The sequence below is a fragment of the Myodes glareolus genome, chromosome 15 (genome assembly GCF_982192425.1).
Source record: "Myodes glareolus chromosome 15, mMyoGla1.1, whole genome shotgun sequence".
NCBI lineage: Eukaryota > Metazoa > Chordata > Mammalia > Rodentia > Cricetidae > Myodes > Myodes glareolus.
The window spans coordinates 67,913,112-68,489,827 of NC_142040.1; the positions used below are offsets into that span (position 1 = coordinate 67,913,112).

Genomic DNA, 576,716 nt, shown 5'->3' on the forward strand with positions numbered 1-576,716 from the left:
AATGAGGCACTTCCTATAAACTACCTCACCAGCACTCTCTTAAACGTTCGAGGTCATCAAAAATCAAAAAAGACTGATCAGCAGTCGTAGCTGTGAGAATCCTAAGGCAGAATTAGAACTCAGTGTCGTGTCACTGTTTGCTACTGTTGCTGATTTGTTCTGTGACAAGTTTTCACTCTGTCACCCAAGCTAGCCTTGAACTCTCCGTTCTCCTGCCTCAGCCTCCCAGGTGCTAGAGCGTAACCAAGTGTTAGAGCGTAATCACTAAGAATACTGTTGTGTGCCACCATATTCGGCTCAGTGTGGTGATCTTGGTGAGTTGTGAGAAATTTCTACAGTTAACACTGAGGAAATCTGAAAAACATGTTAGTCAATAACAGCAAACCCACAAGAGGAGGTTCTGGGTCTGGGGTGCACGCGAACTCTCTCCACACCTTTTCAGTAAATGTCAACCTCGTTTACCATTTAAAAAAGTATGTTTAAAACTTATTTTAAATCAGATGATCAATCTCTTACAGAACAAGCCAGCAGGTCCACACCGCATGGACCTTTAGTTCAAGTGTGTTGGCATCGTTTCTCTAGGTTTTCTCTTGGTTAATTCCCATCTGTAACGTCTTTCCCTCCCTTACGTAGCTAAGCTCCCAGAGGCTTTCAGAGTGAAAAACAGAGAGATTGGACCTGGTCCCTGGATATCACGAACCATTCTGGACACCCTGCCCAGATTTTGAGCATTGCGTTCCTGAGGCCCATCCTTATTGGTACACCTCACCCATCCATGGGAACCCAGATCAGTTGGCAGCCATGAGGAAAATCTCAGCTGCTCACTGGGGTGCTCAGTCTCAGCCCAACCCTAGAAAAAGACAGCTTCAGTCTTCTCTTAGACCCTCAAGACTTCCTGAGCACAGGCTTGCTTGGGTACCCACTTCAAGATTTAATGCTACCCTTCTCTACTCCCCAAACCCAATGAAAGAATTTTTTTATTATTTTTTTTTGGGGGGGAGAGGGGGATAGAGATGGGTAACATTAAATTTTCTTCTTGAATTACTGTCCCATCATTTTTCCTTCCGTATCTGTTGGCTTTGGTGTAACCTTTCTATTCTTCAAGAGACTTGGCTTTTAGTACCCAACAAACTTTTCTTTCCACGTCTCTCTGCCAAGGATTCCAAGAGTGTCTCTCTTAAAACTCAGAGCCAAGTGCCAATATTTGTCTCTGCAGTCTCTTCTGACAAAATAAAAGAGTGGAGAAAAGTTTAAGATTCAAGAAAAGGAAAACTGTTTGGATGAGAGGGACAGATTTGATGGCCTCATGCAGCCTCAGGCAGATTGGCAGCATGTCAGTGGCGGGCCTCGGAAGTGACACCTGGAAAGGGTGACTTGTGCTGGAAAGATCCTGAGTGGAGCGAACTCAGGGTCCTGGGAGATGGCCTTAAGGGGAATGTGGCTGAGCGGTAACTGCTGCTCAGGGCATTGGGGGTTGGAATGGACAGGAAACGGCTGGCATGCATTTGGCAAGGCAAGATCTATACGCTAGGGAGCGAAATTCTGGCCAATTCTTCTGTCTCAGGTACTCAGTCCAAGAACAGAGTGAGAGAACATTTTGGTAGAGTATGGGACATGCAGGCTCCCCCTGACATCTGAGCGTGTGCAGGGAGTTCTAAACAGGGTTTCACAACAGCTGCTGTTGATCCTACTCAACCTCCAAAATCCGGCTCCAATTTCATCCTCTCTCCTGAAGCTCCTACATAACTCAAGTTGATCTCTCCTTTCCCTGAATTGCACATCAGTTATTTGAGCATTTAATCATGTGCCACATTCTATTATTTACGAGTTTTGTGTTCAGTGTCTTGCCTAGGAGATGGAGCAGTCCTTCGTGATTAGCACGCAGGTGCCAGTGTGTGCTTCTTGTGTACCTGTAGCTATGTGAGGCTCAAAGGACACGCAACAAAATGCAAAACACCTTCTGGGGTACCCAGTGCCAATTGTCTACTCAATGCCACTCTCCTTGGTAGACATGAAGCCCCGCTAAACACGTGCAGTTCCCAACTCTGGTGTTGGTGTACCGTGGTACTGACCCCCATGAGCTACAGACAAAAGAGCAGATTTAGCATCCATTTGCTCCTTGTCTTCCGTAGTCAGCTTTGGAAACACCAGCGTACCGGTGAAGGTAAAGCAGCCACAGTGTGACTGTTAGACAGACTGTGTGGTAAAAGTGGATGAGCGGGCCCCCTCTGGACTGCTTGTAACATAAGAAAATAAAGACCCTGGGGCCTGAGAGATGGCTCAGTAGTTACAAGCACTGTCTGCTCTATCAGAAGTCCTGGGTTCAATGTCCAGCACACACATAGCAGCTCACACCCAGCAGTGACACCGGTTCCAGTGCTTCTGACACCCTCACACAGACATACATGCAGGCTAAACACAATGAACATAGGTGGATAGATAGATAGATAGATAGATAGATAGATAGATAGATAGATAGATAGATAAAATAAAAATATTAAAAAGAAAAATCAAATGAAAACTCTGACCTGGTTGAGTGGCTTATATGTCAGGTGTTGAAGTATATGCCTTCTGTTACCTAGTAGACCAGCCATAGTTCATGTGTGCATACACATGTATGTTAGGGCATGTACACATGTGTAGGAAGTCCAGAAGTTAATGTTGGTTCTATCTATCTATCTATCTATCTATCTATCTATCTATCTATCTATCTACCATTCTCTACTTCATTTTGGTACACAGTCTCTCACTGAACCTGGAGATCATTACTGCTCATGTCCAGTTCCCCAGTGCTGGGATTAGAGGTATTAACCACCATGTGGGTGGCTTTTTATTCAGGTGCTGAAGGTCTGAACTCAGGTCCTCAAGCGTATGCAGAAGTGTTACTGACTAAGCCGTCTCCTATAAACCCCAGACACAGTCCTTTATTGATGCTTCTCAGGTTTTTTTTTTCAGCAAAGGAACCCCTAAAATAAAGGTGAGTAAAGAAGCAGGAGATAGTTACTGTATTGAGATTCTGGGAGGGAACCCCAAGGAGCCACCACATGACAAATATGACTTTGACATTGGTGGAGATTTTCTTTAAAATAAATCTGAATTCTTTTCATTCATCCATATTTATTTTGGTATAAAAGTTATGTCTTAAATTGTTTCCTAGTTGATAAGGGTAGAGCTGTATATCTCCCACTCCCAAAAAAGATATACTGAACACATAACCCACAATACCTTAAAAGTAACTTTCTCTGGGAATAAGGACATGGCAGACATAATTGTCCAAGACTTGGGTCAAGCTGATGCATTTTATAAAATGGTCTGGTGAGGAGAAAAATGGAGAATGTCTTGCATGAGTTGCATTGATGCATCTCAGCCAAAGGCTATTGGCAAATCTCCAAATCAATGAAGAAGCTAGGAAGGGTTTTCCTAGTGGATTCAGACGGATCATGACTCTTCGCTGAATGTGATCCAGACTTGTGGACTAAAGAAGGTTGAGGTCTCTGGAAGCCTGGGGTGATAAATGTCTATTGTTTAAGTTTTCTGGTTGTTAGTTCTTAACAGTCATGTCAGGCCCAGAAAACCAGTGCATAAGCTAGTACACATGTCTAGTATTTGGGGGGCAGTGATTCTGTAATTCTAGGAATAGAGTTATCTGTGGATAATATTTGTTGGATGCCTTAAAAGCAAGAATCCAGAGGAACATAGGGATTAGATGTGTGAAAACTTATTAGGAAAGTGTGTACATGGTGGCGTCACCTTTGGTCACAGTTTGGAACCTGTATTATTCTGCTCTCCGCTACTATAACCAAATACCTATGGTTGGCTTCTTTGTAAGTAAAAGAGGTTTGCTTTGCTCAGTTTTGAAGGCCTAAAATCTGGATTGAGCAGTTCCTATACTGTGGCCTCTGGTGAGGCACCCTGGTGGCTGTCATATCAAAGTAGATGACATCATGACTTCCTCTCATATATGACCCTGTATGAGATGAAGTCAGAGAGACAGAGAGACTGGGAGGTGACTACTTCATTCTCTTATGCTAACCCTCTTTGAAGATCTAACCAGGGTCCCATGAGAACTACACTAATTTACACATCCAAACTCTATCCAAACTGTAGAACCATGGCTGCAAATCTTAACTCTGAGGTACAGACACCAGGGGTCTCTAGATTTGCCTGGCTCATCAAGAGTGTGAGCCTAGAAAGTGAGTTACAGGATTAGGTCACTTTCTAGTGACCGACAGTTTTGCCCTGTGATGTGCAGGCCTGTGTAGATTGGTGGCTCTCCAGTTGGTGCTGAACCAGATTAAGAGACATATGGGAGAAGAAGGCCCCACCCCCAGGGCCACGGCCTCTCCATCTGCTAGGGTCATGTCAAGTCAGCTCGGCAATACTTCCAGATGGACCTGGGTTCTTAGACGTCTCTGATTGGGAGTAACCGTAAAACTACAAAGCTGGAAAGTCCCAAACTAGCGCCCAGCCTGCACTGACCTGCACCTCTTTCATAAGTTTGGAGCCCCAGGAATTGCTGGATCGGCACTCAAGATTGGTTGATAAGCACTTTGCATACGAGTTTTCTTCCCAGTATTTGAAATGACTTCCAATATACAAATCCAGCAGACAAGTCTAGAAGAGGGAGTTATGAGGAATGACACTGAGGAGGGGAGGTAGATAGGGGAAAATAGAAGGTAGATGATGAGATTGATGGCGAGGTATACAGAAAGATGGATGGACGTGTAGTGTGGTTAATCTCAATTATCAGCTTGACGAGATCTGGAGTCATCTGGGACATAAGCGTCTGGACACAGCCATGGGAAGTTTGAGCACATTTATCCATTACTCTATTGCTGGGCTGTGGTTGCAATGGAACCCACTGCCTACCGTCCCTTTTGCTCTGACTTTCTTACCTTGATGGACTATAACTTCCAATTGTGACCCAAAACAATCCCTAATGTATGTGAAGTTGCTTTTGTCAGTGCGTTTTGTGACAACTACAGGCAAAATCACTAAGACAGCAATGCGCATTTGCGTATGTGTAGGCCCCCATATCTGTGCCTTCCTGCATTCGGACTTGTCACGTATGGAGGACTTGGTCTAGTAGCAGAGAAAAAACCAGCAATACCAGAACCAAAGATGAAAATAGATTTGGTTCTGAAATGAGCTCAGCCTAAGAGGTGGCTCAGTTTTGTTATTGCTATTATATAAATGAGACAGGTATTAGAAGTGGCATTATTTGTATTTGCCACCTCGTCTTGGAACCGATCAATGTTTCAGCTGCTAAGAACTGCTGACTTCCACTTCCCTGCCAGTAATTTAGAGAATTCCAAATTGATACCGTTTTTCCATCTACACTTGCAGAATCTGAAATTCTACGCAGCAAAATCCATTTATTCCTGACCAATGTTTGGTCTTCAAGATTTCTCAGAGGGGGCTAAACACTCCCAGGAGTTCTTAGACCTTAAGCCTTTATCACTCTATCCCTCCTAGATAAGATTGGTGGGATAGCAGAACATCACCTCAGAGTACGGAGGGATCAAGGACGAGAAAGGGCAACAAAAATCTCCAGAAAAGCTTTTTTTTTTCTTTTTATTCTTTTCTTTTTCTTTCTTTTTTTTTTTTTTTTTGTGCTGGGCAGATCTTGCTACTTCTGTCCAGAGTAGAAGAAATGAGAAATGTCCATTCAGGGTCACCTGTAAGGCTGATGCTGAGCTGTCTATGTTTGGCCACTGACTACCGACTGTATCAGCACAGTACCTGAAAATGCATGGGGAAAGAGTATGTAAAGACTGTGTGTCCAGTTGGGGCCACTGCAGAAGACTTGACCTGATCCCACAGCAAACAATCTCTCAGTCCCGACTTCATAGTCTGCCAGAGTGAACGAAATAAGCCAAACCCTTTGCCTCACAGACTCCCTTCCCATTGGAGGTTGTGTGTGGCAGATAATAAACAATTTAACTTAATTTAATAAACAATTAAACCTCATTATGAAAGAGTGGTCCATGCTGCAAAGGGAAAAGATGGAAGTTCAGGAGGTAGGGCAGCGAGCAACATCCAGTGTAGTACTACAACACAGGGGATGAGGGAGTAAGAAAGTGAAACGGCATAGGTCTGGGGGAAGAGGATCAAAGGAGAAGGGCAAAGATCACAAAGGAGAACTGGCACAGTAGGTGAGAAACGGGGACTGTCATCAGTGGGACACAGAAATCCTAAAGTTTCAGGTTCCCTGGTGTTTGCTAACAGCTGCCTTTCCTGGGAGTGAGATGACAGACGTGGATTCTTGTAGGAGGACACTCGGTGATTTTAGACTAAAGGAGAATTACATGGACTCAACAGAGCATCAGGCCGGGCGGTGGTGGTGCACGACTTTAATTCCAGCACTCAGGAGGCAGGTAGATTTTTGTGAGTTCGAGGCCAGCCTGGTCTACAGAGCTAGTTCCAGGACAACCAGGGCTACACATGGAAACCTTGTCTTGAAAGACCAAAATAATATAGTTCTGTAGACCAGGCTGGCCTTGAACTCACAGAGATCTGCCTGCCTTTGCCTCCCGAGTGCTGGGGTTAAAGGCATGCACCATCACTGCCCGGCCCAAATTTAAAATTTTTAATGAACTTCAGGAAAGGTAAGCAGTCTGAAGTCCATCTGGTTCCTAAAGTTCTGGGTAGAGAATTATGTACCTAAAGGCTGTATTCAAACTAAGTGTGCTGCCACATGCCCACATCTGCAGCACAAAGGAAGCTCTGGGAGTAGGATCATGAGTTCAAAACCAGCCTGAGCAATGAGAGCCTGTTTCAATGAGAGAAAGAACAAGATCTGGGAGACTTATACAAGTGGTCAGTAGGTACATGAAAGGATGCTGAAGATAACAGCCACAGGGAAGCCAAACCACAGTGATCTACCGTTCTATACTCACTAGTGTAGTAAAAATAAAAAGACAGTAATAAGTGACAAGGACACAGAGGAAGCAGAACCCGTGTTTGTTACCGGTAGAAATGGAAAACGGCGCAGCCACTTCAGAAAGCATTTTGAAAGCTCATCCAACGGTTAAACATAGAGTTGCCATGTGAGCTGGCAGTGATGGATATGCACTCAGAAGAAAGGAAACGTATGTCCACACAAAAGCCTGTATGAGATATCCATGGCCATGTGATTCACAAGAGCCTGTATGCAGATATCCACAGCCGTGCACTTCACGGTGGCCAAAAAGTGGAAAGGCTCCCAGTGCCATCAGATGAGTGCCTAAAGAGCTGTCATTCCATATGAAGGGAGATTATCCACCCATTAAAAGGAAGTGCCAACACTTTCTGCACAGGGGCAAGCCAAGACGACATTCTATTAAGAAAGAAACCCGAAGCAAAGGACAAAGACCGCATGATTCCATTTACAGGAAATGTCTAGAAAAGGTGAACCAGGGACAGCCTGGTCAGAAATGAGCAGTGCTGTAGTGCTTGTATCTGCCATACAAGATTCCTCCCAATAGACAGCACACACCAAGTGCCACGAGATTCAGGGGTGCGAACATGAGCTTCACCATCCTCGAGTGCAGTCCTCATAGGGCCAGCTGGCATCTGCGATGGCAGGTGTTGTCTTTGACTGGCTGTGATATATGCCGCTATCCTCCACCAGCCAGCCTGGGACTAGAGATCTTTCGCCCATTTTCCTACAGGAGATGCATGTGCCAAGTGTTTCCCTCAAGCTCTGTAGTTTTATGTAGAGAATGCAGCTGGTGATGACAGTCTGTCTTCAATCAAGTCCCGAAGAAGAAGTTGAAAAATAACAAGAGAAGCATCAGAAAACCAGAGCAATATAAAATTCCCAGAGACTGTGGAGCGTGAGGTCGGTAACGTGACTTCTAAAACCGCTCATGGTACAATTACTGGAGACAGTCGTTTGGAAGTAATCACCAACCTTGCGAAAGAGAGAGTCGGGAGAGTCAATGTCCAACCTTCCCTGATCCTGCTGTGCATTGTCTACACCCACCCAGGAGCCAATAGGAAAAGGAGACTGTGGATGTTCCTATAGGCCAGTTCCACGAGAACAGAACAGAGCAGAAAACAGAAAGCAGATCTGCTGGGTCAAAGCAGAACATGAAGTTTTGCCATGTACTACAACAGCATTTGGAAGTCATGAGTTGGTCAAGGGCAAGCAACAGCTCTATAAGCTACTGTATACTGTACAGGAAATGCTAAGTGAACAAACCCAGTTGGAAAGATAAGTCCAGTCACTGAATAAGACAGTTATGATTGCAAAAGGAGGAATGTATGTTCAAGTGAGCAGAGAGAGCCAAGGGATTCAGAGAACAGAGAAACACTATCTGCAGTGGGTGATGAGGGAAGAATTCCTAGGTCAGAATTTCATTTGCTGCTGGTCAAAAGCTAAGGCTCAAAATACAAAGGGTAGATACAAATATGATCTTTTAGACAAAGGAGATGGGTTCTGTGCTCAGAATAAATGGAAACTGGCCATATGTGCATTGACATCCGGTGCTATCCTTTTCTGGCTGGCCTGGACCTTACTATATAGACTTGGATGGCCTTAACCTCACAGAGATTCACCTGCCTCTGCCTCCTGGGTGCTGGAATAATGGCATCTTTTGAATTTGACAATTTAAGTCATATCATTTCATTGCCTCTTGAGAGTCTGGAAGGGACTTGGAAAATGATAGGACTGTCCATAAGGTTGGAGAGGTTTTAAATATCAGTGATTACCAAAAGACCAGCTATTGGGCAGCACCATGAAGGGGACATGGTATCTTAGTTAAAGTCTCTATTGCTGTGAAGAGTCACCATGATCACAGCAACTCTTATAAAGTAAAATTTTTAATTGAGGTGGCATCTTACAGCTTCAGAGTTCATTATCATCATGATGAGGAGCAGGGCAGCAGGCAGGCAGACACGGTGCTGGAGCAGGGGCTGCTACATGTTGATATGTAGGCAACAGGAAGAAGACTGTCTCACTGGACATGGCTTGAGTGTATATAAGATCTCAAAGCCTGCCTCCATAGTAACATACTCCCTCCAGTAAGGCCACGCCTCCTAATAGTGCCACTCCTTGTGAGATTATGGGGGGCCAATGACATTCAAACGACCACACATGGTTAGTTCAAAATCTTTTTGTTTGTCTTTTGTTTCTGTTTTTTGAGACAAGAGTTTCTCTGTATAGCCCTGGCTGTCCTGGAACTTGCTCTGTAGACCAGACTGGCCTCAAGCTGAGAGATCCACCTGCTTCTGCCTCCTGAGTGCTGAGATTAATGGTGTGCAGCATCATGCCCAGCAAAACCTTTCAAAAATCTTGAAGAGTAGGTGGGATTGAGAAGAACTGAGAGTAGATGAAGCAAGAAACTTCCGTTGCAAAGGCAGAGACAGATAAGCCAGGGAAGAAATGCATACAGGACTGTCCAGGACTGTGTCAGACAATGCTGAGAAGGACAAACTGGGGCAAAGTCGCAGCAGGTCTTCACTGCCAGGTCAGCAACTCCAGAGAATCATCCTGGAAGAAGACCCTCTGCCTGAAAGTCGAGCTATGTATCAACATATCGGAAATGTTGAGTAGGACATTAAGCTAGCCGATGTGTGCAGGGTCAACTGAAGAAGGAACTGATGATCCAGGATAGAATGAGAGAGCTGTCTTGGCCTTCTAGATCAGAACTTTCAAGTGTTGCCCAGACTAGACTGGAAGAAAGTCAGTTTATTGGTTCTTGAGTATATTAGTGCAGTCCAATGGGGACAGAGACAGGCCCAGAACAAATTTTCTCCACCCTTGACATGTCCAGGGTGCTGAATAAATAATGCTGCTTTTTGTATGTGCCACAATATGACATAGTTGTGAAACACTTATGAATGAATGATTAGGCCAATAACAGTAGCTACATGAGGACAGAATTGGCGCATACACAGTGAGAAATAAAAGCCAGCACTTGACTGCTCCAACAGGAGACAATACCCATCCATATGGCCACCTAATGACTAGAAAAGAAAGATTTGAAACTCAGAGATACCAGGGTGAGTAATGGGGTGTCAGCCAGAAACCTACTTTTAAAAAGGAGAAATCATTGAAGACAATGGTGCGAGCCAACTTTCAGAGTTCAGGAAGAGCTCATAACATATGGCCCAGGACCCTGGGAGTGAGTCAGATGTAGTTTTGGAGACATGCGAATGGCATCTTCAGATTGCAATACATTTCACACATATATTGCAGTCTATATACATAGGAGATGTCACCTCTGCCTCCTTTGCCTCCTTTTGTTCCGAGACACAGATTCTTCCCTAAGAAGAGACTCAGGCAGGTCCCTCCCACGTGCAGAATAAAGCTCCACTCATTCTCCAATCAGCTCTTCTTAACTGTGCAGACACAAGAAAAGCAACCACCATCTGAAATACATCCTGGTGATTTTGGCCCATGTGATAAGATTGACATTTGAAGCCATTAAGACCGTTTCTCATTCTAATTCATTCACTCTGTTCATCCTAAACCTCGCATTGGCAGCATCTTCGTGAGCACTATTGTTTTGCCTTTCTTTCTCGCTCCCTTTCACAGGTGTTACGGAATTGGTACCCCTTGTATTTCTTCTTTTCAGGAAGGGTAGAAACGCTAAGGCTACAGTGCTAGTAACATGAGTCTGTGTTAAACTACAGAGAAGCCTCAATCTGGAATACTAAAAACTACCCTAGACAGAACATGTCCAAATCATGTTGCCCTGGAAGCCTACAGAAATAATGTAGATTTTTATATTATGCACAGGCTGCATTTGAAGATACTGGCCTTATGTTACTTAATTTCCCTATAATAAATAAAAGCCCATGTGTTCACTGTTTTAGACTTTGGTAGTAGGAAAGTTTATCTCTGCTGACAGATGGCTCTGCTTCCTCTCCTGAGCTAATGCAAACTGTGTAGCTCACGGTGTTTCTTTTTATACCTTGGAAGTCAACATGCTCAGAATTAAGTGGTGTGCTTATTTGCATCGGTTTTACAATAAATTCCCCTTTGTGTTGCGGCTTTCATTCTTTTAAATTTGTTCTTTTAAGTTTTTACTTCTCTCTTTACTCTGGGTTTGTTTGAGTTTTTTCCTGGAAAATGCTGGGGGGTAGAGGATGGAATGGGATGGATGGATGGATGCATGAATAAATGGATGACTTGTGATAGATGGACTGTATGACAGATCATACATACATATATGATAGATGGATGGGTGGATGGGTGGGTAGATCATGTGATGGATGTGGATGGATGGGTAGATCATGTGATGGATGTGGATTGATGGATGGATGGATGGGTAGATCATGTGATGGATGTGGATGGATGGATGGATGATTATGTGATATATGGATGGATGAATGATTGTATTATGATGGATGGATGATTGTGTTATGATGGTTAGATGGATGGATGGATGATTGTGTTATAATGGATGGATGGAAGGATGATTGTGTTATGATGGATAGATAGATGGATGGATGATTGTGTTATGTGGATAGATGGATGGAAGGATGATTGTGTTATGATGGGTAGATGGATGGATAGATGAGTGAGTGGATGGATGGATGGATGGGTGGATGAATCATGTGATGGTTAATCTTCATTGTCAGTTTGACTGGATTTAGAATCATCTTGCTGACACACCACTAAGTGTGTCTATGAGATTATTTCCAGAGAAGTTTCACTGAAAAGAAAAGACCTACTCTGAGTGTAAGCAGCACTATCCCACAGGGCAGCCCCACTCCGTGGGCTTAGGTCCCATATTGTATAAAAAGGAAGGAAAAAAGAAAAGAATGTATGAACGTATGAACACCGACATTCACCTCTCCTTGCTGTACAAACAGCCAGATCACATTCCGGCTGGCATGTCCTCCTTGTTGTGACAGGCTCTTTCCCCCAAAACTGTGAACCAAAATGGACCTTCCTTAAGTTGCTTTTGTCTGATATTTATCATGACAATAATAAAAGTAACAAATCCAGACAGCTCTGTGAATGGGTATAAACACGTTAGCCTCAATTGTTAGCAAAATTCATCTTATTTCTGATATTCCTTTATGTTATAATGCCAACTTAGCTAATATATTTGTATAGATATAGGAAGTTTAGTGGGGCCATGGTGCCACACATCTTTAATGCCAGCACTCAGGAGATAAAGGCAGTAGGACCTCTATGACTTAGTGGCCAACCTGGTCTACACAGCAAGTTCCACACTAGCCAAGGCTTACCGTTAGTTTTCTTATTTTTCAAATGAGAATAACTTCATTTCCAATGTCATACAGTTGTTTTGAGGCTTAATTTGATAACACATGTGATTGTTGAATATGGTCTACCTAGAACAGGAAAAGTTCAATGAATGCTGGCTCTTACAATCACTCAATGGTGTAACCCTTCTTTCATCTACTCTAATAGTTTCTTCTTTGGGTACTCATCGCTTTATGTAGGGGCCTTTGACTCTGCCTTAGAATAAAGAATTTTAGACTTGAAAGCATTAGCTAATTAGCTAGAGTGATTCTGATAATCAGGGAGTGGGGGTAATGGTCTGTTAGTAGAGACTTCTTCAAGCACCTCTGGAACTAGAATTTACCATAAAGGAGATGAGCTGCCACCAGGACTCAAACTAGGCAAAGAGTTGAGACTAGAGACGAGAAATGAGCTTCATGAGGTCCAATATCCTGGATGCAAAGACTAAGATGACCATAAGCGAAAACAGAAGTTGCTGGTCACTAAGTCCGCTACATATTAGAAGTCAAATACATGTCACTGTGAAATCCTTTTGTGCAGGAGGAGCCAGAACCCTCATTCTTCTGTAGCCCACAGCTGTCATAAGCCTTCCACCAGCTTGAACTAGTAACTGAGACTAGCTTCTAGAGGGAGCAGAGGAGCCGGTGCGTGTGCCAGGCAGAAAAAGGCCTGCTGATTAGCAGGAGGGGCACACACCTGGGAGCCCCCTGGAATTTCTCCAAATACTTTGGGGCCAAGGGCTAATTTGCAAGGATTTAGAATTCTGCATTGTAGTTGGCTAGCCAGTAAACATTGAATATTCATGCTCACGTCCTGTTATTTGTCTCTGTGGGAGCCTGGGGATGGAGAAACCTGAGAAAGGTTCACAGGTAAGTAGAGTGCAGGCTTCTGTCTGGCAGGCAAGGGCTGTCCCTCTGGCACCTAATCACAGTTGAAGTCCCTCTACCTTTCTCTGCTAGTCTGAAGGGCTCCGACCCTTAAGAATGACCTTCAGAGTCCTGAGTGTAAAACCTTAAGGATCTGTACTGGCTGGTTTTGTGTCAATTTGACACAAACTAAAGTCATCAGAGAGGAAGGAGCCTCAAATTGAGGAAGTGCATCCATGGGAACCAGCTGTAAGACATTTACCCTATTCATAATCAATGGGGGAGGGCCTAGTCCACAGTGGGTGGTGCCATCCCTGGACCGATGATCCTGGATTCCATAAGAAGAAAGCAGTCTCAGCAAGTTGTGAGATGCAAGCCAGTAACCAGCACCCCTCCTTGGCCTCTGCATCAGCTACTGCTTCCAAGTTCCTGCTCTGTTAGAGTTCCTGTCTTGACTTCCTGTAGTGATGAACAGTAATAAGGAAGTGTAAGCTGAATAAACCCTTTCCTCCCTATCTTGCCTTGTGGTCATGGTGTTTTGTCACAACAGTAGAAACCGTAGGACGAGATCCGTTTGCTAATGTCCCAAACCTCAGACTCTCCTGGGGAGTTCATTGTAGATTGACTGATGGAAGACATGTGGGTTGAGAGTGAATTCAGAGCCACATGCTAGCTGGACATCACAATTTCGAGTGCAGCGTGGTCCTCACAGTCTTTTGCATTTGAACACTTGGTTTTGAATCGGTGGCACTATTTATGAAAGGGGGAGTTTGGAGAACTTTGTTAGTTACTTTTCTATTTCCACGACAAAATGCCGTGTCCAAGGCAACTTAGAGAAGAAAGTGTTTAAGGAAGTGGGAGCTTGTAGTTTCAGAGGGCTAATTCCTGTTCATCCCTGCAGGGAATGTGGAGGCAAGAAGACAGGCATGGTTTCAGAGCAGTAGCTGAGAGCTAATGGTTCAGGCAGAGAAAGACAATTCACTGGGAATGGTGCGGGTTTTTGAAACCTTAAAGTCTACGCTTAAAGACATACACCTCAAGAAGGCCACACTCCAAATCCTTCCCAAATACTTTTGTTTGTTTGTTTTGTTTTGTTTTGTTTTTTGAGACAGTTTTTCTGTGTACTAACTCTGGATGTCCTAGAACTCACTTTGTAGACCTGGCTGACCTTGAACTCACAGAGATCTGCCTGTCTCTGCCTCCCAGTTGCTGGGATTAAAGGCATGCACCACCATCACCTGGCTCCTTTCCAAATATTTCTACCAAATGGGTAACAAGCTCTCAAATATAAGTGCCTGTGGGGATATTCGCATTCAAACCACCACAAGAACCTCTAGGGGGTAGTTAGTGTCGGTCCTGGGGAGGAGGTAGGTCCTGGGCCAGGTCCTTAGAGGACATCATATTCCTGTCTTATTCCTGTCTTCTTCTGTCATGCTTACACTTTCTGAATAACTGACATGTGAATATGTCACTGTTGCAAAGCTCGTACTCCTAAGGATGGAGACGCTCAAATCACCATGCCTTCTCCACCGTCACAGGCTGTGACCTCAAAAACTGAGAACTAAAATAAACTTCTCTTCCTTTAAGTCATTCCGGTCAGCAATTTGGTCACCGTGACAAGGAAAGCAACCATTGATTTGTATCCTCAACCTGAGACCCCTATTTTATTTAAATCCACATCATGGAAGCAGCTCCAAGCAGAATGGCAAAGCATTTTCTTGAAGTTTGACAGTCCCACCCTTGGTGTCACATCGGGAACACCCTGACCCCTGAAGGCCTCATGCATAAGATCTCAGCCTCATGCATTCAGGACTGGTTCAGCCAGATGACAGCCGTTGTGCCACAGTCTCCCTTCAGACCTGTGTCTGCCCCAGGGCCTCTGCTCATGCTGTCTGGGATATAGTGCCCCTTCTTTTCCAGGGCCAGGCTGAGTTTTCTTCCATTCTTTTCAGAGTCCTTTTCCCCCATGACTGCTCGAGGCATTTAAGTGACTCTTTCCCGCTAATGCCCAGGGATCTGGTCTGGCTCAGTCATGCTCTGTACCTGACACAGTGACTGCTAAGATGCCCTGTAGACTTAGTCAGTACTCAATACCTGGCCTGTTGAGACCCTGAATGACAGATTCTAACTTTCATCTTTCATTTTGGGCCGGAATGTTAGTCAGGTTGTTGCCTCTCATGAGGTAATTTTTAAATCCTTTTTTCAGTTCTTCTTCTTCTTCCAGTCTGGCAGCAGAAGGTTTGAAAGTGCTTGCCCATAAATGAAAGCCCTGAGGTGGGCCTTCAAAACCCGTTCTAGGGTGACGTCACACACCAGTGTGGCTGAGAATCCCTTTCCTCATGTTTCCCATTGCAAAGAAAGAACAAAGTCACAGACTTCCAAACCAAGACGACTTAGGGGCCAATTTTAGCCTGGATGAACCACTCTGCTTCTCTAAGTACCCCACTTTTTCTTGTGTCTGATTACGACCTGCAAACCAGCAGTCGAAAATATAGGATGTGGGAAAACAGGAGGAAGAAGGTGAAACTAGGACCTTTCCGTCTTTGAAGGAAACGGCGTTTGGTTGTTTATTCTCTTTGTTAAATGTCAAGACTCATCAGGCATTAATAGAACTGTCAATAGATATTATTGGTCAGCCCTATGTCCTATGCACTGTGTTGCTAATGAGGTAGAATGTGATTCCCATTTTCACACTGTTTGCTCCTTTTAACATGTGTGCTTTAAAAAAAAAATGACCATAGGGCCAGTAAGGAATTACTTTATTTAGGTGAGAGTTTCATTCTTTGTTGGTATGTTAGTCAACTTTCTATTACTGTGACAAAAATGCCCAAGACAATGTAAAAAAGTTTATTTTGGGGCTGGAGAGATGGCTTACTGGTAAAAAGCAATGACTGTCCTTCCAGAGGTCCTGAGTTCAGTTCCCAGCAACCACATGGTGGCTCACAACCATCTAGAATGAGATCTGGTGCCCTCTTCTGGAGTGCAAGTATGCATGCAGATAGAACATTGTATACATAATAAATAAATGAATAAAATTTAATTGAAGAAATACAGCATCTTTATTATTTTTTTAAAGTCTATTTTGTCTTCAGAGTCTGGACATTTCACTGTGTGGTCATCTGGCCTTGTTGCTCTTGGCCTGTCTCAGCACAGCAGTTCCTGGAAGGGTGTATGGCAGAGAGACGTGATTGCATGGCATCATGGGAGAAAGGGGGACAGGAAAAGATTGCAAGCTCAGTAGCCCCTTCAAGAGCACGCCCCAGTGACCTAAGATTTCCTTCTAAGCTCCACCAGTTAGAGGTTCCACCATCTCCTAAAGTACCACTGGGGACCAGTCTGTCAACATGAACTTTTGACAGGCATGCTGACGCTCACAGATGTCAGTTTTCTCCTCTCCATGGGCTCACAGAGCAGTTTCCAGACCTCCAGCAGTTAGTAGGGCTATGGCATCATCCCTTCTGTACACTGGGATCCATATACCCTCTGTTCTCTTTTTCCTGGCCTTATCAGCCTAGCCGACTACATGTCTTCGAAGGAGCAGTGCTAATCAACTTGCAATGGAGAGTGACATGCGCAAGATATACTTTTCCCAAGTCCCTGCAATGTCAGGCTCTATTCATCGGCACAGACCTTTGACTAGTATATATTCTTTCTCCAGTAGGGAGTTTTCTCTTTCCGTTGTTTCTTTAGCTGGTCTGCATTCTTTCAAGTTCCCAGCATCTTCTTTTTTTTCTCTGTGTCCTGAAACTGTTACAGTGAACACCCTTGAAAAGAAACATTTATGTCTTGGATACTAAGTGCTGATTTTATTTCCTGAATTTTAAAACCATAATATTTTTATTAATTCGTGGCGAATTTTGAGAATTTCATGCTATGTATTTTGTTATTCACCCTCACGCTCCCTCCTAACTCTTCCCCTTCTCCTTTACCTTCCTACCCTCCCCAACTTTGTGTTCTCTCCCTCCTTCCCTCCCTCCCTCCTTCCCTCCCTCCCTCCTTTATACTTTCTCCCTCCCTCCCTCCTTCCCTCCTTCCCTCCCTCCCTCCTTCCCTCCCTCCCTCCTTTATACTTTCTCCCTCCCTCCTTCCCTCCCTCCCTCCCTCCTTCATACTTTCTCCCTCCCTCCCTCCTTCCCTCCCTCCCTCCCTCCTTCATACTTTCTCCCTCCCTCCCTCCTTCCCTCCCTCCCTCCCTCCTTCTCCCCTCCCTCCTTCCCTCCCTCCCTCCTTCCCTCCCTCCCTCCTTCCCTCCCTCCCTCCCTCCTTCTCCCCTCCCTCCTTCCCTCCCTCCCTCCTTCCCTCCCTCCCTCCTTTCCTCCCTCCCTCCTTTGCTCGCTCCCTCCCCCATGCTGTCCATATATATGGAGCCAGCCATCCCCTGGAACATGGTCAGCCTACCAGGGGCCATACTCTAAATGAAAATTGACTCTTCCTCCCCCAGAAGCCACCAGTTGTCAATAGCCCCTCAGTCAGGTGTAGGGACTAATGGAGGCGCTATTAAATTTCCATCATCTGACCCAGGTAAAATTCCCAAACCTAACTCCACAGAACACATTTTCGGGCTCTATTTCTGTATTTTTAGTGTACAGAACCTAGGACGTTCATTGGGACATTTCAGCTCCACAGACCTAGATTATTTTAGCAAATGCTAATGAAGCTAAATTCAACTCTACAGACCCTTGCTCTACATTCTGGAGTAGCTGTCATAACAAAACTCTTTGGAAGTGTTGAACAGCCTGGTTGTCCCCCATCCTCTCCCACTGATCTCTCTCAGCTTGCTGTATCTGGTTGACATCAACACCGGCATCAACCAACGGGCCCTCTCTGGTCCTTGCCGTCTGTGTATGGATGGGAGGGTTTGAGATGGTTGTGCCTCAGTCTTGATGTTTGTATCCATGTGGACTGGTATATCTAACTGATGATCTCAGAAGGGAAGACTGTTGGCTTATCCATCCCTCTTTAATGTCTGGTAACTGCCGTCATGACTAGTATCTGTCATTCTCTCTTGTACTTCCTTCATGTCACTGTGAGAAGGCCTGTGCTCAGCCACCACTATCTGTACCAGAAATCCGTGTTTCAGGCCACTGAATTTTCTACTGCCACACACCTAAGCCTCACCTTCCACTGCTGTTCTTGTCAGGTATGAAGGCAGTAGTCAGGTCTCTGCACACTGATTCTCTTAGTATCTCTAGTCACAACAGAATACAATGAAGGAGAATAGGAAACATTTATTAAGACCCTTCATAAATCAAACCCAAGGATGCTTTACCAGCTTCCCGTCATTTCTACACTCTTGGCTTGTGTTACCACGAATGCTCTTGGGTTTCCTCCCAATTCTCCCATGTCTTTCATCTCTCCTCACCCTACAACCATTAATTGTCAGTGATCTTGATAATTTCAGTAATTCTGAACCTTCATCTGTTCTCACTGTTTACAGAAATCTAGAGGAGATGTCTTTTTCCAAAAGGATGCTGGTGTGTTCCAGCTTTCATCTGGATGCAGGAACTGCTCCCTATCTTCCAATTCACATCACAGTTTGTGTAATGAACAGGGGACCACAGCATATCCAAAAGCTGCCATCTTTTTGTACTCCTTTCCTTGAAATGGCCGTCATATCTGTGAATGCCATGACCAATCACCAGGCTGCCATCCTGGCTCCTCCCACTATCTGCCTCTCTTACATCCAGTGATGCTTTCAATTCACTTGATTTTTAACACCAGATAATCTTTTAGATCTGTTTCCATGTTTTCTACCCTCACACATCACCATCACCTCTGACCTGAGTTACTTCAACACTCAAACTTGTTATTTACCACATTGCTACTCTTTCAGTCTTTTTTCAACACATCTGTTGGTGCCAGTGCTTAGAAGATGCGTTCATGCTTACGATCCCTCATGGCTGCCTACTGGGAAACTTGCTCTTCATCCTGTCAGACAACGTCCAGCCCACATTTTCCCTTCACCCTCACCTTTATCAATCTCTGCCATCCTGCCAAGCTACTTCTATTCTGACCCATGACAGATCCCATTGCTGCAGTCCATTGTCCCGTACCCTTAAATCCCGGTGGCACCCACTCTGGAGGAGTTTCCCTTAGGCCCTCAGCTGTGTTTGGCAAGTCTCTTGATTGTTGTCATGGAACCCTATGTTTGCTTCTGTCTTCTTCCTGTTTCAATGTACAATAATGTCCTTTCTCTTGCGTGTCTTTCCTAACAGGGCTGTGTGTTTATGGTAGACCCTGTGTTGCACAAACCAGACCTCCCTTCCGTGGAAGACTTATTGCTTGAGCTGCTGGAAGCATGGTGGGCAGGTAGCCTTCAGCTGTCACCCTCCTGAGGAATTGCTTCCTCCTGCCTAAGGTCTCACCCACTCCCAATGAAGCCCTTATATAGAAAGCCTTGGAGTATGATCGCTGTGCTTTCTTAGCCAGACCTGACGGGCTATTTCAACTCTTGGAGATTGCTCAGGATAGTGATAGGCATGACTTGGACAATTGGAGACTACGATGGTCTCTCATGTCCTAAAGAGACTAAACCATTTGCTCATGTTAACTTGGTTGAGCTATAAGGCATAAAGATAAAAATGAAGAAACTGGTTGCATTGAAATAGCCATCATAGGACATTTGCGTTATAGAAAATAATAAATTTGTCCCAAGTAACACCCTGTGAGATAATAGAAACTGGTTTTCCCATGTTGAGGATATCTAGTTTCAGGACAAGCCAGGAAAGACTTTCTTACTCAAAAGAGTGCATGTAGTATGTGTTTGTGACTGGCCCGGGGTTAACTTAAACGCACAGCTGCCTGTGAGAAGAACCACTTTGTGTGTGAGAGCACGTGTAGGTAACGACGCTTAGGGCACCAGAATTTAATGAAATGGCAGATGCTGAAATATTAAGAATATTAATTTGATTTGAATTCAAGTTTTTATTTTTTAAAAAGTAACAAGTCTTTTCTAAGTGGAAAACAATAAAGAGTGACTCTGAAAACTGAAAGCTAGGGAAGGCCGAGAGCAGGAAGGGAGCTACCATAGCTGGGTTCAGCTCTGTCATGAAAGCTACAGCGGAGGGGTTTGCCGTCAAGGCAATGGGGCAATACATTTGATTACTGGTAAGATTTAAAACACATGGTAGAAGTGTAAGACTAGCATGAAAAAATAATTATAATTTATAGGATTGTTTAAGGCTGATTTAGCCCTTAGAGACTGCCGAGGTTTGAATGAAAATGCACCCCCTCCCCATAGGCTTATAGGAAGTGATGCTATTAGGAGGTATGGCCTTGTTCGGTGGTTGTGGCCTTGTTTGAGGAAGTGTGTCCCTGGAAGTAGACTTTGAGGTTTCAAATAATCAAGTCAAATAAGTCAAATCCAGTGTCACTCTCTCTTCCTGCTGCCTGCAGATCTAGTTGCAGAATTCTCAGCTACTTCTCCAGCACCATGTCTGCCTGCTTGCTTCCGTCTTGCTTCTCACTATGAGGACAATGGGCTAAACTTCTTAATTGTAAGCCAGCCCTGATTAAATGCTTTCCTGTATTAGAGTGCCATGGTCATGTTGTCTCTTCACAGCAATAACACACTAAGACAGAGATTTTTGTCTCTTGGCAGTATCGTTGCAGGCACAGGGAGGCTTAACCACTTCTAGTGAATGGATACCACCCTTATCACTGAGCTGTGCGCCCACGCGTGCGCGCGCGCGCACACACACACACACACACACACACACACACACACACACACACACATACACACTTACTGCTTTTCCCATACTGTCTTTGAGCATGGCTAAGAGAATTTATACAAATAGGAAATAGTCAAACAGAGGAAATGTCCCCCTAAGGCCTCCACTATACACTGTGGTTTCCAGAGTGTCTGAAAGTCTTGGGTATCTTGCTTCCACCTCAGTTAATGTTTAACTTACTATTTACATGGTATTTGGATGTTCCCTGCCTGAGACGTTTGGTTTACCCAGTCAAAGCATAATGCAGTTATTCACATTTTGCTTATATTAAGGACCAAGGAAGTACTAAATGTCGTGTTTGGTTTTGCCATTAATCATTCATGTAAATGTAGGGTTGAGATTCAGAAGTTACTGTGTGGTATCCAAGAGGGATGAATTCCTGAATCTCTGAGACCACTGGAAGGTGCTTCAGCATTTCCCCGTGCTGTTGTCTAGGGCATCCTTAGCTGAGGGATGCAGGAGGAGGAGGAAGAGAAGGAAGAAGAGGAAGAAGAGGAGGAGGAAAAAGAGACTCAAGTATGGTGACTAAGTGAACTCTCTAGTACCTCAAAAGCTTACAGATGTCCATCCTTGTCTTCCAGTGTTGGGAGGGGAGTGGGGGAAAGAAGAGCTCAGACCAGATTGTTTGGGACAGTGGTCCTTTGCTAGCCAGAAGTAACGTACGTCATCATTCTAAAACCAGGTGCTACACCATAAGGGCCTACCTTCTAGATGCCAGCTATATATGAGCATGCCTTCTTAGTCTCTGCCATGTTAAATGCCCATTATGGCTTTGTTATTTTGTCCTTTCTAGGAGCCTACCTTTGATGTCTTCTCTTCATGGCTACTACCAGGCTAGAGCCATGGAGCTTCAGGTCACCTGCTTTCCCTATAGGGGGTCTTAGTTTACAGAAGGGGCTGTGTTGTCAGAAGGCCATCAGTGTGTTTCCTCAGTTAGAGTTCCTTAGCGGGCAGTGGGATATATCAGTTCTCGGGTTTTAGCCATGCTCTGACCAGAAAGGGTTGTGTCTTTCTGTCTGCCTCTTGGTGACATCCTAGTTTCTCCTGTGATTCTGGAAGGTAGCTTGAAGGAATAGCTACTCCCTCAACCCTGAGTGAAAATAAAAATCACTGAGCTGAGTCAAGGAAAAGTGTCCCCAGTCTTGAAGGATCCTCACTGGACCCTCCTCCATGCCAGCATCCAGGTAACCCTGTGTGCCAGGGGCCCCTTCATGGGTAGCACCACTATTGTGTTCTGATATGTTGCAGAAACATCAGGGTGAGTTGTGGACAGTGGCTGGGAGAGTTTCTCTTTTTAACCAGCCTTTCCCTGCAGGGAAATCTTGTTCTCATCATCCACACTGCTGTGTTGCAAGGATGCCAAGTATGTGCCAAAGAAAATGATACTGTATCCAGCCACGAAAGTGCACAGTTCCTGTATTTTAAAAAGGTCTTCTTTTTCTAGCCTTATAAGGAGGAAGATGAAAGATTCTGTTGGGTCATCCCGCCAGGGGTGCCTGCAGGTGGCCCCTGGAAAGTTCCTGCTGCAACTTAACTATGGTTTCCAGGGGTTTCTAGGCCTGTGACTGTGGAACACACAGGAAGTGCCAAAGTTAGGCAGGCAGAAACTGCCGAAAGCTAGTGGACCATTGTTGGTGCCTATGGCCTTGTCTCCTGGGGACTACGGTCTCTCTAGGGAGCCCAGGCTCTTGGCAGCAGCTCAACTGGAGCCTCATCAGCCACTGGCTGCCATGCTGGGGACACAGGCCTTTCTGTGTCCCTTCCCACCCCACAGGGCCAAGATACTGACCTCCAAGTCATGGACTCAGCAGCAGCTTTCAGCTTGGGCCCTTTGTCTCGGAACAATAGATAACCAAGGCTTTCAAAGGCTCTGGTCTCCACGCCTTTCACGGGGCGATTTCCTTCTCTGTGGGTTTTCCCAGCTGTCTTTGTCTTACTTCGTGTCTAACGGGCCTCTCTGTCTTTGGAGGGGCTTCCGGAAGAGCCAGTGACAAGGAGCCCTTCCTGGAAAACCATGGTGACAGACCTTCAGGGTCAGCTGAGGTTGCTATAGAGGTGACACTGGCAAGTGGCTGGCCACCATGGTCCTTGGGCCACTCTCCTCAGAACACTGCTGAACACATTTAATGGGGATCTAGTTGGGAGGTGGCTCGTTAATAGTGCCAGGTGGAGATAAATATCAAAGTCTAAAAACTCTTTTGGGGGGAATCCTGGTAAATATATTAGAACTTGAACTTGGAAATCTGAAACTGTCAGCAAAGGGTGCTGGTTTTCTTGAGGCAATGGACAAGTCTGTGGGTCCAGGTTGGAATCATCCTTTACCGGAACCCCCAGGAGCTAGCATCCCACCACCCTAACATAGTTGGTACTCCTCTTCCACACGTGTTTATGCTTTATTCAGTTCAATAACTAACAGCGAAAAGACCGCCAGAAGCTTAAGAGTGAATAATGAGGAATGAGTTAGGGAAGACTAGACCTTCAGTAGGATGCCCATAGTCCGACATGTGGGAAGCCAAGGTAGGAGAATCACTTGAGGCCAGGCTGAGTACATAGTAAGGCACTGTCAAAGAAAAATATATATAATACAGGTGTTAAAATGCTGGTCACGGAGGCTGTGGTACTGTGCTTATGGAAAGTATAAAGATAGAAAGGAATTATGAGTATATTTAAATGATTTCAAATTTAGGGGGAAAGTCAGACATAAAGAAAACACTAGAAAAAAATTTCAAGTGTTATCAGTTATTGTGAAATTATAGGTTATTAAGTGATTATCTTACCATTTGAATGCTGTGCTTGCCAAGTCATTTTATTTGTCTTTGTGTGTGTGTGTGTGTGTGTGTGTGTGTGTGTGCACTGGCTTGTATATGCACAGGTAGAGGCAGAGGTTGATGTCCAGTGTCTTCTTCAATTGCAGTTTTACCTCATTTATTGAGACACAGTCTCTTCCCCAGGCCTGGGAGTTCGCTGCTTCTGCTACACTGACTGGCAAGTGAGCCCCTAAGATTCATTCCCCCTGAGCCCTGGTTCCCCACTGCTGGGGTTGCAGCCTTGTGCTACCATGCCCCACTTTCTATGGATGCTAGGAATCTGGACTCTGGTCCTCATGCATGCAGGGCAAACACTTTCATCACTAGATGTCCATCCCCCCCTCCCTCTATCTCTGTCATTTTAATGTATATGTCCTACTGTAATTATTAGACGAAAAGATTAGTCTATTTGACTTAAAGGAAAACTAGTCTCATTAATTTATAATTGCAATATTCTTAGGGACTGTTGTGGAATTAATTATGTCTTCTCCGACTTTTGGCTATCTCCAAAAAAGATTCTTCATGTAAAAAATGGAATGACTTATTCCCTGCTATTTGTTTCTATGAGAGCATAGATTTTTCTAATTTGTTTGTCAATATATTCCAATCCCTAGCATCATGTTTGGCACACAGTAGGGCTCAGTAAATATTTGTTAAGCCGGTGGAAAGGAGAACCCGAAGGAACTAGACTATAAAACAAGGCAGAAAGTCAAAAGAGGGAAAAGGCCAGACCCAGGGAAAGCCTCTGAAAATGCCGTGCAGGCGATGGCCATCAGGCACGGGGCAGGTCTCACCAACCTTGCTTTGAGTAATTCCCATCCTGTGGGACCATCAGCTCTAGCACTTTTGCTCCTTAAGGCTCACACCTGCCACTCTATTTGGAGGACTTTTCTCAAGCCCCTGGAGCTGACACGCGCGGCAAGGACAAGAGATGAGTCAGTGCCAAGGATTTCTGAGCCCAAGACAGCTTGAGGTGAAGCTGCCCTCCCTGGGACTGCATCTGAAACCATGCCTTTGCTTGTCTCAAACTCCGCTCCCCAGACACACGACCTCTGTCGAGAGACAGAAGCAGGAAGCCCTAAAGATCTTAATGGGCTTCATATGTGATCATAGAATCAGGTAACTTTTAATTAGATACTATTGAATAATTGTTCAACAAGCCCACATCAGAGTTTGTTTTCATAGATGGAGGAGAGATGCAGGAAGCAGAAACAAAGACAAAAAGAACCCTATCCAGCAGCTGTGTCATTTCGTAGACCGCTGGGGCCTCCCTGACCAGGAACGCAGAGGGAGGTACCCACGCCTGGCACTGAGAAGTCTGTTTAATGCCCGTGTCTTCTGGGAATAGCACTATCCGCCACGCAGGATACCTCTGTGCATGCCCACTTTTAAAAAGTTGTATTTCTGGCACACGCCTTTAATCCCAGCGCTCGGGAGGCAGAGGCAGAGGCAGGTGAATCCCTGTGAGTTTGAGGCCTGGTCTACAGAGTGAGTTCCAGGACAGCCAGGGCTACACAGAGAAGGTTTTGAAGAAAAAAAAAAAACAAAACAAACAAGCCAGTTATATTCAAAACTAGCTTACACATTAATGTGTTTCCATAAGCCCCTTTCATGCACCCTTAGTTTTGTTGAACTGACCTCTTCTCCACTCCCCACTCCCCGACAGAACCCTGTCTTTCACATCCCTGCTTAATCCCCCAAGGCCCAGTCTTCCTTCTTCCATCTCACGTACATCCTACTATCATCTCAAATAATAGTTTTTAAATTGGGTTTCAAGACAGTAGGTTTCCATCAGGTTTTGTCATGTACTCTTTCATTTGGTTAACCCTCCCCCAACCTTCTGATGGCCCATATTCTTCCCTGCTTAAGCCTTTTGCGTCCAGTATTTCTCCTCCCTACTTTCATTTTACCTAGGCTCCATCGCTCCCCTTTCTACAAACCCTGCCTAGTGGCTTCTTTACAGTTTCCTGATTATTACGTGTGCTCCAAGTTAAGCATGTAAAATCAAGATCTGAAGCTAGGAGAGGCATATGTGAGAGAACATGCTTCACATTTGTCTTTCTGGGTCTGAGTCACCTCACTCAGCATAAGTTTTCCAGGTCTATCCATTTACCAGTAAATATCATGATCTAATTTGTCTTTATTGCTGAATAAAATTCAATTGTGCATTTATGCAACATTTTCATTATTTATTGATGGATATTTAGGTTGATTACATTTCCTAGTAACTGTGAATAGAGGAGCAATAAACGTCAAATGTGCAAGAATCTCTGTAGTTGGACATAAAGTCTCTCTTTCTATATATGTATGTATATATATATATATGTATTTATAAATGTGTGTGTGTGTGTGTGAGTGTATGGCCAGGAGACACCCCAATTTTTTTGGTTGCAAAAAAACTTCGAATTGAGTAGGTTAGCTTCCTCCCTCCTGGCTAGCTTTCCTTGCACGAGAAGGTACTATGCATCGGGACCTGCCAGGCCAGCTATTGCAATAGTGGCATAATCATTATTGGGTAACCAACCAGTTCTGATTGAATCTGAGGACTTCTCTAGAGGAAAGAATTTGTGCCTAGTACTGCAAACCTGGTCAAAAGCTCATAGTTCCGGAAGACGTAGGCTCTAAGGGAGAACCAACTATAGTTATTTTACTAAAGAGTCACATTCTCAAACTGCCCTCTAAATATGTTTGTGTTGGTGTTTGGGATGTTCTAAACATCAGTCAGAGAAGTTTCTTTTTTGCAGTGGTTAACACAGATTTAAACATGGTCAGAATTCTGAGAAGTTACTGTGTGTGCTTGGTTTTAAATAGAATGTCTTGATCAATGCCTCCAGCCCATCCTCACCCAAGGTTCAAGAAACACTGCTGAAAAGGAGGTGACAAACAAGAACTAGAGGATGCGGAAGAGTACTCTGCAAGGCTTTGAATGAGGTGGACTTTGAATGAAGTGGACTCAGGAACTCACAGCAGCTATGGTCACCTGTGCACAATGAAGTTCACAAATTCCTAGCTGAGAGGTTGCCGACAGCCTGAGGGTTGCTGGGGAGTGAGAGTCAGTTTTCTCCGAGTGTGTGGACAGCTGGTTGTTGATGCCCATGCTCCTGTTGATGGTCCACGCCCATGCGTATACAGGTCATAATAACTGGACACAGTAGAATGTATATAACAGGAGGATGGAAGGGGGACATGTTGGGTGCTGAGGAAGGAAAATGGTGGTGTATATGATCATAATACATTGTATATACATATATGAAATTCTCAAAGAGTAATTTTTTTTTAAAACAGAAGAACAAAAAGTGTCTGGATCTGAAGAAGTGCATTCTCTCCACCTTGACTGAAGGTCAGAGAGCTTAAGCCTGCTCTTGCTCTTTCAAAGTTATTGACAAGAAGTCTGACTTAAGGAGTAGCTACAAACAAGATAGCCTGACCTACAGTGTGGTTACTTGGTATTTTGGATATTAAGATGGCCCATAGAGGTGGATCTGCTTCACCTTGACCAGCAGTCAGAGAATTCAAGCCTATTCCTGCTCCTTCAAGGATATGACAGGAGGTTTGATCCAAAGAGTGGCTGCCTACAGAATGCATGTAATGTGGTCATTGCAAGTTCTACCTAAACAACCGAATACTTAACTAAAAGATATAGTTGCTTGATATTTCAAGTATTTTTTTAAAAAATATTTATTAATTTATTATGTATACAATATCCTGTCTGTGTGTATGTCTGCAGGCCAGAAGAGGGCACCAGACCTCATTACAGATGGTTGTGAGACACCATGTGGTTGCCGGGAATTGAACTCAGGACCTTTGGAAGAGCAAGCAATGCTCTTAACCACTGAGCCATCTCTCCAGCCCCCTATTTCAAGTATTGAAGCAAGTAACTGTTCTGGTTGTCCTTTGTGTCATGTTCAAACAGTCTTTTCCCTTCTTCCCCACTTTTGGATTGGGGTGTATAAGAGTATGAAAAATAAACCCAGGCATACTCAGTATTCACTGGATTGCCCTCCTGGTTATATCCTCTGCTTTTGTATTTCTTTCATATCTCTGTTCCTCCTCCTTAATTTTTCTAATCCACACGGCCCTACCCTGGAACATGCGAGCCCCATCGAGGCTAGACCCTGACGGATGTTGCCCCAACGTGTGGCTATGACAGATGGTATCCAGCATGGGACCAGTGGTACAGGTGGAAAAAGTGATGAACCCTGCGTGTGAATATCACACCTCAGGTGTAGAGGTAAAAAAATGAGTGCTCAGGGGGGTTGGAGAGATGACTCAGTGGTTAAGAGCATGGTCTGCTCTTCCAAAGGTCCTGAGTTCAATTCCCAGTAACCACATGGTGGCTCACAACCATCTGTAATGAGGTCTGGTGCCCTCTTCTGGCCTTCAGAATAAATAAATAAATATTAAAAAATAATCAATATTAAAAATAAATAAATAAATATTTTAAAAAATGAGTGCTCAGATAAATAGTAAATAAAAATAGAAAAGTGTGGGGAAAATAATTGGGAGTAAATAAATCTGTAAATAAAAAATGTATATCATTAGATATAGGACAAGTAAAGGATAGGGGAGCTCAGGTGCAGCAGCAGTAGCAAAGGCAGAGATTTTTAGATGACTGATCCTTCCGAAAGTATTTTTTTTGCAAGGTGGGAAAGGTGGACAGAACAAGAGGAGAATGAGTGAGTGCTGAGCTCAGTTACTCTGTGTCTTTGTTTCCTTGTTGTTTGTAAGGACTAAAGCCGAATGGACTCCATTACCATGCCAGCTGAAACTGGCCTGCTTGGGAAATTTTGCTGTTATCTCTCTAATCCTGATTTCTCAAAAGGTCAGCTAAACCGCTTAGTTTCAGTTCAGCGACCTGGAACTTAGGCCTGGGTGACCTCATTTTTACTTTTAGTCTGGTCTCTTGGGCCCAGTGCGGGAGCTCAGTGCAGAGCAATGACTGCCTGTGTTTTTTATTTCGTAGACTGAAGACTTAGCCGCAGAAAGAAAACTGGGTATTTTTCTAGCTGTGCATTGGTGGTGAATTAACCAAGTCCTCTCAGAGATCCCTGAAATGAGGGCCATTGTTAGCCCCGTTGTTGACAGGGGACACAATGACACAGAGCGAGTGATCTTCCTTTGTGCCTCTGAACACTTATCCCTCTTTGAAATGAATGCTTCCGTCTTCCATAGTAATTTCAATTTTACATGTTAGTTTGACTCCATTAAGGGCTGCTACTTAGTTGACTGATAAAATATATATGTGTGTGTGTGGGGGGGTGTGTTTTCAAGGGGCTAGCATTTGAGTTAGTAGGCTAATAAAGAATCTTGTCCTCACAAAAATAGATGGCATAATTTGATTCATTGAAGTCCCAGATTGGGCAGAAAGGGCCATTAGTTTTATTTTTTTCTAGTTTATTTATTTAATTTTTTTCTCTTTTCTATTCTTTTGGGGTTGGGGCATTGATGCCCTTCTGTTTTCAGGCCTTGAAGCTTGAGGGTTTTTGGTCTTTAGTCTTATACTGCATCTTACAACTGGCCTTCCTACCTTACCATCTTGGCTATGACAACTCATGGGGCTTCTTCCATGTTTCCAGGGATGTGAACAAGTTAACTCTCCTTATAGAGCTCTACTTATCCTTTCTATTTCTCTGAAGAACCCTAACTGGTGCGTCCACAGGAGGATTTCTCTTGCTCGATTTCTCCTTCTGTGGAAGACTGGCCAGTAAAAATGTAGGGACCAGGAGCCCAAGGGTAATCAGTGAAGAGCATATGTGAATCACCACGACTTCGGGTAGATGGAGCAAAATCAGATTCAGGATCAGCTCAAATATCCCCATGTGGAAGTGACCAGAAAAAGCAACATTTCAGAGGCGGTTCAGTCTGGACTGCCTAGGCATGTTGTGCAGAAAGATGGGGACACTGGATCTGATCCTCAGCATGGCAAAGAGGAGGAAGAAAAAGGAAGAGGAGGAAGAGAAAACATGGACTTTTTTTTGTAAAATCTACATTCAAGTAGGTGCAAAACAGCCTTGGTTAGATTCAAGGGCCATCTTTTTGGCTATTTGAAGAGACAAAATAAAAATATAACATGATAAAAAATGACATGTGAGGTATTTTTTTTTGTAGGATAATTTAACCCATAGAGAAGAGATAAACATAAATACTTTTGTCTTAGTTAAGGTTTCCATTGTTGTGAAGAGATACCATGATGACAGAACTCTTAGAAAGGAAAATATTTATCTGAGGTGGCTTACACTTCAGTAGTTTAGTCCCTTATCATCATAGCAGAACATGGTGGCATACAGACAGACATGGTGCTGGAGAAGGAGCTGGGAGTCCTTCCTACGTCTTGTTCCATAGGCAACAGGAAGTGAACTGAGTGTCACCTTGAATGTAGTTTAAGCAAAAGAAACCTCAGCATCCACTCCAAGAGCGTCACACTTCTTCCAACAAGGCCATGCCTAATAATAGTGCCACTTCCTATGAGCCTATGGGGGCCGATTTACATTCAAGCCATCACAATGTTCAAAGACACTTTTGGCTTGTCACATGGACTATGTTAGTCAGAATATGTCAAATTGAGGGCCGTGAAGGAAGAAAGTCTCTGAGGAAGTGCGGCTTTCTAAGAAGCACAGACCATTGGAGGGAATGATAGCAATGAGGGCGATAGCTTTCCCGGGTACTCAATCCAATTGTATGTCTCACCATGGAACGTCTGTCAGGTGGGAGGCATTGCATTGTGTCCAGGTATGCAAAGGTATGGGGAGGGAGAGGAAAAAGGTCAAGCAGGACTCAAAAAAAAAAAAAAAAGCCCAGAGAGTTTAAAAGGAGCCAGCCCATGTTGCAGATGCTCAAAGAGAGACTTGAATGTGCAGGAGAAATCTCCCTAGGATAGGAGAGCAGACACGGAGAAGGAACAGGCAGGCCAGAAGAAGGAAATAACAAGACCAGGAGCTGTCAGAATGCGTGTTTGGAAAGTGAGGTCTCCTTATTTATGAATTTTCATTTAGTGAAGTGTTTGGACCGATGTGTTTGTAGGTTCTGATGTGGCCTTATTTGAGGTGTTGTAAGCAACTTCTCACACGTCCCAGACCCTATGAGTTGTTTTATCATTGGGCTAAAATGCCTGTTTGAATGAGATAGCTTTGGAAAGTTACAAAAGGGTTTGAACTAAGCCAAGTGCGGAGGGTCACACCTGTAATTCAGCACTCGGGAGGTAGAGGCAGGGGAATCTGTTTGTTTGAGATGAGCCTGGTCTATAAGCTGAACTCCAGGACGGTTAGGGCTATATAGAAAAACCATGTCTCAAAGAAACAAAAACAAAAGAAATTAAATAAAAGTGTATAAACTAATAGTAACAGTAACACCTAAAATGTAACCTGGGCAACAGATAACAAAATAAATCGAACATCATTCTGTGACCAATTAAATTCCCAAAGGTATGAAAATGGAAACTAAGAGCAGCCAGATAGCTGTAGATTAGTGCCAAGGCAGAGTGTGATGGATCATAGTTTCCAAAGATGGCTGTAATGACATCAAGCATTCCACATTCTTTGCAGCAATGTGGTCTTTCCACATTGGGTGGGCCAATGGGATTCAATGAAAAGAGCCTTGTGATAGCTCTAAGGTCAAGCCTTCACTCATCTGGCAGCTCCATCTCCTGCCTTGTACTTTCTGCTGAGATGGCTCTCTGGGTACCAAGACACAAAGCATGAGAAATCCAAGCCTCAGGGGAGAGGCTCATAGATCATCAGCCCAGCTGTCCTCACATGTCCCCTGGGCATGATATGACCCTTGTCATCTTGGACTCGGCAGCTGTGATTATCCTGGTGAGACCTACACAATAACAGGATGTTAATACTCTTATGGATGACAAGGAGGAGCTTGTGTTATTCTGACATGCCCCTCCCTGATTATTTACAGGTAGTTAGCTATGACAAAGATACACACATACATCACACACACACACACCCAGAAAGAGAGAGAGAGAGAGAGAGAGAGAGAGAGAGAGAGAGAGAGAGAGAGAGAGAGAGAGATTCTTCAGGGGTGTAGCCACTGGTAAGTTTTCCATGCTCCTATAAGTAATTCTAATTCTAATTAAACTCATTAGTTCACCAAAACAGACTTAGGCAGAATAATTTCTTCTTTGGTCTCCCTTAGTTGCCCTCTTTGGGGAGAATAGAACTTGCTCATCTCTTTATGAAAAGCTCACACAACACCAGTATAGGAAAGCCTGTGGGTGACTAACGTTCTTGGTGATGTGAAGTCAGGCTGTAACACACTGAGTTTGTCTGAACGAAAAGTATTGTGTTGAGTTGAGCCTAGCTGAAGAATGAGGGCTAAAGATAGCGACGTAAGGTATAGAGCTGTTTTTGGTGGTGGTATATCTGTAGTTTCCTTCTTCCCAGTGGGGACTAGGGACACTAGAAGTAAATATTAGAGTATGAAAGGAGAAAGCTGGACACGGGAGACAAAGAGAAGTCCTAGAGCAAGTGACTGGGTCTGGGGCTACTCCAGGGCAAATGTCCGTGGTGCAGGGGTAGATGAGAGCATCTGGATTCTGGCTATTACTGGAGTCTCAGTTTTCTCATTTGTAAATGGTGTGGAAATGAATCTTTGCAGAGTGGCTTTGAAGACTGACAGGGTTACAAGTAAAAACTTCACCATTATAGTAAAAATGGAATTTGAGACTCAGCTAAGAAAGGGTTTGATCTTTTTTTTTCTGTTTCTTTCTTTTGGATCCTGGGCAGAGAGCCAAGGTATACCTTTTCCTGATATTCTGGGTTTCCATCTTCTTTTTTTATTTAAAACATTAATTTTTATTTTATTTTATTTTATTTACTTATGTATCTTAAGGTTTCTCCTGTGAAGACTCGCCATGACCATGGCAACTCTTGTAAAGGAAAACATTTAATTGGGGCTGGCTTACAGTTTCAGAGTTCAGTCCATTATTATCATGGCAGGAAGCATGGCAGAGAACAGGCAGACACGGGGCTGGAGATGGAGCTGAATGTTCTACGTCTTGATTCACAGGCAACAGAAAGTAAACTGTCCCACACTAGGCTTAGCTTGAACATATACGAGATCTCAAAGCCTGCCCCCACAGTGACACACTTCCTCCAACAAGGTCACACCTACTCCAAAAAGGCAGAACCTCTTTTTTTTTTAAGATTTATTTATTTATTATGCACATAACATTCTGACTCCATGTATGCCCGCACACCAGAAGAGGGTGCCAGATCTCATTACAGATGGTAGTGAGCCACCATGTGGTTGCTGGGAATTGAACTCAGGACCTCTGAAGAGCAGCCAGTGCTCTTAACCACTGAGCCATCTCTCCAGCCCCCTTTTAAAATATTTTTATTTTTATTTTTTTAAAGATTTATTTATTATGTATACAGTGTTCATCCTCCATGTATGCCTGCAGGCCAGAAGAGGGCACCAGATCTCATTACAGATGGTTGTGAGCCACCATGTGGGTTGCTGGGAATTGAACTCAGGACCTCTGGAAGAGCAGTCAGTGCTCTTAACCTCTGAGCCATCTCTCCAACTCCAATGCAGAACCTCTTAATAGTCCCATTTTCTATAGGCTAAGCATTCAAATACATTAATCTATGGCAGCCATTCCTATTCAAACATCACAATATGCATACCTAGTACCTGTGGGGGTCAGAGATGTGCCAGTGCCACCACTGGGTCCACTAGAACTGGAGTTACAGATGATTGTTAGGTGCCATAAGGGTGCTAGGAATTACTCCTGGGTCTTCTGCAAGAACAACCAGTGCTCTTAACCCCTGAATTGTCTCTCCAGCCCTCTCACTCTCTCTTTAGCTCCCATTCCTGCCGTGTGGATGCCTGTCCACTTTGTGACTGACCTTCATGCCAGCTCAACTCAAACAGCACAGTCTTTTTCTTTTTCTTTTTCTTCTCTATTTTTCTCTTCTGGGCAACTGCTGAGATATGTAGCTTGCCTGCCCTGGGGTTTTTCATTTAACCTCCAATAAACTTGTCCTCAAGCTTCCTGTTCTCTTGGTATCACCTGGAGACTCAGCTAGGACTCCCCAGTCCCTAATGCCATCAGGATTTCTATGGATGGCTGTGAGTTTTTGAAATCCTGCACCCCATGCAGACTTATAATGAGTGTTTCTGCTTGGACTAGTCTCTCATGGTGTCTAAATTTCTTTTCTATTGCTGATGGACACCATGACCAAGACATTCTATAGAATAAAGAATTTATTTGGGGCTTAGAGTTTCAGAAGGCAACAGGAATGACTATCAAGGCAGAGAGCAGGGCAACAGGCAGGCAGACACGGCACTGGAGCAGTAGCCGAGAGCTTGAGACACAACCACAAGGCACAAAGCACTGATTGGGAATGACAGGGGTCTTTGAAACCTCCGAGCCTGCCCCCCAGTGACATACCTCCTTCAAAAAGCTCATACTTTCTAATCCTTCCCAAACAGTTCCATCAACTGGGGGACCAAATATTCAACTATCTGAGCCCATGGTGGGGTGGGGAGGTGTAATGTATCATTCTGATTCTGGTATAGGACAATTCTGAGTTCTGTCAATTATGTTTTAAATAACCACTGATTGGCCAGTGGCCAGGCAGGAAGTATAGACAGGACAACCAGACAGGAAGTAGAGGTGGGACAAGGAGAACAGGAGAATTCTGGGAAGGGGGAAACTCTCTCCCCAGTCCTGTCTCAATCACCTAAGAAGCAAGATGTGACCTGCCCTGCTGAAAAAGGTACTTAGCCATGTGGCTAACATAGATAAGAATAATGGGCTATATAAATTATAAGAGCAGATATGAAGCCTGAGCTAATGGGCCAATCAATCAGTTTATAACTTATGGAGACCTCTGTGTGATTTTCTTTGGGCCTTACCGGGTGTGGGAAGTAGGCAGGACAGAAACCCCAACAAGCAGGCCTTCATGTTACATGATTCAAACCATTACACATGGCAACCCCAAAAGCAATTTGTCAGCTGTCATTCTAAGCATCCTTCTTAGACTCATGAGCCATCTGTTGATGTCCACACTCTTTCTTCCAGTCACTCAATAACTACTTCATGCTAGTCACATGCCAGACTGTATTGTACGTGCTGGGCTTTGGGGAACAGTTCAAATGCACAAGTATCCTGTCTCCTGGGAGCTTCTCATCAAGCTCCAGTGTATATTCTAGTGTATATTGTGGCATGGCTTGTTTTGAATTAGTGGGGCAGTATCCTGGTGCAGTTAACTGGGAAGATTTGTGAGCCCAGGAATTAAATATAACCTGGTTTTACATTCTGTCTTACCAACCATGTGATACTGAGCAAGTTGCTCAAGCTTTCTGTGCCTTAATTTTTTTTTTAAATCAAAATAACACTAAGACTACTACCTGTACTTCAGGGACTCCTTACGAGTCAATATATGTAGAAGGGTTGACACAGAGGACCAGTGCACAAGAATTTGTTATAAAAGGTGGTGATAGTCTTTATTTTAACCATTATCATGTTTTTATTTTTTTTAACAGGAAATGAGTTTCCTAGCTGTCTTTATGTTTTATGAACAGTAGCAAGATCTCCACTTCATCCAACAAAGAAAGAGTCAAGAGCTAGTTCCTCATAATCATCTGAGCAAGGGTTGCCTGTGGGCTACTGCGTATGCTTAGTGTCTTTGAGAGTTATGAAGTGTGGAGACACTGAGGGTCCTATCCTAAGGAATCAAGGAATGCAGTACTGGCTGTGCTCCCTCAAGAGCTGAAGGCAAATTTTTGTTTTAAATACAGAGTGAGAGTGGAAGTGAGAGAGAGAGAGAGATAGATGATAGACAGTCAGGCAGATAGACAGATAGACGGACCTAACCTCTAATGACCATTGAGTTTGCTGTGTCAGTGAATTAATAGTTAAAACCCAAGCAAGAATCTTTCTGTTACGGAAAACAAATTCCAAGTTGGATAGTAGTTCAGGTGGGCACACAACACAGACATCAGGGTGGAGGTACTTTTTGATCTTTAACGTCCTCTAGGCATGGCTTCCTTCCTCAAGTTCTACCTGGAGATATAAGAAGGCTCTATGGGAAGCTCCATTGTGTCTATGTTTCAGAGAGGAGAAAGGAGATGGGCGATGAGCAGAACAAAAGAGCCCTCCCATCCCTATCCCACCCCCCACAGCTAAGAACCCTATCCAGAAACTTCCCAGGGCCCTATCCAACTTAGGTCTGCATCTCATTGTCTGCTCTGCAGTTGGAATAAGGGGCTCACCAGTTCAGAGTTCTCTCCGGAAGAACTGGACAGAAGTCTTATGAGATTGATGCTTCGGGGCTGCAGCCAAGCCCTACATTGGCTGATGCTTTGCCCCACACTTTTCTGTGAAATCAAAACCCATCCTACTTAACAAGAAGTATCGGAAGTATTAATTACCATGGCACTCAGAGTCCTGAAAGTAGAGTTTTTTTCTCCTCCTTTCATATGAAAAATCATAAATATTTAAACCGTCTTTGTCTGGTGTGCCTTGCTTCCTGATCCCTCCATCCTCCTACCCTCATTCCAAACCTTAATTCTTAGATTAATTTTTAATACTGACAGTTAAGGAAAGTACAGTTGTGTTTTGTGAAGTTGCACTCTCTCTTCCGTGAGTTGTCCCATCTGCCTCATCCTTGGGATCTCATATGATAGTGAGTCTTTTTAGATGAACCCAGGACTTAGGATAAGTCCTATTCTTGACTAAATCAGTCACTTAGTTAATATCTAATTTGAATTTATACAAACTTGTTCCCAAGAGGAGTCCTAAAGATAATTTTTAAAATTTGGCACAATTACAAATAAATAGGTTAGGTTGGTTAGGGCTAAAAACTAAACTTGCTAGGCAGATTTTTAAATTATCCCTTCTTTTCAGTGATATGGAGGAGAATAATCACAGTAGAATATATTTTGGGGATAATACTGGGTTGAAATATAATGATTATTTGTCAGATATGTTGAGAAACACTGTCAGGAGAGCCTTGAAGATTGAGTACCACTGTGATCTAGTATGACCATTTTGTTTGTTTATTTGTTAGATAGCTGATGTTTTAAGAATGCAGGGAATGTAATGTGAGTTGTCCACTTATATCGGAGATTCAAGGAAAGCATAATTGCCAAATACAATAAAACTCCTGGGCTATTTCCTCAACTGTCCAAACAAATACCATTAAGGAAATGAATAGAATCTATACTAACTGGTACAATGCCCACTGTGGATAGATTTTGCTTTTTCCTCGATAAGTTTGATTAAAAGTTCTTTTTAAAAATACTTAGTGAGCTAGGCATTACAAGTTCAAGGCTGGCCTAGACTACATAGTAAGTTTAAAGCCATTCGGGCTACATAGAAAGTCTGTATTCTAAAACAATCAGTATGTCCCTATGAGGCAATTCTAAGACTCCAAAGTCTAATTATATCTCTAGAGATTTAAGAAGACCCAATATCGCATTGTTTTCTTGGTGTGTTTGTAAGGGACCAATGTACAAATGCAATCTGGTTAGGACACCATTCCAAGCAACAAATGGCTTGTAGAGAAAGAGCCTCATGTACAAAACAGGTTTCACTCACTAGGTCCTGGTCTCTAACATATCATTCATGGTTCTAGCTTCTGACTTTATCGCCCCAGATCTTTTTCCCATCTGTGCAAAAGACAGGTCCCTTCCCACTGCATTAGGACTTTGAAGACTGGACTCCATGAAGTTCCCATGAGCTGTCTTTTCCTTCCTGGCGATGTCTTTCCTGATGACTTCACTTCTGGTGTGGTCAGGTGGGATCCTACAGTATCTGAAGCCTGGATAGAGTGATAGAGACAACTACTGCATAGTGAACAACTGCACAAAACACAGCTATAAAATCTAAGCAGAGAAAAGAAGTTGATGGAGTAAAAAAAATAACAGAGGCAGCATGAATTTTATTTTTCTTTGAAGCTAACTTCTGCTTATGAGAAGTAAGACGTTCAATTTCCCATTGTTATTTGCAAGTCACCAACAGAGAGTTAATTCTCAACCTATGAGTGTTCCTTGGGTTTGGTTTTTCGTTATTTTGTTTTTAATGAGGAGGCATAGTACGTTCCTTCCAGATTAAAATTAAGTGTCTTTGTGATTCGGACTGATATCGCTGCACTCTGGCTAAAAACGCAACCACTAGTATCCCAACTTATGGGTGCTTAGAGGAGGGGGTAGCTGAAGTCTTGTGTATTTCTACACTCTGTGAGAGGGTCTGTAAATATGATTGCTTTAAGTCTCCCCAGCTAGAGAGAGGAGCTTCCCTTTCAGTGGGAGATTATGGGCACACCTCCCTCTACTGGGCACGATCTACAAATGTAGTTTGTAGTTGGTTGTGTTTCTACTGGTGATAGTTTTCTGTAATGATCTCCATTTATTTCAAAAAGAAGTTTCCTTGTTGAGGGGTGATGGCTACATTTACCTGCGGGAAAAAGGACAAGTGTATTTAGAGCACAATATTGAAAAGGAGCTGGGATACTGGGCATCCCTGACTTGTTCCTGGTTTCAGTGGGATTGCTTTCTGTTATTTAGAATGCTGCTGGCTACGCGTTTCTCACAAACAGCCTCCCTTGTGTTGAGTCTACAGCCTCTCTCACATATAGCCTTTATTGTCTTGTGTAGGTAGCTCTACATTCTCTAGAACTTTTTATCATGAAGATATGTTGAATCTTGTCAAAGTCTCTTTTTATATCTACTGAGATGATCAGGTGATTTTTGTCTTACCTATTTATGTGGTTTATTTTTATTGGCCTGCATATGCTGAGCTACCCCTTCACTTCAGGAATAAAGCCAACTTGGTCATGGTGGACAATCTTTTTGATATATGTCTGTATTCTATTTGCAAGTATTTTATTGAACATTTTTTTAAAAATATTTATTTATTTATTATGTATACAATATTCTGTTTGTGTGTATGCCTGCAGGCCAGAAGAGGGCACCAGACCTCATTACAGATGGTTGTGAGCCACCATGTGGTTGCTGGGAATTGAACTCAGGATCTTTGGAAGAGCAGGCAATGCTCTTAACCTCTGAGCCATCTCTCCAGCCCCCCTTTTTTTTTTTTGAACATTTTTGAGTCAGTGTATCAGGCATCTTTTGTAGCAGACATAGTCTGTTTATCTACGTTTGTTCCATACATATTGCATGGATATATTTATTTATTTATATAAGTTGACACATAGTAAGACTGTATATATTCAATATATGATATGACATATACAAAAAATATTGGTAGTTTCTGAGTAGCTTCTCTCTCTAATACATCATTACTGTCCAATTCACCTGCCTTTCTCTTACTAGCTTCTCTTATACTTGGCACTAGTTCGCTTTAGGAAACAATGTCTCTGGCTTTCCAGTTTTTAGTTTATACAATATAGCACTTTCTTTTGTGGTGTGTCTACTAGAGAAGACAGCTCAGATATGGGCTTAAGCCAACAGAAAGTCTTTATTAGCTGGCCAGTTACTATCCTGGGTATTCAGGATCCCACTGTAGCCCTGAGCCTTTTCAGGGTGAACTTTTAAGCATAAAAACAATGTCCTTTCTTGATTTCTTCTTTGACCCATTCATTATTTTGTAATAAATTGTTTAAGCCCCATGAATTTGTGCAATTACTAGAGATTTGCTTGCTTTCACTGTTAAGTTTCTTTGCACTGTGGTCAGATAGGATGAAAGAAATGATTCCAATCTTTTTGAATTTGTAAAACTTTGTGTTGTGTCCCAGGATGTGGTCTGTTTTAGAAACACCTCCATGTGCTACTGAATAAAATGTGGACTCTTCGGTATTAGGCTGAAACATTCTGTAGATATCTGTTAAGTCCTTTAGATGTATGATGTCAGTTAATTCTGATGGTCTCTGCTTAATTTTTTGTCCAGACGGCCCATCTGTTGGAAAAAGTGGGCTATTAGACTCACCTATGATTAATGGATTGATGTTAATCTGTGTCTTCAAGTTCAGTAGTAGATTTTTTGATGCTACTGGGCACTGTGCAGTTTATAGATGTTTAGGATAGTAACGTCTCCTTAGTTGGCTTGCCCCTTGATTAGAATGAAAAGTCCTTCTAGGTCTCTTCTGATTAGTTTTAGCAGGCCAGGAATGTTCTGTGCTGTGGCTGGCAGTTCTGTCTATCCTGGAGGTTAGGTGTGTCAGAAGAGCTCTGTTTCCTGGTCCTTGTTATCTCTTCTTCCAATAAGCATCTCCGTCTGGGGGCTAGAATGAGGAGGACCTCATCCAAACTGAAGGGTGCCAGGACACCTTCTAACTGGGTCAACCAGACTGACCAGCTTGCCCCTTCCCCAGGCCTCAACTCACCCCAATTTCTACCCCAAGCTATCAGCTGATGGTCCTCCATTTTCTGGGACCCGAGACTGTTGTCTGGAAGCTCCGCCTTCCTCTCTCTCCTCGGTTCCCAATAATAAAACTTCTTTCTAAAGTGCAGCCTCTGTGGTCCGTGAATTTCAATCTTCGAATTCATGAGACAAGATTTGGAGCCACTGACTCAAGGGAAGTTTTGCCTGACTGGGAGCTTCTGGCACCCTAAATCATGAGGAAAAGCCCACCCGAGGGTGCGAGACCGGCTCTGTTGAACACAAAGACTTGCTCCTGCCCACTTCAATACTTCTATTTCCTGTACGTTTTATTTTTACTTGTATTTTTATGTTGTGTTCATTTTCCCCCACTTTTTTTTCTCCTCCAGAATGCCTACTTTCTAGAGATTTATCTTTGAGCTTACTGATTTTTTTTCTTTTTTTGCTAACCGATGAACGTTGAGTCTCTGTTACAGGTTTGGACTTTTTCTTCTTGTGGGTTCAGGTTGTTACCTGGGTTTATTGTGTTTAGACTTTGCATACGTTTCCTCTTTATCTTTAAATTAAAAAAATGTATTTGAGAATTTGCCTCCATTATGTATGTGCACTTTGTGTACCTGGTCTCCAATGAGGCCAGAAGAAGTCATTGGAACAGGACTTGGGTGGTCGTGAACCACTATGTGGTGCTGGGAACAGAATCCTGGTGCTGTGCAAGAGCATCAAGCGCTTTTGCCTGCTGAGCCAGCTGTCCAGCCCATGTCTCCTTTCTTACCCTCCCTTGGCTGGTATTTTCTGTGTTGTGTTATATGGTCTTTCTAACCTCCTTCCATATTTAAGAATAGTTTCTTTTAAATCTCGGAACATATTTGTGATGTCTTTAAAATCATTGTCCCTCGTTTGTGACAACTGCTTCCTGTCACAGGTAGTTTCTACTGCTTGCTGTTTTACTTTGCACAGTACTATCTTTATTATTATTTATTTATTTTGAAAAATACAGGGATAAGGCTAAGAGAAAGCGCGAGGAGAGGGCAGGAAGCAATATTGCAGTTCATTTGTATGAGGAGTTGATTTTGTGGTTTGTGCTTCTGACTCTACAATCAAAAACTAAAACAAAATAAGCCCTTAAGTCATACTTTCTAGTTTCTTTGTGCATCATTTTATATCTTGCAGCAATTTTGGAGGTTGATTATTCTGACCTTGGGGCTTACAGTTAGTTCCTTGTTTATTTCTTTTGCATCTTGGCTGAATAGTTTTAACAAGTTCTCCTTTCTTGCAATGAAATGCCTCTGGTATAAACAGCTACCTAACTTTGGGTAACTTTGGGTGTGTGCACAGCCACCTTGTTATAACAGGTGTTAGTTCTGATCATCTACCAAAGTTACTTCCCTCTGCTAACGTTGTACCCAGCTGTTAGACTTGACTAATTGGCAGCTGCTCTAATTTTCTGACTATGACTTGAGGCATACATTGCTCTGTTCTGATCCAATTATGTGTATGCCTTCTTTGAACAATACTTCAAAAAACTATATTTTTTTGTGTATGTGTATGTACCTGTGTGAGTTCATATGCACCAATGTATGCAGAAACCCCGCAGAGGGCAGAAGAGATATCAAAACCCCTGAACCTGGAGCGACAGGTGATTGTGCTCTACCATGTGGGTGAGAGGAACAAGACCTGGGTCCTCTGTGGGAGCAGCCAACACTCTTATATGCATTGAACCATCTCAACAGACCTTTCAGAGGGTCTTTCTTTCATATATATATTTGTAATGTGTATGAGTTTATTTGCATTTGTGTATGTATGTGCACTAACTGTGCTCCTGGTGCCCTCAGAGGCCAGAGGGGGACTTTAGATCCACTGGAACTAGAGTTACAGACAATTATGGACTGCTATGTGGGAACCGGTAATCCCAACTGGATCCTCTGCAAGAGCAACAAGTGCTACGCCACCTCTCAAGCTCCAAGGAGAACTTTTTAAGGCCAACTTTTGGAATTTGTTCCTGACCCCAACAGTACTTTTATTAGCTGTAATCTCCCCCAGTTATCTCTAGAAAGCTGAGTATTTTGTGGCTTAGCTTTTCTGTCTCATGAAAATACAAGTCAGGTCTTAACTGCCTACCACCAAGATCTCCACCGTTTGAGAGAGCACTCCTTTATCCCATACTCTGTTTAAATTAAAGCCAGTTCTCTTGGAGAACTACCCGAGATTTCTGAATCCTTGTCTACCTGTCCTCCTTGGGAAATCTTGGAGCCACTGTTCTGGATGTGTTTTACCCTGAGTGACAGCAGGTTCTGACTGGGGCACTAGCTTTTATTGATGTGGGCCTCTGGCCAGTGAGTTGCGAACAGAACTTCTCCATTTTCAGTGTGTGCTTAGGAGAGAGCTTCTGCCCTCTGAGTGGAGCCCCAGAAGGAGTCCCTGACTTCTTGGCATGCTCACTTGGAGTTCATCCTTGACAACACAGACCTGGGATGAGAATTTTGGCAGTATCGGTCTTCCAGGGAGAAACTGGAGCCATTGCCTGGGATCTGAAGTGACAGCAAGCTCCATTTTCTTGGCCATGCCCATCTGAAAAAGAACCCCCTCCATGCTGAGCTGGAAAGAAGGAACAGATGGTGGAGTAGGGACCACACATCCTTGCTATGTGCACCAGGATTTATTTGATACATTGGGTATGTGATTATTCATTTGTGTAGGACACTGTCCTGAAATAACAATAAGAAATATTAATATTAATTATTATTGGTGCTGAGGATCAAACTCATGACCTCCCAGGGATTAGGCAAGTATCCAGCTTTTAAACAGCCCCTCAAAACCATTCCTAAGATTTGAAATTAATTTTTAAAAATGAGTTTTTCCAGCTGTGACTGCACTGCTAAGTGACTACATTGAACTTTTATTATTATTCTGGAAGTGCATTACCCAGCATCTTCAGCCACAGATATAAACACTAAGCAACGATAGTTAAACCTACCTCTGTGGTGTTCATTCTTTTGCATAAACTCTGAAGTGGCCTTACTGCTTTGCAGTTAAATTTTGCATTGATTTAGGTCAAATTGTTGGGACTGAGACAGTTGCATATATGTAGAATTACATAACAATTATGAAACAAGTATAAATCCCACACCTACAGGCTCAAGCAGATTTCATAGCATTAATAATTGTAGATAGTTTTACATTTTAGTTCCTAAGATGATAAACAACTTAAAGAGGAAAAATGGTCATTTTCATATTTTCTTTCAGGATTATTAGACCTGTATATCTGGCATGATTTTTTTTTTTTTGTTTGAGACAGGGTCTTTCTACATAGACTTGACTGCTCTGGAACTCACTATGTGTAGACCAAGCTGAACTTGAACTTGAGATTTTCTAGTCTCTACCTCCGAAGTGCTGGGATTAAAGGCATGCTCCACCACTCCTGGCTTTTTTTAAAAAAAAGGGGGGGTGTGCTATAGAAAATCCTTCAGTAAGTAGCCTTTAAGTTACCAGATCATTTGAGCGTGGCCTCTTATCCTATAAATGCCGATGTAAAACTCACACTACCTCTCTCTTCGTGCTGCTGGATTCAATTCCTGTTTCCCCGTTCCTGCAGAGGACGGTGATCTGTAAGTCTACTCCTAAATAAATAACCCTTTATTATACTCAATTCTGAGCTAGTGTGGGATTTCTTTTTAGCATTCTTCTTCAGGGGTGCATCATCTATTTTTAATCAGTTCTAAAATAATTTGTCGAGTTTTCTTAGATAATGAATGCTAAGGTATTGCTCACATTTACATAAAGATTTAGACATTAATACAGAACTGGCTTCTGATGTTGCATTGGAAAAGAAGTTTAGCAAAGTAATACAATAAAATATTAGCACAATGAGGAACAGAGCTGATGGAGTCATCTGTGTGAAGTGAGTTTACAGTCTTAGAAGTTGTAGGGCGAGGATGGAAAGGCGGAATTTCATGCTTTGTGAATTCTCCAGTCTTGGTTCCACCTGATGTCTGTCTGATATTTCACGACACCCGTGTTCCTTCTTTTGAGCACACAGCGCTGCCCTCTTCTACCTCCATGAGCAGTACCAGGTCGGTCTCCTGAAAAAGTCTTCCAAGCAGGGTCCTTAATAAAGAGACCGAATTCACACCACACACACCCAAAGCGGGGAGAAAGAGAGAGACAATCTAAGAGAAAAATGGGCCTTTGGTTACTATAAACAGCCTAACTAATAGATAGGGTATAAACAATTAGGCTTACTGATAAATCTCATATTATGAGAGGCCTGGGTTCAAGTGGTTCCAGAGAAGATTAATGAACAACGGTGGGCAGCCATTCTGTCCTCAGGGTACATGATGCACGTTCTCCCAAGCACCACTTCTACACAAAATGAAATTTAAATAAAAGAGAATAGAGGAGGTTTTCTTTTTAATCCAAGACTTTTTTATAACCCATTAAGATTCCTTTTTCCCTCCCTCCTTCTCTCTCTCCCTCCCTCCCTCCTTCTCTCTCCCACCCTCCCTTCCTTCCTTCTCTTCCCCCTCTTTCTCTCTCTCCCTCCCTCCCTTCCCTTCAAATCCCACCTCCTCCTTTCTGTGTCTCTCTATCTCTCCCTGTTGTCCTCTGATGCTCTATGATTACTTTCTGTTAAATAGTTGCTAACTCAGTCTCCTGACCCAAGGTTAATTTTATTTAATTAATGCAAATGCAAACTTGGGACTCACAGTGTGATCGAATGTCCCCCAACATTTTATATGCTACTTAAAGTACGCAGTTGGTTTTAGTCTATTCATATCCATTCAATCTTTACCACAACAATTTAAAAATATTCCATCATGCTACAAAAGACCTGGTCCCTGCTTAGGGATAATATTGCTCACAGAGGACTGGATGTCTCCTACATCATTAAGAAAGTGCCTCAAAGACATTAACACAGGCCAATGTAATGGTAATTTTTTCTTTCCTAGTTCCACCCCTTGCCAACTTCATCTAGCTACTAATCTACCTCCTGCGTCTGTGGATTTCTTGGTTCTAGACATATCACATAAACAGAATCACACGATTGTGATCATTTGGGACAGTAACTTAGCAGAGTGGTATTAAAGTTTATTCATACTATAGTGTACCTCACTACTACATTTATTTAACAATTTCTGAGTAATATTCCACTAAGAATAACCTCATTCTGTTGATCTATTTCTCAACAGATTTGGGTGGTTTCCACATTATGAATGACCATTCTGAATACTTCTGCTCCCAATGTTTGCGTGCAAACCCTGTGAGTGTTTTCAGTCTCCTAGGTTACATATCTAGCAATGGAAGTACAGAGTCTTAGCTTTGTGTTTGGTATTTTTAGGGACTATTTGACTGTTTTCCTCAGTCCTGAAGCATTTTGCATTCCAATGATAACAAATTGTGTGATTCTGGCTTTGTATATGTCCAGAAAAAGAAATCCACAGACACAGAAAAGTGGATTAGTAGTTATATGAAGTTGGTAGGGAATAGGAAATAGGAAAGAGGGTGCCTACTTCTCTTTCTAATCACATTCATTTGTTATTGCCTATCTTTTTTGTCTTGAGCCATCCCAGTGAGTCAGAAATAAAGACTCATTGTTGTTTTGACTTGTATTCTCCTGATAACTAATACTTTGGATTTTTTTGCATATTCATTAGTGATTTGCATATTCATTCAGAGAAATATCAATCTAAGACCTTTGTCTAATAAATGTGTTTTTATTTCTTTACATTATTAATTTCTAATGTTTTCAATATACTCCAGTGAGAAGGTCCTTGTCATATATATGGTTTGCAAATATTTATTCCATTCTTTACATTGCTTGTTTGTTTTCAGACAGTTTCCACTAAGTCACAAAACTTTTAAAGTTTGATGTCATCAATTTATTAAAGTGTTTTTTTTAAAAAATTGTATCTTTGCTTGTATCCAAGAAATCATTGTCTCATGCAGTTTTTCACTATGTATTCTTTTTAAAGAGTCAGAATTTTGCTTGTTTTGTGTTTAGAAATGTTTGATTTTGAATTATTTTTGTTTATTTATTTTTTGGTGTGAGATAAGAACTCATTTTTTTTAATTTTCTTTTTCTTTTTAGATGTGTGTATTCTTTTGATCCAGAAGCATTTGTGAAGAAAATGATTTTTTCTCTCCCACTGAGCATTCTTGGAGTCTTATGAAATCTGTGAAGCCCCTGTAAAGGGAGTTTTTGTACTTTGACCTGTTTGATAGACCCATATGCTGTGTTAGCGCTTGTTCTCCACAGTCCTTCCTGGGTCCTCCAGCTTCCTTCTTTCCCAGATTGTTTAGCTGCTGTGGGCTTCTGTGTCTCCATTTAAATTTTAGGAACTGTTTGGGAATTTCTGCAAACAATTCCAGCATTTTCATATGGAGCCCATTGAATTTGAGGATCAATTTTTGTTTTATTTATTTATTTATTTTGGAAGCACTACTATCCTAATGGTATTTGTTAGGATACTATTAGGATACCTGATTAGGATACCTCTCTATAATTTATGTCAATAGTGTGTGTCAAAATTTTGAACTTTTTTTTTTTTGCTAAAGTAATTTCTGAGGGTTTACTTCTATGGTTTCCAATTTTTTTCTTTATTTTAGATTCTTATTTATTCATATAGATATTAACTTGATTTTTTACATATTGATCTTCTATCTGACACATTGATGAACTCATTTAGTAATTCTAGTAGATTTTTGAAAAGTATTATTTTTTATGTGTGTTAGTATTTGGTCTGCATGCATGCCTGTGCACCATATGAACACCAGAAGAAGGCATCAAAACCCCTGGAACTGATGTTATGGATGGTTGTGAGCCACTATGTGAGGTGTTGAGAATTGAACCCAGAACTTCTGGAAGAGTTGCCAGTGTTCTGAATCTCTTAACCTGTCTGTCTATCTATCTATCTATCTATCTATCTATCTATCTATCTATCTATCTATCTATCTATCTATCTACCTACCTACCTACCTACCTACCTACCTACCTACCTATCTATCTATCTATCTATCTATCTATCTATCTATCTATCTTTGTCCTTCCGTCTGTCCATCCATCTATTCATTCATTTATATATCTCTTTTATTTTGAGACAGGGTATCATCATGTAACTCTATAGCTCCAATTGGCCTAGAATTTACTGTGTTGACCAAGATGGCCTTGAGTTCAGAAATCTACCTGCTTCTGTTCCTCAAGTGCTGGGATTAAAGGCTTAAGTCACCATGCTTGGCTGTAGTAGATGTTTAACAGACTCTTTTCAATTTGTATTGTTTTATGTTTTGAGGCAAGGTCTTGTATAGCATAGGCTGATATCAAACTTGCATCATAACCCAAGATGACCTTGAACTCTAGATCATTCTGCCTCATTCTGTTATCAGAATGTAACACCATGAATATAACACCATGCCTACTTGTAGTTCCTAAGCATAAAATCATGTCACTTGCAAATGGAGAGATCATTTTACTCACATCTTTCTAGTCTGAAAGCTTTCTGTTTGTATTTTTTCTTGCTTAAGCACACTGGCTACAATTGACAATATAATATTGAATAGATGTGGTGAAAACAAACATCCTGTCTCCCTTCTGGAGTTAAGGAGAAAGGTTTTGGATTGTCTCCATAAAGTATGTTGCTAACTGTATATGATTTTTTCATACTGACACTCTCAACTTCACATTGAAAGGTTCCTTTCTTTCCTAATTCATTGCCAAAATATTGTTTAAAAACCTGTCGTAGAATTAATATATATTGTGTTTATGTATAAATTATATATAGTGTTTATCTATAAATTGCATATAGTGTTTATTTATAAATTATATATATTGTGTTTTTGTATAAATTATATATAGTGTTTATCTATAAATTGCAAATAGTGTTTATCTATAAATTATATATATTGTGTTTATGTATAAATTATATATAGTGTTTATCTATAAATTGTATATAGTGTTTATCTATAAATTATATATATTGTGTTTATATATAAATTTGTGTTTACACACTCACACACACACAATTGTTTTCCCTACTCTCCTCCACCTTCCTCAATTTTAATTCAATTTAAAAAAATTTACTTTTAGATTTTTAGTGATGTGTATGTGTATATGGCTTATATGAACAAGAGTGTGGGTACCTGTGTAGACAAGAAGGAGCTGGGGTTACATGTGAATGTGAATTGCCCAATGTAGGCCTTAGGAACTGAATTCAAGTCCTCTGCAAGAATAGTATGTGTTCTTCATTGCTGGAGCCTCTCTCCGGCCCCTATTTTTCTATTCAATTTTCAACTTAGAAAATACTTACTGAGACTAAACTCAATAATAAAGCAATTATAATAAATTACTTGAGGCTAACCATTCTGTAGAGTACACTTTTCCCACCCTCTGAAGACGCTGAATCTTTTGCTTCTCTCAGTCTGACTTGCAATAATTTTGCTTGGTATAGATCTAAATTAATGTATTACTGACCAGGAGAGTTGCATTCCAAATCTTTAATTGATGTATGGAAGATGTTTTCTATTTAAGGAACTTGAGGAATTGGCGATGATTATTTAGGCTGCCAGCAACTCAGGTTATAGGGATAAATTGCTATACAGTATGATATCATATTTATAAAAGGTAATATAGAATATAAAAGTAAGAATAATGCTTTCAACATTGACTAATTGATTAGTTTCCAGCTTCTTTTTGGAGTGTTTAGGTTAAGTGCTCTGCCATGAGCTACATTCCTAGTTCTACCAATTACAATTACTTTTGTGTATTGGGGCTATGCAGTGATTTGAAACAGAATCTCCTTGTGTAACCCAGTCTAGCCTCAACCTACAATCTCCCTGATTCAATCTCCTGAGTTCTGGGATCACAGGTGTATGTCACTATATAAAACTGTCAGCTGCTCTTTGAAGCCAATCTCCTAAATGTCGAATTTAGATAATTTTATCTTGGCATCTAAATACCCAGTATCATGAATGAGTCTGCATATCATCCTAACACATCAGAGAGATGTTTTACTACATCCAATTTTCTTTCAAAAAGGAGATAATGTCACTTAAAGGAAGTGTTATGGATTGGGATGGTGGGAAATGGAGAGCAGGACAGGCGAGCGATCCCAGTTCCAACGATGTTGTTTACCCTGAAGTCTTAAACTTTCTGTTCAAAGACCCCCTTCTAGATTTCCCATTTTTCTTGATGGAAGACTGACCCCCCTCATGAAACTCATGATGTTATCATTGATGAACCAGAAAATGTGAAAGGAGCTAGGATACCCTCTTCAGGTTGCTCAGGAGAGGTAAAGTGTTTTGAGTTTCCTTGGTCTGTGACGACTGTTTTCTCAACTTCCATGTTTTTTCCAACCTCTCCAAGGGCATGCGGTGCAAAGATGAGGAAGTCACAGATCTGCACAGCCACTTTCTGCCATTGCTATCTCTTTCAATTCCAAGCACCAAGTGGGCTCTTCGAGTACAGTATTTAAATTCATTTGTGCCTCTACAGTAGAGCATCACTGCCTGAGTAACATACAAATACAAATTTACTGCAGGAAGCTCTGGAGGCTGCGAAGCCTCAGGTGGAGGCATCAACAGTTTCACTATTTGGTACAACGGTCCTCTTTGCAATATGGCACCTTGTAATTTGCCTGAATTCTTACATGGCAGAAGGCAGAATGGTAACAGTCAAGAGGGGACCAAACTGACCCTTTTATAATGGAGTTATTCCCACCAATTGTAGCGGAACCCTCATGGCCTAATTGTCTTTTGAATGCAATACTTCTGAATTCTGTTACAATTGCAATTGAACTTCAACATGCATTTTGGAGATGACAAATGTTGAAATCATAGCATAAGGATAAAAGACTTCAAAGTCACTGTCAGCCAGAGCCAGCGCATGTCCAACGTTCAGTGAGGAAAACTCTAAAATCACAGTTAGATGCGTTTTCATGAGCAAATACACCGTGGAACAAGACTTCTTAGTTCAAATCCCAAGTCACTGTGTGGCATAGAATAAGAAATTAGAGAGTAACACCTACCCCGTCCATGTGGGTAGATGGTCCCGACACTTTACATTAGCAGAGTGCATTGTCTTTTCACTTTCAAACCCTAATTCAGAAAGGGGAAAAAACTTCAAAAGTGTTAGCGACAGCCAACTAACCTATATGCACCAGTAGTACTAGACCGATGTAATAAGCAACATCTATTGAAGTTCTAAAGTATCTGTCTACAAACTCATGTCAGATATATTCATTTTCAAGTCTATATGATTCAGCATAACCAAACTTCTATTATGGAGAATTTTTGTTTGTTTGGTTGGTTGGTTTGTGAGACAGGGTTTCCCTTTGTAGCCCTGACTGTTCTGGAACTCACTTTGTAGACCAGGCTGGCCTCAAACTCACAGAGATACACCTGCCTCTGTTTCCCAAGTGCTGGGATTAAAGACATGTGCCACTGTTGTCCTATAGGCAGAGGCTGCTCATTCGTTTTGTGGTCGCCCTGACCCAAAATTATTACACAGAAACTATATTAATTACAATACTGCTTGTGCAATTAGCTCAGGATTCATATTAACTAACTTTTACATCTTAAATTAATCCATTTCTATTAATCCGTGAATCACCATGAGGCTGTGACCTACCAGTAAGGTTCTGGCCTGTGGCTGGTGTCTCTCCTCCGTTAGCTACATGACATCTCCCTGACTTCTTTTCTCCTTTATCTCTGCTTGGAATTCCCGCCTTGCTCTATTCTGCCCTGCCATAGGCCCAAAGAAGCTTCTTTATTAACCAATGGTAATAATACTCACAGCTTACAGAGGGGAATCCCACATCACCTCCCCTTTTCTGTCTAAATAAAAAGGAGGATATTAACTTTACCATAGTAAAATGACATACAACAAAAACAGGCATCAAGCAAGAATTATAGTTGTAATATTTATAAATACTTTATTATCACAACTAAGGAACACTATAATTATAACTACCTATTTTTCAACTCCATCAAAGACCCCAGAAGGATATAATATTACCTAAGTAAACAGGAAGTGCATTGTAAACAAGTTCCAAAACTCTAGAATTGACAGTGACATCTCGCTGCCTAGATAGTCACCTAAAGTTCTTCTGTAACATTGGGACATCCATCTTCAGCCTAGAGACCCATAATATCTGGCAGACTTTCCCATGAAGCAGGAAATTTGAAGATCTGTATGCCTTGTAATGGCAAAGCTCATCATACGCTTTCTTCTGTGTCCTGCAAAATGTCTGGCAGTTCTTTTATGAAGCAACCTAAGAATCGTCTCACCTGTAGGCAAGCTTAGCAGTCAGGCCCAAAAATATTTAAAAATATTTTGTTTCTGAAAATTATGTGTATATGTGTTTCTCTCTCTCTCTCTCTCTCTCTCTCTCTCTCTCTCTCTCTCTCTCTCTCTCTGTGTGTACTTATGTGTGCGTATGTGCAGGCACACATCATCAGGGTGCTCAGAAGAAGATGTCTGATGTGTATGTTGAGAACTGAGCTTGAGTCCTCTTTAAGAGCTGTTTACTTCTGTTCGACAGAGCCATCTCTCCTGCCCCCTACTTCACACTTTCTTAGTTACTCATGTCACCAGGTATCTCCACAAAAAGTTTAATTCATAATACCAATTGTCTTGCAGTTGTTAATCTGAATTATAGCTAGCATAATGGATTCTCTCTCATAGATGTGGGTTTTGGCCCCTTTGATGTCACACATGTATCTGGTGCCTGAAAAGGTCAGAAGAGAGCATTAGATCCCATGGGACTAGAATTACAGATGGTTGTGAGCTCCCTTGTGGGTGCTGGAAAAAGAATCCACCTTCTCTGCAAGAAAATGCTCTTAACTGCTAATTCAACTCTCTAGCTCTGTTGATTTTGATTTGTTTGTTTGGCTGTTCTTGTTTGTTTGTTTGTTTGTTTTGAGATGGGGTTTCTCTGTGTAGCCCTAGCTGTCTTGGGAATTTACTACATCGACTAGGCTAGCTTGAAGTCATAGCGTTCCGCCTGCCTCTGTTTCCTGAGCACTGATTAAAGGCGTGTGTCATCACTGCCTGGCCTATTGATGGGTTTTTATTCTAATAGTTCTTGCACAGCTGTGGCTCATTTGTGAATTCCCTGAGTTTTTAATGAGACATTCACCTTGCCTCTAGGGGAGTCTGCAGGGGTGCACATTTGATGCTTCACCACTTCTGATACTATTAGAGTTTAGGTGTAAGAATGTCCCTCACAGGCTGGGGTTTGATTATTTGATCCTCTGCTTGTGACAGTGTTCTGAAAGATTATAGAACCTTTGGGAGATGGCTGGAGGAAGTGGATCTTTTGGGGGTGGGAGCTTTGAGGCTTACAGCCTGGCCCTACTTCCTGGCCAGTCTATTTTCTTATCCACACAGATGTGAGCAAGCAGCATTATATTCACACCACAGTCAGGTGCCTGTCCTGCTGCCAGTCCTTCCCTGGCCTGATGGCTGCCATCAAGCAATGGGGCCAGTGAAATCTTTCCTCTTTTCAGTGTTTCTTCTCCAGTGTTTGACCACAACAATGAGGCAATTAGCTAATACAGACACAGTTTACATCCCATTTAAGGCTTCAACATTTGTTAAACATCATTCTTCTACAATGATTATGAAATCAAGTACTGATTTTCTTTGTTATAAAAATGATCTTGGGGGGGATGGAAAGATGGCTCAGAGGTTAAGAGCATTGCCTGCTCTTTCAAAGGTCCTGAGTTCAATTCCCAGCAACCACATGGTGGCTCACAACCATCTGTAATGGGGTCTGGTGCCCTCTTCTGGCCTGCAGGCATACACACAGACAGAATATTGTATACATAATAAATAAATAAATATAAAAAATGATCTTGGGTCTTACAATTGCTTATCAGAGGCCTTATAATAGGACCTAAACTTTGCCACACAGTCAAAGTTATTGCCATTATTCTTTATTGTTGCTTAAACAAAACAAAACAAAACTGCATGTGTCTCTTTTTCAACTAATCTTAATTTTGAGATTATAGCATAATTATAACATTTCTCTTTTCTTTTTCCTTCCTCCAAACTCTCCCATATACCACTCCTTCCTTTTTTTCAAATTCATAGCTTCTTTTTTCTCTAATTGCTATTGCGTGTGTGTGTGTGTGTGTGTGTGTGTGTGTGTGTGTGTGTGTATGTATGTACAACCTCTTCAGGCCATGTTATTTGTATACGTGTTTTGGGGGTGACAACTTGTCACTGATCATCCCTTTGGTGCGCTCTTCTCTAGGGAAGACCACCTCTCCTGCTCCCAGCTTTCCTAATTTGTCTATAGTGTAGAACTGAGACCTCATGGGCTTTTCTCTGTCCACGCTTGCATGTCCATTGGTGTCATCCTGGTTCAGCTCACATTTGGGCAGTCATACTGGTGAGACTTTATCACTTCTGACATTCCCAGGAGACTTAGTCTTACAGCAAACTCCCTGATTCTCTGGTTCTTAGAATCTTTCTGCCCCCTCTTCTGTAGTGTCCCCTGAGCCTTTGGACATGCTTCTCACTTGCACATAATGCAGACACACTAGAATGTAAAGGTCTGGGGCATCTTCCTTTGGAGAGATCAGTTGCTTTTAATCCCTGAAGCACAGAGTCCCTTTTTTCCAATTAAGATGGCAGAAGACTATTTTTCATGACAGTATAAAAGGAGACTCTGCCATTTACCTTGTAAAAATTAATTATATCTCTCTAGTCATTTACCAGAAGCTGTGTTATTATGAAATTAGCTCAAGTATATGCTTCATGGATTTTTTTATAAGTCGGTGGAAGAACTTTTATGTTCTATTCTTCAGGAAGAGTGTTTGTTTTCTCATCATTTACTTCACACTTCTTTTGCCTTCTCTCTTTAATGTGAATATGGAACAGAAAAAGAACATTTTCTGCTTTGTAAACATTATCACAAGAGCTATTTTAAACTTCAGTGTCAGTAAATGATCTCCTACTCATATGCAGAGGAAAAAACCCCACCCAGTCTTTAGGCACTAAGACTGTGTTTCAGGAAGATCATCATTATATATGTTTGCTAGTTATTTCAAAGGAACCAAAAATCCAGGCAGGATATAGTGGCACACTTCTTTAATGCCAGCATTTCAGAGGCTGGCAGACCACTGAGACGTAGAGGCTAGCCTGGCCTACGTAGAAAGTTCTAGGTCATCCAATCAGGGTTGCATAGTGAGACCCTGTCTTAAAAACAAACAATAACAAATAACAAAGAACCAACCAACCAAAACAAAAAAGCATATAAATTCTTCTAGTCTAAATTTTTATATATTATGTATACAAGAAATAATATGTTTTTTATTGGGTATTGATTTTGTATTTCTGTTTTTCAATCTCTCTTTTTCTTCTCCCCTCTCCCTGCTACTTCTTTTCTTCCACCATCTTTTAGTTTTGAGATACCTCATCAAAAAAGAATTAACAGTGTATGTATGTGTGTGTTTCTCGTTCTTTCCTTCTGTGTGTACGTGTCTGTGTCTGTTTAGTGTGCATTTGTGTCTGATTGTTTGTATGAACGCAGTCTTCATGTTCTGTAAATGGAAGTTTTTGTCCCACCTGGTTCTGCAACCATTCAGTTCCAAAGAAACACACAGAGGCTTATATTAATTATAAATTATTTGGCCTATTAGCTCAGGCTTAATAATAACTGCTCTTACAACTTAAATTAACCCATAATTCTTGTCTATGTTAGCCATGTGTCTTGGTATCTTTTATCAGTGATGCATTCTCATCTTGCTTCCTCTGCATCTGGCTGGTAACTGCAGACTGAGCCTTTCTCTTCCCAAAATTCTAGTCTGGTCACCCTACCTATACTTCCTGCCTGGATACTGATCAATCAGCATTTTATAATCCAATACAAGTGGCAAATCTTTACAGGGCATAAGGGTATTATCTGATAGCAATGTTCAGTCCCTGTGTTGGGGGATAGATGATCTTAGGTCCTTGCCTTCAAGCTTTTTTGAGGATGAATCTCTTGCTGTTCACTGCTGCCTAAAGAGGGCTAGCTAGCATACAAACTTCAGGGCCTTCTCTTGTCTTTGTCTTATATCTTGCCTTTGGAGTTATTGGAATACAGATGCACATTATCACACTCAGTTTCCATATGTTGTGGGGGTCTGAATGCTGGTTTATCTACTGAGTCATCTTCCCTGTCCATCTCTGTTCATTTCTTTGACTAGATTTTGCTTATCTCAAAGTACACCAGGCACTATTGCATAACCAAAAGGAGAGTGACAAAGCCCAGGATTAACCACTATGCTAGAATTGAGATGCCAAGATGCTTTTTGTAATAGGATTTACTTTTCATGGAAAAAGAGCTAAATAAAAGCTAAAAGAATTCCTTATTATTTTAGGAGAAATACTAATCTTTGAGGTTATAGCAAAAATATCAGATTATTTTTAGTAATTGGGGGAAGTTAACTTACTCTTAGGTTTAGATTGGAAACTTGCTTTAGATCTAAAATTTAAGAACTGATGTATTTTTTGAGTGCAGAGAGTCAAATAAAAAAAGAAATCTATTCTCTTGTGTCTTAGGACAAATGAGTAAAAGCCCATGCTTGAAAATTCACTCCTACTTAAACAAATTGATTTTTTTTCCCATTTGACATTAGATACTAGTGGTCATTCAAGCCCTGCCTTTACTTATAACACTCACAATCCATGTATATTGAATATTTCTTATGATTATTGAAGTTGACAATTTTAGTGCCACTTGGCTAAGCTAGTAATCAGAACAAGTTAATTAAATATGCCATGATTACCAATTACTGAAAAATGAGAATAAAAATGGAGTTGCCTTTTATGCCCTAATCACATTTATTTTTTGATTAAGAAAATATACACGGAGTACCCAGGGTCACGAGCCGTCATGGTGAGTCACAAGGCTGGACTGATGTGGAAATGTTCTTTGCTGCAGAAATGATATGAGGAGCCACAAAAACACATCTGGTTGAATTTCCTGCCTCACATCATTACCTGCAGGATTTCAGAAATGTCAGTGTTATCCATTATCTATTTTCTCTGTAATATTATTTAACACGTCATTGCAAAACCCACATCTAATAAGATGAGTCCATGGATTGGTTCGGCGTCGGTTGGCCTAGACTCTATGGGTGCATGCGGACAGGGCAGCCCTGTCACTTAATGTTTTAGCCAGCCCTTCTAAAATTACCTTTTTTGTGGTGTGGTGAAGATGAACAGTAAATTGTAGTGCAAGTCCGTGGTACAGTGGTGACACTCAGCCAGAGATCCTGAAATGATAATTATCATCCCCGTTCATCAAAAATGATATTGTAGACCTGTGGCCCTACATGTGGATGAGGGAATGCTAAGGGGCCTCTTAATAAGTTGCAAAAACCACACAGAAAACTTTTGAATTCCCTTTGCCCAGATTCATCTATTGTTTATGTTTATGCATATTGCTTTGACTGAACCATTTAAGTTTATTGAAAATATCATGCTCTTTACCCATGAATGCTGTGGGGGTATATTGCCCCCAACAGGGATCGTCTGTTACATAACCACAGTATGGATACCAACTCCAGGGACTTAAACATTGAGATGATATGATTATTTATAATATGATACCATAATTATCATGTTATTATGTTATGATATTATCAATTATTGAGTTCCTGTTTAGACCTCTTTACCTGTCTAATAATTGCATGGTGATTCCTGTCTGCTTCCTCTTTCAGTCGTGAGCTTGGTCTAAACTCCAACCTTGTGTTTAGCTGATGGAGTTCTTGCCTCAGCTTTCAATGAGAATAATTTTTCAGTTTTCATTACCCATCATATCATTAACTTTGAGAGATTACAAGCCAGGTGTGCTGGTGCGTTCCTGTAACCCCTACAATCAGGAGGTTGAAGCAGAAAAAGCCTGAGTTTTTACTTAAACTGACTTTAAAAGCCAGTTATTTGGTAGACGCTCCTCTATGTTGATTTAGTGTGACATTTACAAATGTACGTACACAAGCTATCCATTTGGGGCAGAATACTGCACGGAAAATATATGTCCTTCCCAGGATGACACTGGGTACGTTATGTCTGCCTCTCCCACTATTGGTGGTGGTGACATTGATCATGAGTAAGGTAGTGTCTGTGAGGTTTCTTTAAAACTTTGTAGGTTTTTGTTGATTGTGGTTTTGTGTGAGAGTGTGGGGTGTGTGTGCTGGAGCGGGGAGCTGAATATATACCATAGAGTGCCGGTGGAGCTCAGAGGGCAACTTTGTAGTCAGTTATCTCCTCTACCTTATGTGAGTTTGGGAGATTGTAGTCAGGTCGCTGGACTTGCAAGGTAAGTACTTTTGCCTGCTGAGTCATCTCACCAGTCCAAGACCTCCTGACGAAAAATCACTTCTCCATATACTTTGAAAGTAATCTGCTAGAAATTACTGTTTTTAATATACTCACCCTACTTTACGCTGTCATTGATACTTGCCTGTATCTATGGCAGTTCGTCCTCCATATCTGTGGATGTCACATCCTAGATTTGCTTAGCCACAGAGAGAAATTCCTCTCTTGAGGCTGTACATGTTTCCTCGGTGTCATCTCCAAATACTCTAGGGCAGCTGTTATGTAGCTTTATGAGGTGAAGGATCCAATACAGTGATCACGTAGCATTATGTGGTGTCACACATTGTAAGGCACCTAGAAAGGGTTTAATGTGCAAAAATGGGCGCAGGTCTATACAAACCCTACACAATTACAAATATGGGACTTGACACCTGAGGATTTTATTTCCCACTGTGAGCTTGGAATCAGTCCTGAAGGGATAACCAAAGACAACTGTATTATTAGGTTGATTATAAAATGGTAATTTTATGCTTCTGTTGTTTTTCTGTATGTAATGGATAGCATCCTACTGTCAGTGCGTACCTCCTGTTCTCCATTCATTTATTCAAAAGGTATGGACATTCAATTTTTCTTCTCACTCAGTGGATTATAGGATATAACACATTATTAATAGTGCAGTTTGGTGCTCAGTTTGTCCCATATTAGGGAAAGTCAGGAAACTCTGGAAGCTAGCTCCTGGGTCCTTGAATCTTATTTTTACTTTCTATAGCTTTTGGCATATCAAGTTGTCCCAGGCTCTTGCTGTACTTTCTTCCTCTGCTCCTGAAATTCGCTATTTCTCCAAGGGGCCTTAGTTAATATGTTCTTTTTCCTTCAGGCTGAATCATATTAATTTCGATGAAAATGTTGCCCACAAGCTCAATAACTCAGGTTTAATAACATTATTATGAGCACTCCGAGGGACACTCTGCTCAAACACGTTTTACTGACTCTTGTATAAAAATTCCAACTTGATGATATTGTAAATGATCATGCTTTGGAAAACTGGCTAGCACACAAAACCCACATTTTTTAGCAACTGATAACATCAAGCCATTAAAACAACATAAAGCCTGGGACTTGTAGATTTTACTCTAAACAAGACAGGAACATCCTATCACATGACAGGGTTACCCTTGGAAGATTTTTGCCCCAGAGAAAAAGCGTGCAGAAACAAAGCTCAGCAAGGGGAAACAACCCCTGTGTTGATGGCACTTCGAGTTGATAGAGGATAGGGGTTCAAACCCGCTTTTCTCTTTCAGAGGGTGTCGTCTAGCTGAATGTAGGCTGGAAACTTCAGTGACTCTAAAAATGTTATAATTCACATTTTAACAGCGTCAGTCATGGTCATTTGCGATGCCTTAAATCTGTTGCTAACATAAAAAGCCCTTTTCTCTTGAATCTGTGTAGGAAGTGGGCTGGTCATTAATAGATCAGTTTATTTATTTATTTTTTTAACTTCTTGCTCACTTTATATACTAGCATTCTTGTTTACAAAATTCTCCCTCCTTATCCTTAGTTTCTTATTCCGGAAGTGCTGGCTTCTCTAATAAGAAGCAGTTTTTCGGGCTGGAGAGATGGCTCAGAGGTTAAGAGCATTGCCTGCTCTTCCAAAAGTCCTGAGTTCACTTCCCAGCAGCCACATGGTGGCTCACAACCATCTGTAATGGGGTCTGGCACCCTCTTCTAGCCATGTATGGAGGCAGAATGTTGTATACATAATAAATAAATAAAATTAAAAAAAAGGAAGAAGCAGTTTTTCTGGGTGTCTATAAGGACCACCTATTTCTGGTAGCAATCCATATATCACCTTGTGACTTCAGAGGGCCCCAGAAAGAAGTGATAACCTGGAGCAGAGACAGCAGAAACATCACACTGGGGGTCTACTTGCCATGTAAGTTCAGTCTGGGCAGGAAAAGGCAGAGAGGGAAACAGGCCGAATCCCACTATTCCTTCCCAAGCTCATAAAGTTCCTAAAATACAACCGTGTAGTCCCTATCTCTTTCTTGGTGACTAGACTCTTAGGTTTTTATTTCCTTGGGAGGTAGAGGCTCGTGCAGCCAAGGTTGTTGAACAGGATGATCCTGAACTCTTTGACTTTCTGGCTCTGCCTCCCAGGTTCTGGGTTTATAGGCTCTTACCACCGTGCTGGATTTATGCAGTCCTGGAGACGGACTTCCTTCAAGGCAGGCAAGCCCTCGACCATCTGCAGCACTTTAAGTCACAGTCATATGAGACATCTCTCTCTGATATTTCTTGGGACAACACTCTAATTCCTACATTTTTACAATTGCCGTGACAAGAGTCATCCAGTGCCTGTTAATTCTGTGACATTCACCCCGTTTTCCGGAGGGACAATTTGGGTTCACAGGTATCACAGTTGACCTTTAGACCACTCTCCAGTCACTGCTTGAAGAAAGTGCTGGATAAACACACGCTCTCTTGCAATTTGATTGGCTCCTTAATCCCCAACATGCGGTGATGCCATGTGTTCTATAATTTAAAAATAATTTGTTTTTTAAATTTATTTATTTTACACCTTATTCACAGCTCCTCCTCCCTCCTCTCCTCCAGTCCCTACCCACATTTCCCTCTGTCTCCACCCCACCCCCAATCCACTCCTTGCTGTTTCTGTTCAGGAAAGGGCAGGTCTCCCTTGAGTATTGATGTTGGAAATCAGCTCGTATATTGCTTTTATTATGTGTAGGTATGTTTCTTATATCCCTGATCTCTCCAAAACTTTTATCATGAAAGGGTGTTGGATTTTGTCAAAGGCTTTTTCAGCATCTAATGAGATAATCATGTGGTTTTTTCTTTTGGTTTGTTTATATGGGATTACACTGACAGATTTTCATATGCTGAACCATCCTTGCATCTCTGGGATGAAGCCTACTTGGTCATGCCGGATGATCATTTTGATGTACTCTTGGATTAGGTTTGCTAGTATTTTAGCAAGCATTTTTACATCAATGTTCACGAATGAAATTGATCTGTAATTCTCTTTCTTTGTTGAGTCTTTGTGTAGTTTGGGGACCAGGGTGACTGTGGCCTCGTAGAAGGAATTTAGCAATGCTCCTTCACTTCTATTTTGTAGAATAATTTGAAGAGTTACTGGTGTTAGTTCTTTGGAAGTCTGGTAAAATTCTGGGTTAAAACCATCCGGCCCTGGGGTGTTTTGGATTTTAATGATTGATTCTATTTCCTTAGGGGTTATCGGTTTGTTTAAATTGTTTGTTTGATATTGATTTAACATTGGAAGTATTATCTACCAAGAAATTTGTTCATTTCTTTTAGATTTCTCAATTTTGTGGAGTATGGTTTTTGAAGTATGACTTAATGATTCTCTTTCTTTCCTTAGAGTCTGTTGTTGTGTCCCCCTTTTCGTTTCTGATTCTATTGATTTGGTTATTCTCTCTCTATTTTTTAGTTAGTTTGGATAAAGGTTTATCTATTTCGCTGAGTTTTCTCAAACAACCAACTCTTTTTTTTAAATTGATTCTTTATATTGCCCTTTTTGTTTCTATTTTATTGATTTCAGCCCTCAGTTTGATTATTTCCTGCCGTCTACTCCTCTTAGGTGCTTCTGATTCTTTTTGTTCTAGAGCTTTCAGGTGTGCTGTTAAGTCGCTAGTATTAGAACTCTCAAAACTCTTCATGAAGACACTTAGTGCTATGAACTTTTTTTCTTAGCACCACTTTCATTGTGTACCATATTTTTTTTGCATCCATTTTCATTGACTTCTAGGAAGGTTTTAATTTTTTTATTTCTTCCTTGACTCAGTGATAACTCACCACAGAGTTTTTCAGTTTCCATGAATTTGCAGTTTCTTGTTTGTAGTTTGTTGTTTCTGTTGTTGTTGAAATTTAGCTTTAATCCGTGGTCGTCTGATAAGATACAGGGGCTTATTTGATTTTTTTTTTTTGTATTTGTTGAGACTTTCTTTGTGGCCAACTATATGGTCAATTTTAGAGAAGGTTCCAGAGAATTGCTGAGGAGAAGGTATATTCTTTTGTGTTTAGGTGAAATATTCTATAGATATCTGTTAGATCCATTTGAGTTATAACATTTGTTAGTTCCTTTATTTCTCTGTTTAGTTTCTGTCTGGATGGCCAGCCCATTGGTGACAGCAGGGTGTTAAAGTCTCCCATTATTATTGTGTGGGGTTCTACATGTGATTTAAACTTTAGTGATGTTTCTTTTACAAATGTGGGTGCTTTTACATTTGGGGCATAGATGTTCAGAATTGAGACACCATCTTGAAGGATTTTTCCTTTGATGAATATGAAATGTCCTTCATCTCTTTTGATTAATTTTAGTTAGAAGTCTATTTTGTTAGATATTAGGATAGCTATATCATTTTGCTTCTTAGGTTCATTTGATTGGAAAATATTTTTTCTGACCCTTTACTCTAAGGAAATATCTGTCTTTGATGTTGAGGTATGTTTCTTGTATGTAGCAAAATGATGGAGCCTGTTTTTATATCCAATCTGTTAGCCTGTGTCTTTTTATTAGTTGAATTGAGTCCATTGATGTTGAGGGATAGTAATGATCAATGATTGTTAATTCCTGTTATTTTGTTGTTGTTGGTACTGTGTGTGTGTGTGTGTGTGTGTGTGTGTGTATGTGAGTGTGTGTGTGAGTGTTTCCTTTCTTTGGATTTTGATGGTGTGAGATTATCTACTGCCCTTGTTTTTGTGGGGGTATTTAACTTCCCAGGGTTAGAATTTTCCTTTTAATACCTTCTGAGGGGTTGGATTTGTGGATAGATTATGGTTAGTTTTGACTTTGTCATGAAATATCTTGTTTTCTTCACCTATGATGATTGTCAGTTTTGCTGAGTATAGCAGTCTGGGCAGGCATCTGTGGTCTCTTAGAGTCTGTAAGATATCAGTCCAGGCCGTTCTGGATTTTAGGTTCTTAATTGAGATGCTGGGTGTGATTCTAATAGGTCTGCCTTTAGACGTTACTTGGCCTATTTCCCTTGCTACTTTTAATCTTTTTTCTATATGCTTGGTGTTTTGATTATTATGTGGCAAGGCAATTTTCTTTTCTGATTCAATCTATTTGCCATTTTGTACCTTTTAGGTGCCTTTTGTACCTTTATAGGCATACTCTCATTTTGGTTGGGAAAATTATCTTCTACGATTTTGTTAAAAATATCTTCTGTGTTTTTGAGCTGGGTTTCTTCTCCTTCTTCTTTTCCTATTAGTCTTATGTTTGATCTTTTCATGGTGTCCCAGATTTCCTAGATGTTTTATGTTAGGAATTTTTAGATTTAACATTTTCTTTGACTGGTGAATCTATTTCTGCTATCATGTCTTCATTGCTTGAGATTCCCTCTTCCATCTCTTGTACGCTGGTGGTGATGCTTGCAACCATATTTTATATTTTCTTAACCAGATTAGCCATTGCCAGGATTCCCTCTGTGTTTTCTTTACTACTTCTATTTCAATTATCAGGTCTTGAACAGTTTTCCTTATCTGTTTGTTTGTTTTTTCCTTTGGCTTTTAAAAAGGGATTTATTGGTTTCCTCCAATTTTTTGTCTTTTCCTCAATTTCTTTAAGGGGTTTCTTCATATCCCCTTTATAGACTGTTATCATCTTCATAAAGTCATATTGTCATTTTCTTGGGCTTCAGACCTATTGGATTGTTCAGGTCTTGCTGTTGTAGGGTACCTGGGCTCTGGTGATGTCATATTGCCTTTTCTCCTACTGACTGTGTTTTTTTATCCTGCCATTTAGGTATTTGGATTTGGGATGATTTTAGGTCTAGGAGTTGATTCCTGCTTTTGTCTTTTTTGGATGGGTAGTTTGTTCCTTGGTTCCTCTTTCCTCTAGCGTCTTCTGTACTAAATGACCTAGAGTTCTAGTGTCTAGCGTGTCTTCAGGACCAGTATAGTGTCTTCTCTACGATTTTGGAGCTAGGGTTCCCTAGATCTGACCTGGCCTCTGATAAAGTACAAGTCTTCTTCTGAAGTTGCAGACTATCATATGGAGCCAGGAGTGGTGGGGTGGGGAGGCAGCGTGTGCAGTCTGGGATTATTGGATAGACTTAAAGGGATTTTATGGGCAGTAGGTGGTGTCTTACCTGGAGTTCCTAGGACTAGTCTGGCCTCCCATTAGCCTTTCTGGATTGAAGGCCCTAATATGGAACCCAGGGGGAAGGGATCCAAAATAGTTTTTTAATAAACAGGCAACACACGAGCTTAGATTCTCATTACTCATGGGTAATTGTTCTGCTTTGAGAATAGGGATTAGACATTGAAGCTCATCCTAGCCAGGGAGGGTGGAGGATCCTTAGGGTGCAGCCTGAAGACATCCATTAGCAATTGCCAGTTACTGGAGGCCAGGAAGATTCCACAGAGCCTCACAGATTTCACCTTTCTGAATTAAATGTCTCATTTATGGTTTCAGAACAAAGTGCATTTGTTTGTAGCTGTTTGATTAGTTTTGTGAAGCATGTAAGCCCCAAACCATAAGCACTATATACATAAATGAAAGATTAAAATAACCCTCTGAGCTTTTCTTGCAAAGAAAAAAAATGGATTCACATAAACCGAAAGTCCAAGCCTTTGCTCTCTCACCCCATTCTCCCTTTTCTGTGGGCTGGCTCTGGCTCCAGCGATCTCTGTCCTGTTTGGAATTCTCTGCTATGCTAGCTGCACTCATTTCTTAACCTCTTCGTGTCTTCATTGCCTTATTTTTACAAATGAGCATTTCATGGTCCATGTCCCCCCACGACAGTGTTGTGAGGCTTAAATTGGTCAGCGCCAGCACCAATACTTGAACCGCTGCTGAGACCCTTAGTTTTTGAACAAAGTCCTAATCAGGAACACGGGACCTTTGGTGTGTATGTTGGTTATTCTCTTAATGCTCAAAAGAGATGAAAAACCTGCTGATGTTGTGAATGGGGAGGAGGCTAAAGAGCCCCTTTGAGGGTTGGAAATGTTTGTGTTGTGAAGATAAAAGATAATGGAACTGAATTTCCATCCTGGGGTCTCTGAGTTCCTAGTGGCTGCGAAGCTCTGGCAGCTGCCCACGGGTAGGCAGACCAGCTTCCTTCTCAGAGCACTCGGCAGGGAGAAAGGAAAAGTTATGGGGGGATATTAGGAACAGGGGACTCATGAGGAAGACAGTCACAAGATATGGCAATGCAGAGGAAGGAGGACCAAGGCACCAAAGGGCAGGTGCTTAGTGGAAATGGCAGGATGTTGTGTGTTAAGGTTGGGAGTCCAAGCTCGTAAAGCTGGACTCAGAAGCCTTGGAGTACATTAGGCAGATGCCAGGGTGTTACTCTGTGAGGGCTGGAAAAGCTCTTTAATGGTCTCTGAACATTCATTGACTTTCTGCAGGCGTGATATGGGGTCTCGGGTTTTCCAAATGTGGGCTCATTTGACTGTGTCGCAAAGGTTTGCGAAAGTCAGGAGCAAAAAGAAATCCCTAGGATCAAAAAGATTTCTGTATCCCACAGGGCCAGGGGCAGTTTCCTGGTATCTATTGTGTATCTCCCTGGGGCTAGATAATCTGCAGTGTATAGTCTGCCTAAGGATGCCACTCTTGGGATATTGGGGGTTCCAGATGTTTGAAGAGCCCTGAAAGCAGGCGTGGTGTTTGGGAGCTAGGAAAAGGCAGTGCTGTGGCTGTGTTTGTTCATTTATTGTGCTACTCTTTCCCTTTCCATACTTGCTTGCCTCCCTCTGGTGCGTCAGTGTGTTTTGTTGAGGTTATTTGGTTTTCCTGACCCAGACTCAACATCTCTTATACTATGTAAGTAATTAAAATCAAATATTGACTCCCTCCTGTAAGGAAGAAACAAAACAAAACAAAACAAAACAAAAACCTACGTGTGTTTTTCACTGAACAAATGGCGTCCGCATTTACCTTGTCACTGCCTTCATTTCAGACCAGCTCTTTCCGCTTCACCTTGGGTAAGAGGAAGAAAATGAACACTCTGAATTCTAGGGTGGTTTTGTAGAAAGATTCCTAATTCCACAACGCTTAATTGTTGAAAGGCCGTGGCATATGAATGATCTCATGTCACTGATACAAAATGAAAATCTCCGTCAGAAATTGCTTTTCCTAATTCTGTTTGATTTTTTCCAAGCACAGATGCCCTATTCAACACACATATGAAGTCACTCACCTGGGTATTTAAACTTGGGATTGCGTTTCCAACAGGCCTGAGCTAGGAAAAGGGTTTGGAAGAATTAGCATTTTCCCTGCAGCAGTTTTAATAACCCTGGAGAAGGGCTTGTAAGCCCTCTGTCTATCACAGAGCTGCATGGCATTAGTGGCATGCGAAGGAATGATATGATTATGTACATTTCTATTCTGCCTGCAAGTATTTAAAAATGGTAAAAGACACAAAATGCCCAGCATGTTTTGAGAAGCTTTGCAAGGGTCTTTTTGTTAAGTTTCTCTTCTGGTTGATGCTATTTGTCTGTAGCTGCAATGAAGCAGTTCCTGTCTCCCTTCCATAACCCACCTTCCACATTTCCAAATACCTTAGAAAATAAAGTAGAATATGTGAAGTACAGAAAGGGAAGTTCCTCCAACCATATTCCCACCCTGCAATTCCCTTGCCTTAGTCAGGGTTTCTATTGCTGTGAAGAGATATCATGACCACAGAAATTCTTTGTCTTCTTCTTTTTTTTCGAGACAGGGTTTCTCTGTAGCTTTGGTGCCCATCCTGGAACTCTTGTAGACCAGGCTGGCCTTGAACTCACAGAGATCCGCCTCCCTCTGCCTCCTGAGTGCTGGGATTAAAGGCATGCGCCACCACTGCCCGGCCCACCATGGCAATTCTTCTAAAGGAAAACATTTAATTGGGGTGTCTTGCTTCCAGTTCAGAGGTTCAGTCCTTTATTATCATCGTGGAACATGCAGTGTACAGGCAGACATGGTGCTGGAGAAGTAGCTGAGCGTCCTACATCTTGCAGGCAACAGGAAGTGGTCTATGTACTGGGTGGTATCTTGAGCATATATGAGACCTCAAAGATTGCCTCTACAGTGACACACTTCCTCCAACAAAGTCACACCTCCTAAGAGCGCCATCGCCTTTGGGGGCCATTTTCCTTCAAAGTACCACACCCCTTTTTTGAGACAGGGTCTCATAGTCCAGGCTGACCTTGAATTCCTGATCCTCCTGACTGCCTCTGTCTGCTGCAATTACAAATGTACAACACCACACCCAGCTTCCTTTTCCCAGCTTTCTTCAATTTCATCCGTCGTCCATTTGGATTTCATGATGATTTCTGTGATTTGCATCATCCAAGGCTGTGGTGGTTCTCAGAATCACAGTTGCCCAAAGCACTTTTCCCTAGGGACTCCTTTCTTCTCATTCTAGGATCACAGGTGTGGGGGCCCATGGTGTTTTAGTTAGGGATTCTATTTCTGTGATAAAAAAAAAAAAACAACACAAACATCACGACCAAAAGCTGCTTGAGAAAGAAAGGGTTTATTTTACCACACAGCTTATAGTCTCCCATCCAGGGAAGTTAGGGTAGGCATTCAAGCAGGAACCCGGAGGAAGGAACTGAAGTTGAGGCCCTGGAAGAAGGCTGCTTCCTGGATTGCTCCTTGTGCTCAGGCTTCTTGCTTTCACAACCCAGGACCACTTGCCCAGGGGTGGCACCACAGCAGTGATCTCTGCCCTTCCACATTCATCATCAAATGCCCCAAAGACTTGCATATAAGCCAATATTATGGAGGGATTTTTCTCAACTGAGAGTCTTCTCAAATGACTCAAGCTTGTGTGATATGTACCAAAACCAGAAAAACAAAACACCCCAAAAACCCAGCCAACATATGTGTGGTTATGGGATCATATTCCTAATAGGAAATCAGATCTTCATTAAACCGGGGTGTGTGTGGGGGGGGACTGCCACTGAGCCATGTTACCCTGCTGTTGAGCACGGATCCATCACAGGACAAGCATGTGATTCCTTCAGGCACCATGAACCCAATATTCAGCTGTTAAGTGGGACATGGGACAATCAGGAGAACACCTATATTTTCCAGTGTCTCGTTTACTTCTTTTGAATTGTTTTCAAAAAGTCTAATTATGTGCCTTTTACATGCTTTGTCCTTATCACCTGTGATGGTTCGAATGACATGTCTCCTGTAGGTTCGTGTATTTCACTGCTTGGCCCCTAATTAGTGGAACCATTTGGGAAGGATCATCAGATATGAATTGGTTGGAGGAGGTATGTTACTGGGGGTGAATTTGAGGTTGCAAAAGCCCATGCCAGGCCAAGTTTCTCTCTGTCTCTGTCTCTCTGTCTGTCTGCAGGGTGCTTGTGTATCAGTGTTTCAACTATTGCTTCAGCATTGTGCCTGCCTGCCTTTCCCCATGTTCCTCACCATAATGATTATGGACTCACACTCTGAAACTGTAAGCAAACTTCAAATTAAATGCTTTCTCTTACAGGTTGCCTTGATCATGAGGGTCTTTTCACAGCAATAGAACAGTAACTAAATCAGCACCTATCTATACACTTGACAAATGTGCAAAGAACATGTGCCAGGCATGTTCTAAATACGACAGCAGGAAGCAAGCTGTAAACTAAAGGTTTGGGGGGGATATATTAGATGAGACTAAATGACTAATTAAGGTTCACGATTGTGGAAATTTGTGATGTTGCAGGCCCAGAATTGGATGGTTCTGGGATATCTTTAGCTACTTAATAGCCACTTTGTATGGCTGTAAACCCAGGGTTTTTTGTTTTGTTTTGTTTTGTTTTGTTTTTATTCCACCTGGTCCTGTAACTAGTTTTAAAATAACCACTCAGGGGCTTAATATTATTTATAAAAGTTTGATTGATGGCTCAGGCTTATTACTAGCTAGCTCTTACATTTAAATCAGCCCATTTCTATTCATCTAAGCATTATCATATGGTCATGGCATTACCAATCTACTGGCATGTTGTTCCTTGGGTGGCTGGATGGTGTCTCCCAGACTCCCAGATAATAGTCAAGGTTCAGGAGATATCACTTGATCAAGTTGGTCCATCTTAACCTGGAATGAATTCATAGCCTCTTGTTTCTTGTGGAAACAAAGCAAAACCTCTTCTTCAAAGCAATTAATCTTTTAAGTTCTATTTTATAAATGTATTTTTTGACTTCTGCCCTAAAGTTAAGGAATTTTTTATTATATTTAGTTTGGTGTGTTTTATAAGTCTCCCCTTCAATCCCATGCCTCCCAGCAGCTGCCTCTTGCCCATCATCTATTAAAAAATTCATAACCAACAAATAACTTATAAGATCCAGACTCACTGTGTATTTCCCATCTTATGTGACTTTTTTCTTTTATATCATTTTTACTGTATCTTTAAAGACTTTCTTTTATTTTTTAAAACTATTTCTATAACTGCCTTTACCCATTTTCTCCCAGACTTTGCCTTTCTCCTGTATCTCTGCTTTATCCTGCCTTGCCATAGGCCAAAGCAGCTTTATTTATCAACCAATGAGAGCAACACATATTCACAGCATACAGAAAGACATTCCACAGCATGTGACTATCTAATTGATCATCTCTTCATCTGATACAACATCATTTTACTAGCAGGTAGAAGTTTTAATTGTATTCTTGGCAAAGAACTAATTTGTACAGTCCAAAAAATAAGGAACATCTGAGACCCATATAGTAGTTTTTTTTTTTTTTTTGCTTTGCTGCAATTGTTCAATCTATTCCTGCCAAGGTATGAGTTAAATATCTTGAGTGACTTTATTTGTTCTATAACTAATACTGTTGTAATTTCTAAAACACTGCGAAGAGAAGCCACACTGTACAACAGGACTCACATGGGAGGCTTATGAAGAGGAGAGAGAAGGGGCAGAGAGGGAACAGAGACTGGTCCCTGGGGAGAAGAGTAATGAAAGAGAAAGAAAGAGAAATAGAGGGACAGAGAAAGGAACAGACAGACAGAAAGATAAAGAAAGAAAGAGATGGGAGGTGGGCAAGGCCCACTTTTTAGATGGGAACGTAGCAAATGTGCACCGGGGTTGCTCTTAGTGGCTGCAGCTGAGGACATATCCTGTCAGAACCCAAGGGCAGGCCAGTGCAGATGCCTGAGTACTAGCAAATACAACCTCATGTAACCACTCTGTGACAAGGCATGGAGTTGGAGAATTCCTGCTCTCAGGCCGTATTCCTAGTACTACTTTCAAAACATACTGGAGCTGCCTTGCAACAAGCAAAGCATCTCCCAAGGGTTTCTCTAGCATGCTTAGTATAGAAAAGGTGATAACGAGAGTTGGAAGCTAAGAGTCCAGCATCCTTACCTCTTGAATGTGATAACAGCCCTGCTCTATCCCTTGTGGGTCTGAGCTCCTGAGATCTGCAGGGGTCTCCTGCTCATGAACACATCATGTATGACTCCTTCTCATCCTCATACCATTCTCCTTCTCTGGGTTCAGTATTTTTTTGTGGGGGGGTGTCATCTGGAGAGCAAACTATTTGTCCTTTAATTCTTTAATTATCTTTTTGGTTTTGAGATGGGATCTTACCCTGTAGTTCAGGCTTACCTAGAACTCACTGTGTAGCTCAGGCTGGACCAAAACTCACAGTAATTTTCCAAGTTCAGCTTCCCAAGTGCTGTGCCAGAGACCTGCTTTGGCAGGGGTTCAGAGGTCCCGAAGATGATGTGTGGGGTTGGTAGGGCTCAGGGGCTGAGGGGTGGGAAGCTGGACATGATCTGAAGGTGAATAGGGATGACTGCCAGCAGGTTTACCGAAAAAAAGGTACACCTTTTGGGGGGGGAGATAAAAAAAAAACAAAATAAAACCAAAGAGTACACCTTTTATACTTTATAGTTACACATAAAATTAAATGGTAGAAAGAAGGGATGTGAGCTGAGGTGTGCCTTGAGATTAGGGGTTGAGGAAGTGAGCATTGAACTTGACAGTAGTTTCCAATCAGATGTGGAAGCACCACAAGTTTCTCTTGCCAGAGATAAGAATTTCTCTCCTTTTTAAGAAAGGAGAAACTTTCTTCAAGCCCTTGAGGAAATGGGAACTTGTCTAAATGCCTGGCCTTTAAAAAAAAGGCTTTTTTGGGAGATCAGACATTCCGTGATAGAATATAGCAGTTTCTTGTACGACTTAGCTTATCCAAATAGCTAAAGCTTAAAGGGAGCAAAGACAAAGCTAGACAAATGCTACTATGAGCCGGAGAAGACCTTAGGAATTTATAAATCTTGATTATCAAATATCAAGCGTATGTTACTTATCTGAGTTTTCTAGCAACTTGGTTACTTTGCAAGCTTTCTACTTGCATGGGAGTGGGCAGAGTTATCATGTTGTATGGTTACACAATGGTGGGGATTTTTTCCCAAAGAATTATTTTGTTTAGAGAGACTGACATTGTACATATTTCCATCCTTCACTAAAACCTGCACAAAATTTTCCTAAAAGGCAAAGACATAATGGTGAGAACTTCATTAAGAATGAAGTAAGAGGGTGCTGGGCAAGGACGATCCACAGCTGAAAGGCTGGGACTTTGTCAAGCAGCCACCATCACCAAGCAGTCCACGCTAAGGCTGGGATTTAAAGAAGCCTTGAGCCACCAGACCGGCCCCTTGCCCTTGACGTCTTAGCTGCTGGGAATTCCTATGGTCAGCCCGTACGAAAACTTAAGGACTGTTATAAAGAAGAGCACAGAGGTCTCGAGTTTACAAAACATGGTCTGTTGTAAGCCACACATGGGGTCGACATCTGTTGGGGTCCAGCCTCAGTGAAATCCACATGTTCCAGGGTAGGAGCATGAGAATTATAATTATTAAGCAAAGGAACAGAGATATGAGAAAAGTAAAAGGCAGAAACACAGAACAGCGCCAGGAGGGAAATTCAGTGAGTACTGAATTGGCCTGCATTTATTTTCCACATGCTTATATAGTTCACTTCAAAAGAAAAGCAGGGTTGGGGGGGGGGAGAGGCAACAGACTTCATTAGCATGATATAAGGAATAGACCAAGTATCTTGTAGGCAGTCACTCCCTGGAATCTCCTGCAACCTCCTAGAAGAAGCAGGAATTGACTTGAATTCTCTGACCTTCGATCAAGGTGGAGAGGATCCACCTCTATACTCAAAATACTAATTAACTGTACTATAGGTCAGGATCTCTTGTTTGTAGCCACACCTGTTGTCAACTACTTTGAGAGAGTAAGAATAAGTTCAAACGCTCTACCTTTAGTCGAGGTGGAACAAAGACTCACATCTGTGAGCCCCCACAATGGGTCTTGCAGCCCTGGTATTGCTGAGGACCCTTTTATAGACTACAAGTCAAATTGATTTTTTTCATAATATCTCCAAGTTTGTTTATATATATATATATATATATATATGTGTGTGTGTGTGTGTGTGTGTGTGTGTGTGTGTGTGTGTGTATGGTATGTTTTATACACTATGTAATATATATCATATATAAATATATTTGTCATAACCTTTCAATGACAAAATTCAAAACAAGGGTAAATGTAAACAATGGAAATTTTTCAGGAAAAAAGCCTGTGATTTTTGTTATTCTTTTTATTAGTAAATCACTGTATTACTACCTGCCTTTGTGGGGTAAGGGATACCAGTTTTACTTAAGAATATTCTTGATAGAACTAATAAAGTATTATTTTTATTAATATCAATTATGGGTGTACTCTTTAAATCCTGCACAATGGAATGGGAAATAGGTACCCCACTACACAGCAAACTTCAATACTCACCCCAGGGAAAGCATTTGAGTGATTGATTTGGGAGCTGAGCCAGCCCCTTCATGGACTCTTTGCTGAGAGAATTATTGGCAAATGATGAAATCAAGATTATTCAGGTCTGCAAGACATTTTCTTAAAAACAAGCAAGGTGAGCGTACCTCACTAAGAAGAAATGGCAAATAATTATTGTCAATAATAAAATCTGAATTTCTAAATGGAGGCTAAAACTTCGGAAATCTTGGATGCAGTTAGTTTGAGAGTTTTCTAACACATTCTTCTGGTGAGGTGGGTGCTGTTATTAACAAATGTGGTCTTTTGATAGCATCTAAGTGCTAACTCAGTGTACTGATATTTTGCCACTGAGGATGACAGTATGAAATCATGAAGGCATGGGCTGATTAAGGAACGAGGCAATCTGTGCCTTCAGTTTTTTTTTTTAAGATTTATTTATTAATTATGTATACAGCATCTGCCTGCATATACCCTTGAAGGCCAGAAGAGGGCATCAGAACTTATTACAGATGGTTGTGAGCCACCATGTGGTTGCTGGGAATTGAACTCAGGACCTCTGGAAGAACAGTCAGTGCTCTTAATCTCTGAGCCATCTCTTAGCCCATGCCTTCAGGTTTTAAGTCAACTTGATACAAGCTAGAGTTGTCTGGGAAGAGAGAATCTCAACTGAAAAAAAATTGCTCATCAGATTGGCCTGTGGGCCTGTGGGCCCAGCCCTTTGTGGATGGTGTTATCCTTGGGCAGGTTGTCCTGATGTGTTTAAGAAAGCAGACTGAGCAAGTCCTAGGGAACAAGCAGTAAGCAGGGTTTCTTCGTGGTCTCTATATTAATTCCTGCCTCCAGGTTCCTGACTTGACTTCCTGCTGGGACCTTATCCCCCATCTCGCCATGAACTGTTAACTGCAAGTATAAGATGAAACAAACCCTCTCCTCCTCAAGGTGCTTTTGGCTATGTTTTTTTTCTTTTACATAAATTGGAACCTCACTAAGACACTAAGACTGCAAAGGTAACTGATATAATGTTAGATTCCACATTGTAATTAACCTACAAGAAATGACTATAGACTCCGGGCTGGATGGATAGCTCAGTGGATAAAAATGATGGGCATACAAGCATGAGAACCTGAGATTAAATTCCCAGTACTCTAGTAAGATGGGTGTGACCACATGCATGTATCTTAGTGTTGTTGTGAACGGAGGTAGGAGAATCAGTGGGGCTTGCTGGCCCCAGTTCAGTGAGAAGTTCTCAAAGGGATAAAGTGGGGAGGGGCCGAGCAGCATGCCTGATGTTCAGTCTGGCTTTCATATATGTGCATATACCATGTACACACACCTGTGCACACACACACATGCACAGACACACAGATAGAACAGGATACCTGATATTCAGTCTGGCTTCTATATATAAATGTGTATATATATATTGCATGTGCGCGCGCGCACACACACACACACACACACACACACACATGCACATATGCACAGATAGAACAGGATACCTGATGTTTATCCTGGCTTTCATATATACATGTGTGCATACACTGTGTACATACACATTCACATTCACACACACATGCACACAGATAGAGCAGAATGCCTGTTCAGTCTGGCTTTCATATATAAATGAAAGCCATACACATTGCGCGCGCACACACACACACACACACACACACACACACACACACACACACACACTAACACAGTGAGATCTGGTATAAGAGAATATAACAATTATAATAATTACCTACGTTTCGATTTATTGACAAAACTTACAGCAGAGTAAATGAAGTAGAATTCCATTATCGTCTGTTAACTTTGACACTAGAGATTTGCAAAATTGTAAAACAAGGCTGCCTTTTCACTAAAAATTGTTTTAAAAATTGGTTTCATAAATGTTTTGGATCAGTAATATACTGTTTTAATCATCTTAATATAAAAGCTTTGCTGTTTAAAAAAACTTATTTGCTTTATTATTGTTATTTTCAAAGGATAACATAATTAAAAACAAAATATTTTCAGTTTAATTTCTTAATAAGCTAAATGTTAAGACACAGCACACTTACACAAAACCTTCGAGGCTTCCAGCTCTTGTCTGGGTATCAAGGACTCCCCCACCTTCCTTTCTCTCTTTGCCTCCATTCAGCTCTCTAGAGATGGGAGCTATCATGCATCCTAAGCACACTCGGAGCTACTGAATTACACCCCAGATCCATATCAACAAATTACGAGATTAAAATTTCTGCGAACTGCTGATGTTAAAACCTTGAAGGTTGTGAGCCTTAGGTATCCTTGCCAAGTCGTGGAGAGCCACTGAGGACCCAGTCCCAAGTCAGGGCAGGTCTTAAAGAATCATTAACCTCAAATGTGTGTTTGTGTGTGTGATTAAAATATGTCAAAAACTTCCGCAACTATGAAAAGCGAATGCACCCTAATGGGGCATTTCCAATCTGTTCCAATGGTCTCTGCTAGAGAGAAACAGCTACCCGACTATTCTCTCCAGCAGGTGCACACGAGGGTCAAGTTCCGTGATAAGTGAGGTTGCCTTTAATTAACTGCTTTCAAGTCGGTCGAGGCATAACAAAGCGTTCAGTTAGTCACGAGCCGCTTAACAAATACCCACAACATGCATTTCTGGATCCGAGCTGATGGAGGGCACCGCGAAAGATGAAAGCCTTTACCCTCGAGAGCGGAAGAGGGGAGGTTGGAGCGCTTGCTGCAGGTGAGTGACTGCCATCCGACCTTTCCATCTGACTTGCCTTGGACCTCACGCTGTGACACTGCGCTCTACAGTAATTTTCCTGACCTGACTATGCTCCGGGTCATAGTAGAAACAATATTTGAATAGGGGAAGTAGAGGGGGCGGGGAGGGAGATGGGGAGACAATACCGGACAGAATTCTAGCAAAAACATTTTCAAAGTATTGGGTATTGTCCGAATTCTAGAACTACGGGGAGTATCTTGAGCTCTAAGGGACTCTGGTGAGTTTAGAAAACTGTTTAGTGACTAGGTGTGGTGACGCCCACCCTTAGTTCTAGCATGCGGGAGGCAGAGGCAGAGGCAGGTGGATGGATCTCTGTGAGTTCGAGACTAGCCTGGTATACAAAGCGAGTCACAGAATAGGACTGTTACAAAGAGAAACCCTATTTAATGGGCTGAGCTTGGAGCAGAGTTTTTATTTATTTATTTATTTATTTATTTTATCACTGTAAGCCAGTGATTGTGGCCACAAACTCACAGGGGTCAGATATCATATATCCTACATATCAAGTATTAACCCCTACAGTTCATAAGAGTAGTAAAATTATAGTTATGAAGTAGTAATGAAAGAATTTTATGGTTGGGGGTCACCACCACATGAGGAACCCTATTAAAGGGTTACAGCATTAGGAAGGTTGAGAATCACTGCTCTAAGCAGAGGACAACTGAGTAAATTCTTCCATACATGGTGGGGGGTGGGATAGAATTGTACTGTGGACAAAGTCATGCTGGACTGAAAGATAATTTTCTGGATTCCAGCAAGATGGAAGTACAAACTACATGTCCACCACATACATATATGTGTTTGTCACAACAATTAAAGACAAAGAGGTTGTGAATTTGAAATAGACCACAGAAGGTCATATAGGAGGCTTTGGAAGGAGAAGAAGGAAATGGGGTAAATTATGTAATTATATTATAATCTCAAAATATAAAATAAGTAATAAAAAAGAGAAGAGTAGGTATACCAGCATGAAAGCATCCATTTGAGGGCTGAGCCCTTAGCCATACAGACAAGCCTTTGTACAAACCTCCAGACCTTTGTACAACCTGTGCTACCTGGGAGGACCCTCAACTTGTCTCCTTTCAGGGGCTTGTGGTTTCTCTTGAAGATTTATTATCTGGGCATTGTGCTCCAAAAATCCTCTCAGCAGGTGCTGGAGAGATGGCCCAGCAGTTAAAAGCACTGGCTGTTCTTGCAGATGACCTGGCTTCGATCCCATCATCCACAAGGCAGTTTACAACTGTCTATAGTTCTTACTCCGGTTCCAGGGGATCTGATATCTTCTCACCAATGCACATAAAATAAAGAGTTAAATAATTGTTAAAAATAAATAAAAAATATTATCAGTTATGAACAGCAGGATGGTTGGCTTAAACTTCCATTGTGGAATGGGAAGGAAACGTGAGTGAATGTTCCCTAGAAAGGAATCTGGAAACAGGGAAGGAAGGAGGGAAAACCTTCCACCTTGGAAGAAGACAGTGTCCTACAGGAGTTTATTTTAGGATTTTTTTTTTCCTTCAAGGACAGAACTCCATTATTAATCAATGGGAAGTCACTGTGTCCAGCAAGAATCTGGAGTAGCCTTGACTAGCCTCAGAGGTCCTTTCTCTCATCCATGAGTGACCTTGTCTTGTAGGACTTACACCAGAGAGAAAACACAAAACCTTTGCCGTATTTTTCCAAAATTAATCTTTTTTCCTGTGATGCCCTTGTACAGGCCCAATGTCCTCAAGACATTTCTGGTTGGCGTTTACTCCTTCGTCTCCTGCTCTGGCTTTTGTGACACCTGCAGCATGGGTGGCTTCATGGCACATGGCAGACTATTTAGAAGATGCAGGATGCATTCATTTGGCTCAGCTCCTTGACATCCTGATGTCTAGGATTGGAGGTCAGGAAGAGACACTTGTCCTTTCCCTGTCTTAGCCTCCCCAGATGTCACCACAGTCAGCTTCATCTCCCCTCCCAGCAGAACAGCATCACTATAGATCCTTATCACCGACTCTGTAGGACTCCTACAGCATCAGAAGAGGGTTTGTGTTCTGTGTTCTTCCTCCCTAATGATGTTTCTCAGGTCAGACCTTCACTTTCCATCCGTTGGTGACTTTCTGTTGACTGAAGAGTTGAAACTACTGATCACAAAGAACACTGTCATGAGATGCTTACTGCTGTTCACATGGCCATTGACATTCCCCTTCCTCTGGTGAGGCCGGAACCAGAGGCCAGGTTTTGGCTACTGGGGAAAGAGTAATAGAATTTGTCACTGGGGCTGACTTTCAAGCATATCAGAATGTCCCATGGTAGACTTCAACTCTCTCCTCTCCTTCCTTGGTGAATTTGCCAACCACGTGTGAATTATCCTTTGAACTGTGTGCCTCTAAAAACTGTGCTGAAATTCTGAATGTTTCTATCTGTGACTATGGCCTTGATTTGAAATAGGATTGCTGTAGATGTAATCCAACTAAGGTAAGAGCTTAAAGATAGGCCTACATCTAAGACTAAGACATAGGCAGACTGGGAGAAGAAGGCAGACACACAGATTGGAGGATTGCTGCCCCATTCTAAGAAAGAGGTGGGCCACCAGGTTCTGGAAGACCTTAGGGAGGGTCAGTTTCCAGAAGCCACAGGAATTGTAAGATGCTGCTGCACTGAGTGCTTTGTGAGTGGGAAGCAGAGCTTTGCTGTTGAGGTGAGAATTTACAAAAGTCTTTATTATGGGGATTCAATGGGAATACAGACTCACGAATACAGAATAAGGTGGAAGCCACCATGGGTCTATGTGCCATGTCCCAGCATTCTGCCCAGGGGAGACATGAACAACTGCAAGCTTGCTTCTACTCTGAGCTCCCCAAAAACAGGGTGAGAAAGACCCCTCCTCTTCCTTATAAGAGATCATGTCTGCACAGAGAAGCCACACCCAAAGTCTGGTACCCCAAAACTCTCGGCAGAAAAAAGTCCCATAACACTTCTCCCTTTTGTCTAAACAAGAAAGTTCTAAACCTAATATAAAACTATATGTAATAATAACAAATATCAATTATTGTTCAAGATAAAGAAAGAGTAATGACATATACAAAAATAGTACTAAAATCATTAAGAACAATGTCAAGCAAGAAGCACCTGTGCTTGAGACTTGCCTTTATTTATACTTGTAAACTTAGTCCAGTGCTTGCAGCAGTTGCAAGGCATGCATCCAGGGATATGCCACTATTTCTTTGCTCACCCTTTCTCCTAGAAATGAATATGTCACACCGCTTCTGCTTTCACAGAATTTCGTGTTTTTTCGCCTGAGTCCACTGTGTAGATGTTGTAAAGCTTCTCTAAGCCATGCATCTAAGTACAGCATGGTGGGGGTGATGAACAGGGATGTGTTTGCTTTGGTTTTGGGTTTGAGACACGGTCTCATGTAGCCCAGCCTGACCTTAGACTTGCTATGTAGCTAAGGGTGATCCTGAACTCCTGATTCTCCTGCTTCTATCTCTCAACTGCTGGGCTTACAGGTATGTGCCGCCATGCCTGGCTCTGAATAGGTGTATCTTACTCAGGGTTACTACTGCTGTGAGGGGACACCGTGAACAAAAGCAATTTGGGGAGCAAAAGGTTCTTTTGGCTTACGTCTACATCGTAGTCAATCATAGAAGGAAGTCAGGGCAGGAACGCAAGCAGAGCAGGAATCTGGAAGAAGGAGTTGACATCAGCAGAGGCCATGGAGGGATGCTTCTTACTGGCTTGTTCTTCATGGCTTTCTCAGTCTACTTTCTTACAGAAGCTAGGACCACCCGCCCAGGAGCACCCACACTGAGCTGGGCCCTCTTCCATCAATCACTATAGGATTGCCTACAGCCCCATCTTATGGAGGCATTTTCTCAGCTGAGGTTCCCTCCTCTTGGATGACTCTGGCTTGTGTCAAGTTCACATAAACGAGCACAGGTACATTTTCAGTTACTGGACAGGGCCCTCGAGTTTACAGCCTTTGACCAGAGGTACCTGCTACTGTCAAGACTCCTGCTATAGCTTCTCCCTTCCCAGGGGACTTTATTCTAGATTGAGGACACTTGGGCACAAATGTCTGGCCCTCTCATTTCAGTTACAGGGTGTGCCCTGAGCTATTTACTTTTACTGAGACCTCCTGGTCTGCGTCCCTCTGGCCTTTCTTTCTCTTCTTTCTATTTCCCCTTTTACGTTTTTTTCTTTCTTTAGCCATCTGTTTTTCTGATTCACTGTGTGTTTCCCCTTCCCAACACCACGGTGTTTTCCTCCGCATTGTTCATTCTGATACCTGGTCCCCGGTCAGAAGGGTATCCTTTTCCAAACATTTGTAGCCCCTTTCCTGCATCCTCACAGTAGAGCAGGAAAACCCGAGAGGTAGCAAGACTGAGAGGATCCAGTGGCCCACGGTTCCCACTGGAGTAATCCTTTCCATGAGACACAGGGGAAATAATTCACTATAAACGTACACATTTTTCAGGTTACTTCTGACCTTTACTTAATAGCTCTGATGAAAAGAAGTGGGCACGGGCGGGAAGTGGCAGGGATGGACCGGAAGTGAGTTATGTTGTCTCTGCTTTTATCTTCCACTGACCACCTGGAGAGGCTTCCACCTGCTCTCAATCAGACTTGTCGTGCCTGAACCCCACTCTGCCCCCTGGTGTCTGGGAATCCCACTTCCTCATGCCATGGTCCACATCCTCTGGGGCCTCCAGGTCATTGAACACTCATCCTCCTTCCTCATAGTTTTCCCATATTGTTCAGGGCGTCAGTCAGGTGGTTGGTCTTTGGCAAGCCCCAGAGACATGAGGAGTGTTAGGAAACACCTTTGCCCCACAGGGTCTGTTCTAGCCCACCTGGCTTTCATGATCCACATGCAGGAAATCCATTAAAGTTATTCTTTGAAAAATGAGACAGCTGCAAGGCATGCAGACTCCCGTGTACACTGGCACTGCCTTAGCATCAGTGATGATTATGCTGTGGCGTCATTGGTCAGAAATCTATCTCCCTAACACAGTATAGCCACTATGGAAGAGATGTGCATGGCTTCCAGGAAAACATTAGCGAGAAAAGACAAGATGATTATTGCTTCAAGATAATTCTTACTTTGCTTAATAATTTGTAATGGATCCATTACTGCTCAGTTACAAAGCCCTTCTTAATCCTATATATCTTTGTGCAGCCTGCTTCCTAGGTAGTTGTTGTGGGAAGAGACGTGAACTGGTGGCACTCTAGGACAATGTCCATAAGGGTTGGACATGCAAGGTAATGGTTTAAAAGGCAACCAAGGATCTGTACCAAATCATGAGACTTCAAGCACCCACACAGTAGCCACAGGGTTTGTTAGCTGGCTCAGGGCTCTTAGGAAGCACAGGAAGAGGGCTTCAGTAGTCGGGTAACTGCAACCTTTGATTGTTTTAACAGATGGGAGATCGGAAGCCCCCAAGGTTAGTGATTTAACTAAGCCTACATATCAGCAGTGTTGAGATTAGACAGCAGTCTTTCAACTGGAGAGAAGTCCCCTGTGTAGCCCGGATGTCCTTGGTTTACAGGATAATGGCATGGTCACTAGACAAATATCATCTGGGAGGAGTAACATATGAAACTTCACCATCTACTCCTGGACAGCAAGGTTAGTGTGCGGTAGAGAAGGAAGTTAGCACCACTCCCCGGAGGGATTTGCTTGGTCTAGGGTAGCTGCATCCAGGAGAAAATTCCTCACGTGGAATTTTAATTTCCTAGCAGTGTTGTCTTAGTTACTTTTCTATTGTCACAAAAAGACAACATGACCAAGGGAACTTATAGAAGAAAGACTTTGTTGGGGTTCACAGTTCCAGAGGGTTAGAACCCATGACCATCATGGCAAGAAATATGGTGGCAGGCAAGCAAGCATGGTACTGGAGCAGTAGCCGAGAGCTTACATCTTGAGATGCAGCCGAGAGAGAGAGAGAGAGAGAGAGAGAGAGAGAGAGAGAGAGAGAGAAAATAAATACTTATGAAAATATATTTAAATTTTAATAGTATATTAATTATTATCTGACTCCTTTTATTGTATTTACTTCTTTTGCATATATATATATATATATATATATATATATATACACACACACAGACATATGTGGAGAGAACAGAACAATTTGTGGGAGTCAGTTCTCTTCTTCCACCATGTGGGACTTAGGGATCAGATTCAGGTCGCCAGCCTTGGAAGAAAAAACCTGAACTTGGTGAGCAATCTTGCAGGCCCATATATTAATTATTTTTAATAAGTATAATTTTAATCCAATAGGTTCAAGATATAATTTCAATGTAGCAGTTATTATTTTTTATGCAAGGTATTGAACTCATAGTTTTGCACACACAAAAAAGGTGTTTTACCACTAAACTACATGAAGCCTCTGATGTGGGATGCCCCTCTGTATGCTGTGAATGTGTTTTATTATCATTGGTTAATAAGGAAGCTGTTTTGGCCATCGGCAAGGCAAAATAGAGCTAAACTGAATGCTGGGAAAAAGTTGGCGGAGTCTGAAAGATGCCATGTAGTCACCGAGGGAGACAGATACCCAGGAACTTAACTGGTAAACCACAAGCCTTGTACACATATAAAATAATAGAAATAGGTTAATTCAAGATGTAAGAGCACTCTAGAAATACCCTAGAGTCATTGGCCGAGCAGTGTTGTAATTAATATAGTTTCTGTGTGATTATTTCAGGTCTGGGAGGTTGGGAAACGAACAAATAGTCTCTGCCTACAAGCCTCAATATAAAAGTTATTGATGATCCATTTTACATTATATGCTGAAATGGAACTTTTGCAATCTGGAAGATGATCTTATGCTTTCAACACCTCTCGATCTGGAGTGGCTCCTTAGCCCTGTGGTTGTTGGGTTCCAGGCTGCACAGTGTAGCTCCAAAGTGCTCTCTCCTGAGCTGCTGTGTACATTATTTGACCTCTGCATTCCTGTGGTAGAGGACCTCAATTGGGAGGCCCAGAGAAATCTTGATCCCTCATGACTGAAATATAATTCTATAGATTATTAAGCAAATCAAATACTGAAAGAGGGTGATCTGAATAACTATATAGACAACAGGCATTCATCAGCCCTTGACTGGCAGACAAAGACAAGAAGTCACTTCAGTTATAGATTTTTTATCAGGCTGGACCAGGACCCTGAGGTCACAGTCTCTGCAGGAGTCACTGAGTGGCCAAGGTGGCCATTGGACATGGAGACAGATGGAAGAGACCGGGAAAAAGCTCAGGTGTAGAGACCCTGCAGTTCAGTGCAGGCTGAAAGAAAATTCTGGTCAGCTGTGCAAATGGGAAAAGAGAAAATTAGCTTAAACTGCAGAATTCGAGATTTATATGAGACCTGGGGAGAGTTCCCTGGCACAGAGAAGACGTCTCAGGAGCGAGCATGCGGGTGCTTCTGGGGCATTAAAAGCAGCAAGGATTTATTCCATCCCAGGCAGAGAACCTCCTGCCGGGAGAGGAAAATGAATTAACAGCTGCCTAAGCCCCTCTAGCTCCAGAACCCAATAAAAGATAAAACCACTGGTTGTAAAATATTCCAAAGTTGACAAAATCGTTTAGCTAAAAAAATTCTCCCAAATCTCGGTGTCATCAAAACACTAACCTGAATTGGGGGAACCACAAACTCAAATATTTAGTGACTGTAACATAGAAAGAAATGATCTCATATCTTGCTCACCGGGAATTTAAGAAAAATTATAAGGGAAGGAATCTTTTGCAGAAGTTCTTCCTCACACATTTTACTTTAAAAAGACTAGTTTTCCTTGAGCATGTATCTGAAGATATTGATATTTCGTGCATTATGTGAAAACAGACGTATTCAGCTGGACTTTATGTTTTAAGATAACAGTGCTACAAAACATCCATGTCACACATTTTCATACTCAGCAGTCATTTGTTACCTGCTTCTCCCTTTTAATTTGGCTAAATTTAAAATTTCCTTTTTTTATTGATTTTTATTGAGCTCTCCATTTTTCTCTGCTCCCCCCTTTGCCTCTCCCTTCCCCTTCAACCCTCTTCCAAGGTCTCCATGCTCCCAATTTACTCAGGAGATCTTGTCTTTTTCTAGTTCCTGTGTAGATTAGATCCATGTATGTCTCTCTTAGGGTCCTCATTGCTTAGGTTCTCTGGGATTGTGATTTGTGGGCTGGTTTTCTTTGCTTTATGTTTAAAAAACCACCTATGAGTGAGTCCATGTGATAATTGTATTTCTGGGTCTTGGTTACCTCACTCAAAATGATGTTTTCTAGCTCCATCCATTAGCCTGCAAAATTCAAGATTTCGTTATTTATTTATTTATTTATTTATTTATTTATTTATTTATTTGCTGTGTAGTATTCCATTGTGTAAATGTACCACATTTTCCTTATCTATTCTTTGATCAAGGGACATTTAGGTTGTTTCCAGGTTCTGGCTATGACAAACAATGCTGCTATGAGCATAGTGTTTCACTAATGTTCCTTAAACCAAACTGGGTAAGATCATTTCAACCAGTCAACAGCTGCGGGGTGAAAGATATGACCTGGTTGACCAGCGTGGGAACCCCAAACTAACCTGAGTCAGTCTCACAGTGTGACATGGAGCATGCTGCTTGCCCTCTTGCAGTCCCAGATAGCAGCATAAAGGCAGTAAAGGCATTAGCAGTGTCTCTCCTGCACGCGGATGGAATCAACCTTGTTTAGTAACAAAAACATCTGCTTTGGTGCCCGTGGGGAAAACTGGAGGCAGAATGGCTCTGGGGTGAAATAAATTGACAGCTATGGAGGGCCAGTTGCTCTCGGTATTCCTACATGGCCGTCTCATTATTTGCTGATTGGATGGGAACAAGGAGGCTGTAGCAGTTTCAGCTGGCCCGTCAAGACCTGGAGCCAACACAAAGGACAGAGCCCCTTTCTTTCCATAACCTTTATCATGTTGTTTCTTCCTGGCTAGGCGGGTCACATGTCATTACTAATCTTATCACCAGCCCGAAGAGTGGGTTACTATGATGAGCCCAGAGAAATCATTGGCATTAGGCGGATGATGTGGCAGCTTCAGTGTTTACCTGAGTAGGAGCCCTGTGGTGTTTGAGAAGATCATTGCTGTGTGAATACTTGGCTTGTGGTCACAATATAAGCACACAGATTGTCAGCACTCTGATGCTGACAATGAAGTTGTCATTTGATAAGACAATATACATTGAGTGTTTCATCTTTGCCCACCCAAAAGAGTATAAGGTTCTTGATTGTCCTTCATGGAAAATCTTTGTGAACTGTACTTGTGAAGGTACAGTCAGAGGGCAGCTAACAGGATTCTCTATCACCTGTCCCATCAGGGAGAAGAGATAACACCGTGCCTTGCTCTTGGTATATGGTAAATTCAGATTCCCATCAGCATATTCTATTTGGTAGCAATCAGATGAAGACCAGGGAGCCAGTTGGTTAGTCATGGCTGAGAGGTGAGCTCATCTGGCAGGCATGTTGAAATGCAGAGCCTAGTGTTTCCCTTTGAGTGCCTGTCCCCTGCCCCAGTACCTGTTCCCCAGGACCTGTGTCCCCAATACCTGTGTCTTCCCTGAGTACCTGTGCCCCCCACCACAGTACCTGCGTAACAGGTGAGCTTGCTAAACCCCTCTGAGTCATGTTGAAGGGTTTCACAAAATAAAACTGAAAAGTAGGCACCACAGTTTTTATCAGAAAAGCAGATGTTCAACAAAATGGTTGGCTTGTGGGCTGTAGAGGAGGTGTATTCAAGGCATTTAGTAATAATGGCATCCTATCCCAGATAATGTTGAGTCTCAACAAAGTCAATACACTTTAGTCAATGGACGTCGAACAAAAATGGACTGAAAATGAAAATATCTTTCGTTGATGTTAATGCAGTATTAGTGGGGTAAGGAGGGAGACAAGGCTGGAGTTGATGTCAGTTCATAACTCATGGGGTCCATCATACATGATGAAGGGTCATCTGTTAGTTTGGAACTTGCAAACAGTGTGTGAGTGTGTCCGTGTGTGCCCTTGGGTGTGTGTGTCCACAAGGTATGTTTTCATACTCAAGATGGGTACCTTTGAATTTTATTTTTAGGTCAGCCTTGTAGAGATAGAATTTACGGGTAATAAACTTTTGGGAATCTATTGTGAAGAGTTTTGATCAACGTATACGCATGCATAACTAGCACCATAATCAAAATTTAGAAGAATTCGATCATCTAGAAAACTCCTTGATGGCCCATCCCAAGCCAATCACTAGTCTTTTAGTCACTGGAAATTAATTCTAGTCTCATGGTTTCCAAATTTCACCATGGCCTTCTGGCACACACTAGCAATGTCTCAGTGTATCAAGGCCATTTCATTTCATGTAGTTAGTGATCTGTCTGCGTGTTTGTGTGTGTATCCTCAAGATAGACCCCGGGGGGGGGTTCCTTAGGTTGTCCTTGAATTGAGGACAACCTCAGGGCCTTAGGGTCTGCAGGGTCCTCCTCATAGTATTAAGGTTACTTAAGATTATGGGATGTGCTACCCTATCCAGTTGGATGCTTTAAATGATTAAGGGAAACCTTGAGACAGCTGTAGACATTATAGGGTCACTATGGCAAATTCTTTCGGACCTACTGATGCTGTAAGAAGAGCTGCAGGGTATGGCTTTTGGCTTAGGGTCAATATGCAAAGGTTACAGAGCTATTAATAATGTTATTACATTTGCATATTTTTTTTATATTGCCAAGAAGTATTTTAGTGCAGGGATTAGCACAACTTCATTAAGGAAAGCGATGGTAAGCATTCCCATTCGGGTCCTCTGAATAACGTGCTTTCCCTTTGCTTGGGTAGATATCTAGCCGCAGAATTCCTGGGTCAGATGCTAAGTGTATGTTTCACTTTTTAAGAACCTGCCAAACGGTTTTCCAAAGCAAATTCCCACCCCCAGTTGCTCTACTTCCCCGCCAGCCCTCCAGTGCCAGCCTCTTTAATTTTAGACTCTAGTGGGTGTATGCTGCAAGCTCACTGCGTCTTTCCCATTTGCATTTTCCTGATGACTAATGATGTTGAGAAGCTTTTCATGTGCGTGGTGTCCATTTGCATACCCCTTTTAGTAAAGTCTGTTGAAATCTTGTGCCCATTTAAAATCAGAGTGGTTTGTCTTCTTATAATTGAACTATAAACATTTTATATGTTCTTAATACAAGCCCACGGAGAGAAATGTATGTGTGTAAATTTCTACTCTCAGGTGGCTTGCTTTTTCATTGTCTCAACAGTATTTTTTCAAAAGGAGGAACCTTCAGCTTCGATGAGTTCATTTTTTTTTTCAATTAATTTCTTTGATGGTTAGTGGTTGTGTGTGTGTGTGTGTGTGTGTGTGTATGTGTGTGTGTTCCCTAAGAGTTTTGCTTCAAGCCCACAATGATCTTTCTCTCTCTCTCTCTCTCTCTCTCTCTCTCTCTCTCTCTCTCATGCTTAATTTTTACTTTTAAGTTTATAATGCATTTGTGTTGTGAGGTAAGAGTGCAGGCCTTTTTTCTTTATGATGCTCGCTCAGTTGGTCCAGCAGCTGCTGCTGAAGGGCCTACCTTCTTTCTCTCAGAGTTCTTGCTACCTTTCTTGAGTGTTGATTGCTTGTGTGTGTGTGGTTCTATTGCTGGGCTCCTTTATCTTCATTTACCTCGACTGTCCATTGTCACTTCCATCCCTTGATGACTGGAGCTTTCTATTAAGTGTTGAAATCCAGGTTATATAGATCCTTCAACTATGTTCTTTCTTTTTCAGATTTATTTTGGGTGAAATGTAAGTCCTTTGTCACAGGTATGTACCTTTTAAAGCAGTCACAAATCTCTGGGACACTATCTCTAAAACTGACTTTCCCCCTAGTGTAGGAATGAAAGCACAAAACAAAGTCAACTGCATCTCCCAGCCCCTAGTCGCTGCCAGGACTCAGGCGTGTGGCAGAGCTCGCTAATCAGATGCACGCACTTGAAACTTGGTTCTGTGTACAGGCAGTTGAAGAGCCGGAGAGAGTCACTTCTATGTTCTTCAGGGCAGACATGACAGAGCCAGCGCTTCATTGGAGCCTCACTGTTACTTTCTCCAGGGAGTTGTTTCTGAAGCCTGGATCCCACTGTGCTCTCCTGAGTCCTGTAGACCCTTCACTCCCCATTACAAACTCCCTCCTTACAAAGAAGTTACAACAGATTCTACTGTTCTAGTTCAAAACCCAGAGCAAAGTGCTAGAAGCAATATAGTTACCTTGGTGGTAGCCCGACACCTTCCTCTCTCTCTATGGTAGCCAACCACTTACCAAGCCTGACTTTTAAATCTGTCTGCCCACTCTCTTGCCTCATTGTGAGTTTGGCAATAGCTTCTAGTAGCTCAAATCAAATGTGATGTATCTGTCTACCAGAATATTAAATTTGCTACAAAAGGAATGCCATTCAAATACAGGCTGGAACCTGAAACCCACACTAAATAAAAGAAGCACCATTAAGACCGTTTGTGAAGTATCCAGAGCAGGCAAGTCCATTGAGACAGAAAACAGGTCACTGATTGCTAGCTAGGGGCTGAGGGTGGAGCACTGACTGCTAGTGTGAATTCTTCTGAACATGCTCTGGACTTAGATGATGGTCATTCAATGTTATGAATGTATTAATGAGTTGAATCACTATAAAATTATAAATTATATACTATCTATATTTTATTGTAATAGAAAAATCTACACCAAATCAAGAATGTGATAAGAAACTAATTTTTCTAAAATATTACTCTCTAGGCACTCCATAGGCCTCCTCATGGCTCATCTTATGCTTCTTAAAAAAAAAAAAAGGAGAAATATTTCGGTGCTAAGGTCTGAATGTGAAATGTCCCCCACAGCTTCTGCTCACTGCTTGGCCGCACACCACCTCACCCTTCTTTGTGAGGTGTGATTGTTAATCTCTGGTGTCTGCTCTCCTAGGGGACTCACTGAGCATGCCCGTGAGAGTGTTTTCCAGGGAGGTTTAAACAAGAAAGGAAGACCTGACTTGTACGTGGGTAGCACCACCCTGTGAGCTGGGGTGCTACTAGACCAAGTGAAAGATGGAAAAACAGAGAGCGAGCTGAGCATTAGCAACCCTCTGTCTCTACTTCCTGGCTGTAGATGCAGGGTGCCCTGTGGTTCCAGGTTTTCCCTGCCATGCCTTCCTCCTGTGATGGACTGCATCCCTTCTCAAACTGTGAGCCAGAGGACACTTCTTCTCCAGTTGAGTTCGTCAGATATTCTCATAGAAATGTGAAAAGTAATCAATTTATGGACTAATGGGCCATCCCAAACTTTATGTGGCTCATATGTGAAACTTTCTCTCCGAACCACTAGGGTTGAGTTTTGCAAGGCTCTTTGCTTTCTTGTCTTCTTTTGGCCAAAGTCCTATGGGCTGCTTCCTGACTCTGCATGGACTTCCATAACGGTCTATATTTTTTTTCCCAACCTGGATTGTTTCCTTGGCAACTAAGTTAATAGGCACTCACACGTTCAACTCAACTTCTTATTAATGCTTGCTCCATTTTGAATGGTTGTCTCATTTGAAAAGAAACTGCAGAAGCTGCACTTCTTCTACTGCTAATTTTTTCTGAAGCTGGGTTTCTGCCAGGCTTTTTAAAGGGTCCATTCAGATTTTCCCATGGATGCTTGAAAACACAATTGGCAACGATAGACTGTACGTGACGTACGTGACAGTCACATCCCCAGGTCTTTGCACAAAACCTTGGAATCTTTATGACAACCTGTAACACACCCAGTGTCCCATGAATCTTACAGATGAGTACGATGAGGAATACAGAGGTCAAATTCTATGTTGAACTTCAACAATGCACACTACCGTGGTAGACTATGCTGTAGAACCATCTTCTAAAAACAGAATGGAGTATCTACCTGTCTTTCCATAGAATGCTGCCCAGGGGAAGGAAATCTTTATCCAAAGGGATTGATAACAGAGTCCTGGTCCTGGGAATGGTTGGTGGGACAGTTTGGGGGGGAAGGGAAACTCTCATGAGAACTCCCTAGAGCCTCTCATGTGGTGTTCATATACCCAAAAGTACAATGTTTTTGCTTTGACTGACTGTGTGGCACAGGACAGCCCACTTAAGAAACACAGATTCTTGGATCAGACTATTTCTGCCTCCAAAATGTAGTCAACAGGACAATGACCTTGGAAATTTAAAACTGAGGTGAGCCAGCTAAGAGGAAGTTATTCCTCTGAGAAAATGAGTGACTAGAAAAGACTTTGAATTTGCCTGTGATCACTCAACCATAGCTCTCTAGATGTTGGAGGCCACATTGTTCTTTACTGAGGATGGTTTGTTCTGTGCACTCCAGCATGTTCAACAGCGCGCCTGGCTTCCACCAGCTAGAATCAGTAGCATTCGTCCAGTTGTAAGAAGTAAAATAGTTGCCTAATGAGGTCAAACGCGTCCTGGGTAACCAAACCACCCCTGGCGGAGAACCAGTAGGTTGGGCATTGTTCTGTGACTCTATCCTATGCTGTCAAGACAGCCAGATTCATATAATATTTCTTCCAAAGTAGATCAAGGATCTCGATTTATTTTGTAATTCATACAGAATTTCATATGTGATTGTAGTGCGTTTTGGTTAAATCTCCCCCTCACTGCCTGGAGGACTGAGAATTTGTTATCATTACTCAGATGTACAGAAGGACAATCTGACTTCCCTAATTAGTCACAGGAGTCTTTCCTTAGTGGAAACAATCCCTGTTACCAACATGCTCCGTTTTCACCCAGAAAAGCAATCTCGTCCCTCAAGGTGATGCTGTGTTTCCTGGGGATGGCAAAAGACTCTTCTCAGTTAGTGCTCAGTCCATCTCAATCTGTGGTTTCCGCCTTCCTAGGCAGTCCTTGAGAAATCTTTCTTTTCCAAGAGAAGGCCGCCTAGGTGCAGGTGGTGGGAGTAGGAACCAAGCCTTCCCAGGAGGAGGCCGACAGCTACCCACACCCAGCACCTGGAATCATCAAGCTCCCCTTGTTCTCCTCTGACCTCAGATGATAGACATGGGCTTTGAAAGTACCTGAGCCTGGAATTGAACTCCATAGTGGACTCATCTTTTTTTTTTTTTTCAGTTGTAGCATATTTTTATTGTTTGGTTAGAGTAGGTAAAGAATCTCAAAGTTGCATTGTTATTGTCCATTGTAAAGTAACTAGCCTTTTCAGTGTTCAGTTCTGATAGGAAAAGTTAAAGTTTTCTTGTGGTTAATTGTTTTCATATAGATAGCCTTTGATGAATCCAGAATTGTGATAAAGAAGTCTAGAAAATCTTGGCTCTTTTAGTAATTTTGTGGTTCTTTCGATGAACACTTCCACTTTACCAACAGAAGGATATAAAGAAAATGCTTGACTAATTTATTTCCATGCCTAATTCCTTTTTTTCCTGATTTTTTATTACTTTATAAATAATACCAATCAAGATTTCCACTTCCTCCTCTCCTTTCACTTCCCTTTTACTCCCCACTCCTCCTTCCCCCTCCCCCTCCACTCCTAAGAGAGGGCAGGTTACCCTGCCCTGTGGGAAGTCAAAGGCCCTACCCCTCCATCCAGGCTTAGGAAGGTGTGGATCCAAATAGACTAGGATCCCCAAAAGCCAGTACATGCAGTAGAGACAAATCGCAGTGCCATTATCATTGGCTTCTCAGTCAGCCCCCATTGTAAGCCACATTCAGAGAGTCCAGTTTGATCCCATGCTCCTTCAGTCCCAGTCCAGCTGGATTTGGTAAGCTCCCATTAGTTCAGGCTCACTGTCTCAGTGGGTGGACACACCCCTCATGGTCCTGACTTCCTTGCTCATCTTCTCCCTCCTTCTGTTCTTTGACTGGACCTTGGGAGCTCAGTCCAGTGCTCCCTTGTGGGTCTCTGTCTATATCTCCATCTGTTGCCAGACGAAGGTTCTATGGTGGTATTCAAGATAGTCTTTAGTCTGACTATGGGACAAGGCCAGTTCAGGCACCCTCTCCACTGCCCAGGGTCCTAGTTGGGGACATCCCTGTGGCAAGAGTAAAAAATTCTTACTGCAAACTCCTTCAGCTCTGTCTGTGGACTGGTGGTCCTGGTGGTATCTATCTCTCCGTGGATTCCTTGCCTGGGGTCGTAAGTCACCCTGGAGCCTGTGATTATGTCTCTCTTTTCGTTTATCTAATCACTTTTCCTTGAATCAAGTAAGATGTTTAATTTCTCATCTAAGATTTGTAACTAATATTTATAAATATTTTACTTTCAAGGAAAGTTGTTTGGAATTCAAAGCAAATTATTATATATTTGGTTTTCTGAAATCCAATATTTTGTATTCATAGCCAATTGTATCTACTATGTCATAAGATGCTTATATAATACTCTTGAAATTTATTATTTTATGTTGTTTCCATTCTTTTCTTCTGAAGAGCAATATCTTAATTTTGGCAGAGAAAATAGCAGTCCAAGAAGAATCTCTTTGGAGAAGAGAGAGTCAATTTGTTATATTAATTGCTTTTTTGGCTCTGAGTTACTGGGGTCATAAAAATCATCCAAAATTTATACCTTAAGCTGCAGTGAGGACAAGCCCAATTAAAATTCATTATAGAAGCTCTTACTACTCTTTCATAAGTCCAAATTATGCAGTAAGTTTTTTTTAAATTTTTCTGAGACAATGGCTGCATTTTTTTTCCTGGACTATTCCAGAGTTGTGTAAAATTTTCTATCTGGGACAGACCCAAGCCTTGCTGTCTTCTTCACGTGTAGATAATAAGGAAAATCCTTTGGCTCCCAAGCCTTGCTGACTCTTACGAGTTTCCCTCCTCTTTCCAAAAGGGATTGCTTCTATCTGGAGATAGCAAATACACAGCACATTCGTTCCTGGGTACTGCTCATATTCATCCTTGCCTTATCTGTACTAGATTGCTGTCATTACACCTTCTTATCAAATCACTTGTTGGCTGATGAGCCAAACATGCTTCCAAGTACACAGTCTCATTCTTCATTTGGGAGTATTTATTGAGCACCCATGTGCCAGGCCTTGTTTATGGGGAGTCAACATGGAATCAAATTGAAAAGTCTCTACTTATACCACAGGTCAGAGATCAATGTGAACAGCAAATACTTATTAAAGTAGAATGCATTGAATTATGTCTCCACAAAGTATGTCTACGTCCTGTATGTCCTGACATCTGCCTGTGAATGTGACTTTATTTGAAAACAACTTTTATGGATTTAATTAAAGATCTCTACAAGAGACCATCCTGGGTTTAGGGCTGCCCCTAAGACCTAGTGATCTGTGTCCTTAGAGGGAACAGGAGAGAGAGATTTGAGACATAGTGACAGACAGAGGAAAGCCACATGAAGATGAGGCAGAGATGGGACAGGTCAAGTCACAGGTGTGACTTGCCACAGGTCAAGTCATAGCTACCTGGATGAACCAAAACCTGGAGGACCTGGGAAGCCTGCTCTCTGAGAACCTTTAGAGGGCACACAGTCTTGAAGACATATTCTTCTTAGACTTCCAGCCTCCAATAATGGATTTCTGTGTTTAAGCAGTCTTGAGATGATTTGGTCAGAATGCCCTGAGCAATAAATGCACACAGTAAGTCAGGATGTAGGAAGAAAAGGGAAGCAAAGGCACAGAAGAGGATGGAGTGGCTGGAAGATGAAGAAGGTACCACTCCATGCATTTGGATAGGAGCACACTAAGCTCATACTGTGCCTGTGATTCTCTGAGCCCAGCTTTGGGCCTCCTAGCCTCTTTGTCTTCATGTTGCCTTGGCTCGTCTCAAATCTTTATCTGTAATCTTGCCTTGCATTCTTCCAAAGACAGCAGCTCTGTGGGGACTTTGCTTGTTCTTCAGAGTAAATACGTGACTTGCTCGTGGATGGAACAGGAGTCAGGAGCTCCAAAGGGAAAAGGCAACAGGAACAGCAAATGCCCCTTACTCAGCAGAAAGTTGTTGGTCAACACCTGCTGAAGGTTACCACACCATGGGGTGAGGTTAGCTCTGCAGGCTTTCCAGTTTCTCAAGAGAAGCCAGAAATATGGTAGCCAAAATCTTCAATTTAAAAAAAAAATACTTTTTTTTGGGACAAAAACTTAAGAGAGTTCAAGGGTAGCCTAGGCTACATAGCAAGCATTGTTTAAAAAAAATAATCAAGATGAAGTTATATGATATTAACAGCTTTGAAGTGAGCCGGCATTGGTGGAATTTCTATGACTGTAGCATAGTCATCGCGCTGCAGGGCCGTATCTGCTGCGCAGCACAACAGCTTCACTGTCCAGGAAAACACTGCATCCCTATCAGTAAATCTCCCCCTTTTCTCCTATCCCCAGACCCAGCAGTTACAAGTCTTCCTTTGTATGACTACTAGATATTTCATATTTAAAAAAAACATACCATTAAGTATATCAACCTAAATACCCATGGAAAATGATCTCTCAAAAGAATAGATTTTTTTTTTTCAGGAATGGGCATTGCAAAGGAAACAGAGGGGCCGCTGTGAACCTCATTCCTACTCAAGGAGGTTGAGAAAGGTAGGTGACTTGAGAGCAAGATGACAAGGATTACGTATTTCAAAATAGCGACCCTTGACCCTCAAATCAATTTCAAGTCTGCAGCTGTTCAAGGTGGAATAGGCATTTTGGCAGACGTCATTGCAAAAACATTTTCTATGTGAGGTTGTGGTTCTGGTGGCCTTTCTTCTTGCCTTCCCTTTTTCATGGTGCTGGGGATTGAATTCAGAGCCTCCTAAATGTGAGGTAAGCTCTCTACCTTTGGCCATACTCCGGCTCTGTGTGAAACACTTCTTGTTATCAGGCATACGTGTTCAATCGCTTGCTTCTTAGCCTCCCAGTTCTATTAATTTCATCTATGATCCGCCTTCGTTCTAAGAGCGTTCACACGTTAACATTAGACAACAACAGATGCAAGGCAAATGAGCTGGCTTTTGGACTTGCAACTTTCTGACCTGGGCCACGGTAAGAAGAGCCTCTCAGAGCAGACTGATAGGTGCCTGTCTCTGGCCTATCAGGTTTCAGAAGGCAACAGTTGGGGTCAGCCCTGGACGCTGTGTTCTGGGTGACTCTAATGACTGTCCTGGGCATCCAATCTTCTCCTTAAGAAGAAAGAGTGGCAGCCTTTTTTGCTGAGAGTAAGAGTTCTCTTAGAAACAAGGAAGAATGCTGCTAGTATACAGGCACACCTTGGCCCTGCCCCTTGGGAACTTGGCACCCCTCTGCATGGCCGCATGGTACTCTAAGCAGGTGCAAAGGACCCTTTAAGAGAAGCTCCGCCCACTCCCAATCGCCAGCTCCCCTCCGAGGCACCCTCATTTCGGCCTCCCTCTTCTCCCTCCTTCCGTCTGTCAGTCAGTCTGTCTGTCTGTCTCTGTGTCTCTCCCTTCCCTCCCAATACCCTCTTCCCAAATAAACTCACACTCAGGCTCTCCGTGCATGGCATACTTTGTCACCCGCTGCGGTTTGCGCCCGTCCCTCTCTTACAAATGCTTCTCTTCCCCGTGGTCAGTCTCTCTCGCACTTCACCTAGTGGTGATATCCAGGTGGGAAGCAAGGGCGGAGTGATGGCCCCAGCCTGGGACTCTGCTCCCGTAGCCAGGAGCCCTACGCTTTCAGAATTTCTTTTTATTAACCTGGGATTCTGGTCTGTTGCTTTCCCTCAGGGAAGGTGAGGTCACAGTCTTCTCATTTTAAACGGAGGAAAACATGAGGTGTTGATGGTCTAGGGCTGTGTTTATTCTCTCCAAAAGCCGTCCAGTCTGCCAGTGAATGGTTATTGAGCACCTGCCAGGTATCTGGAGGGATAATGACATATCACCTGTCAGTTATAGGTTTACTAGTGAAGCAAGGGTGGCAGATTAAAATTTAAAGAAAAAAATCAGTGTTACCTAGCTAGTGTCAGCAGTAACAAACAACAGGGACAAAGAAAGGGAAATAGTAGATTAAAAAACAAAACAGAAACCAAATGAGGGGGAAGTTTCATGTACCATTTTATCACCCTCTCCCTAAGTCTCTGCATGTGGTCCTGCAATTCGTGTCCTCTGCACAAAAGGTGAGGAGTGGATCCCCCCACCCATCTGTCCTTTCACAAGCCATACCCTGGCTCTGGGCAGCTGCTTTCCCCAGGGAAAGGATTTCCTTAGCTCTATTGCCTCCGAGGGCCACCTTTTAAAAACTTCACACAAAAGCACTCTGTGAGCCAGATTCCTGGCTCTGTCCTCAGTGTGTTGGGTCCAACTCTGAAATGTCTTTGTTGATTCTTTTGGACATTGTTATATATAGAAGAGGGATTTAGTAATATTGTTCAAGATTCCTCTCTGACTGCTTTGTTAAAAAATGTGATTCCCTGGCCTTTGGCTCAAACGATGTAGGTGTGGTGCTGCCCAGAGGCAGGGGGAAGGATACAATGACTCATTTAGGTTCTTTTCCAAGGTCTAGTTCAATGAATTAGATTTTCTTTAGAGCCCTGAGTCATTTTCCCTGCGCAGTGACTTGCATGGCAGCCTGGTGAGGTAGCCAAGAGTCCAGGGAGCCAACTGCAGGGTTTCATGAGGAACTCGACAGGAATGTGGATTTTCAAAGAGCCGAGGAAACCCAGACCTGTGGCTAACCTACTCATTTGGGAATACGGTTCCCCAAACAAGGAAAAACATCTTCCAACAGCCCCGTGTTTTCACCTTCTCACATTTCACTGTTTAAGAAAAGAGTCTTACATCATCAGCATGATTTGCCTTGTCAGAAATACTGCGGGTGCCTCTGCAGACAGCTGCAGCGTTTGGGTAGCTGGTCCACTGAGGTTACAGGGATCTCCTCTCCATCCCTCCTTAGCTACTTTGCATTCCTGGCCTGCACTGTTAGACGGAGCTATAGAAAATGCCATTTTGTCTTAGGCTCACCAGAAGGTGAGCTGGAATGACATGAACCTCCTGGGAAATGAACCTGCGTGTCTGGTTGCTCTTAGATGCATGGAAGGACAGCGCAGGAAATGGACATTATCTTGTTTCCTTTCAAAGTTGGCTTGAATAGTGAAAGGCTCTGTGTGTCAAAAATGGAAATGGGAAAATTATCAACGGGATGTCTGTCCAAGGGTTTTCTGGCTGGGTTCTCACAGGCAGCTCCTTTCTGTCAGGGCTTAGAAATGGCAAAGGGGAAATTATTTTATGGCTGACATTCCAGATAGGTCCACAGATAGGCTATTTGCTTGAAATTCAAAATTGTTGTCATTGTCTCTGTGTGGGGGTTGCCATATGAAAGAGAAGGGAGCTGTGCTGTTAATTCCTCCAGTTGATTAGATTGGCCCTTGGCTATTTGTTTGGCACTCCTAAGTGCGCGCCTGCAGAAAGTGGACTTGTGGCATGTGGTCTATAGCTGGCTATCTAGTTTTCAAATTCCAGGCTTACAGCAGCAGCCATTTTTATGCCTCATGATTTTGTGGGTGAGGAATTCAGGTCAGGCTCAGCTGCTCAGTGCTTCTATGCCGTGCAGGGTTGACTGAGGTCACGTGTGGTATTTGGTTGGCAGATGGGCTGCTTTGGTCTGAAGGGTCGGAGGCAGCTTCACTCAAAATTCTAGTACCTCATCTGGTAGTTGACTGAGTGCCCAAACTGGACTAGCATGGAAGGGGTGAGAGGGGGAGAGAGAGAAAGGGAAGAGAGGAGTCAAGGGTCTGGGCTATAATGGGTAACCTGCTTTTGGAAGACACTCTAGAGCCCTGCTTGTCCCTTCCTTCCTTTCTTGTCTCATATTTTCAAACTTAGCACCTCTTAACTTCCAGAGGCCTCTATACTCTCTTTCTTGACGAATGTGCATCATTAGGAATAAACCAAGTCTTGGGAGAAGCGTCAGTTCTTGGACCAAAAGAGCTCATTCTAAAGTCATCATTTTACAACTGCTGAGAATTTGACCAAATTAACTTAATTTTTCTGATCAACCCCTTCATGTTGGTCTAGGTCACAAAAGGGAACAAGAAAATCAAAATTGCTAGGGTGTGAAGAAAGGCAAGTTTAGGAATGTAAGCTTTTTCAAGGTCAGGAACAAACAGCAGACACCAACCACAGTTTACATATGTGTAATTCACTATTATAATGAAAAAACTCAACCCAGCGAATCCACCACATTTAATGATATACATAATCCTCACTTGCACCACATGGTAATTAGGCATTAAAGTAAGACTTCACATAAATAACTGTAATTAGTAGCACTTGGGTGTTACCCCAGGAAAATTTTAATTTATTATAGTTTTGTTATCTTTGTAGTATCTATCCATAATTAACAGCAATGTTAACGATTACCTTAACCAGCAGTGTGGGTTACCCTTGTTAGCAACCCATCCCACTTTTGTTCTGATATTCATTCATTCATTCATTCATTCATACATTCATTCATACATTCATTTGATAATTACTGGGTACTGACTATATACCAAGCTGTGAACTGTTGATTCAAAATGTCATGGTGAGACAGAGAAGACAGACAGCTTTATTTCAGCTTCAGCCCCAGCAGGCAGACACTTCAGGCAGTATAAGAGTATACAAAGGAGGTTATACTATTTTAAGGGTTCAATTAGGGGAACTATAAGTGTAGCTGACTCTTTGCCTCTGTGAGTTCCGCATTCTGTGTTTTCAGAGTCTACCGACAACAGATGAAGAACATTAGAAAAAGTTGTGTCTACATAGAGGCTAGGCCTATTTGTAACTCGTTCTTACCCTCTAACCAGCATAGTATTGCATGGCTACTTATATAGTATTTAGTTTTACTTAGGTACCCTGAGAAATCTAGAGACGATTTTAAGTACACAGAAGGATGTGTCTACGTTGTTTACAAATGGTACATGGTTTGACATAAGGGGTTTTGGTACCTTCATGGGATCTTAAAATTAACCCCTTGTGAATACTGAGGGGTAGCTAGAGTTCAGCTCGGATGAGGTGTGGAGTGAGGGGCAGAACAGGTGTAGAGAGCAAGTGGGTTATGTTTGGGAGTCAGGAGGACGGAGCCAAGGCCAGCTTAGGAAGAGCTTCATGGTACAGAAAATGGAGACATACAAGAAAGGGGACCTGGCAAGGTGCTGCAGGTGGAAGGGAAGGAGGAGGCCAATAATTCTGAACTGCAGCACTTAGTAGAATAGATATCTTCCTTGAGACTCGAGGGGGAGGTTTGAGGGGAGGACATCTAGTGTGAAGACTCCAAGTTTGAGCTGTGAATAAGATCTCCCAGAGGACCCACCCGGCAGGCTCTTGTAGGCTGCCCGATATGGTAGGCCACCAGTCTCGGGTTGCTATTTAAACTTAAGTTAATTAAAAGGATATAAAACCTGAAATGCAATTCTTCTTCACATTAGTTCCACTCGGTGGTCATGTGGGCCCCGAGGCTGTCAGACTGGATGGTAGTGATGCAGAATGTTCCCTTCAGAGCGGCTGAAACAAACAACAATGAACTTCAGTTTCTCAGAACGATAGAAACCCATTTCCTCAGCGTTTGAGTACCTGGTAGTCTGGTGCCATTGAGTCAGCAGGGCTCTGCTCCCTCTGGAGATGCTTGTGCATTCTCTTCCATGATTTCCGCTTAGCTTCTGAGGTGGCCAGCAGTCTCTGATGTTCCTTAGCTGTTCACATAGCGATCTAATCTCTGCCCCTCATTACCCGAGTGGGTCACAGGCTGCCAGATATGTCTGTACTTACAAGTACAGCAGCCCCTGGACATACAAGCCTTCTCAGATTCACAATGACAAACTGATCATATCCAAATATTCCAAATAAGATCCCATTCACAGGTGTGGGAGGTAATGACTCCCACAAGTCTCCTGGGGAGCTCAATTCAGTTTGTAATAACCTCAAACCTGTATTAAATACACTGGTGTAAAGTCTGTCGGAGAGAAGGAAACAGAAAGCATAGAAAAGGATGAGACTACTTAAGAGCAGGCATGGGGGGAGAAAAAAAGGCCCAGAGCAGTGATTCTCAACTTTCCTAATGCTGTGACCCTTTAATACAGTTCCTCATGTGTGCTGTGGTGACCCCTAATAATAAAATTATTTTGTTGTTGCTTTACAACTGTAATTTTGCTACTGTTATGGATGGCAATTCTGATAAGCAGGATATCTGACATGTGATCCCAGTGGAGGGAATATTCCACCCTAAATGGGCTGCCACCCAGAGGTTGAGAACCACCGGCCTAGAGGGTTGTAGGAATACCAGGTATGGGCACCGGAAGAGAAGCCCATACAGGGACTGGGTAAAGGGAAGGTGAGGAAAACACAGGAAAACTGGTGTATGGAGTCAATGAAACTCTCAATGAACAAACAATGAAACTTCTCAGCGTGACCAGTGTGGCCAGCAGGTTTGGAGAAACACAGAGGCCAAGTAGGAAAAAGGCCCGAAAGGAATCAGCCACAAGAAGGCTGTAGGCGAAGCCTTTTCAGTGAAGTGGCACAAACCAAACAGGGTGGGGTGGCAGGGGTCTATGATGCCAGTCACCTGGGAGGCTACAGGGGGATACTCACTCAAGCTCAGGAGACTTTGAGATGCCCTTGGGCAGCACAGGGAAAATAAATAAATAAAAATAAACAATTGAATATGAAGGGTTATAGTAAGGAGTTGCGGGCAGGCCTGCTTTTCATCCTGCCCAGCTCCCGCACGGCTAGCTTAGCCCCAGAAATAATAACACATAAGTTGTATTCATATAAATACTGCCTGACCCATTATCTCTAGAGAGTTAGTTACTGACTAACTCTCATATCTTGATATTAACCCATTTCTAATAATCTGTGTAGCACCACGAGGTGGTGGCTTACTGGAAAAGATTCAGCATGTCTGACCTGATGGCTGGCTCCATGGCTTCTGGCTCATAGCCCTCTTCCCAGCATTCTATTCTGTTTACTCCACCTACCTAATTTTCTGTCCTATCAAAGGGCCAAGGCAGTCTCTTTATTGACCAATGAAAATAACACAATAGACAGATAACCCTCCTCCATCAAAGGGTCCACATCAGAGGGGGTGATGACCGAATGATGGATGGGAAGTTCGAGGCAACACTGAAAGAAATGAAAAGGATGACACAGATGCAGTGCATGGGTGGTGTGGCTCAGTCCCTAGATGTTCACGCGTTTTGAAGGAGACGTGGATGTGGGGGAGGCTCTGGGGCGAAAGGCTAGACACCCCATGATGCTTTATGGAAGAGCTTTTCCTGCTTGGATCTCCCTGGTTAAGTCCTAGTCCTGGGCCCCTGGCTGTTCTGGAAACCGGTGGCACTCTCTCTCTCTCTCTTCCACAGGGTGAGGTGGAGCTGTGACCTTCAGTTACCATCGTAGGCCAGCTTCTTATCTTGTCTCTCCTGTCCTACGCAGTTCTCTTGGCTTCTACATCCTTTCCATTCTCCCCAGACTCTCCCGTGAGTGGCTATAACTGCCACCCGCTGCATCCCTGGGACCACATCTCTCCATCACAGCTTCCGGATGACCAGTCCCTGCTGATTTCCTCTGGCTTTGTGCATTCCAGATGTGTGAGTCCTGACTCACACTTCCTCTGAGGGCTAATGACTCACCATTCCCCTGATGCTCTAACCTCTGACTGCCTGGGGTGCCGCCTCAGTTGTCACTGATTTCAGGACAGTGTTTCCACTCTTAGGTTCCATTTCTTGTACCCTTCTGCCATTTTCTTCACAGCCTCTCCTTGCATGCACAATTAAATATCTACTTTAAGTTCACATGTTGTTTTGTGGTCTCACCAACTAGACCTCAAATTCCAGGAAGGTAGGCACTGTCTTCTGCTTACCGTGCAATCCCCAGTGCTTGGACATAACTGTTAGTTCAGAGCCAGTAGCTTTGGATGTGTCTTTCCTGCCTCAAACTTTCATTATGAAATATTTAAAGCCTACAATACAGATGACAGCAATGGTGTCCTTTTAACTGTCTTATGAGATAGGTATTCTTAGTCTATTTTAGTAATAATGAAATAGAAGTATGTATGTGTGCATGCATGTTCAACCATTTGCATGTGCACTCATGCTGGGCACATGTGTAGGGACAGAGGTTGTTGTTAGGTGTCTTCTTTCTGTTGTTCTTCATCGTAACACACTGCGCCTGTCATTGAATTTGGAGTTCACTGTTTCTACAGTCCCCAGACTCTCTCTCCTTACCAAGCACTGAAGTTACATGTACAAGCCATCGCACCGGCTTTTACGGAAGTGCTGGGAATCTGAACCTGTGTCCTTATGTGTGTGCAGAAAACCTTTTTTTTAAAGATTTATTTATTATGTGTATAGTATTCTCAGTATCCTGTCTGCATGCGGGCCTGAAGAGGGCACCAGATCTCATTACAGATGGTTGTGAGCCACCATGTGGTTGCTGGGAATTGAACTCAGGACCTTTGGAAGAGCAGGTAGTGCTCTTAACCGCTGAGCCATCTCTCCAGCCCTGCAGAAAACTTTTTATACAGTGAGCCATCTCTCTAGCCCCAAAGAGAGTTCGTGCTTTAGTAAGGCTGACCAGGTGACAGACATGGTGCCAGGATTTGAACAGGAGGGGTTATTCTTAGGGACCTTCAAGTCAGAGCGGAAGAAAGGACCCTGATGGTGGTTGCAGCCTGTGGTGTGTCCCTTACTCCAGAGACGCCATCCATCGCTGTGAAGCGACAGGAGGGTAGGGTGGAGGTGGGGAGGTTTACCACAGCTGCAGAGGGATGGAAAGGAAATCGTGTGCTGATTAGGAGGATGATTGTCAAGAAGCATTCAGAACCCAGCTGTGGGATGGAGAGCAGGAATTTATTGTGGAATCATTCAGCTTAGTTCAAATTTTCTGGTCATCAGCACTTAGGCAGTTACAAAGCGGTATCACTTGTCTTGGCCCCAACTCTTCTCTCTCCCTATGCATTGTGGGTATTAGATATTAGTGCCCTATTAGCCTCACACGCCCATGTTCTCCTTCCCTCTTCCTTCTGTCTGCTCAGATGACATTTAGCTCTCTGCTCTCATCCCAAAGCCTGAAGATGCAGGGAAGAAATCTGAGCTCTTAGGTTGTGAACTCAGTGCTTAAGACTTCATCACTTGTGGAACTGGGGCTAGTGTGGCGGCTCTTTTATTTTTTTCGTGTGTGTGTATCTCTGTGTGTGTATGTGTGTGTGTGTGTGTGTGTGTGTGTGTATGTGTGTGTGTACATGTGGGCATGTGCATGGTGTACCTGTAGAAGTCAGAGGACAATTTGGGGGAGTTGGTTCTCTACTCCCACCTTGCTAGGGCAGTGTCTCTCTTGTTTCCGCCACTCGGCGTACGTGAGGCTGCCTGACTCATTAGCTTTTGGTTGGTTCCCTTGTCTCTCCTTCCCATCTTGCTGTTGGAGCGCTGAGATTACAGATGCAGTCTGCCACGTTCAGAATTTTGTAAGTTCCAGGGATCAAATGCAGGTTTGTCAGGCTAGTGTGGGAAGTGCTTTTACCCACTGAGTCATCTTGCCAAGCCAATGTGGTGGCTCAGCATTCTCTACAATGGCTTGTGGGAGAAGCAGAGGGAGGAAGAAGTAGGAGGACACAGCACCCAATTGTCCCTTTTGCCCTCACCCAGGAAAGTGTCACAGAGTCACCACGCAGGGCCTGCTCTATGCCAATGTTCCTGCCAGGGACAAATAATATTCCATTGCACAGCTGGGCCACGTTCTGTTTGCTCATTCACTAAGTGGGTTGGTGATATGCTACATCTACACAGTGGAGTATTATTTAACAGTTTCGTTCTCCCTACCTTTGAATGGTATGAGTAATGCTGCTAGGAACATAAGAGTCTAAGTTCTTATGAAAACATGTTTTAGTTTATCAAGAACAGAGGACCTGGGTCGTGACTTGATTACTCTACCGTTAGCATCTTGAGGAGCTGTTCGACTGCCTGCCAAAGTGAAGGCTCTGATTTTAAATTCCAGCTCTGTGAGTTCTGTGGGCCATACACACAAATTCACCCAATTCAGAGTGGCGTGTGGGAGCTCCAGTTCCCTGTTGGCCAATCAGTTACAGGTGAAGCAACTTGAACTGGTGCCTGGCATCTGGAGTCACAGTGGGGAGGGGGAGGTCTTTGGACCAAGCTGCAGCCTCTGGGTCCTGACAATGGCTTTCTGTAGATCGGTGGTAACTGCTTTCATGTAGACAGGTGAGAGCTGGATTGAAGCAGAGGAAGCCCACTGCTGCCAGCTGCATAACTGTCTGCTAGTTTGCTGATGGGGGTTTTCCCATGTTCAGAGGTCACAGGAGCTTTCTGTATTGATTGTTGTTGTGTGATAGGAAAATTAGAAATCAAGGCATTTCTCATTCCTTCTGATATTTGAAAGAAGATGTTGTGTTTAATAAAAGAAATAGAATTTGTGTCGGGTTTTCTGTCTCTATTTTCAGACCCCATTCTCTTCCTTTCCCTCTTCTTTCCTGCACAGTTCTAGAGAGAATTCAGTGTACAATGTGAAAAAAGAAAACACCACGTTCCTGTGATTTCAACATCTTGTTGAGACAGGGATGTAGCCCAATAAAGTGATGTGGGATTTCCCTCTGTATGTTGTGATTACCATTAATGAATAAAGAAAACTGGCTTGGCCTGTTGATAGGGCAGAACTTAGGTAGGCAAGGAAAACTAAACTTAATGCTGGGCGAAAGAAGGGCGTATTTAGAGAGGAGTCATGTAGCCTGGCTGGAACCAGATGGAACGTTACCTGGTAAGCCACAGCCTTGTGGTGATACACAGATTACTAGAAATGGGTTAAATTAAAATGTAAGAGCTAGCCAATAAGAAGCTAGAGCTAGTGGCTGGAGAGATGACTCAGTGATGAAGAGTACTGCTTGCTCTTCTCAAGGTCCTGAGTTTAATTCCTGACAACCACATACATAATGGCTCACAACCATCTGTAATGAGATCTGCTGTCCTCTTCTGGCCGGCAGGCATACATGCAGGCAGAATGCTGTACACAGAATAAATTAAGTTTTTTTTTTTTAGAAGAAGCTAGAGCTAATGGACCAAGCAGTAATTTAAATAATATGGTTTCTGTGTGATTATTTCATGGCTAAACAGCCAGAACTAAGTAGCTGCCTCCTTACTACAATAAAGCCTTAGGAGGTAAGGGTATTAGGAGTCATGAACAGCGGAGAATAGAGGACCCAAAAATTGTAGAAGGATAATGGGTCAGAAAAGCATTGAGTACCTGCAGAGACAGAGAGTGAAATAAATGCTTCTTATTATTCTTCAAAACGGGTATTTTTAGTACTTAGTATTCAGATATGGGGAACTAAAATCTACATACCTGAGTCACGGGGGAAAAAAAAAACAACCTCAGTGGTATACTATTCTAGTAAAGGAACTTGAAGTAGCAGGAGACCCCATGACCTATGTGGTAATTCCTTGCAAATTGAATAGTCCCCTCAGATGGGATGAGCAGGCTCATGAGACTTTAGTATCTAGAAAAATGAAAACTGTAAAGAATTTGGGAGGCACTCCCCAGCTTTAGGAAAGGATAAATGACAACGGGGAGGAGACGGCCCACCCAGCTGCAGGGAAGACGGTCGAGCATGCGTGGAGCTGCCGCACAGAGCACTCTCAGACTGCAGTTTTATTACTCACTGCCTGGGCTGCTTTTTGGTGAAACACCAGCTTTTTTGAGTCATTCCTGCTCCTATAAGAAATCCCTTCACCTATACACCCACTTCTAGCTCCTATAAAAACTCATTGCTGCGCCAAGTCGGATTATGGCGCAGTTCTTGCTTTGGTTAGTTTTGAGTTTCCCTCCTGTAGCGAGAGGATCCGTGTGGGGCCACAGCCGTGAACTTACGAACTGGAAACTTTGTTGCCTCTTCACACTCTTACTCATTCTCTCTATAGCGAAGACCTCAGTTTAAAGATCATTTCTGGAAGATGCAGAGTAGGAAATTCAAATTCCTAGGTTCTGAATACCATGTATCCATCCCCAGATCCATGTTCACATGTCTTAGCTTGGGGTTACATAGAGGTGTTCACAGCTAACTCACCATTCGCAAATATCCTTGTCTTGTACCTTTGCTTGCTGCTTGTGTCTAGCGCCCACGGAATCCTACTGTTTTAGGAGTTGTTCTGTAGCGTACTCATTGACTGACTGTTAGGCCATTGAAGAATAAAGTCCCTGTTTCCTTTTTTTTTTGCTTTGGAGACCCTGGCCTACTGAACTGGATCAAGGTTGAAAGGCTGAGCTATACCAAAAGGAACCAGTGTGCAGAAGCTGTTCCTATTCTCCAGTGAGTGTAGGCAGTAAAAGTTCCCCATTTGAAAGGCATCCCTTAGGAATCCGGAAAGAGAAGGAAGGACCAGTCAGGCTTTCTTCTCATATTCAGATGCACACAAACCATACCCCTAACCCACATGCAGTTCCTATTTTCTCCCCTGTAAATATCGAAGGACCAGGGACAGAAGTTCCCGAGATAGCAAGCCGAACCTTAACAGAACAGGGCTTGGGCCAAGCAAGGTGAGGCACAAAGTTGAGAGGAGCAGTCCAGTGTCTAGAACAAGAGAGTGCTGGCTGACTAGGTCTCAAACAGAGCTTCTGGTCTGCCATTCTTGTAATTTTCCTTCTCGTGACTTCAAGGTCTGGGAGAGAGCAAGATGTACAAGTGAGCTCATTCTATGAGCAGGGAGTGTGTGATGGTTAATATAAAATTCCAAATGGCAGCATCTGGAATTGCCTGCACCTCTGGGTGTGCCTGCAAGGGGCTTATACTGATTGCACTGAGGTGGGAAACCTCCACAATGCAGGTGGCGCTATTCGCTGGATGGGGTCCTGAACCTTAGCCATGGAGAAAAAGAACTGTGTAGTAGCTTACGCAGCCAGCTGCTCCAAGCTCCTGATGGCCTGGCTTCCCACTGTGAAGGACCCTTGAGCTGCAGGCCAAAAGAAATCTATTCCTCCTTAGGCTGCTTTTCTCAGTTTTGTTTTTGTTTGTGTGTGTGTGTGTGTGTGTGTGTGTGTGTGTGTGTGTGTGTTTATCACAGCAACAGGAAATATAAAACTAGGATTGTAATGGACTAGTTGTCAAAAAAGAGATACTGTCTTCTTCCTCTGCACTACCTGCAGGGTGACTGGATCATGGTTGCCCTCTGGCCTTTTGTGAAGCCCAAGATCGTCAAAAAGAGGACCAAGAAGTTCATCCAGCACCAGTCAGACCAATATGTCAAAATTAGCAAAACTGGTGGAAACCCACAACAGGTAGGGAGAAGATTCAAGGGCCAGATCCTAATTCCCAACATTGGTTACGGGAGCAACAAGAAAACCAAGCACATCTGCCTAGCGGCTTTTGGAACTTCCTGGTCCACAGCGTCTAGGAGCTGGAGGTGCTGCTGACGTTCAACACATCTTATTGTGCTGAGATTGCTCACAACATTCTCTCCAAGGACCAAAAGGCCATCGTAGAAAGAGCAGCACATCCGGCCATCAGGGTCACCGGTCCCAGTGTTAGGCTACGCAGCAAAGAAGATGAGTAGATGCTTGTGTGCATGTTTTATTTGTGTTTAAATAAAACCACAGAAACTGCTAAAAAAAAAGGTACAGTATCCATCTCTGAAATATCTGGAAATATGTATTGCCATATTATAAGGAAAGATGGCAAGTGAATAAGCCAGTAACTCCTAGAGGCTGGTTATGGCTTCAACAAATTGACTGAACACCATGCTGCCAGATTTGAATGTGGAGGGTGTCAGAAATATTCTCTAACGTGAATGGGGCAAGACTACTGAATTTCTTATACTTTAGACTCTTAAACTTGTCAGAAAAAGAAAAAAAAAGGATGAAAGAATGCAGAGAAGATGTGTCCTTCACAACCTCGATGGATGCATTGTTGAGCGGCAATGCCATCTGCCATTAACTCTTGGGGTTGCAGAGTAAGCAAAGCGACAATACGATGAGTGTTATCCAACGGCTCTTTGATTTTATAATTGGGCTCAGCATTCTGATATGATCTTTCATCCATCACAATTCTCTACTCGATCAACCATCTGTGCTTCTCGGAGTTTTAGACCACATCTTGTTAAAATATGCACACTCAACGCAGCGTGAACGTATAACCTCTTTGTTGTGTCTCCCATTGCGGCGTAGCTCTAAGCACATGGAAACGGTCGCGCAGTAGATTGAGAACCTGGCACCTTCTGATACCTTCTGCCCGTGTAATCTTGAAAGTATAGAAAGCCACAGTGTAGGGAACGCATGCCATGTTATTTTAGTGACATTGTTATTGATAGACACGGAGTCGTGTTTCTTTAAAGCTCTTTAAAGACCTAGTTAATAAATCCCACAGGTGAAAAGAGAACTAATGTCATCGTGTTCATCAACTGAACCAGGTCTGCAACATTCCCAGGATTTTACTCTTACTATTGACTATTTCTACAACAAACTATTTGCAGCCACCTTTTCAATGACTTGGAGGGAGAGAAATGAACATTACAGTAATGGGAAAGAAGATGGTGTGCTCGTTTGTTGGCAGTGAGCTCTCCCAAACAGTGATGTCACTCATAAGTGATTTACTCACGACATGCCAGAGAACAAAGGGGAAATTAGTAAGAGTACCTGCCATGAGAGAGAAGCATTCCCTTATCTTCCCTTTTCCAGATGTGACGAAGGACAGGCGTGATCACTGTGAAACAGGGACTGAGATGAACGCCATCACCAAGGGTCCGCTAACCTCTTTCTTTCTATCTTTCTTTCTTTCTTTCTTTCTTTCTTTCTTTCTTTCTTTCTTTCTTTCTTTCTTTCTTTTATATTTATTTATTATGTATACAATATTCTGTCTGTGTGTCTGCCTGCAGGCCAGAAGAGGGCACCAGATCTCATTACAGATGGTTGTGAGCCACCATGTGGTTGCTGGGAATTGAACTCAGGACCTTTGGAAGAGCAGTCAGTGCTCTTAACCTCTGAGTCATCTCTCCAGTCCCCTAACCTGTTTCTTTCTTCAGCTGCTCATACTGACTGTGTATCCAACGTGATGAAATCTACTAGAAGAAACAACAGGGTCTTAGCTGCTGGATATTAAGGGAAGTGAGGGTTCTTAGCTGTGAGGAGCTCTCTTTGCTCTTGTAAATTTCAGGAAAGAGGCAAGAGGGAGTCAGATAATGAAATCAGATTTTAAAATAAAACATATATAAATGCACACATCAACATATATATACACATATACTCATACATGTATATATGCATTTATCACTAATCCAGGGGAAGAAGCTTCAGTTGGTTAAGAAAAGAGATGCAATATTCATTACTTTTAAATAAATAGCACTCTGCCAGGATAGCAAAGCTCTGCTTAGCAGGAGCCCATCGGGATCCCCACTTGATAAATACATAAGAATGCTTTCCAATTAACTTATCAATGATTTATGAATACATAGTTCTCTAGAGGGCTTACAAATATTTGGAAGACATAATTACTTACAGAAGGATTCAACAAGCTAAATTTTCTCTGTTCAACTAAATGTTGTAGACACCATTTGTTTGCTTAGCAAATCCCTTCTTTCCCAATGAGGGAAGCATACACTCTAGCCTGGTGCCTGCTGGCGGTTTCACAAACCCTGACTTCTTGTGACATTGCAATTATGGGACTTGGGGCAGCTTGAGCTGATCTTTTGAGAACAGGGACTTTGCAGAGGCACCCCGGGAGGAAAGGGCTTCTCAGTGACCTTTTCCTGACTGTTCTCATCCTGGCAAACAAGACCAAGAGGATGAATTGTATTTGTTTGTCTCATTAGGAACAACGGCAAGCGTGGTAAGATGGCACTAATGTAAGTTTTCCCACACCATGGTGTGTATGTAGGGGTCAGAGGAGGACATTCAGTAGACTGTTCTCTCTTTCCACAGTGGATTCTGGGTTCGAACCCAGGTCAACAGCCTTGACAGCTGGCGCTTTTACCCACTGAACTATCTCACAGGCCCAAGATCAATTTAAGTTTTAAAAATTGGATTAAAATAAAATATCATGTTAAGTCTTTATGTATTGTATAAGTTTCCCTCAATTTCTCACTTGGTTTACTAAGTTACTTAAATTTATTTATTTTTTTCTGCTCAGATTGTCCTTGAACCTCTTAATCTGAAGTCTTGGGGATAGAGACAAGGCAGCAGTCTGATTTTCTGTCAAGAGCTATGGATTGACGAGGGAATCAGTTTGAGAGAAATTTTAGGGGTAGATATGTTTGGGCGTAAGCAGAAGAGACATGTTCTGTGACCGAAAATCGCTACCTTGTTCTCAGAGAGCAGCAGGATTTACAAGAGCTCTTCCTTCCAGAGTCAAATGGAATACATCCTATGTGAACAGGATGAAGAGGGATTTCAATGTTCCTTTAAAAAAAAAAAGTAAAGGGGCTGGAGAGACGGCTCAGTGGTTAAGAGCATTGCCTGCTCTTCCAAAGGTCCTGAGTTCAATTCCCAGCAACCACATGGTGGCTCACAACCATCTGTAATGAGGTCAGATGCCCTCTTCTGGCCTACAGGCATACACACAGACAGAATATTGTACACATATTAAATAAATAAATATTTTAAAAAAAGAAAAGAAAGAAAAGGAAAAAGAAAGCTAAGGACAGTGCAGACTCATCAAGGGTCCTGAAGAAATGTGGAGTGGGAAGTTGGTCTTAATTCATTGTGAAGCAAGGCCTCTGTGACAGGCCTCTCGTACCTGGCATGTCGGTGGCCTTTTGTCCCAGGAACCCAGGAAATGTTGCACAGAGGCCTCTCGATGCCACGGTGTTGCTTGGTTTCTTCATTCGTTTTCATTTCCCGCCTCTTCCTGCGAAGGGCACCCAGAAGACAGGGGTTGGATCTCATTCATTTTTGTCTCATGTGCAGTGCCTGGTGCTAGCTGATGGATGAATGGATGAATGAAGACCTTGCAGCACGAAGCAGAGGTTGGAAGGCAGAGGGAGAGTTTCTGCATCCCCACAGCGACCCCTTTGGCTTACAATAAACACCTGCTTTGGTCGATAGTATTGGCAGCTGGACATAATCTAGAATTATTTGGAAGATGGGTCTCTAGGAATATTTACTAGGAATTATCTTGATAGGCTAACCAACATGGAAAGACCTGTCTACTGTGGATGGTACAATCCCTGCCTGGGATCCTGGACTTGTAAAAATGAAGAAAGGTAATTAAACAACATGCATGTGTTCGTTACCCATTTCCTCTGACTGGGGGAGACAATGTGGCCAGTCCCTTCAAGTTCCTGGTGGCTAAACTTTCTTGCCATAATGTTATACTTTGAACTGTGCACTAAAATAAAGCCCACCAGCTTTTGACAGGGTGTTTTTTTTAATTAATTAATTAATTTGTTTGTTTGTTTATAAAAATTTCCACTTCCTCCCCTCCTCCCCATACCCTCCCATTCTTCCCACTCCCTCCCCCCTTCTCCCTCTCCTCCCTCTCCAGTCCAAAGAGCAGTCAGGGTTTCCTGCCCTGTGGGAAGTTCAAGTTCCTCCCCCCTCCCTCCAGGTCTAGGAAGGTGAGCATCCAAACAGACTAGGATCCCAAACAGCCAGTACATGAAGACGAAACAAGACCCAGTGCCATTGTAAATGGCTTCTCAGTCAGCCCCCATGTCAGCCACATTCAGGGAATCCGGTTTGATCACATGTTCGTTCAGTCCCAGTCCAGCTGGCCTTGGTGAGCTCTCATTCGATCAGTTCCCTTGTATCAGTGGGTGAACACACCCCTCGCGGTTCTGATTTCCTTTTTCATGTTCTCCCTCCTTTGGACCTTGGGGTGCTCAGTCCAGTGCTCCAATGTGGTTCTCTGTCTCTATCGTCAGTCATTGTCGGATGAAGGTTCCCTCTGGTCCTGCCTATCTTGCTCACGTTTTCCCTCCAGAAACAGAAAATAAACAGACACCTGCTATTGAGACACCCGCCATTGAATGGACTGTTTGTTACTCAAGCTCACCTTCGAAGTTCTAGCCCTCATTGTGATCGTATTTGGAGACAGAAGGGCTAAGAGTAAGCAAGATCATAAATATAGAACTGTAATTTGCCAGGACTGGGGGGTGGTGGCTTTGAAAAAAAATGAGGAGAAATGTATAGTGTGTATGCACACACACTGGGGAAAACCATGTGGAGCTGTACCATGAGATCATTTATGAACCAGAAAGATGGCCCTCTTAAGAACTGACTATAGTGACACCCTATGAGAAAATAGATATCATTGCTTAAGCCGCCAGTCTGTGGTGTTCTGTAATGCCAGCCTGGAGAGGCCAGGATGAAGCCCCCAGTCTATGGTGTTCTGAAATGTCAGCCTGGGTGTGCCAAGATGAAGCTGGTGTTCTGAAATGTCAGCCTGGGTGTACCAGGACATCACTCTTCTGGGCACTTGTCTCTTCCATGCTTTTTTTTTTTCTGACTATTCTTCATGCAGAGTTGGGACTATCCTCCTTGCTGGCTTTATGGGTCACGGCTAATGGAACCAAGCTGTATACTAGACCCAAGATGATTCCTTTAGGCGTTAGGGTTACCTTTGACAGTCCATCTGTTTTGGCTGCTCAAACTAAGGTTTTTGTCAACCTGGACGTCATAGAGCACCCCTTTGCCTTGTATGTGGGGAAGGGAAGGGCTCCAGAGAGCTACGCAAACGATCAGGCACTCAAAGCAGGGCACATCTGGGCAGCAGAGAGGTGCCAGAGGGTGCTTCTGCCTTGCCACTAGGACATCCTGACTACCCTCTTCTGAGGCACCCCTGTTTCTCACTGTACCTGCTTTCCCGTAAAGTCACACGGAGCGAGCTTTGCGTTTTTTTCAAAAACCATCTTGACAACAATGAGGCTGTTTAAAGTTCGCGTCCCCTCTCCGGCTTGAGTGTTTAGCAATGAGGATATAGACCACCGAAGCATGCACACTGCGGATAAAGTCTCCTCTTTATTGGCAGGAGATATTTTTCCAAGTGCCCAATCCTAGTAATGTACTGCCATATTCTCTTCCTGACATTCCTCTCCCAGTCTAATCCTACGATAGACTATATTTCTACAGTGTTTCTGTCAAGTGGTGGTAGACAGTGTACAGATTTTCAAAAATTTGAAATGGCAACTGAGAAAGAAAACTGTCCCAAACAAGGTCTGGTAACACCTTTTTAAAACTCAGCACATATATTCATTGTATATGATGCTGCTGTATGTGAAAGTACATCTCATACAAGCATACACTGTACATTGAGTACATTCCCCATCCCCTCCCCCTTCCTTCTTTCCTGCCTCTCTCGTTGCTTCCCTTTGTTACCCTATACAAGTTTGCTTTTAATTCCTATCGTATGAATACACAGTTTTATGTGTCTCCACAAAGTCAAGGAGCTACATGTGAGAGAAAGCATAGTTGTTTTCCTGGATCTGACTTGATATGGGTCATCTCCATGGTAGCTCAGGGTGACCTTGAACTCACAAAGATCCTTCTGCCTCTGTCTCCTGAGTCTTGGGATTAAATGTGAATCTATCTGCACTCTGATCTTCAGGCAAGCTTTATTTGTTAGATCACAAGCAAAACATCACTATATAAGGGTTCCATTCTTTCTGCATCCTTGCCAGCATTTGCTCTCTTGTAGACCAGGCTGGCCTCGAACTCAAAGATCTACCTGCCTCTGCCTCCAGAGTTTTGGGATTAAAGGCATGAGCCACCACTGCCTGGGCATTTATTTTCTTAATGACTGTCATTCTGATTGGGGTGAGATGAAATCTCAACGTAGTTTTAATTTGCAACTCTGATGACTAGAGATGTTGACCTTTTCCACATGCTTATTGACCTTCCATGGATCATTCGTTTGAGAACAGTCTGTTCATTTCATAGCCATTCATTGCAGTGGAATAATACTTCTGTTCATCGTGAAGATGTGTTGTTCTCATTGTTAATAAAAAGCTGTTTGACCAATGACTAGGCAGGATTTTCGAGGTAGAGGGAATGTTGGAAACAAAGGCAGAGTCTGAGGTGTCTTGAGGAAATGCATGAGGTGCAGAACCTACAGGATGGGAAGTATGTACATGAGGTAAGTGAGCCTCAGGGCAGCACATAAATTAGTAGAAACGGGGTAATTTAAGTTATAAGAGTTATGTAAAAAGAAACTGAATCTATCAGCTGAGCATTTCGAATTAATTAGTTAATGTTAAGTCTCTGTGTGGTTATTCTGGGAACTGACTGGCAGGACAGACAAGTTTGCCTACAGTTAGTTCATTATTTATTTGCTTGGCTTTGACTTTGCATACTCCAGCTATTTACCATCAGTCAGATGGTAAGTGTAGACAGCGAGGACTTCCCAGCATTCTGCCAGCTGTCTCTTCACGTGGTTATTTTGTTTGCTGGGCAGAAGCTTTCCTAACTTTGTGAGGTCCAGTTTGTTGACGGTTAGCATTATTCCTGAGCATTACAGCCCTAATTGAAAAGTTCTAACATGTGCCTATATCATAAGTATTTGTTCTGCTTTTATCTTTAATGTTTTATAAATTTTAGATCTTCCATTACAATATTTGATCAATTATGCATAGTTGGTGTTGGGGATCTAGTTTTACCCTTTTACGTGTGGACACACAAGTTTTCCATACCATTTGATGTAAAGGCTGTCTTCTTTCCCAATGTATATATCTGGCATTTTAGTGAACCATCTTCAGTCATGCTGCGCTGTTTCATTCTACTGGCCTGTGTGTGTGCTGCTGTGGTGGCTGGCACAGAAGTCCCCTTCTGAAAGAATGTGTAACTCCTGTTTGGATTCTGGTACCCTTGAAGAAGGTTAGGAAAGTTTTCTGGAAAGTTGTGAGTGCCTGACTTACTACCTGACTTCAGTCTCTGGACATGATTTTATATTGCATCATAATAATGCATAGATTTTTAAAGCATACTTTTTAAAACATGAAACAACACATGAATGACTTTAACAGTTTATGAAGATCCGGGTATGGTAAGGATTACAGGGATTTCCAAAGTATTTTCATCAGTGGCATAATGTTAGCACCAAGCTGGTTGATGTTTTCCACAACCGTGAAACGTGTTCCCTATTACCTCTTGCTTCAGGCAGAAATCATTTTTCTTATTACTGGACAGAAGACGTACTGCGGTACGATGTGCGCCCGGTTCGTGTTCACTGACCACAAGATGAAGTCCCAGAAGAACCAACCTTTCTGTTCCGCCAACCTTTTCTGCTCAACTCTAGTGTTCAGAAATCATGAGTATGCTTTCTGATTTCCAAAATTTGGAACTTTTAAAATAAACTGTCAATTTTTGCTTTTCTAAAAATATCTCCAACAGAAGGAACATCTTTGAATTGGCTGCCTTTTTCTCCTACGGAGAATTCAGAATAAAACCTTGACACAGACTTTTCTCAATTTGATTGAGAGATTGATTTAATATTCCAATTCTAAAAATTATTCACAAGGTCGTCCAAGCAGAAGGTGCATAGGTTGACTTTTATTTTATTTTATTTTATTTTATTTTTGATAATCTGAGACTATACCTTGAAGGCACCAACTAAAACATTCAATATAAGGATAATTTGTGTAACCAGGAACTTGTGCATTTATTCCCTATTGGAAGAAAAATCAACCTGGGGCTTAAAGGAGATGACTTAGCAGATGAGCAGAGGAATGAGACCCCGAGTTGGGATTCCCAGCACTCATGTAAAAGATCTGGGTGCAATGGTGTGTGTGTGTGTGTGTGTGTGTGTGTGTGTGTGTATGTGTGTGTTTAGAGACAAGGATTCTCTGTGTAACAGCCTTGACTGTCCTGGAACTAGCTCTGTAGACCAGGCTGGCCTGAAGCTCACAGAGATGCATTTACTTCTGCCTCCCAAGTGCTGGGATCAAAGATGTGTGCCGCTACTGCCTGACCAGTGGTGTGTGTTTGTAATTTAAGAACTGAGGGAGATTATTTCTGCAACTCAGTGACCAGTTAGCCCTCCTGAATCAGTGAACTCCAGGTTCAATGAGAGACACCTCCTCAACAAACAAGGTGGGGAACAGCAGAAGACCCTGACATCCACCTCTGACCTCCATATGCACATGTGTGTACACACAAACGTACACACACACACACACACACACACATACGCATACCACAGGCACACAAATTAAAAACAATTCACTAAGAATTTTCTAGGTATTAAAATAATGAATTTTTATATTTCTATTTAGATGAAAAATATCATTTTCTAAGACAGTACATATTCTTGGCAAACTCAACTTTATCATTTCTATTAAAATATTACAACTTTAGATAAATCTCACCATATATATATGTGTGTGTATACACACATACACACACACACATACACACATTCCCTGACACACACTCTCCAAATTATTTGTTAACAGTTTCCATTAGACATTTTAATCTTGACACAGCCTTTGTGGATAATACATTCTCTGTCTTTAGTCATAGTATCTCTGGAAAGCTGTGGTCCTATCCATACACAGCAAGGTGGCAAAGCCCCCTGAGTCTCCTCAGAGGTTTCCCGTTCATTAAACCCTTATGTGGCAAGTAACACTTTCTTTAGGGAGACAAAGCAGTCACCTAGTATGTTTAGCTTGCTATGACATAAGATTTTAATTTTGGTGTAAAACCCATGGTTTAATTATAAAAATATTTTTGGTGGGTTTTTAAGAGATGGCTCATCTTGCATGGGAGCAGAGATTGAATCCAGGCATCCACATCTGGTGGCTTACGACCACCTCTTACTCCAGCTCCAGGAGAGCTGATGTTTCTTGCCCCACAGGGATCTCTGTCAGAATGTGTTGCCTATTGTATTGTATCTTTGGTGACTAGCTTCTTTAAACCAACAAACAAAAACAACCTTTCTCTTGTTTTCTGGGATTATAATTATATGATTTCTCCCTTTCCTTTCCTCCCTCCAGAACCTTCCCACACACCCTTCCTTCTGTCTTTTAAATTCATGGCTTCTTTTCTTCATTAATTGTTATTGTTACATGACTATATGTAAATACATATATATTCCTAAGTATAACCTGTGCAGTCTGTGTACTGTTATTTGTATGTATGTTTTTAGGGCTGATCATTCGGTATTGGATAACCAATGGGTGTGCCCTTCCCCGATTATATAGTAGATTAATTTCTTCAGTGCAAAACTGTTGGGCTTAATGAGGCAGCTGGTTCAGCTACTCAAGCTTTACCTCCAGTGATGGGATCAATTTAGTTGATGCAAGGCTTATTCAGGGAAGTGGTAGGATGGAGAGAGATGCTGGGAATACAGAAATTCCTTAGCTTCTGTCTTCCCCTATCTTGGCTACAAGCCATACCATCATCGAGTGTTGTGGAATATTAGGTAAAGGTGTGCTACATTTGTTTATGCTGTGGACTGTCTCTTTAATAAGGCAAAGATGTGCTGCCTTATTTTATGTTGCATTTGTTTAACTCTGTGAAGCTGTGTTACTTTGCCTGTCTAAAACACCTGATTGATCTAATAGAGAGCTGAACAGCTAGGCAGGAGAAAGGATAGGCAGGGCTGGCAGGCAGAGAGAATAAACAGGAGGAAAAATCTGGGAAGAGGTGATCAAGGAGCAAACAAAGAGACGAGGAGGATTCCAGGGGCTAGCTACCCCGCTACACAGTAAGCCGTGGAGTACGAAGTAAAGAAAGGTTATAGAAAGGTAAAAGTCAAAGACAAAAGATCGATGGGATAATTTAAGAAAAGCTGGTGCTGGATGATGGTGCCATATGCCTTTCAACTCCAGCACTCTGGGAGGCAGAAGCAGAGGCGGGCAGATCTTTGTGAGTTCAAGCCAGCCTGGTCTACAGAGCGACTTCCAGGACAGACAGGGCTACACAGAGAACCCTATCTCAAAAATCCCCCAAAAAGAAAAAGAAAAAAGAAAAGCTGGCTAGAAACAAGCCAAGCTAAGTCCTGTCATTCATAAGAAAGAATATGGCTTCATGTGATTATCTGGGAGCTGGGTGATGGGTTCCCCTAAGAGTAAAGAGTTACAAAAAAAGAATACCCTCCCCCAAATATCCGGCTACAATCTAGGAACTACACTACCTATTTTAAGAAAGCAGCCCACTCCTTTTATTAAAGGATTTTGAATTTAACCTCAATCTATTCCCCCACCCCATGGACCTTTTAACAACAGATTCCTGCTTGGTGGTTTTGTTACCCAGCATAAATTAGTTTACAGAAAAAAGCTCTTAAATTTAAGAAGACTAACTTCACGAATACTGTGTCATAGGTGTTAATTACACAGAGTTGCAACATTTCAGATCCGAGAAGAGCTGATCTAGACAATGACTTCATTCTTATAAAAAAGTAGGCATTTTATGGAAATGAAAACAAAAGACAGACTCACTAAAAATCACATAGGTGTTGACTGGAACAGTGCTAGACACTAGGTCTTTTTGTATTATCTTTTAGAATATTATGATACGTAAAAATTATATATTTTTACTGTGAATCTGATTTTTCAGAATTTGCATACTATGCCTGGAGTTCCATGAAATTCCTTGATTTGGTACATCACTACAGTCTATCGTAGTAATGTTTTTCTGTTTTACAGAAGAGTAGGAGGGTAATGGAAAGAAAAGAGAAAATAGGTAGGTAGAAAGACAGACAAATTGACACTACCCAAAAGAATCTTATTAGCCGTGTCACCTCCATGATTTTGGGGGAAGCTTTCATGAACTATGGGCTGACAAGCATCAGCAAACAAGGGGGGGAAACAGCTTACCAGTCACCAAATTTACATGCTAAAACTTTGAAATGGCAGAAGTCATTGTCTGCTGTAGGACTCACTTCATTTCAGCTCCTTTCCTCTAGGCCTGCTTCTACAGAGAGACAGACTCTGTAAATACTTTCCAGCCTCCCTTACAGCTAGGACACAGCTTTTAAGAGGGTGGTACCCAGGAAAGTGAATAGTTCAATATTAATGGTGGACAGGCATGATTAATGAAGGTTGGGAGCTTAGACCATGACCGAGGAGGTTTGCATTAGCTTGGGGATCTTAACCAATATTGTTGCACCACAAGCAAATTATTGTTTTTTTTGAAAGAAGTTGGAACTTGAAAAACGACGTCTACTATAGAATTTTACCTAAGGTGAGGCAAATCAGATAACTGTAGGACTGTAGTAGCCCAATGTAGACCCACTTTCAGGATTCATTCAGAGTTGTGCTGATGCACCAGTATCCTGCACACACTCCTTTACGTCCATGCTCAGTTTCCCAGTATCTTCTCTCTCAGTATTGACTAGAGGGCAGGCATTAGTCACGCTCAGTAGTGGTGGAGCATACCTTTAATCTCAGCATTCTGGAGGCAGAGGCAGGTGGGTCTCTGAGTTCAAGGACAGCCTGGCCTGTAAAGGGGATCCCAGGATAGCCGGGGCAACTCAGAGAAATAATCAAACAAAGATAGCTGGGTTTAAATATTTCTAAGGCAATTGTAGGATATTATCTTTGATGATATTGTAATGAGGGAGACTGAACAATGAAGTATAGAGCCTTGTTGACAGACTCAACTCCCTTTAGCCCCATGTCAACATCCTCTTTACCTGAATGTGAAAGGAATTACATGGCAAAGATGTCCTTTTTGGGCACAAATTGTCTACAAATTCAGAGCTGGAATGACATTAAATTTTTTTTTTTTTTACATTTTATATGTACACACACACACACACAACAGCGACCTCACCTTCTTTGTTTCTGAAGATTGCATAAGGTCTTTTTCTTTCTGGTGAGAACCAAGTTAATCAGATCTTATGAACAAATGCATTTGTTTGCTCATAAAGACTTGGGTTGGTCTTCATAGATTTGTTAGCTTTAGGAGATCTATCCTGTCCAGGATAGTATCAACCACATACTTGATATTCCTAGAACATGAAATGTGGTCCTGGAACAGGTATCCTGTAAGCATCAAACACAGAGTTCTGGGCTTAGTGGAACAGAGAGAGTGCATTGTTTTTTAATAAGTTGTTTACATTGAACTAACATACTTGGTTAAATGAAATATACTAGTAACTTTATGTACTTTTTACTTCCAGAAGTAGTGCTTTTATAAAACACAAGAACATACGTGTCGCATGTTTTCTTCCTATTGGACAGTACTGACCCACATGAGCACTGGCACATTTGAAATGCTTCTGTTTAAAATTTTTTGGACAGTTCCTTGGGATTCTCCCATGCTCTGCATGTAGTTCTGGCTAAGGGGAATCAGCAGTTACGGTTAGCTTTGTCCCCTGCAGATTAAAACTCAAGTTTACACAACGCCGTTGGGGTCTCAGGCAAGTCTTGGGATGAAACTAACTTGGCTGTGGGAAACTATGGATTCGTGTTTCAATTTATCAAACTTTAATATGAATACTTTTTCTCCTGAAGTTAGAAACCCTTAAAATTTTTCTCATTCAAACAAATTGCAAATACGTGGATTCGCTTATAGACGACACTGAGAAAGACGTTAATGTGAGACCTACAAGAAACCTGGTGACTGTCAAGAAATAGCCCTGAATTTTTCTTCTGCTTCCCAGTGGGTAGCTTGGGTTGCCCCTAGTTTGTCCGGATCAGGAATGTGCTCTGTAGTTGGAGGCCAGAGGCCAGAGGAGGGAGCTGGTCCAGGAGGAGCATTGCTTGTCGTCATGGCAACCCGGGAGCAGCAAACAGCCCTGCATATCCGACAACACTCAGCCGAGGAGGCTACTGAGGAAGGCTGTGTGGCTGGGGACCGCAGCGGCAGGGTCCCAGCACCAGGCCGTGGCCACTGCACAGAGTTCCAGGAGCGCCGCGTCATGGAGAAGCTGGTACTGTGCGCGTTCCACATGGGTGATCCCCGCACCCAGACGACTCAGGGCTCCCAGCTCCACGGGTGGCGGCAGAGGCGAGGGGGTCTGGCATGCTTTTGTTCTGGGGTTAAACTTCGGAAGTTTGGGACTTTGAAAGCACTTTCATGAGCTTTTTGTGAAAAGAGTTGTTGGGGATTTTTGCAGGTTTCCCCAGGCAGCCCAGAGCAGTAGTGCCGATTGGGACACTAAATGCAAACGTGGGTCAAGGGTCACCTCCTCCAAACCCAGTATCTTCAACTTTATCCCACTTACTCTCACTGATAAGCAGACGCTGGTGGTCAGCGACTTAGACTCAAATCACCAGGTTGTCCCATAGTGAGCATCACAGATATCCAGGTGTGGTAAAGGTCACTTTTGTGTCGTTTGTTGGCTGTTACCAGCTCTCACTAGTCCTTTGTGTTTGGGCAAAAGCAAATGTTTAGTTCCCTTGGAGAGAGGGAGAGAGAAGGGTAGGGCGAGGTAGAGATAGGGTTAGTTTGGTTTAGGGATAAAAGCCCCATTCGGTGGTGGTTTCCTATCCTTGGTATAGCAGGTGAGATGCAGAGAGCAAGAGATGAAAGCAAACTTTCTTTTCATTTAGTTTTACTCCCTTTAAATTGTAGGTTGTTTATTTGTGTTTCTTTGGGGCTGAGGAGCCAACTCAGGGCTCTGTGAATGGAGGAGCTAAGAACTCTAGCAGAGACCCGCCCCCGAGCCCTAGTCTTTAGTTTCAGGGACTGTTCCAGAGTAAGAAAAGAATCCAGATAAACTGTATTTGTCTTCAAGGAAGACTGTATATGTGTGTATTTATATTACATATGTTTCATTTAACCATACCACATTTTGCTGCATTACTATAAAAATCAATAAACCAAAAAATCAATAAAATATGCAAATTGTATTGTTTAAGAAATGTGAATACATACTTACTGAATGAAGACAGAGAATATATCTACGGCTCATCCACTTTGGCACTTTCTTCTCTGTAAAATCTTGAGTTATTTTAGTTGGCAAAATTGTTCACATTTATCAGGTGAACATGCAAGGTAAGTAGTGTACCACTGAGCTATAGACACAGACTAATGGTAAGTATTGAAATCGGAACAGTAAGTGAAGTTAATTCAGGGATACTTTATGCCAATGAGCATCTTTTTTGTTTAAGAGAAAGCAAAATCTGTTCCTATCCGGTTCCCTGAACACACTACCTTGTTACAAACTCTGGCCACTATCTTGCAGAATAAATGCTCAATCCTAATACTTTCCAATTGTAACTTTGTATCCTTCCCTCTATATACTCTATATACAGTTTCTCTCCATATTGGGGGCAGCTCCCATCCTCCAGGTGATTCCACTAGATCAACATTCTGAGATTCTGCTGGTGAGATCATGTAGAATTTCTCTGTAAACATTTACCCTGTTTAACAGCTGCTGCTTTGTGCCATGAGCATCTCGCTGTGGGAGACACGTTAATATTCTTGTTTTCTGTAAAATTTGTATGCCATAAATACCTGGTGTTTCTGTTTCATCAAAAGTGATACTTGGTTCATCTTACTCTTCTCAATGACCCTTCCATTTTCATTGTCTGACAAAGGAAACGGACAGGTGCTGTGAGCACTGGGAAAACCAATGACTTGAACTTAACTCCACGTGGCCTGAGATCACACATGCTTCCCAGGTTTTATTTTGTAAGGCTGTGTCGCACACCTGCTAGCTACATACTGTGGTCTTGAGCGTTGTTAACTGTGTTCGCTTTAAAATCTCACCGCCATTTTCTTGGCCTCTAATTTTATCTGGGTGTGGTTCTATTAAAGTTGAAGGACTTAAAATGATCAGGTCTAGTGTTTTAGTTTTGGGTAGTGCTGGGTGATCTAATCTAGGGACTTGCACATTCCAGGGCTCTTATTACTGAGCTACATCCTTACCCTTGGGCACTCTTGTTTCTAATTTTGTTCTTGTCCTTTAGAGGTAGTGTCCTAGGTGGTATCTCAGGCTCACTTCTGACTCTCTTCCTTCCTGCCTCAGTCTCCAGACAAGCACCTCCATGCACAGCAAACGTTTAACTTCAACAGCACACCCAAATGTTAACTTGATATATGACTTTTTATCTATCACATTTGCAAAATTTTCAGCCCCCAGATGTTGTTGAAAATCATGTTAACAGGCTGGTAAGAAGGCTCTAAGGTCTGCGGGTGAAGGCACTTACTGTCATGACTGAGGATCTCAGTTCAGTCTTCAGGACACACATGGTAGTAGAGGACCAATTTCTACAAATTCTTCTCTTACCCCCACATGTACACTGTGGTGTGCATGCATAAAATCAATCAATCAGTCAATCTATTAATCAATCAGTCAATCAATGTAATAGCATTGAAAAATATCTTTATAAATTAATGAGGGGAAAATGGGATACCAAGGGAATACATTTCTATGAATATGTGTAGAGTGCAAAATTAAAAACACACAACAAAGTATTGATGCTGTCTCTGACTAATGACATTAAGTAGTATTTTTTCTTTATTTAAAAATTTCCTGTAATTGCCAGACAAAGTGGTTCATGCCTTTAATTCCAACAATCAGGAGGCAGAGGCAGGTGAATCTCTGAGTTTGAGGTCAGCCTGGTCTATAGAGTGAGTTCTAGGACAGCCAGGGCTTTGTAGAAAGAGCCTGTCTGTTTTCTTTTCTGTAATAAATTCATTTATATACAATTTTGTACCTGGAGAACTGGCAGAGAATAATGGTCTTAGCCCGACCGTGCAGAAACACATCTCTAATCGCAAAGGTTTTAAGTTGTCTGCCAGCCTGGGCTATACCAGGAATCTTTGTCTCAGGAAACAGAAACTAGCAAGAAATACAATATCCCTTCTAGAAATTTACATGCCACGCTGAGATAAACCAAGTGTCCTTTGGCAAATACTTTGTCTGTGTGCATGGGTCACACTTTGTAAATATTCTCTGCAGCTCCTGCCATCGCCCCACCTACGCAAGCAGCTCCTGGTTTACCTAAATGGCCAGCAGAGGGTGGGAAATGTTTCCGGGTCGGTGTGAAGAACACTAAGAGTGACGGGAAAACTGGGCTAGGTCTTGTTGTCTACACAGCACCATTCTCTCAATACTCCTTCATGTTGTCACGCTCCTAAGCCACGGCTGACAGGGATAAGATTTTGGAGAATGCTCCTGGAGAAATATCATTAATACTGCAAAGGTTTCTGAGGTTACAGACCCTGAAGCAAAATATAATGTATACGGTGTCATGTTGCTGAAAACTGATTCCGTAGGACCTTACCTTCCCCAGGGAGGACAGGGCTCCTTGCCCCACTCATGTCTGGGTAACGAAATTCATGAAGTCAGTCTTAGTATCAGAGAAAAAATCCCGCGAACATGGCTATTTCGAGGAACTGCATCTTCCTGGCTGCTGGAAAGACTCCAGGAGGAAGCTCACCTGTTACAGTCTCCCGTTCTGTCGCGCTTAGCTGTGTCCTGGCTCAGGGCCACAGCGGGTGTTTATTTATACCCCTATGCTGTTTGCATTTGGTTTTGTGTCTGTGGCCTTCAACAAACAGGCAAAAAAAAAAAAGAGAGGAACAGCTCTAGGTTACTGTGTTTAGGAATAAAAACCCGTGGCAGAACTCATGCGTCAATCATCTGCCGAGGATATTTTTATCTCGCCGCCGATCATTTCTCCTCCAGGGAAACCAGCCTGCAGCTCTCCCGCAGCTGCTTTTGTCAGCTGCAGTCAGGCCAGGTCGGCCCTGGCGCTTCCCACCTGTGCTCTGAAGGACACGGAGTTGGCTGAATGCATGCTTTTCTTTTGCTTTCCCTTCTCTCTGGAGAAAATATTCAGAAAATGCAGCTCGAAAGGGGAAGGTATTAACTACACTTGAGCAAACACTTGTCGAGTCCCTACTGTGTTTGAGCACAACAGGCTCTTTCTGGGAAACAGTGCTTCTCGCTTTCCTGCTATTTTTCTCCCTCCCTTTTGTTATTAATTTCTTCATTCCCTTCTCCCTTTCTCTTTCTCCTCTCCTCTCCTCTCCTCTCCTCTCCTCTGATCTCCCCTCCCCTCCCCTCCTTTCCTCCCTTCCTATTTTCCTTCCTTCCTTCCTTCCTTCCTTCCTTCCTTCCTTCCTTCCTTCCTTTCTTCCTTCCTTCCTTCCTTCCTCCTTTCTCTTCTCTGTTCTCTTTTCCTTTATATTTTGCTTCTGTTATCTCATTTTTCTCCTTGCCCCTTCTCTATCCTCCTTCCCTCATTTCTTTGTCTGTCTTTCCCTCTTTCCCTTCATATACGTTACCATGCATGCCCCCCCCCCCAGGTTTATTTTGCATGCCTGTGTATTGGCCAGCGTCTGTCTCTTTCTTCCTGTGTCTGAAAGTTTACTTTGCATGGTTTGAATATTGGCCCTAATATCCCCACCTCCCTATGTATGTGTGTGTATCTCTGACTATGCAAATTTACTTTGCATTTGTATATATTGGCCAGAGGGTATCTTTCTGTGTATGTGTGCACATTTATTTTGCGTGTGCATGTATTTAATATGGGGCATCTTTCTTCTATCAGGGTCCACCTTGTATTTTGTGACTGGGTTTCTCAGTGAGCCTGTGGCTTAGTGATGGCTCAGCTAGGCAAGCTGGTCTGAGAGCCTCTAGGGTCTTCCTGTCTCTCCCGGCTACTGTGGGCGTTGGGCTTATAGGTGTGAGCCACTGCTCACATGAAAGTTTTATGTACACACATGGGTACTGGGGATCTGAACCCAGATCCCCAACCTGTGCAGCCAGCACTTTCCCCAATGCATCACGTCTGTAGTCCATACATTTCTTAAAAACCCTTTTCTTAAATTCCCCTTTATGACTCTGCGGCATCTCAGATACTCACTATGTAATTTATGATGCTTTCCTTTATTTTTTCTTGAACAAATAAGAAACAGTCGTCGCCCTTGCTGCTGTTAATGCCTGACTCGCAGTGAGCTGGACCATCTCCAGGATATGGGATGTGGAGCGGTGTGGTACTTGTCCATCCCTGTGAGGCATCTGTCCAGAGCTGCTACTCAGTGGCTTCCTAGTGAAAGCTTGCTCCTACTGCAGACAGGAACAGCATTATAATCAAATTTCCACAGACCAGCGTTGCTCCCCTGAGAGCAGATATGCAGAACTGGCTGTTTTGAAGCAGCTTCCAGGTCAGGTCAGCAGGGTAAGACTGTGGGACAGGGGCCAAGATGGCATCTACCACAAGATATGGTCCTGGACTTTGGGACACTGAAACAAAATTTAACCATCTTCCTCTTGGAAAGCTGTGGGCCGAGTGGGTGTGCAGGGGGCTTTCTTGGATCGCCAGTCCCCAAATCTTCACCATGCATTCCAAGGCGACTCAGTTCTGTCCTCATCCCTCACAGACTGAAGTCTAACTTCCCAATCTCCTCAGTACCTGACATGTGACTATGTTTGGACAGCCTGTCTTTCTGAAAGAGATCACATGAGGCCCTAAGCGGGGACTCTGATCCCATCTGACTCGTTTTCTCTTTAAAAAGATATGATTAGAACACGGATGAACCTAGAAGGAAAGCTTGATCATGTGAAGTCCTAGTGTGAAAACAGCCACCTGCAAGTCAAGGGGAGGGGCCTCACAGAAAGCACCGCGAAGACACCATGATCTTGGGCTTCAGTCTTTAGAACCGTGGGAAGATTAGCTTATGATACAGCTCCAGGCATCTCTTTGAGGAGGAAAAGGCATGGAAAATGCCCCATGGATAAGCTTAGCTGAAGCCAAACTGCTGCTATTTGGGAATCTAGAGCCCCTGGGCAAGGTGCCGTCATTTTGCTTGGATCTCAGAATAGCTCTGTGGCTCATCACTCTTTCCCTCTTCTGCCCTCTGGCCTCTCTGTATTTGGCAATAAAGGCCTTTAATTAGCTTGCTCACAGCTCACCACAGAAAGGTGGACATCACTGGGTGTTCCACAGTATCCTTGGTTCTACCTCTTTCACTTAAGGGTGGCTGGATGAGAAGAGCTGGCCCAGACCTTGACTTGATAGTCCTGTTTCATGGTAGCAGATATTCAAACAGATGATAAGGCAGAAACATTAGAGGTATTTCTGAGCAGGGATCGCAGCTCCGAGGTAGAGGCTTGCTTAACATGCGTAAGACCCTGGGCTCCGTTCCATCTCCCACTGCCCCCAAGAAAAAAAAAGTATTTACTTTCAAATAAAAGAAACCCAGGCTCTGGAAGTCGGAAAATGTTCCAGTTACCATTGCTACACAGCAGATCAAATGCAAACTTACTGACTTGAAAACAGAACTTGTCTTTGGCTTACCTTTATTGCGTGCCAGCCGTGTGGTCCTGGCTTGGTGAGGGAGTCTACCAGGTAGCTCCTGAAGGCTGGAGTATCTGGGGCTAGCCTTTCAGCTGGCTCTTTCCATTGTTTATATATCTGTATGGAATGTCTCTGCAGGGGGTGCTTTGGACTCCCCACAGCAGGGAGGCTGCAGGCAGGGACAGTGCACAATGGGCCTGAAAACTGCAAGAGGTGATTGGACCTGGCCAAGAAAGTTACTTCTGTTCTACCCTATGGATCAAAGCAGGGCCAGTCTCCCCGCCTTAGCTACTGTTCTATTGCTGTGAAGGGGTACCATGACTAAGGCAACGTATAACAGAGAGCATTTAATTGGGGCCTTGCTTACAGTTTCAGGGGATTAGTGCATAATGGCTATGGTGGGAAGCAGACAAGCAGGTTCTGGAGCAGTAGCTGAGAGATTTACATGCAGATCTACAGAGAGCAGGTGGGGAGGGGGGAGGGCAGAGCCTGAGGAGGGCTTTTGAAACCTCTAAGTCCACCAGACAACACAGCTCCTCCAACAAGGTCACACCTCCTAATCCTTGTCAAACAGTTTATCAATGGGGATTAAGCATGCAAACAAAATGTCATTCCCTCTCATCTCAGTCAGGGTTTCTAATACTCTGTTGTAATTGCACCATGATCAAAAGGCAAGTTGGGAAGAAACTTACGCTTCCATATCTTTTTTATCACTGAAGGAAGTCAGGACAAGGACTCAACCAGGGCTGGAACTTAGATGCAGGAACTGAGGCAGAGGCCATGGAGGGGAGCTGCTTACTGAATTGCTACCCCTGGTTTGCCCAGCCTGCTTTCTTACAGAACCCAGAACCACCAGCCCAGGGATGGCTCCACCCACCATGAACTGGGCCCTCCTGCAATTATTACTAACTGAGAAAATGCCTTATAATTGGATCTCATGGAGGCATTTCCTTAATTGAGGCTTCTTCTGTTATGCCCAGTCTGTGGGGACCCCAAAAGACCACCAGGGAGATTGACTCAATGAAATGTAAAAGCAAGGTTTATTTTGTGCGCAATACAAGCCAGCAGGAACCTCCTCACAGCAACGGGCACAGCAGTGGCAAGAGGAGGTACCTCACCCTTCTAGAAGTTTCTGATTTTTTAAAGACAAAAAATCAGAAAAGTTACAATAGCAGGGTGTGTGCTGGTAGGTGATCCGATCTAAATGATTGGAACACTAGGAATTTCCTTTGGATGGTCTGTTCCTGGGTGGTACCTGGGTAGTCTCAGTTTGTGATCTTTATTGGAAAGAGGTATTACCTCAGGGTAAGCTACTGAGACTCAGGCCTCTATTGAGCTTGTCTTGGTTGAATCCTACACTTCCTCTCTGATGACTCTAGCTTGTGTCAAGTTAACACACAAAAATCAGCCAATACACTCTCAATGGGAGGCATATGTGGGATAAGGTTAGTTTGCGGGTCTTTGTAGCCCCAAAGTCACAAATAAGCATGAGAACAGGGAGGAACAGGGAGGATGTCTTGGTCTTTGTGACCAGGGCTAATGGTCAACTCTTGGATGAGCTTTAGCTTGCTACCAGGCCTTGCTGTTGATGGAGCACCATTCTGTTGACTGAGGTTTCTGTCCTGCCCGGTTCCCTCAGTTGTTAAGTCCCAAAGAAATCACACAGAGGTCTACATTAATTATAAATGGATTAGCCTATTAGCTCAGGCTTCTTATTAACTCTTTCTTACATCTTATATTAGCCCATTATTCTTGTCTGTGTTAGCCACTTAGTTTGGTATCTTTTTTGGCAAGGCAGTCACATCTTGCTTGTTCTGTGTCTGGCTTCCTCTGTGTGATGACTGCAGACTGAAACTTTCTTCTTCCCATAATTCTCATTGCCCAGCCTCTACTTCTTGCCTATTCACCATTGTCCCACCTATACTTCCTGCCTGGCTACTGGCCAATCAGCATTTTATTAAAAATAATATAAATGACAGGGTACAGACCATTGTCCCACAGCACCTTACCCCCTAAAGTGTTGCACCCACCAAAGGGGCCACTCTACCATCAGAATCGATGGGTGATGACCATGATGATGATTTTCTTTTGACCAAATTATGAAATTTCTTTTGACCAAATTATGAAATTCCTACCACTGACCCCACTTTTTTTTTTTTTTTGTGAAGGAAATTTATTATCATGTGGGAACACGTCTTTAGAATTTGATGATATTTTCTTCAGATGTATAACCTGTGGATTTAAAGAGCCAGTTTGGAGAAGTAGACCAGGTTGATGAACATGCTGCTGTAGGACAAAGAAGAGAGCAGTGGGAGGCATGTGCTCCTGTGTTGGATTGCTCTGAGCAAGGCTGTGGGAATGCTAGTCAGGAAAACACACCACTGTGTCTGCAAGCATCCAGGTGCTGTACCAGCTGCGACTTTTGTTATTAAAATAATCTTGTTTATCAAAGCAGATCTATCTATCTATCTATCTATCTATCTATCTATCTATCTATCTATCTATCTATCTAGGCTAGAGAGAAGGCTCAATAGCCAAGAGGACTTGATGATCTTACATGACCATCGTTCAGTTTTCACCACCCACACAGGACAGCTCACAACCACCTGGAACTCTCAGCCTTGAGAGAGCTGACATATTATTCAGATATCCACAGGCATGTGTACACAGATATACATCCTCATAGAGAAACACACGTTAATGAAAAAAAAGTCCAAGCCAGACATCTGTGGCTTAGTTTTAATTACTATCACATGTGTGTACCCTCTTTCTCTTGAGATAGGACTTCATCATATAGCCCAGGCTAGTCTTGAACTTATTGTGTAGCTGAGGATGTCCTTGAAGTTCTGATCCTCTTGCCTCTACTTTCCAAGTGTCGGGATTTCAGGTGTTCTGTCTTGTGTGTGCTCTTACACATGTTCACATGTGCCCTCTTTATTTTTTATGGATTTTTTTTGACATGGTCTCATTATGTAGCTCAGCCTAGCCTTATCTTGGTGACCCTTCTGCTTCTGTCACCTGAGTACTAGAAATTTACATTTGTGCCATCATGCCTGATATATGTTTTGTGTATGTTTTTTGTTTTGTTGTTGTTGTTTTTTCTGGCTTTTCAAGACAGGGTTTCTCTGTTTAAAACTCTTGGCTGTCCTGAAACTCGCTTTGTAGACCAGACTGGCCTCAAACTCACTGAGGTTCACCTGCCTCTGCCTCCTAAATGCTGGGCTTAAAGGTGTACATTACCACTACCCAGCTGTTTTGTGTTTTAAAACAGTTTTATTCTAGACACAACTCACTAATCATTGTCCTTTGATTCAGTGGTGTTTTCCTTTTGTGAAAGTGTAAATTTATTGGTCAGTTCTATTTCTAGGAGGTTCATGCATTTTGAAGGAGTGCATTAAGAAATGAATAGTTGAATAGATTAAGCAAATAATAAAAGGACTTTTTAGAAACCTAAGGATAATTTAATTGGCATTTAAGAGAAAAACATAGAGTGGTAGTCGGTAAATAGTAGCAGCAGCTAGAAGAGGAGGGAGAGAAAAAAATCCTTCAGAGTTGGAGGTCAGGGAAGTCGGCAGGATCAGCTATGCCAATCTGTGAAAAACTGCCTTTAGGGAGTGTCATGGAAGAGCATGAGAATGCGAGAGTGGATGTGCAAACTTAAGGTTTTGACCAGTCTATGAAACAGGGAGCTAGACAGGGGAAAGAAAGCACTGCTGTGTGAGTTAAAGTGAGCAGGCTCAGCCACGAGTGTTTAGAAGCAACTGCATGGTGAAAGGCTTCTGCTATCCACATATACATTTTTCATTTTGGGGATAATTATTCCTCCCATTTTTATAGGAATAAGTTGTTGTTTTTTTTTTAAAGTAAATTTGAAGTCTTCTGTTCAACGTCCTAAATTTTAACTGTAATGAACAGAACGTATTCACCATAGACAAATGGATGCTCAAATCACTAAATGTCAAATATTTGCTAATATAGGCTTGTCTATAAGAATAATATCTCAATAATAAGTGTGGCTTACAGAATACTAATCGTTAAACTCATAGTTTTTGGCCCAGATAAACCAAATAAGTTTGTTTGATCTTTTCACTTCCTCAAAGTTACAAAATCCAGTGAAATTGATCAAATTAATCAAATTGTTTTCCGTCTTTCAATATTGTCAACTTTAAAGTATGCTCTATATTTAATTTTTAACTTTATAAACTTTATAAACAATACATGAAACAGGAACATGCTAACCCCTGGTGATGTTTTAAAGTCTGCATAGGTCAGAAGATAAATTTGCACACTCCTTAACAATGAGCATCTGAAATCTCCTTTCTCAAATGATTTCTTTTCTAGCTGGATTTTTTTTTCAGCTCTGCATTGATAGACAAAGAAACTAAAACTCACCTCAGGATGTAGGTGTGGCAGTGGGTTCTTTGCTGGCTTGTTGTTGGCTTTGATGTTGGCTTTGATGTTGCCAGATGTCTTTGAAGGTTGAGGTGGGTGAAGGGGAGGCAACATCTGCTTTACAGTGCACTTAGTTATCTGTTGTTTCTGATTTGACCATGCCAATGCCACCCCTTTGACACAGCATCTTAAAAAGTTAACTAATCCAGGAAGGTATTGCTATTAGTTTTCTAGAGCTACAGTGCCCCCAAACTGGGTACCTTCAATCAACAGAAATATGCTCTCCAGTAATTTTGAGAAGTCTGAAATGAAGGCATTGACAAGAGCCAGTCTTTTTCTAGAGCTCATTTCTGTGTCTTTCCCTGCTGTGCAATAATGGTCTTGTACCCTGTAAAGATTTGTCACTCATATTGGTGTAATAAAACACCGATTGGCTGGTAGCCAGGCAGGAAGTATAGATGGAGCCACCAGACTAGGAGAATTCTTGGAAGAGGAAAGGCAGAGAGATGCAGTGACCATCCAGATGCAGAGGAAGCAAGGTGAGAATACTGCACTGAGAAAAGATACCAAGCCATGTGGCTAACCATAGATAAGAATTATGGGCTAATTAAAGTTGTAAGAGTTAGTTAATAATAAAACTGAGCTAATAGGCCAAACACTGATGTAACTGATAAAGTTTTTGTGTGATTATTTGGATCTGGGTGGCTAGGAAATGAAAAGACAGTCTCCTTTTACATTTCCCTTGGCTTCTGATGGCACCACATAAAGCTCATTGCACACCATTGTTCCTGCTCTGGTGGCTGCAGATGTTTCTAGACTGGTATCTGCATCATTCCAGTCAAGTGACTGTCTTCTCTCTGCCTCTCTTCACTTTCATCCCTCTGTTCTTGTCTGTTGAGGTATTTCTGTTTTATGACATTAATAATACCGGATTTGAGCTTACCCTGATAATTTTATTATAATGTAGCTAAGTCTTCAAGATGTGTTTTCTGAATAAGATCATAACCTGAAGTCCCGTGCTTTAGGAATTCAATGTATTTTTTGAGATAATAAATTCAGCCCAGAAGAATAATACAGTTCATGAACTTCTTAGCTAAAATTTCCTCCTTTGTCTTTTTTGCTTTAAAATATATTAAGAATTATTTTTAAAATTAAAAACCACAACCTCAAAGCTGGAAGGGTGATATATACCTTCAATTCTAGTACTCAAGAGGCCAGCCCTACCCACAATAATGGGCATGGTGGCACATACCTTCAATCCACCAGGAGAGGTCATCTCTAGCCACAAGCTTCCTTACTACAAACAACCTTCATAGCAGTTACTTTTTAAACTATCTTCTCATAACCTTGCTACAAACCTTCAGTTTTTTATGTATAAAATGGAAATGGTATTGTTTTTATAAGATAAGTGAACTGAATGACAGTGAACATAAAATGGGCAGTTCTTAATCAACATTATTTTCTTTCTCAGTTTCAGAATGGGTAGGTTCTGAATTGGGTTCACAGTGAAGCTTTGGGTTCAGAAAGAGTCCAGGCAGTGTGTTCAGGGAGAGCTCAGGCAGTGCATTCCATGGGTACATGATTTCATAGAATTGGTCAAAGAAGGGTGCTATGGATTGACTGTTGATGTCCTTTCAAAATTCATGTTGAATATAATGCCCAATGCTCTGGTATTAGGTGGAACCTTTGAGAAATGGCCAGGTCATAATGATGAGATTAGTGTTCTTATAAAAGGCTCAAGGGAGTCTATTAATCTCTTCTGCTATTTCACCATCAAAGGATGTTAAACAGTTGCCGTATATGGAGCATAGTGAGTGCTTACTAGAATTGGAATCTACCTGGAGCTTGGATTTTACAACCACTAGAACTCCGAAGTACATTTATCCCTCCCTCCGTCCCTCCTTCCCTCCCTCCTTTCATTTCATTTCTTTCTTTCTTTCTTACTTTTTTATTTTTGTATTTTGAGACAGGGTTTCTCTGTGTAGCACTGACTATCCTGAACTCACTCTGCACTCTGCAGACCAGGCTGACCTCAAACTCAGTGATTCACCCGCCTCTGCCTCGCAAGTGCTGGAATTAAAAGCATGCACCATCACAACCCAACTCTTTTGTAACATTTCTAACACTGCCCGATATAAGATATTTTCTTACATTTTCTTAGGGCAGCCTCAAAGGATTAAGGCCAATCATACTGTCTCTTTCCATGTTGTCCACTCTTGGAGTGGTGGAGTGGCAGTGGTTGCAGATCTTTCAGATACAGCCAGAGGAAAAAGATTTCATTTTTGGGGTTGTGATATATATTTAGATCACCAGCATAAATTTATTTCCAGATGTGTTTCTGTCAGCACTCCTCAATTATGCTGTACTCATGCATCCAGAGACTTGATCTGAAGGTTCATGGCCAAGGTCATATTCCTGTGATGTACTTTTGTGCACAGCATCTAAGTATTTATTCTGTGGAAGACAGATTATCTTAGGGCTACTATTGTTGTGATGAAACACCATGGCCAAAGCAGTTTGGGGGAGGAAAAGGTTTATCTGGCTTACACTTCCATATCACTGTTTATCATTGGAGGAAGTCAGGAAAGGAAGTCAAACAGAGCAGGAACCTGAAGACAGGAGCTGATGCAGAGGCTATGGAGGGGTGCTGCTTACTGATTTGCTTCTTGTGGCTCTCTCAGTCTGCTTTCTTACAGAACCCAAGGGTACCAGCTCACGGATGGCTCCATCCACAATGGGATAGACCCTCCCCAGTCAATCACTAAGAAAATGCTCTACAGGCTTGCCTGCAGCCTGACCTTAAGGAAGGATTTTCTCAATTGAGGGTTCTCACCTCTCAGATGACTTTAGCTTGTGCCAAGCTGACCTCTAACTATTCAACACACATGACATGAGAAGTCCTTCTGTATTTGTATTGCTTTTATTGGCTAATGAATAAAGCGGTTTTGGCCGATGACTTAGCAGAGTAAAGCCAGGAAGGAAATCTGAACAGAGACATATATATATAGAGAGAGAGTAGGCAGAGTACGCCATGTAGCTACCAAAGGAGAAAGCTGCCAGCCAACTGCTGAGGAAACAAAACATGTAGAAAATGAGGTAACTACAAGGCCTCATGGTGATACACAGGTTAATAGAAATGGGTTAATTTAAGATGTAAGAGCTAGCTAGGAATATGCTTGAGCCATTGGCTGAACAATGTTGTAATTAATATAGTTTCTGTGTGATTACTTGGATCTGGGCAGCCGGGAAACATAAAAGCAGTCTCTGTTTACACATACAGATCAACTATTTTTATTATATAATTATCTTTTTGTTTGTTTATTTGTTTCTTATTGTTTTTGAGACAGGGTTTCTCTATGTAATGGTCTTGGCTGTCCAAGAGCTCACTCTGTAGATCAGGCTGGCCTCTAACTCAGAGATCCACCAATCTTTGTCTCCCTAGTGCTGGAATTAAAGAGATGTGCCACTACCACCTAGAATAATTATCTTTTTAGAATTTCATCTATGTATGTACAGAAATACAATCATATTCATTCTCCATTTGCCCTTACAATTTCTTCTATATTTCTTCAACATGTACCCCTCACATATCATGTCTTCTTCCTTTTTAGGTTTGTTATTATTTTTAATTTTGTGTGTATGTGTGTGTGTGTATTCTGGGAACCACAATGTCTGCAAGACATGTGTGTACGCTTAACTACTGAGCCATCCCTCTAACCCTTCCCTTCCTTTTTTTTATAACTCACTGAATCCAGTTAGGGCTGGCCATATGTGCAGGAGTGTGGGTCCATCCACTAGAGCCTGGAAAACCTACCAGTAGCTACACTTTCAAAGAAGAATGTTTCTCCCTTCTCTAGCAGCCAATAGCTCCACAGTGAAGGATGGGGCCTGGAGGCCACCTCCTTCTTTGCTAGAATTTTGATCATATGTAGGTCTTGTGCTGATAATCACCAAAGCTGTGAGTTCATGAGTATGATAGCCATTTAGAGAGACTGGTTTTTATACAGTTTATGGGCAACACTTTCAGACATTATATTTGACCAGACAAGAGAAAAGATTGGAATCTCATTGATCAAAATTGAATTTTTTCTTCTTTTAAGACTATTTCTATTTTTTTATTTTTAATAACCTGATGCATGTTCCTTTGTGTTGGTATGTGCATGAGTGTGCGGCCACATGTGGAGGCTAGAAGAAAGTGTTGGATCCCTTATAGTTCGAGTTACCAAGAATGATCCTCTGCAATAGCAGTATGTGTTCTTAAGTCCTGAGCCATCTCTGAGCTCTAAGACTTTTCCTGACAGTGTGACTACACTGTTGTAAACACGCTGCTCTGGGTTGAATGTGGTTTGAATGAGTTCCCAGAAGTTCATGTACAGGAAACCTGGTCTCCAGTGGGCCAGGTGAAGGTGGCGGAACCCTTGAGAGGTGAGGTCTAGAGAAAGGTAAACACGAGGGACTGAGTTCAGTCCCCAGCACCCTTGTAAAAATCAGGCATGGGGACACTCAGCTGTTGTCTCCGTGCTGAGGAGGCTGAGCTGAGGGGTTTCTTGGCCAGGCAGCCTAGCCCAGTCAATGAACCACTGATTCAGTGGGAAGCTCCACCTCAAAAAAAAAAAAATAAGTAGACTAATTGAACAAGACAGGCAACACAACCTCTGCTGTCTACACGCATGCATTAGCATGCACACACACATGCCCGCATGTGCACACACCTGCACAAACACAAAAAATAAAGAAACATTTTGAAAAGGTTTACCCTTCTCATTGGGAAGACCAGCACACCAAGTGGGACTGAAAATCCCAAGCAAGTTGAAACTAACTTAGCACGAAAGGCCTGTGATTATCATGGCAGAAAGCACAGGAGAATCAGTGTGCGGTGAAGCCTCAAACTGGCCTCCACCAGTGGCGCTGGGTCTCCTGTGCTTTCCTGATCACTGTCCTCCAGCCTGCAATGGACTACGGTTCCCAGCAGTCCATATGTGATGGACAGTTGCTGCTGAAGGTGAATGACGACAGAGAATCCAAGCAGCTGTTCTCAATGACCCTAAGCAAGCAGCCAGACAGCCGTGTGATGGAAGAAAATTGACAGGCAAATGCAGTAATGGCAGCAGACAGATGATTAAGCGAGCAGTTATTTGAATGTTCTCTCCAAATAAGAAGGAAGAGATGGACGGGCTCTCAGACTGGGGTCTGCCATAGTCAACCTAGTGCAGTTTCCTAGCCCATTTAAGCTTCTGCATGGGGAAAAGTGTCCACCTGTGATATGACTCCTTGGCAGGTAGTGAGATTCCATTGCTTTCCCTGTTACATCAGGCTGTGGTCTTGTGTAGCTGCTGTGCCAGGGGTTAGCCATCATGTTGTATTTGAGATGTGCAGTCACTCGTTTAAAACAGGGCCCTTTCATTCCGTGTGTGTTCCTCATAACGTGAGTATTTCACCAAGGTCCCAATGTAAGTCTACATCTCTGTAGCCTGCTGTTTGCTTCGTTTGGAACTTGTCTAGAAATGTCACTGTAACTGATGATTCAGGCGGCAGTGTCTATTTTGGAAGAAAGTTATCTTTGGGTGTGGAGGGAATCTTGGACGTGTCACTAGCCATAACGGACAGGAGTTGAAGGGGTAAGCATGCTGAGAGATGGAACATGGCTCCCTGAAGCTCTTTGGAGCTGGGCAGTGGTGGCTGAATGGTAAGTCACCAGAGAAGAGCTGTGGGCCCAGGACAGGAAAGGCAATTTGGGCTTAGTGTATGGATGACCTCTCCAGGGCAGAGGTGAGAAGATAGCCCAAGAGTGGGGAATAGGACATTGGACATTGTCTTCCCCCTTTGGACTGCCAAGGAAGTTCCTTCCTTACAAGGCCCTTTGCCATCTTGTGGGATTGAGCACGGGATTGTGTTGTAAACCCGGCACCCCCGATGAAGTCTGTGAGAGTTGGAGGCGATTTTGAGTCCTTCAGTCTCTGGGGTCAGCTCTTGTTTTGGGAAGGGATTAGTGTAGCTCTCAAGTAGTCCAGTGGGAGAGTCTGAGGGCTGTATTGCAGGCACATCATTCTGTGGAGCCTGACTGCACAGAGCAAGGCTGATCCCAGAGTCAATGAGGAGGAAATCTGTTCTCATAGCTATTTTTTCTACCTCACATAGGCTGTTTACTGAAGAGGGTCTACAGGATTCACTTTGTGTCCTCCCAGTGCTAAGCATTCTGGGTAAATAAAATTCCTTGTGGCACAACCCTTTCAGGACTCTAAATGCTATGCAATCTATATGGTTATATTTACAATCGATAACACAGGGACCACAGTATTTGATTTTCCTTTTGCTCAGAGACTTGATTTCAGAGCCTTTGTATATACAATTTTGCCCAGGCTTAAGTAGACCCAGATAGTTAAAAACGAAAAGCTACCCAGACAAATCATTTATCTTGAAAATACATTCCACCTGCTTAAAGAGAAAATTTAGAGCATAATAAAGACACAGGGTATTTAACTCCTTTCCTGGCGTGTGCTGGTATCTGCCTCATGATCACACTTGTTCATTAACTTCAGGATGGTTTTGGAAGCTCATTTTGTCCTAACTGGAATTGGTGCATTTCTTGGGTTAAGCTGAGCATGCGCACACCGGGCTCACCCAAGAAGAAGGGGTACTACAGGCTCTGTGGAGGACATTCACCATTCTCTGTGTCTGTGACATTCTGTTGCCTGGCTATTAAATTGCAACTAATAGCAGCAGAAATGCTTTGAAGGTGCTAATGAGTAACAGAAATAGACTTCCAGTTCTCAAAAAAAGGAGCTTTGGTGTTTCTGGGGCTAATTAAAGTGCCCGGAGGGTATGTGGGTCACAGCTACCCATCTCTGTATGCCACTGGTTTGGAATGGAGGAGGCTGCTTAAGCTTCACTGTGGGGCTTTTAATTATGTCTTGGTAACTATGCAGCAGATACACACCTTGTGAGCTAATGTTTTCAATCTTATTATGAAGATTTTAAAAAGGTTAATAAGATATTTTTACTCTTCTTGACCTCCTTTTAGCCTTAGAAAATGACAGCGCTGCTGAGGGTGGAAACCAGTTTCTTCTCAGGTCTTCATGACATCTGTCACAGCTGCATAGCTTCGTGACAAGGGAATCCCCAGGATGGAAATGTGTTCCATAGTGGGCTTGCCTTCTTTCGGTATTTTTTGCATGTATGTATATGTTCATGTTCATGTGGGTGCACATGCATATGCTTGTGTGTGCATGCCTGTGTGAGTGAACATGCATTTGCATGCTGATATCCATATGAGTAAAGGTGCATGTGTGTAGGGGATGCGAGCAGGGAGGATGGGAGAGTGCTCCCTGAACTCCGTTTTCCTATTGGTAAACGCTTTAGTCCATCATGCAGGCAAAGCACATACATAAAATAATAAAAAAATAAGTAAAGACACTATTTCATTTAGGCACACATCCTGATGCTGACAGAGCAGTATAGATTCCCTAATCCCTAGTGGCCTACCACACTTTGCTTAAAAGAAACGGTTCCCTGAATGATGTTCTAGATCATTCCCAGTCAGGCTCAGTGTTTAGGTGCTACACAACCTAGCAAATATTTCAGTTTCAGGAAGTTATTGATCTGACATGGGTCTCACGGGGCTAAGACTGGGCCTGCAAGAGATGCACAGCTCCCCCTGGAGGATTGGGGGAGGATCCATTCCCCTGGCTTTTCCCAAGGTCTAGAGGCCACTGTGTGCCCCAACTCCCATCATCTTCACTTAAGCTTCTCAGGGCATCTTTCACTGACCCTCATCCCGCCTTTCACTTTCTAGTACACGGACCTCATGAATGCCCTGAGCTCATCTGGATAGTCCAGAGCGTTCTTTTCATGTTGACGCCAGTTGATTGCTAACTTCATTTCTACCTGCAGCCTAAGTTCCTCCTCTCTGTGTGAGGGAATGTATCTGCAGATTCTGCATCTAAGCCAACGCACTCTCTGAAGACTGCTCTCCCATGACGGGGATGGTCTGTTACCAGCCCCCTGCTTCTGAAAATTTCCTCAGGGACTGAGAAAGATGTAGGCTTACAGGATTTCAGATTTTGCACCTCCTGCAAAACCTTAGCTGATGGCCTTGGAAGGAATTTTTGGGTGCTTGCCCCCCCCCCCAATAATACAGGAGATGAGCCAGTGGAAGCCTGGAAATTGATTACTCCCATAGCCCACAGCTATCAATGAGCGGTTCAGGACCCCTGGGCAGCCTCACATCCTTCCAAACAGTCCATGAGGTCTGAGCTGTGTTCATACGCACATTGGACATCCCACCAGGACCTCCCCTACTGCTCTGATGGCTGATGGAGGAGTGTGGTTGTGTAATTTTAGCTTCTGGATAGTAAATATCAGTACTATAAATCCACATACATAAAATGTATGTCAGAGTCTGTGGCAAATTTTAGGAGTGAAAAGTATTCTAAGTCCTAAAATATTGAGACCGTTGTCCCAGTGTTGAAAGCCCTCAGCCTGCACATTTGGTTGGGAGCAGGTCTGGGGCATTGCCTAGAGGAAAGGTCTCACCCATAAGCTTAGTTAAAGAACCTCTACTTTGGGAGGTGCTCTTAAACCTGACTTCATCAGGAATCATGGGCTGAACCCTTACGTCCACTCAGATGGTGTCCTCACACCCCAGTCTGTCATGGTGACCCCCCCAACCATACAATTATTCTGTTACTACTTCATAACTGTAATTTTGTTCCGGTTATGGGTTGTAATGAAAATATCTGATCCCCAAAGGGGTCGTGACCCACAGGTTGAGAACCCCTGGTGTAAAGGCTTTCGTGTACAATGGTTAGTTAGGATCAATAAAACATTCCTGACTCACAGTTGTTCTGAAATCTAGTTTTTATTGGGATATGAGGTTGCTCTGAATGTAGAGCTTAGTGGAAACTGTAACAGACAGAGGTGCTCTGAAATGTTGGATCATCTGGGACATCCTTTCCCATCGGAGATTTTTCATGGGTTCCTCCTTGATCAAACCTTATTTTTCTTAACCCGTAATGAATCCACATCCTCTCGTCAGTCAGTCTCGTTCTGGGATTCCTAGAGGCAGGATCATCATTTTGGACAGAGGTAGAGGTAAGGGCCAGTGACTGCTTGGTTTGCTTTTCTGATTTTCAGGTTGAGCCCCAATTTCTGTTTTTGGGTTTTTATAAATTGTGCTACACCAGTCCTGTTAGAGCTTTTCTTGAACATTATTTTTAATCATTCCTTGAGAATACCATGCAATGCACTTTGATCGTATTCACCCCAGCTCCTCCCCTTACTTCTCTCAGGTTCCCCTCTGCTTCCTACTCCAACAACTTCATGTCGTCTATTAAAAATTTATTCATTAATGCATATGCTTCACCATGTGGGGAAGTCTTTTAGAATGTGGTCCACCTGCCAGGAACCAAGGCCCTGAAGAAATTGACTCCCTCTCTCCTAGAAGCTATCAACTATCCATGATGTAGGTGGGCCTTCTGTCTATGTGTTATTTTCATTGGTTAATAAAGAGACTGCCTTGGCCCTTTGATAGGACATAAAATTAGGTAGGTGGAGAAAGCAGAACAGAATGCTGGGAGGAAGACAATGAGGCAGATGCCATGGAGCCAGCCACCAGGTCAGACATGCTGAATCTTTCCCGGTAAGCCACCACCTCGTGGTGCTACACAGATTATTAGAAATGGGTTAATCAAGATGTGAGAGTTAGCCAGTAACTAACTCTCTGGAGATAATGGGCCAGGCAGTGTTTAAATGAATACAATTTGTGTGTTGTTATTTCCAGGGCTAAGCTAGCCGTGTGGGAGCTGGGAGGGACGAAAAGCAGGCCTGCCCGCAGCTCCTTACTACATATCCATATCTCCTTCCCTACCCCCTGCTAGAGTTTGCATGAACATGAATTGGAAACCAGGAAAACTCAAGGTTTTGGGTTCTTTGTGTTCTTAGGCTTTTCACCATCCACTCCAGATACACACACATACAGACACACACACACACACACACACACACACACACACACACACCAGTTAGGCCTGTGCATAGATACTTAATCCACAGGAAATGGAGGTTGTGGAAGCATTCCAAATTCACTGAGAAATGTAAAGGAAAGCAACTTAGAGTGAATGGTGGACTCCCTCGAGGCTGTGCCAGCCAAGGGCTCTTGCAGCGGTCATGTGGCTCCAGGGGGAGTGGTCTGCTACCTTCTTGTCCAGTGCAAAAACACAATCGCCACCCTCCTCTAAGAAAAATGCACATGTCTGGATGCTTTCTGGTTATTCGAAGAAAGACTGCACGAGAAATTAAGACAATGGACCTTGGAGGGAGGGGCTAACAAATCTCCCCTAGCAAAAGTAAAATCAGATCAATTTAGGAAAAATTGACATGTTTATTGTTACATAGTAAGATACAGATATTGTTCCAGGAGACCTCGGAACCAGTGGTGGGAAGCTTACCCATGGCAGTCACCCAGTTTGTAGAGCACAGAGGGGTTCTACATCCTGTTCTTTTTAGGATGAGTTATTGTCCTCTATAGTTTTTCTGTGGCGGGAGGAGGGGCCAAGAACTGCTTACACCAGTGTTTCTATAACTGATGGGTTTGAGTCACTGAGTCATGATGACAAGAATATGAAGTTCATGTATCAGTTATGTTTAGGGTTACGTTATCTTCAGGAATGTGAGGTAAATTTTGTCTACATGTCTATAGGAAACTGTCTTAGGAATTTCCAAACCATAGCATCTGGTTTTATTTTTCTTCTTTTTATTTTTTAAAATCAGCATAAACATACTGGTTAACCTATTACTATTGCTTGGCTAAATGGATATCGTATCAGACTGCCCTCTCAATGTATATTTCTATATACATAGATTAGTGCAGCTCTTCCTCTCTCAGGTGTCATCAGAGAAGTTTCTTTGAGTAGTGGGGGGTGGTTAGCACAGAAACTCAGAATGAACCCACAACAGCAGGTAAGTGTCTTTAGAGTGCTCAGCCACAAATGTGACATCAGTACCACGTCTCCTTCTCCAGATCAGGGACCACTGACAAAGAGAGGTGGGAAGAGAGTAGGAGCCAGAGGTCAGGGAGGACCAGATTAAAACAGTGCCTTTTGGACATGACAGGACTCATGAACTCCCAGATTCATGAACTCACAAGTCAGACAGCAGTCCAGCATGGAGCAGGGAAGGACTGCTTAGCTCTCACTCCTATTTTTGCAATTCTTTACTATTGTTGGCTTCTGGGAGAGAAGGGGTAAGTTTTCTTAAAGGTGTGGTCTCTGGTAAGTTGACCATCTTCCAATGCATGACCCTACCCCCATGAGTATATAGGACAAAGTCCTAGAAAAGGATAGAGAAAAACAAGAAAATTTAGGTCTGATAATCTTATAAAGAAAAAGTAAGCTTAATCCACGGGGGAGTTGGAAGCTTCCTCCCTATTGACCAGCCTTCTTAGTTCTGGGAGGTGGTACATAGGCAGCTGGGGGAGAAATTTCAGCAGTGGTCTTTCTCAGTTTTGGAGCTTGTATGCTGCATTATCTGCTGGGCAAGAGGTGCTTATTGGCACAATAGTGGCATGGCCGTTATGGGAATAACCAACTGATTCCTGGTTGGTTCTGAGAAAGGAAGGAGTTCATACTTCGTACTATAGGTCTGGTCCAAGACCCATGACTAGGTACTACCTGTTAACCTACTACTATTGTTTGGTTAAATAATAGATACATTGTCAAACTGCATCCCTAAATATTTGTGTGTATGTCCATAGACTAGGGCTGCCCTCAGACTTGATCAAAAAAGCTTCTCATTGCAGCAAGCAAGGATTTTTTCAAAGCTTACTGAGTGATGAAGATGCTGAGAACATGGCTGTTGAGTGTTCAGCTTTAAACAGGACAATGCTATGATCTCTTCAGAGGCTCAATGGACATTACAGAAGAAGGGCGGAGAGAATATAAAACACAGATGATGAGAGGAGGATTGTGAAATGCTGTCATGACAGTCATGAATTCACAGCTGCTGTGGTTGCCTGTATAGGGCCTGCACAAGACAGCCTATTGACATTCAAAATTAATGTAGACAAATATAACACGAGAAGCTAAAAAAAAATCTAAAAAAAAACTTAACAAGAACTATAAATGTGCCATCAAAACCAAAAGAAGTGAAATGAAGTAACTGCCTCCTGGGTCCTCTCAACTGGAATCTGTCAGGTAAAGGAGTGTGTGTCCAGTTGAAATGGCAGACTCTTGTCTTTTCTGTCACTAAGACTACTACTAACCGGACCTGTCAAGGGTCAAGTGTCTATTTCTTTTAGAAGTGTTCTTCCTTTATCCAGAAACCTCATCTGGTGTCTTCTCACAGCAAAAGAATAGTGCCACACAAAAGCAAACCAAACTAAAAGCCCCACAAAAACCAAACAATAACGGAGGTCTCCATGTTGAGACTAGGTTGTGTGCAACCTAGCTGTCAATAAAGTTAATAGATGTGCCCTTGAGCATGGAAGGACAAAAAAGTACCTGAGCCTTCAACCTTAGTTTGGCTGTCCACTTCAGCTGCGCGATCTACAGCCAGATGCTGTAACATGATGGGCCGGGCCTGCTTGTTGGGGGTTTTTCTGTCCTGCCCGCTCCCCCAGATGTTTAGTCCCAGAGAAAATCACACACAGAACTCCGTAAGTTATAAAGTTGATTGGCCCATTAGGTCAGGCTACTTATTAGCTAACTCTTATATCTTGATTAACCCATTTTTCTGATCTATTTTAGCCATGTGGCTCAGTACCTTTTTCAGTGGGGCAGCTCACATCCTGCTGCTTCGGTGATCTGCGCAGGAGTGAGAGGAATCAACTTCCTCCTCCCCAGAATTTTCCTGCTCTCCTTGCATCATTTCCACTTCCTGTCTGGGTTTCCCACCTACACCTCCTGCCTGGCCAATCAGCGTTTATTTAAAACATGATTGACAGAATACAGACAATTCTCCCGCACCAAGATGCTTTTTCAAGTTGTGGGTTTTCTTGTATGTAAGATGGTGTCCAGTTGCAAAGCAAGGTAGTGGTGAGACTCCGATGAGATGAAACAGGAATTATTCTAGGCTTGGTCCAGGGTTACTGGCCTTCCCTTTCTGTCTCCTCTTTCTGTGCTTCTTCTTACCCACCATGCCCTGGGAGACTTTGTGTTTCTCCTGAGCTAATGGGATAAGTGTTCTCCAGATCAGTGCCTCCCAGCACAGCATTTCCTAGGAAGGAATCAGAGTGCAGCAGACTGCATTTTATACTGTCCACAAATTAATCGGATTAAATGCAAACCCTCCAAACAACGGTGTTACCAGTTGAGGCCTTTGGATAGTGATGTCATGAGAACTCAGTGCTCACGAATGGGATTGCATCCTTAGAAAAGAGACCCTAGAGAATTCCTTTCTCTCTTCTGCCACAGTAGCATCATCTACAGGCAAAGAAATGGCCTCTAATGAGACAGTTGGTAACCACCTTGAGCTTGGCTTTCCAGCCTCCAAAAGTATCCGAGATGCTTCTTTTGTTTATAAGACACCTGCTCTTTGGCGAGAAGTTATAGCATCTTATGCGACCAAGAACAGGGCTAGAGAGGTGACAGACACTGGAAATAGATGGGGTGGGGGTAGGCAATGGGCATCTTTCACCCTTCGTAAGGGGCAGCTTACGTGGTGTCAGAGGCAAGCCTCAGGTTGGGCTTCCCTTGCTCCAGTGAACAGAGATGGAGAAGCAGCAGCTTATAAGATGGTTCTAGAAATATTGCCATTTTCCTTTCATTTATGCATCAAAGTCTCTGAACCACCCTGTCCACATGCTAATGTGGGTGACACTAAATTGAAATGTCCAAAATAAGCACCGAAGCTGTGCGTCCGAGGCACAGAATAGCTTGGAGAGCAGCCCCACCTTGTGGAGATATCTGAAATATTTAACGACATCCTTCTCAGACTTACAGTGCTTTGCTAAAAAACATTTGAAACTTAATATTATAACTCTTTCTTGGAAAAATCTTATCTATAAGTTTTATATGATTAGATGTATAAATGTTATCTATGTTATATATGAAACTATGCATTTATACAGAACAGTATAATTTATATGAAATTTGTGAGCATTATTTTTTCATAGACGAAGAGATGAAGCTATGTCATCAGGTGATGAGAAATGTTAGTAATCTCATTAACACCTTAAAGGAAAATATCCACAAACCCAATTTCTTGCACAAAGAATTATTTTAAACTCCAGTACATTCCTGTGGATCAGTGTTAAGAAAACTGAGGATAAGGAATGCTTGTGATTGTTTGGGCTTGACTAAAGATTCCTATTGTGCTGGACAAATGATAGGGCCAGACACCAGGCAGGGCTCATGAGAAGGCTTTGTTTTAGTAATGGAGTAAGTTGTTTGAAGATCTGCTCATTAAGATCTGGATTGATGGGAAGATTTTTTTTTGATTTTTAATTGCTTCTTCATAATCCCAAACCCTAAAACCCCACAAATCTTTCTTATATTGCTAACATTTGAAGCATGAAAGACTTTGTGATTCTTATTCTTCTGCTTCATTTTACTCATTCTCCCCTCCTTCTCCCTCTTTTTTCTCCTCCCCTTCCTCTCCCTTCCTTCCCCTCCTCCTTCTTCTTTTCTTTCTCCCCTCTTCCTTTTTTCTTCTCCTTTCTCTTATCTTTTTCATCCTCTTTCATGCAAGCTCCAAGGTTTTACTAGCCTTCTGCTCCCAGCTCCGGGGTTACATATCTGTAATACCATGCCTGACTTTTAGGTGGGCTCTGGGCATCCACACTCAGGCCATCGTGTTTGTGTGGCAGGCACATCATGAACTGAGCTGTCTTCAGCCGCAAGAAGCTTTACTATTTTCTAAGCTATCAGAACATGATTTGTCCTTGTTCCTCGGAGCAATGGAAATGAAATTATAGATCTGTTCATTACTTTGATTTGATGATGGTTTTGTTAGTGTGAATTCAAAATAATTAAATTGTTGAATTAAATATGTGTAATTTGAAAATACCATTTAGACTTCAATGAATGTATTAATAATATGGAAAAATCTAAAATAAAAAGCTATTATCTGCATGTATGAGAACCTAATTTGAACTTAAAGAATAAACATATTGGCTAGGTGGTGGTGGCACATGCCTTTAATCCTAGCACTTGGGAGGCAAAGGCAGGCAGATCTCTGTGAGTTTGATGCCAGCCTGGTCTACAAGAGCTAGTTCCAGGAAGGCTCCAAAGCCACAGAGAAACCCTATCTCAAAAAAACAAAAAACAAAAAAAGAATAAACATAGATAAAAGGATACAGATAACTAAAAGTTCAAGTCTACTCAGGGGAGCAACCAAAGTTCTGAGTTGTATTAAAAAGGAATTTGCATTTGGACGTTAAGAGCGAGAGTCCTGTTTCTGAATTTCAGATGCTGTTAGCTGCTCAGATTGACCAGGGCCATCCCACTAGATCTGTGCCACCCGACATCTCCTGACCCTGGGTATTCCCTGGCCTTCCTTCTCACAGCCATCTCAATCAGGAGTCTTTAAAGGTTCTAAGATGTTCAGGCTCACAGCTTCCTGATCTCTAAGGATATGGTAGTATCTTACAGGAAATATTCAGCAAATGCTGGCCATTTGATTAGGCTGTGCCCAAAGTTCAAAGTCCATGCCTAGTGTCTGATATGATGGAGATGCCAGATGTGTCAAAGGAAGAAAAGGGTTCCTTAAGAAATGAGCAGATGTCCAGTAAATTTCCCCCTAGGGATATTATCCTTACAGAGGAAAATGTCACATAGCAAGTACTGATTTTCACAGTGACTGTGTACCACCCCTAAACACTGACCATTAATTTAACGGGAAATTGTAATCACAGCCTAGCCTTCACACCGTCATAGATATAAGTTATTTTTCAGTTACATGTAGAGACAGCTCAATTGCCTATCCTATCTACTGTAGGAACTGCCCCGTAGCTGTGCTTGATCGAGAGAGAAACCATTAGAAAGAGAAGCAGGCATAAAGCTGCTTCATGATTAACTTCCACCTTCGAAGAATATTGTACAAGATGGGGACCCATATGACTTGTGCCGTGAAATGCACTAACATTTTCTGTGTTGTAATGATTGGGCTTGTTAACCAAAGTGTAAGAACACTTTGGAGAATACAAAGTTTAGCATTTTTTAATTAAGACATTTTGTTGGCATATCCTTTTCCTATTTTTCAGTTGCTGTTGCCTGTATTTTAAATCTTAACACAACCTTTAAGTGTATAGTCATCTATACTCGTGGTTGATTATACTTGGTCTTAGTTTGGGATTCTAATGCTGTAATAAAAAGACTATGCTCAAACTTGGGCAGGAAAAGGTTTATTTTACCTCACAGCACTCAGGTCAGACTCTCCACGGAGGGAAGTCAAGTCAGGAATCTGGAGGCAAGAATGGAAGCAGAGGTCATGAAGGATCATTGCTTGTTCCTCTTCCCTTGCTCAGCCTGCTCTCTTATACACCCCAGGACCCCCTGCCTAGGGATGACACCACTCGCAGTGGGCTGGGCCCGCCTATAATAACCACTGATTATGAAAATATCCCACAGGCTGTCTACAGGCCAATCTTATGGAAACATCTTTCTCCGCTGTAGTTTTCTCTTCTTAGGTACCACAGGGGCCATATTGATGTGGGCAGCCTGCACTGCCAGCTGAGGCCATGTGGATGTCTGTGGTCCAGGGCAGCCTCCCAGGGTCTTGTTTGGGCTCATGATCCCATTGCAGCAGGGCCAATATTCATGGTCTGTGCTGTCACCAGAAACCGAGTAGAGGTCCATGATCCATTCGCCCATCGACTGTGAAGAGCAAGGAAGCTACTTTTGCTTTGACATCAATGACTGCAGATGTACAGTTTAGAGGGAGAGACTTGGAAGACCCCTGGGACAAACCCTACCTCAACCCTCAGCCTCCCTCCCGAACCAAATAACAGCTTAGACAGGAAACCCCTAAAGAGAACTCTCAAAAAGTGTGATGGAGATGCCAAAGAGTAGCTCTGCACAGATGATGGCTTCTGGCGGAGGTGTGGGTGGGGAAGAACTCAGTTGTATTAAAGGGTCAGGCCACTAAGAATTTTACTATGCTCCAGGAAGTATATAGATAACACAAAGTGACTTTCAAGAAATATTTTTCTTTAAAATGTTTTTATTTTTTACTTCTTTTGGGAGCGGAGGTCACAAGGGGATGGACATGGAAAGACTAGGAAAGTGCCCTGATTGGGAAGCATGATAAGAAACTCCCAGCAAACCAATAACAATGTTATGTGGCTAAAAATTAAAAGGCTGTCTTGTTCCAAAATTTTGTAGGGTCAGGGAGTGCATGATGCCTTTCTTTATTACTTGCAAGGGTCACAAGTGACGTTTCTGTAACAGAAGTTTGGCTAACAAGAGAAAGAATAGTGAATTTATTTAGTACAAATTTGATTTAGCGAAAGTTTTAACCTTCAGAAGCAGTGACACAAAGTTTTCTGTTTTGGAAACCTGTTCCTGTTTGGAAGACTGCAGAGACAACTCAGTCAGCCAAGTGTTTTGTCACCAGGAGAACCTGAGTTCAAACCCCAGCATCCTTGTGAAGAAGAGCTGGCCCTGGCAGTGTGTGTTTGTGATGCCACTGCTGGTGCGGTGGAGACAGAGACAGCCTGATGGGAGAGCTACAGGTTCAGCCAGAGACCCTGACACAAAAGAGGTGGATGGTGTTTCATAGGAACATCCCTAAAACCGTCCTCTGGCCTTCAAGTGTGTGTGCCTGCTCGTGCATGCTCACCTGCACACATATGCACCCATACATACATGCACATGCATCCGCACATGCCCAAAACAAGTTTCTGCTTTTGTGCTTAGGATTGACTTAAAAAGGGTGAGGGGAGGAAGGAACTATGATTGTGTTGTAGATCTTTTACTCTTTTGGCTTTTGGGGGGTCCGTCACCGAGCTCCCAAATAAATCACACAGAGAGGCTTATTCTTAGTTATGAATGCCCAGATTTAGCTTGGCTTGTTTCTTGCCAGCTTTTCTTAAATTATCCCAACTATCTTTTGCCTCTAGGAGTTTATCTTTCTCTGCTTCTGGATACCTTTCTTTGCTTCTTTCCCCGTGGCTTGCTGTGTAGCTGGATGGCTACCCCTGATGGCCTCCTCTCCTTGTCCTCTCGTTGCTCCTCTTTCTTCCTTATTTTTTTCTCCTCTTTATTCTCTCTGCCTGCCAGCCCCGCCTATCCTTGCTCCTACCTCACTATTGGCTGTTCATCTCTTTATTAGACCATCAGGTGTTTTAGACAGGCATGATAACACAGTTTCACAGAGTTAAACAAATGCAGCATAAACAAAAGTCACATACTTGAAAATAATATTCCCAACACGATTGGACAAAAATGGTATGAACTAGTACAGTAGCCTGCGGGAGTTCCAGTCCTGTCTGGTGAAATGTCCCCTCCTCCTGGGTCTGTGGCAAAGCCCCTTGGAATGAGGATCTCATGACATATTAGACAAGAGCAAGCCAGAGACTCCTTTATGGTTGGTGACTAGGTAGGAAGACAGGGAAAGGTTAGAGTAATAATTCTACTTTTTATGGCTGGCTTTGGGGGAAAAATTATCCCACATTTTATGACTTGCTCTTCTCTAAAGAAGAAGAATTCTACTTTGAATGGTTTGCTCCAGGGAGATAGAGGGGCAAGAGACAGGCAGGCGGAGGAGGGCAGAGAGACCTTGACCCTGAAACTGCTTCCGAGGCTGCCCAAAGCCCCTAGTTCAGCGTTCTCAGTGTGACTTAGTGTCTCATTTGGGGCACATCATTTCCTGAGCCGCAGTCCGCTTAGGAGCATCATCTTTAGCTCTGCTTTCTGGGACAGTAATATTGAAGCAGCGACCCCCTTCCTGAGTGTGTGCTGCATTTTTACATTAAAAAACCAAATCAATAGAGAGAAAATTATCAGCAGAAAAAATGGGAAGAGGCACAGACAGGCAATTCACAACAGCACAAAGAAAACAAACTGCGAAACACACATGCCCAATAAATATTTTTTAAATGCTAACTTTGCTGTTGTCAGGGGTTTATAGGTTGAATTTGTAAGGAGATATGGTGACACACTGCCTCTCATCCGTCATCTGGCAAAGATGAACTAAAATCTTTCTAAAATTATTCTCATGGGAGCTAGTGCATAATTTTTAATAAATAATTTTTCTAGTAACTTACTGAAATAAATAAGCAGAGACCTATGCAAGTATTTTTACACCAGGATATTTATTATAGTGTTATTTACAATGGTGAAAAAATGAGAACCAATCTGAAGACAAAAGAAATAGTACTGGCTAAATAAATTAAGGCTATAGCCAGTGCAGCCTATAGTCATTAATTCACAATTTGTTAAATATTTAGGGACAAAAAGTTCTCATACTTCTTCAGGAAAAATAAAGAAGGTGTGTGTGCATGTGTGTGTGTGTGTGTGTAGGGGTGCGTGTGTGTAGGTGTGTTCTTATAAACATAATTCAATTTTATTCAGTTAGTTATTCATATGCTTATTTTTTTCTGGGGATTAGAACCAGGGACTGGTGCATATTCAGCCTGTGACCCTTTGAGCCACACCCTCAGGTCTGTCTTTCCCTCTCTTCTAAGGACGTTAGAGTCAGTGCATTTCATATAGATTGAAAGAAAATGCCTTCATTAATGCTCACATTGTGCTGAAAACTTATTGAGCTAATGACTTTTCTAACAAGTTCAATACTATTCTTGTAGTTAAATAAAAACCCTGGTGTTTCAAAAGCAGTACTAAAATTGTTGAAAGCAGTAAAAAAAAAATCACAAAAAGAGAACACTTTATTTTACATAAAAGAAAATAGCCAATTCAAAGATAAACACTGAGATTGCTATGAATATATTTAACCTATTGATGTTTTTTTAAATTATTGCTTTTATTTTATGTGTATGATATTTTATGCATGTCTGTGCATGGTACTGGTGCAGAAGAGGGTGTTGAATCCGCAGGGACTGTGGTGTGAATCTCTATGTAGGCATTGGGAATTGGACCTGGGTCCTCTGGAAGAGCAGCCGGCGGTCTTAACCGCTGAGCCATTTCTTGAGTCCTGTTTCTTAAAGATTGATAGCAACTTTGGGCCTCTTTAACGGCCTTTTCTACAATGAAGTGTATTTTACTATTTTTAATTATTGTTTATCTTAGCCCATTTCATAACATGGGCAAAAGTTCTAAACTGGGAATTTTTGAAAGGAGAGGTTGGAACACAGGCAAAGATTTGTTCTGAGATAGGGTCTTCCCACCGAGGGTGGGCTGCAGGTCTCAGGCTTGAGATCCTCCTGCTTCACATTTTGGACTACGGAGGTTAACAGGCTTGCCTTAACATGCCAGGCATAAGGATGTGTTTCCAGGCTTAGAGTTGTCAAGCAGGAGACTTTGGCATCTCTTTTATTCCACTACCTGCTGCTGCCATCTCTTCTGTAGACGAGAAAGTTGGTTTAAACCTCTGCTCCTGAGAGGGGCCCAGGTCTGTTTCCTGCCCACGTGTTTACAGTGTTGTCCTTCCAGCCGCTGGAGGGCAGCTCAGCTCCACGAGCGGCCCGCTGTGTTAGCGTCCCTTCCCCAGACTGTGCTGTGTTGAATGTATTTTGCTTGGAAGGAATGAAGAAAAGAATACATGTTGTATCTCCGGATTAATCTCATTTTATTAACCTCCGAACATCAGACTTTATAGGGCATGAGATTGAAAGGCTGTAACTCTTGTAAGTGGAATTCTAAAGATTTCTTCTTAAAAGGAGAAAGCCTGACAAACCTGCCTGCTGATGGCAGGTACAGTGCTCTTTTCGTGTGTTTATTGATCCATTATTAATAACAGCACTTTCCCAATATGACATTCCTGTACCCCAAACATCATGCGACAAATCTCTGCAAAGCAATTCTGAAACATAGGCTGGTCGCTCCAAGCAAGGGGGAGTCGATGCTCACTGCATTGGCATTCACTTTTATGTGCACCTCAATTGATAAGACGCCGGCTTTCATCTCTAATCCATTTGATAAGAAGAAAGAGTAACAACTCTTGTCTTTCAAGGCAAGAAAAAAAATTACGGGAGTCAATCTTGGTGGTGATCTCGTGCTATGGGAAGAGAGTAAGGAGGGAGAATCAGGAGTTTACAGCCTCTGTTTGGTAATCAGGGCCACAGTAGGAAAGAAGGGGCTGGGGTTGGCCTTTTCCACCCTCGTCATTTTCGTCTACTCGGCACCCGCACGTCTCTGCCAATCTTTATTTTATCCCAACATGTCAGAAAGGAAAAACAAGAAGAATGAGAACTGCAGTGACATGAGAGATACTGTCACAGCAATTGAAAAAATAGAGATTATTCTCCACCAAAAGGAAATATCATTTTGATTTATTATACACAGTGAAGACAGTTTAAAACATTATCATTCAGTGTCTATTTAATGAACATTTAGAAGGTGCCAGTTGCTGTGTTAATGACAGTTTCTAAAGCCACTGTTTTTTTTTTTTTTAGTAAATTTTATTAAATTATAAAAGTTTCCATTTCCGCCCCCCCTCCCAACACCCTCCCACTCCCCCCACTCCCCCCCTCCCTCCCCTCCGTCCCCCAGGGCAGTCAGGGTTTCCTGCCCTGTGGGAAGCTCCAGCTCCCTCCCCCTCCCTCCAAGTCCAGGAAGGCGAGCGTCCAAACAGACTGGATCCCCAAAATCCAGCATATGCAGAGGAAACAGGTCCCAGTGTCATAGTCAATGGCTTTTCAGAAAGACCCCGGGCCAGCCACAGTCAGAGAATCCGGCCAAATTCCGAGAATCTGGCTAGATCACGTCCTCGTTCAGTCCCAGTCCGACTGGCCCTGGTAAATTCTCATCAGATCCGTTCCCTTGTATCAGTGGGTGATAGCATCCCTCGCAGTACTGATTTCGTCTTTCATGTTCCTCCTCCTTCCACTCCCCCTCCGGACCTCGGGGGGCTCAATCCGTTGCTCCAATGTGGGCCTCCGACTGCATAGCCGTCCTTCTCCAGACAAAGGATCTATGGTGATAAGCAAAATATACATCAGTATGGTCATGGGCCACGGCCGATTCAGGCACCCTCTCCTCTGTCCAGAGAGCAATCTGGGGGATTTCTCCTTGGACCTGGGATCCCATATATAATCAAGTCTCCTGTAAACCCTAAAATGGCTCCCTTAGTTGAAATATATTGTTCCCTGATCCCATATTCATCCTACCTCCCTCCCCCCCATCCCCGGTCACCAAGCTTTCCCCGTTCCTCCCCTACTCCCTTCTCTCTAGCCCTCTCCCCCTCCATCGACCCTCCCACCCCCCCATGCACCCGAGGTTACCTGGGACTCTTGTCTATTTCCTACCTCCTGGTGGATAGCTAAATAATCTTCATCAGGTTCATCTTCTTATTTAGCTTCTCTAGGATCACGAATAATAGGCTCAAAGACCTTTAATTATGGTTAGAATCCACTTATGAGTGAATACATACCGTGTTCCTCTTTTTGGGTCTGGCTTACCTCACTCAGTAAAGCGTTTTCTATTTCCATCCATTTGCATGCAAAATTCAAGATGTCATTGTTTTTAACCGCCGAGTAAAACTCTAATGTATATATGTTCCACACCTTTTTTAACCATTCTTCTATTGAGGGGCACCTAGGTTGTTTCCATGTTCTGGCTATTACAAATAGTGCAGCTATGAACATAGTTGAACAAATGCTTTTGTAGTATGTTAGGGAATCTTTAGGGTATATTCCCAAGAGTGGTATTGCTGGGTCCTGAGGGAGGTTGACTCCCAGTTTCCTGAGAAACCGCCACACTGATTTCCACAGTGGCTGCACGAGTTTGCATTCCCACCAACAATGGATGAGTGTTCCCCTCACCCCACATCCTCTCCAGCATAGGCTATCGTTGGTGTTTTTGACTTTAGCTATTCTGACAGGTGTAAGATGGTATCTCAAAGTGGTTTTGATTTGCATTTCCCTGATCGCTAAGGAGGTTGAGCATGACCTTAAGTGTCTTCTGGCCATTCGAAGTTCATCTGTTGTGAATTCTCTGTTAAGTTCAGTACCCCATTTTTTAATTGGGTTAATTAGAGTTTTAGTGCCTAGTTTCTTGAGTTCTTTGTATATTTTGGAGATCAGACCTTTGTCTGATGAGGGGTTGGTGAAGATCTTCTCCCAGTCAGAAGGCAGCCTTTTTGTCCTACTGACAGTGTCCTTTGCTTTACAGAAGCTTCCCAGTTTCAGTAGATCCCATTTATTCATTGTTTCTCTTATTGTCTGTGCTGCTGGGGTCCTACTTAGGAAGAGGCCTCCTGTGCCTAAATCTTGTAGACTACTTCCCACTTTCTCTTCTATCAGGTTCAAAGTGGACGGATTAATGTTGATGTCTTTAATCCATTTGGACTTGATTTTTGTGCATGGTGATAGATATGGATCTACTTTCATTTTTTTACAGGTTGACATCCAATTATGCCAGCACCATTTGTTGAAGATGCTTTCCTTCTTCCATTGTATACCTTTAGCTCCCTTGTCGAAAATTAGGTGTTCATAAGTTTGTGGGTTAATATCTGGGTCTTCTATTCGATTCCATATGTCGACTTCTCTGTTCTTATGCCAATACCAAGCTGTTTTCAATACTGTAGCTCTATAATAGAGTTTGAAGTCAGGGATGGTAATGCCTCCAGAAGTTCTTTTATTGTATAAGATTGTTTTGGCTATCCTGGGTTTTTTGTTTTGCCATATAAACTTGATTATTGTTCTCTCAAGGTCTGTGAAGAAGTTTGATGGGATTTTGATGGGGATTGCATTGAATCTATAGATTGCTTTTGGTAGAATTGCCATTTTTACTATGTTGATTCTCCCAATCCAAGAGCAGGGGAGGTCTTTCCATTTTCTGGTATCCTCCTCAATTTCTTTCTTCAACGACTTAAAGTTTTTGTCAAATAGGTCTTTCACTTCCTTGGTTAGAGTAACCCCAAGATATTTTATGCTATTTGTGGCTATCATGAAAGGTGATGCTTCTCTGATTTCCCTCTCTGCTTCTTTATCCTTTGTGTATAGGAAGGCCACTGATTTTTTGGAGTTGATCTTGTATCCTGCCACGTTACTAAAGGTGTTTATCAGCTGTAGGAGTTCTTTGGTAGAGTTTTTGGGGTCGCTTATGTACACTATCATATCGTCAGCAAATAACGAAAGTTTAACTTCATCCTTTCCAATTCGAATCCCCGTGATCTCCTTATGTTGTCTTATTGCTATTGCTAGAACTTCAAGCACTATATTGAAGAGGTATGGAGAGAGTGGACAGCCTTGTCGCGTTCCTGATTTTAGTGGAAAGGCTTTGAGTTTCTCTCCATTCAGTTTGATGTTAGCTGTCGGCTTGGTGTATATTGCTTTTATTATATTTAGGTATGATCCTTGTATCCCCAGTCTCTCCAACACCTTTATCATAAATGGGTGTTGAATTTTGTCAAATGCTTTTTCAGCATCTAGTGAGATGATCATATGGTTTTTTTCTTTCAGTTTATTTATATGATGGATTACATTGATAGATTTGCGTATGTTGAACCAGCCCTGCATCTCTGGAATGAAGCCGACTTGATCATAATGGATAATTTTTCTAATGTGCTCTTGGATTCGGTTTGCCAGTATTTTATTGAGAATTTTCGCGTCGATGTTCATGAGTGAGATTGGCCTGTAATTCTCTTTCTTGGTTGTGTCTTTGTGTGGTTTTGGTATTAGGGTAACTGTAGCTTCATAAAAGGAGTTAGGCAGTGACTCTTCTGTTTCTATATTGTGGAATACGTTAAGGAGTATAGGTATTAGCTCTTCCTGGAAGTTCTGGTAGAATTCTGCATTGAAACCATCTGGTCCTGGGCTTTTTTTGGTAGGGAGATTTTTGATAACAGCTTCTAACTCTTCGCGACTAACAGGTCTATTTAGATTGTTCACATGTTCTTGGTTCAACTTTGGTATATGGTATTTATCTAAAAAAATGTCCATTTCTTTTACATTTTCCAACTTTGTGGCATATAAACTTTCATAGTAAGATCTAATGATTCTCTGAATTTCCTCTGTGTCTGTGGTTATGTCCCCCTTTTCATTTCTGATCTTATTAATTTGCATGTTCTCTCTCTGCCGTTTGATTAACTTGGATAGGGGTTTGTCAATCTTGTTGATTTTCTCCAAGAACCAGCTTTTTGATTCATTGATTCTTTGGATTGTTTTCTCTGTTTCTATTTTGTTGATTTCAGCCCTCATTTTGATTATTTCCAGTCTTCTAGACCTCCTGGGTGAATCAGCTTCTTTTTTTTCTAGATCTTTCAAGTGTGCTGTTAAGTCTCCAATGTGTGCTTTCTCCGCTTTCTTTAATTGGGCACTTAGTGCTATGAACTTTCCTCTTAGCACTGCTTTCATAGTGTCCCATAGGTTTGAGTATGTTGTGTCTTTGTTTTCATTAAATTCAAGGAAGAGATTAATTTCTTTCTTTATTTCTTCCTTGACCCAGGGGTGATTTAGTAGTTGACTGTTCAGTTTCCATGAGTTTGTTGGCTTCCTGGGGGGAGCATTGTTGTTGAATTCTAATTTTAGTCCATGGTGATCTGACAAGACACAGGTAGTTACTAATATTTTTTTGTATCTGTGGAAGTTTGCTTTGTTACCGAGTATGTGGTCAATTTTCGAGAAGGTTCCATGAGCTGCAGAGAAAAAGGTATATTCTTTTTTATTTGGGTGGAGTGTTCTATAGATGTCTGTTAAGTCCATTTGATTCAATACCTCCAATAGGTCTCTCAATTCTCTGTTTGGTTTCTGTCTGATTGACCTGTCCATTGGTGAGAGAGGAGTGTTGAAGTCTCCTACTATTAGTGTGTGTGGTTTGATGACCGCCTTGAGTTCTAGAAGAGTTTCTTTTACATATGTGGGTGCCTTTATATTAGGAGCATAGATATTCAGGATTGAGACTTCCTCCTGATGAATTGTTCCGGTTATGAGTATGAAATGTCCATCTCCATTTCTTCTGATTGATTTTAGTTTGAAGTCGATTTTGTTAGATATTAGAATGGCCACGCCCGCTTGTTTCTTAGGTCCATTTGCTTGGAAAACCTTTTCCCAACCCTTTACTCTGAGTAAGTGTCTGTCTTTGTGGTTGAGGTGTGTTTCTTGTAAACAGCAGAATGTTGGATCCTGTTTTCGTATCCAATCTCTAAGTCTGTGCCTCTTTATAGGTGAATTGAGTCCATTGATATTAAGTGATATTAATGACCAGTGGTTGTTGACTCCGGTCATTTTTTTTTTTTTAGGTAGTAGAGTGTATGTGTTTTTCTTCTTTGATTTGTGCTTGTGAATGGTCGCTAGATGTTCGAGTTATTGTAGATCGTGTTGGGAATGTTGGATTCCTTCGGTAGTGATTTTCCTTCTAATATTCTCTGTAAGGCTGGATTAGTAGCTACGTATTGTTTAAATTTGTTTTTATCCTGGAATATTTTGTTTTCTCCGTTGATAGTGAACAATAGCTTGGCTGGGTATAGTAGTCTGGGTTTGCATCCATGGTCTCTTAGTTTCTGCAGTACCTCTATCCAGGATCTTCTGGCTTTCATGGTTTCCATAGAGAAATCCGGTGTAAGCCTGATAGGTTTACCTTTATAAGTTACTTGACCTTTTTCCTTTGCAGCTCTTAAAATTTTTTCTTTAATATTTATGTTTTGTGTTTTGATTATTATATGACGCGGGGATGTTTTTTTCTGATCCAATCTATTCGGTGTTCTGTATGCTTCTTGAACCTTCATAGGAATATCGTTCTTTAGGTTGGGAAAGTTTTCTTCTATAATTTTGTTGAATATATTTTCTGGGCCTTTGATCTGCAGTTCTTCTCCTTCTTCAATCCCTATTATTCTTAGATTTGGTTTTTTTATTGTGTCCCAGATTTCCTGAATGTTTTGTGAAGAGAATTTGTTGGATTTGCCGTTTTCTCTGATCAGAGCATTTATTTTCTCTATGGTATCTTCAGAATCTGAGATTCGTTCTTCTATCTCTTGTATTCTATTGGTTATGCTTGATTCTGTAGTCTCCGATCGTTTACCTAGGTTTTCCATATCCAGCCGGTTCTCGTTTTGTGTTTTCTTCATTGCCTCCATTTCAGTTTTCAATTCTTGGACTGTTTCCTTTACTTGTTTGATTGTTTTTTCTTGGTTTCTCAGGGTATCACTCACGGATTTACTTATTTCTTCAAACTTTTTGTTATATTTCTCATCCATTTCTATACTCATTTCTTCAAACCTTTTGTTATACTTCTCGACCAGTTCCTTAAGGGAGTTATTCATATCCTGTTTAAGGGACTCTATTGCTTTCATAATGGCACTTTTTTCCACTTCATCTGGGTTAGAGTGTTCAAATCCTTCTGTTGTAGGGTCATTGGGATCTGATATTTTCATGTTGTTTTTCAGATTGTTGGAGGAGGTCTTGCCTTGGCGTCTGCCCATCTCTTCGATCAAATGCTCTCTATTGGAACTTCTGGTATCGGGTCAGGTTCCCTTGTTGGGCAGGGAGTTCACTGATAGAATGCCTACCTTTCCCCAAGCAGGGTATTGAACCACAGGCACTGTCTCTTTCCGGGATGCCCCTATAGAGCAGGCCCAGTGTGCAAGGCAGCTGAGCTGGGGAAATTTTTTGGGCTCAGTGGGAGGGGAGAAATATAGAAATTTGTACCTGGATGGAAGCTGGGATGGCAGGTGGGAGAGCCTAGCAGGGTGGAAACAGCACTGCAGGCTGACCTGGGAGTCTATGGGGTCGGGGAGAGTCCTAGCTCCCCCTCGCCAGGCCCCTGTCGTGGGCCCGAATCAATTCACCACTCCGAAGGCCCTCTGGATGGAAGCTGGGATGGCTGGCGGGGAAGCTAGCAGGGTGGAGCCAGCAGAGCAGGCTGACCTGGGAGTCTATGGGGTCGGGGAGAGTCCTAGCTTCCCCTCGCAGGGCCCCTGTTGCGGCCCGAATCAACTCACCACTCCGAAGGCCCTCTGGATGGAAGCTGGGATGGCTGGCGGGGAAGCTAGCAGGGTGGAGCCAGCAGAGCAAGCTGACCTGGGAGTCTATGGGGTCGGGGAGAGTCCTAGCTCCCCCTCGCTGGGCCCGCGGGGACCCGAATCAACTCACCACTCCGAAGGCCCTCTGGATAGAAGCTGGGATGGCTGGCGGGGAAGCTAGCAGGGTGGAGCCAGCAGAGCAGGCTGACCTGGGAGTCTATGGGGTCGGGGAGAGTCCTAGCTCCCCCTCGCCGGGCCCGCGGGGGCCCGAATCAACTCACCACTCCGAAGGCCCTCTGGATGGAAGCTGGGATGGCTGGCGGGGAAGCTAGCAGGGTGGAGCCAGCAGAGCAGGCTGACCTGGGAGTCTATGGGGTCGGGGAGAGTCCTAGCTTCCCCTCGCCGGGCCCCTGTCGCGGGCCCGATTCAACTCACCACTCCGAAGGCCCTCTGGATGGAAGCTGGGATGGCTGGCGGGGAAGCTAGCAGGGTGGAGCCAGCAGAGCAGGCTCACCTGGGAGTCTATGGGGTCGGGGAGAGTCCTAGCTTCCCCTCGCCGGGCCCCTGTCGCGGGCCCGATTCAACTCACCACTCCGAAGGCCCTCTGGATCAAAGCCACTGTTTTTTAAAAAAGCCATTATGTTTTATTTCTAAAATATTATTATTGGGCCGGGGATATGCCTCTGTTGGTAGCGCTGGCCTACAGTGTATGAAGTCCCGGGTTTGATTCCCAGCATTGCTTACACCAGGCATGGCTGTGCATGTCAGTAATCCTAGCACTCAGGAGGTAGAGGCAGGGGGATCAGAGGGTCAAGATCATCTTTAGTTACATAGCAAGTTTGATGTTAGTCTGGCCTCCAGGCAATAGTGTCTCAAAAACCACTATAAAAACCATTAGATTCAGGATCAGACTCAAGGGATGGCAGATGCAATTTCAGATGAAAGCCATGAGATTCAGAGATATCCCATAAAAGAAGGGATATAGAACAAGTTCTTTGGATGAGGCAGTGACCCCTACAAAAGGAAGGAGTGTCTATAGACAAATGCAGACAGTTCATCTGGGAGCTCATCTGGACACCTGTATGCATTTATACTTCTGCATACATGCCAATATACATGTGAATGACTGTGGTGTGGGCTGGGGTAGTGTGTGGAAAAGGGCAGGGGACAGTGCCACCATTTTCTCCTCATTCTTGTACCAGGGCCTCCAGTTCCTTGAGCTGTTTTAATACAAAAGCTAGAATTTTGAATTGCTTTTTAATCAGGTCCAATCTATACAAAGGTTGAATGCAGCTAATTAGGAAAAACAGAACTCTAAACAGATTGCTGGTTGATTCCAAACACTTCCTACAAGGGCAAGCTTTTGTGATTTAAAGGTGTTCTCTATTTCATTAATTCTCTTAGGAAAAAAAAAGACAAAAACGCTGTTTTCAAATGTGAATAACAGGGTGGAGAAAAATTGCCTTCGACGGTACCTCTTTCTGTGTAATGGCCTCACGGTTTCCCTAGGAGCTGGTGACGTTCAGGTTTGTGTGCTTTCTGGATAAGAGACCAACGAATTGGCCCTCTTCTGTTGTCCATCACCCCATGAAGAAGCCCTTCCAGTGTGCTCTGTAATGTTTCCTTGTTATGGAGTGGACTGAAGTGGTGTCTGAAGTCACCTTCATGTGTGTTGTGTGATCTCAGTCTGGGGCCAGGACGGCAAGACGGGGTGATGGTGGAGGGGCTGGAACGAGAGGTGGGATTTCCGTTGTGGTTTCTTGTTGGCTCTTTCTAAAAGGAGGGAAAAGGAAGCCAGAAGAGGAGGAGAGATGCAGGACATAGAAGATGGAAAGGGGCTGTTGCAGGAAGCGGCAATAAAATGGAAGCCGTGGTGGTTTCACGAGGAGCTTTCTACTAGAATTTTCCAAAGTGACGGATTCTAACGCTAGCCTGTGTTTCAGGGAAGAGGAAGGAAGGAAGTGGGAAATCTAAGAGGAACCGTTTCCTCCCAGGCCTTTCCAGTTCAGATTCAGAACTCCCTTCATTTTCTCCTGTACCGAAAGAACTTCTTACAGATTTCATCTCATTTTTAATTTTCCCCTTAAATTCTCACGTCTGCTCCTGCTCATCTAAATGATTAACTTAGGTTCAAAACTGAATTCTAGGAGAGGTCATTATATTCGAAACTAAAAGTCTTCAGGCATTCTAAGGATTGGATTTTACATATTTTGCTTCACAAGGTTCATGTACTGTCGTCGATTTTTCTCTCTCTCTGTCTCTCTCTCTCTCTCTGTCTCTCTCCTCTCTCTCTCTCTCTCTCCTGAACCCAGGGGACATCTTCTTTGCTGCTATAAGCTTTTTCAGGCAGGAAGTTAACCTACATTTGAATAATGTCCTCAATGTGTTAGAAAAGCTCAACAAATATACTTATGCTGATTGCTTTTGGGAGATTAATGAGCTTCACTAAGTACTCTTCTGTTAAAGTCATACCTAAAGATTTTGTGAATGAGAACTGTTCCCCACAGGTTCAGGTATTTGGACAGTTGATCCACAGTTGGTGATGCAGTCTGGGGAGATTTAGTTGGCTCAGCTTTGGTGGAGGAAGTCCATCGTTAAAGCAGGCTTTGAGAATATAACCCTCACACCATTTTCAGCTTGCTTGCTCTGTGCTGTGTTTGTGATTGAGATGCGATCTCTCCACTTCTTGCACGAGTCACCATGCTTGATGCTGGCTGCCAAGCCACACCAGATCCCTATCCTCCTGGAACCAGGTACCCAATCAACCTCTAGTCCATAAACTGGCTTCATCATAGTAAATAGCAAAAGAAATAGAAAACTATGACAATGCCTAAAACATGGAATTAGCTCCATGATTACCTAAAAAAGAATACCACAAAGTTCGATCTTGACAGTTGTAGTTAAAATCTTTGCCATGTTCCCATCTTTCTCGTTGTCCTTGGTTCTGAAGGGATTCTGGATGCTCAAGCATGCCTGGCGTGGCTCTGACAGGCTTTGCCCTTCTCCCCGTTTTCTCTGCATTGCTAGAACCCATTAGATTGCTTTTTTTGGTTTGTTTTTTGTTTTTTGAAACAGGGTTTCTCTGTCGTTTTGAAGCCTATCCTGGAACTAGTTCTTGTAGACCAGGCTGGCCTCAAACTCACAGAGATCCGCCTGCCTCTGCCTCCTGAATGCTGGGATTAAAGGTGTGCGCCACCACCAGCCTAGATTACATTTCTAAAGTGTAGCACAATTAATAAAAACCCAGAGACAGAAATTGGGGTTCAGTCTTAAGGTCAGAAAAGCAAAACAGTCAGTCACCACTTTTACCTTTGTCTTAGTCTGAAAATTGTGATCCTGCCTCCAGGAATCCTCAGAATGAGACTGTGTGTGAGAGCTGTCTCCTCCTGTTTTACATTACTCTCTAATGCTGGGATTAAAGGCATGCACCACTACCACCCGGTTTCTATGGCAAAGCAGTGTGGCCACTCCGATTAAGACGTGTATCATCAATGCCTGGTCTGTAAGGCTGATTGGTGTGGCTGTTTTGCTCTCTGAGCTTTATTTATTTATTAAAATACAAATAAACTATCACCACACTAAAGCTAGACAGCAAGGTAGATTCCATTATTTGGCCACTTCTTCCTGAGGCAAGCTACCAAGGTCCAGGTATCAAACTAAAGTATTCCAGTCATCAAAAGCCCCTTTGGCTCATCTAACTGACATGCCCCAATAAAATTAAGCGTCTCATCCTAACATGGGGTTTCCCCTTGCACTTTTATAAATTGGAATTTTCCTATGTGCTATGTCTGTCTCCTGCCTCCTCTCTATTCAGAGGCAGTCCTTTGTCAACCCCCCTTTCACCATGGTGACAAATATCCTGTCTCCTTTCCCTTATTTCCTTCCCTTTCTCTCTCATTAACAATTCCTGTCTTTGACTCTCTCTCTCTCCCTAGCCTTTGTCCTTCTTGGGCAAATAAATCTCCTTTGTGCTGAGAATTTACTCTTGGGGGGATTTGAGCCGCAACTTTTCCTTCCAGGTTCCTTTCTATAAATTAAAACTTACTTTTCCTATTAAATTTATTCTTGAACATTTTCTCACATGTACACAACGTCTGCGCTTACCCTGCACTTCCCTATGACACCAGTCACAGTTTCCTTGAACCCCTCTCATGTTCGTCTATATTCATTTTGCTTTGTGATTCACTGAGATCAGCCAGGGCCATCTGTGTGATTCTGGGTTTGAAAATATCTGTTGAAGCCTGGTAGGCTCAGTAGTGGGTACACAATGACAGACACTAATTCCACGTCTTCGAGAATCTATCAATAGCCAATAGTTCAGATGAAAAGAAGAGGTCCCTGGGAGCTTCTCCCATACTTTTGATGTTATACACTGTTTTAAGATTAAAACAACCCAACAGGCTGTTCTGAACAGTTTTATACCAAGTACTCTATCAGTTTTAAGAGCTACATTTGAAAGAATCCTTGAATTGTCTGCTAGTTTTGTTTTCACATGTAGGCACATTCAAGGCCCAGCTTGGAACCTTTTTCAGTCAATGGAGGTTAATTCGTACAACTAATTGCGTCATTTTATTTGGATGTTTGAGTATATCCGGGGGCTAAGTTGTTATATTAGCCTCAGTATTTGTAGTGGAAAACCTACAAATATAAAAAAAAAATCAGGATGTAGACAATTCTTTAAGACATGAGAACTAGATATTCCACAGTAGGATGCCTGTGTGCATATTGACTTTAATTAGATAGATATCCTTCCACCTCTACTTTGTCAGGAAGGCATGGTGCTGATTTTGGTAAGGAATCAGCGTAGACGCTCATTCTCCAAGCAGCCAGCCCCTGAAGGCACATTTGATCTGCATAGAGTTCTCAATAATTTAGTTTACTAGCAGTAATATGAGTCTATTCTTTGTGTGTGGTGAATGGGATGTATGCTTGATTTCTGAATTAATATTGCAACGTTGCTGCTGTTGGGAGGAAGGACAGAGACTGAGTTTTGTCTTGTGGCATCTATAGGTAGCAACGACATCTCCTATAAACTATGTCGTGGTGTTGAAGAAAGGTAAAGCAGAGATAAGACAGCAGTAAAGAGCTAATTGTGTCTTCCATGACAGTATCACTATGCTTTGTCCATACTGGAGTAACTGCTATCATTTGTAACCGTAGGCCGTTGGAGTTTGAAGATAGTTAGCTCCAGGGTGAAGTATCAATGAGTTTCTCTTTATTCATTTAATGAGCATGGTGAAGACCCAGACACACAGATATGACTGTGGGATGATCCCCACCCTTTGAGTTTACAGGGGGATTGGTGGAAATTTGGGTTTCTGTAAGCAGAGCTTCCGGGAATCCTCTGGATCTTGGATCTGCTCCAGCTCTTCTGTTTCTGAAATGAAAAGATCATTATTTCCACAGCTTGAAAGATCTTCCTTTGATGTCTCCTGCACCTATTTTTAAGCTTTTCAAAGACAGAAAAACTTTCATTGCAAAAATTACTGCTTGGTTTAAGATCAGTGGATTTGCTGCCCTTGAACGCAGTCCTACTAATCAAAGACTTTCTGTTTCTCAGATCAATACATCCCTTTTAATTGCTAACCCCTTTGTCATGTGTATGCTTTCTAATCTTCAGTATTTATTGCAATATCTGACTTATTTAGTTATGAGAAAAATCTGAGTACAATGGGGTTGGCAAAGTCGAGCTATGACTAGTTGTGAGTGTCCTCAAAGTATTTCCTGATAATCAATGTATTTCTGGTGGGGTGAGGCTCAAAGCTGGCTAATACTTTGCTGCTTTAAGAAGGCATCGCTTGAGTTACCCACCTATCAGTTCCCTACACTAACATTTTTTTTTACACAAAATGACTCTTGATTTCCTTTTTTCGCATGTAGAATAGGAACACAAATTTGAGGTTACGATTTTCTGATAATGTAAGAGAAAGGCAGAGATTTAAATATGAAGTGAGAATTATGACTGTTTGGTGAACCTAACACTACACTTTTCTTTTTTTGCTTGATGAAAACAAATGACTATGACAAGGGGAAAGATAGCCTGAAAGCGGTCCCTCAAGAGAGTTCAAGCCATTGGTTTCTATTCCCAGAGATCTCACCTGGGGTGCCTGCAGCGTCATGGTGAGTGCAGAAAGGGCTTATCAAGAGCAGGTGTGTGCAGTCCAATAATTCTTTTGGTACTTGCCACTCTTCCTTTCTATCTTCTACACCAGCGGACAAATTTTGGTATGGCCGTACGTTAGCTTGGATAAATATTTTCCTGAAGTCCCATATGTCACGGGTGTGACCCATGGTGGCACTATCAGGAGACAGTGGAAGCTATAGGAGCTGGGTCCTCATGGAAAGTTTTAAGGTTAAGCGTGAGCTCTTGAAGGGGTTGTGGGACCTCAGATCTTTCATCATTTTCTGTTGTTTCCTTTATATTGAGGTGAAAAGCTTGTTTGGCTACTTGCAATCTGTTCCATCTACCATTGGTCTAAAGCAGTGGATCTTCTTGATCTTGGATCAGAGTCTCCAAAACCGTGAGACTCACCATGGACACAAACCTCTGAGCATGCTTATGAGTTAGTTTTTAGAATGATTAATTAAAGTGGCAGACATCATCCTAAATATGGGCAGCACCACTCTATTGGTCGGGATTCCAGATGACACGAGAAGGAGGAAGTGATCCGAGAGGCAACATTCATCTCGCTTTGCCTCCCGACTGCAGGGGCAATGTGGCCAGCTGCCTCTTGCCCCTGCTACTGTGCCTTGAGTCACGATGGTCCACAGCTTCTAGATTTGAGCTGCAACCAACCCGTTCATCTTCAAGTTGCCTCTGTCAGATAGTTTGCCACATCAACTGAAAAAGTAAGCAATACAGGACTTCAGGGTTAGCTCAACCTCACTTCAGGTGGTTCAAGCTCCAGGGCTTTCTGTGCTAAGGTCCTGGAGGATGCACATAGCATTCAATTAAGATAATGTTGCAACTACTTTACTCAAAAACCACACTTGTATCTTAGGTCACTTGCTTAGACTGGATTTTTATTTTCCATGAGCCGGCTGGTCCCCAAGAGATCATTACATCGTTACATGTTTGAAATGGGGCCAATGTGACAGGTGGTTGGTTAATCACCATAAAACCAACCACTTTATATGATCCAGGATCAGAACATATGGCTTCCCTTGCCAAGACAACAGGGTTTCTACAGAGATGCATGGCAGACTCATCCTGGAAGACAGGAAGAGAAGAGAAGATGGTGCTCTTGAGAGCATGTTTCCTTGAGTTTATCTGACTCAGAACAAGTCCGTTCAATCATCACACTTTTGACATGGAATACATTGTTCTAAATCATTCTTGGAGTACATACTTAGCATGGAACAACTACCTCTCTACCTCCATCATATCCTTGCATAATGGGGTCCTTTCTTGAGTCTTTGCTTCATTCTGGATGCACCCGCTTTCTATGTACTCTGAGATCCCTCTTCTCACTACATCTCCATCCTTTACATTTTGAAAAAAGAGATTTTAGAAAAACTACATCATCTTTTTTTTTTTCCAAAATCATTGCCACACAAATTCAATTCATGTAACTGCTGTCAAATCAAACTCCATTTAAAACACTGAGAAACTGGCCATGGTCGCACGTGCTTTTAATCCCAGCACTTAGAGGCAGAGGCAGAGGCAGAGGCAGAGGCAGAGGCAGAGGCAGAGGCAGAGGCAGAGGCAGAGGCAGAGGCAGAGGCAGAGGCAGAGGCAGAGGCAGAGGCAGAAAGATCTCTGTGAATTCGAGGACAACCTGGTTTCAGAGCAAGTTCCAGGACAGACAGAACTGTACAGAGAAACCCTGTCTTGAAAAAAAAAACCAACCGCCCCCAAAAAAACCCAAAAAATATTTAAAATCAAGAGGTCAGCTCAGAAATCATATACATGTAAGTAACATTACGCAGACTGAGCAGATTGTATTTATATATTGAAGAAGAGCTGTTTATATTATAAATTTATAACCATTAATATATAATGTTATTATATGTTATTATATATATGTACCCACACACACACACACACACACACACACACACACACGCACTTAAAGGCCAGGAGTCTATGAATTTGAGTTCAGGCTAAATAGGAAGAATTGGATGGAAGAAAAGGAAGGGGGAAATAGTATGATTAAATTTGAATTTCAAAAACTACAGAAAATATTTGAAAAGAAAAGATACTTCACATTTCAGGTGTCACAGATGACGGTTGCCCTTTCACATTTTCACGGGAAGCCAGGTAGGACAGTAGCTACTGCTTCATCACCATCATCTACTCTCCAAATAGGCTTTCCGCATTGCTTTCCCTGCTGTTAGAGATGTTCAGATTCTCAACTTACCCAAGCCAGACAAGACAGAACTATCTTGGAACACTCTGCCTCTTTTTATCAGTTTACATCAATGTATTTGTTTACATGTTTTTTGTGTGGTGTGTATGCACATAAGGTTTGCTCTGTCCATTCCGTCTTATTCCTGCCTCAACAATGGTTTCTAGGAATAGTGTTGAATGGAGGAAGGGGAACCTACTTTTAGAACTTCGTTTGCTTATTCAGTTTTGCTTAACCTTGGTTGCCACTACGTCTCTTTTATCATATAATCTGTTTTTTCCATACCCCCGGATAGTGTTTTCAATCTCTCTCCACTGCGTTCTTTCTGCCCACAGCTTCTAATGTAGTCCCTCTGAGCGAGCAAGGCTTCCATCAATTTATTCTTCACTGACTTCCTAAAGCCCACGAAGGCCTCTTCTCTAGGTCGACATCCACATTCAACCACCACAGGCTTTTAAGAGATCAACCAAGTGTTCTTCCCCTCAGTTGTCACAGCCTCTCTTGAGTTTTCAACCTCTTGCTTTGTGTTTGATATTTTCCACACATTATCATGCCCTGTCTTTTAAAAAAGCTTACCGTGCTTCAAGGCTTGCCCGAAGTTCTGCCTTCTTTAGAAAGTTTCTTTGATCCCCAGAGCTCATAAAACTGTCTTTCACCTGACCTAAGCCACCATCAGAGACAGACCATCGTGTTATTCACCACTGCTGACAACTGTCGATTAAACCACAGCACAGTGTACTGCTTTCTTAGGATTGCATTTTACTCTAATTGAAGAAGTTCTTTTAGACTTAAACATAGATATAAAAAATCATATACTACATTGTGGGATCCATGCAAAGATAAATACATTAAATCTGTCAAGAAATTGATGAAACCTGTTTACACTTAGAGTCTGACACGTTGGGGATTTTCTTCCAAAGCCAATGACAACACTGTCTATGTCACTGCACCGGTGCTTTCCTGGCCTCCCCAGGAGGTGTCAGTGAAGATTTGATAGCAGCCAGGGCATATGCTCCTTCCTTAAACGAACTCTCAGTGGCTCGTGACTTGTCATAGAAGGTGCTGTAGTGGCCCTGATATTTGGGGTGACAGGTGGGTCTGTACAAGCGCTGGCAATGACACTTATGCCACGATCATGGCCTGCCAACAGCAAGTACAAGAGGACACTGCATATAGGAAGCAGGGCTGGCGTGGCAGCCATGCCGTATAGGAAGCAGAGGCAGAGCCTTGCCCAGCATGTGGGGGGCACTGGGTCTATCTCAGGGAAAAAAAACCATTCAATTTCTATGTTGTACAAAGGGAAAATAATATGTTAGTCAGAATGAATTTGCGATTTTATATAATGTTCCTTGTATCATTGTTTATAGGACCATTCTGCTGGTCCTCTGTAGAGCATTCTTAAGGATGGAAGTTCATGGGAAATAGATGAACAGAAACAAGTGAAACTTGAATTTCTCCTTTCTTGGGACATAGTCAGCAGAAGCTTCCAAACAACTCTAGGGTAGAATTTGGGGGCTAAGGTCATCCCTTGGGAATTTGTGCCCTGCATTGTTATTGCTGCTAATTATAGAATTATGGTTCAGAACTCTTTTGTCAATTAAAAATGAAAAGAAAAGATACTTCATGTTTCAGGTGTCACATCTGCTTATTGTTCCTTTCACATTTTCAACTTGGGGAAGCCAGGTAGGACAGTAGCTATGGTTTCATCACCACCATCTACTCTCCAAACAGGTTTGGATATATGAGGTGATTTGTTTGATTTATCAATGTCTATAATATATGCATTCTTAATGTTTGTTAGACATGTAGTTTTAGTTCTATTTTAAAACCTAGCAATAGTGGTGGGGATATGGCTCAGTAGATGAAGCAGTCACCACACTGTGTAAGGGCTGGTATTCGGCTCCCCAGAACCCACCTAAAAACCAGGCAGGGGTAGTAGTCACATAAGATCTCATTACTCGAGAGGCAGAAATGGGGGAATCTCTGGTCCAAGTTAGCAAGCTAGATTAGCCAGAAATAGTGAATTCTGAGTTCAGGAAGAGATCTTGTCCAATAAACAAAGTGGAGAGTGATTGAGGAAGACACCTGACATCAACTTCAGGCCTCCACATGTACGAACACACATGTGCAATGCATGCCCACACACATGTGGATATACATAACCACATGCCTACACAGCACACATAGTCACAGATACACAGAGAGACACAGAACCTCTTGACAAACCAAAGCTCTGACACTGGATAGCTAGAATAAGATAGGTGTTGCACAGATGGGGTGAGAACAGAGTTAGAGTCACACCCATGTCTGCTGGACCCTGGTATTGCCATTTTGACACCTAGGGTAGGTGGTACGTACAGGGCTCCTAGGTTCAAAGTGCATGACTGTAAACAAAAGATGAGTTTTCATTCAAATGTAAGCATAAAAAGGTAAAGTTTTAAAACACAACTTCAAGTACAGCTCATACGCTTTCCTCAATTTGTAATTATATTTTATTCATGATTATACGCTTGCGTTATTCGGTATCAGCCTCCCTTGAAGGCAGAAGTTGCCACTTTTCATCGATGAGATATAGGTTTTTGTGTTTTAAGAGCTGTAATCAGGATGCATGTTTAAATGGAGGTTGTAAAATTCAACAGCACTTTTTTTTTCCTGAGTGTAGAATAGTTATGCACCCTACAATTAATTTTTTACTTTTCCGTGTGTCTATGTGTGTCTGTCTGTGTGAGTGTGCGCCACATGTGTATGGCTACCACAGAGACCAGGAAGGGTGTCTGGTTCCTTAGAGTTCTGGGTGGTCTGAGGTACCTGTTGTGGGTGTTGGGAACTGGACCCCGGTCCTCTGGAAGAACAGCGATGCTCTTAAGTGCTGAGGCATACCTCCAGTTCCACAAATAATGTTTTTAATGATTAAGTAAACGTGTATTTTCATTAGCTGTTTTACCTGTAGTATATAATCCAATGTCTATGTCTTAGTGAGGGCTTCTGTTGCTGTGAAAAGATACCATGACCACGGCTACTCTTCTAAGGAAAAACATTTAATGGGGTGTCTTATCATTTCAGAGGTTTGGTCCATTATCATCATGGTGGGATGTGGTAGTGTGCAGACAGATGTGGTACTGGAGAAGGAGCTGAGAAGTCTGCAATCTTTGAACTGTAGGCAGCAGGAAGTGAACTGAGATACTGGGTATGGCTTGAGCAAATGTGAGATCTCAAAGTCTGCCTCTGCAGTGATACACTTCCTCCAACAAGGCCACACCCACTCCATGAAAGCCACACCTACAAACACAGCCACTCCACTTGGGGGTCACTTTCTTTCAAGCCACCACGTCTGACCCCATGAGAAGCACACGCAAACATCTGTGGATGAGAGAGTGAATAGAGGGGAAATGTTACAGTCTGGCTGAAGGTACTTGGATTTCCTGATGAAATCCACTGCCTGTGTATGGCCCAATGCCCATTTCTGCCTTTCCGTCATTCCTGGTGTAGGATTTGTGCATGACTAACCCCTTTCAGCCGACAAGGTGCATTTTCATGTATTGCCTGGCAGACTATGTTGGTGGAGGAACCTATTGGCAAATGTTTGATAACTCTTTTCCAACTACCAGAAATAGAATTTTTTTCCAGGCCTTGAGAGTAGATATGTTAGCTGTACATTTCCTGTTTGTTCTGCTTAAGGGCAGCTCTCAGGAGTCTCTTTCAGGTTCAGGGACCCTCAAGAAGATCCCTTAAGGCACCACAGCCTTTCTCTACTTAGCTCAGAGAGGTGGAAATTGAGCTGCAGAGGCAGAAGACTCCAAGGTTTGCCGGGAAACCTCAGGAGAGTTGTGGGCATGCATGCCAAATACAAAATAAATGCCATTAGTCACGTGTGGCAATTTTCCTAGGAAGTAATGGCCCCCAGAAGATCACATTGTAAATGGCTGTTGCTGAAATGAGGGTGGCACCTCATACACCATGGAAGGAGCGCCGATTTAACATAACTGGTGAGAGATGAGCATTACTTAATGGAGCCTTGTATCTCTCCTGAGGGTCATAATTTGACAGGGGTCTGGGGACTGATCTGAGCTGCTAAGCAGGGAGGATCACACTCTCCTGCCTTGTGCCTGGGTGCCCTCATTCACAATTATAACAGGAAATAGCTACTTATCAACACACAGAGGTTGATGAAAAACATCTTGGGGCTGGTATAACTCAGGCATACGTAGTGTGTGCTTAGCTTGCACGAGTGCCTGTTTGAAGTCTCCAACACTGACAAATGTATTCACAAATAATGTTGGCTCGGATGATGACACCCCCTAACATACAGCTTCACGGTTTAAAGTGAGGGCACATGAACAGCAGAACATTCAGCGAGGCCTCTCTCCCGGCTCCTTTATCTGTCTTTCAGTTCACCCACTCCAGGAGACAGTATTTGCTGCAACTGTCTCCCCAGGATCCCAGCAGAAAGAAGAGACTGATGCATTTGGCAGGAGGGAGTGATGGCGGCTACACCTGGAACCCACACGAGCATCACCCCAAGGCATTGTCTGTTCTTTGAGACCATTCATCTCCTCCAAACACAATTTTCTCCTCTGCTAAAATTGCCCAATCCTTCCCTCTCCCCTAAGAAGAACAGATGTAAGCTTCTACATCTCACCGAACTGCTGGGCACCTGTGTCGTTCCCAGTGTGTGCGCTCTGCGTGCCTTCTCCCTTGTCAATTTGTCTGCTGCCATCATCAGACTCAAACATTGAACTTAGTGGGAAAATAGAAAGTCCTTTTGTGCATATACTTAACAGCTTTACGTGCTTTTAAAATTTGTTTAACACATAATATTCAGTTTCAAATGTTGTGTTTATAGTAATTAATAACATAAATGGAGGCTGTACCCTAGCTTTGGCTGTTGGCTGGACGAATCTCCTCTATTGATACCAAGCTAGCACCCTACTATCAATTCTGTCTCCACTGAGGCTAATGGCAGGATAGTCCTTAATTTCCTGCTGATCTTTGAATGGCCTGATAAGATTCTAGTTCTGGACTTTAAATCCCAAGGACAATATTCTAGATTCAATGACATTGACCCCAAATATTCTTCCTTTTATGCATCTTGATGAGAGGAATCACAGGTGAGAGATTTCTCAAGCACCTGGCTATGCTTTCCCACCTTGTTTGCACAGGGAGAAAGATCTAGATGTTTAGTCTCTTAGAGTGCATTACTTTGCTTTCCGTGCATGGGCAGCCCTGTGAACAGGAGTAATTTATGGACGCCATTTTCCATTTGCATTTGAAATAGGCTGCTTGTTCTTTACGGGAAAGAAAACGGCTCCTTTGGGTCACAATTAGCCTATCAAGCAATTAGTCACAATTAGTTACAATGCTGGCAGTTAATTGTGCACACAAAGTTGTTTAGACAAAGTAAGACTGAATTTCTTAACTTGAGCAATATATCCAGAGCAGTGACTTGTCCGCCTTCTGTTTTGGTCTGGTTTAAGGTTTCTCATTGTTCAAAGAAATAATTGAAGCTTCTTTATTGACTCGAAGCTTATTGTTGGGCAGGGTATAGAATGGAACATTAGGAGTTGTGGTTGCAACCAAGCAGTTAAAACGCTCCCTCTGGTTGCTAAACATGATTAAGAGGCGTGCTTAAACTCCACAGCACGGAAACAGCATTGCCCTAACAACATGAGACCTCGGAAACAAGGAAAGCCCGAGGGCACAGCACAAAGGGACAGGCTTCTCTCCTCGCCTGCGTGACTGTGGAGAGTCAGTCACAGGCCTGAGACAGGACAGTGACACTGGGACCCTCACTCAGTCTTTCCTTCTAAAATTCCACTGGAGGGTGAATATATCTCTTCAGAGTTAGAAGACCATTCCGGAAGAGCTGTCTCTGGGCCACAGCCTAGAGCAGACGGATCACTGGGATGTTTCGGATCGGCAGGAGGCAGCTCTGGAAGCAGAGCGCCAGCCGCGTTCTAACGGTAAGAACTGGCGGCTGGGACCTGAACACCTCTACTCCCAGATCTAAGGAGATCTGAAAGGATTGCAAAGGTGTACACAGGTGCACCTACGCAAAACTTGTTTGCTCACTAACTTTTTGGCACAGTACATGTATTGATAGAAGACGTACACTTGTGACTTACTACACATTTTGCCCCAGTGTAACTGTGTAGAAATTTATGTGTAATCTTTAGGGAAGAAGCTTCTCTGGGGTCAAAAATGCATTTAAGCCAGTAGTTTGGGCACTGTATATTCCTTAAACATGGAAACTTTTGCTGGTTATTAGATATGGTTAAGGAAGATTCTAGATACAATACTTTTAGGATCTTTGCCATCCCACCTCAAGTCTAATGTCTTTGGAAATGAAGTCATAGACACGGAGACGAAGGAGCAAGAATCAGTTTCCTCACACAGCGCCCTCCTCAGTGGCTGCGTATCAGCTGCTCATGGAACTTTGGACTTTCTACTACTAGGAATTGTAGACCTAATCCTCCAACAATACTCCGTTGCTTCTTGCCTGACTTAGTCAAATTTCTTCATGTCCAGGTACTCAGGGAAGGAGATCTCTCTTCAAGTAGTCATGGACAGACCTGGCCCAGAGTAATAGAAAGATGAACATGTTACCATTCCTGTCTTGAAACAGCTAGGCAGACTATAGAACTGTAACCAAGCCAGGTCTTGCAACGGATGCTCCACATCTGGCCAGAGGCCTGTTTGTTTTGTCAGTGGTTGCTTAAGCTGGATTGACCTTGTAAGCATTTATAGTGTGCCTGCCATGGATCAGCATTCATTACTGGCCCTAGTGGGCCTGCCATGGGTCAGCATTCATTACAGGCCCTGTAGAAGAGCAGTGAGTAGGGGGCAGATACTCAAATGGGGAGAGAAAACAGTAAACCACAAAGATGAAGCCAACAGTTGCAGAGATGAACTTACTTAGAACTCAGGAACGACCCTGATGAAGCCATCTGGCCTGTTGTGTGGCTATGGAAGGGTAGGGATGACAATCCTGTGTCTTCTGATCCCTTCAGCACTTGCCCCCATCTCTGAGATTTCGACACAGATCTTTCTTTTATCCTATCTGCTGAGCCATCTCACCAACTTTATGATTTACTTTTTATATGAGTCTGGGTCTCTAGCCCAGGCTGGTCTTGAACTCCCTATATAGCCAAGAGCATGACCTTGAACTTCTGATGTTTAGCCTCCAACTTCTGAGTGCCACCATATGCAGTTTATTATGCTGGAGACTGAATCCGGGGTTGTGTGTATCCTGGGTACAACTAAGCTATATCTCCAACTACAAACTTTAATTTTTAATTGGCAAAACACTATAAACATGGGGGAATGTAAGATGTTTGGATACGTGCATACACTTTAGAATGAGGCAATTCAGCATGTCCATCACTGGCATCCCATTTCTTTAGAGGTCTCTGTTTTCCAAATAACCTTCTGTTACTATAGAGCTTGGGACACAATACCTATAATGCTTATGAGGTATTGGAGTGAGCTGGTCTTCTTTCGTTACTTGTTTCTCTCTACCACATCTAAGACACTGTAATACAATGTAAACTTTAGCTATAATTAATGAACTAAATTCTCCTTCAACATGTGCTACCTCTTCAGAGTAAATCTTTTGGGGAAGTTTCATTTATGTTTCTTGAATGCTAGGTATGGTCACCCTATTGAGGCTTGGTAGGAGAAGAGTTATCTTAATAATACTGTGGTATATTATATAAATATATATTGTATATTTGCTGACTGATATGATAACTATTGAGTAATAACTTTTTGAGCTGAAATACTCTTGGAAAAAGCATCACATGTAGCATAACAACTACAGATGGGCTTATTTAACCTTGGTTTAGAACTTCACTATGCTGGAGCTGGATTATAATTAGGTTACAATAATGTGTTTATTGATTTTTGTCCACATATCCATTCTAGCAGCAATAAGATGTAATGGAAATTCTATGGACATGGAAAAGACAGACCATCTCTTCCTTATCTTTTTCTTTCTTTCTTTCTTCCTTCCTTCCTTCCTTCCTTCCTTCCTTCCTTCCTTCCTTCCTTTCTTTCTTTCTTCCTTTCTTTTTTTTGAGACAGGATTTCTCTGTGTAATCTTGGCTGTCCTGGAACTCACTCTGTAGACCAGGCTGGCCTCAAACTCAGAGATCTTCTTACCCCTGCCTCTCAAGTGCTGGGATTAAAGCTGTGCTGATTAAAGGCCACCACCACCCAGCAGGGCACCAGGTCTCCTGGAAATGGAGTGACAGATGGTTGTATTTGTGTGGGTGCTGGGAATTGAACCCATGACCTCTGCAAAAACACAGTGCACTTAACCACTAAGCTGTCTCTTTAGCCCCTCATTTCCTGTATAATAAATGCAAATGCTTTTCAATAAGGAATACTTGAAATAACTCTGTATATATTCATTCATTCACGTATATTAGTGAAACCTTGGTCCAGATGTATCTGCCTTCTTTCTTTTCTTTTTCTCATAGACTGGAAAAAATGGTTATTATCTATTGACAACGGGCATGAATTACAGACCTGATAACTCATTTTTTTTCTCTAAAATGAAGACAAAGCACCTAATTTTGTAGGTTGATCTTGTTAACTTCAAAGAAAAGGTAGAACTAGAAAGACGTATGACAGTCATCTTGTCTGTTGAATTTGTCTGTCTGTGAGGGAGGAAGATTTTAGAATGGAGATGTTGTCTCCCAACTGCCGAGAGACATATTATTAGTTTTCCATGTATTCACGTTTAGATAATGTTGTTGCAGGTAGGATTTCAGATTGCTCTCAATGATTTTTTACAGGGTGATGTGTGTGTGTGTGTGTGTGTGTGTGTGTGTGTGTGTGTGTGTGTGTGATTGAGGTTGAGGAGGAGTGCAGCACTCCCCTGGGTAGGCACAATGTCTCCCACTGAGATCCTTAGCAGGAGGCCCAGCTGTGTTTTCAGTGGGGAATACAGTGGAGGCCAAGACATAAAGAACCTAAGCTGCCTGATACCTGGCAAAGCTGAAAGGCTGTCAGCATTTCTCCTCCCTGCGCTATGGCCAAGCAAGCGTCCTTTGTTCCTCAAGCCTAGACTTGTTTGGCTTGGTGAGCACATTTCACATCAGCAGGTCAAAATGTTTTCATTGGCACCAAGGAGAGAAAATGACTTGAGGCTTTATCAGGGAAGTGGGCAAGAGGTGGATATTGCTTGCTAATGGGCAAGTGAGTATCTTCAGGTCTGAGCTAGTTAGTCCCAAAGATGCTCGCGTTTTAACGATGTAAGAGAACCTGTCAAACTCCATTGACTGCACAGCTGCCGCTGTGCCCACCCTATGCCACACGCTGTGCTCCAGGATACAGTAGGGAAGGGTTCCTCAGACCTCGTAGAAATTAAAGCTGAATTTATTTGATGATCCTTTTTCCCCCCATAATTCTAGGAAGCAGAAAAAGAGAGGCTAAGAATTAGAAGAACCCCACAATTTTTGCTTTGGATCTTCTATCATAAACTTGTATTCAAAGCAATGCCAATCAATCACCGTCCCCTCAGAGAATAACTCGCAAACAATAGATTGGGGAGTTTGGGAATTAGCTGTACTTGAGCTCCAAGCTTCGACAGGCAAGTCAGGCTTCCTTGTGGGGGGCGGTGCTGACATCAGGGGTTCCAGGATGCTGGAGGACAGCTGGCTTTAAGCATAGTGATTTATCTTATGAATGAGAGAAGTTTGGAAAGCTTACCCTGGTGTCACATAGAACGTGAGTGCTGACACATATATTTTAAGTACTTGGATCAGAGCCACCTGTATTAATAACTCCAGTTGACAGAAGAAAGTCTGGGAGAGAAGACTTCTATAAGAGATGTATTTCTGATTTTAGAGTAAAACCACTGTTGGATTGCGGGAAGGTAAAATATATGGTGATGTGAAAGCTCACTAAATCTTTTATGTCCAGAGATTTGGTGTGCAGAAAACCGATTGTGAGCGTTGAGAGGAGGGATGGAGAGATGACTCAGTGGTTAAAGTGTGTATTGTTCTTCTAAAGGACTCAAGTTGTGTTCTCTAGCCCCCATGCCATTAAAATCTATAACTCTGGCTTCCTGTTTGGCTGCATAGGTATGGTGGCCCGTGCTGCGTTAATCTCCATAATTGGGGATGCAGAGGCAGGCAGATCTCTGATCTACATAGTAAGCTCGAAGTCAGCCAGAGCTATGTAGTGAGGGTCTCCCCCCCACACTTATAAAAAAGTTGAGTTGGGAGGATGGAATGTTGGGGTGGGGAGAGGGTCTTGGTGATGGTAATATCGCTATAGCTGGCTTAAAGTTGGTTTGGGGAAAGTCACTTGAACTGAATAGTAAAGAGACATCACATTTGCTGTAAGGGCTACTGTTGTACAGATACCATCATGTTCATTCAGAGATAATTTACATTACAATAGCAATGACACAGGCTTTCTGGGGAAAGTGAATGAGACCATTAACTCTGTTAAGATTGAAGCTCTCTTAGCTTCCAGCATCCCTGTGAGCCAGAGATTACCTCATCAGTTTGTTCCCTTTGGGTGTCCTAGGATTCATCCTGTGATCTCATCTAGGCTCCTTTGCCACCTTTAGAAGGCAAAAGCTTTGAAACTTATACAAAGCCTATGGGTGGATGTGAAGTGTGACTGTCTCTTAGAGAAGGCCACCTCTATTTCTTTGGGGTATGCTTTTCTGAACATTTCCCTCTTAACAGTGTGTGTGTGTGTGTGTGTGTGTGTGTATCATAATATCGAATTTTAGCATATTTCTTTCAAAAAAGAGAGAATCTTTTCCTTGCCTGAAAAGAATGCTAGAAAAGGGAATTGGCAAATGAGGAGAATTAAAGGCCCTTGAAGCTCACCGGGAAGAGTTGAAATTCCACAGCGCACTCTTGGTCACAGACTGACAGGGCTCCTTCTCTGTTTAAGGGCTGTTTCTGAGATGGGGAGTGTAGTAGTGCTGGAGACAAAAGGGATTCAGCAGACACCTGCTGTGAGCGGGATTAGCCTGAGGGGAAGTTTTTTCTCTTCAAGAGACCACTTGGCTGGAGAGTTCTTCCTTCAGGAAGGAGTAGCCCTGCCTCCTTGGTAGTTGGATCCCTTCACTTTGGAGAAATAGAAGAAAAGCAGAGTGAGTAAAGGGAGTTTGGTTTTTTTCCCCCCTAATTGGTTATTCTAGTCAATTAGAGAGCAGAATAGGATGGGTCGGGAAGCATCCTGCAGAGCTGGAGAAGTAGGAAATGGAAAAAGAGGGAGGCTGAGACAAGTAAGAGATCTACTAGATCTACTTCCCTCAGTGTCTGTAATTCAGCGCATTTAAATAGGAAGTTGGTTCAGATAGGCTAGTTATTCATACATAACATCATCTCAAGGGCTAATTCTCACGTGGGTCTCATCAGCACCAGTCAATCTCAAGTCTACTGACTGAATCCTGGTCCCCAATCACGGACCCACATTGATCTGAGAGTAATTGGTTCAATCCCTTACTTGGAAATGACTTGTGAAGCAAATCACCCAGTTCATTTATCCATCGATTACACATCACGGAGCAGAAAGGTGTGGCACCTTTCCTTCTACAGGCCAGTGTCACAGACAATAACACAAGACAGATTAACAAGACGAAAGTGAAGCAGAGTTATTTAATCAAAGTTTTGCATGATGCAGAAGACTCCAGAAATAAAGAATCAAGGACACAGGGAAGCTTATCTCTTTTTGTAGACAGTCAGGTGGAAAATATGATCAACTGGGCAAAGGGAGTGTGAGCGCATGAGTAGGGAAGCTCAGCACGGCTTGTCTGCTCAGCTCCCTTTCGGCTTTTCTGTATATCTTTTCTTCCGCCCTGGCCATGGGATATGGGTTGGGACCCCTTGAGATTAAGGTTCTCCAAGGAAGAAGACAGAGGGGAGAGAGACCTTTCTAGTTTTTATAACTTACTCTGAATATCTCTACTGATGATGCTCCACAGAGAAAACTGATTTTCCTTTCCCCAGCAGGTATCAATTGCAAATAGGCTCTGGATTAGGGTGGGACTTTGTGTCCACTTCCTCTTTTCAGAAGGCACCTCACTTTTGTGACCTCATGTTGTGGTGCTCCCAGTCATAGAACTATGTTGTTGCTACTTCAGAACTGTAATTTTGCTACTGTTATGAATGATAATATAGATATCTGATACACAGGATATTTTATATGCTACCTCCAAAGGACCCACAGGAGGAGAATCGGTGCTCTGGTTTATCATTTTTGGGAGCCCCTGCAATGTAACCTGATTCTCTTTGTACAAGCCAGCACCCTTCTAGGTACTGAGGACATCCCAAAAGCCAAAACAAAACCACCCTTTGCTACAGTGTTGGTGCCCTTGCAGTCACGTCAGTGTTCGACTGGGATTTGTTTTGCCTCACTGCTCAGCAGATAGATAAGAGGGATCAGGTTTGTTTGTGGCAGGGAGATAAGCTAAACCTGGTGAGTCATTTGGGTACACCTAGAATGAGAAAAGAAATACACATGCTGTCAATACCCAGACACTTCATTTGGATAGGCGCTTCTCATAAATTCCCATGGGCAGAAGGTCATGAATTGTCATCAAGCTGGGGAAACTGGAACAAAGCCACGCTAAGTGGCCTGACCAGGCCCATGTCCTTGGCTCTGTTAGCTCCACGTCTTCATCAAGTGATGAACTATCCACAGGCTTGAGATTGATATGAGTAGCTAAGTCAAAATTAATCGTCAGGGTATTTACTTTGGTCTTTTAAGAAAAGGATCTTGATAACAATCCACAGATTCCATATTGTTTGCAGTTTTCTCAGGTGGGGACTTTAATCTCTAGTATATACTACCTAAGTTGCATAGCAACTGTACCGCTATACCTGTACAGGGTCATAAAAGAACAAAACAACTATACCAAACAAGTAGGAATGTATTCATTTAAAAATATAGAACTGAATTTCATTAAAGTAGAATTGTCAGATTTAGACAAGCAACAGTCTAATCATCTCATATAGAAAAGTATTTTAACAAAGATAGCTACTAATCTGTTTATCATTTATTTGTCTATCATCTATCTATCTATCTATCTATCTATCTATCTATCTATCTATCTATCTATATATCTATCTATCTCTTTTTATTGAATTGATTGTTTTGAACAATCACTTTCTCATGTAAAAATATTGGCTGATCATGGTGTATAAAATACAATATAGATAAAGGGTATCTTTCCACTGGGATCATCAGTTAGCAAGAGAAACATCTGGGAGGCAAGAAAGCATGGAGCTTAGTCTCTTCTATGTACAAGCAGAGAACTCAGATCCCCGAATTTTTAGGGGTGAGGATGAGGGAGCTATCAGTTACTGTGAGACTCAGTAGTAGAATAATAGAGCTGGATACATGGCAGGAAAACTGGGAGACAGTACAAAGATGACAGTAAATAACTCAGAATCTAAGTACTAGTTTTTGCCCACAGCTCCCGATGTGACCTGCATGACCTGCACACAGTCCTTCTAGAACACCCTAGAATAATCCTTAACTGCTAATTTAAATAAAAGGTCTATAGAATGGATCCAACTGTCTTAGTTTCCCTTGGACACACTATGAATCATCTAGTCCTGTTGGCTCTACCTCCCCACTCCCAGCCTGGCACTATGTGTGAGAAGAATTGTAAATGGTCTAAGTCTCAACTTTCTGGTGTGGAGTTAGCCGTGCCTGGTTTGAAAGGTTTGTTTCCTATCACCCATAGCAAGCAATGCGAAGCAGAAGTCTAGGTAGCAATGCAAGCAGGGTGAGTTAAAAATGTGCCCTTCAGGAGAGCTCTGGAAAAGAGCCCTGCTCAGTTACGAAGGGGCTCTCAGCTTCGTCCTTCCATCCTTCTCCCACTTCTGTTGGGTGTTAGTGGGGTCGGTGTGGTGGGTCTGGGTCAGAGGCAAACCTGACGAAAGGTAATGAAATGGGGGAGAAGGCTTAAACATTGATGCAACTGAACAATCACTAATGAAAATTCTGTTTCACCTAAGTGTTGTTTGGAGTAAAATTCTTGGTCATGCCATTTTAACCCATGGGCTGACTGACTTGGGGATCTTCATCGTATAAGGGCTTTTGTCCCCATCCCTTTTGTCTCCCTGCTAGAAGTAACAGAAGATTGAGCACATGCAACTCATTCTGTTTGTATGTGCAAAGGCAGACACGGACTGTTCTGCATACCTCAAGGCAAAGCAATTAGGACTTAAAACAACCCAATGGGCAGATTGGCTTCAATAAAAACACATAGGGCTTTGCGAAAGTGCACAGCATTAGGAACGTCATGGGATCTATATTCTAAAATCTCAGCACTACGGTTTGTATTTAGTCTGAGGCCACTGAGAAATATTCTACATGAGAGAGGAGGAATGGCTCTTCACTGTTATAATCATCCAGTCCTGGGATCTTGGAGCTGAGGGAATTGCAGACCAGAAAAGCTAAATGGCAGATTGGAGGGGTTGCATTTGGTGGAAGAGGAAGGCCTAGAACCCATGACCCAGTCTGACTTGAGTTTTTCTATGTGCAGAGAGTTGCCTTGCCAGAGAAGTATCACCCATTTAGGGTAGGCAAGTGCATTACCTGCCCTCTCTTTTAAAGGCATCCGCAATAAAGCTCAACACAAACGTCTTAACCCCATTTGATTTTTCTTGGATATTAAGTGTGTTTCTTTTTCTCCTCTCCATCCCTTACTTTGGTGCTTGTTATTCAGTGTTCAACAAGTGTAATGGGATGCTTAAGAAACAAAACAAAACCTTCTCACTTGCTCAGCAGCAAGGCAGTAACATGCATGAGGCGGTGGAGGTTTATGCTCAGCAGTGAGAGAAAAAGATTCATCGCACAGTGTGTCTGTTTCTCTTCTGAGACAAAATACCCAATAGGCAATTTAAGGAAGGAGGGGTGGATTTTGTCTCACAGTTTTGGGGTACCACCCATCATGGAAGAGAAGGAAAGGGGTGGCGGCGAAAGCGTGAAGCAGATGGCCACTTTGTGTCTGTACTTAGGAAGCAGAGAGAAAAGACTGTTGAGGCTTATGTTTATTTGTTTTCTTTTTTCTTTATTTATTTTATATGTTTTATTCAATTGAGGACTCCAGCCAGTGGGATTATGCTGCCTATAGTTGGTGTGTGTCTCCCATCTCAGCTAACCTAATCTAAATCCCTCACAGATATATTTGAAGGTGTGTTTCCAGAATGAGAGCAACTCTCATAAAAGTGACTATCAAGATTAACTACTGCACATGATTATTTCCTGCCGTTTGATTTGGAGACAGGGTCTCACTATGTAGTGCCCTCAACTACCTTTCTATTGCTGATAAGACAGCATAACCAAGGCAACTTACGGAAGAAAGACCTTATCGGAGGCTCACAGTTTCAGAGGGTGGGTCCACAACCATCACAATAGGGAGCCTGGCAGCAGGCAGGCAGGGACGCAGGCAGGCAGGGACGCAGGCAGGCAGGCAGGCAGGCAGGCAGGCACACAGGCAGGCAGGGATGCAGGCAGGCAGGCATGCAGGCAGGCAGGCACACAGGCAGGCAGGGACGCAGGCAGGCAGGCAGGCAGGCAGGCAGGCAGGCAGGCAGGCAGGCAGGCAGGCAGGCAGGGATGCAGGCAGGGATGCAGGCAGTCAGGCAGGGATGCAGGGATGTAGGCAGGCAGGCAGGCAGGCACGCAGGCAGGCAGGCAGGCAGGCATGCAGGCAGGCAGGCAGGCAGGCAGGCATGCAGGCACATAGGCAGGCAGGGATGCAGGCAGGCAGGCAGGCAGGCAGACACAGTGCTAGAGCAGTAGCTGAGAGCTCATATTTCACCCACAAGCATGAGGCAGAGAGCTGATTGGGAATGATGTAGGCTTTGGAAATCTCAAAGCCCAACTGTGTAGTGGCACACCTCCTCTAACAAGGTCACACTTCCCAACCCCTTCCAAACAATTCCATCCACTGGAGACTTAACATTCAAACTTACGGACCTATGGTGGCCATTCTCACTCAACAACATCCTAATGGTTACCTGGACTTGATCTTAACATGAAGCTCAGGATGGCCTCAAACCCATGATCCTCTCTTTTCTGCCTTCTAAGTGCTGGGACTATAGAGGTGTATTACATCCTGTTCACTTCTTGCTTTCTTAATCACATTCTGACTTCACCCCCTCAAATGTTCAGCAGGAAGCACCAAGTCTAGACTGCTGGTCATCTTCTGGCTGTTGTCCCTGAACAGTCAGAATGGAGCAGATTAACTTCACAGCCCGACAGTATACTGATTGGATCCTAAGAATTTGCCTAATATTATTGACTATATCATGTTAGTAAAAACAAAACAGAACAAAAATGCTCTCATTGCACCAGGTTATACCTAATGTAAGGAAGTGAAAATCGAGATTGCCAAACTTTCTTCTCCATGATGCCAGGGTTGACTTCATACTGCTTGTTTTTAGGAAATGAACATACTTAAAAATAACCTGTGAAAACTTTTACTTTAAAAATATGCTGATCACTTTCTTTTGTATATACAAAACTGCTTTGAGAGTTTTTCCTTCTGTGATAGCTAGGTAAAAATAGAACAATTAGTGTTCTGTTTTAGAGACCAAGCTTTCTTTTCTCCATATTTTTCCCACTCTGGAATCTTGTAAAATCAGGTCATGGAGTAATGTGTTGCCATGGTGGAATCTTATTTCAGATCTTGCCTTCTTTGCAAGCCTTCAGTGGTACTGAATCTTGAGTTCTCTGCCTCAGTTCCTTTTATTTCTCATTTGGCTCCTGTGTATCTGCTGATGTTTTGTTTCTGGTTGACCCCCAAGCTCCCAAGATGCCAAAAACATTTACTACAAACGCTGAGAGATCACTTTGAGAAAAGTATTTTGCTCCTCCCTGCCAGGAAGGTTGAAAATAGTGACATCTTTCTGGTTGCAGTGACATTTGAAAATAACTTACATGGGCTTCTATTTGACACTTATAGAATGTATACTTTATATCAAGACCTTTTTTTTTTTTTAGAGAAACAGTAAGAAAACCAGTAGAATGTTTATTTTATTCATTTATTATTGTTGTTATTCTTATTTTTAAACCACAATATATACTCCTTTCCTCAAGTTGTCTCTATCCATTCCTGCAGGATAAGAGAAGCGAGTGCCAACTACACAGGATTGGCAACGACCAACCAGCCTCCCTCTTTTCTGTTCTCTCTGTTGTTCCTCTTTCCTTTGTTCCTCTTCCTTCTCTCTCTCTGGTCTATGTAGTCTAGGATAAGCTCAATCTTGGTGGTTTTCCTGCCTAATTCTCTAGAGTGCTGGGTATACATCCTACTTTCCTCATTATTTTTCAGCTTTCTGAAATCCTCAGCACTTTCATTTTTACTTTCTTGTCAATCTTTTGTATCATAAAAAGTTCTTTCTTAATTCTAAATTCTTCTCAACTAATGCAATGCCCTTTTTCAACTACTGTAAAGTTTCTGGAAAGAAAAGTCTGTGTTTAGCTTGTTCCTTGACCACCCTGAACCACCCTTTTCTCAAGCATGTATTCACTTGCTTTTTGTTTATACAGTGAATTTTTTAAACAGTGTCATAGTGTGGGAAGTCCTTCTGTATATGTGTTGTTTTTATTGGTTAATAAATAAAACTGCCTTCAGCCAATGGCTTAAAAGAATATAGCTAGGCTGGAAGAGATATATAGAGAGAGTAGGCAGAATCAGGGAGAAGTCATGGAGCTGCCAAAGAAGAAAGATGTGAGCTGCCAGCTAGAACCTTGCAGGTAGGCCAGGAGCCTCATGGTAAAATATAAAATAATAGTGGTGGGTTAATTTAAGATGTAAGAGCTAGCCAGAAATACACTTACGCTATTGGCCAAATAATATTGCAATTAATATAGTTTCAGTGTGATTATTTTAAGTCAGGGTGGTCAGGAAACAAACTAGTGGCCTCACCCAACAGATTGATATGCCAGCGTGGAACAAGTATTTCTACATAAAGTCTTAGAAAACTTAAAAAAAGAAAAGACGTCTAGACCCACAAATACAGGGGCCAAGTGCAGCTTCTTGCTAACAGCATTTTTTTTTCAGATAGGCTCTGTTTGCAAGGGAGGTGCAGTAAAACTACACAGCTTCTTTAAAAACGACAGTTTCCTGGTTTGCCAGCACTAACAGCTCTGACTCTTTTAGGAGGTCGAGCTATGGCATTTAAATGAGGAATGTGGGCACAGTGCTACAATTTGCTTAATGGCCACATAGACCTGCTGTGTGCCTAAAAATGGGGCAATGTGAATGGCTCTCAGAGGCAGCAAACATGCCTCTGCCACATTGGACTGGGTGGAGCAAGCAGGCAGGACTACTTACCATTTAAAATGGTCCTGGTCAGAAAAGGATTACAGATATGCAATAAACACATATTCAGATGAAAAAGTCCTCTAAATGGGTCACCATGTTGGATAAATGCATATTGGCTTGGGAGAAAGAAGAAACAGGTTATCGACAGTTATAAATGGAAAGTTTCAAAAAATAAAGCAAAGTCTTTATAGAGACAGAGTACAGACAGACATAGATTAATAGAGTAAAAACAAATAAGCCATATAAAGATGGAGTATACACAGAGAGTCTGGATTATGTATATTATTGTGTTTTCTTTTAATTTTTTGACTGTGAAAGAGCTAAGTACAGAGAGACATTTCATTGTATGGGCTATTGAGCTAAACCAACATATATATTTTGAATCTTGACTTCAAAGTTTGAGACTAAGGATTTGTTGTTTTGGAAAAGGGGTTCTCCTTTTGTTTCCACAGAAGATGAAAACATGTGGACTTTTTCCAGACTAATTAAGTTTGATGGACCAAGATCCCCTGAAAGGTTGCCATGCACACTCCCCATAATATTTCGTCCAACAAAAAGCAGTAAGCACTTTGGAGAAAACTATGCCCAAGTTCCCAAATATTGTTTTAAAATGTTTGTTTACATTTAGAGGGGGATATGCTATATAGATAAATACTTTGCGTTGGTATGGATCTTGGTCTATTGATACAAATTTAAGGTCAATTTTGTTATATGTATTTCTGCTCTTGATTAAGGTATTGTGTTTATGCAATTCATTTAAAAATGTAATGTATATTTAAGAAATATAGGTTAATATATAGACATCTATAATAGTCAAGTTTGTAGTCATATTACTTAGATTTTCTAGATGTACAGAGATATATTTCAGATGGATAGTTATTCTTCAAATCTTTCAAAGGCTAGTGGAATATGGTAATTAGATTGTTTTAAGAACTTAGGACTTTTCATAACAGTGAGACACATCTGTTCCTGGCAGCACCAGTTTACCTCATACAGATGATGGGCATCAAAGAGTCTTCTCATGGAGTTCATTAGCCATTTGGGCAAGACACTGCTCTTGCCTGGACTGCTTTATGTTATGCTGTATAAACTGGACATGCAGGACCCACAGAAAAATGACTGCTGAAGTTGCCTAGAGAAGGTGAAACAGTTCTTCAGGGTTTCTGCCTCATGAAAGAGTCTGACAGACATCCTGAAGGACACAGAAGACAGTTACTGACAAACTGCCAATATAGGCAAAATTGTCTTTGCAATTTTCTGCTTCATAAAAAATTCTGCCAGATACTATGAGCCTGTAGGCTGAAGATGGGTGCCCCAATGTTACAGAACTTTGGGTGACTGCCCAGGCAGTGAGATATCTCTGCCAATTCCAGAGTTTTGGAAGTTGCTTACAATACACTTCCTGTTTACTTAGGCAATATTATATCCTTCTGGAGTCTTTGATGGAGTTGAAAAATTTATAGTTATAGTTTTCCTTAGTTATGATGAAAGATAAAGTAGATATAAATATTGTAACTACAATTCTTGCTTGATACCTGTTTTGTTATATGTAATTTTACTATGTTAAAGTAAAAACCTTCCTTATTTATTTAAACAGAAAAAGGAAATGGTGTAGGAAATCCTTCTGTATATGTGTTGCTCTTATTGGTTAATGAATAAAACTGCTTTCAGCCAATGACTTAACAGAATATAGCTAGAATGGAGCAGATATATGGAGAGAGAGAGAGTAGGCATAATCAGGGAGAAGCCATGTAGCTGCCTGCAGGAGGCAGACACACCAGAACCTTGCTGGTAAGCCACAGCCATGTGGTGATACACAGATGAATAGAAATGGGTTAATTTAAGATAGAAGAATTAGCCAGAAATATGCTTAAGCTATGGGCCAAGCAGTGATTCAAATAATATAGCTTCTGAGTGACTATTTCAGGCCTAAGCAGTTGGGAACGAATGAGCCGCCTCCAACAACAGGGTCACTGTATTGCCCACTGGTGCATTATAAACCACATGAAAGCCTGAAAGCCTAAAGCAGCAACAGTTGTCTCTCTTGGTTCTGAGATTGTTCTCAGCTGCATGGCTCTGTGACTCATGACCTTGGCTAAAATGCAAAGGCAAAAGCTAAAGTTGTCTAACGGCTGGCCTGGGTAATTTTGCCATCTCACTTTTGCAAAACAGCTGTGAAATGCTTCAGCCATCTTGTAAACAAAGTCCCTACAGACATTCTTGTTAGTGTGAGCAATCATCTATGGCACTAGCGCTGTCGGCCACTAGCTACGGTCAATTGATGACATTGTCTTTTGCATCCATATCACTGCTGTCTCTATTTGCACTTTATTCCTTCCTTGAGCCAAGGGTTTTACTACCTTGTCTCTTCATCTCCATTATCTTTGTTGGAAAGCCTTTGTTTTCCCTATAGATTTATTTATTTTATGTGTATGAGTGTTTAGTCTACAAGTGTGTAATACATGCATGCCTGGCGCCCACAGAGGCCAGAAGAGGACAAAAGAGTTCCTGGACCTGAAGTTACAGATGGTTGAGAGCTGTCATGTGGGTTCAGGTAACCAAACCCAGGTCCTCTGCAAGAACAGCGGATGCTTTTAATTTGGGAGTCATCTCTCCAGCTGCTTTGTTGGAAAATTGTCTTTGCGACTCATTGTCTTCACTTTAGGTATTCACTTGGTAAACATTTATTGAATAGTTATGATGATGAATGAAAGTGCTGCTGATTCAGCTTTTCAAAATTAGTGTATATGTGTGTGTATGTAGTGCATTTGATGTGTGTGTATGATATATATGGTGTATATATGTTTATATGTGCAGGTATGTGTTTGTGTGAGAATGAGGGTATGCCCATGTCACAACATGTATGTGGAAGTCAGAGAACAACTTTCCAGAGTAGGGGTTCTCTTTTCTTGAATTCCAGGAATGTGAGCCATCTTCCAGGCTTGTACAGTGCCTGTCTTTTCCCACTGAGCCATCTTACCTGACTGATATTTAGTTCTACAGGCCCTATTTCTCACAATCACAACAGATAACACCTTTACTGTGTTTTTATGTCAGTAATCTTAGGTTTTGCTAATGTCTGTGATCATGTGTGTATATCTATTTATGTGTCTATGGTAATTCTCAGTATCTGCAGATATTTTCGATTTCTGTATCTTGACAGTGGGAAGGAACTTCTGGCATTATTGGCATAGAGAACCAGATGGCTGCTGACTGATGTAGAGAGACACTTCATAAGGATGCTTTGGCCTGTAATGCCTGTTGTGTTGTATTGGGAGTCTATTCCCATTTTGCTTTCTCTGTGTGATAAGTTTGCCTTGAATGATAGACATACGTTCCAAAATATTGATCTGTTTCTTTCACCTGTGTATTAATACACCTGAACCCAACACCCAGAAGTCCACCTATGGTGGTGGGGGACATTTTGTCTCTTTACTCCTGACAAAATTCTGCAGTCTGGGGTTGTAAAGATCCACTTGCCTGCCTCTAGGTTGTATCAATACTCTTCATACTGTTGCCAGGATGGTGGTACTTTGGTACTTCAGGGGGAGTGCTAAAATCTATCTCTCTTTCTTCAAACCTCATCAATAATTTCCGATGGATTCTAGATAATGTTTGAATTTTTGATGTGTCCAATTAATGTTTTACTTTGTGACTTCTTCCTCATCTCTTATGTTTTCTTAGTCTATTAGTCAACCACCCTGGCTATTTTGTGTTTCCAGAAGGTGCTGTGCTTTCTTGTTCCCCTCACTTTGGCAGGTGCAGAAATGTCTTCATCCTAGAGAGTGATGTCAACTCAAGTCTCAAGCTGTCTTCTCCTCAAAGTTTCCCCTGTTATCCTTATCTCTCTTCCTCTTTCACCATGGAAGACTGGGAGACTCCTTTCTTGCTCCTTCTCTAAAGATCTATTGACCCCTGTTTTCTGGGACCCACAACTCTAATTTTTCACCTTGTCTTTTTGTCACCTTGTTGTATTTGAATTTTCTACACATACCCTGACAGCCAAACCATGCTCTTTTTTGATAGTGTTTACTGCTGCAGTACTGTAACATATAGGAGTTTAATAAATGTTTGTTGATCAAAAGGATCAATTTTTCTGCTGCTGCTAGGAGCTACTAATTGACATTAAAGGTAATGTGCTTATATAAGGAATGGATTGAGGCCTGATATGTACTAATGGCAAAATAGTTGGATAAATTATGGCATACCCATATCTAATATTTTATAGCTACTATACAAGTTCTGGAAAAATCTGTATTAATCTCAAATAACCCTGATGGACTGTTAAGGGAGACATGCATGAAGAATTCTCAGGTCATGATATAAATATAGACACGTGCACATGTTTGCATACATTATACAAGCAGCAAGTATGGAAGAGTGAGTATTAAGTTGCAAACCCTGGCTACACTGAGCATCCCTCATTGTAATTAACAACTAATAGACAAAAGCGTGAGTGGTGATAGAAGTTAAATCCAACACCAGATACAAATGTATAAACAGTGAAGTTAAAAGATAAGAATATTCCTTCATGACTAAGGGAAATGCTTACGGAAATGGGAATTTTAGTTTTCGTATGTATCTGTTAAATTTTCTTATGTGTGTGGAAATAAGCCTGTAAAGACAGAACAGAATGTTAACAGTAATAATTGATGAATGGCAGATAGTTCTCAGGGCTTCTGTTTGTTTGTCTGTGTTGTGCAATATCAAAACAATGGCCACACCTTATTTGTATAAGAGAAGTAAATTTATTTCTAAAAATAGAGGAGAGTGCGTAAAAACTGGCAGCATGAAGCTGCTTGTTATGCGGATCCCTATGACTGAAAACCACAATTGTGTGAAATTGTTATAAAATGGACCATTTGAGAGCAGCCAATGCAATATAACATTTTTACTCCTTTTTTTTTAGCAACGGCTGAAAGAAGAGAAGGAAGCCAAGAGGGCTCGCCTGGATGGGAGGCACGACTATCTGTTTGCAATTGTAGCTTCCTGTTTGGACCTGAACAAACTGGAAGTGGAAGATGCCCTTCTTGAGGGTAATCAGGTAGGAAACTTTTGTGTCCTCACCAGTCTGTGGCAAGAACCTATGCTCTGCCTTTGAAGAGGTTCCAGCCTAACGTGCAGGGGCTCCACTGGGCTAGGCAGATCAGACTCAGAACTCCCCAGCTCTCCTGGTTGAATAATGGCACTTGTAGTCGTCATTTGAATTCCACTGTTTGATGACAATGCCAGTGTTTCTTTATAACCAAGGAGACAGAACTGTTGAACCAGTTTGGCAGGAAGTATAGGCGGGACAATCAGGCAGGAAGTAGAGGTAGGGTGACAAGAACAGAGAATTCTGAGAAGAGGAAAGCTTGATCTGCAGTCATGACCCATCCACAGAAGAAGCAAGATGTGACTGCTGCTCTGAATAAGGTACTGACTGAGTCACATGGCTAACACAGATAAGAATAATGGGCTATATAAATTATAGTAGTTAATGAGAAGCCTGAGCTAATGGGCCAATCAGTTTATATCTAATGTAGACCTCTGTATGATTTCTTTGGGACTTAACTATTGCGAGAACTGGGCAGAACAAAAAACCCACCCATTGGTGAGTAAAGAAGCTGCTTTCAACCAGAGGCTTACCAGAATATAGCCAGGCTGAGAGAGAGAGAGAGAGAGAGAGAGAGAGAGAGAGAGAGAGAGAGAGAGAGAGAAAAGGCAGAGTCAGGGAGAAGCCATGTAGCTGCCTGAAGGAGATAGACACACCAGAACCTTGCTGGTAAGCCACAGTCATGTGGTGATACACAGATTAATAGAAATGGGTTAATTTAAGATGTAAGAGCTAGCCAATAATCTTAAATCTTTGTAATCTTATAAACTTTATAATCTTACAATCAATATGGCATGGGAGGTCCTTCTGCTTTTATTGGTTAATGAATAAAGAACTGCTTTGGTCTGATAGGTCAGAACTTAGGTAGGCAAGGAAAACTAAATGGCATGCTGGGAGAAAGAAGGCAGAGTCAGAGAAACACCATAGAGCTGCCAGAGTTAGACATGCTGAATCTTTGCCAGTAAGCCACTGCCACGTGGAGATACACAGATTAATGGAGATGGGTTAAATTAATATGTAAGAGTTAGCCACTAAGAAGTTAGAGCTAATGAGCCAAACAGTGATTTAATACAGTTTCTGTGTGTTATTTTAGTTCTGGGTGATTGGGACCAACAAGTGGCCTCCTTACTACATCTATATAATCTACATATTATATATCTATATATGTATATGTAGAGATATATTTGGTTTATATGTGCAGTCTGGGAGGTCTGGCAAGGCTAAGAATCTAGCAATTGTTCAGTCCATGAGGCTGAACATCTCAACAGTTTCAATCTAGTCAGCAGTCTGACTGGAGGATTGTTGGAGAACTGCTGTCTATGTTAGGACTAAAGAAGCTAGTTCTAATATCAGGAAAGAAATGCAGCATAGCCAGCAACAGAATCGATGAACTTGCCAGCAAGATTGAAAGCAAGCGGGCCAAAATGAAACTTTCCTTCTTTTTTGTCTGAGTCTCCACACTCCACCCATATGTAGAATTTGGTCTTCTCACTCCAAACAATCTGGTGAGGAAACTACCCCAAAAACTGTTCAGTGGCTTTCATTTGATTCCAGATTTAGTCAAGTTGGCCACCAAGATTAGCCATCACAAAGGTCCATCTCTGTTTTGGCATGCATCATGTCTCTCCTTATTGCAGCTGAATAACTTTGCTTGCTCGCAGAGTCAGATCTGTTTCTCCATTCACAGCACATTTCTATCTTTTGTGGAGGGAATTATGAGCAAAACTGCTGCAGACGAGAGAACACAGTCATTCCTTTGAGATCCTGCTTTCTGAGCTTTGTGGTATGTAACCACAAGTGGAACTGATGGATCACATGACAATTCCAATTAAACATTTTGAAGAAACTTTGTACTGTTTTCCACAGTGGTTGCACATTTTATACTTCCTCAAACCATGTGTTTAATAATTATTATTATTATTATTATTATTATTATTATTATTATTATTACAGTAGTCATCCTAGTGAATGTGCAGATTTTCCCTCTTTCCTATTTCATCTACTATCTATTGCTGTGGAGTGTTAGTTTAAGATGTGTTACGTTACATTCATTTATGCTGTGGGATGTTTGTTTAATGATGTAAAGATGTGTTGCTTTCTTTTATGTTGAATTTGTTTAACTCTGTAACACTGTGTTGCTTTACCTGCCTAAAACACCTGATTGGTCTAATAAAGAGCTGAATGGCCAATAGCTAGTTAGAAGAGGGATAGGCAGGGCTGCCAGGAAGAGAGAATAAACAGGAAAAAAAGAGGAGGAGATTGAGCAACAAAAAAAGGAGAAAGAGAAGAGGAAGTCAAGGGCCTGCTACCTACCTGCATAGCCAGTGATGGAGTAAGAAGGAAAGGAAGATATATATACTAAAAAAGGTAGAAAGGTAAAAGGCCCCGTCTTCTTTAGAACATGAATTCTAAACCATGCTGTAGACTACCCATGAGAAGTGCTGCTGTTGGGATTGGGCCATGTATCAGAGTGTTGTACACTGGCCTTCATGGATGGGTCCAAGAGCCAGGTGGCTTTTGAAATAATAGTTGGCAGCTATGTCTGTTCTCAAAGCAGCTTTAGAAGATCATTACATTTAAATATTAATTATCGCTAGTGTGTTAACTATGTTTTGAAAGTTTGCTTTCTCTTTCTGACTTGTAATTTACTAAACATTAAGCACTTATTTATATTTATATCTGCTTTCAACAGTTTAATGCTTTGGGGAATTAGCAAAAATGAAAGGCTGAGTCTTTGTCAAATGTACGGTGTAGCAAATATTTCTATAATCAGTGAAATTACTTCTTTGAATTGAGTGCTTACTACTATGAGACATGGGTTCTTCCTTTTTTTAATATTAGGAAAATACCCCATCTCCAGGAGATGCTTTAAGTACTGTACTATTTCAATAGGAAGATGGTAGTGAATTGATTTGTCATGTCATCAGCACTGACTTAAATGCATTTTCTAATTAAGAACAAAATGTTACCTTGCCTTTTTCCAGATTGAAAGAATTGATCAGCTTTTTCCTCCTGGAGGACTTCGTCATCTCATGTTTTACTATCAGAATGTCGAGGGGGCAGAAGCAGGTATTGATATTTGACATGACATAGCCTAGAAACATCTTTAAATTCATCTGAGAGTGGGAAAAAGAAGAAATTATGGAGGACTAAACAAGTTTCTTATGCCTTGGAATATTAAGGCTGTGTTGTGGGTTGTGTATTTTGTGTAATATTTTTGTTGTGTGCATGTGTGGTACATGTGTGTTGTATATATGTGTATTATGTTGTATATGTATGATGTCATGGTGTGAAGATGTGTGTGATATTCGTATGATATATGATGTTGTATATGTGTGTGTGATGTTTTAGTGGTGTGGATGAGTGGTATGTGTGTGTGTAGTATATGTTTGTGATGTCTTTGTGGTATTTATGTATGGTATATGTGTAGTGTTTGTGTATATGTGTGTGTTGTTGGATGAAGCCTTTCTGATGACAGCTGGGCTAGACTCCAATCTGGTCACAGGAGATAGTCAGTTCAGATTGTTGTTCGTGTATTTGATCTTATCCATTCTGATAGATATAATATGGAATCTCAGACTCATTTTGGTTTTCATTTCCTTAATGGCTAAGGCTGTTGAATACCTCCTTAAGTGTTTCTTAGCCATTTGAGATTTTTCTGTTGAGAATTATGTTTAGATCTGTCCCACATTTTAAAGTTGGATTATTTGGTGTATTGATATCTAGTTTTTTGAGTTATTTATGTATCATGGAAATCAGCCCTTTGTTGGATGTGGGGTGGTGAAGATCTTTTCCCACTCTGTAGGCTGCTGCTTTGTCCTGTTGATGGTGTCCTTGCCTTACAGAAACTTTAATTTCATGATGTCCCATTTGTTATCAATCTTTGGGCCTATGCTATTGGTGTTCTGTTCAGAAAGTTGTCTCCTGTGCAATGCATTTGATAATATTTCTCACTTTCTCTTCTATCAGGTTCAGTGTATCTGGATTTATGTTAAGGTGTTTGGTCCACTTGGATTTGAGTTTTGTGCAGGATAATAGGTTTGAATTGATTTGCATTCTTCTACTTGCCAACATCCAGTTAGACCAGATCATTTGATGAGGATGTTTTCTTTTCCCATTGTATAATTTTGGCTTCTCTGTTGAAAAAGAAGATGTCCATAGGTATGTGATTTATGTCTGGGTCTTTGATTTGATTCCGTTGATTACTATGGTCATCTTCCTGATCCACGGGCATGGGAGATCTTTCTATCTTCTGATATATTTTTCCATTTCTTTCTTAAGAGACTTGAAGTTCTTGTCGTACAGGTCTTTCACTTGCTTGGTTAGAGTTGCACCAAGATATTTTATATTATTTGAGGCTATTGTAAAGGAAGTTGATTCTCTGATTTCTTTCTCAGCCCATTTATCATTTGTGTATAGGAGAGTTACTGCTTTTTTGATTAATCTTACATCTAAAGGTGTGAAAATGTTTGTTTCATAGAGAAATTGTTTGTGAATAGAGAGAGGGTAGATTCTTCATATTGTGTGGTAATATGCTTGCCACACAAAACACAAAAACCTGAATTTTTATCCCCAGAGTCCACGTTAAAAAACAATACAAAACTTGGTGTAGACTGTGCCTATAATTTCATCAGTGGGAGGGCAAAACCAGGAAGATTCCTGGAGCTCATTGGCCAGAGAGCCTAGGCAGTCAATGAGCTCTAGGTTCAGTGAGAGACCCTGAAATAAAAAATAAGAGCAATTAATTAATAAAAGCACTCAGTGTCAACCTCCTTCATGTGTGTCCATACACATGCATGCACCTTTATACACACACACACACACACACACACACACACACACACACACACACACAAATTAATCATGTATGTAAATCTTGAATAGCTGGCATTTCTTTAGTAATAAATTTGATTTTTTTTTGCTTTGTTTTTAGAGACAAGGTTTCTCTGTATAATAGCTCATCTGTCCTGGAACTTGCTTTTTAGACTAGGCTAGTCTTGAACTCACAGAGATCTGCCTGCTTCTTTCTTGTGAGTGCTGGGATTAAAGGATTGTGCCACCACCGCTTGACTTAAATTTGAGTTTTTTTCCCCCACAAAATGCTAATTACAATTTGAATAAAAAGAATCAAAAGATAGAAGTTTTGATTTCTACTTCAGATTAAATAATACGAGTTATACCAGGAAGTATTGTGTTCAGCCATAACCCAGGGTGAAACTGCCTGTTCCATATAAATTGCACAGAACAACAAGGGCTCTTCGGGTCTCAACATATAAGCAAGAATTTTTGGGACTCTCTCATTCTCCTTTCTGATCTTTTCAGCATGGATAGTTCTTCTGACCTTGAAGCAAGAATCAGGCCCCTGCATGACTTCTCTAGACATTGTTAGGAAAAATTCTTATGGTCATTTCAAAACCGAAAACGCAATATTGATTGAAACAAGAAGAGTATCCAGTTGACCGAAACTAGTTGGTCAGATGTGAAGTGGGCTCATCCTTCTTTGTGCTTTCCTTCTGCTCCCTCTGACCCTCATCCGGAGCCTCTGAGGGGCTCCACTTGTGATATGAGAGGCTCTCATGATTCTCCACTGCTTCATCCTTCATCCCAGGTCAGCTCAGGACGATCACAGTGGTCAGGTTGGAGGCCAGGTACAGGGAAGTTAACACTGCTTCTGCTGTGGCCCTGGTGGGTCTCCCATGGAGGACTGCCTACATAGCCCACAGTGTGTATTGTCCTTATAAAACTCGCAGCCCTCGGCCTCAGTGTTTCACAGTGCTTGCCAGCTGGAGTCCCTCTGTTTTGCATCCACCTCCGTTTGCTTCTTGAGCAATGGAATGTGGCTCCATGTTGATTCTCCTCATGGAAGTTGCCCTACCCTATTCAGCTGAAGTGTTCGCTCCCATCCTAGGCCCACTTCTCTCTGCGTATGTTGTGTGTTGTGCTTTGATTTGTTGGCAACAGGCATCATATCCCAGCCCATTACATCACCAGGCTCCAGGAGGCATGAGTAACAGACTTTCCAGGAGGTTGAATTGAAAACCCTGCTTCTTTCTAAGGGGTGCAATTGTCTTCCCTTGCCTTTCCTGGTTCTAGCACTGGGTGTTCAGCATCCAAGGAAACCTCTCTGAGGCTCCAGGACAATTAGACAATGGATACCTCCTTCTTGACCTGAAGCACAGCACCTGTGCACAGCACCATTGCCCACACCTGAGGTTTCTGCTAGAGACTGTTTTCTGGTTGTCTGTCACATCTTGGTATCTTGGTTGTCTTGGACCGTATTGCTGGACTTGAGTGCATTCATGAGAAGTGGGGTATCTTTGGAATGCTGGAGTATCTCGCTTTCCTTTTTCTGGGTCCTTTTCAAAGTTCTATTCAGATGCTCAGCACCAAGAGGAGGAAGCACCACAAGGGAGGAGAAAAATCTATTCTCAGGGCTTGGAACTCAATTTCTGATTCACTGCCTTCTTCCAGATTTTCCCTTGAGCACTACCCCCTCATCTTAGTGGGAGTAAACTGAATCTTCAATTCACTTATGGATACAAAATTTACTTGAACCCAATGATACAACACAGATCATATTCCGATGTACCTGACTGATCCACTCTGGAAACACATGCTTGGAAAACAAGCCTGAGCTTTCAGATCCTTCTGATAAGGCTTGATGAGCTAATAAGTCTATGAAATTTTGTAAGTGGTTTACACACAGATTCCTTTTATCCTTACAAATATCCTGCAAAAAAATTCCAAAAAATGTTACATTAGAATAGCCTTTTGCATTTTTTAAAAAAAAATTGTGGGAGAAGCAGTGAGATAAAGATCACCAACTGCTTTTGCAGAGGATGCAGGTTAAGTCCTTAGCAGCTGCATGGTGTGTGCAACTTTCTACAACTCCAGGTGTAAGGGATCTGACGCCTTTTTCTGACCTCTCAGGGGACCAGTCATAGATGTCACACCCATACACATATGTGATGAATGGGTAACCAACAGATGGAGGTTGAAGCTCTGGTTCTCACTCTAGAGCAAGAACATCAATTGCTTTGCCATCTTCCCTCTGCACATCCTGATGCTGTGATGTACAGACCAGCCAGCTGCCTGGACTATGATGGTATCATGGAAACACTGAGAAGTGAGAGTTCCGAGTTTCGAGTTTCGTAGTTCGAGCTGTCTTTTGACCTTGCGTCTGCCCTTTTTGGTTGGAATGAGCTGGGATAACCCACAGGTGTCTCAGTTGACAGCTTTAGTAGTGTAGACGTGGTACCTAGGAGAGATCCCGAGACACTGCACATTTCAACCAGTGAGTGCTTTTTGTCTCCCACTGCCAGTCTCTCTCACTAGCTCTGTGATCTGGAATCTAGGAGATTCTTTTAAATCTCTTTCAGGATGAGGCTAGAGATCATCCAAATGGTGACTCTGCTTGAAGCACAGGGGCAGGTCCGCCACAGTAATTTCTAGAAGGAAACGCCTGCTGGGAAACAACATTGTGCACCACAAACTGCATTTATGAAACTGAAATTGTTTTGCATTTGTAGGACAGTTTGGATCTTCAGGAGGGGTGAACCCTGTTTCTGGAAAGGTGAAGAAACCCAAGGTGTTTGTCACCGAAGGAAAAGATGTCGCTCTTACGGGAGTATGTGTGTTCTTCATCAGGTCTGACCCATCCAAAGCCATTACGGCTGAGAATATCCACCGGGTAAGGGGACAGCCATTCACTTGCTTGAACCCACCTGTTCTTGTGGAGATAACCACTGGCTTGAGTGTCTAAAGCATACGCAAGGATATCAGTTTAATACCCGGGCATACAAATAAATAAACAAAATGCTTCGAGGAAAACACCCCTCTTTTTTAAAAAAATATTTTTGGCATTTAAGACAGGCAATTAAAAAAGATATTGCCTTTTGATAATGAGTAATTTATATTCAGTTTGTTAGTAAATACCCACACAACATTGTATCTCTGTACAGAGTGAGCTCTTTTCCCCACCAAGAATCCTCCTACCTATAATTTACTTATTGACAAGATTTCTAAAAGTGGATATACAACTTTATGTTTTCTGTAAAGCAACGTACACCTATACAGGTGTTCCCTGAGTGCTAGAGGTTGTGTGACCTCATTAATTTCTTGTATCAAATAAATTGGTGAATATTTATAATTCAATTTATTTTAATTTTTTTAGTTAAGCGATTATAATTTGGACTAGTATAAAAGTATTCTTCTCAAACAGAATATTAAAAAAAGAGGTTCACTTGCTCTTTGGTTAATTAGCGTCTTCAATGACTTGGTTGCTATGCTGCAGTTGAGGCTAATTTTTACAATCCAGGATGATGAAATGTTTTCCAGGAGGTGAGCTTTAACATGCTAGACACTGCAGACGGGGGCCTGCTGAACAGCGTGAGGCGTCTGCTCTCAGACATCTTCATTCCAGCTCTCAGGGCCTCCAGCCATGGCTGGGGTGAGCTCGAGGGCCTACAGGATGCGTCCAGCATTCGGCAGGAGTTCCTGAGCTCTCTGGAAGGTTTTGTGGGCATCTTGTCAGGTGCACAGGAGAGTCTGAAGGAGAAGGTAAGAAGGAGTGAGTGGCTTGTTAAAAAACGATCAGATTCTCCACAAAACAGGAGAGGTGAACCTCTTCTCACTTGGGCTTTACTTTACTGCATTGAAAAGTCTTCAAAGTGTTTGTAGGTAATTTTGGTGTCTTCTTAGGATGTGATTGCTTGCTTGAAAGACTTACAGTATGTATGGCTTAATGCTGTTGGTGTCTGGAAGAATGTGTAGAGTAAGGTTTGACTCAGTCTGTCAGACGGAGCACAGAAAGCTTATGACACTGATGTACATCCTAGAAAGAAGAGGAATTTGGAGCTAGAGGTGTGTGCATGTGTGTGAGGTGTGTGCATGTGTACGTGTGCATATGAAGTAGCAAGGGGCAGGATGGAGTGGGAGGAAAATCCAGACATGATAAAGAAAGAGGAATTAATACATCTGGAGGGAGGGAGGGGGTTGGGTGCTGCAGCTTAGCCTAGGATTAAAGGGCTTCTAATAAATAATCAGCCTCACAAATGTGAGACTTGCCTTTTGTATGGCTTGGGCAGCACACTTTCTTGATGATTTAAGAGTTGGTGTTTATATACTCATGAGTATCTGGAGTGTGTGTGTGTGTGAGAGAGAGAGAGTGGTGGGGGGAGGGAGAAAGACAGGGGCAGGGCGAGTGGAAACTATGTTTACCAAATGATGTAGAGTTGGGACAATGAGCAAATTTTATCCAGACAGGGGTAGGAGTTCACCCCAGTCAACATTTTAGTTGCATTCACAACTAACTAGGCTGCAGGCCAGACAAGATGCAGGTTCAACCTAAAAACAGTGATACAAGTCCTTACCCAAAGCAGAGCTTTCGTGTGGCTCTTTCTCATATTTGATGGTAATATTAAAAGAACAAGATGGATCTTCACCCAGCAGAGGCATTGTCTCTGAGTGACTTGGAGAAACCACGGGGCGTTAGGTCAAATCCTGAAAGTACGCGGGACTGTGGAGGATTGCCAGAAGGCCCGTCCAGTGCCAGCAAAAGCACAGGGGGTGGCTTGGGTGTATGTGTCACTTGAGTAGATTTGTAGGAAGTCAACGAGAGCGGAGCAAGAGTGGGGAATGAGGCATTTCTGGGGTCGTGGAAACAGATTTCTGAGTCTTACCCATTTAACTGGGGAGATGTAGAACTTGACTGGGAACTGACGGCCAGTACATCCATCCTACTGGGCAAGAACGGGATTGGAAGACAGGATCAGATACAGCTAGAGATGAGGGCTGACAGGGCTTCTTATGAAGCCCAAGGAAAGAAATGAGTAGTCTTCAGGAAGAGTTCCAGTGTGGTTGTGTTCCCTGTGGTAGACCCTGGGAAGGGGAGGTGTCTCCATGTAGGCTTCCATGTCTATTTTTCTTGAGCATTCTTCGGTGCCCTGCTTAAGGTAGAGACTCCATGTTCGGGTTTTATGAGTGACAAACAGCAAGAGCCCTTCTGTTGGCTCTAAACATATTGAGATATTATGAATTGTATCTTTATTGCGGGTAAAGCTGAATTGAGTTTAAGCTCTGAGTTCTGTGGTGTACAGAAGAAACTCTTTAAGCTACCTTTTCATCAGAAGGGAAGCATTCACAGAACCAGAGAGAGTTATATTGTGATGTGCCATGCATACTTAAAAGTGTATTAGGCTTATTTGTGGGTCTCTGCCTTCTAAACTGTATTCAAGCATTAACAATTGAATTTGCTATGAAGGCATGAGAATCCTTTTCTCTCATTAGTTCCAAAATGGAATTCAGTGATAGACTAAGAACCACCCACTTCCACTCCCCCCATGCTAATTTCCTTTGGGTTGACTTGTTTTCTCTGGCATTGTAACTTGGTGACTATTTCTAATTTTCTTATTAACTTCTTCACTTTATGATGTATTGCTTTGAAGACAGCCCTCAAATCTGACCTCAAAATCTTTTGTATCACTTAAGATGTAGCAAAGAGTAGGTATTATTATTGTTCTCATTATTATTAGGTATTACCCTTTCACTGAGTGGTCAAGGCAGTAAAGATGTGAAGATTCTACTGAGCTTCATTTAGACCCAAATTGACCAAAATGTGTATAGGGTCATTTATAAACATTATCTTTTAATTGTGCTCTTAATTTTAATTAGGTAAACCTTCAAAAATGTGATATATTTGAACTGACATCCCTGAAGGAACCCGTGGACTACTTGGCTCTAGCTAGTAACCCTGAGACTGTGGAAAAAGTAGAAGGTTGTATGAAAGTGTGGATCAAACAGACAGAGCAGGTAATTCCCAGAAACCCGTGGTTGGTCTCTGATGCCACATCACTGGGTTGCTGTGGGAGAAAGTTCCACCCTGGCATTCTCATTGTCCACATATCACAGCACGGTAGCTTCTGTTTGTTTGTTTGTTTGATTTTTGAGACAGTGTTTCTCTGTGTAGCCCTGACTGTTCTGCAACTTGCCTCGAACAGGCTGACCTCGTACTCACAGATAATCCTCTTGCCTCTGCCTCCCAAGGGCTGTGATTGAAGGCGTGGACCACCACCTGCTGTCGTTTCTGTTTATGATCATTATTAAAGAGGAGCAGGGCTCTCACGAAGCAGAAGTTGGTGACTTTGTTTACTTGAGTGACCAGAAGGTTACATGAAGCTAATTCTTCCTGAGAAAACTTCTGTGAACCTGTGGGGGAGGTTCCTAATTCATTGTGTCCTTCAAGGGAGAGCTTGAGAATTAAGTATTAACAATATTTTTTAAGCTGGAGAGATGCTTAGTGGCTAACAGCACTTGCTACTTTTGTAGAGGACTTGAGTTCAGTTTTTAGCGTTCCCATCAAGTGACTTACAACTGCCTGGAACTCCTTCCTGCTCCAGGGGAAGCAACACCTTTGTGTGACCTCCCTAGGTCCTGCACTCAGGTCCAAATGCCCCCTCATAAGCACACACATGTACACATGAATAAAAAATATTTAAAAAATTTTGGGAAAATTGTAAATGGAGGTGACTGTTCTGCAAACAATATGTACATGTAAAATCAACCTGTTCGACTCTTGAAGTTTCTCGAAGTTGTGTTGTTTCGGTTTATGCAGTAAAAGAACAGGTAAGGAAACTGCATATCTGCATGGAAGTCATCACCTAAGTCATTGTCAGGGAGTGGCAGTCAACTTAGTTCCTGGTTGAAATTAAAAGCAAACAAGCAAACAAACAAAACCGGGTACATGCCGGGTTAGTCAGAATCCCATCTTTGGAATCATGGAGTTGAATAAAACACACGATCCATTTAGTGTAATTTTTCCTCCTCTTCCTCCTCCTCCTCCTCCTCCTCCTCCTCCTCCTCCTCCTCCTCCTCCTCCTTTGGCTCATGCATGGTTTTCATACCTCAAGTCTCACACGATTGCTTGTTCTTCTGCATCTACAGATCCTTGCTGAGAACAACCAGCTGCGGAAGGAAGCAGATGATGTTGGGCCCCGAGCAGAGCTGGAGCACTGGAAGAAAAGGCTCTCCAAATTTAATTACCTTTTAGACCAATTGAAAAGCCCCGAGGTGAAGGCTGTGATGGCCGTACTCGCCGCGGCCAAGTCCAAGCTGCTGAAGGTTCTTAGCCATTGTACTGTGACTTAGAATAAGGGCACAAGAGAGCTCTCCACCCCCAACTCCACAGAGCAATTTGTCCTCATTTTATCTGAATGAAAATCTTTTAAGACTGGATAATATTAGCCATGTAATTTTGGATACTGTGAATTGTCCTTCAAGCTAAAGACATGTGCTGGCTGTTATACTTGAATGTATATGTATTATTAGTGAGCATTGCAAATAGCTAAGATATAATGTGACCATATGACTGTACATGTACATATGCACACAACAAGCAATGAATTCAGACAATATAGGTGTAGCAATCGTGAAAACTTACGCCCACCAATATTATTAGTTTTATACTGCAAAACAAATAATCCCAAAACTCATTAGCTAAAAAACAGTATTTTTACCCAAGGCCAGAAACTGGGGTGTAGCTTAACTAGGTGCCTCCAATTCAAGGTTCTTTTGAAGTTGCATCTGGACTATTGGCTAGGTTCACACGGGAAAGCCTGCTTCCGAGTTTGCTCAGGACATGGCTACTCTTTCAGAGGCATCCTTCAGTTCTTACCACATACACCGCTCCACATGCAGCTGATGGGGTACCAGGCTTCCTTTAAAGAGAATTGGGAACTGCGTAAGAGGGCACCCAATGCAGAGACCACAGTCTCAAGCTTCTCCTGGGATTGACATGGCTTTGCTTTTGTCAAACTAATAAATAATTAGCAGCAAGTCACTAGACTTTTCTTACTTTATGTGTTTTAGAGGAACTTCACACTTTGTGATACAATACAGTTTAGACATGCTACCATTAAGATTGGGATATAACAAATTCAGTGTGTTTATATCCCCTTTAATTTTTAGGTATCTTTCTATTTTAATGTCTTGACAAATAGTTGATAGTTAACAAATATTTGTTAGACCACCAAATGGACACAAGTTTAGGGCCCTGGGGAAAAGGGAACTCAGGTCAGAAAGGAAAGAATATGGAGAACATGAGCCTGAGACACAAAGCTAACTAACTGTTGGCCATGGAGCTGGAGGCTGTGACTTAAAGAACCGTGCTACCTTGTAGTGCTCTGTGCTTGAGTATTCAAGAGAAGTCTGGAAACAGAAGCCTCTAAACATTTAGTTAAAGGTTTTGATTTGCTCTTCCATATTTTTCTGAGATTCCTGTTTAAATGCAGGAGGCAAAGAGCAAATGAAGATGATTAAGGGATGGGAGGTGATGTTTAGTGGCTCTTGCTTTGCAAGTTCCTCTGGGAATAGTAGTGTTAAAATTGCTCTCTTGTTGTGCTTAGGTTTGGAGGGAGACCGACATTAGAATCACTGATGCAGCAAATGAAGCAAAAGACAATGTCAAATATTTGTACACACTGGAGAAATGTTGTGACCCTCTGTACAGCAGTGACCCTGTGAGTTAAGGTTTCTGCACTTTACATCTACTGGTGACCTTTTCTGCACTAACAGAATGGAGTGCTGGGTTTTAGCTGACTGATATGCCATTTCTTGAAAAGGACTTAGAAATCTCATATTCTCCAGAGTACATTCACATAGCTTTATATATTCCTTATGCCCTCATCTATCTATCTATCTATCTATCTATCTATCTATCTATCTATCTATCTATCTACCTATCTATCTATCTATCAATATATCTATCTATGTTGTATATGTTGTATATTTAAAAATGCTATATTTCATTACATTTCCCATTAAATATTGAAGCTGATATTCTAGATTATACCCCAAAGAACTATGGGGAAAGTTATTTGTTGATGTTCTAAAAAAATCTGTAGCTTTAGAAAATGTCTGCTTGTGTACATTACAAAACCAACTGTTAGCATAACCTACTGCATAAAAAGCAAGCCTTTTGCATTAAAATAAATTTATATTTACCACATATGACTAAAATAAAAAATGAAATTATTGTAAAATATATTTGTGTAAAGCATCAGGTACTACTTAAGATTTTTTTGTGAGCAATAAAACTTTATTTTAATGGAAATAGAATGATCAGACTATCATAATCAGACTTTTGTTTAACTTGACATTTTCTGGAATCTCTTCCAGATAAGTATGATAGATGCTATCCCTACACTTATAAATGCAATTAAAATGATCTACAGCATCTCTCACTATTATAACACTTCTGAGAAGATCACATCTCTGTTTGTAAAGGTGAGTGCACAGCAGAGAGTTTGTGGTCGCCTAGCTGCCAATGGTCAATTTTTGGATAGTTAAAATCTTTTAGTTTAGCTTGATCTATTATCTGTGCACTTTATATTTAGGAGATTTAGGAGGGCTTAATTTGTCAATGGATGTAGAATTAAATTCATGTGACAGGTAAATTTTTAGCAAACAAACCATTGTTTCCCAAAGTAATTGTTACAATAAATATTCTATTATTTTATGTATTAAGAACTAAGATTCTTCTCAGAATTTTCCCATATCATTTCTAGCCTGTCCTTATTTCCTACTGGCCAAGTTTTAATCAAGAGGAATGCTATTAAGCCAGTTATGGTGGCTCATGGCTGTAATCCTAACATTTCAGAGATAAGAGGATTTCTGTGACTCTTTGAACTAGAGAGTGACTTCTAGGATAGCCTGGGCAACAGAGTGAGCTCCTGTCGAGAAAACCAACCAATTGATCAAACTAATGAAAATTGCACAAACCAAACAAAAAAATAAAACAGAAGCTTCTTTCCCCTTAAGCCCCACCAAACAGGAATACAAGGAAAACTACTAAACTGGCTGTTCAGTTTTTACTTTTCATTCTGCAGGCACGTTTGTTTGATGGCACACTTGTTTAGTTGTATTAACACAATAGTAATCATGGTAATAAGATGCAATATTTTGGAATCCCATAAAGTAGTTAGAATAATCCTGCCCCAAACCACAATGATGTTTAAACTGTAAGACCACATTCTGACTTGTAGGTATTTTAAGGTGGAATATTTCCTTGGTAAATGAGACACAAAAGTCTATCTGTGTGATTGGTATTTTATGTATATTATTTGTATGTTCTTGTGAAACTACTAGTGACCAGAAGCATCTTATTACAGACATTTTCAGGCAGTATAAGAGGAGAAGAAATTGTATACTGACTCTCAGCTCCCAACCCAAACAATGGACACCGAAAATCAATGGGCACCAACATATGACTAATATTGCTTTGCCTACACTCCCACTTCTAAGATTTATTCATTTTGATTTTATGTGTATGAGTTTTTAGCTTGCATGCATGTTTGTGCACGGTGTGCATGCTTGGTGCTTGAATATGCTAGAAGAGTAGGTCAGATCCCCTGGACCTGGTGTTCCAGACAGCTTTTAGTCACCATGTTGATTCTGACTGTATTAGAGGGTCAGAGTTGTGAGGGAAAAGCAAAGTCGAAGATGAAGGTCACAGACATTGGATTCTGAGAGGAAGAAGACTCAAGAATTTGATTCAGCTTTATAGTTAATCAGAGTTTTATGCACCCAACATTATTTTATTGGAAAAATTCCAGGTGACGAATCAGATGATATCTGCCTGTAAAGCCCACATCACCAACAATGGGACTGCCACCATCTGGAGCCAGCCTCAGGACATTGTTACACAAAAGATATTGTCTGCAATTCAACTGAAGCAGGTAATGACTAGATTAGGTGGGTAGTGTGCTTTTACGTCTTAGGTTTTGTGTTGCTTTTCTGAGACCAAGTTAAATCACTTGTCAATGATATTTTTGGTAGCTAAATGGAATATCAATTGTTTTATTTATTTATTTTTTTTACAAAATAACTTCGTTGTTAAGAAAGTTGAGTGTTAATAAACCTTCTGAGAATGTATGCTTATTTATTCTTCTAAAGTTCTGAGATACACTAGTGACTACGATCAGTTTTCTTTAGCTCTCCTATAGACCAATGGGGAGATAGACATAAAGTGATTCTGTTACCAAAATAGTGGGACCACAGAGGAGAAGACACAGGTTTGAGTTGCACTAGGAATAATGGTTTGTTGCAGTAGATCATCAGAACAGGTAATGGTTCAGACTGATGGCTAAATGCATAGGAATACAAGCATGCAAAGATGGGGATTTTCCATCCAATTCTGCTGTTACCTTCAGTTGAGAAATCAGATGAATTCCTTCCTGCCCCCCACCCCCTATGCTGTTCCTTCCTTATTAGGGGCTGAACCCAGGTTGTGTAGATGTTAAGTGGCTGTTCTATCCTGGGCCATGCCTTCCTTACGCTCTTTGCTTTGGGCTGTCAGGGGTACCAGTCCTGCTTTCAGGAGACAAAACAAAAGCTGAAGCAAAATCCGAATGAAAAACAGTTTGACTTTAGCGAGATGTATATTTTTGGAAAATTTGAAACTTTCCATCGACGTCTGGCCAAGATAATGGACATCTTTACAACCATCAAGACATACTCAGTTCTGCAAGATTCCAAAATAGAGGGATTGGAAGACTTGGTCACTAAATACCAGGTATTATATGTTTAAATTCTGTTTTCTGTGCGTGCCCATAACTAAACTTACATATTTTTTACAAAACAGTGATATTTAGACAAATCATCTGTATATAACATAAACTATGTTTGGGCTCTTTAATAATAGAGAAATTGCATTTATTTGAGACTTGCATAGGGAGACTAGTACATTCTTTTCAGGTGTGTGCTTATAAGGGCAATGTACTAGTGGTTTCAAGTTACTCATCTTTAAGAAAAAGCATTTTCATTACTAACACAAAAGAACTGCTAAAATACAATTTTCCCTTTTAAAAATTAATTTTATTATAAAAAACTTGCAAATAAATAAAATCAGTACACACCGAAATTAGTGAGACCCAAAGTCATACAACTTAATGAACTTAAATATAATTAGAATTGGAATTTGAGATGGAAGCTGTGAAGCTTCACATTAGATTTTACACTTTCAGTATTGAATATATTCTGTGCATTTATTGGCCTCCAAGAACCAAACATCCCTGGCATAATTAGAACTAGAAAATCGCTTAGCCTTGTATCCTCTTTCAAAACTCATATTCATTGCCTGTGTCCACTTCTTCCTCATCTCCCTTTATTCAGATTTTCTTTTTCTCTTTTATTATTTCTCGATTCATGCAGAAATAGTTTATGAAGAATATTCTACATGTCAGCCACTATTTGATACCAAGATTTGAGTGATATTTAATTATCTGAATACATTTAATTTGTGTACATGTTAAAGATATAAAGAACTAGAGTCAATGTGATGGTTTAGCATGCGGAAGTGTCTGCTGTGCAAGCCTGGCAGGCTGAGTTTGATCCTCAGAAAACACAGGAGAAAGAGGTAACAGATTCTCAAAGGTGGTTCTCTGACTGCTGCCGGCAGGCTGTGACAAGCACCAATCTGCATTCACATGTATGTCTATCAAGCATACATATGTATATAAGCTATAGAATGAGAGATCATGGAGTTCCCAACCGCAGTTGGTACATCCAAACACAGCCCTACAGCTGAAGTCAGGGGAAGAGGGCGTAGAAGGCTTTAAGAGCCAAAGGGCCAGATACTACCAGACAGTGTTTTTAGACGTGGCCGGGATATGGCAGCCATGTAGTCCCAACAAGACCTACATAATAGCCATGGCAGTTGACAATGCCAATGTGGCTGAGGGAAATCTTTCAAGGCCCCACTTTAGATGAGGAGCTGCGGTCAGTCAATGGTTGCCGAGAGAGAAAATCAGTCTTCCCCAGGGACGAGACCCTGATCAGTTATCCAGTTCCAGGTGGTCAGCCCTAAACGTAGGTACACATGAACAACACTAAATGGGCTGAGTAGGTGTGTGTGTGTGTGTGTGTGTGTGTGTGTGTGTGTGTGTGTGTGTGAGACATGCTTATACTACACACACACACACACACACACACACAAAAACACACACACGGCCTGAGTAGGTGTACGTGACACACACACACAGATATGCAACAATAATAATTTCAGAAGAAAAGATCATGAATTTGAGAGAGCGCGGGAAGGAACATGGAAGGAGCTGGAAAAGGAAGAGGCCAATGTGGAGATGTAATTAGCAGTATGCTATATGAAATTCTCAAAAACTGAATTAATTAAGAAAGGAACATGTGTTGAAAGAGTTAATTAATGCAGCTTCTCCACATTCATCTTAAACATGTCACATACTGCTTGCCCTCTCCCAGTTTCCACGGGTGAACACTCCTGTCCGCATGGGGACAACAGGGGGAGTGTGTTCTCTTCACTAGTAGACCTGACTCTAGAAGTTAAGTAGCTTGTGCATTTGTTTTGTACATTAAGAGATCTGAATGACGCCTAAGTGAAAATGACTTTGAAGAGAAGATTGTGGGAGGAGACCCAATAGTCTTCATAAAAATTATATGCCTTTGTCAATAATGTGGGGCTCTGAGTTTGAGGACGGCTTAGCACCTGGCTACGAACGATCACGAAGCGTTACTGCTCATCATTCCGAGCAAACAGAACTTCTGATAATAGTGTTTTCAAGGAGATGAATCGCCTAATTTATACTTTCCTAGTCACGGACTGTAGCTCTACAGGAGAGCAAAAAGTAATGAATCCCAGCGCATTTGAAAGAGGTAGACTGTGTTTGACGTCTCATTTAAAGTACTTGATTTGGGAGATGACATCTCTTCTGTGGGTATCACAGCACCCCCATTTTCTTCCTATCTGGTTTTTATTTTGTTTAAGTCTTTTCTAACTATTCTTTGTAATTATTTGAGCCTTCCAACAAAAATAACACTTCATTAAATTCTACTCCGGGCTGCTTTTTAGCTTATTTCAGATGTAATTAATATATAAAACTTTTGAGAAATCACTTGCTTATATTCACAAGTGAATTATTTAATTGTATGTATTTGTCCAAATTATCTTTAAACCCATGGGATGATGCTTCCTGGGGACTCCTTTGGATGAAGGATGGCATAGTTTTACTGTGTTCCAAACAAATAGCACCAAGTCAATGAAAGACATAGAAAATCAGGTTCCCTTTAAGTAGACATCTTCTCAGGAATCATTTTTCATTTTTTTAAATAAAGTTCCGCATTTAAAGGCTACAAGTCATGAGGACTGAAAGGATAATGAACCTCTGCCTCGTATCTTCCATCTATTTCAGGATATTGTCGCTGCCATAAAGAAGAAGGAATATAACTTCTTAGATCAGCGGAAAATGGATTTTGACCAGGATTATGAAGAGTTTTGCAAGCGGACTAATGACCTTCATGTAGGTTGCGTGGTAAAATCCCTGGTGACAGCCACACGTTTTCGCTCTCTTTGTCCTTTGTGTGTGGCTCTGATCAGCACTCCCCATTCCGCAGGCAGAGCTACCTTCATCACAGGGGTGGCTGGCAGCAATCTCAGCCTGCATTTCCTAATTTCAGATGAACGACTGAGAGCTCCTTTCCCTGGATTAAAGGGTCATAAATACAGCTCGGCTAATGATTCGTAATCATAGACTTCTGGGCATCTTCCGTGGTAGTTTTTAGGAAGTTAACTTTCATCTTCTGTTGAAATGCTCTGTCGCTTCATTAAGTTGTGACATTGGTTTCCCTTTGTTACTATGGAGTATTGATGATTATGATCAGGGGTAACCTAGCTGGCTGTGCCTGGCAGATTCTAAAGGCAGGACTGTAGCAGGCCTTAGAAATCATGGTGCCGGGCCCCTCTTGCTCTCAGTTGCTTCCTTTCCCATTATCTTTCCTCACAGACCACCCACCCTGATGTTCAGCCCTCCTGGGCAGCACAGCCTCCATCAGCACCCGAGAACACACAACAGAAGCAGTCCAGTTTTAGTTTTCCTGGGGAAAGGCTTTGGGTGATAACTTTAGGGACAGGAGTGCACAGCTTGGAGCTTATCAGTGGTGGCGTCATGGGATAAACAAAGATAGAAGGGACACCCTGGGGACAATCAGGGAGGATCTTTGTTTTTAAGAAATGGGAGTCAGGGAGGCCAACGTAGGAGACAACTTGGTAGCTGTCTGACATATTAATATGCAGAGTTCATTCATCCACAGGAGATGTAGGTGTACATCTTCTCTTAAGGAATGCAATCAGGCTTGAGAGATAGCACGGTTCATGAAGTGCTTTCCTTGCAAACATGAGGACTTCAGTTTGAACCCCAGAACCTATGTTAAAAAAATATCTAGGTATAGCGGCATAGGCTTGTAAGCCTAGTGGTGGGGAATGGAGACAGGAGGATCTCTTGGTGAGTTTTAAGCCAATGAGAGATATTTGTCCCTGAAAAGGGTCAATAGTTACTGAAGAATGACACTAGAAGTCGTCCTCTGATGTTCCAATTGAAAAGCACATCTGTGCATGTGTTACACACACAGCACACCTGTGTACATACATGCATATGCACACACATGACTATGTACACACACTCAAACACACACACTCACTTACTTCCTCCTGAAGTAAAAGTAAAATGGTCATTCAGCTACTCCTTCCCAGTTAGGGTCTGAACTAAATTTGTACACATGGAGAGGAAATCGTGTGAGAAGTTCAAGCAGAGTTCGGAGACATGAGTCCAAGGAAGAGGGAGCTATCAGAAAGTGCTGGATGCTGTATTTTATGTTTGTAGATTGACTTAATAACCATCACAGTCCTAGCAAGTCACTGCTCTTGCGGCTCTCATCCTTCAGAGGGGGAACAGAATGGCTGTGATCCGTTCAAGCCACGCAAAGAACAAGTGGTAAGGTTGAAGCCAAACCCTGACAATTTGGCTCCAGCGCTCAATATTTGAATTCTCAAGTCATATGGTGTGTTTCATTTGATGGGAGGGCACAGGTCTCATTAGAACTTAAACAATGATCTATTTGGGGGCTAATTCAGATATAAGAGCAGTGGATCCTGCTTCTTTTTGTTGGAAACTGGTAGACCATAGTTGACTGTTGTCATGCCTCCATGGCCTACATCCTTCAGTAAAGCTCCCATCTGTGTGCCTCTCAAGAGAGTCTCCTCATTTATCTGCAGTAATTCCTCTGTAGATGGTGAGAGACGGTGAACATCTGGACGCAGGGCTCATATCTTGTCTCAGTTGCTTAATAAGAAGGTGGAGAGTTATTCCAAAGAAGCAGCCAGTTCCCTTTGCTGTAGTGGATTAGGCTTCTGTCCTTCAGATTGTGGAAGAAGTAGGTTTGACCTCACCACTCTCAGATGGATCAGTGATACAACATAAATGTGAATGTGCATTAATTTAGAAAAGGGGGATGTTACAGCATCAAAGGGGAAGGGGGACGGTGGCTGTGACATCAATAATGGTGATGGAGGAGGGGGATATGATCAGCTATAAATCAACAGTGTTCTGATACTGCGTTTGAAATGAGAATTCAAAGGTGAAAAGACAGAGTCCTACAGAAACTTATAGGGGAGGGGACAGTTTAGAAAACATGCACAGAACTTGATCATTCCTGTACCTCAAAGGCCAGGATGTGCACCTGGGAGGAAATCACAATGTCTGTGTTTGTCTGGGGTTGAGAGCTCCTCAGAGAGGAGACCATGACTCACAGCAGTGATTTCCCAGCAAGTGAGGAGGGAGTGAGCAGCAGCAGAGGCATGAGACCTCTCACGGTGCTGAGAATGGAACTGCAGACTTTCTGGAGGGGGGGGGGTTAAAGCATTAGTTACAGGTGCTACCTCTTGCTCTCCCTTTGCTTTTCTTCTATGTTAAAATGAATAAGCAGTTTTTAAAAAGAATTTCATACATAAGTACATGATGTAAATGATCTTTACATCATTTCATCCCTCCCTTTCCCTCTCAAATTATTAACTTCTTTTGTTTTATATATTTATATGTATGTGTATGTATGTATGTATGTATGTATGCATGCATGCATGTATGCATGTATATCTGTATATACAACCTGTTGAGTCCATTTATTGTTACTCCTACACACACACACACACACACACACATTTAAAGTTCAGCATATGTCTATGTCATCTTCTATGACATGATCATAGAGGAAAAATGGTCCAATTTTGAATTTGGATTACTGAGTAGTCCACATTTGACTTCTCCATTCTGTTCTCCTTCTCATTCCCTTAACCGATCCAATTTTACTTTGTCTTTGAAACTAATCCATTCTCTTGAATTCAACCCTCATCTCCTTAAAACTGGGGTAAAAATACCCACATTCCCTAGACTCTGGGTGGAGTGGGTGAAGCGGATGGATCTCAGGGACAAAAATTGGGGGGTTTATAGGGAAAGACTATGGGGTTTCAGAGGTTCAGGGATGGTTGGGATCATAACTCTGCTGGTGAGGAGATGGAAGCCTTTGATCCTGTCCTGACCTGGGTCCATGCTGGCACTAGCAACTGCGAGAGAAGCCGCGTATTGAAACAGCACGGGTGGGCGGCTTCTCAAAAGCAGCGGTTCCACCAGGCGAGGGAAAACGCTTTTAACAATAAAAAGTGATACAACAGTTTCTCTGTGTTTTATTTAACTAAACTTATATTTAAATAAAAATCTTAACTGACTCTTGGATGAGTAATAAATATATTATGCTTATTTTTCATGAAATCATTTTAGGTGCAAAATTGCTCAATAGTAAAAACCGTCTATGGTTCTTTGGACAGCGAGGTCTCCATTTCTGCCTTCTGGACATTTCGTTTCCCTTTGAGCTTACTAAATTTTCTGTTACATTTCCCACCCATTAGGAATGGTGTAAGGAATGCGGTTCTCTTTTCTTTTATCGCTAAATAGAGAACCCTCCCTATTTCTCGATACAGTGGTACACATTGTTAATCTCAGCCCTTGGGAGACGCAGGCAGGAGGGTTGTGGATTTCAGTTCAGCCTGGTCTCATAGGATGACCTCGTCTCGAAAGAATATCTCAGCGCTAATTTGTTGTCCATGACGGAGTTTTGTTCTGTTTTTAGAACGAACTGCAGAAGTTCATGGACGGCACATTTGAAAAGACTCAGAGCACAAGGCGAGCTCTAAGCACATTGAAGAAATTTGAAAGGTAAGGATTCGAAATAGCTTTCCAAGTTCCATCTTCTAAACTTGGGATAATGTGGGCACAGTTTAGGTTCCTTTTATAGCTTATCTTTTATTGTAATTATAACTCTTATTATAACTTCGCATTCTAATGGGAAGAAAAGCCTCTCGACAGTCTGAGTCACAAGGTCACAGGTTTTAAGTTTTCAGAGGCTTAACAGGATTAATTCCTGGAAGGATTAAGGATTTGCTTCGTTGCTGTCAATAGAGAATACTCTTAGCTTTGAAGTAGCCTGTAGCTGCCTGTAGTAATACCGCCTAATGTCTGAATAATTCGAGATAATTCTTCCCAGGTTAGCAGTTTTGCCTTGTAAGGATTGGTACTATTTTGGTTCTTTAAATACACTGCACAACTACTCCATTGCTTTTCGTTGGCTTGTCTTAAAATGGATGTTAATAAATAAGATTAGTACATACATTTTTTCATTAATCCAAAACTTTGTACTTCTTTTTTTTTTTCCCAATCAGATTGAATATACCTAACCTTGGTATTGAGGAAAAATACCAAGTAATTTTTCAGAATTTTGGGACTGAGATTGACTTGATTTCTAAGCTGTATACGAAACAGAAATACGATCCTCCTTTGGCCCGGAACCAGCCTCCCATGGCTGGGAAGATCTTGTGGGCCCGGCAGCTGTTCCAGAGGCTGGAGCAGCCAATGGACCTCTTCCAGCAGCAACCCTCTGTGCTGAGGACTGAGGAGGCCAAGCCAGTGATCCGCAATTACAACAGGATAGGCAAGGTCCTCTTGGAGTTTGAGGTCCTCTACCACAGGGCATGGCTGCAGCAGGTGAAGTCCTGGATGGGTACTCCTTAAGTGGTCTCTAGTGTCCAGACAGAGGGACCCCTCTCCTAATATTTGACAGGGATATTTTATAAATCAGTTTGGTTGAATGTAAGAAATCAAGGTGGATAACATAACCATGGAAGAAAATAATTATTAATGTTGAAAAAACCCAGTAAGTTAGGTAATAGTAGCTCATGATTTAACTTATAATATCATAAATGAGAACACATAGCATTTCACTACTCTGTCAGTAGGATTTTTTTTTCTTTACTCTTTCAAAAATTTAGTAAGATACTGGTTGGGGAGATAGCTTAGTGGTAGTGCATTTGTTTAGCATGTCAGCAACACACACACACGCACATATATGTACATATACAGAGAGAGAGAGAGAGAGAGACAGACAGACAGACAGACAGAATAAGATCCTGAATGTATTAGCAAATACAAGTAAGTCTGACAAAAGAAGTCTTAGGTTTTAGTGGGTTGTATTAGCATTCAATCAAGATAGAACCAACCAACACCTGCGTTTCTTTGTAGATCAGCAGGAGGCAATAACTGTATAGGTGTATCCACATAGTTTCTAGATAAATAAAAACTGAGTTTAGTTGGGTTTGTGTAACCTTTATTAGTACATATAACTGATTAGGCATAAAGACATCAGAGAGCTAAATGTGTCTTTCAAAATCTCCTAGGCTACTGTCATGTGTAAGTCTCAAGAAAGAAAAAAAAATGCACTCGGTTGACTGTGCAACATCACCACCAAGAACCTAAAGCTGGTTTCTGAGAGGGAGTTTAGGGGTAGAGTGAGTGACTCTATTGCTGGGATTCCGCAAGGTCAAGCCCAGGGGAGATACTGAATGAGTGCTCACCGAGTCCCAGGAATGGTTGGGCCAAATACTGTGTGCACATTGCACTCTGACAGAAAAATATTGACCTCTTCCCACAGATCGAAGAAATCCACGTGGGTCTTGAGGCTTCTTTACTGGTGAAGGCTCCAGATACAGGGGAGTTGTTTGTGAACTTTGATCCTCAGATATTAATCTTATTTAGAGAAACAGAATGCATGTCCCAGATGGGTCTGCCAGTCTCACCGTTTGCAGCTGCCCTCTTCCAGAAGCGGGATGTGTACAAAAAGAACTTCAGTGACGTGAAGGTATAGTACTTTTATTTCCCCCTTTCTGGATGTTTCTAACATACATTAATTATTTTCTCTTTTTTTGAACACTTGTTTTGGTGTGCATGCATGCACCTATGTGTGCATGTGCACATGGATACCCAAGGTTGATGCCACAATCATCTTTATTCACTGACTATGGGTCTATGAGTCAAACTCAGATCTCATCAATATGACTAGTATCACTGGGGATTCTGTCTCTACCATCGGAGGGTGCCCCGTTTATGTGGGTTCTTAAGATCCGAATTCTAGATCTTATGATCGAAAGTTGGCTTACCTCTAAGTGTTTTAGGAAGTCACTGGAAGATTTTTGGGCTGGGAAGTAAGGCACAGTCTCATTTACAGACACAATCCTTGCTGCTTGCTGGCTAAGCAGAAAATTTGCACTTTAATTGGGATAAGAGTGTTAGCGAGAAGCCAATAATTTGTTGCATTGATCCTGAATGGTGAATGAGGTTAGTGACTTGAGCTAGAATGGCCACAGAGTTTGTCAGACAAGTAAAGGTTAAGAGGTATCTCAAGAATAATTGAAATGGGGGCTATTATGCATAGCCAGGTAGCTTGTATTCTATGCCCCCCACCATGCAGGGGCCTTGACTGTAAGTCTCATTTACGGAGAAGATAAAGACCTGAAATGATTTATTTTGTGGGGCCCAGTAGAATTTGTAGTTCTTGTCTTAAGTCTCAAATGGCCTTTAGACATCCATGTGGCCATAGTACCAGTGCAATTCGATATTGAAGTCAGGGCTCAACAGAGCATTCAGAGTTGGAGGCATGCTTATTGGAGCTGGAAGACTGCAGTTGCTATTAATGACATTATCATGGATCAGAGCTTTTAGGGAGGACTGGAGATAGAAATGAGTAAAGGACGGTTGACTTAGATATAAGGGTGATCCAATATTAGTGGGTCTAGTAGAAGATAACAACCCACAAAGCAGACTTGGACTTTGAGGTGGGATGAAACCAAATAACAAGGCAGTCAAAAGTAAAGAAAAAAATCAAGGAAGGACTGATGATGACTCACAAATTCACTTCCTGGAAAAGTAAAAGAAAAGTTCAAAGACAGGGCCTTGGTTCTGGATCACATAGAAACTGTTACTAGAATGTCATAGTAAACCAGCCTTGCTGGTGTATGCTGCAATCCTAGCACTTGCAAAGCAGAGTATGAGGATTAGAAGTTCAAGGTCATCCTTGATTAGGAAGCAAGTTTGAGGTTAGCCTAAGCTACATGAGACCCTATCTCAAAAGAAATGTTAGTGATTAGCATCATATAATAACACAGTGCTCATGCCCTTACATAGTGCCTTATGGTGTAAGCCTCTCTTTCTTCTCCCTCCCCTCTCTCACTTTTCTTTGCTGCATATTGAATATAAAGCCTTATGCTTGCTAACAGGTGAAGGGCGTGGTCGACCGGTAGTTAGAATTAACCAGACCAGCTCAAAAACAAGGAATGTAATTTTAATAATTGGGATAAAGAGAGACTCACATGACCGAGGTCCAGCGAGAATCACAGGCAGCAAGGAGAAAAAGAGAAAACAAGGGGCGGGCACCCAATCCCCAGGTGCTTCTTCCTTCACCCCAGGCGGCCACACCCTAGCCAAATGTGATTGGCTGAGCTTCCCCATCAGACAGGTACTTTCCCCCCAAGCTATATCCTCAGCGCTGTCTTCACTGTGTGTTTTAGAGTAGCATCTCTGTTCTCAGGCTCACCCTTCATTCCTTCCTGTAATCCAGGCTGGCCTTGAACCTCTTTCCTACCCTTTTGTTTCAGTCTCTCAAGTTGCTGGGATTACAGAACTGTGCCTCACTACAATTCCCGTGAAGCCCTTTCAGGGTCGCTATTTAAATACCATCTTTCTTCCTGCCTTGTGAGATAGGTGGGGCAGAGTGTATTGTGACTCAGCCAAAGTGACTGAGCCAGGGTCTCATGGCTGAATGCCAGAATCCAGAATTGTTCTCTACTGTCTTCTCCCTGTATCTTGCTATGTTAAAAAGTTACAATTTTCCATGGGCAGATATTTCTCTAGTGTGGACCCCAAAACACTATTCAATATGCCTATGTTCTTTTTAAATTCTTTTGTGTCAGAAAAAGAAAACATGGTCAATTTACATATTTACAAATTAAAAGCTTTACTAAGAAATAATATTTATACCTCCATATAATTGCTACTAATAATCCCCCCCGCCCACAGAGTCTTTCTTGGTTAAGTGTTGCAGGTAACACACAAAACTTCAAAATATAGGCGCTTTTATCATACTTTTTATGGTTCTGGGTTAAAGGTTCTGAACAGATGTTGAATGATATATTCAGCTGGGATTATGGATTTAGGCATCTAACAAGGATTTCTGGTATGAAATCCCCCAGCTGGTATAGTACCTTCTACCACTATTTAGGAGCAAATGCTACATTGGACAAGGATGCTACATAGTCCTTGTGCCAGTCCTGGGCATCTCGTAGGGTTCTTCTGTTGAGCCCTGTTAGTACTCTGAATGCCTGTATAGATTCGGTGGAGGGTACAGAGACCCAACTCTATGAGAAGAAGAGTGGCAAATAATGTTTATAAACTACCATTGTTCCAGCCAAAGATTTGAACTAGGAAGTTACCATCTGGTTGGCATTTATTGCATCTTGGAGGTGGAAAGAGAAGTCCTTGTGTAATGAGGCTAGCTGGTTAAAACAGATTTATTGGCCCACTTGGGGGCCCTCCAAAGCTCCCCCCTCACCTTCTGAGCCACTGTGCTGGGCATCTAACAGAGTTTCCAGGTTTCTACAGATACGCAAAAGTAGCTGGCAGTTTGTTTTATTCATCTTTTTCTTGGAAGATAGTTGAAACTGTAAAGAGATGGGCTAGTGTGGGCTAATAGTAAGAAATATAGATTCTGAAACCAATATGATCTGGATTCAAACCGTTATCTCTAGGTAAATGACTTTACTTTCTAAGCCTCAGTTTCTCATTTGCAGAAGGGATGAATAGCACTTCCTGGGTTTAAAGGATTAAAGGTGAGGAGCAGAAAGCCCGCTGGAGGCAGATTCCAGGAACCATTTTTCTGATAGAATAAGTAATGGGCATTGAGAAAAACAGCGGTAAGCAGTGTCTAAAGGCTTTTGGAAATGTGGAAGCAGCTACTAATAGAATCATCAAATTGTAGGCTTTTCTTAAGTGACTTTTATGGAAAATGAAAGGGCATTATGGAAAGTATAGAAAAGTATTACCGGAAGACTGGGCTCATTTGGGAGATGTTGGGCTTATCTGCCTTCTCAGACTCTACCAGGACATCCCACATCCTTAAGACAGGTTCTGTAAAGTCGGGAACGTTAGTTGTGGCTCTGTGGTATAGAGAGCTTTGCAGGCATCACCCAGGTATCATTTCTGTTCTAGCACACCAATAAAAACATCTGTGACAGATATCAATCTAACATTATGATAATGGCAATAGTTCCTATACCAGTTCCGACTTAAAAGTATATGTCTTTAGGAAGCACATTGATGTCCTCTGTAAGGAAGAGCAACTGTATGAACTAGTAGGTGTATTTAAAAACAATAGTATATGGACAGAATAGGAACCAACTTTGACTTGTCATTGTAGGTGATTTTTAATGGAGAACTCAAACCCCTCACATTTCAGATCACAAATTCTTTTTCTGATAATAGCTTGTTGATTAGTTAGAAAAAAAAAAATGCCGATAGATCCTGCCTTGTGTTTTAGCTAAGGTTTCGAACAAATTGGAAAAATCAGTTAAAAATCTTATCCTTGTATTATTTATGCAGTTACTCTTGGCTTATGGTGAGGTGGTGAGGTTGGGAGTACATAAGTAAATAATGCATTTATTCCACCTAATTAATGAGCATTGTGACTTAGCCTACCCTGTCTTCAGTGTGCTCAGCTGACTTAGCCAAGAGGTGATGTTTAAAGTCATTTGAGAGTACCGATTCTTTACTCTCTCTCTACCCCTTGGGTCTTGCATCAAGATGTAGCTGATAGTTCTATCTGGCAAAGCTCTCATGCTTCACACAATTGTGATGGTGAGTGTGGTCTAGAAGAGATTCCCAAAGCAGCCGCATCCTCTTGTCCCCTTTAAAAATGGAATGAGTGAGCCTAGGGAGGTACAGACCACCATCTTTTCTTTGTTTTGGGCTGGGCAGAGGCTAAGAAATGGCCCTCAATTCCTTTTTCATTCTCAATCATAACTTTGTGGGTTAGGATTTGATGGTTGTAGAGAGGGTGCTTGTGAGTCATCTGTCTTGTTTGTGACATTCTTCCTGTCAGGACATTAGATCCCAATAGTTGGATCAAAAGTAAAAGCTATATTTTTAGGTAAAAATACTAATACATATTAAAAGTGACATATAAGATGACCATTTAACCCCATACCGTTGCAGATGATGCTGTCTGAATATCAGCGAGTCAAGTCAAAAATGCCTCCTGCCACTGAGCAATTGATGGTCCCGCACTTGGCCCGAGTGGATGAGGCCCTCCAGCCTGGCCTGGCTGCCCTGACATGGACATCCCTGAATATTGAGACATATTTAGAAAATGCATTTGCAAAGATCAGTGAGTCTGTCTACCTGAGTTTTGTTTCTCAGTTTTAGGAGCTCAGTTCTTATTGCCTACCAGATAATTTGTTATTAATATGCTTTTATAAATAATGAAATGAGAAATAAGGCTCAAAACTTTCAAAGTGAACAGCAACAAAATATAATGAGTTCGGTAATTTCTTATAAGTCATAAATATTCATTATTTAATTTTATTCCCAGAAGTTATCCATGTAATTTTTTTGATTCTTATTGTTGTATATTAGTACCTAAAAGATCTTTAGGGCTATTTAACTTCTATACTAATTGATTAGTTCATTAAAATTTTTAAATTGTTTTTTTTTATTATTCCCTCTCCCTCCACCTCTCTCTCCTCCTCTTCTTCCTCCTCCCTATCCTTATCTTTTAGATCAAAGGCAAACAAAGCTCCATGGAGTGGACAAGTACTCTACCACCAAGCTCACCTGCAGACCTTCAGTGGTTTGGGGGACGGATTTGGATGGTGCGGTGTGATGAAGGACAGGGAATTTTGAATGAAAATAGTTTAGGCAAGGGCTAGCTTTCCTTACCTGAGGATGCAGATCTTAAAATGTCTGTGAGATGGTCAATTCCACTTTAATCCAATTTCCCAGAGTAAGCACAGGTATTTTTCAAAGAAAATTTGACTTTAAGTCCACCTGGGATGTTAAGTAACTGCAAGTATTTGTTTTATATAGGACTTTTGATGGTCTCTCAGTGTCCAAAAGTGGGCTCATTCATGAGGCATTTTCCAGAGTTCATAGCTGCCTTCTAGAATGTATTAGCCCCGATTTCCTATGTAAACAGGGACATACAGATCGGAACACAATGACAGAGGTTTTTGTTTATTTTTTTTTATACTTAGACATTTCTATTCTTTATTCCAACCTGCTGTTGTCTGTCAGTGTTTTTCATAATCCAACTGTGCCTACATTTTATGGTCTGGGATACAAAGACTAAGGATCCTAGCCTGACTCCATTATTTTGAGTCCACCTGCTCCCAGTGTCTCTGTTGTCCTGATAGCTGGGACCAGAGACTCTGTATTGCACATATCTCCTAACTGAGTAGCCCAACTTCATATTTCTCCCAAACTGGCTGCAAAGGGCCTAAAACCCAAATATTTTCTTCTACTTATTTTTGTATCAGTCTGGTGTTGGCTGTGCTTCAAAACTTATGGATTCATAATTGTGTAATTTTAGTTTCTTTATTTCTCTGATGTCTTTCTAATCCACTTTGCTATGTTACCTCCTTTCTGGTCATATTTTCCTTTGATCTCTTCTAGGTAACTCCTGGGATGGTACTTTCTGTCTCCCTTTGTGTCTGTTTCTGTCTCTCTTGGTCTCACCCAAAGTAGGACCTAGTTTATTGATAACTTTAATTATTAGTAGCTTCTCTTTTCAGTAGGTTTCTTACTGCACCTTCCAAAGAAGTATACACTATTGAATATATACTAATTTAACATATCCATTCTACTCAAGAATATGTGAGAGGTACTGGAAAGGGAAGTAAGGAATTATGATTGGAGTAGTAGCCAGCTTTTTTTTTTCTTCCAACTTGACAAAAGGAGGAGTAATTTTGGAAGAAGAAATCTTAATTGAGACAATTTCTTCACCAGATTGGTTTGTGAGTAAGCTTGACTGGTGATTGCTAGGGGAGGCCCATCTCATTTATGGGTGGTGTCACCCCCCACCAGGTAGTCCTGGATTGTGTGAGAAAGACTGACTGGGAAATTCATGAGGAACAAGCCAGTAAACAGTACTAGTGCATGAGTTCTGCTTTAGCTCCTGCTCCCCGTTTCCTATCCTGGATTCCCTGGATAATGGACTAAAAACTCTAAGATAAAATACCCACCCCCTCCAAGTTGCTTTTGATCGTGGTGTTTTATTACAGCGATAGAAAACTTATCTAAGACAGTTGCATACTTTTGCTTTAATTCTGCTCGCTTAAGTGGGAACTAGATTCAAAGATAAAGTATAACAGAGTGTTTGCATGTTAATGAAGTGTATTTTAGGCTCACTACCCTTTCTGAGTGGGATACTGAAAGGTGCACAATTAGGCGACCATAGCATTAGGAGGATGGAGAACGTTGTGAAACAGTTTTCAAAAGCATCCTCAATTTAAAGGTTGGAAAACAACAACCCAGAGAAGCTAAATGGCAGGTAGTGTTGAGCAGATCGAAGCAATAAAGATGGGTTTCTTTGCCTTTAGGCCAATATTCTTTCCAAAATCGCTCTCCTCAGGAAATATAACAAGAGTAAATGAGTTAAGATCTCTAAGGAGGCATTTATAAGGCATATAAAAGCTTCATAGTGAGTATTATCACAATCAAATTAGAGCAGGCTGCTAAGGTAGTCTTTAGCAGTTTTCTCCCTAGAGAGGTACTAGGATTAGAGTATTAGCAATTTGGATAGTTTATTAGATGCTAGCTGGAGACAAGGAGATAGCTTCTAAAGAAATCTTAAGTCTCCTTTTCTTGTGATTTGCTTTTGTAACTTAAATGAAGACGATAATGAAGGACAAAATTAAGTGCCATTGCAGATGGAGGCTTTGTGGTTGGGTACTTTATGGTCAAGTGCTCTCTGTACTTTGACCATGTGTGGTTTTTCTATGATGGTCTCAATATGTTGCATAGAGAAGCTTCTTTGACGAGGGTAGAAAAAACTGTGTTAAGTCTCAAGAACAATTGGATTCTGTATTGAGATAAATGAACACACCTTTAGAATTGCAGGTGTTTATATGGGCCACACATTTGGGGGAAAAAAGTCACTATTTGTTAAAGTAATTAGCAGAACTTCAATGGGCATCATTTGTGTACCCTATGTATAAATGCTGTCTCATCTTTAACTGCTTCGATAACAACTTGCCACAAGTTTCATTGCTTCATAATGCAATTACAGAGGTCAGAAATGCAGAGTCTCATGTAGATAAAATTGAAGCATCTTCAGAGAGGGAGAGAGAGAGAGAGAGAGAGAGAGAGAGAGAGAGAGAGAGAACAGCACTCTTCCCAGAAACTCTGCAGAGCATCCTTCCCTTAGCACCTTCCAAGTCTTACATGGTGACTACATCTGTTGGACATGATCATATCGTATTCAGAGCTAGCTGTGTCTCATGGCCACCCCTTTGTCTTCAACCCCTTTTCTTCCTTTCACACTCTTCTCTATCTCTCTTTAGTCTTCCTAATGTCTCTTATAAGGTCCTTAAGACAATTCTGCCTAGATAACCCATAATAGTCTCCATATCTCAAGATCCTTAATACATCTTCAAATAAAATCACATAAGGTAATAGGGATTCCCCCAGGAGACCACTTTTTCAACTTGACACAAATGCCTTTGAAGATGTGAAGACTCATAGAGAAGCAAGAGATTTCTGTGGAGAAGTGTGGTTCTTTCTACATTGACTACCGTTGTGAAGAAGAATCATTTGGTATGTTAAGAAGTTGCCTGTATAGTTAGCTTGAAATTTGTTGAAACCTAGGTATTTATCCTTTAGGTAGTGAAGGTATGCACTGAAGGTACTGATGTAAGGAAATATCAAAAAGTAGCAGACTTTCATTTCAATCACAGTTGTTGAAGTTACCCTTTGGGATGGGCACTGCCATAAGTGTTCAAGATGCAAAGATGGAAAAACAGAGCAGACACAAGAGTAGCCAGTGGGATGCACACGGAGATGTATGCTTAGATGACAGGCAGGACAGGACCAGGGAATCCCCTCCACCCCCACCATCACAGGTGGCCTCCTGGGAAGATGTCGGAAAAATGGGAACTGTTAAAGGAGGAAGAATGTACAGCAGCTATGTGTGGAACAGCCAAAAATACCGAGGACACTGTGATGATTTTAGCAAGAATGAACCCCAATGGGCTTGTGTATTTGAATGCTTGGTCCCTAATTAGTGGAACTGTTTAGGAAAGATTAGAAGGTGTGGCCTTCTTGGAGGAAGTATGTCACTTCATTGGAGTGGGCTTTGAGGTTTCAAAACTCTATTCTATTCCTCTCTCTCTCTCTCTCTCTCTCTCTCTCTCTCTCTCTCTCTCTCTCTGCTCTCTCTGCCTCATGGTTGTTGTAAGCTCTCTAGCACCATGCCTACCAACCTGTTGCCATGCTCCCCACCACGATGGTCACCAACTCACTTGCTGTAAGAAAGCCCCCATCAAACACTTTTTCTCTAAGTTGCATGGTCATGGAATCTTTTCATGCAATAGGAAATTAACTAAAACAGATATGTATAACCCAGGTAACCGTAATCCGGACGCTCCTGCTGTCATCGAGTCATGTGTACATATTTAAGGGAATGGTTTACCTCATCTGTCGTTCATTTGTTTTTCCCAAAGAGGACCTGGAGCTGTTGCTTGACCGGGTCCATGATTTGATTGAGTTCCGCATCAATGCCGTTCTGGAAGAAATGAGCGGCTTGCCACTTTGTCAGCTTCCTCAAGAGGACCCCCTCACTTGTGAAGAATTCCTCCAAATGACAAAGGTTATCAGAAAACTCATTTTTTCTGACAAAACTTTTTTTAAAATAAAAGGCATATTTGAATTATAAATTGGGATTTAAAAAAATCTATTTTGCTCTGTGATAGATGTTATTCAAATGTCAGACCTTCTGACAACTTGAAGATAAAGAAAATGTTATCTAAGCAGCTGCTAATAAGTTAATTCCTTTCAGATCAGCTGAAGGGGCATTGCTGTGACACACATTTCAGAATTCTTTATGTTTTATGAAGGGCAAAGGTTTTTTTTTTTTTTTAAAGAAGAGCTTCAGTAAGGGTTAATTACGCAGTACTTGGGCAGATTCTGGGCAAGATTTTTTCTTCAAGTACTTTCAAAGAGCTGTTTCCAAACTGGCATTGTTTTGTAGCATAGAGTTCTGAACTTGTCCCTAGGAAAGCTGGGGAAGGCCAGAGGCTTGTGTTTAGACCACACAAGGTAGAGACTGTATTTACAGGCTCACCATACTTCAACATATGAAAATAAAACCCTCAGAAGGTCTTCATAATTTCTCTTAAAATCTTTGCAAATGGGGCATCTTCTTCCTATGTTATGCCAAGCTTGTAGCAGAGAGACCTTTCGGAAATGGTACCTTGGCCTCATTTATGACATTTCCTATGGGTATTCTGGTGAAATGAACTCCTCAATGATGATTTTAATATGCTGGCTAGCAGTGCTTACTGGAGGACCCATTATATTCCATTCAGCTTGTGGCCACACTGCAGCTCAGATTTCTCACCACAACAGAGTGGCAGCTAAGCAGAATGACACAGAAGGTGGGTAGAGGCTGGGCGAAACCTTTGTTTTTTCTCAGAGTTTTCAGGGTTTTTTTTTTCCCTTAAAAGTTTTTTTTTTTTTCATTTTACATACCAGCCACAGTTTCCATTCTCTCCCTTCCTCCAGTTTTCCATCAGCTTCCCACCAAACCTATCGGTAGCTCTTTCCAGTGAGGACTTACAGAGAGCCCTCCTCACCCAACAATGAAACTGCAGCAATCCAGGTGCAAACTTTCTGCCCGGTGAAGTTCATTGCTTGACATTCGAAGTTTTTTTTTTTTTCAATTTAAAATTTTAGTGTGTGTGTGTGTGTGTGTGTGTGTGTGTGTGTGTGTGTGTAGGTGTTCATGGAGGCCAGAAAAGGGCACCAGATTCTTATGCCCTCTTATGCCCTCTTTTGGTCTGAACTCTGAACTCTGGAAGAGCAGCAAGCATTCCTAACCACTGAGCCACCTCTTCCATCCCATGGCTTTTGTCGCCATGGCTTTTGTCGCCATGGCTTTTGTCGCCATGGCACACTCTGCTTTTTATGAAAAGGCTCAGACTCTTAGAAGGAATCAAGGGTTCAGTGTAAACCATGTTGTTTACAGACGCAGAGACAGTGTTTCTCAGGAGACAACAGCAAGACCCCCAAACCCGAATCTGATCTCCTTGGTGTGAGGAGGGTTTCAAACTCAAAGGCATCCTTGGAAAGGATAGGAATTAAGCATTTGGTGCTAATACCTTTTTTGCATATATGTTGAACTTTAATTTATATTAACTTGTCATCAGCTGTTAATGCTTAATGACTGCAATTTAGAATCCTGTTTGCTCTTCTCACATAATTTTTTTAAAAATATTTTTCTTGCTAATTTTTAAGTTTCCTCCCCATCATAAGAGAAATCACTTAGCTCTGTTGTTTACAAAATGTAGTTTAAAAATTTCAAATCAGGGGGGCTGGAGAGATGGCTCAGCAGTTAAGAGCACTGGCCGTTCTTGCAGAGGACCCAGGTTCAATTCCCGGCACCCACATGGAGGCTCACAACTGTCTGTAACCTTCCACAGGCAAAACACCAATGCACAATAAAGATAAATAGGTAATTAAAAAAATTCCAAATCAGGTAGGTTTTAGATTTCAACAGTGGAGGAATTAGCATTTATAGCCATCACATCACCACTGTGGTGGATTTACGTGTTTCCTGGCTCTCACTGTGCTCAGAGCAGAGTTGTTACTGATTGATTATGCTCTCAGCTAATATTTCTTTGTACATTTACCCTCATCATTATATGACTTTCCCAAACACCACATAAATGACACCTTCATAACATTTTACTAAGATGATATTTATATTGTTTCTTACTACTAGGCATTAAATGGCTCCCAAAGTTTGTCAGTTTTGTCGAGAGCTATAATAAATATATATGTATAATTATTTTTGATTTTCAGGAACATTGCCCCCACATAAGTTTTTTGTGCAAACTGTATGTTTTATTTTACAGCTCTTTATAGTCATAGACAAATTGCTTTACAAAGGACAGTTCCAACGTACAAAGCCATAATGCAATAATACCAATGTCGCTACATTCTGACAAACACTGTTCTATTATAACCTATTAATTTTAGTTTGAGCAGCAAAAATCAAACATTCTAAATTAAATAAAATTGTTTTATTGCCCATAGAAGTACTTTTTGTTGACTGTTTTATTTTCTACAGCCTGCTTCTTTGTTTTACAGTTTTCATTTTTTTTCATTATATCTATTTTGTTTTTATTTTTATTTCTTTTGTTTTTGAGATTATAATATGGTTGCACCATTTTCTCATTCCTTTCCTGTCTCCAAATACTCCCAGACACCCCTCCTTTGCTGATCTTCCTCATGAACTCTCAAGTGCTAGATAAAGACCCATAACTGCCATCTTTCGTTCTTATTGCTGTTAGGACCTCTGTGTGAATGGCGCGCAGTTGCTCCATTTTAAAAGCTCCCTGGTGGAGGAAGCAGTCAATGAGTTAATAAACATGTTACTGGATGTGGATGTCCCACCTGAAGAAGCAAGTGAAAAGGTCTCTCACGAGAACGTCGGTTCTAATGGTGACTCTTCAGGTGAGAGTGGAGGTAATGGAAGGGTCTGTTCTTTTTTTTTATTTTTTAGGATAGTCATGGAAAACTAAAACTAAATTTTTTACACATCAATCAATTTCAAAGTTCTAGAAACATCACTCCAATTTTATATTGATATTTATAAATCAGAAATTATGATTTTACCCAAATCGCAATGATTTAGTTGCTTCTTCTGATTGTTTTGTGTTAAACTGGAAATGTGATTTGTGTGAAGGAAGGCCCTGGCATTTGACTATCATGCAATTCCTGTAAGGTTTGGTATTATATTTCCCTTGGGCATAGGGTAGGTAGAAATGAGTTAGAGTTCCTCCTCAAGCATATACAAACTAAAGTGAACAGTTTGCTACAGAAAGGATGAGGAGAATGTGATTTTCCAAGTCCTAAAAAAATAGTTTTTAGGGTTATTGTTAGGAGAGAACACACCAGAACACACCTTTGAAGCCCAATATAACTTTTAAACTATAGTCCTTTATCTGTTATTGACTGTTTTCCCATATTGAGATGATTTCTCCTGGGCCACCTTATGCCTCAATTTCTTCCTCCTATTATTCAGTGACCTTGTTTTCTCAGATGCAGGACATTTAACTGATATTGAGCTTGCATGTAATTTATCTTAGTTTTCTCCCTGTAATTTAATAGATTTCTCTCTTTTTCTCAGAAAAAAGAGAAGGATATCCTGAGGTTTTGGCATCTTCCTTTAATGCTGGGGCTTGTCCCCTGCCTTTGACAGCAATCACAAGAAAGAAAAAGGAAAGTGAGACTTTAGAGGAAGCCCGTGAGCTGCTCTCCCATTTTAACCATCAAAACATTGATGCTCTTTTGAAAGTGACAAGGAATACTCTCGAGGCCATTCGCCGGCGCATTTATTTCTCACACATGATTAACTTCCGGGGTATGATCTTGCATAATTTTTCTATTGGTTGACCAGGTAGAAGCCTTGTGTGTGTGTGTGTGTGTGTGTGTGTGTGTGTGTATGTGTGTGTGTACATTTCTGTTAAATTTCAATAATCTGAAAAACTGCAACGTTCATTGTACACCTCCTGATAAGTTTAAGCAGCTCATCCCCACAAATTCTGTGCTGTGGATCTTCTTATCATTTATGTTAAAACTGAGAAACCTAGGGCCTAGATATATTATTTTGCCAAGGTTACTGAGATCTTGATGACACACAAAAAATCAACCTAATCTAAAATGTTGAAAACATGAAGAAAATTATTTGATCCAAGAGAGAAAAACATCTTTAAATGAAGACATATAGGGGAATTGTTTCAGTAGTACTTTTTTTGTTATTGACCAATATTTCATTTTTACATCTCTCTCTCTCTCTCTCTCTCTCTCTCTCTCTCTCTCTCTCTCTCTCTCTCTCATTTATCTCTCTCTCTATATCTCTATCTATCTATCTATCTATCTATCTATCTATCTATCTATCTATCTATCTATCTATCATCTCTCTCTATCTATCATCTCTCTCTCTATCTTCTATCTATCTCTCTATCTATCTATCTATCTATCTATCTATCTATCTATCTATCTATTTTCATCTATTCTTTGTGTCTTTCACATCATGCCTCCTGTTCCCACCTGTCTCTCCCCCATAAAACAAGGTAAAATTTAAGAGAAAATGGAAAAGATTAGAAAGAAGGATAAAAATCTCATCGTGGAAGCTTCAGTGTTACTGTGAGTCACGCGATGAACCCCTTTATTTATACATTTTTACATGCAGGCATTTATTGCAAAGAATCATTGATCTGCTCTGAGGCTGCTGGTCTCTGTTGTATCATTGACGTTGGGCCTTTACTGTGACTCTTCCTGGATATCCTGTGGTTGCCCTGTGTTGTGGAAATCCTGCAGTTCTGGGCCCACAAGACTGACACAGCCCCTCGGTGCTCCAGCAGATTACAGATGGGAGGATGTTGGGGTGGGCCAACATGTAACCCTGGTTTTGGACCTGGGTAGTTGCAGGGTTGATCAGCCCACCACTGCTCCCCTGACTTCTCCACCAGGGTGAGCTTTCCAACATTGCCCTAGTTCGCCCTTTGCAGAAATGTGCAAGGAGTGAGGCCTGTTCTCCGGCTTTCCAGTACTCAGGGTCAGCTCTCCGACACCTAGACATTCAGGGTCAACTTTACCTTGTTGCCCAGGCAAGGTGTAGGGGCCACTGTCCTGAGTGCTGCAGCTGACAAGGGCCATGGACAGCGCTCCTGCTCTTATGACCTCAGGGTCAGCTCTTCCTCAGGCACTGGCGAATGTGGAGTGGGGCATCTCTCCTCTGCCCATGCTTCCACATGACAGATGAATGATGGAGACAACTCTCCCATGCTTACAACATTGGAACTGCCTCACCCACATCTCTGTCAACAGGGTTGGTTCTGTTGTAGGCTGATGAGTTGAAGGGCCTGCTCTCCTAAATTTAACCAGTCTTATTAATGAGAAAGGGTTGTTGTCATTGCTTTAAAATTAGAATTTATTTTATTATTTTCATGATATTTCAACTGGCTTCTTCATTCTGAACGTCCGCATCTTTTTCTCAACACTTCAGAAAAGGGGTCAGGCTCTTCTAAGTATGCTACAAAACCCCATAAATGTTAGGAATATTCTGAAATAAAAATCTAATTTAAGAATGGTAAAAAGGGAAGCAGTAATTAATTGAGAAAAAAATAGAATAGTGAAATCTTATTTTGTAATTTGTAATTAAAGTGAAGCATAACATTGCACTGAAAATGGATGAAGAAAAAGGTGTATAAAAGAATGTTTTGGGGCATGACTTTCATGTACTTCAGAATGGAAGACAGTTCTTTCCTTAGACACAGGGCTGTTGACAGGATTCACCAAATGTTGGCTCATAAATTACAACAGTAAACCACAGTTATTTCATAACTTTGTGCATTGTAGATATTTTTAGCCATATAAAATCATGTGTGATTTATACACACATGCTCAAACACATGCATCTCTGTCTAAATACTTAGACCTATATGCAACTTTAAAAAAACCTCCATTATAATTATAATGAGTTAAATTTAACTTTTTTTCCCACATGTGACAACTCTCCCAAGTTTTCAAATTTATTCATTGTGGAAGGTGTTTTATTTGTATTTCCAAAAATTGCTTGTTCTAACTTTCATTTATTGTTGTTTGTTCTTTATGTCTTGTTTGCTTACTGTGCATAAACTCATTGTTGGCCTCCTGTTACCTGCCACTATTATTTAAAAAAATCTTAGGTAAGACTTTGTACTTAATCCCAACTCTACACCAAACGATTCCTTTTATGTAGATGTACCAGCAAGCTTCAATGCTTTGGGATCTGCTGAATTGCTATTATACTAAGCCAAACCAGATCTTCAAATATTCATGCACTCATTAATTTGACAAATATTCATCTGATTACATGAATATTATGTGTGTTTTGGTGTTTTTGGAGAGGTTCATTTTCAATTAAAAATGGTATATTAACTCAGACAGTAACAATGGATCTAAGACAAAGCAGAACCATCTTCCTATTTTTCGGGCAAACATCACTCTGGCCATTCCCAACATTGCTATGACTCCTGCCCTGGAAGACATACAGCAGACCCTGAACAAGGCTGTGGAATGCATCATCAATGTGCCCAAGGGGGTTAGACAGTGGAGCATCGAGCTGCTGTCCATGGTGGGTAGAATATTAAAAAGTTGCTTCCTTTGTTGAGGCTGCTCTTTTAAAAGATGGGGCAAAGTTGAAAAGCATCCTTTTGCATTCTAGAGAAAGATGCATGAAAGGAAAACGGCTGCTCTGAAGATCACTGAAGACAGTGATTCTGATGCTGAGGTGGAGGAAAGTGAACTGCAAGGTAAAGATGTGTTAAAAATTTTTAAAAATTGAAAAAAGTGTGTGTGTGTGTGTGTGTGTGTGTGTGTCTGTCTGTCTGTCTGTGTGAGTGTTTCTTTATGTGTATGTGTGTATTTACACATAGGTGCCCATGGAAGCCAAAAATGGGAGCTGGAGTTACAGGCATTTGTGAGGCACCTGATGCAGTGCTGGTGGCTGATCTGGAATTCTCTGCGAGAGCAGCAAGTGCTCTTAATTACTGAGCCCTTTTCCCCAACTTTATTTTAAAACAAAGTCATTGCAAGTTAAATGTTTATACTATAATAATAGATTTATAATATCTCCTATGCCGTGTGTGGTTTTCAAATCATGTTTAGTAAGAGTTTTAATCTTTGAGCCATTTTGAGTTGAAAAACATGAAGGATCACATACACATACATTAATGTCGCACATTCCTTTCTGTTGCATCTGTCACATCTGCTGGTGCATGCACAAGTGATATTTGGTCTGACCTAGTAATGGCTGAAGACAGGATATGTTTTAATTTCACACTTTGTTGAGATGCTTGTTATCCTCACAGTGAATATTTCCTGACATGTTATAGTTGCTTTTGACCTATCATGAGTTTTGTTTTGTTAACACATTCTGAGTGTTGCTGTGCTTCCTGCAGTTTTCATTTGTAGTCTGGAAAATTGGGGAGCATCAGGCATTCAAGTTGCTAATGATATCAGATGTCATCTTTAGTCCTCATATTCCTTTTAAATCAACATCACAGTTAGCAGACCCAGTGGAATTTCATTGGTATTGCTCTCCCCTGAGATTATAAATTGACTAACCATGAGGAAGGAACTGAAGCCAGTACCTTATTGAAAAAGCACAAATGAGGAAGGCAGTGACTGCTGAACATATTTTCCAATAATTCACTTATATATTTACTATATCTTTCTGTCTGTCTGTCTATATGTCTGTCTGCCTATTTATCTATCACCTATTTATCTATTATTTGTTAACTTAAACTAAAAAACACTTTCTGGAGTTGGACAGATGGCTCATCATTTAGGAATATAGTGGCATTTCAAATGTATTTTAATGAATAAAGCTTGCCTGAAGATCTGAGAGTAAAACAGTCCCACTGGTCTGTTGAATTATCTCAGGTCGAGAAAAAAAACCAGGCAATCAATTATATTTTTCTTTATTATAAGGGGTAAACTCATGAAGCAGGAATAAGAAGTCCAGCTCAGCTGTGTAGAATGGGAAACACACACATACACATAAACACGCGCACACACACACACACACACACACACACACACACACACACACACACACACACAGTGAAAGAGAGAGAGAGAGAGAGAGAGAGAGAGAGAGAGAGAAAGAGAGAGAGAGAACTTTGGGCCACCCAGTTTTTCTCCTGGTACCCAGAAAGCCATGCTCTAACTTGGGCGCACCTCTTACAGATAATTGGTTGACAAAGATTCCCTATCGCCTCCTCCTTTTGTCTAAATAAGAGTGATCCAAACCCAAAACAAGACTATATACAGTAGGAACAGATATCAAGTTATAAAATTGCAACCAACATAAACAATTTTAAGCAAGGAACACATGATAAATGTTTTAATAAACATTCTATTCTAAAGAGTCTAAGTCTTGCATTGGAAATTAGCTTGACTAAATCATAAGAGGAAGCTAACTAAGTCTACCTAATCTTCAACCCCATCAAAGGCCTGAGAAGGGAGATATTACTTGAGTAGGCAGGTAGTGCAATCAAGCAGCTTCTGATATGAGCAGCATAAGACAGAGACAATTGGCTGCCTGAGCAATCACCCAAAGTCTTATCTGCAGTGTTAAAGCAATTAACCTAGGCTAAGGTCTAGAGTAACTTACAGACCATTTTCAAAGGCAAGAAAATTTTCAGAACCATCTTACCATGTCTTGGCAAGGTTTGGCAGTCTTTTTCTTTGTGTCCTGGTTATCCAGTCCTTCAACATGCACTTTGTCAGTGGTTGAGGCATGGGCAGTTCCTTGCCCAAAGGCCAGTTGTACCAAGAAGAAAACAAACTCCAGGGAGAATGTTTTTGGTGCTCAACATTTTCTCAGAAATATATTGGTGCTGTCAGAAGCAATCATGTCTCCTGTCAACAGAACCCTAAGTTATTTAAATGCCATGTTCTACAGATCCTTGAAGTGATTAAAGATTACCAATCTAGGCAAAATACAATCTCTATGTATCTAAAGAACCTAATTAATCTGACTACATGTATAACAAACATGAATAATTATTGACCTATAATACTTAATACCTATATAACTTAATGACTAAGACTTCTTATCAGAATATTAAAGAATCTGTAAACAAATGTGCAGCAAATGAGGACAATGACCTCAAAATGTAAACAATGTGTAAGTATCTTGATCTGAGTTAGAACTAACATATAATGCAATATGAAAATATATCCTAAAATTGCATCATTATATAAAATGTCTTAAAAAGAGGTGGAAACATGCATGTATATAATCTGACAAAATAACTTTGCATAGGTGTACAAATATTGTAAGCAGAAATAACAGATATAATTTTAACTTATATCAATATACAAAACTATACCAATGTAAATTGTCCATAAACAATAGCTCACAAGTATTTACTCTATTACCCACTATTGTTATTAGTGTGAATAAGTTCACACCAAATTATCTATTATCTCATTCAATTTTTCTTTTCTTTTTTGGGGTGGGGGCTACATAGTTTTCATGCCAACCCTCTACCTTATACAAGTAATAATCAAGCCCTAAACGGTGTCCCCAACCCTGAGAACAAACTTTATTGGGATAGGGGATGTTGACAGCTGTCATGGGGGTGATGTTCTTATTATGAAATACTGTAAAAGTAAAGCAATGGTTAACTTTCAAAGTAACTGTCTAGTATAGTTGCAAATTGTTTCTGAACAGTCAATAGAGTTTTTTTCCATAGTTCTTATTTGGAGTTCTAGCCAGAATATTGTGAGAAAGAGTACCATTTCAGCAGCTGGTACCCAAAAATCAGTCTTTTATTAGTGCTATCAACATCATGATGTCATCTCAATCAGGTGGAGTTGTTGCTGTGGTGATCTTCTTCCTGGAAACTTCAAAGATTACTGCAGGAAAAAGGATCAGTAGGAAACTCGATTGTTCATTGTGGAAAACTTAAGCATTGTTCCTATAGACATATATTCAATGAAAAATATGATATAGACAAAATAGGCATGAAGAAAATAAAATTTTTCCTAAAGTCTATTTATTTATGTCTTATATCAGATGATGCCTAACATGAGACAGAAACTCTGAATTTTCCTTTTAACAATATGCTTGGATTTAGAGGACAGAGCCATTGTCCAACTCCAATGCCAACTCTATGTATTCATAAAATATATATTTGAATGTATGTATTTTGATCACCTGTTCTCATAAGTCATATTCCCTTTTTTCTTGTTGATCCTTATTGGATAGTTTTTTCCCCTCTTTTAGCATCCAAACATCCAGGGTCTCTTGAATTCTTGAAAATGTGTATTTTCCTGTAAAGACAAGAACAGAATCCTGCCTCAACCCTATATGGATTCCTTATCACCTGTATGGTTGTCACCTTTGTGGATGAACTGTTGTTTCTCTTTCTCACGAAGTTTCTCTTTTTCAAAGTGAATCTGTATTAATTCTGATGATATCCATAGTGTTTTTCCTTCTGTGGAAACAAAAATGAAAGCCCTTTTCCAATGTAGCACCTCTCCTGGTTTACATTGTGAGGACAACACATCCTTGAAATACACTGATTGATTTAATTCAGAATTCTGTTTATTATCCAATGTCTCTCTGCTGTTGTTGTCCCTTTCTCATCAGCATTAAGAAACTTCAAGGTTAATAAAGCATTATGAAATCGATTTCTGTGGGTATTTCCCATCTTTTTCTGTTTGCTTAGCATATCCCTTTTAGTTTGATTTGACCTTTCTATAACTGCCTGACCTGTAGGATTATTTGGTATACCTGCAATATGCTTTATATTATAATAAGCGAAAAGCCATTTCGTTTTCTTAGATACATATGCTGAACCATTGTCTGTCTTTATTTGTGCAGGAATACCCATGATGGCTATAAGTTCTAGTAAATGTGTGATTGCTGAATCAGCATTTACTGAGCCCAAGGAAGTTGCCCATTAAAAAGCTGAATAAGTGACTATGGTGTGGTATACATATTTTAATTTTTCAAATTCCATAAAGTGGAACACATCCATCTGCCAGATTTCATTCCTTTGAGTACCCTTTGGGTTACACCCTGCAGGCAATGGTATTTGGTTATAGAAAGAGCAAGTAGGACATCTCTTTATAATCTCCTTAGCTTGTTGCCATGTAATAGGAAACTTTTTCCTTAAACCTCTGCTATTGACATGTTTCTCATAAAATTCTGAGGCCTTCAACACGCATTTAATCAATAACTGATCAATTTCTGCATTACCTTGTGCTAGAGGACCTGGCAAACCCATATGGGATCGGGTGTGTGTCATGTATATAAGACAAAGCTTATTCCTGATTATGTCTTTTACCTGAATAATTCCTGATTATGTCTTTTACCTGAATAAATAAGGAAGTCAAATTTTGTATCATCTGGTATAAAATCAACAGTTTCAATATATAAGACAGCTTTTTATGCATATTGTGAATCAATAACTGTATTGAGAGATTCTTTAAAATCTCTTAGTACCATAAGACAGAATTATAAGGGCTTGGTTCCTCTTTACTTAATTCTTCTGATTTGTAACCTGCCTTCCATGATTTATTTGCATCAGCTCAAAATGTATGAGGTCCAGTTATTGGTGCACCATGTATAATTAGGGGAGGAATCCAAGAAGCTCTCTTTATAAGGTTAAGTCTATCACTTTTGGCATAATTGCTATTAATTTCTCCCAAAAAATTAGCAGAAACTCTGTCATGGTTCATTGTCTTCCCATAACATTTTTATTTCATCAGTAGTAAAAGGCACTATAAACTCTTCTGGGTCTATACCTGCTAAGTGATGAAGTCTCAATTTACCTTTTATAATTAATTCAGAGACTTTTTCCACATAAGTTTTTAATTTCTTACTTGGTTTATGTGGTTAAAAGTTCCATTCTAAGATAATATTGTCCCTCTGCATTAAATTTCATGTAGGAGAAATTCTGGAAGACAATATGACTAGAATACAATTAAGATTTAGATTCACCCTGTCCACATGTGCCTCTTGTAATTTCTCCTCAACAATCGTCAATTACTTTTCCATTTCAGCTGTTAATTCTCTGGGCCTATTTAAGTCTTTGTCCCATCTAAGGTTTTGTTTAAATGAATTATTAGATCAGGTGTTATCCCAACAGATGGTGGTAGACTGGAAATATCTCCTAACTGTCTTTGAAAGTCATTAAGAGTCCACAATTGGTCTCTCCTAATTTGTGCCTTTTGTGTTCTAATTTTCTATAAAACTAGGTAATTGATAGAATCTCCTCTTTGAATCTTTTCAGGAACAATTTGTAATCTTCATTTGGCTAAAACCTGCTATACTTCGTCAAACATTCTTTCTAAAGTATCTGCATGTGAATCATATAACAAAATGTCATCTTTAATGAATTATAGACTTAGGAAATTGCTCACATATTATTTCTGTGCCAATACATATGGCTAAGTTTTGGCACAGGGTGGAGCTATTGATCATTCCCTGTGGGAGGGCAGTCCATTTGTATTTCCTTGTAGGCTGAGAATTATTATAAGTAGACACTGAGAAGGCAAATTTTTCTCTATCCTCTTCTTGTAAAGGTATAGCGAAGAAACAATCCTTTAAGTCAATAACTATGAGAGACTATCCTTTTGGTAATAGAGAAGGCACAGGAATTCCAGATTGCAGATGCCCCATCAGTTGAATAACCTTGTTGATAACTCTAAGATCTGTCATCATTCTCAATTTCCCAGATTTCTTTTTGACAGCAAATAAAGGAGAATTTCAAGGGCTGGTAGATTCTTCAATATGGTACGCATCTAGTTGCTCCTGTACCAGCTGTTCTAAAGTCTGCAGCTTTTCTTCTGTTATAGGCCACTGTTTAACCCATATTGGTTTCTCAGTTAACCTTTTTAAAGGCAGGGCTGTTAGTGCCTCTGAAGGTTTGTCAATATCTTTGTGCTTTTGTACAGTCTGAATGGCTCTCCTTGATCCTGGGGTTCATCAATCAGCTAAACTGCATGATGAGAATGTTCCTGGACCTGTCTATTTCTCTCCATCTCACCCAGTGTTCAGTTACACATGTTTGTTGCAGACCCAGAGTCAATATGGGTGCAGAAAATTTAAACTTAGGTCCTCATGCCTAAGTGGCAAGCATTTCTTCCAAGCCCAAGGTTTTATGTGAAAATATTTTGATTTCTCTTGGATGATACTGACAATTAGGATCATAGGGCATATGATAACTCTGCGTTTGAAGTTGAGAAGAAATGCCGAGCTAAGTCTGGAAGCTATGAAATCGTTTTGTTTTCCCATGGGCAATGCAGGGGACATTCATTGCTTTTCTCTTCATAACCACTGAGAGTTATTTTTGCCTTTTCTGTACAGCCATTGTAATAGCTACAGAGTGGTATTTCATTGCAGCTTTAGTGTGAATTTCTGCAATGATAACGAAATCATTTCTCATGTGGTTTTTGGCCATTTGTATATTTCTTTAGAGTGATACCTATTAATTTTCCAGGTTCTTAAGAATTCACTCACTTATTTCAATTTGTATACACTTTTTATGTTCTACATAAAACTGTAAAAATTTTTATTTTATTATAGATTTATTTTAATTTCTTCTTGATATCTTTGAAAGAATAAGATTTGAATTTTAAGTTCTATTTAGTTGTATTTTCACTTTGTATCTAAGAAACAGTGGCTTAGCATAATATTAGGAAGACATACTCTCTTCAAGTTGCATAGCTTAGCATTTATATTTTAGTCTGTGATCCATTTTTAGTGAGGTTGAAGTTTAAATTCATTATTTTCTGTATGGGTGTATACTTGTACTGCCACTGTTAGCTAAGAAATCATTATTTTCCAATTGAATTTTCTGGAGACCTTTGTTGAAACTCATTTAAATATGAGTACAAATCCCAACCTTTGTTTCTGGACTCTTGGTTTTATTCTGTTAATCTCAGTTCATGCTTATTCTGGTGCCACATTGTCTTTACTACTATAACTTTGGAGGAAGCTTTCAAAGAGTCATTTATTTATTCTTTTACCTTTTTATTCACATATTCTTCTTTGTTCAAAGTTCTTTCTTATTCCATTCCCATGAAACCCTTTGTTCTTCTAAATAAGAAGTGCCTCCCTCTTCCTATTTCATGACATTCCTTTTTTGTGACCCATGGCATGTAATTCGGGCTGTCTTCATGAGTATGGGTGGCCACACTAGTTTGCTTGAGTGAAGGTGATGAAGCATGGCCACACCCCCTGCCCATCTACTCTATCTCTAGTTCCTTGGAAGGCGTAAATTCAGGGAGTGTGAGTCCCTTTTCATTTTTTTGTTCAAAACCCCCTTAAACTGTGCTGGATCATTGATGCTTCTTTATGAGTTATAGGAACAGTTTGTTGGTTTCTAAGAAAAATGCATTTGAAATGTTTATGTAGGGGTATGCTGAATGCGTATGTTACTTGGTGGTATAGTTCAGTTTGAAAGGATTTAAATTACACAAAGCTTGTTGTCTGGTCACACAATAGGACTGATGCACATGTGGACTCACAGAAACTGTGGCAGTCAACACAGGACCTACAAGGGTTCAAGCTGAACAATGGTGATGACAAAGTGGACAGTGTCCCACCCCTACCCAAGATGATATTTGCAACTGATACCTGATCCAGGAATGGGAAAAATCAGTTTTCTCCAAGGAAGTATCACTGGGTGTATTAATCACACTCCAGGGCAGGCTTCATGCCCAGGAGTAGTTGGCCAACACAAAATGAACTCTCTTTTGTGTGTAGACTTTTTTTTTTGTACATTTTGTCTTACTAGTTTAATTTTAGCTTGCTTGTTTTTATTCCTTTTTTATTTTTGAAAGAGATTGAGAGAAAGAACAAAAAGTTAGATGGGTAGGGAGATGGGGTGAATTTGGGGGAGGGGAAGATGGGGAAAGAAAGAAAAATATGAATAGTTAAGAAATGGAAAAATAAGTAACAAAAAGAGGAACTCTAGGGATTGAAGTACAATTAAAAAGTTAGAAAATCAAATCAAATCAGAATGCTGAACCATAACACTTAAAAAGCAAAAACAAATCAGGCATAGTAGCACATGCCTTTAAACACAACACTTGGGAGGCAGAGGCAGGAAGATCTCTCAGTTTGAGGCTAACCTGGTCTACAAAGCAAGTTCCAGGATAATCAGGACTGTTATACAGAGAAACTGTCTCAAAAAGTGAAACAAACAACAAAATAAACAAAAAACAAAAAAAATGTAACGACAAACGAAACAAAAAATTATTTAAACACTGGAAGAACATTCTACATTGACTCTTACCTCCATGAACAAATTCTGTAAACTCCCTTATTTCTTGAAGCATAGGCCACAATAGTGTCTGATTGTTTGGAGGTCAGCTAAACACTGTGTGGAGATGAAAAAATCAACCTCACTATTTTTAGGAACTCTGTGTGCAGGACAGCAGTAACACTACCCAAGCTTTACTCTGTGACTACGATAGCCTCCATGCTAGCCAGAGATAAAGACCGGGCATTTCCCCATTCTTCCTGGCATGCTCACAGCTCTATGTGTGGACTTCAGGGACTCCGGGAGCCCTGCAGGGCTTTCAGGGGTCTTCTGTTTTAGTGTCATTCCTTAGGACTCTCCTAACCAGATTGACCCCCATTATCTTCACCCCAAACTGACACCATTGTCTTAGACTAGGGTGAAGTTAAGTGATAGGATTCAATTGTGTATTTATTTATCTTCTATTTTGACAGATAATGTGTGGCCAAGGCTTCCCCATTCCCCATTCAGTGAAGTTCTAACTCAGACTAGACCAAGATCAATTCTTTGAATCTAGCTCATGCAGGGAGCTTTCAGCCATGGCAGTTAGGAAGAGTAACTTCAGTTACTTCAGTACTTGCCAAGGGACCCAGATCCAGTTCTACCCCAATGGCTGTGCTGCAGGTTTCCATGGCTATAAGGCTGCAGGACTGCGGTTCCATGGGGCTGTCACAAAGCCAGAGAGGAAGCAATGAGAGCGGCAGGGTACTGCACAGCACACGGAATTTGTGTTGCCACTGAGATCCAGCACTTCTTGACGAGACACATTTTGGATTGTCACAGATTTTGATTTACTTTCTTAGTACCCAAATAGCTAAGGTTGCCAATATTCTCAACTATTTTCACCAATTTTATGCAAATTTTTAGTATCTTTGTCATTACAGAAACTTGCACATCTTTTTTTTTTTTCTCCTTTTCTCTTTTGTTTTAGAATCCCTGGAGATAGCATCTGTAAACTTGCCCATTCCTGTACAAACCCAGAATTACTATAAGAATATTTCTGACAACAAAGAGATTGTAAAATTAGTCTCTGTGCTCAGCACAATCATCAACTCCACCAAGAAGGTATGTGTCATGAGGTTGTTAGAGGTCCTGGACTGCCCTGCACGTGCTCACATGAACTTTATCTATGCTCACCCTGTGTGCAACCTGTGTTCACCCCTGGTAGCTTCCCTGATCGATGAGAGGCATCTTGTCTGTGTTCAGTGAATGAGTGTTCACCGAAGACTCTTTAATCTAGAATGCAATGGGAAAGAACCATGAAATCCCTGGTTCATATTCTCTTTTGTTGAATGTCTTTAACCCTCCCCTTTTTTTGTTAACACGAATGAATGTAACTTCAGACTAAGGTGAGGTGTATATATATATATATATATATATATATATATATATATATATATATATATATATATATATATATAATTGTCACATGGAATATGGAATTCAGGTAAAAGCAAGTATTAAAATATTACTATTATCAACATGAACTTATACTGGTTGGCTGTAAAGCCAGTTTATTTATTTTTCCCAACCTGCTCCCTCCCCCCTATTCAATTTTCTTTTTGTATTAAGACAGATTTACTCTCATAACAAAAAGATTTAAGATCTTGGAATCAGTTTTTGTTTAAAAAGATTATGAACTCATTTATTAAAGCCCCTTGACTCTTAGGTGTTTCTCAGGGCTGAGCGAGTAGCTGTGTATGTTTTCTGTGGTTGTTTTGCTAGAAGGAGCTGCATTTGTTGGAGAGTACCAGAAAATCTGCTGTTGCTATAACAAGATGAAGAAACGTTGTTAAGTTGTGTTTAATGTATTCCCCCGGGAATGGCAAGTGTTTGTCTTTACGCATATTTAATCTTTTGCTCTTAGTATTTTGAAGCTCCTGGGTTTAACTTCCCTCTGGGGACATATTCAACAATTATTTATCGAGTGCTTAGTTTACCAGGCTCTGTGCCAAAGGACAGAGAAAAGTGTAGTTTATGACAATAAGCAATTAGATATACTTTCAGAAATTATAGAGAATGCATCAAAATAAATCAGCACTTGTATTAGCTACTTCCCTCTGTTCTGAGGAGGTATCCCACAACAGCATCTTAAGAAAGGAAAGGTTCACTTTGGCTCCCAATCCAAGAGCGAGGTCCATCATAGCAGTGAAGGCGTGATAGCAACACCTGAGGCTGCTGCTCACGGTGAATCTGTAGTCAGGAGGGAGCGAGAGATGAATGCTGGTGCTCAACTTGCTTTTCCCTTCCTCCATTGTCATTCAGTCCAGGACTCACAGTTCATAGGACAGTGATGCCTACACTCAGGGCAGGTATTCTCCCCTCAGTCAAACCTTTTGCGTCTTCCAGTAGATTCTAAATCCAATCAAATTGACAGTCAAAGCTGATCGTCACAGCGGAAGAGTTTAATGCTTTCTCTGAAAAGATCCAGCCACTACCATGGCAATCTAAGGATGGAATACAATAGTTTTAATGGCCTAGGGCTAGCAACAAAAAATGTATGTGATATTTCCTTTAAGTATAGGAAAAAAAAAAAAAACCAAAGTCGTCTTTAATATAGTAGTGAGTCTAACCAATGAGGATTCTTGAAGGACACCTAAGCAGGGAATGATCTGCAGAATTTCCTCTTGGACTTCCTAATGGCACAACTTTGCTGCTTCTTTTTGATCTAAGATCAATCTCTAGTCAGAGGCTCCTGTCTCTAAGGACCAACAAGGATTTCCTTTCCTTTCAGGTTTAACACAGTTCTTTCTTCTCCCTTTAGACTAGAGATGGCAAAATATTAGCTCTGAGTTACTGTTAATGTTATTGTATATAGCTTACTTCTATGGCATTTCAATTTCATACCAGATCATTAATAATGTTAATAGTGTTATTAATAATGCTAATAATGTTAATAGCCGTGTGGCCACCGTCAGTGTCGAGCCAATCCTCAGTTGTATCATGATGTCATTTCTGCACAAATCTATTATTTCTGTTTTAGGAAGTGATTACATCCATGGATCGCTTCAAATGCTACAATCACATTTGGCAGAAGGAGAAAGAAGAAACCATTAAGGCATTTATTGAACAAAACCCTTTGCTTTCTGAATTTGAGTCCAAAATTCTTTATTTCCAAAGTCTGGAGCAGGAGATTATTGCAGAGCCTGAATACATCAGCGTGGGCTCCATTGCTCTGTACACAGGTTGGTTAATTGACTTTCAGACAATCATGCAGATCCACTAGCATTTGCTCTGTCTCTCTACCTAGATTAGGGTTCCAGAAAGTTCTAGCTTTCTTAAGAAAACCTTTTTTTTTTTTTTACAGGTTTCAAGATTTAAGACCAATTTGTAAATTTGTTTTTAATTCCCTTCTGCTTAATTATTAATTCTGGTCTATCTTAACACTTTGCTGCTTAACTTGGAAATAAAGGGTAGTTTAGAGAAAGCGGTTGTGTCTGTTACAGTTAGAATTAGAATTTAGCTTTTATAACAAACATTTGAAGCTCATCTGATACATGCACATATGTGTGTGTGTGTGTGTGTAAGATTTTAAAATGTTAATTGAATTTTAAAAAATAAGATTTATAAGGTGAATGAGTCACAACGAAGAACATTTCTTTGTATGCAGCATTTGTCTACATAATGCATGCATGCGCCTGCGTGGAGGTCAGAGGAGGACACCCGGTAGGCTGTCTGACTCGTCTCCATCTTGTTCCCCTGAGATAGGGTTTCTTCCTGGACCTGGAGCTTGACAGGTTTCAGCTACACTGATGGCACAGCGAGCGCTCTTACCGACTGAGCTGTACCCCCAGCTTGGAAACCGTTTTTAACTCTAGTTTTACACTGCTCTAAACTCACGGTATTTACTGAGAGTGAACAGTGCTCTGTGTCTTTTTCCATTGAATGCAGCTCTTCAGACTGACCTGTGGGCACTTTGCTTCTACAGCTGACTTGAAGTTTTCCCTGACTGCCGAGACGAAAGCCTGGATGGCTGTGATTGGCCGCCACTGCAACAAAAAGTACAGGACTGAGATGGAGACCATTTTTGCAGTTGTTGAAGAACTTCAAAAGAAGCTGAACCGGCCAATCAAAGACTTGGATGATATTCGGATCGCAATGGCAGCCCTGAAAGAAATCAGGGAGCAGCAGATTTCCACTGACTTCCAAGTGGGACCCATTGAGGTAGATGGGCAGCTTGTCTGTTATAGAAACATGTCCACACCTTGGATGCTACCAGCAGGAGTGTTAACTGGGTCTGTGTTCGAATGAGAAATGGGCATTAAAGCTAAAAGTAGCAATTTCAACACTAAGGTTGCCCTTTGTGGGAAGCTTAAGTTTATGTTTCTGGACAAATGATTTACGGATGAATGATTCTGGGGAAAGGGGAGTGGTGGAAGCCGGAAAAAATAATCAGAGACAAGCTAAGTGAGCATCTTCAGCCTGATGTCATAGGAAACTCTTTGGGACAAATTGTGTCACTCCGTTACATCCTCCTGGAGGCATGAGATCCTTACTTTTCTTTGTGACTCTGGGTCAGTGGGTCATTGACCATAATCTCTCTATGAGGGGGCTACAATCCATTCAGTGCCATTTTCCATAAGAGGAAGCAGCAATTTCTAAAGTCAACACCCTCAGCAGTTAGAGATGGGAGTCCCAGGTGGCCACAAGAACTTTGATACGGCTCTCAGTCTGACAACACCCAAGGCAGCATGCACTCATTCCACCATTACTGAAGCTCTGCTTGACACAAGGAAAAGGGTCAAGCAAGTCATTTAATACAATATAATTAGTATTATATTGCTGTGTCACTGTGCGTTTGTGTTTGCTTTTGTGTGTGTGTGTGTGTGTGTGTGTGCAGTTTGCATGTCTGTACATGTGTGTAACTGCCCATGTGGGTTCAGGTGGAAGGCTGGTTTTGATGTCAAAACACCTTACTCTGATGTCAAAACACCTTACTCAATCATGTCTTCACCTTGTTTTTTGAGTTATGGTTTCTCACTGAACCTTTAGTACCCCACTTCAGCTAGACTGCGTAGTGAGTGTGAATCTTATATTCACTTGTCTCAGCCCCCAGCACTGGGGCTGTAGTCAGATACTACTGTGACTGGATCTTATGTGGGTGCTGGGGATCCAAAATGAGGTGCTCATGCTTACATGGTGAGCACTTTATTGACTGAGCCTCCCTGCCCGGCACCCCTACTTTTGTTTTACTACATACTGCATTTATTTTTCCCCCTGAAAAACCTGACTAAAAATGATCACTGCATTTATTGTTTTAAATGTATTAATGTAATGGTGATGTTAGAATTCCAGATTGAAATTGCTGGAGATAAGTCTCAGTGGTTAAGAGTCCTCACTACTTTTCAGAGGACCCAAGTTCTGTTCCCAGCACCAACAGGACAGCACATACCCCCTAGTATCTCTAGGTCTAGAGATTCACTGCCATCTTCTGGTCTCCTTGGGTATTGCACGTAAACTCATGCAGGCCAACTTTCACACACATAAAAATAAAAATAAGCTGGGCATTGGTGGCACACTCCTTTAATCCCACTCCAAAAATATATAAAGAACTCAAGAAACTAGACATTAAAATTCTAAATAACCCAATTAAAAAATGGGGTCCTGAACTGAACAGAGAATTCTCTACGAAAGAACTTCGAATGGCCAAAAGATACTTAAGGTCATGTTCAACCTTCTTAGCGATCAGGGAAATGCAAATCAAAACAACTCGGAGATACCATTTTACACCTGTCAGAATGGCTAAATTCTACTCTGCCCTATCAACAGGTGGAGGCAGTTTCTTTAATAATCAGTGGTATTCACAGCACACAGAGGGGAATCCCACATCAAACGCCAACTTTGCTGATCTGAATTTTAATATTTTTATCCTATATTAGTAGTTGCTATGTTATCAGTTAGCATTTACACGATTTCCATTCCTCCAACTCCTCCAGTGTTTCTCCTATTGCAGTGATAACCTTTTCCCAAGTTATTCTCTCTCTATATAGGTATACACCTCTGTGCAGAGAGTCTACCAAGTCCATTTAGAATTTTTTATGTTTATGAGCAAGTGGGATTAGACAACCTGTCATATTAATATTTTAGTTCAAATATTTTCATTCTGACAGAAAGGTCTTGACTCAAGATTTGGTTGAAATAGACTTTCTTGTGTCTGACCATCAGACATTCCTAAGAACAAAGGAAGCTAAGATTGAATTAAAACTGTGTCTTAGTTTGATATCCTAACTTAAAAGTTAATTTTTATATGTTCTTTTCATTCACTTGATATAATTTTATAGTGTTCAGAAACAATTTTAAGACCTTCATAAAAATATCTGTTTTTTGTATCATGTTTTATAGTTTTGAAAATGTATTTAAAATGATGTTTTTAGATACTTCCAGACATTCTGGGAAGTAGCTGGAGTCTCTTCATCTCACAGATGAGAGAACTGGATCTGACTGGCTCCTTTGCTCACTTAGGTTCTTAAAGTTCATGATTTGAATAATTATTGCCCTTAGGGTGACTTCTCTGCCATGCTAGTCCCCCCATTCTTGGCTCCAGTCTGTGTCTACCTAAGGATTTATGCATTTGACTGCCAGAAATTTAGTTTTTTTCTTGTCTATAGGAATCTTATGCCCTGCTTAACAAGTATGGACTTCTGGTAGCCAAGGAAGAGATGGACAAAGTTGATACTCTGCGCTACACTTGGGAGAAGCTGCTGGCCCGGGCCGGTGACCTTCAGAATGAGCTAGTCACCCTGCAGCCCAGTTTCCGGAAAGAGCTGATTGATGTGGTAGAAGTGTTCCTCCAAGACTGTCAGCAGTTTTACCTGGACTACGATTTGGTACGACTCCGACATTTTCTCTGAGAGTTTAGGGAGAATGAACAGGACACATAAAATGTACTTGTTTAAAATTATGTGTTAAATTCCACAACATTTCCTAGGAATAATAATTTTATATTTATATGGCAAGCATATTTCTCTTTTTGAATTTCTCCCCTTAAACGTTAATTCAGAATACGATTTCATCTTGAAAAGATGATTAAAAAGTTCTGAAGTCGTTCAGTTGCTTCCCGGGATACAGTAGGACCCTACCTCAAACTAGAATAAAAATCAGGATGACTTCGAAGTTTGTGCAGAATGATACTATTAGAACACACAGCAGATCATCCTTTTCCAAAGACACATTAATGCTTCAAGCTCTCAGCCTGTGGAGAAGTTGTCCTTTGAACTGAAGACATGCACAGTGCTAGACAAGGCAGGTGGGGCCTTGCTCCCCCAGTACCCATCTCTTCATCATGTATATGGGTTTTAATGCAAAAACTTGCAGTGCAAGTGTGTTGTGTGATGAGACCCGTTTATTATAACACGCAGCAGAAAGGAAGTATGTAAGTATGGGACCAGGTTGAACCTGTTAGGTACTGGCATTTCACACTGCCAAGCTCGTAAAGGGAGGAAACTGGGTCTCTGCACTCACTTCACAGTCAAGAAAATGTAAAAGTCAGCTTATTTAAGGTGAACGAATATGGGAACTCTGAGATTATGTTTCATTTTCCAAATCGCTGGCAGAGTGGTAGAGACTGTGAGCTAATGGCATTAGCGATTTTATTCCAAACCAGAACCGCAAACATCTTCCAGAACAGCCACCAATGCTTCCTGGCTGGTACGGTCTGAGAAGTGAATGATAAATAGTTAAAAAACTTCAAGTTTTCTTAACCTCTGGAAACATTGGTATTTCCTTGGCCTTATTAGACTAGGAACGTCTTTTGAAGCGAATTACACTAAGGATCCTTTTTGTAAACAAAACCCAACTTCTTTTCATGTATATATCATGCACGAAAACTCTGATATTTCAGTATTTTGATCTCATGACATTGTGTGTGCTGATGCTTCATTTTGTTTAATGTTTTTTGTTTCATCTACATCAGAATGGTCCAATGGCAAGTGGCTTGAAGCCCCAGGAAGCCAGCGACAGGCTTATTATGTTTCAGGTAAGCTTTACATTTCTACAAACTTGCTAGACAATGAATATCTTGTCAGAGTTTAGGCACACATAAGAGTAAAAATTCTGTTCTGTGACTGAGGATGTACTAACATTAAAATATATAATTTGCTGTGGTCACACTTAGAAGTACTTTCAGATAAGTAATTATCTCAAGTACCATGTTACTTACATGTGCCCCCAGCTTGTGCCCTCTTGCTTGTTTTATCACCTGTTAGCCTGTGTGTAAATCATTCTGATGGAGTTCATCACTTGTGTGTGTATGTTTTTTTTTTTTTTTTGTCAGAATCAGTTTGATAACATATATCGTAAGTATATCACCTACACCGGAGGAGAGGAACTTTTTGGTTTGCCAGTTACTCCGTATCCTCAGCTTCTTGAGATAAAGAAGCAACTAAATCTTCTACAGAAAATATACAGCCTGTACAACAACGTCATAGACACCGTGAATAGTTACCAGGACACGCTGTGGTCGGAAGTGAATATTGAAAAAATCAACAACGAGCTCTTAGAATTCCAGAGCAGGTCAGAGGTCAAATGTCTTGCGTTCGCAGAGCCGTTGGAATCTTGGTTTAATGCCTGTGTGGGGGGAGAGCCTGTGTGGGGAGCGAGCCTGTCCTGCAGCCCCGCCGTCACCTGTTGGTGATTTCCGTGTGTCATGTTCTCTCACCGCTTTCCCTGTGTGTGCACAATGAACAGGGCCCCTTCTTCGGAGCTGGCTGAATGTCACAAGGGTCTTCCCTGTAGCGGGAAGAGAGTCCGTTTGTTTGTGTCACACTCAGAAATACTTGAAGTTTGTGGTAGGTATTTTCTTGAATAAAAACAAGGATCACACTTCCTTTCTGGTTTCGGAGCCAGTCCCAAGGAAAGTGGAGACTATTGGCCATGTGTGAGCCAACAGCCAGAGACTTTATGCTGTGCTGTGTGTTCGGAGAGTTCTCAATTTCATGTTGGTAAAGTTGAAATGAATTGAAAGATACTTCTTATCCTTTAAAATTAATACGTCCATTTAGGCAATTGTCATTGAAAGATTGAAAAAAAAATTTCTGATTTAGAGAAAATTTTTTTTCTGTAATATGTGCCAGTATATGGCTTCTGAGTCCTGAAATTTCAAAATGAGATAGTGTTTGAGGAGATTACTTTAGGTGGAAATGTTAGCAGACTATTTTTTATTGTTTGTGTCTGGGTTTTGAATAATTCAATGGTCTTTCCTGTTGGTTTCTCCCACAGGTGCCGGAAGCTGCCCCGGGCCCTAAAGGATTGGCAGGCCTTCCTGGATTTGAAGAAGACCATTGATGATTTTAGCGAGTGTTGCCCACTGTTGGAGCACATGGCCAGTAAAGCCATGATGGAGAGGCACTGGCAGAGGATAACTGCCCTCACTGGGCACAGTCTGGATGTGGGCAATGAAACCTTTAAGTTAAGAAATATTATGGAGGCCCCTCTTCTGAAATACAAAGAGGAAATAGAGGTACAGTCGATAGAGAGCAGAGCAATGCATTCCTGGCATCCATCCACCAATTCCTCGCTTACTGAATGCCTATTATGGGAAAAGGGTCTATGGTGAAAATATAGAGATGTATGCTTGCTTTTGTAGATTGGTAAATAATGAGTGTAATTAGTTATTCAAATGAAGCTATAGTTATAAACTGTTGCAAATTGCACCAGAAGGGAAGTATGCTGCTTGCTTCAGGAAAGCCTGTGACAAATGGCTTGTATTATCTGGGTGTAAGTCTGTCTAGGTGAAAAGAACATGGTTGTATTCTGGAGATTAGAGGATGTGAAAGTGCAGAAAAAAAGCATTCTAGGCAGAGAGAACATCATTTGTGAAGTGTCTGAAGTGTGTTAGAAGAACCAGAAGACGGTGTGGTGGCCATCTGGTATGGGTGAGGAGGGAAGAAAGAAGGTTGAAGCCAGAGAAGTGGAGTGTGTGTTAAACACATCATGGGTTTTGATCTCCAGAGCAATGTGATGCCAGCTGGGCATTGTGTTTTCATGGGGGATGACCAAACATCGCAACCTGTAAAGTTCAACCTAATAGTTGTATGAAGAGAGAGGAGGACAAGAAGAGAATGGTGGGAAACCTACTGGGAGGTTGGAAGAAAACCTGAAGGAAGAGGAAATGGTTTGTTGATTAGAGTGGAGGTCATGGAGCTGGAGAGCAGGGAAGAGGGAGTGGTTTGTTCACAGAGAACAGAGGTCATGAAGCTGGAGACTGAAGGGAAGATTCATGGAATTCGTAGGGAGCAAAACAGGATAGAATTTGCTGAAGGTAAGAGGACGATTGGGAAAAGCAAGATTGGACAGTGATGAACTGTGGATTTCTTTTTGAGAGGGCTGCATGGATCACAGGTCTGCATACTTATCACAGACACAGACAGCATTGTAAGAAGTCATATTGAAAGACTGGTACAATGGCCAACCTTGAAATTTGGGCAGGGTCACGGGTTATGTTTGTGTGAGAATCAAGGGAGCAGATATGGGATTTGACTAGAGATATGAAGGATTCTGAATACATGGACAGAGATGAACTCGCGAGGAAAGGAACGTGGTGAGAGAGAATGAGATAAAGACAGGACTCAGCTGTGAGTCTGGGAGACGAAGAAGTTGCACAGCAGCCTGGGGATGTGGCTGGAGAGGAACAAAGAACTCAAGAGTTTTACCGATTCTCTCCTTTCACACTGCATTTCTTGTACTGAGAGGAAAACCAGAGACAGAAAATCTTAAGTCTATGATTATATTTTAAAATGTAAAAGGATATTGAATCTTGTTTTGCTGTTTATTTTTCTGACATGGATGGAAAATTTTAGAAATTAACGTTCTATTTGCACATAACTTTATCCTCTCCCTCTACTTACATGTACATAGTCACACCGTTTATGACATTGTATTTGATATTTGGAAACGTACTTGCTTTAAACACACATGAAATAGCTAAGAGGGGCTCTTCCGGGCTGAGACTATTAATGAAACATGTAGCTTTCCTGGAATAAACAAGAGCTTCCCGCGTCGACAGGACATCTGCATTGGTGCAGTGAAGGAGAGAGACATTGAACAAAAGCTGAAACAAGTCATCAATGAGTGGGACAACAAAACATTGACATTCAGCAGCTTTAAGACCCGTGGAGAGCTCCTCCTGAGAGGAGACAGCACCTCAGAGGTCATCGCCAGCATGGAGGACAGCTTGATGCTGCTGGGCTCTCTCCTGAGCAACAGGTAGGGAAGCCGTTTTCCTTGTTTTTGAGATGTACAAAGGCAGTGGTTTCATTGCATTTTTCTCTGTGGGGCCTGTCTGAGGCACCAACTGGACAGAGCGGCTTCTGTAATTAGCCTCTTGGATTGCCCTGGATGTTCTGCCTTTGCTCCTGATGGGCCTCCCTGCACAGCTGGCAGGGCAACAAGTTGCAGACCCCAGTGGGAACGCTCTTTTGAGTCCTGGAATCGCTCTGCCTGCAAACCCTTCTGATCAAAATCCTTTCTGATCTAGAAGCATTTAGTTGTGTGCGTACTTTACTGATGACAGATCAGGACGACATGAAGAACGGCACAGACAGAAACAAGTCTGACATTTCTGTTTGACCATTTGTTTGTAGCAGCAAAACAAGCCCGTGTTGACATGGAAACCATAGGCTTGTATTTCTCAGTGAACTTACTTCTCTTTACTTTTCCCCAGATACTTTACTGTACACTAAAATTTCAAAGATAGGATCATTGTATGAATATGACTGAGATACGATGTATTGTGCTTTTCTGGGTTTAAAATATCACCCCACATGTACGTCTAAAAATACTTTTTTGAGACAAGGTCTTGTTACGTAGTCCAGGCTGGCCCTGAACTTGTGGTTTTCTTGCCTCTGCTTTCTGAGCACTAGAATTTCAGACATTCACCTTCTGTAAATCAATAATTTAATATTTAATGTTATTTCAGTAAAATTCTTGTTATTTTCATTTATTTGGCACACCTGAGTAGGTGATATGGACTATGAAATTTAGTCTTTGGACCCTTGATAGTGTTGTTTGGACTGTTCCGTACTTGGTGAGTTCTTAATAAACTCAGGCCCCATACAAAACTAGAAAGAATAATGGTGATTTGAATGATAGCACATGCAGAGACACAGAAAAAGCATGCACAAATATGAAGTAAATGATCTGATCTGTGTTAGGGATGCAGGAGTATTTATTTTTTTTTAACCAATGGTAGCTACACTTTAGAGTTGTGCAAGAAACACTTATTCAATTTTATGCTTATTGACTGTTTATGATAGGCCTGGTAGCTGTATATTATGAATTCCACAACAGCCTAATGTTTAATATACTTGTATGAACACATAGGAATGGCTGGCCACAGAAGGGTGGGAAATTAGGAAGCGACATGGGGAGAAGGAGGCTAAAGAGAGACCAGAAATTACCATAGCTAAAGCTTACAGTAGTTAACCCGTTTCCACCAACAGTCCTGGAGTTGCCAGCAGTGAATGACATCCATGCCTCCTGTGCAATAGGCCCAGACACTCAGCAGAGAGAATGTTACATTCCTGGAGATCACAACCATGACTTAAATTTCTCCCTCTGGAATCTGGGTGGAGTTACCTCGTGCATGATTTCTTCCTTAGATTATCAGTCTCTTGTTGTTCATACTCAGGATCAAAGCAGTAAAATCCAAACTAGAGATACTCAGCAGTGTCCTGTTTACTGTGCTCTGAGGGCAGCACAAGAAAAGTTAAAAAAAATACAAGTTAAAAACTGTTTGTTTTTAACACAGCAAAAACATGTGTTTCTTATTTTAGGTACAACATGCCATTCAAAGCTCAGATTCAAAAATGGATCCAATGCCTTTCTAACTCAACAGACATCATTGAGAATTGGATGACGGTTCAAAACTTGTGGGTTTATCTAGAGGCTGTCTTCGTGGGAGGAGACATTGCCAAGCAGTTGCCCAAGGTTATGGACTTTTCTTTATGATTCCATCAAGTTATCCAATTTGAGAAACATCTAAGAACTGATAACTCCTTCAAGAGAGTAGTGATATTGTAGCCCCCACCGAATCTTTGATTTGGGGCAACTTATCTTTCCTTTCTGATGTTACTATTTTTCAAAGGAAGTGAAGAATTGTGGGAAAGACAGAATGATAATTAGAGAATAAAAATGTCATAAAACTGTGATGTCTGATAGGAAACTGAGGATTGAAAAAACCCAGAGAATAAATTTCTGTGTCATTGGTCTATGTCTTCAGATAATTTGAAGGGGGAGTTTGGAACGGTGTAAATTTATGGCATAGTTATCTTGACAATGGTAGGATAATTTGTTCTTTTACCAGTGACATTTTAAAATAATGCATACTATAGAATACACCCAATTATATACGTGCTGTAAATTAAGGGTTGGAAATCTGCAAGAAAAAGCTGTCTCTCTGAGATGTGGGGTATATTTTTTTTTTATCAAGTTGCAATTATCTTACCATGCACATATTGGAAGCATTTTGAGATTTTTTTAAAGACATTTTAAACTAGATTTTAAAAGCCCTTATTTAACTATCTTGAGTTACTGGAAAGGTGAGGACATTTAACTTCATATTTAGATTGCAGGCACATGACTATGTCCACTGTAACTTTCTGCTTGGTTACTTAAGTGAATTGTGGTAGGAAAATCTGTAAGCCATTTGTAAGGTCGAGCATTTTTGTTTCGGTCAGCAGGAAGTTCATTCACATACTAAACATTTAAGTGTGGATTTATGCATTTTTGGTTTTTCTTCTTCATGTGTCAGTATAAACATTCACAGGAAATAAGGATTAAAGTGACATTTCTTGCTCTCCTATTTGGGAATCTATGATCATAGGAACTATTAAGGAAGAAAAGGAGGAATAATTATCCCAACAATCACTAGATAGCCTATTCATTTCCATTTTCTCTTGAAAAACAACTGTTTTTGCAATATTATGTTAGAATTTTGTGTTAATTTAAAATTATTAATTATTTGAGAACTATTTTGGGGGTTTTTTGAGACAGGGTTTCTTTGTATATTCCTGGATGTCCTGCCTGGCATTTACTGTGTAGATCAGATTGGTCTTGAACTCAAAGAGATCCACCTACCACTATCTCCCAAGAGCTGATTTTAATTCTTTGAGAATTTTATACAATGTATTTTGATCATATTCACCTTCCTCACTCCTCCCCTAAGATCTACTGCCCCTCTCTGCCCACAACCTCTTGTTCTATTTTTTTTTTCTTTTTCCAAATACCCCATGGAGTCCAAATATTTCCCATACACTCCTAGGTGTGGGGGTCATCCAGTGTTGCATGGTGGACAGGGCCCACGCTTTTAAAGCAACCAATTCTCCCTCCTCCAGAAGCCATTGACTTGATCATAGCTCCTCATAGGGGAGGCTCGTGGTGTCCCTCCCCCTACCATTGCTGTAATGTCGACTGTCTTGATTCTGTGCTGGTCTTTCATAGGCCACCATGGCTGATGTTCGTTAATAAGTGCAGTGGTCCTGTCATGTTCAGAAGATATAATTTCATTCTAGTCTCCTCAACCCCTGGCTCTTTACAGTTAGTATGAAATACCCGCTGAGTCCTGTGGGAAAGGAACATGATACTGATGTTCCTTTTGTGGTGGAGTGCTCCACTGATACTTATTCCTCACACTCTGACTAGTTACGACTTTCTGCATGTGTGTTGTTATTTTTAAATGCTTGGTGTTTCCTTTCTTAATGTATAAGCAATGTAATCTTCCTTATACCTTTGGAAAATAACAACTTCACTCTACTTAGTGATAGCCAAGGAGAACAATTGGGTGTTGTCTTTCCTCCGAAGTTGTCTTGTATAGACAGTTGCTTTTGAGTTCAGTTCCTGTTTTACTTAGCACAGCAAAAATGTCAGGGTGGGTTGAGGTACATATTCTTATATTTATATTCAGTAAAGAGGACACTACAATGAAAAAGACACAAGAAGACTTTAAATAGAATGTAAGGGCATCAGACATGTGCAGTTTGAATACATATCCTGGTTGGAATGATGGCCTCAGCCAGAGGCCTGTGTGATGCTTTGTCACGGAGACAGACCATAGACTTCTCCACTCTGTCACTCCTACAGGAAGCCAAGCGCTTTTCCAATATAGATAAGTCTTGGGTGAAGATTATGACACGGGCACATGAGATACCAAATGTGGTTCAGTGCTGTGTTGGAGATGAGACCATGGGGCAACTGCTGCCACACTTGTTGGACCAGTTGGAAATCTGCCAGAAGTCCCTCACAGGGTGAGTATAGCCATTCTTGGAAAGCTCTCTGGACCTTGGAAGTGAAAGGGAACAGAAAGAGTAGGCAATAAGAGTCATATTTGTGCTGTTTGGCTAAGACTAGCTTCTTACATAAACTATTGCTCAAGTGAAGGTCTTCATTTGAAGCCTCATGCTCCATGCCCATCCTGATGTTAGATTCAGGACTCAAGATGTTTCCTTAAGATAGTAAGATCTTGTAAACATTCTAATATAGTCCCCACTTTGAAAATCATTGTACCCTCTTTATATAATTCTTCTTCTATATCTGTAAGTACAGAACTGAAATATTCCATTATATTGATTATATATGAAATAGTATATACAGATAAGCATTCAGGACTATAGAGATATGAATGTATACATAGTATCTACCAGTGCATATGGACAAATAGACACATATGTAGGCTTTGGATATTCAAAGACTCATAACATTTTCCCCTTGCTTTTCTCTTACTGGCTTTAAAATAAGATAATCTAAAGCCAGGCATGATGACATTTGCCTGATGTTCAAACACCCAGGAGGTTGAGGACAGGTTAGACTACATAGTGAGACTTTATATCAAAATATAATCAAAACAAGAAAACAAAAAAATAACCAGAACAAACAAAAAACCCAAATGCACTCACATGCACACACATACACACACACACACCCCACAGACCAACATCAAAAACAGAAATAAAAACAACTCTCCTAAACAAACAAATAAAATTCACAAGTATGTGAACCGTTGTGGTTTGAATAGGTATGGCCCCTATATGCTCAGTGTTTGAATGCTTGACCACAGAAAACGGGACTATTAGGAGGTGTGGCCTTGTGGAATAAGTATGGCCTTATTACAGGGAATGTGTCACTGTTGAGGTGGGCTTTGAGGTCTCATATGCTCAAGCCATGCCCAGTGGGATAGGTGCTTCTGAGAACTCCCAGCTCCCAGCTCCTTCTCCAGCACCAGGCCTGCCTGCGCGCTGCCTTGTCCTTCCATGAACTAAACCTATGAAAGTGTAGACCTGCTTCAACTGGATGTTTTCCTTATAAGAACTGCTGTGGCCTTGGTGTATCTTTATCACAATAAAACCCTAACTAAGATGGAAGTTGGTACCAGAGACAGGGTTATAGCTGTGATAGGTATGATCATATTTTTGTTTGGAGGAATATGGATGTTGGGACTGTGGATTAGAAGAGCAGGTGAACTCCCTAAGTAGGGCTTAATGGCTCATCCTTTAGGAATACGGAAGGCAGGGGTGCTGAGGATAATTTAAAGTGTGGGTTTCAGAGGAGAAGAATATTTGTATGTGGTCTAGTCTCTGTTCTTGTGATATTTTGGCCAAGGATGTGGCTTCCTGTAACATGAGAAGGCCGGGCCTACTTGTTTGTGTTTTCTGTCCCTGCCAGATACCCCACAGCCGGCAGGCCCCAGAGAAAATCAACCACACAAGAGATCTCTGTAAGTTATAATGCTGATTGGCCCATTAGGTCAGGCTTCTTACTGGCTAACTCTCACATCTTGATTAACCCATTTTTCTGATCTATTTTAGCCATGTGGCTCAGTACCTTTTTCAGTGGGGCAGCTCACATCCTTCTGTTTTGGTGATCTGGGCAGGAGTGGGAGGAATCAACTTCCTCCTCCCCAGAATTCTTCTGCAATCCTTGCATCATTTCTACTTCCTGTCTGGTTTTCCCACCTACACCTCCTGCTTGGCCAATCAGCGTTTATTTAAAACATGATTGACAGAATACAGACAATTCTCCCGCTCCAGCTTCCTCTTGCCCTTGTCCTGAGGTTAAACTTTGGGTTAATTCTGGTGGCAGAGGAAGTCTCAAAACAGCCTAGTTTTGACGCTGTTGTGTGTTATTAGCATTTATTCTTATGAAGATATATAATGGAAAGGAGCAAGCTGAACAAGAAGAATTACAAGAGGTATAATTTGAGAAGAAGAGGGCATCACAAGTAGAATGGAGCCAAGTTCTGTGTTCAAAGAGATAAACAGATTAAGAAATGGAATAAAGACTGTGGGGACCTTGGGGCAGGATCCTACTCGTCTAAGCATGCAATTTGTGTAAAGAGATTAAAGAAAAGCTCAAAGCTGGATGTGCTGGTTCTTGCCATTAGTCCGAACATTCCCGAAGCAGAGACAGGAGGATCTCTGAGTTCAAGGCCAGGTTGGTCTACAGAGCAAGTTCTAGGAAAGCCAAGCTTAGGCAGTGAAGAAAAGCATGGAAAATAGAAAGCTGATGAATGTGTAATTGTTCCCAGCAAGAGCAGAACTTGGCAGTTTTGGCCACGTGGTTCTGATTTTAGAGTCATGGAGAGAAGAAATGGCTTATAGAATCTTTCTCTGTGACTAAGGAAAGCTGCTGATGCTAGGTGAGTGTTGGGGGTGTCCCTGAATGGAGGCCCAGAGAAGCCATTGTGTGAAGCTATGAACATGAAGCCTGGATTGCTTTGGAGACCCCCAAAGTGTTGGAGAGGCCAGAGCCCAGGAATACCTGCTGAGTAGAGTTGCTAACAGGTTGTGGAAAGAGCCCAAGAGAAAGAAGTGTATTGCAGTCAACAAATCTGAAAGGAGTTGGAGATCTGAAGAGTGCTTTGAAATCAGACATGGAGATGCAGAGTTTGAAGTTTGCCCAGTTGACTTTTGGCTTTGCTTTGGTGCAGTATTTTTTCTAACCATCCTTTTTTTCCTCCATTTTAAAATGGTAATGTATATCCTGTGCCATTGTATGTTAAAAGTATGTGATCTGTCTTTTTTTTTAAATTTTGATTTTATTGGGGATTGCAGTTAAGAGATGGTATGAATTTCAGAAGAGATTTTGAACTTTGGACTTTTAAACATTATTAAGATTATGATAGACTATGGAGATTTTTAAAGTTGGACCTAATGCTATGACTATAAGCCCGTGGGGGCCAGGGAGTGGAAAGTAGTAGTTTGAATAGTAGTACATCAAAATAGTAGTTTATGAACCCCATAGACTTATGTGTTTGAATGCTTGGTATTAGGGAGTGACACTCTTAGTAGGTATGGCCTTGTTGGGGTAGGTGTGACCTTATTGAAGGAAATATGTCACTGTGGAGGTAGATTTTGAAGTCTCATATATGCTCAAGTTATGCCCAGTGGGACAGATGCTTCTGGTGCTAGCCAATCAAGATGCAGAACTCTAAGCTTCTTCTCTAGCACCGTGTCTGCCTGCATGCTGCTATGTCCTTCCATGATGCTAATGGAATGAATCTCTGAAGCCATAAGCCATCGCCAGTGAAATGCTTTCCCTTTAAAGAGTTACTGTGGTCATGATGTCTCTTAATAGCTATAAAACCCTAACTAAGACACAAACCAATCAAACAAAACAGTGAAATACAAGACATACAACCCAACCCGGCCAAACAATAACACCAGCAGCAACAACAACAATAGCAATAATAGCAGTGAACAGCACACAGTGACTGTTAGAAAATCACTTATCTAGAAACATGATGGAAGTTCTTCTCTAAGTGTTTAATCCATGTAGAAGTTCATCTAAATTAACCTGAGCAAAGATGTCTCCTTGTCTAACTCTGGGACAAAGATGTCCTTTAACCAACTGCTCTTCTCTGTGTCCTCATGACCAGTGACAATGTTTGAGCCTGCTTAATGGAGCTCCAAGGAATCAAACTAGGTTGTTCTTACTGATATAAGTGACAGTTAGAAATCTTGGGCTTCAAATGGAGCCTGGAAATTATTTTTATGATGTAAAGAAAAGATGAATTTATCAAACTTGAAAAAAACTCAAAGTGATTACTATGAAAATAAAAGAAATAATATATGATAACATATAAATACTATGAATATCACTTCTTTTTATCCTTGCCTACTCAAAAACAGTTTTGAGATAGCTGTTGAAGAATAATAAAGTTGCTACAAATCTAAGGTCAAAGAAAAGGCAAAAGATAATAGATTAAAAGGGAAAATTGGTGTATCTCTCCCATAAGTGGATCTTAGTCAAATTACAAAGGTCCTTTGGGAGGAATATGAAAGACCATGTATTCTTAGGCACATTTGTTTTCAGGAAAATGTTTATTTTTTTGTGTGTGTTTTTTTGGGTCCTTGAATTAATCCTTGGGGGAAGCTCCACTGTGTATCCTCTATCCTATCACAGTGTAGTCAACCATGACCTGTGTGCATGTGTGTGTTCATGTATGCTCACATGCTTGTGAAGAGTAGAGAACAACCTAGCAGTTGTCCTTTGGGTGCAGTTCACCTACTTTTTTTTGTTACGAGGTCTCTCACTGGTCTGTTAATCAACAAATAGGATAGGCTGACTGACCAGTGGGCCCCAGGGATCCATCTCTATTCCCCTATCATCAGGATTACAAGTGTGTTCCACCACACCGGGTTTCTCTTAAAAGGTGGTTCTGTACACTTAACTCAAATTCTAAGCACTGTACCTATTGAGCTATCTCTCCAGCCCCAACCATGAGCTTTTTATTTAAAAATTAATTGTATTTTGCTTATTGCTACGATGATGATATGTGTCTCTGATATGTGCACATGTGTGAACATATGCCATGTTGGTACCAGAGTACAATTTGTGGGTATCTTTTCTCTTCTGCCATGTTTGTCCTGGGGATTGAACTCAGGTCATTTGGTTTGCATGAATAGCTCAGGAGAAACTTAAATTCCGACATGAACCCAGAGGATTGGCTGTATGAAGTGCTGCCAAATGATAGGGCATTTTAACAGAAATTTTGTACCTCTGGGAGGCAGAAGGCCTGTCATGGAGCTTATTGATCTGGAGTTTGAGTCTGTTCTGAGGAAGGGTGTATTTACTTTTCTCCTAAAATTGTCTTGTAATGATGTGAATGAAACCTTTTTACAGTGCTGAGAAGCAAAGCAAAATCCCAAATGAGTCCATAAACAGTATTCCTATCTTGCTGTCTATAAAGGAAATAAATGATACATTAGCTTAAGTAAAATATGAGCTTAACATTTATGAAAGAATAAAGAAATTCTGCCACTTACTCTGGGGAAAAAAACAACAGCCTACCCTTCTTTGTTAGAATATGAAATGCTATTTGACAAATCTTACAACAAAATAACATCAAAACACGAAGGTGGGAAAAGCAGATGGCTGCATGATCTTACCGCCTTCTCACACCCAGGGGATGTCATTTTCACAAAGGTCAGCTCATTTGCATACCCCTTTCCTCCCTCAGATACCTGGAGAAGAAAAGGCTGTGCTTTCCGCGATTCTTCTTCGTGTCGGACCCTGCTCTGCTGGAGATTCTGGGCCAGGCGTCGGACTCCCACACCATTCAGGCCCATTTGCTGAATGTGTTTGACAACATTAAAACTGTCAAGTTCCACGAGAAGGTCTGCCCAGTCTTTATCATTGCCTGTAATTTCTGCATCTCAGTGTCCACTGTCTTTATTGAGTAGTTCTTTAATACTATGTTTGCAAAAGATTTACTTCCTTGCCATTAGCTCTTGACCATTAATTAAAGGCAAACTCCACTGTCCAAATTTACATTCAGAATTCTATGGTTTATTAGTATCCAAAATGCAGATTAAATATGATCAAGAATGTAGTGTACAACATGAAGAAGCTGAGACAGGTGGATTGCAAATTTGAGGCCAGTCTGGATGACACAGGGAGTTTAAAGCTAACCTGGACTATAGTGACAGTCCTCATTTCAAGACACACAAGCAAGTTAAAAAAAAAACCACAAAATAAAACACCAACTTAATAAAAATGTATTTTATAATCATTTTACGTATTAAGTATTCAGAAATACAATGAGTTAAGGAAATCAATTAGTTATATATAATATCATGATTGCATAGAATTGCTCCATAGATTTGGTTAATTTTGTCAGGCTTCAGAAGTTTTTGGTGCCCCTCAAACTATTTTATTTTATTTTATTTTATTTTATACTCCTGCTGTGTTTATGGCATCGTGGAGTTGGATAAGTTGTCCAACCTGATGGAGAGTTCATTTGCATGGCTTCCAGAAGACACTGTTTATCTTTCTGTCTATCCTAGGAAAGGACCTTTCTTCTTTGACACTGTGCTCAGTCCTCCGGTGCCCCATATCAACTCAGTAACATTCATTTATTCATCCTATCAGCCAGTTTAATCTATTGAGTAGCCAGCAAGTGCCAGGTGTTTTCCTTAAGAATGGAAATATGTCAACCAGCCTCAGGGAACTCACACTCCAATGGAAGAGACAGAGAAGTAAACAGATGGTGCCTACAGAGTGCAGTTAGGGCTGTGGTAGATCGATTCCTGGTAGGCAATTAAAAGGCAGCCATTATGGTCAGGCACCTTGCTGTGGGCCACAGTGAGGCTGGCTGTAGGGTTCCCAGGGAGAATGTATTAGCACTCTCAAAGAATTCTTTCTTATTCTGAAATTTCACTATGAAATTGTTGATACACTTGGACCAAATTATTATTATGCTTGTGTTAACCACATGCTGTATAAGAAAACTAGCCAGGGAGCCCTAACTTGGGTGTATGGATTGTTAGGGAGATGTTCTCAATGAGTCAATTGGTTTGGATTGATGTTTTGAGGATGAGTACAACTCGACCAGGTAGGTGAGAAGCAGGGAAGTGGGCTTGGTCTGAAAGGCGAATGTGCAAGAATCTAGAGGTGTGTGCAGCCCAGGTCAGCACTGTGGGCATGTGAGCTATTGCTTATGGTTTTCATGGCTTAGAACAACAGTGGCATGTTCTCTCTCAGTTCTGGAGCTGGAAGACAGAAATCCGATGACGACAGTTGGTTGTCCAAAGGAGACCCCGAGAGAGAACATTATTCATGCCTTTGCTGTGGTTTCTCAAGGCTTTGGACAGTCCTTTGTGCTTTTGGCCACTTGATGTCACTTTAATATCTGCTCTTCTTGTAAGGCCAGCAATCCTTACCGGGGCATCCTAATCCATTTTAACCTCACCATAACCTGATGAGATGAGCAATGTTCCAGTTCCAGTGGTTTCAAATCCACAGGCACTGGTGCCTGCAACTCTGACATACCTTGTTTTGGAGAGTGTAATTCAAGTCACGAGAGGAAATGACGAGCAAAAGAGTCATAGGCAGATTCCAAAGGCCAAGTGTACCATGCTACGAACTGTCACTTCATCCGGCATGTGTCAGAAAACCTCGGGAGCCCACGATTCTAGGAAGTTTGTCTGGTGCAGTTGTGTGTGGAATGGAAGCAAGCAGGAGCAGGGAAAGTGGAACTGCTGTGGTAGGCTTTGCAGGAGGGGTCTAGAAGAAAAGACAGGGTGGGCTTTAATGCTCTAGGGCAATGGTTCTTGTTAATGTATGGAGTATGTAGGTTAACGTTCCTGTCTGATATCTAGGAACTGTTCCTTACTGGAGTTAGCACTATATTTCATCATGTGCATTTTCTTTCATGTTTATAATATATATATATATATATATATATATATATATATATATATATATATATAGAGAGAGAGAGAGAGAGAGAGAGAGAGAGAGAGACACACACACAGACAGACAGACAGACAGGATTTCTCATAGCTTTGGAGCCTGTCTTGGAACTCACTCTGTAGACCAGGTTGGCCTCCACCTCACAGAGATCTGTCTGCTTCTGCCTCCTGAGAGCTGGGATTAAAGGTGTGCACCACCTATACCTGGCTTACATTTTACTTTTATTCTAGTCTGCTGTTAGTATTTGCTGCTTTTTTGAAATATGGACTTGTTGTGTGGCAAAGGCTAGCCCAGAACTCACTCTGCATCACTGGCTGGTTTCCAGCGAATGGTTCTCTTGCCCTGGGCTTCCAAATGCTGGAATCACAGACATCTGCAGCAGTCCTAAGGCAGCCTGCCTTACCAAGTTTGTATTAGTGCCATTTATGACGGTAGTCAAAGTAGTTTGTCTCTGTATTTACATTTACCAACATTAAAATTCTTAAATTTAAAAAGGTATTATATCATGAAGGAAGTGCTTCACGATGTTGAGAAATTTGTTCTGCGACAGTACTGGGATTTCATGTTCAACAGAAAAGTGTTTCTCTCAGGCTGAGCAGCAGAGGCTGGTGGTCTCCTAGTTTGGAGGTTAAATGTGACCCAGCTTTAGGCTCCATTTAGCAGTCACCTCTGCAGGTCACGCTGCCTTTGTTTTCTCTTGTTCCCACCATGAGGATGGTACATCCAGAATCAGGTCCTGATTTTGTGAGTTCTAAATTCTTTAAATTTTAAATACCACTTGCAAAAGAGGAGACTGAAGTTTAAGACGCACCAGCCTCTTTGGAAGATCACATCTGTAGACACCCGAATAGCACTTAACCCAGTACTAAATTTCAGCTCCCAAAGAATGATGCTTTGTTGGTTTACTTATTTATTTTTTAAACCAAAGAGCAGAAACAACAGCAGCCATTGCATTTCCTTTATTTCATTTTGTTTGCCTTGCACAGAGGGAGGGAGGTAGAGATGCAGAAGAGGTGCATTTTTTTAATGACCAATGCAGACAAGAAATTCAGTCTTAGTTCTGTTCTCCACAAAGAGGTCTGTCGGGGTCTGTTCTGAACTCTAGACAGCACGCCTTCTCACGGCGCTGAGCTGCTCAGAGACTGAAGTGAGATGAACCGAATAGGGGTTGGGTTTGATCAGAAGACACGCGAGACTCCGCTCCTGCAGGAACACCATACTTAGTACAGAACCGGAATGACTTTGTAATGGCTTTGTTATCATATTGATCGGGCCATTCCTAACATCAACCCAACCGCCACGTGGTGTGGAATTACAGCCTCTCTGTGGGCTCCAGTTTGTTTGGAGGGTTGTAGAGCTTTCCGTTTCTCTTTTCTTCTGGCAGCACATTTGCACAAAGTACGTCTTTTAGAAATAACTCCAGTCCTTTAGGGTACTAATGAGCTAGAATTAACCTGGATTTCTTCCTTAGGTTTTAAAGCTGGCTCTTTGTGGCTGCTTCAAAATGACTTTGTGTCCCGTTTTGCCATCTGCTTTACGATTTTATGCCTTAACTTTTTATGGGAAGGGTAACATCGAGGAGAGGACACAGAGGGAAGGTTTTTCCTATTTTTATATGAATATGGCTATCTTTCTCATCTTCTAACATAGGTCTATGATCGAATCTTGTCCATTTCCTCTCGGGAGGGTGAGACCATTGAATTGGACAAACCTGTGATGGCCGAGGGCAATGTAGAAGTCTGGCTTAACTCCCTGCTGGAGGAATCCCAGTCCTCATTACACCTTGTGATTCGTCAGGCAGCCGCAAATATTCAAGAAGCAGGTTTCCAATTGATTGAATTTCTTTCTTCCTTCCCTGCCCAGGTCAGTGTATTGAAACTGGAAATTATTTTTTGATCAAACAGTCATCTTAAATCTTAGATATTGCCTATTATAAGCCTCATAAATAGTGTTATTTTATTCTGGCTGAACATTAAGATTTTCATAAAGACTTACCAAATATGGGTGAGCTTAAAGATTTCAACTATTGCTTATTTGACCATATACAATTATAATCTTAAATATGATTTGAGGTTACAGAGATATTTGATGTATTTTTAAATTAAAACAGTTTTTCTCTTACCAAATATCCTTATGAAACAATGATCCTAGACCATACCATAGATCATAAGAGTGTATTCAGTACATTTTAATTAGAAAAAAAATTCTTTAGTATTAAAGTACAGAAAATAATTTTTCTTAGTCCTTATGGCCAATAAAGATTTTATGGGTGTCTACTCTATACCAACATAGTGCCTGTTTGAGTAAAGTCAATTTAATTTAATTTCTTATCTGCGCTTGACCTAAAAATCTATCTGGAGCGTGGTGTGAGCTAGCCCTGTGTGATTTAAGATCCCAAGAGAGATGTAGGCACATCAGAGGACTCTCACACTTAGGCATTAGATGAATGACATCAATTGAGTCCATGGACTTTGAAATAAATCAAAGAAGTTGATACAATCAGGGCAATTCATTTGTATAATAATTAGAGTGATTCATTATAGTGATTTCTGTGTAAATTGGAAAGCCTATGCAAATTGTAAACGTACATATATATACACACTCAAAAGTCTTAGCCTCTTTTGTTTAAAACCTCTGTAAGGTTGGATTATTAGGGATTCAAATGATATGGACTCGAGACTCAGAAGAAGCCCTTCAAAACGCCAAGTTTGATAAGAAAATCATGCAGAAGACAAACCAGTCCTTTCTGGAGTTACTGAACACGCTGATTGACATGACCACAAAGGACCTGAGTTCCACGGAACGAGTTAAATATGAGACTCTGATTACTATCCACGTGCACCAAAGGGACATCTTTGATGACCTGGTAAATACTTGATATATGTTCTATTGTAAATGGAAAAGCAAACTCAAGATGCTGTCTGTGTTCACACACTGGGTGGATAAGATCGATTTTGTGAAAAATTCAAATTCAGGCACAGGCATACCGATATCAGAGCGTACACGTCAGACTCACTTTTCAGCCTTAAGCTGAAATTTCAGTCATATTCCTAAGATCTATACTACACCATTCAGGTAACAAGGAGTTACTTTAAGAGTCTCTGTGTTTATTTCAGATGCTAAAATGTCATGCCATGCCCCGAAAAACTTTTCAATTTCTTGTTTCCCTTGTACTTGTTGATCCAAGATTACTGCTTTCTTGGGGGGCAGAAATTATAGGCATGCTGGTAGTAGGGGCTGTTGAAGGCTCCTGTGTGTGGGGATTTGACAGATCACATCCTTCACAAGTTTTACCGCCCTTTATGCTGTTGATTACAAAGTGGCCCTTCTCAGGGCAGCAGATGTCACACAGCGTTTGCCTTTAAAAGATAAAGCGATGGTTAAGGGGAGCCACACAATTATGGTTATGTGAAGAGTGAAAAGAAATTAGAGCTGCCCTCGTCTATAGAATGTAATATTAGGTAAGGAATAAGAAGCTCTTACACGCATACTAATTTTCTGGATTGTGTTTAGACCCATTATGTAAAAGAAGATTATGAAAGATTGGTCCTGATGTGTTGGAACCAAAAGACTGCATTTTTTTGAGCTATTTTGTGCTAATCTTCCGGCCTAATAGCTAAGCACACTGTTTGCTTCTCAGAGAAATAAGGGGCACAGGGTAATTTTAGATTTCTTATTTGTCAAAGAGAAATGATTAAAGTATCTTAAAATTTTGGACAAAATTTCAAACAAAATCACTGCCAGGTGTTTACCTGCCGTTTAAATGTTACGACTTTTAACCTCTTGAAAGCCATAGGGAAAAAACAGTTTAAACAAAGCCTAAAAAGGTTTCATCATATTCTCAAAAGGCTCCCTTTCTGTGATGACATTATAGCTTTGTCTTTGTGCTCTCTTAGAGTAAATCTCGTGGCTCAGATATGTGGTTCCAAGCCCAAAGACTGCAGTCATAGAAATGACTCTCTTCTTACTGAACTGTAGCGTCATTTCAATGTGAGGGACCTAGCTGGAGTAGTCTTGATTCCTCCCATTCCCATAGCATCACAGGTCGCTTTTGTGTTGATCGGGAACTGATTGGGTCAGGTGGCAAGAATCCCGATGTCTCTGGCCTATGGTGTGTCTCCTTTCCCCTCTACGGTCTGTGCCAAGGCTCGTGTGTCTGCGTAGCCAGTGGCTTCTGTGTTGATGGGGAACTGATGGGTCAGATGGCGAGAGACCCAATGTCTCTGGCCTATGGTGTGACTCCTTTCCCCTCTACAGTCTGAGCCAATGGCGTATGTGTCTGCTTAGCCAATGGCTTTTGTGTTGATCGGGAACTGATTGGCTCAGGTGACGAGAGACCCGACGTCTCTGGCCTATGGTGTCTCTCCTTTCCCCTCTAAGGTCTGCGCCAATGCTCGTGTGTCTGCTTGGCCAGTGCCTCACCTCAGGTCTAATGCGCACCTTTTGCCTTGCAGTGTCACATGCACGTCAAGAGCCCGACGGACTTTGAGTGGCTGAAGCAGTGCCGGTTTTATTTTAAGGAAGACTCTGACAAGATGATGATACACATCACAGACGTGGCTTTCATGTACCAGAATGAATTTTTAGGCTGCACTGACAGGCTTGTCATAACTCCGCTCACAGACAGGTGATGGAGGATTCTGTGATTCCGTAGTCCCTTTCTCCTCCGCCGGCGTTCTAGTCCCTCCGGCAGCTTGGGGGACTTTTTTTTTTTTTCCAACAGCTCTTTTATAGCAAGGCTTTTAAAGGTTAGTATTTCTAGCTTTCCCTGTGTCTTCACATGAGGGATTCAGGTTTGTGGTTGAAAAAGATCCGGTTTTTTTTTTTTTTTTTTTTTTTTTTTTTTTTTTTTTTTTTTTTTTTTTTTTTTTTTTTTGTCTTCCGTCTTTCAGGGGCAAGCCTTGAATGGACAAGAAAGGAATTAATTACCGCGTGCTACTAGGTGCGAGGCACGGTTGGCCTCGGAGGTTACGTTATTAACTTCAACACCTGTTGCTCTTTGGAGAAACAATTAAGGTGTTTTTAAAAAGCAGAGAAAAATGGAGTACAGCCCAACTGAAAACAGGAAGACAGATGGGGTACAGACGGGCACAGGGGAGATGTCGTTTGGTTTCCCATTGCCTGTTACCTGCCATTCACGCTTGCTAATTGCAATTGTCAGCTTGAGTGGATTAAGAAACGCCCAGATCACCCATTGTCAACACCTTTAGCTGTCCTTGAGGGCTTTCCCCACTAACCAAGAGTGATGTCACCATCCTCAGGGGCTCAGGATGACTCAGAAGTGAAAAGGAGACAGCCAGCTGATATCCAGCCTCCATAGGTCTGCTGAGATCATCGTCAGTGTCCACCGTTTGATGGGTCGTTGTCAGCAACACCTAACATACTGCAGTCGCTTCTGTCTGAAAAACCCTCCTGCCACCCTCCATTTCCCTTCCCATTTCTGTGCTCTTTACCACCCCCCTCAAAGGCACAATTTCTTTCTACCTTGCTCATCTTGATCGTACTCTCTTTAGACTCACAGTGCTAATTATATACTGTCACCATACCCATCATCACAAGGTCAGAAGCTTAAGCTACACAAACCTGTTATTTTTACCTTCGTAAATCAGAAGAGGGATGCTTTCCTTCCTAGGGACACAAGGGGGCGCCATTTCCCACCTTTTCAGGCCGTTAGCAGAAAGCCTGTTGGTTGTAGGACCTAGATCCTCCCTTCTCACTGAGTGTGAGCAGACCATCCCAGCTTCGGAGAGCTGCCCTATTCCTTGACTTGTGATCTCTTCACTTTGACAAGCGCAAACAGAAGGCTGAATTCAAGCCGTTTGTCTTTGTACCTCCCCTTCATCCCTCTTGTGTCTTTGACACGCTTTTCTGTCTCCTGTTTGCCCAGAGTGGACTGGATCCACTGGGTAACCCAGGATAATCTGTCTACCCCAAGGTCATTGCATTGATAATGTCTGCAAAGTTCCTTTTGCTACAGGAGGTGATATGCTCTCAGTGTCCAGGGATTAGCACATGGGCATTTTGGGGAGCACATTATTCTATTACATGCCCTCGTTCCCCTCAAGAGTTCTTGTGAAAGTCCCTCCCACCTCAGGCTGTCACATCCAATGTCAGTTTTGGTCTCACCTTCCTTGACTAATGGTCAGTTCTGGCATCATTGGGGTTGCTCCTTTTGGATTTAGTTTTTTTTTTTTCATGTGGCTCCTTTTACTGCTTGTTGCTCCATTGCACATCAGGGTTCTTGTCTCCGGCTGCACTGCACAGACCTCACATGACTCTTAATAGCATCTAGATGTTGCCCCCAAACTGAATCCAGTCAGAGCACCTTCCCTGAGCTCCCGACACATATATCCATCTATTTGCTGACATGGCATACCCATCTATATGCGCATAGACTATTTAATGACAGTGTGCTTGATTGTCTCTTATCTTCCTCACGGTGCTAGTTGGACCTTCCTTTTTATCACTGTGGTGGCATCGATCTCCTAACTAAGGAATCTGCTGCCTTTACTTCTCCAAGCAAGAACTCCTTGGAGCACCCTCGACGTCTACCCTCTTACTCCATTGTGCAGTCTGTCATCAATATCTGGAATGTGACAGCCCTTTAAGCCTTTGCTGTAACTATTTGGCATCCACCACAATCCCCCACCTCGATGATTGGCATAGTCTCTTAGTTGGTTTCCTTCCTGTGCCCCGTTGTCTGTTCCCAGCACAGAAACGGAACATAAGTGGGACTGTGTCACCTTTAGCTCTGTGCCTTTACTTTGCTCCATGACACAGAGAGTCAAGGCTGTTCTCACATCAGCTTAGGAAGCCCGGCACAAGCTGCCCTGGCCGCTCCTGTCTTTCCTTCCTAATTCATGTCCATCTACATGCTTTTTAATTTTATTTTTATTTTTATTTTTTTATTTTCTTAACAGACCAAGCACAGTCTTGACTCAGGGCTTTTGCATTTGAAATGCTCTGATTGGTAGAGAATGCCCTCCTCACTGCCTTGATTTCCTCTGCGCAAATGTCCCCCCTGGGGAGGGGATCTTGCAGTTCTCACATTAGACAAGTACAGCGATCCTGCTCCCCACAATATTCTTACTCAGATTTTCTCCTTTGACTATTATTTTAAATTATTTTTTTCCTTGAAAATGCAAGCTCCCCGAGTCAGGCTTCATTAAAATGTCTCTGTCACATGAGAGTTGGTAAATAAACATTTCCTGGAGAGACAGAAGAAATGCTCATCGACAAATTAGCTTTCACATGATGAAATCAAAGAGAAGAGGAGAAAGTAGGGAGGGGAAACTTTTCTAAATTTTTCAAATTATTAGTTAATTTTCTGCTCTTACGCACATACTGGGTATTTATTTGTCAAAGCCCTAACTGTCACAAAAATATGTCAGATCAGTCTTTTTTGTAACTTGATTATTTCACCGTTAAAAACCAGAGAACCTCAAAAGCAAAGCAAGCATTTGCAACGTTAAGTGCAGACAGTTCAGAAATCCGTTTCAGACTTCCACCCCAGGCTTCCCCTGTCTGTGTTTCTTCAGCTTGAATGTGTGAGAATTGAGGGATCATTTTCAGCTGCTGGTTCAGAGCACAAGATTTTCTGTTTGTCCCTTTACAGCAAGAAAGCTCCTCACGAAAACAAATGTCTTCTAAGGGTATAGTTTTGGAGGCCCTGGCGTGTACTATCAGCCTGTGCTCTCTGACCTGTGAAGTCTGACAGCCATGGCAGCTCCCGGAGCCCAGGAGCTTCCCCTCACATGAAAAGACTTGTTGACATTTCAGATGGTCAAATGGCCATCATCACGTGATTAAAAACACAGAATTCATTTCCCCCAAACTCCTGATGATCTTAATGACCATCCACTTCTGAGCACAAGCAGAGGAGGCTGGAAGGTCCTCACTAATGCTGTCACCCAGACAGAGGACAGATTAGATCAAGGGCAGACAGGTCATCCTGTTGACAGACATGCAGAAAAACACAGCATGTGTTCCTATGACACCATAACATGGCTTCCTAGTAATGCTCACTGAATCTTCCACATGTTAACTTATATGATAAGATGTGGAAGGGATTGCAGATGCTCACACAGACCTGGAATATTATTACTCAGCAGAGTGTTGTTTAAAACCAAGGTCATGCGGGGCTGGAAGGGGTTAAGAGCACTGGCTGCTCTTGCAGAGGATCTGGGTTCACTTCCTAGCACCCCGATCAAAACTCACGACTGTCTGGAGGTCCAGTGCCGGTGGATCCAATACCTTCTTGTGGCCTCTGGGGGTTCCTGCTCATGCATGGTGCACATAAACTTACAAATGCATGCATTCATATTCATAATACATTAAATGAAATAAAGCAAGGAAGTGGAACTATGGGCTCTTTCATTCAAAAGACAATGAATATATTTAAATGTTTCCCAATCTGACAAATAGAATGTATTTATTTTTCTCATTTTCTCATGATGGGAATTGAATCCAAAGCCCCAGGCATGTTAGATTGCCACTCTCCCACTTAGCTACAATCCAAGGTTTTGATTTTTTGGGGAGCCAGGATATCATACACAGCTCAAGCTAACTTTGAGTCCACTATAAAGCCCAGACTGGTCTTGGATTCATGATCCTTCTGACGTTGGGAGTACAGCTTATATTACTACAACCAGATTTTTTACTTTTGTTTATTTCTTGTGTGTATTTGAGATTTAAACCACAATGTGACAGCAGACAAGGACAGTAAGTAGTTATTACAGCGATGCGTGTTAGCATAGCTAGAGATTCGCAGTTACTTATTTTGGAGAGAAGAATGGGGCTGGAGAGATGGCTCAGCCGTTAAAGGCTAGGTTCACAACCAAAAATATAAGAGAGAAGAATGGTACAAGTTTGCGAATTTTGGTGAAGACTCTCAGGACAATAAAGTTTTATTAACTCTAATCCCTTTGCACATCAGCTATCTATATTTACTGACCTTACAAAATTGATATGTTGAATTATCTGCCCTGCATCTTATTTCCTATCTCCATTTCTGCCTCTGGTTATTATAAAATTATTCTCTATGTGTTCTTCTCTCCTTCTTCCTAGCACGTGAGTGAAATTGTGCAGTATTTGTCCTTTGGTGTCTGATGTATTTTACTTAGCAAAATTTCCTCGGGTATACTTCTATGTGGCAAATGGTAGGATCTTCCTTTTAACGACTGAAAAGTATCCTATTGTATAAGACCATATTTTGTAAAGTTCATTCATCCATTGGCTGACGACTGGGTGTTTGCTTGGCCTACAGTGAACACAGCAGGGGAGATACCTTCATGAGGGTGAATTAGTCTTTCTTTTGTGTATGCACCCAGGTGGGGGATTGTTGGGGTGTATGTTAGTGCTCTTTTCCTTTTATTGGGGGGGTGGATGTCATACAGTTTTCAATAGCGACTTCACTAAGTCATATCACCAATAGTGTGAAATCCTCTCATAATGCTTGCTTTTACCTTTTTAATAACATCCACCATTTAGGATGCCAGGTGATATACAGTGACATGCATGTCCTTCCCAACCAGTGAGACTGTCTAAATGTTATTCTTTTGATATGAATAGACTTCTAGGGAGGGTTACCAAAGAAATGTTGGCAGTGCTCTATACTTTTTTCAGGCTTATACATCCCCAATAATTATCATAAACATCATTATCATAAAGTCTGAAAATTATCTGTAAAGAAATCTAACTTTTACACACTTCTTAAACTTCTTTGAAAAGAGACTACCTCCTTCTCTTTTTACAGCACATGTCAACACACACAAGGACAATTTTTTTGGGATGTAGTTTTGGAAATTATCTAAAGGAGATTGGCCCTCTTCCTGCATCTTTGAAGCACAGGTTCATTTCTCTATGATGTCTTGAGTGTCTTTGGGATGCTGTAGCAAGTTTCTAAAGGTAATGTGGTCCTGCAGATGCTACATCACCTTGGCTCAGGCTCTGGGAATGAGCATGGGAGGAGCCCCTGCTGGTCCTGCAGGAACAGGCAAGACAGAAACCACCAAGGACATGGGCCGGTGTCTTGGAAAATACGTTGTGGTTTTCAACTGCTCTGACCAGATGGATTTCCGAGGACTGGGGCGGATATTCAAAGGTGAGCACTGTGCCTTTCACTGACTAAGAAATTTCAGGTCAGGTGAATTCCTTGTTAAGATTTATCTCTTGGGGATGGAGAGATGGCTCCAGCGGTTAAGAACATTGGTGGTTCTGGTCTTCCAGAGGTCCTGAGTTCAATTTCCAACAATGGCAGCTTACAACCATCTATAGTGGGATCTGATGTCCACTTCTGGTATGCAGATGTACATGCAGATAAAACACCCATACACATATAAGACATAAACAGCTTAAAGGAAGAGATTTATCTCTTAGGGTGGGTGATGCGGTTCACTGGGAACACATGCTTAGCTTGTGGGAGACTTGGTTCAGTCGGCAGCAACAACACCAGCAAAGGATTTGTTTACTTTCTTCAAGAACTGAATATATTTTGGTGTCAGTTTTCTAGGTAGTTTGGTTGACAAGCTCAGTCTTAGCAGCGTTAGGTGGATGGAATACTCATGTAATTTGCCTTTTGTTAGGCACTTGTCAGTAATACGGCTTGGATGGTTACAGACAAGCTGCCAACTTGTCGGCAGTTTTGGGCCTCTTGATGCACCGTTTATTTCCTAACTTCAGTTTTGAATAAACTGATCTCCGGTTCATTTTGGCAGATGCGTAATATCCGTTTTCTTGGTTTTCACAAATGACATACTAATTGGATTTTCTGTTTAATTTCCTTTCTAAGGGCTGGCACAGTCCGGGTCCTGGGGCTGCTTTGATGAATTCAACCGTATCGATCTACCAGTTCTCTCTGTAGCAGCCCAGCAAATCTCCATTATTCTCACATGTAAAAAGGAGCGGAAGAAGGCTTTCATTTTTACCGATGGAGATAATGTGACCATGAACCCAGAATTTGGACTTTTTCTGACTATGGTAAGGAATCCCTAGAAGAAGCAACTGTAATTCAGTCTTCTTGTCACAGGGCTCCAACCTCTCCCCAGCCCTGTGTCACCTGTGCTTCAGGAATGGAAACTGAGATTGCAATGATCATTCCTGCTTGAAAACCATTAAGTGCTAAACAAAGCTCATATTAATAACTCATGACATAGTCGGTCCAGCACAAGAAGAGTGGGCTATGCAAATGAGCTCCCCAATTGACATTTCAGATTTGCGTTGTGTGCATAATGAATCTTTCCATAGCACACCAGTGTGTCCTAGTTGCCCCAGGAAGGTGTCATTCATCCTTGGACTTTGCTTCCATGTAGAACCCTGGCTATGCGGGGCGCCAGGAACTCCCTGAGAACCTGAAGATAAACTTCCGCTCCGTGGCCATGATGGTCCCTGACCGGCAGATCATCATCAGGGTGAAGCTGGCCAGCTGTGGCTTCATTGACAACGTGGTCCTGGCCAGGAAATTTTTCACACTCTATCAGCTATGTGAAGAGCAGCTCTCGAAGCAGGTGTGTTATTCTGAAGGTTTTTATGTAGTTAGCCACATTTTATCTTTCTGTTCACTGGAATATCTTCAGTTCTTTAAAGGAATTGTTTAGAATTTCATATATACATATAATGTACTTTGATAAGCACATTATAATCCATATGCTGTCCCCTCTAATTCCTCCTTTACCCTCTTCACTTCTTTTCTAATTTCATGTGTTTTGCAAAAAAAATTCAACTGCGTTCACTTAGTGCTGCCAGTATGTGTGTAGGATTATCTGCTGGAGCATGGGTTGCCTCTTAGGCTGTATTCCTGGTAAAAACCTACTCTCCTGCTCCCAGAAGTCTCCAATTAGCAATGGCTTCTCAACTTAGACTAGGACTCTTGACAAGGTACCTTTGACACTAAGTATAAAATGACAAAGCTGATATGTGTGTGTGTGTGTGTGTGTGTATGAGAGAGAGAGAGAGAGAGAGAGAGAGAGAGAGAGAGAGAGAGAGAGAGAAGAACAGGTACATGTGCATTGTATGTGCACTTGCATGGATGCCAAAGGTCATGTTCATGAACTGTTCCTAAGGTTCTATACACCTTGGCTTTAGACATAGGGCCTTTCACCGGCCTTGAACTAGCTGAGTAAGCTAGGGCTAGTGAGAACTAGGGACCTGTCTGCTTCTCATTTCCCAGTGCTTTGAATTCAAGTATGTGCTACCATGCCTGGCTTCTTATTTTATCTTCTATGTATGTATGTATGCATGTATGCATGTCTATCTGTCTGTCTGTCTGTCTGTATGCATGTCTATCTGTCTGTCTGTCTGTCTGTATGTATGTATGTATCTATCACCTACCTACCTACCTACCTACCTATCTATTTTTGCACAGGTTTTCAGACTATTGCCAGATGTCATGGTTACATAGCAAGCTCTTGAACTACAGAGTTATCTCCCAAGCCCCCAACAACAAAAAATGATTTTCTCTAGACTTTTGTTGAGAAATACATATAAAGAAGTTACTATTTCTAACACAGAAGTGACGTGGTTACCCTATAGGCTAACTTAGGAGCTATAATATGAATGGTGTTGCTGTTGGCAATTTATGTAACCTGTGCATGAATCGTGGCGATGGTATAGTTTTCAGGAACTTATGAATCATTGACTCTTCCTTCTCCCAAACTTGCCCATATATTTAACCAAGTTTGGCTAATTGTCTTTTCTGTTGTAAACTTCTTGATAGTTTCCCGTATGTTTGGGATAACAGATATAGCCCTCATGAGAGTTATTGACTGGAAGACATACGTTAATCACTTATTATATCTGCATTAATTATCTCTCACTGAAAAGCAATTTTAGTAACAAGATCAGTGGCTTGAAACAGTGGACAATATTGCATAATGTCTGAGGAACTGAAGCCATCTTTTGGGGTCCTATGTTTGTTCTAAGACACCAATGAAGGTGTTGGCCAGAGCTGTGATTTCATCTCATACTTGATTGGGCTTCAGTTTGCTGAGTTCTTCTCCCTTCTGTTTCTTGAATGTAGAGAACTTTCCATGCCACTGACTCTGGTCGTTGCCTTTGTTGCTTCCCTACTCTACCTACCTTACTCCTGTATCCCCATTCACAGAGTCCTCATGGAATGATGGGAACCCGTGGACACAGAGCAGTCTTACCCTTGCAGATACCCTACCAGGCCCATGTCTTTAACATGATTTCAATTCTGAAGGGAAGTTTTGCTTGATTAATTTCACCCACTGACATTTTCACGCCCATTCACTTGCCCTTTCATTCCTTTGTTCTTCTTAAGAACTTGAATTCCTTGAAGGCAGGAACTGACCTCGATTGCTTTCATGTGCTCTGCTCCTCAGTGCACGAGTAATTAGTCAGGTGTAGTGCTTCTGAGTGGCGGACTGCGTTCCTGCCTGGATCCCAGCTAGCTTACCCCCGAAATAATTTCTGTAAAAGGAATGGCCGGCTGCGTTCCCGCCGCCCGGCGAGCTTTACCCGAAATAATTACATAGAAACTGTATTCTTTTAAACACTGCCTGGCCCATTATTTTATTGGCTAACTCTTACATATTGATCTAACCCATTTCTAATAATCTGTGTAGCACCATGAGGTGGTGGCTTACTGGGAAAGATCCTAACCTATGTCCATCTTGGGTCGTCTACCTCACTGCCTGCTTCCTCCCAGCATTCTGTTCTGTTTACTCTTTCTACCTAATTTTCTGTCCTATCAAAAGGCCAAGGCAGTTTCTTTATTAACCAATAAAAGCCACACAATAGACAGATGACCCTCCTACACCATCTCATATGGTAGTCAATGACTAAATTTTATTTCTGTTTTTATGTAGTTATAACTTTATTGTGGTAAAATAAATAACTTACCATCTCAGCCATTTTAAGTATACAGCCCAGTGGTTTTGAGTGTATATGCAACAAATAGATCTACAGATAATTTTCATAATGTCTTTTCTTTTAAATCTAAACTCTACAAATGGACCGCTTCCTTCTCCTTGGCCCTTCACCCCACCCCAACCTCTGGTAGCCACTATTCTAATTTTTGTTTCTGCCAACTTAATAGATAACTCATGCATATAAAATCCTACAGTGTTTCTTCTTCTGTGGCTGACATATTTTAGTTATCATAATACCTTCAAGGTTTATTGTAGACAGAAGTTTCTGTCCTGTCCCACCCCTCAGCCATTCAGTCACAAAGAAACACAAAGAGGCTTATATTAATTATAAGCTGTTAGGTTTGGTCTATTAGCTCAGGTTTATTATTAACTAGCTTTTACAACTTAAATGAATCAACAGTTCTTATCTATGTTTAACCATGTGGCTTAGTACCTATTCTCAGTTCAGCATTCTCATCTCATGTCTGGGTGGAAACTGTGTCTCTGTCCTCTTCCCAGAATTCTCCTAGTCTGGTTGCCCCACCTATATTTCCTGCCTGGCTACTGCCCAATCAGCATTTTATCAAATCAATGTGAGTGATAATTCTTTACAGTGTAGTAGAGAATTATCCCACAGCAGTTTATCTGTGATGTGGTAGCAGTGCCTTCTTCATGTAGCCAAATAGTATTCCACAGTGTGTAAAGGCTGGGTTTTGCATCTCCATTCATCTGCTGCAGGGCAGCTGGGCGTTTGGGCTGCTCCCTTCTTCTCTCTTTTGGGAATGGTCGAATATGAATATTATACATTGGTGTTCAAGCATCACTGTGAGACTGGTGGGATTGTTGCATCATACAGAAGTCCTACTTTTTAAGTTTTTTAAGACAGTGTCTCACTGTATGACACAGCTTGTCCTGAACCTTGCCATTTAGCCTTGAAGTTGAAATTCTCTTGTGGCAGTCTCCAGGTGCTGGGATTACAGGCCTTTGCCCATGCACCTGGCCTACTTGCTCCATTTTTAATTTTTAGAACTGCCAGCTATATTCCACGGTGGTTGGGTAATGGAATTTTAATTATTCACCTCATCTATGCTAACATTTGGATTGTAGAACTTCCATAATTATTATACTAAGCTCCAAGCTGGGGCATGGCTCCAGATTTAGTGAGATTTTTCCTCTAGGTGATCCTGGAATGTAATTTCTTTTCCTCATGCTTAATATCCATTTTTTCATTAGCAAAAACTTGAGAATGTAGTGTCTGAATTTAGCTCTGGTCCTGAATTTTAGCTGTAGAGACTCAAATATATTTTCATATATATGAATGATTAAGAGAAGGAAAAGGGATGTCGTGGTCTAAGAGGAAATGTCTCCTGTTCTCCCATCAAGACACATCTTAATTAATGATGATACAGGGAGAGACTCTCAGATAGTCTTCAGTTTTTCAAAAATCATACCAATAAAGGAATATTTTGTTCTACTGTTTGTTTTTAAAGAAACGTATACATTTATTTATTTTACATCCTGGCCACAGTTTCCCTTCCTTCCTCTCATCCCTTCCTCCCCATTTCACCTCTGTTCCCACCCCAATCCATCTCTCCTCCATTTCTGTTTAAGAAAGGACATGTATCTTATGAGTATCAACAAAACGTGGCATACTGTTATTTTTCTTTTTAAAGGGGATCAGCATTAATTTATTATTACGCAATGCTTTTCAGCCAAATTCATATTGTTTCCATGAGTAGGAAATAAGCCCAGCATTTCCTTTTCAGGTCCACTATGACTTTGGTCTGCGTAACATTTTGTCAGTTCTGCGTACACTGGGGGCAGCAAAACGAGCCAGTCCCACGGATACAGAGTCTACCATTGTAATGCGTGTGCTCCGTGACATGAATCTTTCCAAACTGGTGAGAATCACAGGTGGAAGAATCCCACCTGCTTAAAGATGAGTTTAGTCAGATTTTGAGATATTTATTTAAATTTATTTACGCCTAATTCTCAGATCAAATACTTGAGAGCAGAGTTTAAATTATATGTTTTTGGAAGTTCCTTTTCAAATGGCTCACATCTACCCAGAAGTATTTCTATTTCAGTAGAATTGAATTAAGTTAGGAATTATAGACTACTATCTTCTGAATGGAGGATTTTATGAAACATTTTAATGTAAGTATGTTCCCTTTCCCAGAAAAATGGCAGAGGGCAGGCCGGATAAGTTCCGGTGTCATGAGCCTAGGGACAGATTTCGTGTAAGCCCATTTTAATGTTTTCATTTTGGGAAGTGCGACCTCTATCTTTACCTTCTGAGGGAGTTGCCTTTCTGCAAAGAAGTAAAATTAGGGGGAGATGTAGAAGGCCGCAACCACACTCTCCACCATAGATGGCGCTGCACCGCCAGGTGAGCTAGAAAGCTCACAAGTGTTGGTAACTTTCCACTACTCCCAAGGTATCACCTGGGACTGGGAGCAGTTGACCAATCCAAGAGTGACACGTCCGAAGCTAGGACTGTTTCATATATAAGGGATGGCTTCCTTCATATCTGGGTCTCCGCCATGTGGCTTATGCTCTAGTTCCCAAGAGGATTAAAGCCTTTCTGCAGAAGAATCCTGTGTCCCGCGTGGTTCTTGCAGGCGAGGCCGAGTGCAGGACAAAGTAGGATTTTCTTTCCTTCTGTTTCTTTCTTTTCTCTTCTCATTTTAACTTTTTAATTATGGGAAACATGAGGGATATATTACTCAAATAGGCTATGTTTTATGTATTAATAGTCACCCTGGCTTGTATTGAGTGTTTTCAAATTTTCTGTATATTCTGTGTTGGTGCTAAAATAGTTGGTCTTATTTCCTTCTTTGTTCTTTGTAGATTGATGAAGATGAACCCCTGTTTCTGAGTTTGATTGAAGATCTATTCCCAAATATTCTTTTGGACAAAGCAGGCTACCCTGAGCTGGAGGCAGCGATCAGTAGACAGGTAAAGCATTTCATGGTGAACCAAGGGCTGTGTCTGATTTATCTGAGTCTGGCGGGACTCAGGGGAAACGTCCTCACCGGCCTCTGACCTCAAGAATGAAACTGAGACTGCGGCTTTTTTAAAGGAGAGGTCACTGCAGACTGTTGACAGAGCTCCCCGGACAGTCACATGTCCAATGCAGTCACATCCAAATGGCCTCAGCATTAGTGGGAACCATTCCACCAGATTCCGAAATAGAATGTCACAGTTGGCAGGGTCTGTGGGGACTCAGATGACTTCCTGCTGAGCCTCAGCTTGACTCTGGCATCTGCCACAGTGGTCTCCCGGCTTCTGTTTCTAGGTTCTATTTGCAGTGATGTCATGTGACTTCTCCACACTTATTCTTTCCCTCTGAACACGTATGTAGTTTCTCATAGTCTCTGTGATGGAGGGAATTCCTTGTAATATGTCTAGGCAGGCATCTGGATTTCAGGACACTTGCTGCTGTTTAATTTACCAGAGTCTTTCTATGAGTGGCAACAAACTATGTAAACCTTGTCCCTTAGTTTACCTTCCTCAAAAAAGAGTTTTGGGAATAAATATTGTTTTATGCCATGGTCATTAGTTTATAACATGAAATTGATTTTCTTGAAAATAATTGCAATGTAATTCAAAGGTGGTAGTATTTACTGTATTTTTTTTGCCTTAGAATTAGTACCCCTAAAGTCTGCATTTACTGATCAAAATGAATAATATTCTGCAAAAATATTTTCTCATCATTTGGCTAAATTAATTATAGCCCTTTCTAAAAGGCTAAGTAATTTATAAGGTGACTTATGTCAGTTGATGGTAGGCAGGGAGCTTTCTGAAGAGTATATATTACATAAAGAGCCATGATAATTATCTAAAATTATTTTTGTTTTTAATATTTTATTACTTAGATTTATTGTCTGATAATTTCATAAATGTATATGATGTCTTCTGATCACTCTCATCTATACTTTCATCTCCTTCCCACCCCTATCCACCTCCATGTCTACTATAAAACCCCTTCCCAGATTCGTGTCTTTTTGTTTGGTTTTGCGACTTACTGAGTTTGATCAGGGCTGACCATGCGACCAGGGGTCCTCAGTGAAGCTCATGGGACGGGACGCAGAGAGAATGCAGGAACTGGAAGGTAGAGAAGCTGCAAAATGCCATCTTCTGGGCTTGACAGAGCCACTGTATTCATGAACTCAAAATTATTCTACTAAAAATAAAATCATGATTTACAGCAAGTTAATGCACAATATAGTCATTTCACAGATATCGGATCATAGACCTGGATGTTTTGGGCTCAGATTCCAACTTCACGACTGCAAGATATATCTCATGGGTCAATCTACGCTTCCATTTTCTTACTTATTGATAGTGCCATTCTCATCATCTCGTTTTACAGATGAATCTTAGAATGGTGTTTGGAAATTCCTCTCTCCATGCTTTTAGTAGGTAGAAGAATACATAGTGAGCTAGCTAGTATTGCGACTACTTGGATTTCACATAGACTTTCCATCAGTCTGATGTATTAAACATTTCCTGATTATCCATATCATTGTTTAAATCAGATGTCCCAGATACATTTTGCTATTTCATTTTCTTCTTAAGTTTCTCCTCTGACTTACGTTTGATAAAGCGTTAGTATTGAAGAGTCGGTTCCTGAAGAGAAGTGCAGGAACTTCTTCCTAGCTGGGGACGAGTGATTACGTTGGCCCTCTCTTCGTCTGTAAACATTTGTTCCGTGTGGTTGGTTTTCCCCTAATTGTGGTTAAATACACACCATACAGTTAATTATTGTGACAGCTGTGAAGGAGGCAGTCTAATACAGCCCGGGCCCTCTCACTCCTGGGTGTGTACTACGCAGTTACCCATCCTGCCCACTCTCTGATTGTTTTCTTTTTTTACAAACAGAAGCTCCCTGGTCACTAACCCTCCCCTATCCTGTTTCTCCTTTTCCACCCTTCATCTGGGGTAAATCTGGGTCACGGTGAATGCTGTCTATTATGGGGATTTTGTTGTGCTTCAGGTTGAGGAAGCCGGCTTAATTGACCACCCTCCTTGGAAACTGAAAGTCATCCAGCTTTTTGAAACGCAGAGGGTGAGGCATGGAATGATGACCCTTGGGCCCAGTGGGGCAGGGAAGACCACTTGCATCCACACCCTGATGAAAGCCATGACAGGTATGGGAGCAGCAATTCTGTTGCCCTGGGGGACACATCTCAATAGCTGTAGGACATTTGAGTGCTCGAGAGTGATGTGAAGACAGAGAGAAAAACACAATTTTTTTTAAAGGAAGGAATGCTAATTTACTACTAATTGGGGACATTTAAGAAATTTTATATTGCTTTCAAGCACCACAGAAAGGAAACACTCTAAAGTGGTTTTTCTTTGGTATTGTGTGTTTTACACATTTAATTTCCTCCTCATGTTGAATCTGAGAGGAGACTGCTTGTTATTATCTGTAAATATCAAGGTTCAGATTCAGAAATTCCCATGGTCAGAAAACGACAAGTGATGAGACCAAGAGTTAGGGGAGGGCGCACCAGCAAATTCTCAATAATATCACAGCACTTTCCCTGCGAAATCCATGATACAATGTTACTTTTGAGTAAACACACATCATTCTGGTCTCAGTTCTTAAATTCTGTCATGAAGAGTTATCTCTATCCTAAAGCACCTCGTATGCAGATATTTCTCTAGTAAAGTTGGACAAACGAATTTTATTTCCAGATGCCCCCTCAGCTTTATACTCAGGTTCATTGCTTTAGGCCACCTTGGGATAAAGGCTATTTCCGTGTTGGCCATTATTCTTGTATTCTCTGACTCTCACTGAACACCGATGCCTCTAAACCTGTTAGCAGCCTGAGTGGCTGCATAGCTAAATTACAAAGTTTATGAACTTTGTTGGAATGAAATAGACAGCATCAAAGTAGGAAAAGATGCTGCAGGGTTCCAGTTAATGGTGCCCTGCTCGCTGACACTGGTACACGGTTGCTGGTTGCTGTAGCCTGACAGGACCAGCAGCAGGCTTCGTCACGTGATACATTGGTTCTCCTTTCCAGAAAGTATCGGATCAAGTGAATTCAGCATGCAAGGGCTCTACCAGTTGTCCTCAGGTGTTCTTTGCCAGCAACTACTTCCTCCAAACTGAGAACTCCCATCTTCATGGCTTTTCACGAATGCTGTGAACCTTCTGTTTAGTGTTTTTATATGTCTTTAAATGATGATGTTTTCATAATTATGCTCAATATTTTTACTACAGTTGAAGCTATTTTCTGTTAACGATCAACTGTAAATGTACCCGGTACAATGGCTTGAACAAAATGAACTGCTAAATATTGAACAATATAAATACATTATGAATGCTACATCTGAATTATATAATCCATTTGGCATTGTGAGTTTGGGAGGAGTTCCTTGAAAAGACAAATTTATTACTAGATGATTTGCTGTTTATTAACTTATTCTTGGCTTTAGTATATAGAGTAAACATTAATTATATGAAGTAGCACATTGCTCCATATTGAAAAGCTTAATTATCTAAAAGACAAAGGAGATAATTGGGTGGAACGCCTATTAAAGAGGAGCATGACCTGTGCATGTTGTTTGCTGATTCACAATACAACTCACATGAATTGTTTTGTAACACTCTGTAATATGCGATTCTGCCAGATTTTATATTAGAAGCAGGGTAACAAGCATACAAAAGCATGTAAGAGGTTAACAATGCAGTGAGAACAGTCATAGACTCATAATTATAACTGAGCATTTAATTGTTATGATGAAGGTTTGCTATAATGGGAACAGAAGTGGCGGGAAGGGGAGGAGAAACTTTCTAAGTTATTATAGAGAGTCTTCCAATGAAGGTGCTGCACCATCTAAGGGTTGAACTGGTAGATTAAAGATATTTTTCACAACAAGAGCCCTGTAAAGGGTGAGAGTGAATGGGAAGGATATGATACACGGGTAAAGTGCTTCAACATGGCTGAAACACAATCAGTGGGTGGTGGAGCTCTGGGTGTCATAGGGCTGCGTATAGAGGTGGAGTAAGTGTTTGCTCTTGACCTCCAGGGCCACTGTTCTTTAGCACTCTGCTGTAGAGTAACTGTGTTGGAGAGCCCTCACTATAGCTTTAGACATATCTCCCGGCTTTTAGCCCAGTACTTTATATGATGATAAGGAATTGACTCAAAGCACAGGAATTAACGTCCTTGAGGGAGCTATGTCCTTAACTAGGAAGGAAGAAGAGTTGATGACCATTATTTTTTGAAGTCTATTCCATAGTTGACTATTTTAGTGATATGACATTTATTGAATTTTTCTCCATCTTTGTCTATTCTTTCCAGGATCCCAGAATCCAATTCCCCATTTCTGCCTTCATGGGGCCCAAATTAGGGCTGTAGCTGTGACATGGGGAGCTTTCTTTTTTCCTTCCTTCCTTCCTTCTTTCCTTCCTTCCTTCCTTCCTTCCTTCCTTCCTTCCTTCCTTCCTTCCTTCCTTCCTTCCTCCCTCCCTCCCTCCCTCCCTCCCTCTTTCTTTCTTTCTTTCTTTCTTTCTTTCTTTCTTTCTTTCTTTCTTTCTTTCTTTCTTTCTTTCTGTTTACAGCGTTTCTCTATAGCTTTGAAGTTTGCCCTGCAACTAGCTCTTGTAGACCAGGCTGGCCTTTAACTCACAGAGATCTGCCTGCCTCTGCCTCCCAAGTGCTGGGATTAAAGGCCTGTGCTACCACTGCCTGACCTCATGGGGTACTTTCTAACCATATTAAGTACCTGGGTCTGGAGAAGCCACTGATTTTGGTGTGACATGATTACCCCTGCATTCAGAAAACAATCTGATGGCCACGGAGAGAAGAGATCAAGAGTAGGAGGTTTGAAAGGACTGGCAGTAAGGAGAGGTGTCCACACTATGCTCACAAAGGTGGAGTGATCAGGACGCCATCAAGAAATGCACAGAGAAAGATTCAAGAGGAATTCTTTTCAGCAACATTATGGGAGTCAAGCATTTATTCTTAGTGTGTTTTTATTAAAAATACTACTGTTTCTTAAATGAAAATGAAAAGTTCTACCTACCGAAGTGTCCTTCAATGGTTTATTTTTTATGTACAACAGAACAGGCACAGTTTTCACCCATGAAACCAACCAACAAACATGCAAAGATTTTCATAAAGTGTGATTACATTAGAAGTAGTATATCCATTACAAAAGAAGTAGTATATCCAGAGTGTTATGGATATCATCTATCACAAAAGCTCAGCTTCACTTAAGTTCAACTTTATCAACATAAAATACTACAAATAATTACCCCAATCTGTCTGAGACTGTGGGAGTTGCAGCAGGTGACAACTCGTGTTCAAATGTCAGCTCACCAGATGAAAGATTGTCTGATGGAGGAGAATCCCATCTGGGAAAGACCCGTGAGACCACTAACCCTGGAAACGACTGCTCCTGTTTTGGAATTTCACACGTGCCAAAGCAGCTATGGTGTCTCCCCAACATCTGCATATGCAATATCATGTGATTTCTATATGTAATCTCATGATTGCATCTCAATCTCATGGGTACATATATCCATAGATGGTCAGGAAGATGACTTCTCAATAAGCTGTGTAATTTTGATATAAAGAAAATATACTAGGATATGCTTCAGAACTAGATCTATTGTCCCATGGTGACTGTAAGACACTTAAAAAGCCCACTTTGTTTCCTTTACTCAGACTAACACAAGAAAACAAAAATTTCTCCACAGTCTAAGACAAGCTACACATAATTAGCTCATTTTTACCTCAGAGCAAGTTCAAATCAGAGTAAATGTTTCTGTATATGGATCATAAGTTAGAAACTTTACAGATATGTACAGGATTGTATTCGTAGATGTCTACCAAGGTTATTAACAAAAATATCAGGCCAATTATTTGCTTTTTACACCTCACTGATAAGACCTGAATCTCTGCAGAGATCTCTTTCCAGTTTGTCTCATCAGGCACTGTGCCCCCAGTCTCTGATCACAGTCTTACACCTGGAATCTTAAAACCTTGTTGCCATGGTAAATGGCTCACCTCCTTATGGTTTACCCAAGAAATGTGCTATGAACAATGAGATGTAACTCTTATAATTTTTTTTCTTTTGCCTTAAGCCTCCTGTAAAAAATATATTTAAGGTAGGTAAACAGATAAGCAAGGGGGAATTGAAACAAAGAATTGAGACAAAGGAGAACTAGAAAGAATTAAAACTTGGGTGAAAATTAGAGGACAGAAAAATAGGCAGAAAAATAAATAACATGACTCGAACAGTATGTGTGTGAATTAAGACTTCTTCCTTGAACTCTGGAGTTGGCCTTGAAGAGCTGGACTCTCAGGCTACCATTACTAATTTGCTTTGTCATTTCTAAATATCAGAAAGTAGCTTCTGTTTTCCTAAGTGGGTACTTTAGTTGGGGTTCTTTAGGGAAACTGATACAGTAGGGGATCATACACGTAGACATGGACACACACACACACACACACACACACACACACACACACACACGAGATATCCTGTAAGTTGGTTTAATGAAAATAGATACCAAGAGGTTGCATCACCTGCTATTCACAAATTGCAGACCCAGGAGAGCTGCTTCTGTACTTCTATACCCAAAAGCCAGGGGATAAGATGGTATAAATCCTAGCCGGAAGAGTATAGAAGATGAACAAATGCCTCGACTCAGTTACTAAAGAAAAAAAAAAAGGGAGATTCCACTCATCTCACATCTTTTACTCTGTTAGATTCCTCCATGGACTGGGTAATTCTTATACACACAGAGAAAGTGCTCTCATAGCTCCAGTATGGCGTCCCTTTTGTCCCCAAGGCAATATAAATTTATTTCATAGACAGCAAAGTGCTGTACTCAATAAAGGATGACATGTTGATTATAAGTTGGAATGCAGAATGACATTTATTTTCGGTATAATTTTTCACTTTTCATATTTTGACCACTTACTGACAGTACACCACAAATTAGTGCAATGCTGTTTCCTGCCACATCTGAGATGTTTAAAGTTTCGATGGCTTTGCTGCAGATTGTGGAAAACCGCACAGAGAAATGAGGATGAATCCCAAAGCAATTACTGCCCCACAGATGTTTGGTCGACTCGATGTGGCCACAAACGATTGGACCGACGGGATATTTTCTACCCTTTGGAGGAAAACACTGAAGGCCAAGAAAGGTAGAGGAATTAATATTGTTTTAAACATATACTTCTAAACAAAATCATAAACGACTAGATAGAATTGCCAAGCAGCTGTGTTGCTCCCATAATATGTTAGCCAAGACTGAGAAAAAGATTTTAGGATGTTTATAAGTGGTGAGGTGATACAGTTACTGACTAGTGCACTTACACCACACCTTTGACACTTTTATCGAACTTATTTATTTATTCATTCGCTCATTACTGTGTGTACACATATGTCACAGTATGCATGTTGTGTCAGAGGACAGATTTAGGAGTTGGCTCTGTCCCTCTACTAATTGGATCCCACAGGTTCAGGGATCCAATTCAGGTTTTGAGCTTAGAGGCGAGGGCATTTATCTGCTTAGCTCTTTTGCTCCCTCTAGATGCTTCCTCTTTAAGGAATGTTTGTTTTTAAAGTAATACTTATGTATCCAGGTAATATTTTATCTATATATTTATATCAGGAAGTTTGATAGCCTGAGTAAAACGATTTTCACTATGACTGTGTTCACTGAACAGTTTAAAAATGTAACATTTATTTATATACAACTTGATTTTAAAAACTATTTCTTCTATGAAATTATGTACAGAAACAAGCTTCTTTGGGCAAATTTCTATGTACCAAAAGTGAGCTAGCAAATCCTTCTGTTTGGGGACACTAGTATCAGGTTGTTAAAGCAAACCTTTGAGGGCTGGCTGCTCGGCCTGAGTGGTCCTGCTTGTGGGCATTGAACGGAGCACAGCGTTCTCAGAATATGAGCTCAGCAGGAGGAGATGGTGCAGCACCCCTCACATTGTGTCTTCTGACTTCTGAGGGAGAAAGGGACAATGGATACCATGGCAGGGCTGAGAACACAGGAAGAGCTCTCGACAGATACCTCCTGCCTTCACAGACCCCCGCTGATACCACTTTAGACAAAAGACAGTGAAAATGTCCCTATTAGGAACAATTATTTTACTGGAAATTAAAAAAATTGCTTCTAATTTGTTCAATGGCCCTACATAAATGTGGATCCAGTGATGAGAGCTTCCCTGCCACAACTGCTCAGCAGGCAGTCTCCTCTAGAGAGAAGAGTGAAGCTGCCCTTTCCACAAAGGCCTGTGCTGAGGTCGCTGTTTCACCCATGGCAGGCTGAGTGGGCTTCATTAGGGATCCCAAGTCATTTAGCTTGACTAGGATCCTCACAGTAACACACAGCAAAGAAGATTTGCAATGAGACAGTGATACTATTGGTGAGTAACAGGGGCAGGCAAATGTGAAGAGGAGCGACAAATGAACCACAGAACCTTCACTTACATTTGCGTTCTTTTTTTTTTTTTTCATTTATTTATAAAAAATTTCCACTTCCTCCCCTCCTCCCAATACCCTCCCACTCCCCCCACTTCCTCCCCTCCTCCCTCTCCAGTCCCAAGAGCAGTCAGGGCCTCCTGCCCCGCAGGAAGTCCAAGTTCCTCCCCCCCTCCCTCCAGGTCCAGGAAGGTGAGCATCCAAACAGACTAGGATCCCAAAAAGCCAGTACATGCAGACGAAACAAGTTCCAGTGCCATTGTCAATGGCTTCTCAGTCAGTCCCCATGTCAGCCACATTCAGAGAATCCGGCCCGATCACGATCACATGCTCCTTCATTCCCAGTCCAGCTGGCCCTGGTGAGCTCCCACCAGACCAGTCCCCTTGTATCAGTGGGTGAATGCACCGCCCGTGGTCCTGACTTCCCCTTTCTTGTTCTCCCTCCTTCTGCTCCTCATTTGGACCTTGGGGGCTCAGTCCAGTGCTCCAGTGTGGGTCTCCGTCTCTATCTTCATCTATCATCTGATGAAGATTCCCTCCGATCCTGCCTTCCTTGCCCGCACTCTCCCTCCATCCGCTTCCCATCCGGACCCAGGGAGTCACGTCCAGTGTTCCAATATGTGTCTCTGTCTCTGTCTCCATCCATCACCAGATGAAGGTTCTATGGTGATATGCAAAACATTCATCAGTATGGTCATGGGCTAAGGCCAGTTCAGGCACCCTCTCCTCTGCTGCCCAGGGGACAATCTGGGAACCTCTCCTTGGGCCTGGGAACCCCTCCAGAATCAAGTTTCTTGCAAACCCCAAAATGGCTCCCTTAGTTGAGATGCACACCTCCCCGCTCCCACATCCATCCTTCCTCCCTCCCCCCATACCACTCCCCCAAGCCATCCCCAGTCCATCTCTCTAACCATCTCCCCTTACTTCCACCTCCCCACGCCCCGTGCACCCAAGTTTGCCTGGCAATCTTGTCTAATTCCAATATCCAGGAGGATAACTACATGATTTTCCTCAGGTTCACCTTCTTATTTAGCTTCTCTAGGAACACGAATTATAGGCTCAAAGACCTTTAATTAAGGCTAGAATCCACTTATGAGTGAGTACATACCATATTCCTCTTTTTGGGTCTGGGTTACCTCACTCAGTAAAGCGCTTTCTATTTCCATCCATTTGTATGCAAAATTCAAGATGTCATTGTTTTTTACCGCTGAGTAAAACTCTAATGTGTATATATGTTCCACACCTTCTTTAACCATTCTTCTATTGAGGGGCACCTTGGTTGTTTCCAGGTTCTGGCTTTTACAAATAGTGCTGCTATGAACATTGTTGAACAAATGCTTTTGTAGTATGATAGGGCATCTCTTGGGTATATTCCCAAGAGTGGAATTGCTGGGTCCTGAGGGAGGTTGACTCCCAGTTTCCTGAGGAACCGCCACACTGATTTCAACAGTGGATGCACAAGTTTGCATTCCCACCAACAATGGATGAGTATTCCCGTTACTCCACATCCTCTCCAGCATAGGCTATCATTGGTGTTTTTGACTTTAGCTATTCTGACAGGTGTAAGATGGTATCTCAAAGTTGTTTTGATTTGCATTTCCCTGATCGCTAAGGAGGTTGAGCATGACCTTAAGTGTCTTTTGGCCATTCGAAGTTCATCTGTTGTGAATTCTCTGTTCAGTTCAGTACCCCATTTTTTAATTGGGTTAATTAGAGTTTTAGTGTCTAGTTTCTTGAGTTCTTTGTATATTTTGGAGATCAGACCTTTGTCTGATAAGGGGTTGGTGAAGATCTTCTCCCAGTCAGAAGGTAGTCTTTTTGTCTTACTGACAGTGTCCTTTGCTTTACAGAAGCTTTTCAGTTTCAGGAGGTCCCATTTATTCGTTGATTCTCTTATTGTCTGTGCTACTGGGGTTCTACTTAGGAAGTGGTCTCCTGTGCCTATGTCTTGTAGAATACTTCCACTTTCTCTTCTATCAGGTTCAAAGTGGTCAGATTAATGTTGATGTCTTTAATCCATTTGGACTTGAGTTTTGTGCATGGTGATAGATATGGATCTATTTTCATTCTTCTACAGGTTGACATCCAGTTATGCCAGCACCATTTGTTGAAGATGCTTTCCTTCTTCCATTGTATACCTTTAGCTCCCTTGTCAAAAATCAGGTGTTCATAGGTTTGTGGGTTAATATCCGGGTCTTCTATTCGATTCCATAGGTCGACTTCTCTGTTATTATGCCAATATCAAGCTGTTTTCAATACTGTAGCTCTGTAATAGAGTTTGAAGTCAGGGATGGTAATGCCTCCAGAGGTTCCTTTATTGTATAAGATTGTTTTGGCTATCCTTGGTTTTTTGTTTTGCCATATAAACTTGATTATTGTTCTCTCCAGGTCTGTGAAGAAGTTTGATGGGATTTTGATGGGGATTGCATTGAATCTATAGATTGCTTTTGGTAGAATTGCCATTTTTACTATGTTGATCCTCCCAATCCAAGAGCAAGGGAGATCTTTCCATTTTCTGGTATCCTCCTCAATTTCTTTCTTCAAAGACTTAAAGTTCTTGTCAAGTAGGTCCTTCACTTCCTTGGTTAGAGTTACTCCAAGATATTTTATGCTATTTGTGGCTATCGTGAAAGGTGATGTTTCTCTGATTTCCCTCTCAGCTTCTTTATCCTTTGTGTATAGGAGGGCAACCGATTTTTTGGAGTTGATCTTGTATTCTGCCACATTACTAAAGGTGTTTATCAGCTGTAGAGTTCTTTGGTAGAGTTTTTGGGGTCTCTTATGTACACTATCATATCATCTGCAAAGAACGAAAATTTAACTTCATCCTTTCCAATCCGAATCTCCTTGATCCCCTTATGTTGTCTTAGTGATGGCGCATGCCGGTAGGATTTGCTGAAGGAGGCAGAGGCAGTAGGATCACGAGTTCGAGACCAGCCTGGGCTACACATTTTGAGCTGGAGAGTTGGCTCAGAGGTTAAGAACGTTTGCTTTCTTGCTGAGCCTTTTTCTGCTGGTTGTTCCCTGGCCTCAATTATCTTCTTAGGTGACTCCTTTCAGGCTGGTCCCCATTGTCCCCTGAAGTTACACTCCGAAGTGCTTTGGTGATTTCTGGCATATTAAATACAGACTGCCCTTTCCAGTCCAGTTCTACCTTCAGTGGTCTCACAAGTGGTCACCCCTCTTTCTGAACCCTGAGTGCATGGTCTCAGAGGTCCTTCATCCTGTGGGCTTCCTTCCTTCCACATTCACTGGGTTGACTGAGATGTCTGGAAAAGGTGGGAAGCTTGAGGGACAACAATGGAGTCTCTGATAGAAATCTAAATGTTGCATTGCCTCTGTTCCCAGACCTCCTGTCTCTCTCTACATTTTTTTTTTAATCTAGAAGAAACCTGTATAACCCCCAGTGGTTTTAAATTCCACTGCTAAGCTGAAAGATTCTACATTCTAATATCTAGACTGATCTCTCTCTCAAACAACTCAACAACTCTCTTGGGATGTCTGCTGGATATTAGCATATGCAAGACTAAATTTGTTCTTAACTCTGCGTGTTTTTCTTGTTACACTGATGTATCACCCCTTCTCATCTTGATAATTAGGTATGGCTAATTTTTGCCTTAGACTGTCTTTTTTACTTCTCTTCATCCCTTTGGGCGATTATAATACACACATTAGACAAGCTGGTCCACAAACAACTGGCAGACATTTATTTTACCCGGTTTTGAATGCTGCCAACTTCTCGTTTGTATCCTTTTATGAACAGAGGGGTGAGAGATTTCTTTCTCCTACCAGGACACTAACCCCGTTCCTGAAGTTATTCCTTCATTCCCTAATCCTATATACTTAATCTTAGAGAAAAATATTTCAACATTTCAGGGGTCCAAGGCATTCAGTTCCTTTTATCACCTGAAGCTTGTTCCTGCTCCAGGGTCTTTGCACTTTCTGCTCATAGATGGAAAAACATCTTACCTCCAGGTCTTTAAATCACTCCATTCTCTCTGTAAATCCTTCACTGACCACCTAATTCAAAATAATACCTGCGCACTGAATCTGTTTAATATTTCCTTATTGTTTCTCTGATTGGCTGTCTGTTTTTTCCACTTAGAGTGTAAGCTCTTCGAAGGTGGTCCATTTTCTCACTCACTGCCATATCCCAAGAACAATGCTGCATAGAGAAGGTGCTTAGTATTTGTTCAAGTAACAATGGAGTTTTGATATAACTATAGTTTGTACATAACTGCCACATAAGGGATTTGGAAGGTCCTTTGTGCTTATACAACTTAGTCATCATTAGATCGAAGTTTTATTTAAAATTAATGGTCATTATATACAGCTCTAGTACTCTCTGAAACTTCATAGCTACTTACAAAGGCACCTGTGTGCAATGTGCCCTCTTCGTCTCTCCTTGGGTGGCATTTCAGGGGACCATATCTGGATAGTTCTCGATGGTCCAGTTGACGCCATCTGGATTGAAAATCTGAATTCTGTTTTGGATGATAATAAAACCCTGACTCTGGCCAATGGCGACCGGATTCCCATGGCTCCAAACTGCAAGATTGTTTTTGAACCTCATAACATTGACAATGCTTCTCCTGCCACCGTCTCAAGAAACGGAATGGTTTTCATGAGTTCCTCTGTCCTTGATTGGAGCCCTATTCTTGAGGTATGATTGAATTCCTTCTTTCGTATAATTAAACAGGGAAAAGAGTCCTCAGCATTCTTTGTGAGCGTGCTGGTTCTTCTGCAGCTGGTGGTGTAATTGCCTTTTTAGAGCACTGCTTATGATAGGCCCTTGAATGCACAGGGATGTGTGGACCCTGATTGCCCCTCACAGGCTTCTCCAGTCCTCTGCTAATCACTTAGAGCTGTGATTTCCAGGTAATTGTCAGGCTCACGTGAATCGATAATCCTGCCAAAGTGTGGCTGAAGTCTGAAAAGTAAAATTTAATTCATCACTTTGTGGATCCATGGCAGGTTTGAAAGGCACTTGTTCATGTAAAATTTGGGAACAGCCATCTTAGAATTTTAACTTAAAGACAATTGTTAAAATTTCACATAAAGATTTTTTATGAGATTCAGTAGCTGTAATATTAATTTTATCTTTGTGGTTAGAAATAATATTTCATATGATATCACTTCAATTTATGACCCAGTATAGTAGTTAATTACTTTCAATATATTCTAGAACCTTTTAATTATAATTTGATTTTAGTTACATATTTTGCATACTTATGCATTTTACTAAACCCTTATTATAAGATAAAAGTAAGTGCGACTGGATAATCCATGTGATGTTTATGACATAGTTGTCTAGATTTTTAATTTTTGCTTTCCTTTATAATTTGAAGATGATTTTATTTTGAGTTCCTAATTTAAATTAGGTAGCTATTATTTTATCTTTCAATTATATTTTTGTACTCATATCTATACAGGCATAGTCTAGCTTTTATTAATGTCTTTTCAAAAGTTTTATGATCCTGGGCTACAAAAAGGTTTAGACTTCATAACATACACATAGAGCTAGAAAAGAGCATGTTTGATAGCAAAGATACTGACATTCTTGAATATAACTCTAAAAATCACTGTTAAAGATTTCATACTGCATAGTTTTTATAACCATTAAAAATGAAGTAAGGTGCTCTTAGATAAGCAAAAGTACTCATCAGTGATAATTTAAAAAGTACAGGTAATTGTGGCAGATCTGAATCCTACCCAGTTACAGTCTCCAGGGAGGGCACCAAAGGGTCCTTATGCTTAAAGTATCAGAGTAGATCGTGTATCTGTGCTTGGTGATTACAGATACAATAGAATGCAAGTAAATTGTAATTGCATGATCCACCTCAAACACTTAAATTACACAAATTATTTGAAAAATGCATTTATTGTAGTGACAAACTTGCTCCTTCTAAAATACACTGCTATTGTACCCACCTGGATTTTTACAGAATTCCCCACTTAATCACATCTTCCTATGCTTTTTAACAATGCAGTGTCCTTAGTTATCAAGGGCTGGCTATGAGACTTTGTCTCCTTGTGATGTCAGAAGATACACCAGAGAGTCTACCAACAGGACTGACTTATCTGAACTAGGACATAAATAAATAGTTCCAAGTTGAATTGCAAAGACCACTAGGTCTCACCCTACACAAAGTGCTGTAGGTGATTAAGGGATGCTGACAGCTGAAGAAATCTTCCCGGGAAGTTAAGGTTTTACTGCTTTCTTGAATCCCTAATTGTTTCCAGGGACGTTGAGTTTTGGGGTACACTCATCTCTTGACCCTGTGAAAATTACCTGAAGAAATCTGGCCCTGTCGGCCAGCAATGGAGTGCTCTGGCTGCCTTCCCAGCACCGACCAGCAAATTTTTCTCTTCATTTATTTATTTATAAAAATTTACACTTCCTCCCCTCCTCCCAATACCCTCCCGCTCCTTCCTCTCCAGTCCTAAGAGCAGTCAGGGTTTCCTGCCCTGTGGGAAGTACAAGTTCCTTCCCCCCCTCCCTCCAGGTCTAGGAAGGTGAGCATCCAAACAGACTGGATCCCAAAAAACCAGTACATGCAGAAGAAACAAGTTCCAGTGCCATTATCAAAGGCTTCTCAGTCAGCCCCCATGTCAGCCACATTCAGAGAATCTGGTTTAATCACATGCTCGTTCAATCCCAGTCCAGCTGGCCTTGGTGAGCTCTTATTAGATCAGTCCTCTTGTATCAGTGGGTGAACGCACCCCTCACAGTCCTGACTTCATTTGGCGATAGATGGAGATAGAGACAGAGACCCACATTGAAGCACTGGACTGAGCCCCCAAGGTCCAAATGAGGAGCAGAAGGAGGGAGAACATGAACAAGGAAGTCAGCAAATTTTTAAACAGTGCTTTTCTCCGAATGACACACCTCCCTTATTTAGTCCTGAATGACAAAATTGTCTAGTTTTCTGAATACCTTTGGTATTTTCTATATTACTTACTAAGTTAGAAGAAATTAATGGAAATAGCCCATTTTGTTTCTTGGTTTTTAAAGACTGAGTATGGAGTTCCTTCGCTCCTCTTTTGTTGCCTTTGGTCATGTTAGCAACTCGCTGTAAATGCCTCCCCGTTTTCTTGAAATACATTTTAACTAGTGTTTAGTTGAGGGCTGTTTCTGCACATGGCATTGAGTCTGAGAATGATGCAGACAGACTCATTGAGTGTTAATTCTGGCCTTGCCACATACCGCATGCCGGTTGTGGTATGCTGGTGGATTACTGAAGCTGTAAGTGTCGGGGGGGGGGATAATAATAGTTCCCATCTCAGAAAGTTACTTTGAATATTTAAGCGAATCCTTATATGAAAGAGTTCCTAGATAGGCTTGGTACAGCTCAAGCACAATAACCCTATGCATAATTATTAATTGTTAATTAATGTTTATAAATTTGATAATGCTGTAAAAATGTTTATCTCCTCAATGGTCCTTTTCCTGCTTTCACCAATGCACAGATGTGTTAAACCCACAGGGTTTCCTCAAGAGACGATCTCCTCAAGAGGCAGAAATCCTGCGACAACTGTATGCGGAGACTTTCCCAGACCTGTATCGTTTCAGCGTTCAGAACCTAGAGTACAAGATGGAGGTGCTGGAAGCCTTTGTCATCACACAGAGTACCCGGATGCTGCAAGGGCTGATCCCTCCAAAAGTGAGGGGCTGCATCTTCCTCCCTAACACACAGCAGGGAGCGCAGTATTCGAAACTAGACTTGGTCAGGGTGGATGAGGATGTGGTGGGGGTTGGGAGGGGTTTCAGACATGCTAATTTTATTTTTCCATAGCTTTCTTTGAACAAAGCAGGTCATTGATTTGAATTTTGTTGCTGGTTAGTATAACCATATAACAAGTGTCATTTTTTTGGGGGGGGAATATTCCCATTATATTATTTATTTATTTATTCTGTGTATGTGCAGAAGTCAGAGGATAAATTGTAGGCTGTTGGTTGTCTCATTCTACCATGTGGGTCTGGGAATTCAGTTCGTGCTGTCGGGACTGGAGTCAAGCGCCTTTGCCTATGGTGCCATCTTGCTTTCTTGCTTTCATTTGTTTCATAAACCAGTTAGTACCTGTGTAACTCCATTTCTCATTTTCTCCCCTGTTGTATCCATTCTTTTGTTCTCCTGGGCATAACTAAGCTAATGTCTCTTTTCTAGGTTTTTTTTTGTTTTTATTTAGCAAAGATTTAGATGAAAACTGAGAACCAAGTAATTAAAAGGGAATGCTTGTGCCTCCTCAGGAGCAGGCTGGAGAGGTAAGCCCAGAGCACCTGGGGAGGCTGTTTGTCTTTGCCATGATGTGGAGTGTGGGTGCAGTCCTGGAGCTGGAAGGTCGCAGCAGGCTGGAACTCTGGCTGCGCTCGCGGGAGGTGCCCACTCTGCCCCTGCCGCAGTCAACGGATCCTGGGGACACCATGTTCGACTACTATGTTGCACCGGATGGTGAGTGTGCCCTGCATTCAGGGTGGAAGGAAAGAGTGTTTGGTCCAACTTACTTCTGTGTTATTGTAGTGAGAACGGAAACGCTTGCCGATAAAACTGAATAATGAATAGAGAAAGCTAGTAATTGTTATTTCCCCAAGCTTTACTTCAGGTTCCAGGTACAAGTTCCACTTGCTTAGCAGGTGGGACCTTTAGTGACCTGCACAAATTGAATCACTTTCCTACTCAGATATACAACAGGCATTCAATGGAACCAAATGTAAAAAAATTATATTCCAATATAGGCATCTATATCTACAAATATCTATTTCCTCATTTATATGTCTCTATATACATCAATATATACTTTAACATAACGTATATATGCATAAACATGCATAATGCACAGACACATATATGTAATAATACACAGAAGCAACTTTATATTTTTATGTGTGTTCATACACATACCACTTAGTGTCTTTCCCCATATGAAAAGCTTGTGAGATTTGACATTTCACAGTGATTGATGGATTCTGGTACATTGTTTCTGTCACTCACTCTCCTCTGTATTATTATGTATGCTATGTTTTTGAAGAGCTACGCACTGAGAAAACAGTTCTAAGATATTTCTGAAGGTGCCCAAATAGAGGACTCTATTTGGAGTAGTTCCTGGGGAAGTTTTGATCAAGCTAACACGTTCTAAGAGTTAACTCTACTGGATATTTCTTGGGTACATGGTCTTACATAGCTCAAACAGGACTTCAACTTGGTATGTTCTTGAAGATGACCATGAACTTCTGATTTTTCTGCTTCTATGTCCTGGACACTGATATTACAAGCATGTGCCACTGTACCTGGTGTCTCATTTAGCTGTAATTTTCAACTTGGTATATCCCAGAATTATCTGAGAGGAAAGGCACAACTTAAGAATTACCCAGAACACATTCCTCTGCAAACGAGTCTGTGGGGATTGTCTTGATCATTAAATGATGCAGAAAGGCCCAGACCGCTGTGAGAGACACCATCTCTAGACAGATGGTTCTGAGCTGTATATCAGAAGCTAGCTAAACATTAGCCAGAAGTCAAGACAGTGAATGAGCCAGCGAGCGGCATTCCTCCATGGTTTCTGTTTCACACTCCTGCACTGAGTACCTGTCTTGACTTCCCTCAGTGGTGGACTGTGACCTGGAAGTATAAAATGAATTAACACCTGCTGAATTAATGCGGGTCAAGAAATGCCAGGCTAGCTACAAGATAAGCCAATTATATTTCTCTTTATAATATATATTTTTCTTTATAAGGGGCAAACTCACGAAAAAGGACCAAAAAAGCCCAAGCTTCTGGGGAACCACAGAGACAGAGTAAACCCTGGTCTGCCAGGTGTTTTTCTCCCAAAGGTCATGCTCTAACTTGGTCCCACGTCTTAAAGCTGACAGAGATTCCCCTCCTCTCTCAGTTGGAAAGGTCAGAATTTTATTATAGCAACAGAAAGAAAAGCAGAAGACCCTGTTTTATGCCATGGTAGGTGTTTAACCCAGGAAATTGTGCATGGTAGACAATCACTGTACCAGCTATAGCCACACCCCCTCAATGATCTTTGTTTTATGGTATTTGAAGATATCTTTGTGATGTTTTGAAGGTGCCTGATCATGACAGGGATGTACACTATTAACTGGAAGGTGTGAATACCTCCTGCTCTTCTCAGGTTCCTGGAGGCATTGGAGCCTGTGTACCCCGGAATATGTGTACCCACCTGATGTTGCCCCAGAATATGGTTCTATCCTGGTGCCAAATGTAGACAATGTGAGGACCGACTTCCTAATCCACACCATTGCCAAACAAGGCAAGGTATGACTTTTTAACTGCTATAAAAAATAGTGCACGTTGAAGGGGCACATGAAAATATAGAAGTACCCAGTATTTATCTTACACTAGTTTCTATTTAGAATAAGGGAAAACATTATCTAAATGAGTGAACTCCTTCTGTTGTTTCTCAGTGACAACCTAATGTGTCAAATAGGCCTAGCTCCTAGTTTACCATTCTAGTCGAAGGAAGTGAATTTTGACTTGTTTTTGCTAAGACCATCCTTCCCTTTTGGTTACTGATTTACTGTGCTATGGCTGTCATAACAAAATGCCAGAGCTTGGGTGGGTAAACCACAGACATTTCTTTCCTCAGTGCTGGAGGCTGAGAACCGTGATGAAGTACTGTTGAGGTTGATTTTTCCCCAGGCCTTTCTCCTTAGCTGAGGGACAGCACCTCCTCCCTTTGTCTTCCCAAGGCGCTTTCCTGAGTGTATGCTTCTCCAGTGTTTCTTTGTGTATCTAGATCCCGTGCTGTGTAAGACATCATTAGGCAGTATCTACCACCTTAATAACCTCGTCTGGGCAGCCATCGCTGTATCTCTCAATTCCTTTCTCTAGGTACAGTCACATTGGGAGATACTGAGCATCTGGGCTTCAGTTTAGGAGTTGGTGGGTGGGAGGAGCACAGTTCAATCCAGGTTGTTTGTTTTATTTCATTTCCTCTGAATTCATTTTAGGCTGTGCTGTTGATTGGTGAGCAAGGGACAGCTAAAACAGTCATAATCAAAGGATTTATGTCAAAATATGATCCCGAAAGTCACATGGTCAAGAATCTGAACTTCTCTTCGGCGACCACTCCACTGATGTTTCAGGTACTACCTTTGATCTTGCTCACAGGTGTAGGTCTGTGCCACTCCTGGAGGCTCAAGGTGTTTCCTGTGTTTGTGGAACCTTGTCAGACCGTCTGTAATCTTGACATCGCACTAGTACTGTCTTCTGTTGTGACTGTCATTCAAATGTAGTAAATTCTCTTTTTAGTTCGGCTATCCTATATATTCTTAAATTATGGGGAAATAAGAAACTCTCCAAGAACTATTTAATGAAAAGATGGGCAAATAAGGTGCCACATGCCTCAGTGGTGTTTAAAATATTTGTGTATAAATGTAGGAAAATGTAGGAAAACCATTTTAAACCTGAGACATAGAGAATCACTTCCTGACTAGACACTAATAGCTCAGGGGAATAGAATTACTGACAGGATTTCATGAAATTAGATATCTGTACAGAAAATTATAAAGTGGAAAGAGCCTACAGAATGCAAGAAAATCTCTGCCCCTATTCATCTGGTGGGGAAATCCTTCAGAATGCAAAAAAATCCCATTATTTCAATCCAAAATAACCCAATCATAAAATGGGAAAATGTCATGAACAGACACTTCTCAAATACAGAAATGTAAATGACATAAAATCATGAAGAAAAATGTTCAAAATACTTAGTAATTAGCAAAATACAAATAAAACTACACTGAACCACATTTTACCCTCATCAAAAATGGCTGTTCTTGAGAAAGCAAATATTTGTGAGACTACAGGGTCAGTGGGGGAAACTTTATACTCTGTTTATGGGAATATAAATTAGGGCGGCACTATACATATCATCATTGAGGTGCCTCAAAACATTAAAAGTAAAATTTCCATGCCATCCAACTATGCTGGTTCAGGGTACACACTGTAAAGAATCAGAGTGAGTGGATTATATGCACACTTGCTGTATTTATTGGTGCACTATTTCTGTAAACTTAGTGACAGAATCCTCTAAGGCAGCTGCCAGAAGACGAATGGATGGAGTGTGGCATACATGTATAGTGGAGGCATACATATGCAGTGGAGGCATGCATGTGCAGTGGAGGCATATGTGTGCAGTGGAGGCATACATGTCCAGTGGAGGCGTATGTGTGCAGTGGTGGCATATGTGTGCAGTGGAGGCATATGTGTGCAGTGGAGGCATATGTGTGCAGTGGAGGCATACATGTCCAGTGGAGGCGTATGTGTGCAGTGGTGGCATAGATGTGCTATGAAAGCATCCATATGTATTGGAGGCATACATGTGCAGTGGAGGCACATCTGTGCAGTGAAGGCATACCTGTGCAGTGAAGGCATACCTGTGCAGTAGAGGCATACACATGCAGTGGAATTTTAGTCAGCCATAAAGAAGGATGGAAAAGGATGGCCTGAGGTCATTATATTAAGTGAAATAAGCCAGACTCAGAAGGATGTAGTCTTTTGGGTAGATCCATAGAGCTGGTTATATCTGGACTGTATGAAAGTTCTACCTAAGTGTTTGGAGGAGCCTCCTTGCTGATTCTCACAGTGGTGGCACCAGTATACGTTACCACTAGATTTTATGCTTCTCCCAAACTATTTCCTAAGTTGCCAGTTTGCCTTGTCCTTCACTTCTGTAATGTTCTAACTCAACTTCCACAGTAAACTGTAGCAGTGTATAAAATCTGAGAATCTTAGAAGATGAAACACGCCATGCCATACATCCTTGAATCATATGACGACAGAATACAAACCTTCAATTTGTACTGCTTTAGTCAGTGAAGCTTCAAAGACTGACCTGAGCGTGTGATGGCCGACTGTTTCTTCTTTTGCTGGTACAAAACTATAGAAAACTAGTGCAAAGAGAGAGAAACGTTTTCCGCTGTGTCTTTTATGTACAACTGCAAATTATTAGTAGTATTTAAATTATTCATGCATACCTGTGAACTCATGTTGTGTGTGTGTGTGTGTGTGTGTGTGTGTGTGTGTGTGCGTGTGTGTGTGCAGATGAGTGCAGTGACTATGGAGGTCAAGCATCAGATACCATAGAACTGGAGTTACAAGTAGCTGTGACATACTTGGCATAGGTGCTGGGAATCAAACTCAGGTCCTTGGCAAGGGCAGTATAAACCTTTAACCCTTGAGCCACCTCTTTCCAGCAACCTACCCCATTTATAAAAAAGTATCATTTATTTTCTGTATTTTGATCAATTTTCTTTGCATTGCAAAGAGAAACTTCTTTGGCAATGGATGAGATTTGTCTGTGGATATAATAAAAATTTAGACCACAATTAGGGATTATGCCAATCTAATAAAGTGGCAGGCAGTATCAGTTTATTCTCTAAGATCCATGGCATCACTAGCCTTGGGTGGATGGCTAGGTTTCCAACACCAGGCATGACTTCTTTCTTGTTAAGCAGGGCTTAAATTCATTTAGATGGCTGCGAATTGTTGCCAAGATTATTGTATATGCTCATTGTAAATTTATTATACCACATAAGAATATTTTCCAATGGGCACATGTTGGGCATTAAGCATATTCTCTCAATTCTTCTTTTTCATGCACATTTCCTTTGCTAGTAAAAAATGTAGCTATGTCGACAGGCTTCATATATCACAGATACATGGCATAGAACTCAGTAAGTATTCTGGATGAGTCTTCAATTCCAGGTGCGCTTTCTTCTAACTCCCAAGTGCAAGTATTAAAGGTATACATCATATTGTTGGAAAACTGAGGAAGAAATTAAGTTTTCAATCTTCACCCCAACCACTCAACACATTGTTTGAGGGACGGAAGAGATGAATAAGAACATGTTCTGCTCTTACAGAGAACCAGAGATTGGTTCCCAACAACCACAGGGCAGCTCACGGTGGTCTGTGATTCCAGTTCCAGAGGATCTGACACTATTTTGGCTTTCATGGGCACTATGGATGCATAAGGCGACATACACACATGCAGGCAAACACACATGAGATAGAAAGAAATATATATATTTAAAATTTTGATTGAGAATGTCATGTGTATATAATGTATCTGGATCAAATTCATTCTTACTGCTCCCCCTCCAACTCCTCCCTATACCGGACTTCCCCCAAACCCCAAGTGCTCTTTGTAAATCAACTGACTCATTTAGTACTGCCAACATGTGCACAGGGCCATGCATATGGGCCTATCAGGGGGTCATATCCCTGAAGCAAACAAACACTCTCTCTAGTCAGCCATCAACTGCCAATAGCTCTTCTGCTAAGGGTGTTCTTTGCGAGTGCCCCTCCCATCAAGGCTGGGACTCTTGACTGGCAAGATTTTGTGCACACAGTTAGAGGACTGTGAACTCACATGTATAATGGCCCTGTTGTGTCTGGAAATAATTATTTTGCAGTAAATAAATATGATTTCTGTTGTTCAGCTCCCCCTCTGTGTGTGTTAGAGAGAGAGAGGGCTGGGGGAGAGATTCCATTTAGGGCTGAGCACTCCACAGTTTCTTTTCTGCACAATGGTCAGTTACAGTATTAATTATACTGTAATTAATCATAAATATCCTTTCATTAATTACTATACACTTCAAGAGAAGCTTCTTTGGTAAGCACTGAGAACTGCACCTTTCTACAGGTTTAGAGATACCTATTTAGGAGTCAGTTTAATTCTATGTCTGCTTAGCAAAGTATTAGTATTAGGTTCTCCCCTAGAACCTATGACTTAATCAGCCACAGGTTCTTGGTTAAGTTAATAGTGCTGGGAATGGATTATGTCTTGTGAAGCAGGGCTTAAATTCAATCAGAAAGTGTTTGGTGATTTCCACAGCATTTACACCACTAGCACATGTAATGTCAAGCCAGTCATTATTGTAGCTTACCAGATTCACACTCGGGTAAGACCATCGACGAGTAGCATGTGCCGCACCTTCCAGCACTATAAAAGCTAATCATTAAAGTGAAACATCCAGGTTGGTAAGAGCTTGATTTCTTCATGTCATTCTCAAATATGCTGTGTCTCCAGCAATCAGATACTCCATCAAGTTCTGGACGGGCATCCATATCTATGTTGTTAGCCTGTAATGTTCGGTGGCTTCTGAGACCCCACTGGCCCATAACTTGAAAAGAGGGAACTCGCATCTGTCACTGGACTATTTGTGTGATAGCCTATGGTGTCTGACAGGGAATTTCGGGAAAGAAATTCTTCATATCAGTGTATGCCCTAATCATTTGAAAAATTTTAATATTTTTATTAGAATATTAATAAAATTTGAAAAAGATACTTCTTAAAAATTATAATTGGAAGGCAAATATTTATGAAAAAACAAGCTCATAAAATTTTGTTTCTGATGAACTTTGCTCCTCTCTGCTTATTGAAATCAAAATAGTAGCTCAATGAAAATTGTTGAAGGCATGGATAATTCATGACTTCTCATTGCTTAATTTAATTGGTAACATCAGAGCACCAATACACTAGGACTATCGACTGAATTTCTGAATAAGACTGTCAACTTCATTATACTCCTCTGCTAGAGATGTTATTTCCAATACTGACTAGCCCTCTGCAAATAAATGACATCTATACAGTGTCTTGGCATGAAATTCTAGATGAAATGTCAATCCCAAATTGAAGATACTCTGCAGTGGTGTTTTGTATTATTATTATTTTTGTGTGGGTGTGGAACAGAATGCTAAATTATCCTAGACTAGTAATAGACATATAACTATACATAAATATCTCCCCTATACACACACACACACACACACAAGCACATGGGCACACATACATGCGTGCGCGCACACACACACAGAGTGAGCAAGTGAGAGAGAGAGAGAGAGAGAGAGAGAGAGAGAGAGAGAGAGAGAGAGGGAGAGAGAGATTCACACATATATTAGCACTATACACGTATATTATGATACTGCATCATATTTACATCATTTTTTTATTTTTACATTAGAAAGACAGTTCTCTTTAATGGTTATAATTATAGTCTCATTTGAGGATGGATATTTAAAATAATCCCAATGTGATTTTTCTTTTTATTGCATAGGGTAATTATCTATCTAGTGACTTTCCTGAGAATTCAGTACCTCTTTGGCTTTTAGTATGACTGGGGCATCACTGTTAGAGACGGATATAGGGGTCTGGCAGACAATCACTGGGATGTCCATATTCTCAATGTTCAAGGACAGGAAACTTCCTGCCTTTTGTTATTTCATGACATCATTGTTTCTTCTCCTGCCCAGAAACACCATAGCACCATCTACTCTGCTTTCTGCCCAGGCCTACCTGACTGCTGACCATCAGCACTTTCTATCATGCTGACTCGTTAGTTTGAGAAAGCTTTCAATTAACCAAACTCCTGTAATTAATTAACTTTCTCACTCTAATTTCCAAACATTCTTACTACACGGAGCCAACGCAGCAGAGGGCATTTGTCTCTTAGTCTTTCACTTGTATGAATCCCAAGCAAATTGAAATTGTAGATGAGGAGGTAGCTACTGCCCACCTGCTGTTAGCTACCATGATGCTGCACAGTCAAATGGAGAACATTGGTCCTGCCAGGCTGCTTCATGAAGGTTCCATGTGGTGCAGCCAGTGGGAAGTTTGTATGTTTATACGTTCCTCTTTGTTTGGGACACTCAGGTTTACACATACTCTCTCTTGTTCGTAATTAATCATGTTCTCTAAGGTTATCAGTTTGGATAAAAAAATTATGCTCAGCCCTAATTACATTTTGGCCATAAGAATTTGTTTATTTTTTTAGAAGACAACCCATTTTTATCCTAACCTAGAGTTAGCTTATTTTTCCCATTTTTTAAATTATTGATTCATATATTTGTGATTTAAGTAATCCAAAAATGTGAAAAGAAGAAAATGAAAATTAAGAGAAATTCTAAAAATATTGATCTCTTTCAAAAAATTATCTTAATTTATTTTGAATATAGCAACTATCTTATATCCATACATTTTAACTTTCAAAAATGAGAATCATAAAGCCCGTCAACACATTTCACATCTTTTCTGGCACTAGAACAAACTGTATTGGCCATGTGCAGCCAAACCATGATCTATAAACAGGAGAACAAGGGTTGCTTTGGTGAGCATGGAGCCGGGTCCTTCAAACCCTTCAGACTCACCTTTGCTTCTAACAGTCTTCTCTCCTGGGTAAGAGAGAATTCTTTTGGCTTCTCAGAACAACATGGCATTAGTTTCCAGAGGAGTCCTAACTGATGTTGACGCACAGTTAATACGTCAAGTTTCACTGTTTATCCTAAGTGTTCATTGGTGGCAAAGTGTGAGCTAGGAGCCAGGTCCCATCACCCTGCTGTGCTTTTCCCTTCTCCCTCCTGCCTACTTCCCGTGGACTTTCTTTATTCGCCTTAACACTCACAATCAAATGATCAACAGTGTGCTTATTTCATTCTCAGCTTTTAGTTATGCATTTCTATAGTTCCTTGTCAGTTCTTGTGACAGGTTTTAAGTTCTAAATCCCTCATGGAACTTTTATGTCTTTCCATCTGTCTGTCTATCATCTATCTTCGTTCTTCTTTTCTTTATCTTTTCTTTTCTTTCTTTTTTTTCTTTCTTTCGTTTTTGAGACAGGGTCTCACTGTGTAACCCTGACTGACCTTTTAAACTTTGCCAATGTAAGACTGCTTCAATAATTTACAACAAAGTAGAAAGATTCTATTATTTAGGCTATAGATTTTTAAATAAAGAGCAAAACCTCTCAGTTTTCATAATTTTTCGATATATATCACATGTAGATAGAAACCAAGTAAGTAGATTTATATTTCAATTTAATTGTATGTGATATTTATGAGAAATGTCTCAATTTCTTTAATGCCATTCACATTGAAATAATAAAATAACTTTATATTTTTTTACAATGACTTTAAGCTTCTAATAGTTTTTTTCATATATTGCTTAGGTTTAATTCTCTGTTGTATGCGTTTATATGGATTCTGGGCTGTGGCTCATAAGTGAAAGAAGCAGTCACTTAACCTTCTTTTTTATGGTTCTAAGCCCGGAGAGAGCTGTTACATAAAACCTTGCAAATTATGCAGACTTATGCCATGTCCCATTCACAAGGACATCTGTGTGAATGAATGCTGATTCCCAAATGAGCAATTATTTTGATCAAAGAAAACCCCTCCAGCAAAAGGTTTTTCTCTATTTCTGGCTAGAGAAACAGACACATCTATAATGCCAAGTTTAACTCATGCGATAAATACTGCTTAAGATATAATGTAAGGACTTAAAATTGCTGAGGATAAAGGTGTGATTTCTTTAGGAAATCTTTCATGAATGAGGATAATAGAAGAACTGACCACTTTATGTGTGAGCATATGTTTTAATGATCTTTGGAACTATGAAGAAAAAAATTGTCTACTAAGAAGTTTAGAAAACCAAACTGCACTAAGCGTTAGGTTAGATGGAAGGATGAGGAATTTCCTTGCTCTATTCCTAAGCCTACTTGGCTTTCTAACCACCTAGTTTTCAATGATTTAAAACTCACTTCTGTGCCTGGAGGTAATGCTGGTTTCCAATGAAGTATGGATAGACAATGGAATCAGAATTTTGTTTAGGACCTATAGGTTAAAAAGTGAAACCACAGTGACTATAACTTCCAATTGTACTTATTATCAAAGAAGCACCCAGCCTTCTTCTAGAGATGTAAGCTTTTTAACAGTTAATATCTGGGTTAAAGACAGTAGCATTTATGGAAGATCATTAATCTAAGATTTTTTTCATAAGGCATTTTGGACAGTGCCTGGGAGTTGCACATCCTGGGAGACAGATGTTTTGGGTCATATCTCCAGGGAGTGTGGACGGAAGTTTTTGTCCAGTTTGGTCCCACAGCCGTTCAGTCCCAAAGAAACACACAGAGGCTTATATTAGTTATAAACTGTTTTGCTTTTCTGACCTTCAAGTTGAACCCCAATTTCTGTCTCTGAGTTTTTATTAATCATGCTTCAAGGAGTATATGAGCAAGGTTCCCATCATGAACACTGTAAACTAGCCTATAGAATGAGCACCATTTCATAGTACATGTTTTATTATTATTTGAGTACCAGTTGAAAGATGGAAGAGTATTTTTTGGGGGTAAGCAGATAGCATCTTGAAGCTCCGTGTAGGTCACTTATGGGAATCTCTTGGGGTAGAGGACAAGGTTATACCATCCTTTAGGAAGATGATTCTGCACATAGAACAGAAAGCAAGATGGAAGAGATTACTGACTGCTTTGAGAAATATTTGACAGAGTCATTTGCAGTAACTACTTAATAGGGGGGTTGGACTGGACAAAGATGCAGAAGTGCGACAGAAATGGAACACGTGGATTCATTCACATTGTGGTTGGATAAGATTTGTGGTCAGTTGAATGGATATTGTTGAAGGATATAAGGAGATATTAAAGCACGATTCTGGGACTCCTGTATTTTCTTACTGATGTATCAAATGTACATGGTCTCACATATTTTTCTAGATACTAATGAAGGAGTAATGTAGATTAAATGCCTGTACCATTTTATTCCAGAGTGGGGATCAGATGGCAATTAAATAATTAGAATACAATGTACTCCAGAATACAGGAGTTTCTATCTGTCTATGTTGATTTTCATGATGCTGTGGGGCACCCAAGTGGGGATATGCAGTTATTTATTTTCTTGTATTGTGTGGTTCATGTGTGTTTGTACACATGTGCAGGTGCATGTGTGTGAAGTTGTATGTGCATTGTGTGGTCTCTATGTGGAGGTTAGAAGTCAACCTTTGCTGTTGGTCCTCGGGGGATATCTCATAGGTCTGTAGGTCACCAAATGGGAAAGGCTGGCTCTCCAGAAATATCCAGGCACCTGACTGCCCTTCTCTCTGCAGCACTGAGATTACAAGAGTGTGCCTTGATACACAGTTCCTGATGCTTACACAACCAGTGCTTAACCAATGGGGCTTCCTTCACAGCCCTCTAATAGTTATTGATACCAGTTTAGTATCAGGTTTTTATATCTTGGAAATTCTTAAGAAAATTATACAGTGGGAAGAAATCTTAGAAATTTAACAACATAGCTCCACATTCACAAACTGTTCTGTTTCTGTGTTCTTTCTGTTTTTATCAGCAACCCTTCTTATGATATGTAATGCATTTATCATGTCCTGCTATCTAGAAAATTAAGGTCAGAATGATAAGGGAGAAGGTAGAGGTATGTGGTTCTTACTCTGTATTATTCTAATTATCCCACCTATGGAGTTTTAGCTCTTAGATGGTCCCATAAGACATAAAATTTTTACATGACAAAGAGTTCTCATTAATAGACATGGGATATCTGGGAGGTTCTGGTTTGCCATAGGGGGTTGTCGGGAGGTTATTAATTGGCTTATGCATTTAAATTCATTGAAAAGCAGAGCTAAATTTAACCTAGTACATTAAACAGTGTGTTTTTATGTCAGGGGAATATGTAATTCTCTTTTCTATCATATAATTTCATGGGAGATTTGTTTTATAATTGAATGAGTTGTGATATATTTACATGTATTTCTGCTGAAAATGATGAAAACATTTTCTCATCCTTCCCTGTTGCTTATTAAAATGATGATGGAAACTTACAATTTGCAATTACTTTGAAGACTTCTGGAGGCAAATATATAGCTGGTTCCTTACATTTTAGTGCATTTTATAGTTATATAGTAGTTTAAAAAACAATTTTAACTGCTTTACTCTTTATATGATGTAAGAAAATATTTTTGGTTAGGAGAATTCACTTTTACTTCAGTGTGCTGTACTCCCCCTGCATGTATACAGCTTCTCACGAGATTTAAGATCATGCTTGAATAGACGCTACAGTTACAACAATAACTTGAGGATTATAGAATTTCTGAGCTTGTAGAGTTGAAGAACTTTGAATTTCTTGCTTGTTCTTGTATGCTAAATCGCAGTTACTTGGTCTATGCCTTTATTTTAACTTAAGTGCAGTTGGTATTTATTAACAGCAATACAAAAGAAGCTGAGATTGAGAAACACAAATGGTTATTGCTGTAGTTTGTCACCTGGAAAGTCCTAAGAGAAAGGCAAAGACCCAGTCACTAAGAACCAAGTAAGGGGTGAATTTTGTTAGTTTATTTTTAAGCCAGTGTGGACCGCTGTGAAAATAAACCACGACCATTGCTGAGAGTCTGAGATTCTTTTTAAGACAGAGAAAGAACATGAAGCTGAGAGTGTAGGGAGTGGGATCTGGAAGGAGTTTGGAGTTAGAAAAGAATACAATAAAAATTCCCACAGAATAAATAAAAGAAAAAAAAAGAAAAAAAAAAAGAGTTCAAGATCTTTCTCAACCACTCCCTCCACTCCTTCAAAGATTCCTTTTAAGAGGTTCACAATTCTTTACACTGCCTTGGATTTGTACAGCACAGTATGACCTCCTCTCCAACCACTGAGGAGTGTGGATGAATGAGAAGACAGTGGGCTTTGTTCTCTATGCTCTTTTGGGAAAGACTCACGTGGTTGCATCTGCCCCACAGCAGGGCATATGGGGCTACTGGACCCAACTGCCTTTGTAACAACTTTAAATTAAGGGCAGACTATGCAGCTCAGTCTATGGACTTAAGAAGCCTATTTTAATAACCCTGTAATAACCCTGTTTAACAATATCGCTGATTGTGACAAAACTTTTGCAGAACTGAGTTTAGGAATCACTGGTATAGACTCCGGGAAATGAAAGTAAATCCTGATAAATGGACAGAAGAGCATCATCTACTCAGAATTTACGTTGATTAGAACTTTATTAAATGATAGATGAAATCAGATTTTTAAAGGTTGTAAATATTATGCAAAATAATTTAGGTACTAATTAACTTGCCAGAATTAATAAGGACATTATGACCTTTTATAAGGAAGTAACTACTGTCATTTGAAAGGTTATAGTTTGTTGCTTGTTTTCAGTAGTTGACCATGTCTTAGGGAAGACTTTTACAAATGTTTCTGTCTTGTTTAACAGAGGACAATAGAGAGCTATGTGGATAAACGTATGGGCACAACATATGGTCCTCCTGCAGGAAAGAAGATGGCTGTCTTTATTGATGATTTGAATATGCCAGTAATCAATGAATGGGGTGATCAGGTATATTGAGCCTACTGTATATTTTTATTTTGCTAATTTGTGACTGATTCTTCGAGGACTAAATTTTCTTTTTATGTTTCTTCAGCATGCAGTTTCTGAGTTCCAATAAACTTTCTTCTGTAGAGAAACTTAGGGAACTCCATACTAGGAATAAGGTGGTCTGTCGGTATTTCCTCTCCTCTCTGTGTGTGCGGTGTGTGTAGATGCACTCTCCCCCAACAGTGCTTGTGAAGTCAGAGGCTGTCATCAGCTGGCTTTCTCTGCCTCTCTCCAGCTTTCTTGAAACAGGTCTCTCTGAGCCTGGACCTCACCATCTTGCTGGTTGATCACTGAAATCCTGGAATTTGTTTGTCTCTACCTGAGGTTATTGGTGTGCACAATCAAACCTGGCTTTTATGTGGGTGCCGGGGAATCTGAACTTAGGTCCTCATGCCTTAGCATCAAGCACTTTACTTAGAGCCTTTCCTTAATCCGAGGAATGGCATTTTAATTCTGAGGTTTTTTTCCCTTAGGTGACTAATGAGATTGTCCGGCAGCTGATGGAACAAAATGGATTCTATAACCTAGAGAAACCTGGAGAGTTTACTGGCATTGTAGACATCCAGTTCTTGGCAGCCATGATCCATCCTGGAGGTGGACGCAATGACATACCACAGCGATTGAAGAGGCAGTTCTCCATATTCAACTGCACCTTGCCTTCAGAAGCTTCGATGGACAAAATCTTTGGTAAAATGGTTGTTAGAGGAAAAAGAGGAAAGAGGGACAACCTACTCTCAGCAAGTGTCTACTCAGAGGGCAGCACAAAGCACAGGAGGCCCTTTAGTTTGCATCCTTATTACTATTTTATTTTGTTTCCTACCATGATTTATTATAGGTTTTTATGGAGGTGGATGACTCAGTCTGTGCTTTCTTCTTTGTTAATATTATTGTTACTAATTATTTAAGTAGTTGTTACTAGCTTCCTAAGCAAGGATGGAAACATGCCATATACATGAACTTGTTTTCCCATGGGCGGCCTATATATTCCCTATATATTCTTTTGTTAAGAACATGTGGCTGACATACTAATACAAATAATCAATATTTTGCCATAAGAATAACAGTGTACAGAACAGACAAGAGTTCCCCATCTGACAATCAGGGTAGTCAACATAATTGTAATAAATTACTGATGGATTAAACATGTAGTACTTCAGAGATACTTTGATTGAAGAGCTACTAGCTCGATATATAGCCAAGTGTTATTTAATTGAACAATGAAAATATATTTTTACTTCTTTTGAACTTATTCTTTGCAGGAAAAAGTGTGAAGTTATGAATAACTCTCTGTTAGGTATTAATTTACAGTTTCAGAAACTGCCACTGACACAAAACTCATTAAGATTACCCTAATTAATTTCTGGCAAGATAAAATGTCATCTCATCACCCCAGGCTAGGAGAGTGTGACGGAGTTCTGCCTTGAGTCACAGCAGTGGGAAGGTTTGGAGACCAAATGACATTTGAATTATCTCAACTTGCGGAAAGTAAAGTAGATGAGAAGGAATGACTACTATCACTTTTAATTATTCTTTGGTGCCAGGAAAATGTGATGCATAAGGGAATTATTTTATAATGCTTGGAAAATCAACAACAGAAGAGGAAACTATAGAGAACTTAGGACTCTTATCTTTTATAAGTCAATTTTATATATTTATCACTGTTATTTAATAACACTAAATTAGTGTATCAAGTGTTTTCAGTGGTATTTGTTTTCTTTAATAATAATATAATATAGCAATTATAATAATTGTAATTATAATTTTACCCTACTATAGGGGGAATCCAGAGCTTTGCATATGTTAGGCAAATGCTTTGCCAGTGAACAGCTTTTCTCCAGTTCCTTGGCAGTATTTTTGAATCAACACTCTGATATTTTGAGTGCTAACTTATTTAAACTTATCAGTAGTTTCCGAGTATTTGAAAAATCAATAAACCATTAATTGATGTGATTGTCTGCACCGCTTGGCTCTCTCATCTTTTCAGGTGTGATTGGGGTAGGCTACTACTGCTCCCAGCGGGGTTTCTCTGAGGAAGTGAGAGGTGCTGTGATGAAGTTGGTGCCCCTGACACGCCGTCTGTGGCAGATGACCAAAGTGAAGATGCTCCCTACACCCGCAAAATTCCACTACGTGTTCAACCTTCGCGACCTTTCCAGGATCTGGCAGGGCATGCTGAACATAACCTCAGAGGTCATTAAAGACACAGAAGTACGTGATACCTAACATAAAAACAGCCCACATTGCTATTTTCTTATTCTAAACATTTTAATTTGATTTTTTTTGTGAAATCTGAAAAAATTTGGATGTTTTTGGATACTATTCATTTCTTTGTCTGTGTCCGGCTAACATCATTAAGAAAAAAAAAACCCTAAATATTACATAGAAAATTTGAGTTGTAATTTTCAATTAAATTAATTTATACTTAAGGAAATAGTAAACAGAAATATTATCCAAGGGGGGTATGTATTAGTTTCTTTTCCTAGTCTTGTGATAAAATACCCTGATAAAAGCAATTTAAAGGAGAAAGGACTTATTCTGGGTCTTTCTTGGAAGGTATAGACTATCCTGGTGGGGAAACCATGGTGACAGTGTAGGAAGCTGGTCATGTGGCATCCAGGAAGCTGGCAGCAGTGTAAGCTGGCACTGAGCTTGCTTTCTCCTTCAGCTCCAGTCTCTGCCTGTGGCATGATGCTGCCTACCCAAGGTTAAGGTGGTAATTCTATCCTTCCCACCAACTGGCTGGTTCTAGATGACCCGACATGGGCGTGGGACTGTGTTCTAGCTGACCCCAGTTCCTGTCAAGCAATAGTCAATATTCACAGGCTAGAATAGAGGACACCATTGTTTATTTTTCTTCATAGTATGCTCATCTATAATAGTCCTGATATTTTTTAAACTTAAAAAAGTGTAATTGTATTTATAAATAAGCAATCAGAGTGAGAAGAAACCATTCTGTTGTTAATCACCCTTGATTTTTCCTTGCAACTAGATGAAGTAAAAGTAGCATTCATTCTGCCGCAATTAAAAAGTGGCAGCAGAGTAGAAAATTCATTTAATACAAACCCCGAAATGAGTACTTGTGGATGTATACGGATGTGACACTTCCCATGTGGTAAGAGTTTCCTTCAAGTTAGAACACTATTTTACAAATCCAGTATGTCTGTTCCCCCCAGAGCCTGACTCTGTGCTCAGGCTAAGTCACAGGTGGCCACTTCCCCGGGCTTTCTGGAGCTGGGGATATAGTTTGGCGACAAGAACCATCAGAGGGTGGAGTTAGTAGCAAATATTGGTGGAAAATAAAGGCTCACTATCTTGTCCGCTCATCGCTCCTCCAGACATTCACCAATAGGCAGTCACACTATTTTTTTCCAAAATCAGTAAAATTTTATTGAATGTATTCTTTATTTTAATTTTTAAAATTCATTTTACTTAACAACCGCAGTTCCCCATACCTCCGCTCCTCCTGCTTCTCTCCCGTCCCTGCTCACTCTGTAGAAAGGGTAAGGCCTGTCATGGGGAGTCAACAAAGCTTGGCATATCAAGTTAAAGCGGGACCAAGCCACTCCCCCCTGCATCGCAGCTGAGCAAGGGAATGGGTTCCAAAAAGCCAGCTCATGCATCAGAGATAGATCCTGGTCCCACTGTCAGGGGACCCACAAACAGACCAAGTCACACGACTGTCACCCACATGCAGAGGGCCAAGTTAGGTCCTATGTAGGTTTCCCAGCTGTAGGTCCAGAATCAATGAGTTCCCGGGAGCTCAGGTCAGCTGTCTCTGTAGGTTTCCTCATCAATCTTGAACCACCCCACCCCCCTCCACATACTCATATGAGCCTTCCTTCCTCTCTTGGACTGGACTCCAGGAGTTCAGCCTGGTGCTTGGTTGTGGACCTCTGCAACTGCTTCCATCAGTTACTGGAGGAAGGTTCTATGATGTCAATTATGGTAGTCACTAATCTGATTACAGGAAAAAGCCAGTTCAGGCACCCTCTCCATGTTGCTAAGTCTTAACTGGGGTCATCCTTGTGGATCACTGGGAATTTCCCTAGCACCAGGTTTCGTCTTAACCTCAAAAAGGCTTCCTCTATCAAGATCTTTTTCATTGCTCTCCCACTACATCCCTCCCCCAACTTGACCATCCTGTTTCCTCGTGTTTTCATCCCCCCTCCCCTCCCTTCTCCCGCCCTCCCTCTGCCCCTATTTTACGCAGGAGATAACATCTATTTCCCTTTCCCTGGGTGATCCATGCATCCTTCTTAGAGTCCTCTTTGTTACCTAGCTATAAATGGATTATAGTTTGGTTATCCATTGCTTTATGTCTAGTATCCATTTATGAGTGAGGACATACCATGTTTGTCTTTCTAGGTCTGGGTTACCTCAATCAGGTGTTTTTTTTTTTCTAATTCCATCGATTTGCCTGCAAGTTTTATGACATCATTGTTTTTTACAGCTGAGTAATACTGCACTGGGTAAATGTACCACATTTTCTTTATCAATTCTTTAGTTGAGGGGCATTTAGGTTTTTTTTTTCAAGTTCTGGTTATTACAAATAATGCTGCTATGAACATTGTTGAGCACATGTCCTTGTTGAGTATCCTTTGGGTGTATATCCAAGAGTGGTAATGCTGGGTCTTGAGGTAGATTGTTTCCCAGTTTTCTGAGAAATCACCATACTGATTTCCAAAGAGACTACAAGTTTACACTCCCATCAGCAGTGGAGGAGTGTTCCCCTCACTCCACATCCTCTCCAACATAAGCTGTCATCAGTGTTTTTGATCTTAGCCATTCTGACAGGTATAAGATGGTATCTTTGACTAGTTTTGTTTTGCATTTTCCTGATGGCTAAGGATATTGAATAATTCCTTAAATGTCTTTTGGTCATGTGAGATTCTTCTGTTCTGAATTCTCTGTTTAGATGTTTACCCCAATATTTAATTGGATTATTTTGTGTTTTGACGTCTAGCTTTTTGAGTTCTTTATATATTTTGGAGATCAGCCAAAATATATAAAATGTCAGGTGTGGGATTGGTGAAGCTAGTTTCTCATTTTGTGGGCTGCCATTTTGTCTTATTTATCATGGCCTTTGCCTTATAAAAGCTTTTCAGTTTCAGGAAGTCCCATTTATTGATCACTGCTCTCAGATTGTTGTCTGGGCTGCTGGTGCTGTATTTAGGAAGTGGTCTCCTGTGCCACTGGCCAACTTTTGAAAAACTGGACAATTTTGGGGAAGCTCATAATCCTTATGATAAAACCAACATTGAGTTAGCAATAGTGAATATTTCAAGTTGATTTATAAAATTTAAAATATACTCTTATTATGCCTGTATAGGTGTGCGCATGCACATATATGCACACACACACACAAAGACAAAGGTAATGTGGAGTAGGTTCTCTCTTTCCACTTTGACATAGGTCCCAGTGGTCAAACTGAAGACATCACGCTTTCATGGCAAGCGTGTTTACTTTTTGAACCATCTGGCCTGCTCTCGAGTTTTGTTTTTCTCTCTCAGTGTTATTAATAAATTAATGGAATTGTGGAAATGTGATGCTTATCTGCTATTTTTCAGTAGCTATTCTGGTCACTTATTTTAAGTCGACACAAACAATTTTAGCAATTGATGCTATAGTAAACTTTTTCTTGACAGAAACTTTTATATTCTGGAAACTAAATAGCTTTTTTTTGTTCATTAGTAATAAAACCTGACTTGAAATGTAAGAAATTTCTATTAGTATTTTAAACCAAATAAAGAGCTTCAATATATATTTTTATTGGACTAGAATCAGACTGTTGTTTAATCAATTTCTCCAACTACCAGTGAATTTTGGTCCCTGAATTTTTTCATTCATATATTCCAGATTTATATTTGTGACAAACTTTCTTTATTTCTGCTAATTAAATATGTCTTTGTAGATTTCAATTGCATACATATAAGAGTTTCTCATACATTGTACATTACACTATAAATGGCCCATGAAAGGAAATATTGCAACCATTTTAATAACAAACGAAGACCTTTTCACATAACACCAGTTAGTTCATTGACTGATTTGATAAATTTGTAATGTTTTTAAATCTGATAATATTTTCTTTTTAATTAAGATCACAAAAGAATAAATTCAATTTCCATTTATTTACCTGAATAAGATCAATTCAAATTAAATATGGACATATTGTATGTATTTTTAAAGTGGTGTATCTGATCTGAAATCCAGAGACATGAAACTCTATAGTATCTCTACTTGAAATCTCAATTATGGCCCAGTCGAGATTAATGGTGCATTCATTTTATGCCTTCAACAGGAACTGCTCAGGCTGTGGAAGCATGAGTGTAAGCGTGTGATAGCTGACCGCTTCACCACATCCGGTGATGTGACGTGGTTTGATAAGGCTTTAGTCAGTTTGGTCGAGGAGGAGTTTGGTGGAGAGAAAACACCGGTGGTGGACTGTGGAGTTGATGCTTATTTTGTGGATTTCTTGAGGGATGCACCGGAAGCTACAGGTAACTGTCGAGGAGGAGCGTGAAGTCCTCCAAAAGATGCTCCTGAAAGGGAGAACTGATGGTAGACGATCTGTACACTTTCAGGGCTTCAGTTCCTAAAGGCAAATTGCCTTTACATTGATCCTGCTTGCATATAGCACTGAATAGAAACGCGCAGTAGGGCAGAACATGCCCAGGACTTGTAGTCCATCAGAGGAACAGAGAAGGATTCAGTATTGATCAGCTGAATGTTTCTTGACCCTCTTGGTCTTCCTGTTTGCATATAGAAATGTGAATATCCCATAATGGGCACTGGGGGAAGCAATAAAATATTCTCTACAGGATGTGTAGACAACTGCAGGCCATAGTCACTGTTTAGAAAAAGGCAACAAGAGTGGCAGTGATTATCCTTACCCAGGTCATCGAATTCTATGAGATGCCCAGCACATGTAACAGAAGAAATGAATGACATGAGTCAGCCTTTTGTAGTCGGTTCCACAAAAAGAAGAGGTCTGTCATTTTTATTGATGAAAACAGACAATGCCCGGAATTTCACATCAAAACTTAATGGTTTTAAAATGAACATTATTATTTGTAGTAAGAGGTGTTGGCTGCTTTTCGTCCTGTCTGGCTCCTGGCTGCCTGGCTAGCTTATATCCAAAATAACCACACACAAATTATATTCATTTAAACACTGTCTGGCCCATTAGTTTTAACCTCTTATTGACTAACTCTTACATATTTGTTTAACCCATTTCTATTAATGTGTATTGCCGTTTGACTGTGGCTTACCGGTATGAGTCTAATGAGCATCCATCTTGGGTAGGAGAAGCATGGCGTCTGCAACATTTCCCTTCTTCCCAGCATTCTGTTCTGTCTACTCTGCCCACCTAAGGGCTGCCATATCAAAAGGCCAAGGCAGTTTTCTTTATTCAACCAATGAAAGAAACACATAGAAAGAAGACCCTTCTCTACCAATTATTTATTTCAAAATTGTTTCTAAAACTGAAGATGGAATTTTGGTCAAATTTCATTTTTAAGGGCAGTTGGCATTGGGCATATAGCTCAATTGGTAGATATATAGCTTTCCCACCACACATAAAGCTTTAGACTTCATAAGCAAGAAAATGGGGGCACAAGCCTGCTATCTCAACAGTTGTAAGGCTGGGGGAGCTAAGGCCATCATTGACTTATCAGGCATCCTAGGCTAATGTAGCTGTGTCTTCTAAATGGTTGAGAATGACTGCAGCATCTCTGATTTGTGTGGTAACAAAATGTATGATTCTATAAAAGTTTCTGAGTGACAACTACAAATGGACACCTCTTCATTCTCTGCAGAAGGAAATGGTCACATTTCTTGTAAATCAAGTCAAGCACATACAAAGTCTGGCAAGGCCCTTTGGAGAATGACTAGAATCTGCCCTGTGTTTATCATACATTCTTTTGTGTCTCAGATCCTCTGAGCGGGATTGACTAGAGGGACTTGGGATTTGACTAGAGGGAAGCAAAGCTGAGCTGCTCCATTCGGAGAGAGGGCAAGGGCCACAGGGAAATGTCTAACCCCCGTGACTTCAAAGCAATTTGTTTCCTGAAGCTTGAGTTGAATGTTTATGAGATGGTTTTTTAAAATTCCTCCTAAAAAGTCATGTAATTATTGAGCTCTCAAGATTTTGATGTTGAGTCACTATTTATTTTGATGTTCATCTTAACTAGTAGTCTCATGTGTCTAGCATGATCTTTAAGATACAATGTTTAATTGTGAATTCTCATTAAATTTTATGAAAAAATGTCATTTGAAACTGATTCTTTCTATAAGACAAAGAACTGTAAGCCTATGATTATGAAAATCCTACTACTTCTTCTATTGTCTGCTTTTGTTTCATAAAAATTATAATATTGTATTTTGATGAAAAATATTAACATTAAATTATAGCACTTTGAGTGTGCTAATTTGAGCAGTGGTCAGGTTCAGCAATTTGAAGACATTTACTGTCTCTTGCCAAGGTGAAACATCTGAAGAACCTGAGGCTGAAATACCGAAGCTTTATGAGCCAATCGAATCCCTTAATCACCTGAGAGAGCGCTTGAGTATGTTCCTGCAGCTCTATAATGAGACCATCCGTGGCACTGGCATGGACCTGGTATTCTTCACAGATGCAATGGTCCACTTAGTCAAGGTACAGTAGCCTCACCAAGGCGTGCGTCACAGGTGACAGACACTTGGTTTCGCCCTGAATCCCCTTTAGTGTCACTTCCTAGGAGAACACTCAGTTTAAAAGTGAACTCATTGTTCCATTCCAAGTGAGTTTCTAAGCTGAATGTAACATCTCACACATTATGGGCTTAAAATAGGTGCATGTATATTTCCAATGTGCAATGTGAAAATTTTATTCAGTGTTGATATTCAGCTTCTGGCTCAGTGTTTTTTTGCTACACAGGATGTATGTGGTTTATTTGCATTCAAAGAACAAAGTCTGTTTATTTCTACATCACCTAAAGACCAACCCTTTAAAGTAATGCCTAAGCCCAGAGGATATCAAATGAAATAAGCGAGGCAGGCAAATACCACAGCGCTCCACACACATTAGGTACTCAGGTTAGTAATGCCCAGAGAGCAGGATGGATGGGGAAGGAAATGCAGTGTCAATGTTTAGTGGGAAGAGTTTTAGCTTTGCAGGAAAAAAGAGATTTGGAAGTAGATGGTTTTAATGGTTGCCCAACAGTGTGCATATATGTAATAGTATTAAATTATACAACTATTAGTTATGACAGTAAATTTTGTTGCATGCATTGGTGGTACCATCTGCTTTTCTGGGTGCTATGACCAAATACCTGATAAAAAAATAGTTTAAGGGATGATCTTTTTTTTTTTTGCTTATTGTTTAAAGGAATACAGTCTATCATGGTATCAAGAACTTGAGGTAGCTGGTCACATTGCATCTGTAGTCAGGAAGGAGGGGTAGAAAGGAATGCTGGTGTTCAGCTGGCTTTCAACTTTTATACAGTATAGAACCCAAGCCTTTGGCATGATAATGTCCACATTTAGAATGGTTCTTTCTATCTCAATTAATCTAATCTAGAAAATCTTTGACAGTACACTTAGAGGTGTATTTTGTGGGTGGCTATAAATTCACTCAAATTACAAAATAAAGATTAGCCATTGTATGCATTTTATAGTCAAAGCTAATAATTGTAAAAATTAGCTAATAATTGTAAAAAGCAAAACAAAACAGTGCAGAAAGAGTTGATCTTGAGACGGTCAAAAATGCTGTTAAAATGAATTCCATCAGGGAAGTAGAATCCTACTTTGCCATATGAGAGAGCTAATCATTTCTCAAATGTTGGAAGTAATATAGATCTAGAAACTTATATTATTTCTATTATTTCTAATATTAGAAATAATATTATAATTATTATAATAATATATATTATATTATAATATATTATATTATAATATATATTATATATAATATATTGTAATACATATTATAATATATTATATAATATAATAATATATTATAATAATATAATAATAATATTATTTCTATTATTTCTAATATTAAATTTCTAATATTATAAATTATAGACCTTATATAGGTCTATACTTATATAGACCTAATTTATCTATGTCATTAGGGCGGCCATTTAACAGATTTCATCATTTTCCTTACTTTGTTAATTTCAGTTACTTCTCAGCCTGCATACTCTCAGTTAGAAAACAGGTGCTTTGAGCTTGTCTTCCATCACCTAGGTTTAAGCATGAAGAATGATCTCATAAACGCAAGTTTCCTCCTCTACCAGTTACTGTATCTGAGCAGCGGGAGGGTTTTGAGAGCCTAGCCAGTGAGCCTTTTCTATTAATTGGGGTTGGCTCACCTATTTATTTTCTCCATATGAAGACAACGGTTTTTCTGCAGGATTAAGGCAAGTCTGAGACAAAGAGAAGACAGAGGATTTATCAAGCACAGGATCTCCCAAGCATGAGGGATTGAGCTTGGTGTCTCTGTGAATTATTCGAATCTGAGACGTGTGTCTGGACTACATGATGAAACTCAATGTCCTTGCAAATCCTAATATAAATAATAGTGTGAAATGAACTCCAGATTTACAGTTGGTTAAAAGTAGACTGTTTCATTAAGAGTAGAACTTCTGCCATATTAACAGCTAGAAGAAAGGGAGGGTAAAGAAATTAAAGAAAACAAAACCCAACACTTCATGTTTAATGAATGAGCCCTACCAATGGTGATATTGCGATTGTCTGCTGAGAACACTGGCCATTTGGTCTGTAATTGCCCATCACTAAAACTGATAATGAGTTTAATTTTTTCCAGTCTTGTGAGATTGCTTTATCTTCTGTTTTACAATACAAATTACAAACCTTTCTTTATCCACCTGAATATGCCATTGCAGGAAGACTGCCTCAGCTCTGAGGGTATTTTCTTTGGCTCTCAGCATTTAGCCTGGCTACTTTGGAATTGGTCAAGTGATGCGGGAGAATTGTCTGTATTCTGTCAATCATATTTTAATAAAATGCTGATTGGCCAGGCAGGCAGTATAGGCGGGAAAGCCAGACAGGAAGTAGAGGTGGATCAAAGAGACTGGGAGTATCCTGGAAAGCAGGAAGCTCCCTCTGCAGTTCTGCGCAGATCACCGGAGAGGCAGCATGTAACCTGCCCAGCTGAGAAAGGTACTGAGCTGTGTGGCTAATGTAGATAAGGATAATGGGGTAACATAAGTTATAAGAACTAATAAGTAGCCTGACCTAATGAACCAATCAGTTTATAATCTTATGGAGTCCTGTGTGTGATTTTCTTTGTGACTTGCCGGCTGTGGGGTACTGGGCGGGAACAGATACCCCAACATGCCGGCCCCTCATAATACAGTCAAGGAATACATGTCCAGAAATTTTGCATTCCTTACTGTGTTCTAGAGTGACTCTTACTTAACACTTGTTAAGTAGTGTTCTGGTTGCTCCTCATTTGTCTTGTTTTGGCATTTTGAGTTTAAACCAAGGTAAGATATGGTAGCTCACCCTCTGCACACTGTGAGCTTAGAGATCACAGGGACAGGTTGAGAGAAGGAATCTGGGAAAACTGAAGCCCACATCTGTTGTCAGGTTCTTGGTCTATATAGAGGCAGGTAGCATAGTCTCCTTTTCCACGTGTTCTGATTTTGGAGATTAACTGCAAACCCAGTGGTATTCCAAGTAGAAATGGAACATGCTGAGCTAAGAGAAGAATATTTTGAGGAAGGATGCTTAACAAAATCTTTTCAGGAGGCAAAGCCCCAGGGATCCTAACCAGAGTTAGGGGAAATGTATTTTCAGCCCTCACCTCTTGCATTGTTGGACTTAGAAAAGCAAGTTTTATAGCAATACTCTAGGAAATGTGTATTTTAAGAGGGAAATCGTTAGCACATAGAGTGAAAAGATCATGGGGAGTTCTGTGATACTTTCTCTCTAGAAAAAGCAGGAAGCCTGATGGAAGTCCATCATTCCATACCAGGACAACTAAGTTAATGAGCTACTGCAAGGAGGGGGACTGGGAATGGTCTCTGTCTACTGGACAGGGTGGTATAGACTCCTGATCCATGTTTCATCACTTCTTAGTAGAAACTTTGGGTATCACCATCTTGTCAAAGAGTGGATGCTTACACACATTTTCCTTCCATTGTCTCTGTTATTCTTAGGTAGGTTTCTTCCCTTTGACTTAAGCTATGCATTTTCAATGTGGAGCGTATTGTGGTTGGTGGCATGCTGTGAGTTCTGAGGACAGACATTGTTCTAACATTTCTGCTGTCTTTCCTAGCATGCTGCCTTAGATTACACATCCGAAAAGGGTACCTGAAAGTCTTCTTTAGTTTTCTTCTTGTAAGCACAGCTAGCCACAGTCAGAAATATGTCAGTACCTTGTAGGATTTTGAGGGCACACCCCACAGTTGCTACCTGGTGGTGCACCCCAAGTGCTGTGGTTCAGGAGTGCTCCATTCCCTTAAGCAGGATTGCTCTCTGTTCTGTCCTTGAGTCCTCTTTGTCTTCCAAATGACTATTTTCCCTTTAAAATGATTTATTATCTTTAAAATACATTTTTAATTAAAATTGAATCGTATTATTTTTCATTCCTTCCATATATCCCTCCCAGGTACTCTCCTACTCTTTCCAATGTTTCAGATCAACAGCCTCTTCTTGATTATTATTGCACATATAAACACACAAATACAAGATGTTAAATCCATTTTGTGTGTGTGTGTGTGTGTATGTAAGAGAGAGAGAGAGACAGACAGACAGAGAGAGAGAGAGAGAGAAAGAGAGAGAGAGAGAGAGAGAGAGAGAGAGAGAGAGAGAGAGAGAGAGTGATTTCAGGGCTGACCACTTTCTATCACATAACCAATAAGAAGAGGTCTCATCCCAGGGAGAGGCTAATTCTCCCTCTCCCATCAGTTATTAGTTGCCTTTGGCCTCACTTTTAAATCAAGTGTGTAATATAATGGTCAATTTAAATGTTGAAAGATGTGAGCCTTTTCTACGTTTTGTTATAGATCTCTCGAGTCATTCGCACTCCCCGAGGAAATGCCCTCCTGGTTGGTGTGGGCGGATCAGGAAAACAGAGCCTGACAAGGCTGGCTTCATTCATTGCTGGCTATACCTCTTTCCAGATCACTCTGACAAGGTAAGAGCTTCTATGTTACCATGAAATGGATTTTGAAGAAAGGTTCTCAGAGGTCACCAGCAGTTAAGAATGCATTCTCTTTTGTATGCCAAGAATCACAATAGTTTCCACAATGGTTTTCCTCCTTGAATACTGACACATCTTCCCCTTTCAACCTTTGTTGACCAGAATGTTTTCTGTTAGTAACCTGCTTTTGAAACAGTCCAGCCTCTCACTACAGAGCATCAGTGCTTCTTTGGGTTTATGTTTTATGTAGTATGAGCATTAAGTGTATCCTTTGTATCTTTTAGAAGTCATTTATATATCATAAGTGTTAATGCAGAGTTCAGCAATATTAATATAATGAAAAATAGATGAAAAATTTCTACCTAAAACCCTAAAGTAGTTGTTGAATATAGAGTAGCTACTGCACACTGCCCGGGGGAATAGTACTGTGTTAGCTTCCTGCTACTAGGGGAAAATAACTGATGATCAACTTAAAGAAGAAAGATTTATTTTGGCTCATGGTTTTAAACAATATGTGGTTTGCTCTGCTGTCTGTGGATTTGCAGTGAGAGAAAATTATGATGGGCTGTACATGGGTGTATGGTCAAGCAAGACTGCCCACCTGACAGGAATGGAAGAAAAAGAAATAGGTAAGGAGTGCAAGGCACACACACACACACACACACACACACACACACACACACACACACGGAGAGAGAGAGAGAGAGAGACAGAGACAGAGACAGATAAAGAGAGTGAATGAGAGATAGAAACAGGGACAGAAACAGAAATAGAGAAAAGAGAGATGGAGATATGGAGGGTAAGAAAGAAGAGCATATAAATATCTTAATATCTTCTTCAAGATCAGCCCCCAAGGTCCTGTAACCAAACTTTCTGCTGCTACCACTTTCTAATGTTCTATCACTTCCCAATGACACCACAGGCTGGGGACGAAACCACCAACACAAGGGTCTTTAGGAGACAGGCCTGGACCAATGAATTGCACAGATAACTCTAGTCAGTGTCATCTTGGTGTTTACAGCAACTCAAAGGAGACAGGTGATATATACTCTGTAGGTACCACGTATGTGTATCAGAAAACTAAATGCAGACACATCAATGAAAGTTTTCTGGAAGAAATGATGTTAAAATGAAATCTACATCTTAAAGATGGAAGTTATAAAATAATCCCACAATAGCTTAGAATTGAGTATAATAAAGGGTTATTTATTTAGGGCCTTACCCTAAACACAAATAACAGACCTCTGCACGAATGGTGAACAACAACCGAATTCAGCGCTGGAAGAGAGAGGGCTCATGAACTTTACATTGCCATTTATAGTAGAAAAGACCATACCCAAGTGGGCAGGTAACTGAAAGACTGCTGGCTGAAGGATTTCCTAGAGCACCTCCCCCTTTTGTTTAAACTAGAGAGTTCTAAGCCTAATACAAAATTATATATAATAAAAACAAATATTAAGTATAAAAATTAGAATTACAAACAGCATAAACAATATTAAGCAAGGAAATATGCTAAATGTTTCAAAAATCATTCTATCCTAAGAAGTCTAAGTCTTGTATTAGAAATGGCATGGCTAAATCATAAGAGGAAAGTAACTATGACTATCTAATTTTCAACCCCATCAAAGGCCTGAGAAGGGAGATATTACTTGAGTAGGCAGGAAGTACATCAAGCAGCTTCCAAAATGTACAGTAAATAACAGAGACAACTGGCTACCTGAGCAATCACTTAACATCTCATTGAAATGTTGAAGCAACAAACTGTGGCTAAGGTCTAGAATAGCTGACAGACAATTCTATGAGGCAGGAAAATTTTCATAACTGTCTTACCCTGTCTTGGCAAGAATTGGCAGTATTTTTTCTTGTTTCCTGCTTGTCATGTCTAGACATCATGCATTCTATCAGTGGTAGAGGCATGGGTAGTTCCTTGCCCAAAGGCCAATTTTTCCAAGAAGAAAACAAGCTCCAAGTGGAGTGTCTTCAGTGCCCAACGTTCTCTCAGAAATAGATTAATGCTGCCAGGAGCAATTGTGTCTCATCTTAACAGAACCTAAGTTATTTGAATGCTATATTCTACAGTTCTTTCAAGTGGTTGAAGATTGCCTATCTATGTGGAATATAATCTCTATGTATTTAAAAAAAACCTGATTAGTTTAAGTATGACAAACATGGATGGCTATAGACCTATAATACTAATACCTATATAACTTAAAGACTAAGACTTCATATCAGAGTATTAAACAATCTTTAAACAACTTTGCAGCAAATGAGGACACTGACCTCAAAATGTAAACAATGTACAAGTATCTTGATCAGAGGTAGAAATGTATAATGTGATAGGATAAATATATCCTAAAATTATACTAGTAAACAAGATGTCTTAAGCATAGGTAGAAGCATGCATACAATATGACAAAATAACTTTGTCTGGTTATACAAATATTGTAAACAAGCCAGGCGGTGGTGGCACACACCTTTAATCCCAGCACTCAGGAAGCAGAGGCAGGTGGACCTCTGTGAGTTCAAGGCCAGCCTTGTCTACAGGAGCTAGTTCCAGGACAGGCTCCAAAGCTACAGAGAAACCCTGTCTCAAAAAAACAAAAAAATTATTGTAAACAGAAATAGCATATCCACTATAATTTTGAATTTGTATCAATATACAAGAATCTGTATCAATGTAAATTACCTGTAAGTAATAGCTCACATGTATTTACTCTATTGCTATTATTAGTAGTAAGAGTAAACTCACACTAATCTACCTATCATCCCATCAAATGTCCTTTTTTTAACTTTTAAAAGAAGATCCCTGAACCTACATCATTTTCAACCCAACAGAGGACATTGTCTTCTAGAATTACTTCCAACTGTCATAAGGGCAATATTGGTGCAGGAAAATTGTATTCTGTCAGTCATGTTTTAAATAAACGCTGATTGACCAGGCAGGAAGTATAGGCAGGTCAACCAGACAGGAAGTAGAGGTGGGGTAATGAGAACTCTGGGAAGAATTCTGGGAAGAATTCTGGGAAGGAGGAAGCCTATTCCTCCCAGTCCTACCTAGCTCACTGAAGAATCAGGATGTGATCTGCCCCACTGAAAGAGGTACTGAGCCATGTGGCTAACATAGATAAGAATAATTGGTTAATATAAGTCATAAGAGCAGGCTAATAAGAAGCCTGACCCAATGGGCCAATCAGTTTATAATCTTACGGAGTCCTCTGTGTGATTTTCTTTGGGGGCTTGCCGGCTATGGGGTACCGGGCAGAATACCATCCATAGTATAAGCAAAAAGATTATTAAATTTCTCTCTAATCGTATAACTTTCGAATTTATTAATTTAGTTACCACTGTTAGTATATTTCAGTAAATTGTTAGAGGTGTAATAATCTTTATTGGCCAGCAGGTGTCATGGTTGCAGCTGCATGGCAGAAAGACTCTACCAGCATTGGTGCAGGATTGCTTTTGCTGCTTTGTTTTTTTGCGTTGGTGCCTGGTTAAATACTGACAAATATGCGTTGCTTGACAAAATTAGAGCAATTAAATCATTTCCATACACGGATCAAGGAGGCCAGAGCTCATGAGCTGGGAACACAGATCAGAAGCTGTGCAAGTAGCCATGCAGCAGGGAAAGGGGCAGACAGGGGGAAGCCTATGTGAGCCTGGAAAATTGCCAAGTCACCACACAATAGCTCTGCTGTGATTCTGGTGGGGTTCGGCAAAAGGCTGCTTTAAAGGGGAAATTAAGCCAGGAGGGCGAGGGTGGAAGAACTCCTGGGTCACAGACCTTACCAGCCTTTTTTGGCTTATACCTATAGATGCAGAGTTGGGATTCATGGTTACCACATGAAGATGGAAGTTATAAAATATTCCCTCACTAGCTCAGAATAAAGAGTTATTTATTCAGGTGTAGCCTCATAGATTACAGTCTTCTGCATCAATGGGGAACAGGAACTGGATCCAGAAGTTGGGAGAGAAAGTGAGCATTCACTTTATATCAGCATTTATAGTATAAGAGTCCATGCTCAAGTGGGTTCATATTTTAAATATTACTGAAGGAGTTCCTACAGCAGCATCTGAGTAGGAATTCTAGAAGAAAAACAGTTGGGGAGTTCCCTGGCAAAAGCATTGGTTCTTTGAAATTAACATCATGGCAAATTACATTTGATCCCTGGTCTGGAGGAATCAAATACGGCTGTGTGTAGAATGTGAGATGACAAATGGAAATGCATGGAGGCATTTGAGGTGCAGTAAGGAATTGATATATCACGAGACGGTAGTAGGAAAGCACCAGTAAACGTGTGTGTGTGTGTGTGTGTGTGTGTGTGTGTGTGTGTGTGTGTCTAGCAAATGGATGGAAAGAACAAAACTGATATAGTTATAAAGCTATCTTAGAAGTCTGGACAAGACATAATATTGCCAGGAGGAGTGGCAATGAGAAGGGAGAAAATGGAGGATGGAAATCCCGGAGATTGTTAGCAATCTAGAGCTCTTCTTGGAAATACTAGTTTTGGGAATAGAGAATTTTATATGTGTATGTAGTCACTATTGTCACTATTTAAATAGAGGGAATTCCAGGTGAGTTGTGTCAGGTGTGTGTGTGTGTGTGTGTGTGTGTGTGTGTGTTAGTGGTAGAAAGAATTAGTAAGTGAAGAGTTAACATAAAGAGATAAGTAGAGGTAACTCACAGAAGTTTAACAAAGTTTCATAAAGTCAGTTTGGGGAGTTCAGTTAAGGTGAAATCATTAGCAGTTTATTTAGACATGGGGGGTAGGAAGTCCTGATCATTTGACATCCATGTGAACCATGCCAATGACCTGTCTCATTGAGGGAGACCCATTTGTATCTGCTAGCTTGGAGGCTGAATGTTATTGAATATTGGAGTTGGAGATCCTGTTATTCAAGCTAAGGTTGTCATACTTGGTCTGAGTTATAGGACTCTCCTTGCAGAATAAATCCAAAGATTACAGTTTAATACATGTAGTAGGATGACAGAAATAGCCCTGGTTACCATGTGTGCAATTATAGTCTGTGTGTAGAAGCCAAACTAGGGAAGCAGATAACCTACACAGAAAAAAGATTTGATCCATATATTTGCCGTCAATATAAGTATAACATTTTACTGTTTTAAAATCATTTTTGCATATCCAAGCTAATCAAATTTTCTAAAGAAGTATGTTAGGAGGTCAGGCAGCAATAGTCCATCTTGCAGCTGGGTTCAGAGAGCCTGAGAATTGCTTGACATCAGACAGTGTAGGGGAATAGATTGCACTGCAGCATTTGCAATCAATCCAGGTGTCTAGTCAAGTGTAACTCCTACTGCAACCCAATTGCTCAGTAAACACCTACAACTCTCATGGTGACAAATTGGTTCCTCTGCACGTCACACTGTAAATGATCCATTACCAATGAGAGGAAAGGCAAGGTCTTCTTCACCTTCTCAGCCTTAGAGTCATTATTTAATTCCACAAGCTGCAGATGTGTGGCCAAGACTAGCCTGAGAAGACTCCCAATTAGAATGCTCAGCTATTGGTCATATTAGAGGACAGTAATTTTCACCTTTTAGTCAAGAAGCTGGATGAGGTAAAATTTGCATTCTCTCTCATTCACTCTTGTTTGTTTGTGTGTGTGCATGTGCGCACGTTTGCACACGCAGCACATTGGAGACCAGTGGTCAATCTCTGGCATCTTCCTCAATGCTTTTGTTCTTAGATTTTGAAGATGGACTTTCTCTGGAACCCAGAGCTGTCAGTTCATCAAGACTAGATGGCCAGCAAGTGACAGAGCTCCCGAGTCTGTCTCCTGAGCACTAGGAAGGAGTTCTACATCCACTCTTCTCATTTTTATTTTAAACATGGACTCTAAAGAATGAAGCTCAGGTCCTGTTACTTATATTTGTAAGCACTTTACTGACTGAGATGTCTTCCCACCCCCTCCTCTCTTTTTAAAGGAAAGACCGTGTCTTTAAAATAGTTTTGTTTCATGATCACTTAACCCTGGTTTCTTGAGAAGTCTTCTAAAACTATTGCTATCTGACTGTCCTGGTTAATTTTCTGTCAATTTGAGACAAGCTTTAGCTGTTTGGGAAGAGGAACCTCAATTGAGAAAATGTCTCCACCAGCCTGTTTGTAGGCAAGTCTATAGAGCATTTTCTTAATTGATGTGGGAAGGACCAGCCTACTGTGGGTGGTGCCATCCATGTGCAGGAAGTGCGGGATGTTGTTTAAAAGCAGGCTGGACAGGCCATGTGGAACAAGCTTGTAAGCAGTATCCTCCACAGCTTCTGTTTCCATTCCTGACCTGCGTTGGTCAAATTTTTTTTTTTTATCACAGCAATAGAAATCATCACTAGGACTATGACTGTAGATTTAGTTTATGGTTGTTAAAAATGGATATTAAAAGAGTTTAGGTGTTATTTATTAATTATCTTAAAAAATAAGATCAAGTGACTATTTTATCTTGTACTCCTATTTCTGTTTTAGTCACACACATACATGTACACATGCATACACACATCACACACACATACACATGTACATGCATATGTGCACATACATACACATACATGCACACACAGAGAGAATTCTTTAGTACATCTAAATCTCAATAAATGAAATGTTTTTTTTTCCTACTCTTGGCCGTACGGGACTGCTCTAGCATTTCTTGATTATAGGATGATTTTCATCTGAGGATTGCTTTGGGGAGTGAAAGGAGGTTTATGGTAGGGCGTATTTCAAATGTTCCCAGCAAGTCTGATACAATGTACTGATTGCTTCGAACCTAACTCCTTTATGTGGAATCCAAAGATATGAGGATAATAGCGATTTTGAGAGATGAGAGGGGCTCTGTGGGTCATGATTTGACTTTTCTCTCCAATATCATGAAAACTTAAGTCAATTTAGTCTAGTTTAGTCCATTCTATGAGGCAACCTCTAATATGTCTTTTGCAGATTGGTGCTTAGTCTTTCACAAATCTTCTAATTATTATATCTAACAAATATCACTCCTGTCAATATGCATTTTCAAACTGGTCACTGTATACAGTCCATGGCATATATGCATGCCAACTGTATTTGCCTGTGTTAAATTGTGTTTGCTTCAGGCTTAACAACCCATTGGGGATGTTCTTTGTGTACCAAAACATTAACTACAATATCAGTTAAGTATGAAGTTAAAGGACCAGTTAACACACACTCATAGAGAGTATGTCTCCATATGATGGAATAAAAGCATTGTTGGGTTGGTTATGCAGTATAAGGTTCTTGCCTTCTTAGGGGAATAATTTACTGTCTGACACAATGATCCTGGTTCTTCAGATCCTACAACACAACCAATCTGATGGAAGACCTGAAGGGTTTATACCGGACCGCTGGCCAGCAAGGCAAAGGAGTCACTTTCATCTTTACAGACAACGATATTAAAGATGAGTCGTTTTTGGAATACATGAACAACGTTCTGTCATCAGGAGAGGTAGGAACTCAGTTGTCATCATACCTTTGCCCCTCTAGATTACTAGATTCCTTCCAATGTAGAAAGCTTCGTCTATTTTTTGTCTTTCTTTAGAAATTTGAGTTAATGTTCTTAGGAATCTGGCAATCAGCAGGAAGAATGGCTTTTTCTATTCGGTCTTTAAAGAATGAAACTCCCAGTTAAGATGTGTAACCAGGCATTTAAAAACAGTGAAATAAAAAATGAACTGAGTGGGAGGGAGGCTCAGGAGGCTAGACTTTTCGTGTGTCCATTCACCTTTTCTTAGTTCGGTGGCTTTGTGGTTGGTCACAGAGTCATCCAAATGGATTAAGGCGTGATGTCTTTCATCTAAAAAAATTTTAAGTTCATGTTAAAAAGATGAACTTAATAACACAAATGGAGGAAAAGTCTTGGACCTTTTGAGCACATATTTTGATGGTTTCATGTGCATATACTGAATTTATATACTTGTGTTTCTTTCTGAGGTCTCCAACTTATTTGCTCGAGATGAAATTGATGAAATTAACAGTGACCTGACCTCAGTCATGAGAAAGGAGCACCCCAAGCGCCCTCCCACTAATGACAACCTGTATGAGTATTTCATGAGCAGGGTCAGAGGGAACCTTCACATTGTGCTCTGCTTTTCACCCGTTGGAGAGAAGTTTCGAAATCGAGCTTTGAAGTTCCCTGCCCTCATTTCAGGATGCACAATTGACTGGTTCAGCCGATGGCCCAAGGATGCTTTAGTTGCCGGTTAGTGTGGTGGAAATAACTCTGTCATGTGTTCTCGCTCACAGGAACTTTCTATTTATTCATTTACTTTCTCTGCTACCAGACATCTCTGCACTGAGCTGAACAACTTCTGCCCAGTGTTGGAGGACTTTTGTATAAGATGTTACTCTTTTTAACTTGGAAGCTTTTTTTTTTTTCTTTAAAGTGTGGTTGCCAGAGAGTGAGGCCTTCTGTTTTATGCCTCTTTGGTTAAATATCCAGTGACTTCAGTTTTCCAATGATACTCCAAGTCTTTGCCTTGGCTACGGTTTGGTTAGTGATCTATACTTAGTTGGCATTTGTTGAGTTGTGCTTATTAGTCTTACTGGGGAAAATCCCCCACAATGCCAAGGATGATGTATACTTGTTGACAATTTCGGCAACTGTCCTTGTTTGATATGATGTTGATGAATGAATCAGGCCATGTTAACACTCTTCATCTTCCCTTCATTTTGCCTTAATTTGTTTATAATCTTTCTTTATCCTGATGTGTCATCTCTTCTGTCTATAGAAATGACCTGTTGTTCTTTAAACCTCCTACGATTTATCACCCATCTTTGTTTATTCAAGTACTAAAGCTAGTCAAGACCCAATCATATCTTTTGACGATTTTATGTTGCAAACATTTAAAATTACTTTTACAATATCCCCCTTTTTCAGACTTCCTTTGTCAATAGCATTTATATTTAACACACTGATATTGAAATAGTTTGAAACTTTGATAGCCAGTAAACTCTTGAGTTGATATCTTCAAATAAGTTTAGTTATGTTTATGACTTGCATATTGTCTAGATATTAAGTGTCATATAAGTCTTGTAACAGGTAAAATAATTACAATGACATATGCAAAATGATTCATTTCTTGTTGGAAAATATATAATCTTGCTTTGGAATTCAATGATTAAATACTTAATAATATCTTACCTTACAATGTTTTGGAAGAATTTCATCAACAGGTATTTGAAGCATAGGTATTTTATATAAGTACACAACATATATTGTAATACACATGGAGATTAGGTCAATATTTATTTTATTTTAAAAGTTTGGGCTTATGAGATGATTCAGAGGCTATGGGAACTTGCCTTAAGAGTGTAAATGATACAGGGAAAATCTGGGTCTCCTCTTATAGACCTTAATCTCATTAATAAAAAAATTAAGAATGGACTCAAACAGAATCTTAAAGACAATTTTATTAAATATTAAAAAAAAACTAAGGGGAACTTTGAAGAAAGAGTTAGGAAGCTGAAGATGTTGGCGTAACCTGGAATGTTAGAAAAAACATACTTAGAGAGGAGATGGGAAGAAGAAAGGGAGAAGTCTCACTTCTGGGTACTTTAAAAAATCAGGTAGATTTATGGAGTTGTGTGGATGTGACCCAGGGCTGGGAATTGTGGGAAGGAAAACTACATCATCTAGTTGAAGGACTAATTATTACTCCTCTCCCTTACCAAGGCTTAAAGTGAACTCACCTTCTTATCTTTAGGCAGGTGATTGACTAGTTCCATCTGAACTATCAGGTCTCTACCTAGGCAATAGATTCCATTCTTTTGACCAGAAGGATTTTCTCTTAGAGGGTTTTATTGCCGCTATGTGATAAGGACCTAATAGAATCCTCAGGATTCACTTAAAAATCTAGGTACCACCATAGTGTGTATGTGTGTTGGGGAGAGGGAGTTGGAGAAGCCACCTGGGCATGCTGGTTGCCAGGGTCACTCCAGGTTTAGTAACAGATTCTGTCTCAAAGGAATGAGACAGAGAGTGCTGAAGTAGGGCTCCAATCCCCTCCTCAGGCCCCTACACACTCAAGAACTTGAATGTGTGAATCTACACATATATAAATAACACACACATATACCACACACACACACACACACACACACACACACACACACACACAACATGCACATATAAACACAAGCAAAATTAAATGACAAGGTTCTAGAAAAAATATTACTTTAGTTGTTTTAAGGCTACTAATTTTAAATTTAGAATTATCTCTAGCCACAAAATTTGGGAATAAAGATTGAGCATTCTTAATCTGAAAATCTCCAATGCCTTGAAATCTAAAGCATTTTAAGCAACTATGTATCAGTAAAAAAATTTGATTCTACAACAAGCATTTTAAATGAGGAAGACATAACCTGTTTTTCACTTTTGTATTTTTGCTAGCATTTTATTTAGATTCTAGGTAATATTGCCAACAAAAAGAACATTAAATGATTTTGCTTTTTTCCCCTAGTCATTTTATTCTTTAATACCTGGCATATTGTACAAGCTCAGAAAATGTTAAAGGAATGAAAATTCAGCCATGACATCTTGAAAATAGCGAATTTCACATGGCAGCTAGTATTTACTGAACATTGTGTCTCAAACTGTATTAGTGTCAAAAACTGTATTAAGATCAATTACCTCCTTTAATTCTCCAATTTAATAACCTGGTCCAACCCTCCTCCTCTTCCTCATTTTCCTGCTTTATGAACTGGGGATTAGTGTTCTAACAGTAAACCTCCAGGACTCAGGACTCATTTGTTTTGTATTTTGAGCCAAGATTTTCCTAAATTGTCCTGGTTGGCCTTGAATTTGGAATCCTGCTTTCACCTACTGAGTAGCTAGAATTGCAATTCTATATTGCTAAGCTTGGTTTGTGGCTGGCTTTGTTTATTTCTTTTTTTAAAAAATTGATTTTATTGAGCTCTACATTTTTCTCTGCTCCACTTCCTGTCTTTCCCCTCCCCTTCAACCCTTTCCTAAGGTCCCCATGCTCCCAATTTATCAGGAGATCTTGTCTAATCCCACATAGATTAGATCCATGTATGTCTCTCTTAGGGTCCACATTATTGTCTAGGTTCTCTGGGATTGTGATTTGTAGGCTGGTTTTCTTTGCTTTATGTTTAAAAACCACTTATGAGTGAGTACATATGATAATTGTCTTTCTGGGTCTGGATTACCTTACTCACTATTACAGGCCTTACATTGCAAAAATAAATAAGCAAAAATTCTGTTGTAGATATGAATCCATGTTTCCAATGCCTAGACTTAACCTGATTGGAATTTGAGCTGTTTCTTACAGTACCTGATTAACTTATGTGGGAGACATGAGTTATAGGTAACTTAATTTCTTGCCTTTTAGTATTTAGTCCATTTTATTTTCATGCAATTTGGGGAATGTTATCTTCCACTGAGAGCTTAACTTACTTATCAGGTCCTAGTGATGAAAGGCCAATATTCTGTATAGTGCTGTCAATTCTGGGCTCATTAGACTCCTTTTTTTCCCATCCTGCTTCTAGTAGTCATATTTCTATTTTCATAACATCCATATAGACTATTTCTTATAAGATACTTAAAATCCTCGTCATCATTTACAGATACGTTGTGCATAATCTTGAAAAATTCTGTGGACTGCAGACTGTATTTTATATTTCTCTCACACCTATCCATATCAATGATGGATAGACAGTGAGACCCCAGCACATATGTGGCAAAAGATTTGACCTTACCTTATAACTTATTCTTTCTGGTAGTTTTTATTTGAGACATGGGCTCACTGTAGTCTGAAACTCTTGATGTAGACCAGATTGGTCTTGAACTCAAGAGGTCTGCCTACTTTTGCCTTCTCAGCACTGGGGTTTAAGGTGTTTCCCACCATTCCCCAAAACTGGCTAGTTCTTCTAATGGAAAATGTAAGTCTTAGAAATTGACTCACTGTTAAACTCTGTAGGCAAGGTAAAAGTCTCAAGTAGGAGATTTTTACCCAAGCATCTCTAAAAGATGCTATAAATTAGGCCTGATAACAAATGTCCAGTCACTAAGGAAGACTATAACTATCATTAAAAAGCAAAACAAAAAATAACAAAAAATAAACAAATGTAGCTTTGAACATTTCCATGTGACTAATGCAGCCAAAGTCAAAAGGAATTAAAGGACCAACAGGTACCAAACTAACAAAAGGATAGATGGTCTGAGTGGCAGGTGTGCACTGATGTCTGTTGTTTGGACCCCTCTTGTCCTTACAGCCCCAAGACAGGCTGGCTACCACTGGACCCTGTGCAGAGCGGACTTTTCTATACAAACTCCAGAAAACAAGGGATGATGAGAAGCCTAAAGTTTTTTATAGTGTTATGTATGAAAGACACTATATAATTGCTGATGGCTTAGGCTTGGGGTCCAAAGTACTGAGAGATATTTCTACGTGGGGAAACAAGATTGTGTGCTGACCCAGGAAATGACTGTCCTTGAAATACTGCCAGGCAACTCTGGAAGTGACGGTTGGCACGCCCACATCACACGCTGTCGTCTTTATTCTTCCTAGTGTCAGAATACTTCCTCTCATCCTATGATATCGACTGCAGTGTGGAAGTCAGGAAGGAAGTGGTCCAGTGCATGGGCTCCTTTCAGGATGGGGTGTCTGAGAAATGTGCTGACTATTTCCAGAGATTCCGGCGCTCAACACACGTGACGCCCAAGTCGTACCTCTCCTTTATTCAGGGCTATAAGTTTATATATGGAGAAAAGCATGCAGAGGTGCTGAGCCTGGCCAACAGGTGAGTGCGAAGGTCAAGTGAAAGTCATCTTGAAGCCCTGGCTGTCATCCCTGAGTCAAACTGTTGGATGGATCCATTTTGAAATGACCAGACATAATTGGCTGTCGCCAATCGGGCTCTAACATTACGGTAGTGTGGGGTTAACACTATTGGCATTGAAAGGACAGTATATCAGTTAAAACACATTCCTCACATGGGTCACCTAACTGCATCAATTCAGATGCATTAACAATAGCCCTAGTGTCTCAAAAATGCATCAGTGTTGCATAAACACAAAAATTAAGCAACCAACCAACCAAACAAAAACCCAAAGCATTTCCCCTTGGAGTAATTTAGTCAATAAACAGTGAACTCAGATTTGAATTCTCTACTTCGCTCCTGGTGTCTCCCATTGTCTCTCTTGCCTGTAATCTGTCTGCTATTTGAGTCTGAATCTGTGCCTGCCTGAATGTTGTCTTGTCTTGTCTGTCCCCGTGTCCATGATTTTCTCTAACAAAGGGTTTCCACTCTGTGTTTATTGAATAGCACAGGGAGAATCAAATGAGGGAAGGAATGAGAGATACTTCTAGAAATCTTTAACAGGGTTTTCTGATGTATTAAGTCACTGATTTCAACTGACTCCAACTGACTCAGACAACAAACATGCTATAAAATAATATCTGTATGTTGTTTCCAGCATTTATAGTGAATATTTATCTTTTAGTGTTGTTTTCAAAATATTATCTGCTTTCAGCATTTGTTACCATAACACAGATACACACGTACATTTCTCTGTGGTTCAGGGACATAGAAAAGTATATATCTTAAGATTAAAGTTATGTACTAGCTTAGATTGTAAAAGTTGATTAAATGCAAAATCTAAGATAAGGAAAGTTTGTTGTTAAATTTTGCTTAAAGGCAGGTTAAAGAAACAGGCAGACTACCCAGTAGGATATCAGCCTTAAGTGACCTCAGGGGGTATTATTAACTCTGACTGTGAGGTTCAGCAAAAGTTCCAGTCTCTCAAAATGGAAGAGATGTTTTCATAATGTAGTATCACCATAGGAAAGAGGCCAGGGCAGCCCCCTGAGCAAAGATCATCCAGCCCGAGTCACTAGTGCTGAGGTTGGGAACTTTCTTCTAGATTCCTGTGGAGTACAATTCTGGCCCCCCTGAAAACTTTATTATTATTGCCTAATGTGATAAAATTTCCACTGCCACTTTAAAGATATCGATTGACCTAATTATGTAACAGATGTGGAAGGGAGGTGAGAACACACATTCCATTCTGCGTTCTCTTATCCTTTGCATCTCAGTACCCCATGTGACCGGGGTAGAAGAGTCGGGTTGAGGGTTATGGTCACTGCAATGTGAATATCCTGTTACTGGAGTTGGAATGCAAATATCACTGCCTTGCTCTGTATTTTTCTCAACATTCACATTTTCTCCCAGAATGGGGCCAGAACTAGTTAAGATTACCATGTGAGGGATTCTTGGGTAGGAGACTAGATTATACATAAAGGATTCAAGAGTGGGTGACTAAATGACCCCAAGGTCTCTCATTTTCTAGAGAATATTTTTTCAGGTCTATGCAGGTAGCTAGTTCATACCTACTCCCTTTTAAATTTTATTTTATTTTTCTTCTTTTAATTTCATTGGACTATTTTGAAAAACCCAAGTTAGTTTCCTTCCACCGACTTGGGCTTTGGACCTTTGATGCATACGGATTGTTATTAGGCCCTGAGTGTTACAGTTTGGATTGTGGTTGTTGATCAGGCTGGGTACGTGTTTTGGTGCCTTTGCTTCCTATTTGTGGTGGTTGAAGAGCATGCCCCTGTGAATGTGGAGCTAAACCTAAATGCTCGTCCTCGGTGTGGCCCTTTTAGGTTTTCTTTATTATGTATTCTCGTTCTTTAAATATGACTCCACTGCTATTACTAGTGAAATAGCACTTGAAAGCAAGGAGCCTGCTGCACATTTTAACGTTGCTGGCATGGACTTTTCAACCCCAGAATGAATACTGGATTGGAAAAGCTAAAAGAAGCTTCAGAGTCGGTCGCAGCCCTGAGCAGAGAACTGGAAGTGAAAGAAAAGGAGCTACAAGTGGCCAACGACAAAGCCGACACAGTAGGTGGATGGCTGTGGGCTGGCAGAGATTTATTTCTGTAAACAACTGATTTTCTGTATGGAAATTGGACAAGCGGACAAAATCAGTACACCAAAGCAAAGAATCGTGCGTTGCCTGTAAACCTTGATGATTCTTTTCCCCCTGTTCAACTAGGTCTTAAAGGAAGTCACACTGAAAGCACAGGCCGCTGAAAAGGTCAAGGCTGAGGTCCAAAAGGTGAAGGACAAAGCCCAGGCCATTGTAGACAGCATCTCTAAGGACAAAGCCATCGCCGAAGAGAAGCTAGAGGCAGCAAAGCCCGCTCTAGAAGAAGCAGAAGCTGCGCTGCTGGTGAGTCTGGGGGAAGGGGTGGGTGCTCACAAGGAAGTGATGTGGGCCGGACCAAAGCTCTAGCTGCAGAAACCATTATCCCTGCAGACCTCACAGAGACAGATTAACAGCTTGGGCTCATTTTCAAGGGATAATAAGCCTTGTCACGGAGGAGCAGCCAAGAGTCTTGGGTTGTTACTTCAACCTTTTCGTTAATAGCCTGTGTGGCAGTGGAAAAGTTGCATGACGTTTTCAAAACGTTTCCTGACTCACTGAGGACGTTGAAGTGTGTGGTCTGTGAATCATCTGGAGAGAGACTGCTGATTGAATGTGGCCCATTAGTGACAGACGCATTGCACACAGGCAGTGCAATTGTGTGGCCCTACCAGAACTGATAAAGTGAAAAAAGGAGGTGGTATTTTGAGAAATACACTATGTTCCGTGAACTAGACAATGACTTATAGGGCAGGCCAATGTTGAAGGATCGATGTCGGGTTCATTTTTAAAGATTACTTTTAATTTATTCTACTCATCTATTCCCTTAAGCTATTGATCCTTGGCTTAGAAATGAATGAAAAAAAAAAAACAACCCAGAATTATGCTGTATACTGCTAGCTCGAGTTAGATGACCTCAGTTGGGCACGGATCATTTTGTGATAATGAGAGTCTGTTCCCTTACCACTTTCTTATCACGGTGCTTGAGAAATTTCCAAATCCTTTTTAATCCAAGTCTATTTTGGATTAAACATCCAAAGGTGTTTATTTTCTTTAGGCATTTCTGACCCAATGGTATACTTTAGCCATAGAGTGCTTGCTTGGAATACATGAAGCTTTTGGGTTAATTCCCAGTATTATGAACAACAATAGCAAATGTTACATGCTTTTCATGTCTATTGAGATAATAAAGATATTGCCTTCTCTTTTCCTCTGGCTTTCTATACTATACTTGCCTTGAAAGTGTGTTCTCTAATTGCTTCTCACTTTCCTGTGTTCTGGCTAAACTCTCCTCCTCCATCCTTCAAGCTCTCCTGGGTCTTTAGCCCCTAAGATCTGTGGACATGGCAGGCTTTCCTGTGCAACAATTATGTCACTTTGGCTGTAATGAGAGAATCTTTGATCAGCATAGGAAGGATAAGAAGGGCATGGAACCAGAACTTTAAACCCGTGTTGCATTCAGGGTTCCTGCAATCATAGGACTAGATCTTAAAGCATCTCAGGAATTGTTTTTTAAAAAGAAGGCCAGCTTTTCCCTAAGAGTTAAGAGTTGGCATCTTCTTTTCACATTGTCGAATGTTTCCAGTATCCCTCTAAGTTGCAGTTCTCTACAGCTAAAATATTCTGCATCATATAGTCATTGGTGTAGACGTATGTGGAAGCAGAAGTAAGCTGTCAGTCAGCTCGCGTTACTATAACAAAATGCTGGAGGTAATTCATGACTGAAAAGACAAGGCTTGTTTTCACTTATAGTTTTAGTGTTTTGAGTCTGGTGTGAGGCAGCATCATATGGCTGGGGCACATGGAGCAGAGCTGCTCACTTCATGGACAGGAAGCAAAAGAAGAGGGAAGGATCTGAAGTCTCATTATCCCCTTCGAAAGGGCAGGACTCCATAATGGTTTTCTCCTGTGATTTACCTCCACAAACTTCCCCTCATATTCCAACAGTATCGTCCTGGGTACTAATCACGACTATTTGGAAGACACTTAGCATCCAACCACAGGAGCATGTATAAAAAGAGAATTTTATCATTTCCTTTATTGATCCTATCTGTTTCTTACTCAGTTTTTATGTTTCTGAGATCTTGAAATGTGATATCATCAATCTGTCCTAAGAAAACTCCAGATCCAAGTAGACTCTAACATTGCAGTCTCAGGTTATATCAATCTGAAAAAAAGCCAACAGCAAAGAGTATGTCCCATGGGACCGAAGAGATAGCCGGTTCAATTCCCAGTACCCACACAGTGGCTCATTACTATCCATAGTTTCAGTCCTGGGAATTCAACTCCCTCTTTTGACCTCTGCGGGAGGTAGGCATGCAAGTAGTCGTGCGCATACATAGATACAGGCATCCATACACATAAAATAATTAAATACATCACTTAAAGAAGAATGTATCCCTTCCTGCCTTAATGTTTAATCAGACTTTAACTAGATGTCAGCAAGAATAAAGTAAGTTCAAATGACCAATCATTCATATTGCTGTACGTATAGAGTCTTATATCGTAGTCATATGACTGCACCTACAGAAAATAGAATTCCATAGTTATCTGAAACATGTTGGTCTCTAGGTACAGCATCAGTAGCATCTCCTTTACACGAGAACCTGACATCGGAGCACAATTGTCAACATATGTAATTGATGCATTTTTGTAGAAGTGTAACTCAATTCCTAATTCCCCACTGGCTGTCGCTCTCTTACCCTCAAATAAGGGTCTGGCATTTTCAGTTCTTTACCTCCAGTTTCCTTTCCTAGCTGCTTAACTGTCAGAAACGTTTGTAGGTTGAAACCCATCTCTTCACAGTGAACCACCATGTACAGTGTGAGTGGGTCCTCCATCTTCAGAGGAAGTTCTTCTTGTGACAGGAGCTGTAGATGAGACGGGAGCCTTTCAGACACAGGCACACAGGTGTGTGCACTGTGTGTCTTAGAAGCAAGCCTGTGTTAGACTCATCTTTTCCCCCAATACTGATTTTATAAAAAGTTCGGGGAGGGGGTTGGTGTTACCAAGCAAAAAGAGGCTGATTGCTAAGTAATTTGCTGCATAAGAATATCTGTGCTAGAATTGGAATAGAATCTTCCTGAGATCTGGGTGAAATGCGGATTGCCCAAGTCCCTTCATTTAAAGGTCAGTTCTCAGCTAAGAAACCTCTAATTATTTAATCTGTCAGCCCCAAGGCTGCCCTCTGGTGTCAGTCCCCTGTGACAGACTGCGTAGATTTAGAGAGAGACAGATTCTTGACCTACATAGCTAACGAGCGAAAAACCACCACGAATACAGTAGTTTTTCCTCATTTCAAATCCGGATAACTACTTAAGTGCTGAGTATCTTGTTTTAGAGTACTTACAAAAAAAAACAAAGTCTGTACACTTTTAGGGAAGTCACAACTCCTTATCTGCTGACCAACATTTCTCTCCTCTTACTGCTCGTTAGAACTGTAAAAACTTGGCCTCTGCACACCCCAATCCTACATAAGTACATATATAAAAATCATCAGCTAGCATCTGAATCTGAGAGTGTATGAATATACAGTACAGGCCTTTCTAAGCCCGGGATACCTCACTAAATATAAACATTTCCAGTTTCACTTATTAAAAGCTGAGGTTTTAAGGGAATAAAGTGGGGAGCCTATGGAATATGTATTATATGAATGTGGGAGGTGGATTTCTGGGTGTGTGGATGTTCAAAAGGAAGAATTGGGGAGAGGAGGGAGCTAGGAATGGCAAGGGTTAACCAAAGTGCAGTATATGGAAAGCGCTTTTAAGGAACCTGTAACTAGGGTGTGAAGAAATGGCTCAGTGGTTTAGAGCCCGTGCTGTTCTTGTAGACGACTTCTTTCCATTGCTATCACACCCATTGGGTGGATCAGAACTTCTCAACTCTAGCTCTAGAGGAATCTGGTGATAGAGGGACACCTACACTGGCATGCACATACCATTCCCGTTAGAGAGTGAAAAATAAAATAGCTTAGAACAGAACAATGAAACTTTGGAGGTTTTTAAGCTAATTAAAAAAAATTATAAAAGAATTGTGTAGAATTTTGACTTTGTAGGACATTCATTTCTTTGGGTATAAATATGCATCTGTACCTTATGGTTCTTAGTTTAAACGTGTTACCTGTCCTCTGTTGAAATAGTAGCATGTATTCATGACAGCTTGTTTGAACTGCTTCTCTAAGCTTGAATGATCCCCCCTCCTATCCCGCAGACCATCAAGCCCTCTGACATCGCCACAGTGCGCACACTGGGCAGACCCCCTCACCTCATCATGCGGATCATGGACTGTGTGCTGCTGCTGTTTCAGAGGAAGGTCAACCCAGTGAAAATTGACCTGGAAAAAAGCTGCACTGTGCCTTCCTGGCAGGAATCTTTAAAATTGATGACGGCAGGGAACTTTCTCCAGAACCTACAGGTTAGCCTTTCAGCACTAATGGACTAGGAGGGGGACCCAGTTGGTTGAATCTTTTGATAGAATTCATTTCTAAAAGTAACTCATTCTACATATATATTTTAAAGAAGCGTGTGAGTACTCTTGTAATAGAATTTTCCCTTTCACACGTAAGGCATGAGTATGAGATCTTTTCTGGCTATGTTCAGCTATGTTGACACGCATACTCCAAAAAAAAGTGATCAAGTTGTTCTAATGAGACTAAGTAGATGTAGGTACTGACTGCATATAAATACAAATGCAGTATTTCTCACTATTTTCTCACTATAATTTTTTCTCACTATAATATTTCTCACTATAATCTCTCACTATTTTCAGGACTCTCAGTGGACACAGAAAGGTGAGGATGCTCAGGTTGCTTATGTAAAATGACATAGGCATTGTTTATACCCTTGTACAGCCTCCGGTATGCTGTAAATGACTGCTTGATTATTTATGATCCTAACACAGTGTAAATGTCGCATAGATGGTTGCTATACATTCTGCCCTTGTTGTTAGATGATCTATATCTCACTCTATAGCCTACCTGAACTCATGATCTTCCTGCCTCAGTCTCTCCAGGGCTGGAATAGAAGCATGTGTCGCCATGTCCAGTTTGTTATAATGTATTGCTTAGGGGAAAATGACAAGAAAGAAGTCTGTACATGTTTAGTACAGACATGGTATTTCTCATGAATGTATTGGGGTTGTCTTTGGAGTCTATAGAAACCAAGGATCCACTCTGTGTTCATATTTACAGTTTAATGTCCACAGCAGTACTACTGGAGGAGTCATTTGTCGATTTTTTATTTTGTTGTATTTCTAATGTTGTATTTCTAATGTACACATTTTAAGTACACCACTTGATGAGTGTGTATATACTTATTAGTTAATCATCACTAAAAGCAAAATACATATATTTAGACTCTCTCTCATATTTAAACCCAGTCAATTACCTTCCATAAAGTCACTATTGTTATTTTCTCCTATTCATCTTCATTGTCTGTGTGGAAATTAACACATGCAAAGTCACAAACGACACTTTGCTTTGACCTTTATTCACTGTATAGGCGAGATTTATTTCTGTTGTGGCAAAAGGCAACTTTCTGTTCCTTTTTAGTTAGAGCTTTCCAGTATATGAATGTTCAGTGCTGTGTGGTAAGGCTATAATAATTAGATTTTATTTGGAGGAGGAAAATAAGAAAGGAGCAAAGACATTGGCTATTAGTCTTTGCATAGTATAATTACTCCCAGAAAGACCAGTTTCAAATTCCAAAAATGATGCTGGTGGCACAGAAATAAGAAGGCATTATTTCTTATAATCATGGCCTCCTGTAACAATACACCATACAGGGGCTGTGAGCACCAATGCCCTACAAATTGTAGGTGATAGGAAGCCTCGGAGAGTCAGTAAAACTGAGTTCTGACCATAGGCTACCTTTATTTTAATTAAAATTGTTTAATTGTGAATGTATGCAACAGGCTTTAAATAGGCTTATCAATCAGTGCTTCATTTTCTGAAATGTTTACCATAATTTTCCATAAGACCCTTTGGAATATGTTTACATTTGTCTACCGGACCATTGTAGTAAAAGCAATTCTTTGGGTTGTTACTAAGTTTTGGCTATTACATTTGAATCTGCTGTCTGTACTGATGCACAGGATATTTGGGGGGCTGTATGTATGTATTTCTGTTTGTCGTATTTTCAGGAGTAGGATTTCTGAGTCATAGATTATACACTTTTAATTCATTTTTGTAGACTGTGGAAAAGAGTTTTTAAAAAAGTCCCGCCGTTTTGCCCACTCAGCACTAAGGCACACTGTGCGGTGCTCCACATCTGCCGTATTTCCTGCTCTTCACTATCCTTGTGTGTTTGGTGGTAGCGGCTTCTTTTTGTTTTTAATTTGTATTTCACTGACAGCCAATGATGCTGAAAATCTCTTGGTGGGTTTGTGAACCTTTCAGGAATTTCTGTGTTAAGTGAGTATTTGGACCCTTCTCTCACTTTAATTATTTCTTTTCTTTTTTGAACTTATAATTGCATCATCTCTCCATTCCTTTTCTTCCCTCCAAACCCTCTCATTGACCCCCTCTCGCTTTCCTCCAAGTTCTCAGTCTCATTTTCATTAATTTACATGCATATATGTATATACACATATATTCCTAAACACAAACTTGCTTAGTCTGTATAGTGTTATCTGTATAATGTGTTTTCAGGCTAACCATTCAGTACTGGATAAGAAATTGGAAGGATCTTCCCCCAGGAAGACTGTTTCTCCCCCTCTCAGCCTTCCTTAGCTGCCTGTAGTTCTTCGTGCAGTGTTGAGGAGGCCTTATGGTGCTTCTTCCTTGTCTACGTTAGCATATCTATTGGTGTTCTCCTTGCTCAGCCCACATTTGGGCATTCATGTGGGTAAGACTTTATGGGTGTAATGTCTGGCATTCTGAGGAGATATGATCTCACAGAAAACTTTCTGCTTCTTTTTCTTTTCACAATATGTCTTGCCCTCTTCTGCAATGTTCCCCTAGCCTTCGGTGTGGGAGTGTTTTGTAGATGCTTTTACTTTATGTGTATGAGTGGAGTGTTTGCTTGTATGTATGTATGTATGTATGTATGTGTCGGTACCTACAGAGACCAGAAACAAAGTCTAACATTTGGAACAGGACTTGCAGATGGCTGTGAGCCATCAGGTGGTTGTTAGGAACTGGGATCCTTTGCCACAGCAGCAAGTACTCTTAAGTAATGAACCATTTCCACAGCCCATTGCTAATGCTGTTTGCCCGTTGGATTCAAATAGTTTATGAATGCTGTAGATATCTCCTGTTGCTTCTTGGCTTAATTGTTCATTTTATTAATACTGTCTTTTGCTAAGCATGAGTTCTTAATTTTAATATAGGACTTTTTATTGATATTCTACTTAATAGCACTTTTGGTGTTCCGTTTAGGTCTTGGCTTCCCCCCGAGGAAGAACAAATCGTCTTACCTTTCCTTCTAGAAGTTATACTGTCTTATCTCCCAGATTTAGGTCTCGAGACAACTGATTGGGATACCCAACCCCTGCTCATTTCACAAGCTGCGACTTTGGCACCACCTTTCCTTCAGTTTTTAGTTCAGCATCATTCATGTGGCTGCTGAATCCATGACACTGTAAGGTGCCTTCTACCTGCTATGGCAGTGAGTAGCTTGTGACACTAGTGGACCCTGGACTTGTCCAGTTATGTGGACAAGTGACAGTGAGACTATGTAAGACTATATGAAACACGGGAGACCACACAGCTGTGTAACTGGACTTTGTATAGATTCCTTGTGGGTGACTCCAGACTTTTCCCTTGTGCATATGATGAAGAATTCACTGCTTATGGGAGCTCTGTTCCCACTGTTTTCTAAGTCTCACAAAAGAAACTTGTGATAAGCAAGGCCTAAATGAAAGGGGTTCTACTCTGCTATCCATGTTCTATGAAGGTTTATTCCATGCAATTATTAGTTGCATGGGATTTTTTAAATATTTATTTCTGCTTGGAAAACAATCATCCTTTTAGAAGAGGAAAACTATCTATTAAACATCCAGTTTCATCTTTGGCTGAACTTCCTTTCCGGATGCAGGAAGGCATTCTAAATCCATTTCTGCTGTGTTTTAAACTTATATTTCTCCAGGAGATAATAATTCTCTCATATTTGTGATAGTTCTATGTTTAAAAATTAATTCATCATTCTCAAGGTGCAGTGTCCACATTATTACTTTCACATTTCATGTGAGCTTAATAGGACTTCTGTCAGGATCTATTAAGCATTTAGTTGCTGATAAATGCTAAATCTATAGGTCCTTAGCCTGAATATAGATGCATGTGTTTGTTTCTCATTGTTGATATTATGGTTTTATAATTCACCTATTTAGGATTAATGGGAAAAAATTATTGCTTTTGAAATTCTAGTAACCCTATTAGTGTTCACCACCTAAATACTTTACTCTTTTGCTGGATCCCAATATATTTAAGCAGGCTTGTGTCTTCCCTGCCAGAACAGATTGCTTGCTGGCAGACTTCTGCAATCACTCCACAATATGCTTTCAGTTGTAAGACTTTCATCCAATACCCGGAGACCCTGACAAAAAGCCGTACCATTCATCCAGCTTACTAGTTCCAGTTATGCTGAGCACAGAATGTGAGTTTGGATATACCCATAGAATAAAGATTCTGACACGATTTACTCTTTTCTTCCACAGCAATTCCCCAAAGACACGATCAATGAAGAAGTGATAGAATTTTTGAATCCTTACTTTGAAATGGCTGACTACAACATCGAGACTGCCAAACGCGTATGTGGGAATGTAGCTGGTCTTTGTTCCTGGACCAAAGCCATGGCTTCCTTTTTTTCTATAAACAAGGAGGTGCTGCCTCTGAAGGTAGGACTCCTAGAGGGAGCAGGAGCTGTGTGAACCTTGACTGGGAAGCCTCTGGATTAATTGGTCCCACCTTTGCACAGCAGCTCAGGTGCCTTGGCAGCCAGTGTCTTTGTCCTCAGATCCATAGGGAGAGTGAGATTCTGAGAGACAGAGACAAGGGTGTTTCTTTCTTCTATACCCAAATCTGAAGGTGCAGGAGATTTTAGCATGAACCACTTCTCTGTGAAGATACTGAGTCTGTTGTGAGTTGCTTAAAAATAAAACAAGAATAATAATAATAGCACAGAACTTCCCAACAATGTTCAAGACCTTAAACAAAGGAATCCTATGAACAAGATAGGGTTAAGATATAGACACTGGGGTCAGAAATTGCTGCTTTTTGATGAAGGAAGATATAGCCTTTTCCTTTCACTTCTTTGCATCTCAGGCAAGAATGTCAGCTATTTGTAAGGTAAAGTGATCTTGAGACTAAGCCTTTCTTTCCCCAAGTCCCTGAATTTATGTACATCATTTCAATATTCATCATCACTCTTAAAAAGACACTCAGTTTTGAGCAGAGCGGTGAGGACATCTTAAATACGCAAACTCTAATATTCATGTCTTAAAGGCCATCTCTTGGGGCTTGATTTTGGTTTCGTAAATTTGATCTTTCCCAACCATAAGCCAAAACTCCCTTGTATGTGTCAGCTACCCAAGAAATGAAACAGCTATAATGAAATAATCAAGAGTACCAAGGGGATGCTCAGAATGGAGAAGGTGAGTCCCAGGATCCCAGAACTCTGTAAAGGATCAAAGACTCATTCACATCAGAGAATCTCAGAGCAAATAATTGATGTCATGCTCACTGACATCACGGCGAATATCATCACTGTTAGATTCCCGCATAGCACAAGATTGGTCATGAGAAGTACATGGCACTCTTTCCAAGTTTTCCATGCAAACATAATAATGAATAATTTTCTGGCTATTTTAAGAATAGGGAACTGGAACCATTAAATGAAGACCTCCAAAAAAGGCAAAACAATGAAAAACTTTTCTCTGGGGTTCATATTTCAGCTCCACTGAAAGAAAAATCTAGCCAGTCATCTATGCTAGTGGCTTATGAAATGGTTTTTAAACAAACATTTAAAAGTTTTGATTTTGTCTTTTGGCCTCTGTAGCCTAAAATAACTTTTAGGCTATTTTGCCTATAGAAAATATATTAGCTGACTGGCATTCTAACGGTTTATAATTAATTTAGGCTTATAAACATGGATGACAAATTCATGTTAATGTTTGTTTCAGATGAATGCAAATAGAGGCGATTGTAGAGGTAGAAAACACGGGCGTAAGCATGTCCATTGTTGAACTCTTACCATCTAAACTGTGGGTGTTTGGGGAACTTCCTGCTTTGCCTTCACTCTGTGTCCCCTGCAGGCCAACTTGGTAGTGCAAGAGAATCGCCACGTGCTGGCCATGCAGGACCTGCAGAAGGCCCAGGCAGAGCTGGACGACAAACAAGCGGAGCTCGATGTGGTGCAGGCCGAGTATGAACAGGCCACGAGTGAAAAGCAGGTAGCCAAGGCGTGGCACGGGAGGGATGTCTGTCCCTTCAGCTGGCTCCTGTGAGCTCTCATTCCTATGCTCTCTTTATCTGAAGGCTTGGTTTTCTGTAAGAATGCACGGAGTTTTATGTATCTGTATTATGTATATGTTTTATATGTATATGTTTTATGTATAATGCGCACATAGCACAGGATTCTTCACTGAGCTCTTGGCTCCATTTCTCCATCCCTTCCTTTGCATCCCTCCTCTGTCCCTGTAACCCCCAAATAAAACAAAATTTAAGAGACAAAAGGAGGTAAAGGGGAAGAAAAATCTCATCAAGAAGCTGCATGTGAGACACAGTGAGTCACGAAGCAAACTCCTTTGTCCATATAGCTTTGCTTGCAAGTGTCCATTGCAATGAGTCATTGCCCTGGCTTGAGGTCTCTGGTTTCTACTACACTCTCTGATCTGTTGACTTTGGTTCTCACAAACACTGAAAGCTGGTGATAAGCTTCAGGCTGGTCCACTCTGACAGAAGCTGCTTGTAGGAGACAACTATACCAGGTCTCCCACGCACGTGGATAGTGATGACCCCTGTGCACCCTGGGTCATCCCAGGATCCCCGCACCACTACATTTAGTCTTTCAAACAGTTTTATAGCTAGGTGGGGCAGATACTTCATACAGTAGGCGAGACACAGAGATGTCAAGGGAGAATTCTGGGTTTCAGCCGGTCGGTAAAAGCCTTGAGTAGACAGGGGTATTTTGATGTTGACTTCAGGTTGTCCTACTACATGGATGTAGTTGAGCACAGGAGTATGTTCTAATTGCAGTGATTGTCTATAAATTCTCAATACACAGACACACGCACACACACACACACACACAGAGGGAGAGAGAGAGAGAGACAGAAACAGACAGAGACAGAGAGATAGAGAGAGATAGGTACATGGAAGTGGGGGAAGAGAGATGTTTGTACTTGTTGAAAGAACCTAGGTTCATCTATTATACAAAATAAAGTACCCCTAAAGACTCCCTTCCTTCTGAAATTCACGTTGATTTAATGTAGAGTTCATGCAGCTGAAACCTCGGGGTTCCTCACTCGTGCAGGTTTCTATGAGTGCTTGGGTCACCAAGACTGACAGTCTTGTGGCGACAGGAGGCTGGGTTGGGCTCTGCAGATATTTGCATATTAATATTCAGAGAATATGCATGAAGTGATTCAGAGAAAAGACACTGGAATGCCTAAGTCACAAAACCATTTCCACGATTCTCCTCCCCTTGTTTTAAATACCTGTGTATTTCATATTTGCAGAAGATCTATTTTTAAAGCCCTCCCCATACCAATGACATAAGATTTCAGCCCCACATAGTCTGGCTCTGCGAACCCTGTATCATGTTTGGCAGATGGGAGCCGTATTGACTCTTCCTTTGAATATTTTATGGAAGTGGCCCCAGTCCAGATCAAGACACCTGCTCGTGACTCTGTGGTTTCATTGTGTGCAGAATATACACTGCTTCCCTTAAAGAGCAAAGTCTCCTGGAAGCCAGGGAGCTTCAAAGACGTTTACAGGAGTAAGTCAGTAGCACCTGCATGGGTGTGCATATTTATACCCAGGGAGCTCGCTTGCTCGAGGAGAAGATTAACACCGCAGCTTCAGATCCACTTTACAAAGCCGATGGGAAGAGCGCGAATTTCTGTCTTTCTGGATAGTCATTTGTATGCAGAAGCACGCATGAATAACAGATTCCTTTCTACTGTTATTGTGTTTACGTTTTAGCAGGGTTGCATTTACTCAACCGAGTCCTTGCTCTTACTGCTGTTCTGGAGCATCTGTTGTTGGCCGAGAGCAGCGGGTCTCACTTTTCCTAATGCTGCAAACCCTTGACACAGTTCCCCATGTTGTGGTTATCCCAACCATAACATTATTTTATTGCTACTTCAGCCCTGTAATTTTGCTACTTTATGAATCACAATATAAATATCTGTGCTTTCTCATGGTCTTAGGTAACCCCTGGGAAAGGCTGTTCGGCCCCCAAAGGGGTCATGACCCACAATTTGAGAACCACTGGTTTAGACAAATGAACACCTAAGAACTCCTACTGTAAAAATATGACCAAAGCTTGAAAACTTGAGTTTCAACAAATTTCAAATTTCTTTAAGTTAAAAAAAAAATTAGTCTTGAGTTTTTCTGCCATGACCTTCCAAATAACCCTCACTCATTTCTGCCACGTTTTCATCATTCCTAGGACTGGGTGAAGCTGACAGGGGTTCGTGGACCTCCCAAAAGGGCTCTAGTATGCAGTTCATTGTAACCTAGGCCTGCGTGGTTCCATCAAAGAGTGCCCTGGCTACTGTCCTCAAAGGACACAGTACTTTGTTGTAGGGCCCAATTTCTCTGGCCTTCTGAAGAATGAACCAGCTTACCGACTGGTTAGGAGAAACTAGACCACAAAGCTGAACCAAGGGGATTCTGTACCCGACCTTTAGTTGAGACCACAGGAACAGTCTGCCTTTCTGTATCACAAACTGCTCTTGGCCTATGTTGCAGCATCTAGAGAAGACTGAGTACTGAGAGACCAAGAACAGGCAGGGAAGGCCTAGAATTTTTTTAAATTGGCTGCATACAAGTAGGGATGAGAAAATGTAATTAAGAATATCTTTCAATTGAAAACATTGTTTTAAATAGTTACATGGAGCCAAACACCATACAGCTGGTATCTTTATTCTTGGGAGGAGGCGAATGGACATATGTAGAGGGTTATGCTGTAGAAGTGGATTTTGGGTTATTTTTCATTCACTAAAGGGGAAGAAAAAACTCCAGAAGGAAGGTGAAAACAATTGGGTTAAGTATCTCCCTTTTGCCAGACACTGTATTGTGTTATTCTTACAACAGCAGTCTATTCATTACAGAAAATGTATTTAGGCAGTCCCAGAGAGGACTATAAATAATACTTGGCTCTTGGACCAGAACATATGCTGCATATTTTGCATATACTTTAAGCCCATTTAAAAACAGAGCCCTCAGTGCCAACTGTTTTATTATCGAAGGTATTAACTTCATAAAATATTGCGAACGTTTTCGGTTATAAAAACTTGCAAGATAGTTTTAATCAGTTTAGAGTACTTATATCAGCACCCTATAATAATTTAAATGGTGGTTGAAGTGATCCCACTAAAGAAAAGCATTGAACAGTTTGAACTTTCCATACTGTTATAGATATTCCCATTAAACTTATCCTATAAAATGTACAGTATGGGCTTGCTGTAGATGGACATCTACTGATATACACCTTTTGCTTGTACTTTGTTTCCTCTGCTTTCACATGTAGTGCTAGCAGTCATCTCTTAAACATAGACTCCAAGAAGTGTTTGTGCTGGGAGTGTAGTTCAATGGCACAGTACATACCTAGCATGCCTGAGGCCCTGTGTTCCATCATCAGAACCAGAAACTGGGGATGAGATTGGGTTCTGATTTGCAGTAATGTATGGAAGTCTTCTTTAAAGTTCTTCTTCTGACTCAAGGAAAGGCCAAAACATACATATAAGTTAAATGAGGCTGAGATTTACACAGATCCCTTGAAGTACAATAAGGAGAAGGTGATCTAAGATTTTTCTGATGTGAAATGAAGTGTTGCTTTAGACAAAGCATGGATGACCCCAGGGTTCAGCATGAGAGATATTCTTAATTGCATTTTCCTGAGAATTTATATTCTTTACATATTTTGTGCTGCGTGATGCTACCCTGTGTGACTGTACTAGTGAGTGACTGGAATGTCCATCATCTTCTGTTAGTGACATTTGAGAGGATTTGGTTGCTGGGTTCAAGGTGCTGGATAGAGAACTAGAGACAGAATGGGGCCAACACAAACACTTGGGGATAGAATCTGTGTTTGTGTGAAATGGGCCTTCCATGTCCCAAGATAGGTAGACAATAAATGCTTTAAAGCTACACATGTGACCTAGAAGCTACTTTTTTTCTGAGTAAACATTTCCTTCTGGCTTTGACCTTCTTCAGACCTTGCTTGAAGATGCGGAGCGATGCAGGCATAAAATGCAGACAGCGTCCGCGCTCATCAGTGGCTTGGCAGGTGAAAAGGAACGATGGACGGAGCAAAGCAAAGAGTTTGCTGCACAAACTAAACGACTTGTAGGTCTGTAACTTCTTTTATTAATGAGACTGTGTGTCAACTGCAATGGAGTCAGAAGCCTTAAGCTTTAAACAAACAACACTCGCTTGTTTCAAATTCCTCTATGTGTTTGTGTGTCTAGTAAAATTTCAAGGAGACAGATAATTGTCTGGTACATATGTATTCTGATTTAATGGGTTAATGACCTTCACACTTCTTTGTAGTTCACTTTCAAATGCTTTGATAAGTGTGGGAATATTGATCAAGGGCATTTTGATGAAGACTGTCTTCTCTGGATTTTATTTTTTTAATTGTTTTTTATTGAGCTAAACATTTTTCTCCACTTTCCTTTCTAGAGGTCACTCTCTTACAACAAAGTTATGATGACCCAATGCTTGAATTCTGACAGTTGTTTCTCAATTGGAAAATTATACCCTGTTCAACTTCAATCAAACTCACACTTATTTATCAAACCATGTGTAGCCCATGCTTACTGGTAGATTTGTGTAATTTAGCTTAAAAGAATAGTTGCAGTTTCATACTATGTTTTTTCAATTTTAGTGACTTACACAATTGTATGGATGGTCACAGAATATTTTAGGGGTGCTTGCTTTCCATTTTAGGGGATGTGCTGCTGGCAACAGCTTTTCTGTCATATTCTGGTCCATTTAACCAAGAGTTTCGAGATCTGCTGCTAAATGATTGGAAGAAGGAAATGAAAGCCCGTAAAATTCCATTTGGGAATGATCTAAATCTTAATGAGATGTTGATTGATGCCCCTACTATCAGTGAATGGAATCTACAAGGCCTTCCAAACGACGATCTGTCTATCCAGAATGGGATTATTGTCACAAAAGCATCTCGCTATCCTCTGCTAATTGATCCACAGATTCAAGGCAAGATCTGGATTAAAAATAAAGAAAGTCAAAATGAACTCCAGGTGATTTCCTCTTGAGCACATTTATATACTTCATGTTGTATTTCTCTATAGATCCCCTCCAAAAAATATGGGGAGGGGGAGAAACAGTTGAATGTTTTACAGGTTTTGTTTGGAATCCTAAGTAAGATAGAAGTTTTGTGTAATAACAAAGTCTTTTCACAAACTTATTGTTCCAATTTTTGGTCACACCTATTAGCACCATATCTCAGTGACTCATGGCTCAGACTCTTATCTGTCAATGCTATGGCTTTCTTTGATAATCAGAAAAGGCAGAGCCACATCGCTCTATATATGCTGTGCTTATGAAGAGACTTCTAGTTGTCCATCAACAGGGATAGAAAGAAGCAGAGATGTCCCACACAACCTTCAGCAGATTCAGGGCCGGGGATGCAGTTTGACTACTAAAGGCAACATGCAAACACTTAAGCTTTCCACATTAATTCACGTAGCATGGTTTCAATGCCAAGGCTTCCGAAGTCCTTGGTTGTTTCCCGTGGCAGAGTGTTCAGAGTTCACATGACATCACTGTCTATGCAGCGTAAGCTTGTCCTTCCAGAGTAACCTTGTGATCCCATCCCATTTGTAGACTACATCTCTAACCCATAAGTACTTTAGAAACCATCTGGAGGACAGCCTTTCCCTTGGACGGCCACTACTTATAGAAGATGTTGGGGAGGAACTTGATCCTGCTCTGGACAATGTTTTGGAGAAAAACTTCATTAAGTCTGGATCTACCTTTAAGGTAGGCTAAACCCATTGGTAGCAATGTGTAGAGCATATTGCATCCCAGTAGATGAGACACAGTTTTCTCAAGAGGCAGCAATTGGAGTTGGTTGGGGTGGGGAGGGCTACTTTTCTGCTCTTCTTGAGTTGAGACTAAGTCAATGAAGAACAATCCTTTCATGTTTGTCTCTTTTACTTCTGTAACAAAGAAATGGATTCTATTTTATCTTTGACTACTGAAGTCTTTAAGAATCTTCATGTTCTCTCCCCTTTGTTCTGATATGGGCACACTTATGAAATCCTTGAACTCTGTTACATGACTGGTTAGAAATTGAAGCCACATGTGTGTCCCCTGAGTCTTCATCCTGGCCCCATCCCTTGCCTGCCATAAACTTTATAAAAAATGCCCCACCCTGCTTTCTCATGCTATTTTTGGGCCTTGCTGTGGGACTTCCAAAACCTCAGTTTGTGAGTAGCAAACCTTCCCATTATTCTCCAGCTCGGAGCAAATTGTGGGTTAGCTTTTTCTTAGTTCCTTGGCTTTCTCACAACACTTTTGACAACAAATTATTTGCCTATTACATGGTAGGATTAGAAATCTTAGCTACCTCCTCTTTTCTTTCCTTTTGTCCCTTCCTCCTTCCCTTCTGGCCTCTCCTCAGCTGTCTTAGTAGGATCTTGACATACCTAGTCATAGTTTCTTTTTTGTTTTGCTTTTTTCCCTTGTCTTTTTATTTTTCCATTCTAAAATTTACACTTCCTTCCCTCCTCCCATTTCCCTCCTGCTTCACCAGTCCCTCTCCTCCCTCTCCCTCCCTCCTTAAGAAAGGGCAGGGTGCCTTGCCCTGTGGGAAGTCCAAGGCCCTCCTCCCTCCATCCAGGCCTAGAAAGGTGTGCATCCAAATAGACTAGGATCTCAAAAAGCCAGTACATGCAATAGAAACAGGTCCTAGTACCATTATCGATGGCTTCTCAGTTTGCCCCCATTGACAGTCACATTCAGTAGTCCAATTTGATCAACATGCTCGTTCAGTCCCAGTCCAGCTGGATTTGGTGAGCTCCCATTAGATCAGGCACACTGTCTCAGTGGGTGGACCAATCCCTCGCGGTCCTGAATTCCTTGCTTGTCTTTTCCCTCCTCCTTCTGCTCTTCAACTGGACCTTGGGAGCTCAGTCCGTTGCTCTGATGAGGGTCTCTGTCTCTATTTCCATCCATCTCCAGACGAAGATTCTATGGTGATATTCAAGATAATCATCAGTGTGATGGTGGGGCAAGGCCAGTTCAGGCACCCTCTCCTCTGCTGCTTAAGGACCTAGCTGGGGACATCCCTGTGGACACCTGGGATCCCCTCTAGTGTAGCAAATCGATCCAATCAAGAACTGATGTAATATGAAAAGGACTCAGGTGTATCTCTCTGCTGTTTAACTTTCTTTTTAAATAAAGGTGAAAGTTGGTGACAAGGAAGTAGATGTCATGGATGGCTTTAAACTCTACATTACTACCAAGCTGCCGAATCCAGCCTACACCCCAGAAATAAGTGCTCGGACCTCCATCATTGACTTCACAGTCACTGTGAGAGGCTTGGAGGATCAGTTACTTGGGAGAGTCATCCTCATGGAGAAACAGGTGGGGGATCAAGGCCAACTCTGTTTTTGCACTGTCTTAAATTGAGAAAAATAATATTAAAGCAGCAATTTAATTAATTCCTCCTTTATCTCTGCAGTTTCCTTGTGTCCTGAATCTTAGTTATAACATTGGCATTGCTTTAGAAACCACTAATCTGTAATCCTAAATTCACTTTAATTCTTCAGTATTTTCTTTTTCCATGTAAGGAAAAGTATTAGCCAATTATCTACATATGTATTTCTTTGCATGCATGTACTGGGTTGTGTTGTGTACATGTGCATGTATATATATATATATATGTGCAAATGTGTGTAGAGGTCAGAGATTGACACTGGGTATTTCTCCTTACATTTTTAATTTAAACTTTTATCATCATCACCATATAATAACAATAATGATAATGATTGTAATAATAATAATTTTTATATGTGCTTTGCCTGCATGAGTATCTGTGCACCACATACGTGTTGGTGCCTGTGGAGGTCTGAAGAAGTCATTGGATCTTTTGGAACTGGTGTTATAGAGGGTTGTGAGCTGTCATATGGGTGCTGGGAAATGAACCTGGCTCCTCTGTGAGGACAAGGGCTGCCTCTTAGGTCTAAAACCATCTTTCCAGTTACACCACCTTTATTTTTTAAGATGTGACCTTTCACTAAGTCTGGAGCTGGTTAAGACAGCTCTGCTGGCCAGTTAGCTTCAGTGATTTACCTGTTTCCGCACCACATCCCCCAGGGCTGGGGATGCAGGCACACGCCACAGTGACCAGCTTTTCACATGCATCCTTGGGTTCCCAATTTAGGTTTCCATGATTTTGTGGCAGTCACTTTACAAAATCATCTATGTTGGGACCATTTGGAGTCCTGGCCTCGAGCTGCTCTTCCCTGCTAGAGATCTTTACTTTCCTCCTGATTTGAGTTACTAAAAGCTGTGTCAAAGTTGTTTACCAGCTCTGCTTCACAAGCACATGTTTCCTTGGCCTTGATCAGAGGATAAGGTTTTCACCTGTTGGCCCACTTGACTGTTGGGTATATAAGCCTCCGTGGTGCTATTAAATTTAAGGCTTCTTACCAGTGACTAGAGGTCCGTGTCTCTCTGTCTGTGTGTTTTTGTGTGTTTCAACCTCCAGCCCCTTGCCCGAAGCTCGTGAACTGTATGGTAATGCATAGAATGCAGACAGGTGTTGTGTGCTGCATCCCTACACACATGCTTTATAGATTTTCGTAAATTATACACAGCACTGCTGATAACTTTCTCGAAATCAACAATGTAACTCTGAGAATATAGTTATCATTTTGTTTTGTTATTCTGTTCTTCAACTGTTTTGTTTCTATGAAAAACTTCTTGTTTTGTGAATTCTATTTACCCATTTATCTTCAGTTTTCTTGTCTACTTTCATTTTGTTATGATTCTTCTTAGAATAAAAGATGTAAACTCTGTTCTTGGGCCATAAGCAACCTCAGTTTTTGTTTATCTGATTTTTATTTATGTGAGTGTATAAACACACACTTTTCCTCTGTGCATTGATATGTACCCCATGCATGTAGATGCCTGCAGCACCATAAAAGGATGTCAGATCTTCTAGAAATAGAGTTGCAGGCAGTTGTTACCACCTAGCATGAGTGCTGGGGCCTGAACCTGGGTCTTCTGCAAGAGCATCATTCTTTCTTAGACACTGAGCCATCTCTCTGGTCACCCAGTCTTGTCCTGTATCTAAAAGAGTTCCATGTGTGTGTACCTGATGAGCCTGGTGTAAAACTTTCATAGCTGTGTGGCGGTTGAGTTGGTTTAGTGTGTCAAGGCTGCTGGTGTCAGGTGTGTTGACCTGAATTTGTTCCTATTACACACATGGTGGAACTTACGAACCAACTCCTGCAAGTTGAACTCCACATGTGTGTGTGATACATGCTTCCTCCCACAAATAAATTGAGCACAAAATGAAGAAGAACTCATGTAGCCTCTAAACTCTACTGTTCTGGGTTGATCTCTGTTGTTGGGACAAATACTTTGACCAAAAACAGTGGGGGGAAGAAAGGTTTCTTCTCAGCTTAGAATTCTACAGCACAGTCCATTGTTTAGGGATGTCAGAGCAGGAACTCAAAGTAGGAACTTGAGGGCAAGCCTGCTTGCTATTCCACACATTATTAGCTCTGAGAAAAGAACTGACTTCACAGCCAAAGAAGGACAGAAGATACTGGGGGGATGCTGCTTGCTGACTCAGCTTATACTCAGGTAGACGCTGTATGCAATTCAAGACCACCCGCCTAGAAATAGGACTACCCACAGTGTGAACATGCACTACCTCCCATATCAGTTAATAGTCAAGATGATCCCGCATAGATATGTCTATAGGCCAGTGTGATCTAGACAATTCTTAAACTAAGGCTCTCCTTTCAGATGACTCTAAGTTGTGTTAAGATAATAGCCAAAGCTAGCCAGAACAGCCACTGACTTAATGAAGCCCAGTGTTGGCTTCCTTTGCTACTATTTTTTTTTGTGTGTGTGTGCGAGGGTATAACTAGCTTAGTGCTCAGTTATAACGAAAAATGACTCATAATTTATAAACTCCCCTTTTCGGAGTAAGCATTTCCTCAGGGAAGCATGTGAAGCTTAAGCAACGAGATGTAGAAGGCTTTAATGAGACTACCACGGTGAGGCTGAGGATGCTATTGACTTTCTCATGGGTTCGATAGCAGTGAGGTTCTTTTACTTTATGGCCCATGCTATACTGACCCGAAGATTTATTAGGTTAAGATCATTGGCAAATTTCTTGACTCTTCACCTCCTCCTGTCTGTATGATCTCTGCATGCTGTATCAGGCTTACTCTTCTGAACTCTACAGCTGGAAGGGAAAGGGAAAATATCTGTCTCTTCTTCCTCCTCTCTCTCCCCCATCTCTCACTGTGTTTTTAATTACAATATTTGAATGAAATGCATGAGTTCAGAACTTGCTTGAGGAGCCTTTAACCCAGCTTCACAAGTCCATATGGGCAGTTAAACTCACTGTGAGAGGAACCAGTGTTAGTCACTGGCAGAGTGACTGTTGAGGAAATAACAACCTTCATTGCATACCTGTTACTTTTTAGGAGGTGATTGGAGAGATGCAGCAATGCCACCCTGGTACGTCAGTAAAGATTGGGTTTGAATCACCAGAATGTACTGTTGAGCATATGAAATCCCAAGAGTCTTTTGGGCCAGCATCCAGCACAGCAGCCCTAGGCTCTGATGTCACCTGTAGTCTTGGTGACAGGTTGCATAATGTAATTGTCTTCGGTTTTCTTATATCGTGTTGAGACAAATACAATTTCCCTGGAAGAAACAATTTGGTCTGGCTGATGCTGGCTGCAATAAAACAAAGCAAAAACAAAAACAAAACCACCAGTACCCAGCTTCAGTGGCAGGGGAGGCTTACAGTATCAAGGGGTGATTTCAGATTCTTAGAGACTTTCATCAGCCTTACAAAAATAAGTGTGGGTCCAGGGATAGTTAGTGTTTCTCTCTTCTTGAGAAAATCATCCCCTTACTAACGTATCATTGGCAGGACACATGCTCACAATGAACAGTTTTTTCAAGCATCATGGTCAGGGTAGCATGACAGTCTATTTACTTGTATTTATGTTTTCAGCACCAGGGGATGATCTTACTATGTACATCAATATATTAATTATAGTTATCTTTTCCTTAGCTTTGCCAAAATAAAATGTAAAGATAAAAGAAATGACTTGATGGACTTATGTGAGTGAGTGAGTGTGTGTGTGTGTGTGTATGTGTGTACAAGTATGCATACACAAGCCTGTGTGTGTGTGTGGTCAAACTCCAGTGTTGCTCCTATGCACCATCCACTATGTTCTGTAAGACCTAGTCTCCTAATGGCCTCATACTTACCAGCTAGGTGAGGCTGTCAGGCCAATGGGCCTTAGGATCCCCTCCTCTCCAACTTGCCAGCATTAGAAATACAGGCTCATGCCACACACCTGGTGTAAACAGAAGGCTTTTCTCTGTTTTGCCTGGTCCCACTGTACTGATTTCTCTCTACCCACTGGGTCTTGCTAGTTCCCACAGCCACTTATGAAATAGCCATTCTGAAGCTTATTATCAGTTACACTGTTTGGCCAATGTCTTAGACTTCTCATTAGCTAGCTCTAACTATTAGATCAACCCATTTCTATTAATCTGTGGATTGCCATGAGGCTGTGGCTTACACGTGTGGCATGCTATTCCTTCGGCAGCTACATGGTGTCTCCTTGACTCTGCCTACTCTCTCTCTGTATCTTTGTTTGGATTTCCCACTTGGCTTTACTCTGCTAAGCCATTAGCTTAAATTTCTGAAAACTATATCCATCAACCAATAAAAAACAAGGCATATAAAGGAGGAAATCCAACATCATGCCTGGCTTTTCTATATGGGTGCTGGAGACTGAAGTCAAGTGAGCACCTCCTGGCTAAACTGTCTTTCCAGTCCCATGACTGACTGTGCATAGATTAACATTGTCTGTTTTTATCAGAGAGATTCTCCTTTCCCCAATATCTCTTCTTCCCACCATATAGTATCTCTGAATTTTCTCATGTGACTGAGATTTCTCAGTCTGGGTTGTGAATCAGGGTCTGAGCTGATCTATTTTATTTTTTTTTCCTGAGCCATTTGCCATAATATAGTCACTGCATTTAAATGAGTCATCTTTATGTGCTTTAGGAACACAGGATTATAAATTGACTTCAGATATTCAAGGAAATAGTATTTTTCAACTAAGGTGTCCCAAAGTGAATCAAAATAATTTTGTCTATAAATCTTCCTCATCAAAGAGAATATTTTTTGGCAAACCAATATATTTTGATAGATATAAAGACAGGCACATATACAGAAGGATAAACATTTTTCTGACCTATTCTGCATATTAAGAAAAAGTCTGCTTGCTATTTTGAATAGAAATAGACATATTTCTAGAAGAAGGAGAGATAGCCTGTGCAGCCATGCAGTTCCTGTGTTAGCTACAGGATGCCTGTACCATCCTTCTGTGCTAGTTTCATGAACATTTTATGGGTAAAAGTCCCAAGGCTTGTGTGATATCATAAAATGGTCTCTGTGATGCAGATAACCATCCGGGTATGTGTCTTTCTGCAATCCTAGGTTCCTTTCTGAATCTGATATAGGTAAAGATTTCACGGCATCTCCCTCTAGGAGGTCAGATGCCATATTTTGTGATCTTTACACATTTAAATGTTTTGTGACTTATCACCACTTTGTTTCCTACTGATGCCACAAAAGGCAGGGTTGTCTGAAAACTGCTGACGGAAAGCAGCGCTAGAGCAGCCCGCAAATGTCACCTGTTTGCACTAATTTCTATATTTCCTGGTTTGAAATTCTCATTTAGTGAATAAATGAATGGAAGCAATGACTAAGGATGTTTCAAATGTGGCACAGCAGATGGCAGCAGTGATGGAGGGAGTGTGTTTCCCTTGAGTGGCCACAGCTCAGCAAATTAAAAACAGTGGACGTGTAGGCTTTCTGGACCTACACTTTGCTTAAAGACGGGTTTCTTTTCTATTCTGACCTGGTAACTGGCTCACTGGGCTCAGACCATGAGTTTTGGTTTGGCCCTTCCCACCAAAACTGCTCAATGGAATCCTTGGGCCTAAATATAACGTAGAGTCAGTAGTCTTTGCTGTTTGCTCTTATGCAGTTTTTTTCACAACAGCCCTTATTTTTAACTTTGTGGTTTGTAGAGAGAGAGAGAGAGAATGTTCATGTTTGTATTTGCAGCACAGAGATTAGAGTTTTCAGCTCACTTTATGGTTCAGTCTACCTGTTAGGGACACAGCACCTGATCATTTGTTCCATGATATTAATGGCGTGTACACGAGGTACCAGGCATCACTGTCAGCATTGGAGGATTTTAATAAATGACTGAAACAGACCAAACCAAAACCAACAAATCACACTTCCAACTCTCCTAAAGGAATAGCATATACATAAGCATTCATGTTTGTTAGAAGGTGTTAACATGTTCTCAAAATAAATAAATACTAAGCCTCACATGATAGAGAACTGGGGAGCCAAGTGGTGGGAGGGAGTGAACCTCATTGAGAAGGTGCATTTAGGAAAGACTTGTAGAAGGGAAGAGGATTAACTTTGTGGGAAGAATAAATCTGATAAATCAGTAGCCAGTGCAGAGGTCTCATGAGAAGAATGAAGCATGTGTTTGATATAACAGGTCTCAGAGTCCTATATTGAGATCAGCTGTATCCCACTGTTTCAGAATATGTTAGAATTCCAGATCCTGGACCCTGCTGCAGATCTGCTAACCAAGCCTCCCACCTGATTCAAATGTGCCCAGATGTGGGAACTTCTCACTTAGGAGTTTAGACCAGAGTAGTGGTCAGTGAGGAAAGATTAGATTCTGATGTAGGGATGGTAGGCTTTGATCGTTAATTCGTTGTGGAATCTGGGAAAAGGAAGCAACCATAATGTATTCTGGGGGGCTGTGAGATGACTCAGTCAGTAAAGGGGCTTGGTGGGCAAGCTGGGAGCTCCTCCTTCAATCCTTGGAACCCACTTAAAAATGAAAGAAAAGAACCAACTCTATAATTGTCCTCTGATCTCTACATTCATACAGGGGCACACACACACCCCATATACACACCACACACACACACCCCAACACACACCTACTGCTACTACTTCTGCTACTACTACTAGTACTACTACCCCCCTTTAAAAAAGTGGATACTCAAAAGCCTTGGCTTGAGAAGCTGAAGTCTGGAGTTCCACTTGCTGGGATGAAGAAGGCTGATGTTGGGCAGAGTTTCAGATTAGAGCTCCGTTTTGCTGACAGTGCTAAGAAGCAATTATTTCTTTGAAGTCTCAAGTGGAGACACTGAAAAGTTATACAATGAGGGACTGACAAGAAGCTGGGACACAGTTTGGAAGTTGCCTATATATTACATATGTATCAATCTATCTATCGATCTATCACCTACCTATGCATCATCTATCCATCTACCAATATCTATCTTTATGTCACTATTGTCATCTCTCTAGCTATCACCTCTTTCTTTCTCTATCATCTATCTACCTATTTTGAGTATCTCATCAATTTCCTATCTACCTGCAACTATGTACCATCTACCAACAATTATCTGTCTGTCTGTCTATCTATCTATCTATCTGTCACATTTCATCAGTCAATTTCCTATATACCTGCCTATGAACTGTGTGCCATCTATCTACCTATTATATCTATGTCTATCTATCTGTGTATCTATCTGTCATCTGTCTATCTGCCTCTCTTCTCTTTGACTGTCTGTCTTCTTTTATCATCTATTTTTTATTTTCAATGCTAAGGATCAAAGCCAGGACATTGTGTGTGGTAAGGAAGTGATACTTAATTAACTGAAGGACATCCCCAGCTGAGTGATTAGCATATTGAAGGTGAACAAAACAAAGCATAATTTGCAGACTGCTGTGTGTTTCCTTTCTCACAATCATAAGATAAATTCTAGAAATGAAGAATAATATTACCCATAAAAGTGAAGGGACTTGAATATTGGTTAATAAGACCTTTTCTTGTAGATATGACTTTTTCTCCCCTGAGGTTTGTATGAGCACTTGATCCCAAGAGACAGAAGATAACACCATCCAGTAATTAACTACTACCTCCATTATGTAAGATTATTCCATAGGGTTTATAGCTGCATAGACTTAGACCTCTTTCAGCAGGGAGTAGAATTTGGATGCCGAGGGCATCCTGAGTACCTACTGGTGAAATGCTCTTTTCTGATGCTTCCCTAGTAATCTGAGCATCGCACAGTGTAGATAGACTTGTAGCTGACGTGAGTCACGTTCTGAACTGAGAAAGGCTGTCAATGTGATTTTGGTGCTGATCTCACATTTAACCCTGGGTTTTCCTTCATTGCAGTTATGAGGAATTATATCTTGTTACATTTAGTCACATCATTAATTGGCACTGTATTTAGGCTTTTCAAGTAAAATCAGGGATACTCGTTTCTTTTACCAGTTACAAGTACTATTTACTTACCGTCCTTTCCATTTTTTGATTATTTTCTTTAGCCTCAAAGTCTTTGGCATAAGTTCTTCACCTTCATGCATAGCTTATCTTAGCATCAGTATATTTTCTCTGCTGTCCTTTGCCTCTGAGCGTCATACTCCTGTGGCTGGCTCAGTGTCAAGTGCATTGCTTCCTTTTGCTCTCTGAGCTTCCAAGGAAAGAAACACCATTGACAATAATCTCCCAGAGTATTGCTCTTCTGAACTATGAGGCCTAAACAATAAAACTGGTATCTCAGAGGAATATATATATATATATATATATATATATATATTCCTATATAGTATACAGTATATACCTAATCCTTTGAAAATTTTATAAAACGTATTTTGATCATATTCTACCCAATTTCTCCTCTTAACTTTGTCCAGGTGTACCTCAACCACCAAATTTATGTTTTTTCTTTCTTTTTTAAATTTAATAATTCATATATTCAATTTGTGCTTCCCATGTACTCCTGAATATTGGACCATCCCCTGGAGAATGATCAACCACACCCTTCATGAAAACCGACCCTTCCTCCCCAAGAAGCCATGAACTAACATAGCTTCTCATCTAAGACTGTGATTTCATGAGTATGTTCTCATCCCATCCCGGGATGTGAATTTGTGGATTGGCTTAATCCTGTGTCGATCTTGGGCTGACAGCTATAGTTGTTGTAGTTCACAAATACAGGAATCTTGCTGTGTCCATAAGTCACGGTTTCACATCTGGCTGTTATAATCTTTCTGTTCACTTTTACATGATGGTCCCTGAAAACATATGTATATATGTACCTATATAATATGCATACATATTCATGTATGTGTGTACATCCATCCATCTGTCTATCTAGCTGTCTATCATCTATCTACCTATCTCTAAAAACATAGAGATATAGATATATTTTCAGATAAGGTTTTTAGTAGCACAGGCTGGCTTCAAAGTTGCTTTGTGAGCATGACCTTGAACTTTGAACTCTTTGAACCTCCTGAGTTCTGAGACTATGGACATGCACTTATACCTGGTTTTGAGGGTGCTGAGATTTGAACCCAGGACTTTATGCATTTTAAGAAAACATGCTACCCATTGACTACCCCACCCAACATTATATTCTTAATTTTGGGGGGCAGAGAATAGTACCTTTTCAGGTCAAGAAAAGTTTTCAAATGAAAAGAAAATTATTTTGCTATTGTTTCAGAAAGATTCTTACCATGTAGTCTAGGCCACCCTTGCACTTGTATCATATATACATGTGGGATTCTCCTTTGTATGGTATGAATATATTTTATTGTCATTGGTTAATAAAGAAGCTGCTTTTGGCCAAAAGCTTAACAGAATATAGCCAGACTAAAAGATATCTATCTATCTATATCTATCTATCTATCTATCTATATATATCTATATCTATCTATCTATCTATCTATCTATCTATATATATATATATATATATAGAGAGAGAGAGAGAGAGGAGGCAGAGTCAGTAAGATGCCATGTAGCTATTGCAGGAGACAGATGCTGGACGGAACTTTACCTAGTAAGCCACAGCCACATGGTGGTATACAGATTAATAGAAATGGGCTAATTTCAGATATAAAAGTTAGCCGGATATACACTTAGGTCATTGGCCAAGCTGTGATTTAAATAATATAGTTTCTGTGTGGTTATTTTGAGTATGGCAGCCGGAAACAAACAAGCAGCCTCCTACAATATATACATATATAATGATATGTATACAGAGATAGATTACTTGCCTGATTACACAGAGTTGTTTCCCCTGAGAAGAGAGTACAATTTCAACCTATAAGCTAGAGATAATCTTACTAAAGCAGCAGAATTCTTTCAAAGAAGGTAACAGAACTAATTATGTTTAAATAGTGATCTATATGTTTGTCTTCAAATTTGGCTTTCCTCTGTATATAATCACAAAACCACTAAAATGCTGACTTAAAGAACACAAATGAGAATAGAGGTATTTGTAGTACATATATATTATATAATGTAACCAAATGTATATATTTGAATATACTAGATATTATTTTCTGCCTATTTTCTTTGCTTTTTGATGTACATGTTTTTGTCTTTTAGTCAAGTAAGATAGAAGCAGTACATTACTGAAGCTGATAGCAGGCAGAGAGGGTCACATTTTAAGGAATGCCCTCAAAAGAGAGGTTCTGTTATAATGAAAACACATTTATGTAAATTAACAGGAACTGGAGAAAGAGAGAACTCATCTTATGGAGGATGTAACAGCAAACAAGAGAAAGATGAAGGAGCTGGAAGATAATTTGCTTTACCGCCTGACGAGCACGCAAGGGTCCCTGGTGGAGGATGAGAGTCTCATTGTTGTGCTGAGCAATACCAAAAAGATAGCCGAGGAGGTGACACAGAAGCTGGACATTTCTGTAGAGACAGAAATTCAAATTAACTCAGCCCGGGAGGAGTACCGACCTGGTGAGTCTGGTAATGGAAGACAAATGTCACAAGAAAATAGGGCAAGGCAGAAATGAGAATTAGAGCGACTGATTAAAGTAAGGACATTATATAAATTACTGTGCCGCGTGGGCTGGCCAGTTACACTGTCTGCCATTTCTTTTGAGCAGTTCAGTAAATCAGAAATGGAAAAAGTATACAGTGGTATAATCTTTAGGTACTGTCTATGGTAACTGAAAAATCTCTAAGGTACTCATAAATTTATTTTAAAACAAGAGATTAAAACACTGCTACAAATTAGTGAAAGCTGAGACATTAATACCGTGGACTTTCTGTTAGTTCTATATCATGTAGGAACAATGTGTTTCTTCGGAAATCATTTTTCTGGTGTTTGGGTGTTAATTGTTTGCTCTAGACATGTAAATATCCAATTGGCTTTCCTTTTGCTGTTTACCCTTTTCATGAAAAAAAAAAAGAGCTGAAGCTATGTCATGGCTTTATGGACAGTCTCATCTTTGTGATGTTTGCATGGAAAGCTTGATGCCAAGGTTAGACTTGGTTCTTCACGAGCTTCAGAACAAGTTTCTGTGTGACCTCCTGTATCCTTTGCTAAATGTTAAATAGGAAACTTTTAAAAATCTCTTTTCTTTTCTAACTCTGATAAAACACAGAAAGCTATACTTATGAGGAGTGTAGAGAGTCTAAAATGAGAACTGTCTTGGTGTCATTATTACCATTTGATAAATACAAATAAACTATGGAAACCTTATATGTAAGAACTAAGTAATAAGCTTTGTTCTCGATCTCATTGTCAGTAGGCGGTACTGATGAGGCAAAGTATTGTTTTCAGTAATGGATTGGGGTGATGTACTTGCAGAGCTCACTTATCTTCCATTCCTATGCTATGTTCACCTCTGATCTTTGTCTTTCAGTTGCTACACGGGGCAGCATCCTCTACTTCCTCATCACTGAGATGCGCTTGGTCAATGAGATGTATCAGACTTCGCTTCGTCAGTTTCTGGGCTTGTTTGACCTTTCCTTAGCCAGGTACGGCTGTCTCTCGGAAGTCAAACTGAGTTCTTTATCTGGGGACTAGAACAATGGTATTAGAATCTCCTTTTTCCTGGTAGTAAGAATGTTTTCTTTTCCTAAATCTGAGATTAGTGTAGTTATCACAGTGTTAACAAATCATTCAGACTTGTCATCTTAGGCTCAGAGGAAGCCATGCTGGCCACTCGTCCACTGATTTGCCTCCTTTGGTTTCGCATGTTACACTAAATGGGAAAATTTCCAAGACATTGTTGTGAATAATAATGGCCTGTGGGTAAAATTGATTTAGACAACACTGAGGAATTCTGTTATGTTGTTTCACGTTGAGAGAATTCTTGTTATTTAAGATTTAGGAGCCCTTTCTTGATGTGTAAAAGTAAAAATTAGTCTTTTATCCTCCACCAGAAATGCTATTTCCATACACAATTGGAAAGGGCAGTGGGATGATGTCATGTCTTAATGGATTTCTTCTCCAGGTCTGTCAAGAGCCCAATTACAAGCAAGAGGATTGCTAATATCATTGAGCACATGACCTATGAGGTTTTCAAATATGCTGCCCGAGGTTTATACGAGGAGCACAAATTCTTGTTCACATTGTTGCTCACCCTAAAGATTGACATCCAGAGGAACCAAGTCAAGCATGAGGAGTTTCTCACCCTCATTAAAGGTCAGTAGAAAGTTCTGTGCACAGTGCCGATGCGAATGCTCTTCACAGATCTTCTATTTTGCTTTCTAAGTCATCATAGTTGCTTTGCATTTCATTTATGATGTACTTACATGAATTATTCAGTTTGATCATCTATCAAATAATGAATATTTGTTGGAGATCAACTGTGTCTCAGGGCATCAAACAGACATTTTACTGAACCAAATCCCCCTGCAGAGTGCCTGATTTTGGGGTGGGGAAGAGGATACAGAAAAAGTAATTAAGCAAGTAAAATACTATGTGGGAAGCTAGCAAGCACTTTTGAGTAATGGGAGGAAATGAGTTTTAACTTTTTTTTTTTTTTTTTTTTTTTTTTTTTGCTGTGATAGAATTCTCTGGTCCAACTCCAACCCCCCAAAAATAAAACTGTAGGGAGAAAGGGCTCATTTGTGCACCATTTGAGACACAGTCTGTCATGGCAGGAAATGAGGGCAACAGAAAGTTAATGAGCCAGGCATAGCACATCCACAGTCAGAAAGCAGGGCTCAGAGGATGTTTGTGCTCAACCACTTGTTCTTCCTTGTACCACTGTGGACTCACATTCAGGGGGTGTGCTCCCCACTTTTAATGTCTGTCTGCCCACCTCTCTTAACCTAAGCAACACAGTCTGTCAAAGGCACTCCCGAAGACTAAACATGTCCCCTGACATGGGTGTATCTGTAGGTTTATCTCTTACGGGATTCTCCAACTGGCTAAGCTGACAATTGACACCATGAGGGTGGGGAGGGATAATTATAGGATATGAGACCTAAAGACAGTTTAAAACTCTACATTGGGCCTATAATGGATTCCTTAGTAGGGTAGATCTTTCTCAGTGATTGGCACCTGAAAAGATTTGAAATACCAATGGAGAGTTTATAAAAAAAAGTGACATCAAGGGTTCCTTTATTCCCTAGTAGCATACATAGCACATTTGAGTTCTGTGAATGCTAGCCAGCAAAGATAAAGCTTCAAGGTGAGTACCAGCTTGATTTCTTCATGTTCTGAGGAGGTAACCCAGACTCAGAAAGACAAATGTCACATATTTTTCTCTCATTCATGGTTGTTAGATTTAGATCTTCAGATAAGTGTCTTTAATTTGGAAAATCCATAGATATGCAGGAAACTGTTACAAGGCTATGGGGTCTAGAAGAGATGGACCATAGTGGTATAAAAGGTTAAAGAGGAACAAAGGCTTAGAAGGGGTTAAGCTGAGGGCAAGGTGGAGAAGGAATAACTAACACTAAATACCTTTCAAAAGTTTGTGTGGAGACATACTACTGTAGAAGCTTCCTTAAATATATGCATGTATAAAACAGGTTAAAATAGAGTGTGTCTATTTGGTGGTTTTTTTTTTTTTTAACAAGAATGACCTGCACAATCTCATATTTTTGAATACTTGGTCCCCAGCTGATGTAACTGTTTGGGAAAAATTATGAAGCCTGGCCTTCTTAGAAGAACTGTCTCCCTGGGGGTAGGCTTTGAGGTTTCAAAGAACTTGTTGCATTCCCAGTCTCTCTCTCTTCCTTTTGGTTGTGTCTCATAATGTGAGCTCTCAGGTCTCGCTTAGTTCCACCATCATGTACTCCAATACTCTGAAAGTGTAAGCCAAGTTAAACTCTTTTAAAAGTTGCATTGGGCATGGTATTTTACCACAGTAATAGAAAATAAATAACTAAGAAACCCTGGAATGGGCAACAGTGTCTCTACTGTTCTCCATAGTCTAGTAAATAAAAATTCCAGTGCCAGTAATGGTTTACGTCTCTGGGAGATTTTGGCTGGTGATGTCCCATTGGCACAATTAGAGATTTTCATACCCAAATATATGCTTTTTAAAAATATTAAGTCTAATTTCCTTCTCTCCAACTTCTTCCATAAAAGCCTCCATCAGTTTATCCTCCCAACTTCAACTACTCTCTTTAAATCCACTGAAATCACTTAGTGCTGTCTGTATGTCCATGAGTATAGGGCCATGCAGTGTTACATGGGTAGTCTATTGGGGGTGAATCCTAATGACTACCTTCTCCCATCAGCCATCAATTGCCAATGAATGGGCACAATATTAAATGGCACCATAAATACTTACATTTATAGTCATCTGATAGTGCACTCTTGCCTTTCATCATAGGATATTTTTCTTGCAGTTGGTGAAAGACTAATTGTCTCCACCACTTAAGGTTAAGTTGGGAATAAAGAGCTCTTTGAACTAGTGAGTGTTGAGACCTTATCAGACACTAAGTCTATGGATGTCGTGATCTTGGAGTCTCCATATTTAAAAGCTATGATAACTTAGTTGCTATATTTTTTTTCTATAATTTTTAAGGATTCTTTTGCCCAGTAAAGATAGTCTATTACAGCAATACAAATAGTCTGTGACAAAAGTAACATTCTTCATTATAGTTTTTATTCATCTCTAAGATGACAAGGCTTATGTGGTATATGAAGTACTTAACTATAGCATTTTATGATGGCATGGAATAAATGCTACTTTTTCATTATAAGCATGTATCATGTTAAAAGAAAGTTTTAGGATAAACTTGAAATTTGCAATTTTTCCCCAAAGAAAGAATTTCAAGTAATGAAGAGAAAATCATAAACCTGGACCATCTGGGAATTTTTTAAAATTGAAAATAGATTCTTCTCCCATACAATACATTCAAAATACAATTTCCTCTTCCCTTGCTCCCCTGCCTCCCCTACCCTCCAGACCCACTCTCCCTCCATTTCTTCTTCAGAAATGAGTAGGTTTTCAAGACATAAAAAACAAACACAAAACAAGATATAATAAGGCAAGATGAAAGTCCTCATATCAAGGCTGGACAAGGCAACACAATAGGAGGAAAAGAACCCCAAGAGCAGACAAAAGAGTCAGGAATACACCAGCTTCAGCTGTTAGGAGTCCTACAATACACCAAGTTAGCAGCCATAATATATACTCAGAGGACCCCATGCAGGCACCATGTTTGGAGTTTTAGACTTTCTGAGCTCTGCTGAATCCAATTTTCCTTTCTCAGTTGTTTCTTAAAGAATCTATTTAATCTGCTATTGAGTTATCAAAAATAGTTTTTCTTCCCCAACATACACCCATTCCTTGTGCTTCATTTTACATTTTTGGAACAGGCAACACAGTTACAACATAGTTGTCCTCTCTCAACTTAACAGTGCTTAAACCTATGAGGCTCACTCACCATTTCCAAGAATAGTCTTTTGTTAACTCACTGGTAACTACCTTATTTTCTAGATTTTGATGGAAAATGGGTACTTGTCATGGAAATTGGTGAAGCATTTATTGAACATGGTGCTATTATCAGTTTCTCCCTGGCATGACAACAAGTATTTCTTTTTTACTTTATGAGTCAATATTTGCATTGAAGTAGTTTCAAGGCTCTGTTTACCTTACTATAAATGAACTAAGATTGATTTGACAAAAGGATGGTATTTGGATTAGGTAGAGAATGACTCAATAAATATCTTTTACATTATTTGTTTATAACCTGCTTTATCAAACAAATAGTCTTAAGATGACTCAGTAGGTTGGTTTTCCTTTTGTGAATAATGTTTAGAACATTTTCTCCTGGAATAGTTTAATGGATGTTATTTATTAGACAACCTATTTTATCATTTTAAAGAGTCCCTAATGGTTTCTTTTACTTAAATTATGACTTTTGCCTGCTAATATTTTTTTAAGCAGCAGCAATGGTATTTTGAAAGTGTCCTTTATCATTTGATGCTAAAAGTTATGTGTGCTTAGGAAGGTTATCAGAAAAAAGACAGGAACCAGTACCAAATGGAAATTTTTGTTCTTGTTAGATTTCCCAATATAAGCAGTATGACGGAGGCCCTAAGATATGGTCAAAATGGATGAATATTGCTTCCAGAAAAGAAATCTTCAAATATATTTAGTGATCCTAGCATCTGTAGATAAACTATATATTTAAAATTGGCATATACCAGTATAAGGCCTTTTTTAATATTGAGAAGAGCTGTTCATTTAGTGGCCTGCTATGTCCTCAATCCTGCATGGTTTATACATTTATAGCAAAGGATGTAGGCCACATTGTTTAAAGTTTAGAGGGAGAGTTCCAGGCCAATAAGATAACTTGCAGTAGATGTTGGCCAGGTCAACAGAATCCAGCATCAGTTTGTTTCCAAGGCTCTAATGCTCATGTGTGCTTGAGTTTGCTATAATCATCTATTTATTTGTTTAGGTTTGAAGCGTGCTCCTCACTATGATTTATATCTATGAATTTAATAAATGTTAAACTAGTAAAGTCATTGAAAGTAAGACACTTTCAAATAGAAATGTTTACTAAATGAATTGTTTTAAAGCAAAAGTAGAAAAGCTAGCAACTTCTTACATTTAATTTTAAAGGTGGTGCCTCATTGGATCTTAAAGCTTGTCCTCCTAAACCATCAAAATGGATCCTGGATATGTCCTGGCTGAACTTGGTGGAACTTAGCAAACTTAGACAGTTTTCAGACGTTCTTGATCAGGTACTATGTTCATTGGATGTATGTAAGGTACTGTCATGGAGAGCAGCTTTCAGATTCATCACTACAGTGTTTATGGAGGAGAGATTCTTCTTTCATATACTGTTAGTTTTAGAAGGTATTGTACGTGTTTGACCTTCCTGCAGCTTCTCCACAGCCTGAAGACAACAGCACCACTGAAGGCTGGTTGTGTAGGAAGAAGTGCGCTCAGGATGTTTAATTGGCATTGTCTCAGCCTACATGTTATTATAAAGGTCTATATATAGAAAAACTGATGGGTCTAATTAGACAGAATAATTAAATGCATGCATAAGTCTCAGAGTGTGGTCTTTTTAGAGAATTAAAAGAAATGGAAAGAAATATGAACAGCATAGTCTACTAAATTTCCCTTCTTGTCCTTCGTCTTCCTCCTTCCTCTTCCTCTGCCCTTCCTTCCAGTCCCTTCTTAATTAGTCATTCAGGTCTGGACCTCATACTGGCATTTGTCTATTGATCTGTAGATGTCACAGATGTCACTGTTCTTAAACCATTCAGTTGCCCAGCACCAGTGTATGTGCGGGAATAGTGGAAGTTGAGAATAAACAGGACCAAAAGGAGGTTATTCACTCTCTGATGATCATAGAGAAATAAGATTGACAACAAGATGACTTTATTCAGAAACAGAGTGAAGAGGCTATGGATGCTTGTTTTGACCAAGAAATATCCTGAGATGAGTTTTTAACTTTGATAGTTTAAGTTTACCAGATGGCTTTGGCTCACGACTGGTGATGTTTGTTATCACTAACCTGTGATTTATGCATAATTAGTTGTTTTAGGAAAAATAAATTAATTTTCGAGTTATTAGTGCACTCTAGTTTATCCTTCTATCAGGATACATCCAGGAGTTTCCCCTGGATTGGATAGTATGTCACATGTGTGAAATCCGGCCCCAATATGCAGAATTTCATGATTGAAACAGATTATTTTTTATTCTTACATGGTTCTTTCTGAACACGAACCCAGGAAGGTTCTTCTTTTGGTTAAACTAGGAAATATACTTTAGGTTTTTAATCAAAGTGATTATCAGAGGACTTAAGATTCTATTAATTCATGGGTTTTATTTGTTTGCTCGAAACTTTTGATGTGTTTGTCACTGTAATTCTGGTGTTGTATTTGTTCCTGGTATCTGTGTCTGGTATATGGTTATATCATATGCTTTACCAGTTGCGTACAAGTACCAGGGGTCTGATCCACCACGTGATGATGATATTGGGTGCAATCACTCAAATTACTTTAGACTGATAGAATATTGACCCCAAACTTCCTTTGTGCCAAGAGTGGTCCTAGGAAATGAGGAAACATGAATGAGCAAGACTGGATTATGAGAGAATTTTGTGGAGTCAATCAGTCTTCCTTGAGATAATGAAAAGAAGGCTCCAGTGCTTTTTCTTTCTTTATAAATTTGTTACCATAATGGCAGAGGGGAAATAAAGCATCTCAGGGCTCTCTCTACCTTGGCAGTCAGTGGTAGGCTACTGTTAGCATAGACCAATTTGGGGGCAAGTGGTATTTGATCTTAGACAGCCAGACCTTTTGACACCAGGAATACAATGTTTAAAAGTAGTGAAAGTATATGGCTTACATGTGCCTAGAATGGTCAGAAAGTTTGATAGACAATGACAATGAGCAATTGCTGAAAGGTTTTTGTGTGACATGACACACTTCTTACCCGATGGTATTTTCAGATATCAAGGAATGAAAAACTGTGGAAAATTTGGTTTGACAAAGAAAACCCAGAGGAGGAACCTCTTCCAAATGCCTATGATAAATCTCTTGACTGCTTCAGACGTCTTCTCCTTATTAGGTCCTGGTGTCCTGACAGAACCATTGCCCAGGTAAAATGTGTATTAAAAGGAAACAAGAGAGTGTGTTCTACAGGAGAATTTTCTTTAAGCTTAGAGAAGTATTTTGAATGTGATTATCAACCAGAATTTCCTAGTGGACATTCATACTATTTTCTAGCAAGACCAATATAATAAATGGAAATGAAAACAGCAAAGGAAGGGCTGAGGTGCACACTTCCCTAAGTAATTTATTAAATCCCTGCAGTCCCAGGGGTAAAACAAATGCAAATGAGAAAGTCATGACTCTGAGCTTGGCATTTAAGAATAGCACAAATGCAAAGCATTATTCTCGTGTATCATTTTATAATAACTCAGAAATGATATAGCTGATCTATTTTTTTAGCTGTAAATCAGCTCTTGTAAAATCAAGAAAACTGCAGAAACATTAGTGAGAGAGACATCTAGCAGAACAGTGCCAGTTCCCTAGGTAAAGTCACAGCTCCGAGTGAGAGGTTCTCTAGAGCTGAATTCTGCACATGGCTAAAATGTGAATCCTTCCTCCAAAAGCTTTCATATTCCCTAAGATTTTTTATATGCTGGTCTTACATCTTTTCACCCACTGAAAAGGGGCAGGCCTTGCTTTCACAACTAAAACCTTAAAATTTAGCACAGGTAGACTTCTTAATGACTTTCACAAAGCAATGGCAGTAAAATCTGCTGGACTCTGTATTCACCGTGTTCTCTGCGGAGGGTAACACAAAATGGTGAGGTAACTATCCTCACCTTAACTCACGTACCGCAAATCAAAGAACAGCTAGATCTAAAGACTTATTAAGAAAAGAAAACTGGGTTTTGCCACTTAGGGCACTGAGGTCTCTCTTCCATTCAGTTCCTGCTTTCACCTTCATTATTTGTACTTTGCTGCAATGAATGGGCCAAGGTTTCCTTTTTCAGGGTGGTGAAGGAGGCAATGTGTAAGTACATTTGTTTCTTTATCCACTTCTACTTCCTTACCTCCCTTCTCCTTTTTCCACAGAAAAGATTTAGTTTCAAAGTTAAAATGAAAACCTTCAGACTCTTCCGTAACTTTCCCACTTCTGTATGGCTTTGTCATTCTCAGGCAGGACACAAGTGTGACCTCTTTACTTCTTGCCCACTCTGATACAGCCTTTATACTGTAAAAGAAACATCAAGGATGTTCCATTTCACAGCTTTTCACCTGGTCCAGTGGCTTACCACGGCCCTTACAACCACACTCCATTTCTGAATAAAATCTAGATGGTCCTCTGGAAATATATTCCTGCCGCTCACCGCGCCCCCCGTCTGTGCTCTATGTGCTAGAACCCAGTTTGCGAGCTTCGGAAAGGGGGCTGGAGGTTGAATATACACACGCAGAGACAGACCGACCGACACACAGACCTTCCAACACTGATACCAAAAGCCCCTCTTTAATAGCACCTTAGAGGCTTAAATACTCTGCAGTCAATGGCCAACAGGTGAAAATCCCATCCTCTGATCCTCTAGGTAAAGCACAGCTTTTAGTAACTTCAATTAGAAGTCTCTAAACAGGGAAGAGCAGCTGAAGGCCAGGACTCAATTAGTCCCAACATATTCCACCCTCTGAAATTTGTATCTCCATGAGTCCTTTTTTAAAAATTATTGCCAGATAAGCCCTACATTATGTATATACTCTGTTCCCATTCCCCTTAAACAATATCAGGCTGCAATGCATGCATTACATTTTCTCTGATGTGATGGTTCACAGTAGGAATATCAGGTGGGTTGGCCACAGAAATACCGCACTGTCAGGGGGTGTCCTAATGCTCCATATGCAGTGGTGTCTAAAACCATGCCACAAAGGGAGGTCAGTCCATACGAGACACTTTCTGAGTTCATTTTCCTTTCCATCTTCAAAGGTTGTGCCTGCTTAATTGAGACCAGATGGAACAAAATGTTCTTTGGAGTTGGCTAGAATCAGTTGTGAAAATGTAGCATGATGTATTAACTAGTGCCAGTGAGGTGTTAAGTTTTTATAGATTGGCAGGCTGTGCAGAAGTCTGGCTAGCTCTCACCAAACCATCAGTTACACAAGTTGTACTGGATGTCCTCTATGCAGATGAAACAATTTATTCTTGTTTGCTCTAAAATTCCTGTACATGTGTTCACTGTATGAAGGACAACCCATTCTGACTTTCTATTGTCTAGACAAGGCCTGCCCACACTCTGTGTTTCAACTTAAATGCTCATTTGGTAATAAACATGTATTTCATGTATTTCTACAACACCGACTGGTTTTGCCATTGCACAACCTCAAGAGGCTGTTGTTTATTTGCTATTATTTGGTCATTGTATGTATAATCTTGAGGCGAAACAAAAATCCTAAAGGCAGGGTCATCCTGTCACTGCTTGGTAGGGCACCTGATGCACATCTTCAGATAGAGGAGGAAGAGGTTGCTAACCAAGTTTCATGCCTGCTGTAAGAGAGGGATTTATGGGGATGGGGACCCAATGAGACAATGCTTGTGTTGGGATAAGTTATGGAGGTGAGCAAACTTATTACTGCTCACACATGTTGTAGTTTTGTCTTGAGACTTACATCACAGAATGCACTGCAAACCCTGGACTATATGCCAGTGGGATCTTAGTGGCTGTGATCTTGAGAATTTCTTTCTTCCCCAGAAATAAGGATTTTATCAAAATATTAAAATGTCCATCAAGTGTAGGAGGAGAGGGCCGCTTGATTGTCCTGGCCACCCGGCTGCTTAGCCCCGAAATGACCACAAAGAAAACTGTACTCATTAAATCATTACTTGGCCCATTAGCTCTAGCATCTTATTGGCTAACTCTTACATCTTAATTTAACCTGTTTCTAGTAATCAGTGTATCACCGCGCGGCTGTGGCCTACTGGGTTAAATTCCCAGCATGTGTCTCCAGTGGCTTCATGACTTCTTTCTCTCCGCCTTCCTTCTCCCAGCATTCAGTTCAGTCTTCCCTGCCTACCTAAGTTCTGCCCTATTATAAGTCCAAAGCAGTTCCTTTATTAACCAATGAAAGCAACACATTGACAGAAGGACCTCCTACACCAATCATGATTTCCATTTTAAGTTAAATAGCTTTCTTTAACAAGGAGTTAGAGAATGAGGGCTTGGCTCACTGCCTAAGATATCTTCTGAGCTAAGCATAACTTTTATATTAAAAGTTTAATTTATACATTAAAACAACAAGAAGAATGTTATTTTATGATGTGAAAATGAAGTAACAATTAAATCTCAGTGTAATATTTTTAAAGTTTTATTTTATCACTATTATCACAATTGTATACTATTATAGGATGTTGTTACATGTGTACATTGTGGAGTAGTCAAATCAGGCTTATAAAGTTTATTGGAGCAAAGTCACACCATTTTGTTTTGTATTGTATCAAGCTGCTTGTGTGCTTCAACGGATGGGTTAAATAATTGCAACAGAGACCATGTAGCTAGAAATGTTTCAATGATTTGCCCTGTGACCCTTACTGTATTGCAGTGTGTTGTGTGGCGATATCCACACTGGGTGCAGGTTGATTTGCATGATGGTTTGGGTGGTATCGAGCACCCCATTAGCTTAAAATAGAAAACATTTGATCTTTAAATGTAGGTGAGCTACACTGAGAAGCTGCAGTGGTGGCAGCTGCCTGGGGCTGAGCAGAAACTGCAACTGTGGAATGATCGGCCTTTGCATTGCTCTGCTGCAGACCTTCAGTGACTCCGAATGTGTATATAGAGTAGATTTTTGATGACTTCAGTGGACATGCTAAATAAACTCTTTAAGAACTTACTGCAATGAAAGTGTTTGACCATTTAAAGCAAGGCTAGAGACTTTCACATTGGATTTTTCCAGTTTAGAAAACACAATGAGAGATATATGGCATATTGTGCCTCAAATTCAACCAGATTGAACTCCACATCTTTAGAACACCTCTCAACTACTAAAGCCAACAAATGGGAGAAAGATCTGAATGAGTGATGACTTCCATGAATCAGAGGAATGAGTCCTGACTAGTTATTTCCTTACCACTTGCCCAGCCTTACTAGTAAGGAAGGGCTCTGATTAGAAACTTTACAGCCCCTAAGAAGCTAGGCAAGCTTTCTTTCCCCCAAATTATTTAGAGATAGCTATCAAGTCAAGAAAATTGTGCACTCTAGCAAATCAGCACACATTTAATCTCATACTAGTGGTGAACTGGACATTAGGGTTTATGATAGGGCAGGGTTAGAACTGAGATGGTGGGAGAGGGGACCCATAGTACAGTGGTCTAGGGCTTTCTCAGTGATCTTCTGTGATCATTCCCTACTGGGAATGAGAACCTAATGTGTCTCTTTTTCAATGTGCAGAAGATGGGTGTTTCATAGCTTGTTTGACTTTGTAATATGAGGGACAAAGTTATCCAGAAGGGAAATCCAAAAGTAGAGCATTCTGGATATTTGATGTCTATCTCAGTTGGTACTCACTTCTGTTATTATGAAGATACTAGACATCTTTGCAAGTCTCCAGATTCTCTTATTGTGACCTTGACCCAGGAGGTCAAGGTTAAGGCTATTAAGCCATCTTTGGTTTGAAAGTATCCTGAGTTTGATTCCAGTACCTATTCTACACACTTCTTTCATCTGCAGTATTATTCATTCTCAGAATAATTTCACAGTTCAGGGCTTTGAGCTTCTACTGGTAAGATATTCATCATTCAAGATGGTTACCTTTATAGCTCAGGTCTGTTTGAAACCTCAGAGTCAAGGGAAGCACTATGTATATTCCTCTGGGAATAGGATTGAGTGCACTCGTTACTAGCTTCAAGGGAGGTAAAGTTAGCATACTGACAGTTGGGTTCTGCTTGTCCTGTGAGAAAGGTTGATCTGAGGAGTCTCACTGTGGAGACATGTGGGTGCTCAAAGCTTGGAATTGGAGAAGAGTTTTTTTTTGTTTTGTTTTGTTTTGTTTTTTGTTTTTGTTTTGAGGGGCACAATTCAATTATTGTGAGGGAAAGAATAGGGGTTAAGGATCATGTTGTTATATTGGCAGTTGAAAAAAAATCACTCTACTTTTACAAAAAGAATCCTAAATATTTCTTATGATAGAAAATGAATTAAATAAAACCTGTGATCATATCAACATGGATTTCAGTAAAAATTCAAACAAAATTAATAGTAGAAAGACAACCAAAAAGTGGACAGGGATGATGAAAATAATGAGCAGATCTTATCAAGTAAGTATTTTAAGAATAATCAGTTCACAAATAAATGTAATAAATTGTTCTTCACTGATTATCTATTTGGTTAATACTCATTAATTTTCAAGCATTATACTGTTAAACTATTTGGAATTAGGGTTAGCATCCTAAAAAATAAAGTTTCCAAATATTATGTAGACAGCAAGAAGTCATCAGTGTGTTGAAATGGGAACCAGGGTCATTCAGTTTGAGTTCTGAAGTCCTAATTCTGCTTTTGTCTGGCAAGGAGCACAGTCTCTCTGAGTATAACATTGAAATGCAAACAAACAGAAAACAGACACCAGAAAAAGAAGTCACTGCTCCGCTTCACTAGCAGTTAATGTGAATATCTTTGAGACGGTCTGCAGAAGCCATCCTGTATTGTGATACGCAAAGGGCTAGAAATATTTTCTTGACTTTGTACTGCTTTTGACAGGCTCGCAAGTACATCATGGACTCTATGGGAGAGAACTATGCAGAGGGAGTTGTCCTGGACTTGGAAAAGACATGGGAGGAATCTGACCCACGGACACCACTCATCTGCCTCCTGTCCATGGGCTCTGACCCCACGGATTCCATCATTGCTTTGGGGAAGAGACTAAAAATAGAAACACGCTACGTGTCCATGGGCCAGGGTCAGGAGGTCCACGCAAGGAAGCTGTTGCATCAGACCATGGCAAATGTAAGACCAAATGTCTAGATTCAAAAGCACCCTGAGAGTGTGATAAGGGCACTGTAGGTGATTGTATTAAAAATATCCCATAGATCAGATATTATGGATATTTTTGCATAGTCACCATTTGACTGGGTGGCTATATGTAAAGAATCTCACAGGTATAGAATAATTCATGCAAATATTAAGACATCATTTTAAGGCTCTTGTCTTTAAAGTAATTAGATTGTCAGAGAATTTTCTTCCATATTCTAGAGGTATATGTTTGGTTATCAGTATTCTGACAATCTAGAAGAAGGAATCAACTCTCAAAATTCTGTACGCAAACCTTCTTCCGAGTGTTTTAAGTGTTGTTGTTTCCCACCTGAGGTGCTGGTTCCTCAGTCCAGGCCCTGTCTGTTTTGTCCTCTACAGACCCAGCTTCCCATCTTTCTGTAGAGAGGTGGGGATGCACTGGGAGGCTAACTTCCTTTTTTCCTCATTCTCCCTTCCTCTCAGTCCTGGCCAGATGCCTTGTTCTTTGGTCTTGGGTACAATTTTCTGTTTTTCTGTCTCTTTCATTCTTGTATTTTAGCCACTCTTGGCCTCTCCCAGAAGTATCCAGAGTGCAGCTTAGAATTCAATTTCCTGGAATCTTACTTACATGTCTTCAATATTGCTTATTGTCATTATTGTTGTGTTTGGGATCATGCCTTACAGTGCTTTTGATGTAGTTTTAATGGAATTGGGGGAGGGAGCAGAGCTCAGCCTTACTTGTACGTTCTACTTCCTCTTTCCCTGATTTACTCCGGCTATTGTTATGACAGAGCTAAAGAATCATTATGGCTATTGGCAGGACAGTATGCTGTGGAATAAATTTGTGCAACAATCGCAGTAAACATATTGTATATCTCAAGTCAGCATTACCGAACTGCCTAGACTAATTATATTGTTTAGTATGCATCTATTTTAAATTTTAATGACATAATTTCTGGAGAAAGTTGTACTGAAATCTCCAGGTGAAAGAAACTGACCTGACTTCCATCTGCTGCTGGTATTCCTTAGGGCGGATGGGTCCTCTTACAGAACTGCCACCTGGGCCTCGACTTCCTGGGGGAACTAATGGACATAATCACAGAAACGGAGACTGTGCATGACACTTTCCGCCTGTGGATCACCACCGAGGTTCACAAGCAGTTCCCTATAACTCTCCTGCAGATGTCCATCAGGTTTGCCAATGAGCCACCTCAGGGCCTGCGGGCGGGCCTGAAAAGAACCTATGGTGGTAAGTTGGGGAGTGCTCCTGAGGCTGCAGGATTTGCACACAGTTTTCCTAAAGGGATTGCAAAAGCAGAACCAGCAAATTGTACTCTTCCTTTGCCTGGTAGGGACTCTGGTATTGTGCTCCATGGGAAATGATGTGAATTGAGCCCATGATTTTCTACTTTCAATTTTTCTGTCTTTCCAATATTGTTCCACTTAAGCCTGAGCCGGACACCCTTGTCTGTGGTCTCTCTACTACATACTTCCACTAGTGGAGTAGTACAGCCTCTCTCGAAAGGAAGGTCTGAGTTAAATGCATGACCTGATCCATCTGATCAGGGCTGCACATCAGCTACGTTAAGAATCAGACAGTGGCATGATTGAGCATCCTTTGGATACATACCCAAAAGTGGTATTATTGACCGAAGAATGGTTAAGGAAAATGTGGTACATTTACACAATGGAACACTACCCAGCAGAAAAAAATAACATCTTGAATTTTGCAGGCAAATAGATGGAGCTAGAATGCATCATTTTGAGTGAGGTAACCCAGATACAGAAAGACACTTATCACATGTACTCCCTCATAAGTGGTTTTTAAACATAAAGCAAAGAAAACCAGCCCACAAATCACAATCCCAGAGAACCTAGACAACAATGAGGACCCCCAAGAGAGACATACATAGATCTAATCTACATGGGTAGTAGAAAAAGACAAGATCTCCTGAGTAAATTGGGAGCATGGGGACCTTGGGAGAGGTTTGGAGGGAAGGGAAGAGGCAGGGAGGGGAGCAGAGAAGAATGTAGAGCTCAATAAAAATCAATGAAAAAAATCAGACAGTGGTGGAGCATAGCTCATATGGCAATCCCAGGATTCAGCAGGCTGAGACAGGAGAATCGTGAGATAAATGCCAGCCCGAGTTAAGTAGTAGGTTAGAGCACCTGGAGCGACATTATAGGACTATATCTTAGAACACAAAATGAAAACAAAAAGTGAACAACACAAAAACAGTCAAAGTATCAACAAGCAAGACCAAAATGACCCTCTCGTCACAACTGACCCCCAGATTACTCTTTTGTCTTCACTTTCTCTGCCTTTTCCTACCAGGCCTGGAACTCAAGGTCACATAAGGAACCTGGAGCTTGGGGACAGGAACCTTCATCCGGTCCCTGCTAATTCACAGCTGTCTGTGCCACATACTTTGTTCACTCAAAAACCTTTCAATATTCATACCTTAAGTAGGGTTAATAAGCTAACTAGGAGGTGACAGTGGGAGCAGGGGCTGTCTCCAACTCTTTTACTGGCTTTTGGAATCCCACTCCTCATACTGTGCCATCTTGGCCAGCCTTAATATACGGGGAGGTACCTAGTCTTACTGCAACTTGATATGACATGTTTTGTTGATGTCCATGGGAGATTTGTCCTTTTCTGAACAGAAATGGAGGAGAAGTGGATTGGGGGGTGATAATGGGGGAGGGAGTTAAGGGAGAAGAACTAGGAGGAGAGGAGGGAGGGGAAACTGTGGTCAGGATGTAAAATAGTTAAATAAATTTTAAATAACTATCAAGAAGGATACAATTAAATGAAAATATTTAATGAAAATAATGTGATGATATTCCAATTAAAAGCTACAGATATGCTTTAAGGAGTTACTTATAATAAGAGCCAAATATTGCCAATCTATGAGATAATATGGAGATAAAATAAAGCTTGAAAGATAATAGCAATAGAAATTGGTATGTATAATATAATTTAAAAATATATAATAATTATTTGGGTCATGTACTAAAATAAGATTTTTATATACATTATTTTAATTAATAAATTAAATTAAGTTATGCTTCAAATATATACCTCAGATATTAATTGTTATTACTAAGTTATGATAACAACGACAATAAGAGCATTCACTTTATAGCCATTTTCCTTTCATTTTTATTTTATCCTGACACTGGATTGCTGGATTTCTAAGAACTCGTCTCATGTTGACGAGCCTTCACCATGACCTAGGCTTTTAGCAGATGTTTCAAAAAGAAATGGTCTTCAAATGGTCTGAATTCAGATGATAATTCCTATAAGGATGTGATAAAAGTAGTGTAAATAACTAGATCAAACAATTTGCCAGCATGGTTTCTTGCAAAAGGAATAATAAATGAAAGCGCCTGAGAGATGCATTCTTTTATCTCTGCCCGAAACACAACAGGTGTGAGCCAGGATCTGCTGGATGTGAGTGTGGGGGCGCAATGGAAGCCCATGTTGTATGCAGTGGCCTTTCTACACTCTACTGTCCAGGAGAGGCGCAAGTTTGGTCCCCTGGGGTGGAATATCCCCTATGAATTTAACCAAGCAGACTTCAACGCCACTGTGCAGTTCGTTCAAAACCACTTGGATGATATGGATCTCAAGAAGGTATTGCTGAGCCTCTACTTCATACCGTGACCTACATTAGACATACGTGGCCAGCCTCGCACCATGGTCCAGCTTTGGGGGAGAATCTTATGAGGATTTGATAAGGCTGTAGGGTGTTTTAAAGGCAAGTCCGCTTGGGTCACAATTGTTTTTCGATTTTAGGAAAAAAACCTGGAAATGTTTTATTAGCAATGTATTTCTCAAAGACAAGTTTGCGGTTCATACGACAACCCAAAATGGCCCATGACAGGGAGGCAGTGTGGGATGGAGGGAGCAAAATTCTAGACGTAAAAACAAGAGGTTAAATTACCTTTTATTATGGTTTTTGAAATTGTCTAAGTATTTTCAAAAGGTAAACTTTTAGGAATTACAAGACCAATCAGTTGTAAAAACACACACTGATCTTGCAGAGGACCCAGGTTCAGTTCCTAGCATTCGTGGTAGGTGACTCACAAGTGCCTGTAACACCAGCTTCAAAAAATTGACACCCTCTTCTGGACTTCTCCAGCTCCTGTACTCCCCCATCACATATGCATAGACATAATTCAAAAATAGAAGTAAATGGTTAAAAGTAAACTTTTGAAACACTGAAGTGTGAAAACACAAATTTCAGGAGAGTTCATGTGAAGTCACAGATGTGACCTGGGAGTAGTTTCTCACATTGGCTAGCTTAAATATTTTCCTACACTATTTATATCTTGAAATTGTTAAGAAGGACTGTGTTGCTGACATAGATGATGGTGAATATATGATGATGTCTAATTGTTTGCGAATACTCCAAATCCTCCCAGGGTGTGTCCTGGACCACGGTCCGCTACATGATTGGAGAGATCCAGTATGGAGGCAGAGTCACCGATGACTACGATAAGAGGTTGTTGAACACATTTGCAAAGGTTTGGTTCAGTGAAAACATGTTTGGGTCGGATTTCACCTTTTACCAAGGATACAACATTCCAAAATGCAGCACAGTGGATGGCTATCTTCAGTACATTCAGGTTTGTTGGCTTTAACATTTTCATTGTAGAACAAATTTCTGCAACTCTATCTATCTATCTGTCTGTCTATCTATCTATCTATCTATCTATCTATCTATCTATCTATCTATCTATCTATCTATTTATCTTTGTTTTTATTTTATATTCCAACTGCATTTCTCCCTCCCATCCTTCCTCCCACCTCCTCGCCCCTCCACAGCCACCCCCACGCACTCCTTCTAACAGGTAAGGGCTCCCAAATATAATGAGAGTGGAAGCAACGTTTTCTGCTGTGATTTCTTTCTTCATATTTTCATAACCTCTTGGTTATCACACTTATCTTTGCTCTGAGAACTAAGTCTTTTGTGAACCCTTTTGCATATTCCAATGTTGTAATGGCTTGGGGGTCGATTTTCTTTGGGGAGATGACAGATGAGGCCATGTAGGGAGATGGTATGCATAAGTCATGTGGGGCTCTCTGCTCTTGGGGCTTCAGCTACTACACCTGTAGACCAAGGAACGTTTCTGGACTCTGTTCTATACTTTCAACCCAGGTAGCTAATATTTGACATTCATCCTTAACCCAGGCCCAAGGGAGTATATACATATGGTTTCTATGAACCTACCTTGTATGAGTCCTTTGTTTAAGACAGATTTTTTTTTCAACTCTGGCAGCACTGGCATTTACAATCAGGTTAGTCTCTCTTGTGTATTCTAGTTTCGCTTTCATGGTCCCTGGCCTCTGCCTCCTAAATGCCAGAAGCATCCTCTGCCTGATTTAAAGATCAATAAATGTCTCCATGTGTTGTCAAAGGATCCTTGTTGGAAAAGTAGCCTGTGGCTGAGCAGTGCTGCTCTAAGACAGAATAATGCAGATTGGATAGAGCAGTCAGGAATATGTAAGGAAAGAATATCTCGTGCTGATGGTATCTGCATTTCCTCTCTGTACTCTGAACGCATTAGATCATGATTTAGCAGTTGCCTTGGCCTCTGTCTCAGATTTATCTCAGAGTAAATAACTAAAACACAGCACCCCAAAGGGATACATTCATCAGTATATTTATAGGGTTTTGATGTATAAATGTAATGAGTTTATCATATATTACCACTTCTACACTTCTATTAATTCAAATCAACAAATAGCATTCGCCTTACTCTACTGTGTGCCTTTAAATCATTACCTGTGAATAGAAATATGTCCAAGGCATCATAAATTTAAGGATACCTGTATTTCTAAATATATACCTCATTCTGCAGTGAAACTGGGGTAGCTCATAAGAAGCTGTGTGAAAGGAGTAAAATGAGGCAGAGGAAGGGAGGGAAACAAATAATAAAATAATAAAGTTAACGATAAGACCCCCACACAGAAAGACATGTCAAATTGTAGGTATGTTTTCTCTTTTCCAGTGGTCCAGGAGACATCCTGCTTGATGGTGCTGTTCCTGGTTGTGTCTCATTCTCTCACTCTATTTCTCTCTGCTGTGTTTTGAACAGTTCTCTTTCCCGAGTCTCCATTTTACTCCCGAGGACAGAACCATTTTCACCCTCAGTATTATTTGAGCCATGCTTCATAAGACTCCCATTTCCTCCTATTTGTGTCAGTACAATGGTCATTGTACTCACTCACATAAAATGACTTTAATTACACTATCCCAAAAAGCTCCATTTTTATCTTCATGCATATAAGATGACTGTCTCTGGTTAAATTTTGCTTTTGTCTGTTTTTTGTTTTTCAATGTTACAACTTTTCATTTTGGGTATGTGAAGAAATTATTGGGGCTTATAATGGGTCAAGAGCAAGACCTAAGTGTTTATCCTCGTGGAAATACTTTTTCCTGTGTCTATAATTTAATTGGTGCCATCAAGGCATGCTTATCTGGGGTCTTTGGTGTTCAGAGCTTGCCTGCCTATGACACTCCGGAGGTGTTCGGATTGCACCCCAATGCTGACATCACTTACCAGAGCAAGCTGGCCAAGGATGTGCTGGACACCATCCTGGGCATCCAGCCTAAAGACAGCTCTGGTGGAGGGGACGAAACGCGAGAGACTGTGGTAACCCGCCTGGCTGAAGATATGCTGCAGAAGCTGCCAGAAGATTACAGTCCTTTTGACGTGAGTCCCTGAAATCCTCGAATTTGTCTCAGGTGTCTCTGTTTGTGGGGGAAGAGGAGGAAGGAAGCGAGACAAAATCAAGTTTCTGAAGTGAATGATAATATTCAAATTAAAGGACCCTTGGCAAACCACAAAAGGAAAACCATAAAGAAAGCACATAACTGTCAATGTTTATTTCTGGCTGATATGTGCCTTGCTGGGTTACAATTACTTTATAGAACTTTGCTTGAGCTGCTTCATATGCCATTGTTTAAATGAAAACATTGCGTTATCAGAGTGAAAGGCCAGTTATGTGTGCATGCTCGTGTGTGTATGTGTGTTTGCATGTGTGTGTGCATTTTCAAGTGTATATGTGTGTCTTTGCATGTGTGTGAGTGTGTGTGCATGTTTGTGAGTGTGTGTGTATGTGTGTTTGCATGTGTGTGCATTTTCAAGTGTATATGTATGCCTTTGCATGTGTGTGAGAGTGTGTGTGCATGTTTGTGAGTGTGTGTGCATGTGTGTGCTTGCATATGTGTGTGCATGTGTGCATGCTCAAGTGTATATGTATGTCTTCACATGTGTATGTGAGTCTGTGCATGCTCATGTGTGTGTGTGTGTGTGTGTGTGTGTGTGTGTGTGCCCACCTGTGTGTGATTTAATGCACATGTAGGCCTTCCTCACTGCAGGGAGACTGCATTTTCTAGCCTCACTCTCTGCTTTTTTTTTCACATAATTAACTTTGAAAGCTCATCCTTTTGGTTTATAAATAGCTTCTAAGCGATTTATAATCATGGAGGTTAATGTTTCAGCATTTAATGCATTTTTGAGAAAATTACTCTGATATGGTTTAGAAATCTTTGATAAAACAAGAAATGAGCTATTTTCTGTATGGTCTAAGAGGTGACTGCATGACATAACTCCTTACCACACACAAGTAGCTTTGGTATCCCGTAACTACTAAGCAGGCAATTTCGACTACAAAAACTAGACTCAAGGGTCTCTTGTCAAAAGACTAATTTCCCTGGGAGAATCTCTGACCACTCGCTTGGAGAAAATCAATACTATTATCAGCTTTCATACGGTCTCTTCATTACAGAGGTCATTGCCTCTATTGCAGGTCGAAATATTTATGAAGCAATTAAAATATCTAAGATAGAATAATTGCATAACAAAATATGGTAGCTAGCTTTTTGAAGAGACCTTTTTTTTCAGCATTGGTCAGAACCATTCCAACATAAAATAGTCTAACCTAACTCATTATCTTCTATACATCAGATTCTCAATAAATACCTGTAAAATAGAAAGGAATAAACATGTATCTGTGCTTATGGAAAAAAGCAAAGGGCTGTAAAAATGAATGTCTAGTTATCTGAGACAACTGGTATAGTGGCTGTGTACAGGGGCACACTGCCTACATGCTACATGTATTCACACATACGTCATATTGGCAGGGAATATATAGTTCCTAGAAAGTTCATTTAATACAGTGGTTATATTCACTATATAATATAGCTGCATACATTTTGCATATTTCTTTGAATTAATGGCTCCCTTTTCTTTCTCACATGCTCTAAAATTTTGTGCTGGTCACATATTTGCTTTCTTATATATTTTTTATTTTGTTGTTGAGCAACTCAAAGCTTATTATTTATGGCTCTGTAGAAGCCACAAATGATTTCGAAGCCCAGGGCACAGTACTACACCATCACAGTAGCTATCTAATTCCTAATATGTACTTTGGTGTCTCCGTGGAAGGTGAAAGAGAGATTGCAGAAGATGGGGCCTTTCCAGCCCATGAACATTTTCCTCAGGCAGGAGATTGACAGGATGCAGAGGGTGCTCAGCCTCGTCCGCAGCACCCTGACCGAGCTGAAACTGGCTCTTGATGGCACCATTATCATGAGCGAAAATCTCCGAGATGCTCTAGATTGTATGTTTGATGCCAGAATCCCTGCCCGGTGGAAAAAGGTAAGCACAGTCCTGCTCCTACTTTGCGAGTGACTGTAACCACAGTGGGGAGCCCCAAAGATTGGGGACTTAATTAGTTTGATTCTTAGGCCTAGTGATGCTTAGGGGTCATTCCTCTATTCTGTGCTAGTTTACAGAATTTTGTTTTAAAATAAAAAGGCTTATCTATTTATTTTATGTGGACATATGTGTCTAAGTCTATAAATGTGGTTCACATGCATACAGGTGCCCACAGAGTCACAATAAGGCATCATATCCACTTTATATGGAGTTACAGGCAGTTGTAAGTCATCAAATGTGGGTGCTGGGAACTGAACCCAGGTCCTCTGCCAAAACAGGGGGTGCTTTTCATTACTGAACCATCTCTCCCTTTACTTATTTATAATTTTAAAGCTTAATTAAAGTATGATTACATCATTCTCCTTAATATTCCTACTCTCTGCTCCCCCATGTGCCCGCACTCCTATTCCTGAGTTTTCTCTTCTTTAGAGGTTATTGTTGCACATACATAGAAAGGGATAGCTATATAAATATAGTCTGCTGAGTTTGGTTGGTGTTTCCTGCAAGCATGTGCCTCCAGGTTTGACCACTAGGGGTTACATAACCAGTCAGAGGCCTCATCTCCTGGGAGAACTTATTCTATCTTTCTCAGCAGCTGTTAACGTCTCGCAGCTTTTCATCTAGGAGTGGGGGCACATGAGATTTCTTCATGAGGATTGCGATATCAATTGTGGTTGAAATTGCACAGATCTTGCTTGGGCAGCTACGTTGTTGAGATTTCACGGGCGCAACTTCCCTGCCATAGGTAGAAGTCACAATCTTACAGCAGGCCTCTTGGTCTTCCGACTTCCTCAGTTTTTCTTCTCTCTTTGATGTTCCTTGAGCCTTAGAGGCAGGGATTGTGTTGTAGCTATACCAGCTGGGACTCAGCATCCCATGGTTTGTTGTTCTGTGCGTTTTGATTTGCTATGACCTTCTACAATGCTCTCCTTTGGCTGCAAAAAGAAATTTCTATTTGAGGGTACTATCTAGACTTGTCTGTGAGTATAAGGATTAATACTTATAATGCAGTTATATTGTTTTAGAAAGGGAGCAGCAGTGAGTTTTCCTCACAGGTCTATGACATCTCCAGCGTGATGAGCTGGCTAGCTTAATAGTATCAGCCATGATTTCCTACCTATTGAGCAGGTTTGAACCCAGTTAGGCAGCTGTTGGTAACACCCAAGATGAATGTGCCACTATTTCACCATTCTGGGAATGTTGTCAGTCCAGTCATGTTTTTTATTTATAGGTTTTACATCTGGGAAGGAATCCTGGATGTCCCTCTTCCCTTGGTAACTTGCACAAGAGTGAACCCTCAAGGCTGAGTCTATCAGACTCAGTTTCTGATCTACTCCTTCAAGCCCTACATCAAAAGTACATCAGATCTCCAGCAATAAAACCTTAACTTTGAATTCTTGGAGACATTCAAGTACATAGGCATAGTTTGCATTGTTTGGGTTGGGGGTCTCTGGGACTCCTATGACCATGAAAGAAGGCTTCTCATGCATGGTACTGAAGTGTTCATTCGATAGTCTGTGCCTCTGGGGATGAGCATTATCAGTTCATGCTGCATAAATTCTTTAAACTATACATTGTGGTTAGTGAATGAAAGGGGAAATGAGAGTTTGGGGGTGCTATAGATCAGCTGTAATTTGGAGATTAAATATTTGGCTCATTTTCTTCTTGGTTTCAAGAGGAAAAGGTCAACACAGTGTAGAAAGATTATAGGACATTTCCTGAAAAGGTTACCGTTAGAGAATATGCATGGTATTTGCTGACAAGAGGGTTTCTTAAAACAGAACCTAAAACTAGACAGGTTTACCTCCAAACAGCACTGCAATGGGCTGCTTGTTCTCAAGGAACTATGGAAAAGCTGTGTGTTTCCTACAGACACTTCAGTCCTAGCCGAAACAGGGAGGGCGAGGCTCCCTAATAGGAATCTATATATTTCCTGAAAGAACTATAATCTTCCTAAATGTTGTTGCCCCATATAAGACACATTGAATCATATTTTCCCATATTTTAAGATATTTTGTTATACTATCATTTACCAATGTTGATATGGTTCTCAGAAGTCAAGTGGGCCTCTTGTTCCACCAAATTACTCTGTGAAAACCTAGTGGAGATCCTGAGATCCTAAAGTTTTGCTGCCTGGAGCACATGGCCTCTGAAGTTGTCATAGAGAGGGCAGATGAATGGCCAAGGAACACTATGTGTAGACTTCTTAGTCAGGAGGTGCTTCACGGCTCTTCCACTTGCAATGCATGAATCAATGTTCGAGCCATGGACTCAGCTTGACCGTCTGGGAGCCAGGAAAGCACAGAAAGCACAGGGGCTGTTTGGTAATCTCTATTGGAACAATCTCCAGCCAAAGCGGTTTCATTGCTTTGTTAGTATGACCAGTACCCCTTCCTCCGGTATGCCCACCTTCACAACCATCATCTGTGTTTCTTCTACCTCTACCATTTTAAATGCCATCACCGCCATTGCCAGTTTGAACATTTGAGTCATTGAGTGTAAGTGTGAGCCGGTTTGACTACCAGGGGATACTCATCAGGTGACAGATACTGAAATGGGTAAAGTGGTATGTGTAGGCACAAGACTCCTAGGAAGAAAATGCTTCCAAAGTGAAGAGCAGACAGCAAAATGTCATTTGCCATGGTCCTGGTTTTGAGGGCTCTGGTGTCCAAGGAAGACACCAGGCTGTAAAGGGAACAGTCTGCCCTGCAGGAGGTTGACATCAGTGTATACAGAAGATGTGGAAGTAATGGTTAGGGAAAAGGTGCAGAATCCAGAGGCACTGTTCGTGGAACTAGATGCTATAGATGTGGTGAGGACCAGTACAGCAGGGTTGCTGAGGGTTGGGTCAAGCTGAGAATGTAGAGGAAGGCAGTGGACAGAGATGAAACTGGGAAAAGAAGGTTTGGAGAGGCTTGGATTTCTTCAGCAAAATAAAAAGGCACGTGTCTTGGGAAAGGTGTTGTTGTTGTTGATTTTTGACAGAAGTGTTTATCAGTAAGTAACAATACTTGCTAAACAAGCACGAGAACCTGAGGTCAAATCCCCTGCACTCATATTAAAATCATATATGCATGGATTCACATGCCTGTAACCTTCACATTGGGGAATGTAGGACTGGAGGGATGGCTCAATGGTTAAGAGCACTGGCTGCTCTTCCAGAAATCCTAAGTTCAATTCCCAGCAACCACATGGAGGCTCACAAACATCTGTAATGAGATCTGGTGCTCTCTTCTGGCCTGCAGGCATATATGCAGGCAGAACATTGTATGCTCATTTGGGAATGTAGACAGGCAGATTCTGAGAGACTGCAGGCCTTCAGTTCAATGAGAGAGTGTCTCAGACAGTAGGGTTAAAAGTGCAGAGTAATAAAGCAAAAAAATCCGATGTCTTATGGTTTCTAAAAGTGAGTACTTGGGTATAGACACACTCACATACAATCTCATAGGCGCAACACACTCTCACAAAGCTTGCCAATGCTGAGCCTCACACATCTTTCCCATATATTGACCCATATTTGGCAGCCAGGACGTTTTGTTTTCCTCCCACCTCATTTAATGATGTCACTGTGCATCTTGAGTCATAGCCTAAGAACTCTGCATGAGCATCCTTTTATCTCCCCCTTCACAAATTCATTGCAAAGGCCTGAACATTTCTCTTTTCAATCTTCCATTCTTCTTGCCAACATATAGAGAACTTTTAAGCCACTGGCTGTTTCTCTCAGCCCTGCCAGCCTCTGAGACACTCTGGAACAGACCAGAAGTCTTTGCAGGTGGCAGCCTCTCATTTAAAAGTCCCTTTACTCTGAAGCCAAATGTGATTTTAGAACATTTTTTAACCTAATACACCTAAAAAGGTACGATAGAATGAGCCACCTGATTCTAAAATTATGATCATTTTATACAGTTTTCTTCGATTAATGCTTCTATCAGTCTGCGGGATTGCAGAAGCTCTTGAAATATACGCAAATTAATTGTAATGATATTTGAAATTCAAGTGGGATGCCTACCCAAGTTGATTACGACATTTATTCCTACTGAAAATGTTGCAATTACAGGGAAACGTTACAACCTATGATTTGCAGATTCTTCCCCATGGTGCTGCTCCTGTTGCATTAATGACATGCATGCCCGTTGTCATAAAGGAAATGGAGTGAATTCGGGGAGAAAGTTAGAAGCAGTGCATATAAATAAATTGCAGATGGTAAAAGGAACTAGGTTTCTCTTTTTGCTCCTTAATGGAGCACACACTCAGAAGCACAACTGTTGTTTATCTCATTAAAATAAGCAAAGAGTGTCTTCTATGATGTATTGTGCACAGAATGCATTTTAAAGTGTTGACTTATCCTGATGATGCCATGAGTTTATTTATATAAATAGAAGTCTTGTCTTTATACAGTATATATTGAAATTGTAGCCTGGTCATGGTCGATACCTATGCCTGTTAAATTTCATTCCTTAGATGGTTTTTATTTCTTCACAGCAGATAAATTAGTGATGAATATACTCACAGATAGAAGATGATTGCAGTGCTTTTTTTTTTTTTTGCCAGTTTACACCTTTCACTTTTTTGCACATCATTAATGTGAAGGAGAAAGAATAATCTGAGAAGTTTACAGGTCAGAGCTCAAGAAAATTCAAGACTGGGGGGACACTTGCTTGCTGCTTTTCTCAGTGGGCACAGCCAGTTTACACAGCTGAATTAAACCTATATTGAAGGATTGTTTCAATGTGTGTGTTTCAGGCATCGTGGGTTTCCAGCACCCTGGGCTTCTGGTTTACGGAGCTTCTGGAAAGAAACTGCCAGTTCACCTCCTGGGTTTTCAATGGCCGACCCCATTGCTTTTGGATGACAGGGTTTTTTAACCCCCAGGGATTTTTAACTGCGATGCGACAGGTAATAACTCTGACTTGGGCTCATTGTGTTACTGTAATTTCCCTCTACAACCTCTCTTCTTTCCTTAAAGCTTTAAAAAAAATAAGGGAGGGGGAAGGAACTGGAACTTCCCACAGGGCAGGAAACCCTGACCGCCCTGGGGGACGAAGAGGGAGGAGGAGGGGGAGTAGGGGGAGTGGGAGGGTGTTGGGAGGGGGGGTGGAAATGGAAACTTTTATAATTTAATAAAATTTACTAAAAAAAAAAATAAAATAAAATAAAATAAGACAGAGAATAAGTACTTCAGTTTGGTAGTAGCAGTCACCTTGCTATCACTATAAATATGGCTGCTTATCTTATTCCCAAGTATTTATTTTATTTCTATGTTGATTTAATTTTATAGTTCCCCTTTTAAGGTACAAATGGTTAAATTAGGAAATGGACATTTTTTAAATGAGAGACTCTCTTAAATTATATAAATACTACCCCAGTTCCTTTGAATGAAGACAATTTGGAATAACTTGATTATAATTTAGCTTTCCCTACGAAGACAAACTTCTAATTGTTCCTTACGTCTTTTTGTTGAATTGAATAGGAAGTAACTCGGGCCAACAAAGGCTGGGCTCTGGACAATATGGTTCTTTGCAATGAAGTCACCAAATTGGCAAAGGATGACATTTCTGCCCCTCCCCCAGAAGGAGTCTATGTCTATGGCTTATATCTTGAGGGTGCTGGCTGGGACAAAAGAAACATGAAGCTCATTGAATCCAAACCCAAAGTGCTTTTTGAGTTGATGCCTGTCATACGGATTTATGCAGAAAACAACAGTAAGTTGTCTTGTATCTTATGAGAGGGTTGGTATTATATCATTGACTGGCATTATAAATACACAGTCTTATGACTTTGCTGTCAAGCAATAGGTATTTTACTCTTTTATCAACCAGCTCCATATTCATGACTATGCTAAATGACTATCTACTGATCTCCAGATCTTTTCTTATATGCTATCATAGAGATAATAGTCATGGCCTTCCTGGTAAAGCAGATAAAATATCCATGAGTACTAACAGAGCCTTCATAGATAGTTTCACAGATGAGATAAATAAGGAATACATGGAGAGAAGTAGGAGATAACTATTGGACTGAGAGACCAGGAACTGAGCACCAGGAGTTCTTGGCCCTGGCCTGGTATTGAAGAATGGACAGGAGGAGGGAGATGAGGTTATTTTATACACAGGGCTTACCAAGGGGAGTGGTTCTACTAGTTTATGGATTTGAGTCAGATTGTAAAATATAGACTGTATCTGGGGATATTTGCCCTAAGTATAAAGATAAAATGCTGGGTTCCTATTTTACCCAATGGATAGAATACTGTTTCGATGAGACACACATTTTTTTCTACATTATCAAAGTTCTATTTCAGAAATCTAAAATTATATCAAGTCTTTCTCACTGTGGCCTCACATTTTCTAGAGGCTTCTGTTGCATCCATCCAACTATCTTTCAGCTAACTTCCCTACAGTTCTCTCCAGGGAATAGTTCATTTGGAAGCATGAGCTATAACCTCTAGAGATAGCCATGATTGAGGGTCCCCAGAAAGAAGGGATTCAGTGATATAATCACAAATTATTTTTTTCTTTGAATAAGTAAAGGAAGAGATAAAATATTTTAGAGGTTGATGGTATTTGGACACCATAGGTAAGTAACACACTTGAAAACTTAGCTAATGGAAAAGAGATTGTAAACTCCACATTTGCTGTCATTTTTGGTGCTGGGGACTGAATTCAGGGTTTCCTACATGCAAGGCAACTGCTAATTTTGAACTTGGAATCTTCCTGTTTCAGCCACCCAAGTATCTGAGATTATAGGCCTGTGACACTAGGCCTGGGTTACGTATTTATTCATTTTAAAGATTTATTTGTGTGTATGAGTGTCTTGTCTTGGTGTATGTATGCACACTGCATGAATACCTGCTCTGCACAAAGGCAAGAGGGGGGTCTAGGTGCCCTACAAACAATTGGATTATAAATGGTTGTAAACTGTCGTGTGAGTTCTAGGAAGCAAACCATTGCCTCTAATGATGTAGGAGGTTCTTCTGTCTATGTGTTGCTTTCATTGGTTGAATAAAGAAACTGCCTTGGACTTTTGATAGGGTAGCCCTTAGGTGGGTGGAGTAGACAGAACAGAATGCTGGAAAGAATGCAGTGTAGTAGACACCATGAATCTCCTGTCTGCGACAGATGTAGGTTAGAATCTTGTTGGTTAGCCACAGTCCCATGGTGATACACAGATTTAATGGAAATGGGTTAATTAAGATGTGAGAGTTAGCCAATAAGAGGCTAGAGCTTATGGGCCAAGCAGTAACTTAATTAATACAATTTTTGCGTGGTTATTTCAGGTGTAAGCTAGTTGGGCGGGATGGAACAAAGGGGCCCTGCTTTCTTACTACAGGTTGGTGCCCAAAGTGGTAAACTAACTCCACGTAAAATCTGAGAGAGCTTCAAAAACAATGCAGAGTTTAACACAGCTTCTTGCTGTTTACTGGCGGCTTGCCATAGCTGCTTTAAAAGAGATTTTCTTGATTCAGCTGTAGCTAAAAAAACAAACAAAAAACAAAAACAAAAAAACCCAGAAAAAAGAAAACAAAAAAACAAAAAAAACCCCAAAACCCATGCAGTTTTAAACCTCCGACTTTCTGAGCTATGCTCCTAGCACGACCTCTTTCTCTTGAGGAGACAGAGCATTCAGATGGGGTTTGTGAGTAAAGTGCAATGGTGTGCTTGGAAGGGGGTTATTGCACACCGCGACTCAGAGGCACAAGTGACTCAGAGGCACAAGCAGCTCCACCATGCTAGCAGTGCAATGCACAAGGCTCAGAGGCACAAGCAAGTGCTCTAACTTGCTTAGCTTTCTCTGAAGCCCTTAACTATTTTTAAGAAAACAAACATTTGCTACCTGTTTAACATATATTAGCTATAACCTTAAATACTAGAAGACAAAGATAATTATGAACCAGATCTTGACCATAAGAACACACAGTCTTGTCAAGAAGACCAATACAAACTAATACTAAAATATAATTAGAAAAATATTATGTTAGAGATGTGTTCAGAATGCTTAGGTAACTTAAAGGGGAAAAAAACCTCTGTCTAAGAGTTTGGGTTAGTTACACTGATTCTGAGATGGGGCAAGAATGAGTATGGCTGGGAGCCAGAGAAGGACTTTTCTTAGTAGAGGAAGACAGCAGGAGTTCATCTAGTTGTTCAGTGACTGTCTACCTGGTCCTTTACATCTGACCAAGGTCACTCTGCTGCTGAAGCTGCATCAGCAAAGACCAGACAGGATTCTCCTTCTAATGGAACTCAGTTTCAAAACTTGAGGGAGATACAAGAAGCAAATATTGTCAGGTCTTGTTACTGGCAGATTTGGTGTTTATACTTGAGTTTATTCATAATACTGATGTCAATACTTGCAGCAATCCCTAGGTGTGCATGGAGAAGCACAACATTTGAGCTGCTTAATAATCACCTTGGCTTCTAGGTGAGGCTGAGCATGCAGCTGATTAGCCTTCTGGTTTGACTTATTATGCTATAAACAAATGCTATTTCCATACTGTATTTTCTATTATTCTTCTGTGTATAATATATTAAAAAAATATATATGTATCCAAAATTACATATAAATATTTTTATCTTATATATTTTACAAGTATATATTATTATGCATCATCACATAATGTATATTATAAATAATTTGTTTTTCTGTTTGATATGGCTGCCCTCAAGTATAGTACTGATGGACAGCTTATCTTTCCAGGGATAGCAAGTCTCTGCAGTATAGATTATGGAGAAAATGTATATATTAGACAGACTTCCTTTAGGTGCAGCTGGTGGTGCTGTGATCTTGAATGCTAACGAGTCAGCAGGATACATTATAATAAAGGAGATATTAAACAGAAAAACACATAAGCAAGATTATGTATTGATTGGTTGATGACAAATGCTATATGCTACGAGGTTTGCAGGAAACTAATCTGGCATTTCCTATAGAAGTAACAGCTCAGTGTTTGATAACCTGCATTAATGATGGCTTTGAATGAGGTGACTACTGAGAATTGACCATAAGTGAATGCACAAACAGTTCTTGTTTATCTAAGGAGAGCACACACATGTCTTGTTAAATGTGAGATAATTTAAGAGTCCAGCGAGGTGAGGACACTGCTCTGAGCTTCAGAGACAAAACAGGCCCTGCTGACCTCTTGCAGCCCAAGGAAGCATACAGAGGTATGAGATAGCACTGGCTGTGTCCTGAATGAGGAAGAGAAAGATGGTGGGTGTATACAGCTATGGATGGTGATGAAGGGGTGGGAACAAATCTGTAAGTATGCATGAGATCCCACAGTGCAGTAAGGGCACAATGAACAGGACTTCTGTGCTACGGAGGTGATTGACATGGGACCAGGGTGGCAAGCGAGAGGGTGCCCAGGTGTGAAGGTTGTGGTTGATTTCCAGATTTGAAATATCTTTGTATGTGAGTGTCATGACTGTTTTCTTTATGAAGATCAGTTTTTAAGAGATTCTTCAGGATGGAGATGAAGGGACTATGAGAGGGAGGAAGGAAGGGAGTCCAGGAAGAGGTACCAGTGCACTTAGCAAAGTCGTAGAAGAATACAAGCAGAATTGTTAAGAATGAAGTGGAAACCTATAGAGTTAAGACAGAGGGAACCATATCCTGAGAATGACAGGTGAATGAAGGGAGGGAATTGAGGACAACTTCATGTTTTAGGGCATCAATTGCATATGCATCATGAATGTATTAATTACTTTATGTTGCTCTACTAATGTACTCTACAAAAAAGTAACTTAAGGAAGGAAGAGTTTATTTTTAGTTCATAGTTATGGAGGAAAAACATGATCACAGTGGGGAGTCATGGAAGCAGGAGCATGATGCCAGCTTGGTATATAGGAAGCAGACCACATGGTAACTGGGGGTGGGGGCAGAGCCAGTCCTTACAAGCCTGAGGCCAAGCCCCAGTGACATACTTCCTCCAGCAAGATTCCATCTCTTCAAGGTTCCATAACCTTCTTAACCAGCATCATCAACTGGGGAGCAACTGTTCAAATATGTGACCCAGTGGGGACATTTCTCAAATCAGCACAATGAACCTGGGTGACAGCATCTCTCAAACAGAGGGTGCAACCTCCAGAAGTGTGGGGGAATGAGGTCACAGAGTGGACAGCCGTGGTCCATCTTAGAGAATGTTCCGAGAGCATGTGGCACCCAACAGTGCTACGGGTGTTGCTCTAGGTAAAGTTCTTCCAGGATTGAGGGAGATCACAGCTGTGCCACATCCCCGTCGTGTTTCAGTTTGTCACCATTCTGGTGTAGTGCAACCGGTCAAAACTGTATCTCTGATTGCAGAAAGGTACGATAGATATAGGAAATATGATCCCACACATTCTTGCTGGTCCTTGAATCAAAATCAAGGACAGCAGGATCATAGCATGATTTCTTGTAGCATCCAGGAGGGAAAGAAAGAGCTATCGCAGGGGACCATCAGCACCTTTACGTTTTCAGGGACAGGAAAGTTCAGCTCTCCACCGTTCACTCTTGAACTCTGGTTTAACACCTGGTCAGCTAGAGAGTTTAGAATGATCACGGAGAGCTCAGTGAAAAATATATTTCTATATGACTAGAAACGCTAGATGATGGTGAGGAGGAGGAAATGGAGTCAGTCCACAAGATGAAATCTTTATAGATATTTTTAAAAGCACAATATGGAGAGGCGTTGTGGATACATTTGATACAGTTGTTCGTTAATGTTTAAGCACTGACCGTAACAGTAGTGACAACATTAAAGAAAAACAAACACTTTCAGTTTTCTTTTTAGTTGTGTTGTGTACCAAACACCCCTAGACCTTGTTGGAAATATCTTCTTTCCCTGCAATGACTCTAACAATCCATTATTCTTACCTGCCCTTCATCCATTCTTTAGCAAGAGTGTGCTCAGTCTCAGGGAATGTAAGCTTCTGTCAACAGTAGATGGGATGTCTGCCTTGGTTTGTCTGTCTTCAGAAATGAACTCCTCTTGTTCTAGAAGTTTTTTCTAAAGTTTAAATGTGGCTTTAAAAAGCTAGGCTCAGTCTGTTGTTGAAACATTTGCATTATCTACAGTGTTTAGGTGTACAACAGAGGAAGGAGTTTGTTCAAGCAGAAGATGAAGGTGAACAATAGTTAGAAGAGAGAACTTGAATTTATTGAGGTCATTTTAGAGGTGGGTGGATTCTTTACCAGGTCTAGAAAACTATGAAGACTTTACCTTGGAGAGTTCCTGTCTAAGAAGTCGTGAATTTCTCTGGGTGAGAACTAGTGCTTAATGGATAAAGGAAGAGGAACCCACCAAGAGAGAAACTGAACCGCAGGTGAGGGAGGTGAAGGCTCTCAGTACCCTGCTTGGCACATGTATTGCTTAGGATTTTGTGGCTGAACCTAGAGGAGTAAATACGCCTGAAAGGGCTGAGATGAGATCCAGCTGAGGCTTTATGATTGCTGGCTTTTGGGGTTGTCAGTCTTTGACAGGAGTTTTTTTTAAATAGAAATATAAATAAAATATTATTTTTCCCAAAATATACTTTTGAAATCTTGCTTCATCATATCATCCTCTCTAGTCAAGGTGTTGTGAAGACGTGTTCCTCATAAAAGAGAGAGCTGTCCTCCCTATAGGGAGTCAGGTGCTATTTTTCTTTCCTTGTGACTAAACTGTGAAAGTCCACAACAATTAGACATTGAGCATCTCAGCATGAACATAACGCAGTAATAATTTCATAATACAGGCAATCCTTTGTTATTTAATAACAAATTTCCCAAGGCAGCTGTGCCTGTCCTGCTGGGCATTAGTCAGTTCTGAGACTCATTAGCAGCAGGTAAGGGGTGGAGGGTAAAACAAGCAGAGAGAAAAAGGATCAGTTTCAAGGCACTGAAGAATAAAATACAAGTCAATTCTTTATTCTTTCTTTGCTTTAGCCAACGTGGGTGGAAGCTTGGTTTGCTTTCTGGTTGAAGAGACTTGTATTTGCTAATGGAAAATTTAACACTCCTATTGCTGCTTTCATGGTGAACATTTCATTTCATTCTGATAACTAAATAATGTTCTAATTGAGATATAGAAACCTGTCATCCTTAATGACCAAAGGACACTCCAAGTGTAGCACTTTCAAATTGGAATTCTCAGTTAATCGTGTTTACATTAATACGGAAGGTAATTTATCACTTTACAACAAAGTGGCTACAGAAGTGCAGAAACAAGACTGATTTATTTATTCCCCAAAGGAAGATATCTGGACATTTGTTTTAATGTTAAAATATGTGAATAGCTTATTCTTAAAATTAATTGTTCAAGATTCTCACGAGGACATCACAGAAAAAAAACTAACATTTTATGGGATGCTTCAAACTGGAGAATCTATGTACACAGACTAGATTCTCAAAGGAAACTGTGATGGGGCAGATATAGGAAAAAATGTGCTGCTGTGTAGAATTATTTACGTGGGCAGAAGGTTGCATCTAAACCAACCTCAAGGCTGTAGCTAAAAGGAGCTGGAGGGAGTACAGGGGTTAGTACACTTCGGGATTATGACAAGACTCTGCTGAGTGTTTAGTGGGATTTGATGGCGGTTTCAGGATTGCTAAAGTTCAGGAGGCGATTTCCTGCCAGATCAGTGTGTTTCTCCACTGTTATCCAAGACTGTGAAGACATGGGTGTGAGGTGCAGAAAGTCACACAAGGCGATTGAGAGGCCACCTCCAGACTCCTGGGCCCCACAGGAGTTAATTCACTAGTTTATAAACACAGAACTCTGTCAAGAAAATGGGAAGTGTCAGTCTGGGGAAATTTTCTTAGTGAAAGGTAAAATTGTTGTAAGTATGTCTGTGTGTACATGCATGCATGAGTGTGCATGAATGTGCACGCATGTGTGTGTACACACATATATGTACACACACATATATTTGCACATGTGTGCATGAATATTCACACATGTTTGGGAACATACCTGTGTGAACATGATAATGTGTGTGCATGCATGTGTGTGCATACATGTGTATTGAGGGGAGACTAGAAAAAGCAAATGACACATTGTAGGCATATATGACATCTAGAGTATGTACTATAATGGATATTCACACAATTATTTAAGCTTTACAACAAATCTATAAAATGTTATTTCCTCTCTTTCAAGATGAGGAAATTGAAGTTTCAAGTTGTTAGTTTTGCCAGTGACTGTGACTACCAAGCAGCAATGCTATAGCATGATGTGTGCAAACCCTAATAGTATGGCTTTCGAATATGCCGCAAGCTGAACTAGGGATTTTCTCCACATCATCTTGGTCATCATGATCATCATGATGATGATGATAATCATCATATCATCATCATCATCACCATCATCATCATCACATCTTCCTGCAAAGACCAGGAGTCAGCCATGCATGGCACATGCCAAGTTTTGCAAAGATTAGGAGCCTAGTGGGCTGTGGGCCCTGCTGACCAGGTTTGATGCTCAGCTTGCCACTAAGGCTTTAGGATCTTGGACAAATATATCAGTTCCTCATGTTTCAGCTTTCTAAATGTGAGAAAGGCCCCGACTTAATGACAGTTGCACAACAGAGTTGTCGAGATGATCCAAGTGACAATGTTGAGCACTTAGGAGAAGGCACGAAATCCAACAATTGTATTAGTTTTACTATCATTACCATTTTAAATCACAGGACTTTATGTGACTTTTAAAAAATGGAAAGAAGTGGCACTGGTGGAGTAAATGCCCAGTAAACTGGATGTTAGCAACAGCGAGGTCAAGTAAAGGAACGGCTTAAAGACTGCGAACTTGGTTACGTTGGATATTTGTAGTAATAAATATAGTGTGTTTGTATGAGTGAATGAATAGATAGGGGAGGTAAGTGGCTAGAAAACAGGCTTTCTCCAAGGCGTTTTATTAAAGTATCTAGGATCCTGAAGTGTGGAGTCTGCCAGCTTTCGTGCCCCCATCTGTTTTCTGGAACCCTAAGGCTTGGAGCATATGTAGCTAAGCTGCTTTCCTTGAACATTTGTCTTCGGAGTTAGTTGTCTAAGCAGGGATTGGGCACACACAATCTGTTTCTGTGGTAGCATTTTCACTATGAAATTATATTTTGGGTGATTTCTAATCCTGTTGCAGGCGTTTGCTGCATGCTGTGACTTGGCGTATACCTTCAGTTAAGAAGCATTTAAAAATAAATAAAATTGGATAAACATTTCAAAGAATTGTTTTTCTTTGCTTACTAAAAATGACTTTATTATTTCATAATTCCTTTTTTGGAATCAAAATGCAAGTAATCAAATACTGTACAAGGTATAATTTTTATAATTATCATTAAACTCAGAGGTAAAACTCTAATGCCTTTTTTCAAGGTATATACAATGCCTGTTAATCAAATTTACAATAAGAGCAATTACTTGTTTATTTTGTGGATGCTTATAGGTTCTAGAATTAAAGCATTTAAACATATCTGATAGTATTGTTAATATTCCGTGATTCATTGTCAGACATTTACTTTTTCAGAACTTTACACACACACACACACACACACACACACACACACACACACTGACTTGGCATTCTAAATATATGCCCAATTAGCACAATTAGGATTATCCTAACATTAACTAGAGAATTGTGCATTAGTTACTATATTACTTTTGATTATTTCTAATGATGACTTTCATGAAATTAAGTCCATGAAGGGCTTGTAAACACTATAACACATATGACTTGGTTTTTCCAGCACAAGGTTGTCAACCTTGATATCACATATGCTTTTGATCTGGATAACTCCATCGAAGGGTGTTATTCTCAGAGTTATAAGATATTTGTAGCATCCCAGCATCTACTCAATAGATACTCTAAGCAAGTCCATAGTTGTGATAACCATAAATGTACTGTTGTTTACTAAGGGTAGGATCACCTCTGGTTCTGAGTCACTACTTCAGAATATTTATATTATATTGAGACACACATAACACATAATAAAATACTGATAACCCTTCAAGGTATTTTACACATAATAAAATACTAATAACCCTTCAAGGTAATTTATAATGAATAGTTAAAACAGATAGCTAGATGAAGTTTCTATTGAGTTAATTAAGGAGATGTTAACTTTTACTAGTACTGTGCCTTTGTAGTTTGTTAGGGAGTGAGAGCCATTTCAGTGCCCAGCTTCATTAAACTAACGCACGAAGGCCAAGTTCCACTTTCATGACACGTGGTTCCATCTCATTAGTCACAGGAGGGTCGTGCATAATGCTCCATGTGCTTTCCAGAGCTGTGCAGGGTTTAGTGTGGGTGAAAACTTTTGTTTGTGAAGGTTTTACAGTCTCAAAGAGCACATAGAAGAACACACCTCTCCCAGAAATGAAACTTAGACAGACATGAAGATAAACCTCTGCTGTGGGCAGAGTGGATTTCATAAGAAGCTAATGGAGCTTGAATTCCAAGGTCTAATTAGTATTTGTAAACATTCACACTTTTCCTTAAAGAGGGCTGATATAACTTGTGTAAATTTAAATGCTTCTCACAGTTGGCTCTGTCTGTGATCATTGGTTTATTGGTATGTCCTGGGCTGGAGGACAAGAGCCTGTAGATGATTTGTGGAGGATTTTTAAAGGATGGACACATGTACAAGGACTTCATAGATGCTAGTTGTTTTGGAAGCTGCATTTAATCCTGTACTCCGAAAAGGGAGGACTGAATCTCACAGACTGTGCTGTTGGTTCTGTTTCCCAGTTCTCTCCAGGGAGAACTGAAACTCATGGCCATGGCTGTTTCTCGGTTTCCCAGCTATTTTTAGTCCTTTGCTTATATGGGAAATTCACAATGCTTTGTTTGGCTGGGGTATTCTGTCTCCTGTAATTTAAATGTGATGAAAATGACAGCACAGAAGGTTGAAGATGAGAATGTAAATAACTGATGGTGATAAAGAAAATGCTGTACAATGCGACTAAAAATGGATAGATCCTGGTTGCCAAACACAAGGCATGGTGGTGAAGGAAGGGGAAGTAGGCACCCAAGACTTGAGTAGTTGAGGTCAAGAGGAAGGGTGGAAAGAAATGCCAAATTCATGCAGAGAGACAGAGGAAGAATTTAAGTGGAAGTTGTTAAGGTCATTGGTGAGAGACTAATCACGCCAATGTGAGGCTGAATGTCTTACTTTAGCTGGTGTGATAGTGTTCACCATATGCAGGGATCCTATGATCTCAGGGGGTAGTTCTTCATTCTATTAATTTTGACTGTCGTTGAAATGACTTCCAGAATATACAAACTTGTCACTGTACTCTGAAATGCTTCACTTCAAAATTAATCAATTTTTTTTCTATGAATTGTGTTTTGTAGCTGCAAGAGATCTCCGGTTGTACTGCTGCCCCATCTACAAGAAGCCAGTTCGAACAGACTTGAACTACATTGCTGCTGTGGACCTTAAGACAGTCCAGGCCCCTGAACACTGGGTTCTCCGTGGGGTTGCCCTTCTCTGTGATGTCAAGTAATAGAAATGCACAGTCCAAGTGATTTTAATCTTTATTTCTCCATCAGTGCTGGATGTGCATAAATCAGACACTGTGTGTGTGTAATTAATTAGGTGGCACCCACTCAGTTCTTAGGATGCTTAGTTGTATTTTACTTGTGTTGTTATTGATAACTGACCCTTGTTATTGATAATTGACCTTTTTGACCTATTTGAAAAAAATACTTATTGATTTAAAAGCATAATTAACAGCCTCTTAATGAGTTGTGGGCATCAAATCTCTAACCATGTATTTTTTTTCTTATTTCCATCTGAAGCCTATGTTAAGCAATTATCATTTCCTCTCAGGGATTGCTTCTTTGATAATGTAGTAGCAGCCAGGTTCTCTAAGGTAACATGGGAAGCCTGTGCCAATTCTGTTTCTATTGCCTTTTGCCTTTTGGTCAGGTCAGGAGACTTATTTTCTAGACTTTAAGCAACTAATTAAAAGATCTTTTACAAAATAATAGGAAATGGAAGACAGATTAAGATTGTAAATAGACAACACAGGTGAACCTGGAGTGCAAGCACACAGAGCAACGTTTAGTCTCACGTATAATTACTAACAAGATACTGATGGATGTCTATCAAAAAAAAAGTGCAACATCTGCACTGGTGATAAGTTCATGGATTGTGAGAACAATGTAAATTGATGCAAAATTTCTGTAAAATAATTTTAACAGAAAAAGAAGCCTAAAAACATTCAAACTCTTTGATTCTTATTGTTCTGTACCAAGGGGGTAAACCCACTGAAGATAAAGTTTAGATATAAAGTTGTATTTAGTGGACAAAATAAATGGACCTGCTCCAAATGTTCAACATAAAACTGTGATAACAGGAGCCAGGAGATATTAGATAACTATGAAATGTAGTATTGGAGAGTTCATTAGAAAAAAATGGCATGCATAATGATAAACGAAAGATACAATTTACAAAATATTGATCTCTCTATGATTACAGCTATGAAATGGATTTGAATGTGGATGAAAATTAGATAACAATATGGAAAGCTCAAACCGGATGTTATGGCATAATACATACAGCAGTATTTTAAAAATGTAATGCTTAGGAGGGAGGATCAAAGCCTGTAGAAGAATGTGTATGGGGAATCCAAAATGACTTTTGTTAATTAGAAAAAAATATTCTTCAAGGAACTCTTCATTTATTTTTGTTTTAAGTTCAGGCTATAAATGACCTTCCACATCACCTATTATGTATTGATTAGGAAACTTGATCAGCATTATAATTGTAATTTTACCTATAGATCTGATTAACTGCAGCTTCTTCTGAAGCAATGGCTTTCCTGTGTGTGTAGTGAGTGCAGAGGCTCTCTGTTCCTCACCAGGTGCAGATCTGGGATCAGCATCATTGTTTGATGCTCATTGTGCTGTGTATGTGTGTGTGACTCCTGATCATGGGTGACACTACTCCTGTTTGAACAGCTTCTTTTGTATAGATTAATACATCAGTTGATGCTTGAGATTTGTGACTTACTGATTACATTATTTTTTAAAAAAAGATAATAAAAACTAGAATGTGATGCAAATTAATAAAAGATTCTTAGTAAATGGCAAAATTGGGATTGTTTATTGTTTTCTGAAAGGGGATAACTGCTATCAGGTACCCAGAAAAATGCTTTCAAAACTGTACTCTATCAAATTTGGAAACTGATAATTCATGCTGAACGGCAGTGGCGCGCACATTTAATCCCAGCACTCGGGAGGCAGAGGCCAGTGGATCTCTGTGAGTTCAAGGACAGCCTGGTCTACAAGAGTTAGTTCCAGGACAGGACAGGAAACTCTGTCTCAGAAAAAAAAAGAAAATCAACAACAAGAAAAAAAAAGAAAAGTGATAAGTCATGTAACTTTATTATGCAACCTGTTTTGTACAGCTGTGTAAGGTCCAGAGAGCCAAAATAGAAAGGGACACTATACAAACAATTATAAAATGCTTGAAATGAACTTGGCCATAGCCCTGAAGCCAGTGCACAAGGCCCCTTTCTGTCTGACTATTGTGGTTTTATCCCATCTCTTCCTGCTGATGGGAAAGTGTTTAGCTTTCTGAATCAGATATCTGAGCAAGAACAAAATGGTTGCATCTACTGACAGCCTAGCAGGTAATATAAAGTACTGTATGGGACCTGCATCATTGCAGAGTGATAGAGCCATCTTAGTGATCTGTCCCACTACTGAGTGCAGTGAGATTTTATTTACATTTTAATAAATAAAACTTGACTGAAGATTAGAGAGTTAAACAACCACATTTGTCAGCCATACAGACCAGGCAGTGGTGGCACACATCTTTAATCCTAGTAGCTACTATTCTTTTGCTTTGGTCCCTCTAAGGGCAAGCCACGCCCACCCCCAGCCACTTCTGACCTCCTGGTCGCCATCTTAACTCTTCCTCTTCTGTCCCTTTCTCTTGGCATGTGCACATGTGTCTCCTCTGTCTCTATGTTTTTATGTCTTTATGTCTCTTTGTCTCTGTCTCTCTGCCTCTTCTTTAAGTAATAAATGTTTAGCTTTATATTTAGCCTTACGTCTATTTACTATTATCCACCACACCCACCCACCTGCTCTCTGGGCCGCTTAGCGGGACCAGCCTGCTGTTGTCTGTGGGAAACCTGCACTGCTCTGGCGGCAGCCTCTGCCTGGCTCGCAGACCGCTCAGGGAACATGTCAACATTATATCATTAAACAATAACATTGGTGCCGCGGACTTGAGAGATTCACCTGCCCAGGGGCCAGGGTCCCAGCTTCAGGTTTTGTCTGGGACTCTGAGCTCCAATTTCCGGGATTGAATCAGGATCGAGGACTTTCTCAACACTGACCCATGTGTTCCATCTGCATGTCCATGACTCCTACAAACAACACCTGCTTCTAATCGAGAGTTTCCCCACTCCGGCCAGCTTAACTGAGTCTTTTAACCTGGGATTGACCAGTATTCCCGCTGTTTTTAGGCTCGGGGTGGGGGGGACTTCTCCGCCCCTTCGCTGGCGTCATTACAGCTTGCATCCTCTGTTAAGCCCGTGCCTGGGACAGCTGGCCTGGCCAGCTCCCAGCACTCCCGCACCTGGGGACCCGGGGTTCCCAGCTCTCACTTCTCCTCCTTTTTTCATTCCTTTATTTCTTTCCCTTTCGTTCTCACGGTCGACTCACGGTCGGCTCACGGATTGGCTGATACGGTTCAGTCGATAGCATCCCACATGTGTACCTCGGACGCCTGGACACATGTTTGGATATTCGCTTGCATCTCATCTAAACGGGGAGCTATTCCCGCTGTAGGCTCGAGATGCCACAGTTTTTGCGGATTTTTTCATGGTCTTGGCCTGGGAAAGCAAGTTGTTCCAGCCTAAATATGCCTTACTTAAAATCCTCCACACTTATCCATCTTTAAATTGTCTGTTTGCACAGGTTTTCATGATTTAAGACTCTAGCTAGCAACTGCCCATGGCAGGCGGCCCCCAGCTTTTAAAATTCCTGCCAGCTTTTCCATTCCAGCCATGACATGATGCAGGTTTTTCGGTTCCAGCCTTTTGCTCCCCTCTACTGCTTATGGTTCGGCATGGCGGCTCAGCAACAGGGCAGATAACGCCTTTAGGTCACTTTCATTAATCTTAAAATCCTTACAGCTCAAAAATTGTAACTTTTCCCCCACAACACGTGGTCACCGCCATGTTCATTGGGGTCAGGTGACTTTATTGCTAGATTGACTGAGAGCCAGGTCATGTAACCAAGCTCTCCCATTCTTATGTATACCCTGCCTTTCCTCTCCGCCCCCTCAGTGCTCACTGAAACTGTAACTCTTGTTACAGGTGTTTTGCATAGTGACGTGCCTTTGATAGGGCCCATCAAAGGCATGCACGTTGCCTAAGTCCTGTTCATTCTTTCTGTGTATAATAATTGTTCATTATATCTCATTTCAGACTACAAAATCCTAAGTCTCATATTTTAAACTGGTATGTACTTTTAACTCTCTTATATTTAATATTAAGCTGTTCTCTACCATTGTTAGTTCTGCCTCTAATCTTAATGTTACAAACAGTTTTTTTTCTTTCTTCCTGTCTTTTTACGAGTGTGAATCTTACCTGTTAAGAGTCAGTACAGTCAAGCTCAGACCCAAACTTCCAGACAGATTCTATATGACAGCTATACCTAATAAACAGCCCTTAACTGCTCAGAGATCTGGGGAATGTGATATTTAAGTATTTAATTACTAAAAAACTTTTCATAACAAAAAAGATAGGTTGGCTCCTAGCAGCAAGCACTCTGTTTCCTCCAAGAAGACAGAAAACAAACGGTCACAGAACAACATCCATCTGCAGTCACAGAGCAATGTCCATTTGCAGTTCACTTCGACAGCCAAATGCTGACTATTGGGCAAAAACTGCCTTTCACCTAAACTGAAGACCTCCAGACGTGGACAGAATCACTGGAATCAACAGCCTAGCTGACTGGGTAAGGTAGGCCTCTCTTCCTACAGATTTCTTAGCCCACAGAGTCTTCTGGAGCCTGACAGGCTCTGCACTAAACAGCAAAGGTCACCTGCAACCTTCAGCAACCATGGAGGACCCAAAAGAGTAGCTCTGTGTGCCAACCAAGTAAGTTTTCTGTCATTTTTCAATCAGTAACTCAAGTAAAATCTTATCCTTCTCAAAGATCTCTGACAGTTTGATAGCTGAGAGAGATTTTGCCAGGTTACCTCACCAAATAAAAAATACCTTTCATTGTACGAAAATAAGTCACAGCCATTATACAATGCATATGTCTAAAACTTCTGTTTTTACAAACCCAAGGAGTTCTTGTGAGTTCCAGGGTGCTAAATTAAAGAACCCACCGTAAACAGGTCAGATACATACCCCTCAATTCCCTGGTCCTAAAATTTTTTTTTTCTTAATTTAACTTTGTCCTCTGTTCTGCTAATACCCTAACCAGGTACAAGAAACACCAGACATTTCCATCCCACAGACAACTGTCGGGAGCAGAGACCAACTATGCCAGAACGTGACCAGCACCCAGCCTTCTCTCGGATCTCCCTCCCCCCTCAAAGACGATGCCCACAAATCAGCCGGAAGCAGTCTTGAGAATTTGCCACCCCAATTCCTTCAAACTGTAATGTCTAACCTTCTACTTTTTATTATAAAAAGGATCCGGGAATGTTATTCTTTTGCTTTGGTCCCTTTAAGGGCAAACCACGCCTACTCCCAGCCACTTCTGACCTCCTGGTCGCCATCTTAACTCTTCCTCTTCTGTCCCTTTCTCTGGGCATGTGCACACGTGTCTCCTCTGTCTCTATGTTTTTATGTCTTTATGTCTCTTTGTCTCTGTCTCTCTGCCTCTTCTTTAAGTAATAAATGTTTAGCTTTATGTTTAGCCTTACATCTATTTACTATTATCTGCCGCACCCGCCCGCCTGCTCTCCAGGCCACATGGCGGGACCAGCCTGCCGCTGACAGCAGGAAACCTGCACTGCTCTGGTGGCAGCCTCTGCCTGGCTCGCAGGCTGCTCAGGGAACATGCCAACATTATATCATTAAACAACAACAGTAGCCACACTAGTTAGTCTTAGGCGCCCAGCGGTAGTAGTATACACCTTTAATCCCAGCACTAGAGAGGAATATAAAATGGGAGGAGACAGCTCTCATTCATTCTGAGGATTTGTGGAGGAAGGATCACTATTTTGGTCTGAGGTAGAGGTAAGAGTCAGTGGCTGACTGCTTTGTTTTTCTGATCTTCAGGTTGAACCCCAATATCTGTCTCTGGATTTTTATAATTTGTACTCCAACTGAGTTATTTAAAATGTATTTATTTCATAGCGCCTATGTGTTAGACCCCTCTGCTTCTCTGGAGCTATGATTGCCCTAACAGGTGTAGATGCTGGAAATAAGCAATTATTTAGGCAAGTAACTTGCAGGATGTAGAGAAAGTGATGTCAAGATTGTGAATTAAGGACCATGAAGAAAGATACTGGAAGCCACATATATGAATGACAAAGGCTGGCAGAGTTCCCATTATATCATGGATAGTAAACAGAAGACACATTATCATGATCACATTTTTAATTTTTGTTTTGTATTGGTGGTTTGAACACAGTGTTTTAGGGATGCTTGGCAAGTGATCTTCACTGAGGTGTATCCTGTACACTTACCATTTGTTTCTGACTAAGTGTGTAGAATAGGACTGAAGGGTTCCTAAAAGCTGGACAGCAGCAGTGTGCTCTTCCCCGTCTGATGTGCAAATCTTCCCCATCCCCCAAAGTTCTTCCTTGGTTCTCTTTATCTCTTATGTTAACTACAGCTCTTTGTTGATACTCAGAGCAGTTAGAAACCTTTCAGGGTTAGACAATGGTAACATTTTCTTAATAAGGCACCTTTTCATTCAGAGTCAGACATAAGTTCACAGAGAAACCTCTCTGAGCTTTTTTTATCTCTGAAAAGTAAATCAACCTAGAATACAGAGATCATGTCCCCATCAGGTGACCACAAAGAGCTTTATCTTCCTGAAACATCTTCTCCACTCTGGATACTGTTAGCCTCAAGTGACCTTTTATCATTGGGCCACATGGTGGCTTGAACCAGAGTGGCTCCTGTAGACACAAATATGAATACCTGGTCCCCAGTTGGTGGACCTGCTTGGGAGGGGTAAGTGGTGAGACCCTGTTAGAGGATCTGTGTTGAGTAAATCAGGAGCATAGGGGTCGCTGGAGAGAATAGAAAGGGGGAGGGGAGGAAAGAAGAGGAGTAGAGAGAAATGTATAGTGCAATGCAAACAATAAAAAAGACAATAAAATCATAAAAAATCAAAATTGGGAGTGTGGGGGTCATGGGGACAGGGTAGAAGGGGATAGGAGGAAGGAATGAGAGTTGAGAAAAATGTATAGCTCAATAAAAGCAATAAAAATTGTTATCATTGAACATTTATTTGAAGTTTAAGAATAATGTAAAACTAGATGTGAGTACATATGACTTAAAGATTTGGTGACATGAAAATTTTTTTAGGAAAGTTATAAATATGTTATAACTTTGTGTATATATTATTTATGCTTTTGAGCGATATTCTCAAAATGAACACTTCCCAAAAATCTGCAATGCTGTCTTTTTTTAGTCTTTTTCTGAAATGCTCCTCATGAGGTACATAATTACCTTTATAATTTAAATAGCTCTTTTGCAGGCATTCTTTTCAGAAGTGAATTCAAAGTATATTGTGTAACTGCTTACCTTTGGTTACTAGTCATGACCAGCACATTAGAATAATGCCTCTAATGCCTCTTATGGTAAACATTGGTACATTTATATTCACAATACTTTCCTCCAGATTGGATAACATTTTGAGAAATCCACAAATGAGTTGACTTTGAAACCAGGAAGCGATCAAGCCACACACTCTTGAGTTATATACATTTTAGTCTATTGATTTGTGTGGAGTGTGTCTAGTAGATACTTATCATCTCTCCATAAGTCACTCAAACTAGGAGAGAAGTAGAGAATTCAAGGTCATCTTTAGAACCAGATTAGGTCTTTGACATAAGAAATCGAGTCCTCAAATGCATTTTCAGCTATCTTCAATGGCAAGACTGCTTTTGTTGTACAGAAACTTACCTTTACTGATGCGAAGGTAGGATGTGCTGTTTGTAACCTGTATCTTTGAGATCTCACTGGTTCTGATCTGGAAAGTCATGAATCTAACTAAGACAACAGGTAGGCAGTCGTAGAGACAGAATCCTAGTTTCCTTTCATTTACATAAAAAAGTGAAAGTAAGGAGATGTCAGGGAGCAGGAACTGCCTGGGGGAAGGGCGTGTCCTGTGCGAATGACAACAGCAGAGGAGAAGTAGATTCCTTCTTTTCCATAGACACTGTCAAGAGTTTGCTTGTTAAGCATATAACTGTCTCTGGCAAATCGAGAAACTGAGATTGATTTCATAATTCCTCGAATGATCCTCTGAAAAATGACTTGCAGGAGCTGTGTTTACAGGTCATGGGAGAATGATTGCCCAGCAAGTGCAAATAAAGGAGGGGAGACTCTTACCTTCTGGAACAGGGTGTTTTCAAATGATAAGAGTTTTGTGATCTAATATTGCAGCTCCCACGCCTTAAAGTATTTAATATGAAAACTTATTAGGCTGTTACTATCCTCTGCTTAGGAATATACACACATGCACTTTGGATCTGGCTAATAAGTATGTCTTCCCTGTGGTCTTTAGGGTCTTTCTGATTTAGGGCTCCATTAATTTTTCAGGATTCTAGATTAATAAGCACTCTTAATTGTTTCCAAGTCAAAGTTTATGTTGGGTGGATGCAGAACCAAGCACCTTGTCCTCTCTTTAATTAGCTTGCCAAATGGTATTTTTCATTGAGCAATACATCACTGCACCTCGCTGTGCATCTTGTGGGCAAAACCAAGGCACGTTGTGCGGCATGATGCTTGCTCTGCTCTGGTAATGTTTTACGCTTGCTGTAATACCGCTCTTTATTTATTTCTTTGCTTAGGCTAATATGCACAGAATTCATATCAAATGTTATTCCATACAGACCTACTTGGAAAGCCAATTAAGTTTCCCCTAACACTTTGTTCAGGAGTCAGTTTTAATAAGGCCACACAGAGTTTGCATCCCGAGTAGCTGAGAAAAGGAAGATTAAATGTGATGAAAGATACCAAAGAGAATACCTGGAAAATAACAGAGTGAAGAGGCCAGGAAAGATTATGAATCAAGACCAGTGCTGGGAATGAGTAGCGAACACCCACTCCTCTTTATGGCCAAGAATAATTTAATATTTATTTCTGGATTTTACCTTGCTCAATGCAATCAGCTGTGATGTATCCATTTAAAATTTATTTATGCAAATTGATAAAGTAAATCCCTGGAGACTTTTAGGAAAAGACCTTCTGAAACATCTTAGTGTTTTATCATTTGCAAAGTACTTGTATGCACCAGTGACATTTTTGCTGTTCCAGCGAGTATTAAAAACGTTTTTAGTAGTTTGTGAACATAATAAATCACTTGTTCACATTTCATACCTCCTCAATTTTCTAAGTAAAACCTGCTAACAGTTAAAAATTCACCATGGTGCAATGCAATCACTCTTTGGTTATTAGCCTGGTAATCCATACTGCTAAAGCTTAGATACATTATACAACTGATACTGAAGATTCAATGATACAAATAAGAGTTTTTAAAAGAATTATTGGTGTTAAGTTGAATGATATCCTAAGAAAACAAAAACATTCTGTAATTGATACTGGAAATCAGAAATGTGAGCACTAACTGAGAAAATAATTAACATATACAGCTATTTTCTTTAACTTTATTTTATTCATTATTTATTTTATTAATCTATTTTTCACATGCTGAAAGTCTAGGGAGTATACTATTGACACATTGGTATTATGTGGGTAAGGATTTCACTGATAAATTTGAGATGGATGTGGAATAGTGAGAATTTTTCTAAGTTGTAGCAGTATGGCTTACCAGGCTAATAATCAAAGAGGGATTTCTTTGTACCATAATGAATTATCAACAGATTGAACTCAAAATTTTTGAGGCATGGCAGTTTTTTTAAAAGACAAAGTTGAGCTGGAGTATATAAAATATTTTGAGACAACAGTCCTTGAGCAGAGTCATTAATAAGAAGAGTGATGTTAGTCTGAGAATTGGCAGAGATCTGCTGGGCAGATGTCCTTGATGAATTAATTTTATACGCAGTTATGGTGGCCTTTTGTAAGGCCAAGTTTCTGTCAAAGTCTTTTGTAGGTGTAATAAGAGCAGTCTACTCTTTACTTTCCCGGGTTCAGTGACATGGTGGTTTCCTAGAATATGTAGGTACGCTAGAAATCCCCCAGTATATTCAAACAATCAAGGGCCAGTTCAAAAAACCACCTCATTAAAGTTAATTCCTTTCACACTACTTGTTACAAGTCTATTTGTATATGGAAGAGAGAGGGGACAAATTTCCTTCATTTGGTGTGATGACGTGTCTTTCGGAGGCACCCTTGATGGTCATGTGTGCTATTGTCTGAATGTTTGTATCCTGAAGTCATATGTTGACCCTAATTCCCAGTGTGATGGTTCCTATAATAGGGCACTCAGAAAGTGTTTAGGACATACAGCTGATCTTACTTGAAAGAGATGAATGAACTCCTGGAAAAGACTTTTTGCTACTTCTACATGTGGACACAGAGAGTTGGCCATCTGTGAACCAGGAAGGGAAGTCTTACCAGACAGCACATCTTCTACTACCTTGATCTTATACTTATTGTAGCCTCCAGAGCTCAAGAAAAGTGAGTTATATCGAATAAGGCCCTTGAGCTGAGGCACTTTGTTTCAGCAGTTTGAATGAACTAAGCCTATGAATATAGTCTTTCTATTACAGTCCATGCACCAGTCCCAGTCCTGTTTCCACCAATGATAATCCTCCTTCTAGTTTTGGTGCAAACGGATTGCCTAAGTTTTCTTTTGTCTTAGTTGTTTTGAATAGACTGTGTTTGAAACTAAATTCAAAGGAACAATTTGAACCATTGTGGCCATGTTGGGATAGATGTGATCTTGTTGGAGGGAGTATGTCAATGTAGAGTCTGGCTTTGAGAACTCATCTATACTCAAGCCACGCCTAGTGTCTCAGACCACTTCCTGTTTCCTGCAAATCAGGATGTAATAGCTCTCAGTTCTTTCTTCAGCATCATGTCTGTCTGCATGCTGCTTTGCCTCCTGCCATTGTGATAATGAGCTAAATCTCTGAAACTGTAAGCTGCCCCCTCAATTAATTATTTTCCTTTATAAGAGTTGCTTTGGTCATGGCATCTCTTTATAGGAACAGAAACCCTAACTAAGACAACCATCTACAATTAGATTGTGGAGTATGTAAATAAAGTCAGTGTTATAAGACTATGGCAATCAATGCTGAAGTCTGGTGCTAATGTTCATTCAGAGGGAACTTTTTGCTCACCTAAATTAGGGAAGCTGATGATGGCATTCACAAACTAGTAGTCATATACAAGACTTGATGGAAAAGGAGATGAAAAACAGTAAAGACCAAATATAGAGTTACAAAACTCTGCTATTTTATTATAAAATGCTAACTGAAAAGCATAATGGTTCTTAATTGGAGTTGTGCATTACAGTAATTTGAATGACCTTTAAAAGATATCGTTAACAAGATCCTTCCACAGTCTAATTAAACCAAACTTCGTGAAAAGAGCAGTCAGGATGATCTGCTGCAGCAGTCAGGATTGAGGTACTACTGATTTAAAGTTTGTTCTAATTAATACTGTTGTACTAATTAATACTACTGAAAACATTCTCCAAGAAGGGAATAAATAGATTCATCTAACTCTTCCTTGTATCTCCATATCTGAAACAAAACAGCAGATGAGTGACTTCATAGAGTGGCATGGATGAGGGCCAGGACAGAGAACTGTCAGCCCAGGGACACCCGATGAACTTTATGAACACATAAAGTTCATCCCATGAGATTTATTTTTTTCTGAGTCCTCCTGGTTTTTTGACCACATCTAATTCTATCTGTGTTTAAGATTCCTTTAATGATGTCTGCATTCCTGGCTTTATGATCATGAATTGCTTTATATTGAAAGATTTAATTTCTCAATCAATTTTAAAGGAGAGCTTTTTGCTTCTTGGTTGGAAGTTACTTATTCTCATGGATGGAATATATAGTTACATCTTTTTCTAGCTTTGGTCATTTCTCCTGAAAAGTCTGGATTTCTTTCAATGAGTTCTTTGCTTAAGACAATTTGTGTCTTTTATTAAGGCTTTAATATTATTTTTCTGTGACCTTATCATTTAACTATAATTTTAAAGGAAGAATTTCTGTTCCAGTTATATATATATATTTGGGATTACAAATGGTTCTAATATTTTGAAGTCCATATCTTTCACAAGATTTAGAGATATTTCTGCTAAAATTTTATTAAATATGTTTACTCTACCATTATCTTGAGTTTCAGTTCTTTTTACACTATGGATTCTTAGTTTTAGAGTTTTAATCATATTCTAGAGTTGTTAAAAATCTTGTCATTCTTGTTTGTTACCTCTTACTTTGTGAAATCTTCATGAGATCATGGCATTCTTTCTCCATCATAAAGTAGCTTATTGGCAATGTTTCTTGTCATAATTTAGGTTTGCTTATTGTTTTTAATTTAATTTATGGCATTTCTGTTTTGCCATATTTGTTTTTTACCTGCTTTATTATATTGGAATTTTAATTTCCTTTCTGAATTTTTTATTGTACTTTCGAATCTACCTATTCACTCTACTCATCCATTTGAATAATCTTTGAGTTCATTGATAATTCTTACTGCTTGACTTTTGAATTGTTTCTTCATGATTTAAACCACTTCATTATTTTTGGACTCAGTTGTTGAGGATCTAAGAGAATCTGGAGTATAGCATTGCTTTGCTTGTGTACATTGCTTATGCCTCTAAATTAAAATTATATTTCCAAATTACTTATATATGTGTTAGGATTATTCTCTCTTCTGTTCGTTGTTTTTGAAAGAGAATGTTTCTATGGGACTGCCTCTCCTGGGCTCTTGATCTACCACTCACTCAGAAAGGAAGGATGAAAACAAAAGAGAACAATGAAAAAAATAACCTGGTATTTAATGGAGTAAATGACAATGGGAAATATTAATTATACCTCCAATAAAATTATAAATGAAAGGACTACAATACTTAAAGAATCCATTAGAAGTTTAAAAATTTCAAAAGTTGATGACTCGTAAAAAGATGAGCGTGGTAAGGAAAAATACAGATGAATCAAGGAGGAAAAGATGGTAAAATTATATGTGGCAAAGGTAAGAAAGAGTAATAAAGAGAATCAGCAAAATTAGAGACAAAACGTTTTAAAAATCCCAAGAAGCAGAAAACAACTGCAAAAAGCAAAAACAAATAGATTTTAAAAATTAAAATAAAGCACCAGTCACTATGTTTTCTTTGTTGAGGAGAAAATAATGAATTCGCTCCAAACCTTCATTTTGAAGCTTACATGGGAAAAGAGGTGCAAACAGATATGCTATTTTTCTTATATGTTGCTTTATTAAAAAAAAAAAACTATTAAAACTACACACTTTGGCGTTCAAACAAATGTGCCAGAAATTGCTGATCCCACTCTGCCTTCCCTACTGAGCTGAATTCTTATCAGTGTTTTTCTGTATAGAGATGCGCTCTTTCAAAAAATTCAGGAGTTGCTCTCAAATTGCAGCAGGGCCCCCTGGGAACTCTTAATTATAAGATATTCTCACACCAAAGGGTCTTTGCTTGTAGAAATTTGGTGTGAGAAGTTCCCAAGTAGCAGTGGTTTTATTCCATGAAGTTTCTCCAAGGTCTATCCTGTGCAGGATAGACTGCTTTGCATACAGAAGACCAGGTAGATTCGAAAGTACAATAAAAAATTCAGAAAGGAAATTAAAATTCCAATATAATTAAGCAAGTAAACAACAAATATGACAAAACAGAAATGCCATAAATTAAATTAAAAACAATAAACAAACCTAAATTATGACAAGAAGCATTGCCAATAAGCTACTTTATGATGGAGAAAGAATGCCATGGTCTCATGAAGATTTCACAAAGTAAGAGGTAACAAACAAGAATGACAAGATTTTTAACAACTCTAGAATATGATTAAAACTCTAAAACTAAGAATCCATAGTGTAAAAAGAACTGAAACTCAAGATAATGGTAGAGTAAACATATTTAATAAAATTTTAGCAGAAACATCTCTAAATCTTGTGAAAGATATGGACTTCAAAATATTAGAACCATTTGTAATCCCAAATATATATATATAACTGGAACAGAAATTCTTCCTTTAAAATTATAGTTAAATGATAAGGTCACAGAAAAATAATATTAAAGCCTTAATAAAAGGCACAAATTGTCTTAAGCAAAGAACTCATTGAAAGAAATCCAGACTTTTCAGGAGAAATGACCAAAGCTAGAAAAAGATGTAACTATATATTCCATCCATGAGAATAAGTAACTTCCAACCAAGAAGCAGAAAGCTCTCCTTTAAAATTGATTGAGAAATTAAATCTTTCAATATAAAGCAATTCATGATCATAAAGCCAGGAATGCAGACATCATTAAAGGAATCTTAAACACAGATAGAATTAGATGTGGTCAAAAAACCAGGAGGACTCAGAAAAAATAAATCTCATGGGATGAACACTGAACAAATATAAATTATGAAAGAATCAGACATGTTCAGCTGTCTGGATGGGTAAGAGAAAGAACAAAACAAATAATTTTCAAACCAACCAGTTAAAGAAGAAAATCATAGGAATTCAGGTCTTCATATATCAGAGATATCTCTTTTTGTTGCTGTGCTATTGTCAATAGACAGTAGTAATTATAGAATGGGCTTAGGTGTTCATCAGTGAATAAAGAAAACATAACAAACACACAATGGAGTATTATTCAGTCATAAATAATAAAAATGTAATTTGTCTAAGCAAATGTCATAAGCAATATAAGACAGAATTACAAAGCAAAATAATATGTTTTCTCTCATATGCAGAATCCACATTTTTTTCCTTTTGACTTTAAATTTCATACTCATGGGATTCTGAGAATTGTCTTATTTTACTATAATCTTTCTTGAATTTTAAGATATCTTGATAGTTGATCTATGGAGAGGAGATTATTTGGGAACTGGAGGTGGTGGTGGTATTTTCAAAATGTTATGGTGAGTATCATCAATGCAATGTACAGAAATCTATGAAAATGCCACAATGGACACCATGGTACTGTGCAATGAATGCATGCTGAAGGCGCTCAGCAATGTAGCAATGGAAACACAGTTTTACAACTAACTGCAGAACTTAGCGCGGTCACATAGCTAAGAAGGATTTCCATGAAAAAGCTCACACTTTAGAGAGCACTTTTGGGAATTTTCTTATATCAATAAACTGTGGCCCTAGAGATAAGCTCAGAGGTTAAAAGCATAAAGTGCTTTTGCAGAGGACCTGAGTTTAGTGTCCAGCACCCCATCAGATGACTCACAGCTACTTGCTAATCCAGTTCCAGGGGATCTGGCTCCCTCTTCTGGCCTTTCCTGGAACCTACACTCATGTCACACACACACACACACACACACACACACACACACACATTCACTCACTCATGCAGAAACAATTTAAAATAATCAAAAAATCTTTACAGATAATCTATTTTGTATATTTCCTGTTTACTAAATCTACATTACTTAATATTTTTGCTGAATTTTGTTGTCTTATAAAACCATGGGATTGTCTCCTTTAGACTGCTATTGCAACATGCCCCATGTTGTAGAATGCATGCCACAACAGACTGTTTCGGGGCCTTCCATTTTAAACCAGCACTGGATGCATATGGGCATCTTGTCATAAACTTGAATTCATAATTTATCTGACTTAATCTTAAGGTCCAAAGTAGAGCTCGTGACTTTGCATTCCTAGAAAGTTCCTGAGTTGTCCCAGTGCTGACTTGAAGACAGCATGTAATACTTCCGTGTGTATTGTGAAGCTCTGTTGACACATTGACTATTACATTTTCATGATGATTTGAAGCTCTGCCATCACATTGTCTATTACATTTTCATAATGACGTCACTCATTTGTCATTGTATAGCACACCCTGCCTCATTCTCAATAGTTCCGCCTGGTATTTCTTGGTATGATGTTAATACAGTCATAGCTTAACTGAGCCTGTTTCTTAGCAGTACAGGACCATGACTATCCTTGGGAACCTTTGAGTACAAACACTGCTTTGTCTACCTGAACTGAAGCTTCTCACTTTAGCTTCCTGCTGTATTTCTTGCTCTGATATTAATAAATCTATTTCCTGAAGGATTGTTTAATTTGACTCAGAGCCCTCTCCTCTCTGTTGCCCAACCCTAACAGAGGGCAGATTTTGTCAGCCTCTTCCAGCTTATAGCAACTGCTACAGCAATCCCGTTGCCATCCTCCCTATGTATGTGTCTAATCACTCCCTGTCTTTATCACTGGAGTGGCATTTAGGGATATCATAGATAGCCCGAAATAACCTAATCTTAAAATATTAAACTTAATTGTGACTTGAAAATATACCTTTTCCAGGTCTGTGGGATTCAGGACGTGATAGTTTTGGGTAACCCTTATTAAGTTTACTGAATGCAAGTACTGGGAATACCAGCAATGCTAGTGCTGGCTCACCATAAGGAAAATTTTTTTTAACAGGCACGACTCCTGTTGGTCGCTAGAAAATCAAAAGAATTTCACAAAATTAAAAATGAAAAAAAGAGGCTAATGGAGTTCTTGGATTTGGGGCTGATATTTATTGATAATTTGCATTTGTGACACCAGGACTGTGATAATTTTTGATCTTTACGTTATTGAAAAGATGACCTGAGGACCGGTAGCCATGCAGTTATTGAGGAGGTGGTTAGAATTGCAGAACTCTTGGTCCCACGTGGTACGTTGTAGCACGATTTCTAATTGGTCTTAATAATAAAGCCCCAGAATCAGATATTAGAGGGTAAAAGCTGAAAGATCAGAGAAGCAGAGCAGCCAGCCATTATTTACTTCGACACAATCCTCAGACAGAACGGGGTATCCTGTCTCCCCTCAAACTGAATGTCATGAGATCCTGTCTCCTCCCACCTTATATTCCTCTCGGCCCCTCCAGCCATATCTCTTCCTGCCTCTACCTCCCCAGTGTTGGAATTAAAGACAGGTGACTCCCAAATACTATGATTAAAGGTGTGAGTCACCACCATCTGACCCTTTTTTAGTCTGGGTCAGTCTTGTGTAGCCCAGGGTGGCCTTGAACTCACAAAGATCCATCTGCCTCTGCCTCCAGAGTGCTTCTGGGATTAAAGGCATGCACCACCACTGTCTGGCCTCTATGTCTAACTAGTGTGGCCAGCTTTAATTGTTACAGCACCAACAAAATATCACCATAGTGCCTCTTCCATCGGAACGTGTCTTTATGAAGGTGCCCACTACATGGCCAGAAATTCAATTTTGAGAAAACGCTTTGGTGCCACAACTTTTATTTAACCCTCACTTTTGTGTAGGTCAGGTATTTTCAGGCCTAGCCCCTCACTTTGGGTAACTTGCTTAAAGACATTCCATCAGCACCAGATGGGCTCAGAATCCACACGTTTCTAAACTATGCTGTTAGCAATCCACGGTATTCTGATTCTTCACGTGGCAAGCAATGACATCTGATTCCCAGTGTCTCTCATGAATTCCACAGTTTTTGGTTTGCTGTAGGCTTCAATGAGCTATTCACTTATGCACTACTGGCCCTATAGGACTCCTCCACCAGCATTTCAATAAAATATCCATCCGCACTAGCATCTCTGCTAAAGCCATCAGTCCATTGCTGAAATGTAGGTTAATGGAATGACTTTTTCCATTGCATAGCATATTTTTTAAAGTGGCAATTAGAAACATAAAACAAGTGTGACCCCTACCACCTGCCTTCTGTTCATCTACATAGATAAGAATTTTGACAAGTGGATTCTGTATTGCAAGAGGCATACACAACTTACTGTCTGTAAAAGTAGCCACAGGAGTTCTCTGACTTTGTGTCTTTCAATTAACACCTGAACATTGAATTAATTAATGATTTCCTAGGACTTGTTATCAGGCATGATATATCTATGAAATAGATAGTCTCATTATATCTCTTTGAATATTAAAATTTTCTTCTCAAGCCTCCTTTCATTCTAAATGAAAGCCACGGATTCTTCCCTTTGAGTTTCTTATAGATAAAAATGCCTTTCCTTTCAAAAACTTACAAAAACACAAATCACTCACTTCCAAAGATTTTTCTTCTGACCCATATACAAGCTGAGATAACAGAAGCCAAGATCTAACATTTGCAAATTTGCTGTATACCTATTGTGTCTTATGTTGCAGAACAACTTCATATGCTAAAAGGTATATTCATTTTACATACAAGAAAACTGTAGCTCGAAAGTAGTAACCTGGACCGAAATTGTAGTTAAAAGTAGAAAACAAGTGTGGGATGCTTGGCAGAGAAATTTGTGTTCATTTCCCAAGTGTTGTAGATTCAGTGTGATGCTCCCTGCAGTAATCTTAACTAGTCTTTCCATTATCCTGAAACGCAGCTTGGGGACAAACACCTGAAGTTGTTTAAGGTTGGTTAAGTTGGTTAACAGTTACAGAGCTGTTCTGCCAATTTCTCTGCTGTTCTTTGGGTTTTCTGATTCTCAGACACAGGTCGTTCATTAGCACTATAAAACATCTTCTATCAAAAGGCAGAGGATGATAAAAATGTTGGTGCTTCTCAGGAAAAAATGCTATTCTGCCGTAACAAGGTACAAGGACAGTTGCAAACATGCCTGTGACATTATAAACCACCCAATGAGGCCATGCCCATCAACCACAGAAATCAAATTCTATTTGCTCATCTCATTCTTGTGTTTGTTATCATATATTCACTTAGTAGCTCCAAATTACTTCAGACCTAACATGGAGCAACTGCAGGTGTTTATCTCCATGCCAAGTTTCAGAATAAATGGATAAATACTTTATTATGAGTTTTTGATCATTTGCACATAAGGATTCAACTTGAGTGAACTCAGCACCAGCTTTTAAAGAGCATTAAGATGAGGCGAATAGTAGTCTACCATCCTGGAATGCCTTGCTGCTCTGCTACAACTGTGGCTTTGATGTATTGTAAGGTATGCCAGCAGCCCAATCACTTAAGGACCTTTCCTATTGGTGAAGATTCATACTGAAAGATGGGGAGTGACCTTAAAGAAGGAACGATAGTTGTAACTTTGATTTAACCATGTTCCTATAGGTATGAAACCATATGATGTGACTTAAATACATTTACAAGGGAATCGAACTCATACATTTATCTGAAGCCAGATGGGAACACATGGATTCTTGCTCTACAATTTAATGCTTAGGCATATGTTGGAGATAAGTGGTGAATGACTTTAAGGTCCTCCTCACTAAGCCTCTTGTACCACTTAGATAATTACCGCATTCTCTATTTTTAAACTTATAACAATTATAATCAAAATCAGTGTGGCTGGATTTTCATTGTCCTTGAAGATTCAATTAAGATTTGCCAAAACTCCATCTGAAGCATGTTGCGAAGGCCAACATGTTTGGCCATTTATCAGTAGACTTCTGATTGCTTCCTGCTCAGTCAGCTGTGGCTCTGATTTCTCAAGCTTACTTCTATTTCTCTCTTTATGCTCGTGGCTTTCTTCCCCATCTCAGTAATTTCTTTTCTTAATTTCCTCCAGCAATAATCACATACAACTGTGGAGTAGAGCAGATATTTTTGAACAGCTGGCTCATATGGTGATGAAATTAAGTAACAACATAAAAAATCTAAAATGGAACAGACGTTGCTATTACACATTTCTAGCCATTTTTCTATTTTACTTATTTTCCTGTTTCCCCTTGTCTTCTCGTTCCTTTCTTTTTACCTTAATACTTTCAACCTTAACTAGTTTTCAGACAATATTTCTGTAGGATACTTACTCTAATTTCCATCATTCTCTTCACTCTGGGCATGCTGGTTTATAAAAATTACGTTTTACAGTTCTCTGTCATTTGTCTAAATGCCGTTTTTCTTCTCTATTCATCAACCTTAAAGTCCAACTTCTATTTTCTTTAATGATTTACTTTATTGACTCTTTAGATTCTGGTCCCAACATGGACTTACCTTTAAGTCTGAGGATGTTTTCTTCTGCCAATTAATCTATATTTGTACTCCATGAAGAGTCTCACTATACCAACCCAAATTCATGTATATAAGTCCTGCTCTGGTAGGCAGGTATAGGAAACAGTTCATCATCTGATGACTCTACTTGGTTTGGGCTAGGTACACATGCTCCCTGGAGAGCCTATGTCCCTTATCTGAATATAAGGTACTTTGTGAATGTACTACTCTCCAAACAACACACCTAACAACATGTTAGGAACCTAGAATACTCATCTACATTGGGCTACATGTATACCATACTCACCAAAATGTAAAGGATTCCTCTTCCCCCTGACAACTATCAAACTGAGATGATTCTCTTTAGTCTTACTCTCCTCATTCCCAGGCATGAGACCAAAAATACTAGACTGGTTTTGTGTGCATGTACAATCAGGCAAAACTGCATCCTCTAGTGAACTTTTAGGAAGGATACACTATTTACCATCTGATGTCCATGCATTTCTGAGCATGCATATGATTAAAATAAGAGATATTATTGGAAGGAACATAAAGAGCATAAAAATGATCATGTGATTTATTAATAAAAATATTGAATTACTCAAACAATACCCCTTAGTTATTATCCCTATGTTCTTTTAGATTCCCATATAAAGAAGTTCCCAGCCTTTGAATATTGTCACCCTTGTGGCCCTCTCGTTTGACATGTTCATTTGCTTTAAATAAAGCTTTCATACTTTGCAATGTATATGGACTTTTATTGCAATCTTAAATAGGATGAGAACCTAGAGACACTGGCAGAACACAAGTAACACTATGTCATACTGTCTTATTTTAATATATGATTTCTAACTATTAATTACTGTGCTGATTATTAATTACTGTGAAATGCTCTCTTCTGGACATGAAGTCTGTAGCACACAGAAAGTCATGGTAGCTGTGATAAACTTCATATGACCTTCACAGAATCAAAGCAATTTAAACTTTAGCACAGACGGTGGCTAAGATCTCCAAGGTCATATCTTTGGCTATGGAACCATTGGAAGCTATTTGATTTTGAGGTCACTTTTCCATCGGGATGCAGCCACTTATAGGTTGCTAATATCCATTGGTTGGATCTACAAGCATGTCTGTTCAGGCATCCTAATTGGAACCAGTGGTATAAGAAATTGGGAGGGAGGTGGGTTTTTTGTGAGGGTAGTGGGAAGAAGAGATTGGGGAGAGGAAATAATCAGGATATGTAGCATATACATATTAAAACTTCAAAGAATAAATAAAATGTTTTAATTTAGAAAGCTTTAATTAGATAAGAAGAGGTCATCTTAGAGTGAAGTGGGCATTTAATCAACTCTGACTGTGCCCTTAGAAAAGAGGGAGATTTTGACCCTGCTTCTCACAGGGAGGGTGACATGAAGATGAAGGCAACCACTGAGATGACAGGAGAAGTCAAGGAATGTTCTAGATTGATAGCAAGTTATTGGCATCTAAAAATGAGGTACAGGAGAGAGATTTGTCTCTCATGACTGACAGAGAAAGTGATACTACTGACAACATGATTTGGGACTTTTGGTCTTGGGGAAGGTGAGGCCCCACTTGTCATGTCTTGCCATGTGAGACCAAACAGATTGAGGCACGTCTCTTTAATAATTTTGTTATATTTTGTAACTCAAGAATATATAAAAGATTCACTTTTATCATATATGTGTTTTCGTTAATGTTATCAGACTATTTCAATTCCTTACAGTGAAAATTGTGTGCAGAATGAGCCTTCTACTGTAATGTATATGACTTTGTTAAAATCTGACTCCAGAAGTTAATGACTCACTGAGTCCCAGGCAGAACCGAACAGTTGTTTCTCAGAAATAGCAAGAAAAACAAAAGAAAGAGTAATAATATCCTTCTCACTGTACACCTTTCTAATTGGGAGTATGAGTGGTCTCCACGTGATGACATCTGGAATTTGACAGAACTTGGAAGTGATTAGAAAATGATGACATCACCTGTGGGTATTTGCAAAAGATAAAGTAAAATATATAGAGCACATTTGAAGGCAGGAATCACTTAATATAAAATAAATCCATTCCCTAAGAATTGAAAGACCCCAACCTTAGTCTCCATCTTAAGATTGAAAGACCCCAGCCCTAGTCTCCATCTTAAGACGTTTTGATCAAACTGACCAGGGTTAAACAGGATATCTGTGGGCAGCAGAAGCAGTCTTAAGACCGGCTGCACCTGTCAAAAGGATAAAAACAGGATATCTGTGGGCGGCAGAAGCAGTCTTGAGAAAAACACCCAGTCCTTTGTGTATTGAAACCCAAGGGGGCAGAAACTGGCTGAAACTAGCTTAATTTAGACTTGTTTTTGTAGACTTGTTTTTGTCCTGATGTTGATCCACCCCATATGTTAATTTAATTTGAGTTGACCAATGGCATTGCTGCTGCTGTGCTTCCCCGTTATGTAACCCTGAGATCCTATAAATACTGGCTGGAAAAATACAAGGGGGGTGGGGGGCTCAGTCTCACTGGAGTACTGAGTCGCCCCTTGGTGCCTTCGGACAATAAAGAATCCTCTTGCTGTTTGCATCGATTGGTGTGGCTTATTGAGTCTGGGGGATCCTTCCTGAACCCTAGAATTTAAGGTCTTTCAGAATGAGGAGTCCACCATTGGCACTGGTACTCGTCTTCCTTATGGCATGGAGACATGCAGGTCTAATATTCTTTCAAGTGGGGAGTGACGGTCTTATTCCTCTATTTATTTCACTTCATTATTTATTTAAGCTATTTATGCCTTCGCTTTTCTCCGTTCTCACACTGATTACAATGTTATTCAAGTTTACTTTCATAAATAAATTATTCCAACAATGGATTAAGTACAAATTAGTTGATATCACCGTGCATGCATTTTTGGTAAACATCAAATTTACTGCTGAGGATTGTATGCTAATATAAGCTCTTGGTTGCTCTGATCACGGAGATTTTCTGAATAATAACCCATAGCCTCCTTATCTGTAGGCTTCTTTAAACTCCACAGATTTCAGTAGAGGTTGACGAGGGAAATAAAGAAGGATTCATAGCTGGAATCCTGCATAAAACACAATAAAATGGAAGGTATACACTCATGACTTATTTTCTTAATGAATTTAATTTTGATTGCATCACTGGATCATTTTTCTGCCTTAATGAGGATGGACATTCAAAATCATCAGGATTGAGCAGTCACCGGTCACTTAAGGAGTCCAAGCTTTTTAGAATTTATAACTCTTTTCTTTTTCATAACTCAAAGAAATTTTGGCTCAGACATCATCTCAAGCCTAAAATAATTTATTTAAAAGGTGTGCTGCACCTATCTTTCATTTCTTTCTTTGTTCTCATCTTCTCCTCTACTCTGTCTTTCCCCTCCTTTGACAGATTCAGATGTACAGGATATTAAATTCCCAGAACCTCGAGGAGAATGTATTTTTTTCTGGACAATTACAGAAAAAAAAAGCCCTCATTTATTCTGGTCCTGCATATGTCCCCGTGTAAGAAAAGTGTCCTGGAAGATGTGATAGAATTTGGTCACAATAAATAATAAGAAAATAATAAGAACTGGAGAACCAGAAGGATACCACAAGAACTGAGCTACAGAAAGGGGCATTTCTGGAACACACTGGAAGTTTGTTTTCTGTTTTTTAGAAATAGGGAAGGCTTCTGTACAGGCCAGGCCCAAAAATCTGGGTTCCCAATATCCACAAACCCACCTCAAGTCTTCCCCTCTGCCAGAACACTAATGTGACAGTGCTTTTGAAACCAAGGATACATTCGTGCATTTATTCCTTTATCTACTTAAAGTCAACTTGGGCTAGTTGCTTACACTACCTCTTCTAAATTTAAGGGTATTACTGTGTCTTGCAAGGTTACCTTGAAGAGTAAAGCAGACTATTTAACATTCATTATCAATCTGGCGGTGTTCTCACATTGATGGGCTGATGTTAAGTTAGCTGCAACTCATGTTTAAATCTCCGCAACATCTCTCACCTATCAACGTAACCCAGCTCTCTAAATATAGGAAACAATTTACCATTGCTTATTTATGTTAATAAAACATTCCCAACATTTGTTCCAGCATTGTTTGTCGTTCTGCTGAAGTTCATGGTTATGAATTTCAAGAATTAATGGAGGACAAATAAGTTGGTAAGACTGCCTGGCTTGTTGTGGGAGCTTTTCATATGTGTGTTATTTTAAAAACGCACGCAAGACCATTGGAATAGGTGTTGAAATATGTGGCCTCCTATCAGCAATGAATATTTTTGACTGTAGTTTCTGAAGAGTGTGGTTTTAAAATCTAAAATAGCTATCAGACAGTAAGGCTTATGTAAAATGATCTACTGGATTCCTGTATGACTTTTCTTTCTGCCATACTGGGAATGGAAACTAGGGTCCCATGCATGCTCTACAATTCTCTAGCACTGAGCCATACCACAGTTCTGTTTCCATCTTTTGGCCTACTTTGTAACGTTACTGAAATAAATTTTCTTAGGACACATATGTATTCTCTCTCTGAAGGGTACACATAGTGTAAGAAGTATTGTTTCTTATAGTAGGCTAACGATCAATGCCACTGTATTAATAAGCAACTCTACCACTCTGACTACATCCGCACCACCTCCTGCAGTTTTTGATGCTGGCCAGGACTGCCCTTGGCCTTGAGCATTTCACTGGAGCTGTTTCTGATGAGGAACCTCCCTCAGCCAATGGCCTTTGAGAGGCTGGACCAGGCTGAGTGTATCTTTGGGCACGGAAAGGTGTATGTCTGCAGTTCTCGTTCTCTCTTCTTGCTCACCACACCTGTATGTTGGATTCCATTTCTGTTCCCTGCTGTGATCTGTGAGTTCTCCTTTAATAAAGAACCCCTTATTACTATCTATTTGGATTTAGTGTGGGATTACTTTATTCGTGTTTCCTCCATCTGGTATTTTCCCCTTCAAGTTTCATTTGTGGAAAGGACCCAGAATTTCTGAAATATTGTCAATTTAATTAATGTACACACACCATTTACAAGGCATTCTGGAACTGTATTGTCAAGGAAAAGAGGCAAGGGTGTTGCCCAGTGTCGCCAGCTCTGGTGTTAGGTTTTCATGTGGATGGGATCTTTCCTCTGTTCCTGTGTAGAGTTTAGCAAAGGCATTATTTGATTATATGGATGGGATAATGTGGCTGTGGTCCACAAAAACGTAACCCTGTCTAGATGAAATCTCTTTCCTTTTGACTTTGACTAAGAAGCAGGGGTTAGGTAATCATGGTGGGATGCTCATATAGCAAGAAGTTCATGCTGCTGGTGGCTTAGTCAATCTCTGACACACAACTTGCAGAAAGTAGACACCTGTTCTGAAGTTATGAGAAAAGGAGTCTGGTAACTCCAGAGAGCCTATACACCTATGATTCCCAAGCTGGGCCTTGATGTGGTCAGAGAAGACTACAGCCACAGCCAGTATATTTATTTTAGTTTTGTGGAACTTAGAAACAGAGACCCCAGTCAAGTTGTGCTTGAATTTCAGAGGCACAGTGGCTATAGATATTACATTCAGAAATTGCTAAATATTGGATAATTTATAGCAATAAATTAATTTCTATGCAATAAATACATATGTAAGCTATAAAATATTATCAAATTATATATTTACATATTTACCAAATTTGTCACCAGATCATGTGTCCTGTCATTAGTACAAGCTGTAGGTTGAAATGACAACTGATCCTAATCACTCATGTAATTCCAGGAGTTGCTATGGAGATATAAATAATTAGGTCACCACTTAAAGACCAAGCTTGTAGTGGCAACTGAGTGAACTATGGACCCACTGGTTAGGCTGTAGAATAAGAACTAACTGAGGCATTCTATGGGACATTCATATTATTGGAACCATCCACTCGTACAGCTCAACATTGTGGAGCTTGAGCCAGATGAATGCTAGCTCTGATTATAGGAATGCATTCTCTGTGGCAACAAAGCTACAACCAAGAGTAATAACATCATCACTTCTAGTTAACAACTAAAAAGGCCTCTCGCTTGCTTTGGACTCCCTGATGCCCCTAAGTGCCTGGCTGGAGTTAGAAAAATCTTTTCTCAGCAACCAAGGAGAGCACATTAACATCTCAGTAGAAGCCAGCTGATTCATTTACATAATATTTTTCATCTCATCTGCGTTGTTAAGTGGGAGATGTATCAGCAGGAAGATGACAACGTGATACTCTTGGGTATACATGAATTTTGCTCATCCATTACTGTTCTAGAGAAAAGTGAATACTGTAGTTTTCAACCCCAAAATATTGAAATGTTGGACCTTTATAGTTTCTCTCCTTATCAGAAAGGACAGGGGAGGGAAGGAAGGAAACACGTCTATTTACAAAACACAAGATTATTAAATCTAGCCAATCCCGTGTATTTTATCTTAAAAATAATGGTCCATCACAGCTGGAACAGAATTGTTGTGCCCCAAGGCACCTTGGTTGCATATTTGTATAAAAGATCCTATCCAGTAGGTGTCAGCAAGTAGCCTTAAATGTAATCACGGAGCAGGGGCCTTCTATGAGTTTTATGATGACTTAGTAAATAATGAGAACTTTTCTTTTTACAGAGGAAGCTAGTAAGAACAAGAGAAAGAATCTTCCTGATACTCAAATGAATTAAAAGAACAAACTGTTTTCTTTTCCTTTGTATGTAATAAAAAGTGTAATCTGAATTATCACACAGGAAAAGAGTATAGCCTGATTTCAAATCAAACTAAGACAGGGGACCAGACGTACTTAAAATGTGCTTATAGAAGGCATGATATGTGCAGGTTTCAAGGACTCTGTGGGCGTGTGCATATGTCTGTTTACGTCCGAGACACACAGATGATAATGTTTTATCTGGGAAGCTTACGAAACATCTGGTATAGCTACAGACACAGCACGACCTCTGTGAAGTGTGTAGAGCTGTACAGGGCAAGAGAACGGCTATGTGATGTGAAGAGCCAGTGCCAGGTATGCCCCTTTGTGTTTCTCCTGTCCTGCAAGAGACTTTGGAAACACCTCATGCTCTTAGATGGTTTATTTAAGGAAGGAGACATACAGGATCTCAGAAGAGACAAGGAAAGCTTGTATTCCAAAGAATATTATAGAATCAATCAGTGTCAGGAACAATCTGAAGGTAGTTCTTGGAGGAAGCCAGGGTCTTGGGAGTGATGGAGCAGTTGCTCAGCAGGGAACAGGGACAGGGATGAGCGTCGCGGCAGGGACCATCCAAAGAGAAATGCAGGAGATTGTTTCTTGTTGGTTTTTAATTTTCTTACTGAAGTATAATGTAGGTCAGTAAAGTGCATGCATTATAAATATAAAATTCAATAAATATACAAATATGCAGTGAAAAGCTTCACAGTGGTAATGATAAAATTTTCTCCTACTAATCATTGGACTGTGAAATAGAAATGAATCAGAAAAATAAGCTTCCTCAGTGGAGCTTGTTGCCTGAGTACAAGAAGAGTTCAGAAGAGGTATGTCCTTGGTGGTCTATGGCTTGTGACATCATCATATCAACGCTGTGTAAACTCCACTTAGATCAAGAGGGGCCCAGTTCACTCAATACAGTTTACTATGACACCCAACTGTGATGACTGATACCAATGAGACTGTAAGGATTCTTCTGGGGGAATCATTAGCTAATCAAAGAAGCTCCACTCTGCACGTTGGCAATGCCATCCTGCAGGCTGGGAACTTGTGAACCCATTAGGGCACTGAAGGGTAGGAGGAGGGGGAGCTAGGGCAGATGTTCACACCCTCTTCCTCCTGGCTGTACGGAGGTGAGCAGCCTTCTCCGTAGGTCCATCATATCCAGTTTACCTCAGGTCCTGAACAAGGGAACTAGTCAACCATGGACTAAAATCTCTGAAATCAGAAGCCAAATAGATCTTTCCCACTTTAAATAGTTTCTGCCAGGTACATGTCACAGGGACGAGGATCTGGTTCACTATTCTGAATCCTAGCACCATGAATAATTCTCACATGTTTTAAATATGTTACAAAAGTAAGTGTATATGTGTACTTTTTATGTCTCTTTTCATTTAAAAATGATGATTTTTTTAATTCCTGGAAATTTTTACTTTATTTAAAAATTTATTCTTGGTTAATTTCATATGAATAGGATGTGTTTACATCATGTCTACCTCTTACCTCCATGGCTCCGTCTCATCCACATCCTCTCTCAACTTGTTATCTACCATTCCTCTTTCTTTCAATCTCTCCTTCACTTTTTCTCTCTGTGTATAAATGGGAAATATATTAATATATTACCATTTAATACATTTATTAGGATCTATTATCTGTTATGTTCAGTCTTTCATCAGTCCTTTGCCCTACAGGTATTTTTTTGTTTTTAGTTTTTAGTCTTTTCCTAATTGTCACGTAGGAAGACTTCACTTTTCATTTAGCTATGGATTTAAGATTTAATACCTATCCTTGTTACTATTGGTTACATGATAATAAGTGGAACTAAGATGGTGAGTGAACAGAAGGGTCATTTTTCAAGACCAAATGTTCTACTGTAGCCTTGCCTGTGTTTTCAGTTCTAGAAAAAAGCATTATTGGAGTTGCTTTTAAATGTAAAGTTGTTTAAAGACAGATTTAAACAATAAATATAAATACATTTTCAAAAGGATTATTAGTTAGATAAATACAAATATCTGTTTGGTATAAATTCTGTTAGGCTTCACTGTTCTGGGTATGAAAATCTTCCAGTGATAATATATACAGGCCATGGTTCTCAATTTTCAATTTTGGTAATTTATAGATGTCTCTTCTACGCAGGAGTGTCCCTCTATCAAGTCTATTTTCCTGCCTTCTCCTAGCTGGGAAACTCAGATTTAGAGGTCTTGAAGATCTCAATCAAATTCAGGATTGAAGGTTCAGAAGGTAGCACATAAATTATGTACGAACCATGCTGCCTCTTGACAGAGCCTCAAGATTTGAATTGTAAAAGTCTGCTTGTGAGCCACTGCTACTTGACACATTTTGACCCTGAAATATCATGCTTTGGCCTTCCTTCCTGACTCCGGTCCTCTTTCTTTTGTCTTGTCCTTATGAATACATAGTCTTTCTAGTGTCTCTAACTTTCCATTAATGTATATGCCATGGCACCATATGCCATGGGCATCAATGGAGGCACTGGTAAAGAAGAGAGACCCGGTTTCTGCTCACACAAACTCTTCCTAGACAATTTTATAAAGGAGTTGAAAAGCCCATGGGAATAGGAAAGAACTTATAGATATATAAACAACTATGATATTTCACACCATTACAGAATTATTCACTTTCCAGTTCCAGAGTCTTCCCTCTCGTACTTTCTGTGTCCTCACACACACTACTTGATGTTTCAGGTGTTTGTCTCTATCCAGGAGTTTTTCCCAATACTGTTTACACACCCAGTTTCCTGCCTCCTTTAAAAAGTGAACGGAAAGCCCCCTTTCTGACCTTACTCCCCTCCTTTGCTCCCTACACCACCCTTCCACATTCACAGCCCAGACATTGACGAGCTCACGCCCCTCCTGCTCCCTCAGTCTGCAGCATCCTATCTGTGCCCTTGCTATAGATTTTCTCCAGCACCTATATGATTGCTGAATTTGATGAGTGCTTCTTAAGAAAAGATGTTTTAACTAAGTTGTAGCGTATTTGCATAGCATGCCCAAAGCCCTGATTCTAGTTCGATTCCCAGCAATCAATCTGTCAGTCTGTCTCTTTCTCTCTTTTCTGTTTGCTTCTTCCTCTTATACTTTTCTAATTAATTCCTATTCATCCCTCCAATTCTTAGTTTAGCTGCCGCTTCCTTTCCTTCTTCTCTGTCGAGCTTGAGTTAAGTGCCGAATGAACTTCTCACAGCTCAGCTCAGATCTGTATAGTAAATACACAGTAGTCCTTGGAAGGGCAGGTATTGAGCATTTGTCAGGCTCACCAGTTTCTCCTTAGTGTCCAATGCTGCAGACAAATGCCTAAGATTTTACATTAAAGGTGGCTAAAAATTTCCATATAAACTTTGTTTGGAAAGAAAAATATAAGTCCATTGGCTGCGAGATTGTTTTCATATAATGATGCCTATCAGACATGGTTAATTTTGCAACTTTTAACTTATTCCTTTATTATCCCTCTTTACCTTTCTTTCCTAACTTTCCCCCAACCAGAGGAGCACACAGAAAACTGTAGGATGAGGAGGGAAATAGATGTTGCACGTCTTCAAATTAGAAATGCAAAGGAAAAGTTCTCTTCAGGATTTTAGATGAGCTTCATGAAGGTCCCAGGAGGCTGCAGAATTCTTGATGGGTTTTATGTCCTTTTTATTGTGGGGATTTGGATGCTTTTGGGCTTCTCTGAGAAATGTCATCATTTTATCCGAAGATAATATACTCCAGATACCACAGGATCTTGTCTTTAGTGGTGACATTGCTTTGAGAATCCTCTCTCTCTCTCTCTCTCTCTCTCTCTTTCTCTCTCTCTCTCTCTCTCTCTTTCTCTCTCACTCTCTCCTTCTGCTTTGTATCACATAATTGCATCATTGACATTTCAGATGAATTTCTAGGACTTTACTCTTCAACAATTAGGAACATGGTCAAGTGCTTACATCTTCTCAGATTGCATCGCTCAAATTGCTCCCTGATCCTTCTTGCCCTAAGTGTTATTATGTCCACTATCATAGACTCCATATAAATTATAGTTCATTTATCTCCCACCAGTCCTGAAATAGATGTAGATATTATGATCACCCACCCACACTGGAGTGAAGAAAACAGGAGCCCAGAGAGTTGTAGTACTCGGTCCAGTGTCCCTTATCCGGTGAATATTGGACTCACCTTGTTGAATTCAGTAAAGCTGCGTTTAAGGATCTAGGCTCAGTTCAACTCTCATTGGCTTCTCTGTATTCATTGTTTGTGCCTTCTGGGCCTTGATCACATCCTGTTCTTGCCATATTATAAGCTTTCATAAATGTTTAATGCTACGTGAATCCTCTAGCATTCTGTCTTTGATAAACAAAACTACTCTATCTAGTCTATTTCCTCTGATTGGCTAAAACAAGACCCTCCCCATTATCTACTCTTCCCTTGTGCTGTCTCTGGTGTCTGGTCAAGGAAACAGTCGGACTTGAGTTGTAATACGAAGCCAGTACATGGAGGAACATCTTCAAAATATCTGCCAGAATACAGAATACTTGCTGTAGTCATGGGTCACAAAACAAACATAGACATTACAGAGCAGACTGCCAGAGCACTACACACATTTGAATATAAATTACAAGAAGCTTTGCAGACGCAGCATAGCAGAAAGCCCAACTGACAAAACTAACCATATGCTAGGACCAGAATGGTTGGACACAGTGGAAAACACACACAATGAATGCGAAGAAATCTCAGATGAAACAGCTTTATCAGAGACACTGGAAGCGGTTCCAAACTGAGATGCCACTGTGATAAAAGACATTCTCTGTGGAGTCATTTTAAGTGTCCCCTAATAAAATTGCTATTACAGGTATATATACACCCTCAAGCACCAAACAACTGTTGTTGAGAACTGAAGCAAAACACTAAGCTTCAGAATCTGTTTTTATTCTTTTATTCCACACCGAATTACCCCAGAGCTTGATTTATTTAGTAACGTTTTAAAAAGGAGCTGTTGACAGTTGGCAAAAAGCATGAACTTTAGAATCGGGCGCACTGAGTCTAAATTCTATTGGTGCTGTGTGCTAACAGTGTGATTCCGTTTCAGTATAGTCAATCAACATCAGTTAATTTGTAAAGAAGTGAGGATAACATTCCCTTCTTTATTCTTTTGTCAGTGCTAACACTAATAACGTACCTAAAGAGCACCGCAAAATGTGTATAGAGAACAAACATTTGTTCCATAAATACAAACAGTGAAAATTTAATTTTTTAAAGTTATAGATAGTCCAGGATGTCTATCTTAGAGAATTCTGTCTTGGTATTTTATTATGATTGCCATAGTAGTGACAAAGATAGGTCATCACACTCATTTGTGGGTTTGTTGATCTTTTATTCATCGATTCACAAGTAGCATCTTTCAGGAGTCCAGCTCCTGAAATACCTACAAACAACAAGAATGGACTCAGCCTGGTGATTTTTTTGTGTGTATATAAATTGTTGCAGATTATGAAAATGCAAAATTGCCTAAGACACAACTCCCACCTTCAAGAATGCTTCTGACTTATCAAAAGAGATTTCCAGAAAGTGGAATAGCACAATAAATACTGGATGAATTTAGACTGACTCATGGATTGAGCTTTTATTTGCGGTGTTTATAGAGGTTCAAGGGAGAGTCATTTGTACTAGAATGAGAAGGTTTGAGAGTGATTTTAGGGAACAAAAGTTGGCTTGTGACAGGAATAGACAGCAGCTCTCTGGGACTGTTCAATGAGCTTCCAATTGCTTCCTAAAGAAAGCAGAAAAAAATTTAAGCTTTCCTGTGGTTTTTCTACATTTGCTACTCTCAGCTTTGAGAGAATGCTCCAACCAGTTTGTAAAGTGTAGATCTTTAAGAAACAACACGGACTTTGGGCTTTCCGAGGTCCTAGTGTGGATTTCCGCAGTTTGATGCATGCTTCACGGAAGTCATTTAATTCCTTTGAGCTTCAGTTTTCACCCATAACATCATAAATTCTGTATCTCTTTATTACTTATGGGCAGTAGGTAGTTTTCTAATAAGGGAAGCCCCAAGAGATTGGGAATTAAAATTATTAAATTACTCTTAGAGAGTTATAAAATTAATATGTAACATTTCCCAGCAATATTTCACTAAGAAATTTTATCAGGCTCACAAATCAGTAACTCTGCCAGTGCACAGTTCAGGCTTATACAGTGGGAGTGTGGAGGTTTAGTGTTAGTGTCTCACACTTATCAATTTTTATTAAAAAGACTTCCAATCACTTAAAAAAATGGTTGTTAGAACTAATGACTGCTGTGAGAAGGAGAATTAGCCTCTCCCAAAAATGAGCATTCTTACTGCCTATCTAGTGTGGTGTGGTCAGCCTTGAAACTATATACCTATAAACAACAAAAGTGTACTAAGCCTGGTGTGTGTGTGTGTGTGTGTGTATGTGTGTGTGTGTGTGTGTGTGTGTGTGTGCATATGCATGTGTGTACATGTACTTTCATACACATAGTAAGTATGGGAAACTAGAAAAATACCTTGTTGCTCAGATAACCAGTACTTTCATGGTAGCATATCTCAAGAGTGTTGGTACAGAAAAAAGAAATTAAAAAAAAACATCTGAGTTAAGGGAAGAGTTAAGGGAAGTTACCATTAGGTAAGGAGGTGACTGTATTATATAGTCAGAGAAAAATGGAGAGTCTTCTGCTCAAATGTCTGAGAATAATTTCAACTGAGAAGGTGTAAAGCAGATTTATAAAAAAAAACCATGCTAAGTAAAACAAAAAGAATGGTTAATTTTATGTTTCAACTTGACTAGGTTAAAGAATTCTCAGATAACTAACAAAGTATTTTTATATGTGTTTATATTATTCTATATAGTCATTAATGCCATGGGAAATCAAGTAGTACTGTGTAAGCCCCAAGACAAAGAAGTAGGAATTCTGATGACATACTTCATCCAAGCCCAAGGTCCTGAGAAACTAGATCACCAACATCCTTAACAGGAAGATGGATGCACCAGTTAAACAGGAAGGAGCAGATTTGGTTTACTCCTGTGTCTTGGTCTTACCAAAGCCCTCTGTAGATTGGGACATCTATACCCATCACAGGGGCGTATCCTGTACTTGGAAGTAATACAATTGATGTATCAATGCAATTGTTTCACTCTCTCAGAAATGTTTCCATAGATATAAATATAGTAACAATATATTGCTATTATATATTATGTAAAATGTTAGCTATAATTATGTGATATATTAATTACATTATATTAATTATGTGATCATATATTTCTAATATATTTTATATTAACTGTTACATCCACATAAAACCTGAGAGAACTTGGGAAGTAACTCTAGATGCAAAAGAACAGAATTAAGCATGGCTTCTTTGTAGCAGCATATTCTCAGGTGGGCTCTGTTTGCTAGAGGCAAGTGTGTCTCATTTAAGAGACGCTTTCTGACTCAGCTTTAGCTACAAAAATCTTGCAGCCCTTTTAAGAGGCTCTGCCACCAAGTACTTAAATGGCATTTATGTATAACTGACAGACAGTATGCTTCTTGGTGGTGGCAGGGACCTTGAAACTCCATAAAGTTGTGTCAATAAACATGACTTCTGCCAGTACCTGTGCCGTGAAGCTAGACTCTCAGAAAGCTAAGGAATGGGGGTGGATCCAGCAGTCAAAGTTGTGGCTTTAATCCTAGTCATACCACTCAGCAAATTAAAGACTCGTGCACTTAGAAAAAGAGAGATATACAGTAAAGATAAATTCAGATAAAAAACAAATGTCTAAATGGTTTACAGTGTGTTTATAAATATAGATATGCTTAGGAGAGAAAAGAAAAAGGATAAAGTCCTTTAAAAATATGGAGAGAGTGGTTGGGTGTGGTTGCACACACCTTTAATCCCAGCAACTGGGAGGCAGAGGAAGGCAGGTATCTGTGAGTTCAAGGACAGCCTGATCTACAGAGTGAGTTCCAGGACAGCCAAAGATACACAGAGAAATCCTGTCTCAAAAAAATTAAAAATAAAATAAAAGAAACAGAGTTTAAAATAGAGCCACATAAAGACAGAAAATACACAGGAAATCTGGATACTGTATGTTATTGTGTTGTCTTTGATTTTTTGACAGCTGTGGAAGGATCAGCAGCTGCTAATAGGCAACGAGAGGCTATGGATCCATTCTGGATTAAGAAAAATAAGGTTTGATCAAGGAAGACTTCCTGAAAAATCTCCGATAGGAATGGATGGCCCAGATGATCCAATATTTCAGAGGAGCTCTGTTGAAGTTTCCTCTGAGTTCTACATACAGAATAGCCTCTAGACTGTTGGCTGAGATGATCAAGCTTCACAGAATATTCCAATCAGGATTTGACCATATTCCTAAATTTTCTTTAGGTTCCCATAAGATAATCAGCACCTCCAATAAGCAGGAAGTAGTCTGGAAGACTATGCCACATTCCCCCCAAATGGGTTATTGATGTTTGTCTTTGTTTAGAGTGTTGGTTACAAGTTGTTATGAATAATGGTCAGGAAAAAAATTAAACAAAGCAGATTAGATTCAGAGTTCTTGTTTTGAAAAGAAAAAAAGGAGGTAGTGCTGTGTGACAATGGTCTTGTACCCTGTAAAGATTTGTCTCTTGTATTGGTTTAATAAAATGCTGATTGATCAGTAGCCAGGCAGAAAGTATAGGTGGGACAACCAAAATAGGAGAATTCTGGGAAGAGGAAAGACTCAGTCTGTAGTCATGACCCAGAGACAGAGGAAGCAAGATGAGAATGTCTCACTGGTAAAGATACCAAGCCATGTGGCTAAAACAGACAAAATTATGGGTTAATGTAAGATGTAAGAGTTAGTTAATAAAAAATCCTGAGCTAATAGGCCAACCAGTTTATAATTAATGTAGTCCTCTGTGTGTTTCTTTGGAACTAAATGACTGTGGGACTGGGCAGAACAGAAACTGCCATCAACAAATTATCATATTTGTTAATTATATAATATGTATGTATAGAAAGGAGGATAACACTCCATTCTTTTGGCAGATTAAAACTAATAATGTACCTAAAGCAGATTAAAAAAAGTGTTTTTAGAGAATAAATACTTGTTCTATAATAAAAATTAATTATGATTATGTAATATATTAACACAATTAGTTGATTATGTGAGTATATAATATATAAAATACATTATATTATATACTATATTATTATAGCATATTACATAACAATGAATTGTCTTTATATATGTATCTCTGAGGACATCTCTGGAAGAGATGATCAATTGCAATGGTACATTAAGTACAGGGATAAGTTGTGATGTGTGGAGGATGCATGAATCTGCAAAGGGCCTTGGTAAGGCAAAGACACAGGAGAAAGCCAAATCTGCTCTCCCCTCTTGAACTGGTGCATCCATCTTCCTGCCTAGGATATTGGTGATCTAACTTCTCAAGGCTTTGGACATGGACGAAGTATGTCCTCGGCATTCCTAGTTCTGTGTCTTTGGGCTTACACAAGAACACCACCACTTGTTTTCCCAAGCTTCTAGTTTGCTGACTGCAGACTCTAGACTTCAGAGCTACCATAACCTCAATAACCTGTCTCCCTTGTTGCATTGTTTTCTTTAAATCTCTGTATATTGTAATTGTTCTGTTTCCTTGGGGGAAAATTGACTTGCGGACCCAGAGAGTGTATACAATATCTTATATGAATTTTGATTACGCTACTCAAGGCGATTTCATGATGTCAATTTTGTTAAAATACTCATTTTCATTCTGAGCGTATTGAAGCTTGTAGATGCTAAGCAGCTTGGCCAAGGGCACACACCTGATTTGAATGGAACTGTGATTTGAAAGCCAGAAATTGCCTCTTTCTGTGCACTCTATTAACCAGAACACACCTCGGAGGTGTGTGCTTTATATAGCTTTTTGAGTATGATGCAAAAAAAACCCCTCAGATGATTATGCTTTGTCTAAGCAGATCGAGGCAGGCAAATCAAAACACACTAAATCTTTTGTGGGTCCATAGTATTGTTGGCTATTGACAATAAATCAGTCTGCCACAGTGGTTCTCAGCCTTCCTAATTCTGTGGTCCATTAATAGATAGAGATCTTCATTCTGTGGTGACCCCAATCATATAATTATTTTTGTTGCAATTTCATAACTGTAACCCTACTACTGTTATGAATCATAATGTACATATCTGATATGCGACTGAATGTGCAAGGGTGGTTTGACTCCAAAACGGGTTGAGAACCACTGTTTTAGAACAATGACCCATAAAATTTAAAAACAAGGCTCTAAATTTGAGTCACAAATCACCAATCAGACCTGAATATATTTACTTCTTAGGCATAATCCTAATTTAAGTGTTTGAAAAATGGATGCAGCTTCTCAGAATGTTTTGCTTTAAGTGAGTAAAAACTATCTTAATTTCTGATTCACAAAGAAATAGCTATGCTATGAGCTTGAAATAGCTAAACTGGACTGCTGCTTTCAGTGCATATATGAACACAGCTCCACGTGCATATGTGAACACAGCTCCAGTGGTGTTACATGTTACATGGTCTAACAGTATGTGCTAGGAGGAAGCAGCGGCTCAAAGACCAAAAGATCTAGTTATCACATAAGACAATTCCAACTTTTACCTCTTTCTTAAAAGACAGACTTCTTCTATACATGTGTGCCTATGCTTGTGCATAAATGCACGCAGGCATGTGCGTGCACACAGACTCACATTATTATACCACTAAAAGAACTGTGAACTAAACACTAGCAACACTGAAAGGATTTAACAACTGATATTTCTAGATTGTGCATATATGTGAAAAATAAAGAAAGAAGGCTGTGGGTTTGAGGGGGAATAAGGGAGTCACAAGAAGAGGTTTGAGGGAAAGGACATGGGGGCTTTGTATGAAGGTTAGGTAAGATATTTTATTGGAAAATATAGTTCTTTATGTGTCTTTGTTGACTCTCCAACATCTAGGCTATTAATTGAGGTTCCTGGCTTGAAGGATTATCCGGAGGATGCTTTATAACTTTAAGGAAATAGAATGTCAAAAAGAGCTTTCATTGTTATTTGGATGTGCATGTCACTCAATATGAGGGTCCCCCTCCAGACAAGGAGTGAGAAATAGGAGTTCAGGTGTGCCAGAGCTTCTTACAATGGCAACCATCAGTTGGTATTTGCCAGGGCATCTCAGAGTGGCAGCCATTAGTGTTCATCCAGCTGAAACTACAAGACTAAAAATAATCCAATTAAGTAACAACAGTGTATCTTGAATTAGTGCAGAACAGATGGCAAAGTATCCTCCAGTCATCATTAATTAATGTTCACTCAGAGCCCACAGAGAATGACTCTGGATTATGGCTTCCTGGAGATACTGGCAAAACTTTTCTGAATGGAAGAAGGTTGTTTGGTCCTAGGGGGAAAAAACTCACCTTACAGGAATTGGAAATGTTTCCCAAAGCAAATCATATCAGGAATAGTAACACTATGGGTCTCAGGGGATTTTATGATCACAACAGAGTATCTCAGGGATAAGACAACTATGAGCTCTCTTGTTTGATTTGAAATCGCACACATGACCCCCTTTATCTGCTACACATCAGGACGCAGAGAGTTCTTGCTTTTCTCTTAATATTTCCTTGACATTTTAATTCTTAGTGCTTAGTGTATGTCTTGCACCTTCTTCATTCCTGACTTCTGAATGATACTGACACACACATATATAATATTTAAAGTCAATAGATTCATACCCAAACCCTTGCGTATTTATGGGTACTTGTTTCAGATGATAAAAATTTGGTACAAATTTGGGGGAATTATTTTCTGTGGTTGAAAAACTTTGCTTGCCACCATAATACAGAGTAGATACATGGCTCTTGACTCTTCTCTTTTGCAGTCATGGTTTTGTTATATTCTCACAGCACAAATAAGAAACATAAAAATTTCATAAGCATATTTCGAACTGGTAAACTACTTATCATGGGAACTGTCTAAAGAATTAGTTTGCTTTCTTATTTTTAATATATTTAAAAATGACTACTAAACTTAGATTTATTCTTCTGAATTTATCCAACCAACCTCATCATTTTGGGATTGAAAGTTACAGAATGTGTATGGCACAGCTGTTTGCCCACTGTCTACTCTTTCTTCTCTGAAAATTGGCTCTGAAAATCTTCTCAGAAAATTGGTATGAAGATATCAATGTGCTTAGGCAAATACCCCACCCATATTTTGTTTCTTGTTTTAAATAGGAATGATCAGTGATATTTAAAAAGCATGCATTGAAAGGTTGCTTATGAAAATAAAATATCTTCTCAAGGAATTCATTGGACGCTGGCTGTTCTGTCTCTTTAACGTCCTATTCCTCAATGATTTGTCTCATCCTTCATTGTTTTGATTTTCTCATGATAATGTTGTAAGATGTGAATATTTAACTTATTAGTACATTTTATTGCTTGTTTCTCCACTAGGGTGTAAATATTACAAGACAGGTATTCTCTCCACTATGTTTAGTAGACTCGCATAAGATATTTAGATTGCATACGTTTGCTGAATGAATGAGTCATGATAAGGAATGGGTTAACCAAATGTAATATGGAGAAGAATATTAAGGCTCTGATTTGGAAGGCTAGAATATGATAATCTTTTGTTTGGTTTGTGTGAGGCAGATGGTGGCCAAATTTGAAAGTACAACTAAGGGTGGTCACTCATATTTTTAAAAGCAAAAATGATAAAGGGTGAAGCAAGAGAGTTTGGGATATGAGAGGCAAAGAGTTTAATGACATGTAGTTGTTGTAATTAAAGGAAGAGATGCGGGATGATTGTTTTTAGATATGAGAGACCAGAGAGTTTGTGATGGGAAAGATGGAAGTGAAAGAAACTCAAGCCTTACTATTTCAGTCTTCAAAGGAATCGGATGCAGGCAAATGACTCAGTGTAGGAGTACAGGAGAAGGGAGGCAGAATGAAAAAGTTCCGTGACATCAGCCGTGTTGGGGAATGAAAATGATACTGAACTGAACAGAAGTTGCTACTGATTGGATTGGAAGCCTTGGGTGAATCAGATAATGAGAATTTATAGTCTAGACACCTGGTACAGCTTTATTTCTTTTCTTATAATTGCTATGCGCTCAGAATCAGGGTGGAAATAAGCAAAAACAGATGGTCAGGTTTTTCCAGGGTTTGGTAAATGGCAAAGTGGACATGGAAGAATGATGAGGTGGGCATGGTTGAGCAGGATGTAGGTGTGAATAAATGGTCATCCAAGTTGGAGAGGATAAGAAGAGCTTGAAGGAAGGAGTGAAACTTGGTGTATGAGAGAAGAACATCTGTCTTCCGCCCATGGATTCCACCTTGCCCCTCAACTGAAAGTTGCTTTAAACTTCTCTCTGCACAGTGTCCTATAGTATACATAAATTTTATGTACAAGGCCTGGACACACTCCCTGATAACTCATTTGACTTATTTAGCTTGATGCATAAACATGATCCAGTCAACAATCTCTACGACAGGGTCACAGTACACTCTAAGCACTCAGGCCAGAAAACTGACAATACTCATCAGTATAGACTGCAGGGTGCATCTGGAAGAGAAATGTTCGTCCTTTCTCCTTGACCCTGATGCATAATCTTAATAATAGGTATTTCCATTTCTAGCTCTCTCCCTTCTCCATGTGCTTCAGAGTCTAGCAAAGCAGAGAGGTCTAGCACAATTTCCTTCAAGAAAAACTTCTCTTTTGGAGGGAAGTCCTTAAGAGACAGGATAGAGTCATGAACTATTCCATCTATCTTGTAGGGATGCTCAATATCCACAGGCACTAAATGACTCAAGGCTTCAGGAAATTCCTGAAATTGACCAAATACAGTAAGCTTTTAAGTAGTCAGGACTGATGAGAGACAGTCTTATGGAAGCTGAGCTTCTTAGAGGACCAGCCTAACCACCTAAGGAGACACTCCCTCACCTGCTGAGTTGCCTACAAGATGCTCAGAGAGCACCAGAATTTCACATTTCATGAGCTGTCACCCATGCTGGCATGGACTTTTGGTTTGAATCATTTTTGCTTTTGTAAGTAACACATCACCCATACTCTTGTAAGTAACCCCAGTAAACTCACTGGTCCATCTACAGGACTGTGTGTTGTTTTCATTAGTTGGGCTGTTTTTGGTTCCCTATCTCAGGCAAATAGAAATTTATTCACTTCTCTCTGGAATAACATTACACAACAATTTGGAAACTTGAGCATTAGAAACTTTGTCATCTGGAAAAGAATCACGGTTCTTCATTGTGATTTAGAAGAACAAAGTAGCTATTTTTCAGCTTTCTCATCATCTGCTAAGTGGGGTTTATGCTGTCATATCTCCTTTGGAGATTGTGTAAGACCTGGCGAGACACATGTGTTCTACTTAGAGTAAAGTTTGGCATTCATGAACACTTCATTACTGGTGATGATTATGTCCACGGTGACCTAGATAATGGCTAATGCGACAACTGTAAGAATTCTCTGGAGCCTGAAGGTGGAGTGAGGAAGACTTGTGTCTGATGAGCCTCAGCAGTGATTAATAATTACAAGCTGGGTAACACTTTCATGAATATTACACTAATTATATGTGCGCTGTGGAATGTCTACACAGTCTATTTAGATATAAGCAAGCATAAGCTTTTAAGAGATATTTAAATTGAACAGTAACTTTTTCAGAAATATTCAAATTAAGAATTTGGGAGAGTGCTAAGTGGGTAAAGTACTATAATCATGAGTGGCTCAGCTGTAATCTAGAGATCAAGAGAGAATTGCAGCTCTGTACCTATTATATTGTGCGCAGTGGGTTTTTGTCCTATCTCACTAGGAATTCTGTCTCAGGTGTGTTAGAAAGGGGCCCACTGTTAGGAAAGTATCTTTCACTTATATTTACACAGTGGTCATTCAACTTGTGGAGAAAACTAACTAGGAGCTTTCTTAACTTCTAAGAAACACCATATTCATCATCAAATACCCTACCAAAATCAGCCCTAGTTCCTAATAAGCTGTTTCTTCATAAATGCTCTGTAAAGGCCACTGTGAGTACTCACTTTTTCTTTTTAATTTTCACAAAGCCCTTCATACAGTACTGACATAGAGTTTATGTTTAAATAAGCTCTCCATAATCATCGCTATATCTTTGAATGCAATGACTATTTTAACTCTCAAAAATAATTTTATATCATCTTAGCTACTCTCCTTTGCTAAGGCATTTATAATCTTAGAAAGTGTTAAATTCGGGCTTGTGTTCCCATAAGGTTAGAGGGCATGGCGGCAGAGCAAAGGTATGAGTGCTCATGTCATGTCGTACAGCTCAAAGGTCAGTCACACCTGATCCAACAAGGCATGCCTCCTAATCCTTCCCAGACAGTTCCACCAACTGGGGGGCCTAGTATCCAATATGCGTGTCTTTGGGAGTCATTATTATTCAAACCACCACATATATCATATTCTTTCAACAGTTAATGCTAGAAGTTCAAGTTGTCTGCTTTCTTACTAGTGTTTTGTTACCCAGGAGTCATACATAGATGAAAGGGAAACACACAGGAAGATACTTCATGGCAAGGATAAAGTATCTTACACCTGGAAGAGTCTTTGGGCTTTTGCCACATTTTGTCACAGGCATGGCTTTTGACTTTTATCACCGGATGCTCCACAACTTTCTACAGAGGGTTCTTGCAGGTCTGAGTAACAGTGTGTGAAGATAATTGCTATGATGGGACTAAGAAGGGTCTACCAAAGGGATGAAACAACTTCCCTAAAACATCACATCCCACCTGTGAAAAGAAAGAAAAAGTTTCTAAAAATATGAATGGTATTTCCTGGTTACCAAATTATTCAGGTTCAAAATAATTATCAAAAATCACGATTTAAACAACTCTGTATATTTCTCCTAATTACCTTGTGACTTATGAGTAAATGAGAAAAATATGGAACACAGTTTGAAATATTGAAGTTAACAGAAAAATAGTAATTGAAGCTTTACTTTGTGGTGTTTGTTTTCTAACTGGCAGAATAAACCAAGATTCAAGATTGAGTAATTGGTTATGATCATTGCAATACTTTTAGTTATTGCAGTGAATAATAGAAAATTTTCTTAGAGATACCAGGCAATATGCTAAGTGTAGTTTATACGTAATGTAGGCTATGAAGTAAGCCCAAATAAAAAATTTGTAGTCTGAGTTTATATTGCCGTACTCAGAAGTTACACTTTCTGAGTATACTTTAGTCAGGGCATTAGAATGGAAAGAATTCTCATCCTGTCAGGATTCTTTCTTGCTCATGGTGAGACACAATGTCACAATGTCAGTAGTATTAGAAGATGTGCAGAACTCTTTGTCTTCTGTTTCTCAAGTATTTCATACACCCAGCCATGTGATTTTTCAACAAATGTCTTGGATATGAGTTAATCAGTTGTACTAGCTTAGGTTGTTTCTTTCCATCCTGAGCCCCTTAAAAGTTTACCTTGCTTTTATGTGACCACTTAAGTCCTCATACAATTTCTATTGCGTGGTCTACAGTTGGGTGCTAGAAGGCAGGCTGAACATTTTTACAGATGAGTGGAGCTTGGGTGTTAGTGGTGCCTAAGAGCATGAATTTAAGCCACACCTTGTTTTTATTAGCTATAGGTCTCATTTAACCATGAGACTATAGGTCCTTAGCCAAGCTCTGTTTTTGCACCATTGCAGGATGCCTATCTCCTACTGGTGAAGGTTGAGTAGGTGTAGAGATGGGAGGTGCTCATGAGGTTGTCAGTTACACTTTACCCATGCCAGTTCTGTTGTCTTGTTTTATAAGTGGCCTAACCATGAGCGGGAAGGTATAGTGCTATTTATGTCTTATATAAGTATTTTCTTTCTTCACTCTTCTGTAGTTTACTTTTATTGTAATACAGAGGGAGAGGAACTAATTAAAACATAAAGAAAATATAACTTAAGGAAAATTTAAGATTGAGTCAATCTTAAGAATCATTTATTTACAAATACCTGCATTGTTTACTTCTATAATAATATGGGTTTGTTTTAGCATTGGCTTATGCATATACAATAACAAAACTGACATAATTTAATGATATTAGTAACACAGCAGGTGCATCTTCATTTTCTGTCCATGATATCAAAAGGCTATTCCCAATAATAGGGCAGGGCCTTTTAATCCAATTAACAGTCTCTGTAATATTTTATTCACATATTTTCCCCCATTTCAGGTCAAGATTTTCTCCTTTTGGGGGTTAATTTAGACTGAAATAACCTGCATCAGAAAAGTTGACTTACTAGCCTGTGTTTCTATAAGCCTTGACACTGAGTTGGGTCACAGTCTGGACATGGTTCATGACAACAGCTGCTCCTTGTACGTGTAACAGCATTGTCGGCTAAGGAAGAGCTGGTACCAGGCAGCAAGAGATAGGTCTGAGCCTCTGTGCGATGAATTATCTAGTCTTACTTAGATGTCTCTATTCCCATTTTCTAAATAGCCTAAAAATGAATTCACCCTCTACATATTTCAACTTCTGAGTGTGTCCTGGTTAAAATTTTTAGTGTTTTTGTGTCATACAATCAATAAAAAATTTTATATGTACTTGTATAAACCGAAATATCTATATACCTACCTGTACATAAAATCTTATACACTGATCTTAGCCCTGAAAATAAAGGACGAGAACAACTAAATGACAGGGGCAGAATGAGACACCTCAGTCAGTAGCTTGAAAGTAAAGCCTGTTGTCCTCTTTGCTGGATGATTTGATGTTTCTTTGCAAAATGCACTAATATTTCCAAACAAAATTGCTTCTAAAATTTAACACCAAGAGCAATTTCCATTTCTAAATTGTGTAAGTTATTGAAAATGTCTTCGGTGGTGTTGCAAATGGTCTTGAAGCCTCCCCAAATGTGCTCAGCACTTAGTAATGTGACTATCTCCTAAAAATTGCTCATCTAGTTATCTCTAAGCAAAAACAAGGGGAAAAAAGCCTGGAGAAGTAATCATCATGCTGTGTGTAAAATAAATGCAGCAAATAGCTCTGCAAAATAATATTTTTAAACAAGCCCCTTTTGTTATGTTTTGTTTAATGTCCCAGAACTTTCCAGCTGAAAATTAAGAGGAAACTGTCAGAGTGAATAAAGTTGGTTAATATGACTTCAGAAAAGAACCAAAAAGGCAGAACAAAAGGAAGACACTTGGGAAATTCAGGTGTTTGATTGCATTGTAATCAGTATGCATGCACGGACGAAGGGTCTCATTCTACTATAGGGTAAGGCAGGATCCTTCTAAGGTGATCTTCAAACAGAAGGATTATCTGTGTCTGCTGGAAATGTCTTTCACTTACTATTGTCCATCATGTCCAAAGATATTTATGATGAAATGTTCTTTCTTAGTATTAGGATCTTTGACAAGAAGGAAATTTTCCCGTGTCTCTTATGTATGTACTGCTGGATCATCAAATGTTTGTGTTCTCAAATTCAATTAATCACCATCATTGTGAATGATGAATAGAAGCAAACCTTATTCATCACTGATTTCCTGTGGCCCAAACTGTTATACATTTGATTCTCACCCTCTGCATCCTTCTAAAGTATCTGATCTGTTTTCAAAAGAAATGACATAATTTACACAGCCTCACATATTTGGAGAATTTGCCATGTCTATTTTTTTTTCTGAACTGCATTTAAAGTAGCCATTTCTACTTGCTAATTTATTTTAGAGAGTTTGGACATAGAATTTCATGTCCAGTGCCTTGAGTGAATTCCAGAAATATATAAGTATTGAGGCAGAAAAAAAATCAATCTGTATAGAACATAAAATTCACTGTAATGGGAATTTCACCTGTTACCTCTACTATGTTTATTTTTATGACATGAACAAAATGATGAATATGAACTTTTGATGATGTTCTGAGGTTCTTCTCTTCAGGGATTTGTGGCCTTTGGTTGTAGCCATATCTCCTTTTAGAATATCATTTTTATTCTCAACATTTTGAGTTCTTGAAGAAGGAATTTAAAAACATTCCTAAGACATATTTCCCCAACTTAAAATGAATGAATTTGACCAGCATGCCAGTATTTCTCCACGGATCTGGTACAGTTGTCTGGTATTTGCTCTTACTTATGCTTCAGCCCTGAATTCTTAAGCTCTCAGTTTGTTAAAAAAAAAAAAAACAGAATTACAGAAATATTTACAGGACTGTTATTTGGAAGATCTGGCCCCAAGCAGAAAAGGAAGGGCTTTAAAGTCTTGGTTGTTTCAAACCTAAGCATAGATCTGGCAGCCCTTTAGGAAGCTCCCATGTTATGTTCTCCTCCAAAAGGAATAACCTTGCATTCCGTCCTTGCTCCAAGAGTCACTAACCAGGTGAGACTGGATCCATGACCAGGAAAGAGAACTGAAGAATAGAACCAAACCTGTACGGATAATATCACAAGCTGATTCCCGTTCTTTGTGCTGTCTCAGCATCCAGAAAGATTCATTCACAAACATCTGCCTATTCTGTCATTTGACATATTTTTGACTATGTCTGCTATCCTCCCCTCTTTGAAGAGAAGTATTTAATTTTCTAAATCTCATCATTGTTTTGTGCAATCACTTTCTTGTGAGTCTCTGTGTACATAGTAACTTTAACCGCTTTTCCTCCTGTGAATGTGTACTGCATTGATTTTAGTAGATGTACAGCTTCAGAACACTATAGAAAACATTCCTTTGTCTCCACCCTAGAAACACTTATCCAGGTCCATTATAAGTGCAAGGACTGGGGCTCTTGCCATAACTAAAACCTACCAGGAGTTCATGTTCCCCAGAATGCCCTTTACCGGAGATCAGATGTGGGTTACATGATTTTTTTTTGGAGAAATTTTATACAGTGCCCTAGAATAATTTTCATTTTAATTTCACTCATTAAATCCTCCAAACATCATAATGAGTGTGCTCTAATACTTTTTATCTTTGAATTTTCCTCTGTGAAAGAGGTGGTACCAAGACCCAAGTCTGTAAAGTTGTTCTGAGTTCCCCATTTGCTGTGGTTTGTGTTCTTCTGTTGACTCCCGCTTGTCAGTTCAGGTTCGTATGTTAATTTTCCATGAGAGGAACACTGACCATGTTCCTGGTTCTGGACTTGGTGACTGTGTGTGAAATACCTAGCTCCCTGGGGTTGGTTGGTGGCGAGACTGACATTCTAGACTATCATCAATGCAAGCTACTAGGGAACTGTAAACAAGTGACAGCCCTGATCTCTCCGCTTTGTAGCATGCTACAGTTGACCGAGGAGCTGATCCATATTTCTTATATTCCAAAATGTAGACCATACTCTTTTTTAGAAGTCAATGCAGAGTAATTTCTATCCAGGTATCTTGCTGAAAAGAAGTAGAGTTGATGTAGCAGCTTTCTTTCCGTTCTTCCTGAAATGATAGACTAACTCTACAAATCATTGTCTGGTCTGACAGAAATCAATAAAAGCCACTACTAGAAATTCGCATTTCATTCAACAACGTGAAAAGGTAAATAAATAAAAGTCTATTCAATTCTGCAAGGGCTTTGCAAGCTCTGTCTTGAAGGAAAAACGAAAATAGATGGTTTCTTGGATTTAAAATTCATTGCGATATTTCAATCCAAGACAGTTCATAGTTTTGTTCTGAAATTTCAGTCCTCTTAGCAGTGAACAGCTGAAAATGTTCCCAGGCTCCTAAATCCTCGAGAAGAGGCTTTGGTTTCTGTGGGCTTACTTTCTAGCATAGTCTAATTTTGACAGGTGGTTTGCCAAGATTGGTGGGAGATACAAGGAGTCATAGTTTTCCCTGAGAGGATTATAATCCAGGATGAGAGAAGAGATATGGATGTTACCCAAATGACTTAGTGAAATAAAAATCAAACAGGCTTATGTACTTTAAAATCACTAAGAATTGTTGTGTTGTGGTAATTTACAACTAGAAAATCTCACGTCTGATTTTTACTTTGTGGCTAAAATCATAGCACAAAGTAGGAACTCACTCCTTTGCTTGGGAGAGGAGAATGCTAAGAACTCTCTCATTGGTTGCTCTGTGCAGAAAAGTCCTAGAGATGTACAGTATGTGGATTCACGAGCATGTTTACCCACCTAAATACGGAGTTTTCAAACATACCTAGGTTCTCACAATTTGGAAGTTCTTCAGGTTCGTTTCTTTGTTTCAGTCATGTTCCCACAAGCCATACTATCTTATTTTTAAAATTGATTTGATTATTAATTAATCTGTTTATTTATTTTGAGACAAGATCTTTCTAAGTATCCCTGACTGGTTTGGAACTCCCTATGATGATCAAGTTGACCTTTAAGTCACAGAGATCAACCTGCAACTGCTTCCCAAGGGCTGGGATTAAAGGCTTGTGCCACCAAGGTTTGGTTTTACCGGAGGCCCTTCTTCTTTGATCTATACACAAACTATACAAACCAGGTGGTAGAACTGAGGGCTGAGTATGAGGTCAGAATCATCATTACTTTTTACTATGCTTTGCAATTATTTTGTTTTGTAATTTTTTCTCTTGTGGCTCTTTGGGGACATGCTACCCAGCTCTCAGATAAATCACATCCTGGCTTTTTCTTTCTTATGAATGCCAGACCTTAGCTTGACTATTTTTTTTCTTTTTTTTTTGTCAACTTTTCTTAAGTTATCCTGTACATTTTTTGCCTCTGGGATTTTTTCTTTGTACTATACAGCTTTTTTTCCCCTCCTTATTCTATGACTTGCTGAGTAGCTGGGTTACTGGCCCCAGGAGTCCTCTCGTTCTCTTGCTCTGAGATCTCTTCTCCCAGATCTCTCCTACTATTTATTCTCTATGATGCCTGCTCTGCCTGTCCTTTCTCCTGCCTTGCTATTGGCCGTTCAGCTCTTTATTAGGCCAATCAGGCGTTTTAGACAGGCAAAGAGTCACAGCTTCACAGAGTTAAACAAATGCAACAAAAGGAATGCAACACATCTTTACACCATTAAACAAAAGTTCTAGAGCATAAACAAATGTAACACTTTTAAAACTAATCTTCCATAACACTGCTTCAATTCTTGGTTCCCCTATCAGTTTCCTTGAAAAAACATTTTGCATTTTCAACTCTGTTTTTATTTCCTCAGTCCAAGTTGTAATGCCTTCTGCTACTCCCAAGTACACAAGCAAATCCATCATGGTAGTCATTTTCTTTGGAGTCTTTATTACTGCAAAGTACACTGAAACTCATGAAGGGAAAGAAATAACTAATTAACTGAACATTTAAAATTTCCTAGCAATAAATGAGCAACAGTGGTGATTCTGAGCTAGCCTCTCTGAGTTCAGAGCTGGGTGAATCCACTGGAAGGTTTTCATCCTAGAATGAAGACTCCCTGGATGGGAACTGGAACCTGTGGGCACTGCTTGGATTCACTGGAGACTCCAGATTGAGGATCAGGAGATGTAACTCATCTGTTTGAGATATCAAGCCATTGCTGGTACTCATTAATGCAGATATGCACAGCTCCAGGGAATATGGTAATTCCTGTTGTTGTTAGAGACCATTATTACTATGTGAAAATACTAGCAGAGAGTAGGCAATGCCTCTAAATAATTAGGATTATGGATTAAAAAGGTTTTCTTTTATTACTATTCTGTTCGATAATGGGATTTTTGTTTTATTTTATATTTTTACAGCAGGAAGCAAACTTTAAGGTATAAGATAAAATTCTTTAGGAAGTTTAACTTAAACTTTCCCCCTCATCTATGCTTTCTATATTTTACAAAGTAGCTATAGCTTTCCATGTCTCAAAAAGTAGAAGAAAAATTAACGGCAATTACTGGTTTGTGTTCATTTTTGCAATGTGGCACATTCATATTTTCTTGTGGGTTATTTATTCTTAAAGTTAAGGTATTTCTAATAAAAAACACAAAAAGAACAAAGAAATGTAAGTAGGAGATAACCAAAAAAAAGAAAGTAGGAAATAATGTTCTGAAAAATGATTTTAAGACCGAGAATTTTCTCCTAATTCCTCCAAATTCATTGATGTATGAAAAATAAGTTGTTTGAGAATAGAAATGTTATATGAGGACATCAGTTTAAATTGTTATCTCAAATACAATCTTGTCCATATTAAATGAAACCAGTGGGATGATTTGCAATTTGTGTTTCCTCCACTTTCTGCCAAATATTTATGTTTAAGTTTCATAGGAAGAGAAATTCTGCGTCTTCTCGATACTGATACTTGTGCATCTTTTTTTATTGAAGGGTTGGGTGCTTTGTGGTTATTCTCTTTGATCTCCATCCAGATCCTGCTTCCCATTTTCTCCCCTACCCACCCCTTCCTGGTCTCTGCACCGTGTCCTCTTCTCCTTGTTTTCCAGGCTACTTTTCTATAGCCACCCTCTTCTCATTCCCGACTCTTCTTTCCTTTCTTTAACTCTCCTTTTATTTTCTCATTTTTGTTAGTTCTTTGAGAACTTCCTACTGGGTATTTTGGTCATAATATTCCTTTCCCACTCCAAAGTCCTCCTTTCTCTGTCCACTCAAGTTTGTCTTTTTTCTTTGACTCATCGAGTACAATTTGTGCTGACCCTATAATCTCCGATGTATGACTTTGTGATCTGCCAGGGTTACGCCATGGAAGAAAATGAACTCTCCCTCTTCCAGAAACTATCAATCACCAGTAGCATCTTTGCTGAGGATGGGGCTTTGTTTCCACCCTTCTTCTCCATGTTAGAATTTTGTCTTACTTGAATTTTCACAGACCTTCTGCATATGGTCACAACTGTTGGCATTTACAGATACCCCTGCCCCACAGTTTTATTGTAGTCATCTCCTACCTCTCTGGATCATATGTTCTTTCTGTCATCTCTTTCATAGTGATCCCAGAGTTCCTTGAGTAGGATATAGATGTCCCATTTAGGGCTGAGCATTCTACAGTATCTTATTCTTTCTATGTCTACCAGTTGTGGTGCTCTGTGTTAATTGCCATCTATTGAAAATTAAAACTTATCTGATGAAGGTTGAGAGATGCACTTATCTATGGATACAGCTGCAAGTCATTAGGACTCAATTAAAATAATATGACCAGCAGAGTTAAGTGATAGTTTCTCCCTTAGAGTCTATGACCTATTGAGCTACAAGTTCTTAGCACTTATGATGGTGCCAGGTATGGGTTTCAAATTGTAGAACAGACCTTAAATCCAATCAGAGGGTGTTTCCTTTTTCTCACCCCCTTCTTGCCCTAGCTCTCATCTTCCCTTTTTCATTTACAGTTCGAATACAAACAGAACAACATAGCTGTAAGGAAGCACAATTGATAATTGTATGGCCTTTTTTCCATTTAAATAAATGGAAAGATTCGGTTACCACTGGTGAATCATTTCATTCCCATAATAAAGACCAACTCTTTCCCCAGTAGGCTCATTGCCATGCTTTATCTTTGATGAGGTCATAAGTTAATTGAATATTGTGAGGCAAAGTCAATATATGGCTTTAATTGTACTTAATCATATGTTAATGATTAATGAGCTTTTGTGCTATAATATAAATACTTCACAGCTTCCATAGTTTGTAGTACATATAATATAACGAGAAAATAGATGGGTGATAAGGTTAATATAGGCTAATTAAAATAGGTCAACTATATTCTGGATTTTTTTGTCTAATTCAGAAATAATACTAAAACAATTGAGTTTCTTCTTTGGTATTTATTTTTCATTTCAGAATTATTTAAATAAATAAAACTAGCAAATGGAGTTAAGCCCTTTCCTTGTCCCCAGAAGTAATGGCTTATTTAATGTTGCTATTATTGTTTCCATTTGCATTCTTTATTTTGTTATAGACATACCTTTTCATGGATGAGAGATGTGGTTATTTTGTATACTTTTCAGAAAATGTCATTAACAAAATTTTGTGCCATATGCTTCGATAGCTTTGTAGTTCATGCAAAATACTGAGAAATAGCAGGGGGTGAGGTTACTATAGGCTACAATTTGGACATTTATTACTACACTGTATTTTTGAGATGATAGATCAAGAACTACTCACAGGTAATAATGGTTTGGCTACTAATGTCTGTCTCAAACTCATGTTGAAACTCATTTTCCAAAGTAAACTTGTGGGTGGTATCTTCAGGAGGGGATTAGATAAGGCTTGAGAGCTCTACTATCGTGAGTGAGATTTTCCCTTTATGAAGAGGTTGAAGGGTAAAGGTAGGGATGCAGCTCAGTCGTGCAATGCTTTCCTTATGTGCTCAAGAATGATCAAACTCTGGAACTAGAAAAACCATCCTGAGTTAGGTAACTCAGATCCAGAAAATCAAACATGGTATGTGCTCACTCATAAGTGAATTTATACACAAAGGAAAGGATAAACAGGCTACAATCCACAACCACAAAAAAGCTAGGCAACAAGGAGGACCCTAAGAGAGGCAAACATGAATCCCCCTTGGAAGGAGAAATAGACAAGACCTCCTGAGTAAATTGAAAATGTGGGGAAGAGGAAGGGTAGAAGGAAAGGAGGAAGGGGAGAAGGGTGGGTGAGGGGATCATGAGGGATCAGGATTGTCGAGTTGGGGAAAGGACAGAAAGGGAGAGCAAGGAAAGAGACACCCTTGTAGAGAGAACCATTATGGGGTTAAGGAGAAACCTGGCACTAGGGAAATTTCCAGAAATCCACAAGTATGACCTAAGACCCTAAACAAGAGTTGATAGGGTACATGAACTGGCTTTGTCCTTTAATCAAATTGATGACTACCTTAATTGTCATCATAGAACCTTCATCCAGTAGCTGATGGAAGCAGATGCAGAGATCCACAGCTAAGCACTGGGCAGAGCTTTTGGAATCCAGTTAAAGAGAGGGAGAAACAATAATATAAGCAAAGGGGTCAAGACCATGATGGGGATACCCACAGAGAACACTGACCCCAGCTAGTGGAGGGAGCTCAGTAACTCTGGACTGACATCTGGGGAACCTGCATAGGACTGAGCTAGGCCCTCTGAACGTGGGTAACAGTTGTGTAGCTTGGGCAGTTTGTGGGGCCATTGGCAGTGTAATCAGGATTATTCCTGAGTGCATGAACTGGCTTTTAGGAGCTCATTCTCGGTGGAGGGATATCTTGTTCAGGTACAGAAGGAAGGGTGTTGGACTTGCCTCAATGTGATATGAGAGATTTTATTGACACCCCATGGGAGGCCTTACCCTCTGTAAGGAGTGGATGGGGAGTAGGGTGTGTACAAGATGTGGGGAACTGGGATTGGCATGTAAAATAAAAAAGATTGTTTTAAAAAAAAGAAAAACAAGAAATACTAGAGGAAAAAAAAACCCAGCATGATCAAGGTCATTCAAAAGGACCAGAAAGAGCCTGCTAGCATCTCATGCTTTCCATTGTCCACATCTGAAAGCCATGAGAAGGTGCCTGTTTGAATCAGAGCAAGTCTACCAGCAAACAAACTGGATAGATGCTTTAATTCTGGACTTCCTAGCCTACAAACTGTGCGCAAATCAACCCTGTCATTTCTGGGTCACTTATCTTGGGTATCTGTAGGTACAACCTGAATACATTGAGACAGTGGAGTCAGGTCCTTAGGATAAAATGCCCTGCAGTTCCGAAAATAATGAATGAGTTCTGCGATATATCTTGATTTATTTCAAAATATCCAATTTGTCATTTTCTACTTTGTTTTATACGTTGTGCAATCAATTAAATTTTATTTACCTTTGTGTACCCAAACATTTAAACGTTTTTGAAATTACAAGTATTATATACAATGAATCTTTCAAGTATCAGTTCTTTAAAGCTTTGTCTGAGATTCTATTTTCTACAACGCATGAGTATTTAAGAATTTTCACCTGAGCTTGGCGTGTAAGTTCTTTCAGCTCATCCAAATTCCAGACTGAAACATAACTTAGAGCAAGAACCAGCCAAGTGTATTAGCTCCTTGGAGAAATACTGAGATGCTGATAAAATTCATTAATTTTAAATTATGAGAGTGTTGAAAGGAATGCTTTAAAGTTCCTTTTTCAAGAACTCAAAATGTTGAGAATAAAAATGATATTCTAAAAGGAGATATGGCTACAACCAAAGGCCACAAATTCCTAGGGAAGAACCTCAGAACATCATCAAAGTTCATATTCATTATTTTGTTCATGTCATAAAAATAAACATAGTAGTGAAAACAGGCGAAGTTCCCATTACAGTGAACATTATGTCCTATACAGATTGATTTTTTTTCCTGCCTCAAAACTTTTGCATTTCTGGAATTCACTCAAGGCACATAAAATTCTATGTCCAAACTTTCGAAAATGAATTAGCAATGACTAATTAAAAATAACTACTTTAAATGTAGGCCAGAAAAATAATGCACACAACAAATTCTCCAAATGTGTGAGTCCATGTAAATTGTGTTGATTCTTTTGAAAACAAGTCAGATATTTTAGAAGGATGGAGTAGGTGAGAATCAAATGTATAACAGTTTGGGCCACAGGAATTCCGTGATGAGTAAGAGTTGGTCCCTACCTTTGATATAGTCAGACTGATAGAAGAACAAACACATAACAATTATTTGATAAGAGAATAACCTATCATCAGGAGATGGCAGACAGTGTGTAGTGAGAGCCTGTTTTTGATACCTTCCCGTTGTATCTTCCTATAGTAGAAGGTGAAGGCAGCTCTCTGGAATGTTGTTTATGTGATCATTAATTCAGCTCACAAAGGCCACATCTGTATGAGCTAACTGTTCCCATACGTTTCTCCTCCTAATACAAACTCATTGACGATTAGATGAATTTAAGGGAGACACAAGCATCCAGTACTATATGCATAATAAAAATGAGGATTTTCCTTTGTGGTAAAGATGCGAATATTTAGTAGGGACTTTTCATATAAATATCTTTGGACTTGATGAACAAAAACTAAAGAAGGGCATTTCCAGCGGACATGGATAATGCCTCTGTTTGAATTCCCCTCAGAAGGATTCTGCTTTGCCCTAGAGTAAAGTGAGATCCTTCTGCCATGCATGCGTACTGATTATGAAGAAAACATTCACCAGAATCTCCCCCAGTGCCTTTTTAAAAAAGACATTTATTATGTTCTTACTGTGTTGGCATGCATACCACAAGCATACAGCAGCATGTATACATGTGAAATTTGAGGAAAACACACAGGAGTCATTTTTCTCTTTTTACCACGTATGTCCTGGAGATTAAACTCAGGTCATTAGGCTTGGCCCCAGGCACCTTCACTCACTAAGTCATCTTGCTGACCCACTGAAAATATTTATAAACTAAGTTTTTTTTTTTAAAAAAATTACCAACTCACATTCTGTTTTCATTTACTACCACTTTTCTAGGAGTTTGTTGCTTTTGTTGAATTTAATAAGCAAATGTTGATCCATGATTTAAACGCAAACACATTTCACTGAGATTTAATTACTTTTTTACCTGATTTTATTACTATAATTATTATTATTATTGGTCCCAGTATTTCTCATTACATCCTGCAGTAGAGGGAGTGGGCCATGTCCTGCTGCCTGGCTAGCTAGAAAAGTCAACAGAAACTACAGCTCCTTTGAACCACTGCCAGGGGATTAGGTATGGGGAAGGGGATGAGCTGGTCAGTCCAGTTGGCCCAACCATAGGTTTCTAGTGCCTCTTTTCAATTTAGTCTCAACCCCAAGCATAGCTGTAGGCAAAGGTGCTCTTTTATGAGATCCAGGGAAACAGGAAGTAGAACAATTTTCTACTTATGGCATTCTTGGCTTCAGTAAGGAAATTCTCTCTGTTGCTTCTTTCGGAGACCTGACCTACCTGACCAGTTGTTGTCTCATATTCTCACTTTAATCAGAGAATTTCAAGTTTAACTGGGTAAATATTTCAGAGATTACAAAAAAATATGTAAACAAGGCTTAAAAAATAAGACCTGCAAAGGAGTATTATTTTCTTTTAACTAAGCAAGGTACAGTATTGGTACATCACTCTGAGCATAAATGATGCCTGGGATCATACAACTTCATTTTTCAGCACACCTAGGGAAATTATCTTACTGATAAATTCATGGTGTGGGGTTCTTTTGCATAAAAATGGAGATATTTTATGTCTTGTGAAACCTAGCAGGTATTACCTCTGGTCTTTTCCCTTGAATCTTGGTTTTAAAAAGCAGCCTAGAATTAATAATTTAAAACTCAATGGAAATATAGATGATGCTTTAAATCTTCATTGAATCTCGTCAGTAGGAATGTAGTTTTCCCCAAACATATCTCTTATACCTTTATTTTTTGAATTCTTCTAATTTTATGCTAAGTCATTTCAACCGTGAAGCAAAAAGATGCTGAGAACAAGTGTTCTGAATTCTGTTTCCAAATGAGCCATTATAGAGATGGGCTTTATCGCCAACTAATCTTGTCTTTGTCTCCTCTTGTCTAAAAATTGGTGGACCATATAAATGGCTTCAAATACATACATACATACATACATACATATGTCATGATAGTCCTCAAAATAATACAAACAGAACTGCTGAATCTCTAGTGGGCTGGTTGATGATTATATTAGATAAGGTTCTGGTTTACGTGTTTATTATCAAGAATTTTGTTTGTTTTATTTCTTGCTATTCTAAGAGACTTCCCCAGTAATTATCAGTCCCCTACTATCACATCATTTCCACCTTCATTTGGTGTCTATATCAGCAAGTTACTGTAGGGAAAAAGGCATGTTTGCATTCTCCAGGTCTAGATTTGTGTCACTTTCTCCCATATGGAAAAAGATTCATTATAGCTATGAAGTGTGATATCAAAATATAAGGAAATTGGCAGATGAAGATGTCATGTTTGTAAGTTACATGTGGGATTCAGTAGTATGGAGTCCCAAGCATATCGCCTCTAAGGAAGATATGAAAGGTTTCTTAAAAAGTGGAGTAAGATTTGTGAGGTCATTTTAGAGACTCCATTGAGTTTTATGAAACTCATTCCTTGGCTGTTAAGGCTGTTAATGAGGATGTGTAATCTTCTTGAAACCTCTTAGACAGTACATGGTTTTTCTGAGCCTACTTACCACAGTCTCAACAAATCCCTTGCTCTAAAGAGTGTGACTGTCTAAAAGTCCTGTGGCTATAGGATAATGAGCGACTTTTTATGATTCTCTCGTGACTATGTGGAAGAACTAACCTTGACAGACCCTCGTCAATGGGACATCATGGGATGTAGGAGGCATAGCCCTCCAAACTTGCCTGTCTCCTGAGTTTCCTGGCTCTGTGGCACAGGTCAGACTCAGTTGGCTACTGTGTGTACATGCAGGTGGCCACCATCTCAGAGGCATTGACCTGCAGCCATTCCTGGGTGCTTGCCCCATGCTCCCTTCACTCCTTTGCTCATTCAGCAGTGGCAGTGGCTGCACCTTCGAGACCATAGCATCTGGAGATTTCTGAGAGCAAAGGCAGGGAGGCACTTTGGCTTCTTCAAGTCCTGGAGCTATCTGAGAATGCCAGAGCCATGCCTCCAGTGTGGGAGAGGGAGCAGAATATTGACACTATCTACAAACTCTAAAAATCTCTACATTTGTTTTTGCTCCTCCCAGTTCCTCTCTCTATCAAAATGTGTCCAGAAAAATGAACAGGCTGTTGTTTACTCTTTTCTTGTCCCATATCTACAATTAATATTTTCAAAATTTTTACTTCCAATATTTTTCACCTCCTTTTCCACATTAATTATCTATTCAAGCACTCACCTTTTACTTTTACACCTGTGGTGTCTTCTTCATCTGAGGTGTCCATCATGTGTCCCCTTGAACCACTGGCTGCACATTCGTGAGTCATTTGTAGTGACCCCATATTGATAGGCATCTGTTGTGGTCCCACATTGGGTGCCATCTGCTGGGGTTCAGCCTTGATGGTGTTTTCATGTCAGAGGGTAGGGGTGTGTGAATTAGAAATATTAGATAGGAGGAACAGAGATACAAAAGAAATACAGAGGCATAGAATAGAACTGGGAGGGCAATTCAGTGAATAAGGAATACTCTTGCATTTGTTTTCCATACGCTTATATACAGCAATACCAAAAAGGGGAAAGAAGGCAAAAGACTTTTTTCACATAACATAAAAAATGAGCAAAACAATTACTTCCTTCAATACTTGAAACATCAAGCCAATATATACTGAGTTAAGCATTCTGTTCTTTTAGGCAGGACATGCAGCAACTATACCTTAGACAGTGTATCCTGTAGGGAGCCACTACATGGGTCAAACCTCCTATCATATCCTAGAAGAAGCAGTAATAGGCTTGAATTCTCTTACTTTTGGTCAGGGTGGAACAGATCCATCTCTATGAACTGTCTCAATGCCCAAAACACCAAGTAAGCACATCCTGGATCAAGATATCTTATTTGTAGCCACACCGTAAGTCAGACCTGTCAATAACTTTGAAAGAACAAGAAAGGCTTAAACTCTAACTGTCAGTCAAGGTAGAGTGGACCCACTTCTGTGGGCCCCCACAGGCTGTCTTTGCAGTGGAGGCTGTCTTGCCTGACTCTCACTGGATGGGCTAAGGGACACTCAGGAAACTGTACATCTCTGATCTTGAAGGAGTCATTTTTCAGCATTCCTGGAGGTACCCACTAGAGGTGTAGCTGAATTTCTCTTCTGACAGGTCTTTGCCAGATGGTAGGTAGAGCCAGCTGGCAACAGGCCCTCCTGACTACTCTTTCATATAGGGCCTAAAGGAGGTGAAGTGGGAATATGGAAAGAAGAATAAATTCTTCTTTCTATTCTTCTTGCCAGAAAAGACATATTGCCTGTCACTTCCCCACTGTGGCCACAAGCAGATTATAAGGCTTTCACGTCTTCAGAGTGAGCAGAGGCTTGAGTCTGATTTCTATCCAAGGACACACAGGGGTAGATAGAAAAAAAAGATTACATACTGGATACATCAGAAGCTCCAATGTTCCATGCCCTGCTTCCTAGTCGATGGAGCCAATTAAGGGCAATTCAGTTGACCTCATGATCTGTTTCCTTCTCTCTAAATTAGTGATAATAGTCTTTGTGTAGAATTGGTGTGATAATGAAGGCATAGTGTTCCTCTCTTGATAGCAGCCTGATCAAATGATGTCTTCTTTCAGACCTTCATACTTAATTTTAAATCATGTCATAAAATAATAGCTTTAGTTACATCTTTCAGGAAAGAAGAGGGAATTCAGTATAAAAAAAAAACCTTGAAAATGTTTCATGTTTCTTCTGATGAAAGGCCATCTCTAATATTCATCCACAGAAGGTTTTCATGTTCGTCAGCGGCAGAAAAGTAGAGTGCCACCAAATGTTTTTGGTCTTGGATCAGCAATAGGGGCAGGGGCATCCCACTTGTCCTTTTCAGAGGGTACAGGTGAGATCAAGTTCACCTTGGTTTGCCCCTAGAGAAGCAGTCTCTGTTTTTAATTTCCTTGGAAGCTGCAGATTTCTCAAAGGGTGGTTAGGAGCAAAAGAAAGGGGAGCATTCTGCTCCAATTATGTCTTAGAAATTGTCATCTCCCTCTCCAGTGGCCATGGGGGTGACAGCAAACAAGGAACACACCTTTAGCAAAAGCCATAGGCAGATCCCAAGGTAACTCTCGCTCATTCCTCTTCTTCCCCACACTCTAAGGTGGTAACAAGACCCCACAGAGTCCCCAAACAAGTACAGCTCATTTTGAAATCTAAATTCTTGCAACTTTTGTCATACCGGATAGTGGATGTGTCCCTTTTAAAAATTACATTTACTTATCTATTCTTTTTCTTTCTGTATGTATGTGGGTACACGTGGCATGTGTGTGCCACATGTTTGTAGGTTAGAGGACAACTTACATGTATTAGTTCTGTCGTTCCACGTTGTGAGTTCAGGGGAGTGACCTCAGGTTGTCAGGTTCGGCTGGAAGTACCTTTACCAGCTGATCCATCTTGTCAGCTTCTTAATATATGTTTTATGTGAGCAAGAGGTGTGAGGGTTCCTTTTTAGAGTGCAGCTAGGTTAAATACAGAGAAGGAAGTAGGTTCTACAGGGGAAATCCATGCCACCAGTAAATGAGGACTTTGTTGACTCCTCAGCGTGCGTTGTATATGAGTAGCATTCTGCAGATGGTTGCAGAGAATTCAACTGATATTTATCCTGAAGTCATGCTATGTTGGGCAGAGCCCTGTCAGCATGGATCAAAATAAAGCCAACACACAGTCCCATCTATACCAGCGTCTGGAATGACAAGGATGAGGGCACTTCATAAGGTTTGCTTGGCAGAAATGAATTTCTGTAGAAGCACCAGTAGCTTAGGCTGATAAAGCAGGCAATTCTTTGGGTGTCAATTGAATTTCGATATATGTAGCTCAATAATCAAAACCTAATTTCACCAGCAATTTCAAAGAATTTGTTTAAAGGGTACATTTTGGGTTGTGACACACGAAGAAGTAAATTTATGTTCGTCTTTCTTTTTTAAAATTCAAAATGTAAAGCCGCTATAATATGGGTCATAGGTTAGTACTAGGGCAAATATTTTTTGAAGCAGCTACCTCCATTTTCAACCTTGTTCACTTGTGAGTCTTACTCCAAAGAGACAACATAGGGGCAATTACTAATGGCCATTTGGGGAGGAGAAACAGCTCATTGTTGGAAGTGGGGTGTTCATAGCAGTTCTTTGCAGGTGAAAGTCCTAGGTTGCTGGGTGTATTTTTAGGAGATGGGTGTATGCACACCTAAGCCAGATGGACCACCAGGCTGCACGGCTGTTCCTGTGCCTCTCTGCCTCACTTTCATGCCAAGTACCACTCACTAGTGGGTTTTCAGATGTTTACAGAAATGTGTAGGCTAGTTACTGGTTCCAGAGCTGGAGACGTTCCACCCTCTTTTTTCTCCTCTGTTGTTCTACACATATTCGTTCTGCCATAAAGTTTTTAAACCATATATTCATTTTGTTTGTTTGTTTCATTTTGGTAAGAACACTTAAGATGAGATCAATCCTCTAAAGCATTTGTGCATGTACGACATGTCACTGATGACTGACTATAGGTAAATTATACAATAGACTGTTAAAGTTCATTTGTCTTTCTTGACTGAAATATCAAGCATATTTGCCAGCAAAGGCCTATTTACTTTCCTCTGATCTCCTGACAGTGGAATGGTATAGTATTTCTTTGTTTCTGAATGGCTTGTTTTTGATTAGCCTAAATGTCTTCAAGATTTTACATAATACAGAACTTCTAGACATCATTTTCTGGTTGGTATGTATCATATGTTGGTATGCGCCACTTATCTACTGATGGATGTCTGTGCTGTTTCCGCACAGTGTATACTGTGAAGAGTATTTCAGAGAGTATCAGAATGTTAATCAATGTAGGCGGAAACTGCTTATTCATATCCCGGCCACCCAGACCTGAATAATCACACAGAAACTAGAAAATTACAACACTGTTCGGCCAATAGCTTAGGAGTCTTTCTAGCTAGCTCTTACATCTTAAATTAGCCCATTTCTATCCATCTATCATCACCACAAGGCTGTGGCCTACTGGTAAGGTTCTTGAATGTCTCCTTCGGTAGCTACATGGTGGTTTCCTTGACTCTGCCTACTCTCTCTCTCTTTCTCAATATATATATATATATATATATATATATATATATATGCACACACATATATACACACACACATATATACACATATATGTATATATGTGTGTGTATATATATGTTCAGATTTCCCACCTGGCTTGCTCTGCTAAGTCGTTGGCCAAAACAGATTTATTTATTAACCAATGGCAATAAAACATACAAACAGCATGCAGAGGGGAAATCCCACATCAAATCAATACCAGTTGAGATTATAATTTCAAGTGTTAGTTAATTAGTTAAATGTGTGTACATGCATGTGTGCATGCGTGCGTGTGTGTGGATGAATGTGTGTGTAGGGGACATGCCAGGGTTGTGTTTGTGAAGATCAGAAGAGTCAACTTGTGGGAGTCAGTTTTCTTCTGCTACTATGTGGATCCAACTCATGTCATCAGGCTTGAGTATATTCTTCTTGCCTTTCCCCCCCCCCATGCACTTACTTTCAGATAAGCACCTAGAAGTGGAATTCCATATCATAGTATTGAGATGTTTTTATGTTTTTAAAGATCCACCATGACTGTTTTCTGCTTTCCAAAGCATGGAAAGATTTCAGTTTCTCAACATCTTTTACACTTCTTTTTTTTTTCCTTGTGGAAGTTTGGACCTTTTCACTAACATGGGAAGGCTGATTTGTATTAGTTTCATTCTTGAGTCACTAAAAAAAATTTAACTCTTCATTGTTTGAGAAACAATAATTTGGCGTGAAATTAATAATTGCCACACCTATTAAAAAAGCATTGTTCTCGGTAACAACAGATGGTGTGAGAAGTGGTAGGGATCCAACTGCAAGAAAGATTTTACTCTCTAAGTCACCCACATCCTAGGAGAAAAGAGGCTGTGGAAGGGCTTTGCATGACTGAAACTATCTTACCAGGTGTGCTGGGGATAAACAATGGCGTGACTGATAGGTTTGGAAGGCAGACACACAAAGGTATCCATAGAATTAGGTGGTTAAAGGCAGGAGCCCAGTGAAGTAGGAGACAAGAAGTGAAACTAAATTTTGGGAATATATGCCTTGCATCATATATATCTCTGCATGCAGAGGAAAGTTGCTGATATTTAAAATTATCTCATTTTTTAAATTTTATTTTCACCCATGTTCTATTTAGCATGAATGACAATGAATTTCGTTATGGAGCCTTCATACTTTTTTTCATATGTATCCCCCTTATTCCCTGTCTCCCCTGATTCCCTGACCCTTGTCTTCTGCAGTCTTCTTCCTAGCTCTATCTGCTTTCATGGTATATGTATACTGTTATTTCTTCTCTTTATTCTTCATTACTTTATCTTTTCAGCTCACGATGCCCTTTCTAATTTCTTTACAACCTCTTTCCACAAAGTTGAAACTAGTTTCCACAAATAAGAAAAGAATATGGCATTTGTGTTTCTGAGTCTGGCTTATTTTGCTTAGCTCAGTGATCCCCAGTTCAATCTACTTCCCTGCAATTAGCACAATTCTGTTATTTTATGACTGGATAAAAGTCTATTGTGTTTGTCTACTGCACTTTCTTTATCCCTTATTCTGTGGATGGGCATCGAGTACTGTTTCATTTCTTAGCTACTGTGAGTGGCACAGCAACAAACATAGACATGCAAAAATCTTTCTAGCATGTGGTCTCAGAGTTCTTTGGGTATACCAATGGGTGGGATCATCGCACAACGCCTACAGTAGTTCTAATTTTAGGTTTTTTTGGAGGAACTCCCTTAATTTCTGCAATAGTTGGGCCATTTAGTAATCCAGCAGTCTGTGAGTAAGGGTCCCTCCTTGCCTGCATTCTCACCAGCATCTGCCATTTGTTTTCTTGATAACTGCCATTCTCACTAGCGCGAAGTAGAGCATAAAAGTCATCTCAGTTTATATTTCCTTGAAGCCTAAGGATATTGATCACTTTTTGAAAACTTTATTGGCAGATAGCTTTATATGTGTTTGTGTTCTAGACTTACCCTCCTTCGCAGGATGTTTCTTCTCTCTGACTATGGTTTTCACTCTTATGCTTTCCGTAAACACAACTGCTCTTGTTAGTCTTGGGGTTTGATTTCCCTGTGCTTTTGCATCCCCTTTCCATCTGTACCTGTACCTTCTTTTGTCAGGTTTCCTCTAGCACTTTCAAAGTTCCAGGTCTTACATAAAGGGGGAACTTTTGTGTTAGATTTTATTTAAAATTTGAAATATGGATCCAATTTAATATTTCTGCAGGTGAGTTTCAAGATTTCCTGTGACTATTTGTGGAATAGGTTGTATTTTTCATTCTTTGCTCAAAATTAGACATTATAGCAGGATGGGTGATTAATAAGATCTGTTGTTTCATTCCATTGATCGAAATGTCTATTTTGTGTCAGTATTATTCAGTATTTGGTCTTAAGACCCTCCACTATATTTTGAAATAATTATTGTGATGCCTAAATCATTGCCTTTTATGTTTGGGACTACTTTGGCTGTTAGTGGTCTTTGTGCTTTCACGTTTTTGAGAGTCATGAAGGGTATTGGACTCTTGATGGGGTTCATATTGAACCTGTAGATCAAGGGTTCATCACCTTTTATGACTGCTGTAACCACATGTCTAGGAGAGGAAAATGGTTAGAAAGATAGGACAGGAGTCAGAGGATGAACAGTGGCAGAAGAAGGCTGACTGGTCACATAGCATTACAGTCAGAAAGCAGGGAGTGAAGAAGAAATGGAGTTGGGTTATAAAGCCTCAAGGTCCATGACCAGGGACCAATTTTCTCAGCAAAGTATCATCTCCTAAAGGTTCTTCAACCTTCTCAGACATCACCACTAGGTTGGAACCAAGAGTCGAAACACGTGACATATAAGGGACCTTTTAACTCAAACCATAGCAGACCATTTCACAGAACAATTGACATGGTTTCTGTGGAGTAAGAGCAAGAAAGTGCACCAAATGCAAGTCAAGTTGGAGCGCTTCAGCTCAGTAAACTTATGGAGTTGACATTTATGCAAATTACCACACGAAACATCAATCCTAAAGAACCAAACTGATATACAAAGCCACATAAATGAAAATTAAGCAATCATTTGTATGTCAAAAAGAGAATGAGGTCATTTTGTTGACCGTTTTAGAGTCTTCCTCTTTCTCTTTCCCATCTCTCTATCTCTCCCACTTCTCACATCTAGGCTAATAAACAGTAAGGAGGTACTTTAGAAGAACCCAGAAAGGGGGTGAAAGTAGAAGACTCCATGGATAATAACGCTTTCTGCCAAGCCTGACGTCCTGAGATTACACCCCAGAACCCAGAACTGATTTCTACAAGATATCCTCTGACTTCCATAACACAAACATGTTTACCCACATCCCAACTCAACCTTTCCCCATAAAATAAATAAATAAACAGGTATAAAATCTTACAAAAATAGAAATGAAAGGACTCTGATGGAAACTGGTCACGAATTCTAATTCTTACAGTCACTCACCTGAAAGTAAAATAATGTTTGAGCAATTATTTCTTGTTCACCTCACTAGAAAGCTTCTCTCCTGAAACCCTTAGTGGACTGTGCCCACTTAGAAACACTTTTCTGGATCCCTTGCTTTCCATTATACATTGCACCTTATTTGCTTACTCAAGTTTCTTATTTGCCTCATCCCAAGTTGTACTCTTAATAAGGAAAAGGCCAGAAGCGGATTCACCTAAAGCCACCAGGTAAGTAGCCACCTGTCTGCATCATGGACATGGCCTACAGCTGGTCTGCTTCTCCTGGGAGATCAAGCACAGGCTGGGAGATGGTGCACCAGGCTTTGGAGGAACAAAAACAGGTGCAAATTGGCTGTTATTTATAATCCAAACAGCAAATATAGTGTTCTTTCCAATTACAAATACTTCCTGTAAGCGCTAGGCTAGGACAGTTAGACTTTTCTCTGTTTTGTCCTTTGAGAGCAGTTCTCCGATGTACTAGCATTCACACACACATCTCAGATGTACTGAATTCTTAACAGAAACTGAGATATCCTCTATATTCATACAGTTACTGCTATATTCCAGCTCTTGGGAGCATCTGAGCAATCCAGCTCTACAAATACTGACTGGATTTGCATCTAAGTCAAGGTGGGTCTGTCTTTTTTTCTTATTGGAACGGGCGCAGCCACTTTGTCCTCTTCTCTATAGGAAGCATGGATGGGATGTCTCCTCAACTTTTTGTTTTTCCCATTTCTGGTGGGACTCAACAACCCGTGGCAGAAATCAGGACACAGGAGCGTAGGCACTTGAATCAACATGTGGAAAATTATCTGCACAGCATGTACAGAACAGTTATGTGGGCAAGAAGTAAATATCTGATGTACTAAACCATTGAGATTGTGGCTCTGTATGAAACTCACATTTTCATTAACATGGTCAGAAATCCATGCATGTTTGCAGTGAATGACCATTTGTAGTGATCCTTGTGGATTAGCAAATGATCAGGTGCATGCATAGAGAAGTCAAAACTTCCAGGCCATATAATCATTAGTATTCAAATTCAATGTAAGCATCTTTAATGTGATGTAAGCATTATGGGCCAAGGTCACTGCAAAAATTCTCAAGGGTTTCTCTATTCCTATCATTGAAACAAACAGTACCATATGATGGTACTTAGTGAGGAGGGTCACTAAGTTTCTTAACACCCAAAAGTGTCCATGCATGAAAGATGCTCTGTGATCAAGATTGGTCAGTGATTTAATCTCTGAATAAGTTCTGGTCCTCCATGCTAGTGCAGAAGGAATGAAAAATGCACCTCAAAAATAAATGCTCTAGGAACTGTCTATTTGTCTAGATACCATGCCTCTAATTGCATGCTTATCTTTTCCTGGTATTTTAGAACATTTGAAAGCTCTCTTTAGAGTCTTTAGAGATTACATTTTTATGATGTAATCCCTATTTATTATATCTCCATGGAGAGATGCTAAATGAAGTCTCATAATACCAGTGTTAGCATTCTCTAAATATGGATTGGGATCCTAATCATTTGAGATGAGTTAGTTGGCCTGACTTGTTTACAAATATGAAGAGAGGAAGCTTTAATTTCTTATTTGAGAAAATGCAGCACAGCCTCAGATCCCTGGAACAATTACTCATTTCAATTCTGCCTTGTGAAACTGAATTAGCAGGAAGAAAATGGGTCCTGTATTAAAATCTATTTCAAACTTGCTGCTGTAGGGAACTTGTCCCAACGATACACAGAAAGGCAACAGAGTTAACAACTCCCTGCAAAGACAAAGCAAGTCAAACGTGTCAGGAAGGCAATTAATGCGTTCTCAGTTCTCCAGACAGTTGGATCAAGGTCAAGAAGAAAGCGCTCAGTTCTTCTGAAATTCTTGCATCATTTTTTACTTTGGTCTATAGAAACCAAGAGTTCGTTTGCAGAGCTCTTCAAACTGAAAAATAGAAAAACAGTATAATTGGTTGGGAAAGTATTTTAGGGCAATCTAAGAACTAAGAGTTGTTTTTTTCCATTTGTTTGCTAGAGCACTCTAAAAGAAAATCTTCAAGCAAACAAAGCAAATGTAGTACAAAGTACAATGCTTCTTTTAGCTCCCATTAGTAGGACATGCAGTAAGAACTGTGCATAAACTTCTGGGTACACAGTATGGTCTCTGTATTAAATTAAACGTGGTATGTAGTAGACATTAAATAAAATTATATATTATCATATGTGCTTCATGGAAAATATTACATATAATTTAAAAATAAAGTACATGATGTGGGATTCCCCATCTATATGCTGTGAATATGTTTTATTACCATTGTTTAATAAAGAGGCCCAAAAAAGTTTGGGCCTATGGCCTGGAAGAATAAAGCCAGGTGGGAAATCCAAACAAAGATATATAGAGAAAGTAGGTGGAGTCAAGTAGACGCCATGTAGCTGCTGAGGGAGGTAGATGCTAGATCCTTACCGGATCTAGAATTGTGGTGATACACAATAATAGAAATGGGTTAATTTAACATGTAAGAGATATCCAGAAATATTTCTAAGGTATTTGCCAAACAGTGTTGCAATTAATGTAGTTTCTGCATTATTATTCAGGTTTGAATCATCAGGAAATGAGTGAGCAGTTTTTGCCTACAAATATATAAATAGAGTCTTTATTCTTAATAAAACTATTCCATATTTTATGTGTACCTAATTAATATTCTTACTTCATTCAAGGATGAGCTGAACAAGTGAAAAACTAGGAAAAATACTACTGGTTTGTATTACAAAAAGTATGTTGATATTGATAAATATATATTAATCTTTTTCAAACTTGAGAAGAAAGTACCAATTATTTTAATGTATAAAAATATGAACAAATATTGCACAGAAAAAAAGTGGCCATAAAATGTAAAAAAGCACATTACTGCAGGTATATAACATCTTTAGTTCTCATTGTGACACTATTCCTCAGCAGGCTGACTAAGTACTATGAGTTTGACATATCCACTTTTGGGGAATAAGTGAGAAAGAATGCTGGAGGTATGGTGCCCAGTAAAAAACAAGACAAACAAACTAATGAAAAAATAAGTAACATGATCCTAAATAGAAACCAATTTGCCTTTGGCTTTATGAACCTGAAAGTGCACAGGCATTTACTCTATGATCCAGTAGTTTCATATCTAAGCATTTTTTTCTTCAACATCTTGAAAAGTATACTGCCAGTCACACAAATTTGTATCTGAACAAATAGTAGTACTTACAAGAAAAGTCTTCATCTGCAGGGAAGCTGTGACCCACAGTGCAAAGGTAAAGAGGAAGCAGGGGAAGTCTCAGGTACTGGTAAATACTATCAACAGGCTGCATGGTTCATTGGGAATAACATTATGTGCATCACAAACTTTGTATTTATATTTCCATTCATCTCGGAAAAGTGCACAGAGCACTTGGAGACCCAGACACATACAACTGGGGATTGCATACTTAAGGAGGAAAAAATAAGTTAGACTTTTCTGAATGTCTCCAGGTGTTATTTTTTTTTTAGTTTTGTCTTGGAAGGATGAATGTGTTTTTTGTAACTATAAATACAAATTGACTAAAACTGTGTAGGTCCATACCTGAAATAACAAATAATATGCTTTGGTATTTTTGAAGCAAATAAATATAAAAATGTAACACTGGAGAAACTGCATAATTATGTTAATGTTAGCAACAAGTAGTGGTTTCAGTATAAGGGAAAAGAAATTATAAGTATAAATTTCTATGAATTCATCATTTATTTTTCTCTGTCATTGTGGATATTTCCAGAAAATTGTTGTGTGAGTAACCTCCTAGCAACAAATACCTCTAGCACCTAGACTGTATTTTATAATACTGTAACTTACAAACATTGTCCAGAACTTCATGAAGTATGATAGTACATCTTGGTGGTCAACTTGACATACCTGGTAAGAGAGATTTACAATGGAAGAATTTCCTTAAATAGACTGGCCTGTGAGCGTGTGTGTGGGGACATTTTCTTGACTTCATTGCTAAATGATGTACAGCCCAACATGGTCATTGTCATCTCTAGGCAGGTGGGCCTGGACTGTATAAGATAGGGAGCTGACCACAAGTGTGGGAGGAGCCAGTTAGTAGCATTCCTCCATGGTGTCTGCTTCAAGTTCCTGCCATTCTGGAATTCCTGTACAGATTTCTCTCAGTGATGGACTATAACCAGTAAGACAAAATAAACCCTTTTCTTACCAAGTTACTTTTCATCATGATTTTTATCATACCAAGAGAGAACAAACTAGAACATTGGGATGAATATATAATTGAAGATTTGAGTTATGAAACCTACATGGTATACCTATGTTATCATGTTGCATTCAGAAGCAAGGAACGTATCAGACTATTTAGGGCCTTGCCAAATGCTAAAGAAGTGGTTTGAAGTAGGACCTAAGGACCCAGAAAATGAAGAATTTGAACATAAAATGGAATAAAGACTACAATGGATTAGAATAGGATTTAATTCAATGGACTGAAATTGGCTTGAAATCCATGGGTTTGTAGTGACAAATCAGTATTAAAATTCATGGCATTGTAGTGATAGCCTGCTTCTCCTCTGAAAACCCCTTTTTTGTCCCAAGTAGAGGTTATTAAGGCACCAACTTGTGATCCCAACAGTTGGCAAATAAGAGAAGAAAGAAACCTTTAGTAGTTTCCCTAAAATAACGTTAAATGGGACCAACAAGCTGATGAAACCAAGAACCTTTGGAGAATTACTTTGGTTGGCTTGTGAAAAGCTAATCATGCACCATCCAAATATCATTGTTGGAGATGATGAAAAATATGGAAGCAGAAGGTAATTTGGAAGAGAGAAAACAACCAGAAAGGAACCAACTAAGAGCCCAATCCTGATGTTTGGTAGGAACAAAATTATCCCAGAGGTTTTAGACATCCATGTTCAGTTCATACAAGAGGATCACATGCTGTTCCATCTCCCTCTGTAATGGTGACTGAGCCTGGATTAAAATATATAATTCAATTCTCAGAAAAGGTAGAGAGCTAGATAGCTACAGCCTTACTATTTGAGAGCGCTAGACCAAAAAGTCTGGACATTTTTCATTTTTCTGCCAAGGTGGTAGATAGTTCAAACCTCAAAGCTGTCAAGGGAGATGACTTTGAAACCTGAGACAAAAGCCACACCTTCCATCCAATAGACAAGAAAAGGTATTTCTCTGGTGTAGAGCTCCTCAGAGTTTGTCTGCTCTACATTAGGTAAAGATCTCCCAAGGTCCACCCACTCACCCTGTTCCAACTTACAGCCTAATGGGAAGGGCCTCACAGGTCTCCGCAATCTACAGGAGGCAGCTGCTGCCATAGGAGTGTTTCCCTATTCCCATGGGCTCTGTGGACCCTGAAAGATAGAGCCTTATAGAGTCTATCCTAAACACATCCTGCCAGATTTTATTTGCTTATTTACTTTACAAAACATCAAACTTAAATGTGCATTTAAAGTCTGGGTAACAAAATCAGGGTGTTTAGAAAAATGTTCTTTCTTTTTAACACCTATGATCCATTTCCTTATCATATAGGAAAGTTTTTAAATGCCCAGGTAAAAATTTATCTACTAATCAGATCCAATTCTACTTTATTGCCTTCAATAATGGGTTTTGTACTCATACTTTGCTGTTTTCCTTTGCTACCATATTGATTTTGATGTCTTTTTTGAGTAAAACTGAAGTACACTAATGTCATGATATTGATAAATCATAATTAATCAGTGAAATAGAAAAATCAGTTACATAGAGGGGGAAAAATGATAACTGATAGACAAACTTTATTTTTGCAATATGTGCATATGCATGTTTTTTAAATTGCCTGGTGTGTTAGCAAGGACTTCCTTGAACTCTCAGTTATCTGGAGTTCCAACTTCATTTATGTTTTCAACACCCCTATTCCTCACCCCCCCATCCCATGCTGCCAACATCTAACCACAATAGTGACTCTGTGCCTGTCTGTTTAGTTCCGTGTGGAAATGAAATGTGGAAATGACCCTTCCTTGTCAGCTGGTTGCCCTCTTCTTCCCCTTGTTCTCAGCCACTCATGAAAGCAGGACCAGTAAGGGACCTTCAATTTAAAAAAAAAAAACAAAAAACCAATAAAAAAGGCTAATTAAAAAAAATAATAATGCGCCATGATTTTACAAATGAACGGAGCTGTGATTAATCCCTTGGGTTACATAATTGGGCTTCAGTTAAGAGGTCTGTGTGTTTCAGCATATAAGTTCTTGGTTCAATTAATCAAACATAATGTCTTCCTTTTGCTAATTAACTCTTGGCTGCTGCTTTCAGTACATTTTCTTCTTCCCACTTTAGCTGAAGGCTTATGTGTTAGGACAAGTTCTTCAGAAGCAAAGTGTGAGATGGAAACTCTTGAGCAATGAAGTATTCAGAGGAACTTATCCAATTCGGCAGTGGAATGAGAAAGAGAAGTCAGATGCTCAGTAGTAAAATATAGACATAAACTTCATAGTGTGTCCTCCTCACTTGAGTGAAGAAGGAAAGATAATGGGCTATAGCATTAGTCAATCATTAGCTTCTGCTTGGGGCATAAACCCCAAGTACCTCTGGGTGAGTTCCTCCTTTACCAAGTCTTTGCAGGTGTGGACAGTTGTTAGGTAGAGCACAGGCTATAGATTATAAAGAATTCCTGGACATCTGGGCAGGGACTCTAAAGAATCGGCTATAAATTATGCATTTTTGTTGTGATGGCTGATCTTCATTGTCAACTTGACACAGTGTGGGAGAGAGGGAACCTCAGTCTTAGAATTGCCTCCATCAGATTGGCCTGAGGGCAAGCCTGTGGAAGCATTTTATCAATTGCCAATTTCCTACTTTCTCTACAGTCGTACTTTCTGACTTTAACTGTGCACATGAGTTCTAGCCAGGAACTGTTCCCTTCCTACCTCTAATGTTGTTAGGTATACTTAGCCACAGGCTTGGCTTTTCTTTCCCTCAGTCTACTCGTGTGTGTGTGTGTGTGTGTGCGTGCACACACACACACACACACACATGCATGCATTGGGAATATTTGATTTGTGAAATGGTCTATTTGCTCAAAAATTTTGCTAAAATATTTTGGTAAACACAGAGAATCTATTGAACTTATGCCTTAAATAATTTAGACATTCTTTTGCTTCTCTTCAAAACAAAAACTAACAAATACGTGTCTCTTGTCATGACAGCTTTGTGCACATAGCTTAAACATAGATTCCCATTTCCCCAGCCATTAACAAAGAAAAGGACCGTCACTCTTGATAAAGAATTCATAACTTCTGCCAAGATGGTTCAGTGAGTTACAGTGCTTGCCATGCATGCCTGATGACTGAAGTTCCATCACCTCGTGATCTCACTCTGTCCGTGAAGCCACTGGTGAGTGAGGAGAGTCGTATTCTAATCCCTACAGATGTGTGCTGGCACCGGTGTATGTGTGCACTCAGAGACGGACACATCACACATGCAAACACAAATACATACACTCGGAGAGAGAGAGGAGAGAGAGAGAGAGAGAGAGAGAGAGAGAGAGAGAGAGAGAGAGAGAAGTTAAAATTTAAAAATAAAAGTAGTTTAAACTTTTTACTGTTCTGACTGTAGCATGACTGACTCTGTAGTTTTCTTCCACTGCAGGCTTTCTTCTGCAATATTAATATCTAAGACAGATTGCTGTCTTCCCACAGCGGGGACTTTGGCATCCAAAAGAGCTACGATGGCAGATGTACTCTCACCTCTCCCACAAGTAGAGCCTTGCTGTCTGTTTCACGGGAAACGTTCTGGGATACAAAATTAAAGAAGCAATGTGCTTCTGAGAAGTCTTACAGCAGTTGCTTAACAACAATCCACAATGCCTCAACACATTGATTAGAAAATACTACTAGTCAATCTAATATCACTATTAGCAAATGGCAGTGTTACTGTCTGTTGTATGTTGCGTATTACAGTACTAGCATGGGAAGAATGTCAATCTCAGGTCACGTTTTGGTGCTTGAATCTCCTCTATAAAGGTATTCATTGGTCCTTTATAAGCTGAGAACATGAGATGGAATGCTGTCAGGAAACAGAATTCAAATAGGTCATCAAGAGAGACAGTAATTAGGGAAATGTAGAGGGGTAACAAGTTTAGTAGACCTAGAGAGCATGCCGAGGACCCTGTGGGCCAGCAAAGTGGAAACCCAGGAGATGAAAGGAAAGGGTGTAGGTGGAGATTCACAGTTGTGATGAGCGTTGCCCAAGGATGACATCTAGCTAGAACCACAGCACAGAAACAGGGACAGAGAGCAGGGAAGACATTCCTCACTTCTTCCCTCTCATGACGTCTTCTATTTCTTTCCTCTTTCCTTCTTTCCTCCCCTTTCAGTTCACTCTCCCTTTTCTTCCCTCCGTTTGGAGGATTCCATTTAAATGAGAGGGGCCTGAAGCCAGGGATGAAGCCATGAAGTAAGACAGTGAGTTAGGGAAAGATACTTCCCACTTCTGTGTCTTCCTTGGCAAGAATCCTTTATGGGTTTCATTGAACCTTAGAGATTACCTGGGTTGGAATACTATAAAGATGGGGCCAGCAGACAAAGCAGCTCAGGGAAAACGTCAAAGTATTTCTGGAATTAAAACTGAATGTGTGCTGTACTGAGACTCAATGACATCTCAGTTTGGACGACTGCACAAAGGGTTAATGGGTGTTACGAAACTTTGCTACTGAAACAGGTTTGAGGTTTCATGGTTTTGTTGTTGTTGTTGTTGGAAAAATTAAAATTAATCTTGTGAGTTTCAGGTTGAAAGGGAATTCAGCAAAAATCAGGAACTGCTTCAGTGCAGTACTGGGCATATTACTCTGCAGAATTAGTGGGAAGCTCTACTAGACTAGAAACGTGGAGGCAATGACAGTCTATGTGGCATATGTGTTCTAAAAACACTGTTCATAGGTAACAGGAGCCACAGGGGATATCAGAGTATGAGCAGAAGGAATGGATTTTTAAAAATTGTTTCAGAATTTGAGGGAATTAAGGATTTCATTTAAACAGGTAAATAGTGCTATTCTCTCCCCCTAGTTACAATAGAAGAAAATTTTAAATAATTATAGTCTGATACTGTTGAAGGAGAAATAAAAGAGAAAAAGTCAACCCCCCCTTTTTTTTTTCTATGATAGGAAGGAAACATCTAGAAAGCTTTGGAGCTACATTCTGTGTTGGGCACTAATAACATAGGTAAGTTTAAATGAAGTATTGAAAGCTACTTTGCCCTCTGGTGATTAAGGATTTTGCTATGCATTTCATTACGTTCTTTTTTTTTGAAGTATTAAATATTTTCTTTTTTTTCCAATTTTAAATTTTAATTTAGCAGTGGGTAGGAAACCTCTTCTTTCTAGTTATAGTATGCTTTCACCACTGTTCTTTGGGGCCTGCATTAGAGATTAAGGATGGGGGTGTAGTGAATCTGGAACAAGCCATATGCTAAGAACTAAGTTCCCATAGGGAGGAGATTTGAAGACGGTAACTGGATTTGAAGCCTGCTCTCAAATCTGCTTTGAAAGCGGTTAAAACAGTTCTCACCAGTTTCTTCTGTGCCTCATTGCAGAAATGGAGTGTGGTTACTATTAGTCTTTGTTTCCCTCATATTCCCTTAACAAGAGCGTGAAAGCAAGAAGACTTACAGGAGACTGTAAACACAAGACGGTACAAATGCTCCATGCTTATTTACGAGGTGTTTTTACTGCTTTTCTACGGTGCTGGCTAATTTTCAGCATCAAATCGAGTGGCCTGAGGAACAGGTAGAAAGCTGGTGTGGGCTGACTTGGGTATTTCTAAGGATCTTTTCTCAGGAGTTTGGCATCCGTTGGTCCAGGTGACTAACTCCAGTGTCCTGCCCACTCCAGAGAAGACCAACAAAAGACGTGGATTGGTCTCTCTCCATTCTGGAGCTGGGTTATATACAACTTATCCTTGGATGTCAGTCCAGACTTCTGTCTATCCTTGGGTTGGGATGGGTTTCATTTTCACCAGGACTTAATTTAGTGGCCAATGGTACTCAAACTCTTTGATTTAGACAGAGACAAGCTACAGGTATAGGGGTCTCCAGCTATAGTGGGATAGTTCAAATGCCTTACAGGTGGATTGAGGGTCCCTCCTTTCAGATAACTCTAGCTTATGCCAATTTGATCAATTTGATATATGACTATCCAGCACAGTACTGTAGTTACCACAATCTCTTAAGTAACTGGATTTTTCCTACAAAGGGCATGTATAGATAAAAATATGATCATGCTTGAAACAATATAATTTATTGGTAATTCACTCCTAAAAGTTTGGCCTATTATTATTTGCATATTGCATTCTAAGAATAATCTTTACCACACGCTTATATTTAAGATTATTCTTAGATGAAGCACACCTTGGTTCTATTGGATTTGGAGTTTTGAATCAAATGTTTAACAATATTTTGTTGTTTTCATCTAAGACCGCAGCCTCAATAAAATGTAATCTCATATCTAATTCACACACTCTAAGAAAGCAACTTAGGGTTAGGTAGGTGAGGTTGCTTTCCAGGGACTCAAGACCACGTAAGGAAGATCTGGAGAAGGCTATAGATAGTGCTCCATAAGGCAGGTGCAGAAACCCTGCAGATCACATACCACTCAGGGCATTTACTCCTGTGCTAGTCCGTGAGACTTGACACAACATAAATCCATTGATTGCATCAGGTACTCCTTATTTTACTATAACATGTGCCTGGGAGAATCAGCTTCTGAGAGACAGAAGGTGAGGCTTATTCGAGTTCACAGTGTTGGAAGTTTCGGTCATGGGTGTATAACCCTTTGCTTTTGAACTCTTGTTGGGGATGGGGGCAACTCAGCATGGCAGAAACACAGGGTTTGCAAAACTATTCATCTTGGGACTTGGGAAATAAGAACAGAAGGAGAAAGACCGGAGTCCCACAGTGACCTTGGAAGCAGCCTCTCAAGAACTTAAACTCCCTTCCATTGGTCTACTTAAAGCATCCTCTACTTCAGGTTGCACCAAGCTGGACACCAGGTCTTCAACACTTGCTGTTGGGGAAATATTCAACATCTTTGTAGCAGATGTGGAGGGAATTTTAACATGTGAAGACGCAGTGTGATCGGTAATTAAAGGTCTGCCAGACTAGCTTACAAAAGATACAGCTTCAATAAAACAGAAGGAAAAACTTACACCAGAATCCCAACCATCAGGAACGCTGAATCCAGGCCAGAGAGAGAAGGCGGGGAAGTGCACCTGCCAGGTTTATAGGTAAACTTTTGCCTTAGGGCAACACGCCCCACAGACAGAATGTGATTGGCTGAACTCCCCTATCAAACATGATTGATGTGTTATGGGAAACAGATACCTAAGTTGCTTGATAGTGGCTTCTAATACTAATACGGCATTTCTTTTTCGTTTTAGGTTTTTAAGTCTTGGAAAATTTCTGATCCTTTCTAGGATTTTTTTTTTCCTGTGGACCTTGTAAATACTAAACCTCCCCAGCAGCACTGACTGTGAGGGAATATAAGAGGACAAAGCCAGCTTCCTTTTAAATAGTAGGTTAAGCCTGGTTCATGAAGAGATTAACATTGTTATTACATATTGATGTTAACTGAGTTATTTGTAACTAATTATAAAATCTTGACTTCTGATTTTATTGGCCTCCTTGACCCAGGACAAGCTGCTTTGCTGATTAGGAGGATTCTTATTGTTAGATCTCCGATATCCTTTTTAAGTATCTGTTTCTTTAAATGGTTGTTTTTCTATTTATCTAAGACTCCAGTACAACTAATTGTAATATCAGGGTTAATCACATTCGAGTGAGTCAATTGACTCACAGAATTGATTTGTGAGCAAACTATTGATATAAAACATTAGAAATAGGCAACAAATGTTTCATTAAAAAACATGATCCCAGCACATGATACTTATAGAACAAATGCCCATAAAATTATTTCATTATAAGAAAATTCTATTATTTTTAATAATATTAAAAATACAATGAGGGATCTAGAGAGATGGCTTAGCAATTACAAGTATTTGCTTGATGTGGGATTTCCCTCTGTATGCTGTGATTACCATTAATTAACAAAGAAACTGCTTTGGACCTATAGCAGGGCATAACTTAGGTAGGTGGGGGAACTGAATGCTGGGAGAAAGAAGGACAGAGTCAGAGAGATGCCATGGATCCGCTGCCGGAGATAGACATGCTGAAACTTTGCTGGTAGGCCACAACCTTGTAGTGATATACAGATTAATAGAAATGCGTTAAATTAATATATGAGTTAGCTAATAAGAAACAAGAGCTAATGGGCCAAGCAGTGATTTAATTAATACAGTTTCTGTATGATTATTTCAGGGCTGAGCAGCCGGGCACCAACAGGCTGCTCACTCCCTCCAGCACTTGTTGATCTTACAGAGGGCCTGGATTTGGTTTCTAGTACCCACTTGGTGGCTCACAAATGTCTGCAACTACAGCTCCAGGGGTTCTGATTTCATTTTCTGACCACTTCAGGCATTGCAGGCTTATGTTGCTCAAGCATATTTGCAGTCAAGACATTCATACACAGAAGATTAAAAAGAATATAGCGAAAATGCCTCTTTTATAGAACTTTTCACAATAAAATGACCTTTTGTGATGATGTCAAAGATAGCACAAAAATATTCAAATAGTCATAAAATATCCAGCTATACTTAAATAATATATTAAGAAGTGTGATTTTCTTTCTCCTAAATGCTCTTTCCACGACACACTGTCAAATTTGCTAAGGTGGTTTGAACAAAAGAAGCAGATTACTGTAAGCATACATATTGCTGTACACGTTTTTTACTCGGAAACAGGAAAGTGTATATTAATTGTTTAATAAAATGCAAATAGCACAGTTATTGTAAAAATTACTAAAATATGAAATGGAAAGATAAGCAATCACCATCAGAAGTCTTTAAGATAATGATTTGATGTTTAAAAAATTAACATAAAAACTACCAATGCTGAAACAAGGACTAAAGAAATTAAAAAGAGGTTGGAAAATCAATGCTACAACTAACTGGAAAAACTAGAGAAGAATATTCAAAATTTGGAAAATATCTTCATAGATATAGGGATAACTTAACATGTTAATAATATTGTAAAAGTAGATTTGTTTTGTTTAATAAAGCAACGGATAGCCACATAGAAACAAAGTCAACAATGAAACAAAGTATGTATCTATATATAAAACTGGCTATAAGAGATGCAACTGCACATTTTATATGCATAAAATATATATGTGAACTGCACATTTTATAGCATATATATGTGTGTGTGTGTGTGTGTGTGTGTGTGTGTGTGTATGTGAACTCTCACATGGAATAAGAAGCTTTGTACAGAATCAAATTTGTACCTTAAGTCAATGTAGTTAATTCAATTTATTAAATAAGATATGTAGATATTCATTTAAAATTGAATTATTTAATCAAAACCTGTTTTGTTATTGATTTCATTTAGTAATACTAATGAAATATGAAATTTAATGTAAAAACTTAAAACTTGACTAAAAAAGTTAAAAGTATAAAATTACAAACAATAAAAAAATGCATATGGCAGATAAAAGCTAATATTATAGATAAATAATACTTGAACACGTGTAAAATAAGAGTAGAATACAAACAAATTAAATAGAATTGCAGATGGTTATAGATGTATGGAAAATTTTTCAGACTCATTGTTATTCAGAGAAATATACTTTGTGGCAATTGAATTTGATCTTTGTTCTTTTAATCTATCAGAACAGAAGCAATTAAAAATAACTAAGCAATTATACCTAATTTGTAACTTTGTAGAAAATAAGCTACAAACTCAGAGACACATTGGCTGGATCTCTATAATAATGTTTATAATAAATGAAACAAAATCTAAATAAAAGCAGATCCTTTCACATTATGGAATATTATGCAGACAAAAAGAATAGAGAGAGATAAGTTTGTCCAGTCTGTGTGGTTGTTCAAATGACAGCTGTCCACCCCTCCCCCAGTCTCAGGTGTTTGAATGCTTGGTCTCAAGTTAATAGTATTGTTTATGGCAGCTCAGGAGGCTTGGCATTACCAGAGGAAATATGACACTTTGGGTATGTTTTGAGAGCTTAAGCCTTGTGACATTCTCAGTTAACTCTTTCTGCTTCCTGTTTGTGGTTTAAGATGCAAGCTCTCAAGTTCCTGCTACAGCCACCAAGCCTGCCTACTGCCATGATTCCCTGCTATGATAGCGATGGCCCCTCATCCTGCTGGAACATACGCCTAAATAAGCTTTTTCTCCTGTAAGTGGCCTTGATCACTGTGTATTATCACAGCAATAGAAAAGCAGCTAAGAGTCTGAAATGAGATTTTCATGATCTCAGGTTAAATGACACACATATACAAACAACACACACATGTTCACATCGAAAGCCATTTATACCTTTTGTTTCAACGAACTTCAGACAAAAAGTATCCTATCCTAAAAATATATTTATGTGAAAATTCAACCAGTCATTCACTGTTACATCTCTGGAATTGCATTTATGTGTGCTTTGTTTCCATATCTCGACTTCCCTTTCTTCTCTGGATGGAAGTCTACTGCTCCTGTTACACTGTGCTCCTCACAGAGAGATTTCATAATTGGGTGTTTTTAATATATAGTTTTAAGAATCTCATAGGTTAATAGAGTAAACATGTGTTTTTAAGTTTGGGATCAATCTCACAAGATTTTTTTAGTGGATAACGTGATGGCCTTTTCTCTATCATTAGTCCATCACTCAGGAAAGCATGTGACATTGAACTGTCACAGCCACATCACATGCATAAGAAGATGACATGATTTAGAGAAGCACATTTTTAAATGACTGATCCTAAGTCAGGAGCTTATCAAATGCGGGAACCTGACTTACTCCAAATCATAAGTCTCCAGGACAAGGTCAGAATCCCGTGATTTGTCTCAGCTTGAGGAAATTACTTGAAGAAATCCCATTCCGTCTGTGTTTTAGGGTTATTTTAGGGGTCTATAAGAAGGCTTTGAGATGATTCTTCTATATGGCCTTCAGTTATGACTGCATCCTGCCTGTTGATTTCCTTTAGCAGTGACATTTGGTTATTACAGTCTGCCCACGGGGTGCCAATCTCTGGTCTATTGTGTATGTGGACAGTTGGTATGGAACGTTGTCTTGATCTATAAACGTAAACTCAGGCTTTCAGATAGACGTGCACATAGTACAGATTGATGTTATTATTTTAGTTTTTATCTATAGTAAATACTCAGCAAGAACGAGTATTTATTTAGAAATTATGAAATACCACAAAAAGTTTTTACCCAGTTCTCTTTGCCTTGTGGTATGTATTTGAGTTTATAACCTTATAGGATCATATTTACATTGTATTTGGATGTATGAGAGAAATAAAGATGATCTTTTGAAAAATGCATAATTTGAAAATATGTATATATATATACATATATATATCTGTCCTTGGTTTCTGAATTAACTGAAAACATGTATACTCTTATGTTCCTTCTACGTTCTCATAGTTGGTATGTGCAGTATAGCAGTAGCTAATATATTAACACACTCTCCACTAAAGCATTGCTTTTTTGTTCCAATACTAAAATGTCACTTACTATACAAGATATGAAGCTCATGAGCAACTTTTGGGGAGAAAAATATTAGTTTGACAATATTTTTGAGATCAAAAGGGCAAAGTAAATGTGGAGTAGGGTTTTCTTGCTGTACTTTGGCAATAGTAAAAATGTGTCTTGTTTCATTATGTGGTTTGTAGATCCACAGAGAAAGCAAAACGAGGGAGTTATTTTTGATAGCTAACATCTACCATTTGAGTGCAGGTGGGATGTGTTGATTTTATTGTAGAATTAAAGAATTTGATCTATGCTGTTAGAGTTCAGGGGACGGCTAATAAGTATTTACAATCTGCTGTAAATTGTCACGCTAGACATCAGCAGGCGGCCTTTTGTATCAAGGACTGAATGTAGGTAAGAAGATGGTGGCAGCCCAGTACAGTTTTGTGCATACACTCGACAGCCCATTTTTATACGTGTCAATCTTCTAGCAGAAATTGTACGGAGGAAATGGACTAATGGTGATATTCTGTTATTTCCTCAGGTTCAGCATAAAGACCATTTAGGGAGTATTTAATACATTGTGGGTTTCACTGAATTATTTCTATTAACTATATAAGCCGTAAGCAGAATTAATAAAATAATCTTTAAAGGATAGAGCTTATAGGCATAAAAATCAATGGTAAAATCATTTGTGTTCCCATCTCAATCAACCCCTGAAGAGAGACCGTCTCAAATCAGAGTTGTGTTCTGTCTGAGATGAGGTCTTTTCCTTTTTCTTATATCAGTTTTATTTCTTTTTTAAGCAAAAGGATATAATTTAAGAAAGGAGACAATGGAGAAAGATGAGTGCCTTTTCCAATCAAAATAGCTTAAATTCAAGATTTAGAATTAATTCCTCAGTTATGACAGGGCACAGTTATGAGTAGGGAAGTAGAGTGAGGTGTTGTAAAAGGTGTCGGGTTCTGGGTGTCTGGGTCGTGTTTTGGGGAGTCCGCCTTAGAAGATCATTAGACATTATTCGCCCTATGAAACCATTTTCTTCCAATACTAAATGTTGGAAGATTTTCCCTCCCTCCTTCTTGTTGACTTCACAGAAGTATTCTGCTTTGGGCTACTGGAGAAGTCAGGATGACCCATTGTGGACATACACCAGCTGGAATGGAGCAATACAGGCTGTTTCAAACCTTTTTTTATATTTCTATCTATGTTTACCTGAGTTTTTACATTAAAAATTGCGACACAAAAATCACACATGTTAAAAACAGCACTGACAGAGTCACTGGCTTAAGGAGAAGTAGATGAATTTTCAACAAATTAGTTGATTCTCCTCACTTTTTATTCCAGTTATTAATTCATTTATTAATTAGCTGAATATAGAATGCTAACTGTGGCCCAGACCATGATTTAGGTTCTGAAGGCACAGTCATGTGGCTATGTATGGAATATTTCCATTGTCTCGTTGAGTCTTACATTTCACTTAATGAAATGTAGCATAATTCACTAAGGCATTCTTTGTACCAAAGAATATTGTTATTCACTTTGATCAAGTGACTGAGAAGAACTGAGCTAAGTGAGGATATCTATGGTGATAATGAATGCTGGGATTTTCCTGAAACCCATTTATGGGATGTATATATCTCATTCAAATAGAAGCTGGAACAAATGCAAAACAGAACAAATGCAAAGTAACGTCTATGTAGCTAGCCTTTACTAATATGCAAATCTCTGTTCTCACTTCAATGTTATTAAGGTGACAATTGATATTGATACTATTATACATAGGCTCATAATATCATTCTGTTGATATTATTGACTATCACCCTATCCTCTAATCCCTCCCAATATTTTCGGAATGCAGAGTCCATTTATTATTTTATTATTGAGTAAATAAGTAGTGAGTGTTAGAAAAAAAGCTGCATATGCAATGAGCCTGAGGAACTTTTCAGAGGGTTATGTTACTTCCATAATTGGCATTCGACCTTTCTCATCTATTTGTGTAAGACAGGAAACCAGGAATATTTCCCCATGCTGTCTCTAATGATCACATTTCAAAGACTTGAGTTAGTTTCTGAAGATATTCAACACCATCCCAGACTCACTCAAATAATATCAAACACAATTTTGCAAAATGTGTTAGGCTTAAACATATGAATCTATATGGAAAACTAGGTGACTATTTTGAAATTATTATTTTGGTTGATCTGGATGCTTTTAATTATAATTCTGGTTTCCATTTTTCTAGTTGTCAGTTAAATTTTTAGAAGAAACAATACAGTTGGCTCAACTTATTACATTATTCTGCATCAGAATGTCTGCATGGTGTAGAAATTGTTGCAAGTTCACTGATCAACCCATGGCCTTTTTGCCTTTCTGCTTGTGGTTCCCTTATGTTCTACTTGTGCATCATAGAAGTGGGCAATCATCCTTGAATATGGGCATGTGTGTCTAAGATCATTCTTTAGCAGGACAAATGTGGCTAGGGCCTGGAACATGATAGTCATAACAGTTTTGTATACAAGATTTTGTATGTGTGCAAGATTTAAATAAATAAGAAAGATTTCACACTGTAGAGAAAAAGCTGGGTCAGTAAAATATCACCACACTGCTTTGCATTATAAATGAAGAGAAAATCGAGATTTGCCATTTTTGTTTCTAAAAAAGAGTTGCTAATTAAGATATTTTATGATATGTAGGCTTTCATTTCAGACTGGCGGTGCTAAAACCCAGTGCTGTGTCACTGAGAAGTTGAAGACTATACTGTCTACCTGACTCTTTACAGCCTTGGATTTTGAGGCCAGGTGCATGGTGGGAAATCTAGTATTGTCTTACTTAAAGTGTAAACTTAGTGACGTATTTTCAGAAATAATCATTAAGCCAAAATTTCCTGGGAGGGGATTGTAATTTTTGTGGGAATGCCATCTTTATTAAGTAATTTCTTGGCAGTGAACCGTAGTTTTATACATTATTTGCTATGTTGTCTTCATTTGGTGATTGAATAGAATACACTTGCTAGCTTGATTATTCCACTTTGTATAAAAAGTTTGCAGCTGTATTTAGGCTCCGGCAAGCCTACAAAAGGAATTTCAGATAATCACCTATATATGCTAAACGTGTGAGCAAGCGAGTTTTGAATGCCTTAATCCCCCGGGTCTTTTTTGTTGAGACAGATGGGCTACTTAGTCTTGCAATTCAGTTAAAGACGTTTTCATTACCACAAGCTTTTAGCTTGACAGTTTGCAATGGCCCTTGCATCATGTAGACTTATAGGTTAAATTGTTCCTAACGGAAGGTGCCAAGTCTTGATGTTTGTGAGTGTGGCAATGATGGATTCAACTCTGGAAAGACTCATTACAGTGAAGTTTTGGCCTTCAATCAGCTGACAGCTCTCTAGCTTGTATGGCAAAATCCAAAATGTCATCTGGGCTTGGCTGGATTTTTGATAGGTTGAATTACTCCAATGTGGAGCCAAGGAGCTTGGTTTCACCTAGTGATAGAAAACAATAATTCTTTATGAATGCTATGTATAATAATTGACAGCATTTAGGGTTAGGGATAGGTCCATCCCCAGAAAAGTCGTGGCCAATTGTGTTGAGTTACATTCAGTCATAATCTTTCAATGGCAATGGTGACCATGAGGTTGAATTTCTTCATTATCATATGCCATAAATATTTTGAAAATATTCTACTCACTAAAGAACAAGTGTAGGAATGCAATACAAATATTTATTAGAATTAAGGAAACAGAATCCAGAATTCTTGTATTCCATTCCTTATTTATTTCAAGACATCCTTTTTCTTTCATGAAATAAAAGTGACTTCATCATTCCCCCAAGAATTTTGTATATTATTACCATGACAGCATTCTAAGAACATGCATGTACCATCCATCTGCCCATTATATAAACCTAATTTTTCTTTGTATTGTCTTGAGTGTCTGAAGTTATACCAATAGTTGGTTTCTATTTCTTCCTGTTGGGCTATTAATCAAACAAAGGTGATACTTTTATATCTTGAATATGTAATTTTGTTTTTTACCATTTTGCTTATTTCAAGTTTAATTCCTTTTATGAATGGCATTTGAGCTTACTACACAAAAGTATAAAGAGCTTCATTCAGTACACTTCAGAGTTGTAGCTTACATAAAATACAAAGCCAGTGCTTCTAATATTTATTGGAATTGTCATTTCTAAGGAACAAAGAGTTGCCTAAGCACACTAGGTAGTGAATAAGTCTCATACACAATAAAAAATTGAAACATCAAATAAAGAGCAGTGAAGAGATCAAGTGAAAGGATTTTTGTTAGGATTGGAAAAGACTGTTAAATCTCATGGTCAGTATTTAATTCCTTTACCATAGGCTATTACAGTAGGACATGTTGAATTATCTAAAATTCAAATTCTAACCTTTTCCTCAGAACCTTTATTTAATAATATATAAGACAAGCAGTAAACTCTCAAATTGTTAAATTTCTTAATTCCAAATTTATAAATTATTTTACCACTTACACTACACAGATCGAATATGACCAAGAGAAGACCAATTGGTCTAATAAGCTCCGTTAAGTTTATATTTGCTGAACACATTTTTTCACACCCAATGTAGCAGTTAAACAAATTAAGAACTAGGGAACTGACTTATGATTTATGATTGCCCACTGCTATATGACCAGTATAAAAACTATTTCTTTTAGTTTCCTGTAGATTAAAGTCTAAGCAGAATCTTAGGTCCAGCAGGGGGGAGTGCTCATTGTGCAAGAACGAGTACCCAAGTTTGAGTCCCCAGAACCCATTTAGAGCAGGGTACCACAGTGCAACAGCTAAGAAGCCTCTTACTCTGGGGTGGGAGACATATCCTGAAGAACACAGCAAGCTCACCAGTCAGTGAGCCCAGAGAAGAGTGAACAGCAGAGAGACTTTGTCTCAGCTAGAAGGAGTGGACTGACACAGAGATTATCCTCTGATCTCCATGTTCTTGTGCCCACATGCATGTGTGTGTGTTTGTGTGTGTGTGTATACATGCATACACAAATCTTGAGCAGAATTTAATATTATTTCAGTACATGATTATACTTATGTACAGGCACTTACCCTATCATCATCATTATTATTGAATTAGTTCTATCAGATACATGGACCATATAACCTGTAGTATCTGTAGCATGCAATATGATTATGATGTCACTCTGACTTGCTTGGTGAGCACTTCACGAATCTCTCAGCATGCTATTTAATGATCTTTTGTTTTATGACAGTGACGGAAAACATACAAGACGGCGGAATAAGATATGTTTTTATTCACGGAAGTATGTTTGATCGACAGAATCATTTTTGAGCAAATGACCTTCTAATGAAATGGCTGTGGTTTGTTATTATTTACTTTTAATTTTTGCTTTTAAAGAGGGAAAGTTTTGTGTACCACTTCTCCCACTTTGGAAGTGCACTAGTTACTATGGCAACAGTTTCATTTTCAGAAATAGAAATTTCAAAGACTCGTCCACATATTATAAATTTAATTTGAGCATCAGAGTGGAATTCATACACCTGTAGTTAGAAATAAGGAAAACCACATCGAACTTGTTTATTTATGTGAGACTGGAGCAATGGCCTATGTTGTCATGAAGTAGATATAGATATAGATATAGATATAGATATAGATATAGATATCTCCATGACTCTAAATCAAGGCGCTAATCTGATTTGTATAAGAGAGTTTGATTTTAATTGTGAAAAATGCTTTTAAATAAATTACTCTGAATTTAAATTTCTCAAGTCCATTGTAAATTTTTTTCAAGCTGGCAGATTTCAGGAATTTCTCCTGCTCTAAATAAAATATGCCCAACTTTATACATGTTTTTTGATGTTTTTAAATCACAAACCAGGCTGGAATTGTAATTTTATGTCACTGGCAAGCTTTCCTTGGCTAGTAGAGCTGGATCCAGTTTGTGCTTTATGGCTTAATTATGTATTCCACTTGGCTAGTGTTTTCCCATTGATTGGAGACCGAAAGAGTAAAGATCCTAGCTCCCAATGTCCGTGAAACCAGTCTGGAGAGGGCCATTTCTTTATTTGGTTGCTAATCTATATACATTTGATAACTGAAGAAGTTGAACAATTTAGTATGTCGGGAGGTTTCAGTATTCTCTGAATTCTCTCAGATGTGTCTGTGAAACCTTCATTTCTTCATCCTCTCCCAAATGACAGATGGAGGGGAAAATGATGGATGACAGCCATGTTGCATCATGTGACTTAGCACAAGAGTCAAGCAAACCAGAACGTTAAAACTGGTTGCAATTTCGTGCCTGGTTGCAGCCCTGCCCAGCCATGGGAATGCAACAAAGATGACTGGTTTTCTAGGGGTAGGAGGAGTTGTCACCCAACAGAGAAAGGAGAAACACAGAGAAAAAAAATACTCTATTCTTCCCAGTTCCACAACTGGGAATATATCATCATATCTACCGTGGAAGAGTTAATTAACACCTGGATGAAAGACCAATAGTTATGTTCCTTCTAACACAGTGGTTCTCAGGCAGAGACACTTCCTAATGCTGTGACCCTTAACTTTAATACAGTTCCTCATGGTATTCTGTTGCTACTTCATAACTGTAATTTTGATACTGTTAGGAGTTGTAATATAAATATCTGATAGACAGTATCTGATATGCGATCCCTGTGAAAGGGTTGGAACCCACAGGTTGAGAACACCTGTTTCCCCAGCCTTTGTGCTTATTCCAAAAGTACCCAATTTTCTTTCAAATTAGTTCTTTGAGAATTTCATGCAATGCACTTTGATCATAGTCTCACCTCTCCACCAACTCCTAACCAAGCCCAAGTCTCACCAACCCAACCCCCAACCAAGACTGCAAAACTCAGCCCTAACTTGGGTATATATTACGCAACTCTGTTCCCAGGATGTAGGGACCATTGTGGCAGCAGAATCAGGATTTGAAGAGCCAGAGACAGTGGATGGCTCTGAGAAAACTGTTCTCTAGATACAAGAGGGCAGCTGCACATACGAACTCACTGTCAGTGATGCAAGGCGTGTGGGCCTATGCAAGCTGAAGCCAGACGAAGCATTGACTCAGTGTCACAATGCAAGGACACTGTCGTCTGTCAGGACTCTGCTTTCTCAGCCTTGCCTGTCATCCATCTACTCCCACCTGACATCCTGCAGACTAAGCCATTGCCCTCTACTTTTATAGCTGTCCATTTGCATGGCTGGTGTGGGGTAACCGTGGAGAGGATGGGTTTTCTTCCTTATGACGATCCCCACTGTGGCTTTTCTCTGTATCTACTGTTTTCAAGCCTTTCATGGGCGATGCTCTGTCTGACGATTTTGTTCTGCTAGCTGAATGGACAAGCACTTCAGAAGAGGTCAACTAATGACTGGAAGTCAAAAATAGTAAATTAAGAGAAGGCTTGTTTTCACCGAACCTCCAGTATTTGTCAGGATACTTTATCATCTTCACTGCCTGGTTTTCAAATTTTCGTCCCATTCAGTGCAGGCTTCAAATATTCCCTTCTTCATCCCAAACTTTGTCCCTACAGCCTGGAGAGCCCGTCAGTTTGAAGTTCTCTCTCTCTTCCTCTCCCTCTCTTTCTCTAGGAGCAAACTTCCTTTCAGTCTTTTCTCTACTGTTACATGTATTTTCTAATGTTAATATTATGACTTCTATGAGTTAAATAACCTTTGTGCAAATAGTGTTGCAAATAACAACCCCGAGGTCTGTTTTCTAATTCCTTGATTGCCATTTATTGATAATATTATTGCAGTTCTGCGCCATAGATCACAAGCCTGATAACACTATCTCTCATTTAAATACATTGCATCTGAGTTATTATTTCTCCTCTGAACGAGATTATTTTAGCTCTCAAGCCCCTGTGACTGGTCGTATTCATTCACTCCTATTGATCTACTTCTAGCACGACTCTGAGGATAGTCTTCCTATGTTTATTCCCACTACTACTGCCACGTTCACACCTCACTTGCAGATAGCTTAGTACTCAATAGCTGCTTGTCATGTCTGTTTCCTCCAGTGCCTCTAAACTTCAGTATCACCCACGCAGACTGCACGAATTCCCCGAAGCAAAACCCTGCTGGTGCTGTAAGCTGGTGTTAAAAATCGAAGCTTGGGCAAAGTGCTAGACTGTAGCAGGTTTTCTGAGGAAATACCATAGAATGCTTCCTGACTCTGAAATCCTCCATCCAGAAGATTTTTGGTGTGGAGCAATGCAGTCAGGTGGTGATGGTGAAGTGGTAATATTGAAAGGGCTGTGCTGTGCCTCCCCGCTGTGGTAAATGGTTAGGGATAGGGGCTCTTCAAGTAGTAATCCTATATGTGCACTCAGCACGCTAGCTGCCTGCCCTTTGCCTTTGGAGAACATTGCAGGATGGCACCTGAATCCTGTGAGGAGAAGCTATATCAACTTGTGATGGAAGTCAGGAGGGCTGTACCTAAGAGACCATTGCATGCTCCTCTTAGTAGAGACACCAATCTAGCCTGGAATTTCTATTTAAGATTTGTGGGTGATTGGATAGCATAGACAAATGTATGTGGTATGTGTGTGTGTGTGTGTGTGTGTTTATGTATGTTTATGCACTGGTACAATTGTTCATGCTACTTTGTGGAGGTCAAAGGTCAATTTTAGGTATCTTCCTTTATTTCTCTTCATATTATTATTATATTTTTATTTATTCTCTCTCTCTCTCTCTCTCTCTCTCTCTCTCTCTCTCTCTCTCTGTGTGTGTGTGTGTGTGTGTGTGTGCATGCGTGCATATGCACACGTGTGCACTGTAGTTCATATGTAGTGGTTGGAACACAACATGAATATTTGGAAAAAAACTTGAGTCATTAGTCTTGGTGGTCTGCCTTTACCTGTTGAGTTAATTTGTCGGGCTGACAATGTTATTGAATCTCTCATTGAACATAAGACTTGACATTTTGAATAGACTGATGGGTCAGTAAGACCCTAAGATTTGCCTGTCCCTGCTTGGGTTATAGGTTACATGTCATTCTACACAGGTTTTATCTAAGAGCTGGGGATCTGTCTCTGAGTTTCTATTTCTGGGACAGGGCAATACAGAGACAGATAAAGCATTAAGCTTGTTTGTGGCTCTCTGTGACACCATGGGAGGACATTGTCATCTTTCAGGACTCTGTGTTTTCTGTCCTGCCTGTCATCTTTCCATCACCCTCTGACATGCTGTGGACTAAGTTGTCCTCCATCTGCATGCTTCTAATTGTCCTTTTGTATGACTATAGTGGGATAGCCTCAGAGAAGATGGACCTTCTTTTCTCAGACTTTCCCACGCCCTGGTTTCCATATGCTGTTCACGTAGTGCAAGAAAGCATTCAGTTCAACTGCAAATGTCCCCGCAGTCTATAACAGTCTCAAACTCACTTAAAAGTGTAGAGTACAAAGTTGTGTCTGAGATTCATGTAATTTGTTAACTGTAATCTTATGTAAAATCAAAATCAAAAAGCAGAACATATACTTCCAACAATATACATTATCATTGCAGAATGTAGAGAAGGGAACATAATGAGGGAATACTGAACCAAAGCAAGACTAAAAACCATTGGAACAAACTCTAAACTCTGCATCTCCATGTCTGATGTCAAGATGCTTTTTCTACAACTCCTTTTAGCATTGTTGACTGCAACAGACTTCTTTCTCCTTGGGCTGGTTCTACTCCATGTTGGCAGCTGTCCTTGGCAGGCGTCCCACAGCTCTGGCATCTCCAACATCTTGGAATCTCCATGGCAAGCCAGGCTTCACCTTTACAGTTTTATGCAATGGCTTCTCTAGGCCTCCATGCAGGAATACCCCTGACATGTTTCTGGCCTTAGCAGCTTTCCTTACTCATGGTGTAAGATTCCATAACACCTTTCCTCTATCCGTGATTTTAGAGCCATAACCACGTGGCTGAATCTATCTGGTTCTCTTGATTGTTGGGGCTGAAACAAAGCCCTTTGTTCAACTACATCCTCATCAACTTCCTGTTTTTGGTGGTTTCCTTCACTACCTAAACTTGGCTATCCAGCAAGAAGATCTGTAGACAAAACTTGGCCTTTAACTCAGAGATCCCCTTGCCTCTTTCTCCTGAATGCTGGGGTTAAAGGTGTGTGCTGTGCTGCAGAAATCTAAGCTGCTCTTTAGCTCCTTTTCACAAGTTGGGAGTTTAGCTAGGTGGGGTCATGCCCTGAGGTCACCACTTTTTTTATTCCATTTCTTAATCTGTTTATCCCCTTGAACACAACTTAGTTCTATTCGACTTCCCGATGCCTCTTTCTTCTTCAAATTGTATGTTTTTTTTTATTTTTCCTTGTTCATCTTGCTACTTTTAATTATAGATATTCATAAGAGTGTAAATAATATGGATACTAATAACAAATTCAATACTAGTTCTGTCAATGGAATTAATCCAAAATTTCTTCGATTTAGCTTTATGTAGACTCTTAGGATAAGGTTAAAAAGCAGCCATTATTCTTTACCAAAATAATAACAAGAACGGTCACTAGGCAAAATACAGGCATTCTTCTCTGAAACCTCTGGAAATAGGTTCTCACAGTTCAAATCACTCTCAACACCACTGCCTTACATGTCCCCACCAGTATGGCTCATTAAGCCCCACGTAAAGTGTTCAATTGATTTTCTAATCTGAACTTCAAAGTCAACATTCCTCTAAACAAAAGCACGGTCAGGCTTATCGTGTTACTACCCCAGTCCCTGGTACCAACTTTTGTCTTAGGGTTTCTATTTCTGTAAAGAAAAACTGCGACCACAACAACTCTTATAAAGGAACACATTTAATTGGGGCTTACAGTTTCAGGAGTTCAGTCCATTTTCATCATGACAATGTGCAGCAGACGTGGTACTGGAGATGGAACTGAGAGTTCTACATCTGGATCGGTAGGCAGCAGAAGCAACCTTGGCCACACTGGGTGTATCTTGAGCACAGGAGACCTCAAACTTAACCCCCATAGTGGCACACTTCCTCTAACAAGATCACACCTACTTGAACAGGGTCACAGTGCCTAATAGTGCCACTACTTTTGGGAGCCACGTTTTTCAAATCACCACAAGAGGGCCAAACACAAATACTTGTGCTTTTACTTTGCCCATTGAGCCACTGCCACAGCTTAAACTACATACTTTTGATTACTGCCTTTAGGTATGTCTGGGACTATGCAATCATTTCTGTTACCTAAATGTGATCAAAGGAGATGTATGTGTTGCTTCTTGGTTGACTTTTTGGCCTAGGGAAAAAAGATGGCTTGATTAAGATTGGCATAAATAGATGAGATACACCTTTATATGAATATAACTATTTTGAAGAAGAAATGCTGGGAGCCTTGCTAATGTGGTGAACAATTCAAAACCACTGATATTTTCTCAATTTACTAAAAAAAACCAGAAAACAAAGAAATGAACAAGAAACAAAAACAACAAAATAGACATAGTGGGGTGATCCCAGAGATCCTTCTTCCTTAAATCATCACTTTATTTAACTCATCTTTTTCTCTCCTCTGTGATCACTGGAAAAACACACGTTGAATGCTACATTCACTGCTCACTGTGTCCTTTTAGAAAGAATATGTAATCTCTTGAGCTTTTGTTTTCTTATCAGTGAAACTAATAATTATTATGTGTAGTCTATTATGGGGAAGAGACCAGAACATGTATCTAAAGTTCCTGGCATGGTGTTAATCAAATATTATAATGTAACAAATCATATCAAAATTGTGCGAGTAAAAGCAATACACATTTATTATTCACTAATTTCCCCTAGTCGGAAACCCTGCAGTAGCTCATTCAGGTGCCCAAGGCTAAGGCTCTCTCACAATCATGTTGTCCTGGTCTCAGCTGGAGCAGCAGTCATGCCACAGCTGGCAGGAGAACAATCCATTTCCAGACCCTTTCCTGTGATTGTTGCAAGGCCCCAGGTTCCCCTGGATGCCAGTCGGAGGAGCCAGCAGTCATTTGCCTGAGGCTCTTCTACAGGCGGCTCACAGCAGGCCATCTGCCCTCTTCCTAAGTGGTACTAGAGAGTGAATAAAATGTCAGTCACGATACTTTTGTAACCTGGGCTTGAAAGGAATCTCTTCACATCTGTAGTATTTTATCCAAGTGAGTCATTCTGCCCAGCCCATAGGCAGTAGACGATTGTCCACACATGCTGAGGTGGGAAGGTGTTGGAGAAGGTGCTCACCAGACTTAGTCTGCAGAATGAGACCTGTTCATTTTGTACACATCATACCAAGACAACTTCCTCGATGACATTTTCCCCTTTCCTCCAGTTAAAGATATTTTGTTATTCTTTCTTTTAATTCATGAAATATACTTCTCTTTCCTAATTCATTTTCCTCACCACTTTCTTATTTATTTTACTCACTTGTTAACTAATGTTTCTATTGTGCATGAGGATACAGCAGCTGTAGGTCTTTCTTATTTCTAAGAAGCATCTCTACATTGCATAGTTAAAAGGCCCTGGCCTAAAATATGTGTTAAGTTGGATGGTAAAAGTGACTTCTTTCCCCAAAACCCACTCTTCAGGAAAATGGCAGATTCAAACATTAATGGTTATAACTGGACAGCTCAGAAAATATAAAACCTGGTGAGGGAGGATAGATTACTCAGTGGAAGAAGGTCAGAGACAGCCCCAATTACTCAGCCATAACTTATATAGAGAAGATCTAGGTCAGACCCCTATAGACTCCCTGATTTTTGCAGGCTCCCATGAGTCCAGGTCAGTTGATTCTGTGGATCGTGTTTTTGCGGTGTCCCTGTCCCCTCTGGTTCCTCTGATCATTCCTCCTCTTCTACAGGACTCCCCAAACTCTGCCTAATGTTTGACTATGGGATTCTGCATCTGCTCCCCTCAGTTGCTGCATAAAGTCTTTATCATCACTTTTATGAGGATTCTGCCAGGCTCCAGTCCCAGGACGCTTTGACAAATTAAAGTTTTAAAGTTTAGTGGTGGGGTTGGTGTCCCAAGCCCTCCCATTGTGGTCTTGCCTGGTTACAGAAGATGGCTTGTTTAGACTTTATGTCTCTCATTTCTAGGAATTCTTGCTAGGCTTAGTATTGCAGATTCCATGGGGTTGTGTCAACTTTAATGAGGATGTTTCAAAATAAAATGTAAATGTTTAAATTTTAATTTGGCAGAAATTTTAATTTTTGAGTATAGACTTTTCACTTATGCTTAACATTTATTCCTATATCCCCTTTTAAACCTCTTTCCTAAATGTAATATGTTTAGAATAGTTAATTGCTGGTAATTATATATTATTATTAATGAAATTCTTTACTTTTTAATGATTTTTTTAGCATTTAGACTAATGTCAATATTCCAGTTCTACAATTTCATATAAAATATATTATGTGTGGGTGGCTGTTGTGTTCCCCTAAGGTGTTCTTACCCACAATATTTTTTTCAGACTTTTTTTTTTTATCTTTGACTCTGACAGTTTTAGGAGACTTAATCAAATATTTTGTATTATATAGAAGGAAAACCATAGCACACGTGTGCATAATTAAAACAAAAATAAAAAAAAAACAAGCTGCACTTGATAGAGCATGCCATTCACTCAAACACTAGGCAGGCAGAGGCTTATGGAGTCTCTGTATGTGAGACCAGCCTGATGTATGAAGTGAATTCCATGTTGGTCAAGAAAACCTCATAGTCAGACAGCCATAGTTAGACATAGTAAGAATACACAGTCTATACAGCCGTAGTAAAACCACATATCAAAACAACAAGCACAACCACAACCACCACCAACAGACCAACGAGATTAATTTTTCTTATAAGTAGATTTGATTTCTATGGATTTGGGGGAAGACAAAAGAACTTACATGTTATTCTTATCACATCATCTCAACATCACTTCTTATTGTGACAATCACATTGGATTGGTCATCTGACTAAGACTGTGTTCATCTAAGTTAGTTCTTTTATTTAATGTTCTTTTGTAAGAAAATGACCATGTGTGGTAAGTATGTAGGAAGTGGCCTATGATCTGCTTAGGTGTTTGCACTATAAATGGTGCCAGGTAGGGTTTCTCTCATGGAGTTGATCGTAAAGAAAGCATCAATGTTTGGTTACTTTTGTAATGTGCATGCAACTATTGCACCAGTGGGCATAATCTCTCCAAGAGAGTCATTGTTATAGCCTCGCAGTTGAGTGAGACTGATGAAGACTCTTCTTCTAATTCCAAACGATGTTGGTGTCTTTTTATAAACCATATAAACATCACCTCTATATCTTCTTTAGTGATATATCTCTGCATAATTTTTGCTTATTATTTTAGTTTGGTTGTTAGTTTTCATATTGTAAAGTTTAAGAGTAGATTTTGGATGAGAGTTCTTTTATAGATATTTTAGGTACCGTTTTTTAGTCTATGACCTATATTTCTAGTATCTTAACAGTATCTTCAGAACAGAAGTTTTAAATTGGAATGAAATCCCAGAATTAAACTCTTTGATGGGTTATAATTTTCAAAAAAGATATTAATTTATCATAAAATCTAAACCACCCAGATATAATCCAGTGTTTTAAAAAATATTTTAGTTTTACATTTTATACTCAGGCAGACCTGAGAAACTTTTGGTGTAAGTTTAAGACTTTTTTTTTTGTTTTGTTTTTTGTTATCGGCTGGGAAAAACAAGTGGGGCTCACCCTGCAACATTGATTATTGATTTCTGGTTTGTTTTTATGAGAGAGAGAGAGATATGCAAAGAGTTCAGACTAGACTCAAAATTTCATTGCTCCTTATGTCAAGAAAGTACAGGTAAGGGGATGTTTAAAAGACAAGTATCAGAAGGATTTTATAAAGTATGTTAGAACAATACAGTTTTGACAACATGACTAAAAACTAGATCATATTGAACTGACCAGTGTTGGAGAATGTTTTATTTATTTTTGTATAAGGCTGGTGTGGCTTTGTGTATGACAGAGCTTCAGGCAAAGTCATGGTTTAATTACAAGAAAATCAAACATGAGATACTTTCATATAAAACAAGCTGGCCACATTTACTTACTTACTATTTGTTTGTAACTATTTATTATTTGCTTTTATTGAGATTGGCAAAAGTAAATCTGTTTTGATTCTGATAACTCCCCTAGGAACACAATACTAAGTCAGGTAAGGCTTCAGGGTAAAAACATGTCACAGCAGTTGTCAAAATTAGAGTATGCAGGGATGGTCAGTACTGTGGCTAATGGCATTGTTTTCAGTTCCCTATGCTATGTTTGCTTGTTATTTGGTTATTGCTCTCTATATATCCACAAGACAAATGCCTATGTAATAAGCATCACATGAAATAAACAATATTCAGAAGAGGAAAGAGAATAAGTCATCTTGTACTACTCAACTATCTGCATAGAAAAAATTTCCAAAGACTTCAGATTTGTCCTTTCATATCAGGGATAGTATGGAAGTTCACCTGAAGTATCTATCTAAGCTATTTTTTTCCATCAATAAAAATCTCAGGAGTCAAATATTGGAGTAAAAATCTACTATATCAAGGAAGGGAGCAGAGAAAAATGTATAGCTCAATAAAATCAATAAAATAAAAAAAAATCTAATACATCCACAGAGCGACAGAAAAAAAAAAACAGCTGATTTGTCCTCTCCACTTTCCAGATTGAGAGGACCTGAGAATCTTTCTAAGCCCTTCCCTATTCCTTCCCGAGTCTCTCTATCCTTATCTAACTTGGCCTAAATCACTATGGTTTATTCTGCTCAGTTGAACATGGGCTGAGTCAAGGTTTAACTTTATTGGAAGTCTTGGAGGGACAATGTGAACAAATCTCCCACGACATCCCCCACCTTCTGATATCACCCACTAGGAAGATGATGGGAATGGTTTTCAGATGGCATACTCAAGCTAGTAGCATCATGGTCAGACATACATGCCACCAAATCTGTCCATCTCAACACTATCAGAGTAGAAGCTTTAGAAACGGGACTTTTCACAACAAAGCCCCAGTTAGTTAACACTGATATGAGATAAATAGTAGGACTCTTGACATGGACTGGTCATAACTCACACTCTGGGACTGGGGAATTGTGCAGATTTTCTAACAGTGCACAGTAAAGAAACAGAAATGCCAGGGGACTCTCTAATTTCTTTTATAGTCTACATGCAACAAGCCACTTGCTTTTATAAAGGCTCTTGGGACTGATATTGGTTTGCTATCCTGTTTCCAGTATGATGAATAGAGATACTGGAAGGATCAAGCCAGCACTAAATGATTGAAACTTTTAAAAGCAATGCCTTTCATATTTGGGAGCTCTTCTTTGGCCTTAATACAACCGAAACTATAGAAATGCTTTAGTCTTGATTTGAATACACTCTCTCATAAAACTTTACATTTGTTGTAGAAATAATTAAAAGTAAATATGTAGATGACTCTTTCTTGATGTTGAATTGGTATTTAATTAAAAAGAATTGAAAACATTTCACTAGAGCTGAGTTTTAAGATAGTCCAATGGAGACTCATTGTCTGTGATTCTAATTAGGTGGCTATAGTACAGACATTGTATTTCTCCTGTGGGAGATAAGTCTTGTTTTATTAAATGTGTGTTGAAACAATGTCATTTATTTGAGGTTTTTATTTGGACATTTTCAGGTGGCAGGTGGGGTAATAGAAACAGATTTATCACAGTCTGTGGACTGGGCTCTTATGGAGTGGAAGCATTGCTCACTGCATGCCTTATTTGACTTTTTCAATGAGTTAGAAAAAACCATTTAGAGTCCTGTGATGTTGCCATGACAACATTCTTCATCCTAAAAAAAATGCAGTGGGGACAAAAGACTGAGATACTGACAAGTTTTCAGGTTCCTCAATGTGTTCCTCCTGACTCAGGCTATGTTAAGTGTGTTGTACAGTGAGAAATTCAAAAACAGCATGGAAGAGAAAGGTGGACACTATCTTTTGATTGTGTTTTTCCTCCTCCTTCCTTCCTGACTTTTTTACCTTCTGTGTTTGTTATCCATTGCTGCACAAACCATGCCATAAGCTGAAGGGCTTTAAACAACATAATCTGTTCTACAAATCATCTGGAGACTGATGTCACAACCATACATTAGCTGATGCTCAATTAAAACTGGCTTTCCCCTTTAATCAGATGGGTTACTACTCTAATTGTCATTATAGAACCTTAATCCAGTAACTTCCAGATGGAAGCAGACACAGAGATCTACAACCAAGCAGCAGGTTGAGCTCCATGAGTCTAATCAAAGAGAGAAGAGGGATTATATGAGCAAAGAATGTCAAGATCATGATGGGGAAGTCCAGAGAGACAGTTGACCAGAGCTCCTGAGAACTCAGGGACTCTAGACTGACAGCTGCGGAGCCTGTATAGAACCAAACTAGACCCTTGCATGTTGATGACCGTTGTGTGACTTGGTCTATTTGTGGGGCCTTGGCAGTGGGACCAGGATCTATCCCTGATGCATGTGCTGGCTTTTTTTTTTGACTCCATTTCCTATAGTGGGGTGCTTTTTTCAGCTTTGATGCAAGGGGAGGAGTTTGGTCCTGTCTCACTGAAAGTGCCCAACTTTGTTTACTCCCCATACCCTTTCTGAGGAGTGAATAGGGGCATGGGATGGGTGGAAGTGGGGGGGGGATTAGATGAGGAGAGGGAGGAAGAGATGTGGTTGGTATATAAAATGAATTAAAAAATAGTAAAAGTTTCCCAATTTAAAATCTAAATATTAGCATAGGATTAGTATGGCCTAAGGCTGGGTGTTCAGGCTCCCGGCTATTTGGTATAATAAGTCTTCCTGAAGCTCTCAGATTGAGCCCCTCTCCTTTCTAGCTGACAATTATGTTAGCATTTTCAGGTGTCAAGAAAGATTCTTTATTCCTAACTGACCAAGTATCTCCTCACAGACCTTCTGCATAGAAAGGGTAGATTGGCAGTTTAACAGTGTGTATGTGGGTGGTGGGCGGCGAGAGGGCCAGCAGAACACCTCTTCTCATGTGGGATTCCCCTCTGTATGCTGTGAATATCATTGATTAATAAAGAAACTATCTTGAGCCTGTGATAGGACAGAACTTAGGTAGGAAGGGAAAACTTAACTGAATTCTGGGAGAAAGGAGGCAGAGACTAAGAAGCCATGTAGCCCCACTGGTTATAGATGCCAGAACATTTCCTGGTAAGCCACAGTCTCGTGGCCATACACAGATTAATAGAAATGGGTTAAATTCCAATGTAAGAGCTAGCTAGCAATATGCTTAAGTAATTGGTCAGGCAGTGATTTAAATAATATAATTTCTGTGCGATTATTTTGGGACTGAGCAGTTGGGAACCAACAAACAACCTCCTTCAACACTCTTCCATGCTTATTGACTCGGAAATGTCTAGTGCCTTTAAAGAGCTCATTTCAGTGGGTGAGGTCACCATTAACACTTCCTTGTCAACCAATCAGCTTAAGGTTGAGTGATGTGGAACCTTTACTACATCTGCGGAGATCCCTTAAACTTGGTGAGACGGAGTCAGTTAGTCACACAAATGGCTTCCCTTCCCATTTGTGGATTCCATCCATGTACAAGCAAGGGTACTGTTTAGTGTGTGTACACCAAGAACGCACATCTGAGTGTGTCCAGAGGGTTGTCTGCCTCACTTTTGTTTCTCTACATCCATCCTCTTCTTAGTAGTACAGTGTGTGTACACAAGTGTGTGTATACACCTTTCTCCTGGTACCTGACTATTAAAGATCAGATGACTCTGCCTCTTCACCTTCTGAGATCAAAAAAGACCCAAGATCTTTCTAAGCCCCTCCCTATTCCTTCCTTTGTCTCTCTATCCTAATTTGGGTCCACCAAAAACTCTGTGGTTTATTCTGGCCAGCTGAATGTGGACTCAACCGTCTAATTCAAGATTTATCTTAATTGGCAGTCTTAGAGTGACCGTGTGAACAAATCTCCCGCAACATCCACTACCTTTTGAGATAAATCACTAGTACAGTTTTTGGCAAAGCTTCTCCAGCTGAAGAGTTTATTTTCCTAATATTTCTTTCTATTTCTTTTAAGATACTAGACTCTAATTATCATGATATGAGATTTTTGAATGGATAGTATTTGTTCTCTTTCTCCAGGCATTTACTAGAAGGCATATGTTTCTTCTGTTTATCAATACAAACAACAAAATAGGCAGAATTTTAATTCAGTACTTCTATATAGAATTACTTTTGAAACATCTTGTGGAGAATTTAAATACCAATTTCCTAGATGAATACAGACAGTGTGAGATCTGATAGTTTTCCATAGGATAAAATGCCTAATAAATTGACCTCACTCATCAAATTACCAGGTCTGAGATAGAACATGTGAAACTTTTTATACTGATATATATTTTCAAGTCACTATCAAATACCCAAAAGATCATCTTAGCAGATGGTTCACAATTATGATAATGGTGAGAAATTTGATTTCCTCAGCCAATTTGTGTGTCTTGAACAGAATTAGCATTAGAGAGTGCCTGTAGTATGGTTAGAGGTTTTCCTTTTTTTAAAAAAAATGGAAAATTGGTTTAAAAAATGTTCTATCCTCTGGCTCTCACAATTTTTCTGCAATGTCCTCTGGGCCTTAGGTGCAGGAAAACATTAATTATACAATACAGATAGTCACAAGTATCAAGTGGTCATTCTGAGATCTTCCTTTTGGGCACACATTCCCTCAGTGTACCTGTCATAGTTACAGTTTTTATTGCCGTGAAGAGACATCATGATCATGGGGGAAACTCTTATAAAGGAAACTATTTAGTTGTAGCTGACTTGCAGTTCAGAGGCTTAGTTTATTATTGGCATGTTGGGAAGCATGGCAGCAGGCAAGCGCACATGTTGCTGGGTAGGTGTTTGAAAGTTCTACATCAGGACTGGCACACAACAGAAAGAGAGAGAGAAAGTTACACTGGGCCTGACTTGAGCTTCTGAAACTTCAAAGACCTCTCCTGGTGTCACACTTTCTCCAACAAAGCCATCCTTATTCCAACAATATCACACCTCCTAATAGCGCCACTCCCTAAAATGAGTTTCTTGAGGCTATTTTCATTCAAACCACCATAATGCCCTAAGAATTTATACTTGACTATTCCCCTGTGAAATACATTATTTTCATGGAAATAGCTGAGAGAAATAGATGCTGCCATAGCAAACCAGACCACGGAGGAAAAGACAATCTTAGGGGTGGCTGTGCTGCACAGTGTATTTGGTGCATTTGTATTGTGTACATGGTTTACCAAGCACTGCCAGATAGAAAAGCTGAGAAAGTTACTTGGAATGAGCATTCTGTGATTTCCTGTTCTCACCTTTCGGGTCTTACTTTAGAATAAGAACAAGGTCAAGTATACCAGTAGTCAAACAGGTGAAGTTATGCTTTCATGGCTTGTACGTTTTGTGTGTATTGTTTGTATGCGGGGAATAAGTAGATAGCAATGCAAGGTATTAAAGGTATATTTATCACAGTGCCCTTGAAGAGTTGATCATGGAAATTAAGCACTGGTAGAATTAATTATGGTCATTTTTGATGGTTTTTCAATGAAAACCACACGGCAGAAGTGGTGTCTATGACATAGGTGAGACTTTCCTAAGTATTCACTGCATTGCAGTCTTTGAACTGCTAACGTGCTAACCCATTCGCTCTCACAGTCATGTCAGAGATGGATTTTACTGTCTCTATATCACGGGCTAGGAAATTCAGACTAGCCAATCAGCTTTCCTTTAAAAAAAAATCTATTAGCTTGGATGAATGCCAGTTGTTATAACAGACAATCCCTGAGGCTGTAAGGGCAGACCACAACAAAAGTTGATTTCTACTGTGTAGTAAATCAGCGCAGGTTTTCCTGGACAGCCGTCACCTGGCAGTGATTCTGTGTTTGTATTCATTCTGTAAAGCTTTGGAGCCCTAGACATTCATTTGGTATAGAGGAGAAAAAGGCGAGAGAAACCAAAAATTTAAAAGCGCTTTCCAAAACAGATGCATAGCACTCAGGATCATATTCCACAAAGAAACTCATATGGAGGTCTGGGTGCAAAAGAAGCCAAGTTTAAAACACAGTTCTCAATTGGATAGATGCATTGCAGTGGCAATTTCACAGGCTATAAAGGCAAGAGATTATCCCTGACAGTTATATTCATTAATATTTCAATTATTCTAGGTATGGTATGTAGGTATGATTTTCTTAACTCTATAATTTCATTTAAAATTATACCAGCAGTTCCTAACACACTAGTTATTTATATTAGCATTGGATTAGATCTTTTTTTATTTTGTTATGTGTTAATACTGATGTTGAAATTAATGTACAAATAAAGGGTACATGATAAAAACTAACTATTCTATAAGGGGAGTGGTAAATCTAGGGAGTATGTTTGCCAGAATAACTAGATACTATTTTATTTACTGAATAGATGATTTCTATCCAGCATATCATATTGGCAAGAATTGACTTCTAAAAGGACATGTTTTGAAGGTGATAAGGAATATATCCCCCTTTTCCAATAGAAGACAGCAGACTGGCATAGATATCTCTGAGAGAGAAAGACAGAGACAGATAAACAGAGAGTGCTTTTGGCATTTAGTGAATTCCAAGATATAAGTGTGTGGCCAGGGGAGCAGCATTTTTCCTAATGATTGTGAGCTTAGGTTGCTTTAAAATCCACGAAACCAGAGTGTTTTAGTTTCATTGTCTGTTGCCATGAGAGAACAACAGAAGGAAAAGGTTGGTTTGGCTCACAATCCCAAGCTGCAGTTCATTATCTCAGGGAAGTCCAAGTGGCAAGATGTGAAAGCAGCTTGAAGTTTACATCTCCACACAAGACACGGCAGCAATGAATTAGTGGATACCAGCTAGCGCTCAGCTTGCATTCTCCTTTCTTATACAACCCAGGATCCCCTGACTCTAAATGGTGTTACCTATGTATGGCAGGATTTCTCAGTAACAAAGACAAAGCTCCCATAGACATTCCTGTAAATGGACTTTTTTGCAGGACTTTCCTTTGGGCCTCCAGGCTCCACTTGTAGACTTATTATTAATTATGAAAGCTTTGCCTTTAGCTTAGACTTGTTCCCAACTAGCTCTTATTGCTTCAATTAAGCCGTTTCTATTGATCTATGTTCTGCTTTGGCTTTTAACCTCTCCTCCAAGTACATCTGACTTGTTCCTGTTTCACTGGCAGCTCCTTACATGCCTAGCTTCATCCCCCTGAGTCCCCCCTCTGCCAGGAAGTCTTACCTGCCCTCGCCTGCCTAGGTATTGACCATTCAGTTTTTTATTTAACCAATCAAGTGACACATCTTTACACAATGTACAAATATCCCACAGCTTATTCTCACAAACCAACCTAATCCAGATAATCTGCTTCCTTCATTAGCAACATGTAGGTTCTATGATGACATTTAAGCCAGTCATCAGTCTGACTAAAGGGCAAGGCCAGTTCGGGCACCCTCTCCACTAACACTTAGGGTCTTAGCTGGAGTCATCCTTGTAGATTCCCAGGAATTTCTCTAGTCCTAGGTTTCTTGCTAGCCTCATTATGACTCTGTCATTCAGAATATCTCCTTCCTTGCTCTCTGTCTCTGTTCTTTCCCCATTTAGACCGTCTCATTCCCTCTAGTTCTTCTCCCCTCTCCCATTATCCCCTCATCCTCCCCATCTGCCTTCCTCCACCCCCATGCTCCCCATTTTCTCAGGGGATCTCGTCTCTTTCTCCTTCCCAGGAGGATCTGTGTATGTTTCTCTTAAGGTTCTCCTTATTATTAGCTTCTCTGGGGTCATGGACTTTAGGCTCCTTATCCTTTGTTTTACAGCTAGTATTCATCTATGAGTGGGTAAATACCACGTTCATGCTCTTATGTGTGAGACCTGATGTGATATCGCCTACCTTCAGGGGTCACGCCCTGAAAGGACTCTGCCTCTGCCTCTCCCAGCTGCCGTGCAATGCTGATAAGTCCTCAGCTATGAGTGACTTCATGTTTCCTCTCTTCCTTCATGATGGCAGTTTTGTATGACTTGTTGAATAAATCATATAAAGAAAAAATATTTTAAATGTGTACATAAAACTATATGCTATCACCCCTTTTCTAAACATACAAATTTCAAGGTACAATTGTGATTTCTCACTGGTGGTTCATACCGTAAATTGAGTCAGAAGCAGCTGCACCCTCTGATTAGCAGAGAAATAAATGCACTCGACCACTGGAAATCTTCAGTGATGGTGGGTAGCAGAGCATTTCTATTTTCCTAAAGAATATAAACAACAGGTTTGCTCTAGACAGCATCTATGCCAGAAGGTATGTGTGTCTTTGTGCTCCATTCCTTATGGTGGGATGCCTTGCTCAGGCTTGATGGGGGTGGGGAGGGGCTTTGTCCTGTCCTGACAGAGTTTCTTTCCTACCTGGTCCCACAACCATTCAGTCCCAAAGAGACACACAGAGGCCTATATTAATTATAAACTGGTTGTCCTATTAGCTTAGGCTTTTTTTATTAACTTTTGCATCTTACATTAACCTATAATTTTTGTCTGTGTTAACCCCATGGCTTTGTATCTTTTATCAGTGAGGCATTCTCATCTTGTGTCCTACGTGTCTGGGTGACAACTGATGATTGAGCCATTTTTCTTCCCAGAATTCTTCTATACTTCCTGTCTGAATTCTGGCCAATCAGTGTTTTATTAAACCAATAAAAGTAACAAATCTCTATATGGCACAAGACCGTTGTTCTACAGAAGTCTTACCTCAGCTGAATGTGCTAGGCTTTGTTGACTCCCCAAGGGAGACCTTACTCTTTCTGAGTGTACAGTAGGTGTGGCAAGGAGGTGGGGAGAAGCAGGAGAAAGGGAAGGTGGGGGAACTTTGGTTGGAACATGAAATGAATAAAAGAGATAAGAAATATTATTAAAAAGAAGGTATGTGTGTATGGGGTTATTGAAAAATCCAAACCTCTTTATTTGAAATGAGTCCACTAAGGTCACATAGGGATTTTCTTTTTAGTTGATTAACAAATATCCATTACTTGTTTTAGGAGAAAAATCCATATTTTGCTTAGCTTCTGGTTTTGCTACAACATGGGCATCAGGCTGCCAGGATGAAATACATATGTCCCGAGCTCTGCTGCACAACACCTTTACTGAATGACAATGTTTATGCCTTTTATGTACCTTATAGCTTTCAGAAAGTATTCCTGGGTTGACATGAAAATAATGTTTACTAATTCCAGATATGAAATCCATAACAGACCAAAGATGGAGACCACCAAAATCCATCTTCAAGAATTAATGAATTTTGTTAGTGTTACTTGCAGGACTATGGGTGAGAATTACTAAAAACAAATAAACAAGCAGAAAACCAGAAATGGGATCAAGACAGTTATATCACCAAAAGTCATGCATCACCCTAGCATAAATGCCAGCTCATGAAAGCTGGAAACCTGTAGCCCATTGCACCTCTTGCAGGTAGCTCAATACGTTAAATATGCCCTCTTCTGGTATCTCATTTGATCTGCTGCTCTTCCAGGGAGTTTTGCAGGTGTTTACTTTTTCCAGGCAGATCAGCTGTCCTGATCCTCTTCTCAGAGGTCGTGACCTTCTGAGCATGTCCTTCAGAAATTTTTACTGCTTGTATATGCTTAGATAGGAAAAGGGACTGGTGAATCTTATCAGTTTCAGAGACTTCCTGAAGCCTTTGAGTTTGATTCCTGATCTTAATGAGCTTCCCCACATGATGAAATGCTTTGCTTCCCATTAGAACATCCCATGCCCTCTCTCTCTTCTAACATCTGTGTCTTAGGTAGCCTCAACCCAAGATGGAACATTTTAATTTCAGGGTTTTAATTCAACAACTACATAGTAGATCCTAAACAACCTTTTAGTTCCTACCATGAAGGGATAATTTAAAACCAAGTGCTGTGTTCATTGCAATTCTAAATTGTGATATACAATTAGACTATATGGTTGAAGTTTATAAACGGTCTTCATCAACCATTATTTTTATAAATAAATTAATTTCAAAATTTGATCTTATCAGCTTGCCACATTTACAAGTACATTACAAAAGAAATGGCCAAACTATAACAAATAAACAGCAACTTTAATTTGACTTTTGTTTGGCTACCTAAACATACCTCATAAGATATATTCATTGGCCAGAAAGGAAGAAGAGAAAAATGGTCATAGTAAAAACGGCAAATGGAAGAATGGTTACCCAAAGATATCTCACAGGATATATTCATTGTACAGAAGGAAAGAAGAGGAAAATGACCGTAGTTAAATATCAAATGCAAGAATGGTGAGATATGTTTTAGCATATAATTACTTCTTACCCATTTCACAGACTTGCAAATGGCTTAGAAATGGAGTAGTAGTAGGATATAAGGCACCTGTACATGCTCAGTCATCACAATGCCATTTGAGAAGATTTTTATATGCAGAACTGATTAATTTTTTTTAAATAAAGTAATTTATATGAATATGCTTCTTACTACTATTCTTCGCCTTTTACTGGACTGTCATTAAGAAGCTAGAAACTGTTTAATTAAGTTAAACTTTAAATGCTTAGGGAGACTTGAATAAAGTCTAAATATACATTGAATAATAAGTTAATAAAACACATTTGAGGACAAAGCCCAAATATAATCTAGATTACATTGTGAAACATAAAATAGCCATGATTTCATTGGCATGTGAATAAGAGCCTTTATACACTGACTTGAATTTGACTTGATTTTTAAATATAGTTAGCCATGTATGTGTACTGACTATTTAAATTTGCTTTAAGATGGTAGTTATCACTCATCTAAAATTACTCACCTTTATCATTCTCTCTGTAACAAGTACTTGTTTTATGGGAAGTAATGGATTCTATTTATATAGAATACACAGGCATTCCCCACATGCTTTTTATGACTCCAAAATATTTATTTTCTTGAAAAAAATTGGGTTTCAGTTTCTGAATATTTGAATATTTCAAATGTTCTTATACTCACAAATATTCAGTCTTGCATACTTTCAGCTGAAAGTTGTACCTACCATAATCCTTGTAAGAAAGCTGTGCAGGCAAGGAGGAAATTTTGCATGGAAGAAGAGTGGTGCTTGCATAAGAAATGAGATCATTATTTGAGATCTCACACTCATGAATCTTTTTGCCCTCTGAGAGTTTATGATTTATATTTATAGAATTATTGTGTCCTCAGCTACAAATCCTGCGTTTCAAATCCATTTCTAGGATGAAGTATTGAGATTGAGAAATAAAATCTAAAATGTTAAAAGGAAAAAAGTATCCACCCTGATATGTGTATGGAAATCTGAGTTTCTCATTTCTTAAGAAGAGTCTTATGGGTTTTAGGGTAGGGAGGATTCTGATGTGGTTCACCAAAACCACTTTGCCCATAACCTACAAAATAGTGTTCTTAGGACAGAATTGACAGATATCACTGCCTTTGATTAAGTTTGATTAGACCTTTTCACTAAAGCATAGATTGGTATCTAGATGTGCCTGACTTGACAGAGTCACTTGCCAAAGATGATCAATCACATTCTCTATAAACACAGACCCTTCCCAATGCAGAATCTGGGAAGAAATTGAACCTCTGTTTTTCCTGAGCATGTGGACTTGTGTAATGACTGGAAAACTCTTGAATTCTCTTCTTCATTAAGGAGCTTAGAATTGAATTCTGTGGAACTGTCCTAACACTTCTTAGCTCTTCCTTACACTGAAGAATTCAGGAGAACTTGTTTGAAAATTTCTCCGAGATTCTTGTAAGAAAATGGAAATTTAAATAAAATAAAACCTCAGTTAGGAATTCACCTGTGGCAAGAATAGTGATGGAAATAGCTGCAAAAAGATGTGAGCCTAGGAACTGCACAGTGTCTACTCAAGTTCTTCCACAACTGAGCTGTTTTCTCTCTAGTTCCTGATCGTTTTATATGTAAAACAAGGACATGTCAAGAAGCAGAAGGAATATACATGTTTGATATAACTGCAAATTGAAAGTTTGCTTCCTGCTAAGAAAATTAGGCAAATGGTTTCAAAATTGACAAAACTGTCTATCGTTTCTTAACAAGCAACCATTTGCTGTGACCCAGAATTTAACTTTGAATTTTTCCTTCCCAAGACTTCAGGAGAAAGATTATCCAGCAGCACTGAATATAAGAAAAACAAAACAAAACAGAAACAGCTGTTTCCAGACTACATTGAGAGTCCCAGCAACACTGTAAAGTCTCAATGTACACACTAGTGACATTGTTGTGTTTCAGAATCCATTTAAGGACATAGTTGAAGAATTTCTCTCCTATTTTCAGTGATTAATTAGTAACCTAAATAGCATGACAAAAGACAAACATCATAATATGAATATCGTAAAATCCTATAAATATCTGGCTCTAATTGATAAGCATACAGGATAAAATTACATGTTCTTGGATTTACAACAATATTTGATGGAACCTACTTCTCTAAAAAATGAAATATATAAAATCTAATTGTAAGACATAATAATTTTGAAATCTTTAAGCACAATGTGTTTCTCATACTAAGGAAATTATTATATTTTCTCATTAACTTTTGAAACCATATTATGAATTTGATATCTTAATTTTTTGTTAAAAAGTAACAATTTGCATTATTTCCTCATATGATAGTATTGATTTTTAGGTGTCCCACAATGTCTAACTACCATATTGACTATCTGGCTCCTCACAGAAATGTGCCCCACCTCAGTTGGAGGACATCTCTGGGTTAGTCCTGTTGCTGTCCCAACTCTGTACAACATGATTTCCACTTTACCCATTCCAGTTTAAGCACAATGGTATTTCTTCAGATTATCAGGACTTTTCCCCCTCTTTACGGGGCATTGCAAAGGCTCTGTCTTCAGCCTGCTTAATACCTATGCAATCCCCCATTTTTCAGGTTAATGCTATTTCCTTAGAGAAGCCTTCTTTGATCTGCTTGCACTGCTGCCAAAAATGTGTTTGTTTTGATAATTGCATTTTCAGATTCATTATTTGTTCTTTGTAATATAAGAAAAACCTAAGTAGGTATTTTTGTATTAATATATGCTTATTTCTGGCTTTCCAATGAATCATAAGCTCAATTACAACATGGTATGTGAACTGAATGCTTCCGCTGGCACACAATTAGCAGTTCTGTTTATGTGCACAGCATGGCACATACCCTTGTTGAAAATCTGTTGAATGAAAGGTAGGAGAATCTATGATGAATCTTAACTCGTTAATTTGACGGTGTTAAGATATGGTTAGAATTAACAAAATTGTTTCTGGGTGTGTCTTCATGAGGGTTTCCAGAAAAGATTGACATGTGGGGCAGTGATTAAAGGGAAAGACTGCATGGTGTCACCAGTCAGCCTGGACAAACAATATGAGGTACAATATGGCTGTGCCTCGCTGTCAGGCATTAGATTCTAATTGCCTCATCCTCTCAGGGCTCTCAAAACAGACACACAGCAGTAACTCTCCAGGAAGCTTCCAGGCTTTTGACACAGGATCAGATCGCATCATTGATCAACACTGAGCTACCACTGGCTTCCCTGCTTCTACATTGACCTAGAGACTATCACTGGGTTATACCACCTCCTATCATGCAAAAATATTCAAACAAATCTCCATGTATATTATATAACATGCTTTTTTCTAGTTAACTCTGAGATGATGATCACGATGGCTTATATCCAACTCATTCTGATGGACAAATTGGAAAATAGTGCAAAAGAAAGAATAGGAACAAAAAGCAAAAATATCTTCAATTTTGACAAAATTCTGCTGGAGATCTCCAGGATTGAAAACTAACCTATATGATGTGGGACTACTCCTCCTGTGAATACCTTTGGTTAATAAAGAAGTTGCTTTGGGCCTATTGCAGTGCAGAATAGGGCAAGGCAGGAATTCCAAGCAGATAGAGGAGGAGAGAGTAGGCAGAGTCAGGGAGAAACCATGTAGCTGCTCCAGGAGATAGATGCCGAACAGAAGCTTACTGGTATGTCACAACCAGGTGACTATACACAGATTAATAGAAATTGGTTAATTTAAGATGTAAGAGCAGGCTAGGAATATGCTATAGTCATTGACCGAGCAGTGCTGCAATTAATTTAGTTTCAGTGTAATTATTTCAGGTCTAGGCATCCAGGAAACAAACAAACAGTCTCCTCCTACACCTGTAAGTTCTGATATGAATTGATTTCTACAAAATGAAAATTATGCTTTAGGTTATATAAAACTGTCTTTTTCTAAGCCTTGATCATACCAACTGAGTTGTGAAAATACTTATAGATGGGCATTCATTCGGGACTCAAATACATCCTAATGCTACCAGGTTTTAAAGTTTAAAGCATTAGCCATGAAAACTAGAGGTAATGTAGAGGAACATGGGAGGCAGGGAAAAGGAGGGTTTGGGGAACAGACACCTAACCTTAACTATGTTTTAAAAAGATATCTGGAAACTTATTTTATAAGCATCCACACCCATATAGAATTATGCTACATAGGCAGTAATGTTCCTTTCTTAAGGCAAGGTTGCCAAATAGAAGGCTCAACTCCAAGTACGGGGTACCACCTTTCAAGTTGTTGGTCAGCAGTCCTAGAGAATCTCTCACCCTCAAATAATGTAAAGCATTGCCCATTACTCTTATTTGCCCACCAGAAAATTATAGGTGAGATTCTGTTGCTGAATATTTTATCTCAGGACCTGGACAAACTGAGCTGGTATTGACATGGAAGTTTCATTGCTATGTTCAGTAAAAGGGCTGTTCAGCCCACTAAGGAAGAATACTCTCCAGTGCTTTGACCCAGATGTGAACTCTGTGAACAATAGTAAACAATGTCTTGTCAAGATATGTCCCTGGATTTAGTAGCTGTGTAAATGGTATGAAGATAACCAATCACTTTCTCATGGATTTAAGACTCCCTTTCTAACCCCTCCTCCTTTCTCCTTTCTCCCTCTGTCTCTCCTCTTCCTCTCTTCCTCCTTCTCTCTCTCTCTCTCTCTCTCTCTCTCTCTCTCTCTCTCTCTCTCCCTTTCTTCCTCCTTAACTTCCTTCCTCATTCCTTCATTTCTCTCATTTTGGACAGAAGAGTTTCTAAGGAGGGTCTTACCTCCTACACATCTCAGGACAGATTCTTAGCTTACTCCCCCAGGTTCCCCATGAGGCTGCAGTGTCACTGCTCTACCTGCTTCCCTGTCCCCGACATACAGAACAGGCTGTGAATTTCAGAATACAGCTGGAGGCTTGCTGTCTGAGATGAGAAGATAAACTTGAACTTGGTTCATAACACATAGGAAAACTGAAGAGATGGGCATAAAAAAGGGAATGAGACATACACTGGTTGAAGTAGAAAAAAAATGTGTTTATTCAGAGATTTTTTTTTCTCATTGTGTACTTGAAAGTAAAATTCTTTTGCTCTTTTCCTATCAAATAAATTGTAATGTGTTGAAATTACAAAGAAGGTGGCAGAATTACAATTAACTTTTAAAAAACTAGTAGCAAGGCTTTGCAGTTTCACTAATGCTCCTATTTTTATTTTTATTTATTTTTTTCCATTCAAAAATTTACACTTCCTCTCCTCCTCCCATCCCCCTCCCGCTCCCCAACTCATCCTCCCCTCTCCCCTCCCTCCTCAAGAGAGGGCAGGGAGCTGAGCTCCCAAAGTCCAGTTGAAGAGCTGAAGGAGGGAGAAGATGAACAAGGAAGTGTGAACTGCGAGGGGTTGGTCAACCCACTGAGACAGTGTGCCTGTTCTAATGGAGCTCACCAAATCCAGCTGGACCACCGGGACTGAATGAGCATGTGATCACTAATGTTCTTTTAAAAAATCTCCATTGAAGAATATAAAGGATTTGAAAGTCATGGGAATGTTAAAACACTTCAAGATATTGCTGCATCAATTTATCATAATTATTGATCAAATAGTCACTCTTTAATTATATTTGTTCAATTTAACCACCTTAGAATACCCTAAATATACATCTCCTTTTCTTCAACTATTAGAAAATCACTTTGCGGAAAAAAAAAAAAAACACCATAAACACTGTACTGAGTGGACCCCTGCCGTGTAGGGCCTGTTTCTCCACTTAGCTTACTTCCCTGCTATGTGATCTTGTTTTCAGAGAGAAGATGGCTTCTGACCTAGTCTGTTCTCATAATGTGGAGTCCCTAGCAACCTGGAGAACACTGATAATCAATTATCCTTTCTCTGAAGTTGCTCATCCCCCCTTTTTTAAAAGTTCTCTTCATAAATATATCCAAAGCCTTTTATTCCTCTGTAGCACATTATTCTGTTAAATTTTGTTTTTTCTTGCAATTTTTTGCAGACCCACATTTCATAAAAATGAGCAGGCAAACAAGGTTTTTCTTTAACATTTGCTTTTCATATAATATTGATTATATTCATAGCATCATCCATTATTAGCCAAATGGCCACTCTGAGTCACCATGGAAATCATTAATGAATACCAAGTAACATACAGGAGAAGTGTTCTTCTTTTCCCAAAGAAGCCTTGTTTTTCACATAGACGTACACTGCCATCTTTAACTAGTGCAGCCAAGTTTAACCACAGCATGCCCACCAGAATTATAGCTTTAAAGCATATACCTAATTGTAAAGCCCAGAACCATTTATTTATTTATTTATTTATTTATTTATTTTGGTGAGGGGCCTTGTTAACTCTCTCTTTCTCTTTGTTTTTGTGTCCCCTGCTGTATCAGGTCTTCCGTAGAAGACAGCATCCCAGTTCTGTGGGTGGGGTTGAACAATATCAAATCCACCCCTGTTGAGATAAGAAATGAAACCTTGTAACTAAGAGACCCTTGAATTCTATTATCTTCTTGCTGAGTCAACTGTTGCATTCAGTAACAATAGGTTTGATTAGTAGGCTTGAGCCTTGCTTCATAGGGCACCAGTACCCATGAGATTTTTAAAAAAAAACCAGAGGTGATGGTAACAGAGCTTTCTGAGAGCTTGGGTTCAGCTGTGAGACTGAGGGCATGCTGGAAGCCAGCGCCATTCCCATTCCCTTGCTTTTCTTCTTCTTCTCTTTACTTTTCTCTGGAAACAAAGAATTTGTCAATCCAACTTCTTTAGCAAGCAAGAACCATTATTTTAAAGTAAGAAATTGAAGAATAAAAATGAGAAACCATATGTGAGTCCATGATCCATGCTTCTACTGACTGTAAAGGGCAAGGAAGCTACTTTTGTAGTGGTATTGATGACTGCAGACTTATAATTGAGAAAAGGGCACATAGAAAGCTTCTGCAACAACCCCTACCCAACCCCCCCCCCCCACACCAAAGGAACAACTTAGACAAAAATCCATCAAAGAGAACTCTTAAAAACTGTGATAAGGATGCTGAAGTGCAGTTCTCCATAACTGATGACTTCTGGTGTGGGTTTGGGTGGAGAAGGACTCTGTTTCTTTAAGGGTCTGGCCACTGGGAGTTTGACCATGCTCCAGTGAGTATGTGTGCAACACAAATGGGACTTCTCCTCCTCCTCTTTTTTCTTCTTCTTCTCTTCTTCCTCCTTCTCCTTCTCTTTCTCCTTCTCTTTCTACTTTTTTTCTTCTTCTGGTAGGGAATGTCACAAGCCATACCTGGGACGACTGGAAGTGAGTGTGATTGGTGTGCATGATGTGAAATTCCCAAATAAAAAATGTTATGTTGAAAAAAATGAGGCAAATAACAGTCAAATGAAAGAGCAGAAAGGGGCAAACTGCATATGCTTACCTAAAGGGAAAGTTTGCAGGCAGGGAGTGGACATTGTCGGTTTGAAATATAGAGTCTCAGAATGACAGGGCATGTGGCCAAGACTGTCAAAAGAGTCACAAAAGAGACATGGCTATTTGGGCTGTTTTTTTTTTTTTTCTCAGAGAATTAACCCTTCTTTGTTGACCATTAAAATGCCAGGTGATTCTTTTAGATCTGATGCCATTAATGATCAGCTATTCTTTTTAACATTCTGATATTACTTTTGATGAACCACTTTACGTCAAGTCGAAAAGTGAGTTTTCAAATTCTGTATATCAATTAATTTTGTTTCTTTGACACAGTGAGTAATGAAAATTAATGTTCCATCAATATCAGCATAAATAGACAGTATCCAAGAATTTATTGATTTTCATGTCTCCGTCTCTCCCAAGCTGTGCTAGTCACAGTAACTTCTTACTTTCCCCCACTCAGCCATTTACATGATATCACTGTCAGGCGTCCTCTGCAAACAGATGGAAGAGTCAGCATAATATTATATCTTATCCTTGCATTGTACAAATATGGATCTTGAAAACATAGATGGATTTTGTTTCAGGAGTTTCCCTAAATTATAAATCATTCTGAAAAATTTATTATTTAAAGATAGATCGGCACTAAAATTCTGCAATTCCATGATGTTTTAAAGTTGCTATTCATTGTGGTTGAGTATATTTCTGTTTTCTTATTGATTGATTCTTAGTTTTAATCCAAAGATTCCAAACAGTGATGTCCATATGGGCATGGGTATGTGGGTCACTGGAGCATGGGAAACTTACCAGTGACCACATCCCAAAAGAAAAATGATCCTTTCTCCTCCAACGGCCATCTTCTGCCAATAGCTCCTCAGCTAGGGGTGTGCCATTAATGCCACCCACCCCATATATATTGGATTTTTATTTTATTTTATTTCTATTTTTTGTTTTTTTGAGACAGGGTTTCTTTGTGTAACTGGCTGCTCTGGAATTTGCTTTGTAGACCAGGCTGGCATCAAAATCACTGAGATCCACCTGCCTCTGTCTCCCAAGTGCTGGGATTAAAGGCATGAACCACCACCAACCAACTAGATATTGAAATTTTTAGTAGGCCTGAGCAAGTTATAGTTACTTAAGCCTTTAGTATTTGAGGTTCCCACTGGTGCCAGAAGATCAGGTGCAAGTCTCTAAAAAGCTTATTTTCCCAGAGGTGTGGGAGTTACTGGTTTTTTAACCAATGTTCAAGTTTCCTTCAAGAGAGCTGTGGGGCTCTGTGGAACAAACAGTCCATGGTAATACCCAAGATTAAGTTTTGTTTCTTTCCCTAGCCCCTTCAGAAATGAGGATTATTTCTCCACACTCCTGTCTTCACACCCTGTTCTTCTCCTCACCATATCCTTTCTGTGCAAGACTGAAGAACTTTATAGCCAAGTGACACAGTCACGTGTTTAATGTTTAATGATGTCCATCTTGGCATTCTTTAAAAATTAGTTCACCTTGGGGAGGCTGGTGCTGATCAGATGTCAAACGCTTTTGAGGCTATAAATCCACTTTGACATTTTGCTTCTTTCCACATGAGAGTTATTTGTTTTGTTTGCTTCTGGAGGCCTTTTATCACTGTTGTCTTAGAAATGCAATACGAAATACAAAATGCATAAGGATGCTGCGGAAAATAAATGTGTACTTTTGCTTTTACCTAATGCACACAGAAACCACCCAAATACAGATGCCCAGAAATACAGGGAAAACACACCAAGAGGTATAGAAATGAGAGCCCACTCTATCAATGAAGGCCATTGGAAATTCATGTGGCCGTCACTCTCAGATTAGGTTGAAATGCAGAATCTAATTCACAAGTTCTGTGGTGGGAGTCATGACTCAGTCATTCAAAAGCGCTTCTGATGATGCTGATGTCATTGGTCAGGTGATCACATATTGTTGAATACTCTGGCCTCAGATTTAGCTGGGAGGCAAGATGAAGTTGAGTGCTAAAATGCCAGGATAGCACTGGTAGCCTTCACTGGCCCCAGTATAATTTAAAAATGGACAGTGCCACAAGAAATTTAGTTTGGACATAAAGCTAAATTTTAATCTATGATTAAACCTCCAGGGAAAGGCTAAACTCTGTAGGGTGAGTTGTATGTGTATTTAAGGTAGAGAAGTGTCCTGAAAAGATCAGATTTTTGAATTAGAGTTGTATCTGTCTTTTTGTTTCTTCTGTTCCTGAAGGGAGAGATTTATTTGGCTTATATGGTCCAGACTAAGACAAGGATTACTTCTCTACACTCTACCCTCACACTTTGTTTTTCTCTTTACTGTTTTCTTGTCTTGCAAAACTGGAGAACTTCGCATCCCCAAAGTGCATGTTTCAAGGTTAATAACGTCAAACTTGATGTTATTAAATTCTTTGACTTTGTAGAAAATATTCCCAAATTTCTTCTAAGTTTTCAAAGCATATATAGATTGCATTTATATGGCAATTAACTTCTATGAACAATCAGGGGATATGTTAGCTACTTATATTTTAAACAAATGTATAGGAAATTATTTCAATTGGTAGAAAAAAAAATTTTGTAGTGAGCAAGCTAGTCCCAGAAGAATGGTAAGGTACGTACACTGAATTTCATTCGGACCCTTCCTATTTTTAATTTATCTCATCTTGAGAAATGAAGGCTAACAACAAGAAAGGGCCTGTATGCAGTGATGCACTTTCCTTTTTATTGTGTCTTTGAGGAACACTCTGAAGGGCATCAAATGAATCCATTTTCTTACAATCTTGAAAGGTAATGAAAATGGAAAATGACACAATTATCTTTTCTTGTATCAGTGAGTAAAAGAATGGTTTTCAAAGACATTAAATTAAATGTATCCTTTGGGGAGTTTAAACCCTAGTCTATCAATTGTCCTGCTCTGATAGGAGGAGAAGTGAATACTTCAGTTTCAAAATAATTGAATAAAAGTTTGCAGAATCTTTTCCTCAAAAATATAGTGGGTCTAGGTTTATGAATGTCTAAAGAATTAAAATTCTGTTATTTTTATATTTCCATTATGTAAGTTTATTTATTATTATGAAATAATTAACTATTTAAATCTATTTATTGTCTGTGCATGGAGTCATGCATATATGTGTGCTATGACAGTTATGTGGCAGTCAGACGTGGGTGTCAGAGGACAACTTTAAGTAGTTTGTTTTTTTAATGTACAATGTGGTTCCAGGGACAAAATTCCAACTCATTGGGCTTAGAGGTAAGAGTCTTTATCCAGTGAGCCATCTCCCTGGTCCTGACAGGAAGTTCTTAAGTTATCTGGCTTTTTCCTTTGCTTTTCAATTAATTAATTAATTTTACCTGTCAACCGCCAATCCCAGTTCCCACTTCCTCCACTCCTCCTGCTTCTTCCACCTTCCCTCCACCCCACCCCACCCCTCCCCACCCCATCCCACCCCCTCCCCATGGGAAGTTACCAAAGTCTAGCACATCACTTTGAGGCAGGACCAAGGTCCTCTCCACTATACCTAAGCTGAGAAAGGTATCCCTCCAAAGAGAATGGGTTCCAAAGAGCCAGAATAAATAAATCCTGGCATCACTGCCAGTGGCCCCCACAGTCTTCCCTAGCCGTACTACTGTCACCAACATTCAGAAGGCCTAGTTTAGTCCTGTACTGGTTCTGCCGCCGTCAGGTCTGAGTCCGTGAGCTCCCATTAGATCAGGTAAGCAGTTTTAGTGGGTATCTTCATCAAGGCCTTGACCCCTTTGCTCATATTATTGCTCCTCCCTCTCCTTGACTGGACTTTGGGAGCTCAGCCCAGTGCTCTGCTGTGGATCTTTGGTTCTGCTTTCATCAGTTGATGGATGAAGGTTCTATGATAACATTTAAAATATTCATCAGGGCAAGGCCAGTTCAGACACCCTCACCACAATTGTTTAGGGTCTTAACTGGGGTCATCATTGTGGAATTCCTGAGAATTTCTCTAGTGCCAGGTTTCTTCCTAGCCCCATATTGGCTCCGTCAATCAAGATATTTCTTTCCTTGCTCTCCTTCTCCCATCTGGACCATCCTGCTCCCTCAAGCTTTCCTTCCCTCTCCTTTCTTCCTCCCCCCACTTCTATGTTCCCAATTTCTCAGGAGAGAGATCTTGTCTATTTTCCCTTCCCAGGGGGACCCATGTATGTTTCTCTTAGTGTTCTCTTTGTTACCTAGCTTTTTTGGGGTCATGGACTATAGGCTGGTTATTCTTTGCTTTACGTCTAATATCCACTTACGAGTGAGTATATACCATACCATAAATTCTGGGTCTGAGTTACCTCACTCAGGATGTTTTTTTTCTAGTTCCATCCATTTGCATGCAAATTTCAAGATGTCATTGTTTTTTCACATGCTGAGTAAAATCCAGAGACCATAATGGCTCCTGCCCAGTTAGAAATACTGATGTGAATTAATGCATTTGAAAATGTAATGTGGGGTTCTGCTTGCCACAATGTGGAGCAACATTACAAGGAATTGGGGAGGGTTCACTTTATGATGGCTAGATCATATTGGGATTCTTAGGGCTCTTGATTTCATCAATGAAAATAACATAACAATGAAATCAAATGGAAGCTTGAGGATAATTTTATGAGTATTTGGAAGAAAACCTTGGCAGCTTCTTGGAGGAGGAGAATGGAGAAGAGAAGAAAATAATAAACCAGACTAGTTGATTAAGCCAGCATGGAGGTCAACCTTGAGGTTACACTGCAAGTATTAGGGGTGGGTTGTGGCACTAGAGAAAGAGTAAGGAATTCCTGAGTATTCAGGAAAGTATGGTTGGGCAGAGATAGAAGTGGATAGGGAAAGAAAAATTATGCTTCTGAGTAATTCTGAGTAGTGGACAAACTTAGCAAGCTCCATGGCTGCTATATGGCAAGCAACTACACTGAATGGGGTGGAAATATGAAAAGGAGGATACATCATCTCACTAAGGACATGGTGAGACACAGTCTTTCTAGCTCTGCAGCATCGATTAAGTTGAGACCACCTTTCTCCTTCAGGTCCCACACTTTCTGAAGGGTGGTTCCTTGACCAGGTCATGAACATGGCTAATTGGATTAACTGTTAGGAAGGAGATAATGACATGTCTATATCTAGACATGTTAATAGCACTATGGCAGTTATAAGAGTCAGGGATGCTGAATACCTGTGTGAAGAGTACAGTGATCCTCAATGAAGCATTCTCCATTCCTGTGGAAGATATTCTTTAAGAGTCTAGGTTCTTAGAGCCCTTCACTGTTGATGCTGAAACCTTTATACATTCCTGACCTCATGCCTCTGACCCACATAACACAATAAAAGTAGCAGAATGGATTTGATCCATGTCATTAGAAATCCTTGAAACAGCAAAAAAGAGGAAAGGGAGAGAGACAGTAATGTGATTCTATTTCAATAAAAGAAATATCCAAGCCTGGCAGTGTTGGGGAAACACCTTTTTTTCCAGCAGATAGCCTGAAATGTACAAACACTAGGATGAGCAGAGAGTACCTAGAGAAGTAGAGTTCAAGGTCATCTTGGTATACAAAGTGAGTTCCAGGACAGCCAGAGCTATACAGAGAAGCACACACACCCATGAAGAAACCTCTGGCCCAGGCAGGTGGGATTATAGGATATACTTGGTGGATCTGATAATAACATCTACTTAGAAGCTTGCCGAGTAAATATTGGATTTTATGTCAGGTTCCATCTGGCCTAGACTATTATTTATATCTCAGGAAACTATTGTAGTAGGTGCCAATTCACTTGCTTCAAGATAGTGAAGTGGAGCAAAATATAACACTAATGTATCACCATAGGAAACATTGACCATTCTGCTATATAAAACTCAAAACTTCATGCATACTCTCCATAATTACAATTTTCAAATAGCAATTAAAAAATAAAACTGAAAAATATTCAAATTAAAATTCAGATGAAATACTTGTATAAAGTATGAGTGCTGTCTAAAGAGACCTTTAGTGTGTGTGTGTGTGTGTGTGTGTGTGTGTGTGTGCACATGGTGCACAGGCCATGGTATGCATGTAGAGGGCAGAAGCCAGGCTGAAGTGATAGTTCTTCCACCTTGTTTAGACAGAGTCCCCTTATTAATTTGTTGTTGAGTACGTTATTCTAGTTGGTCCAGAAGTGTCTGAATATTCCCCTGTGTCTGCTTCCCATCTCAATGTCGGAGCAGCAGGATTACATTCCTAGAGTTGAATGTGAAGCTTTTATGTGGCTTCTGAGAAGTCAAATTCAGGTCCCCACCCCCCTTGCTTAGTGAACACTTCTCCCACTGAGGTATTCCCTGGCTTTATAGAAGACGTGTATCCAATGATATCTGTGTAAAATGGAATTGTGTAAACATAGACTTCTATATACCAGGCTAGAAGGACTCAGATCTTCACATTTGGTATAGAGAAATGACAGAGGTCAGAAGGAACACGTGGGTTGAAGTCAGGATGCTAACTGTAAGCATGGTTTTTGCCTTTTTATCTTCTTTTTCCATCCTTGCATGAGGCTGCACTGGGAACTCCCAGTCACATCTCCTGCCAGCCTTTGGTAGTGGCTTAACTCCTTGAACAAAAATGAGCCTTGTTTGTTTTGAAAGGAAGGCTAAGCCTAACGCAAAAGGCGACTGGGTGTTGAATAAAGGTCTTGTGGGATGAGGACAAAAATGAAGAGCTTGTTTGGGAGGCTCCTTCGGGAGCTGGGGGGATTCAGAACGCCAGGGGTTCCTAAGACTCAGCTGAAATCGCTGCCTGCTCTGCATGGTTCCTTTTGCAGGAGGGAGCCATGTCTGCCAGAGGAGGTGCAGAGCACCAGCTGACCTTTGCAGGAGAAATGCCAACCTTCGCAAAGGCCCTGGCGAACATTGAGCGCATCATTGATTGCAGGGCTCATCTTAATCAGGGAAGGCTGAGACTGTGGTGACCAGCGCTCCACAGGAGGGCTGGGTCTGATGAATCTCTGGTTTGATTTCCCCAATGTGGTGTGCAAAGCTTTGTAGTTTGCTCTTCTGTGTCTTAGTTTCTCACCTACATTATTAAGGAAAAATATCCTTTGGTATCTTGCAATCTGAGTTGTGAGGGTCAGTTGCATACAGTATGAGGATAAAAGCAGTTACATATTTTTGCAGTTGTTAAAATAAGAGTCGGTAAAGGGAAGCATGAAAAACAGGAAGACAAATTTACAACCAGATCCCAAGCACATGAGTTATATGGTGTGTTGTTTACTCGAATTCTAAAACCATCTTATAGCTAGAAATTATATTTTTTTTATGACTAGAAGCTTTTGCCTAACCAAGAGAGTCTAATTTTAAGCAGAAAAATTAGACTTCCAGCTTTTAGCTTCCCAAGTACTCTAGCAGCTCCACTACCATATGTGGCTGAGGGAAATAATCAGAAATGATGAATGGAATCTTCCGCATTGCTGATGGGAGTGCAAGCTGGTACAACCCCTTTGGATATAAGTATGGCGATTTCTCAGAAGATTAGGAAACAGCCTTCCTCCAGATACAACAATACCACTTTTGAGTATATACCCAAAAGATGCTCAATCGTACCAGAAGGACATGTGCTCAACTATGTTCATAGCAGCATTGCTTGTCATAGCCAGAACCTGGAAACAACCTAAATGCCCCTCAACTGAAGAATAAATAAGGAAAATGTGGTACATTTACACAATGAAGTACTACACAGCAGAAAAAAATAATATCTTGAAATTTGCAGGCAAATGGATGGATTAGAAAACATTACATTGACTGAGGTAACCCAGACCCAGAAAGACAATTACCACATATACTCACTCATAAGTAGTTTTTAAGTGGAAAGCAAAGAAAACCGGCCTACAAATCACAATTCCAGAGAACGTAGACAACAAAGATGACCCTAAAAGAAACAAACATGAATCTTATTGACAGTGCCCTTTGCCTTAAAGAAGCTTTTTAGTTTCATGGGGTCCCATTTATAAATTGCCAATCTTAGTGCCTGTATGGTGCTCTGGTCAGGAAGCTGTCTCCTGTGCCAATGTGTTCAAGGCTTTCCCCTACTTTCTCTTCTATCAGGTTCAGTATATCCGGTTTTATGGCTATTATAAAGGGCATTATTTCTATAATTTCTTCTTTTCTTGGTCCTTTTGTCATTTGTTTATAGAATGCTTACTGATTTTTTGAGTTATTCTTGTATCTTGCCACATTATTGAAAGTGTTTATCAGCTGTAGGAGTTCCCTGATAGGATTTTTGGGGTCACTATGTATACTATCAAATGATCTGCAGTAATGATATTTTGACTTCTTCCTTTCCAATTTGTTTCATCTTGATATCCTTCAGGTGTCTTATTGCTCTAGCTAGAGCTTAAAGCACTATATTTAGTAGATATGGACAAAGTAAACATAGCCTTGTCTTGTTCCTGATTTCAGTGGTATTGCTTTGGCCTCCATTTAAGTTTATGTTGGCTATAGGTTTGTTATAAGTTGAATTTATTGTGTTTAGCAAGTTCTCTTGTATCCTTAATATGTTCAAGACTTTTATTATGAAGTTGTGTGATTTTGTCAAAGGTTTTTTTTTTCTTTTTTTTTAATTTTTTATTTTTTTATTAAATTATAAAAGTTTCCATTTCAGCCCCTCCTCCCAAAACCCTCCCACTCCCCCCACTCCCTCTCCTCCTCCCTCTCCATCCCCTAGAGCAGTCAGGGTTTCCTGCCCTGTGGGAAGTTCAAGTTCCTCCCCCCTCCCTCCAGGTCCAGGGAAGGTGAGAGTCCAAACAGACTGGAGCGCCAAAATCCAGTATATGCAGAGGAAGCAAGTCCGATCCAACCAGATTGTCAAAGGTTTTTTCAGCATACAATAATATGAGCATATGGTTTCTTTCCTTCAGTTTGTTTATGTGGTGGACTACATTTATTAACTTATGTATGTCAAATCATCCCTCCATCTCTGTGATAAAGCTTACATAATCATGGTAGATGATGTTTCTGATATGCTCTTAGATTCCATTTGTAAATAGTTTACTAAGTATTTCTGCATCTATTTTTATGAAGGAAATTGGTCTGTAATTCTTTGTTTTATTTTTGTGTAATTTGGGTATCAGGGTGACCTTGGTCTCTTGAAATGAATTTGGCAATGTTCCTTCTATTTCTATGTTGTATAATAATTTGAGAAATATTGGCTTTAGCTCTTCTTTGAAAGTTTGGTAGAATTCTTCACTAAAACCATCTGGCCTTGGCCCTTTTGTCTGGTTGAAAGACTTTTAATGACTGCATCTATTTCACTAGAGGTTATAGTTCTATTAAAAATGTTTATCTGATCTTATTTTAACTTTGGTAAGTGGAAGCTATAAAAAATTATCCATTTTCTTTCAGTTTTTCCAATTTTTTAGATTACAGGTTTTTAAAGTGTGACCTTTTGTTTTGTTTTGTTTTTATTTCTTTGGTGTCTGTTGTTATGTTTCCCTTTTTGTTTGTAATTTTCTTAATTTGGATATTCTCTCCCTGTCTCTTAGTTAGTTTGGATAAGGGTTTGCCTATCTTGTTGATTTTCTCCGAAAACCAACTCTTTGTTTCACTGAATCTTTGAATCTTTGGTTTTTCTTTTCTATTTTCTGTTTTAGCCCCTAATTTGATTATTTCCAGCTGTCTACTCCTTTTTGGTGTGTTTGCTTCTTTTGTTCTAGAGGGTTCAGTTGTACTGTTAACTTGTGATTATAAGATCTCCCCAATTCTATGTAGGTACTTGGTCCTACAATCTTTTCTTTTAGCTACACTTTCATCATGTCCCATAAGTTTGGGTATGCTGTGCACTCATTTCCTCTCAATTCTAGTAAGTCTTTAATTTCTTTATTCATTTCAGCCTTGACCTAGTAGTCATTCAGTAGAGAGTTGTTTAGTTCCCATGAGTTTTTAGGCTTTCTGTTGTTTCTGTTGTTGTTGAAATCCAGCTTTAGCTCATGGTGGTCTTATAGGATGCAGGGGATTATTTCAATTATCTTGTATCTGTTGAGATTTTGCTTTTTGACTGAGTTTGTGGTCAATTTTGGAGAAAGTTCTGTGAAGTCCTGTGTCTATACACAGGTTTATATTGTCATGAAGAGGCACCATGACTGTGTCAGGTCCAATAAAGCAAAACATTTAATTGTGACTGACTTACAGTTCAGAGGTTTCGTCCACTATCATCTTGGCAGGAAACATGGCAATGTGCGGGTGGTCATGGTCCTGGAAAGGAGCTGAGAGTTCTACATCTTGATCTACCAGTAGCAGGGAGAGACTTTGTGCCACACATGCACATACAAGGAGTAGCTTGAGCATATATGAGACCTCAGTGCCTGCCCCAACAGTGATACCCTTCTTTCAACAAGACCATATTTCTAATAGTGGTACTCCCTATGAATAAAATATTTGAAGAGATGAGTCTGTGGGTGCCATTCTTATTCAAATCACCACATGCTGGGAAGAAGGTACAGTTTTTTGTGTGTTTTGGTTAAATGTTCTATAGATATCTCTTATGTCCATTAGATTCATAATGCCTTTTAGTTCTAATATTTCTCTGTAATAAGAGTACTGGAGACTCAATAGCTAAACAGTTTAAGACCATGAAAAGGTAGGCATTGGCTTAGAGGATGAGTGAAAACAGAAAGTATGTTTGTTTGTGCGAAAACATATGTTTCAAATTCCTTTAGTGCAATTCCTGCACTTTGCTTCCTAATTGCCTGAGTTTTTAATGGATGTTCAATCCTTCCAGTCTAGCATTGCCCCTTCTCTGAATTCTTAACCCTATTGCTTCAGAACACAAAGCCTTATTTAAAGCATTTTCTGGGGCTGGAGATTCCGTCCTTTTCTGATATGTGGAGATGCATAGCAGACAGGTATGTTTAATGTGGAATTCTTGATTAGGCAAGACAAATTAGGTGAGAGCTAAAGAAAGCAGGATAAAATATAGAAGTTACTAACAAAAACAAATATTCATTAATTCTGACAGGTGAACCACTATAACATTCAGAAAATAAGAGTGAGACAAATGGGTGCCCTTTTTGCTGTATCACTGTATGACATGTTTATTAAGTGGAACATGCATAGTTTTGCATTTCAAAGCTTTACAAATGGAGGTGAAACACAATGGACAAATCTCTGGCACATGGTGAGATGCTGGGTGACATAACATTTGAGATACTGAGATGACGGAGAATAAAATCAGTGGGATAAATGGTATTTACTTATGTTGGATACATTAGAAAGTATCTTTCAACAACATCCTTGCAGGGGTTTTTTTTTTTTGCAGTAACTACATGAACTACATACACCTAAGTTCTAAATTTAGCAGTGATATGTATACTATTTGAGGAGACCTATTGAGGCTGCTAGCTTAAGAACAAGTTTCCTTCTTAAACAGTTGATGGCATTGCATATTCTATATTGTGGTAATTTGAATATAATTGGCTTCATAATCTCTATTCTCATAATAGGGAATAGCACTATTAGGAAGTGCGGCTTGTTGGAGTAGGGAAGACTTTGTTAAAGGAAGTGTGTTAGTTCACTTCCTGTTGCCTTTAAGAAGTAGAACTCTCAATTGTTTCTCCATTACCACATCTGCCTGCCTAACACCATACTCCCTGCCATGCTGAGCATCTGAAACTATAAACAAGTCCCCTGAATTAAATATTTTCCTTATAAGAGTTGCTATGCTCGTGGTATATTTTCACAGCAATAGAAACCCTAACTAAGGCATATATCTATTAGCACCATTTCAAGGGGAGAAACTAATCTGAAAACTTTGCAGTGTAGTCAAGTCCTTATCAAGGGTAAGTTTTCTATTTGTGATATTTCTATAAAAGTACACAGGTCAAAATTATTGTGTGGTTTAAATGCAAGTCACCATTTATTTTTGGTTTTCCTTCTTGCAGTTATGACTCTAATAACAAGATCAAGTTTTGATTGAGCAGAGAGTGAGATTTTATTTTTGTTTAAGAAAAGGTAAATGGGATAAGCTCATAAATCAACTTCTTAACACTTGATGTTCAGATATAGGATAGAAGGAAAAGATAAATCCTGGTCCCCCTGCTAGTGGCCTAGATACAGTGGGGAGGGCCTTGGTACTGCCTCAAAGTGATGTGCTAGACTTTTGTAGACTCCTCATGGGAAGCCTTACCTTCTCTGAGGAGAGATTGGGGGAGGGGTGGGGAGAAGGTAGAGGGATCTGGAGGAGGGGAGGGAGTGGGAACTGGGATAGGTATGCAAAATGAGAAAAGATTGTTTTTCTTTTAAAAATAAATAAACAATTAAAAAAGAAATGGAGAAAAAGACCAAACTAATAAAAGGAGCCCCCTTTCTTTTTCTAGAAGGGGGTAGAGATTTTCTAGGAATGTAGGTATCATGTCTTTCCATCTTTTCATGATACTATCTGGTGCTTTCTGTGTGTGATTGCATGCAAGTGTGTACTGTTGGCATGTAGACATGCTTGCGATGATGTTAGAGGTTGTCTGATGATCACTCCTGAGCCTGGTTTCCTCCTCCTTCCAACTATTAACCTTTTCAAAGTTCCCAGCATTGGAATTAAGTGTCCCCCCTGAGAAGTTATAATGAAATAGCAAAGTCTTTGACCTATTCATGTTAAATAGTCTCTTCCTTTTTTTCTGAAGCCTGCGGACCACCCTGACACCTCGACAGTTTCTACAAAGGTTAAAGGGACAAAAGAGCACAGAACTCTCATGAAAACTGCAGCTTCCCTCTCTTCGGAGCTCATGGACCACATTCTTTTTAATTAATCCCCCCATGGACTGGCTAGCCTATTGAGTGACTGTGGTGGCTTCAAGCCCTCTTGGAATGCATTTAGAGTGGCCCCTGATGGAGGAATGTTTTAAAAATTTCCTTTGATATGTGTATTTCTAGAAAAATCTAAATAAGGAGACAATGGAAGAGAAAAAAGTTGAATTAAGCTGAGGTGTAAATCTGCTGTAGTAAAATATGGGGTCGCTTAGCACAGGAAAACAGTGATCAAGACACTCTCTCCAAAGGTAGAATTCCCAGCTTCACAGCCACCAGATAATTGATATCCCAAAGATGTAATTTTTCATTTCATCTACTGGGATACTGGGGCAGCTTGAAGCAATAACTTTTTTGAAATATTTATCTGGCACATCACAGGTTATATTCCAGCATCTTATCACCCTTCAACATGACTGTTTATTCCAATTGCAAGTAATTTTATGTTCTACCAGTTGATCCTTTCTTATAGTTGCCTGTCTATTTATCTATTTATTTGCCAGCTGTCAACTTTTTTTTTTGAGACAAAGACTTACTATGTAGTTGAAACCCTTCAACGAGACCTTGAATTCTTCATTCTTTTATCTCAGCCTCCTGAGCGCTGATTATAGGCATATGTCAATATGTCTGGCCCAGTATTTTACAGTCATAACCCCCAGTGCCTGCACATACTTTCATTTTGAAATTGGGCCTTAGCAAATGTTCTAGTAAAGATGAGATGTTTTAGAGTGAGCTTTAGTCCAGTATGTCTAATGTCCTTACATAAAAGGTCAATTTGTTTGAGACACAACAGAGAGACACAAAGGGAATGGATACAGGAAGAACACATCTTCAAGCCGAGACTAACAGGAGCCTGGAGAAGCTGGAATAGATTTTCTTTCACATCCTTCAGGAAGAAGCAACTTCACTGTCACTTAATTCAGATTTATCTATTTATCTGCTTCTTCTACTGGAATAGAAGCTGTATATGAGCAGGGGCCTATTTTTTCCTCACTTCTGTACCTAGAACAGTGCCTGAGATCAACTAGATTCAATGCCATTCACAGCGTGGAATGAATCAATATTGTTGGACTTGGCAAGGCAACCAGTTTATACCGGACTGGTTGAGTTGCAATTTGTCTGAGAATAGATATTTCTATGCAATCTAAGATGTCATCTTAATCTTGTATTTCACCCAGAGAGTGACCTCCAATCAACAAATGACACAACTCATATAATGGATACACAATGCATATTCTCTGGTCTGTGCATTATATCTGCTGACTGGGATTGCTTGGTGGCTCTTACATCATCAAAGTTGGCTTACAACTTTTTGAAACAACTAGCATGCACTGTGAATAGGAAAGACCCCTATGCAGCTGCTACACCGCGTCTCTAGTATACAACTTACCCTTGGAAAATAGTTTGTAAGGTGCAGCAAATCATCCCGAGGTTTTATTATAGCCCTTTGAAACACCCATACAAAATTCAAAATAATAGTGACTTAAGGCAGCATACCATTTGAAGTCTGGAAGTCAGAAGTCTGAAGTTGTCTGGGTTAAAATCAAGTATTTGGAAACATTGTGTTCCCCTGGGAGGTAAAGTGGATAATCTTGCCCAACTATGAGAGGTCATCTGTATTTTGTAGTTTCTGGGTCTGATTTCTTCTTAGACAGCAGTGACCAGTCCATCCCTTCTCCCACCGTGTTGTCAGATTCTGACATTCCCATGGCCTTCTTTTCCTGCTCAGGAAGACTGTGACTACATAAGACCCACCTGGATAATCTGATTCTACTATCTCATCATTAGCAAAATTGACTCAATTTGCTAACTTAATTTCCCCTGTTATATAATATAACTTAGTCACAAGTTCCAGAAACTAGGGCATTGTTGCCTTTGTGGAGTAGGAATTGTTCTGTCCCAATGGGGTAAGAGAAAACAGCTGGCATTGGCATTGTCTCTGCCTTCTGAGGATTTTCTATGTTATTCTTTCTCTGTGGATTCTTGGTGTTGGGTGTTTCCAGTGATTTCACATTCAAAATCAAAACTCTGGAGTTAATTTATGAGATACTGAGGTCATAATATAATTTCAAAATACTGATAATAATGACTTTTCACATATATATAGTCTGTAAAATATTAATAAACACTGACTATAAAGGGGCTTGTGACTATATCACATTGGCAATGCAAATTATGTAAAATGGATACTGCCATTTATGTCTAGAAGCTTCCATCGATCTTTGTCAATGATGATACAGGATCAACACTCCCATTATTCCTGGCCACAGAAAGTTTCTCATTGCAGAGCATTTTATAGAGCTAGTGTAGATCACACCATGAGACACTCTATGATATAAAGTAGAGTGTTTACAGAAAGTTAGGAGCTTTTCTAAGATGATGCATTCACAAGTAATTGGCTCCCAGCGTTCTCAATATTTTCCTATACTGACACTTCCTTTAAAAGGGACTCATACTTGAAGATGGAAATAATTTTGCTGCTTAGAAATTTTCATGATAAGAAATTATAGGAAACTGGCTTGACATCATTGTAGTTAATGTTCAAGGCTAAACTTGCACATCCCCTTCTCTTCTCAGCTTACTCCACTATTAAGGGCCAAGTCATGTCTACCTCAGTGGATATGTTGAAGTCCTATCCATCTCCCCAACTTAGTGTGACTGTAGAACAAAGACATTTAAAGTTATGTTGAAGTTTAAATAAAGTCATTAAAGTGTACCCTAATCAGTCATAATTGGAATGTTTATTATGAGAATATTTGCTTGCAGACATGTATCGAAGGAGGACCACATGAAGACCCAGAGAAGTGCCAGGGTGTGCAAACTAGAGAGAGGGGAATGAACAGGACCTGGTATCCTGCTGATGCCTTGATCTCACAAAATACATTTCTCTTGTTTGAGTCACACAGCCTCTGATAGTTCATGTCAGTCTTAGATGACTACAATGTGCTTCTTATTTTGTTAAAACTACTTTTCTTTAAGTTTTTCTTATATTTATCTCTTTGTTAAGTTAGAGTTTAGCATTTTTCTTTGAAATTTCATAGACAATTTGATGTATTTTAATGATATCCCTCCAACTCCTCCTAGGTTCCTAACTTCGTGTCTTGTGTTTTCTGTTAACCAACACTGACTATGAAGTGTTGGCTTAAACAGAAAATGGTGGATAAAACTCATTACATTCAAAATTGGATGCACCCATTTGTGCTTCTTGGAGCCTGGGAGCAAGTCAGTATTCTGGAATAGTGTAAGAGTTCAGAGTATATAGAAGGCATCCTTCTGCCACACATGTACTTTTTAAACTTAATGAGTACGTTGACATTACAAAATATAATTTTCAGGGTCTCAGAGCTCTACTCCAAACTAGAGATTACATGAAACAGTAAGAACAGAAGTTGAAGGATGGTTTAAACTTGCAGATTAAGGAGGAAATGTTTTTGCCAAAGACTATCAGGTGAGACATCTGCTGCTATTCCTGAGAGATGTTGCAGGAGATGAGGCTAGCTGTAGAAAGTGCTTGTTTAGAGCAAGGTTTGCTATTCAATAAGTAAACTGAATAATTAGCAAAGATGAAGAAAATGCTCCCTGTGGTTTCTTGGTAGTGTATACTTGGCAGGAAGTTAAATAGAAATGAAATCTTATCAAGATGAGCACATATGATTTTTAAATTAGACAGTGTTATTTGATCTTAGCCAAAGTGAATTGACAATTTATTGAGGTCACACAACTACTTAAGCTGATCACTGTGTAATGCATTGGCACCAGATTCTTTCTGTGAGGGTAGTGTTACCCTTTTGAAACCTATACCTCGAGTTTACTCAAAGTGGCTTCGCTTAGTCATGGGAGACCTTGTTTGTGCTCTTTTAAAACCATTTGCAGCTCATTTCTATGTTTCACAGAGGTATAGGATTAGTGAATGATAACACAAAACAAACCCAGAAAACAAAACAAGACAACCAGAGATGCTGTCTATGGTCACAAATATTTGGGGTAAAATCTCGTAATTAAGTGATAGTGAAAAATTTACTATACTGTGATAATCCAATTCAAATATCTTCTTTTAAAATGTAAAAATATTTTAAAATGTATCTATTCATTGTTATTAGTTTGTGTGTGTATGCTTGGGTACTATGTGCTTGTGAATGAGTGACTATGGTATATGCATGTATATGTGACTGTGTATATGTGCATGTGTATATGTTTGTATGTGTGTGCATGAATCTGTGTGTATATGTGTGTATGTGCACATGTGTTTATGTGTCTGTACATTTGTGAATAAATGTGGTAGACATATGTGTGTGTGTCTGTCTGTCTGTCTGTAGGGCATTGCTATTGTGCACATGTGGAGGTAAAAGAACAATTTTCAAATTTGATTTTTTCCTTTTATTGTGGGTTCTGGGGTTTGAATTCAGTTCATTGTTCATCATGCATCTGTGATAAGTGCATTCACCCAATAAGCCATCTAACTGGTGCCAAACTACCTTCTTCATACAAACAAAACCAACCATCTTAGACAGCACTTTGAGGACAGTCCAATATAATTTAGCAGTGAGAACTGATTATTGATAGTACTGGAATTTAATTATTTCTTAAGTATCTTCTAGAAGGTTTTGTGTTACTGAATAGGGCAGTATGTGGGGATAGCTCACAGAATGTTTAAGATACCACTTCCTGAGCCTTATCTTTACAGTGCCTAAACTTCTCAGCAAATATCTTTAGGCGGATTCAAGAAAATAGGTCAATTGTTGGCAGAGGCCCTGTGGCGACAAGCTTGGAACCCAGGAGACAGTGTGCACAGCCCCCTGGGGACAGAATTTTGTATTAGATACCGGGTGCAGCTGTACAATGTGAGACATGCTGGGTGACTTACAAAATGAAACACCACCAAGAATGAGCAAGCCCAAAAGTAATACTTATGTCTGCTGGGTGGCTGGGATAAATTACACTACACAGATTGGCTTCTGAAGTGCCCATCTTCTCCAGTGATTGAATATGAAGTACTCGGGAAGACGGAACCTTTCATTTTATCTATCGCTTCTCTGTTTTGGATGCTACAATATAAATATGCAGAACCTGCTTTTAGGATGAAAAGGTAAACCCAAAATATCACAGCTGCATCTGAGTTTGCCGTTTTTATTTTAGCCTTATGAGTTTAAAACTGTCTCCGTATTTCTCATGAAAGCCTTAGGAAAATCTCCATATTTTTTGTCATAGAATCACGTTGACACATCGGCAGGCAGTGGTGCAAAATGCTTCAGCTATTCACTTTTAAATTAATTTCCTTACCTCATTCATTCATTAATTTACTATCTCAAACACGTCCTCGGAGCATCCTCTCTGTGGCCTCTCTTCCATGTGTGATGGAAATCAGTGTGAAACAATGTCTTTGCCTGTCCCCCATGTGTTGTGCTGTGTGTACTCCAATGCATGAGATATTCAAAGATACCATAGCCCCGTCCTCAGACTTGCTACTTCAGCTCTACTCAACTCTGGGGTAAGCTGACCTTCTGTTAATTGTGTAAATGATCAGATGAGAAGTATCTGATGCTTTTTTCTGGGCTAAGTATTCTCTGTTGCAATCACCCTACTCGGACACCATAAAGTAAAGCAGCCACAAATGATACATGAATGAATGACTCTGACTTTCTTCCAATAAAGCATTTTCACAAAGCACAAAAATGACTTGATGTGGCTGTGAGCCAGTTTGTGGAGTATATTATAGGTAATCTCAATCCGTGACTTCTAATACTATCCATGTGCACATATAGATATAAATATAAATATAGATATGTAATTTTGTTCTTTGATATCTGCTCTTGATAATTAACAAGACTCTTAGTGTGAACATTTCAAACAGATCTGAGGCCCCTTTCCATGGCATCTTCATCCTTCCCCCAGGTATTTTCAGCTCAGTAAATAGCACCGTCTATTCTATTTAGACCTCCTTCTTGTCTTTATTTCTTCTTGCCCTAACGTTCATCCCTTCATGTATTTATTGCCAGCATCTTTAAAATATACTCCAAATCCACTATTTCCCACAGTTTGCTCAAATACTCTATTCTGGAAAACTCTTATCTAGATTCTTCAGCAGCTCATTAGGGACCATCTATCTTCTACCCGTAACCTAATTCTCAGTCAGTGATACTCTGTGAAGACTATCCATCACCCATGTAGTAAACCGCAGCATTTTGTTCATGGTTCTTCATGGCAATGTAATCTATTCTCTTGGTCTCCTGAGTAAATCATCCTCTACTCCTTTCTGGCTATCACTCTGTCCCTATCAACCCTTCACAAAAGCTTCTCTGTACCACACACTTGACTTTCCCCTTGCAGTGCGAGTTAGCTCTTCAGATGATCATATTTCTCTCACTGAATCCTAGATATCTTCCCTGACCCCTCACATGAAAGAAATAGCATCCTCATCACTCTCTTGTCTTATTCTACTGTAGCCCGTTTAGGAGGCAAGGCATTTACTCCTTAATGTTGGAATGCATGTGTGTTTACTTTTTATATTCTCTGATAGAATGCAAACTTTGCAGATTGGAGACCTTGACATTTGTTGACAGTGTGGCAGGTAGCAGACAGCCAATAAGTGGTGGAAATTGTCCAAATAAAAAAGTCAAAGGATAGGGAAAAAGAAACAAACAGAACAGTTTGTCCTGGTAAAGCTCAGAGTCAGTCTATTGTGCATGATTCAGGGATCTAAGCAGCCAAAGAAAAGGGGTGGAGCTCAGAAAGAAAAAAAAATGACAGGGTACTATGAAACTGTGCTTTCTTTTTATTCTCAATATCTGTTGCTGGAATGGTCTTCCCAGAGAAACTTAAAACATAATTGAGGCCTCAAAAACCATAACTTTGATAGAGCTAAGAGGCCAAGCCAGTTAGAAGACTGATTCTTTGTGTATTGCTTTTCTCATCAGAACTACTATTTAGGGCCTGTAGTTTGACTAATGTTTAGCTAAATAGATAGTTTCGATGAGGCATTATGTTGTGAACTCTGGTAATTGAGTTGCAGTTTCCTCTGCTTGACAGGAGCTTTGAGAATAGTGACATTGATACTGGTCAGAACTTCCTGTGGGTAATATTCCAGGCAGTCATATCCTGAAGGTGAATTCACAGCTCCTCCTTGTTACAGAACTAGGAAGAGTGAGTTTCTTCCTCTTAATGGATCATTCTCTCGTGGGTGGGCAGGGGCAGCAATTGTTTTTGATTGTTCTGACAACTTCTCTAAGCTGAAAAAAAGTGTAGAAATAAAACCAGAGAAGACAGGCCAAAACTAAACAGGCAAGTAGAATGTATAATAAGAGTAAGATATTGGTCTTTCTTCTGTTACTTAAGAAGTGAATTGAACCACATTTTTTGACTTGTAAAATGCACAGTCAAGATCTTCCTTGAACTAAACTTAAATTTGCTGATGCTTTTAGCCTATTCACACTTCGTTTCAAACCCCATGGAGCCAGCAGGGATGGGAATTATCCCTGATTTACGTGGCATGTGCTGTGTCCCCCTTTCTAGCTACTGCTATGCCTTGCCATCTGTACGAAAACTCAGAAAGAATTAACTCATGATTCACCACATATTGATAACATGTCACATAGTGAGGCCAGAAGTAGGGCTGTAATCAGAATAATGCATTTTCCACAACAGCCATGGTCACTTCCGTAATTTCAGGAACTGTTTGAGGTAGGCACTCACAGCTAATCTTAGCAAGTTCAAGGCACTCACTTTGAAGGTGTGGTATGAGGAATATACATTAAGTGTAACCATTGAAATTGACTTCTGATTTGCTGAAAGGTTGCACAGACGCTTCACATTCACTCGTTGGAAAATCGTACCACTCATCCGGGTAAGTGACATCGGCTCTCACGTTGGTGATGGAGATCACAAAATAGCCTCTCATGGAATAAAATTATTTGTCTGTCCCTGGAAAGCAGCTTTATGACTAGTACTCTGAAACTAAAGACAAACTATGTTTTTAAAATGTGTTTTTTTCTAATTATTTAACATCTATTAATTTAAAAGTAGATTTTAGAGATTTTTAGATAGCACTTCCCAGTTCAATGGTATGGACTAATCTGTGTCTCTTCAAAATTGCATGTTGAATTCTCTAATCCCAGAAATGACTGTCTTTGTAAATAGTTGGAGAAGATAATTATGGTTATAAATGACGTCATAATGGTAGGTAGGAATTTGTCTACTCACACTGGCCATCACTGGAAGAGGAAACTACATTGATGTTTGAAATCTCCTGACTCCCTTCTCTCTCTCTCCCTTCTTTAAACTTTAATCTCTCACTCCCTCTTCTCTCTCCTTTGACTCTCTTCCTTTTTCCTTCCCCTCTGTCCTTTCTCTGTCTCCTCTCTCACCCCTCTATGTCAGAATACAAAAAAAAAAAAATGACAGTAGCCTGCCACTCAAGAGTACACGTCTCATCAGACATCAATTCTGTTAACAAATTGATCTTGGGATTTTAACATTTAGAACTGTGAGAAAATAAATTTGTGTTATTAAATCACCCATTCTTTGGTGCTTTCTCATGGCTGCCTTAACAAACTAAAACAGTAAGTTGGGACACAGCTTAAAAATAAAATACAGACGTAAATACTTAGCAGTTTGACAAAGTGACCATTTAACAATACAGTATCAATAGGTTCTCCCCTAAGGCCTATGACTTCCCCAGTCACGACTTTTGACCATGTTAACATTACCATATATGGACTCCCTCCTGAGTCTCACAGCCAATCAAGAGATTGGTTACTTGGTTATGCTTGGTTACTCCTATAAACATTGATGCCACTATTGCATCGATGGGCAAATTTTGCCTGGCAGGTTGGAATTGTAACATGCATGGTTCAGTGTTGCGTAGGACCAGTGATGTCTTTTCTCCTCTAGCAGGCTGCATAGCATCATAGAACAGAACAGAACAGAACAGAACAGAACAGAACAGAACAGAACAGAACAGAACAGAATAGAACAGAACATAGCTGTTGGACTATAGTTGAGACAGTAGCTTCAGAGTAGATAATCTTGGGTAGAGAGATAAAAGAGGAATAGGGAAAGCTTTGCATGGCTCTAGGTGGTAACATGTGTGACCAGCATCAATTACACATCAATCGTCTACCATAAAGACTGCTTGTTACCCCAGACTTAGGGATTGAGATCCAATAGACAGATTGGTGCTCAGAAACAAAACACCTGCATCACAGTCATCCCGAAGGCCGAGGAGCCATTATGGGAGACAGGGCAGAAAGAGTCTAAGAACAAGAGACTGGAAAAACCAGAGCAAAACAGTGTCTACTTGACAGGCTAGGGCCATTGTACTCATGAAGTCACAGCAGCTGTGACTGCTGGACCAGATGAAGCCAGTCAGCATTCTAACAAGGAGTGGGAAGAGTGCTGAACTCCCACCCTTACGCTGATGGCTCCTGGGAGAGGGAGAGTCAGTTTTCTTTAAGGGTATGTCTCCAGGTAGCTGGTCACGCTCCAGTGGATGGCCTGACAACCTGAAGTGTGTGGACAGCACATCCTGGACCTGATGTGTTATTAAAGCAAACAGATGTAGGAGGATCGAGCAATGAGGAAGTTAAGGGAGTGGTTGGGTTGGATATGGTCAAAGTACACTGTATAACTTTCTCAATGAATTAACGAATGTATTAAAATATTATGCGGAATATTACATCAGACTTCATGTTCAATTTGTAAATATGCCCAATGTTTACTTGCCAGTTTATATATTTTCAGAATGTTATTGAAAGAAAAATAAAGGCAAAATTATAAATGTAGAACATTTTTATTACCCTTGATAACACAATAAAGAGAGAATATGCAACACAATAAAGACAACACTTTGATTGCTGTCTTTACTTGTATTTTACTTTTTGAGACAACGTCTAGTTATGTAGCCCAGGCTGGCTTGGAATTCCCAGTTCTCTTTACTTGGTTCCTCATGTTGAGCACCACATGCCTGTGTTAGGTTAAATTCAAACAGAGGCAATAGTTTTATGAAGACAGTTTCATATGTACATTGTTAGACTTTGTTCTGATTTGTACTCTCTCTTCAGAGCCCTCCCCATCCGCCTACAGCCCTACTGCTGGTTTCCTTGGGGCATTAAATAGTGTCCCCCTTTGTTTTCACTTCATGTGTGTTCTGTTACCCACGGTTTCTCCCTGCCATCTTTTCCTAAGATCTTCTCCCTGTCTCTTTCAATCTTCTTACCAGTTCCGCCACTCCTATATCACACTGGATAAGTATATGTCATGCTCTTTAGAAATAATACACCCCCCATCCCCCCCCAATTCTAAAATATATTTTAAAATATATGTACTGCACAGTTCATAGTTACAAAACTTATTCTTTATTTATTTCATTAAATAATGTTAATAATGTTATTTTGACACAATTTCTTTTGGAGACAGGGTGTCACTATGTAGACCAGACTAGTTTCAGACTCACAGAGATCTGGAGTGCTGGGATTAAAGGTGTATGCTACCATGCCTGGCTTCTGATATAAATTTTGATTCATGACATATCCTTGCTTATGAAAATTACAGCATGTATATACTTTAGATTTAGGCTGCTACACATTTTTCCTTGTTCATAAACAGAATACTATGAGAGAGATAAATTCACATTGGGGAGATAAATTGTCCTTTATGGATGTGGACGGTGGTGATTCTCTTGTAAGGAAGGGGTACTTGCCCTGAGTTAGTCTATAGTGAGGATTCATACCCATACTTAACAGTAGTTCTTTTGACTGCTAATTTCCATCTTTTCTGTGATCAGACCCAACACAAGTTGATGGCAAAGACTGAAACAACAAGTGAATGAGGAGAGATTTGCCTGGTACTAGAGGGTAGGCATGGATTTTTTTTAATAAGAAATGGTTACTGAAAAGGGAAAGATGACATGTTTAACTATATAATTTATTATACATAATGACTAGACCCAAGGCAGGGGGGAGAAGCTATTGTTGACAGTGTCCATAAGTTCTCAAAGAACACACACACACACACACACACACACACACACACACACACACTTGAACACTTTTATTAATAATTGATGTCCTTCTTTTTCATGTTTCCTTTCTTTCAAGCATCTCAAGGTCTCTATTGTCCTCTCTGACCTTTCCTCACAGTGCTCTTGATTAGACTGCTGAAACCATGTCTCCACTCACAACCTTTTAAATTGAAATGTGGGTTGCATGTTATAACGTAAGAGCCCCATCACTTGAATATCATAGAACAAAGATAATACTGTTTCACTGTCCTCACTTTATGATTTCACAAATACAATTTCCCAATTGTGTTTAGCTCCTCTGGATAATTTCTGTTTTGTCCAATTACCATTTTGACTTTCCAATGCCTTAATGCCTCCAAATCTCACTATAGAGCAGTAGAAATTACTTTTCCAGACTTACTCATCTTGATGGCACCAGATACATTGGATCCCTGCAACTGAGAACCAAGTTTCAATGTTTGTTATGTTTTGTAACCATCCTAGTGATTTAAACAGGATGCTGGCTTGAATTTTATTAGACTAAAGTTTTATTATTCTAAGAGAATGCCTTCACACAGAGAGGTTAAGGTAGCCACTCAAATTCTTGCTACGTCTCCTAGTCTGAGCAACTCAGAAAACTTCTATATAACTAGAATGGCCACTCACAAGACGTGTTCGAGCTGTGTGATGTTTTACCTGCAGGTTCAGGATAATAAACTGATTTTTATTAAAATTAAAACATAATAGCAAAGCAAAGTGTATACCTTAGATCAGTGATATGTACTTCATGTGGGCATCATCAGGAACAGTAGTACTCAACCTACCTGATGCTCTGACCCAAATGTGGTGGTGGTGACCCCAACCATAGAATTGTTTTTATTGTTACTTCGTAACTGTAATTTTGCTACTGTTATGAATCACAATATAAATATCTGTGTTTCCCAATGGTCTTAGGTAATCCCTGCGAAAAGGTCATTTGATCTTCAAAGGGGTCTCAACTGCTGCTCATGGGCCTGATAGGGGTGCAGGATAGTATTCTCCTAATATCCTGCTGTTGGAATCTACACTGTAGAAAACAAACAAATAAAACCCCCATAATTTGGTTCATGTACATGTTGAAGTTTTGACATTTTAAAAGGCCAAAGATTCAGCTGAACACATGGCAATAAACAATATTCTATTTTCATCATTGCTAGTTGAGGATCACAAGTAATACACCAGAGGAAACCAAAGCTCACTTTTAACTTGACCTAAAGCTTTGGTAAAGTGCACATCAGATGAATAGTCTGGCTTCTCAGCAAGAGAGAGTTGTAAGAAATACATTATTGGACTTGAGTGTGTGATGTGTGATGTGTGATTTAGAAAGTTGATCTAGAATCAACTTCAAACCTCTAAAACAACAGAAAAATGATCCAAATTTAAATAATACCAGTCCTAAAATGTCACTCTCTGATACCACCCGTTCTGGAGCCAATCTCTGATTTTCCAAACTCCTTTTAAGGAGAAGGGAATTTGGAAGTATGCTCTGTAGTAGAGTAGTGTGTCAGGGAGTTGAATGTTGGAATATCAGAAGCAGCTCAGGATTTCACAATATGCAACTAACAGGCAGCCACGTCATACTTACGACCATAATCAAGCATGCATAATGTGGGGTTTTTAATTGGTTTGGCCAATTCAAATACATGATTCAGTCACCCAAGAGAGCCAGCTTTGACTTCTTGGGTCTCTATTGCTGGGCATCTTCAGGGGCCAGGTATGTTCCAAGCTTGCAGCTTGTCTGTTACACAGCCTGACTGCACTCTTCATTCCCCTAGTAGCAGAACAGATCTAGACATAGTTCAGGGAAGATGGAGGTGATGATGCTCAGAGTAAAAAGCCACCAGGTGATAAAGAGTGCTCCTTCCCAGTAGGTACCATACAGTCATTCACTGTGACTATAACCTCCATTTTACTTCTGGTAAAACACATGCTGTTCTCCTGGTATGTAATCCACAACATTTGTGTGTAATTTCTGAGTTATCTCTCAGAATAAGTGACTGTAAGTCAAGCATACTTCCTTATAGTGCTCCATCAGACTATCAGTGAAAGTTTTGTTCAAAAAATATTGCTAAAATTTATACTTAGTATTCTAAGGTAGACCAATATGGTTGAAAACTCATTAATGATTGTTATTTGGTCTTACCACCTCCTTTGGTAAGTTTTTCATAGACTTTTAAAAGCTGTTCCACGGATGATGTATAACAAGTGTTGACTGAATTTGCCAGTTGAATTCTGTGGTTCAGTATCCAGCACATTTCATTCTCTTTGCTGTCTGGCCTCTAGGTGGGGACAGTGTCCTAGAAACTCTGAGTAGGACTTTCAGTGGGTTAGGATGCCTGTCTGGGCTCTAGGACCTGGTGGGAAGGTACAGTCAGGGGAAAATATTGTATTCTTTCCTATTCTGGGGATCACTGGAGGACCGCTCCAAATGTCTGTCTCTTTCTGGTTACTTTCCCTGCATTTTTAGTTCCCTCCTCACTAGAATGATGTGGGACGGTAGACATGCTTTCATTTTCAAATGTCGCCCTTGATCTTTCAAATGTGTTTTATTTTAGAGTTTTTGCAGTGGACCAGTTTGCTATACTTTACCTTCCTTTTTTGAGATCTGTTTTTATTAAATCTATTCAATATTTCACAACATTAAGTATTTCTTTTCTTTTTTCTTTTCTCTATTTTTTAAACTATAAAAATCTTTTGTTTTTCATCTGAGTCCCTCCAGATCACAGATCTATAGACTGGTAGAGGATTTTAACCCATTGCTGTGTATGACTAGTTCTCCTAGTTTTGTGAAGAAGATTTTCTGAAAATAGTCTTCTGGTGCAACTGAAAAGTCAGAAGTAGGCTCTAAGAGACAATGTTTGAGAGCCTGGATTGCAGGGTCTGACTGCCTTGTTCCAGTGAACAATGTCGCTCATGCCAGCTTTGTGGATTTGAGGGTTCATTTTATACTCAAGTTCTGTACCTGGAAAGTGGGAACAAAGCAGAATGTCAGCCTTACGGTAGAACTGGGTCTAGAAAATAAGGACTTTAAGGCTAAGACTTAAGGCTAGACTTTAAGGCTAGAAAAAACTACAGCCTGTACAAAAGGCCAGAGACTGAAGCGTCTAAACACCAACTAACCAGCTTTGCAATGATCTCAGCCCTCTGACTACTTTGACACATTATTCCCTACATTGCAGATTGTGTGATTCCCCTAATTTCTTAAAATCACATCATTCAGTCTTTAAAAGGCCTTAGAAAAGTGCTAAGAATAAAATGATGCCATTCAGTAACTTGCGAGGCCAGCATCCTCAGGGTGTCACCGAGCACTGTCCTCTTACTTTGGATCTGTCAAAGAAAGTTTTATTATGCCCTGGAACCCTGGCTTAGCAGCAACTATGTTTAATTTTCTGCCTGCATTTTTTTTTAAAATAAGAAGAAACAGAAACCCAACTTTGTAGCATTTTAAAGTCATTGAAATTGGAGAGGAATCATTGATAAATTCACAACATCCCCCAACACACGCATATTTGCTTGCAAGTTGTGGATTCTCTCTGTCTTTCTAAGAAGGCCATTTCTGTGGTCTCAGGCAATTTTCCATGTTCTGGATAAAGTAAAAGAAAACAAGTCCTTGTTCCCCATTTTTGTGTCTGATTCACTTCACATTTCCATGTGTCTTAACAGTTCATGCTGTGGGCTGTGTGTTTAAGGATGCTTAGTTTTCCTTTTTCCTCCCTAAAGGCTCTGAGATTGTCTTTAGCTTGCTTGCCTATGAGGCATGCCAGCTTTATGATCTCATGAACAGCTTGTATACTTAAAAATTAAGAAAGAGAGGCAAACACCACCCAGGTGTTTCTTATTCTATATGGCAGTTAAACCTAAACATTATTCTAATGTAAATAACATTTAGATTGCAGCCTTTTATGGTCTTGCAAAAGGTGGGAACAAGAAATTGCTGCCTGATTTTTAGATAGGGTCTTTAATTTACAGAAGTGCAGCAATATTCCAAGGTCAAAGAGAAACTAAAGCAAAGGTTTTATTTCCCCCCTTTAAATCTTTGGTATTGCTGTGTTTTGCCCACATTGACCAAAAAATCTCTTTCTTAAACCTGTTACTTCCTCTCTCATCCGCTCCTTTACAGCTTCATGGTCTCACCCACCCTCATGGCCAGAGATACACGATTACACGACTTAGAATCTGGGAACTCTTACATGAGTGAGAGGATGTGGTATTGTCTTTCAGAGCCCAAACTACCTCTCTCAAAGTAACACCTACTTTCCTGCAAATTACATAGCTTCAGTTTTCATATGGCTGAACAAAATTCCCCTGTAATTATGACGGCATTTTCATTGTCTATTCATTATTGATGAAAATCTGGTCTCATTTCGTTATTCACCATAATCAATTGATCTAAGACTTGAGGTTAGATTGCTTATGATCGAGGGCACCATTCTCTGAAGTTCCCGATTCCTTTGTGATTGCTCCAAATGGGAAACGTTTCTTGATTAATCTGCCCCAAAGGGTCACACATGTAGTCAAGGATTCCAATTTCCCCAGCAACCAAAATAACTCGATGTGTGAAATAAATGCCTTTTATGATATTTCTCTAAGTCTCTAATGACTCTCTGTGCCAATGTCTTGTTAAGTAGTGGCATCATAATTATTCCTATTTTTTTTTCTTGGCCAAGCCCTCTACTTAAGTGAAAGCCGGTAGCTAGTGTAAGACCCAAAAGTCTGAATCATGTCTTCTAATTTAATATTTCCAAGGAAACTGCTGCCTCTTCATTTATACGGGGCTCACAAATCCATATTTCTTTTCTCTCCTTTCTCTTAAATTTGACAAGAATGGCTTTTTTCGAACTCAGGCAGTAGCAAGCCAAGCCTCCTAAAGGAAATTATAGTGAGAATGGGAGGAGAAGTGTGACAGTTATCAGCACTCAGTGTGACAAGAGCATCCATCATGTCTGCATTTAGGCTCAGGGTCTAGGGAGAAAGAAAAAGCAATAAAGCAAGCAGAAGCGTGGAGACTTGCTTGATAAGTCCATGAGTGCCATGGCTGTTAACCTATTGCTGGGACTGGGGGCTGAAGGTCTGGCCCTCCTTAATCCTGGGGCCATCATACTTTCCTACGCAAGGGACGTGCAGAACCCTGCTCCAGTCAGCGCTTCCTTTGGTGCTGTTTTCATTTTTTTTTAACTTTTGCTTATTAAGAGCTCTTTATGAGCTTGACAAGAAAGGAAATTATTACTTTTTTCAAGAATATAACAACTAAATATAATTTCATGTAGCTTTAAAAGATGTAATTATGCAGGTTGGCAGTATTAATTATGTTCATACAGAGGTTTAGCATAGCTCTAAAAGTTTGTATTTTATAAAGTAGACAGTCAATACTCACTGAACAAGTTCCCACTCTCATCTAGAAACTACTGTTCTGCTTCACAACTTTAGATTCTTTATATAATAGGAACTAAAGAGCACTTGCCCTTTAATACCTAGATCACTTTACTCAAAGTTCATCTGTGCTGTTGTATGTTAGAAGACCTTTTCCCTCTTAAGGTTGAGTAGTAGTCCATTATAAGTATTACTATAGTTTCTTTATCCATTTAACCTCCAGATGGGCTGCGTCTATCTCTTGGCTATTATAAATAAAGCTGTTGTGTTTCAAATCTTCAGAGTACCTATGATGTAACACAAAGGAGTTTCTAGCCTATGGCATAATATTTAGAAACAAAAAATATGATAATTTGTATGGTTTGAGTAGATAAGACAAAAGTTGTAACTCAAAAAGATTATTTGTCTAATTGAGTAATAAAAAAGTTATGGAGAAATCAAATGTTCCCTGGCCTTTGTATTGGGGATATGTTTCATGCACCCATTGACTCATTATGGTGAAGTGACCAGGAGAAATCGATGAGACAAGTGGTGGACACTGCAGTTACACAAAGACTTCTATCTGAGAACTGTAATTTGACCCCCAAGTCATCACTATGTTTTCCATCAGAACTTATTTATTTGTGTGTGTTTTATCAATGTGGATATGTACACATGTGCATGTGTGTGTACACACATGTATGTGCCTGCCTGCGGAGGTCAGTGTCAGGCTCTCTCACCCTTGACTTTATTGTTAGAGTGTAAGAGTCTGCACTTTCCAATGGATACCCGCGCGCGACCCAGGCTGCGCGCTTCCTGAACTCGGGCCCACGAGAAGGGACGATTGTCCTGAGGGTTGAAAAAGGAGACACACACACAAAAGAAACCTGGCTCATCTACAAGAGTAAATGGCAACTTTATTAAGCATAAGTCGGGTATATATACTGTGGGGCAGAAAGACACCAGCCCCCCATCAGGAACAAGGAAAGAGAAAAGTCAGGGGGCCGCACCCAAGGTCGGAGAGCAGCTGAACAGAGAAAAGAGGAAGCCAGGTGGGCGTGCTCAGGCTCAGAGAAAGGCTGACCCGGGAACCTTGCCTGCCGGCGAGAACCTTGCTTGCAGGTGGAATTACCATGACAGAAGAGTTCTCTCTAAGCTACACCCTTGGGCCATAGGCGAAATTAACATAACAGGAGAGGGCAGTTCTATGCTATACCCTCAAGCTGATGCAGTGGAACCAGGAAGCAGAACAGCCCTGCAAAGCGCCTCGGGAAAAATGGGGAACCTGTGTACCTACATTAGAGTAGGGTCCCTCATTGATACATAGGCTGTCTGCTTAGAAATGAACTTCAGGAACCTTTTTCAGTGATCACGCTGCTGGTACTCACTGCCTTGTGCAGCGTTTTACACGAGGACTGGAGACCCAGAACCAGATCCTCATGCTTGCAAGACCGACATTTTACCCACCGAGTTGGCTCCCCATCCTCCTTTCAGAAACATGTTAGGTAGTATTTCTGATATACACATCTGCTCACAGAATAAAACTCACTGTGTTTGTTTCAAAAGGAGGTTCAAAAATTGATCAGGGAAGTTTTTCTTTAATTTTCTTCAATTCTTTTCTCCATTTTGTGGAGCTGGGTGAGACATATTGAACCGTTTAACCTGAACTTTTGTCTCCAGCCTGTCAATTTTCTATCAGCGCAATCATGTACTATTTCTTAGCCTCCTGAAGCCTCAGTTACACACACACACACACACACACACACACACACACGAAGGAATTGACATTACTTAGCTGCACATGTTAAATAAAATTAAATAGGATAATATGTGTTATAACATTCATATTTAGAAAATTGACAAACATATTTCCATTCTGCATCACATCTTTTAATCCTGTTTTATCCTCATCTAGAATTCCAATTCTTGATTCCCTGACTATGAATTTGCTCATATTATCCCTCTCTTGTGTGAAGCTTCCATCTGCTTTCTACCCCTTCAAACCGTACACATTCTGCAAGGCCCAGAGCAGGTGCTAATGACTACACAGAAATTTCTGGATACGTTTTCAAGGCGGCAGGCACCTTGGCAAAGAACGAGTCAGCTAACTCCAATGTAAGTAATCATATTAGCACCGAAGCTCCGATCTCTCCATTTCTGTGCCACACAACAAAATTAATAAAATACAGCTTAAGGTTTATCCAGTTAGTTAACTAGGATGGCTTGAAAAAAGGCTTTATATCTAACCTGGGACAGAAGAGTCACTCAACAATCCAGTGTATTCAGCTCTAGGCAAGTATTTCTCAACTAGAGGATCACAACCCCTTTGGGGGACAAAAGACCCTTTCACAGGGGTCTCATATCAGATATCTTGCATATCAGATATTTACACTATAGTTTGTAACGGTAGCAAAATTACAGTTATGAAGTGGTAACAAAATAAGTTTACGGTTGAGGGTCACCACAACTTGAGGAGATGCATGAATGGGTTGCAGCGTTAGGAAAGTTGAGAACCACTGCTGTAGAGCATCTCTGCCCTGGAGGGTCTTGTGCTCCTATGCGCCCTTTTACCTAAGCTTGACACTAGCATTCATTTCTTTCTGAGTTTACCTTTAAATCTTTATTCTCATTTTGCTGATCTCAGAGGCTTTTATGTTGACAAGAATCACATACTGTGTTTCTGATCTTAAGATGTAAGATGGAATCTCAGAATCGTTTTGATTTGCACTTCCCCGATGGCTAAGGATAGTGAACATTTCTTTAAGTGTTTCTTGGCCATTTGAGATTCTGCTGTTGAGATCTGTATACCATTTTTTAATTGGATTATTTAGTTCTCTGATATATAGTTTCTTGAATTCTTTATATATTTTGAATATTAGCTGTCTGTGAGATGTAGAACTGGTAAAAATCTTTTTCTATTCTGTGGGTTGTCTTTCTGTCCTATTGATAGTGTCCTTAGCATTACAAAAGCTTTTCAGTTTTGTCTATTAATTTTTGACATTGTAGCTATGCTATTTGTGTTCTGTTTAGGAAGCCATCTCCTGTGGCAATGCATTCAAGGCTACTCCCCACTTTTTTGTCTATCAGGTTCAGTATATTTGGTTTTATGTTGAGGTCTTTAATACACTTGGACTTGAGTTTGTACAGGGTGATAGATACGAATCTGTTTGGATTTTTCTACATGCTGGCATCCAGTTAGACCAGCAGCATTAGTTGAAGAGGCTTTCTTTTTTTCATTGTATATTTCTAGCTACTTTATCAAGGATCAAGTATACAAAGGTATGTATATTTATGTCTGGGTTTTCAGTTTGACTCCATTGATATACCTGTCTGTTTTATGCTAATGCCATGTTTTTTTTATTACTATAGCTTTGTAGTAGATCTTGAAATAAATCATAGATGTTGATATCTCTAGAAGTTATTTTATTGTACAAGATTGTTTTAGCGATCCTAGGTTTTTTTGTTTTTCCATATGAAGTTAAGCACTGCTCTTTCAATGTCTATTAATTAATTAATTAATTGTGTTGGATTTTTGATGGGTATTACAATGAATCTGTAGATTGCTTTTGGCAGGATGACCATTTTAACTGTATTAATCCTGCTGATCCATGAACATAGGAATATTTTCATTTCCTGGTATCTTCTTCAATTCCCTTCTTCCAGGACTTGAAGCGTTTTTATCATGCAGCTCTTTCACTTGCTTGGTGAGAGTTACCCCCAAGATATTTTATATATTTTGTTGCTATTGTGAAGGTTCTTATTTCCCCGGAGTGACACCTCATGTTGGTGAGGATGTGGAACAAGGGGGAACACTCCTCACTGCTGGTGGGAATACAAACTTGCACACTCACTGTGGAAATAAATATGGTGGTTTCTCAGAAAATTTTCAGTTGATCTAAGTCAAGACCAAACTATACCACTCCTCGGCATATACCCAAAGGATGCTCCATTCTATCACAAGGACACTTGCTCAACTATATTCATAGCATTTTTATTCATAATTGCCAGGAACAAGAACCAAAGAATGGATAAAGAAAATGTGGTACATTTACAAAATGGAGTATTACACAGCTGTTAAATTACATCTTGAGATTTGTAAGGAAATGGATGGAACTTGAAAAAAATTATCTTGAGTGAGGTAATCCAGATTATATTCTTTGTGTTTTTACTAGATATGACATCATTCTGGACAGGACATACTATAACCTATAAATATGTCTCTTTTGTCATATTTAGATTGGACATTTGAAAATTTTAAAGTATTTTGAAATTTTTGGATAAGTGATGGTATGGTGTGAAAACATGGTAGTTTGGAAAAGAGATAATGGCTATTTGAGTTTATAAAAATGTGCAGGTGAATGGTATTTAGCCTATCATTTGGCTTCCAATGTAAAAATTTACATATTTTTAAAGCTATATAATCAAGGTATATTAATGTTTGGTCTAAGACACTAATATTTGGAGTTATTTGCTTTGTTGTACCACCATTGTGGGTTTAAATATTGCCTTCGTTTTTTACTATTTGTTAAAAAATATTGAACCTTAGTAATGAAATTCTATACTAGAACAGCACATTCTCCAGCCCTATTGAAATGCATCTGCATGTGACCCATATTATCTCATTGAATATATCACCGACAAATAGATTAAACACACTGGTGCTTATTGAAAAATGTAGAAATGCATCCAATTGGAGCTCTGGACTTAGTGACATCCTTTGCAATGCTGTGAACCAGCTTTCTCCTGGAGGCTCCAGGTCATCTTGGTTTATATCATATTTCTCTGGTTCCAGGGTACAGCATTTTAGGTCTCTGTTTTGAACACCCAGTTCTCTTTGCATGTGGGGAGTAGGAAAGGTTTAAAGATGATTGACCCTGTCAAGGATGCTGTGCAAACTGATTGGTTAATGTATACAGAATGTTCTATATGCTAACAGCCATTAATTGATTATAAACAGAGGTTACAAGATCATCTCTTTATATGTATTTTGCTGCCTCTGACACACTGCCTTTCTGTTTTATTTCTTATGACCTTATGAACCCCTCTCCCTTTCCCTGTCCAATTAATTTTGCCATTACATTGGAGATCTTTTTGTATGAAATTCCTTTTTTTAATGACTTAGTAGATTAATTTGGAAGATGAGAGTATGCTACGTTTCCTGATGAGTAGGTAGAAAATGGGGTCAGCAACGGGAGGCTAGAGGACTTGACTTTGTACTCTGTGAACCAATAGGACTTTATCATCCATGCCCAGGGTCCCAGTCTTATTTACTCATTAGAATGAGGTTGCCCACCACCACTTTCCTGGCGGTGGAGCATTGCTGTGCAAACTGTCAGAGTATCCTGAAGGTCTGAATTCTTTTTCCATTGCAGTGGCCTTTTTCTCCTCGGGCACTCAATTACCTAAATTATGGAGTTAGCAGTGACTTTTCAATTTTCAAAAGCTAATTGAATGTACTCTCATGAGTGGCAGAACCTGGTGCTCTGGGGGAAACTCTAATTCTGCTGAGACTTTGTAATCAACACCAGACACAGGCCTAGACCATTTTCCACAAAGGCGATAGAGCAATGGAAATTTGATGGGGGATTATAGCTTCCTTTGAGATTTCTGGTTTTGGTTAATACTAAACTAGGTCTGGAGGTTCACTATGCGTGTCAGGTTATGTTTCAAGGTGTTAAGGATGATTTCAAGGTCCTTTAGGTAAGGAACTTGTTTGTGTCTGAGAAAAAGACTAAAATACCTGGCAAAGATTTAAAATCTTTCAGGAAGGGAATCTTTGTAATAAATATATTTCAGAATGATCGGTACCCTATGCTGCCGTATGGAACAGTGATTTTCTAGTTTCGCGTCATCCTTGACGACTGCATTCTCACAACAGTTGGCTGTGCATGGAGTGCAAATCCTAAGGCAGTCAGGCTATTTTGTTTCTGCAGAGACAACCATTACTGACTTAGCACAAACTCTGATGCAGATTGATAAGTAACCTACTCATGCAAGTAAAAAAAAAAGTGTTTTCTATGAATTGATCAATATAGATCAGATACAAATGAGCACATGGCTGTAACAAACTAAATTAGAAAGAATAGTCCTGTGTACAAAATAAAAGGAGGCACAGAGCGGCACCCATCACCCTGTCACTTAACTAAACCCCCCCCCCCCCTTACACACACACACGCACACAAACATTATTGCCAGGAAATGAATTTTTGACCATCGTCATGGCTTTAAGTCGTCACTATTCATTTGAACAGGTCTGGTCCTGTTCTTGCCATCAACTTGCTTTGAATGTACCTTGCTTTTGATCTACTTTACCAGAACAGGCTAGGTTCCATGGCCTCTAAAATCCCTCTAAATGGACCCCTTAATATTTTATCTAATCACTTTGTAGTTACTCAGTTTACATCCATGACACCACTCTGCCTGCTTTATGTAAGACTTCTCTGAACTCTAAAGCATTTAAAACCCTTTGTTAATCGTCTTTTGGCTTATCACTACCATGTAAGTTATACCCTATGAACAGAGAGTTAATTCTGTCTAAAATAAAAGAGTCCAAAATTGCCAAATCGCTATACTATCAAGTAAAATATGTTGAGTTCATAAATTACAGCCAAGTAAATCAATGAAACATATAAACTGTTCTTCACCAACCTTGACATTATGGAAGGACATACATATGTCTGTCTATATTCTTAACAGGTCCCTCACAGCATCCTATTGTCCATTTAAACATTATCTCTGGAACTCGGTCTAACTTCTTCTATTGACTCAACTGCTCTCTTTCTCTTACTCCTCCTGTGACTTAGGTTATAATGTATTTAGAAATAGAGAAGCATATTACTTTCCCCAAATGTGAACACCATATTCACATCTATACACCATATCTTCCTATTTATTCTTTGATCTCCAGCAAAAATATAAAAAGAGGAAATATTTCACTCCGTTTTCCATTTACAAGCTAGGCATCTGCTATCCAGATTCACGTAGAAAGAAGACTATGTGGACTGGGGCAGATGAGACAAGATAGAAGAAAGAAAATGGAATGATCATTCAGAAACTTCTAACTGGGTGAAAAACTTAGACCAAACCATAAGTATGAATGATTGGAATTTCTGGTCAAAAAGTTAGAAATATCTATAGATTAGTGTGGTCTCATAATGATTTGTCAGTGTGAGAATTACTTGATTCTACCAAACAGAAAATGGATCTGCAAGATTGTGCATTTAATAGAAGTATTTCCATGTGAGGCTTAGAAAATGTGTTGGGGAACAGAGGCTGCATAGCCAATTCATAATTTTGTGTTTCTTCCCTGACAAGAAATGAAAGATAAATAATGCTGAATCATGCAAATGGCATGTAATGAGGTCACGCTTACCTTTTCCACATGGGTTCAGTCTTCCTTCCTCTTTGGTGCCCGGTAAAGCAATGAAAGTTAGGTGAAGCACAAAACCAAAACAAAAAACAAAATCCTCACAGTGTATTTCTAGGATGAGCAATCGTTTAAAGTTTCCAACCACCCTGCAAGACAACTTAAGACTTGAGATGTAAAAGGTGTTCAGTATTATATTTTCATTATTACAGAAGACATGAAAAGATAAATGCATATTTCTGTTGCTACAATGCATATTTATATGCTATAATAAAGTTTCAGAGCAGCATACGTATACATTTTCTCATATCCACAAATCCTAATTTTATTCTCCTGCAGTTAGTTATATTGAGATAATAATGTATTCAAAACTAAATGTTTTTAAATACTTAATACGTGGCAAGTACCTTATACATGCTATTTACTGAAGTACTGAAGTATTTACATTATGCAACAAGTACATTTTATCTTCTTTCATTTTTTCTTTTTTTTAATATTTTGATACAAGATTTTATATAGTCCAAAGTGTCCTTGAACTCCCTAAGTAGATGAGTATGACTTTGAACTTCTGACCTTCTTGTCTCTACATTCCAAGTTCTGGCATTGTAGGTGTATAACACTATACATTATTTATAGAAGACAGAGATCAAATTCAGGGCTCTACCCTTGACAGGCAAGCACTCTATCTGCTGAACTATATCTCTAGTTCTTTGTCCTCTTTTTATATAATTAATGCTTAAATAAGTGAGGTCATTGTTTATGGTCACTTGACAGGTGAATAGAAGACTAAGATCTAAACATTTCTGTAGAAACCGGACACCACAAGTGCCCACTCTGAACTTCCTTGCTGCTCTTTTCTCTGTGTAAGCTGTGTATGTTACACATCTGAAGTGAATGCTCTGTAAAGTAGTAGAAAGGAAGAGAGACTTTATTAAAGGTTGAAGGGATGGACATTGAAGAAATAGGATTGAGACAACATTTATTAAATGTGCTAATGTTCACACCCTTTAGAGAAGAGACGCCTGGAGAATAAAAGGTGGATGCTTAGAACATGTCTATATATCTGAATTTAGTATTAATTTAATATTTTGATTTTATATTTCACATAGCTTAGGTTTGAGACTATACTAATATTATAGTTTCCACTAAAAGCAGTAAACTTTGGAACTTTTTAGGGAAGAGAACACCAGCAGTATAGAGTCTAATTTCTTTGGTGATGACATTTTTTGAGAAGTGATGCTTTTGACCTATGCTCATCCAAACTCAAATTATCCCATAATGGTTTTATATTCTTGCTAAGGTGCCCATATTTCTCCCGAAAGCTCTAGATAGTTATGATCTTCCTTGATTGATGCTTTGCCTTTTATCAGCCAGACAAAGTGGGAGGCAAGATGGATTGGAGCAAAGTTCATTCTTTAACTAGCTTGGACTCCATGAGATACAAACCTGCTGTGTTAAAGAGTGATTCAAATTCTTTAAGTTTACTCACTATGGAGAAACGCATTCCTAATATTGGCATGAAATGTCTTTGAACAGACATCAAAATGGTTTCCAATTTGAAGATGAAGTCTGAACACTAGGTACATTAATCTTTTATGGAACTTTTATAAAAAACATAGTTATAATGAAAATACTTTGCTATATATTAACTTTTCTCTAGTCATCATTTTTAAGTGTATGTATGTACTTATAGCCTCCCTAATCCATTTTAACCAAGCGCACATGATAACACACACACACACTTTTCTGTTTTAGATATTTTTCGAGTCCGATATAGACCATCTTCTGTAATATTTTCCCTTTAAATTCTCCATCAGATCATTGCTGTCTCCGATGGTGATCAGAAGATGTTCTGTGTGCAATTCTTGCAGTTTCCTTCCATAGTTTTATAATCATCCTGTGCTCATATGTATACATATTTTATGTGTATGAATGCATGTACATGTTTCTCTATGTGGAGATATACATATATGAGAATGCATGTGGAGACCAGAGGACATCCCTGCATGTCATGTCCTTTCTCAGGTACACTCCACCCTTTGTCTGCATGTTTGTGGCATCAACTCTCACTAACTTAGATTAGGCTCACAGGCTAATTAACCCCTGATATTTGCGTGCTCTCTTTTTTCTAACCATTCCATTTATGGAATTTGGGCTATCAAACTCAAGTATTTGTGCTTGTAGGGAAAGATCTTTACTGACTGGGCAATCGTCTCATTTCTCCACACCATTCATAGCTCTCCCAATGGGCACATGTTGATTTGTGCTTTCCATTGTTAATAGTTGTAGAAATGTATTACATATAAGTAAATTCCCTTATGAATCTGTTTCCCTAGTCCCTTAAATTGGATACTCAAAATTTAAGAACAGCTTCGCATGTCTTCTACCTTTACTTGGCTTGTTGTCTATCACAGTTTTGAAATTAGTCTTATGTGATCTCAAAAAGCAATACTCAAATTCTACATTCCCTTAGATATAATCATCAATCATTTCCTATGAAAACTGAAAAAAATTGCTAGAAATAGCATTAGAGTATCATTTGAACATCAGAATGCTATCAACAGGGGAAAATCTTCCCTTCTGATAGACTAATACATAAAGGCATGACCAAATAGAGTCATAGATAAGTCAAACTATTACTTCCTAGGCAGGACAGATACTGAAAATCAATCCCAGGATTAAGAATCATCAAAATCAATTGGTATATATTTAAAAAGTTGACCTTCAGTGATTCTAGTTTTCCTCAGAATATATAGCTTTATTTTTATTGCTGTAATTAATATATAGAATAACAACTAGGATCCCTGTACTATTTGTGAGAACACAGAAATAATTTCAAACTGTTGAATTAATATGATTGTGCTGGAGAGTTATGTCAATTTGATACAAGCTAACATCATTTGAGAGGAGGGAACCTTAATTAATACTTCCATAGGATCTGGCCTGTAGGCCATTTTCCTAATTAGTGCTTGATGGAGGTGGGCCCTGCCCATTGTGTATAGTGCCATCCCTGGGATGGTGGTCCTTGGTTCAGTAAAAAAGTAGAGCAAGCCATTGGGAGTGAGCCAGTAAGCAGTCCCCCTCCATAGCCTCTGCATCAGTTGCTGTCGTAGCTTCCTTCATTGATGGACTATGACATAGAAGTATAAGCCAAATAGATCATAGATCATTTCTTCCCCGCCTTGTTTTTTTTTTTTTTTTTGGTGCATGGTGTTTCATTACAGCAATAGAAAAACCTATCTAAGAAATAAGTCCAAGACAAATGAAAAAGCAAATTTCCTTGTCCTCTGTCTTGCAAGCCTGATGCAAGGAAATAACAGTTTCCTATTCTTCCTGACTTTAACTTAGGTAATGTCTTGTAGATGGAGTGCCCTTTGGATCTTATTATTATAACACCCTCCATTTCCTTCTGTGAGTATTCCTTCTGCTTAACATTTACTTCCCCAAGCTTTAACTAAATGGTCTTTTCTTATTTTTAGTTAAAAGTATTTTTACTAGCTCTTTGACAGTTATATACAATCATTTTGATCATATGCACACCTCCTTCACAGTTTCCTCCATCCAGACTTCTCTATTGTCCAACTTTTTGCCCTCTTTTCTGTTGTTATTTAAACACATTAGATCTGTAGTGAGTCTTTCTCTGTCCCACCAGGCAGCTCTCAAATAATCAAATAATGACATGGAGGCTTCTTATTCATTAAGAAAGCTCGATTTCATCTTAGGTTTGTTTCTAACTAGTTCTTGTAAGTTAAGTGAATCCATATCTATTAATCTACATGATACCATATGATTCATGACCTTTACTTATCCTTCTGCTTATTCTGCTTGCTCTTTGTCTCACTGTCAACTCCCCTTTTCTTCTTTGGAACTCTCTTTGTCTGGAAGTCCTGTCTAGACCACTTGCCTAGCTATTGGCCATTTAGTTTTTTCTAAACCAAGCATAGTGACATATCTTCACGCAGTATAACTAATATCTCACAACGTTAGTCCAGTTTGTGCTGTCCATATATTGAATGAGTGCTCTACAACTGAAGTGTGGTTGACTTACCAAGAGCCACGCTGTGAAGGAAAATGACTTTTCCTCTTCCAGAATCTACCTACTGCCAATAGCACAGTGTGTTTCAGACCCAAGAGGGATGCTACACATATGGACTCACAGTGGTTGTAAAATCATATCGAAGTCCTTTGTAAGTCCAGATCTGAAAAAAACCCTGCTCATTTCTATTTTAATTGATCAATATTTACAGATCTATTTATCACCAGCTCTTTATGTACAGATCCCATGAGTGAATTCTTTAAGAGGTTGACTTGATACTATGGTTTAGTTCCTGAATGATTAGGCAAACCATCCGGGATTACGCTACCACAGGAGAGTGGACACTTTAGGACATCTGTTATATTGAGAAGCTCTTAGGCAGCTGGGGCCTATTCTTAAAAGGTATTGTGTGGCTCCAGTCTTTGACAACTTCCTTCATTGTTTTGTGGATACAAGATGAGCATCTTTGCTCTGTAACAGAGTAATAAAGATGCCTCAAGGACATCGCAGAAATCTGTAAGGTTGTACCCATCATGTGCTCAGAGATATACATTTGCAAACTTTATTTAAAAGAAATGCAGGTAATAATGTTTGTAGGAAAGAACTGTTGGGTGCTCTGAATCCTCTTAAGGCTTGCTTCCCTGTGTTCAGTGATCTTGGCACTCATAGGTCACTGCAATCATGGCTGATACAGGCTCAATCACAGTGCATGCTGGCAGCTCTCTTGGAACTATCTGTGTGATGGTTGTATGTGAGGCATTCAGAACTGAAGAGCTATCTGAGTGGCCAGGCAAAGTGTGGTTTGTGTAGAGACTTATATTAATTATAAACTGTTTGGCCTATTAGCTCAGGGTTATTATTAACTGGCTGTTAAATTAAATTAAATTAACCTATAATTCTTATCTATGTTTAGCCATGTGGCTTGGGACCTTTTCTCAGGAAGGCATTCTCATTTTGCTTCTTCTGTTTCTGAATGACGACTGCATCTCTGCCTTTCCTCTTCCCAGAATTCTCTTAGTCTGGTTGTCGGGCCTATAATTCCTGACAGGCTACTGGCCAATCAACATTTTATTAAACCACTATGAGTGGCAAATATTTACAGTGTACAGAACATTTTCCCACAGCATATTTGTGTAGCAGTTTGGGAAGTATTACCCGATTGGTTCACGTAGAGAACCATGGAATTAAGCTGGAGCAATAGAGACTTCTGAAGGTACTGATGCCAGCAGTGTGTGATGCCTGACACTGATGCAGATAGCAAGGAAACTTGTCCATAGAATCAGGGGATCAAACTCTTGGGATTCTACTTCCCATCACCAAATGCGCCCAATGCTGAACATAGGGTTTTAGAATTTAATGTTCTCCTTTTGGATTTGGTTTTATTTGGGGCTAATTCTGCTGATTTCTTTTTTCTTTCTTTCCTTGCTGCTAGGCAAAAGATGAACAAACTTGCTCCAGTATCTGCTACTCTGTGATGTCCAGTTTCAACAATGGGCCCAATCAATTTTTCACTGATTAGAAATCCTTAAAATTGCAGACTGGATTCGAAGTTGGTAACCCCAGATATTTCTGATGCTGAGATAAGCCGCTTAATTGGCTACATCAGTGCTAATTGCAACCACCCCTGACCATTCTAGCCACGCTTGTGTGACTCTGTTTTCCACCATTCTTGTATCCCTCTCACTCACTACATGATTAAACAGTTTAGTAAGTTTATATTTCATTGTCTGTTTCTTTACAATAGTCTAATGGAAATGATTATTGCCTCTTTTGTTATATGACACTTCCAATCTGGAGTTTTGGAATTATCAGAAAGCTGAACAAGGGAATCCACCCCTGGCCTTTATAGCTACTTGCAGCCTGATCTATGGCTCATGACACTTAGGAAGAGCTTTAGAACATATCTTCTGTCCCTTTGTGCTGTCTCACATTATTCTGGATTACATTCAGAAGGCGAAACGCATGGAATTTTGAATGCTAACTTTCATTGAGCTCAAAACTGGTAGAATAGAAATATGCTTTTAGCAAATTCATGAGTAGTTTATCACTCATTTAATTTTTAAGGTTTCATTCTATTAAAATTAATAGAATTCTTTTCTATTGTATGGAAATAGATATTTTAAGCCTTTGACATTATTTCATTAATAGATTTGTCGTAACTGAATCTTTTACATTTACCTAGGTAACTCAATGTGTGAATGCAGCAAAACATCAACAACTTCCTACATCATCTATTACATTGCAAATATTGTGATAAATGCTAAATTTGAATATATATTGATAATATTCTTCCTCTTATCATGTTCTTTCAGATCCTTTCCCCATCCTTACCCACCAAACTTTAAGTTCTTTCTCAAAACACACAAAAATCCAATTAAACTATAAATCTTCCCAAAACAAAATAAGATAAAACTAAACTATAATTATAAATCAAAATCCATGAACCCATAACCAAATGAAAGCACCCACTAAAGAGACAGTAGAGTCCATTATATGTTGGTAAATACTCCTTAACATGAGAACATGAGACCAGCCTTTATCTATCTATCTGTCTGTCTGTCTGTCTGTCTGTCCGTCTGTGTGTTAATATAATAGAGAAAACAAACTTTCCCTCTGTCAAATAAGTTGTTAACCTTTACCAATTCAGGTTTTCATTAATTCACTCATTCATTCAGTTTTAAAAAATACTACAAAATAATATAATAAGATAAATCAAAAGCTATCGCATCAAACTTGGGCAAGACAAATCAACATAAAGAAGGCTCACGAATTAGAGACCCACTCATTCACACACTCAGGAATCCTTCAAAAGCATTAAATCCAAAGACATAATGTACTGCAGAGAACCTAGTGGAGCCCTGTGCTGCTTCAGTCTCTGTGGGTTTCAATAAGCTTTGCTCACATTCTTTGGAGGGAATTATTTCCTTGGTGTCCTTCATCCCCTCTGGCTCTTCTACCTCCTCCTCCACAGGGTTCCTTGAGATCTGAGCGTGGGGGGATTTGATTGGGACACCCCACTTCAGACTGAGTATTCATAGCCTCTCTCTACATAATGTCTGACTGTGGGTATCTATATTTGCATCCATCTACTGCAGGATGAAGCTTTTCTAATGATACACGATGACTAAACAGGTTTCTGATATGTGAGTAAATTGTTTTTGGTTAAGTCTTTATTGTCCTATTTTATCAATAAAGACTTTGGATCCAGATGCTGGGATGAAGCTTTCTAGCTCAGAGAGGCACAGAATGAACCCATCTGCTTTCTCCTTTGCTGTCATCACAGACAGCTTTACAACTATATCTTCTTAAACACAACTCCCCAAACTGAATGTTCCTCCCTTCTACTTCCTCTCTATCCATCCTTCTGCCTCCCTCTAACTCTGTGGTTTTATTCCTGCCAATTGGTTGCTTGTTCTGCCTCTTAACCTGTGGTTGACTTTATTTATTCCTGTTTACTATATTCAATCAGAAAGCTCTTAGATTAAAGCTGTGTGCTAGGACTGAGCCACACAGAAACAGAAACAGAAACAGATTTTTTCCAGTAAAAAAATCTAATCTCGGGGTTTATAGTGTGATCAAATATTATGTAATATTGGTATAGCAGGATATCATCAGGAATCATTTTTTTTTTACTATGTTCTTTTATCTTTTTTATTTCCTAGGTTCCTGGCCCATCTAGTCTCAGGTCACCCAAGCAATGTCAAGTATGGGTTCTATTTCTTGGAGAGGGCCTTATGTCAAATCCGTTATTGATTAGTTACTGCCCCAGAAGTTTTGTGCCACCACTGCCTTAGTTTGTCCTGCAGGTAGTACACCATTGTAGACAAAAGATTTCTGGCCAACTTGGTGTTTACATTTCTTTTTTGACAGTGTAGTGAGTACCTTCCTATACCAACGGCACTGGAGTGCAGGGGCTATGATCATTGTAGGCACCTTCCTGACTTCTCCATGTTTAATGAGTTGTGTAGGTGTTGTCTTTAGCAGTGGGACTTTGTTGTCAGTTTTTGGAGAGTAACCTATAATCTTGACAATAGCCGGGGTTGTATGAGGATTCCCTTGAGGTCCCTTTGCCCAGAACTCAATTAGAAACAATCCAATCCTGATACTGGACACTGTTTGGTGACAAGAAATGGCCAGTTGGAACTCTGTTTTTCTCATTATATGGTGATTTCATTTAGATTGTCTTCATATATGTACATAATTTAGGAAATTTTTACTGTATTGGGTTTCGATAGTACCCTTCAAATGTCCCTTAACTTTAGTAGCCTCAGTTATTATTTGGTGATTTTGTTTAGATTACCTTTTCTTATTCAGCAAAGCAAGTTAGGAACTGTATTAATGGCAATCTCCGAAATCTCTTGTTTGGGGAAATGGATTTCATTCGTTGTTCCTTTAATGGCACATTCTACTTATTTAAATGACATTTTGAAAGTTTGGCCACGGGAGTGATATTTTTTTCTTATTCAAAAGAAAACCACACAGCTACTTCCCTATGGAATCGCACACTAACTTGTGTTATCAGTTGATTTCATTTCCTGAGTGTGAGATTCTGTGTTTCGTAGGGGATGTCACTGGTTCCTAACTTGGTGTTCCCACGCTTTCCTGTTGTTGGTGAAGACTGTTTAGTTCTCTTCTACTCCCAACCATGTGATTTTATATAATTATAAACACTGCCTACACCTCTATTATGTTGACATGCTCTCAGGCTTGAAGACAAGAGGCATTTATATCGGTGCGTTAACATTATTATTGAAAGCAAAGGCAGTTCTAATGGGATTCTTCTTACAGACAAGGAAATAACTCCTTCCTCCTTTCATCCTGCTTCTTGCTCTGAGATAGTATTATTCAGCTGCTCTATCATCCCCCAGGAATTCTATACTGTCTGTTAGACTGTTTAGACATTATGAGAGAAATAAATACAGAGACACCATGAAAGCCCTTCGAGGGTTTATTTTCTACACTCCCCACTAAGTTGATTGCTGAAAAGGCACATCCTTCCTTTATGTATCCCATGTCTCTTGGGACATAATGTTTCTCTACTCTGCTCGGTAAAGACAGACACATTTTCTTTTCATGTGTACACCACACTCGGCTACAGTCAGCAACTGCTATGGTCTGAAGACTTATGGCATGGGAAGGGACAGGACCTGTATCCTCACCATCAGGACACTTTCTGTGTTCAGCAGGGGAAGGATCCTGGGTGCCACAGGTTTTGTGGTTATGAGACTAAGATTGTTTCCTTAGCTCTGACTCTGGGAATCTCAGGACTTTGTGGTTAAGAATGCAAAAGTAAGATGGGAGGCTATGCACTTGGGGTAATATATTTTAGGAGGCACACAATCCTTGTCACAGTCATTTATAGCAAACAGTATTCATATGTGATACATACATTGTTGTGCGTGGCTGAAGGCATGAGGGGTTGGTGAAGTCTAAACATAGATTGTATAGGTCCCAGCTGGGAAGTCAGAATTAGTTCATTTGGCTCCTGGCCTATTCCTCACCTAGTCTTTGCCCCTGGGTTCTAAACTTTTAGAACCACTTGGCTTCTATGAATTACCAGGTGATCTGTCTCCTACTTGGTTACTCAACTTCAGTGCTAATAAAATATCTTCCCATCATTTGACTAGATACTGCCAGGCTGGCAGGGATGGATTGTGCTGTCTTTGCCTTTGAGGGGCTCATCATGTAAGAGTAGATAAAAATGAGGGTGTAAATAATGAGAGCGTCAGGCAACATGTTATAAGCTGTCTGATACAGAAGTAAGAATGATTTACTTCAGGAAAACTAGGGATTATTTGTGAAAGAAGAGACATTTGATCATGAACAGAACACTATAGACAAAATTTCAATGAAAAAATGAAGGTTTTTGAATTCTTGGAGATATGAAATTCTAAGTCAATATACAAACTTATAGGCACAGTGATAGTGGTGGGTTTTAGTTTGAATACAAGCAAGAAAGACAAAAGACTAGACATTGTTCCTAAGTATAACGACCTTTAAAAAAACATGGTAGTTTATTCTAGAAGGCATTACACTGAGGGTTGTGCTTGAGGAACAGAAATTGAAAGAGTCAAGGCAGCAAGTTCAAGCTGTGTATCACCGAATGTGCCATTGCTTTTGAGTGAGCAGCTGTTGGTTCTCAAAGCACTTCTTCAGAAAGATTTATAATGTAGTGGCACTTAGGAGTACAGTGTCCAGAAACCAATGGAGAATAGAGACGGTTCCCTGACGCCCTCAAATTGTGTTTGCAGGATTTGAATGACTTGTGTGGTATATGGTTTCATGGTGCAGAGAAATTGGCAAGAAGTGAGAGGTGCATGGGAGAGACCAGGAAGTCAGCACGCTGACAGATACAAGCCATTAACAACATAAAGAACGTGGAGCTCTTTTTCTTCTACACGTCTGTGGAGCTACAGAAGTAGGAGCCTCCTGACTCCATGATGAATGATCATTGTCTTGATAATGGTAACTTCAATGTGAAAGAAAAAAACAACAACAAAGCAAACAGAGTGCCTGGTTGGGATTTAAATAAATACTCAATTATATACCCTTACAAGGCACTCTTTTCACTTCACACGGCATGTAGAGAATGTAAGTGAAGAAAATGAATAAGTGCATTCATGTCATTGTGCAATAAAGAAAGCAAAAGCAATCATTCTCCTATTAGATAAAATTTAAGTGATGGACAATAAAAGAAACAAGAAATGTTATTGCGTAGTGATGAAGGATATATATATATATATGTGTGTGTGTGTGTGTGTGTGTATGTATGTATGTATGTATATATTTGCCTTGGTATATCCAGATATAAAAAGGGAATACTAACAATAGACTTTAAGGGATTCATAGACAACAAAGAAACAGCTTTCATTCAAGATCTAAGGGACCTAACAGATGTCTAAAGAGAATCCTATCAAGAATTACAGAACTCATACTGTTTCTATCAGCATGCTGCTGAACCTTCTCCAGGTCACATCATATGACAGAGTACATTATAAGACTCTAAAATACACACACACACACACACACACACACACACAAACACACACACACACACACACTCACTGAAAGCAAGAAATACCAAGAAACATTTCAAAGCTTTACAAATACTAGAGAATATTTTTGATCAATCAGCAGATTGAGGAGGGAATCTGGAAGAAAATAAAAACATTTGCTTTTATGAATGAAAACAGAGGGACAACATAGACAATCTATATTTTTTCAAGACAGGGTTTTCTGTAGCTTTGGAGCCTGTCTTGGAACTAACCTTTGTAGACCAGGCTGGTCTTGAACTCACAGAGATAACATACCCAATCTTACAACGTAGAACAAAAACTGATTAAAGGGAGATTCATACCAAATACCTTTTTCATAAAAGATACAAACAATTTAGGCTATGTAGATGGCTTCATGTATTTCTTGGTAAGCCTGAGAACCCGGCTTTAACCCCCACACCTACACAGACGTTTGACACAAATACAAATATCATTAGCCCCAGCACTGGGTAACAGGGACAGGCAGGCCTTATGGCCCCAGCATTGGGGGACAAAGACAGGTAGATCTTGTAACATCAGCAGTGGGGGTCAGAGATACACAGACCCAGAAAGCTCCCTGACCAGTCAGCCTATTCAAAAGGTGACCTTGAGATTTAGTGAGAGGTGCTGTTTTAAGGGAATAAATCTAGAGTGCTAGAGTAGGACACCCCTTGTTCCCCTCTGGCCTCTATAACACACAGACATCACCCTCACTCTACATAAATCAAAGTAAAAACAAACTACTACAACAGTAAAAATAGAAAGATGCCAAGTGAAAAAGATTTCTGTTTATCAAGGAACTACAGAAATGAGAGGAACCTACATTCCAAATTATAGAAAGCAAGAAATTTAATGATCATAATAAAAATATGAAAAAAATGGAAAAAATGAATGAAATAAAGTTTTGGCTCCCTGAAATGACAACTGAAATAGCTATACTTTTTAGCTATAGCAACTGGAGACTTGAATAATAATGAAGATGGGCATTATAGTCGTCAAAAATATAATGAATCATTAGATGTCAAATAAATTTATATAATACATCTATGATTAAATTTATTCCAATGTGTTTGCTAGTCTGGAAGAAATAGGCAAATTTTAGGATACAAAGCCCCTTTCCAAGAATGATTAATGAAGAAATAGAAAAATCTATGTAGACCAATAACAAGTAGTAAAATTTAACCAGCAGTAGAAAGCCTCACATAAATGTAAGAACAAAGGATAGGATTCACCAGCTTCATTAATAAGTTCTACCAATCATTCAAAGTTTAAATAATTCTATTTAAGTAGCTCCAAAAAGTAGAATAGGAGAGACTTTTTCCCAGGATAATCTGGAAGGCCAGCATTACTCAGATTCCCAAACCAGACATGACAAAGAACAGCGAAGTTGGAGAAACCACTCCACTATAGATAAAAATTCCCTGATAAATGTGCATGAAGACATTCTCAGCAAATTATGACTGAACTGAATTCAACATTCCATTAAAATGTGTTCACCCAGGCTAAGTAGGATTCAAGCCAGTGAAGTAAGAGTGATTTAAAATGTACAGATCAATAAATATGATATGCCACATTAACAAAATAAGGTAGAAAACTATTGATCATTTCAATTGATACTAAAAGGACATCAGACAAAATTTACTTCATGATTAAAAATACTGAGCAAACTAGAAAAATATGGGAAAATACTTAAAGGTATAAAGTCAACTAAACTAAGCTAAAGTAAATTAAACTAAACTATACTGAGTATACAAGGTAAAAAGCCCAAAAGCTTAATTATACTGAGTGGGAAGAAGTTGAAATCTTTCTAAGATCTAGAATAAGCAAGGATGCACACTTTTCACTGCTTTTCTTCAACAAATTTCTGAACATTCAGGCCAAAGCAATTAAGAAAAAAATAGAGGCCATTGAAAGTTGCAAAAGAAGGCATGATTTCAATGCACAGGAGATGGTAAGATTTTATATTTAGAGAAAACCCAAAGGCTCTAACAAACTATTGTTACTAACAAATAAATTTGGCAAAGTTTCAGAATTTTAGAATTTACCTGAAAATTTAATACCATCTCTATATGCCAATAGTAAATTATCTGAATAACATTGTGGTGGTTTGCAAGAAAATGGCTTCCACAGGGAATGGCATTATTAGGAGGTGTGGCGTTGATGTTGGAGTGGGTGTGGTCTTGTTGGAGAAAGTGTGTCACTGGGGGGGTGGGCTTTGCTGTCTCCTGTGCTCAAGCTAAGCTCAGTGTAGTATTCAGTTGCTTCTAATGCCTGAGGATAAAGATGCAGAACTCTCAGCTCTTTCTCTAGTACCACGTTTACTGCATGCTACCATGAAGATAATGGACTAATTCGCTGAAACTTAAAGCCACCCCCAATTAAACATTTTTATATGAGCTTTTATGATCATGAAGTCTCTTTACAGCATAGAAATCTTTAAGACAGACCTTAATAAACAATTCCTTTTCCAACTGGCACAAAAGTACTCCCAGATAGCCATGTGATATTTCAGAATGTGATATATGAATTGTTCCTAATATTCTTCTCATCTATTTAGAACAATAAGATCAGTCAACAAGATCATAAAAATGTTCTTTTGAAAGCTATACATACCAAAAAGGTAAGCAGTCCCTATACTAGATTCTCAAACTTCACTCTAATTTAATGATAGAAGTTTTAGTTCTGCAAGGGAACAAACACTTTTTCTTGCTCCTACTGACCAGGCATGTTAGACAAAGCTCCTGACATCAGCCAGGTGTTAAATGGAAGAGCAAGGGACCACACCAGTGCAGGTGACTACAGACTCCATTTTCCATTAGGAATGAAACTAAAGGTAAAGTTGCAGAAATGAAGTGGTGTTTTTCCTCAGTAGTGAGACTAATGAATTCCTGAGGCTGCTACTGACAATTCCAGAGATCCGTTCAGTGTCATATGCTGCTGTTCAAGGTACTGAATTTTCAGAATAATGGAAAAAATTAACATATTCTTGTGAGATTCTAAAATCAGTAACCAGTGCTTCAATTTTTTCAGGCAATTAAACCATAAATTAGTAATTCATAGTTGAACTATAAAGCATTTACATGCTTCAGAAAAGACAAAGGGGGACAATAGAGAGGGAGGTTTGGGTGAGGAGAAGAATGGATGGAAGGGTAGCAAAGAGAAGCGGGTGGAGTGAGGAATAACTCACAATAACAATGTTAGAAAGAGCTGTGTGAAAACCTACTATTGCATAAGCTTCCTAGAATAGATAACTATTAGACATTCTCATTAAAAAATAATTTCCTACATTAACTCAAACTATATTGGACAGTTCCTAAATGTTGATAGCTACAGATGCATGTCACATATAACTTGAACTTCTAAAAATATATAAGAATTAAGTTTTTAGGAAGAAATACAAGATGAAATTTAGAAGATCTCAACAGCTAGAACAGCTTTACTCTACCAATTTGACTGCACTGTAAACAGGACACAGGACCAAGACATGCAATGACCAGACCTCAGGAGAACGCAGATTGCTTGCATCAAGCTGGGGTTTTTGTAGCTAGGGAAATGAAGGAGTTTCACTGTTTTCCTTAAACACACGTTTGTTGTTGTTATTTTTGAGATTGTATTTGATGACATTTCTCCTATATCTTTCTTCCGTCTAAATTCTCCAGGACGCCTATTTCTTTTCTTCAAGTTCATGACCTCCCTTTTCGTTGTTATTGCATGTGTTTATGTATTTATGTATTCATATATATATTCCCAAATATACCCAATTGATTCCATATGGTTTTGTTTGTATAATGTTTTCAAAGATGACTTTTTGGGCACTAAGCAATCAATTTGTATGCTCTTCTTTGAGGAGGGCCACTACTCCTGAGCCCAGATTTACTCAATTTCTTGCTGTCCTTGTGTGAGACTGAGACCTCATGAGCTCCCCCCCGCAACCCATGCAGTTTGACATGTCCATAGATGTCCTTTGTGTTCATCTGAGTACTTAGATGCCAGATAAACTGGTTTTTGAAACTGCGGGGTCTATTTTTGGGGGTCAGGAACTTGCTCTTATCTTTACCCTCCAAATAGCTGGCTTCTGGAAATTTTGGACTGAGTTTAGGGCCTGGTTTTTGTGTGTGTGTATAGGGGGAGTCCTTTGTACCTTGAGAGTCTTTAAATACCTACAAATTCTACTGTTCCATATGAAGCATGTGGTGTCTCCTGAGGCCAAGAATACTCTTCAGTTCTTCCTACCTTAGGCATTGTATGCTGGTATGTGATCATTTTGGACATCTTTAACCTTCGAATTACAAGGGATTTGTACAATAATTTTTTCTTCTTTTCAATCTTATATTTGAGTAATTTTTATCTCTTAGGCAGTTCAGTGTCATTCTTATTACTTCATAATTACTTTCCTGTCAATAGCTGGACCGTGAATTTTGTTTTTACCATAGCATTACTGAAAAGCAATTATAGATTCCATAGGAACTACTTGAAACATCATAATTAATTGTTTAATATGACTTCTAGAAACACACCATATGTTTTACTTTAGGAATAAGATTGTTATTAAAATGTACAATTATGAGAATAGTAAAACAAATTTTCACATAAATTGTATGGGATGGGCTACATGGTTCAAGTCATTACTATTATAAATTATACTTCAATTAATTGTTGTTTCCCATAATTCAGTTTCCTCTATTTTCATCACAAGTTTGAAAATCACATCTCACTGCAATATTTTACAGTAAAGTTGTTTTCATGTTCAAGTCATATTTCATTGCTTCAGATCCTTCCTTTCACCAATAATTGTGAAAATTCCATGATCAGAAGTTATGCATATATATGCCTTTCTTTTTCCTTGAAAATTGTTCTTAAGGGACTCTGAATCTTAAGTTTCAGATATTCTGATACTTCCAAGTCACAAGACAAAGCCAGAAAAATAATCTTGTCATATAAGGTCAATTTCTTCCTTGTGTAGATAAATTATGACTGATTTTGTTCTCTGTAATTTGTCCATTTTTCATGTTTTATTTTTCCTCCCATTTCCACCTTTTTCTACATAAATGATTGTAATTTAATTTTTACAAGAAGAACTTGAAGCTTAATAAATATCAAACCTTCAACCTACATTCTTACCCAGTCTCAAACATGTGTTTCTTAAATGGACAATTACTCTTTCTTTGTCCTATCAGTAATTGTAGAATTAGCTACAAAGCTTCACTTAACATAGTGTTATCAAGATATTAACCTTCAAAACATGCAAGCCATTGTTTTAAACAAGGAAGCTAAACTGTCAATGTAAACAGTCCTGATCTGAAATGAACTCCATCTCTGTCTTGGACAGCAACATTTTACAGATCAGGCAGCTGTGTATTGCCCCAACAAAGAAGATTCTTAAAGTTCAGAGACCACTTACAGGAAATTATTTCATCTGGAAACTTCTTACTGCAGACCCAAGTCTTGTGAAAGTCCACTTTGTATTTCTCTTAAAAGGTGGAATTTTAATAAATGGAAGTACAACAGAGAATAAATATGAATTTAGTGTTTAAACCAAGTAGGATGAGTCAAATAAGACAGACGGTGACTGTGAATGGGCTTTACTGTAGAAGATCAGTTCAGAACAGAGCTGGACTGGAATGGAAAAACCTGACTGATCCAGCCTCCAGAAGGCACCCTGTCAGAACAACACAGCTGTCCAGATGCACTCCATAGTACACTGAAAGTTTTTATTGATGGCTTTGATACTCATAGCAATTCATTTAGCATACTCTCAGAAGTCATGCCATCTACCTACAGAAATCACAAATATACATAAAATGACCAGACACACCTTGTTTATATTATTACATGTTTCTCAATTTCTTTGCCTGACCCTATGAAAAAATAAACAAGGCATTCACTTATTATATTGTACTTACTGGTGTTCATAGTGATGTTGTGTGGACAGATTGTTCTTTGCTACAGTCTATTTGATAGAAAGGTGAGGAGAAAAGAAGGAAATAACATCATTAATAATTAGTTATCTATAAATCTATGCAAACTAATTGCTCATATACATTTGCTAATCAATTAGCCAATAAGTAAAGTCAATGCATTTATATTATAAAGTGAGATCTAATTACGTTTTGAAATTTTTGTTCTTCCCTCTGCTATTAATTCATGTTACTCAGTATTCCCTCTGCATTCTATTCTTATCCTCTGCCTGTACTGAGATTGTTTTTACTTAGGAACGGCAGTGAGATAATTCAATGTGTTGACTGAACATGCATGTGCATTATCTGAAAGGACAGCGTTTTGAAGTTCATTTGGTTCATATACATTTAAACATCATAAATTCAAGTTTTACTTCTTCCTAAATGTCACAAGGTCAGGATCTGTTTGCCAAGTAGAAAGCCATTTTAATACAGCACACAGAAGATCACGTTTCCTTGGCAACTGGAAACTAGAAATTCTCCCATCACAGTGTTCTCTAAATTCAGCTTACATGTCTGCACATTTTTCTTCTTTTATTTTTTTAAGTGAAAATGCAGCTCTAGAATAATGGCTAACAAGAATGGATAATATCACAAATCAGAAGACCATTAACACAGGCAATTTGGCTGTTATTACAATTTCTATTCCATGTTCTTAAATAAATCCTTTAAATACCTAATGGTTAATTTGCACTTACCTCTGATTATCTTTAGTAACTGTCAATTTTGAAAAAAAATGTACTCTACATATGTCTGTAATTTTTCTAATTAGCAAGTTGAAATTTATTCTGGCCAAAAAACCTACTATCATCATATTTGGAAAGTAAATAATTAATCATGTGTGTATAAATATGTAAAGGATGTTATACAGCAGCTGGAATGCTCACCAAATATTTTATTAACTTTTAAAAATGCCCAATATGGACCTAAAGATAATGCAAGACAGTGCAGGGATACCTGGTTACTTTGAAAATATTTGGAAAGCTTCTATTTGTGGTAGACATCAACACTTATATCCTAGGTTAAAAAGTATTAGTCTTTGCTTTCCTGTGTATAGTATTTTGAAGCTTGGGGATTGCATTGATCACTGACATTGGGTAAGATAACCAAGCACTAGAGCCCTAGTTACAATACTCCTGGTAATGTGTTTAATAAGGTGTGTAGGAAATAGCAAAGTTTTTAAGGTCTTTCACAACACTGTGCCTTGATTCTTATGCCTACACAGCTCTCTTGTCTTCTTTTCTTTATACCAGGAATAAGAAATCAAGGTCCAGAGAGGTGGGAAACAGGGAGCACCTTGTATCATACAACCACATTCATTAACTTACAGAGGTTATTATATGAAAGCAAGTTCTCCTGGCACAGTTAGTGCTCAACTGCCCAGCAGTCTAAAGTCTACATCTTGGTCAAATGTGTTTTCAAAACCCTTGAGTACTATATATGACCCCTCAACAAGAAAAACTGTGTCTAAAATAGCAAGAGACTTTGAAAACAGAGAACAAGCCGCACTTAAGTCTTTCCAGTAACCACACTGTTTTTTTTTTTTAGGAGCCACATTTTTTTTTGATTCAAAGTTTATTAAATTATAAAAGTTTCCATTTCTGCCCCTCCTCCCAACACCCTACCACACCCCCCATTCCCTCTCCTCCTTCCTCTCCATCCAAAAGAGCAGTCAGGGTTTCCTGCCCTGTGGGAAGTTCAAGTTCCATACTGATGAATGTTTTGCATTTCACCATAGAACCCTCATCTGGCGATGGATGGAGATGGAGACGGAGACCCACATTGGAACACTGGACTTGGCTCCCTGGGTCCAAATGAGAGGCAGAAGGAAAGAGAACGTGAGCAGGGAGGGCAAGGCCGGAGGGGGCCTTCATCTGACGATGGATGGCGATACAGACGGAGGCCCACATTGGAGCACCGGACTGAACCACACTGTTTTTAAAAAATGGAGCCAAATACTAAGATGAGAACTTATTGTACATGCCTGATGGTTTACTGAGCTTGGATATTAGGGATTCTTGATATTTTCAAATTATAATTCATTACCTTGTAGACAACTGGATTCACAATCTTTCTAATTGTTTATATCCCTAGATTGATAGGACACTGAAGGGCATTAAAAAGAAATCCCATACTAGCTCAGAATTGAGATAATAAAAGGTCATTTATTTAGGGGTAGATTCACAGATCACAATCCTCTGCTGGAACGGGGAACAGCAACCAATCCCACAGCCAGAAAGCTGGAGGCACGGTTTACATCAGCATATATAATATAAAAGGCCATGCCCAAGTAGGTGGGTAACTTAAAGGCTACTGGTGATAGGAATTCCTACAGCAGGACACAAAAATAGGCACATTACAAAAGGATTGCATGCCTCTATATAGATAAATCAAGAGTTGGATATTTTCAGGCATTAGTTTGTTTTCACCTTGGATGTTTGACATAAAGTGTGCTACAAATAAACACAGAGTGTTGAGAGACTAAAGTAGAGTATGAGGGATTAAGAGGCACAATAAAGGCAAGTCAGATGTAATTGCTTCTTAGCACAAAACTCTTTTCTTTCTCAGTCCTTTGCGTTCCATTTGTACTACATGAATGCCATTTCAAGGACTATGTGATTGAGCTGACTAGGAAAATAAACTACCTTGCAATGGATCCTCTTAAAAAAGTGGCTGTGTCCTTAGGTGATGACTGCACACAACACACACTGTATATGATGGTGATTTAACTCCCCTTACTGAAGAATGTATCTTCTTTTATTATCTGCGCCAAAAACAGAATACCTTGAGCTTTCTCTTTTAAGATAAATGATTGCAAGCCATCCTGAGTAATTTCTATATGTAGGAAAGCCCCTGGTAGATATGTATCTTCTGCACATAAAACTCCCTTTACATTCACGTGTGGTTGTATTAGTGTGATTCTCATCCAAATTATACTTTTGGTAACAATTTCTTAGAAGATCAGGACTTAGAAGATAATAATCTTTTCTTTTCTGTCATTCTGTGTCTTTCTGCCTCTCTGCCTTTATTTCCCCACCCCTCTCTCTGTCTCTATCTGTCTCAGTCTCTGTTTGTCTCTGTCTGTCTGTCTGATCTCTCTCTCTCTCTCTCTCTCTCTCTCTCTCTCTCTCTCTCTCTCTCTCTGTGTGTGTGTGTGTGTGTGTGTGTGTGTGTGTGTATAGGCCAATGTCAATATTAGGTTATCTCCTTGATTGTTCTACATGATACCCTTTGAAATAGGTTCTGAACCCAGAATCCAGTAACCAGTGACAGACGGCTAGATGGTTAGTGAGTCAGGGATTGTCCTGTCACAGTCCACCAAAGCTCATAGTTATAATAACACTAAAGCTTTTGTTGTTGTTTCCTTGTTTGTCTTGTTTTATGCCTTTCAACTCTGGTCCTGTTTGAGTTATTGTTGTTTTGCTAGTGAGTCACCAACATAATCTTAAAGGAATTTTTATTGGGATATTTGAAATACTCCTTTTGGACTCTGAAGCTAGCATAACATTTTGTCCATAAAATTCCATACAGACTCAATTTTGAAATTTAATTTAATACATAATTTAAAGTTCTCTTTGATTCTCTGGAATGTGTGACAGCTCTTAGAGCATCTCAGTGACTTTCATCTCTGGTTCTTTGCCTTGTGCTTTGATGGCTCCTTCGAGACATCATGACCCATGATTGCATCTCACTGCAATGTCTATGATTGTGGCATGTGTTACCGACTGTATTTGACTTGGCCCTTATTTTTGTATATGTGAGTTTCTGCATCCATTTCAGGCCAAAACTCAAATGTCACAAGCTATATTTTTTGCCTTTTTTATATAAAAAGGCTTGTTGTCAATCATTTGTATTTGTTCAGTGTTTGTGTACTCTTAATCTGTGAAGAATGCCAGAAGCCTTTAAAATAGGGGTTTATAGTATAGCTTATGCTATATGGACCTCTTTATAAGTTTCCAGAGAACAAAGACCACACACTTCTGTGTATTCCAAGCATATAACTCAGCTCTTGGCAGTAAACAAGTGCTCAGGGATGAGTCGGCTCATCTGGTGAGCGAGGGGCTGAATCCTGTACCTCTCACGCACTGAAAATCACACATTCAAGGTCCAACTTTCAGTGTCTCTGGTCTCTGGATTTGACCTTATTTGGAGACAGTTCCTTTGTTATGTGCCTGTTCTTGTGTCGCGTCAATCCAGGGACAGTAACAACTAGAAAGACCATGAAGCCAGCGCTCTATGAAGTAACAAACTGTAGTTTGAAGAGCAGAAGTATCATAAAATTTGAGCTTGGGTTAGATGTCATCGGCCCCTTCCAATACAATGAAAGTGATGCTTTTTAAGAGAAGAGATTAGGAAACAGATATGTGGAAATGGAAGAGGGAGGGAGGGAAGGAGAACCATTAGCCAAAGCGAGACAGTGCCAGCCTACAGTTCAAGAAAAGGGGTTTCAAAAAGAAACTAGTCTTTCCTGTGAATCACTTTGATCTTAGACTTCTCACCTCAGAACTCTAAAAGAAATTCTACTGTAAAAGGCTCCAAGTCAGTAGCACTTTGCATGGCAGATCAAGGGACCCAAGGGTGCCTGTTTATGCAAGTCTCCACCTCTGAAAGACCTTCTGTTCTCTTTCAACAGCTTCCCAGAGACCCACAGGTGCCAGCACCCACTTCTGTTGCTACAAGTTTTCTACAGTACATATGGGGGTATGGCAGACATTTTCCCATAAACATGGAGGCGTCCTAACTTGTGTCTTCTTGCCTCTCTTTTACCTGCACATCACCAGCTCTGATTATCTGTGTCCAGACTGACTGGAGATGTTATGTTTTAAGAAGAGAATAATTTTTCTCTAAGACTTTATTATAAAATCCTGCTTTACTATACAGGATACTCAACAAGAATTGTATGTTTATATTCAGATGAGAACTGAACCCATAGAATTGAACTATCAGATGGGTTTGGGGAGATTTTGCTAATTGTCTTTTGTTTGTTTTAACTATTTTGTGTGTGTGTGTGTGTGTGTGTGTGTGTGTGTGTGTGTGCAGCTTGCTTTAACCTTTAGTGTTTATCAAGATGCATCTTTGGGCTTCTTTTAAATTTCTCCCCAGTGTGAATATCTCACTGCTACAGTTATTTTTTCCAATAAAATAGCATTCTTGATAGTTATCAGAGTAAGGGCAGTGTTGAACATGCAGCCTGTGTGTTTCCATATGGGGACCTTGTCAGCTTTCCCCTTATGTTCATCTTTGAATGCTCAATGACATGGGTGTTTTTAATAGCACTTTTATATTCCTTTTCCAATTGTCTTTCTGCTCTTAAATGTACAGTATACAACAAGGAGTTCATTCCACCAATGTTTTCTCCAAAAGTAGCTTTGAGCACAAAACATCAAAAGCAAAATGAGTTTGGCAATCTTTACACAACATCTGTTCAGGGATTTTCCTCCTTTACTGAGAAGTGCAGGAAAAAGAAGGAGAAATAAATACATACTATATGGCAACTTTTAAAGAAACAAAACAAAACAAAACAAAATAAAAAAACCCAAGGACACTGTTTGTGAAAAATAA

General features: G+C 40.1%; 1 protein-coding gene and 1 pseudogene across 1 annotated transcript; both read left to right on the forward strand.

Annotated features, from left to right (window-relative positions):
* The first annotated feature begins 105,785 nt into the window (after positions 1–105,785).
* Positions 105,786–106,180, forward strand: LOC125414950 (large ribosomal subunit protein eL32 pseudogene; annotated as a pseudogene).
* A 13,085-nt stretch (positions 106,181–119,265) lies between these two features.
* Positions 119,266–406,517, forward strand: Dnah5 (dynein axonemal heavy chain 5). The gene is made up of 80 exons (XM_087897036.1): positions 119,266–119,504; positions 119,614–119,773; positions 189,723–189,857; positions 192,893–192,977; positions 197,438–197,598; positions 198,246–198,467; positions 200,580–200,717; positions 201,849–202,025; positions 203,309–203,422; positions 204,081–204,188; positions 205,517–205,639; positions 206,260–206,475; positions 209,126–209,233; positions 212,892–212,977; positions 213,481–213,802; positions 214,746–214,952; positions 219,356–219,527; positions 223,858–224,003; positions 226,708–226,870; positions 227,547–227,780; positions 230,347–230,537; positions 230,628–230,715; positions 240,161–240,294; positions 242,213–242,414; positions 243,158–243,393; positions 245,838–246,056; positions 247,142–247,204; positions 247,502–247,740; positions 248,446–248,686; positions 250,232–250,431; positions 252,000–252,153; positions 254,305–254,468; positions 259,679–259,835; positions 263,563–263,775; positions 264,554–264,778; positions 266,367–266,539; positions 271,836–272,014; positions 272,702–272,889; positions 273,222–273,416; positions 277,547–277,681; positions 278,631–278,738; positions 280,780–280,933; positions 285,809–285,955; positions 291,671–291,912; positions 294,737–294,913; positions 295,501–295,702; positions 297,390–297,532; positions 298,228–298,362; positions 309,281–309,403; positions 309,916–310,129; positions 311,427–311,650; positions 315,744–315,942; positions 317,926–318,098; positions 322,459–322,589; positions 329,906–330,059; positions 330,545–330,812; positions 335,143–335,374; positions 337,366–337,480; positions 337,635–337,811; positions 341,715–341,918; positions 346,158–346,337; positions 347,754–347,891; positions 351,883–352,018; positions 352,618–352,934; positions 353,521–353,676; positions 355,102–355,284; positions 365,537–365,780; positions 366,692–366,806; positions 367,286–367,476; positions 371,867–371,988; positions 373,710–373,859; positions 379,488–379,733; positions 380,769–380,988; positions 383,171–383,376; positions 384,168–384,371; positions 386,247–386,462; positions 388,200–388,412; positions 393,216–393,368; positions 393,943–394,174; positions 404,773–406,517. The coding sequence occupies exons 1-80, from the start codon at positions 119,266–119,268 to the stop codon at positions 404,922–404,924; spliced, it is 14,208 nt and encodes a 4,735-aa protein (XP_087753162.1). The 3' UTR covers positions 404,925–406,517.
* The last annotated feature ends 170,199 nt before the right edge of the window (positions 406,518–576,716 follow it).

Excerpts from the sequence above, each read along its gene's own strand:
- Dnah5 (XM_087897036.1), top strand. The coding sequence starts at position 119,266 with ATGGCAACCCGGGAGCAGCAAACAGCCCTGCATATCCGACAACACTCA. Across the intron at positions 214,953-219,355 it reads AGAACTTCAGTGACGTGAAG|ATGATGCTGTCTGAATATCA; the intron begins GTATAGTACTTT and ends ATACCGTTGCAG. Across the intron at positions 366,807-367,285 it reads TTTGACCTTTCCTTAGCCAG|GTCTGTCAAGAGCCCAATTA; the intron begins GTACGGCTGTCT and ends TTTCTTCTCCAG.